General features: G+C 42.4%; 6 protein-coding genes and 2 long non-coding RNA genes across 18 annotated transcripts; 4 read left to right on the top strand and 4 right to left on the bottom strand.

The window, feature by feature from the left end:
- Positions 1–35476: 35476 nt before the first annotated feature.
- Positions 35477–60492, top strand: LOC310745463 (mediator of RNA polymerase II transcription subunit 1-like; the record flags this gene model as incomplete). 2 transcript variants are annotated; one of them, XM_083578104.1, is made up of 17 exons in its annotated part: positions 35477–35583; positions 43339–43442; positions 44269–44350; positions 44613–44667; positions 45894–46026; positions 46890–46918; positions 47264–47335; positions 47423–47497; positions 47638–47708; positions 49356–49421; positions 51878–51986; positions 52733–52860; positions 53324–53436; positions 55231–55426; positions 56894–56989; positions 58572–58680; positions 60354–60492. In XM_083578104.1, the coding sequence occupies exons 1-17, from the start codon at positions 35580–35582 to the stop codon at positions 60490–60492; spliced, it is 1581 nt and encodes a 526-aa protein (XP_083434230.1). In that variant the 5' UTR covers positions 35477–35579. The 2 variants fall into 2 exon arrangements, with proteins under 2 accessions (XP_083434230.1, XP_083434229.1); XM_083578103.1 differs by having other exon boundaries at positions 52730–52860.
- Positions 60493–60528: 36 nt separating this feature from the next.
- YAE1 (YAE1 maturation factor of ABCE1) lies at positions 60529–70854 on the bottom strand (the record flags this gene model as incomplete). Its single annotated transcript, XM_083578240.1, has 5 exons — positions 60529–61687; positions 61730–62821; positions 64105–64226; positions 64953–65158; positions 70662–70854. 4 exons carry the CDS (start codon positions 70852–70854, stop codon positions 62383–62385), a joined length of 960 nt encoding a protein of 319 aa, XP_083434366.1. The 3' UTR covers positions 60529–61687; positions 61730–62382.
- RALA (RAS like proto-oncogene A) lies at positions 70396–92707 on the top strand. 3 transcript variants are annotated; one of them, XM_083578309.1, is made up of 5 exons: positions 70396–70535; positions 80618–80766; positions 82008–82216; positions 86852–87026; positions 90819–92707. In XM_083578309.1, the coding sequence occupies exons 2-5, from the start codon at positions 80653–80655 to the stop codon at positions 90939–90941; spliced, it is 621 nt and encodes a 206-aa protein (XP_083434435.1). In that variant the 5' UTR covers positions 70396–70535; positions 80618–80652; the 3' UTR covers positions 90942–92707. The 3 variants fall into 3 exon arrangements, with proteins under 3 accessions (XP_083434435.1, XP_083434434.1, XP_083434433.1); XM_083578308.1 differs by having other exon boundaries at positions 70433–70531; XM_083578307.1 differs by lacking the exon at positions 70396–70535 and adding an exon at positions 71225–71341.
- A 9073-nt stretch (positions 92708–101780) lies between these two features.
- Positions 101781–102933, bottom strand: LOC310745615. The gene is made up of 2 exons (XR_014540231.1): positions 102503–102933; positions 101781–102472 (listed from the first exon to the last, which is right to left on the bottom strand). It is a non-coding gene; the product is annotated as an uncharacterized lncRNA (long non-coding RNA).
- A 206-nt stretch (positions 102934–103139) lies between these two features.
- CDK13 (cyclin dependent kinase 13) lies at positions 103140–140012 on the top strand. The gene is made up of 14 exons (XM_083577566.1): positions 103140–104667; positions 112420–113034; positions 116080–116250; positions 117830–117969; positions 119069–119239; positions 122504–122693; positions 126549–126605; positions 128170–128271; positions 128366–128443; positions 129807–129923; positions 131113–131244; positions 132704–132903; positions 135739–136326; positions 137452–140012. The coding sequence occupies exons 1-14, from the start codon at positions 103358–103360 to the stop codon at positions 138297–138299; spliced, it is 4719 nt and encodes a 1572-aa protein (XP_083433692.1). The 5' UTR covers positions 103140–103357; the 3' UTR covers positions 138300–140012.
- A 2703-nt stretch (positions 140013–142715) lies between these two features.
- MPLKIP (M-phase specific PLK1 interacting protein) lies at positions 142716–146957 on the bottom strand. The gene is made up of 2 exons (XM_083578349.1): positions 146564–146957; positions 142716–144361 (listed from the first exon to the last, which is right to left on the bottom strand). Exons 1-2 carry the CDS (start codon positions 146900–146902, stop codon positions 144155–144157), a joined length of 546 nt encoding a protein of 181 aa, XP_083434475.1. The 5' UTR covers positions 146903–146957; the 3' UTR covers positions 142716–144154.
- Positions 144372–440383, top strand: SUGCT (succinyl-CoA:glutarate-CoA transferase). 8 transcript variants are annotated; one of them, XM_083578146.1, is made up of 14 exons: positions 144372–146047; positions 153097–153151; positions 153239–153312; positions 158205–158290; positions 158535–158585; positions 163300–163420; positions 176031–176122; positions 182515–182658; positions 193980–194075; positions 256784–256855; positions 257602–257699; positions 263883–263985; positions 398686–398749; positions 437765–440383. In XM_083578146.1, the coding sequence occupies exons 3-14, from the start codon at positions 153264–153266 to the stop codon at positions 437926–437928; spliced, it is 1140 nt and encodes a 379-aa protein (XP_083434272.1). In that variant the 5' UTR covers positions 144372–146047; positions 153097–153151; positions 153239–153263; the 3' UTR covers positions 437929–440383. The 8 variants fall into 8 exon arrangements, 7 of the variants coding, with proteins under 7 accessions (XP_083434272.1, XP_083434267.1, XP_083434268.1 ...); XM_083578141.1 differs by lacking the exon at positions 144372–146047 and adding an exon at positions 149584–149864; XM_083578142.1 differs by lacking the exon at positions 144372–146047 and adding an exon at positions 149587–149864 and having other exon boundaries at positions 153100–153151.
- On the bottom strand, positions 386475–449058 carry LOC310745675. The gene is made up of 2 exons (XR_014540304.1): positions 448849–449058; positions 386475–386637 (listed from the first exon to the last, which is right to left on the bottom strand). It is a non-coding gene; the product is annotated as an uncharacterized lncRNA (long non-coding RNA).
- Between the last annotated feature and the right edge of the window lie 97252 nt (positions 449059–546310).

The raw sequence follows: 546310 nt of genomic DNA, 5'->3' as shown, positions 1-546310 counted from the left end.
GAGGGTTTCTATCGCATACGAAAAGTCTCTCAGAATCGCTCATCAGGAAAATTTCCCACACCCTTTTCTGGGTGCAACTCAGTATACCTCACAATAACTAAGACAGAAGAATGAATCCTACACGATCTGAAAGAGCAAATTCAGCATGCACTGTGGAAAAATTAAGTTCAATTTGTATTTTAAAAGAGGGGGGAAAAACAATGTATGAGCACCGATATATTTCCATAGAATGGTTTTAGATACTATGTCTTGAAATGTACAGAGCACAATTTAATGCACATTTTGATTCACCTTTTGATGTATAAAACATAAAGGATGTTGTTTCCTCATACACGTCTTTCTGTTGGTATATGATTATATGAATTCATAATCAATCACATGGATTCTGATACCTGTTTTACTTAGATAGATATGGACCTAATTAGAATAATCATTTTACACAATGAATACAAAATGCAAATTCATAAACATTTTAATAACTGATATCATAAATTTGGCCGTCAGATAAGCATTAGTCATTTGCTAAAGCTTATCCAAAGGCCAAGTTAGATGATCTGCGCATTCATCTTGTTTTTGCATTAACAGGCACTGCAATGGGATCAGGATTGGGACTGTGCAGTTGGGGGAGGGGAATTTAACTCTTTCCCCTTCACAGCAGCGCCATTGAAAATCCCCATCCTCCCTGACTGTTGAACATGCTGGCTGGAGCTGATAAGATCTGGGGATAGTTCAGATTAATCCTCTTAATCTCAGGATCATGGGTCTCAGCCCCACATTGGGCAAAAGATCGCTGCACTGCAGGGTTGGACTAGATGATCCAACTGTATAATTTTACGATTCCAACAACCTCTAGAGCAGGCATAGGCAAACTCGGCCCTCCAGATGTTTTGGGACTACATCATCCCTAGCTAACAGGACCAGTGGTCAGGGATGAAGGGAGTTGTAGTCCCAAAACATCTGGAGGGCCGAGTTTGGCTATGCCCGATCTAGAGGGCCACAGGTTGTCCGTCTCTGGTCTAGAAGCTTCCTGGGCTCATGGAAGGAGGTTCATGGTACTTTGGAGTCTAGCCAGCTCCGAGGGGCCAGGGTCCCTTTGGCCCCCGCATAAAATATTTGAAGGGGACCCCCCACAAGCTGATGGGCATTGTCATTCAAATGGTGTGTGTGTGCCTCGCCTTGTGATCAATTATGTGGGGTGGAGCTTACCTGCCTCCCCATATGTTCTTCAAATTGCCACCCTTGCTAGCTAGAGTATTCAAAAGCCACTCTAATCAAACTAAGCCACTTCCTGTAAAGTTCTGTGAATAGATATTTCACTACCTGTTTCACCGACTTCCTGTTCTCAAAATCTTTATGGCTGTAAGTAACTTGCAGTGAGAAGATTCAACATTTCCTTATAAATTGCGCTCGGGCATGCGCACACACACGTGCACATGAATGCCAACAGTGTACAAGAAAACACTCAGCAGAAGAAAGAGAGAAATGACCTTTTCATATCTGGTCAGTTGAGTTTAGTCTGAAATCCATTCCTGAATTGATGGCTGACCCACTTATTCATTTAAAAGAAATAGTTTCTCTATGTTATTTTGGGCTTCAGCTCCATTTGTAAAGTCCTCTACCCTTAATTTAGGACTCACTTGGCTTGAAGAATTAAGAGCAACCTCCAAGTCGTTTGATAGAAGAAGATCAGCCAGGACCCCTGTGAATGGAGCGGTATGTCTGTGTTTATGCATTTTAGGTAGAACAATAAAACAAACAATTATTTTGCCAGAGTTTTTTCCCTTCTTTTTTTTTTTGTTCCATGCAAATTATGGATTTAGTTTTCTTCATTCACAGCCTACAGCAAAAAGAAAAAAGAACTCGTAAAATAAGCCGCATAAAAACCCCAAACTCTTCAACTCACCTGCCCCCCAATAGACATCAAATGTTCATATGCATTTAATATAAGATGTAGTTTGGCCCCACAACAATGGCATTTCAGACCCATTTTCAAGTGAGATTCTTGAACCAGAATTCCCCAAGCTTGTTAAAATATGAAAGGCTAACTTTCTCTGAAATTCTTTCAAATCCTTTTCTTTGGCACCACATAGGAAACACAAATCTGGATTCATGTCTACTGCAGCCTCCCCTGTCCCATGGGGCAATAAATACCACCTATGGTCACAGTAAATGGGTTAACTTGACTCTTCCCTGCCCCATTTCCCAGGGGTACAAGTCATTCATGGCTCAAGCCAAACCTCACCTCCTGGCACCAGGAACAAAAGGTTCCCATGAATGCAAAGCCAGCCAGTGCAAGTCTTCAGGGGCTGAATGTCTGACAAACTAAAACATTCATCTGCTGATTGCCTTTGTCAGCACTTAGGAGACAATGTTTTAAACATTTACAGGTAACAGAATGCTGCCATTTCCAGTACATTTGCAGTAAAATCTACTCTCATCATTAATGTGGATGAGTTCTAGAGATGTTAAAATGTTGTTGACATTTCAGACATACCAATTCCAGTATTTCCAAGTGACATACATTTCTGGAATCTTTGAAAATAAAGTTCTGGTGTACCATGTTTTTGGCCTTCAGAGTTTTATGTGATTTCATATTTTGTTGCTTTGTTTAGGAAGAAATCTGGTTTTGACAAAAAATAATAATTAATTATCAGAGTTGGAAGGCAGTCGAGCAAGCCTAAGGAGGAAGGAAGGTTAACTAATACTAGTCTCACCAAATCCTTAGCGACTCCACTTATTCCTTCCCTCTGTTGCAAGGATTATCCATTTATTCCTACCCTCTGTTTCTTGTTCTAGTTACTGATCCATAAGACAATCCATACTATTATCCTATGGTTCAGGAGCCTTTGCTGCGGGATTTTGTTTTTTGAAACTCTTGAGTATATGCCTCTACCAGAGAAATCAACCTTACCCACGTTTTTCAGGTTTTGTTGGCATCCACCTCAAAAGACAATGGAGTGCACCTCCAGGGGCAAAGTCAAACTACTAGAGCAGTGGTTTTCAACCAATGTACTGTGGCATCCTGGGGTGCCTTGAATGATGGCCAGGGGTGCCGTGGGCAATCCTGGTCTCTGTCCCTCTGTCCTTCCCTCCCTCCTCTGATGTCCTCTCACATCTCTGCCTCCCGAAGGCTTGCACAGCTGTTTGTTGCAGCAGCCCTGGCTGCAAGCTCCCCAGGCAAATGGTGCCTCTGGGGCTGGCCAGGGGGTGCTGGTTGCCAGGAGCTGAGGTGGCCTTGGAGCAAGCAGGCAAGTGGGTGAGGGAGCCCAGCCAGACAGTCCACCAGCCCTTGATGTTGGGAATGGACAGACAAGTCCCAGGCCCCTGTGGGGCAGTGTGAAGAGGCACCTCTCTTTGGAGCAGCTCAGAGACCAGGGGTGGCAGCAGTGGCTGCCCGGAGGACTCCCAAGGAGACAGGAGAGGAGAAGAGGCTGAGGGAACACTCTACAAAGGAGGGTGTTCAAGAAAGAGTGAGAGGCTGCCAGCTCTGCAGGCAAGGGGTGACATAACTGAGCTCTTGAGCCCCACAGGGTGCTGCAGAAAGAAGGTCAAGGGAGCAGTGGACTCAAAAAGCTTGAAAACCTCTGTACTGGAAAATTACAGTGCCAACTGCGGTTGCAGAGATGGGTAACTCATAACTGCTGCTTCCTGTGTTGTTTTTGCTGTGGTAGCAGCACTAAAATGGCCTCTCTGGGTCGCATGCCTGGGCAGTGAATATGGAGGACCTGGCCTGGCCAGAAGAAAAGACACACCCCCTCGGCCTCACTGATGTGGTCCAAAGGAAAGCAGAGCAACACATGTGGCACCAGCTTGGCTGCTGCAGTTACCAGAAGTAGGTGTGCAAGACACCATCCAAATGTCTTAGGGACTCTATCCAGATTTGTGTAAGGTTTTCTCCTTCACCTCTTCGTCTCCTGAAGATGTCCTGCAAGGCAGCGGGTGTGGGTTTTTCTTTGGGGTTTATTCCCCAAGGCTTTCAGAAGCAGGGCAAATCATTCTATAGTATTTGGTGAAAATGGTTAATTAGGGTGTCCACCTCTCCCCCCCCCAAAAAAATTACCTGTCCCTGATCTTCTAGGAAAGGGAGTAAGAAAGCGTGGAAACTCTTGCGTGTCTTCAAGCCTCAGGCCTGCAGAAGTTTGCAATGACTTGCAAATGACCAAGAGTGAAAACTCCGTAAGTTGTTTCACTGGATTAGATTGTTCTGACCCAGTAAAGCATTCTTAGACGTACAGGTTTATTAACACTGTGTGTGTTTAACCATTTGAAGGCCTTAGAAGGCATCCCTAATTTGAAAGGGCCTTTAAGATCAAACAAGACTTGGTTTTGAAATTTCTTCAAAGAACCAAAACAGCCTGTCTGATTTCACTTCCCTGACAACAAATGCCTGGTATTGTCTTTGATATGCTGGCAGCTGCAGAAGTTTGAAGTTTTCTATTAAGACAAGCACTATTTACTTCCGTGGCACTTACACATAATAGAGCACTTTTGACTTCTATAAAGTGTGTGTTATTAAAGCACTTTGCTAATGTACCGAGGCTCTTTCGCAAAACAAGGTAAGATAGAAGCAACCCCTTTTCAAAATGTCTTTGGGAAATGAGATGAAAGTAGGGGGGAAAGGGGGGATTTAAGGGTGCAAAGCAGTTCTTTAACAATAAGAAGAGCTGTCTTAAAATGCCGCAATGCATGATTAAAGCCGTCACCTTTATACTTAGAAGTACTTTCATAAACATTTGTAACAATTTAAACATAGTCTGCCATTCTACCCTTTTCACACAAGGGCCCTTCACTTTAATGGCAACCTTTTAGATGAAGCCAAAGTAGAAAGAGGGAGAATAACATTTATGCTGCAGCCTTCATGGTATTCCTGACAAAAGTAAAACAGTGTCATCAAAAAGATAGAATGACACCATTCTCGTTCCCAGGTAACTGCTGTTGATCGTATTTATTGAAGGTTGCCATTTGCATCTCATGTCATCCCATTCCTGGAAATGACATGGTGCACACATGGAAAGGGGAACTGGAATCACAAGGGGGACAAACTGTGACAAACTGTGTGGAGTGTCCTGCTGCGTGCTTCGCCAGCCAGCCAGGCCCCACTCCAAGACATGCCACGCCATTTGCCCTGCCCACCCAGTTTTCTGCATCACTCACAGACACCTGCTGCCCGCAGCAAGCATTCCAGGCCTTTTCTCATTTGGCTGTTTGCAATAGTCGATACAGATTATTAAATAAGTGTTTTCAAAAAGTAACTCCGTTTAACAATTAAATGTTTTGCTTTCGTGCTGACTGGGCCAACCCTGCAGAATTAGTTCTATGGCTTGCAGGAGAGTAATACTACCTTCGATGCCTCTTCAAATCAGAACAGCCAGAGGCAGTCTGGAGCCCATACTGTTAAGAAAGAAGGACGCAGCCCTTTGTCAGCAGCTTATAATTCAGAAGCAAATGTTGCCTTCCAGTGTGGTCCACTGCTGAAAGATGGTAAGGAGGTGATTGCATATAGGATACCAACAGTGCTATTTTTCTAGAAAAAGAGGTGCCGGAACTCCCCATGAACACCTCCCTCGCTCTCTTATAATGGCAATGACGTCCACCTGAGAAGTGCTGAAACTGAGGTCTGGAGAGTTCCAGCTGAACAAAGCCCTGGATAGCTCAGTTGGTTAGAGCGTGGTACTGATAACACCAGGGTTGCAGGTTCGATCCCCGTATGGGGCAGCTGCATATTCCTGCATTGCAGGGGGTTGGACTAGATGATCCTCAGGGTCCCTTCCAACATGACAATTCTGCAATTCTATACTAGTCCTAGTGCTGCATTGTCACCTCTCTGTCTGGTAGCTGCTCTCCAAGGCCACCAGCAACAATCTTTGTCAGACCAGGGATTGAATCTGGAACCATGAGCTGCACCACTGAGCTATTGCCCCTTCCAAGTTGATCCAGAAAGAACACTACCTTTTTCATACAAGGGAACCCTTCAGACTGCCCTCTCAAAAGATGGCAGGCACAAACATTTATTTTCTCTCAGCCATTCTGTCTATCAGCTGCTCTTTTTCTCTGATTCAGTTTTGATGTGTTTGGCTGCATTGTTGAATTTTGTATTACTTGGCAATTTTATGATTGTATGCAAACTGCATTGAGCACTGAAAAAGTTATGCTTGCAATAAAAACAAAAATAGCCATGTTAGTCTCTGCAGTAGCAATATCACAAAGGAGTACTGTGCCATTTGAAAGACTGAAACATTTTTTATGGTTTTTGTAGACAAGAACAGACTTCATCAGAAGCATAGGATGGGAGTCAGTCTTATAGGAAACCCTGCAAAGGCATAGTGGGGAGGAATACTATTGTTTAATTCATTTAAATTTGCTTTTGGATTTAATAATAGAATTGTAGAGCAGGAAGGGACCACAAGGGTCATCCACAAACTTGACATGAGCCAACAGTGTGACGCGGCAGCTAAAAAAGCCAATGCAATTCTGGGCTGCATCAATAGGAGTATAGCATCTAGATCAAGGGAAGTAATAGTGCCACTGTATTCTGCTCTGGTCAGACCTCACCTGGAGTACTGTGTCCAGTTCTGGGCACCACAGTTCAAGAAGGACACTGACAAACTGGAACATGTCCAGAGGAGGGCAACCAAAATGGTCAAAGGCCTGGAAACGATGCCTTATGAGGAACGGCTAAGGGAGCTGGGCATGTTTAGCCTGGAGAAGAGGAGGTTAAGGGGTGATATGATAGCCATGTTCAAATATATAAAAGGATGTCACATAGAGGAGGGAGAAAGGTTCTTTTCTGCTGCTCCAGAGAAGCGGACACGGAGCAATGGATCCAAACTACAAGAAAGAAGATTCCACCTAAACATTAGGAAGAACTTCCTGACAGTAAGAGCTGTTCGACAGTGGAATTTGCTGCCAAGGAGTGTGGTGGAGTCTCCTTCTTTGGAGGTCTTTAAGCAGAGGCTTGACAACCATATGTCAGGAGTGCTCTGATGGTGTTTCCTGCTTGGCAGGGGGTTGGACTCAATGGCCCTTGTGGTCTCTTCCAACTCTATGATTCTATGATTCTATGATTTTATGATCTAGTCCAACCCCCTGCAATGCAGGAATCTCAACTGAAGCATTCATTACAGGTGGCAATCCAGATTCTACTTTAAAACCCCCAAGGAAGGAGAGACCACAACCTTCCAAGGGAGTCCACTCCACTGCCAAACAGCTTTACCATCAGAAAGTTCTTCCTGATGTTCAGTTGGAATCTCCTTTCTTGTAACTTGATTTCATTGGTTTGGGTTCTACTCTCCAGAGCAGGGGGAAACAAGCTTGTTCCATGTTCCATATGACTGCCCTTGAGATACATGAAGATGGCTATTATATCTCCTCTCAGTCTCCTCTTTTCCAAGCTAAACATACCCAGCTCCTTCAACTGCTCCTCCTAAGCAAGGCTTGAGTTTCCAGACCCATGAGCTTGGTTGCCCTCCTCTGCACACGTTCCAGCTTGTCAATATCCTTCTTAAATTGTGGTGCCCAGAACTGAACACAGTATTCCAGCTGTGGTCTGACCACAGCAGAATAGGGCATCCCCTGATCTGGACACTATACTTCTGTTGATGCAGCCTAGGAGAGCACTAGCCCATTTTTGCTGCTGCATCATACTGTTGACTCATGTTAACCATGTGGTCTACTAAGACCCCAAGATCATTTTCACAAGCTTGGGACGCAGGTGGCGCTGTGGGTTAAGCCACAGAGCCTAGGACTTGCCGATCAGAAGGTCGGCGGTTCGAATCCCCGCGACAGGGTGAGCTCCTGTTTCTCGGTCCCTGCTCCTGCCAACCTAGCAGTTTGAAAGCACGTCAAAGTGCAAGTAGATAAATAGGTACTGCTCCGGCGGGAAGGTAAACGACGTTTCCGTGTGCTGCTCTGGTTCGCCAGAAGCGGCTTAGTCATGCTGGCCACATGACCCAGAAGCTGTACGCCGGCTCCCTCGGCCACTAAAGCGAGATGAGCGCCACAACCCCAGAGTCGGCCACGACTGGACCTAATGGCCAGGGGTCCCTTTACTTTACTAGTAAGCCAGTTGTCCCCCATATTATATTTGTGCCTCTGGTCCCCCATGCCTAAGTACAGAACCTTACATTTTGTCCCTACAGAATTCATTTTGTTAGCTTGCACCCAGTTCTCCAATCTGTTAAGGTAATTTTGAATTTGGATTATGTTTTCTGTGGCATTAGCTACCCCTCCCAGTTTTGTGTCATCTGCAGAATTGATGAGCATCCCCTCACTTCCTTCATCCAAGTCATATATAAAGACATTGAGCAACTACAGGCCAAGAACACAACCCTGTGGTACACCACTTGTCACATTTTTTCCAGGGTCTTTTACCTAATGAGTACTCTTTGGGTTTGGTCAATCAACCAGCTACAAATCCACCTAATAGTTACCTTGTCCAGCCCACATCTCCCTGTGGTAAATAATATTTAAGGTGGCTTACAAAATAAAAAATATACAACAAATGGAACAATGGAACAATAATGGTTTTAAAAAAATCAGACACCAAACTAAATGAAAAATGAAAAATCTCAAGCTCTGAGTAAAAAACGCCCTCCTGAATAAAATAGTCTTAAAAGCCCATTTAAAAGCAAGCAAAGAAGAGGCTGATGAACCTCTCTTGGGACATTATTCCATAGTTTAGGTGTCACAGCTGAAACAACCCTCTATCTGCTGCCTGCCATTGGGAAATGCATGGAAATTTCAAGGAAGTAGATTTTGGCTAAACTGCAGAGGAAACTTTCACACTGTAAGAGCTGTTCAGCAATAAGGTTTCTTAAAGAAGAAGAAAAACAGAGAAAATTGTTGATTTGAATCATTCTCAAGATGCTTCAAATTGCTAATTCAGCAATTAGATTCCTCTGAATACATGCGTTATTTCATCCGGCTCAGTATTGTCTACACTGATTGGTAGCAGCTCTCCAGGGTTTCCTTCCCTAAGGTACACATAGGTCATCACAGCCTGGTGAGAACCCATGCACAGGAGGCTGGCAGAATATTTTCCTCTTGGCACCTGAAGAAACCAGGGAGCCATCCCCTTCCTGGCTCATCTTCTATTTCAAGACCCTCTATGATTAAATCTTTAACACAAAGAGCAGAAGCAGTGATAGTCCCAAAAGCATGACAATGTCTGAAGGCTAAGCACTTGCCTGGCAACATGAAGTCTCCCTCCCCATGGCATCTGAGGAAAAAGCCCTGGCCTAAGGGTTAGGGTTTCCCCCCAGAATCATTGCATCACTGGTGTTCTCAGAAGGTGCTCTCTAGGATGTGGCTGGTGCAGCCTTTCTTAACCTTGAGTCCCCAGATGTTGCCCGACCACAACTCCCATCATCCCTAGCTAGCAGTCCCAGTGGTCAGGGATGATGGGAGTTGTAGTCCAACAACATCTGGAGACCCAAGGTTAAGAAAGACTGGGCTAGTTGTTGTTTAGTCATGTCGGACTCTTCGTGACCCCATGGACCAGAGCACGCCAGGCACTCCTGTCTTCCACTGCCTCCCGTAGTTTAGTCAAACTCATGTTTGTAGCTTTGAGAACACTGTCCAACCATCTCGTCCTCTGTCGTCCCCTTCTCCTTGTGCCCTCCATCTTTCCCAACATCAGGGTCTTTTCCAGGGAGTCTTCTCTTCTCATGAGGTGGCCAAAGTCTTGGAGCCTCAGCTTCATGATCTGTCCTTCCAGTGAGCACTCAGGGCTGACTTCCTTCAGAATGGATAGGTTTGATCTTCTTGCAGTCCATGGGACTCTCAAGAGTCTCCTCCAGCACCATAATTCAAAAGCATCAATTCTTCGGCGATCAGCCTTCTTTATGGTCCAGCTCTCACTTCCATACATCACTACTGGGAAAACCATAGCTTTAACTATATGGACCTTTGTTGGCAAGGTGATGTCTCTGCTTTTTTAAGATGCTGTCTACTGGGCTAGTAGAACCCCTATATTGACCAACTCCTGGCTAGGTTCTACTATAATCCCAGGGACAACCCTGCTATGTGTCAGCCCTCCACCTGGAGGCTGAGAAGGGATGACAGATGACAGGGTTGTGCCTGGGATTATGGGTCCTCCACAAGCTGCGCATCTACCAGGGTGGCCCCTCCAAGCCGCTGTAGGGAGCTCTATGACCCATCTGCCGCATGCCTTGCCTTTTGTACAGAGACTTCCAACTACGGTAGATCCGTCTAATGGCATACCGTGATATTGTACCTGTTTTGAGGTGGGGGTGATGCACCACTGCACATCTGCCTGATATTAGACTAAAGGGATTCTACCCAATGCTTTATCTGCCACACGAGATGGCAAAGTTGCCAAACCAACCTACAGCTACAACCAGTCCTCAATGCCCCTCAACAAATCCCTCAGCCAACACTCATTTCCTGCAGGTGAGAAGTGCACACCATCAGGTCTTAATAAGTCCAACCTGCCAAATTTAATGTTCAGGTGCTGAATAACACAGCCTCCAAGCCACTCCATGGCTTGTTGTAAGGCCTTGTTAGTTTTCACAAGGGCATAATTGATCCGGGCTGGTTTGTTTGTGCCTCATCACTGCTGAGCTTGGACCATATGATGACAATGCCTGGATGTGCAGCATGCAGTCTCTCCAGGTCAGAGGTTGCTGTCAAGACAAGATTGACACTTTATCGGGTGACCAGGTCATTCTCATCCAGCTGCAGATCCAGAGGGCCACTTTCTCAATCTCTCCCTCCAACATCAACATAGGGATAAGGGCATCCTACTGCATACCCCGCTGTCCCATCCAGGTGAAATTCACTCTAGGCTGGAGACCCAAGGTGTTGCACCTGCATGCATTCGTGCTCAGTACACAATGCTATGGCCACAAATCCAGATGTGCAGGGGGTACCTGAAAGAGAAGAATTACAGAGACTGGTGGAGTGGATGAGGCCTGGGGCAAACATATCCCTTGTAGGCTTCCAGATGCCACCAGTCCAATGCTTTGGTGCGTTCTGGCATTCAAAGGCTGAAGTTGTGGCACCAACACGAAAGGAATGACCTGAAAAGTCACTAGGGTTACCACAGCACTCAAAAATGAATGGCCAGAGCAGCCTGGCCTCATATTCTGACCAGTGGATGTCAGCCATTTTTTTTCCAGATAACCTGCAGAGCCTCACAGGTGACAGGCTTTTTTCTGGTAATGCCAGATTGATGTAAGATCGTGGTCTTTCTTGCCAGGCTCTTTTCCTTTGGGCATTGGAGCACATCTGACTTGTTAGTTGGGTGGTCATGGAGTCACCCATTTTTTGCCCGGAATGACTTGAAGGCCCACCAGCAATGGGCCGCAACCGCCACCCACCCCAGGACTGAGTAGGGGTAATGGTCATTTTCCTTCCAAGACTCCCATTGCCTTTCAAACAGAAATGTAACAGAGAGAACCACCACAGATGTGCGGTTCCTCCTGTTACTCCTCTCTGTCATGCCATTTTCAAGGGAATTGGTTTCCTGCAGAAGCAAAAAGACTGGCAGCCCTGTTTCCATGGGATGCTGTCCGGACTCACTCCACACCTGATACTGTTCACTAAACGCTTCAACTGTGGCTGAAGCAACTCTTGGAAGGCAGCTCTAAGGTTGCTTATTTGTGACTAAGGGCTGCTACCCGCCTTACATTTTGAACTCAGTTTCGAGACACAATCAACTTTAATTGGCACGTTACATGCACAGCAACTGCCAGCGGAGCAAAATTGCTGGCTTCCCTTGCAGTCAAAATAGAGGCAGGGGTTTCGGTCCTTTCCTAAAAGAACTTTGAGAAATCTGGCCACATGCAGAATTAAATCTAAGTTAATGAGACTTACTCTATAGTTAGTGTATTTAGAAGAGCATCCTTATCTCATGTGTGCTGTTGGCACCACAAACTCATTTTTCCATTTAAATCTGGTACTTTTTATACCAAAGTTCAACATGAAATTTGCCTCAAAGCCCATTGATTTAGTAGAATTTACTCCCATTTGTTGCGACAGTCCTTTCATGAAAAACAGAGGTGACAATGAAAATAGAACGACACTGTAAACAGAATTCATACAATAATGCATTCTTCTGGAAATAAGGCCAGCTCATGAATGCAAATTTATCGCTTGGCTGCTCAGGGTTTGTTGACCCAACTGCATGCATGAACTGTCTCATTCACACAAGCAAGCCACCACCTGAAGACTTGGCCATCAAGTGATGAACAGACATGTGTGAACCAGGCCTTGCTCCCTTTCCCGCACCCACACTTTTGCCTTAATCAGAAGCAAAAAAGGAACTTGCAAAATGCTCCCCCTCACTAATGACAGACTATCTACTGTTTGGGTGGTTTCTTTCTTTTGTTTTTCCACCTCTCCCTCCTTTCCTTTCAACTTGAAGACAGAAAAGACAGTAAAAGTTCCTTCTGTGAGTTGCCAAGGTGCTCCCAGACCATTGTGCAGAATCATTGTCAGGTTAAATTAGGGAGTACAGACTCCATGAGTGTAAAAAAATCAATACTTGATGGAAGATTGCTCCCCGGAAAATCTGTTTTGATTCCAGGATTAATTCGCGACCAAAGGCTTCTGCAAAATGACATGCCATTAGTCAGAAAATGAACACATTCTACCCTTGAAATTGGATGGAAATATGTCAGGTGATTGACCCATTCATTCTGTTCGCTCTCTGGGCAGAAAAAGTAGGTGTGGTAACTGAGAATTAGGCCTGTGAACCAGGTCCATTTTCCAAGCAGTAAAAAAAAAAGGAAAAAGAAAAAAGCCCAATGTGAATTGCAAGTATTCTCTAGGCCATTGTCGTAAAGCTATTGCAAATGCATTCAGTCAAGGCAAATGCATTTGTCTGGAAGGCCCGACTCTCTTGTGTTTTCCGAATCTCAGAATAAACTGTACTAAAAAAAAATCTTAAAATAAAGCAGGGATTTTTTTTTCCCAGTGTAAAAAAAAAGAAGGGAAAAGGCTTGCAATATTAATGACAATGTAATTCATTGGCCATATATAAAGCAACACTCCCTCCTCCATCCCTGAGCACAGGGTGTTGTTGTTTTCTTTTACAAAAACTTTTAAGAGATAATCACAAGTTTTTGAGCTGTGTCAAATTCCCAGATGCCCTGCAGTATTTTCAGCAACAATCAGCCCCAGCTTCACAGGTGGCTTTTGTGCCGACTTTCTTTCCCATACGACCTGCAGCCTTAGAAGGTGCTGACCTCTAGGACGAAAAAGGGCATTTTAATCTCTGTTTATATATTCTGGGCATGAACTGTGGCCACTCACAGCGCAAGGACATGCTGAATATGTGGAACAGGAGGGTCGTGACATTGGATATTTGTTATATTTGCCTGATGCACATTCACCAAGGTGAATCTAACCTCTTGGCGCATAGACTCTTATCAAGTAGACGAAGACATCCATTTCTGTGGTGAACTCTTGGGCAAGCATATTTAAGACCTCGTATTAGAGGAGCTGGGAGGCCTGTCACTCGATCAGAATGCTCTTATGGCGGAGCAAATTGAGTTATTGAAGAATAGGCCTGAAGCCTGGAGCAAGAAGAGTTGCTGTGTAGGCATTGGTGTTCCGCAAGCATGGCAACTTTCTTGCTTGCCCATTTGCTTGAGGGAAAGCGATCAGCCTACAGCTGTGTAAGAGTGAGCAATGCCCAAAGTTCATAGGCCGTATATTGAGTAACAATCATAGGAACCTGGCCTAAAACCGAATCAACCGTTGGTCTCACAAGCAACATGGACTGGAGGCATCTCTTTGGGATTTCTGACAGGAAACCAGAACCTTCTGCAGGCAAAGGACATGTTTCACCACTGAGCCACAGCCCTTCTCCTTGGTAGGGAATTGAAAGAATGGAAATGGTATGTTTCAGTGGTTCAGGCATGTGGGGAACCCAAACTCCAATCCTGCATAGCCAACAAACTACACTAACTGAATATTGTGGGGGGAAAAGAGGAAAGGAAAGAAAAAACCTAACTGTTAATTTAGAGTTCTAAGAAGTAGGAGACAAGTTTCCTCTATAACTCTTATTTTCTATTGCTCTTCCCTGTTCACAGGGGTGGGGAACCACACAACCAGGGGCCAAATGTGACCCGCCATAGCATGCCTCTCTATCTGGCCTTTGCAAGTCTCCTTCTCCTCAGGTCACACCCCACAATAGTCTTGCTTTGCACTCCCAGTTCTACTGTCTGGCTGAAGCATGTCGTTGATTAGGTTGCCATTTAAAATAGCCATCGAGTTGTTGTTTTTTGGCAAAATTGCAAAAAACAGGAAGTTTTTGAGCCAAAAAAGACACCGCCTACATGGGTTGCCATACGTCCGGATTTTCCCAAACATTTTATGGCAACCCTAGAACTCATTGAACTCTGACCGTGATGCTTGCTAGGCCCAATGGAGGGTAGAAAAGGGTGTGTGGCAGTGTGAAGAGACTAGCCTGCCATAGAAAGGCAAAATTAATGATCGTTGCACCACTCACATTTGCCCTTGGCACCACCCACCTCTGCCATATTGCCCTTAGCAGGGCACCCATGTGACCTTCAAGCTGAAAAAAGGTGCAAAAATTGTTCTTGAATCCCACAATTATACTTCATATTAGTGCCCTAAGTTTATGTTTTTATCACCTATTTATAAACACTATACTAAAAAGGTAATTGCATCTTTCAGCACCGGAAAACCCATGAAATTATAATTGTGATTGAAATCATCCTCTCAAGCAATCATTTCCAAACAGTTTGACAAGGCACATTCATGTGCTTAGAGAGAGAACAGCTAATGCAAACCAAATTAATTAAATAATTAAGGTCTCACATGTGGCCAAATTATTGCTCTGAATTTGCCTCCTTCTGGTTCTGCATCAAGATTGGCTTGTTCCCCACAGCAGCGCAGCCCTGGAGTCCAAGGCATCTTTCCCAGCCAGCCTTCAGCCAGCCTGCCCAAGATGGATCTGCCTTTGCCCTCCCTTCTTGTTCCCAGCACACCCAGCTAACGACACTCTTCTCCTGTTACCTCACCCACCCACCCATAGGAGCCAACTGCTAGAGGCCGAGGTCCCTTCGGCCCTCAATAAAATCTTTGAAGGGCTGCCCCCCTCCCCATGTTGATGGACATTGTGCCATTCAAATGGTGCGCATGTACTGTGTCTTGTGATCGATTATGCGAGGTGGGGCTTACCTGGGGCCCCCAATATTTTATTCAAGTTGGTAACCCTGCAACACCCCTCAACACCTTGGCAACCTCTGTCTGCCCAAGCCCAAGGATTCATTTTGTCATATTAACACCTCTATCCCGGGTGAGGCCCTGGCTTGGAAAGGAAACTCAGTCAGTATTTCTCCACCTGCCTGGAATCTTCTCTTCAATACTCCAAATATTAACTAGATTCTGACATTCATTAATTTCTTGGGTTTCAGGGGTCTCCCCCCCCCCAATACACACACACACACACACACACACACATTCTGGCAGCCAGCACCAAACCTGAACCATCTCGCACTATATAGTACAGCAGATAAAATCCTTGGGGGGGGGGGAGAAATGTATTATTTCCTGCTTTCCCCCTCAGAAATCAAAGATGCGCGTGCTCACACACAGCCTGAGCAAGACCACAAGCCTCCTATCCAGGCTGACTGGAGCTCTGAAAAGGAGTTCTTAGGGGATGGGGATGTACAGCCACATTTTGTTGCAGGACCCATTTGTATTATCTAAAAGGAAATATTATTGGATGCAAAACTGGCCTCAGTGCCACTTTGCTTTAGGAACTTAAGACCAACACCTCAGTCCACATGGAATTCAGCATCTCTAGCTCCTCCATTCATTTAAAAAGAATGGCAATTGCGCATTCAGGAAGCATTGCGCATGAAAAGCTGTGTTTGCTATCGAATTAATGGAGAGGTCTGCTCACGCAAGAAGCTCTTTTGCAAACATGGCAGTTGCAACAATGAGCATCCTAGAAGCAAGTATGTAATCTAAATCACATTGAGCACAAATTATCTGGAAAAAACAAAGTGCATTTAATTCCTCCTTGTGTTTTGTTTCAGTTGGGCTTAAGCATTCTCCCCTTTTTTCAAATGTCTGCTGTATGTCCACAGGCCTCTTTGTATTGAAATAATCTTGGGGAAAATATAGGTTTTGAAACTAAAGTGGACCTGTTTCCCCAGCTATCCATTTATTACCATTCTGTTAAGACTGCAAAACTGCTATAGCAGGTTAAAACAGACATTGACGCTGAAAATTAGTAAAATAATGCAAATTTAGTTATCCAAATTGTTTTATTTCTTTGGCTGGGCAGAATCAGCAAAAAGCTTTCTGACAGTTAAGAGCTGTTTGACGGTGGAACAGTCTCCCGCAGGAAGTTGTAGACCAGGCTTCCTCAAACTCGACCCTCCATATGTTTTGGGACTACAACTCCCATGATCCCTAGCTAGCAGGACCAGTGGTCAGGGATGATGGGAATTGTAGTCTCAAAACATCTGGAGGGCCGAGGTTGAGGAAGCCTGTTGTAGACTCTCCTTCCTTGGAAGTTTATAACAGAGGTTGGATGGCCATCTGTCATGGATGCTTTAGCTGAGATTTCTGCATTGCAGGGGGTTGGACTAGATGACCCTTGGGGTCCCTTCCAGCTCTACAATTCTATGATTCTGTGATTCTGTAAATAATAGCAGTAAATAAATGTTTTAGTATTTGGAGTGGGGATGGGGAATACTTATATTTATGGCCTGAGATGACCCTGGAAAGGACCAACCTTTGTGGCTTTTGAACTGCTGCTAATATTACCCAAGTATGGGCTGTGGAATAAATTAAATGTCTTACAGATGCTCCATCTCTGTCTAAGGACTCAGCTATACAGCTGCAAATAAAACGTTTTAAATGTGTTGTAAAGTGCATATATGGCGCTGTGGTCTAAACCACTGAGCCTCTTGGGCTTGCTGATCAGAAGGATGGCTGTTCGCATCCCAGCGACGGGGTGCGCTCCCGTTGCTTGGTCCCTGCTCCTGCCAACCTAGCAGTTCGAAAGCACGTCAAAGTGCAAGTAGATAAATAGGTACTGCTCCAGCGGGAAGGTAAACAGCGTTTCCGTGCGCTGCTCTGGTTTGCCAGAAGCTGCTTAGTCATGCTGGCCACATGACCCGGAAGTTGTACGCCGGCTCCCTCAGCCAATAAAGCGAGATGAGCACCGCAACCCCAGAGTCAGTCACAACTGGACCTAATGTTCAGGGATCCCTTTACCTTTACCTAAAGTGCATTATACAAATGTGACATTAGATGGTAGCGGTGAGCTATGGCAAATTCAATATATTTTTCAAAATGTTTTTTTAAAAAAGTGTTTTCACAATGTTTTTTTTCTGTGCCTAGATTCCTCCAAAATGTGTGGTTTTGCAATCAAGCAAAGAGCTCTGGTTGCCCCATTTTGGAGAATGAAGAAAACTGCAGTAAAGGAATCATGTTCAAACAAACTAAGAGGGCTGGGGCAACTTCAGATCCACCACTCAGCTATGAAGCTCATTGGATATGGCCTCTTAGCCTGCAGGGCTGTGAGAATAGAATGGGGAGGTGGCGGCAGGGTGGGGGGAGAGAACCATAAATGCCACCTTGAGCTCCCTGTAGAAAAGACGGGATATCATTGTGATAACACACACATGCAATAACCCTAAATGCACGAGACACAACTGAGCAGGAAGTTCTCCTGCACAAGCCACTGCTCTGCAGCCCCAGCCTGCCTTCCCCAAAACTAGTGTGCCCATGGGTTGGGGGTGGAGGACAAAACAAGATTCAGAACACAAGCAGAAATAGTTTGTTATTGTGGGGAAGAAAAGTGAGAAACACACAGCACAGCACACACATGCAGACGTGGTCCTTTCCTGCAACATTTCCCCTGCCCCTACAAAGCTGTGTGCAGCGGCGAAGCTTCATGCTCCACTACCAGTGGCGAAGAGCAGGCGGGGGCGTGGCTGGCTCCCCCAGGGGGTGCGATGTGCACCCCGGAGGCATGGCACACCGCCCACGGGGGTGTGGCGTGTGTTCTGGGGGCGTGACACACTGCCTGTCGGTGTCCTCCATCAGTGGCTGGGTGACTGTTAAGGAGGGGGGGTTGCCTTGCGGGGTGAGAGGTAGAAAAGATTAGGGATGTTGGGGTAGAAGGAAAGAGAAACACAGAAGATGCTCCCCACTTTCAGGGTTTCCCCCCCATCCCTCATAGAACTGGGGGACTCAAACAAGGAGGGAGGTTATTGGTGCTGGTGGCGGATTTTGGGGAGGGGGTGTTACAAAAAAGCCACAGGAGGAGACGTGCATACTGTTATGTACTGAAGTTCTCACCCTGGGCCAGCAGGGGGATACTGTAGATAGTTTTTACTCAGGTCCACATATGCAAATAAGGGATCGAAAGTGACGTTCCGTGATTGGATAGTTTTAGAAAATTGTTACAGTTACGTTGTACTGGAGCTCTATATAAGCAGGTTGGCTGAACCCTTCAGTTCAGTTCTGTTCTGGCCTGTGAATAAACAAGAGCTGTTTGAAGAATCGCTGTGTCGTCTGATATGTTCACCCACAACTTAACACATACACTTCCAGGCACACAGATCATCCAGCTATTTCTCAATCCCTCTGTGTAAAACTAAGGAGCTGTTAGAAGCGGGTGATGTTCAAACCCCAACATCCCTAGCCAGCAGGACCAGTGGTCATGAATGATAGGAATTGTAGTCCACAAACATTTGGAGACCCAGGTTCGGGAAACCCTGATCTACATCGTGCTGCACAAACCTTGCACGGGCAGCACTAAGTCCACAATAAACTGCTGTGTGGAAGTGCCCCATGACACAACTGAGTGTTGCATTTGTGGACAAGTAAAACAGCGTGTTGCATTGTTCAAGACACTTTTCTTAGAGCACTTAATCTTACATAGAATCTTCTAAAGAAAAGTGAACTTTCATTAAACTTCCCCGTTGTAGTATGTGTATGTAGTTCATAAGTTAATGATATTTTTCTTCTCTCCAATTTCACATAAAAAGAAACACTAAAAGACTTTGTCTATCGCATGATGATTCCAGTCAATACCTCACCGCTTGTTCTGTCAATGCCATCAAAATATTGTTTAATAATTTAGAAGCAACCATGTCATTTTCTTCCCAAGCAGTAGCAAATTAGGCACTTACTAAATAATTGACAAAAATACTTAATTCTAGGGATGTCTCGAAGAATGTGCTATTATTAGCTGACAGTTTTTAAAACTTTTCTTTAGATATGTATTTTATTCTTTTATTTTTCATATCAAAGAGAAGCCAAGGGCATTTCAACAGCTGCAGAAGTCTTACTTTTTAACCATTTTCTCTCATTTTTAATACAAAATCTAGTAGAAGGTTCAAAAAGAAATGACAACTACAAAGAAAAAATATGCCAAGGAAGTACATCACTCCTTCAGCAGCTTAATCTATCCCAATAGCATTTCTGTCTGGCCACTTGAAACAGCCGGCATTTACCATTCATATAAATTTCTTTAAAAGGTAGAATTAGAGCTACAAAATCTCAAGAACCACAGAATTAAAGGCTGTAGCACAAATATTAACTTCTGCTAGTTGCTTATTGGACTGGAGAGTGTGCACTGGGATCCCAAATACATCAAGAAATTAAGAAAGCACGCATCCAGCCGCTGTACCTAATGCCTGCACTTACATGGTCATATCTGCAACGCTCATACTAGTGGAAATGGCTCTCAGGAGCATCTTGTTATTCTAATTGTCTGCTGAATGGTTTAGTACTACCAGAAGGCAGGATCTAATTCTAGATGGGTGGGTGAGTTGGTGGGTACCAAACTAATGGCACTCTAGTCCTATGCAGAGTTTGGGGATGGGGCAAAATGGTCGTGAGAAGCCATCTACCTTCCACACTTTTTCCACACTTGTTCACAACCGTTGTTCCACTCCAGCTTTAACCTCTCTCTCTTACAGTGCTATGCTCATGGGTCATTGCCTGCCAGGGGTCCACTGCAAGACTCACTCCTGTCCAGCTACAGTTGTGTGAAGTTTGGCTTGACTAGTTGGAGCAGAATGTGCATCCCACTGAAGTGATCTAAAGTGGGTGATGCCTCCCTGGAAGTCCAAACAAAGCCTTTCCATGGTGGCCCCTCATTTCTGTGTAAAGTCAAAACAATACTTTTACATGGACATTAAAGACCTGATTTTTTTTTAACAGCTGCAGCTTTTAGTGGCTAGTTTGTGACTGTGGCTGTGGTCACATGGTGCTGGGTGCTACCAATTTATGCTGTTGCTATGCACAGAGATCGCCAGTGCCCCTTGGGGCTGGCAAACTGTAAAGCAGGAGGCCAGCAGTAGGTGGAGCCAGAGCCAATGGCAGGCGCAGCCAAATAATTCTAGTTTCGTCTCCATCCTCTTCCCTTCTAAATTCTAAAAGGGCCACACTGACAAATTTGGAGGAGGAAGCTAACAACCAGTGCCACCCTCCAACCTGCATATATATATATATATACACACACATACTATATTTTGTAGAAAATTTTCAGCAGAGAAAGAAAGTGAAAAGGGTGGAGAAAAGTCAAGGGAAAGCAAAAGAAAAGAAAAACAATAAAGAAATAAGTGCTTGGAACTGTGGTACTTGATACTAGACTAGTTGTTGAGTCACAATGCAGGGCAGGAAGGTGGGGTGCGGTTGAGGTCAGTGCCCACCCCATTTGCCCTAATGAATCTCCCTCCCTGATTTTGTACTGCTTTAAATGTAATTAAATGTCTGGTTTGTTTGTTTTTTTTACTGTATTTTGAGTTGTTGTTGTTGTCGGCATAGATTTTTGTAAACCACTTTGGGGATCATTTTGTTTGAAAAGCGGTCTACTCTTTTTAAATGAATAAATAGATGAATCAAAGTTGAATCCCCAGAAAGGCTCAGGGATGAAGGGGGCAGATGAAGGGGAGAGGGGCTATTCAGAGGAAAGCTTTTTCAGCAATGCGAGGAGCAGCAGGGCAGAGAGAGGCAGCCCAGCGGACCTGAGTGATCAGCTGAGGAAACCATCAGGATGTTGAGATCAGAGACGCAGCTTTTGGTATTTTCCCAGAAGGAGCTCTTTGATGACTTGTGAAAAGTGTAATTTCAGGTATACAAAAGATCAAACATAGATAAGGAGAGGTGGCTTAGAGAAGGGGGAGCGAGAGAAATGCTGGGGAAATGATGCTATTGCTTGGTTAGAAATTATTCATTAAATCCAACTCCTGAAACATAGTCCAAATATGTTGCAACCACAACAGCAACCACCACCACAACAAAAGTTCTATACTCAGGGGGACGGACAAGATTTATCTTTAACAGGTTGCTTCCATCTTTCATTTCTTTGAAAAATGCAGCAGCAAAGTGTAAACTGAATAAGGGTTTGAGGCCAATCCTGCAAGGCTGAGGAATGATCAAGTCCCAGAGGCGAACATCTGAATTCCAAAGAGAACCTTCCAATTCATGCTTTATCCTTGCCATTACATTGAAGAGCTTATGAATATCTGAACTGGACTGTATTGTTTCAGCATGGGGAAAAAGAAAATCTGAGGCAGCTGATTTGAGAGCAGCTCGTGTAGTTCATAACAGCATGAGCATCTGCACAGGGTTCTCTCTTTACCCCCTGCAACATACACACTCCTTGTTCCAGCAATCATTTTGTAGTGAAATTCCAGGCAGAGGAACTAATAGAGTCACAGCAGTCTACCTGTATTATAGCAGGAGGGGAGCGGTGGATACCAAAGGTGAAGTTAAACAACTCAAGATTAGCTGATGCCCTGACTACTCCTGTGTGTGTGTGTGTGCATGAAAAGATCTCCGCGGACCTCAGCAACCTGGGATTCAAAACAACTTGGGTTTCTCCCTTTTTTGCCGTTGTCAGCAAAAGAGTAACACAACGCTCACTCATAAAAATATGCACCACACAATTCCAATTAATGCGGCTGAGTCTATTGGTGTATCAACTCACTGCTATGCAGTACAACCGTTGTATCAACATGGCTTTGGCGCACCTGGCAGAATAAGCAATAATAAGAAACACAGCGGATAGTAGCACCCAGTGGTGTCTTTCTGCCGGCTCTGCAAGGTGTCGTTTTTGCTTCAATCAATATTCCTTCCCTTGCCTAACAGAACAAAAAGCTGAGGAGGTTATTTTATGTCTAATATATAACCCCCCCTACCTGCACTTAACTCCGTTGTGGTTCCAATTAGTGTAAACACCATTCAAGCACTGGCACAGAACGATATTATCCAAAGCTTTGGGGTGCAATCCCAGGAAAGTTGGATGCACTAAGCCCCTCTTAAGTGCTTATTTATCTATGCTGGGCCTGTACAATGGGACCAAACAAGCCTTATGCAGCCTATTGCGGCCTGCCAGGGGCCTGACACGCCCCATGTTTTTGCAGCCCTGAACAGACAGCAAAAACAAGATGCTTGCCAAGTCCCCGAGTGGGCTGTCATTAGGGAAGAAATTAGATTCCTTTCACCTATTCAATGGCAAACCTACCTAATTTGCACTTTCCATGAACCGAAACACATTCGTCTTTCGAAATTCGCACTTCTCCAAATTTTGTAATGCAGCTCTCCAGGCAAGCAATGCATATGAAAGTGCAAGTACTGAGGTAAAGCGTGGATACAAATGAGTTACAGTGGGGGAAATCGCTTTGCAAAAAAAGGCGTCTTTTAGGAGAAATTCACAAGAAAATGCTGGTGAATTTTCATGATGCGTTTAAAAATGAAAGAACAAATCTGCAAACTGATAATGGAAATATGGAGAACTCAAGATTAGAAAAACGAGTCACCGCGAGAAAACAAGATTGGCAGATTTGCCTATCCCTAGCTACCATAATTGCTGGTTCAAGTCCTATAGCCTGATCTTTAAATTTTGGTTTGACTTAGTTGCTGGTTCAAGTCCTATAGCCTGATCTTTAAATTTGGTCCGCAATCCTAGTACATAGCAAAGGTAGGGGATCTTTTTTCAGTCTGAGGGTCTCACGTCAGGGGCCAAAAACAAAAGTGGGGGTGGTCAAAGAGTACCTTGGTGAAGCTAGCAGGGGACAGGCAGATCTTTGCATCCACACGTACACCACACAGATGTACATGCAGACATGTAGCAGGCAACAAGCATGTATGTCTACACTGCGGAACTCCCTGCCTATTGATAGCAATCAGGCACCTTCACTGTATGCTTTTTAAAGGTAAAGGTAAAGGGACCCCTGACCATTAGCTCCAGTCGCGCATGACTCTGGGGTTGCGGCGCTCATCTCGCTTTATTGGCCAAGGAAGCCGGCGTACAGCTTCCGGGTCATGTGGCCAGCATGACTAAGCCACTTCTGGCGAACCAGAGCAGCACACGGAAACGCCGTTTACCTTCCCGCCTGAGTGGTACCTATTTATCTACTTGCACTTTGACGTGCTTTCAAACTGCTAGGTGGGCAGGAGCAGGGACCGAGCAACGGGAGCTCACCCCGTCATGGGGTCCCTGCTAAAAACAAGCCTACCCAGATGCTTTAAAAGTCGAGGTGAATTTCAATTTAGTATTTTAACTTTTTGTAAACTGCATTGAGGGTTGTTGTTGTTCACAATCAAATGGCATATAAAATGTTATAAAATAAATAAACAACATGTGTGTGCATATCGGTTTGCTTTGTTCTTTGTTTTTATCATGTACCGTATTTTTCGCCCTATAGGACACACTTGTGTGCATCCTATGGGGCGAATGTGTGTGCATCCTATGGGGCGAATGCAGGCTTTCACTGAAGCCTGGAGAGCGAGAGGGGTCGGTGCGCACCGACCCCTCTCGCTCTCCAGGCTTCACAGACCTCTCCACAAGCAGCGGGAGCCAGCGCTGGGTTCCCACGGCTTGCAGAGAGTGCCTGTTTGGGGGCTGGGGTCAGGGGAAGCTCGGGCCTCCCCCGCCCCAGCCCCGCGCCTGGGGGGGAAATAATTTTTTTCCCTTTATTTCCCCCCCCAAAAAACTAGGTGTGCCTTATGGGACGGTGCGTCCTATAGGGCGAAAAATACGGTATTTTGTTTTGTTTTTTATGCTGTATTTTGTGTGTGTGTGAACCATCCCAATATCTATGGATGAAGTGCGGCATAAAAATTTAATAAATAACAACCACACCACATACACACATAGCCAAGTAGGAACTCAAAGGACCCTGGTCATCACTGCTCAGCTGGCAGCAGGGAGGCAGAGACGGATGAGCTCCACTCACCTCCCCCTTCAGCAGCAGCTGGAAGCAGATTCCCATGGAGGGCTCTTTGCAGTCCCACTTGTTCTGCCCACAAGGAGGAATGGAGCAGAGGAGACTGGCAGGGCCTCAGAGGAGCCTTTGTGGGCCCCATCAGGCCCTGAGACTGCCATTTCACTTCCCCCACTATACTATACAGTGGTACCTCAGGTTACAGACTCTTCGGGTTACAGACGCTTCAGGTTACAGACTCCACTAACTCAGAAATAGTACCTCGGGTTAAGAACATTGCTTCAGGATGAGAACAGAAATCACGTGGCGGCAGCAGCAGGAGGCCCCATTAGCTAAAGTGGTGCTTCAGGTTAAGAACAGTTTCAGGTTAAGAACGGACCTCCGGAAGGAATTAAGTTCTTAACACGAGGTACCACTGACCTGCGAGTAAGTCTCACTGAACTCATTGCTTGGGGAGCTGCTCTTTCAAATTTCCTGTCACATCTTTGATGAAGAAGAACCGTGATGGGATTACTCCAGTTTTGTGTTAGGTAGAGTGAGGTGGGCACCTCAGGCACCTGATTTTCCATGTCATTAAAGAGCAGGAAATCAGTGGTTACTGTCATCTGGGCAGCCCAGCACCTCCATACCCGCCACCCAGGCTTGCACCCCAGAGAGGTCACTTTGGCGCTGCTAATGCAGCGAAAACAACATGGGAGAGAGCAGTTATGAGTTACCAGTCTCTGTGGCCACAGCAGGTGTTGGGATCCTCCAGTGGTTTGACTTCACTTCCAAAGGCGCACATCATTGCTCCTCAAGACAGAAAGATGCCAACAGCAACAATAAAATAATGTTGTGTTTCTGTGGTCAAGAGGTGGGGAGAGGCACAGAAACTGAGGTTCGTAAAACCACATATTGCCATTTGCACCACACCCCTTGCACCGTGGGTAGTCAAACTAAGGGCCGGGGGCCGGATCCGGCCCAATCACCTTCTAAATCCGGCCCGCAGACGGTCCAGGAATCAGTGTGTTTTGACATGAGTAGAATGTGTTCTTTTATTTTAAGTGGGTTATTTGTAGGGCATAGGAATTTGTTCATTTTTATTTTTCCCCAAAATATAGTCCGGCCCCCCACAAGGTCTGAGGCACAGGGGACCGGCCCCCTGCTGAAAAAGTTTGCTGACCCCTGCCTTGCACTATAGCTATCCCTTCACCGTCATTTTATGCCCAGCTCTGCCCAGCCATCCATTTGGCATGGGAAGTGAAAGCACCCCCTGGGTACCATCTTTCTGCTTTTGTGTGGGTGCTGCCAACAGGCTTCCCTCAACATGCTTTGGCCCGCAGCTCACATCAGCTCCAGCCAAGATAGCCAATGGTCCAGGATGATGTGAGTTGTAGTCCACAATATATGGTGGGCACCATGTTTTCTCCTCCTGGGTTAGAAGCTATGTTGCTTGGGCTTCATTTGCATCCTCTGCAAAACAAAATCAAGTAGGAGGCAAGGAGAGCCATTGACAAAAATCACTTGAAAAGGTGGAATTAGAGCTGACTCCACCAGAATGCTCACATTAGGAGGAACATTCTCATGTATGCCCTTGGAACAATGGGAAAGTTGAAGATTTATTGCATTGCCAATTTGACAGCAGTTTTTAACCAGTCAATAAGAACACACCAGATTCTGCCTATGCTAGAACAGATGGGAGGTTTATCATCAGTCCAACAATGTGACTTAATATTGTCTACCAATTCTGTAGTCATCATTAGGTCAGCGGCCAGCTTTCTGCTCTCCTAGCAGCTTAGCAAAAGACCAAGTGACAGACAATTTCAGCCTGAGCTCTGCTGTTTTTATCGTGATGGTCTATATGTTTTTAATAGATTCATATATAGTTTCAGTTCTATTAATGTTTAATTGTTTTCCCTCCTACGTTTTGAGATGTTCTTATTTTATCCGTAATCCACCTTGAGTCCCTGTCAGGGGGAAAAGGCAGGGTATAAATAGATGTATGATGATGAGAATAATAATCATAATGCAAATTTTGATGCAACTTCCTTTGGCCTTTGCTTAGAGTGTATCGTGATGAACACATTTCTTGCTCTGATGTAGAAAAACAGTTTTGCATTTTAAATATTCTGGATTATTATTTTTTAAAAAAATGGTCAGATGTGGAAAACATGCATTTTTGATCCACAATTAGTTTTCCTGGAAGGCGAAAGAGGGGGTGGGGCTAGCTGCCCCCCTGTTCCCCTGAGGATAGGAAGGGTCCTTGGCACTGTGCCATCCAGGGGGGTTTCCCCACTTGCCAAGCTGCTTCCTGAGACAGAAGCAGCTCTTCCTTTAGGAGACAGGCAGGAGATGCTCTTGCTTCTCACTGCCAATCACCCTTCCCAGCTGAGCATGCAGCCCACGCACAAGCGCAATGCAGTGGTACCTCGGGTTAAGAACTTAATTCGTTCCGGAGGTCCATTCTTAACCTGAAACTGTTCTTAACCTGAAGCACCACTTTAGCTAATGAGGCCTCCTGCTGCTGCCGCCGGAGCACGATTTCTGTTCTCATCCTGAAGCAAAGTTCTTAACCTGAAGCACTATTTCTGGGTCAGGGGAGTCTGTAACCTGAAGCGTATGTAACCCGAAGTACCACTGTACTTGGAAACATTTTAGAAACTCTTCCATTACCCCATCCTGCCAGGGCCTATGAATAAATAAGAACTTCATTCATGTAACAAAGATATATTAAGCCTTCATACTTAAAGACTGGCTTCCCATTCACCTTTATTTATCTTCAGAGATTTCCAAGGCCTGCAAGGGGAAAACAGTGATTTGGCCACAAGATGCATTACTAATTTTTTAAAAAAACTTTATTAATATGTTGATAGCATTTCTAACTGGCCATGGCCCCTTCCAAGGCCTGGAGGGAAAACAGTGATTTGGTCACAAGATGCATTACTAAATGTTTTCTAAAACTTTCTTAATATGTTGATATCATTTCTAACTGACTGGGGACAGAAGTGCATTATGAAGGCTGTATGTGTCAAATTTTTAAAACCTTTTAGTACATCAAACAGAGATTTTCTGTCACAGAGAGAAAGTGTGGTACTGCTGGAACTCAAGTGTTTGGAAATGTATTTAAAATCCTTTAGCGCCATCTGGTGCTTACAGTCAAGATTTCTTCTTTTCAATCTGAATCCATGGAGGGTGATGGTCATGAGAAATAAAATAGGAGAAAAGTACATTAATTAGGAAGTTGCTGTGCAGCCTGAGCACAGCCATGTTTATTCAGAAGTGTGCAATAAGTGGATAGCTCAGCTGGTTAGAACATGGTGTTTACAACAGCAGTGCTGCAGGTTCAATCCCAGTAAGGGACAGCTGCAGGGAGTTGGACTAGATGATCCTCAGCATAGCTGTCAACTTTTCCCTTTTCTTGCAAGGAATCCTATTCAGAATAAGAGAATTTCCCTTTTTAAAAAAAGAAGCTTTGACAGCTATGATCTTCAGGGTCCCTTCCTCCTCTATGATCCTATGAGATAAAACTGCAACCTTAAAATTCCACGTGGTGAGAGATCCCTAGCTTACAGCACATTGCACATTTTCTGTTTGTTTGCAATGTTAATGTCAAATTACACAAACAGCAGCAGCAAAATTAAAATGGGATGGACACAGAAAGGGCAAGTGCATCTCATTTGATGCACTTGTCACACATACTAGATTTCTGAAACAAGAAATAATGGTATGCTGCAGTAATTATATTACTGCAACCATCTTAAGTCCACCTCCTCTGAAATAAGTCCTGTTTATTTTCATGGAGTAAACTTCTAAACGAGCAAGTTGAGGACTGTAGCCTTATTTTAAAGTATCCAGAGACAAAGTTGCAAAAAAAAAACCCTCAGGAAGAACCTATATAAATCCTGGTCTGGAGAGCAAGGCAGTGTCGCCCTTCTGCCTGCAATAATATCACCCTTGTCAATATAGAGGGCATTCGGCAAGACCCAGCTGCCTGCTAGATTTGCAAACAGGGTTGCCAACTTTTTTTCTAGGAGAGCTCCTGTGCCTTTAATCGCCATATGAAAGTCAGAAATTCAACAAGTGAAGCTCTTCCCATGGAAGCAGGCTGGGGAAACTGCCGCCCGCTTGCTGTGCAGCATTAAGGTACAAGGGAGGTGGGTGAGAAAGGCAAGCCTATTTGCAGAGCGAGAAATGCTCAAGGTACTGCTTTATTCCTTATACAACAAGATTTTCAAGACAATCATCATCACAAGCCTGGCAAATCTGGAATTATATTTGACTGACACACAACTCCACCGTATTTTGTTTGCAATTTTCTCTCTTACTCACTTCATGGGGAACCATGTTTGTTTTACATGCCTGGACTTTGGGTATGTTTTGTTTCCTGTTCTTTGTTTCTGATACCCTGCTACAGCTGTTTTTCTAGTCATGCAGCCATTTAACATGAAACATTTAAAAATACATACTAATGTTCATATTTCTTCAGCATTTAAGCATGTTCAAAGTCAGCCACTTCTGTTATCTCAGGAGTAAGTCCACTGAGGGACGCGGGTGGCGCTGTGGGTAAAACCTCAGTGCCTAGGACTTGCCGATCATATGGTCGGCAGTTCGAATCCCTGCGGCAGGGTGAGCTCCCGTCGTTCGGTCCCAGCTCCTGCCCACCTAGCAGTTCGAAAGCACCTCAAAGTGCAAGTAGATAAATAGGTACCGCTTTATAGTGGGAAGGTAACGGTGTTTCCGTGCGCTGCGCTGGTGCTGGCTCGCCAGCTGCAGCTTCGTCACGCTGGCCACGTGACCCGGAAGTGTCTTCAGACGGCGCCGGCTCACGGCCTCTAGAGTGAGATGAGCACGCAACCCTAGAGTCGGACATGACTGGCCCGTACGGGCAGGGGTACCTTTACCTTTACCTTTAAGTCCATTGATCTTCCAAGCAGACATTGAGAGGATCGAACTCTTAATCGCTTCCAGGCAGAGTCAAATTTTGAAGTGGGGCCTACCAGTTCGTAGCTCAGTCTTTTTGTCACTATACTACACAATTTTACCCAAAAAAATCCTCAGATCACACCTGGGCAACAAATTCATAGGGGGCACAGAAGGGATTCAGAGTGTGGTCTGTCTTGATAGTCATTCCCTAAATTTTCTGGGCTTGGGGAGAAGCCATAGCTCAGTGAGAGAGACCATGGAGGAAGTCCCATGTGCAGTTTATGGCATCTCTAGTTAAAAAGGATCAAGTGATGAGGGAAAAACCCTGCCTGGTATCCTGGCAAACGTCTGCCAGTCTGGGCGATCAATACTGACCATTGACCAGGCTCGCTGGGACTGGTCAGAGACCACCAACCCCTGAAGGACCACAGGTTCTCCATCCCTGGCAATTAGAAAGCGTCTTTGTAGTAAAGCCTGTGCTGGAAAATTCTTCCACTAACAATTCCTTCCTCTTCCCTCCCTCTCTTTTGTTTGTACTGAGAGACAGGAACCACAGTCATTCTGCTTGCCTAGGAAAAGATGAGAAGCACCGATCTGAACCAGCGCCGGGTAGATACAGCATGCCGCTGTCGCTCCTTCCAGCACTGGCTTTGTCTCATTGACAGTTGCTATCACTTGCATCAATAATTTAAAGTCACAGACACCACGGCCATGTAAATAATTTAAAAAAACACTATAACCCCCATCCATCCTTAGCGCAGAAAATCAGCTGGGCTCCAAACTTTTCCTAACTAACATATGTCACAAGGTATCTGCGCCGCAGCCGAGCAGCAACTGCAGCTGGAAATAATATATAGGAAGAAGAATATAGTTTCGTAGTATGTTTTGCAGAACAGAGGCTTTGTTGAACTGGGGGTATTGCTGTTTTCCCGTCTAACTGATGAAACGTGAGAGTCTCAGACTGCTACCAAAATACAATGCATCGCAACAGGGGGAGCTGAAATCCTGTCAGCAGAAATATTCTACAGAAGAATGAGGGCATTATTAAGTTGAAGGAAAACCTTAAATAAATAATCATGGAGTGGGGTCAGGGAGCTCCCAGTGTCTAGGACTCATCTTTGTTGCTCACTCACTCCCCACCCAATCCCCCTCGCCAAGTTTAAAAAGTAACAAGTGGCTGAAAGCACTGGATTCCCGCCCCCCCTTGTCGTATTCACTTTTATACATCTGTATAAAAGAATACAAAATCACTTCCTTGCAGAAGAGTTTTCGGATGAGGATGCTTGGATTGTATTATTATTTATTACCGTATTTTTCGCTATATAACACGCACCCGACCATAACACGCACGTAGTTTTTAGAGGAGGAAAATCCGTAGGCATGCCACCCGTAGGCATTCCCTCCATAACACGCACAGACATTTCCCCTTACTTTCTAGGAGGAAAAAAGTGAGTGTTATGGTGCAAAAAATACGGTAATTTTCTATACTGCCCTTCATCCAATGATCACAGGGTGGTTCACAATATTAAAACACAAGAATACACAACATAGTAAGAAACAAAAACAATTTAAGTGCCTTACGCTAAGTTAGATCCATAGCCCAGCGCTGTCTATTTTGGATGGAACTGACTTGTCAGTTCTTGAAGTTAGCTGGGCTGGCAAATAGCTGCACAACGGAAGGATTCTCTGTGATTATGGCTGCTGCTGCTTCTGTCTTCCCCATCTCCTCAGATGGTGCATTGCTCACACGAGTAGACCACTTGGGGGAGACTGAACTACTCTTTGCTCATATTGGCTTGGCTGAAAAAGACTCTCTCAAGCCCCACTTGCCCATCTTACATTGAACCTGAAGCCCAGAGCATTTCCTGTAAAATCATATTTATTCATTTATTTCTTCAGATAGACAGACATACCCTGCCTTCTTCCCAAACAGGGACTGAACAACTAAAGAACAGCTAAGAACATGGAAGGGGGAATCATTCATTAAAAGACAATGAAACATTTAAACGTAATACCAGTTAGACAGGTGGATGTGCTTATGATCAGATCAAAACACGCCACGGAGTTGTTGTTATATAGTTCCTAACTGAATGGGTATTTTTGAACCCCTGCCAGAAGAACAATGTGTGTTAGAGAATAATTACAAGACCCAGTAGTGAAATCTGTTCATAGGAGCGTGGCAAGCAGGAATTTGGCTAGTGAAACTTTTCACTTCACTGTATCAGAGTGCTGGCAAGTTGTTCCTTTTCCCCATGTAACTGTTAAAATGCACCGGCTCTTTGCCCAAGAGGGAGAGAACTGGCCACCCTGAGTGGCTTGAAGGCAACTGGTGCAACTCTGCAGCTCAAGCAGAACTATAAGCTGCCAGAGGAGGCTTTTTGGAGGAACAGCAAAGTGTGTGTGTCCTCACCAGGGCTGCCCCCTGATTAAAGAAAGCATTGATCAGTTCACCATTTGAACTTTAAGGCACTTCATTGAAGCTATCCATTTGCATACAAGAACAAGAATTCTAGAGGAAAAGGCATTCTTTCTTTGTTTGGAGATTAAGTCCTGCTATAGCACATTCCATTTTAGAAGTGGGGTGTGCAGGTGAGAGAGGGAGGCAGGAAGGGGGTGAATCACTCTTCTAAGATGGCACCAGCCACCTTTTTTGTAAGAGTGCACACTAAAAATAATTCAAAACTATATAAAAAAAATAAATAAAAGTCTGCTGCTCAGCTAACAAGGAGCACATTCATTCAAGAAGGTTCAGGCAAAACCTTCAGTTAATCTAATTGATTAACTGAAGGCACCTCCAGATGGGTCTTTTAATATGCATTCAGGATTATTTTTGCTCTTGACACTATTGGGGGTGTCATACACACTCACACATTCATTTGCACCCTCATAACATTTTGGGGGAGTCACATGGCATCATTAATGATCTGTACATAGCCCATAGGTTCCTGCTGAAATCCCATCACTTTTCATACCACAAATGTTCTGATTTGTGTTGGTTTGGTTTCGTTGCACTATAGGGCTAGGGCGCCCGGGCAATATGGCAAATTAAAGACATAGCTTCTCCCATGTACTTCTTGCTGATGCTGATACCAGTATTCCTGGGGTGGGTTTCTCTCTGTGTGTCTCTCTCAATCTCTCTCTCTCCCTCTCTCCCTCTCTCTCTCTCTCTCTCTCTCTCTGTGTGTGTGTGTGTGTGTAAACAAGGGAAGGTTTAGCTACTTCAGGATGCATTTGCAATCATTTAATTTCTCCTTTTGCAAAAGTTTCACAGCCAAGCATAAACTAATGTTTTGTTAATTGATAAATGAGCTAAAAAGTTTTTAAAAAATAATCAACCTTTGGGCCAAATTAGATACGATGTTTGTCACATGCATAGTCCTAGTATGAAAGATTTAATAATAATAATTAGCTGGAGCAAACGAGATCAGGACCGGGGGGAGGGGGGGAGAGATCCATGGCCGCAATCCCCTGTTAGGTGAAGCCTAGTTTAACAATCCACACTTACCTGAGAGTAAGTTCTATTGAACACAAGGGGATTTACTTACATGTAGACATGCACAGGACCGTGCTGTAACTCTTGTTTGTTCACACTCATCTCTTTTTACCCTTCGTTTGTCAAAGTTCAGGTTGCAAGTTCTTTGAGCCAAGGACTTTGCGTGGACAGGCGGAGTCCCCAGATCCCGCGCGGTCCCCCCGTCATGTGGAATAACGACTCAAGACAACGTGCTATGGGATTAAATTGGCCACAACTTTATTAAATTTCAAATGTGGGTAGACCTTGGCTCAGGCATTGGGCGTTCTCCCTCCCCAGTCCCCAGCCGGGGACCTAGGGAGCATCAGGGTTACCCAGTGTGTGGGGGGGGGATGGGCCGGCTCTGGAGAACATATGTTCAAGCAGAGATAGCCGCCCCCGTAACGCCGCCGCCGCAGGGGAGAGCAATGACGACCTTTCGGCGTACGGTCAAAGCCTCCCTTCAGAAAACCCCTTTAACAGGGAACCCTGGTATCGCCGCCGCAAAGAGGAAGATGGACAAAAGGATTCCGCCCAAGGCCTGATACCGCCAAAGTTGTGACGTTTTGCTACAGGAAAGGCGAAACCTGCCAATGCAGGGAAATTCCTTTCCGGCCCTTTAACAGCGACCTTAACGTAGCAGCGCCCGCATACCTGTGGAGAAAAGTTAACCTGCAAAACCTGTGAAGAAAAATTAACCTGTAAAATAAGACATTAACTGAGGGTGGGTAGGGTGGGAGAAGCTCTGGAGCCAAGTGAGGATTCCCAGGTAAGATCCTCCCTCTATTGTGTGGGCAGGTAATCCCTCCCCTACCTGGCCTGGTCTCCTTGGCAACGCTTCCCCCAGGTGGGATTGGACGACTGACTGAGGTAGGCGGAGACCTCCAGGCATCCCACCTGAGGGAAGGCAAAGCCAAGCCTATGTTGTTGGAGCCGCTCCAGATCTAGGGGCTGCACGCGTCCACGCAAAGGGCGCCCCCAGTTTTAAGCGGGGAGCGGTCATTATTGCTTAAGACAGCACATATGGAGACATGCTAAAACAACAACAACAACAAATCCAGAAACCTCTTTCCCTTTGACGAACATGCTAAGAAATAGTTTAGATTTGTTAAATTTCTAAGTATTCGATCACCAGCCAGAGCGAGTCAATGTTATATTTGCTTCAGAGAGTTCGGGCTTCCTCATGTTTCCCCATGAACACATGTTTGCTTTGTGATTCTGACTTTATTTATTAAGCATATGTATTTATTCTGCTGCTTCCATTCCTCTTATATGTGCTCAGGGGAGCTCAAAGGATATTTCAAAGGCACCAGGCTTAGTTATAAGGATTTCATAAAATTCCATCCCTTAAAATCTTGTAAGTAATCTCATGGATATCTTATAGGCTTTCTTTCTTAAAGCTTTCAATGCAGAGTTGGCTGAGCTCAGTGGGTGTGTGAAGCTGTGCTGATTGAAATGCCAATATTTTATCTCTCTGTGCCTTTGAAATTTACGATTGCAATGAAATGAAAACATTCCCTCTGCATACTGAGCTGGTTGTGAAGAACGTCTGCTGAACATCCTCATTTTTTGTGGAGGATTCAATTTAATTGACATTGGTATTCAATCTTTCCTATTATCACTTCATTCTCTTGTCCTCTTTCCGTGCAGTTCAGCCTGATTCCCTTGTACAGTCAACACTGAACTGCAATACATACCATGCACATGGAACAACAACACCAAATAGTAACTGATCTGTCCTCTCTTGTGCTGATACTACCCTACTTACAGTCCTTTCCAAACATCTTGAAAACGTCACAGTGTAGGCTGGTGATCTTACTCCATGAAGCCATGATGACTAAAGACTGATTAGGCTGTCAAGCTAAATGAAAAGTTGATACTGTATTAATATTGCCATTGACATAACATTGGAATACACAAAAAATTTTAGACAGTGTAATATAATGCCATCTGGGTATTGTGTAAGACTGTATGTGTGTGTGCATATTTGTGTGCATATTCCCACACAATTTCTTAACCAGAAGCCACCTCAGAGCTTTACTTGAAGAGACAGCTATTTAAGTTGGGTTAGGAAAGATGCATGCTGTAAAATCTTCTGTTTGGAGAGATTTAGTTCAAATGTCGGAAGCCACTGGCCACAGGGCTCCTTGCTGTTCCAGGAAGCCAGAAGAGAGAAAAACTGAGAAGACAGAGGGTGTAGACTAGAGGCTGCAAAATCACACCCACTTGCAGCTTGTGTTCAGGGCTCAAGTTTATACTTTCATGCACACGTATTACAACAATGTTGTGCTCCTGTCTCTTTTTCTGCTCTTTGTGGGTTATGTCACACCCCCATCACAATCACCGTGTTGTTATGGTGGAGCGACAAAGCACAAAGGAGGACAAGGCTCCTTTACCTTAAATAGTTGTGCAGAAGTTCATTAAGTGTGCTAGGAATTGTGGCTCCGTAAGGGGTAAACTAGAGCTCTCAGTGTTTATGGGGTGGGTGCTGTGACTGTATGGTGTGTGCACACACCCCGTTATTCAGTGCACCTATTAAGATTCGCTCTTCTAGGCAGCTTTTAAGGGTACAGTAGCCCAAACCATTTGCAGAATTACGCAGAAATCTCATATCCACAAAGCTGTTGCACCAGTTTGCACCTGGTCACATTAGAGAGAAAGGAAATATATAGATGAACTCTTACTTCCACACGAGCCTGCTAAATCTCTGTGGGCTAGGATGATATTAAAGGCATAGAAGCACATGCAGTGTAAAAATAGAGGAAGTTGGCAACCCTGTCAATTAAGATTCTCTCCCACTGCACATGTGGCCTTTGAGGCTTCAGTTTACTTAAATCCAGGGTATCTCAACCAGGTGCTGCTACTACCATTCTTAGGTAGACAGAGGGAGGAAGTGAGAAAACAGGAGAGGCTGTTAGGAGGTTACTTCCTGTCTACTGGCTTCAGCAATTTAAACAGCTGCAGAAACAGAAATGGGTAAGTAAGTTGCTAATTAGGCTGTTGTATTTGCAGCCGCTTAGGATCTGGGTTTCCAGGCAGGTGCTAATGTGGAAGGTGTGGCTGGATTACACCACTATGCTGTATTGTCACCACAGAGAGGATGTTATAGGTTGAGCAAGGCTACTGTCTCAGGCCGTAGAAGCTGCTGGTTGTTTGCCCCTGAGGTCCCTGGCTCTGGTAAGATAGAGTTATGTCTGCCCCAAGACCTGTCCTTTACCCCCACAATGACCCTGCTGCCCTTGGGTGAGGCTGAGGACTCCATCCCATTACTCCTATTGCAGTAAGTCAAATACCAGCCCAGTCTGTTTCTGTATGTGCAAGGCAGGCAAGCAATCTTCTCCTGCACCTTAGCCAATTAAATGTCTAGAGTTACCTGCCTGAGGACAGAGACTTTGCCATTTCTGGACTCCATAGACTGTGCTGTTACCTGCAGTATAGGGAAACTAAGTGAAGCAAATGATGTTGATGTGTAGCATAACACAAAGGAGAAATCAGGTGTCCAATATAGGCTTTATGGCCATTTGATGTATTTAACAAACATACAAAAACCACATACCACGTACTCAACAGAAGACCTCTCAAATATTAATTATAAAATACCAATGGGACTAAACATTAAAAACAAGCTACCTGAATATGAAACTAGCATTTTAAAAACAATTGTGCATAATGGAATCACATGTTAAAGTTACATGCCTCAGTTGGCTTGCAAAAATAAAAATTATTGCAAACACCAAAAGCAATACAGTGGAAAGTACCTAATTTTACCAGGCAGAGAGTTCCAAAAAGTGGGTGTTGAATGGATTGTCTTACAGAAACTTTAAACCTTTAGGCTAGAAAAAATGCTTTGTGCTACTTAAATTGTATTTGTTTTAAAATGGTGCCTGAGACAATTCTCAATGAGCTCAATAGGATTTTCTCTCAGGTAAGAGTAGGATTGCTTCCTTAGAATGATATATGGGAACTTCCGGAGGCGGTGCCAACGGCAATGGCGGTCTCCTTCTGAGTAGGAGGAGAAGCCCTGTAGAAAGTGGGTCTGTTCCGCTACGGCGAAGCGGGGACCCGATCTGAAATCGCAGGCAGAAAGAGCCTGCGAGCGTGGGACCCAGCAGGCACCTTTTGCGCCCCCCGTTTTTGCGAGGGAGCCCCGAAAGGGGTTCCGGTGTGCAGCGGGAGCGGCGCGGTGCTACGGGTCGATTGCTGCGTCTACAGAGCGAAGCCGCGTAGCTGTTGCCGGAGAGCGCTGACCTTTTTCCTGTGAAATTCGGCTCTAAAAGAGAACACCCGTGAGTAGGGGGACTTAAGAAATTTGGATTTGAGAACAAAAAGGATTGAATTTGGGCTCCGAAGCGGAAAGGTGTAAACAGGAAGTCCGCCTTTCCGCTTTGTAAAAGATCAAAGCAAAGACCTTTTTGCGCTATTACTTTAATGTGGATCGTTCAACTTTAACTCTAAGCACCAAAAGAGAGAACTCCCCTGTAGGGGAAGTTGAGAAAGTGACTGTATTTCTTCTGGGGATCTTCTGGGAATTTAAAAAGACTTTTTATTTGAACTCTCATGGGAACGGTCTGTCAGATTAACGAGGTTTGCTACATTTGAGCTCGCATTGACTGTGGATACAGTAAATATTTGATCTAACTCTGCAAGAAGATACATTTCTGAGTTTTACTGATCTGAATACTTAGTTTCAATTAAAGAGGGGACACGGAAAGCTACAAAAAGACTTATTTGTCTGGCTATTGAGAATTTTATGGTAGCCACTGTGTCCCCCTAGAGGACTATTGAAGTTAATACTTGACTGGAGGAATTTTCCACTGTTAACTTTGGGGACTTTCCACTACAAGGCTTGCCTGTGGGAATTGACCTTGACTGAAGATAAAGGGGAATGACTGACCAAAGAGCAACAAGATCCAAGGTCAAAGTCCAACAATCTACTTCAATCTCCCAGCAACGTAGGGCATCTGTGCCTGGCCTCCCTGAACCTCAGGAGGAAGACCCAGGGCAAATTGAGCCAAAAGGAATGGCCTCAGAAGGGGAATTTACATCTGTGTTGAATAAAATCTACGAAAAATTGGAAGGCCTAAGTAAACAGGTCTCAGATCAGTCAGCTGAAATTAAAGGGAACACAGCCAGTATTAACTCAAATACCAAAGCTATAGAAAAACTGTTGGAGGAATCTGCGACTACTAGGAAAATAGCCGAGGAGGCAAAAGAAAAAGCTGTGGCTGTGGAGGAAGAAATCAAACCAATACGTAAACAGATTGGGGACCACCAGGCCTTATTGTCTATGGTTGAATTGAGAGAGAGACAGACAAACCTGAGGATCAGGGCGGTGCCAGAACTTGAGAGAGACAATTTGAATGACTATCTTTCACAGGAATTTCAGAAATTCTGGAACTTGGAGCTGGATAAAGATTTCAAGATAGTGAGCGCCTTCAGACTTGGAAGAGGAGGGAGGAAAAACAGGGTGAGAGACTGTTTGGTGACCCTCCGATCGAAAGAGGAACGAGACAAAATATTGAGTGCTCACTTCCAGAAGACCCTAGAGATTAATGAGACCAGAGCGGAGATTTTTAAAGATATTCCGAAACACCTTTTGGATTTGAGAACTAACTACGGAGACTTGGTGGCCTTGTTGAGAAAGAATACTATTGTTTTCAGATGGGAGTTCCCCCAGGGACTGTCCTTTACATTTAAGGGGAAAAAGTTCAGAATCAGATCAGTGGAAGATAAGGAAAAATTTCTGAGAGATTTTGAAGAAGATCTACAAAAGGAAGCGACAGATCTGCCAAAAGCCTTGAGACCAGGAGCTGGCACAGCACCACCACCTTTGGAATTTGACAAATCAAAAAAGAAGATACCACCGCAAGAACTTGACGAGCTCTTGGGAGCGGCTGGAGGAAATTAAAATAATCACACCATGTCTCTGCAATTATTAAGTTGGAACATTCACGGTTTTAACTCGCTGGAGAAGAGGAGGAAAGTATTTCATATATTGAAAAAGGACCAATTGGATCTAATTTGCTTGCAGGAAACTCATGTGGTAAGGCTCCACAGGAAAGTTCTTATTAATAAAAGATTGGGTCAAGAATTTATTTCATCGGACAAAGTCAAAAAGAGAGGAGTTGTTATATACGCTAAAGAGAGCCTATCACCGAAATTTGTTTTTAAAGATGAACAAGGAAGGTTTATTGCAATTGAGATTCAACTACAAGGTGAAAAATATTTGATTTTAGGAGTATATGCACCAAATGAGGGGAAATCTGAATTTTTTAAGAAATTGCACGAGACATTGTTGGACTATATGGACTATAACATCATTTTGATGGGAGATATGAATGGAGTGGTATCTACTAACATGGATAAGTCACAAAGACAGGTGGTAACTAAAGATGGAAGACTACCCAAAACTTTCTTTGAATTGACTGACAATATGGACTTGATTGACACTTGGAGAACTAAGAACCCCCTTGGAAGAGAGGGAACATTCTTCTCTGAAGCCAATATGACATGGACAAGAATTGATCAAATATGGATAACTAGAGGACTGGCACCTAAGATTCGAAAAGTGGAAATCTGCCCCAAAACTTGCTCCGACCACAATGCAATAAAGATGGAGATGAAACTAATGCCAATCGGCTCCTTCAGATGGAGGATGAATGACGCCCTGTTTAGAAATCAGGAGGTGATTAAGAAGGCCCAAAAAACATTGAGAGACTATTTTGAGATAAATTTAAACACTACGGTGGAAAAAAGAACAGTCTGGGATGCAGGCAAAGCGGTCATGCGAGGGTTTTTGATTCAACAGAATGCAATAAAGAAGAGAACTCAAAATGAGAAAAAAGATAAAATTTTGGAAAAAATAAAAGGAGAGAAAAGATTAAGAGCGAAACCAAAATCCCAAGAGATTCTGAGAGAAATTAAGTTATATCAAGTACAATATATGAGAATGATAAATCAGGAAGTGGAATGGAAAATTAAACAGATGAGACAAAAGTCTTTTGAATCGGCTAACAAATGTGGGAAACTGCTTGCATGGCAGATGAAGAAAAGACAGAAACTAAATACCATAACAAATTTGGAAGTAAATGGAAAGATTATACAGAACCCATTGGAAATTAGAAACTGCTTCCAGAGATTTTTCAAACAACTTTATACACAAGGGCCACAGAAAGAGGTCGAATTAGACCAATTTCTGAGGAAAAACGGATTACAAAAAATCTCTCAAGAAAAGAGGATAATGTTGAGTGACAAAATTACAGAACAGGAAGTGGAGGGTGCCATTCGGAACATGCAGTTGGGCAAATCTCCAGGACCAGACGGCTTAACCTCCAAATACTATAGAGTTTTGAAAGATTGGTTAATTCGACCACTAATGGAGGTATGCAATGAGATACTAGAGGGGAAAAAGGCGCCGGAGTCGTGGCAGGAAGCTTATATTACACTTATACCAAAAACTGAGTCTGAAAAGACGCAACTTAAGAACTACCGCCCCATATCCCTTCTTAATGTGGATTACAAAATATTTGCGGACATTTTGGCAAATAGACTAAAGAAAGTACTACTGGAAGAGATTCATAAGGACCAAGCGGGCTTTCTCCCGGGTAGACACTTGTCGGACAATACAAGGAACATAATCAATATCTTGGAGAAGTTGCAAGTGAATATAAACACCAAAGCAGTTTTAATCTTTATAGATGCGGAGAAAGCCTTTGACAACATTTCTTGGAGTTTTATGAAGAAAAATCTTCAGGGGATGGGGGTGGGTCAAGGGTTTGAAAATGGTATAAGTGCAATTTACTCAGAACAAAAGGCTAAATTAATTGTGAATAATATGGTGACAGAGGGATTTAAGATAGAGAAAGGTACACGACAAGGCTGCCCAATTTCCCCATTGTTATTTATCACAGTCCTGGAGGTATTATTGAATATGATTAGAAGGGACCGTTTGATAAAAGGCATTCAGGTCGGAGCTAAGCAATATAAATTGAAAGCTTTTGCAGATGACTTAGTTTTAACATTACAGGAGCCAGAATCTAGTTCGAAAAGAGTTTTGGAAGTGATCCAAGAATTTGGGCAGATGGCTGGTTTTAAGCTGAATAAATCTAAAACAAAAGTTCTTGAGAAAAATTTAACACCGATTGAGAAAGACAGGTTTCAGAAGGAGACAGGCCTAACAATAGTAAAGAAGGTTAAATATTTGGGGGTTAATATGACTGCTAAGAATCTAAACTTGTTTAAAGATAACTATGAGAAATGTTGGCTAGAAGTGAAGAAAGATCTAGAGATATGGTCAAACTTGAAGCTTTCCTTGTTGGGAAGAATTGTGGCTATAAAGATGAATGTATTGCCAAGGATGTTATTTCTGTTTCAATCTTTGCAAATTGTGGACAAGATGGATTGTTTCAAGAAGTGGCAGAAGGATATTTCTAGATTCGTCTGGCAGGGCAAGAAGCCTAGAATAAAATTTAAAATATTAACCGATGTAAGAGAAAGAGGTGGTTTCGCCCTGCCAGACCTGAAACTCTATTATGAATCGGCCGCATTTTGCTGGCTGAAAGAATGGCTGCTTCTTGAAAACACAGACATTTTGGATTTAGAAGGTTTTAATAATGTCTTTGGGTGGCATGCATATCTGTGGTATGACAAGGTCAAAGCTCATAAAGCATTTAAAAATCATATTGTCAGGAAAGCATTGTTTAACGTCTGGTTAAGATATAAAGACTTACTGGAGAACAAAACCCCAAGGTGGTTGTCACCAATGGAGGCAAAGGCACTTAAAAAGTCCAATATGGAGGCCAAATGGCCGAAATATTGGGAAATACTGGAACAAGAAGGAGATAAATTGAAATTGCAGAGTTTTGAGAAATTAAAAGATAAGGTGCGAGATTGGCTGCACTATTTTCAAATAAGAGAAGCCTATAACATGGATAAAAAAATAGGTTTCCAGGTGGAAAAATCAAAATTGGAAACTGAGTTGTTAGAACCCAAAACTAAAATACTTTCAAGAATGTATAACTTGCTGCTAAAATGGAATACGCAGGATGAAACAGTTAAATCTGCTATGATTAAATGGGCACAAGATGTTGGTCATAACATCATGTTTGCTGACTGGGAACGGTTGTGGACCACAGGTATGAAATTTACGGCATGTAATGCCCTAAGAGAGAATATTATGAAAATGATATACAGGTGGTACATGACACCAGTCAAGCTTGCAAAAATCTACCATTTGCCTGACAATAAATGTTGGAAGTGTAAAGAAAGTGAAGGAACATTCTTTCACCTTTGGTGGACATGCCCAAAGATTAAGGCTTTCTGGGAGATGATATATAACGAAATGAAAAAAATCTTTAGATATACATTCCTTAAGAAGCCAGAGGCCTTTCTCTTGGGCATGGTGGGCCAACTGGTGCCAAAGAAAGATAGAAATTTCTTTATGTACGCAACAACAGCAGCAAGAATTCTCATCGCAAAGTATTGGAAGACACAAGAGCTACCCACCCTGGAAGAATGGCAGATGAAGCTGATAGACTATATGGAATTGGCGGAAATGACTGACAGAATCCGAGACCTGGGAGAAGAGTTGGTGGAAGAAGACTGGAAGAAATTCAAAGACTATCTTCAGAAATATTATAAAATTAATGAGTGTTAAAAATGTGCTTGGATGGGCAATAAGTGGTAATTAGTGATAAAAGTTATTAAGATTATGCAAAAAAGGTATTGATAATTGGTTGAAAAATAGGGATATAGTATATGTTATGGCACAAAGTTTAAACATTTGATAAAGGGTAAGAATTTGCTGAATTAAATATTTGAATGGGAATACAAAAAGGGGAAGGTGCGAGGAGGTCAAGAACATAAGCATATGAAATTGAGGTTATTGGAAAAATGGAATGGTTTTATTTTTTCTTTGTTCAAATGTAATTTTTCTTAATTAGTTGTGTTTTTCTTTCTGTATTTTTTTCTTTTTTTTCTCTTTTGTGTGTTTCTTTTTTCTGTAATTTATGGTTTTTTATTCTGTGAATTTCTATTTTTCTTTTTTGTAAAACTTTAATAAAAATCTTTTAAAAAAAAATAGAATGATATATGGGGGGGTGTGGGTGTGTATCTTGATTTAATGTCAAAGACACTTAAGATATAAAACTGAACTTTTAAAATAGTTGTGGGTTTCAGATTATGACATTCAACAGGTGGAAGAGTGGGATTTAAGCCAAACACAGGTCCATTAATATTAGTACCTATATTGTAGCCAAGTTCATGAGCCAGTTAATCTGAAATATCTCACCCATCTGGGACTAAATAGTCCTAATTTAAAGTGACTATTGTTGCAGTGTGGGCTGTTCATTGAAGTCATGTAATAGTTGGCTGTTTTGCTATATCAGGGGTGGGGAACCTTGAGCCCAGGGACCAAATGGGACCTTGAGCCTCTCATCTGGCCCTCAAATCTCCCTAAGCCAGACAGCCTCCCAAACTACACCCTTTGCCCAGCCCGTTGGAGGGTTTTGCTGAGTGGAATGCTTCCTTCAACTGTGAGAAAGCTTCTGGCTTCCATGGAAGATGAAGAGGGATCTAGGGAAGGTGAAGACACCAGCCTACTCCCATTTCTTCCTCCACCCTCTTTTGCTTCTGGCCCATGGCCCCCAGGAGGCTTCAAGCAAGGAACTGTGGCCCTTGAACTGAAAAAGGTTTTCCACACCCTCAGCTAATTAAACTCTTAACTTCTTCCAGATCCTGCGAAATCTGGGTCTGCAAATGACATAATGGAAAAGCTACGTCTAAAATTCTCACAGAAGCCGTGGAGTGAAACTATGGAACTGGTTCGTCTCTCCATGGTAAGAATTGTAATGAAATCAGTTCTGTTGGGGAGGAGTAATGTGGGAGAAACTTTTTTTTTATGCTTTCTTGAGGAGAATAATTGGAAGTAGAAGGGAAAGTGAGTCATTGTGTGTATAGGTCTTCCATCTTATTTTCTGCCTGACGGGCCAAAGTTTAACATGTGAGGTTGCTATTTTACTGCCCTGTCATCTCCACTTTGAACTTGGATGGATAACTCTGAAGGGGGAACTTTGGCAAGATGGCTCTAGGTGGGAATAATGGAGGGGATTCTTAACTTCCCAAAAATACTGATTGATTGTGATTATCGAGGATGAAACTAAATGCAATTAAATGGACAGTTTGTGTGTGGTATTGGGAGAGTGATGCAAATTCCATGGTCAGAATGGAAAATAAAAATGGCAGTGTTGTAATGCTTTGTAATTGCAAAGCTAATCAATCCCTTACGGATTGAAAAATTGAATAGGCAAATTTTCCCCATTTGATTTTATCTTTTTTCCAATCCACCCCCAGCTGATACTGGGATGTGGGGTTACTTGGTCTGTTATAAAGCCTGGTGGGGGGGATGTCTTCTGCCAGTTGTAGCTTCCACTGCTGCTGCAGCATTGTGATCTGGCACCCCAAAGGGGGCAATGAAGGTCAAGATATAGGAGGCCTGACTGAGAGTGCTGAATTCCCTATTTTGCTTTGAACATACCAGCCAATTTTCTGACTTGCATGTGATTATATGATGCATGTGCATGTGATTATATGATACAAATATTCTCTCTCTCTCTCTCTCTCTCTCTCTCTCTCTCTCTCTCTCTCTCTCTCTTTCTCGGTGAGGACAAACATTCTTGGACTTCGAGTAAGACATCAGAGTCTCCCATATCTATTTGCCTTGAGAAAATACAAAGAACCTTGCACGGTAATCAACTCTAGGATTGCCTAATTTTCTGTTATGTTTGATGGAAATGATGTCTAGCTTCTGTCTTGTCATCTTGTGCAACGAATGTGTTTTTGGGTTCTAGATGCCTTCCTTTTACAAAAGGTACGATGAGCAATATAGCACAATTAAGCAAGAATCTTTGGTCTTTTGCTCTTAAATGTATGGGATCTGTTGACTGCTTTTATTGAACACATTGATTCTGTGTGATGGAACCTTATTCCCTATTTTTTCATGTGTGCAGCAGGACCTTTGGCTGCAACAATGAACAAGCTGTCACTTTTGTCAAATCGAAAGGGGTAAGTATACTCTGCATCTACTAAATACGCTCTCTTCACTTCCCGCAGCAGTGGGACTGCTAGGTATGTTTCTATGGCTGTATAATTTTCACATGACATGCGTACATGCCATTCGGTGTATTCAGTGGCTAATGCATCCTCTAAGCTGCAGCTTACTGCCATTTTCCTGTGATATCCTTGAAAGAGATGAGCATGAGCAGTTCAGGAGTTCCCCTCGGGCAGAATGTTTTGGGACATTTCCCATACTTGGGCCTGTGAAATGATTACTACTTCACCTCAGCCTCTTGACAAAGCGTAGATAAATTCCACTACAAAGTGGCATTTCAGAAAATGCAGGAGTAGGAAGTTGCTTTATGCCAAATCCAGCTATTAGTATTTTGATCTCTGAGTTGCCTTGCAGCATCTGCCTTTCCCAGCCCTGGAGATGTTGGAAGCTGAACCTGGGGTGGGGTGGGGGGTTCAGTCCAAAGCATGTGGTCTTCCACTGATGTACAGACCTGCTGCTGCTGCTGACGTTTATTCAGGAACTGAAACACAGCCATTTGGAAAGCTGGGTGCAAACACTCCTTTCTGTAGAACCCGTATACATCAACCACAATGAAGAAAAAAGTTTGCATTCGGGGTCAGCCCATCCGTGCAGCAAGTGAGGCATCCTGCCTCAGGTGGCAGGATCCACAGGGGCAGCAGCAACAGATGGTAGTAGTAGTAGTAGAAGTAGTAGTAATTTATACCTGACCTGTTAAGTTGTGGGTGTACATATCAGACGACACAGCGATTCTTCAAACAGCTCTTCTTTATTCACAGACCCAGAACAGAACTGAACTGAAGGGTTCAGCCAGCCTGCTTATATAAAGCTCCACTAGAACGCAGCAGTAACCATTTTCTGTAACTAGCCAATCACTGAATGTCACTTTCAATCCCTTATTTGCATATGTGGACCTGAACTATCTACAGTATCCCCCTGCTGGCCCAGGGTGAGAACTTCAGTACATAACATGGCTCATCTGGCTGGGTTTCTCTAGCCACTCTGTCGATATTTAGTCCTCATCACTTTGTTCCTGATGTAGATCTTCACTCACCCTTCCTTCCTGGTGGGGAGAGGGACACCATTTTGTCATTCACTTCAGGTGCCAAAATGTCTTGGGCCAGCCCTGCTAGGCTTCCGTTGCACACTGTAACTTTTAAATAAGCAATGCATTTTTTCTTCTTCCTTCTTTCCTCTGTAGACTTAATTATTATGTGAGCCCCAGTGGGGCAGTTTGCTATATAACATCCAAATCCTTCTACATTGAGATTCACCTGGAGAAGGATGGAAAAGTGGTGGATGTCAGGTTGGCTCACCCTGGGAAAAAACCCCTGGTAATTTTAAGTTGTTTTCCTTTGGGTGTTCTGATCTGATGAAATATAATCCTGCTTTTCTAGTTCTTCTGAAATATCTATAGCTTCATAATAAACCCTGTGGAGCAAGTGAGATACTTGCATCTAAGTCAAAGGGACAACTTTACATTAGTTATAACACTTACGCTGTTGCTGCTACAACCAAACTAAACATCTGCAGTTGTAATTGCAAAATTTGTGGGAATAGCAGTTTCATTCACAAAAGCTGAACTGCAAAATAATTGCACAAGGACTGTTAAATTTCCTTATAGCTGGGTGACCATTTCTCCTTAATTTGTCCCCATCTGATGAGACTGCTTGACATGAGGTAGCAACTATGGGCTCGTCCACATGGGGAACTTAATGTGGGTTTGAAGCTGGTTGTTCCTCATTCACATAATGTCCTCATCCAACTGCTAGCCCACAATTTCCCCCGTTAAATTTGAATTTTCCTAGTCTGGAGGGGTAGTCCAATAAAGGAAGTAAATGCAATATGTGGATGCAGTGAAGCACATGGTGCATCGGGGGGGGGGCGTTTTAACATAGAATCATAGAATTGTGGAGTTGGAAGGGACCCCAAGGGCTTTCAAGATGATGCAGTCACACTCCAACTACGGGTGGGAGAAGAGTAGGAAATATATGCCTTTATAGATTCTGGTTTACAGCCAAAAGTGACTGTTCCTGAATAGATCTTGGGAAAAACATCCTTGGATATTCCTCGTAGTGTCTGCTAAGGTTTCGTGTTGACTAAGGTTCGGCTTATGTCATTTCTCCTTTCTGCTTTGTTTTTAAGAAAATAGTGCCCCTCTTTAGAAAACCATAACCTCTGTTCTTTCATCTTCTAGACCTGTGAAGATCTTTTGCAGCTTCTAAGGTACATATGCGCTAGGTGGATTTTTAACACACACAATTTTTAAATTTTTAATTTCATAAAATAAAAATCCTTTGCCACTGCTCCCATATCGTTTTCTGTGGTTGAGGTAAAAATGAATAGATAGTTCTGATAACTGTTGCTTCCATCCCTGCCTGCCCTCCATCCAGGACCAATTTGAGCCACTTTCCAAAGTTATTTAGCTGCTTTTTAGATGTCTTGTTTGATGGTAGCGCAATGCTGCCAATATCAGATTCACTTCGGTGGTGGTGTTTTCCCAAATATTGGCTAGATGGCTCTCTTTGCCTTATCAGCACTGACAATTGTTGCATGTATTTTGCTCTTTAGAATGGAAAATTTTGATGCCTTTGGAAACATGCTAGCAGACATGTTAAATATTTATCAGATTCCAGGAAGCAGGTATGTTTGTTGCAACTTAATTACATTACTTAAATTATTATATTGTATATAAAACTCCCTTCCTCCAATAAGGTCTTTCTTTTCTAGTGAAACAAAATCCAAGGTGTTTGCTGCCTTCCTGGCTTTGGAAAAAGACCTCTGCTCACTGTCTGCTTTGAGCAGGTAGGTGTCAGTGGTGGGAAAGGTGCAAGTTCAAATGTTTGCACTCCAGCCTAAGGTTGCCGTAATAATAATAATAAATATTTTAAGGCATTTAAGTGCATGCTTGATCTCACTGATTACTGTATATACTTTAAAAACAGAACACCAGGTATGGACAGAGTCACTGAAATACTATGTGGAAAAGTTGGCTATCTGAACCCAAGAAGTGGAGGTAACTGATTTTTCTTTCTTTCTTCAGACTGAAGTAGATATCTGTGTGATCATGGTAGCCAAGCATAATTTAAGAATGCTAAAGAACAGTAAAACCTTGGGTATTACTATGATTTGGGTATTTCCGGTGACTTTGTAGGTAGCATGTATGACAGAGGCATTGTTGTTTGTAGTACAGTGGTACCTCCGGTTACGAACTTAATTCGTTCCAGAGGTCTGTTCTTAACCTGAAACTGTTCATAGGCGCACTTTCGCTAATGGCGCCTCCCGCTGCTGCTGCGCTGCCGGCGTGCGACTTCCGCTCACATCCCGGGGCAAAGTTCACAACCAGGAACATCTACTTCCGGGTTAGCGGCGCTTGTTACCCAAAGCGTTCGTAAGGAGGATGGTACGTAACCCGAGGTTCCCACTTACAGGACTTTGTGCTCCAAAACCGCTTTTTGACTAGAGATGACGGTGAGACCAACGTGAGTGTGTACAACCCCTTTCCTGTCCCCGAGTCTTTTTCTAGGTAGCTGTGAAAATAGAGGAGAGGTCCTGACTAGTTCCTCCTTGCGTTTTGGTCCCTTTGCACATACACTTCTCCTTGTTTATGAGTAATGCTGCTCCCCCCCCCCATCTCACTTATTTTTCCTGATAAGGTGCTAGTCCTGTTGCGGCTGTGTGTGTGTGATCCATGTATTAGATGATGATAAAGGATCAAACTGTGCACTTTCTGCACAACTGCCTTAAAAGTTAAAACCAAGACCAGCTAGTGATTTCCTGGGTGTCCGATCATTGGGCCACTGCTTCCCCCAATGCCTTTTTCTTCTGCCTATAACTCTTCTTATCTTTGGTAGTTACTTGACCGTGTGCAGCTGCTTCTAGCAGAGTTGTCCCAAAATGGCACTTTGGAGCATCTCTTGGGGCGGCTCCCCCCATTTGTTCAACCTTCTTAAATGCAGTGGTACCTCAGGTTACAGATGCATCAGGTTACAGACACTTTAGGTTACAGACTCTGCTAACCCAGAAATAGTACCTCAGGTTAAGAACTTTGCTTCAGGATGAGAACAGAAATCGTGTGGCGGCAACGGGAGGCCCCATTAGCTAAAGTGGTACCTCAGGTTAAGAACAGTTTCAGGTTAAGAACGGACCTCCAGAACAACTTCAGTTCTTAACACGAGGTACCACTGTACTTTATTTTAGGGTGTCCTGCAGCTTGCTCCTCAATATTTGTGCATGAATTGTATGCATGATTTATCAGGAAGAAATTTCATCCTAGGAGTGATAGCTTAGTTGGTAGAGCATTAGATTAGATTCTTAATCTAAGGAATCTAGATTAGATTCCTGCATTAAAGGGAGTTGGACTAGATGACCCAAGTGGTCCATTCCAATGCTACAATTCTGTGATTTATACAAAGGAACTTACTTGTTTTATATGTTTAAACTGTTGAGGTGATAGCTAGCTCTCCACAACAATCTCCTTGCAACCCCAAACAGTTGTCTGGGTCCCCTGTCGCACAATATGGCCCTGGGGTATTGAGTCCTTTGCATTGGAAGCAAACAAAAACGATGAAGGGGATCAAACATCCTAGGCTTACATAGCTTACCTTACTATCCGTTATGTGCTTTTTCTGTTTAATCCATCTCATTTTCTAAAATTCTATAGGAAGCCCTATGAACCTTGAATTTTATCTATCGCCGTATCAAATTCTAGAGGAACAACTCACCCCAGGTGAGTTAATTACTATTTTGTCAGTTTACTCGCAAAAGTGACTCAAAGTGGCTTAAAGGTAAAGGTACCGCTGCCCGTACGGGCCAGTCTTGACAGATTCTAGGGTTGTGCGCCCATCTCACTTAAGAGGCCGGGGCCAGCGCTGTCCGGAGACACTTCAGGGTCATGTGGCCAGCGTGACAAAGCTGCATCTGGCGAGCCAGCGCAACACACGGAAACGCCGTTTACCTTCCCGCCAGTAAGCGGTCCCTATTTATCTACTTGCACCCGGGGGTGCTTTCGAACTGCTAGGTTGACAGGCGCTGGGACCGAACGATGGGAGCGCACCCCGCCGCGGGGATTCGAACCGCCGACCTTTCGATCGGCAAGCCCTAGGCGCTGAGGCTTTTACCCACAGCGCCACCCACCATCCCTCAAAGTGGCTTACAACACAGTATAAACACTAAAACCCATTACAGTAAACAAACCAATAAAATACATCTATAAAAAATAAAAGGTCCCACAAAAATATTATTATTAGTGATGAGTGAGGGATTGTGAATCGACTAGAAAACCTCCATAGTGGTGGTCTCATTCTGCATTCCCTTTTAAAATAGATTCTACACTCACTAAATGACACATGCTTCATTTTGAGTGAGTAAACGAAGACCAATTCTATCCCTACTTGTGTATGATGACGCCCCACTGAAATGGGACATGGACAGGATTGCATGGTTATGCTAGCGGCTCTCTGAAGGGTGTAAAGTCGAGATTTTCCCATCTCTGCCACCTAAAATCCTTTACCTGGAGGTTTGGGGGACTGAACCTGAAACCTCCTGCATGCAAAGCACTGAGGTATGGACGCATGCACACCCACAGCCACAAGCTTTTGTGTGATTGGAGCAGAAATCTCTGTCTAATCCCACTGCTGTCACTTCTGGACCCTTAACCTTAACCTTAGCCTTCATTCTGTATTGCTACAGGCATTCAAGTGTATTGATACATGTATTCAAGTTGACAGCTTGATAATATTGCTAGCTTCTTTTAGTGGAAGCTACCCATAGCTCCATCTGGTACGCAGGCTGAGACCTTCCCTGTCCGCAGACTGTCTCGCCAGAGTGGTGCATGCTCTAGTTATCTCCTGCTTGGACTACTGCAATGTACTCTACGTGGGACTACCTTTGAAGGTGACCCAGAAACTACAACTAATACAGAATGCGGCAGCTAGGCTGGTGACTGGAAGCGGCTGCCGAGAGCACATAACACCGGTCTTGAAAGACCTACATTGGCTCCCAGTACGTTTCCAAGCACAATTCAAAGTGTTGGTGCTGATCTTTAAAGCCCTAAACGGCCTCGACCCAGTATACCTGAAGGAGGGTCTCTACCCCCATCATTCTGCCTGGACACTGAGGTCCAGCTCTGAGGGCCTTCTGGCGGTTCCCTCCCTGCGAGAAGTGAAGTTACAGGGAACCAGGCAGAGGGCCTTCTTGGTAGTGGCACCCGCCTTGTGGAACGCCCTCCCACCAGCTGTCAAAGAGAAAAACAACTTTTAGAAGACATTTGAAGGCAGCCCTATTTAGGGAAGCTTTTAATGTTTGACAGACTATTGTATTTTAATATTTTGTTGGAAGCCGCCAAGAGTGGCTGGAGAAACCCAGCCAGATGGGCGGGGTATAAATTTCTCTAATATCCATTCCGGGATGTGTGGTGTTTTAAAAAAGAAACTGTCTTATGTAATGTTTTTTACATGGCACACAACTGTGTTAATATTGCAATGCACGTATGTGAAGAAAAATACTGGAACAATGAAGGAGAAAAATGAAGTGCACTGGTCTGGATGTGGTCATTTTGTGAGAAGATGGACAAGTTTAAGAGTTGGTGGTGGCCTGTTGCTTTATTTGTCCTGCTATCTGCTTGGGTCAAAAAACCCCAATAACAATCAGTCATGATGGTAGAGGACTAAAGACAGTGCTTAGCATTTCAGCAGAGTCCATCAGAGCTGACCACCACAGCTTGGCCCACCTGCTCCCCCACTTTAGTTTTTAAACAACAAATGGAAGAGGACCACCATATTAAATTTCCCATCAGTGCCCTGGGCTGGTTCACATAGTATCCATCCAAGGCATTGTGGGGACTTAAAATCTCGGCCATTTTATTATTAAAATGGCTGCCGGCTTCCCAGACCCACACCATAGAAACTCACAGGGGGCCTAAATAGATACTGCCACAGGGCCTTCCCTCAGACTAGTCCAGAACTAGCTTTGAAATAACAAAAGACAAAATGGGTTCAAATGGCAAGCAAGGCATCCATCATGCAAACTTCTGTTCTCTGACAGAATAACATCACCGGCTATAGTACTTAGAATCACAATTCACTTAAGTATTGGGGGAAATCAATGTTCCTGGACAAAGACCTCAAGGCCATTTGTGTATCATCTTCACTAGTCTGACATATTTGTGTCTTCTCTTTCCATCAGGCTTGAAAATAGATGGCAGGAAGGTGCTTGTCATAATAGGAGGGGCTGATGCAGTCCACCGACTCCCTCTTGCACCCTCACTTGTGAATTCGCCGACTGGTGGAGATGGGTAAGACTTGAGGGCATCATTCATGCTCCTATCAGTATAACTGAACATGGAAATCCCTTGCTCTCTGTGGGTTATAATGGGTGTGTGATAGCACATCAAATTCACTTCTTAATAGTCTGTCATTTTAAGACACTGTGAGGAACATGGTAGGAAAATGTGTACAAAACCTGGAAGTGCGTCTTCAAATTACACATTGTGTTCTTCACACTTCTTAAGAGTACATGCTTAAACTGGCCATTTTCAGTCTGAAGAAAAGGCAGCTGCCAATCCATGACCCAGTATGTGCTTTTGATCTGGATTCAGGCCAGGCTGAACTCTTATTCTGCCCCCTCTCCTCACCAACTGATGTTTCCCTTTGAAGGTGCTGTCTACTGTGAGCAGTGCTGGTGGTCTCCAGCTCTGACCAGCCCCTGTGAGCCTGGTCAATGGTCAGGGATGGTGGGAGTTGAAGTCCAACAACATCTGGAGGGCCACAGATCCTCCGGATCTGATAAAGGAAAATCCTGCCTGAGATCCTGGAATAACCTTTCTCAGACTTTGGTACCCTGGTGTTGTTGGACTACAATGCCCATCATCCCTAGCTAGCAGGACTAGTGGTCAGGGTTGATGGGAGTTGTAGTCCAACAACACCTGGGGGCGCAAGCTTGAGAAACATTGGCTTAACTTATAAGATTGTGCTACCAGAGTAATGGTCAAACTACCTTCCTTTTACCTGATGCTTAACTTTCAACCCTTTTCTTCAGCAGCCCCAGATTCCTGCCTCTGAAGGAAGTAATTTCTGCACCATTATCAGCTTGCTTTTTCCTGATGTTTTACCAGAACTGTCCTTTTCCTCTGTCTTCAACCAGTATTCATAAACTACAGGAGCTTACAGGCATGTTTTAATTTAATTAAGTACATAATTTTGTACCTCCACCCTCCCTCCTAACATGCTAGCATTTCAAGAGACCCTAATTAACATTTGGCTAATTCTTCCCCTGTGATTTCTACAGGGGTATGAAGGCTGATGGGGCCCCAGGGTTAAGTTAGAAAGGGAGAAGCGGCAGGAGCATAAAATGAGAACCAAGTATTGCTGCTTCTGTACTAGGAGTATAGCATTCGTGCTGGTATTTGTCCCAGCCTTCCCACGAGCAACTTGCCCATTCAGGAGCACAAGTGCTTGCTGATCTGAATAGCCCTGTCCCTCTGTTGGCAACCATCCCATTGATTTATTGATAACCATTGTGTGATCATGTCTCTCTTTGCCTCTTCTCATGTGATGCTGTTTCTCTCAAATGCATTCCATCTTTAATGATGCTCTTGTACAGTACTAATGAAAAAAATTAATTTGGTTTTAGGGCTTCCAGTTGCTAGAGTAAAGCCAGGTCCTCTACATGAGCTGATTGTTCAGTTTGCCCTTTCAGAAAATCATCCGCATGGTTTGATAGCAAGTACTTCTTCCTTCATTGTGGTAATTATACTCCAATTGTTGGTATTCACTCCAGTTGTTATGAGGTCAGGAATGAAGCTGCTAAATGAGTCATAATTCTACAGCTTACTGAAAGCTGTGTGTTGAATTCTGGGAAGTCATGAATTTTCTGGAATAGATTGTTTTAACACTGCTAAATTTGACTATGACCTAGTCACAGTTGCAATTCTTTGCCCAGGTTGGCCTTTACACAACATATACAAATTGTGTGTGCACGCGCTCTCTCCTTACTCTCCCCCTCTCTCACACACAAAATTACACTCAATTCAGTGACTCTAATGTGCAAAATTGTGGGGCTGTCATCCATGAGATGTCATTAAAAAGCTAAATGCGGCCTTAGATTAACCCATAACACTACTTTTTTAAAAGTCTCGTTTCAAGTTAAAACCATTTGCACACATGGTCTCATAATAGCTGGGAAAGTTTCATAAAGATGTAGCGTAGAATGAATTCATTGTGGGGAATAAATTGATAGAAAGATCCAACTGGAGTGAATCCTGTTGGTGGATTATATTTATTTCTTATGTCTTCTTGGCTATGCTTTTAGTTTATATTCAGTTCTTTTTGGTACAAGTTGCCCTTGATACAGCTGTGTGTGATAAATCCTACTATGCAGAAACTGGCACTACTGGTATACAGACCAGAGGGTTAATGTGCACATGGCTCACACAGACACCATTTGTCCACATGCACTTCTGTCCATGTGCATTCATCAATACATGGGCACTTTCAGCTGAACTCCATCTCGATGATTCTGGGCCGCACTTCATGGGATATGTTCATGGGCTGTGCTGTCCCCTCCTCTCAGTTAGTATTTTCCCACCCCTCCCCTTGAGTTCTGGAAAACTGAAGTCCACTGTGGGCATGTCAATGATTTGTTCACCTATGTGGGTGGCCAATATTTATTATTATTGAGATACAAGTTTTCCAATATACCACACTTGTGGGTTCACCCCCTCCCCCAAAGTGCGTCTCTGTCTCAGTCCCACTAAAAGCCCACCAAGGAAACCTCACCAGTAAAAGTAGGGGGTGCAGGAATAGTTGGCAGTTCACCCAGCAAAATGTTGTCACACACATAAAAAGAAGTGGCCCTCACAATGTGCTTCAGTGTGTCTGGGTAACATCTGAGTTTACATTGGATTTCCCCCCATTATCACATGGATTGGGAAGTTCTGAATTAAATGGCAGAGGGAAGTGTGGACTTCTACTTAGATGAGGGCAATGTCGTGTGGACAAGGTGAAAAACAAACACACATAAAATGCATAAAATCCACTTTAAACTACCATGTATACACAGACAGGTTGGTTTTTCCCCACGGTGCCATTGGGCTTGAGAGCTGAGCAACTCTTCAGATCCAGTGCAGAGACTACTCCATTTAATAACTTGTTTAAAAATGGGTGGTCAAGGCATCTATAATATAAGCAGCTTATTTCAAGGTTTGCTTAAAAGTCCAGTGTCACATTCTTTGTACTGTTCTAGACAACTATCGTATTTACTCAAATCTAATGCTCACCCTTATTGTTGTGAAAATTAAGGTACGCATTAGATTCGATGGCACATTTACATTCGCCAGCAAATACTTTTTTTGGTTTCAGGGTTCTGAAAATTGAGGTGCGCATTAGATTTGATGGTACATTAGACTCAAATAAATATGGTATGTTTTTGAAGGGAAGTTCCTTTTATTCATGTTTCCTATTCACTACTTTTTAAAAAAATCAATGCAGGAAACAATTGCTACTACATCCATGAACAAATCTTGTACGGTTTATGATCAGTCTCTTCCAGGCTGCCCAAAACACAGCTATTTCCTAGATAAAGGCATAGAAAAATCTGATATGGCTGGAGCAATGGTCAAGAAAATCCCTTTCACCCATCCCAAATGTGTGCCTGATATGATTGAAGTTCTCAGACGTCAAGCAGCATATAACACCCTCATTAGCAGCTGCGTGTCTGAGACAACTGAGTGTGAAGGTAAGATGTTTGCACATCTTTTGCTCACACCTCTTTCTGATTCTGCTGTGTTTCCAGTAGTGAATTCTGGGAAGAGTTTATCTTCAGTATTTGCTGTGAAGCTCAAATATATCAATTGGGACCTGTATTTGTATGTTGGATGCATGTAAAGTTAGGTCCACCTTGGATGGTGGTGACAAGATATTCAGGTATTAGAAATAAGGAGGTGTGATGGGCAGCATAATGGTTCTACTCCCCTCTCAGCATTTTTGTGATCCAATTCATTGAAAGTGGCTGGAAAAATTGTGAGCCCATCATATCTGTGGAGGTTAAGCTGGGTGCCAGACCCCTCTAATCCTTGGATCTAGCAAGTGTTAGAATTTAACCAAGGAATAGCGAGGCTAGCCTCCTCGTGAGGTGATAAACCTGAGCGATGAGCCGTTAAGGGGGATTAAGGGGCAAGATGGCAAATGGGTGGGGCCCCCTCTCACAGATAAAGTCAGAGTTGAGAGAAGCAGTGAAGTGACCAGGAAGAAAAGCAGCAAGCTGGAGACAGGGTCAAAGAGAAATATTTGATTTCTGTTTGAATCCAAGGCTGCTGCTGTGGGAGAAACTAATGTTGTGAGCCCCTCCATTGTAGGCTGTTTGTATATACGTGTAAATAAACCATACATCATAAAGACATCACATTCTCCGCTGTGCCTCATTCCCAAAAGAAATCACAAACCCTCTTTAAGCACCTGGAATCCCTGAAACCTTGGAGATTGAAGGTGGGGTGCAACAATATGAATAGCGTAGAACAGATCACGCAAATCGAATGTGCATTGGCTTCAATGTTCTCCCCCTTCTTCTTTGTTTCGTTTGCAACTCCCATCTTGAAACTATATAGTCTGTTTTCAGCCCCCCCCCCTTTTTCTTACATAGCTCAGTACTACACTACCCTGGTATCAGTTCTCCAGGGTGTCAGGTGAGGTTCTCTCACAGTCAGATCTGGAGATGGCGGGGGTGGAACGTGGGACCTTCTCAGGCAAGGCACTCATGTTCTGCCACTGAGCTACGGCCCTCCCTTCTCAGCAAAAGTTGCTGCAGGCAGAGATTTAAAAATGAGTGAAGTATTCACGTGGACCTGCTTTCAGGTGTGCTTGGAACTGTTTGGATTCCAGCCAAACAGTGTTGACACCTTACAACTTATTTCTTTTGGAGATAGTGAAACTGAAAAGGAAATTTTCAGCAACTGTATTTCATTTGGTGTTTGTACCATGAAACTTCATGAGCGTGTACAAAGCAGGACTCCTTGAGTCTAGCAAAAGCCAACCCACTCCTACTTCAATGGTCATGTTTTAAGTTAAGGGATATAGAATACTTGGAAATCAATACAAATGTTTTCTGACTACACCCACTAATTTATATCTCTAGTTCAAATTAAACGTTTAGCTCTGTTGCTACAGGGTTAGCCCAAACAGTCACTAAACAGTTATTTCCTTCCAGATTCATCAGACTTGCTTCATTTTGACGTCTTTCAGCAAAAAGCCACTAGCTTTTCAGTAACATTCCAGCATCCATTGGAGGAGAACCTAGCCTGTGGTATGTCTCCAAAGGAAAGGTGTATTGGGTGCACACAGGCAAACAAAAAGTCAGCAGGGAACGTGGTGCAGAAATGCACTCGCTGCATTTTGCACTACACATGTAGCCTCATTTGGCTCAGGCCGGGGTAGAACGTGTGAATGTGTATATGTGTGTTTCAGTGTTAAGAACAGACTGGATGTCCATACCACACATGGACACAATAACCAGTTCATCGCAAATACTACCTCCCTTTTCCCAGAGCAGCACTGTGCAAAGCCCTAAATAGCTGGCCCTTGTGACTGCTTTCAGATGTTAATGGGAAAAGTGCTGGCCCAAGACACTTTGTGCCTCATGTAGAGCAAAAATAGTCCCTTGCTAGAACCAACACCCCAAATTTTGCTTCATCAATTCCTGCCTTCCTCTAACCTGCCCATCTCCCCATGCAGTCTGAACACACAGAGGTAAGGAACTAGAGAGGAGGAGCTGGATCACTTCTGTGACTATTGCCACGTATTCATAAATAAGGTCTGAAAAGAGGTGGTAATAATAATAATAATTAATAATAATAATTAATAAATTTATTATTTTTTATACCACATCCATCTGGCTGGGTTTCCCCAGCCTCTCTGGGTGGCTTCCAACAAAATATTAAAATACAGTAGTCCGTCAAACATTAAAAGCTTCCCTAAGCAGGGCTGCCATTATTTATTATTATTATTATTATTATTATTATTATTATTATTTAGTCTTCTACACAAGTGTCTCATGGTGATGTACAATATGGTTATAGTTATACACAAAGGGGCTCTTACTTTAGCACACATTGAAGAAACTGGCAAATTCTTCCCATTTACTACTTGGCCATCTATATAAACTCTTTTCTACTATTGCACAATAAGTATGTGTGTGTGTGTGTGTGTGTGTGTCTAGTGTTTGTGTTTTTCTCTGTTAAATTGGTTTGGGGGCTATTGGTACAAAAAGTAGCACATTATGTCATTTACAGTCCATCTTTCACCCTATGGTCCCAGGGTGAAAATGCGTATTTTGCGATGTGACTACCTAGGTATAAATTAGGTCTGATTCCCAGTTTTATACTATGGTTGGGAATATTAAAAAGTAAGCAGATGTTGCACTTTATCACATAATCTGTGGATTAAACTTGAACCACACCGGCTTTGAAGATGGCTTGGGATAAACTTGCAACAGGTGAACAGCCTGTTTACTGTTTTGTTAATCCTTCCAATGTGCACGTCTTTGGATTGGGCTGGTGATGGGATAACAGGAGCCAGTTCAAATGCCTGTTACTCATAGGTAGATGTGTGAATGAACTTCTTTTGAAATTACTGGTGACATATATATTTTTATCTTGTAGTGATTTGTAATTGCTCATTTTTACAGTCAGCATGGAATGAGCATGAATATGTGACCTCTTCCCACGAAGCATGCATGCTTTCAGGAAAATAAATAAAACCAATGCAGTGACCAGAAAGAATTTCTATTTAAGGATTGACTAGATTTGGTGGTTATTAATAATTCTTACTGTTGTCTCTACTATAATGTCACACTTGTTTTTAGAGCATTTTTTCCCTCTTCTGTTTAGTGATGGTCGATGTTCTGAGTTCAAGGGACGTTATGTGCACTCTTCATACACATTCTGAAGATGGAGCATTAATCTGCAGCAATGATTATCTCACAAGAGTCCTGAAGCGGTACGTAACACTTCTATAATATATAGGGGCCAAGTTTTCTTGTCCCTCCAATCCCTTTTCCTTTTGTGTCATGTATAATGGAATGGTTTGTAAACCAATGGGTGGCTATCTATAAATTTAATAACTTTGTACAGCAGCTAGAAACTTTTAAGTGATTTAAAGGATTTGAAAAATATTTCATGTAACGGGAAATTTTTCTCAGTATTTGAATAAACATTGGGGCAGGAGAAACAATACCATCTTAAACATTGTAATGAAGAATTTATTAAAAATGGTGGGTTTCACAGGCCAATTCAGCTTTCTTAAAAAGGATATTCTCAAATGATGCATGCATTTAGACAGTTTGCTGGAGGAACTGGACCTTAATAATACTGAGTAAGCTTTCTGAGTAAGCTTTCATAGGAAAGCACAACACAGTGGAATAGCTCCATCAGGCTTAAGACGTGAGAAACAGGCAACCAAAATAAACTACCTACAAGCTCCATAAATGTCTAGCTCCAGATGGTCAGAAGAGTTAGTTGAGCACTGTATGTCAGTGTGAAATTCTCTGGAACTCAAGGGAACTAAAAATCTCCTCCATCTTTTAATAGTTAGCGCAGCTAGAGGTTCCTTTGCTTCTGTAATGGGCAGCTTAGACCACTGTCTAAGCATCAGTGGGCTGAGTCTCAGCAGTGGTCTTTGGACCACTTTCAGGTAGGCCTCAGTATCACTGCCTGCCATAGCCTTTTGGCTGGACCAGCGGCAACACTAGCAACTCTGCATGCAGAGTAAAGGTGGCCAGAAGACAGAGAGGTTCAGGAGTGGGCAAGGTCTCCCTTGCTCTGACGGGAAAGAGCTTGAAGTGTTGAAGGAAATTAAAAGGCTGATAGTTGTTGTTGTTGACAACAACAATTGTAGTAAAACAATGTTGTTATAGGAGGAAGCTGCCCAGAGTGGCTGTGGCAACCCTGTCATATGGGCAGGGTACAACTAATAAAATTATTATTATAAGTTAGAAGGATCAGGAAATTGATGAAAGAAATGGGTGGTGGAGGGATAGGAAATACTTGTGAAACATCGAGCATGAGTAGGATTTTCAGCAGTGTGGTGAGATGCAACTTTAAAGATTCAAACTGCTCCTGTTGAGTGAGCAATGCAAAATAAGATTGGAACGTTGGCGGTTTGAGGCCCCACAACAGGGTGAGCTCCCGTTGTCAGTCTCAGCTCCTGCCAACCTAGCAGTTCGAAAGCACATCAAAGTGCAAGTAGATAAATAGGTACCACTCTGGCAGGAAGGTAAACAGTGTTTCTGTGCGCTGCTCTGGTTTGGCCAGAAGCAGCTTAGTCATAATTTCCACAACCCAGAAAAACTGTCTGTGGAAGCGGACAAACGTTGGCCCCCTCGGCCAGTAAAGTGAGATGAGCGCTGCAACCCCAGAGACGTTCGCAACTGGACTTAACTGTCAGGGGTGCCTTTACCTTTATGTCACCTTACAGAAGAACTGGCATGGAACTTTAGAAATTTATTTTATGTAATCTATAAAGCTTTCTGCACTGCGCTGACTTGTTTGGAGACAGTGGCAAATGCAGCTTGTTCTATCCACCAGTCAGTTAGTTCTGCATATGAAGCAGCCAGATTATATTTAGTGAATTAGCAATTCCTTAAATATTGGATGACTTTGCCCTTCTCTTAGGTGTATGTCAATTCCAGTTCTCATGAGAGCAATTTTCAAGAAAGCCACCCAACAAAAAGCTGAGGAAACTTCTCTGAGCAAAGACGGAGCTTGTGAGGAAAACTGCAAAGACCAACAAGTTGAACATAACCAGCAGTAGTGTGGCTACTTGTGAAACTGAGCAACAGTATTATTATTTTTAGTGTAATACTTGGTTTATTTCTCTCACAAGTTACAACTGGGCAAAACTAATTCTGCTTAGTGAAAAACATTGGAAAAAGTTACGTTTTAAGTCACAAAAGCAATCTGAATGCAGAGATTACCACCTTATTAAACATTAAGTTTCAACTTTGTAAGGGTTATTTTATAGTGAGTGTTTAGAAAAAGTAGGTTTTCTGAAGTAGTATGTTAAACAAAGCTTTAGGAACTTTTTTTTAGTAGAATAAACATTTTTTGGCAAGGGTGGGTGGGTTATTTTAATTCAACTTTGATCTTTATACTGGTCACACCCTGTGGCAGAACTCTAGTCCACTTGAAAGTTTGTCTAAATTGGGCTTTTTTCTTTACACTAAAGCTTCCTTTTTCCCAATCAGACGAGATCTTTTAAAAATAGGGTGTTGATTCCATCAAATGTTAGTCACATAGGGACATTTTTCCAGATAGCATTGATTTAGTTAAAATTAAGAGATAAATGAACCATCTTTACACTACAATGAAACTTTTGTACCCCAGCCCTTTCCCATAATTATACTCTTTTGTGTGCAGTCTCTACTGGATACAGGTATGAATCTCTCTCCTGAAATCTGTCCTTGCACAGACAATTTGTTCACCTTGCTCTACATGTAAGATGAAGTAAGTATTTTTACATGAGTGTATGTCTGTCTGTCTCACACACAGGACTTCTCTTGGTCTGAATCAGGTAGAGTTAAGTAGTGTAGCTATAGTACAGCAAAGTAAGGGCAGCAAAAGACCCATAGAACTCATATTATTTGGGAGAGAGGAGGCTAATCTTTTGGGGGGCCACATTGACCCATAATCAACCTTCCCGTGAGTAGCAAGAACTGCACTTCTCGAGGCTGCTTTCCAATAAATTATTTTACACTATCAGTTTTTTATTATTATTAAATTTAGTGATGTCAAATTTTGTGAGGGTATTGGAGGTCACAGAAGTGGGACACAAGTTTGTCACCCCTGTTCGAAAGAAACGTTAATTCCTTTTGAAGAGGAATTTCTATTTCTTTGTTCTCTTGAATAGGTCTGCCTCTTCTCGCATTGTCCACCTGCCCCTGATTAGTGCAGCACTGACTTCTGGGCAAGAAGGTTTTTCCCAGAAAGCTTATGAAGAGAAAACCGTACTATGTATATGTGCTGCCGAAGCGAGCACGAGAGAACCGTACTATGTACAGACTAGTTTACCAGCTAAGAAATGCTTCAGTAAATATCTGAAGGCCAAACTCAAGGTGACATTAAATGCACCTTTATATTTCAGATATTAAAAAATGCAAATAGCATCAGCCAGCACCAGCGAAGAATTTCTTCCTCAAAGCAAATCCTAGCTTCAGAAAATTTCCTGAAACAAAGCAGGGGAGTAATGAGTTAATTCCCCAGCTTTATGCCTGTTCATCTCAATAACTGGGATCCTTCCACCATACATATTTTAAAAATGCAAATAAAATGTTAAAGATATCTTCACAAATTGTATTTAACACCCATTCTTCCTATGTATCAGGGAAGGGGAGAGAGAATAATCCCCTCTTGCAAGGCTGTATTTTTCACATCTCTGGAACAGCGATGTAACATAAGATTATAGTGCCTGGAATGATTTACTAACATAAGATGTGTTTGCAAAGTTTGTTAAAGGAGATTAGACAGTGTACAAATTAATCATAAGCCATATCCATGTAATACCACAGGATTTTATCCACTATATAAAGGGCACATTAAGCAATATTTGAAAGCAAAATCTCTGCATTTCAGCCAGTTCTGAGGTAGTTGTATTTCTGCGGGAAAACGATACTTTAAAAAACTTTTTAAAATTCCACACAATTAATTAACTTTGCAATAGTCGAATGTGTTCAATTGTGTCTGGTGGCAAACCTAGCTGATCCACTAAATTGATAGTTTTTTCCTTTAGCCAAGTAAACACTGGCTTTTTGGAATCAGGGCCACCTTTTCTCTTCCTGCAACATTCTTCTTGGGAGGATCCAGTCCTGCTATCATTTCTGCAGCACTGTCCACTAAACTCAATGCCGTTTTCAGAGATTCTTCCCCCTGTAGTTCCATCATGCTGTTTCTCAGGTAAGAGGGCATGACCGAGGTCCATATCCTCAATAGTATCCATCAAGTCTTCAACATGGGGCTGCAGGTGGGTAGAGTTAAGACTTCTAAACACAGATTCTTCGTATTTTCCCAATTCGTTCAGCAGGTCAGTTACCTCACTCAGCACTCCAGAACTGCATCCATTGTGCTGACACCAGAACGAAAGAGCACTATAAAAACAAAGTTAAAAATGGATCTTGCATGAGACCACATGTAAATAAGAAGACAGCTTTAAAAAAAAATTATCCCCCTCCCATATTTATTCTCATTCATAAAGGGCAACTGAGCAGAACATTAATCTAGAATAGTTTTGTATTCCAATTTGGAGCGCCGTATAAGAATTCTACAAATCACCATGGTACCAATCAAATAACCTTTTTCTAGTACGGTGTATCATTTCCTGCTTTCTATCTAGCAAATGCCTGAGATACTCATTATAATGGAATCAAGTTCCTACAGCCCATGATAGTTGGGGGAAATCAAGAGACAGGAGACAGTCTTTGCTCAGAAATGGCAGGCATGGAGTACAGTGGTATCTCTAGTTCGTTCCGGAGGTCCATTCTTAACCTGAAACTGATCTTAACTAGAAGCATGCTTTCGCTAATGGGGCCTCTTGCTGCCGCTGCACCATTGGCACACGATTTCCATTCTCATCCTGGGGCAAAGTTCTCAACTCGGGGCAACTCTTCCAGGTTAGCGGAGTTTGTAACCTGAAGCATTTGTAACCTGGGGCATTTGTAACTTGAGGTACCATTGTAGTCTAAAAATTTCCTCCTTCCACAGTGCATCCTATAAGGCACCTTCAGTGGAGGTCTACATGGAAGAGGCTGCCTCCAGGTTTCATAGCAGCACGGAAGGACAAGTTGGCTGTAGCTTTCAAATGCTACAAACCAAACGGACTACTGTTGCCATCTTTTTCTGTTCTCCAGTAGCTCAAGTTCAACAGAGAGTGACATTGTATCAGGACAAGTGGCTATATTAAGGGGTGAGGAGCCTTTTTGGCTTCACAGGAGAGATCCTTATCTGTCCTCCTGTCAATCACCGAACATCACAATGGCATCAGGTGATCTGGTGACAAGTCCCATTGTCAGAACTTCAAAGTAACCTGCAGGAAGCAAGGTGCTGGTAAGATGGAAGGGGATTTTGTTAGAATGAATTTCAATGCAAAACCTTCTTGATCGTGAAGAGGTTTACATTAAATCCTACCGAATTGAGTAGGATTTAACGCACCCCCATCAGCTGATGAGCAAGGTGTTAAATCCTGCTGTGTTGGCTGTGCACCCCAGTTCCCTGCAGGATGTGACGATAAAGAATGGATAAAAAGTTAAGTGTTCATAATTTAAATGGGCACTATATTAATAGATATATTTCTCTGGTGGAGGTCTGCTATCAGTTTAACAACTTGTACAATTAATTTCCATTCCTTTTTTTAAAATGCTGCTTTACTACATACCTTATGGTTCCTTTGAGTTGGCCACATGAGATCATCTTCCTTGCTGCTTCTTTATACCCCTGATTAAAACCCTGTTGAACTGTCAGCAGTTTTCCAGCTTCTGCTCCCTCCCTATAGCCTTCCTTTGAGCAAAGAGATCAAAATCACATTAACAACTAGGATGTAAAAAGAAACAGTACAGTACTCATCAGTATCTGCCTGGCTTATTCAAATAAGCCATCATGAAATGAGGTCCATCTGCAGTTATAAAAATGTTTGCTCTAGAGGTGTGGCTTACACATAATATGTGTGCCAATCATGTAGCTTTAAAAAGTCAACCTCATCATGAAAAAAGTGCTTCTGGAGCAGACAGAGGATATTCGGCACAATAACAAAAGTGTGAGATCTTTTTCAGCCCTTCCAGTTGCATGGACTGAACAAATAAAAAAAAAAAGAAAGAGGAAAATTGAATCTTTGATTATATAGCATGACACAAGACAGTGCATTATTAACAGTTAAGCTATCCTTGTGGATTGCCGTTAGTTTCATCTGAAAATGACTTTCTCTGCTTAATTCCAGAACTATGTTTCTCCCAAACAGAACACTATAGCTGACCCTTAATCCTCTGATCAGCAACTCTGCAGTGAAGGCCAGTGAGCCAAGGCTCTCCCTTTTCCCCAATATGGATTATCTTCTCCCTGCAACCAACACATCCTCCCTACACCTTATTTGCCTCTGCGCTGACTGAGGTGTGTCGGAGTATGTGTGGACCTGCTAAACCTTCTAAAGGCTAATCCAGCTTGGAATCTCAATAGCTATTTTTTTATGTCAATGATGTGGTCAATCCCCAACCCAAACCATATAATTACTTTGACTCGTTTCTCCATGGTGCTCTTCCATTCTTTCTGAGCTATGTCCATTTCATCTGCATCTTCATCAAATACATCTTCTCTGTGCTGGCTGACTGCAGCTTGCACCCAGGACATCTTGTCTGTGCTAATAACCGTGAGGAGGGCTATGGGCAGAAGCAGCTGAAGTCTAGCAGGGTGGTAAGCTTGAGCAATCAGACTGAAACCTGCAGGGAAATGACACCTATTGAAACAAATGTTTGCATATAAAATACATCTGATAATGTGTGTATGTTGAGAAGTTCAGCACTTGCACTAAGTAATGAAGGGAAAGAGACCAGACCAGCTTTTGCTGGTGAATAAGGTCCATGATCAGGAACTTCCTGCAGCCAACCAGAAGCCGCACTTTGGAAGTCGAACGATTCGGAAGTTGAACAGACTTCTGGAACAAATTCTGTTTGACTTCCGAAGTATGACTGTATACTTTTATTAACTCCTCTCTTCAAGGAACAGAGAAAAAGGCAATGGAACTTAAAACCTTCACACTCCTTGCAGGGTCACAACAGACTTTGTGTTGATCAAAACCATGACTTATGAGGCAGCTTGTTTGTGAGCTGCACTATTGGCATGATGAGGGAGGGGAGAAGAAAGTGTCTTCTCAAGAAATGGCCACCAGCAGCCCAACTTTGTCACTTTTGAGGTAGCAGATACTTCCAACTGCTGTGTCTTCATACCCCAAGAGAAGCTTTGTAATACATTAAAGACTAACGGAATTTATTATGGCCGATGCTTTTGCAGAATACAGTCAACCTTATCAGATTCATGGAAGTCTTAGCTGACATATGGGAAGAGAGGAAATGAATAGGAAACAAGAGGTCCAAAAGTTCATGGATTTCATGCTCCCCCCCCCCCATATATCCAGGTGTAACAGCTAAGAAGAACACTTCATTGCGCTGTTGCAGTGGGCTCCATCTGGGAAATTTATAGCAGAGTAAATCTGTCAGCATTTAATGTACGAAAAGGTGTTCTTGTTTTATAAAGGGTTTTCCAAGGGTTTCCAGAGGTTTAGACGGCGTTTGCTGGCTTTTCCAAATCTATGCAATTTCACATAACCCCTGAGTAAATGGGTAGTTTCCTGTAGTACATATGACAAAACTTTTTTTTTAAGGATTGAGAGACTAATGCAGAACAAATAAAGGTTCTTCAATATTCTCTCACTCTCTCTATAATTATAATTTTATTATTTATACCCCTCCCATCTGGCTGGGTTTCCCCAGCCACTCTGGGCAGCTTATATAAAATAAGTGTACAGTGGAGATATAGAGAAAGTCAGTATGGAAGTTAATTTGCAGGTGTTGCAAAAGTCAGTGTGAATGTTAATTATCCACTGCATGATTCATTCTGTTGTTCTCAACAGGTTTTTTTTTTGCCAGTAGTTAACCTGACTTCCTCTTGGAGCAACTGTCCAATTTACTGTTACAGGTGAAAGGGACTCTTTTCTGTTTAGCTAAGTGTAGCAGAGTGGAAAAATAGTATTTTCTTCAGTATGCTCCAGTTGCTCCAGTTTATTAAGACATTTCCCCACCACCAGCAGGAATTTCAGGAGCAATTTCCTGGCAATTTAAGAAGAGCCTACCCAAAAGATTAGTGTTTCCTAGCAACAAGTTAGGAGCATCTGGATTGATATCGATTTTTTGTTACTATTACATCATTTTGATGTTTTTATTCTCAAAACCCTGTGCTGGGATATTTAAAGGACAGAACACAATGATTATCAGCAGCTAAAAAAATCTATAGCTTTATAGCACTTACTGTCCTTGAACTGCAGTCCAGTCTTATGCATGTTTACTGAAAGCTTGCTTACTTGGAAGGCTTACTAAACATGTTGGGTCAGTCTTTAGTCGGTCTTCCAGGTAAGCAAGCAAGCTAATGTGACAATCACAGAGGACAAGCCTGGGTCAAGGTTAGTTACTGTCTGAGACAAGGCAAGGATATTCCTGTGCAAATTAAGAATATGCTCAAGAATACCTTTCAATTCACCAGAGTATTTCAGGCATACATTTGGTTTGGGGGGAGCTGATCATCTAAAAGCAGTAGAAGAACCTGGATTTGTACATACTGTGGTGTTTGCCACTCTTTAAGTGTGCCACCCATTAGGAGAACCACAGGTAACTTCTGTTCAACAATTAAAGACATGTTCAACTTCTTGTTTCTAGGAATAATAAAATATTAAGTTCTCTTTCCAAGTTATTTGGGGAAACTTTTGTAGCTTAAACTTTGTACATGGCATTATTCATGGTGACTATACAATTATAGAACTCCTTTCTTAGGGAAACCTATTGAACTCAGTCTTTCTAGTCTTTCAAAAGGACTATTGAAATGTTAGGAAACTACCCTTTTTCCAAGTCAAACCCATTGGTCCATCTAGCTCAATACTGTCAATTATTTCAGCAGCTCTCCGGGGCAACAGACAAGCCCCCCCCCCCCAACAATCAGTCCTGGATATGCTGGGGCTTCAACTGAGGAGCTTCTGCATGCCAAACTTATTTTACCACTGAGCTATGTTCTTACCCTACCACACTTTTGAAAGAAAGCGGCACCACTGCTATGGTTGTGGATAGATTTGCATTTCCCTCCCCACCAGAAGCTAGAGTTGCCATACAGCATGTGCTGTAGTAAAAAAAACTGGACAGTTATCTGACACAATCCTAATTCATGTTTTGCTTCTGCTATCTGCCTTGGTGGAATTAATGTCAGAATGGGGTGCTCCTAAGCAGCACCATTCTTCTTCCAGCAAAGGAGCACAAGAACCTTCTACTTCCTGCTACCAAGAAGCTATAACAATGGTAAGGAGTGTCCGTACAACAGGCTTGTAAAAAAACAAGACTTACAACACTCCCACAACTTTGCAGGATTTGAAGCCGTTCCTTATTTGCAAGCCACACAGCCTAAAATCTGAAGCTCCAGAAACCTTGCCTCTAAAAAAAGCTCTCCTTTATACAACCCACAATGCCTATGCAAGGTGTACATAATTTAAAACTAATTTCAACTCTGGTTATTCTGGTGGTTCAAGTGAATGGAGAAATAGTTCACAGAGAAACCTTTGTTTTCCAGGAGTTGCCCTCACTTTTTCCATTTCCCTCATCAATATAGAGTGACAGCTTTTGAGGGCAGCATAGCAACTCTCGTCGGAACACAAAATGTATAAATTATGCACCTGTCATTTTCTGTGGGTGGAGAGGCATTTCCACTGAATGGTGTTGCTAAACTGCAGTCAATTCCTAGCATTATGATTCACTCTTTTATAAGACTAGTGTTCAAATGTGTGTGCATATAAAATGCAACACTGTTCCAGTAATACTAAGACTCCAAATCTGTTTTTGGGGAAGAGAAGCCTGTAGCAGACAGAACTGTACCTTCATCTTTACCAGTGCAATGCGTCTGGTTCCATAGTGCAACAGTTTGCTGTGCGAGAAATGACTTTATACCTGTGGAAGGAGCTAGTCTCCTTGACTAGTAAGAGTCATGATCCTAAAAGCTAGACATTTTCATCATCCTGTACTTTAGTTGTTGTGCTCTTGATTGTTGTTTCCTGTTCCTACTTGGAGAGTTTTGATTTGCTTGGTCTGTCGAGTGAAGAGTGGCTGTTTGCTTCATGGTTGTAGTGTTGTTGACACCTGTACATATGACTCAAACTAGCATGAGCTTTTTGAAGAACCAAAGGAAAGCACACACTCTTACTCATCACAGCCTTAGGCAGCCACCCCTTCTGCCTCCCAGGAAGATCACAGCAAGGTGCCAGAGCAGATGCAGGGAACTTGCTTCCGTACCCTCTATACATAAAAGAACCCACTGCTCCAACTGCCATTACCTGGGATTGTAGAGATGAAATGAGGCAATCTATGGGCTCTGCCAGCAGCTAGGTGGCCAAGAATCACTGGATGCCTGCACTTGTTTCCTCTCAAGAAGAAAATCTTAGCAATGTTGTCTCCATCAGTCAGCAAAGGAGCAGCTTCTGAAATGCTAGTTTTCCTCTTACTTCCCCAATCCTTTTTCTTTTTGTATAGTATTTGTTAGACCATGGGTAGGCAAACTAAGGCCCGGGGGCCAGATCCAGCCCAATCGCCTTCTAAATCCAGCCCACGGACAGTCCGGGAATCAGCACGTTTTCACATGAGTAGAATGTGTCCTTTTATTTAAAATGCATCTCTGGGTTATTTGTGGGGCATAGGAATTTGTTCATTTCCCCCCTCCAAAAAAATATAGTCCGGTCCCCCACAAGGTCTGAGGGACAGTGGACTGGCCCCCTGCTGAAAAAGTTTGCTGACCCCTGTGTTAGACTCTGAACCTTCATGTAGGTACTGTCTTCTATAAGTGTTAAATAATAAAAATAAATACATGCATCATGTGCACGATGGGAAAATGGTGATCTGTGGGTGGTAAGTGGAGATTGACCCTTTTGAGCGTTGTTTAGAATTATACCTAACTTGGCCTCTCCTTTATCCACCTCTGAGATGTGCTATCTTCCATGGTGCAACTGCACTACTGCAGGCATGTCAACAACATCCCTTTCACCAGTATATGTGGCAGACCTTCACTGGTAGGTATATCATTTAAAATGCAGTATACTGCTAACACAGGATGGAAAGTGTAAGACATCAGACTGTTGCTCCTACAAATAGTATCAGCATCAGAGTCAAGAAAAGGAAGAATAAAAACACTGCCTATAGAAGACCACTTGACAATAGTGTAGATAATTGACACATGTACTTTTATGTCTATATACACTACCTTAGCCACAAGATTAGTCTCTTTCCATTCCAGAGACGCCTGCTTCAAGGGGCCCAGTTAATGCTTTCTCTTTTAAGCCTGGATACCGCAGCAGTCTTTGACTCAGTGGTGGCTGGGGATGCTCTTTCTCTGGGCCATCTTCTCATGATCTGTGGCCTTCCCCACCATGGCTCTCCTGTATTGCTGGCACTGGAAGAAGGGAGCCAGCTGCAGCCCCAACATGGAGCCCTCTTGCTTGCTTTCCCTCAGAGTCAGTCCCCCAACAGGGACCCCTGAGACACGTCTGGCCTCTCACCCATCAACAGACCCTACCCCACATTTATTGGCACCAGGCATTGAACAGAATTGTTTGCGGCTAGCATTTCTCATGCCTGAGGCTTGAAGACCACAGAGTGGCAGAGACAGAGAGAGAGGGAGATGCTACTCTGCACAGGAACCAAAGCCAGTGCTGGATGCACTAGCAGGTCAATATGGGAACTTATACTGGAGCCTACTGCTCAGTACACTATTGCCCAGCCTTTCTTAACCTTGAGTCCCCAGGTGTTGCTGGACTACAACTCCCATAATCCCTAGCCAGCACTGCCAGTGCCCCAGGGATGATGGGAGATGTAGTTCAAGAACACCTGGGAGCCCCCGTGGCGGGAGAGACGCTCCCCGCTTGAAGCCTTGGAGAGCTGCTGCCGCCGCTGCCCGAGGTTGAGAAAGGCTGCTCTACACTGACCGGCAGCAGCAGCTGCTCTCCATGGCCTCAGGCGGGGAGTGTCTCTCCTGCCACGGGGGGAGCGAAGCGGGGGCCTTCTGCACGCAAGGCAGGTGCTCTGCCGCTGGACGGCGGCCTTTAGCCTAGTCGGGGGGGGGGACACACCCGGTTTCCCCACCCCACGCCTTCCCGAGGCGGGGGAGTCGTTTAATGGCGGACTGGCGGTCGGAAAGGGATACCTGCCTTTCCAGTCACTGGCTCAACCGGCTGCCGTCCTGGGGAAGACGGGGGTGCTGCTGCTGGTGCCGGCGTCGGAGAGAGCGAGCGGGTCAGCCGTCTTTCCTCCGGCCCCGTCGGAAGGCCTCCCAGGGGCGGGGGCTGCGGGGCTCGAGGCCGCCTCCTCCTCTCGCTCCACCCCGACGCCTCGTTCATTGAAACCCGGACGATCCTCCCCCTCCGGCGGCGCAGAGCGGCGGCTGCGGGCGGAGCCTTCGCCTGAGGCGGGAAGGCGGCTTGGCGCGCGGGGCCCCCCTTACCTCTCTCTCTCCCTCCCTCAGGAAGGGCCTACGGAGCCCAGCGGCGCCTGAGGAGAAGCCGACACCCGCCCCGCCACAGAGAACCGCGGCCGCGTCTCCCGCCCCCGAAAGCGGCCCGGAAGGCGCTCGAGGCGGCGGCGGCGGCGGCGTTGGGTTGTTTTAGGCCCCGCCTCGCCCCCTTCCTCCGCCTCGGCTGCGTCGGGAGGAGGAGCGGGAGGAGCTGGCTTCGACCAGGGCGCGCCCGCCAGCCAGCCAGAGACTGAGGTGCCGCCGGCCCGGGAGCTGCAGGCAGGCAGGCAGGCGCAGGCCGCGTCGAGCTGCGTCCCCGTCCCCGTCCTCCTCCTCCTCTTCCCCGCGCGCCGCTCCTGGCCCTTCCTCAGCAGGTGAGACGGGCCCGGCCTGCCCTCCCTTCCCGGTCGCGCCTCGACTTGGCCCGACCCCGGCGGCGGCGGGGGACCCGGGCGAGGCTGCAGGCGGGGTGGCCGCCCTGCGCCCGGGGGAAATAATAAGGGTGGTGGGGCGGCCTAGTGGTCGAGGGCGTGCAGGCGGCTGTCCTTCTCGCCGCCTCGGAAGGCCGAAGGGGTTTTCTCTGCCCGCCTCGGCGTCTCTGCGGGGTTGTTGTGCATTGGGGCGGGGGGTTTCTGGGGGCTGCTGGGCTCGCCTTCAGCAAAGGGGCTGCTGTCTTTTGGGGGGTCCCGGGAAGCGTCTCGCCTTTCGGCCATTATCTCTCCGCAGGGCTGGACTGGCTGGGGCGGAGGGTCTTCCTGGGCTTCGGAGGCCGGTCTCCCGTTTGGGGCCGGGGGCTCTCCCAAGAACAAAGAGAGCGGACTCGGCTGGATCGGGCTTGGGGCGCCGCCGAGGTCAGGCTCCTGTTTCCCGCACTTGCCAGCCAGGTGCTTCCAGGAATCTCGCGGCCGACCTGCGTGTGAAAGTGTACACGCAACACACACACACACACGCACCCCTTGCTGTCTGTCATGTGTACCAGGTAGTGCTTGGTGCACTAGCTCTGAATACACAACTTCCGTTAACCTGCGGTGGTTAAAGAACTGTTGCTGGATCCCTCCATCCCCCACGAATTAGCGTAATCTCTTTCACAAAGCCATCTAAGCCACTTGACTGCTTAATGTTCTGAGGCTAAATTCCTTCAATATAAAGTCAGGTTCCGGGTCCCTTCTTGACACCTAAGGCATAATTTGTCCAGAGCATGGGGGGGGGGGAGAGTTGCTCCCCTTCCACCCATTACCCCCCTTCTATGCTGCATTGTTGTTGACAAGATCCAGGCTACTGCTGTACTGCTTGCTGAAATACTTGGGTATTGAGGACAGGATTAGAAGCAGGAGCTTAGATGGCCTCCCTCCTCTGTGAATAAATGTTCCACTCCTGAGTCTGTAGGGAAGCGGAGCTTCTTGAAGAGTGCTGGGTGTGTCATTAGGCTTAGTTAGGCTGCTGCACTCAAGCCAAAGTCATCATGAGAAAGGCATTTTCAAATGTAAGCGTTTTCAAAGTTTACAGGGATACTTAAGGATTTCATATACTTACTGTACTTGCTGACCTTAGACATGTAATTTGGAAATCTGTTCATTTATACAAAGTGAGCCATCCTAAGCGCAGGAAACCTACTCTGTAGATTCTGGAATTTGTACTGCTAAGTATGCGAATTTATCATAAGAAGTTATATGGGTGAATATCCTGCATACCTTAATACAGTTGAATTGCCTTGAATGCAGCTTTACTGCTCTTTCCCATTGCTGAAAGGACCTTGGGATACAAGACTTGCTGAGCATAAATTAGCTGTATGTAAGACATTCTGAGTACAGAGCTTAGGAGAGTGCTTAATTACTGATGTAATTTCAGTGTGACTCCATTGTTTGCATTCATCCTTTACTAATTTTTTTTTGTTATACTTGAGACGCTGAGATATCATTTAGTTTGAATACTAAGTTTTCTAAGTGCCTACATTCCCCCTTCCTTAACTGGGTCAAAGGAAAAAAATATTGATTCCTTCTATATCTAAATTTTCAAATGCTGTGAAAACATTTGCATAACTCCATTTCAAGCTAGTGAATTTTGTCTGTAGCTAAGTGTGTTTGCAAATTCTAAATTACATATGCCTTGTAGAGTCTGTTGGATTAGTAAAACAGTTCTAGCAGCAGATGCTTGGGTAGTGAAAACAGCAACCACAACCAGCACCAGACCACTGGTACTTGCTTTCAAAACGTTCAAGAACTTTTAACAGTAGAGTATGCCCAGTTGTAGAAACTCAGATATATAAGCTAATCGCCAAATGGCACCTTAAACCTAGGTTACGGTTGCCACAACAGAATGTCTAGGTACCTTTTTTATGAGTTTACAACTCATTAAAACATAAAAGAAAACAAAGTCAGGCTTCAAGGGAAATATTTCAGATCCTTCTCCAACTGACATTTTGCTTTCCCCATATTTATTTACCCATTTATTTTATATAGCTCTCCCATAGCAGAAGTACGGTACTCTAGGAAGCCAGTGTGTTGTAATGGTTTAGAGTGCTAGACTAGGACCTGAGAGATCAATGTTCAAATCCCCCCTCGGTCATGAAGCTCACTGGGTGATCTTGGGCCAGTCACAGCCTCTTAACCTACCTCACAGGATTGTTGTAGGGATTAACTGGGGGAGGAGGTGAACCATGGAATCCTTTGAGGAAGGGGGGGATATAAATAGAATAAATAAGTTCTTCTGCTTACCTGCTTAAGAAAGCTTGGGGGGGCAGCCAGGTGGAGATGTCAGTCATCAACTTGGCATCCAGAGATCTCCACATGGTCACAATTGGACCCATGCCAGTAGCAAAATGCGTCTTGCTAATTTCTAACACTGAATGCCCCTACTTAAATGTGTAGCTATGGGCATATTCGGACTATTTTTGGATTGAAGTCAGTCATGTACCAGAAAATTCAGGTCACACAGTTAGTTGATTTGATGCTCTTCTGAAACAAACTTGCCCCCTCTGCCCCCCCCCCCAAAAACCCCACAAATTGTGGGATAACAACATTTGATTCAATGTTGAATAAACGCCTTGCAAACTAATTGGAATTAATGCTCAGTAAATAGCCAGCTTTGCCCAACCTCCCTGCAAACTTTTTGCAAACAAATCAGGTTGAATGCTTAATAAACAGGGTGTCTGAAAGCAACCTAGTTCTCCATTACCCAGTTTCTAAAATTTAACAGTATTGTGTTATATTGAAGTCTTACAGGTTTGCACTGCACAAGTTTGTAGAATGGTATACCAAGTCTCACTTTCAGCACTGCCTGGTATTGACAGCCATGAGAATAACATGCTTTTAAATTAGAACTTTAGCAACCCAGCAGAAATTCTTGTTCAGCCCATGATGAAATCCTTAATATCTTTTCTGCTCTCCATTACTACTTTAGAATAAATCTTACAACTTGAACTTAAAAAAGCTTGTGCTCCCCAAGACCTCATTGAATCAGAATTGTTGAGTTGGGAGCCACTTGTCTCCAGTATATGTGACATCATCTTATTCCAGTGTCCTCATCCTTTTGCCATTTTTGTCCCCTGGGATCAGAGTTCTCAATAAGAGAGTTCAAATTAACTAGGCTTCGCTACCTTGTCAGCCACACACTGTGAAAGGGGTTAAAAAAAAGTGAGTGTACATCCCTGCATATGCTCAAAGCTGGAGATGGACAATGAAGGTGCCTGGATGTCCCTCCGTCCTTGATAGGTGCTCAGAGCACCCTTTGGACACAGACACAGAAGAAGCCTTTTCCCTCTCTCCAAAGAGTGTGTGTGTTTTTCTGTTCTCTGCTCCAAACTTAGACCTAGAAAGAGGAGCAGTTTCTTTGACCGTGTGGTTGATATGAGATGTAGTATGTGATTGTGGGCAACACCCTGGGCCTTGTGGGAAGGGTGCATGTATGTCTCGGTGCTGACAAATTTGCAAGTAGGGCAAGCCAAAACTTGTTGAGCCCTGCATTTGGTAACAGTGAGAAAGAAAGGGCCCTACCAATGAGTTTCAAGAGAGCTGAATGCCAGGGAGAGGGGACTCTTAAGACCAACCAGGAGTTCCCTTTGTGTGGAGGAGCTCTACGTTAGTGATGGGTGGAAAGTAAATTTGGATCTACTAGTAGATCTCTGGGTGGTAAGGATTTAAGCAGATTGGACAGGCCCACTCCTGCACTACACAGCTATGTCAGCATGTGCATAGGCCGGGCCTCTCCTCATGGTTGCTGCATTCTTTGGGAGCGGTGCAGTTGACTTGTTGCCCCCTCACACATGATGCAAAGGGGGTTTGCCTGCATCTCCCTAATGTGAAAGGCATCCCTGACAACTCTGGGAGGGATAGGCAATCATGGCATATGCAAACTTCTGTCTTATAAGTGTCTTCAGTGGGAAAAGAGGTGTAAACTTTACGTCTTGTTGGAGAAATACTAGGAAAGATTTCTAAAATGTATTTTTGCTTCCCTGGGATCTTGTTTTGGGGGACCTGGAACATGTGCTGGACTTTTGTTTTACTGATTGCTGTAGTTCAGCTATGTGAAGTGTTCCAGAGCTGATGAGAACAGGCGGCATTGAACAAGTCTTGCTAAAGGCAGGGCAGATATACAGAGGCAGCCCACCTGCTGTCTTAAGTCTTTAGATTATGAATTGTTAAATGCCCCACTTGCCCTCAAAACTACTTGTATAGAAGGCAATTGTAGGGAGAGAGAAAACTGAGAATGCTTTGGCCCAAGGCCACACTCTGACTTCATAGTTAAGCTGTGATTTGAAGTAGTCAAGGCTCTATCAACAAGACTATGTTCATGAGTCTTGCTCTTGTACCACATCTCCAACTTCCATTATAAATGCATACATTCCTAAAATGGAAACCACAAAGCGATTCTCTTTCTCTCTTTGGCCTGCATTTAATTAATCGGGAAAATGCAAGGTGGAATAAGACATTGAGAGTTTCTGCCTAACACTTACTGTGTTGATAATTGATCAAATTATTTTGCCATAAAATACCTTTGCTACCGGGGGGAAAAGACAAGCTTCAGTTACATTGTCAACTTACTGCACTGGCTATAATGAATCTTAGACAAACTTGCCAGGAGTATTACATTTCTTTGTTTGAAATGGAAGTAACATAGTCAAACAAAGAAAATAGTCATTTTACAGTCCTTTTAAATGCACAAAAAACAGTATTTTAATGCCTTTTATCGACTTTTAAAATGTTTTTCTCAATTTCATTTTCAGTATATAGTATACCTGTACTGGGCCTTGGATTTGTATGTAACAAATCTTTTCATTAAATTTATCTCTAAGCTAAAAATATTTCTCTTAAGAGTTGTTAGGCTGTACCTGCTAGCAACAACATGGGGAAGTTGTTCTAATCTTCTTAACACTTACATTTGTGTATTCTAAACTTGGATTTCTTGTGAGGATGTGCATAATCCTGTGCTTTACATATTAAGTTTTATCCAAAACACTTTGTGCTTTTGTACAGATTGGTGTCACTACCTCCTTTCTTCCTATGAAGCTATTAGGGAGAACTCTCTGGTTCGTAATCAAACTGGTAAATAACCTCCTCTCAATCTGAAGTAATGTGGGTGACTATGAGACAGAATGTCTTCTTGTTTGCTCCTTGGCTATAGGATGCTCTCCATTAAGAGGCTCACCTGGTGCCTATTCTAATGGGGGGGGGGGTGTCAGCCAAAAACTTTGTATTCTCTCAGGTCATTTAGCACCATTTTCTGTTACCAACATTTGTCAGATTTCCTTCCACTGCAATAATATTTCCATCTGGGTATGCTAATGGCTGTTGCAGTGAACACAGTGTGAAGGGAAGATGTCCAGTAGACAGGCACCAGGGAGTTGCAGTGGCTTGGGATGAGTCACGAAGCAGTTGTGAATAAATACGTCCCATTCATGCATCACTTGTTGATTTCAGTAAATACCAATGTATCTAGGCTGCGGAATAAAATGTGAAACTTCCATTGTAATACATTGAAGGGTAGGATATAAATACCCATGGTAACTCTTAAACCAGAAGCAGTGGGCCTTTGGCCCTCCAGATGTTGCTGGACTCTTCCCCCCATTAAGTGTTTTGATAACTTAGTTTATTAAATCACTAACATGCTCAGACTGCTCAAGTGATGGAAGAACAGTCATACTGTATTCCTGAATGGTGAGAACATTTTCAGAGTAGATTGCTTCATCCCTGCCAAAAATGATGGGATTTGCTATTTTGATGGCTTGCTTTGGGGATGTTAGCAGGTGTGGGGGGGGATGATGCCATTAGTAGGTATATGATAAATTGTCCCACTGCCTTGTGGTAATGATGCTTAGTGGTAAAGAGACTGAGGTAATGCATCTAGAAGGCCCCAATAGAAACCTCACTCTCCTTGGAGGTGGTGTTTGTCAAATTTGTTGGCTCTACTCCCCGTCTGACATGGTAATGTATGCAAAATTCTTCAAATATTCAAAATATTCATGCTAAAAATTATTATTAGCTTTGTGTCCCCAGAACATATTTTAGAAGCAGTAGGTATTGTCTACTGTTTAAAAGTGCCCTAGATAAACCACATGTTAAGGGAAGTAATGTCAGTATTTTAATTAGTTAGACAAGAGTAATTTGCCATTCTGCTATGCAGAACTTTATTCCAGTTTTTACAAAATTTGTATACAGCCCTGTTCCAAATATCTCAGAGCAACATATGTGGTACTTTCTCATTTTATCATCAAAATCCTTTTAAGCATAAGATAGTGAAGGTCTCCTTCACATTTAAGTTGTAAAATGTACACACTATACATCCAACTATGTGCATTTGACATGCACATTATACACTATAGCTATGCCAGAAAGTTGGGATGGACCAAATCTCCCTGCTGGGTACCTTGGAAGTCGAATGGAATCTGTTCCGGAAGTCCTTTCAACTTCCAAAACATTCGAAAACCAAAGTGTGGCTTCTGATTGGCTGCAGGAAGCTCCTGCAGCCAATCTGACGCCCTGGAAGCCCTGTCGGACATTCAGCTTCCAAAAATAGTTCGTAAACCGGAACAGTCACTTCCGGGTTTGCGGCGTTCCGAAGCCAAAACATTCAAGAACTAGACTGTTCGACTTCTAAGGTACGACTATACATGCTTCCATGTTGTGTGAAATGTCCCGGATTTAGGTTTCCATGTTCAGCCACTGCATCACACCAATACGTGGTCTGTAACAGCACTAAGCTGTTGAGATTCACATACATTTAAGCAGACTGTTACTGAAAACAGCACTTTCACAGACTTTGGCTGTAGATATCTTGCATTTTATTTTACACTCCATTGTGGCTTCTGTTTATGATCTTTCTCATGGGTAGGCAAACTAAGGCCTGGGGGCTGGATCCGGCCCAATCGCCTTCTAAATCCGGCCCACGGACGGTCCGGGAATCAGCATGTTTTTACATGAGTAGAATGTGGTTTTTTTATTTAAAATGCATCTCTGGGTTATTTGTGGGGCATAGGAATTTGTTCATTCCCCCCCCCCAAAAAAATATAGTCTGGCTGCCCACAAAGTCTGAGGGACAGTGGACCGGCCCCCTGCTGAAAAAGTTTGCTGACCCCTGTTCTTTCTGATTACTTCTTATGGCCTTTAGATTTACCTTTACTGTATATAGATGCTACTGTTAAGAAGTTAGTAGATGCAGTAGACCAGCCGGGGCATGCAAAAGTGCAGTCAAGCACTATGGTGATGGCATTCTCTTTCTGCCTCCAAACTGGTCGTGTTACATGACTCATAACAGTCATCTCTTTGCAGAGGGTGTTTTATTTTGTCTAGTTCTTCACAATATGGAGGAAGGTTTAGAACTGTGGACCCTGTTTCCACTTCAGCAATGATTAACAAGGATGAATACTTACAAATATGCATTTAAAAAAGCAGAACCATAAATTATATGTCTGGGTAGGCTTGCTTTAAAAAAAACAACTTTTAGCAAGCATCTCAAATAATATATCAGTGGTACCGGCCTAGTATTAAATATATGGCACCTGTAAAATACAAGTTCTGCAGATCCCAACAGTACTTTTGTATTGTAGTCCTCCTTCCTTGTAGTGGTAGGCAGCTTTTAGTTGCATAAGATCTTTAAGAGTCCAGTACTTGGCTGCCTCAGTTCTGAAAATATAACTGGTACAGTATGCGCTTTTACTGTTTCCAAGCAAACTGTCACAAAACTCTGTCGTCACTAATTTGACAACCTTATATGTAAATGCATATCCTATGAGCTTTGCATTCTATATAATGAGCTGGAAAGCAAATGTAAGCAGCCAAGTATATTAAAAAAAAGTATCATCTATGATACCCAACTTTTCTCTTGTAATAAGCTGTGGGCTAACAGAGATGCTGAATGTTGAATTCTACGCTTAGAGTGGTTTAGTACATACAGCATTTTAAAGGAAAAATTAAGTTTGTCCTACAAATGCCATTTATCCGTGCATACATTAAGCTGTGATCCTGTGCATGTTTCCCTGGGAATAAGCTCTCTTGAACACAGTAGCACTTCCTATGCAAGTTTGCTGAGAAGCATCAGTCCGCATAACAGTTAAGTGTATGTAAGTCGAACTTTCTGAATAGTCCTTGTATCTAAATGTATATACAGTGGTACCTCGGGTTCCAAACACTTCAGGTTACAAACTCTGCTAACCCGGAAGTAGTGCCTCGGATTGAAAACTTTGCCCCAGGATGAGAACTGAAACCGTGCGCCGGTGGCAGCGGGAGGCCCCATTAGCGAAAGCGCGCCTCAGGTTAAGAACGGACCTCCGGAACGAATTAAGTCCGTAACCCGAGGTACCACTGTATTCATGAATTGGCTAGCTACTCCCTTATTGGAATTAACACCACTCAACTTGGAATCTGTATTAGAAGTGGAAATCTGTCATCAGATCTCTCAACACTTCCGTTTTTAAAAAAGGAAAGGAAAAGCATCTGCTAGACCCCCAGAATAAACTAGCATGGCAGAGGGGAATGTTTGTAACTGCCTTTCCCATTCCCAGCTACTATTTGCTCTAGAGGGAAAAACATTAAGGTACCATACATATGTGGTGTGTGTATGTGTGTACACAGAAAGAACAAACAAGTGTGGTGTAGCAATTGAAGTGTTGGACTAAGACCTGGAAGATCAGGGTTTAAATCCCCACTTAGCCCTGGAGCTCACGGAATGACTTTGGGCCAGTCATTCATGTCTAAGGCTTGCACTTACATTTGCCTTGCTTATATTTTTTCCCAGATACTTCAAACCATGAAGGCTAAATTCAGACTTCACCCCCCTTTAAAAAAATTGGCGTGTTAGAGGACTTTGAACTAGTTTTATATGTGAATATATCCACAAAGCAGAAACAACTGGAAGAGTTGCAACTCAGTGGTAGATCACATGTTTTTCATACAAAAGGTTGCAGGTTCAATCCCAAGCATGTTAATTTTTTTATATCTAAAAGCTGAAAGCCATCCTTATTCAGAGAATAATTCTCTTTGCTTTATTCTGTTATGCTGAGCAGGTTGTGTTTGTATTACTGTAATTGTTTTTGAAGTTGGGCTAAGCCTTGGGAACATGCTTCTACTTATTTTGTAGCTATTGTACATTTTAGTTACTGAACCTCCTTATGAATGTTTAAAAATCCTTATTAATTCAAAAAACATTTCTTCACCCAGGTTCCTTCTTTGTGTGAAATATCTGAAATCCAAAAATGGCAGCAAATAAGCCCAAAAGTCAAAATTCTTTGGCTCTGCACAAAGTCATCATGGTAGGCAGTGGAGGTGTAGGAAAATCTGCATTAACGCTGCAGTTCATGTATGATGAGGTAAGAGTGTGACAATCATTTTTTTAAAGAAGTGTGTTCTCAGGCTGTATATGAACAGGGAGTCTAATCACTACATTTTAGTTCGTTTGGTAACTGCTTCAGCAAACCTGAGCAGACTACCGGTAGTTCTTTCAGCTGGAAAGATTTTTGTATGGTTTATGGCAGGGGTGTGGAACCTTTCTAACTCTAATTGTTATCTCCCCCACCCCTTGCAGGCCAGGTTTGACACAATGTCAGGCGGCTCTTTTTTGCCCACTGTTTTCTGCAGTGCTTTGAATTGGACTGCTGAAAAATCAGCTGATTGTCGGATTGAGCACTTCTTGCAAGTCAGAGAGGCAGAGTTAGATTAATAAAAGGTTGTAAAATTTTGCCCTCGCTGCTGCTACTATATTTGTTTAAAGAGTCCAAGAGACTTGATCAGCAATAGTTTTTCAGTATTCTTTTATTTACAGCAGTTTAATTTTCAACTTTTAATTAAAATGCTATATTTATACAGTATTTGTACCTATAACTTACAAATAACTAAAAATATAAGTCATATTGTATTACAAATTAATACAGCCAAAGTAACAGTATTGTTTAGCTTGAGTATGAACACAAAGAAAGCAATATTGATTGTAGATACTGATTTTTCTACATTAATTCTTATTCAAACAAACCATCCACTGTTATGAATTCATAGTATTTTGGATTATTTAATTTCAACAAAGCTTCCAAAATAACTCTTTTGCCATTCTATAGGTTCATGCTGCTGGCTGCATATAATTCTCCACAGTTTAATTGATGACTATTTAGGATTGCTCAATTAACAAATATTTGTCAGAATTAAACTGGTCTTTCGTTTGAAGTTCCATTCATTTTTCTCATTCCAACACTCCTCATGTTAACTTTATAGCAAATTGAACCTCTGATAGAACTTCATGTTATCTGCCTAAATATTACTGGATATTGCTGGTGTAGCATAATGGCTGCGTTTGCCTTAAGAGTTAGAAAGTTCCCTGATTACATCTTGCCTCTGCCATGAATTCACCAGGTGGCCTTGGACAAGACACTCTCACAACCTCTGGTCTCTCCCCCACCCCCAGGGCGGTTATGAGAATTACCACTAGATGATGCATGTGAAACACTGAACATTTTAAAGTGCTATATAAATGTTACCAGTATTTGGTCAAGGAATGTTTCTTTGGAATCCCTGGTGGAAGTTACCAAAATAAGACTGACTCTGTTTCATTTCTTGCCAGTTTGTGGAAGACTATGAGCCTACCAAAGCAGACAGCTACAGAAAAAAAGTAGTTTTAGATGGGGAAGAAGTCCAGATAGATATACTGGATACAGCAGGGCAGGAGGATTATGCTGCAATTCGAGACAACTACTTCCGAAGTGGAGAGGGTTTCCTCTGTGTATTCTCTATTACAGAGCTTGAATCTTTTGCTGCTACAGCCGACTTCAGGTAATTGGATGTGTATGAGAGAAACTGGTTTGTTTTAGTGAATTCAGCATCTTATTTTTACTGTGCTAAATTGTAGCTTTGTTCCATGCTTTTCTGGCCTATAATATCGCTGCAGAATATATGTGCATGGTTAACATTAGTCTATACTCCAGGCCTCTCCATCAATAATATTGGAGAGTTTTAAGGAATAAACACCTAAGAAGCAAGGCCCTTGATGGGGATAAGAAACCACTATTATGGCCACAGGGATGGGATGCAGCTAAATAGGAATAGAGGGAAAGTGGCCCTGAATTAAGGATACAGATAAGGCAGACAGCAGAGGCAACAGTCCAAAGAAAAAGAACAACTTGCTGCAAGGAAGGTAAAAGTTGCTTCTTTATGGCTACATTCCATACATTTTTCCACAATCAACATTGTGCTAGTTCACATAAAGCCCCCAGAATCAGCAGACAGAGTCCTTACATAGCCTTAGCAGCTTAATATTGCATTTTTGTTCATCGTAACTGTTGGGTGGCTGCTGTCTGCTGAGTAATGCAGTTCTTATAACACAGATGCATTTTCAAGGTCAAACAGGAGAAACAAAGGAGTTGGAGGTTACAGTTGGCTCAGTCATTCTAGCCAATTACTCAATAACTCTTACACAAATTTACTTTGTTTGTTCAAAAACAATTAAATCACCAACATAAAGTATCTGCCTTGCAATGGGAATCAGGAGCTGCACTCCCAAGATTGATGTTTATAATACAAATATTGCATCATGGTGTAAGAGCTTCATTATTTATTTTGAAAAATGAAGCTTTCCTGAAAAAGGAAGGCATGGCACACCTGGTATCTGAATAAATGTCATATATAACCTATTTTTAATGACACAAAACACTATTGGGTTAGTTACTATGTTGGAAATTCTTGGTTCCTGTTGTGTCCAGCATTAGCTGTTGACATGGCTGGGGATCTTTTTAAAGTTCTGAAGCCATGAAAGATACAAATATGTAGTGACTGCTATATTACTTCTGCTGTGTCATAGAACAGGATTGAATCAGGGGTAGAACACACTTGAATCACCTTGTGGTTGTTTAACGTATTTAAAAGATTTATAGTTTGTCCTTTATTGATGCTGGTACAAAGAGTGGGGTACCACAAAATAAATTACATGAAGTAAAACAAGCTGAGCCACAATAAATGAAAAATTAAGGCATGTGAAAACAGTAGAGGCTGCAACAACCACATGCTTAAACACTTAAAATGCCTGAACAAACAAATATGTGTTAACTTAGAAAGCCTAGTTTACCTTTGTATGCTGTATAATTTTTAAAAGGTAGAAGGAAGCTTAAAATGACTACCGGTCTTTCCAGTTGTTGATTAACTCATTGTGTGCCTACTTGGCATTAAAAGGTTTTGTGTGCTAAACACTCAGTGAATATTCAGTGCCAAATATGGTGACTGTTCTCTTTACTGAATTGGCCACATGGGAGGAAGCAGGCTAGAGTCTGGCTTCAGGCGTTGCACAAACTAGTGCTCACGGTTTGCTCATGGTTTGTTTCATTCCAAACGTGCCACAACTGATAACTGACAACTGATAAGTCAAGGGTTATTTGGAGAAAAATCACAAGCCCAGGTTTCTGCATCGCAACAAGCCAGATGCTTGACTTGTTTCTTCCCTTCTGCATCACAATCAGGACTTGGGAAGGAGCAAGGTACTCCATACATTAAATCGTAGCTTATTTTAAACTATTTTGTGGTGTGCATACTGGGCCACTGTAAACTGAATCACAGTGAATAAGTTTCTTTGCCACTGAACATTGAGGAAGTGTTTGCTAGACAGCATATGATGGACACAATTGGTATAGATTGCCTCTTCATTGTCTCCTAATCAAACTTCAGCATTTAACTTCTGTTAATTCAAGATCACAGATTCCACTGTAGGTTTGCCAAAAGTCCTCTTGAGTGGCAAGGATTCTTTCTTTAAAAATTAATTTTCAAGAAAACAAACATAGAAAATATACGCTCCCCTAACAAATGTCCCTGTCCCTTCCTCTCCAAGATGCATAATTTTTATGGGAAAACATTGCTCCAGAGTTGTACAGTGAGGGGGAAAGTATTTGAACCCCTGCTAAATTTGCCCGTTTGCCCCCTGACGAAGAAATGACCAGTCCATAATTTTAATGGTAGGTTTATTTGTAGCTATGAGAGACAGAATAACAACAGGAATCCCAGAAGACAAAAGTCGGAGATTGATGTGCATTATAATGAGTGAAATAAGTATTTGATCCCCTTGCAAAAGATGACTTAGTACTTGGTGGCAAAACCCTTGTTGGCAATTACAGAGGTCAGACCTTTCTTGTAGGCGGTCACCAGGTTTGCACACATCTCAGGAGGTATTTTGTCCCACTCCTCTTTGCAGATCCTCTCCAACTCAGTAAGATTTCAAGGCTGATGTGTAACTACTCGAACCTTCAGCTCCCTCCACAGATTTTTGATGGGATTAAGGTCTGGAGACTGGCTAGGCTGCTCCAGGACCTTAATGTGCTTCTTCCTGAGCCACTCCTTTGTTGCCTTGGCCGTGTGTTTTGGGTCATTGTCATGCTGGAATACCCATCCTCGACCCATTTTCAATGCCCTGGCTGAGGGAAGGAGAAGCTCACCCAAGATTTGACAATACATGGTCCCGTCGATCGTCCTGTCGATGCGGTGAAGGTGTCCTGTCCCCTTAGCAGAAAAACACCCCCAAAGCATAATATGTCCCCCTCCATGTTTGACGGTGGGGATGATGTTATTGGGGTCGTAGGCAGCATTCCTCCTCCTCCAAACACGGTGAGTTGAGTTGATGGCAAAGAGCTCTATTTTGGTCTCATCTGACCATAACACTTTCACCCAGTTCTCCTCTGGGTCATTCAGATGTGCATTGGCAAACTGCAGACAGGCCTGTACATGTGCTGTCTTGAGCAAGGGGACCTTGTGGGCTCTGCAAGATCTCAGTTCTTCACGGTGTAGTGTGTTATCCACTGTTTTCATAGTGACTATGTTCCCAGCTGCCCTGAGATCATTGACAAGTTCCTCCCGTGTAGTTCTGGGCTGCTTCATCACCGTTCTCCTGATCATTTTAACTCCACGAGATGAGATCTTGCATGGAGCCCCAGACCAAGGGAGATTGGCAGTTCTTTTGTGTTTGTGAATTATTGCACCAGCTCTTGTCACCTTCTCACCAAGCTGCTTGGCAATAGTCTTGTAGCCCAGCCCAGCCTTGTGCAGGTGTACAATCTTGTCCCTGACATTCTTGGACAGCTCTTTGGTCTTGGTCATGGTGACCACTTTGGAATCTGCTGGATTGATTGCTTCTGTCGACAGGTGTCTTTTGTGCAGGTACTGTAACGAGCTGGGATTACAGGTAAGACCTCTCCCTTACAGCAGGTGCTTCTAATCTCAGCTCGTTACATACAGTGAAGATACCAGGTAGCCTGACATCTGGCTGGTTGATAGGGGATCAAATACTTATTTTACTCATTATAATGCACATCAGTCTCTGACTTCTGGGTTTCTGGGGGTTTTCCTGTTGTTATTCTGTCTCTCACTACCATTAAAATTATGGACTGGTCATTTCTTCGTCAGAGGGCAAATGGGCAAATTTAGCAGGGGATCAAATACTTTCCCCCCTCACTGTAAGTAGTGGATGCCACTGTAAATGATGTTCTGTTGAATGTCCAATAAAAGGATATCATGTCGCTATGAAATTGTCCCTGTCCCTTTTTCCAGCTAATGCTTTGACTTCCTTAGTCAATTTTTCTGAAAGTGCTATAAACCAGGTTTTTTGCAAATATTCTAAAGACTTACAGTTGTGGGCAATAATTTGTTGAGCTGCTTTTCAGAAGGAAAATGATCAGTTCTTTGTATGGTAGACTGGCATTTTCATTCTTAAAAAGGTTGGAGTGCAAAGTGGCAAGGATTTTGGATAGCCTTTATCTAGCATGAAATTCATGTTGCAGGAGCTGCCACAGGTGTGTTGGGACAGTAGCTAGTCTGTTAAGCGGGCAGTTGTGACATGACTGTCAGTTAGGTATTTGGGGAGTAATCATGTTGATAGTTTTATAGTTTGATATCAAGGTTAAATTAATCCAAAGGTTAATGACAGTGGTAAAATATAAAGTCTGCTTCACTATCACTTTAAAATATTTCCCTTTTTCTATAAAATACCTAATTTATGTATTGTTTCTGCTTAATAATTCTGAAAGTAAATATCTTCATTAATCTTGATAATCCTCAATAGCGCTACTTGGTCAGTTTTTTACTGATGTTAAACTGCTAATTCTTGTGCTTGGCTTCCCTTGCATTACCATCTCATCTTCAAAGTTATCCTCTTATAAAATTTATAACAGGCTCATCTGTTAGTCCTCTTTATGTGTGCTATCAGTTAACAGTTTATAGCTTCTTACTTGCTACTCCTTTTCTGACTGCTCTCCTGTGTAGGGTCTTTGCAAGTTGCATATTGTGAATACCTAGCACCAAGTTGGTGATAGCACATGATGGGTAACAGCAAAAACATGTTTATTGCACCAAGGTTGTATTAAAGTATCATATCTGAGAAATCAAAGAAGATTAAACTGCATGGGTCTTAAAATGTGTTTTTTCTCTTCTCTTCAGAGAGCAGATTTTAAGGGTAAAAGAAGATGAGAATGTTCCATTTTTGCTAGTTGGTAACAAATCGGATTTGGAAGACAAAAGACAGGTTTCTGTAGAAGAAGCAAAAAACAGAGCTGATCAGTGGAATGTTAACTATGTTGAAACGTCTGCTAAAACACGAGCTAATGTCGACAAGGTAAAAGTTTACCGTTTCCCAAATACATCTTCATAAACCTCTGATTCCACTCGTTGTTTGTCAAGACTAATTATTAATGTTACCCTGACTCTCTTGTGTATTGCTCATTCTTCTTCAAGATGAATGCTCTAACAGGTAGCTGAACAGAAGACATTCAAATGGCTCACTAATGAGTTTTGCTGGGGTTTGTTGGAGTGAAGGAATGGGTTTCCCAAAACCCAAAACTGACTGTGCAGGCAGTTTTAAACTGCACCAAAATCCCTATTTTTCCTTAGCTAAAATGCATAAACTTTGAGCCATTGAGCAAATGCATAACAAGAACACAGCTCTCTCCTTTATCAGTTTGTGACATCAGGGATGACCCTGGCTGGTCTAGGGGAACAGAGCAGACACATCAGTTCCTTTTAGATTTGTCAGCAGCCTTTGACATGGTCGATCATGATCTTCTGGACCACCGCCTCGCAGACTTGGGGATACAGGGCATAGCCCGTAACTGGCTGTGCTCTTTTATCTCTGGTCGGGGACAGAGGGTGGCACTAGGGAGGGAAATGTCGTCGCGCCACTCCTTGGTGTGTGGAGTGCCACAGGGCGCAATTCTCTCCCCGATGCTTTTTAACATCTTTATGCGCCCCCTTGCCCAGATTATCCGGAGCTTTGGGCTGGGCTGTCACCAATATGCTGATGACAATCAGCTCTATCTGCTGATGGATGGCCACACCGACTCGGCCCCGAACACACTGACCAGATGCTTGGAAGCTGTGGCTGGATGGTTTCGTGGGAGCCGATTGAAACTAAATCCTTCGAAGACAGAGGTCCTATGGCTAGGTCGGGATGGCATGGGGATGAGGGACCAACTCCCTTCTCTTGCGGGGGCCCAATTAGTGCCATTGCCTTCCGCTAAAAGTTTGGGTGTAATCCTTGACGCCTCCCTTTCCATGGAGGCGCAAGTTACAGCAACAGCCAAGGCGACATTTTTCCACCTTCGCCGCATCAAGCAGTTGTCCCTTACCTTTCCCGCCCCAACCTGGCCACAGTGATCCATGCGGCGGTCATCTCCAGGCTTGACTACTGTAATTCGCTCTACGCGGGGCTGCCCTTGAAGCTGTCCCAGAAACTCCAGCGGGTGCAGAATGCTGCAGCGAGGCTCCTCACCTCTGCCATGGGAGCATATTCACCCAGTGCTTTTCAAGCTGCACTGGCTCCCGGTGGAGTACAGGGTCAGATTTAAGGTGCTGCTTTTGACCTTTAAAGCCCTTCACGGCCTAGGACCCTCGTACCTACGGGACCGCCTCTCCTGGTATGCCCCACGGAGAGCCTCAAGGTCCATAAATAACAACACTCTAGTGGTCCCAGGCCCTAAGAAAGTTAGATTGGCCTCAACCAGAGCCAGGGCCTTTTCAACTCTGGCTCCGGCCTGGTGGAACGCCCTGCCTCATGAGACCAGGGCCCTGCAGGATCTGATTTCTTTCCGCAGGGCCTGTAAGACAGAGTTGTTCCGCCTGGCCTTTGGCTTGGAGCCAATTTGATTCCCTCCCTCCCTCTCTTTCTTTTTTCTTTTCCTTCTCCTCCTGCGATCAGGCTACATTTTAATATTTTAATGTTCCATTATTTTAATGTTGTATTTTATTTTTGTTTTTAAGTTGTAATCATTCATCTTGTTTTTATTATTGCTTGTAAGCCGCTCTGAGCCCGGCCTTGGCTGGGGAGGGCGGGGTATAAATAAAAAATTACTATTATTGTTGTTGTTATTATTATTATTATTATTATTATTATTATTATTATTATTATGTGCTGACCACAAAAGACACACAGACCGAAATTCAGGAACAACGCCAGAAGCGTGTTCCCGGAGATGATGACCTCTTCCTCCAAGATAAGAGTAGGAAGAGGAAGATCCTTTTATGGTCAGGAGTGCAGGAAGGAAATCCCTTTTATGGTTAAGAGCGCCGGAGCAGGAACATCTGTGATGTCAACCTGCGTGTACAAGCTGACGTGGCTGGGGAAGGGGGAGAGGGTGTCTGGAGGATATATATACTGCATAAAACTTCTCGTTTCTTTGGACTTGCTGTGGATTGATCACGCAAGTGCCTTCTGCTATCCTGAGAGCAGAATAAACTCTTTCTTTGAACCAACCTCGGTGTCATTTGACTTCCTTCCTCCTGTCCCGGAGCAACGCAGACCCAATCGGTGAACTCAAATAAGGCTACAGGAGTTCAAGCAATGGGCTTGAACATTCCCTCTTGTATGCTCAGCTGTAGAGAACATTTCCTGGTTTTTCAAATTACCATTTCCTATGATGCCTCGGTTGCTGCCTGTAAATCAGGGTTGCAATCCATAGTTTTAAGTCCAGTTTGCAGGTAAGTATTTCCAGTTCAGACATCGTGGGAAACTGCAACTTAACAAACCAGAAGCCTTATCGCAATCTGGTGTGAGCAGTGATGGAGCTTCGGGAGGGGGCGTGGCTGGCGCACGTCCCGGGGGTGTGACGTGCCACCTGTGGGGGCATGGCAGCCAACGTGGGCAGGGGGACAGCCGCAATGGCACCCCACTGGGATCGCGCTGCAGGGGGCGGTGCGCTCCCCCCACCCCCCTCTTCCTCCACCAGTGGGGTGGGGGTGAGATGGAGTGTTGATGCTCATTCTCTAACAGACTATGGCCTGAACCTGCTTCCATTTATTCTGAGTGGGATTAATTCCAGTCTAAGGAAAGTAGTTGCTGGCGACTGTGTTGCCCCTATAAAGGGTGTAGGGTGGGTTCTGACTCACATTGTTGAAGGAGATGTGAGCTATAATGCTTATAGGTAAACTGGGGTTTAACATTGTATGAGCTACCGTGTGTGTGTGTGTGTGTGTGTGTGTGTGTGTGTGTGTGTTTAAGTTCTTTCATACTCTTCTTTTAAAGAATTTGATTATATACCCTAGGCAGAAAATGCTAGCGTCGGTGTCTTAATCTCTTTCAAATGAGATGGAAGGCAGTGGTGTTATTTAATCAACTCATGTTTTAATGATCTGGTACAAAGGTGAAAACTTCTTAAATCTTTTGTTTTTTAAAAATGACAACAATAAGAACCCTATAGTTCTTAAAACTTATTCTTCACTAGTTCTAAGTACTAGCTCCTGCCTTGCAGAAAATCTGCTTGGCAAAAGGTTAAGGGGCTTAGTGGTTTAATATGCAAACCTCTCCTTTCTGACCTATATACAAACATGACTGCATAACAGGAAAGTCCTTTTTAAAAACTCAGATGTTAGAAATTGGGTCACTAAATGTAAGTTGGCTTGTTTACTCTGAGCAATGTGGTACTGAATCGTTATTGACTCACTAGAATATGATGGACAGCTGTTTCCTAGAAGTTTTCTTGGCTTCTAATTTGAGCAACTGGTTCTGTAGCACTCAGGAATATTTTCATGCATTAAGGGTCGGTGGCAGGCTAGTTTGCATTTAAGCAAGATCATCCTTACTTCTATAGTTGGGTCACATGCAACATTGATTTACCAGTTTCTGGCATGTGACTTCATATCCGCTTTATGATTTTAGCAAGCTATGCTTAGCATGGCTACTTACATTATTAACAGCAGGTCTGAATAGATATATTTTTGTTTTCTTTCTACGTTCTATAGAATTCTGTTAAAGAAAAATATGAAAACAGTTTTAACCCTACAATACATTACCACTCACAGCTGAAAAGGAATGAAGCAGAACCTCTTAGTTTACTTAATAGCTTAAAAATGCAGGCTTTGATTAATGTAGCACATGTTTGCACACATGTACTAACACTTGTATTTTTCTTTCTAGGTATTTTTTGATTTAATGCGAGAAATCAGAGCAAGAAAGATGGAAGACAGCAAAGAAAAGAATGGAAAAAAGAAAAGGAAAAGCCTAGCCAAGAGAATCAGAGAAAGATGTTGCATTTTATAATCAAAGTTCCAAACTCTCATCATCCCTTGATCATACTAATAAAATCCATAACTTATAGCATGCCATTTGGAGGCTCCTATGACTGAAATTACTCTTAACAGTTTGGAAATTGTAATGTACCACTTAAAGCATGAATTGGGACAGCACTGAAAGTCTTTCACTGAAAAAGTTTAATGTGGCTTCAAGAGAGCAGAATTCAACCCATTTCATAACTTGCTGCCTCTCACCATGGTTCTTCTGAATGTAGAGGGTTTTTTTTCATGGGCAGTCCGTCTTGAACTGTAAACAAAGCATTACTTTCTATCATTTCTCCTAAAGCATACAGTTTTCTATCACCCAAACTTCACTTTGTCTTCTACTGCCTTGGAAACTACAGCAGTGGTCAAAACTAAGCAAAGGTAGTGTATATATGCTTTTTTTTTTTTGCAGTTATAAGAATATGCAAATTAGAGAAGAGAAACGAGCTCTGTTCTCTGCTTCTATTGGAAGTCATTTATACATGGAATTAGCTTAGACAAATGGTATAAACTCATGAGTATATTTGAATATGCCTTAATTTTAAAAAAAAAACTTAAAAAAAGTTAACGTAGTTAAGGGTGTATCTTCCTTGTGATGCACTGAGGTGTGTGCATCACTGTGAAAGTATATCCTTCAGTGTGGAGTGCAGTTTTTGTGAGCAATTTTGCTAACTAGCTGTGTGCTAGCAGTATCTCTGATCAGAAAAGTGTGCCATACTCTGGGTCTTTAATAATCCAGAGCATACTATTAACCTGTGATTCAATGAAGATTGCTTTTGCTTACAGTGGAAGGGCCGTCAAAGACATCTGAGATTGAATATAAAAAGAGGGTGGAGCACATTTCAGTCAGAAGTGGTCACGTATTTCTTAATGCACAGATATTGACGCTGCCCTTTGGCAACTACTTAATTTGGGTAAGGTATCTTCCTAGGGTTGGGGCACAGTGTGGGACAAATAGTCGCTGGTAGTTGTGTACTTAGAGCACAAATTGATCTTGCTCTTAGGGCTGTCTGGAAAATATAAATTTTCCATTTTTCTGTGTTGCTCCCTGTCTAAGGCTTTGGAAATGTTAGCTATGCATTACCTAATGGGAAAGCGTTATAGCTACTTTTTCTGATATCAGTCAAACACCCCACTCTACTTTGCAGTATGGAAATATTGGCCATGTGCTTCCATAATCCCTCATTGATACACTAAAATGTATTGCCCTTTACTGTTCTGCTTTTTGAAATATAATTAGTACATTTAGTATGTGGAATTGAAAGATAAAGCACTATCTGAGGCTTTTAAGTTTCTTGGGTGTAGGTGTAAAGGTTAGATCAGTTACAAAAAACACTTTTTTATATACATGTGTGACTTTATGAAATGACAGTTCAAGATGTGTCTGAGCAAACTAGACAACACATATTTAACATGCTAACAAGTAGACATTAGGAATGTGGCTGTTTAGAGAACACTTGTTTATCAAAAATTTTTGTATGTACATTCTCCTGTAGACGCTACCATGTGCAGAATTAGTTCTTGATGTGCCTGGCCAAGCAGATTGGTCCTCATCTTATTGTGTATTTGTTTTCAGTCTGTCTAACCAGGGAGTTTAACCACTAACATTGATGTTTGTGTAATGGGAACCAAGGTGTTATGAAGCCAATGGACACAGAGAAACTATTGTCATAGGCTGATGCCTTACCAGATTCTTTTTATTTGCTATTTGAGCCATTGACTATGAATAAACTTTCATTTTTAAAAAAATATTTTGTGGAATGCTAATTACAAAACTTTCATTCCAGATGAATGACATTACCATTGCTTCTGTTAAGTTTTTCCTGTACAGTGGTACCTTAGTTGTCGAACAAATTGGCTCCTGAACGTCGGAAACCCAAAAGGGAGTGTTCTGGTTTGCAAACATTCTTTGGAAGCTGAGCGTCCGACACAGCTTACTTGGCTTCTGATTGCCTGCAGGAAGTTCCTGCAGCCAATCGGAAGCCGCGCCTTGGTTTGCGAACCATTCTGGGAGTCGGAACTGACTCCCGGAACAGATTAAATTTGAGAACCAAGGTACCACTGTATATAAATTGGATTTCCTAACTTGTTAAAGTCCAGGAATCTGCACAACTGAGATTATATTGTTGATGCTTCACAAATGGAAGTCTGCATTGAAAGTGTGATTGTTGGGCAAATTAGTAATCACAGAGCTGTGTGAAAGTAACCTATTACTAATCCGATGCACTGTAGAACTTTGTGCCCTGTGGCCATTTCCCACTTTTCCTACTCCCATCTCAGTTCTTGCCAAAACAGCGCACTAATCCAAATGTTGCAGTTGGAACAAATGGCATATTAATACAAATATGTCCTGACTCTTTTTCTCTGAAACATGCTCCAGCTTTGGTTGAAAAGGGCCAGAGCTGCCTCTGCAGAATGAGGCGCCTGCCTCAGGTAGCAGATAGTGAGAGATAGGGACCAAACAGAACTACAGTGGTACCTCAGGATGAGAACGGGATCCGTTCCGGAGCCCCGTTCGCATCTCGAAGCGAACGTAACCCGTATCTGCACATGCACGTCATTTTGAGGGTCTGCGCATCCTGAGGTATGACTGTACAGTGGTACCTTTGGTTACAGACGCTTCAGGTTACAGACTCCGCTAACCCAGAAATAGTACCTTGGGTTAAGAACTTTGCTTCAGGATGAGAACAGAAATCGCGCAGTGGCGGTGCGGCGGCAGCGGGAGGCCCCATTAGCTAAAGTGGTACCTCAGGTTAAGAACAGTTTCAGGTTAAGAACGGGCCTCCAGAACGAATTAAGTTCTTAATCCGAGGTACCACTGTATGTGCACCATGCAGCCTGCCCTGCACCCCTCTTCCTGCCACCTTGCTGCCCTTGGGTGCAGTGAATAATGTTGTTCTGTTGCCGGTGTAAGAATCCATTCTGTTGACTTTACTGTAGTCATTTAAATTTGGTTTCTTCACTAAACGGAAAAACATTCTCACTGCTGAGTTAGTGTGTGAATTGTGTTTGATTGGATAACACAGGGAGCACCTCTTGTTTCTTCAACTGCAAACACACACGATAACATTTTATCAAAACATGGCTGAAGCACGCTTGGACCTGCATCCAAAGTCTCACATGGCCAGGGAGGTTTGGAGTTGTTTCTCAAACAGCATCAAACATGACAAACTAATTTTGAAATAGATGTGAATTAAACATGGTATTGGACTCTGCTGTTCAAAGGAGAAACAACAAGCACAGTGGAATTTGACCAAAGTTGCTTTTGGAAATTATAAAAGCCAACAAAGAACTTACACTTACAAATAAATTGAGGCAATTATAATATGGATATTATTATTATTATTATTATTATTATTATTATTATTATTATTATTATGCCACCCTTCATTTGTAGATCTCAGATAAAAACACAAAATACATATTAAAATACATAATAAAACAAAAAACAATAACCCACCCCTTCTGTTCATCCAGCATGTAATGAATCTTCATCACTATAACCATCTCTATTCCCATTTCATTGTAACATAAATGTGTCTCAAGTGGCTTTGAAATCTATTCCATCCTTGTTTTCATTGTCCTTGAAAGATGAATACTAATTACAGCATGGTCGCCTGGCTTGTAGATGTGCTTGCCCTTTCTTCTGCCATATGTAAAGTGTCACCTGTTCACTCCTTTAGGCGTCTTATGTAAAGGCATATCTTTTTGGCCAGGTTTTTCTTGACCCATCACATTAGACCTTGTTATTAGTATTTGTTTAACCTTTTCCTATACTTTTTATGATACTGTTTCATTATTTTTGTAAACTGTTTATACATTTTAAAAAAAATATTAAGGGTTATAGAAGGGCTTTTAAATAAACATTTTAAGATAAAGGGGAGTGTGTTCTGAACCCCTTGAACTTTTGTACAGACCATTGGAAATCTAAAACTGATTTGCTGAGATTGAAGGAGAAGATCAACTATGAAAAGAGATCAAGAAAGACATGTGTGCTTCATTGTTCTAGAAAACTGATGAATTCTCAGTTTAACCACTTCAGGTTAAAGAATCATCCACATTGTTCCAGAGGTTTATGTGTCTTTTAAAAGAGCAGAAATAGACATAGGACCATAAATGGTGCAGGCAAGTCCCTATATGAACACCCTTATCAATGGTGGGGGTGGGGAGAAGCCTACATCCAGCACCCATTGGCTTAAGATAAGAGCACAACAATTTTTCATAGAACTGGAAAGCAGTGTTTTAATCTAAATAATCCAAAGAATGAATTATTTGAGGCACAACACACACACACCTTGATAACTGGAATATATTGATTCATTTATCAAAGCATGTAAAACACAAGGTTCAAATTGGGGCAGTATAAAGCAGCAATTCTGTCTTAAAGGTGGCAAACCACCTAGGCTTAACTAAATGGTTAATTTATAGCCTTATTGGATGTTATTGTTGTTGTTTTAAAAAAGATACAAAATAGCTTTTCAAAAGGAAACAGTTTTTAACTGAATGAATGAAACTTGAGTTGTATTGAAACAACATGCTTTCCTGAAAAAAATAACCAGCCTGAGATCTGATTTTGGTCACTGTAGAAGCTAAAACAAAACAACCATATACAGAACCATGCTATCCTAAACATCAGCTGCTTCCTAATGCATTTTTAATCTTCCATTTTATGCGGAGTTCTCTGTCTTAACTTCCTTAATCACAATGGCCAACACCCATCATATACATGTTTTAATGAGTCAATGCCTGGTTAACCGATTAAGGTGTAATTAACGTAGCTTATTCTTCAGCCTTCTAAGTGCTGACAACAAGACTGGGCAAGATGAGCACTCTTTCTACTCTTGCCCATTGTAAAGGTTTTTGGAATGCGGTGGGGGAAATATGCTAATAAATCTTGCCCACAGCATATGTAAAAAAATCAGTAATTGTAAGATCCTAACAATAAAGGGACGCGGGTGGCGCTGTGGGTTAAAATCAGTAAAATTACCTCCTTCTATAAAACACCATGGGGACACGGGTGACGCTGTGGGTAAAACAGCGCCTAGGACTTGCCGATCGAAAGTTCGGCGGTTCGAATCCCCGCGGCGGGGTGAGCTCCCGTCGTTCGGTCCCAGCTCCTGCCCACCTAGCAGTTCGAAAGCACCCCTAAGTGCAAGTAGATAAATAGGGACCGCTTTCTAGCGGGAAGGTAAACGGTGTTTCCGTGTGCGGCGCTGGTGCTGACTCGCCGGAGCAGCTTCGTCACACTGGCCATGTGACCTGGAAGTGTTTTCGGACAGCGCCGGCTCCCAGCCTCTTGAGCGAGATGAGCGCGCAACCCTAGAGTCGGTCACGACTGACCCTGACGGGCAGGGGTACCTTTACGTTTTAACAATAAAGGAAGTAAAATAAAACTTTATTCCCCACCTCCCCTATCTGCCACTTTCTACATGATGGAGTGCATAGATTGTGATGAACTGCATGCAAGATTTAAGCATAGGGTGGACTCCCTGCAACCTGCTTCTGACCACAGAAGATTTAAGACTGCATAGAAGCAACACAGTGTGGTTTTGGAGCTCTGCTTAAAAAGTATTCATTTACCACACTCTGAATTGTAGGAGGAAATGCAGAATATATGAATGAACTGGCAGTCTCCACAAGGTGGAACAATAATAACTTTCAACTCAACATTTTTTTTTAATGCTATATTGAACTCGTTATGCCAGTTTAGGCAGTGTATTCCAAGCTAGGTAACCACTCTAGATGATTGCTTTCTAAAATGTAGATTATGAAGACCTTGAGTTAAAAGATAACAACACAAATTAGTCTTGTTTCAATTAATAATTTTCTTTGATGCACTCTAGTAACAGAGATGTCATTTAACTTATAGAACCAGAGTGAGGAACCTCAGGCCATTCCTTTCTACCCAGTCCTCAGGACTCTCTCCCCAGGCCACACTCCTTGAGTACTTTTCCCTGGCTAGGATGTACTGTATTTCTGAATTGTAATAATGCCACTGGCTTGCATGGTTGGAGAGAGATGTGGGTGTGTTGAGAAACCTCTGGCTTTTGCATGGCTGGAATGTAGCCTACTGCACAAAGTAAAGAAACCACATCCATTGCTCAGCCTGCTTTCACCTCTGGTTCCCACCTTTGCAGCTCCTGGAAAGTTGCAGCAGAGTGCTGTGACACGGTTCTGCTTGTGGCCTTCCCATAGGCCTCTGGTTGGCCACGGTGCCAACAGAGACCCAAACTAGACGGGCCTTTGGCCTGATCCAGCAGGGGTTTTCTTGCGTTCTTGTGACTCTTTAAACAATTTCCTGGTTTTAGAATACATTAATAGAAAGTTTCAACCTTTCTTCACACTACTGCGGTTTAGAAAATTTTGTTTTGATAAACCAAGGACCCACAGAAAGATTCAAAATGTTTGAGTCATATCTGGTGTTAGTAAAAAAACCAAACAAAAACCTCCTGCCTTGCACCCTCTTTTATTCAGGTACCAAATGTTTCATTCCAATGGGCAAATCATTATTTTTGCTTAAAAGGAAACCTTGGCATAATCCTTAACTATCATAACTCAGACTTATCTCAGTAAAAGAATTGAACATCCAAGTTAGTAAAAATGTAATGAGTAAAAAATATTTATTTGTTTCCTATGTTCAAATTGACCCAGTCCAAAATAGTTTGAATTGACCTGTATCTGCCCTTCATTTCTCTGAGCAAGGCTTAAGATATAATCTAACTTGCATAATTTTCTAGTTTTCTTATTAATAAACTTTAACCTAATTAACATTAGCATCCTGTTTCTTTGTTCTGCAATGCACTGGCCTGAATCAGTTACCCATTCAGCTACACACAGAAGAACACCGGCAGTATTTACGGTATGTTGCTGGGAACTCACCTATGACTGATGTGTAAACTTGTTTTACAAGTTTAAAATTGTTGTCAGTGTGGAGGTTAGCCTTACCACATCCTAGTTTACAGTAATTTAAACAATTCACTGGCTGAATAAGAAAGATTGTTCCCCTTAATTCATCAGGACAATCTTAGAAAATTGGCATGCTTATATGTGTGAGAAATTAGTTGACAGTTGTGATCTACCAGACTTACTATCATAACAACATATGAGGAATATTTCCTCTCAATGCCTGCAGTCAGATCTTGGAGTCTAAATATTGCTGCAAGTGCAGTCCTACACATTCCTCCTCAGAAGTAAGCCTATTAGGTTCAATTGAACTTCTAGGTTAGCATGTATACTTGACACTGTGTAGTGTTACAGCCTAAGGCAGGGGTCAGCAAACTTTTTCAGCAGGGGGCCGGTCCACTATCCCTCAGACCTTATGGAGGGCCGGACTATGTATTTCTTTGATGGGGGGGAATGAACGAATTCCTATGCCCCACAAATAACCCAGAGATGCATTTTAAATAAAAGTACACATTCTACTCATGTAAAAACACGCCGATTCCTGGACCATCTGCGGGACGGATTTAGAAGGCCTTAGTGGGCCTTAGTTTGCCTTTTCAGGCAAACTTTTTTTCCAAACTTTTTTTCCAAAGGGGGCCAAATTTGATGAAGTGAACATGTGTGATTAAAGTTGTTGAGCTTTTTTTAGGATTGAACTTGAGCTTATTTTAGGATTTGACCCCAATAAATACACTGCCACAGGGGCTGGGGGGGGGGGGCAAATTAGGCCCCCAAAACTGATAAAACAGGTGAAGGGACTTTGTTTGTTATATCCTCCTTGTATGTGTTTTGTACATTTTTTCATCTTACCATTAGGGGAATTCAGCCAGTACCCTAAGAATCTGGGCATGGAGGGGGTAAGGGATTTCCTAGGAGCATGAATGAATGTGAGGACATGTTCTGCACCACAGCCTATTATCAAAGCAGGAAGAAAAGCAACGGCAATATGGAATATGGTTGCATGGCTTTCTTCATATCTAACAAGGTTGCCTTCTCTCTCCCCCACCACCCAAAACATGTATGAGAAAGTTTTTGAAGCAATTTGCAGTGTAATAAAAGTAAAATATTCACTCTTCTTTGAAAGCACAAGCTTGTTTTTCTAGATCTCATACTGTCCTGTCAGGGGCAGCCCATCAAGTTTTGCCGCCTGAGGCGAAACAGGAAGATGTTGCCCCACTTTTGCTGCTTCTCCCCCCACCCACCGAAGTTCGCTTACTGGGGCCAGGCAATTGCGGCTTCTGGGGTCTTGGAAGATCTTGTGAGAGCCTCATGAGATCTCACCAAAAGCAGCCACTTCTTCCTTCTCCAATGGTGGTGGTGGAGCACCCACAGAAATGCCCCTTAGATTCTCCCATCTGAGGCGGCTGCCTCAGTTTGCCTCATGGACGGATCTGTCCTGAGTCTTGTAAATAATGGGCACCAGGGATATAGCCTCCTTTTGGGAGGGTGCTTTTGAAGTTTTAAGATCAAGACTGATTAATTAATTAATGGGTTCTACTGTGTTAGACATGGTGTGTCTATTCTACAAAACTGTTTGAAGTTGGGAACCTAGTGACATTGGGAAGAGACATAATTTAGACTTTGATCTTTTATACTGTATTTCAAGGATACTTGATTCAAGAGATTGCAGAGTAGCCAGGAATCATCTTACAGTCACTGACCAGCTTTCTGAGTGGATGATTTCTCCTCAAACTAACCACACCTAATTCTGCTATTTTTGTCCACTCTCATTCCTGCCCACGATACATCTGTTCATCATAATCCTGCAATAGCTATGCACTAGGGAAATGCACCAGAAAATACTTAATTTTGAAAGTTACACATCAGGCCTGATTGTGTCTATCTTATGCTCTGTTAAGCAAATTCCAACATGTGCAGGTCATGAGCTGACTCCAGAGTGAAAGTGTATTCCTTCCTAGGGCTGGGCGAAAAAAGGGTCATCTGAAAGTGGGGAATATTAACGACACCAGTCCCTTGTCATGGTCAGATCACTTCTGGTAGAGATTTAGGATTTCAGCACCTTTTCACCTCTGCAGAGGATGGTTCATCCTCAGAGGCGGATGGATCTAATGGGTTTTCAGATGGCTTGGGGGGATTTCCCAGCTGATATGACAGGAGGCACTCCTGTCAAAGCCCTGGCTGACCTCTGGAACATCTGAATGGCTCAGGCCACTGACACAATCAGCCCTCAGTGCCCTCTCCTTCTTCGTGGAACCCGTTTGGCTCCCTGGTATACTCCAGAGCTTAGGGCAAGAAAACAAACTAGGAGACAGCTTGAACACGGGTGGAGGAAAACTCCAGTCAAATGCAATTGAACATGGTGAGGACTCATAATCAAGCTGACCTATTGGCAGTGAAGGCAGCAAAGGAGACAGCAATCTATGGTCTTTCAAACTGTCAGTGGGTTATTGCTTGTTATTAGGGTATGTATTCTTGTGTTTTTATATTGTAAACCACTCTGTGATCTTCAATAATTTAATTAATGAAAATCACACCTGTGTGTTGCATTTGAAAGTGCTATTATTGTGAGAAATCAGAATTAGAGCAAACATTGGAGAACTATTATTCTGCTCCATGGGCACTGGGGGAGCTAAGAAGAAAGCTCTGTGCTGATTTTCTTTCATCTCATTATTTTTTAAATTTTTATACCACCCTGTACCCAGAGGTCTTTGACAAAAGTATTAATTTGCATGGGTCTGTGGATGTGCTAAGATTCTTCTAATGTTAGCTGGGACACATCTGCCTTGGGGGTGATAAATCCCTAATCAATGTCCTCTGTATTCTTATTTGGTTCCACTTCTTGGGTAACAATTGTGTGCTACGAAACAATACCTCCTGCAAAAAAATATAGATGGTTTAATTAGCCAGAGCCCTGGGAGAAGAGGATTGTTTTTGCATGGTGCCTAAAGATATGCAATGAAGGCACCAGGCGAACCTTCTTGGGGACAGCATTCCGCAAACAGGGAGCCACTGCAGAAAAGGCCTGTTTTTGTGTTGCCACCTTCCAGGATTCTCACGGAGGGGGCACACAAAGAATCATATTTTGGTTGCAGGGTCCAGGTTGGTGTATATGAAGAGAGGTGGTCCGGGAAGTATTGCAGTCCTGAGCCATTTAAAGCCCGGAAACTGATTGGCATCCAGTGCAGTTGGGCCAGGAATTATGCTATATGATCAGATCATCTTGTCACAGTGAGCAACCTGCCCACTGAATTCTGCATCAGCTGAAGTTTCCAAACCGTCTTCAGAGGCAGCCCTACGTATAATGTGTTGCAATAATCTAACCTAGAGGTTACCAGAGCATAAAAAACAAAAAATTAGGCTATCCCTGCCCAGATAGTGGCACAGCTGGGGGCCACCAGTGTTTCAGTCTTATCTGGATTGAGCTTCAGTTTATTGGCTCTCATCCAGTCCATTATCAAGGCCAGACACTGGTCCAGTACACCACTTTCACACTTGTTGATGTAAATGAGAACCAGAGCTGCGTGTCATCAGTATACTGATGAATTTAGTTGGAAGCCTGTATGTTTGCTAGCAGTGAAGTGAAGGTTTCATGAATGCCTACAAGGACCACCAAGCATTTATTAGAATAGATATAGGAGGTTCAGTCTTCCCCACTGCTATATTTCCCCACTGCTATATTTTCCCACTGCTATATCACATCTAGTCCATTTAGCTTTACATTGACAGTAGTTCTCCAGGATTTTAAGACAGGGTTCTCTCCCAGCCCTACCTTGCAATGCTAGGATTTGAACAAGGGATCTTCTGCATACAAAGCAAATGACCCTTCTCCAGCTATTTTTAGGTGGTTGTTGTTATGTCTGATAGCAGGTCTGATGCTATCCAAGTACTTTAACAAAAATTATCCTTTTAGAGGTCCAAATGCTTATCATATAATTTATGAATATCTGATTATCAAGTTATTTGGGCAGTCAGTATTAACAAATAAAGAACATCCTTGGTTAAGACCTTTCCATGGATCCTATTGTTACAATATTAGGATGTCGCAAAAGCATCACTTTGGGGGAAGATCAAGAAATGGTAACCTATTTATTAACAGCAGCAAGAGCAGAAATCTGGAAAACCCCTCCTCTACTAGCAGAAAAATCCTGACTCTGGAGTTGGGGAGATGACCTTCATGAGTCATGACAAAACTAAATAAGAGTAACACAAAATCAGCAAATTGAAGATAAGATAATGGAGCTTGTTTATGTGATTTGTAACAACAAGATGCAAGAACAAAGCCATATGATTTGTTTGGAGACATAAAAGTTATCAAAAACTTTATACATTTCTGTTATAGATTAAGCACTTTATCAAGTTTTAAATAAGCTAGAAACATGCAGTGTAAATTTTGTTGCATTTACAGACGATATATTTATTAAAACAACATTTATCCATCAATTGTATCAAGGTATTTGGAAACAAGTATCGCATTTAGGTTTCTGGGAATAAATAGAGAGAGCCATTCTTAAATTACGTCCCCTGTGCCTTTAAATAAAATGAAAAATCAACAGCTGAGGAACCTTCCATCCCTACATCTTCTCCTCATGTCGAATCACTGCTTCCCTACATCTTCTCCTCATGTCGAATCACTGCTTCGACCAAAAAATAAAGAGAGATGTAATATATATATATATATATATATATTATTTATACCCCGCCCATCTGACTGTCAGAAAAACCTAATTACATCGCTTCATTTGAGCTGCCACGGAAGCGAGCCTCTAAAAAGCCAGAGAACTTCGAGCGCTTTCGGACACCCTGCGTCGCCCCTCTCCCTCCTGCCCCGCACATGGAAGAGCTGCCAGTTTCAACCGGGGACCGGAAGTGTCGCATGGGGGGCAGTTCCCTATGACCTCTGAAATCCGGGATGCGGTCGAGGAAGCCGCCGGCCGGAAGTTCCGTACAGTAGGGGAAGGGAGGAGGGGGGAGCGGAGCAAAGCCTCGCGAGATCCCTTCGTGCTGAGGGCAGCGAGCCGAGCTCTCCAGATAGGCCTGCCCCCGTCTTTACCTCAGCGACGGCGCAGGCGCAGTCGGGCCGGTCTCCCCTTCTGTCTCTTTCTGTGGGAGTGTGAGGGAGAGAGAGAAGCGCAAAGCGGGCGACGGGGACCGTTCGGCGGCCGCTTCTGCCCCGCCACCTCCGGCTTGCTTAGGCCGTGAAGCGACGAGCCGTGGGCGGCGGCGGCGGCGGGATCCTGCGCGCCGGTGCGGGGCGGGCTGAGGCGCCTGTCGGCGGCGGAGGCGCGCCAGGCCTCACTCGGGGCCCAGCCGGGAATGCGGAGAGTTCGCGTCAGGCGCCGCGCATCGCCAGGAGGCCGCCGGGGACGCTTCTGAGGAGGAGGCCGGGGCGCCTCATGCGAAGAGACCGGCGCGCTCGGGGTCCGGATCCCATGGCGGCTCCTGCTCTGGGCTCGTCCTCGGCGCCTTGACGGAGTCCTGTTCGCCGGAGCGGTCCCGATGCCGAGCACTTCGGAGGCGGCGGCGGCGGCGGCGTCTTCGTCCGGAGGCGGGAGCGGCGTCCGGGGCTGGGGCGGCTCCGAGTCTCCGGCGGCGGAGAAGAAGCGGTTGCATCACCGGCGGCGGAAGCGCGGCTCGTCGGCCCAGCCGCCGGCTCCTCCTCAGCCTCCTTCGCCTCAGCCGCTGCCCGCGTCTCCCGCGGCGGCCCCTCCGCTGCTGTTCCCGCTGCTGCCGCCGCTGCCGCAGCAGCCCTCGCTCCTGCAGCCGCCGCTGCCGCCGCAGTCCCTGCTGTTCCTGGCGGCCACCGGCTCCTCCTGCTGCGGGGAAGGGGGGGAGCGGAAGCGGCCCCGGGGCAAGCGGCGCCCGGGCTCCCGGCACAAGCGGCGGCGCGTCCGGTTGCGCGGGGGGGCGGGCCTGTCGGAGCGGCGCGGGAGCGGGGCGGGCCTGGGGCCTCTGGTGGAAGCGGCGGCCGAGGAGTACGACGACGTCAGCTCCCAGTCGGAGGGGCCGCTGGGCGGCGGGACGGCCGGGGCGGGGAGCGGCGCGGGGAGCCCGGGCTCCTCCTCGGGCGGAGGCGCGGGCAGCCAGCCGCGCTCCAGCCGCGCCGAGGCGGAGCGGGGCCCCCGGCGGCCGCCGCGGAGGGAGCACCGCAGCAGCAGCGGCCGGCGCTCCCGGGAGCGCCACCGGGAGCACCGCCGGCGGGGGGAGGACAAGGACAAAGCGCCGCCGCCGGCGCCGCAGCATCCGGAGGGAGCGGCCGCGGCCGCCCGGGTAGGGGGAGCCGAGGCCTCCTCCTCCTCTTCCTCCTCCAAGTCCCGTAGCCGCCACAACCACAGCGGCGGCCAGGACCGAGAGGGGCCCCGGAGCAGCAGCGGCGGCGGCAGCGACGGCCGCAGGAAGGGCTCGGCTGTCTCGCCCAGCAGTGGCGGCGGCGGCGGCGGCAGCAGCAGCAGTAGCAGGAAGGACCGGCAGAGCAAAGCCCCGCGAAGCCAGGCGAAGGCGGCCAAGGAGCCTCCTTCTGCTTACAAGGAGACACCCAAGGCGTACCGGGAGGACAAGGCCGAGCCGAAGGCCTACCGGCGGCAGCGGTCCTCGCCGAGCCCCGGCCGCGATGACAGCCCGCCCAGCCACAGGGCCTCGCAGAGCCAGCGCAGCCGCAAGTCGCTCAGCCCCCGCTCGCCTCTCAGCCCTTATCGCCGCCGCTCGCCCAGCTATAGCCGGCACAGCTCCTACGAGCGCGGCGGGGATGTTTCACCCAGCCCGTACAGCAGCTGGCGCCGCTCTCGCAGCCCCTACAGCCCCGCCATCAGGTAAGGTGCAGGGCCAGAGGATGGTTGGGAGGGATCCTACCTTCGGAAAGGTTCAGAATTGTGACCTGAAAGGGATAGGCTGGGAATTCTCTTTAAGTTGTGGTCTTAAATATGGAAACACCTCCCTTTTCCTTTCTCTTGTGGGACCATAGTAGGAAATACAACTCAGCTGGTGAGCTTTGGCTTGAACCCATTACCAAGTTTGAGAATGCAGAATTTTCACACGAAATTGGCATTTCTTTAATTTGATGGAACTTTTAGGGTCATAGCAAAGTGCCATAGGTATTTTCTAAACAGGTCTCTTTCTAAATTGTGCTAAAAGTTGGGGGTAGTTACAATCAGTTACTGCTGGAGTGGTGCAGGTGACATACACTGAAAGTATTGTGAAATTCCTTTCAGAACCAAATCACTTCAAACTGAAAATTTTGAAAAACTTAAGATGTTTTGAGCTAAAAACTATTCACTTCTAAATGTTTTACAGCTTAAGCAAAGTAGGCTGCAATCCTATGCATGATTCTTTGGAAGTAAGTGACACTGAACTTAGTGGGGCGTACTTGCAAGTTGACATGTGTAGGATTTCACTGGTAGCATTTCTCAGTACACTACAGAAGTGTTTCCTCAAATATTATACTGTGTAAAAACAGGCTGTTATCTGCAACGCAGTGTGGCTGCAAGTTACTAGCCTATGTTTCTGCCTTTGCTGCCAAGGAAGTAGCTTCTTAATAGGCTAGTATAAAAATTGTCTTCTACCAAGGGGACTGGTGGAGGAATGACTGCATGATCTACATCTCCTCTGCTATTCTGTTTCTGTGATATAGGAAAGGGTTTTCCTTCTGCAGTGATCGTGGGAACCAAATGGGCTGACAGGAGAGACAGAATTTTCTATGCTTTCAACCAGTCAGCTCACTTACCTGCATGGAATTCTTGGTTGCTTTTGGCTGCTCACGTTGTTAAATTTGAGACTGTCTCTTCATAGAAAATGAGAAGATTGTTTTAAGACTTGGGATGTATTCTTTAGATAAGGTTTTGATTACTGTTCAGTTTTGATTTGTATATCAATACATAAAGCAGGAGTGCTTTCTACATCACCTTTTTGGGTTGAGATAAGGGCTTGGTAACATGACAAGAGGTTTTCTAGGAACATATGTTTGCCACTAGCTACTCTGGTTTTGAAAAACCTCCCTTGACCTAATCCTGTCTGTTATGACTGTTGTCTTATCCCTTGAAAAGCACTTTATGAGCTCTCTCTGTTTCACTTAGATGAACAGTATATCAGTCTTGTAGTAGGGAGGACTACTGTTTGGTTTTGGGCTTGGCTTGCATCTACTGTGTTTGCAGACCTGCAATGCAATTCTGTATATGCAAAGCAAGCCCCACTGAGTTCAATGGAGCTTATTCCCAGGTAAGTGTTTATAGAATTGTAGTCTTTGTTACAGTTTTTGTAGCTCATTACTACAAATTTCAATTCCTCTCTTCCTTCACAATACAGACAACTCCCCATTTACCCACATGGCTTCACTAGCACAGCTGATGGGTGGGGAAGAGCCTTTCCTGCCCCTCTGCTGTGGCAGTTGATCTGTCACTTCATGTTTGCAAGCCAGAGGGACAGGCTCTCACACAGCTGACAGGTGGGAACAGGGGAAGGTTCTTCCAGCCCATCAACTGAGCTGATACAGGCGACCTTTTGGGTATGCAGACAGGGGTTCAGAATGTAACCCCTGTGTAAATGGAGAGTCGCCTATATATACATATGGAACAACTGCTTTAATTGAAGTCAACATTTTCAGTAGTCCATACTCCTGTTTGATACAGAGAATCATTTAACTCGTTTTAGCACCAGTTAAGACTCTGGTTCACATAACTTCTGTTCATAGCTTTCAGATCAGTTTTCAAAAGTGTTCTGTGGTGGCATTGTGCTAGTGGAAGCACTTCTTGCACAAGGGAAGACCCCCCCCCCATTCTTCTCCTACCAATTGTCCTTTATGCCATGCTTATTATTGGAAAATACATATGTTGGTAGGAAAGAGGTCTTCGGCTCTACCTAATGTAACAAGTTGGAGAGCCAAGAAAGCCATTCCGGTTCCTTTGTTATCAGGAGCTAGATCCAAGATGATGTCTCATCTCCAGGTCCAAGGGAGAAGTGAGAGGAGGAGGCGGAAGTGAGAGAGATGCAACCTGAAGATTCTACTTCAAAGGAAGGATGTCAGCACAGTTTAAAGGACAGAGACAGTTTAGGAAGTTGGAGGTCTCCTGCTTTATCTGTTTAACCATATGCAGAACCCTTATCTCAACAAGCTGAGTGCACCCCACTTTCAGCTGGAAAAGGATTCGGGTCCTCCAGAGTGACATCAGCTGATGGGTGGGTGTGGTTTGAGGAAAATGGCCTCATGGCAAAATTGCAGTGTGATTGGTCTGTGGATCAGAGGTTCCCCACCCTTGTGCTACAGTTGGCTTTTTACATTGTGGATGGGTGGAATGCAGCAAGAGCTACAACAGTAGCTGTCTGTAATGTTTGAACCTCAGGTGCATAGTTATTTATGGCATGACGCCCCTTCCACACTGATTAGGTAGGGCTTGCCAGTAGGGCAAGTGCATGGATGACAACTTTCAAGGTTTTTTGTTGCAAATCCCTCTTTGCCCCTTAAACTCTACTTCCTCCACCAAGAGAGGGTTGTATCATTTAGGAGCTGTATGTGCATGTGATCACACACTCACACACATGCTTTCTCTCTCCCCGCTGCCTCAATATTCTGCCATGGTAAATACTAATGGAAGAGAGTTTCATTCACTCCTGTTTGTAGTATTTGACTTGTAATGTTTTGGTAATTATTATTGTCAAACCAGAGGTGATAAACCAATTTTTTTTATTATGTTTCTGAGGGAGGGTGGCAACAGATGAGGTTTATTTTTCCAGAGTAGATATAGAATAGAATTGCAAGCCATTATCTAAGTACAAAACTTTGGGGTCTGGAATGGAGCTTGTGTATGTGTGAAGGAACAAGAAGATTCACTGGAGAAAAAGGCAGGTCACAGCTTAATGGTTACAGTTCACAAGTAGCAAAGCATAGTACTCAAGCAAGAATCCACTTTCTGACAACTGTTACAGTGTCAGAAACAGCCTGTCTGCTGGGCAGAAGCAGGGACTGAACCATTCTGTGGGGATTGCAGTTATTGGCATTATAGACGGAGAATGTGCATAGCTTTTAAATTTTCTTGTAAATGTTTTTAATTCTGCTGAGTTGTTTGGCTACCTTGGACTCCTTCGAGAGGAAGGCTTGGATAAAATCGATAAATAGTAAATTATACAATAGACTTGGCATGGTTGGTATACACTGATAGAAAGTTTGGTTAGTGTCCTAATATGGCTCTAATAGTACAGTGGTACCTCGGGTTACAGACACTTCAGGTTACAGACTCCGCTAACCCAGAAGTAGTACCTCGGGTTAAGAACTTTGCGTCAGGATGAGAACAGAAATCGCACGGCGGTGCAGCGGCAGCGGGAGGCCCCATTAGCTAAAGTGGTGCTTCAGGTTAAGAACAGTTTCAGGTTAAGAATGGACCTCCGGAACGAATTAAGTTCTTAACCCGAGGTGCCACTGTACTATCCTAGCCAGCATACTTTGCAACTCCTGCTGTAACTCCTGCTGTTCCTCAGCATCCTCAACCCCTGGAATTATAGCTAAAAATGGATCATGGTCAGCTCTATACCTTTAGTGGTTTTCTTTCTCTCTTGTGTGTCATTGCCCCTTCCTTTCACATGTGAAATTTACAGGTTTCTAGTGCTGGAGGAAAAATATAGTACGCACTTCTAAATCTCCCGATAAATCACAGGTGGTGAGCCTCCAGACCAGTGGTAGGCAACCTAAGGCCCAATTGCCTTCTTAATCCGGCACACAGACGGTCCGGGAATCAGTATATTTTTACATGAGTAGAATGTGTCCTTTTATTTAAAATGCATCTCTGGGTTATTTGTGGGGCATAGGAATTGGTTCATCCCCCCCCCCAAAAAAAATATAGTCTGGCCCACCACATGGTCTGAGGGACGGTGGACCGTCCCATGGTTGAAAAAGGTTGCTGACCCCTGCTCCAGACCATGGGTCCTCTGCTCCACACCTGACATTATGAAATGTTAGATGTGAGGTAGTTAGCCATGACTGCAAAGGAACAATCAGTGCACTCCTGATTGTTGTTCTGCAAGTGTGGCTTGCACTCAGCACCTTTTAGATTGGGCGCCAAATACAAGTCCCACTAGGATGATTCCACTTCAGAGATCATGGGTGCAGACATAACTTACCAGAAGCTTTCAATGCTGAATTTAAACACCTGATCAGTTCCTTTGTGCAGTGTCCCTGTCATGTTTGGAGTTTGCTTTCAGATGCACAGTGCTTGAGTCTGCAAGGAAATAATCTTCCTTTGCAGTCATGGTTTTATGTAAAGCCAAAGTCAGAAAGAGGAAGAATCTAGAGGGTGCTTGGAGGCACTTCTGATTATTGATTTGAAATAATGGCATATGTCAGGTGATTGCCAGATGTGTGGCTCCACTCACCTGTCAAAATTGCCCAGAAAGAGTGGGCCAGTTTTAAATCCAGTCCATTGGCCAAATACAATTTCCTACTTGGATCCAGTTGTATTCCTGACATAAATAGTCCAAAATGCTTGGCTGCCTCTGGGATTGCAAACTTGCATGATATTGGAATTACTCAAATTTTAGAACATAAAAAACTGAAAGTAAGCAAAGAAAATTCATATAGTTACTTAATTTTCAGTGGGTAGCTTCAGATCAGTTGAGTTTATGTTTAATAATTGTATTGACGCTTTGAAAAAGTAGTAATTGCAGTAAGGGGGGTTTGGTGATTATATTTATGGGGCTGCGGGGGAAATGAAAATTGAGCAGAGTCAGCTTGGGTGAGCCTGGTCTCGTTCTCTCTCCACACACACACACCCCCTTCAGGAGATGCTTTTACAGACACTTCTACAGTGCAGTAGGGAGGAGTGTCAGGAAAGCCTTTTGCATGAGTGGCTTTTCATTGCCATTCTGGATACAAGCTTATATTTGCATGTAGAGGTAACACTGGAGTTTAGTATCCTGAAAGTTTTACTGAAAGCAGTTTTTAGAACAATAGTTGTTTAATTTTGTTTCCTGCTCATTCTGATTTTGCATGTGTAGTTTGGGTGGCTTAGTAGCATTTCAGGTCTGGACATCTGAATTGTCTTCGAGAAAAGGAAAAATTGGAATTTCCCTTGAGCTATTCAAGGTATGCAGGATAGGAATTGAAAATGGTGTCAAAATGTGTTCACTTTGAGTTTTATGTGCCTGAATCCCCCCCACCCCCATGCTAAAGAATTATTTCAGTGGTTGCATTGCGCCATATTACAGGTAATGCAGCACTAAATTATACAATAGTGTATCTGATAACAATACTGCCAGCAGTACCATGGAGAAGGAAATTAGATTTAAGTTAAATCAGAAGTTCAGTAAATCAGTGTGAATTTGCATCTTTCTTAAACTTGTCAAAACTGAGTGGGTGGGTATTTGAGGTATTTTTATGTTGCTCTTCAGTACATGTGTTTTAAAGGCAGCTGAGAAATAAATTTTAAAAAAACAACAACTATAAAATCAAACTACAGTAAAGAGTAAAACTTTTACAGTAAAGCAGCCCAAAAGCACAACAGCCGATAAAGCCACACTCAGCCAGAGATTCAGAATGCATGTAGGAAAAAGAGTTCCTTCTGGCATCATAAGGAATATTCCAAACACAGGGTGCCACAGCTGAGAAGGTCTGCACTTTCCTAACATACTAAAGATGGGGCACCCAGAGAAGGACCTCAGAACATATTAGTGTATGAGAGGTTCATGTGGGAGAACCATCTTCAGATCCCCAGGTCTCAAGCTGTATAGGATTTTAAGGATAAGCCACTGGCATTTTGAATTGTTTCAGAAGTAAACCAGCAGCTAGCGAAGCTGTTGGAGAACCAGCAGGTGTGTTCTCAGTGGCCTGATCAGCTTAGGCGAACAGCAATGTTTGGGGGTAACTGAAGGTTCCAAGTAGATTTCCAAGTGAGCAGAAATCCAATAAATGGCTGTAGTTTAATCTGGAGGTTATCAGAACATGGATAACAATAGCCAGGAGAGGTTCCAGTTAGTGAAAGGAGGTTTTTGATACTGATTCCAGTTGGACCTCCAGTTATAAAGCTGGATATATTTATTCATTTATTTTTAATTTATGTTAATAAATATCAATAATCTAACAACATAAAACAATATGCAAATAATTAGGGGTGATAGTCTATCACTTATATATATGAGCATAAGGCTCCTGCCTACAGCTGATCTTCCAAAAAGCAGTTGCTTTTCTCCCCTCCCCGTCAGGATTGGGAGAGGAGGAGATAAACACCTGTCTTTGGAAAGATCTGCTGGCCACAGCAAAGTCCTACATGCAGGCAATTCTTTCCAAACAGCAAGCAGTTGCTGTTCTCCTGATCTTTGGAAAGATCCTGTATGCTGGATACAGTGCTTTTGGAAGCAGCAAAGAGACTTGCAAAGCTGTGAGTTTGGTAGCTGGGTGGTTCTGCCCACCTGTCAGCCATGTGTTATTGATCCTTTAGAGCAGGCATCCCCAAACTCGGCCCTCCAGAGGTTTTGTGACTACAACTCCCACCCCTAGCTAACAGGACCAGTGGTCAGGGATGATGGGAATTGTAGTCCCAAAACATCTGGAGGGCTGAGTTTGGGGATGCCTGCTTTAGAGCAGGTATGTGAAAAGCTATAGAGGAGCTGAATATCAATAATATAAATTTACACCAAGTTTCTACTGTACAGGAGTGTTGGCCTGATATACTAGTAATAGCTACAGCAACAGCAACAATTTATTATTTTTATGCCACCCATCTGACTGGGTTGCTGCAGCCACTCTGGGCGGCTTCCAACAAATTAAAACACAGTAAGACATCAAACATTAAAAACTTCCTTATACAGGGCTGGTAATACTGCTCAGTGGCATCTTGCATAAAAGGGCTCCTGAAAATAAAGAAAATAAATGGTTGGAATTATTTTTTCCAAGCCAGACTAGTGTTGACAGGTGCAATTTTCATGCACATTTGTAGCTGAATGTACTGTTACATTAAGGCACTCACAGTGTATATATAGCTTAATTATTACTGTGTGATATTAAATGTTCATTCTCTAAGTACATTTAAGTTTTAAGTCAGCCTTCTTCAACCTTGGCCTTGGTGTTTGGGGCTGATGGAAATTGTAGTTCAACAGTAAGGATGACATAAGTCACAGTAGATTGGTTTAACATAAAAATTTAAATAGCTAGCCTGATTTGATTTGAACCACTCTTCCTATTTGTACTCCCAAGTATTTCCTATTCAAAAGTTTTTAAGTGCTTTTACCTTTTGTGCCTGAGAGAAAATGTTATAGAAGTTCTCTTACTGGTGTAGTGAAAGTCAAAACTGTTAGTACTAAAAATAATTTTAAAGCTTTCTTGGATTAAATCCTGACCTCACTGATCTCAAAACGAAGAGTGGAGCTGATTTATGTTCAGTCAAGTTTACAATGCCTAGAACAGAGATGGAAAACTCTGTTGTAAAATATATCACATTATTTCCTGCTGTTGCTAAAGGGTTCTAACCAAGAAGTCAGTTACCCTGCAAACATACTAATGAAATGGTTGTAAAAGCTGTTCAATAAAGAGAAAGATGGTGGAATATAAAAATAGGCACTGACTAAATCTTTACTCTTCTAAACAGAAGATCAGCAAAATCCAGAAGCAGAAGCCCTTATTCATCAAGGCACTCAAGATCCCGCAGTAGGCACAGATTATCAAGATCCAGAAGTCGGCAGTCGAGTATTTCTCCTAGTACTCTGACTCTAAAAAGTAGCCTGGCTGCAGAGTTGAATAAGAACAAAAAAGCTAGAGCAGCAGAGGCAGCCAAGGCCAATGCGAAAGCTTCAAACACATCTACACCTACAAAGGGAAGTGCTGAAAACACTGGGTCGGCCATTCCTCAAGCGAACAATGTGAAGGAACTGAAGAAGATAAAAACTGAACACGTACCTTCCCCTTCAGGTGGTACAGTCTTGAAAAATGATAAGGCAAAGGCTAAAGTCCCTGTTCAGGAGACAAAGGGGGAAAACAATTTGACTGTAGAGAAAGCTGCTAAGCAAAAAGTTTTGGTGGCGAAAGAGAGTAAAGCCACTCCTGTCAAGCCACCATTGCAACCTGCTTCCGTGAAAGAGAAAAGCAAGCCCCACCCACCAAGTGTAGCACCTAAGGAAAAGGATCGCAGTGTTTCACTAATAACCTCGACGCTTCCACCCCTGCCTCTTCCACCTTTGCTGCCTGAAGATAAAGATACAGATAGGTGAGTTGTAAAATACTTAACTTTCTCTCTTAAGACATAATTTCCACCTGGAAATTGCTTGGGTTGTTTTTTTTAAGATGATGCTACGTACCATTGTTTAAGGTATGAATAATGCTTGATAAGCCGTATGTAAGGGGGAAAATAACCTGACAACCTGATTATTGCAACTCCAGGTATGTTGTAGGTGTTGTAGACAAAATATTCCTGAACCGTGTTAAGGACTTTTTCTTGATATCCACAGACCAGATAGCAGTCTTAGTATATTAAAGGACCTACAGTCTTAAAAGATTTTTACCTCTTTCTCATTTACTTTGTGTTGGCCTGTATCATAATATTACTAGAAGCCTGTAGCCAATGTTTCGGCAAGTAAACTCCAGTTCATGCAACTCTTCTTCTTTTACACACCTCCCACCTCCCACCTGTTACCTAATTAGTGAACTGAAATCAGTGAAGTTTATCTCATATGGCTTTCCGCCTCTCTTTCAACCCAGTCTCTGGCTGCTCATTTTTTTTGTAGCCCCCACCTTGCCTCTCGCCTCTCTCACGCTTCCAAGAGAGGTTTACATGTCCTACACATAAGCACATTCCTGTTTAATTCTGTGGGCTTAGTACATATAAGTGTGCATAGGATCACAGCTTGAAGGAATTCACCATCATATGTCTTGTTTCTTCCCACCTCCTATGATTCCTCAGTAGTTTTTCTTTGCAAACAATGCCATTTGTGGCTAGCTATGGCAGTGGCCATATTGAGAGCGGTTGCTACTGGAGTGAACAACAATGGTTTCTTTACAAAGATAGCTGCAACTGCTGAACTGATATAGCAAACGTCTTTTTTCTCTTGGAGTAAGAATGAGGAAACTGAAGATGATCATGATACGTGCAATGATGTTTTTAGGAATGAAACCTTGTTGGACTTCTTGAGTAAATACTGTTGAGTTCAGACTAACCAAACCTGTGTCTGAGCCTGTCTTCGGCTCCTTGCCAGGTTGACACGTACCTTTACTGTAACAAACACAATAGAGTGTGATAGCTGAATTGAGTTGTATTTTTGGCAACAGTGTTCTTCATTTTTTTGGCCATATAGATTGTCCCAGGTGAGGGAGGGCATAAGCAGATTGATCCCACCTTCCTTTACCTTTACTTTCCTCTTTAACTTTGGTAATTCTCCACAGTTCTGTACCAGTTCTGTCCTTGTCTTGGCACCGTAAGGTGAAGGGTGAGAAATAAATAAAGGATGAACGAGGAAGAAAGTGTGTAGAAACATTTAATTTGAATAAATTGATTAATAAAATGAACCCAAAACATCTACCAATAGCTGTACATGAGATAAGACTGATAAACCTAATGGAATAACATGGTACATATGTATATGTTTCAGCCTCAAAAGACCCTCAGCAGAAAATTAGTCAACAATTTAAAAACAAAGTTGAACTAGCTAAGAAGTTAAAATTCTTGCAACATTAGTGGTACCTGGAAAATGCATGAGTATATCTGTTATTCAAACCACCCAAAATAAATCATAATAGCAAGTCATATTTAATCTTCCTGAACATGGGCGTAGCCAGGATTTTGTTGGGTGGCAGACTTTCATGGCGGCGGGGGGGGGGGGCAGAACCTCAGATTTGTATTGATTTTGATTGATTGTGGGGGCAGTCACCTCCCCTGCCACCACCCCTGGCTATGCCCATGTTCCTGAATTGTGTTATTGCTTATTGAGGAATTACACTTAAATATCCATAGATGCAGATCCATTCAACCTGTGTATTGGGGGGAAAAAAGTGGAAGCACTCTACAGTCAAACCTCGGTTCTTGAACGCCTCCGTTATCATACGTTTCGGCTCCCGAACACCCGGAAGTAAATGCCCCAGTTTCTGAACATTTTTCGGAACCCGAACATCCACCGCAGCTTCCACTTGAGTGCAAGAAGCTCTTGCAACCAATCGAAATCTGCGCCTTGGTTGTCAAACATTTCGGAAGTCGAACAGTCTTCTGGAACGGATTACAGTCAACAACCAAGGTTTGACTGTATATGGAATAAAAAGGAATAGAACATTGGAAATACCATTATCTCCCGGTTATTCCAGAAGATACTAACTTTGGCATTACAACTGAATTTTACCATTATTTATTCCATGTAAACTTAAGACAATTTAAAATTCAAAGTTTTGAGCCTTTGTAAATATAGCATTTAAAAAAAATTAAACTAATAAGGGGGACATTGAAAAAAACAAGCACCTTCAAACTGGAATTTTGTTTGAGAACCCTCCATAACAGCCAGTCTTAATCTGTCCTATATACATCATGTAGGTAGACACTGCAGAAATGGGTTCTCATATGCTATGGGGCAGGGCTGAGGAACCTTTCTAGCCTGATGGATTCCCCTACCCGCCTGTCAGCCACCTGGCATCACAGTTATGTTGGGTGACCTTTCCAGCCTGCAGGGGTCTTCAGAAATCCTCTCAGAGTGCTATCTTGCCCTGATGTTTTAAAAGGTCTTTGCAGACACTGTAGACCAGGTGATCGACATCATTTTGGCCAAGTCCTGTCCTTACCTGCTCATACCTGATGTCCTATATGGCATTGGCTGGAGGGTGGGTGGGCATGGCTTGGTAGAAATGGCCTCACAGCTCAAATGGAGAGACCGGGTGGGTCTAATTACACCCCTGCTATGGGGAGTGTAATAGTCAAATAAGTTTCAGAAAAATAAATCTTAATATAGTGCCAGGTGAACATGTAACAGATAATACCCAAATTAGCTGGAGCTCCCTATATGTCAGAGTTGTGTTGAAAAATGCCTGTTATTTAAATTTCTGAATGATTAGGCAAATGCTCTAGCCTCAAATTCTAGTATAATATTAATAGATTATTAATATTATTAACATATTTGCAAATTTGATTTCCAGTTTCTTATATCTTCACATATTCAAAATTAATGCTCTTCAAAATGTAAATCTAGAGAAGGCTGTACTATGGAAAACTGACTTAGATTTCTGGCATCGGATTTTGAAATAGGAAGCTACCAAAGGTTTGTCTATATTTCTCTAGTTTTCAAGGGAGCATATCTGTGAAAGCTGTTAAGAAAGAAGTGGAGAAGAAATTGCGTCACTTGCTGGAAGATCTGCCACTGCCACCTGAGTTGCCTGGAGGAGATGATTTATCCAGAAGTCCAGAAGAGAAAAAAACACCAGTGCAGCCACATCTTAAAAAGAGACCGAAGTATGCACAAAGTTTTTCTTTTTCTATAATACATGTATTTCACTTCCATAGCGTATCACTTTAAAATCTCTGTTTGAGCTATTGAATATAGGAAATGCTGGTAGCTTACTCATAGTAGTATTCGTAGGATTCTGTTAAGGCTTCTTTTTAATATTTTACTCGTTTTAGGAAGTAAAAGGAGCTAAAACTGGAGTAGGTTAGCATAATTGTGATTGCATGTACTTTTAAAACTGCCAGTCTAGATGCACTGGCAGATTGTAAATACAGCTAATGGAACAGCCTTCTTTCATTTCTACCAGTTGTGTGCTGCCATTTCATTATACCAATATAACAAAGCTTTGTCACCATTTTGCACCTGGATCTATAGGCAGAAATATATGCCTTAAACATATATTTAATCTTCAGTATGCCTCATCCCACCCATATCATAAATGTTTCGAGTGGCTTGCTGAAATATCAGATTATAGCATGCTGTTTTCTTCATCCAGTAAATTTATTAAAGCGTCTGATTTCTGAGTAACAAGAAGTTTGAAATACATGCAGGTCCTGCTTACCTGAACACAGTGCATTCCCTGGAAATCGTTTGTTAGGCAAGCATTTGCATAACAAGTCCACGATTTCCATTGATTCTTATGAGAACATTTCTAATGTCTCTTCCCCTCTCCTGCCATGGCTTCTTCCTAAAATGGCTGCAACCAGCTAGCAAAAGAGAGGCAAAGGAAAAGCTGATTTGTCCCATTTCCCCTGCTCCCTGATTTGTCCAAACTCTAACCCCCCCCCCACCTCTCCATGGTTTCTGCCTGAAAATGGCAGCTGCTGACCAGCAAAGCACGAACAAGTAAGGAAGTAGGCAAACTCTGGCTGTTTCGATATCTGAATGAGCCGTGTGTGTAGTGAGGTTTGGGCACAATTCTTTGTATTTGGACAAGTAAATTTGAGGATAACAAGCAGATGGATAGCAGGACCTGGATGTAGGAATAGAGATTGAAATATCTGAAATGGGTAATGAAACAATTTAACAAGTCATATTGGGATTTAAAACACCCACCCACACCTGCATTTGACTGGTACAGGTTAAGATCATGTATCCTTTCATTTCTCTATTTTTCTACGGAAAGAAAGATATTGCATCCTGAGTTTCTTTTTAGGTTTCCCAGAAAACAGATTATCCCTGTTTTGTATTAGAATGTTTTTGAAAATTTGCTCAGTATCAGCAGTAAATGCAAAACAACACCCTCGGGGATACATGGAACAGTCATAGGGGTTTAAAAGAAATTGCAAATGACAGTTGTGGTTAATGGCAGCATTTGTTTAGACTGAAAATAAATGCTGAAGTCATAGTATGCACAAAATAGCAGATACTCTAAGGAGAATTTTTATTAATATTTTCTTTTTTATAATTATTATACATATTACTCATGGAAATGGCTCAAAGTGACTTATAAACATAACAGAAATACTAAAACTGATTACAATAAACACAATCAGTAAAATCTTTTAAAAAAACCAAAAACACATCTACACAATATTATTATATAGATATGGAAAGGCACTCAAATTGCATTTTACTGTCTGCTAGGATATGTGGACCACGCCATGGTGAAACAAAGCAAAAAGAAATTGACTGGGGGAAACGCTGTGTTGATAAATTTGATATCATTGGCATTATTGGAGAAGGAACTTACGGGCAAGTTTACAAAGCAAGAGATAAAGATACAGGTAAGCTTTCAAAATCAATTCACATAGAAATAGCTGACTTTGAGTGTGATCACCACAACATGTTTTCTGTCTTTGTCAAGTTCCTGAGCATATATTATGCAATTATTCTCCACAGCTGCAAGACAGTACTTGAGATGATTGTGTGTTTAGGCTACAAGCCCTTAAGAAACGTTCAAGAAGCTGTGACTCTTCACACTTCTTCCAGTGTGTGGCTTAGTCCATGGATATAGTAAAATGTGTGGAATTGAGCATGTGGCACCCAAGTGCAAATATTCAATGCAGAAGTATTGAATGGGAAAAGGGTCAGTTATGGACTTCAAGTGCTTATTGAGACAGGAGGAGGAATAGAAAGTTGGGTAAATAATACTAGTGCTAAAAGAAACGTGTGACATCCAGCTGTATCCAAATGTTCTCTGAAGGGTTGGGGAACAGTCCAGCGCAGCTGGGGTTGGGGGGACAAAGGGATGAATAGAGTAAGGGGAAGTCTTATTATGTAAGGTGACGTTCCCACACAAACATTGAGTGTCTCCCAATCTCTGATATTTGTGGAATAAATGTATTGCTACCTTGCTGTGGAGTTGCAGAATGCTGGAGTTGATGGACCACATGTGATCTGGAGGTGAAATTTGAATTTACACCATAATGTTTGTACAGACCTTTCATTCTAAGCTTTTGTAATGGGCCTTGTGCTCCATAGCCACAAGCAGGTTCTTCCGACTGCTGGATCAACTTAAGTGGGCAAAATGAAATGGTCTTTGAAATGGGATTTGGGGGATCACATCCATACAGAAAAGCATATGCGGAACATCTTCTCTGAGTGATGCCTTGCATAGTGGTTTGTAGCAGAGATTGCTGTCATGCATGTTAAAAGGAAATGAGAAAGTGACATTGTGGTAGTAGAAGCAGTTTTAACTTGTTTTATTTGCATAGAGATTTGCATACTGAATCTGCTTAAATATACTCATTTTCATTTTCTATGCAGTAAATTTCTGTTTCAGTTTTATAAGATACCTGATAGTCTCACATTATACAAACAGCCACAGGAAATTCTGAATTGAATGCAATTACATCATTATAGAATAAAAACATTATTTTATAGGGGAAATGGTGGCACTGAAGAAGGTACGGTTGGATAATGAGAAGGAAGGCTTTCCAATTACAGCTATTCGAGAAATTAAGATTCTTCGACAACTTACTCACCAAAGCATAATCAACATGAAGGAAATAGTAACAGATAAGGAAGATGCTTTGGATTTTAAGAAAGACAAAGGTATGTAGACTACTGTTGTGTTAAAAGTCCTGATTTGAATGCACCTTATTTGAGAGTAGCATGAGCATTTATTGAGCTGTAATGTAACTTGCACACTTCTTCATATGTATACATGGTTTCTTTTGAAGAGACATGCTATAAGCCTTTGCCCACATTAATATGAGCAAGATAATAGCATCCTATATACTATTCAATTTTTCTCATTGAATTGGCATTACAAAAATACATACCTTGCTAAAATATATTTATCCCCCTTTTCTGAGCTGTAAAGATTTCTAGGAAAGTGAATACCCACAAATACAACAAAATCACAGGTAATGCAATTATTATAGTATAGGATTGCCATATTTCAAAAAGGAGAAACCCTGAAAGTTGTTGTGATTTTTCGGTTGACTTCTCTAAGATCCAGGACAAAGCACTGCCTTTGGAAACACCCCCCAGAGGTCACTTCTGCCCTTGAAATCCCAGACATATGGCAGCCCTATATAATAACTTCTGGGACATGCGGCAAAACAAAATCCCAGCACTAAACAAAAATCACCAAGGGCATTTTTTTCAAGGGGTGTAGAAACTTTTCTCACTTAAGAATCCCCCATGTTAACCCACTAGAGCTTTCCCTTCCCACGCCACACAACTCCTCCGAAGCTCCCTTTTCACCTTCCCAGTGCCATTTTTAAGCCACTTCTTTCTTCTGTTCTGCAGGCCCACTTTGCACCAGCTTTGCACCTTCACTCCCATATTCATGTCTCCTCCTCCTTGTACACCATCCACCCCATGGTAGCTTCTTGCACATTCACACACATTGGAACTACTAAGCCCTCTTTGCACCTTCCGCCCAATTAGGAAGCCGCTTCCTCCTATTCTGCAGCCACATTAGTAGCCCTGTTTTCACCTTCACCCTCATTCCCATGCCACCTCCCTCCTTTTTTATAACCCCCATTTCTATACCTCCCCTTCCCTCCCAGTCTGTGCTCCACTGCCAATTTGCTTTCCTCTTGGGAAAATACCATTAGAACAGCTTTCTCCATCCTGGTGCCCTTCAGATGTTTTGGTCTACACTTCCTGTCATCTCTGACCATTGATCCTGCTGGCTGGGGTTGATAGGAAGTGTAGTCCAGACCACACGGAGGACACATGGTTAGAGAAGGCTGTATTAGAGGATTAGCAAGTAGGGTCAACGTTTTAGCCAAGTTGTGATCTGAACTCACTCAGATCATTACTTTGGTTCCTCTTTTGTTTTAAAAAGCTATTTTTGTGTCTAGTAAATCTTTGAAATGGTTCCTTGTTTGATTGTCATTTTGGGAGTTAGAGGGATGTTGAGAAATTTTCTGCGAATTTTCCTTAAGCATGTGGCTAGAACTTGGCTGTGTCAGTTCTTTGGCATTCAATCCTCTGTCTGCAGTGCACTTGCTCTTTGCTCAGGGCACACTAGTCTATCTCAGTTAGGGTGGCATGTGGCAGACAGATGGTTGCAATGGAGAGTTGCACTAGGTAAATTTGATCTTCTCAGTCTTTGACTTTGTGATTTGGGCTGAAAAGTTTCAGTGGCTTTTAATGGTCTGGGCTGTGGTAAGAGGGTTTCTGTATCCACCCCCTCTTGTGCAGATAATGGTTAGGTAAAGTAGGCTGAGTGGAAACACTTTATTTTGTTTATGTAACAATTAGTTTGTTCAGGTTGGGAAAATATGTAGTACTTGAACTTTTTTTTTTTTAATGAAAGATTTGTCAAAATGGTAAAAAGCTGCTTCAGAAACACGATCCAGAAAGCATTGAAGAGATAACGACTTAAAAAAGTATGGATTCACGTTAGTCTAATCAGTTTGCAGTCATGTGAAACCATAAGGCTAAAGGCAAAGGTTACCGTATCCTGCAGATTTGTTCTTGAAAGGATTTACAGTCTTTGTCCTGTGAATCAAATGTAGTCTTCATGAACTTTTTTGTTTGTTTGAGTGCTAGCAACCCGAGTGCTAGTCATGCAGCTATCAGAGGATGCTTCACTGCAGAGTTCCTTCTCTGTTCTCATTGTACATGAGTTGCTTTACTTGGCTGTCTCAGAACTAATGGGAAGTCTGTTAGCGATTGGAGAATTCAGTGTAACTGACTGGTCATTAAGAGGCGTTTCTTCAGCTTTTATTCTGTAGAACTGTGAATATAAGTGACTGGAGTTAGACGAAGTACAGTAATCATGAAATGGCTTCATCTTTTATTTTAGCAGGTGGATAACCTTAAGCAGTGAGTTCATGAGGTTATATACACGCTGTTAAATAGTTGTGGAAGCATATCAAACGTAAATTGAGATTCTTGAGGAAAAAACATATTTCAGTAAAGGTTTTTGGGATTTATATTCAGTTTAACTCCATATGTTTTTATTGGTTGGATCTTGATTCGTTTTACAATGGAAAAAAAGAATACATTTGAATGTTAGCTGACTTGCAATAATACTAGACCTTGGAGTGTTTTTGCAGTTTCCCATTGCATTTCCAGCAAGATGGAAAGCGTCATATAAAGATACAACACAATATCTTGGAGCATAGGAAACTGCCTTATAGAGAGACCATTGACCCAACTACCTCAGTATTGTCTACACTGGCTGGCAGCACTTTTCCAGTATCTCAGGGAGATTTTATCTTGCCACAACGCTGATGGAGCCCTCAGTATGGCTTATAATATGGCCTTGTTGAAATAGAAGATAGCTTAGCATTGTGGAAAAAGACCTGTATGAGCTTTTGCATATGCGATGAGGAGATAAAAACCTTCTTTAGAACTAACCAGTTTTCTATGATGGGTGAACCTGGAGAACTGTGATTTATTCTAACAATTTTTGTGTGTGAAAACAAATCAGGATATCAAACCACAGGTCCCTTGGAAATGGGTACAGGAGTTTAGATGGGACCAGACTCAAAATGTAGAATTTTGTTGTGAGCGTCATTCTAACATCCATGCCTGTAATCTCCATTATCAAAGCAGATAAGAGTTTTGTATACAATATATCTTTGCAATTGCTCTCCTCCAACTCCCATGAAAATAGGTGCAGAGGTAAAGATTGGTATTCCGACTTGAGATGTAGAATAGTGTCCTGAATAGGTTTGTAAAATCCCTCCCTCTCCAGAAATATGTTTAAGAAAGATATGCTTACTTACGTTACAGCATCTTGGCAACATATGTCAAAGTAGTGAACTGAACAAATCTCATTTTAGTGCATGGAATCAATAGTTGTCTTCAAAAATTAAACTAAACATGAAAAAAAATTAAATTTCCCTGCAGGTGCTTTTTACCTTGTGTTTGAATATATGGATCATGACCTGATGGGACTCCTAGAATCTGGCTTGGTTCATTTTGATGAGAGTCATATTAAATCATTCATGAGGCAGTTGATGGAAGGCTTGGATTATTGTCACAAGAAGAATTTCTTGCACAGAGATATTAAATGCTCCAACATCTTACTAAACAACAGGTATTCATTCAGTTTTGTATACACAGATATTAGAAATGCAAAAATGTCTTGATAAATCATAACTTGCATTAACACAGGTTGATAAAGAGCTTGCTAATAGTCTGATGATGAATAGGCTGATGACAGTCATCCACCAAAGTTTATGTCATAATAAATGTGTTTGTCTTCAAGGTAGAATCATAGAATAATAGAGTTGTAAGGGACCCCAAGGGACATCAGGTTCAGCCCCCTGTAGTGAAGAATTGCAACTAAAACATCCCTGGCAGATGGTGCTTCAAGACTTTTATTTTTACTAATACATGGCTTATGCTGCAATTGGATTTTATTTGCACTGGTGACACACTTCTTTTAAAGCTGCTGAGAGCTTCTTTAGACACTACAATACACACTTTCTCCAAAGACACCTAACAACAAACAATTCAGTCTAGACTCAGGTTATTATAAGAAACGTTGTTGCATTTTAATAGCACTTTTAATTGTATGAACTTCATAGTTTAATCCATATAGTTTAATCCACATTTAGTGTGCCCTTTTTGGCCGCTACTAAAAACATATTAGTTTAGACAAGCCTACCTAAATGTTTAGAAAGTTAATCTGAGTTTTAGTCTGTTGTTACTTTATTTTTTTGAAAATGTTAAATTGTTGTTGTTGTTATTGATAATTTGATTGTTTTTATCTTTTTGGTAAAGCACTTTGAGGTTTGTTTGTTTTTTTACAGTCAAACAGTGTATAAATTTTATGAAATAAATAAATGCAACTGCTTATCTTGTTAGAATACTCACAGGTATCAGGCTTATATAAAGACTGAATCATTGGTTCACCTGGAAAGGCCTGCCACTCAAGTCTGTAAGAAAATAGGCTTCTAATTTGGAGAGCTAAAGTTCCTTAAAAGCAAATATAAAATTACAAAATACCTAAAAGCAGAATCTTGCAAAGGTTTATTATTCCTTTGACTTCACTTTATACATGCCCTAATAATGGCAAAACAATTTCATTGGATGCCAATACTTAATGCATCAGGAAAATTTACAAACAAATGTACAATGGCAAGGAAATCAATATACCAAAAATAAACTGAAAATATAAATGGAGTCCTTTACTCACTGTATAGTTGCCATCAAGTCACCTATTCCCCAATTAATCTCCCCTGACTAATACATTTTACTGTTGCAGTATTACGTATTGGCAGATGAAGTTATTGTCTTGCCATGTTCGGGCATTTTAAATTGTATTGGGTATATAAAAATGAAATTATTATAAGACTAGGAAGTCTTGGCAGGATTATGTTTTTAGGTATTTTGTAATTATCATTAGCTGTAAGGCGTTTCAAATGAGCTGGTTCATCTTTAAGCTTGAGTTTCTGCAGAAAGGATCTGGAAAGACAGGACAGGCAGTGGTGGATAAACTTTTTTTGGCATATGAATATTTTAGTAGTAAGTTGGATGGATACCTTTGGGTATTCAAACAAGATACGTGGATTAAACCTGGGGCAAGGAATCTGATATGGAATATTTACTTTCCCTTTTCCGCTGGCCAAATTTAACTGGTTGACCAATTGCCTGGCATCACAGTGCTATCAGGCGAGGATCTTCCGGATTTCAAAGCATCAAACAGGTCTTGGAAATAGTCTTTAATGGTGCTGGTGGGAGGTAACTTCAAACCTTCTTTCTGCAGGGATTGGCTGTGGGATCAAATTTCCCATGGGGAAACTGGAACCATCTGATGTGGGGTGTTGGGCAAGTGGGTATGGTTTGGGGAAAACAGCCTTGTGGACTAAATGGGACTTGTGCTGGGCCAAATTGGACCTGCAGGCTGTAGGTTCCCAACTCCTGGATGAAAGCAGTGAGCTATACATGCAATGGTTGCTTAGATATTTCTCTTCCTTACTCCCTCAAAGAGTTTTACAGTTGTTTCCTCAACTATATAGTGAGTTCCATGTACAATATGGTTGCTGGGAACAAATAGTGATATTGCCTTGGTGCCATGAATGAATTAATGAATGAAACTTTATTTGCATCAGCCGTCGGCCATAGCAACAAAAAGCACTGCGATATACACAGAACAAAATAAAAGTCGGTTATATAAAACACAGTTTAGGGTTCTGAATCAGCAGTCAAATAGTGGACCTTACAGTGGTACCTCGCAAGACGAAAAACGCGCAAGACGAAAGAGTTTTCCGTTTTTTGAGTCGTTCCGCAAGACGATTTTCCCTATGGGCTTGCTTCGCAAGACGAAACGTCTTGTGAGTTCTTGCGAGTTTGTTTCCTTTTTCTTAAAGCCGCTAAGCCGTTAATAGCCGCTAAGCCGCTAATAGCCGTGCTTCGCAAGATGAAAAAACCGCAAGACGAAGAGAGTCGCGGAACAGATTAATTTCGTCTTGCGAGGCACCACTGTATTCTGATTGCCCCAGCTAGAAACCTTGCAACCTTTGCAGTCATCTGCGCCTCTTGATCTGCCAGGAGAAACGACACTATGGCAGTGGTTGTGCGACCCAGAATGGTCAATAAAAGAGGCCATGTGTGCAGGCTTCCCAGCTGCAGGCATCTGCAAGACCATGTGAAACAGGAAATGTGGACCTGACCGCACTGGCTGCCAATTAGCTTCCAGGCCCAATTCAGAGTGCGGGTTTTGACCTATAAAGCCTTTAATGGCTTAGGACCGCAATACCCGAAGGACCGTCTCTCCCCATATAAACCATCCTGGACTCTTTGTTCATTATCTAAGGCCCTTCTTCACGAGCTGCCTCCATGTGAGGTCCAGAGAGTGGCAACACGAGAATGGGCCTTTTCTGTAGTGGCTCCCCATTTGTGGAATGCTCTATGTGCATAATACCTGACATGCTATCAGTCCACTACAGTAACAGAAGCATGTTTCTGCATGTGCACAATCTTAAGCATTTGAATGCAGAATAGTGGAACTACAGTGGTACCTTGGGTTACATACGCTTCAGGTTACAGACTCCTCTCACCCAGAAATAGTACCTCGGGTTAAGAACTTTGCTTCAGGATGAGAACAGAAATTGCGTGGTGGCAGCAGCAGGAGGCCCCATTAGCTAAAGTGGTAGCTAAAGGTTAAGAACGGACCTCCAGAACGAATTAAGTTCTTAACCCGAGGTACCACTGTATTTTCTCTGTTCACACAAAGCACCATTTCTGCACATAATGGGATATGCCCATAGAGCTAGGTCAGTGGGTCTTCTGTGTATGCAAAGTTTATTTTTATTTAGGAAAGTTTTATAGCTTAATTTTTAAAACATCTCTTAAGTGGTAGGTATATACATAAAATAATATCAATCTCACTGCATGTGAAGTAGAGGGGGCAGGAACAGGACCCACTGCTTGTAAGACCCCAGAGAGTTGCTGTTGCAGTTGGGAAGGAAATAAATAGGTGGCTTACTTGGGGTTTATCTCTATTACTGCTGCACTGTTGTTCTGTAATTTTTTGTTTCTATTACATCATTTACCTGCATTATATATTGTTTTAACTATACAGTATACCACTTTGGGTATGCAAGCTGGAAAGTGGTATGTAAACAACCCACCATGTTATAAAACTTAAAATGACCCATCTGAGGGTTTTTACCAAGGGTCTTGCTGTCATAACATGAAAGTTGTTTCATAATATTAATAATATTGTATGGAAAACTAACCAACTTAGCCATTTGGAACTTTAAGTAGGTTCTTTAAGTATTTCTATCTATTGTGATACATACACTAAGTTTTAGTTCATAAGCATTAACATTTGCTACAAATTCTTTTTTTCATGCAGGGATTTATATTTTTTTCTGATTTCATTTCCTCACACCCTTTGTTTAGATATTTAAAAATTGCGTAAAATCTTTATTCTTTCCACTAGAGGGCAGATCAAGCTTGCAGATTTTGGGCTTGCTCGGCTGTATAGCTCTGAGGAGAGGTAAGTCTAATACTAAGTCCAAAGGTACATGTCAGTGTTTTGAGAAATTCCTCATAAGCAAATTTTAAAAGCCAGGTGAAGCGTTTCAGAAAGTTTGGTAATAAAAGTAGCAGAAAATAGTTATAGGGTTGAAATGTGTCCTCTTTTTCCAGGACACGTCCTCTCTTTCACGAGTAGTGTCCTAATAGCGAACCATAGTTAAAAGTAGAAGTTGGCAAATATGTTCTGTTTTTTGCTTTTCAAAATATGGCAGCCCTAGTTATTTTCCATGGCTTTAACCCATTTTGCTTATTTATATGGTTTTATATCATTTGAATTAAAGACTCTTGAATTAAATTCTTAAGCTTTTTTATAGTTTATAGTCTATAAAAATCTCAGTTTGTTAGGTTAGGTCTGATTTGCTGTGTATACCTTATTTAAATGGATATACTTATGTTTGGAATATAATATTATTCCACTCGTATTTAAATTACATCACACAATTATGTTACTTATTGTTAATTTTGGCTTGTTTAAAATATTATTGTATAGCTTTTCAGAATACCACTTCAAGAGAAAAATAAAATGCAAATTATATATTCCTATTTAATCTAAATGGAGAGAGTTGTTCCATAATGCTGTTTACTGATTCTCAAGCCTGTACCTGTATTAGTTCAGTGGCCTTAACTTCATGACCATAGTAAAGCCTCACCTGTGCTGTAACCATTTAGACCAGGCTTCCTCAACCTCGGCCCTCCAGATGTTTTGAGACTACAATTCCTGTCATCCCTGACCACTGGTCCTACTAGCTAGGGATCATGGGAGTTGTAGGCCAAAAACATCTGGAGGGCCGAGGTTGAGGAAGCCTGATTTAGACTGCAGGTGGGGTGGGGTGCTCATGCAATTGTATGATCCTCCACACAAAACAAACAGCCCTGCAGCAGTGTGCACGACGCAGTGTTTGAGTGAAGGGTGCCAGCTAAATCTTTTTAACAGGCTTAGTTCTTATGAATGTTTTGTGAAGACCTATTCTGTGAGCCCCCTATTCTACCCTGAAGTGGAATATTTAAATACAGATACATAACTATTGCCTCTGTGAGAATTGGGCCTATGCTTTTAAAATTGCTTTCTTCAAATAAGTAGCACGGGCATAAGGGATCTTATTAAGAAATCTCCATTTTCTGTAGACATATAGTATTTATAGATATAAAATGGAGGTCTTAACCTGGTGGTGGATGCTTATAAAGTCCATTCAGAGCCAATGAACTTCAAAATGTTTTGTTTTCAAGCCAGTTCAAGATAGGTTTCCTTCTATGTTTTGAATTGCTTGGGAATTAAGACTTGTATAGTTCGTAACTGAACTGAGAAGATAATAAAATAATTGTGGTTATTTTGAGGCAGACAAATAGTGAAAGGAAACCTGTGATTCTAGTGATGAGCACATTGTTTTTTAAGGGTTTTTTTCTGCTTCTGAGTGGGATCAGGAGAACTGTGAGATGTTTTATCCCCCCTCCCCACCCCAGTATTTTGAGTTACTCATAGTAATTCATTTTTTGAGAAAATTCAAATTTGTTTTCTTTTCCAGTCGACCATATACCAACAAAGTTATCACTTTATGGTACCGTCCTCCTGAACTTTTATTGGGAGAAGAACGATACACACCTGCCATTGATGTCTGGAGCTGCGGGTAAGGCTGTTAATAGAAGCAGAATATTTTGCAACAACAAATTTGTTAAAATGGTATTGAAGAAAATGTTCTGTCTGTTTCTCCTCTCCTCCAGATGTATCCTGGGTGAACTTTTTACTAAAAAACCAATATTTCAAGCAAATCAGGAACTTGCTCAGCTGGAGCTGATAAGGTCAGTTGTCATTTATAATGTTGGGTCTGTAACAGTCCCTCAGAAGCCCACAGTGAAATGTGCAGCTTGGTGTTGTTTAAAAGAGTGAAACTGAAGTCCTTTCACAGGAAGGGAGGGTTTTTTTTTCTTGCATAGGCTGATGCATAGTTAGGAAGAAGTAACATTTATTTTTCCTTCTGATGTCCTTTTTTTTGCTGCATCTTCTGAGTTAATTAGCTATTTGTGGTGGCAGCAGTAGTCATATTAGCCTTTGCTGCATTTTGAATAGCGAAATGAATTATTGTCCACAGAACATCTTACGTTAGGCCTTCCTAGAGTCCCCAAGTCAGAGGAGTTCTCAATCTTGACTTCTAATACTACGAAATATGGAAGAACATTGATCTCTCTCTGTAAGAGGGCAATTTTCTTTTTCCTCTTGATACAGTACTCATAAAATAAAAGCTGTGCTCAAAAGAGTGAGCCACTAGATGTCACTAGAGCATGTTCCAAAAGTGAGAGATGAAATAATGTTTTGTTGTTGTTGTTTTATCTAGCTTAAAATAGCTGCTTGTCTCTTTTGTTGAACATTGAGAATGGATTTGATTCATTTCATTAACATGATGATGAATACCTGAACCACCTTCAGTGTGATAACTTAGTCATAACACTTGGGCTTCCCAGACGCATCAGGCTGGCCAACTGCGAGAACAGTTGGACTAGGTGGGCCACTGGCTCCTCTTATGCTAGCAGATCTTGTAGTACTAAAACTGGGCAAGAATACTTGAGATGATTTAGGTTATTAGAAAATTTCCCTTTTTCTTCTGTGTTGTAGAAGAATGAGCCTATCACTAATTCTGTTTACCTTCTGTTACATCAAAATATATTGGGCATGGCACAGATCAGTCTGTGTCCAAGTATTTCTTCTTGTACCTTGATCCTAAGCACGCATACCCTTGAACGAAACCTCACTGACTTGCCTAGTGGGAAAATATGTAGAAGAGAACAGCTCCTCTGTTTATCTTTTAAAAAGCAGTAGCTTGATGTAAAGTCAGTGAGTAACCAGAGTTGCCATTTCACCAGTTTCCAACTTGGATAACTTAACTGTACAGTTAACATTAGCTAATAATAACCAGTGTTTTGAGTTTCATCAAGTCTCTTCTTCACATCACCTTAATAGGCCTAAAACCAAATGGTCTCTTCGTCATGGGATATTCTTATCTGCCAAGTTCATTATCTTTGTATTTCTCTTCAGTTGCTTTATTTAAGTTTATAAGGTTCCAGGCTAAGTGAAATAGTCATCACATTCTCATTTTGATTCAGTATTTTTTACTCGTACTTTTTAACATTAATATCTACATGCATTCATTCAATGTTTTTCATACAGCCGCATCTGTGGGAGTCCTTGTCCTGCAGTATGGCCTGATGTGATAAAACTGGCATATTTCAACACCATGAAACCAAAGAAGCAGTATCGTAGAAGACTAAGAGAAGAATTTGCTTTGTAAGGAATGAGCTACTAATTCTGTTTTTTTCCTTCATTGATTTCGTTGAGTCAGAATTTGCCTTCTGTTTTGTCAAGCTATTAAAACTGTGCTCTTAATATTCCCTTGATGCGTCTGCAATTGGTACAGTTCATAATATCGTTAATGCTGGTCTGTTCTTTTTCATGGTTTCTACCCTCCAGTCTATGGAGTTTGTGCCTGTGCAGATCCATCAATCTATATATCCATTAACTCTAGCCAGGTAGCTGGTACTTGTGCCCCTTTCCTCAAGGGGAGATTTTTAAAAATTATGTGCATGTTTTTAAAACTTATGAAATGATTCTTAAAATTTCATTTTATTCAGTTACTTTGGAACTCCCCGTAACTTCCAAAGCAAGGATGTTATAGATAGAAAGGGTTTTCCATTCAGCTGGCTTCAATTTTGAACTGTTCTTTTAGTTACTGTGTGTCAGCTGAATGGATAAGCCAGCAGGGCTATCCAGCTTTTCCATGCTGACACAGCAGACGAAGGTGAGATATGGCAAGCACATAGAATGCTACAGGTGGGCTCCATTGGCACGCTGCTTAAAATGGTCCTAACATATTAAGAAAATTAGGCAAAAACATTTATCCCCAACATCTAGTTTATATTGTGGAAAACAATCATGAGAACCCTCACATGCTATCTAAGGCTTATTCATTTTTTCTAGTGGTCCCAATTCTTTGCAATCTCCATGTTTGGAAATGTGACACCTGTTTTAATACCTGCCTCTCCTGATGCTGTTGAAGACACAGGAATTCTTTTTGTAAACCGCTTTGATGTTTATGAAATATGGTCATGTGCTTATACCTTATGTGCTGTAAATTGCAGTTGTGCCTAAGTTTGTTAAATTTCTAAGATGCTTTGAATTTGCTCTTCTGAACCCAGTTAACTTTGAAATGTCCTGTTTTTGTAGTTGCATTCTTTGTTTTTCTGCAAATCTGGGAACTGCCACTGAAAAGCAGCATATAAATGGAAATAAATTATAAGCCTATGCTGTCAAAGGAAATTGCCTTGAATTTGCCCTGAAGTCTATAGCATGGAGTCCTAATTGTATAGTAAATTATAAAACTAAGTTCACCAAGCCAGTAAGTTAGAAGAGGTGGTTGAAAACACACAAAATTGAACTCTGATGAGAAATTACATCACTTTATTCATCTTCTTGACAGTATTCCCGCAGCTGCACTAGATCTCTTTGATTACATGCTTGCTTTGGATCCCAGCAAACGCTGCACAGCTGAACAGGCACTTCAGTGTGAATTTCTGAGAGATGTGGACCCTTCAAAGATGCCTCCACCAGAGTAAGTACCCCTCTCTAGAGTTCATTTGCTACGGAAACAAGATTTTAATACTTCAGTTCTACTAGAAGGTGTCCTGTGATGCACGTTTTCAGTTTTTCTGCAACTGGGTGTGTGTATAAAATACATTATGAGCATACTGTTCCAGCATTTAATGGTTCTACAAGTAAGGAGGGTAGCTTTGGTATACAGTTGACTCACAACTTACCTGCATCTAACTTGTGCAAGTTCACTTGTTAACACTCTTGGCTGATCAAAATAAAACAAAGGTGTGTGTATCGGTGTGTGTGTGTGTGTGGGGGGGAAATAGTGGCAATCTCACCTGCCATTGTACACACTTTGGGCAAGCATTTGGAGGTGCAGGGAGAGTATGTTTTGACTATATGTGATTTTGGCCTTAGACACTGTCCCCAGAACATAACCCCCGTATAAGTTGAGACTGCAATACCTGAAGGACCACCTCTGCCGATACAAACCGTCCCAGACTCTGTGTTCATCACCTGAGGCCCTTCTTCTTGTGCTGCCTCCACGTGAGGTCTGGAGGGTGGCAACACGAGAATGGGCCTTTTCTGTAGTGGCTCCCTGTTTGTGGAATGCTCTTTCCAGGGAGGTTTGCCTGACGCTTTCATTATATATTTTTAGATGCCAGGTGAATAATTTCCTCTTCAATCAGGCCTTCTGCTAATTAATATTCTAGAGGCTTATAAATGTCTCTGTGGGAAAGGAGAGTTATTGGTTTGCTGTTTTACTTGTTTAAATCCTGCGTTTTATTCTGTGGGGGAGAGGGATGGACCCTATGACTTCCTTTGAACAAGCAGGTTCATTCTTGAAGCCAAGGTTTGTTCTTGGCTTAGTCCTTGTAGAAATAAACTGTAAGTGTTTGTTTGTATGTAATACAAAGCCTGTTGCTCTGTGGTTTGTTTCTCAGTTTCCGTTGAGGTAGAGTGAAGAGAGCTTGATTTGAGCAGTTGACATGAGTATGCTTCATATGTACAAGGAAAGCCATAGTAGATTCAGACTATGGCTTACTGTTGCATGTGAATGGGGCCGTGTGCTTCTTCTGCACACATGATGGAGAAAAGAAAAAAACTTGAAAAGATAATGTACAGGCAGCCCCCCCCCTTTTGTTAACTTAAAATAATTTTGGCTACATCTAATGTATGAGGAACATGACCATAAACAATTGCCTAAATGAGAAAGGTCAGCTGAGCTTGGCACCAAGATACTTTACATAGCTATTGAGTGGTGGAATTCATACCTCGTATCTTATTGCTGCAAAGCTCCTCAACAGCAAGTATTATCCTGTGTTGAACAGTTTTATTCCTGGTTTTTGTTAAGAAATGAAGGACACTGCAAAGCAGTGCCACAAGTTCAAGAGCCCTTGGATGTTTTTGTTTCAGGTATGAGGTCTTATCAGACGTTCTGATCCTTTCTGAAGTGATGATTTATTTATTTTTTACAGCCTTCCTTTATGGCAGGATTGCCATGAGCTATGGAGTAAGAAGCGCAGAAGGCAAAAGCAGATGGGCATGACCGATGATGCAACTAAAATTCCAAGGAAGGATTTGTCCTTGGGAATGGATGACAGCAGAGCCAACACACCCCAAGGCCTGCAGACCTCTTCTCAACTGAAAATGCAAGGCAGTTCTAACATAGCACTTGGTCAGTAATTTCTTATTGTTTAAATTCATGTACAGTTTCCCAAACAAATCTGCAGGGCAATGAAATTTAACTTAGGGTTTTGTAACAGTTTTTTCTACAGGCAACCTGTAGAAACCAGTCACATTCAGCTTAGTATATTTCTGTTGTAAGACAAATGTGGGTATGTCCCATTGACTTCATGTGAACATGTTGCAGGAACTGACACCTTTGTATAGAAGTTGCTTGTCACCAGATACCTTTAATGTGTCTGCATCTAATGCAGGGGTTGGCAAGGTTTACCTCGCCTGGGCCAGTTCACTCCTGCAGAGATCGGTCTGTGGGCTGGATCGCGTCTGCACAGATGCGATTTCCGGCACCGCAGAAGCCAGTCCCTGCTCCACGCTGTGCGGGGTTTAGCGCGGGGGCTTGCCAAGCGGGCGGCTCGGTTCAGGGGTGGCTCATGGGCTGTTTAAACAACCCTCTTGGGCCACTTGTGGCCCATGGGCTGCAGGTTGCCAACCTCTGATCTAATGTCTTAGCTTCATTATCAGATTTGCCCAGTCAGCCTTGAAAATAATCAAGAGGAAAGGAAGATTGTTCACCTTACCTTTTATTGTTGAAGCCCATAAAGGAGAATAATAATTGACATATTTTTGTGCCAGACACAGAGAGCTGATCCCTTAGGAATTTATCGTCCCTCTTCTTTGCCACTGGAGTATTTATCTATTGCATTTATATACAGTGGTACCTCAGGTTACATACGCTTCAGGTTACAGACACTTCAGGTTACAGACTCCGCTAACCCAGAAAAAGTGCTTCAGGTTAAGAACTTTACTTCAGGATGAGAACAGAAATCGTGCTCTGGCGGCGCGGCGGCAGCAAGAGGCCCCATTAGCTAAAGTGGTGCTTCAGGTTAAGAGCAGTTTCAGGTTAAGAATGGACCTCTAGAATGAATTAAGTACTTAACCTGAGGTACCACTGTACTACCTTTTTCTTCCAAGGAGCTCAAGATGGTGTACATGGTCCTCATTTCATCCTCACAACAACCCTGTGAGGTAGCTTAGCCTAAGAGATGCTGACTGGCCCAAGGGAGCTTCATGGCTGAGTAGGGTTTCGGGCCCTGGTCTCACAGGTCATGGTCCGACACTAACCATTACTCCACACTGGCTCAGAGTGTAGATCATGCTGAATATGCATATTATCTTCTAGCAGAGAAGAGGGCTTACACAAAATGGTGGTTGGCTCTGCGTAGTCACCTGGTGGCAACAAGTAATTTTTTTAGCTTCTGCCTTGAGAATGTATTTGTGTGTGTACATTCAACCACCCACCATAGCCTTTTTGGGCTATTCCATGATTTCCTGCCCTCGTGTCCTTTATGTTCAGTGACAGGTAGACGCAGCAAGATGAACAAGAGGTAAGGTCATAAAGGTTAGGAAAGTGTGGTTTTGCAACCAGACAACTAGGAATGTTTAGGAAATGGTGAGAGAAAACCATTCAAACATGTTTTTCTTTGTATGCCAAAATTTATTTTGAGGTCATTTTGCTGAGATAATACCTTTTCCCAAAGTGTAATGTACAAATTCATTTAATTTTTCTTGTTGAAAAATCCATCTGTGCTGGTGAAAGCAAATATGCATCTGATTTATGAGCTTCAGGTATAATAGGAAGAAAGTGAAAATTTAGAACAACTACTGTTCTGTGAGTTTGGATATAAAAGGAAAACAGAAACGTTCATTCTCATTTTTTTAAAAGATATTTATTGAAGTTTTACAAAAAGCAGAGAATTACAGAATAAAAAAGGACAGAAGAAAAAGAAGAAAAATACAAAAAATACAAAAATACATAGAAAAAAAATACAAAATACCTAAAAAAAAGAAAAAATTAAAAACAAATCAATTTTTTCATATCTTAAATTTCGTTTGCTTATTTCCCTGACCTCCTCACACCTCCCTTTTTTGTATTCCCGTTCACATGGTTGTTCAGCAAATCCTTACCCTCTTTCATTTATCTTAACTCTGTATCTCAACACATTATAACTGTATGTTTTCATCCGTTATAATCCATTTTTACATATTCTTATTATCCTTGTTGCTAAGGCCACTTAATTTCAATCCAGCATCATTTTAACATTCATTAATTTTACAATGTTTCTGCAAATAGTCTTTGAATTTCTTCCAATCTTCTTCTCCCTGGTCTCGGATTCTGCCAGTCATTTCCGCCAGTTCCATATAGTCCATCACCTTCACCTGCCACTCTTCCAGGGTGGGTAAATCTTGTGTCTTCCAATACTTTGCAATAAGTATTCTTGCTGCTGTTGTAGCATACATAAAAAAAGTTCTATCCTTCTTTGACACCAATTCGCCGACTATGCCCAGGAGGAAGGCCTCTGGTTTCTTCAGGAAGGTATATTTAAATACCTTTTTCATTTCATTATAGATCATCTCCCAGAAAGCCTTAATCTTTGGGCACGTCCACCAAAGGTGAAAGAATGTACCTTCATTTTCTTTACATTTCCAACATTTATTATCGGGCAAATGATAGATTTTTGCAAGCTTGACTGGTGTCATGTACCAACTGTATATCATTTTCATAATATTCTCTCTTAAGGCATTACATGCCGTAAATTTCATACCTGTGGTCCACAACTGTTCCCAGTCAGCAAACATAATGTTATGTCCAACATCTTGTGCCCATTTACAGAAACGTTCATTCTCTTCCTCCCTAGAGCGTATAGGATGCTCATTGCGATATTCTAAGCCAAGGTTTAGGTAAACATCTGAACAGTCATTGTCAATTAATTTTGCTTTGGTCCTTACCTATGGTCATATTAAACACCTGTTTTTGTTTTGTTTTCAGTGAAAGGAGGCAGTGGTCAGCCACTAAATCAAAATGAAGTGGCCATTCTTCTAAACCTGCTTCAGTCTAAATCCAGTATTAACATGGCACAATTTGCTCAAGTGCTGAATATTAAGGTGAATCCTGAGACTGAGCAACAGCTGAATAAAATAAACCTTCCAGCTGGCATTTTGGAAGCAGGAGAAAAACAGACTGAGCAGGAGCAGCAGCAACAGCAGCAGCAGCAGCAGCTCCAGCAGCTCCCACTGCCTCTCTCACCGGACCAGGAGCCTTTAAAACAAACCGCAGCCTCTTTGCCTCCTGCGCAGCCAGCTCAACTGACCCAAGCAAAGGTTGACACTGAGGTCACTCAAGCAGCTGTGCAGAGTGCGTTCACAGTTTTGCTATCTCAGCTACTAAAGACTCAGCAAGTGAAGCAAAAAGAAAACCTGTTAGAAGAAAAGGAGAATGGATCAGGAAATGAGATGCTATTACATCCCAGGCAACCTCCAGAACCAAGTACGCCTGTGTCTGGTGGCCCCTGGGAAGATGCAGAATCGCCAGTATCCATTTATCCCCATCTTATCAAATCATTATATGCACATGCAGGTAGGAGAGAATGTATTTACTTGTTATGTGTTTTTTCTGCTGCTACTCCTGTCAAAAATGGGTAAATAGTACAGTATTCTATAATGAAAATGGTCTGACATAGGCCCTTGTAGTAGAAGCTCATTATTGCAGTATAACAGCATAAAATTGGGGCCTGGCAATGTAACCTTTACAAACGGAGGCTGGAATCCAGGGAGTTGTACTTTTACAGTGGGTTTTTTTTTACTTTGCAATATGGCATAGGGGCTTATTCCATAAGCTTTTGACACCCTCCTCACTTTCAAAAATGGTTTGGCATGCAGCATGGGGGGGCTGTGGCTCATTCGAGCAAAACATGTCCTGACAATTCTTTGGCCTGCAAAGATCTTTTGATACTAGCCTGGGTGTAGTTGGTTCTGTTCCAGTCAGTGTAGTCAAAATTCACTGCCACATGAATAGCAAGGTATACAAATATTGAGGGTATATTAAAATAGAGTAAAGTCTTATAGTAATGTTTCATATTCACTCATTAGATGTGCTTATGGGACATGGGTGGCACAATCCGCATCATGGGGTGAGCTCCCGTTGCCCTGTCCCAGCTTCTGCCAGCCTAGCAGTTCGAAAGTACACCAGTGCAAGTAGATAAATAGGTAGTGCTGCGGCAGGAAGGTAAACAGCGTTTCTGTGTGCTCTGGCTTCCGTCACAGTGTTCCATTGCACCGGAAGCGGTTTAGTCATGCTGGCCACATGACCCAGAAAGCTGTCTGTGGACAAAGACCAGCTCCCTCAGCCTGAAGTGAGATGAGTGCTGCAACCCATAGTCACCTTTGACTAGACCTAACCAACCCTTTAACTTACGTGGTATTCATTTTCTTGCTCCAGTGTTTGAGAAGGTCACGTACTTTGCTCCAGACAAAGTAATACTTTATTTCCAATGGAATCAATGAGGCTTTAACTTAAGTCCCATTGATTTTAATGTGACTACAGCATGACAGAATTCTCCAGCCTCTGATTGACATGCTGTAGGAAATCTATGTCTTTCTGTGATCAAACTTAAGACATTCAACAACGTACTCTTAATTTCTTGTTTGATGAACCAATCTGTGGTTACAGATCTCATTCTGAATTCTTTAAAAATCCATTTAGGACAAGAGGACTTGGTCAGGCAACCTGAGATGAGACCCCAGACGCCAGAGGAACGACCTCGCATCTTGCCCCCAGACCAGCGCCCCCCTGAGCCACCAGAACCACCACCTGTCACTGAAGAAGATCTTGATTATCGGACAGCGAACCAAAACCTGTCTTCACTTAGTAGCTCTTCAGGGATGGATCCTCATGCTGGAGTGAAAGCAGCTCTTCTACAGCTGCTTGCTCACCATCAGGCTCAAACAACGGAGAAACCAGCAACATCTAGTATGGATTTCCAATCGAGAGACTCTTTTGTAGCAGGTCCAGATTATAAGGATAGTTTTGGGTCATCTACATTCTCCTCTGCTCATTACAGCAGTAGTGATGGAATAGGAAGTGGATCGTCTGGGACACTAGAAAGGGGGAACTTCATTGGAAATTCAGATGTTCAACCCTTGGAGACCTACAGTACTGCTTCATCTCACTCTAGTGCTGCCCCTCCGCCTCCTGCCTTTTCAGAACCATTTCATAGCTCAGTAACTGGTTATGGAGACATTTACCTCAACACTGGTCCCATGCTATTTAGTGGTGATAAGGACCATAGATTTGAATATAGCCATGGCCCCATCACAGTTCTGGGTAACAGTGGTGACACATGCACAGGGTCTGAAAGTACTCATTCCTTGTCCTCAAAGACACAGAACTATAGCTATGGAAGTAATTTACAAGAACCCCCCGGCAGTGTTAGCCACATGCATGGACAAACGTGGACTTCTCCTGCCCAAGGACCTGGATATTCACAAGGATACAGGGGACACATTAGCACATCAAGTGTCAGAGGACGAGGCAGAGGATTGCCATATTGAGCATCTGTTTCTTTCTTTTTCCCTCAGGCACATCGTTTTTACCTGGAAAGACTTCGTAGCTGTGATTTCAAAGCAGCAATCCAATAGACTTGAATAATGTTAATTCAACAGCTTTATTTTTATGTGGAAAAGGGTCTTGCATACAATAAGAAATTGCTTACAATTCATGCTGTTCTGAGAACCAGATAATTGATTGTACATCTTTGCAAATTCTAGCTATAAATTTTATATTTTGGCAGTTAAGTCGATGCTAAATTTAGGGACATCAGCTTTTTATGGCACATTGTCAGATCTGAACTATGCACACACTTGTGCTTTTTTTTGTAAGTTTGGACCAACTTTTATGTAAAAATTTTACAACAATCAAAGCAGGGCACTGATTTATTTGGTATTTCTTTTTACAAAACTACCTTTTAGTCAAAAAGTCACTGTCAGTCTTTGCACTGCTTTCAGTGTTATCTGTGGAAGGAGTTCTTTGTGCTCATTTCAGACAATAAAACACAGTCTTTCTTGATATAACAGTTTTATACATATTTGGGCATCGATTTGATTTACTTTCAAAGTCATTCGTCCAGTAAAATATCCTGTCCATCTTCCCAGCGTTTGTATAAAAACTGTTTTACTTGAATGGTAAGTGCCTTAACAATGTAAGCTTAAGGTCTGAAGAACATTTCATTAAATTCAAAAGGCTGTTAGAAGGTACTTTGTAGTTTGATACAAATATTTAATATTTACACTACATTCAGAGTAAATTATGGACAAGGGGAATAGATGGCATTCTTTATGGGATTCTTACAAGCAGTTAGAAAAGTCAAATTAGAAAAACTTGCTCTTTCCCAAATTACAACTATCCCCTTAATGAATTAAGTGAAGAAAATTGAGAATGTATGGACAGTAATGAAGAAAGGTAGGTTTCCTTCCATTTTCTGTAAGAGCTCTTATTCTAATTCCTTTACCAAATAAAAGTTAGTGTCCTGTTTTATTCAAAATAGTCTTTTTATTAAAAAAACAACAGAATAGCATATTGTTATATCAAATTAACAATAACTAGTTTTGTGTTGGAAAACTGACACCTGCTTTTTTCCACATAATTTGCTGCAGAATGTAACCAGAGTTACATAACCAGCATTTAATGCAATGAAATTAATAGGCAGTTAAGACTTTTGAAAACTGGGACTGTGCCAACCAATTCTGTATTAAACTATTCCACTAACTTGCTACTTGATTTGAATCTGTTTTGAAATTTCATCACACGTTCAGTCTAAAAGCAAAAGATGGTTCAAGGAAGTACCATTCTGGCTCCAAAGATGATGATTTCCAGCAATATAAAATTGTTCTGTGAGAATGAGACTCAGCCAGGAGACTGGCTAGGCTTTCTGTGTACTGAAATGTTTTTAAATGACCATATTGGAAAAACAGTTCCCAACTGATTATCCAGTTGATAAGTTAGTGCACATGTAGCTATTTTCTAAATATGTAATGTTTCTATGAACAAAATTACAAATGTAGTCTTGTCAGCTGTGACTTGAATCTTTTAGAAGCAAACCTAACATTGTCTGCTTCAAATTCTTGACTTAAGTGAATATTGCATTGTAGGGTGTCAAATTTGTTGGAACTCCCCTGTAAATATGACATTGGTCATCTGCAGTATCGTTTAGAGAATCCTGACTGAAAATAAAAGCAGCTAAACTGGAAGAAAATACTTAAGCTTAACAGCTTGTGTTGACGCATTTCATATAGAAGATGCTGGGTTTGGAACACATCTTCCTCAATAAATCAGTTTAGTAAAGGCCTGCTCAAAAGTGAGTAAAAACAGCAATAGCGCTATGCTAAAACTTTTAATTAATTAGTATTCTACCTCTTCCCACAGTTTCCATTTATGCACAATCTAGGAAAATAAAGATTGGTTCAGGTCCAGTTCTCTGGATTTCATTTTCTGATTGTAATTTCTGGCGCTGCATTGGAGCCCATTCCAAGTGGCGTCCTGCCTTGGACAATACTTTCCTTTGGGCATGTGGAAGAAAGAAGGGGCTCCAGTCTAGGCAGAACCCATGGCTTTTTAAGCTCCCTAGAACATGTTGTCCACCCCACTTAATGCTACAGAGCCAAAGGGGAATCTATATTGGAAGTTTCAAAACTTGGGTAATATTTGGACTTGTGGATATTGCTGGACTACAACTTCCATCATCTGTAACCACAAGCCATAATGGCTTGAGCTAACGGGAACTGGAGTTCAACATTTGGAAGGCTATAGGTTCCCCCGCCCTGTTATAAATACATGTTTGAATCAAACTGTTCTGCTGCTCCCAAAATCCTGCAAACATGGACAAAGGCCAGCCTCTCCAAGTCAAGGATTCAACGGCTTCTTGATGTTGGCATGTTCTTTTGAATATTCCATAAATCTGATGGAATCTGCTTCATTAAGGAAACAAAATCTAGAGCAGGGTTTCCCAAACTTGGGTCTCCCAACTGTTGTCACACTACAACTCCCATCATCCCTAGCTAGCAGGATCAGTGGGAATGTATTCCAAAAACAGTTGGAGACCCAAGTTTGGGAAACTCCGCTCTAGAGAGAGGTGCTTTGGGGATTTCAGTTCTGACATGCATCAATATGTCTTCAGGAATAAGTCAAATATAATTTCATACAAGGGAAGCTTTATAGATTGACCTAAGAGGGTGGTAAACTACCTGGTCAACTGCCTTTTTCAGAGTTCTTCAATTTTCTAAACCTTAAGAGAAGATAAGTGAAATGGCACTCTGTAGCACACTTGCTAACAAAAGCAAGTGGCAAAGCTTTCAGTACAAGGAAGCCATCTTTCTCTGTGCAGAAGGTAAGTATTCAAGACATCCATTGGCACCTGGAAGGAAGCATTCCTCTGTGTAAGAAATTACTAGGGAGCATTTTTGATGTAATTTTGAGGACTGGTAGAATTCAGATTCTTCACTATTAAAAACTATAGCCTAAATATAAGAAGTACAGACTTGGGAAACACATGAATGACATACAAATGAGCTGTGCTTAAGATTATATGTTCCACACTAGATTTTTATAAATTAGTAATAAGGCTTGACAGAAGTAATGTCACCCTGAAATTTATTACCTTTTACCTGCGTCTCAACCCAAGTTGAAAAGGATGCAGTGCTTTTTTTCTCTTTCCAAAGTTTCTTTGTTCTTTAATGACAGTATGGGACCCTCCATCCTGCCTCCTTACTGATAGGCTGAGAGGGATTACGCCTAGGAAAAACGTCTTTATTATTGCTGAATTACACTTGAGGATAAATATTCCGTACAGAAACCTCTGCTTATGCCACCTCACCCCTTCTAGAGCTGGCAAAAGCTTGCTTTTAAGTAGAGACAGCACTGTGATTGGTGGAGATTGTTTAAAGTTGCAGGGACTGCCCAGCAATTCCTTTGTCATCAGATTGGTGATAATCTTCCCTTCTCATCTGATCTGCATGGATTAGTTCAAGAAGGGGACCTGTGTGTCTCTCTGTGTGTAGTCACAGCAGTTGGCATGCAGTCCCTCGAGGGCTGGCCAAAATCAAATGCAAGCCTCTGGGTAAAAAACATAGGTTGTTTACAACCCTTGACGTAAACAGTAAACATGTTGAACATCTTCATAATGCACTTGCTTATAATTTAGCCTCCACACACCCTCAGTTTACCTTAGCCTTTGCACCCTGATTCTCTTCTTGTGGAATTGTAGCTGGTGGATTCTCCTTCCTTGGAGGATTTTAAGCACAGGTTGGATGGCCATCTGCCATGTGTGATCTAATTGAGATTTCTGCATTGCAGGAGGTTGGACTTCCAGATCTACATTTCTATGAGACGTTGAAAATGGGTTAGTTTAATAACCCAACAGTGTTTAAGGCATACCTTATTCAATAGTGTGGTAGCTGCTAACCACACGGCCATATAGCACCTACTATTTGCCTTAGTTATTTCCTGTAAATCAAGTTACCTTGCATTAACCTCAATTGTAAACCATTTTTTATTGGCTCTCAAATGATACAGTTGTATTAAATTCAGTTTATTTAAGAATAATTTGGCTTAAAAGGAGAGATTACTCACATAAATTGGCTAAACAAGTAGAAGGGGGCTGCAGGTTCATTGGAACACTTAAAATCCACCAGTAACATAGATGGCAGCTGTTCAAATGTTACAGCTCCCATGTGATGAGCTGCTTGTCAACAATTTCCACAGCCTTATATTGCATATAAACACAAGCTTTAGTAGTTTAAGATTGTATGCTGTTAATGCAGGTTCTTGGCACTGCTTAATTGCCTACTCAGATTTCAGAAGGCTAATCTGGTTTCAATGACTAGCAAATGCAAGTGACTCATGAGTAATCATACGGGGAAATGAGATGTGTTTATTGTGAAAAGACTTGTCCCCAAACAATGTAGAACTGATGCTTCGATTTCAACAGCATCTTTATTTAAAAAATCAAAATCAAATCAAATCCATACCCTTTGGGAACATTTTGTATTATAAAAATCCAAAACAGTTGGTTATTTGATTTCTAAAAAGTACTAAACATTAAACTGTGCTGATACACTTTTACATACAAACCCTCTGTAGCTTTTGAAGTTCACAATTTAGCCTGCTACACAGAGAAAGCTGCATCATAGGCATTGGACATTATCCAACAGCTCTGTATGCAAACCTCTAAATCCTTTTTTAGAAATAAATCTATTTGGGGGTGAGCTAAAAAAAAAAAGTGTTGTCTGAATGCACCTCTAAATTATATGCATAACCAACTCATTGCTAGATTTCCTTATTAAAATATTTAATACCTCCATTACATTTAAATTAGGAAAAATGTGAATGTTTATACTTTCCATTCCTGCTGGTGTAGCAGCAGTAATATAAAATAAGTAGTCCAGAAGTTATAAGCACAGCTGGTGAATAAATCCACCATGAAGGCTACAGAAATAAAGTCATGAAAAGCTGCATTTTTTTTAACTGAAGCAAGTCCAGTTATTCAAGTGTCTACAAAGCCAAGTAGCACAAAATGTATTCTTGTGAGGTTTCAAAAAATAATCAGACTCAAGTTAGTTAAAGATTTTGGACTAACTTATTTCATTCTCTATTAATCTGCTTTTGAAATGTAGAGCAAAAACCAAACTAGCAAAGCCCAGTCATCTTGTACTCCTAAATAAAAGTCCTAACAAAAGGTGACATTTGAAAAACAGACAGAAGCAGTGTATTTATCAGGTGCACAAAACCTACTTGCCCCTAGGTTTGCCCAGTTCTACTTAGTGGCTTATTTAAATAAGGTAATTTTTGTATGCAGGTTCAACATGGATTTTTATAAGGTGGTCTTTTGCTACAAATTAGTAAAGTTTTGTTCCCAAATAGAATTTTTCAAATACGAAAATATATAGGTATAGATGACTTTCTGAACAGAGGAGGTTGCAAGATTGGCAATTTTAATGTTAAACAATTTTAGCAGATATTGTGTAATAGCTTCTGTAACCTGCACGTATTTACAGGCTGCAAGAAATTTCAGTAGCATTACCTCTAGTATGACTTAACAAAAGGCAGTAAGCATTTGTGAGTTTTACAAAACATTTACTTTATTTTAAAACCTTGTTCTAAAAATGTTCAAACCTAAAATAAACCACTTTCTCAGGTTAATAGTGTATAATATGGCATGGAAGAGATGAATATAAGAAACTGACACAGACTGATTTGCTGGTGACTAAAGAATACTTTGCTTTCCATAGGCGGATGTCCCACTTCCATATGGTCAGTTCAAATAAAAGCATTTTCTAAGTTGTTTATTACTTGCCATCTTACGTATGAAGGTTGGCCCAGTTTTCTCACAGTTGTTTTTTCACTTGCATAAATGTTAACTGAAATACCTCCCCTTTTTGCCAGTGTATGTGGTTTGCTCACTGCTGTACTGCTGGTTAACATCCGTAACGGATACGGGCTCTAGGCCAGCCCAGGGGTCTTCAAGCATTGAAGGTTTGTAATAGTTTTCCACATCATCATTAGACACTCTTTTCTCTCTACCGTGTGGTGTTCCCAATGGGGTAGATGTCCTGGGTGATCCCTTTGAGAGAAAAGCCATGACGAAAAGGAGTAAACAGTCTAATTAGACGCCGAGCTTTCAGAAGGTGTTCAAGACCAGCTAAATGCTATAAGTTATTGTTTTTCTTTTAAAACAAGTTTATTTTGTATAGATTAATCAGTAGCAGTCCGTGTAAACAGATGTTTTAAAGTGCTGTGGCAATTTGTATTTTGTCTTAGAACATAATATAGTGTAAATTCTGTGACTACAGAAGGTGCAAATAGTAGGTCTGTGTTTAAGCAAGTATAGAAGGTTATAAACAGCTGCATCTTTTAATGTTCAAAACAAATTGGCTGGTACTCAAGGGCTTTCAGTGTCGTGGCATTTCTCAGATTTCCATTTCCAGGTGCAGCTTGTGACAATCTCATATTGCTTCAAGGGTACCCTGATTCCGATGGAGGCACAAGAGGCTGCAGTGGGAGGGAAGGCTGATAAATCCCTATGTGTGGTGTAAGCCTTGTAAACCGCCTTTTGGATACAATTTATGGGAATGATAGCAAGCAACCAACTGGGCTTTGAATGCAACATTTGTGTAATTCAGGCTTGTAAAGACCCACGCATATGCTCTCTCGGGTGCAGGAGCTTCCTGCAGCCAATCAGAAGCCATGCTTTGGTTTCCGAATGTTTTGGAAGTCGAACAGCCTTCCGGAACTGATTCCATTTGACTTCCAAGGTATGACTGTATTATACAAGTTAGATACATTCTAGGTAGAAAGCTCACAACATAAGTATCCATTTTAGATTCTATGAACCACACCTACGGGGGTGGATTACGTTCTATGTAAATCAGTGGAATATAGCTGTTTAGTCTCAGAAGCTACATTTCCCAATTTAAATTAGGAGCACTTAATTTTCAAACAACAAACTTTCACCAGTTCATCAATTTTCTTCCTAGTCTTGCTAAATTAACAGTGTCTTAATTTGGCTGGTTTGGAAAACAAGCACATGCTTTAATCCAATGATCGCAGCTCCTGCTTATGAGTTCATTTTTGTTTTGTTAATATATTACTAAGCACCACTGGTTAGGTTTGATTTCAAACCCATTTAGTACTTCTTAAAATTTAGAACTTGCATTTATAAGTTGGTCTAATAAAATGATTTTTCTTACTTGGCTCTTTGCTAATTGGTGTAAAGAGCCAACACTTGCCTCCAAGACTTTTGCGGCAACCTGGGCCTGCAATGGCCAGTAACAAGTATTTTTCAGAAAATCTTTAAGTGGAAAATTTTCTGTTTGTATCAGAAAACTTTCTGATGTCTCAGCACAGGAGTGTGGTTGGAACTCAAACTCCCAGGAATGATAGGAGCTGTACTCCACATCTGGAGGGCCACGCGATAGCCACCAAGAGAGGGATCAAATTCAACACATTTATTTTACTTGCATTTAGAAAACAATGCAAAACTTTGGAATCGACCAGCTTGCCAGATATTGTACTGCATTCAGTTTCTCCTCTCTAGTGACTAGGCTGCAGATGATTTGTCACCAATTTGCAAAACCGTCTCCCTCTGGAGGTGGCCGACTCTCCTTCCTTGGAGGTATTTAGGAAGAGGTTGGGTGAGTGCCACTGGTCATGGATGCTTCAGCTGAGATTTTCCTGCATGGCAGGGGGTTGGACTAGATGACCTTGGCAGGGCCAGATTCAGGTTTGATGAGGCCCTAAGCTACTGAAGGTAATGGGGCCCTTTATATATCCAGCTGTCCTTTGTCAACAACAAATTGTTGCTGTTTTTTGTTTCGAATATACAGCGGACCCTCCGGATACGAACTGAATTTGTTTCGGGGGTCTGTGCACCCCCCAACAAAATGTAACTAGAGGTGCCGCTTCTGCGAACGTTTTCTGGGTTCGTAACCTGAAAGTAACAAAACCAGGGTGGTACAAAACTGGAGGGTCCACTGTTTTAGGTCCAAATGTATGGACCTAATAGGTATCTAAAGCCATTTGCGCATAACAAAGTATTTTATCAAAGCAATTGTTGAACTGAAATACAATTAGGAATAAGTATATTAATAGTGAATTTTTTGGGGGGGGGGAGATCAAGAGAGTGGGGCCCTATATAGCTTATACGTAAATCGGGACCCCTTTCCACAGTTCTATTATTCCGATGGCAGAGTTGGAAAGGGTCCCCGAGGGTCATCCAGTCCAACCCCCCCCGCAGCCAAGGGATGGGACCCGGCTGCTTCCCTACCTGGCTGAATCTCCGGAAGCCCCCGGAGTGCGGCTGCTTGAAAGGCGGCTGCTGCTGCTGCTGGTGCTGGAAGGCTCCTCCTCCGGGCGACCTGCCGCCCCCGCCGTAGGGAGCGTAGGGGCCGCCGGCGGGGCTGGCGCTGCGGGGCCTGCGCGGCGAGGGCCCCCCGAAGTCGTAGGGCCGCGCGCGGGGCCCGTAGGGGGGCGTGTGCCGGGGGCTCCCGTAGCCCTGAGGGGAGCCCGCGAAGGGGGGGCCGCCGCCGCCGCCTCCTCTGTCCGGGTGGGGGCCGCGGAAGCCGGAGCAAGGGGGCGTGGGGGGCCGGAAGCCCGGCCGGTACATGGCGGCAGCCGGCGGCGGACGACCCGCGGGAGAGTTTCCGGGGGGCGGGGCTCCTGAGAAGCGGCCGCAGGAAGGTCCGCCGCCGCCAGCCCCGCCCGCAACCGCGCCCCGCGCCCAACGTTCCGCCAGAAACATGGTTCCGGCTCCCGCCTCTGGCCCCATTTGCAAACATGCGGCTTAGCTATGTACAGAGGCAGCGCCTGGTTTACGTATAAGCTTAGGGCCCCACTCTTTTGGGCCCCCCCAAAAAAATTAAAGGGGGAAAAATGGATGTACATTTCCAAAACATAAGATAAAAAACAAAATAAAACCTACACAACAGTTTTGTGTTGTGTAGGCTCCTATGATGTACTCCTTATTAAGTAATGGGCCTGGCCTGCTAGCCTGCTCCCTAAAATATCACCGGTTTGCTCATTTTTATATATAGGGTGCCTACATTCTGCATGTGCAAATGGCTTTAGATACCTATTGGGTCCATAAATTACAATATAGCATATATTCAACACAAAAAAGCAACAATTTGTTGTGGACAAAGGACAGCTGGACATATAAAGGGCCCCATTACCTTTAATAGCTTAGGGCCTCATCAAACCTAAATCCGGCCCTGCACAGAGGTTATTTGCTCGGCTGGTTTTGCAGGGCATTTGACCGTGCACACAGTCATCCACATGGCGCCAAAAACAAGCATGGAAATCTTTTACGTGGCCAATTCAGCTCAAACTCACAGGGTATAACTTCAGCCTAAAGGGTTGTTTTTGTTCTTGTTAACTCCATTTAGCTCCCAACTAAGCATGCAAAGGATGGCGGCCTCAGACTTGTTTGTACTTGTTTGGATATTTTAAGAAGTAAATGCCATTGAACCCAGGAGAGTTGCCCTTGCCTGCTAGACTGAGGTGAAAAAGAGGATGGCATAGGGCTGAGGTGAAGCTCCCCAAACCTTGATTAAGTTCTAACACTTACATTATCTTGAAATTATGGGTGCCTTGCACCCAGAAGCTCTCGCATCCCAAAAACAACACACAGAGTTGTCACAATCTGGAGGGGAAACAGGTGGATATTTCCCCAGCATGTAGAGAGAATAGGATACATAGAGGGCCATCAGGCATATGTTGAAAGGCACAAAGCCTCTGTCCTAGGTTAAAAAATAAAAAAGCAAAATAGTTGATGCCAACTTTATAAATATATGTTGGCTGGCTACTGGGCAGAAAGCTCCAAAGTGCAAAGGAGCACCAGGGAGAGGTGGGTTTAGGATGCAGGATGTTGTGCTTCTGTGTCATTTAACAGCACAATCCTACCCCTCCCCTATTCCTAAGTTTGCCCATCCAAGCAGGTGAGACCGTTGGAGGGGGCCCTTAGCAAGGATGAAATGTCTTTTCTTTCTTGCCCGCTACTAATGTTCTTGTTTCTAGGCCCATGTTTCAATAGAGTTGTGTGGGTGTGTATGTATCTGTATACAGATAGATGTGTATAAATAGATCTATAGATATATGTAGATATCTATATAGATATTATATCCTTCAACATTTATCCAAGGAAAATAAGGGATTAAATCAGTAAATCCTGTCTTCTGTAAATCCAGAACTGTCCCTGGAAAATAGGGACACTTGGAGGGTCTGTATATACATATTTATATATATATATGTTTTAGGTGTGTGTGTATCCAGTGCTTTTTTTCTGGGGGGACGCAGGGGTACACATACCCCTAAACATTTTGTGAATATTTGTACTTATGTCCATTGTATTTATTTTTCCCAATTTGAACTATAAAACGGTGATTTTATTGAGTCAAAATGAGAGTACCCCTAAACATTTTTTTAGAAAAAAAGCAGTGTATATCTATAAATAGATACCGATCTAGTATTAGATTTGTGTGTGCATGCTATATTGTATCTGAAATATACTCAGAGTTGCAAAGTGATTTCATGCTCTTTATTCAGCTCATAGTGGTGAGGAGGAATGAATGAATGTCCCCTCAAAGTATCTCCTTTATATACATTATTTACACAATGGGCTGCACATGATTGGCTAATTCCGGAATTCTACTGTAAGCCAATCAGGTTGTGGATTCACTTCTATCTGGAGCATGATTGGCTGGTTCCTGCATCATAATGCAGCATTGTTCTAGGACCAATCAGACTGCTGCATTCTGAATCCTATTGTTCTAGGACCAATCAGACTGCTGCATTCTGGATCCTATTGTTCTAGGACCAATCAGACTGCTGCATTCTGAATCCTATTGTTCTAGGACCAATCAGACTGCTGCCTTTTGGATCCTATTGTTCTAGGACCAATCAGACTGCTGCAGTTTGGATCCTATTCAACTCAGTACATAACAACCCCTAAACATTTTTTTAGAAAAAAAGCAGTGTATATCTATAAATAGATACCGATCTAGTATTAGATTTGTGTGTGCATGCTATATTGTAGCTCTATTGTATCTAGAAACAGATATATAGTTTTCATTCCATCAATGTTTAACTGCTGTCTTAATGTTTGATTCCCCGCTCTCCCTCCCCGCGTTGTTAAGCTGTTCTTATTTGTTATCTGTAAGCCGTCTTGGGGGGGGGGAGGCGGGGTATAAACGCCTAACAACGGCGATGGGGGCAAGGAGCGCAGATATAAAATGGCGGGGGGGGGTTCCCTTTGCGCCTGCGTCCTCCGCCTCTCCCTCCCCGGCCGAGCGGAGCCTGGAGCGCGCAGGGCGGCTGCGCGGGAGGCGCACGCGGCGGGGAACTGGGGGCCAGAGTCCAGAAGTGCTGCCCAAGCGGGCGCTGGTGCAGCTGGTGGCCTCGCAGCCTTGCCCCGGCCCGGGCTGCTTCCGCAGGGATGCTGGGCGCTGCTCTGGGCAGGGGGAGCCGGCGCCTGCCGCCCCTCGTGGCGCCGCTGCCTCCCGGGCGCCCCCCGCAGCCGGCCAGGCTCCCCTCCCGGGGGCAGCGGCGCGGAAGCTGCCTCCTCCCTCCAGGTAGCCGCTTGGACGCGTCTCAAGTGCAGCGGGGTGGGCTGCGGGGGTCGGGGGCGCGCCCAGCGCGCGCCCGCGAGAGAAAAGTGGGGGGCCGGGAGATTCAAAGTTTGAGGGAAGCAGCTGCCCCCCTCGCGGTCCAAGCCGAGGAAGCGTGTGCTGTCAACGTTTCCCTTTTTAAAAGGGAAATTCCCTTACAGTGATACCTTGGGTTACAGACGCTTCAGGTTACAGACTCCGCTAACCCAGAAATAGTGCTTCAGGTTAAGAACTTTGCTTCAGGATAAGAACAGAAATTGGGCTCCGGCGACGCGGCAGCAGCAGGAGGCCCCATTAGCTAAAGTGGTGCTTCAGGTTAAGAACAGTTTCAGCTTAAGAACGGACCTCCGGAACGAATTAAGTACTTAACCCGAGGTACCACTGTATTCCGAATAGGATTCCTCGCAAGAAAAGGGAAAAGTTAGGGTGCTCACGCAGTTCACTGAGGAGAGTGGCGCACACAAACACAGGCGAGGCCAGGTCTACTCAGAAGTATCGCAGAATCACAGCCTGGTAAAGTTCGAAGGGAGTCCGAGGGTCATCTAGTCCAACCCCCTGAATTGCGGGAATCTCGGCACGCAGCTCCCCCATCCAGTTCGAAGCCCTGTTGAACTTGTTGAGGATTACACACGGGTAAGTGGGCACAGGATTGCAGCCACAGTCACGGCTTTCTTGGAAAGCAGCCCATTCTGTGCTCTTACATGTTAGATATATTGAGTCTGGGATAGCTCAGTTGGTAGAGCACGAGACTCATAATCTCAAGGTCATGGGTTCGAGGTCCACATTGGAAAAAGATTCCTGCAATGCAGGGGGTTGGACTAGATGACCCTCGTGGCCCCTTACAATTCTAGAGTTATTTGATTAAGGGACTCAAGACGGCTTGCATATAAAAAATATAAATGGTTTAGAACAGAAAAAAGCAATATTTAAGAAGCAACTAAGCACGGATAGAAGTAAATCCCTATACACTTAGGAAATATATTAAAACCATATAAAAAATTACAGTAAAAGCAGCAATGTACCAGCCCTTTCGTTAAAAGCTGTCAATTTCCAAAAGCCTGTAGGAAGAACAAAAAAAGACTTCACCCATAATTGTTTTCTCATAGGTAAATTACTGCTGAGCTTCGTAAGATCCCAGTCTTACTAAGAAGTCCCACTGAATTCACATGGGTTTACTTCCAGCCAGACATTGCTGGGCTATCTCTACAAATTGCATTGAATAATGTTTGTTAAGCCACAAACTTAACAGAGAATTATGATGCAGATCTCTTATAATGCAGACCATCAGAACACTTTGCCCACCCCTCAGACAGAGAATTCATTAAAGGTTTAAGGCAGGGATGGTTAATCTGCCCCCCTCCCAATGTTGCCTCATGTTGTTTGACTTTAGCTCTCAGCAGCCCCATCCAAGATGGCCCAGCGTCAAGGATGATGGCACTTGTAGTCCTGTAACATCTAAATGGCCACAGGGTCACTGTCCCTAGTTTAAGGGTAGATTCCAAGTATGTTATTCATTGGCTTGATCTTTGTGGACTCTTGACCCACAGATATACAGTGGTACCTTGGTTTAAGAACAACTTAGTTTATGAACAACTTGGATTAAGAACGCCTCAAACCTGGAAGCAGGTGTTTTGGCTTGTGAACTTTGCCTTGGAATTAGAACATGTTTCGCTTCCTGTTGAGTGTGTTCCATTTGTAAATGGAGTCCCCCACTGCTATAGGAAAGCACACCTTGGTTTAAGAACGCTTTGGTTTAAGAACGGACTTCCAGAACGGATTAAGTTCGTAAACCAAGGTACAATTGTAGTTAGTCCTTCCTACTGCAGGGGCCAGAGACTGAACTTTATGCAAGTAAAACACATCCTTTGTCATTGGCTTTATAGACTCGCCACATTTCTGTCTTCATCTGCCACAGAAGCAGTGCCGGAGAGTCTCAACAGGAAAGTAGTGACTGCAGACCCAAAGTCAGTAGGATCTGCTGCTTCTCTACTTCTTTAATGCGCGCCTGATTCTTTTACAGTGGTAAAGGTAAAGGTAAAGGGACCCCTGACCATTAGGTCCAGTTGTGACCGACTCTGGGGTTGCGGCGCTCATCTCGCTTTATTGGCCAAGGAAGCCGGTGCACAGCTTCCGGGTCATGTGGCCAGCATGACTAAGCTGCTTCTGGCGAACCAGAGCAGCACACGGAAACGCCGTTTACCTTCCCGCCTATTTATCTACTTGCACTTTGACGTGCTTTCAAACTGCTAGGTTGGCAGGAGCAGGGACCGAGCAATGGGAGCTCACCCTGTCGCGGGGATTCGAACCGCCGACCATCTGATTGGCAAGTCCTAGGCTCTATGGTTTAACCCACAGCGCCACCCGTGTCCCTTTACAGTGGTACCTCGGGTTAAGAACTTAATTCGTTCCGGAGGTCCGTTCTTAACCTGAAACTGTTCTTAACCTGAAGCGCCACTTTAGCTAATGGGGCCTTCCGCTGCTGCTGCGCCGCCGCCGCCTGATTTCTGTTCTCATCCTGAAGCAAAGTTCTTAACCCGAGGTACTATTTCTGGGTTAGCGGAGTCTGTAACCTGAAGCGTCTGTAACCCGAGGTACCACTGTATTCCCATTTTCTTTCACTCCCATTTCCTTTGGTCTGTTGGTCTTATTTACTAATCCATGATCTTGAATTACTGGTAAGTTAAATCTGTCCCCACCCCACCCCATGTTCCTCCTTTGTCCATTAGTTCCCCTTGTATTATTGATTATTTCAGCTTCAGAGGGTTTCAGCTTCAGTTAAAAAGAAGCCAAAAGCCAAAAGGATGATTTGCAGTTTCTAAAACATCTAATGTAAAAGGTAAACGACCCCTGAACGGTTAAATCCACTCAAAGGCTCATCTTGCTTCATCTAGTCCACTTCATCCGATGCGTGTTATCCTCAGTTGGCAGGTTGGGGTTGGGTTTAAAAGGGAAAATAAATTCAAAGAGCAGCCAGTGATAATTCTTAAATCTTAAACATATCTGTCCTTATACCAGGGATGGGAAATTTTGTACAGTCAGCTGCATTCCAGCCATTCAAAAGTCAGAGGTGTCGGCACACATGTTCTGTGCATAGGAATGGCAAACCATGTTGAGGAAGGTGCAAAGTTTTCCATAATGGAACAGCAGCTTTATAAATAACTGATGGTTCTAATGATTCTTTTCTCTGTTTATAAAGCAGGTGCAGATAGTGTGAAGCCACTGGATGGCGTGAGAATTCTTGATCTAACAAGGTTTGTGTTTCTTCTGTCTGTAGCTCAGAACAATTCTTAAAGATTCGCAGCGTAGTGACTAACAATTATCACAATTGAACATTGCAGAGTACTTGCGGGACCTTTTGCCACCATGAATCTGGGAGACCTTGGAGCTGAAGTTATTAAAGTGGAAAAGCCAGGTATAGTTACTTAATCTCCTGCTTTCCTGTGCCAAATCTTTTTTGGCATTGCTGTAGGCGTCTCAGAGAAACAGCGATATTACACACGTAATGGCCACAGTCCCAACACGGAGAGCTAAGTGTGTTTAAGACCTTTAATTTCAATGGATTTAGGTATTGCTTAACTATTTAGATGGTAGCCAATATCTTTTACTTCAAGATGGTGCATTAGCCAACATTCTAAAATCAGCTAAATTAAGGGGAAAGTCAGGGAAGGGCTGTAACTCACTGGAAGGGCATCTGCTTTGCACGTAGAAGATCCCAGGATCAAGTCCCCTGCATCTCCAAGTAGGACTGGAACAGATTCCTGCCAGAAACTCTGAAGAGCCGCTGCCAGTCAGTGTATACAATACTGAGCTAGATGGACCATTGACTTGACATAAGGCAGTTTCTATGTTCCCAGTTAGGAAGCAAATATGTTTAGTTTCATAACTTGAAACTACACAGTAGAGTAGATAGATGGTAGACTTGTCACAAATAATGTACTATTATTATTATTATTTTATTTTGAAACCCTGCTTGTCCTAAGACTGGCAGGTTACAGTAGCAGGTTACCATAGCATCTCATTACTTTACTACGAAGAGGTTTAAAGTGGTAATCTTATCTGAAGTGAAGCAGGAGTCAGGCCCAGACCGGGGGGGGGGGGCATATGGGCCACTTGGCCCAGGCCTCCTATTCCAAAGGGTCAGCATATTCACAATTGCAGGGGATGCACTGGGGCGAACGCAAATAAAATTATTTGTCAGCATAAATTTTGTGAAAAATATTTATATACTTACTTATTTATAAGACTTCAGTTATTCCCAGGGTAAAAAAAGGGGGGGCACATTATCTACCTGGCCGGGGCCACTACCTGGCTCTTCAAGGCCCTGGCAAGAGTACCAGGGTGGTATTGTGCTTGAAGTGTTGGACTAGCACTGGGGAGACCCAGCTTCAGTTTCCTGCCGAACTGTTGGGGACAACTACCAACTCTCAGCCTAATCCACCTCGCAGGATTCTGCGATTAGGAGAAAGGTGGCGGGTTGTTATGAAGGTGAAAATCCCAAACCTACGAGGATGGTGGGATTTTAAAACATGTAATAAAATATGCGTTTACAAATGCATTCCAAAGAATGCAAGACGGCTCAACCGTGGTTGTGAGTGTGGGCTGGCCCCGCCCCTTCCTCTCTTTGTACACAAAGGTCTGAAGGGGGATGCTGACTGCATTCAGTTGAAAGCAGCTAGAATCCTCCCCTCCCTCAGGGACCTGTGGGCACAAAAAGTTCCTGCCTGAAGCGAGGTTTCTATCTAGGTTCAACTAACGGAATCCTCCCTCCAGGTTTGAATCTTGCTCCAAATCTCGTGCCCTAGACGCAAAGGTCAAGGGAAGAGGGGATGACAGCCCCCAGCCCTTGAATGCCTAAAGAGGGCTCCCCCTCTGTTCTGCCTGCTGAAGAACTGAAGTGTAACTCAGCAAGTTGCATGCGTGTTTCTAGTACAAAAAAAATATTAAATTGATTTTGAGCATACAGTCATACCTCGGGTTAAAGACACTTCAGATTGAGCATTTTCAGGTTGCGTCCTGCCGCGACCCGGAAGTAACGGATTGGGTTACTTACGGGTTTTCACGCTTGCACATGCGCAGATGCTCAAAATGAGGTCATGCGCATGCACGGAAGTGGCGAATCGCGACCCGCGCAGACGTGGGTTGTGTTCTGCTCAGGTTGTGAACGGGGCTCTGGAATGGATCTCGTTCGCAACCAGAGGTACCATTGTAATTTTATATTTTTGTCTTTGAGACACAACCTACACTGCATGCCAAAGACAAAGTGTTGTGAGGCACAATTTAGAATCTAATCGCTATTAGCATTGCTGCATTAATCTGACTGAAGTAACTGCAGGGCCCAGACTGGTTACAAATGTTCGGTTCAGAGATAAGTTAGCTAAACTGATGATGTCGCTGATAAAGGATGTTGCTTTTGTTATTAGGCCTTACAAGCTAATCGTTCTTAATTTGTGCTTTATTGCACCAGAAACACATCTTTTGTATGTGCTTTATTTCCTAGTCCTGCTTCCCAGGCAAGAGAGCCTTGTAGGAACACTCTTGTGACCTCTGAAAAGAAAACACACCACCTGGTTTTACATCTGTCTTTAGTGAAAGCTCTTGCATTGGCATGTTAATTGCACATGTGTTGCTTATCGAAGCTCCAGATGTCTAACTGGTCACTGTAGGAACTTACCTCATATCATGTGTATCCATTTGTAGCTCCACTTATTGCAGGAGAATTCTTGTGCAAAATATCTATTTATTATCATATAGTTAGCAGTCCCAGTCTCCTAGTCACAGGGCTAAGGATCTGCATGCTTGCATAGGGTATTCGATGTGAGGTGGGAAAAACATGGTATGGGCCTCTGAGGCTCTGCCATTTCAGAAGAAAAATACAGATGCATAAATAGTTCCCCACACCAGAGCCCAACTGGCGTTGGAAAGCTACAACATCAGAGAACCTCCTGTTGAGTTTCATCCTTGATATGTAACCACCAACCTGCCTTCTGAAGTAGTACAGACAAAGGAGACCTGTATCATATAGATCAGTTCTGATTTTCTATCTTCTGCATCAGACTGAGTCTATTCTTGGTCCCAGAGATAAATGTGTTGTGTTTACCACCATAATGAACTGCAGAGCTTTCATCACAGCATTAAATATTGGCCATGAACCAGGAGAAAACTTATTCTGCAGTTCCTGCACCCCCCAAAGGCTTTTCTTGTAGGGTTGAGAACTGACCCAAAAAACAGAAACAAAACCCAACCAGGCCTGTTGTTGTTGTTTAGCCGTTTAGTTGTGCCCGACTCTTCGTGACCCCATGGACCAGACCACACTAGGAACTCCTGTCTTCCACTGCCTCCCGCAGTTTGGTCAGACTCATGTTAGTAGCTTCAAGAACACTGTCCAACCATCTCGTCCTCTGTCGTCCCCTTCTCCTTGTGCCCTCCATCTTTCCCAACATCAGGGTCTTTTCCAGGGAGTCTTCTCTTCTCATGAAGTGGCCCAAGTATTGGAGCCTCAGCTTCAGGATCTGTTCTTCCAGTGAGCACTCAGGGCTGATTTCCTTCAGAATGGATCGGTTTGATCTTCTTGCAGTCCATGGGACTCTCCAGAGTCTCCTCCAGCACCAGAATTCAAAAGCATCAATTCTTTGGCAATCAGCCTTCTTTATGGTCCAGCTCTCACTTCCATACATCACTACTGGGAAAACCATAGCTTTAACTATACAGACTTTTGTCGACAAGGCCTACTTCAGTTGCAGAAATTAGCAGACGAAGCCTTCTGGCATAGCAAAGGGTTGAGGAAGCTTTTCATATTTAAGGGCCAACAGTTCTTGGATACTATGGAATCCAGAGCAACCTTGGCCACAGTTTGACACAATGCTAAGCAGTAGACTATGGTTAAGCAAATCAGGCTGTGGATCAGTGCCCCTGCTTTGCTGTTCCCTTCCTCCAGTGAGAAGGCAGATCACGGAATAGCTGGCTTAGTATTACGTTTGAACCAGCACTTGTGTTTCATTTCAAGCAAACCACAGTCTGAAGCCAAGGTTTGTGCCTAATGTCTCATGGTTTGTTTAGGAAAAAACAAATGCCGTGCACACACCTCTCGTCGTCCTCCTTCCAGACAAGAGCTCAAGGATATTTTTGCCAGTTGAGGCAAAAGCATTCAAGGAGGGTGGGAAGCAGGACTGGCGAGAGATGGGGCTTAAGTCAGATAGAGAGCTCTGGAGGACTGTTGATGGTCCCAGGGCCTGAGAGCCAGATTTGACCCACTAAGCCAAGGATTGCGGTTTGTTTTGCTGCTGCTCAGTAGTGGGGAGAAGGAAAGGGGCAATGATTTGCACGTTCATTGCAAACCGTTAACAGTGGTTTACCATGGTGTGTGAATATAGTCACTATTGGAATTCCTTGTTCTCAGTTCTTTCTACATTCTGCTGTTTGATGAATGGCAAAACTTGTTGAATTTACTTTGCTAAGGGGGTAAGGAAAAAGGAGAAATTAATTAATTCTAAGATAACACATACTGAGTTTTTTGTCCCCAAGGTCTTCCTAAGTTTTCAAATTTCCCAGGTAAAGGTTTCCAAATCAGGTCATAACATATACGTGCATTGCAATCCTTCACAGGACTGCTCAAACCCCATTGAGGTCTATGGGACTTACTCCTGAGAAAGCAACAGTCAGGCCACTGTCCCCCCTCCCACTTAGCATGAGATGCAAGCGATACTGTTTGTCTTCATGCACCAGCACTATGGTTGGCAGCATATTCTTCAGCATATTTATTCAGAAATAAAGCACTCTTCAGTGGGACTTACTCACTAGTAAGTGGCCAGAGGGAAGTAGTCCTGCTGGAAGTTATAATGCCTATACCTTTAAAAATTCTGAGGTGGTGGAAGAGGAAGTGTATCCTTTCTGCCTCTTGCTCTGTTGCCACTTTGCCCACAGGAAAGGAAGGTGAGCGAAGGGATCCAGTGGGCAAGAGGTGCAGCAGACAGAACCTTTTGAGCTTTTTAAAACCACAGATGTAATCTAGCAACCTAAGCTGCCAGGGTCAGAGTTTCTTCTCTTTTTCCTTCTGCTCGTCTTCATTCCCCAAAGTTACCCGTATTCAAGTGCAGAAGGAATACTTCTGTTTTGCTGAAATAAAATTAGGTCCTCATTGAGTTTTACCATTTTTCAGTAGTAGATTAAAGGGCAACCATGGTTGTCAGATGATGAAGACATTTGAAGGCGAACTTGAAATAGGAACACGGGGTATGTTAGTTGGCATTTGTATTGTGGTGCAGGAAACCTCTGGAGGCACACTCACGTGACCATTATCATTTGCAGGAGCAGGAGATGATACAAGATCCTGGGGACCCCCCTTCCTTGGGAGGGAAAGTGTTTACTTTCTCAGTGTAAACAGAAATAAAAAGGTAAGAAGGTTATCCAGCTGCTGCTGTTGAATATTTTAAAAATGGAGAAACATTTTTCTTCCATCTGTGTAATCCCTGTCATATATCCATATATCACTGTCAGTTTTAGGAATTAATTGTTGGATACAACTGTTTAGTACTTTAAACAAGCACCAGAGTTGACTTTATTTGTTTTAGCAGAAATATTTCAGTGGGAAGTTGTTATAATCTTATTAAGAATATTGCATTCTTTCTCCATTACTAGAGCATAGCTGTTAATATGAAGAATCCTAAGGGAGCGAAGATAATTAAAGAGGTATGTTTTAAATACAAAAAAACCCTGATTCATTTATGCAGCCTGTAGATTAAGAGCACTTCCCAGGGAAATCGCTTTTATAACATGTGAATACAAAACCTGGGTGAGATCCAGTGTAACATTAGGGCAAGATGTGGGAAAGTTAATGTTGCGCACACAGTTTCCATTATGCAGGTGGTAGTGCAAGCAGAAGTATAAAATGGTAGCACTGTGCAATATTCTGCCTCCCATTGGATTTGGTTCCTGCCCTGCATTAAGAATGAGGCGGCCACTAGCAGAATGTCTTTTGCTTTAGGAGACTGTCCCAACTGGATTTCACCCATTGTTCTCTTCTGTTTTTGTATTTCACCCTTTGTTATTGAATATATCACATCTGTGAAGGAAACAGACTGTTGGGTATCTTTGTGTGCACCCTAATCTCAGAGCGGCAAGGGACTCCAGGGGTTCCCACGCTTTACCAGGGCTCAGTTTCCTTAGAATGAACTTGAAATTAGACTGTGGTGTCCTTAGGATATAGGGTTTTATTTACACAGTCTGAGCACAGGATGGAAGGGCTCACAGCATTAACAACCCCAACGGCTCTTGCTGCCCTGTTAGGTTTCCAGGGGGCTCCCTGGAAAGAGGGAAAACACTTGGAACAAGTATAGGTATTTTGCTCTCCCGATTAAAAAAGGATATTATAGAGTTGGAAGAGGGCAACCAGCATTTTTGGAGGGCTGGAACACCTTCTTATTAGAGAATGCCTTGTTGTTTGGGGCTATTTAGTTTAGGAAAAAAAGGTGGTTAACAGCATGATCCTTTGCAAGTATACTTGGGAGTAAGTCTTGTTTAGTCAAGTGGAATTTGCTCCTAGGCAAATGGGTACAAGATTGCAGCTTGACTAAACTTGACTAAATGAGACTTACTCCCAAGTATACTTGCAAAGGATCATGCTGTACATGATAGGTGTTAGAAAATTATTAATAGCATTGAGAAAGTGAATAGAATCTGTTTTTCTCTTGCTATAGTAGAATTGGGAATCATCCAGTGAAGTTAATTAGCAGTTGAATCAAGACAGACAAAAGAAAATTAATTTGTGGAATACACTGATGTATTTTGTCTAAGATGGCTACAAAGAGAGATTAGAGACATTCATGGTGGGGAATTGGCTTATCAGTTGCTGTTAGTCATGTTGTTTGTATGAAGTGTCCAAGCTCCAAGGCACTATAATCACCAGATACCTGTCCAGCCTCCACCTGCTGCCCTCTCACCACCTGAAACAGGTTGTGGAGCATGGACTGGCAGGCAGATGGGAAGTCTGTGTCCCGGGAGATAGCTATGAACAAGGGCAAACATTCCTGGGCTTTGCGGTGCAGGAGAAAAGAGACTGCGCTAGTTCTATCCTGTACCTTGACTCCTGTCAAGGAAAAACAGTGGAGAATGAATGAATGAATGAATGAATGAATGAATAAAACTGATAATTAAGATCAGGAGGACTTCCTCAGTCGTTGTTGAAAGAGGCCTATGTGTCCGTTTCTGATTCAGTTTCTCAAAGGCATCACGGTCTTTTCTGCTTTTCATAGCTACATGTGAAAGTCAGTCTACACATGTAGCAGAATGACATAATTTTTTGCATCAGTTTAGTTGCTTGATGTCAGAGCACTGCAGAATTGTTGTGTTTGCTGAAAAGGAATGATTGATTGCTTCAGAGAGCTTGTTCACTGGTGAAAAGGCTGAATACTAGGAAGAAAGGAAGCAGAACTGATAGTTTCATTTTCTTTTGCTCTGGCAGAGATTACAAAATGCCTTTGGCATGCAAGAAAATAGATCAGAAGCCACAGAAATAATCTGGTTTCTTTTTTCACTTTTTGTCAATTTCCTATTTATCTGTAGACTCTTCAGTCTTTGAATTATGGGAAACTTTCCCCATTTTGATTGAAATGATTAAGGAGGCTCCAGAACCTTGTCACAAAATAGTATTTCTCTGTTGTTGATTCATCTTGGCTGCTGGTCTGACACAGACATATGGGAAGAGCCCAAGAAGCCCCCAATGGACAAATCACTTTTCTACCGGTATCAAAATATATCCAAGTTGTCCTTCACAACAGATTCAGATGAAATAATCCAAATGGGAGCAGTCAAATATATTCACCATCAACTCATTAAATTGTAGATGTTCTGGGAAGCGATAATAATATAGATATTTAAAAATAATAATTCCTCAGCTTCTAAGATAGCAGCCAAATACACATTTGACCCTGACCATTCTTGCTTTGACCTATGATTCTATTTTTCTTTCTGACTGTCTTAGCTTTGCAGTAATTTGATTAGTTTAGTCTAGCTTGCAAAATGTAAGAATCACAGAAAAAAAATCAGAATGTGGAGTAATTGTAAACGATAGGAATTCTACGCTTGCATGCGATGCTGTTCATTCAAGCATGATTCACATCCATAAGATATTCTCTGGCTACACAAAGCTCATAAGGATGTGTTCTTTTTCTTTCAGCAACAAAGCTTTGCCTAAGTGGTGTACAGTGTTGTTGTTTCAAGTTCCCATCTGTTCTTCTGATGGAAGAACATATTTGTTGGCCTGGTTTCTTTTTTAGCCTTAAGTGTAGCTAAACAATCACAAAAGCTACAGCAATAATGGTTGTGATTGCTGATATGATGACACCAGTTTACAAAAACCAGTTCCAGTGTATTCATACTAATCAGCCAGATATATGATATTTTTCAGAAAATGATTTCTTGGCCAATTTAAAATAATCTAAAACAGGTCGCTTCTAAACAAAATCTGACCTTAATATTTGTACGTTTACTTATGTGGAGGGGAGAGTGCATTTGGGCTATGGGAAATAGGAGGGTGTTCCTGCAATAGTAGGGTGCTAGAGTGCTTTTGTGGGATTGATTGTGTTAGCCCTGAGAGATGGAGTCCCATTCTTACAGCGGACAACACACATGGCTGTTGCATCTATCTCAGATGCCAAAGGAGGCACAGTCAGGGCAAAACCAGGCTTCAAAACTTATTTGGTGCTGATCCTAAATAATATTGTCAAGTGCACCCCAGTTTCTGAGCGGTAAGAGATCTCAATGTCTCAGTGTCCCAGGGCCTTGAGTTTCATTTCCTTGCAATGAAGGTCACCGGAGACTGCTGGCTTTTTCAGCACTATAATATTTATTTATACAATCATATGTGCAGTCTGAGCATAAGAAGGAAAGGTCACAGCATCAGCACTTCTGTGGATCTGTTTCCCCCTTAGCCTTGGGGGCCATGGGTTTGCTTTCCAAAACCTGAGCACTGGATCCGGAACAGAGAGTGAGTCCAGCCTCTCATTCTGTTTTGTCCTTTTCCGTCTTTCAGACACAAATGCCTTGCTGACACCTCTTCCAGCCAGTGAGGCTTGCCCTTTTCTGCTTACATGCAGGAGGATATCCTGCTATTCCTTTCTCTGGCAACTCACTGTCCTAGTTTACATTACAAGTTAGATAATTAACAGACCTGGTTAGGCTGTTTATGTAACAGGATGAAATTAGCTTCTTTGCTATCAGTCTCTTCTTCCGCAGAATCCAATCTTGCAGCTGTATAATCCACAGGAGGAGATCCCCAAAACCCATTTGGTCTAACCCAAATTCATTACAACCTAGATGTATAGCTTCATTGCATATATTTAGTGGGGGGAGGAAGAAAAGTAGAGACACAGGTGTTAATACGTGTTAATAACTGAACTTTGCACAGCCCAAATAGTACAAAATCAGAGGAAGGCATGTACTGCATAGCTAATGTTTATGTTTCATACTTAAAGTACTCAAGTATAGAAACATCCTTTCCAATAAATGAATACTCACAAACTCTTTGTTGACATGTGTGCTCTGGGTAGAGTAGATATAAATACTATTTTATAAGGACATATTTGAATGGGGCTGATGATTTTTGGGCTGGGGCATTGCTTTGAGTATGCCTTGAGTATGGTTTCAGTATGCCTTGAGTATGGTTTCAGTACGCCTTGAGTATGGTTTGAACTATGGAAAGGCAGTTTACAAATAAAATGACCAAGAACCTTTGCACCTGTTGTATAACCCCAGAGCTGCATATGGAAACAGAAGGTGTTTGTAACCTCCTGCTCAAGGCTGTTATCTGTCCCTTCCACCCTGTCCCTCTCATCTGCACCCCAGCTGGGGAAGAATGGTCTCCCATGCGACAGTCTTGTTTAAGGGTTCAGCTGATTATTTCAGGTCTTTGAATTTCAGATCTCCAAGAGCCAATGCACCATTGAAAAAGATACCCTATATATGAAGTGTTTTGACAATATCACCAGCTTTATCAGCAAAACAAAATAAATTGATGTTTCTGTTTCTTCTGCACCTGTTCCTGAAACAGTAACTGACAATTACAATGTAGGTTTTGCCCCTTGTTACGCCTAGACAGCTCCTATGGCAACTCACTGCCACAGTCATATGTGGCAACATACATCTGACATATTGAATATTTTACTGGAGAATCTGCCCCTCTAAGGCAGACATCATGTCTGCTGTGTAATTGCCTAGGGTGTAAAAAGCATTCGTGCAGGATTGTAAATTTTAATTAAGCGAGGCGCTTTTGGTTTTTGACTTGGGTACCACAGCAGTGCTAGAACTGTCTTGTTTACTGAAATTTTAAATTAAATTACATTGTGAAGTTGCTGACCTTTTGGAAGTTCATTAAGAGTCTGACTCATCCTCACCTTTTTATTTCCAGCTTGCAGCTGTTTGTGATGTTTTTGTGGAGAATTATGTCCCTGGGAAACTGGCTGAAATGGGCCTGGGGTATGAAGACATTAACAAGATTGCACCTCACATTGTTTACTGTTCAATAACAGGTATTTAACTTGCGTTACACCTCAGTGATAAAGTATTCAGCAATTTTATTTTCTCTCTCTGGTATTTTGAAGCGAAAGAAAGACATTTTTTTAAAAAAATCTGCTTTTTATTTTTCATTTACATTCTGGTTAGTGGAGTGTTAGTTGTGGAAATAGTCATAGCATTCTCTGGCCCCACCTCCCTGAAAACCAGTTGGAAGAATGGCTGGGGAATTTATTTTATTCCCCACTCCCCCGCGCTGCTTTCAGGCCAAGGCTGGAATCTGGCTTTTTTCTCATAATGCTGGTTCTGCCTACCAGCGCCATGTTTGATTCTTACGAAACAACTGGCTTACCCTTCCTCATGATGCAGCTTGTAAAACTCTTGATGCCATGTAGGAAACCCGGTTTGTACAATCCAGGCCTCTGTAAGGGTCGCATGAAGCTGCAAGCCTGACAGCTTTTGCATTGAGGCATCGTTTTTGAGAACTTCTTTCTTCATGCTGGGGCTGTTTGAAACACTGACAGGCTGCTTTTGGGCTGCTCTAATCATGCAAAACCACCACACTGACCATGTCTTCATGTTATGCTAACACATAGTTTAAGCACTATGTACATGAGGAAAAAGTCTTCCTGAAGCCTGCAGCTTCTACAATCCCACCTTCCCTCCTGCGCAGTATCGGGAAAGGACTTCAGAAAAGTTACCTTAATTTTACATGTAAACTGTGGATCACGGTTTAAAACAAACACTGGTCAGTTTCAAAAGAAGCCAGCTTCAAACCACTAAACACGAAACCAACCTTCCCCCAAACTGATGCCCCCTAATTATTCTTAGACTGAAACTGCCACCAACCTAGCAGGGATGCTCATATAGGCTGGGGCTAAAAGGGAGATGTTGTCTAACAGCCTATGGTGGGCAGCAGGTTAGCAAAGACTGTGCTGAACTCTGGTTTACTTGCAAATGCCTGTGTGTGAACGGCCCTCACTTGGAGGTACCAATCAGGCTGCAATTGCAAGAATGGTTATGGTGCTGCAGAGGTGCTTGTGTGAGGGCCTTGGTTGGATCCTGTAACATTGTCATGTGAGTAAATGATCCCTCTCTTTCCTGAGAAAGACCATCGGGGCTGGTGAACTATTTCACAAAACTCAAGGAAGTAGCCTGGCTGTTCCAAAGGAGCTGCTGGTTATTAAATGATGAATCATTTCATTTGTTAACCACTAAAAATTGTAGTTCGTGTACATGGCACAATAGTGGTAACTAAATTGTCATCTTTGGTCCAGATGCTTAAGTACCTGTTTCAGTTTCCACGTCTACCTATGGGCCTCCTGCAGATCTATGGGAAGCTCCAGGCAGCTAATGCTAAGCACATGTGTAAGTGTTTATTGCTTCCTTCTCCTATGGTGCTTTTGGGTTTAGTAGCCCTTTAACAAGTCTTGGTCTTGTTTCATCTCCACAAAGCATTGTGATATCGGAGCACCGTTGTAGGTGAGCAAAGCCAGGGCAGCACTTGTTTTTGTCCATGGTTCCTTTGTGTTATGGAGCATTCTCATTAACCTCGTGCCGTTTCTGACCTTTCAGTTTCAGTTTGTGGTCTGGTTGCTGCTTCACAAAGGTTTGTAGTAGCCAGAGGGGCTCCTCTGTATGAAAACAGATTTCCCCCTCGCTCCCTGTGTCTTTGCAATATATAGCCTCTCTGACACATATCTTCTGGGCTGGATATTTTCCTATTCATATAGATAGTTGTTGTCACATATCTGTTGTTCATTGCATCAGCTTTGAAGGTTTCTCATATTGGGCCGTCATTGTGACTCTGCGATGCCACTGTAGGGAGAATAGTTGGTGCCAAAAAGTCTAGTCCAACTTCTGCTTTGATGCCTCCCAAGTTTGTGGTTATCCCAAGAGACTATGCCAGCCCAAAAGGATTCTTTCTGTTAGAAGGACAGGATTCCTCATTTAATGCGAGAAAAAATTAATATATTTTTGGCATGTAAAGATTTAAAACACACATACTCACTTATATACACAAAATAAGCCAAAATTTCAGTCATTTGCAGCCTAATTGCTTGTTTGGAGACTTTTCTTTGAGAATGAGGCAGGTAGTGACATTATCAGGAGACATAATTATTATCTTTAGCTTTGGAACGTGTATGTGTTTCACTTTGAACTAACACATTTTAAAGGGACACTTATAAAAATATTAAGGTGTTTGTGCATGTGGTTTGATTCCCATCCTCCTGCCTGCATGGACCCGACCACATTTGCCTTTTCTTCATTATCAGCAACATTTGTTCATTTGGTTCTTAGAAAGAATCCAGACGGAAGCTGGGGGATAAAAATGGAGAAGAGAGTACTATATTAAATGCTGTGTGGAAATATAGCATTAGATCCAATGTATTAGCCGTGATAAGGAGCCTTCTTCAGATGTAACAGCTGCTTTGGAGATCCATGTAAATTTAACATGTAATTCAGACATTGATACTTTTGCATAAGGTACCCCATTGCTCTTAGATCTTATTATTATTACTACAGTGGTACCTTGGGTTACATACGCTTCAGGTTACAGACTTCGCTAACCCAGAAATAGTACCTTGGGTTAAGAACTTTGCTTCAGGATGAGAACAGAAATCGTGCTCTGGCGGTGCGGCGGCAGCAGGAGGCCCCATTAGCTAAAGTGGTGCTTCAGGTTAAGAACAGTTTCAGGTTAAGAACGGACCTCCGGAACGAATTAAGTACTTAACCCGAGGTACCACTGTATTATTTTTAAACAGACCATGGGTGTCTTTTAACATGATACTGGGTAGAATGTTCTGTTCCTGTAATATGAGGCATAGTGGACTTGCGTTAGCTTGACTTAGGTGAGGTTATTAGCACAGTACCATTGCCTTTTAGTGGACAAAATGGGCTAGCTAATGCATTGGATAATGTTTGAATACACAGATGTTTAGAAAACTGCACCCAAAGATCAATAATATGATTGATCAATCATCAATTTGATATGCCAACAGTTTTTGATACCATTGGCAGGCATTGCCAGCTCTTCTGGGCTTGCGGGCACATGGAGAACTCAGTGGGCACCATTGACACTTCACCTCCTATTAGAGCCAATCAAAGCCTTATTTTAAGCCTCCCTCAGTTGCATCTCTCCTCACTACGCCCCCATGCTGCAATTAGGTAAAGGTAAAGGGACCCCTGACCATTAGGTCCAGTCGCGGATGACTCTGGGGTTGCGGCGCTCATTTCCGGGTCATGTGACCAGCATGACTAAGCCGCTTCTGGCAAACCAGAGCAGTGCACGGAAACGCCGTTTACCTTCCCGCCGGAGTGGTACCTATTTATCTACTTGCACTTTGACGTGCTTTCGAACTGCTAGGTTGGCAGGAGCTGGGACTGAGCAATGGGAGCTTACCCTGTCGCGGGGATTCGAACCACCGACCTTCTGATCGGCAAGCCCTAGGCTGTGTGGTTTAACCCACAGCGCCACCCGCGTCCTGTATGCTGCAATTAGGCTTGCGTAAAATGTTCTGTTGGCTACAGTAGGCGGCCTTTGCCTAGCCTAATTTCAGAAGTTGGGAAAGGGATGCTGCTGCAGCTTAAGGGGGAAGCTCTGGGGTCCTATTGGAAGCCTCATGGAAGACATTAGTAGGTAGATGTGCACCTGCTGCTGTTCCATTGATGAGCCCTGGAGCGTGGTGTCCTCTTGGGCTGCCTCTGCAGGTTGGGAGTGGGAATTAAGCCAATACATTGTGCACCTTGGTTAGGGTTAGCCATGGTCATGGGTAGCGTTGATGTAACCCTTAACCGTGGTTAAGTCTAGCAGGAGTGACTTTCATGTAAGGTGAGGCCTGGGATGAAGGACCAAGTAATCTTACATCCCATTTCTTCTCCCTTAGCCCAGGTTAAAGGGTTGAGAACATGACACTGCCACTGGCCCTAGGGGAAGTACTAAAGAATAGTAACTGATTTAGCAATATAAGGTTGTCTGCATTGTGTTTTTATTTTAGGATTGAAACAATTGTAAAATAGAACAACATTTGCATCAACATCAACAAATTAAATTGTTTTCAGTGCAATCCCCCACCCCAAAAGTGAGTGTTTGGAATCGAAGAGTTAAGGTGGTGATCGTTGACAATCCAAGTAGCATTTCAGAGAGCAAAGGTCCTGTGTGAGAAAATAATTTATGTGTAGGTAACCCAAATATGAACTCCTTTTGGAAATTTTGATTACTAAACTTGGATTTCTTATCTAAACAACCCTGATTGAATCTACATAGCCCCCTGCGCTGGTGATTGCTCTGTTGCTGCTATTGCCATGATGCATCCCAACAGCCTTACTGCTTGGTGATGCTCTCAGGGCTCTGTCCATCTGTTCTTGCTCATAGGTTGGCTTAGTTAGTGATGGGGGTAATCTTAGAAGTAGCGTTACTTTGATCTGTTCTGACAGCTGGGTGTTTGAGGTTGGTTTAAGTTTATTGTGTTTGTCCAGTTAACGTAAAGCACAGAAAAAATGTGCTTTTGTGGATGGCTGGTACGGGCTGCTTTAAATAGAGACTGAACTACGAAGGAAAGTAGATCCATTTATGAAGAGGTGGCAACCATTAGAGGGTCATCTCCAAGCGATGACACACCTAATGAAAGCAACGTTGAAAAGAAAATTGTGTGTCGGGATGGGGGGAAAAGGAAATACATCATACTCAGAAGATCCTTTGCCTTTAAGACAGTAGCATTATCAGTGTTACGTACCTGCTTGAAAATTTGAATCTGCTTTTAACTTCAGGTATTCTGGATAACTCAGGCAACCTTAGTTAAATCAGCAAACCTCTTTCAGTCTATGCATTTCCTTATTTCATTAGCTAGAACACTCTAAACCCCAGTGGAAAAAGCTTACATCAACTTCCTTCAATTATCCGTGTCCTCTTCATACCCCCTTGAAGCACAGAGCCGAACTTTTCAAAGGTGGAACATGAAGTTGAACAGCCCACCGGTGTGGTCTTGTGGAAAGTAAACCCTGAAGAATTGCAAGGATGTACTGGCAAAATGTACAAAGTGGAGTCTTAAACATGTTTGCTCACAAGCAAATCCCAGAACGTTGCTGTAATTCAGGGATGGGTACTCTGTGGTTCTCCAGATGTTGTTGGAGTGCAGCTCCCAGAACCCATTGGGCCACATTGGCTGGGGCTGAGGGCAGTTGGGATTTAGCAACATATGGATGACCACAGGTTCCTTAACCTTTGGCTGAACACTGTTGCTGGCTTCACTTGTAATGAGATTGGAAAGGATGGTAGACATGGGGTAGGGAGTCTCTTGCAGAGATATTGCTAAACTCTGCTCTAGGTGGAGAGGAAGTTGCAGCTACTCCTGCAAGCAGTGATACGTGCAGGTGTAGTGCTGCATTCTTTTGATCCCCAGAAAACAGTCAATTACAGTCTCTTATCTGTCAGCTCGTAAATCAGGAGTGCCTGCTTCTGCTGGCTTTAATTGCCTGGCACGGACTTCAAAAGTCTCTTGCTGGTGCGGCCGAAATAAAATCCACATACTTCATTCCTTCCTGGAATGCTGCAGCAGCCAACAGCAGTCCTACACCAGTGTAAAGCCTCGGATCTGGGCCCATAACCTCGATGTCGACACCTGGGGTCAGAAGGCCAGCTGGCTAGCCCCCAGCTGGATCCTCTCCCTTTCAGCCTTCACGCTGCGGAGATTCATCAACCTCTGGCTCTGACGTAAATCAGCGACTCAAGCTTGCTGCCTTGAGCACACTATACGTAGCAGAGTAAAAACTGCACAACAGAAGAGGCTGAGGCTGTGGATACATACTAACACTACGAATTTATTTTACATAAATCAGAACAAAGAAACATGTCGTCTCTCCTTGCCATCTTCTCAGAGAGAGACTCAACAACAAAAGCAATACACACTGAGCGGAAGTTCCGCTAACAGGACCCAGCAGTCTGTGCTGGAATGTAAACAGACATGTGACACGCAACAATCCCATGTTTGCAACAAAAGGTGGAATGGAATCTCCCAACACATTCTTGGTAGGCAGGGAGGATAATTTCCAAAGGTGTTTATTTTTATGCACAAATAATCAAGCAGAAGCACATCATAACCTAACAGGCAGTTCTATTTGCAGTTAAAGATCCACCAAGGTCCCAACTAGATTCAGTGCAGTGAAAAAGTACTGCCAGCTTTTAAAACTGTTTTAAAATAACAGCCATGGGGGGTCCTTGGTCTGAATCACTCCACTTCCAAGGCTTGCCATTACATTCCAAAAGCTCCAGTTAGATTTCTAGCCCTTTTGAGGAGCACCTCTCATCATTAGCTATGAAAGCTCAACCCATCTTCTTGGACTGTTAGAAGCTCCATGTCTGTGATTGTTTCCGGAAAGTGAAGATAATAGGCACCTGTCACATCTCCACAGGGGTGCTATTCCACAGAGCAGGAGTAGCCACATGGAGAGTCCTGCTCTGAGATGCTGTGGAGCTGGGTTTTGTTGTTTTGGGGACTTTAAGGAGAAACTTCTGCAGAACCCAGTGAACTACCACATACATAAGTAATAAGGCAGTCTCTCATGTAACTTGGCCTTATATGTTAGTATCATCAGTGTACTACGGTGGTACCTCGGTTTACAAACTTTATCCGTTCCGGAAGTCCGTTCTTAAACTGAAACCGTTCTTAAACTGAGGTGCGCTTTCCCTAATGAGGCCTCCTGCTGCCGGTGCCCTTTCACCGTTCAAGTTCGCAAACCGGGACACTACTTCCGGTTTTGTGGAGTTCGTAAACTGAATCATTCTTAAACAGGACAGTCCTTAAACCGAGGTACCACTGTAATGACATCTCGCTCTGTGTCCCCTGATGGCCACTCCCAACTGCTTCACATAGATGATAAATAGCATTCAAGACAAGAGAGTGCCCTGTGGCATGCCATAATACAGGTGACGTGGGGCAAAGAAGTACTCATCCAATGCTATCTCCAAGAGCCTAAAATGATTCCTTGCCATGTAATTCTGGATTGTCTGAGGACTTGCATGTTGTCAGGCTTTTTTGTCTTCCTTCAGGTATCTTTTCGTTAGGGGATGAAACAGCTTTTTAAAATTTAATTTCTTTCTCACGACATATAGCTGCCTGGGAAGCCAGGAATTCTTGATGGTGATAGACATAGACAGGGTGCCTTCTAGGAAGGGGGGAAGGTCAGGGTGTATGGGCTCGGTTTGGCAGCACCTAACAGTTTTTGGGCGACTTGGTGTGGGGCTGGCCTTTAGCTGAACCATGTGATCCTGTCCTGGGTTGTCCTCCTGTCAGGATGCTCAAACATGAGCAAGAACACTCAATGGGGAGCTGTAGGGAAGAAAGCCTGCACAGGCAATAACATAGCCAGTCTTCTGCACCAATTTTACTGCCCCCTTTTAATTGACATCATTCTAATCAATTATCTGGAAATCAAATAAAACCATGGCCGGTATCCCAACAAAGAATGATTTCCCAGTACCTGCAAGTGGGAAGCAACTTGATTTTCAAGAAACAACATTATTTTCTGCATTTAACACGATGTCTTATGGCTATTTAAAGTCTACATTTTGAGGGTTTAAACGGCTATCATGCAGATGACCCAATACACAATAGAAAGCAGATTCTATATGTGTTATTTTCCAACTTACAGTAAAGTTATGCGGTGTGCAGAATTATGTACCTGAGAAATGGAAGACACAGAAAATTTAGTTTATTTTGAAAAACGAATAGGGCATTGCTTTTCTAAACTTTAAATAAATAGTGTGTGTTTTCATTGCAAACAAACAAGGATGGCATGGGAATTAAAGATGAATGAATTCTGAATCATACCCTGCTGCTTTTGTTCCTCAAATTGATTTGCTCCTTTTCAGTGTTAAATGAAACTGTACATCTGGTAATGCATATTGGCAGGGAGAGATAAACAACATTCCTGTTCTGCTAAGGAGCTAACTTGCTTGGCATGCTGCAGTGGACTTTAATATAGATGCTATTTCTTAGGGTTACTAGAAACCAAATGTGCTTTGATATTTCTGATGATAAGCAGAATCAGTTTCTGATGCATGCATTTTGGAGGGGACTTGAAAAGCAGCCGAGAAGCCTTGCTGCAGTCTATGCTGTGTTTCAGGAGTTCCACCAATAAAAGTTTTATCAACTGGAAGAGTTTTGAGTGGAAAAAACACACAGCTAAGACTTTGGGATCTAAGTGACCCCCCACCCCACCCTCAAGAAACAGAAAACAAGGTGTGAAAGGGAAAGACTTAAACGGAGGCCGTTTTGTGAAACAGATAATTGTTTGTCTTGTGGAAAGGCAATTTAATTGAAGAATCAGGCCTGCCATTTGGGCTTCCTTCTGCATCCAGCCTTGTTCCTGCCCACATAGTGGGAATTCTGCATTTTCCCAGTTTAGCTGGGCACCAGCTTCATCTATCCCTGAGGACGTCTATTCTGTCTATAGCAACCGGTGCCCCAGTTACATCCACGTTAGATTACTCCAGTTCACTCTTTGGAGTCTTTGGATCATGTTAACAAGTGCTCTGGTACACTTGTGTGGATTATTAGTTTCAGGGCACAGTTCAGAGAGTTGCGTCTTTCTCCTGCTCCTGCTCCTCCTCCTCCCTTGAATTTTTAAAAAAGAATAGTAACAACATAGTAGTGCGGAACCTTTGTAGTGTACGCATCAAAAAGCTGTTGAGGTCAACAGAAAAAGAAGAAGTTACAGACAAATGATTAGACTCCTTCAAGTGACTTGCAATTTATAGCCTGCTGCCACAAGCAGTTTTGCTATCAATACATTATGTACTAGGGATTTATTAATACCTTCTCTAAATATAGAAATGGGATGTGGGTGGCGCTGTGGGTTAAACCACAGAGCCTAGGGCTTGCTGATCGAAAGGTCAGCGGTTCAAATTCCCGCGTTGGGGTGAGCTCCCGTTGCTCGGTCCCTGTTCTGCCAACCTAGCAATTTGAAAGCACGTCAAAGTAGATAAATAGGTACCGCTCTGGTGGGAAGGTAAATGGCATTTTGTGCGCTGCTCTGGTTTGCCAGAAGCGGCTTAGTCATGCTGGCCACATGACCCGGAAGCTGTATGCCGGCTCCCTCGGCCAGTAAAGCGAGATGAGCGCCGCAACCCCAGAGTCGGCCACGACTGGACCTAATGGTCAGGGGTCCCTTTACCTTTAAATATAGAAAGGAAGACAAGAACAGGATTTTGAGCCCCTAAATAGTTTGTGCATAGGATACCCGAGAAACTGCCACTTCACATACCAGCTGCCTGTTCATTAAGATCTAGTGAGGAGGCCACCCTGTGTCCCACCTATGGTGGCTTGGAACATGAAATAGGGCCTTCTCAGTGGCTGTACCAGTGTTATGGAACACCTTGCTCCATGAGGTTTGGATGGCTCTATCTTTGATTGCAGCTTGGTTGCTTGTTAAGCCTTTTTCAATTTGGCAGGCTTTGGATTTGTCCTTCTGAGTTGTTATTAGTGGGAAGCTGAGACCCCAGAATAGGTTTGACCCCCTAACTTCAGTGAGTCTACTTAGAACTTACAGTCATGGGAAAAAGAAAGTGCACCTTTTTTGGCTTCTGTGGTTTTACATATGAAGACTTAATAACAATCATCTGTTCCTTAAAAAGGTAAAGGGCCCCTGACAGTTAAGTCCAGTCGTGAACGACTCTGGGGTTGCACCGTTCGTCTCGCTTTACAGGACGAGGGAGCCGACATTTGTCCACAGACAGTTATTCCAGGTCATGTGGCCAGCATGACTAAGCCGCTTCTGGCAAACCAGAGCAGCGCACGGAAACGCCGTTTACCTTCCCGCCGGAGCGGTACCTATTGATCTAGTTGCACTTTGACGTGCTTTTGAAGTGCTAGGTTGGCAGGAGCAGGGACCGAGCAAAGGGAGCTCACCCCGTCGCGGGGATTTGAACCGCCAACCTTCCGATTCGCAAGCCCTAGGCTCAGTGGTTTAGACAGGTCTTAAAATTAGGTAAATACAACCTCAGATAAAGAACATCAAATGACATATTACACAGTGTCATGATTTATTTGACAGAAATAAAGCCAAAATGGAGAAATCATGTGTGAAAAACTAAGCACACACCTACTGCTTCCATAGAAGTCCTATAGAAAATGATTACTTCAAGTTATTGCTGCTTAAGGTTGTTCAACAAGCTATTGAATAATAAGGTGTACTTAGTTTTTCACACATGGCTTTTCCATTTTGGCTTTATTTCTGTTAAATAAATAATGAAACGATGCAATATGTCATGTGTGGTTGTTCATCTGAGGGTGTATCTACCCAATTTTAAGACCTGCTAAGGAACAGATGATTGTTGTTATGTCTTCATATGTAAAATCACAGAATTCAAAGAGGGCGCACTTTCTTTTTCCCATGACTGTACAGTGGTACCTTGGTTTAAGAACAGCTTAGTTTATGAACAATTTGGATTAATGGAGTCCCCCGCTGCTATGGGAAAGCACGCCTTGGTTTAAGGACGCTTTGGTTTAAGAATGGACTTCCGGAACAGATTAAGTTCGTAAACCAAGGTACCACTGTAACTGAAATCAACCCATAATTTTAAAATGACAACTGCAGAGTTTCTTGCATGGTCCACAAGGAGGAAGAACAGATGGAATACTTTTTAAAAAGATGATTCCAGCAGGTATTTTAATTGAAAATTTCTTTCAGTTTTAACTGTTTTTTGTGTGTATGCTAACTTTGTACATTGCTTATAGACTACTGTAGTTAAGCGGCATATAATTTTTTAAAATAAATAATATTTTGTATTCAGTTTATTGTTTAGAACATGAGAAGGCAATGAAGGCTACAAATAATGTTTTGTATGTAAGAAGGGGGCATTGCACCAACTTTCTGAAGAACAATATTACAAAGTAGGGATGTGACAATTTAAAACAGGCTGAATATGGAGTGCATATCCAAAATACACCCAAATTAAAGTCTCACGTTGAATATAACTGATCTGTAGAAAGGACTTTGTGATCTGAAAATGTGATGTACTTTTTTAACCCCAGAAAATCTTTAATAATGATAATAATAATAATAACAACATTGTCACAAGCCATCTCTGAAACTTAGATTGTTTGTCTTGCACTTGTTCAATAGCACATAGGTCTGCGTGTTTGGTACATTCTGCTCAACATGTGACAGGCATTTTCTAGACTCAATATTTTATTCTAGCGTATTTGGCAGCCGTATAATTATAAAGATGCATGCAATGCCTCACTTTAAGTTTGGTTTTTCTCATGCTAGAGCATTGCTCATGTTTCTTTGCTTAGTTCATTAATCTTTATTAAATAAAGATGTTGGTTGTTCATAATGGATAAAACTGATATTCGGCAGAACAAGAAGTCTAAAGGTGTTTCTTATTAATTTGTCATTAAGTGGAGAGATCTAGTTTTCTGGATTAAATCTGTGGTGATACCCTGCGCCTGTGTTCTCTCTGTTTAGGGAGTTGGGGCAGCTCCATACAACAATACGTGCTTTGTACCAGGGCATAAAATTTATGTGCATTACATATATTAGTTGTGAGGGGTGTGTACATTTATTTTGCTGCTTGTTCCTTTAAAATGCATAGAAGCTGCAACTGGAAGAGCAGCTATTTAAATTACAGCAACTATTTTAAAATGTACATCTATAAATAGAAATTAGTGTATGCAGATTTTATGCAAATATATATATTCTTTATTCCTTTTTGCAGCATTTGAATCAGAATGTTCTGCTAGTCTAGAATGATCTCATACTTTGGACTTCTGATTATGAGTATCTGTGATCTCATCAAACAGCATGGACTTTACTTTCTATCTCTTGGGGGAAATGCTGCTTTGTCCCAGTGATTATTATTATTTGCTTCTGGAAAGCTTTGAAAGCTTGCTGCAGCCTAACCCTATGCATGAGTGGGACTTCCTTCCATATACTGTATGCATAATATTCTTGCATGTGTACATAGGAAGCCGGATAAAATGTTGTCTCTTAAGTAGATATAATTTAGCAGCACAAGAGGCTTGTGGACTGGATGGTCTAAGGTTTTATGTTGTGCTTTAAGTTGCATAATGGCTCTATTAGTAGCAAAGCAATGTGCTTTCATTGATAACAGTAGCCAAATGGAATGCCTGCTTGCCTAGGAAATCTACTAATTTCAAAATGGGAAACTTGATAGAAAAGCCTTTCCCTCTTAACTTATTTAGCACACACCATCTTGATTTGCCAAAAAGGTTAGTCACTACCTGAAATATACTCAGAGTCGCAAAATGATTTCATGCTCTTTATTCAGCTCATAGTGGTGAGGAGGAATGAATGAAAGTCCCCTCAAGGTATCTGCTTTATATACATTATTTACACAATGGGCTGCACATGATTGGCTAATTCCGGAATTCTACTGTAAGCCAATCAGGTTGTGGATTCACTTCTATCTGGAGCATGATTGGGTGGTTCCTGCCAACCAATCATACTGCTGCATTGTTCTAGGACCAATCAGACTGCTGCATTCTGAATCCTATTGTTCTAGGACCAATCAGACTGCTGCAGTTTGGATCCTATTCAACTCAGTACATAACACTACCACTGCCCTGTACGTTCTTCTTAAGTTTGTTTTCTCTCTCTTTTTAGGCTATGGTCAAACTGGTCCGAAGTTTCAACGAGCAGGCTATGACTCTGTCGCAGCTGCAGTTTCAGGCCTCTTGCATATCACAGGTCCCCAGGTATGCTACCACAAGTGAAGCACAGTGCTTTTGCTGTAATTCAAAACTTCAGCCTTGCATGGTTTGCAGTAATGGACAGAATTAATGAGATTTAGGAAGTGGGAAACAGTGGAAATAAGATACTGTGTAGTTAGGGATCATCTTGGCATGCTGTCAGGGCCTCCTCCTCAAGAGTCTAAAACATTGCCTTGATTTCAGATTGATTTCAAGAAAGAACAAGTGGGTCCCTGCAACAAAATGTTGCAGTATCCCTGGCACTCAGGTGTGTTACAGGTGTGGGCCTGTGATTTAGGGTGCTTAAAAAGTTAGCATTAACGACAAGAGTCCTAGTTCAAAGGTTGGTCTTCATGTGCCATATTTATTGATTGTTTTTTAGGTTTTGAATATTTGGGAAGTGCTACTGGTACACATGGACGTGGGTGGCGCTGTGGGTTAAACCACAGAGCCTAGGGCTTGCTGATCAGAAGGTCGGCAGTTCGAATCCCCGCGACAGGGTGAGCTCCCGTTGCTCGGTCCCTGCTCCTGCCAACCCAGCAGTTCGAAAGCACGTCAAAGTGCAAGTAGATAAATAGGTACCGCTCTGGCGGGAAGGTAAACGGCGTTTCCGTGCACTGCTCTGGTTTGCCAGAAGCGGCTTAGTCATGCCGGCCACATGACCCAGAAGCTGTACGTCGGCTCTGTGGAATGAGCGCCGCAACCCCAGAGTCGGTCACGACTGGACCTAATGGTCAGGGGTCCCTTTACCTTTATGTTACTGGTACACATGGAAGACAATTGAGTATGAGACTTCTCCATGATATTAAATAATAATAATAATAATAATAATAATAATAATAATAATAATAATTTATTATTTATACCCCGCCCATCTGGCTGGGTTTCCCCAGCCACTCTGGGCCGCTTCCAACAGAACACTAAAATACAATAACCTATTAAACATTAAAAGCTTCCCTAAAGAGGGCTGCCTTCAGATGTCTTCTAAAAGTCTGGTAGTTGTTTTTCTCTTTGACATCTGGTGGGAAGGCGTTCCACAGGGCGGGTGCCACCACCGAGAAGGCCCTCTGCCCTGGTTCCCTGTAACTTGGCTTCTCATAGCGAGGGAGCCACCAGATGGCCCTCGGCACTGGACCTCAGTGTCCGGGCAGAACGATGCTTGGTTTGGCCTTCTGTGAGGTCAGAGAGGACAATTCATGTCTTACCTCTGGCCTACAATTTTGCAGGGCCGCTGAAGCTACTCTCTCTCAGCCTGGCTTTTGTACTTGCAGTTGGGTATTATACAGTAAACTACGTTGCAGGATTGCCATATAGTGCTCTTTCAGTTCCAGGCTAACCCCACAACCTGCAGTAGGGGTTTAAGACAGGCAGCAACCATCTTGCACGTGTTAATTGACATGTGACTGCCAATACGTAGGTCCTTTTGGACCCAGGAGGGGATGGAATGGGGCAAGGCGGGCTTATGCACAGTCTACCAATGTGCACAGGGGCCAGAAACACAACTCTTGTGCAAAATGGGGGTTGCCTGTAGCACTGGACAAAGGTCTGGTGTGTAGACAACATAGAGTCTGAGCTGTGGTATTCTGTGTGAACTGCACCACAGAGCTATGGTAAATAAAACTGTCCCAGCATCAACCCTTCCAACCAGCAGTTTTGGGGTAATGAATGGTGTTTGCTTTGAAATTTGCATTAGCAGGGCTACTTTTTTTAAACGTTTTGCAGTAAATACGAACTGAGAAAGATCAGGAACTATTCTCTTTGCTGCTATTTTGGGGGGTTTCCGGAGTGGTGCCCATCCCAGCTATAAAGTGAAATCCAGTTTCCTGTGGATTTCTCTTGCTGGTTCTCGCTTCTTCTTGGGGACACTTGAAAATAAGACCTCATTGTGAAACTGAAAGTGGTTCTTTCTACCCTGTATAGCTGCATGTCCCTTTGTTCCATTCTCTTCCCTCTCCTCCTGCTTGACATTTCTCCCCTTCCCAGTCTCTCCCCCTTTTTGTGCCATTCAGTTTTTATGGGGCTGTTTGGAAAGTTTCTGTTATGTACTGAGCTGCATCCTAGAACAATAGGATCCAGAATGCAGCAGTCTGATTGGTCCGCAGGAGCCGCCCAATCCAGCTCCAGCTGGAAGTGTGTCAGCGACCTGATTGGCCTGCAGGAGCAGCCAATCAGGCTTCTGGAGGAGGTGACTCCGCAACCTGATTGCCCTACAGGAGCCGCCCGGAATTAGCCAATCATGCCCATTGTGTAAATAATGTATATATAGCTAGATGTTTTGGGGAAAAATTCGTTCATTGCTATAATGAGCTGAATAAAGAGCATGAAATTCACACTCGACTGAAATAGTTTCTCACTTTCCTTAGTCCCCCCCCCCCTTCAGATGTTCTGCAGCCCTCAGGGTTACCCTGATTCTGCCAATGCTGCTCTGTTGTGCATGGCCAATGTCTTTCTGGCTACGTCAAGTACAACCATGGGAAGAATCAATTTAATATATAAAAGTATTTCTCCCTCCCACACAGTTGTCAGTTTTTGTCCTCTCAACAGTCCGTGCCCCTGAGTTGATATGGGGCTGTTTGGGGGGATTCATTCTCCTTCACCAAGACAGGTGGGAGCCAGGTTCGAATGTAGGCTTGCCCACGAACTCCTTCATTCATGCAAGGTGCCATCCCTCAGCTTAAGCCCTCAATACAAGACTGATGGAAGGATTGTTAGAGTAACATATGCTCAGCTCTTGGAACACAGTGAAGGCATATAAAAATGTGAAATACTATTACATCTCACTTGTTCTGAAGATTTCAGCAGCTCCTTTTTCTTTCTGCAAGGAGAGATGTGAGTAAGAAATTTTAGTTATGTGTTGTGACTAGTAATTCTGGTTTGACAGATACAAAGTTGTTTAAAAAATGGAAGTTTGGATTATTTGTTTATTGGAAGAAGTTCTTCTCTCTGATTTGTTTGCAAAAATACAAAAATGGAATAAATCAAAAGTTTTAAAATGTAGCTTATGTAAGTATAGAACTGATTGCTGATTATGTTTTAAACTTAACAAAATAATGTGAAGTTCTAAACAATGGAAAAGCTGAGCCCATTCTGTGTCCTGCAAAGCATCCTGGGAAGCACCATAAAACCCTATTAATTTTATAGGGTTTTGATGGTTTTAACCAAAAATGAAAAGTTATAAAGCATTAACAACAGTAATAAAGAATAATAACAACAATATTTTAGATTGTAGGCAGGCAGTCTCTTATCACTGACATTTATAAGGCACTTTTTTGGCCTCTTTTGGCTGAAGAATGGGATAAAAATGCTACTAATAATTTAAGCAGCTCCCTTTATACAATTTTTCCCTGGGCTGTGCAACAAAATAAAATATGCAATGCAGTGGTACCTCGGATTAAGAACTTAATTCATTCCGGAGGTCCATTCTTAACCTGAAACTGTTCTTAACCTGAAGCACCACTTTAGCTAATGGGGCCTCCTGCTGCCGCCGTGCCGCCGGAGCCCGATTTCTGTTCTCATCCTGAAGCAAACTTCTTAACCCGAGGTACTATTTCTGGGTTAGCGGAGTCTGTAACCTGAAGCGTATGTAACCCGAGGTACCACTGTATATAGTCATCATTAAGAACCAATAACTCAACTGTCCTTGCATAGAGGCAGCATAAAATCATTTATGGCCCAGGTTTAAAACACAGTTTAAAACCCTGTGATAAGAAGGGACCAGACAAGGCTCTCTGCTGAGTTTCTTCCATAGCTGAAGTGCCACTACTAAGAAGGCCCTCTTCCTGACTTCATTTGGTGGGGGGAGGGGAAGCACCTGGTAGGAGGAGGTGACTATTAAAGGAACCTGTCTTAAGGTGTTTAGGGTTTTGTAGGTTAAAACCAGATCTTTAATTGGGTCTGGGAGTAGACTGGGTGCCAGTGCAGCTGATAAATCACTGACATAATTTGATTAAAACGTGTGGTTCTGTTTTGAACCAACTGTGGTTTTCAAGCCATTTTTAAAAGCACTTGACATACAAAGCATTTCAGTAGTTAAAACAGGGTGGGAGCTATATGATATGATAATCTTTCTTGTCATTGCCCCGTACAGAACAACGAAATTGAAAAATCTACATAAGACATTCAGAAACCAACAAGCCTGCTATCCCAGCTATCCAAATCTGGTTAGCCCCCTAAAAACTCTGATACCCCATTTTTAAATACAATATACTCCCATAGAGACTCCTTACACTGCGTTTAAAACTATAAAAGCATGGATAACCATGGCTATTAGACGATTTACCATCAAGATAGAAGAACTGCTAGAAGATTTTCTAATCATAAACCATAAAGGAAAACAATTATCAGTAAGACAATTCTACATATCCCTCCCTTCTAATTGCTGTGCATTTAAATTGTAATATTGCCACGGCAGGGGACTCTTCTATATGGTTACAAATTGTGGGCCACTCTGAATGTGTTTCAACTTGAATTGATCCCTATTGAGTTGGATCAGACTTTTAGGTAAAATACAGATGATGATGATGCATCTGGTATTATCATTTGGTTATCAAACTTCTCCTGCAAAGCTTTGATCTCCAGCCAACACATTTGGAAAAAGATTAAAGCCAAAGCAGTAGGGTCTAAAATGCCTGAATAAGAAAAAATGGTGGCACATTCAGAGAACATAATAAATCTAAAAGAGAAAATTACTAACAGTTTCCAAGTCTGCAGTTTCTTATGGTACCTTTTCAGCTTCTTTTTAATTGTATTTGTTGTATGTACTAGGAGACTCTGACTGCATGGGCACATTAACCTATAATACTTTACTTCATGGGGTGCCTAACTGGTTTGAAATGTTAGCACAGCATGAGCTCTTTTTAAGGATTATTGATCTTGCTTAATTATGAAGAAGATGACCTAACTGATGCAGATGCCTTTGTCTGCCATGTGGCCATTTTAAAATAACTCACAGAAACATAACCTGAATGATTCTGTGTGCTGGAAGCAATTTTGAGTGGTCTAATCCAAACCCTCATGGCTTCACATGTTGCGCTGGACTTTGCCTCCATATGTGCCATTGTTTAGCAAAGAGAGAGGCTGAAACTAATAAGAAACTGGCTTCTGAATCTGACTTCCATCATGATGAGTTGGGTGTCAGATGATGAAGCTAAATACAGATCAACTTCCCCACAAAATATTTAGCCTAATCCTATGGTTCTCATCCCTAAAGAAACATTAAATGTGTGTAACTACATTTATACTGCAATTCCTATGTACTGCTACCGAGAGGTAAACTGCACTGAGTTCAGTGGGGCTTTGAGTCACACTCCCATTCATTATTTGTGGCCTTTACCTCTCCTTTGCCTCTGTTACCTCCTCCGTTTGTGAACATTTAGATTGTAAACTCTTGGAGACAGAGATCCATCGTTGTCGTCTGGTTTAATTACATGCTATGTCCATTGGTGCTATGTAAGCAAATTATTATTAACTGTATGATTATTTTCATTCTTACAAACAGCCATACTGAGATGGAGCTCTGTGTAACTTAAAAGTCTGGCTACCAGCATTTAAAACACTACTTGATGTAAATAAGCCTTATTTGTGGTGTGTTCGTCCTCCCCTTTTGCTTTCCAGTCCAGATCAACAAATCCTAAGGAATGTAGATGGTTAAAGTTAGAGAGTTTCCACTTGGAAACTGAAACTTTATAGCCATCATGCTGGAGGGTAGAAGATCGTGGAAGAATGAGTTGGAAGGGACCCAAAATAATCTGAATTTAACCCAGTTCTACTCTAGGTTCTCATCATCTGAGGCCCTCTTCCTGTGTTCCCTCCACGAGAGGTCTGCAGGGTGGCAACATGAGAGGGGGCCTTTTCTGCAGTGGCTCCCTGGTTGTGGAATGCTCTTTCCAGGGAGACTCACCTGGTGCCATCATTATATATCTTTAGGCACGAGGAAAAACTTTCCTCTGTAACCAGGCCTTTGGCCTTTAACTATCTGTGGCATTTTAGTAGTAAGTGGGATTTTTTACTGTATTTCTTTTTCCTCTTGGTTTTCATGTAGCTTGGGCGGGGGGGGGGGGGAGGCGGTTGTCTGCCTCCCTGTCTGTAAGTTGCTCTGGGTTGCCCTGGCAAAATAAAGTGACTAACACATTCAGCAAATGATAATAATGAATAATAATAAAAAAATGGGATTATCCATGATCACAGTTAACAAGCAGATCACTTGAGATTCTTGTGGTCACCTTCATTCTTAGAATCCTTAAACTGAAATAACTTGCTGGCATATTTCTATGGAAGAGTCAAAGCTAAGTCTCTAGCTAGTGGCAGTCATTTTACAAAATTTAGAGAAAAATGTTTGTGGTATAGAGTAGAGTATTGAAATGTCAGCTTTTCTTTTGTCTTATTTTTCCCCCTTCTAGGAAGGTGAGCCGGTTAGGCCAGGAGTAGCCATGACTGATCTTGCCACAGGATTGTATGCATACGGTGCAATTATGGCTGGACTTCTTCAGCGATATAAAACAGGGAAGGGAATGCACATAGACTGCAATTTGCTATCATCTCAGGTGAGGACTTATTCTGATATTTGGATAATGAGGACGGGATTCACTTTCTGAATAATCTCTGCAGTATGGCACATGTGGCAGATTTCACTCAGGAGGCTTGTGTGTGTGTTAATAAAGAAAAAAATTCACTGCACTATCCTGCTCCTATAAATGACATGATAGGATATGAGGTTGAATTGATTGCACTAATTTAGCAAACTTTTAAGAGCATTTTAGCAAAATGATAAAATATTCACGTGGACTTGAATAGCTACAAGTTTGGTTCCAAAAATAGCACACCAACAGTCTAATCTTAGGCATAAGATCTTACTGCCAGGTATGTGGGCATAGGCAACCTAAACTGACTGAAATGGTTAATTATCAATATTATGGAAGACACATACATGCACCTATCTTTCTATGTACAGTACTTACCTATGATCAGCAATTGTTCTATGCTCATAAAAATATGGTAAGCAATTTACCAGGCAGAACAGTTTTATAAGCCAAATTTTAGCTCATGTTGAACAAGCCTTAACTATGTACATTGGTACCTTGGTTTACAAACAGTCTGGCTTGCATACGTTTTGGATTACAAACACGTCAAACCCGGAAGTGCGTGTCCCAGTTTGCAAACTCTTTTTGGATTACAACCCATTTTTTTTGGATTACGAACAAATTTTTTTTGGAGGCTCCATTGGCGAAAGCGAACCTTGGGTTACAACCTGTTTTGGTTTACAAATGGACCTCCGAAATGGATTATGGTTGTAAACCAAGGTAGCATTGTATTTTGTATTTTCATTTTGTATTTTTCTGTTGTGAACTGCCCTGGGATTTTCAGATTAAGGGTGGTAGACAATTTTTTAAAATAATAATAATAATAATAATAATAATAATAATAATAATAATAATAATAATAATAAAATAAATTATATCCCGCCCTCCCCAGCCAAAGCCGGGCTCAGAGCAGCTAACAACAGTAAAATAATACAGCATTCTAAAATCAATTCATTATAAAATCAGTTCAAATCAAATTAATGGCAACCATTGAGCTAGAGTTCTGTGAGGATTGCTAAAGGAGGGGGTCAGGCTGTGCCCTGGCCAAAGGCCTGGTGGAACAGCTCCATCTTGCAGGCCCTGCGGAAAGATGTCAAGTCCCGCAGGGCCCTAGTCTCTTGTAACAGAGTGTACCACCAGATTGGGGCCACAGCCGAAAAAGCCCTGGCTTTTTAAGAACGATATCTATTTTTTGTAGTTTATTCCGCCCCCCCCCCCAATATCTTTAAGTGCATGTGTAATTTGCGGTTCATTAAAATTACCATGAATACTCCCTCTGACTTTGAGTGCTCAGAAGAAATACAGATATTTGTATTTGCATAGAATCCAAGCAATTGATCCTTTTGCTTAGTAGTAAATGCAGAATTTTTTGAAAAAATCTATTTATGTTACAATTTGGGTAGTAAATTATTACCATAAGCCTAGTCTCAGACCCATTGCAAAATGCATGTTGAAAATGACATTAAAATGTAACTGAAGGGAATAGCTGGGAAGATTTATTAATTTATTATCCATTAATTTGATTTTTAGTCTGTCCTTCATCCATACCAGGGTAGAAAGGGACGCGGGTGGCACTGTGGTTTAAACCACTGAACCTCTTGGGCTTTCCAATTCGAATCTGCACCATGGGGTGAGCTCCCGTTGCTCTATCCCAGCTTCTGCCAACCTAGCAGTTTGAAAGCATACCAATGCAAGTAGATAAATAGGTACCGCTGCGGCGGGAAGGTAAACGGCGTTTCCGGATGCTCTGGCTTCCATCGCAGTGTCCTGTTGCATCAGAGGCAGTTAATCATGCTGGTCACGTGACTTGGAAAGCTGTCTGTGGACAAATGCCAGTTCCCTTGGCCTGAAGCGAGATGAGCGCCGCAACCCCATAGTTGCCTTTGACTGGACCTAACCATCCTTTACCTTTTTTTACCTACCAGGGTGGATTACATCTAAATGCACTGTTAAGACAACAAAGCAACTTTCACTAGGTAAAACATCAGAGAATATACACAGAACAATAATACAATAACACAGCACCGCTAGATGCTTCGTATGCAGCTGCTTATCCATATTTTTCTTAATTATACACATGGGGGACTCATATACAGAAAGAAAACTTGTGGGAAGAGAAGGCTTCTGTCTTCTTCCCCAGCGCTAATAAAATGAGGTCCCAGCATGACTGGAAGCCTTAAGGAAGCATCTCCTATGGTGCCTCCCCTGCTCACCATCTGCCTTTCCAGTCACTCCTGTGCCTATAATTAAAAAGAAGAAAGAACAGATGCATAGCTGTGTGCTATGTTATCTAGTAGACATCTTCCAAAGTTAAAGCTGTTACCCTACTGGGTCACCAACCTTTCCTTGCCCAAGGAGGCACATTTGGAATTTTCAAATGCTGCCCCCAAAATCCTTCTCAGGTGGACAACATTTGGCCTGTCACAAAATGGCTGCCATTGGAGGCATGGCCAGTCACACATTATTGCCTTTTTCTTGCTCATTCTGCATGTTTGTACCTTGCCTACTGGGAAAAACCCCAGAGACAAAAGGAAGTGATGGGGGAACCGGACCAAAAACCAATGGCCCAGAGCCAGAATGGAGGAAAAATAATTAAACTCTGTTTCTTCCCATTCCTTCTCTTCCTGGTCTGTCCTCCACTCCCTGCTTGCTGTTGCCTTTCATAATGTGTTGCATCTTTTCTTCCCAGTCACTCCACTTTCTTCTTGGATTCCAATCTTAGCATGAACAACTGGAGTTCCTCTCTCTCTACTGAAGGTTTATTAGCCAGAGGTGGTTCTCCTCTTCCTTCTTAACAAGGGGAAAAGGGGGCAGTGAGGGGAGGGAGGAATGTAGAGGCTTCAAGGGCGCAACGGGCTGGGGCTGAAGGCTTGCATGGTTGCCATGTTGGGAACACCAGCTCCATAAGGTTTTAATCCTGTGGATTTGCTAAATCAGGCCACAGCTGGATAGTAGCTGATTTCTCACTGGGAGCAGCTCTTTATGAGTTGATCCGAAATTAATGGCTGGGCACCAGCATTCCAAAGTGCCTTGACTATAAACTTTTAACCCCTAACATAAAGTCCCTTTGAAACTCCCCCCTCCACTTACGTTATTTATGATAGTCAACTCGTCTTCTTAGCATCGCATCTAAACAGTATTCTTTAGACGATAGTAAATAAGAAGGAAGTGGTTTTCGTACTTGTTTCCAATTATGAAACTGATCTGTGTCTTCTGTTGTGGCCTGAAAATATCTCTTGGAAGTTTTTATAATATCATTCCTGAATTTAATTGTAACCAGTTGAGGAGCAAGCAAACAACAAGAGTCCTGAGCCATTTCAGTTTCTACCATCTGCCTCAGTCTGACATTAAGCAAGGAATCGTACACTTCCATAAAATTCAGCTGTCTTTATTGTGCATTCCCCCCCCCCCCCAACTTCTGCCAAGGAAAGAATATCACTTTGATCCAGAGAGCTACTCGACTAACCACTGTGTGCCTATTTCCCTCTTAGCCTGCACCCCCTTGCTGTGGGGTGAGCTGCTTTCGAAACAGAGGCCTTTCAAGAGGTTTGCAGTGCAATATGGGAGGCTGCTGGGTTTTGTTTTTTTAAAGGAGGGGGAACCAACACACCTAACTTTCACCCACGTCAAGAAATTCTTCTGCGTTACGGCCTGTAGTCAGAATTGTTAGCATTGCACATTTACTGGTAAGCCTCTTTTCTGCTTCTAATTACTTAATTTCATGCTTAAGTCACAAAAAAATACAGCATTTTCTTTTAATTATAGATCAACTCTGGTTACGGTACTTTTCTTTCCCTTTATTGACAGATTTTCTGCTTAATGATATTTTATCCCATTAGCCATTAATTCTTTCAATGCAATGCAGTGACCACAGTTGTTCAGATATTGGTGTCTTCAAGATGGGATTCCTTTATGCCAGGGGTGCCCAAACGTTTTTCAAAGAGGGCCAGATTTGATGAAGTGAACATGTGTGAGGGCCGACCAAAGTTTTGTAGAGTTGAAGTTGTTGTTGAGCTTTTTTTAAGGATTTGACCCCAGTAAATTAGGCCCCCAAGACGGACTTTGGACATGCCTGCTGTATGTTGTTGCATTTGGTTCAGAAGGTAGTGTTGACTGCTGTAACATGATTTGCTACAGCACGAGTGAATCCCTGCCAGCACGGAAAACTCTTGCTCAGAAAAACTGCTCTGGCTTCTCCTTTGCTACCTGGCTCAGTTCAAGGTGTTACTATGACACTACAAAGCCCACAACAGCTTATGACCAGTTTACTTCAAGGACTGTATCACCCCATATGTGCCCACTTAGATGGGCAGAACTGGCACTTTTTATTCCAGTTCCTTTTCTTCCAGTTGTATCTTTCTCTATTTTTCACACTTGGATATTCTGTGTTCTCTGAAAGAAACCTAAGATACATGTGTTCATCATTCATGCAAACATATGCACACATTCCAATCTCTGTACTTCCATTTGTCTTCTGCGTGCAGCCTCTCGTTTGCAGGCCCCCTGGTTTCTCCTCTCCTGAACTTGATAGTTTGTCTTTCCTTGTTTGGGGTGCAGTGTTACTATCACACCTGCTGTTTTGGCAAAACACATTTGGGGTGATCAGATGCAAGGGATGCAGAGAGCTCAAATACCTTTTAAAAGTTCCACAGAAGATGGAATTTCAGCAAGCACAGCTTGTCGTGCAAGGGTGAGAAAAAAGAGATGTTGAAATATCCTCTGCTCAGCAGCTGTTAAACAAGCTGCACTTTTCACCAGCAATTAATTTTTTGTAGATAATCATCTGAACAAAGACAGACCATAGACTGCCAATTCCATGTCCTCCAGCAAGTCTCAGTGTTGCTGCATTGATTTATTAATCATATAATATGACTTTTAGCTTTAATTGGGTTGTTCAGCTTATTTTGTAGCTGTTGCTTTAACAGTGTTTTATAGATTGTAATTGATTCACTTATGATTTGTTAATAATTCTATATTATTTATGTTGTATTTATGATGTTCTATTATGTTAATAATATTTATTGTTTCTAAGCTGCTTTGGGATTCATTTGAATGAAAAGCGGTATAGAAATATAATCAGCATCAAATAGATTGGAATGTAGGCTTCCTAGGTCCAGCATTTTTTCCACCAAAGTTCACTAGCTGCTAGCAACCATAACATAAATCAGGGGTCATCAAGCTTTTTGGGTCTGTGGGCACATTTGCAAACCGAATACACACTCATGGACACCCCACACGCACCATAACCAAGAACACACCACAACCTTCTCTACTAGCAAGTGCAGAGTTCTTCTTTTGAGTCCTCTTTCACGTTTCAGTTGTAGGACGGGGGACCCTGTGGACATTAAGGAAGGGCTCCACAAGCACAGGTGCACCTGTAGGTCTCAAGCTGGCAACCCTTGACATACCTGGATTATTTTCATTTAGGTTTGAGAGAGCTTTGCATTTGCTTCTCAGAATGTTATCTGCTCAGTCAGCCGCATTATTTTTCATCAATCAAATAAGATACAGATATAAGGTTATTTATTCAGATTTTGTTAAGTGCAGAGGGGCATGCAACTGAAAGAGGTCTATAGAAATGCCAGAGAGGTTTTTTTTACTCAACGTGATCTTTTCAGCATTTGCACATTTTGGGCAAGTACATACCTGAAAATGCAGAATCAAACTAAGTTTGAAAATAAATTTTGTCTTCTATTTCTGATAATTGTGGGGTGGGTTTGGGGATATGTACAGTATGGGGGGGGGAGAGAAACCTCTGTATGTATTTAAACTCCGTATGCCCAGAAAGTTAATATAGGCAACTCCCGACTCACGTGGGGGTTGCGTTCCTGGCCACTGCCTGCATCAGTCTGTTCTGCCCCCGCCCCATCCTCTTGCAGTGCCAGAAATGACACGTGTGTCATCCACAACTCAAATGCGCACGAGTGGGGAGTTGCCTGTATTAATTCAGCCATATCCTAAATCAAATAGAGTTCTAAATGACACTTTTCTTTTGAGCAGTGCTGTCTTTTGACATCTGAATGGCTGAACATTCATTTGTACTCAAGACAACACAAAGGGTTCAAAGTAATGCAAAATAGCTGGGTGATCAGTGGGCGCATCGGAGCTGCAAAGATGGAAAGCTGAATCTCTCATGTTAAAAACTTGTCCCATTTCAAACGCAACTCGCCTCCAGAGATTTGTTCTGTATGTTAGCTCACAGCTCAGTTGGACAAAAGCACGTAGTAATAGGCAACTTTCAAGTGTCTTTTTAGCCTTAAGGCCACTTTTTTTGTTCATTCAGTTACCGCAGTGTAGGAATGTAGAGAGCCATTTGCCGCCTTGATCTCTCTGTCTCTGTAGTATGAAGCAAGAGTTCGTAGCACTGTAGACTGTGGTGTAGACGGTTGAAAGAAAGCATGCTTTTGAAATATTTCCTTTAAAAGGCATTCTGTGAAAGCAAAGGGTCATTGCTATTTGAGGATGCTTCATTTTCTCAGCTACTAGAAAGACCTTCCCAGCTTAATGGAAATAAGCAAAATTCCTGCCCTGATGAAACCACATGCTGTAGAAATGTTGATCACACGTTGGTTGGTTTTTATGCTCAACACTGAGCTGGAATAGGGTAACATACCCCGTATTTTTCGCTCTATAACACGCACCTGACCATAACACGCACGTAGTTTTTAGAGGAGGAAAACAAGAAAAAAAATATTCTAAACGAAACAGTGGATGTATGATTTTTGTGGTTCATGCTGTGGCCACAGACATGTGATCTGATGGTGAATTTGGGGTGACCCAGTGCAAAAATCCTGAGGATCCATGTGGATCCGTGCTTTGTAACCATGTTTTAAGTGGGGAGGGAAGGAAAAGCACTCAAGGGACAAGGAGCACGCGTGGGGTGTGTGGAGAAGGATGCTGCTAATAATGCAGAAGAGGGGTATAAGGGGAGAAGGCTTCTCTCCTCTCCCGCTTTGCTCCTTTAAAACAAGCAGGCTCTGCTTCTCTCCCTCCTCTCCGGCTTAGAGAGCTGAAAAGCTTTGCTGCTATTTAGCGAGCTGAGTGGGGAGGAGAGAGGGACAGAGAGCACGGTTTAAAGCAGCCAACCAGACAGGAGCCGCTTACACCTGTGTAAGCGGCTCCTCTCCCGCTTTGCTGTTTCAAAGCAAGCCACGGAGGAAGGAAGGAAGGGGAACCATGGATCCTCTGCTCACGACTGCAGCAGATACCCCCCCCCGCCACCCATAGGCATTCGCTCCATAACACGCACAGACATTTCCCCTTACTTTCTAGGAGGAAAAAAGTGAGTGTTAGGGTGCAAAAAATACGGCATATTGGTAACATGCATTGTTTCTTATTTATAAATCTCTTGAGAGTTCTTCATGGTGTCCACTAACTTTTATAGAATTTCACAGGCCTCTTCCTGGGAACTGGCAGTGCTGATGTGGGTACCTACCACATGATTTAACCAACTCACTTAGCCAAATCCCAGGACGTTACTGCAGTTGCATAGATTCTCAGCCATGCAGAAAGCTACTGTTTATTGGTAATAAATACATTGCATGAACAAGCAGCTAAGAGAGAGAATTTAACCACAGCAGCATATGAAAGTAAATTTGCTAACCTCTGGTTACCCCTACTGGATATCATCCAAGAAGATAGTTCCTTCTCCAGCAATTGATGCTGTACCCTAGAATTCTGTGAGGCCTAGCCTTCCCTCTGCTCACATCTTTCAAAAAGGTATTGCCAACACTCGCTGCCATACATCTCTCACCCTTGCATGGCATTTTGTTTGCCCGAGGAGGGCCAATTTTGACACTTCACCATTCTGATTCTATCCTTTAATGTCATCCATAAATGTGCCAAGTATAAATATTTATTGGGCAGGGATAGGAAGCTGTTTTGTGTTGGGTTTTGTTGCTTTTTACCACTTCTAATTGGGGTGGATAAACTAGGAGGAAATACATCTTTGGGGTGTATCTAAATTTAAGAAAGCCATATAAAGATGCAGAATGCCCAATTATTTTCAATGAATTAAAATAAAGAAAATGGTTTGTTAAAAAATTATTTCCCATCTTTTCACTTAACTCTTAATACACATGCTTGCTTGGGACATTACATACATATTATTTTGACAGAGCCACAGTAATGACACTTTGTGGGATTTTTAAAAGCCTCTTGAAACACGATTCCTTCTTTTCTGCCTGTTCTTCCCCTCTGGCACTTAGTGTCTTGTTTCCCTGGCTGTCTGATCTTTGGTTTTAAGAACATTAAGTTTTAGCATTACATGGGGGAATTTCAGTTTTGCTCTGATATTACTAGGTTTGTAGAATGAAACATGTGACATGATCATCCTTTGTGATTGCAGACAGAAGAATTGAAGTGTGTGTGTGTGTGTGTGTGTGTGTGTGTTCAATACATTGAAGAAAGAGTGTTTGGTAAATATAGACAGACATGGTATATATTTACAGCAGGTAGGTCTGTCTGTGCAAGTGAATGAATGCTGAGACTGTATCTTTTGGGACATCTGCTTTAATGTCTGAAGGCCACCCCTTTGGGTTTGCTTCTTAAGATGGAAACAAAAAATGCCTTGTAGGCTTTAAAGAAAACTCTGTAACCTGCAGACTAAATAATTTGGTAATGGGATGTATTATTTTGTCTTACCTCCTAACGATTGCAAAGCATTTGGAAGCTCTGATGAATGTTAGCTCTCTTGCAGCTGCTGTGGCCCTAGAAGAAGAAGGAATTCAAAATAACTTCAATTGTCTTTTCCACAAAACACATGCAAACAATAGACCCAGACGTATTAAGAAGTAGGGAAATGATCATATAAAGCAGTTTCCTACTCCTTAGGGAATTCTTTGGTGAGGAAGAAGCTACTTGCTCACAAGTAGCTGAACCAGTAATCTGCTAGGATGGACTGCAGGTGGGTCAGGGTGAGGTCGACTGGAGCCTGCAGGCTTCAAGACTCCTGGTGGGTTATGAGCATCCTAAGGAATCATGGAAGAAGGGGAAGCCTCAAGAAGGTTGGGGATACCTTTTGAGGGAGGACAAAAAAACAGATGTGGAGGTGCATATTGGGATATTTACTCCTCCCATCCTCCGATGAGCAGGATTTCTTTGGCCTGATGGAAAAGGGAGTTCAGCCTGTATTTTCAGAAGGAAGAAGCAGCTGCCTTAAGCTCTGAGAAGACTTTGAGACCCAGAAACTACAATTCTACATCTTTGCTGCTTTCAGGGCTGGCAAATACGTTTTGCTGCCTAAGACAGAACAGTGAATGATATCCCTCATCCCACAAGTGAGGATACCTGGTGTCCAGGGATTGTCAAGTCATTTTAGAATCTGAGGCGGAAAAAGACACAAGCACTATTCCTTGGCAGTAGAAATAAAGCAATAATAACTAACAATGTATTCATTTACCTTTTTTATATACCACCCAGTAGTAATATGTTCTCAATGTTGTTTTTTTGTGGCACCTCAAAATCAGCTGCTTGAGGCTGCTGCCCTACTCCAGGGCTGGTAGGGGTTGCATGACTGCTGAAGAAATACTGGGTGTTGAAGAAGATTCTGCTGTGATTTAGGATGCATTCTTAGTTTGCCCATCACAGCCTACTGAGTCCAGCTGTTGGCTTGTGTGAGATGAGAGTGCACACTTGAATGCTTCCAGCACATTTTAGGTAATTGCAAGAGGCAATTGGAATATCGGCAGGCAATTGTCTTAGGAGTGGGGAACAATTAGCCCTCCATATGTTTCTGAACTACAGCTCCCACCAGTCTTTGCAAGCATGGCCAGTGCCCAGGGGTGATGGGAGTTGTAGTTCAGCAACATATGGAGAGGTAGAGGTTCCCCACATCTGTGCTAAGCCATACCAGAGAGGCGATCAATTACCTTTTTAGGTAGGCAGCAAATAATAGATTTATGGAACAGACGATCTGTTTTTTTTTTTAAAAAAAACATAGACTCTGTTTCTGACACCTTTTAGTGTCACAGAAATAGCTGGGAATGGTTCTTGGTAGCCTTGCCCATAAGAGTCAGCCTACAGGAGAGAAGTCTTGTAAAATGACTATTTCTGCTGATAAGCCAGATTAGAACAAAAATACTGGGAAAGGCTGCTTTCCTTGAGTCTGAACATTTCTCTAAACTCATATTTCAAACATCTGTGGGGAAACTGCAACCTCAAGATTTGTACTTCAAAATTTGACATTTGAGTTTTAATTTGGTTTTTGGCTCTTTGTTTCCCGGATAATTTCCCAAATAATAATTATTCTTAATTAACACTTGAACTTCAAACGTAGCGTCTGAAATTGAAATAAAAAGCTGAAATATTAGGTGTTTCTCTTGATTATGTGTAATAAGTTTTGTCTTTCATTTTTTTCTTTAGCAAAATAAATTGTTTCTTGCATAAAAGATATTTGTTTTAAATATTTATTTGCCGCCTTTCCAAACAATGCTTTCTCAATGCAGCTCATATGATAGAAAGTTCCAAAATAAATCCGTAATACAAAACATAAATACAGAATCATTTCTGAAGTCCACCTTGGTCTCTAGTGGTCCCAGTCCCAGCTAAGTCCACCTTGGTCTCTAGTGGTCCCAGTCCTTCAGTCTTACAGAGAGAGAGACAGAGAAGTCATCAATTGCTAGAGGAGATTGATCCCTTGTAACATGGTAAGGACTGGATTTCAGATTGAGGTAGAGCTGATTTGCAGGCCATGCCTTGGGTTAAAAGAGCGAGCTGAGAGAGCAGAGGATTCAGATAAGTAGCAGCATAGAAGCTGGGATAAGGGAGAGCAGGGAAGCTAGAGCAAGAACAGACAGTGACATCCTTTTAGGGGACCAGACAGATTCCAGATCTGGCCTGATTTAGGAGAATTTATAACCAGGCCAGACCAAGAGCAAACAATAGAGCCCCAGGGAATGGAGCCGTGCTGGGCCATGGAAGAACAAAATGGCTCTTTAGCCTCAAGTGGCTTGGCACCAAATTCTGTGTCCTAGTTAATCCTGGCAAATACAAAAAAACCCCGACATTTGATAATGAAAAGCACCTGACCATCTTTTTATGAAAGACTTTTATAACGATCCCACTTTTCTTTGATTATGTGATGATCTAGCCAGCATTTATAGCCTTTTAGCTCACCTTGTAGAAGTAATTCTCTTCCTGTTTTCCTGCAGAGTAATTCATGCCCTGAAACGATGCTTTTTGACTCAAATTTGGAGGGCATATGTATCTTCATTCTAAAATGCTATGTAGTGTTGCAGACATCTCCATATATTGACACTGCCTTTTTCATATTTTCATGTTTGCAGGTCGCCTGTCTTACCTATGTAGCAAGCACTTACCTAAATTGCAAGACAGAATCCAAACGCTGGGGTACTGCCCATGCAAGTATTGTCCCTTACCAGGTAAGCAAATGGAGCAGGGGCCTTTTTATCATTCTGTGGTTTTTGATAGCTTTGAAGTGGACAAACACTTTACTTCTTGTGATCTGCAGCTTGTCTAGTTAGAAGAAAGGTTCTGTTCACTTCCTGCGTGTTGTACTTTGCATATGTACTCATCACCAAGCAAGTTAGTAACAAGAAATTGGATTCGAATGGATCAAAGATGTTAGTTATGGTGGGATGGCTTTAACGTGTTTTTATGGGCTTGATAGTTTTATGCCTGAGTGGGAAAGCATACATCTCATTTACTGAACATGGTTTGCACTCCATAGCACTTACAAAAAGAGAAAGCTAGCTTTGCGCACCAAATGCATAAAGACCACGGGGGTCTTATAAAAGATTTATGTTGTTTTTGAGCCTTTGTGTATTTTAAAGTGTTTCTCTGTAACTATGAGAGATGGAAACTTAATGAAAACCAACCTTTCAAAGGAGCCAAGATTAATACAAAACTCCAAATTGCAAGGCCTGAATATTTATACAAAGTGTTTGCAACGGTATTCCCATAGCAGTATTATTCTATTAGTATGCTTTTATTCCTGTTAATGGTATACCAATAACCATTCCCACCTTCATCATGTTCAGTTTAATTAGGTGGGTATTGTTCGTTTTCTCTCAACTTTTTCCTTCCCTTTACTGTGAGGAAAGTGAGAGAGAGAAAAATAAATACAAATAGTGCCACCTGAACATACAAAGATGGCACCATTGCTAGAAAAGCCATTTAACTACTTATGTCACTGGTTTGGTTGCCAGCTTTTAATTGTTAAAATACTGTCCCCAGATAAAAACTATAAAATAAAACATTATAGCCATAGTGACTGAGGGTGCAAAGGTTGCTGATTGAGATACATATTCACCAGGAAGCAGATAAATATTCACCAGGGGTGGGGCGTTGTTGAGTCTCCTTCTTTGTAGATATTGCTATCTGAGTAAGTTCATGATTTGAAAGGACTGGTGAGCTTGTAAAGTTGTAAAGTCCAAAATGCAGGACAGGGACAGTAAAATGATGTCCCTGTTGCAGAAGAAGATGCGCCATATAGGACAGGAAAAGGTTCAGTAAATATGGCTTAGACACATGGAGTATCAGGGGCATGGAGATTATGTTGGTCCCAAGGATGGCAGTGGAAGGCAGTCTCTTGGGGGGGAAATACATATTGGAGATGGTCAGATGTTTGTTTCTCTAGCTGAGAGTGGTTCAAGGACCAGGGGGAAGCCAGAAGACCTTGTAACAGCGGGTCAAAAAAATATAATTCTGCTACTTAGGTGTGGTAGTATGACCGGCCTGTACACAGTGCAGTTATTTGTAGTAGAAATATTTGTGGGTTTTACATCTGCTGTTTTGTTAGATGTTTGCTCTGTCTTACGTAAAACTGCTCTGCATTCCTTTAACAGATGGTTAAACCGAGTTTGAGTGAGTCTGTGGCCAGACAAAGCATCAGCTAGTCTGGTGTCTTTTGGAGTAGAACCCAAGAATGTTTAAGTTATAATCCCCAAAGATATGATGCACTACCTTTCTGCTTCCTGAAATACAATATATAATGACTAAAGATTATATTCTTCTAGGAAGTCATATGTTTCCAAACATTTTGAGGTGGTTAAATGTAGATTAAAGCACACTGATAAAATTATGTAAATAGTATGTTGGCTAAGGGTTGTTGTTTTTTAATCAATGAAATTCAGAAGAAAATTGAGCTGTTTTTTTGCTGGAGACTGTTTAAAAATTGGCGCAAATGTGTGTTCAGACAAGCTTTAAATTACAATTATGAAAAGATGTGGACTTTGCTATGGTACTTTAAGAATGTCAGAATGTCATTAAATCATGGAGGATTAAATAACCTTTGGGAATCTCTTTTTAACAGATGTTTCATTTTTTAAAAGTCAATATTTTCAACATCTGGGTCTCTGTGCATGACACATCCCTGAACAGTGTCATGCAAGAAAAAGGACCAAAATACAATACTTTGTTTGTTTAGTGTTTAAAATGTGTTAGTAATCAGCAAGTGTGTTAGTTCTAATTGTACTTAATCTTGTTGGATGCATTCAGTTTTATATATGAAATATTCGCTTGCTTTGAGTTTTATTAAACTTGAGAAAGTTTAGTAGAAACTGGAGCAGAAACTGCCTGCTGGAAAATATGAGTTTTGATATCAGTGAGATGGTTTGTACTTAACACTAAACCATGGGTTACTGCTATGTGGATGATCCCAGGTGAACTGTTTGTGTTCCTTCTGCTTCAAGATTTCATTGAATCTTGGTTTAGGATTATGCGTGAACTATCCAATTTAAAAAGCCAACTTCATAACCAATGGTTGGCTTTTTTGAAATTGGCTTCTTTTAAAATTGATCAGAATGTTTTAAACCAAATTTCCTACTTGGTTTTTAGCATATTCTGGGCCATTGCTCCAATAAAGATAGGGAAAAATTCTTGCAAACTTTAAAACAATAGCTAATATATTTGAGACAATATTAGCATAAGAAACAACATACTAATAGTTGCAATGTCCAGCTTCTATGACCCAATATCATATGCTCACACCTCCAGGGGAGTGTTCACTGTGAGATAGAATTGAATTGCATCTGGCCCAATGCTTGATTTGGATGCACAACACGGTCAAACATGGCATCCCTATGCTAGTAATAGTCAGTGAGCTATTTTTGGTCACTCTAAATCATTGTCAAACAATGGGGTTGGCCCCAAACACATTGTAGGGAGCACATCCCAGTTCCTTATTAATTACTAACCCCCATTGGTTATTATTGACATGGGGCCATCATGCTTGACTGTGTCTTGTACATGACTAATTTACATGTGGTTATGAGAGCCGTGATTATGGGTGTAATGATTTAACACCAGCAAGTGTTAATGCTGCTATAGAAAGTAAAACCTACAAGATCAGTATTATAAATATTGGAGGGAATTCCGTTCCCCATTATGGTTCTGCTGCTATTCAGTGTTTGCAAAGTTAATTTTTCAAAAAGGGGGGCACATTTGACCCCATAGCAGTGGAGATACTACAAAAACTAGTGACTACCTAGTAACTGGGAATGGGGAAAAAACCATTCTGCATTGAGCTGGACATTGCAACTTTCAGTATGTTATGTTAGCCTGATGGTTCTCTCAAAAAACCTATTTCTTTTGCAATTATTTTAAAGTTCAACTTTATTTTTATTGGACTATATTTCCATCTCAAACCTGCAATAATAACACATGCACCTTTATTACTGAAACTTGGAAGAAGGGCTTAGGGTGGCCAGAATGAAAGTGAATCAGCCAGAGACCAGCATGGCTGGATTCAGGGAGGCAGGCAGCTGTTTGCAATCTATCTGACAATCACGGTCCTCCTGAGCCATTGTTCCACAGTCACCCCACTTCACTGTACATTCAAACCAGAGAAACATTAGCCCTGTTATATTAGACCCCGATTCACAAGCAAAGATTTCCTTTTATTGCCATAAGATTTGTCTCTCCGCTGGGGGAAAAAATGATAGTTGCAATCCCGTATTCCCTTGTCATGCTAGCGGTGAAATTATTCTCCTTGCACAGCAATTTACAAGGTGTTTTCAATAGCTTCAGAGCATCGTGAGTGGACCAAGTCTTCTTGGAATGGAAATGTGAAACTTCTACAAAATAATGCTAGAGATGGCTTGACTTGTTATCTTAGTTTATGATGATTTCTAGACTTAAAAAAACCCTCTATTTGTATGGATTTAACCTTTTTTGCCATAGACAAAAAATTACGTGAGATGCAATAAAATTGACCAGTTTCACAGTACTTAATAGCAACTTTCTATCAGTGGTATGGCAGTAATTAAGAACTGCTAATCACAATGGCTGAATCCTACCTCCAGTATCAGACAGAGGCAATGTTCTTTTGCATAACAGTCATTGAGGAGCAACATCTGTTGCCATTGCATCCCAAATTCTAGATCCATTTTAGACCGTGCTGAAGATTTTGTTTGTATTGAGATACCTTTTTTGCACTAAGGGGAGCTTTCCTGGTTATGGACTGGGTGGCTAAATAAGACTAAGAATAATAATTTTATTATTTATACCCCGTCCATCTGGCCGGGTTTCCCCAGCCACTCTGGGCGGCTCCCAACAGAACACTAAAAACAGAATAAAACTTCAAACATTAAAAACTTCCCTAAACAGTGATGTCTGCCATTTATCTAATGGTCATTAGTTGGTTTCTTTTATTCAAACCAGATTAATCAAAGATTAGAATAAAAGCAGAGCAATAACTCTATGTGAAAGTTGCTTTTCTTCCCAATGATAATTCTTGTTCAGGATATCCTATGGCTTTCAGACATTGGAGATATTCCAAAGAATTGCTTTACGCATCCCAAGTTACTGGAGCAGACCTAGTAGGATGTCTTAAACTCTTTGAGAAGCCGATTCTCCTGCTATATCACAAGCTGCCTTTTAAAGTACTCTCCATTTCAGATCTATCTCCAGTCATTTCCTGGTTTTCAGCACTTGTCTCTTTGCAAAGTAGCTGGTTGTCTGAAGCTTAGCAATGGAAGGATCTGCCAATTTTTGTTCTTTCCGTTTCTCCTTTTTCTTGTCTTAAATTCACCACATTACTGCACCCATTTGTAATTTAAAAAAAAAAATCCCATGAAGTTTATCAGCATTTTAGTTTGAATTTCTCCTAAGAAATTGTTTGCAGTTTTGACTCATGTACACATTTTTGCAAGCATTTTCCCCAGTATAATGCATTTTAGATTTTCTCAAATATATTCATTTTTATGCACAGTTTCCCCTAATACATGCATTTTGGCTGGAGAACTGCATCACAAAATCCAGATTTCGAAGGACGACTGTGGTTCTCACATTGTTTAGGAAACAGCAAATTCGAAAGACTAGGCTTTAAATGCGGAATCAAACTTCTCCCCCACCCCTACTGGAGAGCCCACTCTGCTTTTTTGTGAGCACAAGTAAGTGCAAGAAGGTTTTAACTGACTGGCTGCCCTTCAGCATCACTCCGATGCCCTGGACATCTCAGGTGTGCTTATGGGGCTATCTGAGATGGTCAGTATGGTTTAATATATCTCTAGGCCACACAGTCCATGGGGGGGGGGAGAAATCTGAATTGTGCTACTATAGATATAATTCATATTGAAAATCAAATTTATATCTTCACGCTGCTTCGGAACTAAATAATAGAAATGTTATGTGCCCTGCAAAGAACATTATTAATTGAGGATGGAGGAAACACCTTTTCAGTTCCGGAAAAGTTATTCAGAAAAATATCTGCATAACTTGACACTAACATTTAATTGGGTTTTAATTTTGACTTGGAAACAAGTTGTTTCCTACTTAATGTGCAATGCATTGTTAAAGTGTTTGTCATGAGGCTGTGTGGCCACTAGATGTCATTCATGTAATCTCGTATGTTACAGCAAGCCTTTCTGGTTTGAGTTCCAAAAAGTTAATAAAGGCAATGTCAGAATTACCAGATTTTTTTTGTTATTAAAAAAAGTATATATACATGCTGATAGAGTTTGACATGATATATTGTCATCAAATAAAGCTTATTCTTCTGCTGATTCTTTTCTTCCAATGTCAGCGTTAGAATTTTGCACAGCTTCTCTTCTTATGCAGTCGAACTGAACCAGTTTCTACAGTGCCCAACAGTCCCACACAAAGAGATGATGGCATTTGATCTTTAAATGCAGCGCAAGAGCTCACCTCACTTTCAATGCTTACAGTAAGGTCTGAGTATCTAAGCTGTGGAAGGTGCATGCAGAATCAATCAGCCTGAAAAGATAATTTACATGATTTAACTGACTGGTGCTAGAGATGGCTTGGTACAGCTATCACATAATAAACAGAAACTTTAGTATAAGCAGAAAGAGGGCTTACTTTACTCTAATTAAACCCTGCTGAAGTCAAACTGAAGACCAGTTTCAGTGAAATTCTGCTTTGACATGAGACTTTATATTTTTTTTCAATCCCAACAACATGGGTGACAGCTGAACTGTTGTTACTGTGGAAAGTTTTAGGCTAAAAATCCAATTTCTGGCACCTTTGAAAAGTCTGTTGTGTCATTAGTCTTGACTGGAGCTGCCTTTTAAAACTGTTACCGCCAGATGCTAATAAGGCCGGGGTCATGTTAACATTATCATTGTAATTCTCAAGTGCTTGAAAATCCGGTGAAAAGACACTCTATGCAGACTTTTAGGTCCATGTTTAGGAGTGTTGACAAATTCTGCTCTGCCTTTCATAGTATACTGTAGAAGACATTCATTTCTTTATCATGAAAAAGCGTGTTCTCCTTCATGGAGAGCACGTGTTGCGGTGGGGACCGCCAGGACGCTCCAAAGTTGGGGGCGGGCTAATTGTTCGTTGGCCACTGATGCGATTGGGGCTTCCCTTGTTGTTGGGAAGAAGTTAATGTTGCCATTTGTTGATTGACAGCCAGAAATGCTAAAACTCCTTGCACAAGGCTAGGGCTTCCTCTTTTCGCCCGTGCATCGGATTGCCCGTCCCCCCCTCCCTAGAATTAGGGTTGTTCGCTTTGACCTTGCTATGCCTGTCATGGGGTCGTCTGCTCTTGGGGCAGGGGCCCAGTAGGAATTTTGTCCATCTGGCTGATTGGCTGGGGCCATTTGGTTTTTGCCTACTGTGTAGCAAATCGTCACAACTTGTAAGGTTGTGGTTAGGCATTGGTGTATTGCATTTGGTTGGTTGAGGGGCATGGATTGGCTGTGCCTGCCCCTCTAATGCTGCTGCTGCAAGTGATTCCATTAAAGGAATTGGGGGCTAACTATTGCTTGTCCACTCTGTCAAGGGGGCTCAGGCCATAGCAATGAGCTCCTGGTTGCATTTGGGGTGAGGGCAGGTTCCCTGCTCCGTTGTTACCCCCAAGTGTATTCCCCTTTTCTGACTTTCGCAGGCGTGCGGAATGTCAGTCTGTCCCCCATGGAGGGGGCAGATAGTCACAACCAATGCCTAAGCAACCACTCACAAATTTGTATTTCAATAAAGTTGTGGCCAAAATTATGCCAAAAATCTTAAACAAAAAATTCTGTGTGATGTGTGAGTTATTGGGGTGGCCCTGGGGACCTCGACACGCAATATTTTACTATATTAAAAATTGTTTTAAAAGCGCAAGCAAAGAAGCCGTAGTAATAGATGTGACTCCATATTCCGCCCAGCAACCTGTTGATATCTATATTACGATGGATAGCTTAGTCAGTAGAGCATGAAACTCTTAATTTCAGGGCTGTGGGTTCGAGCTCCACATTGGGCAAAATATTCCTGCATTGCAGGGGCTGGACCTCATGGTCCCAATTCTGTGATTCACATCATGTCAGTGTAAGCAGCGTAGAGATGGAAACCAGCTTAGCAAGCCGTCTCCACTGTAGGGGGTTACTGTGTACATGCAATCTAGGATTCTATGACTCATTCTATGGTTTTATGACTCAGCTTTGGTTTATTTGCATGTCCCTTTCCATAGTAAACTGTGTTGAAAGTGGCTCGCCACATCAGACAGTTCCACACAATTCTTTTCTGTCATTTCCTACCTATGACGACACCTCTGAATCTTCTGCTGCTATGTTCTTGCAAACACATAAAGTTTTATGTCCCTTTCGTTCCCTTCCCAAGTGTGAAGGTCTTGTGTTTTGAGATCAGCGCTTATATCTGTACAATCCAAAGCATCAACCTCATAATCTGTAAAACTGAGAATATCAGTTTACTACGATGGAATGCTTTTTTCTGAAGGCTACTGGCCTAATACCCAAGACTCTGCAGTCATGAGCCACAGGGAGAACTAAAAATGAGAAAGCTTGTTGAGCTAGAATGTGGTTCTAAATCAAGGCTACCTTGACCTGCCAAAGGGTCTGGAACAGTGTGTGGATGTAACCTGTGACTTGATGTTTAGTGTATGTTCCTGGGCACCTAATTGTAAGTATTAAAGAGGCTAAGGGGGGCAAACTAGGAAATTCTGCTTTCAGGCTCTAACACTTTGCTTCATGTTGTCTCCACCGGCCCCCTTTTCTCTCTGTCTCCCCCTCTCCCTTCCATTTCACAGCTGGTCATATAAAGTAATTGGTTAGCTCAGGTAAAGCCAACTAGGGAAAGATACACTGGAAACACAGCAAATCTATGCAACGTTTCTGGAAAGCAGAAACAACATCAAGTTAAAACAGAGCGAGTATTTTCTTTATGTTTAAAGTTCCATAAAGCAAACAATAATAGTTGAGAGCAAATTAGTTTTATAGATAAGATTTCTTTTACCAATACTTAAATGAGCATGGTTGGGATGTTGCCAGGATATTACATATCGCTCAACAAGATTACAGAGAAATCCCAGACATGCACCAGAGAACCATTAAATTTAACATTTCTAAAATATATTTTCAACAGCTCAGGACTTGTTTGAATATTGCTGCCACCTGTAGGCAGCTTCCTAATTGTTAGAAACCAATCAAATATAAGAACTCCCAAATTTTATTAGTTTATAAAATGTTTAACAACCATGCCCACTGTATTTCTTGTGTTAGAGGAAACAGAATCTTCAGATTAATTAGTTCCTTCTTTGAAAATCAAATCTTCAGAGAACATGGACCAGCAATTTCAATTTTGAGTTCTTTGAGAATTCTCGGGTGGGTGCCATTCAGACCTGGCAATTTGTCAGTTTTTATTTTGTCTATTAGGCCTAAATCTTCGTTTCTCATCACCACTGTCTTTCTTATTTCTTCAGACTCACCTCCTGCAAAGGTTAGTTCATACAGTAGGATCTGCCTCCACTGTGAAGACAGATGCAAAGGAATCATTTAGCTTCTCGGAAAGCTCTTTATTCTCCTTCACAACTCCTTTGACTCCCTTGTCATTCAAGGTCCAACTGCCTCCGTAGATGGTTTCCTGCTACTAATACAGTTAAAGAACTGCTTGTTGGTCTTAATGTTTGTGTTTCTTTTTGTTCTCTTCATTTGGACAAGACTTCCATTTTTGAAGGAAGCCTTCTTGCCTCTAATAGCCTCTTTGAGTTCGTTCATTAACGAAGCCGGTGTTCTCTTGGTCCTCATTGTACCTTTCCTGAACTTTGATATAAATTCATGTTGAGTATCTAATATTGCAGTCTTTAAAAAGCATTTTGAGGTTTTTTGTCCCTATTGATTTTGCTTTTCAACTTCCTTTTTACCAGCCTCTTTTGAAATCAAATGTGACCATTTTGGGTTTCCTTGGCAATTGGCCATTTACATGTATATTTAACTTAACAGCACTAGGGACACTGCTGCGAGTTTGTTCAACAACTCTTACACCATGCACCAGGTCCTGGGCATCACTCAAGGTCTGCCTGGCCCTGTGTTTCATTTCAGAGAAAGCTCCCAGCTTCCTAATTGGAGGTCCTGACTTTCCGCATTCCACCCAGCCCCTTAACTTGGCTTCCAGGATGTAAAGTTACATTAATCAGATTGGATAGTAAACTTTTGGGGAAGAGAGTTTGGGAACCATCTTTAGAGAGGATAACATCCTGGGGCAAAGAGGAATGTAAACATTATGACAATATTTAGCTTATAAAATGCTGCAATACTGATTTACCTTGCAGGATTTGCTATGATGATTCTTCCTATGATTTCTTGCTTGCTTGCTAGCACAAATGTGTATTTGAATTGTTCGTACCTTTGGTATTTGATGACAGTGCAGTCCAAATGTAGAATGTTACTAAAGAAAAGTGTCTCAGACCATCAAACCAATACTAGCTTAGTATTGTCGACACTTGATTGACAGTGGCTCTTCAGGATTATTTCCCAACCCTACCCAAGGATGGAAAGAGATGAACCGAGGAGATTTTGCTTACAAAGCAGATGCTAAAGCTCTAAGGGTCATTCTATATCAACTTTTTTACCTCATGTCATCTAATTTTCTTAATATATTGTACACTTGTTGAATGATCAAAACTAAGTTTAAATCTAAAATTTTTATTTTTTATCTCATCCCATTTTTGAGTTATGAGGGTTTGCAATTTTTAAAAAAAATAATGACAATTTTGGCCTTGCCGGACTACACAAAAACCTTAAAAACTCAGGCCAGAACTGAGATGGTGTGATGGCCTGGGATTTGGACTCAGAGGCTGAACCTGAGGAATCCCAGCCTGCACAGGAGTCCCCACCTCCAGAACCAGCTGAGCCAGGGCTGGGGCCTGATCCTGAAGGGTCCTCACCTGTGCTGTTATCCTCAGGTGCAGGCACCAGCTGAATCTTCTCTGGCCCCTGAGGTGATGGAGGACCCATTGCCTGCAGGTGCCCCACTCTCAGCCCTGTCAGGGGAAGCTGAGGTTGCCTCTGGGTCCGATAACCCTCCAACCTCTCCTGAGCTGCAGAGGCTCAGGGCAGAGAGGCGGAGGGAACTAAGTTCCCGCAGGAGGAGGGCTCGCCTCCAGCCAGGAGAGGCAAGTCACCTGTGGACCGGGGCCGCCCTATGCCTCGTGGCAGATAAAAGCCAGCCAGCCCCAGTCCCAAGTTGCGGGAGCAATGTTGTTGCTAGCCTGTTCCAGCCTGCACCCTGTCCTGCTCTTCTGTAATATCAGTTACCTCAGGCATTTCTTTAGAAAGTTATGCAATTAAAAGGTTCCTGAAAAGCTAGTCAGGCTTTTCTTTTAAAAATGTGTTCCAAAGCAGAGTTATGCAGTTCTATTTATAGAATTAACGCTGTGAAATAATTCTTGTTAGTACATTACAAAAAAATGCATATCAAACAAAATTATGACACTTTCCATAGCAGTTTTGTTTGATATGCATTTTGTTGTAATGTACTAACAAGAATTCTTTACTTTCTTCCTCTATCCACTTTCCTTCTGCTTATGTTTGGTTTTTCAGGTCCTCTACTCTGGGTTGGGACGTGAGTGGTGCTATGGTCTAAACCACAGCGCCTAGGGCTTGCCAATCAAGAAGGTCGGTGGTTCGAATCCCCGTGACGGGGTGAGCTCCTGTTGCTCGGTCCCTGCTCCTGCCAACCTAGCAGTTCGAAAGCACATCAAAGTGCAAGTAGATAAATAGGTACCGCTCCCATGAGAAGGTAAACGGTGTTTCTGTGTGCTGCTCTGGTTTGCCAGAAGCGGCTTCGTCATGCTGGCCACATGACCCGGAAGCTGTACGCCGGCTCCCTCGGCCAATAAAGCGAGATGAGCGCCGCAACCCCAGAGTCGGACACAACTGGACCTAATGGTCAGGGGTCCCTTTACCTTTACCTTTACTCTGGGTTAATGAGGGTACACATAGGAAGGTGATGGATGGAAGGTAAAAAAGGGAGAGGCCGGAAAGGGAAGATCTTCCAGGGAGGCTGGGAGAAGAAAGGGAAGCTCCAAGGTCAGAGCTGGGAGGGCTTTCCTGCTTCTATGTGAGACAAGGGTTAAGATCTACCACTGATAGAGGGCTTTCTGTTTTTATTCTTTCTCTTTTCTGTTGATTTATTTTCATTTTTATTTAGGTTAATCTGTACTCTATGCTGAAAGTTTCAATAATAATAAAAAGTTGGGTGCTTTGGGAGGTTTCTGGGCTTGTCACTATCAGGCACCCCAAGCCAAAAGGCACTTTGTAGTCTTCACGATTTAGACATTTAAAAGAACCCTGCTGAAAATGTAACTAATTCTGATTATTCTAAGGTGGTTGTTTTTGTTACTCTTACTCATTATTGTGTTGGATCGTGAGGTGTGTGTGATGCTCACACACAAGGGATGGAGGTGACATCGAAATTCTTCCCCGCCAACCTCAAATGCACCTTCCCCATGGCGGGCAGACGTCGTGATGAGACGCAGCAGCTGCAAGCTCTCCCCTGCTCTGAGGCTGCGGCACCAGGAGTGGGAGCAAGTGGCAGAACATAGTCTGGGATCATTGTGTTGGCAGCAGATCCCAGCTATGCCATCTGCCTGGATTGTAGGAAACAGCTGAGCAGGGGGAAGTTTTCAGAGCTCTGCACCACCTCACTTCATGACGCACCTGCTCAGACAGCACCGATCCCTTTTTCTTGGGGAAGAGTCAGAGAAGTTGGACAAGAGTGGCAAAGAGGCATGTGGGGCAGAGTGAGAACTCCCCCTTTCGCTTTCACATTTCCTTCGTGTCCAAGAATTAGTTTAGACGGGTGGCTAGGGAAGGTTTTGAGTCCTCTGCACCAGCTTTCTCCTCAAATCAAAACATTGATTTAGTGTCCATAGACAAAATCACAAGAAGGAAAATGAATCCATTTGACTTCTCTCCTCACCAGATTCACATTTAAAGGCGTCCAGCAAAACGCCCTATGGAACAATTTGTCTGAAATGTCTTCTGTTTCAAACCGAGTGCCTTCCCAACCCCAGGGGACATAGCAGGACTCCTTTGTAACCACCCCCAAACTGTAAAGGCTTCCTGGGTGGGAAAACCAGAACGGCTAGCCTTCTGAAATTCGACAGGGTTCTTCCAGTGCTTGCAGATCTCATCCCATCCTGCCACAAAATATAAAAAAGTTGTTAGCTGTTTCCTTTTAGTTGCCCCAGACAAAAGCCTCTGGACCTATTTGCCTGAAATTTGGCAGGTTGTATCCATTCTGCAGGGACTATTATGCCTGAAAATTTATCCATTTCTGTCAGAAGGTGAACAGTTATAGTGGTTTTCCCAATAGCAAATGGAGGATGGGGAAACAAAGCTTCATTTATTTCTGAAGTGGACTTGGACCCCAAGCTGAATCGGGTGGACTGCAAAGTGCTTCAGATTGAAGCAGGCTGCCAAATCAAGGTCCAAGCTGAATCTTGTGGTCCTTGTGCACCCCTAGTATAAACCTAACAGAACCTCATGTTTTCCCTGAAAATCTCCAGTGAATATCCTCAGGTTACGTTCAAATACTTCCTAAGAGTACACCTTTAATACCTTCCACCAATATGACCTTCCCATGCTCCATTGTCCACACACTTATCTACACAAGTGCAAAGAGTGGATTGCTTGCACCTTCCAGATAATGCAGTGTCCTAGAAGTTACTGTCTAAGGAACAAAAGGCTAATAAAATTGCAACTTCAAGAAGCAAAAAGGCCCTCATTCCAACAGCTGTTTGATGCAGCAGCAAAGCTCATGATAGGGGCCCTTGCTAACACCTGGTGCTAAGCCAGAACACGCAGCAAGAGTAAGAATAAGAATAAGAAATAGCCAAAGTGCTTGTCCACCAGGCTTGATTAATATGGATATCTGTGACACTTCAAATTAATGAGGTTGTATCTCATTTATTGTTGTTCTTCTCCTTAAGGCATTTTGTGCCCTGATAGACCTTTGCTAACCTTTATATAACATTTCATATTCGAGAAGTGGCTGTCAGGCAGAGCAAAATCCGTTGTTTCCTTTTTTAGCACCAGAGTCTTAATTTATCCATTCCAATGACTCACCAAATGTTTATCTTTCCAAGCTGCTATCCTTTAAAAAATTGCTGTTTTTTTAAAAAAAAAAAATTTGGCCATATGTCAGGGGCTATTTGCTGCTAATTTTGTTTGTGTGTGGCAGAGCAGTAGAAACACCACCACTGGGTATATTCAGTGGGCAATTTCCACAATAAATGTTTTAATTTTAGTTGAGGCTTTCCACAACTTCCCTCTCTCCCTTGTGTGTACATGCACACTCAAAACCAAAGGACTTCTATCATTATAGCTAGATGCCTGTTCCCTTTCAGCCTCAAATAACCATATTACACTTCTTTTAAATAAAGGCCTTCCCTCTATCTCAACAAAGAAATACCGCTTGTGCCACTCGTATATTGCACAGAAAGGTTGACAAAAATCCTCGTTGTTGGATCCTCCGTTTGGGGGTGGCCTTGTTTTCTGGTCTTTGGTAAAGGGCAACTTGTATGACTTCAGTCTGTGTCTAGAGCAGTGTTCCCCAACCTTGGGCCTCCAGCTGTTTTTGGACTACAACTCCCATCATCCCTCGCTAGCAAGACCAGTGGTCAAGGATGATGGGAATTGTAGTCCAAAACAGCTGGAGGCCCAAGGTTGGGGAACACTGGTCTAGAGCAGGGGTCAGCAACCTTTTTCAGCAGGGGGCTGGTCCACCGTCCCTCAGACCATGTGGTGGGCTATATATTTTGGGGGGAAATGAACGAATTCCTATGCCCCACAAATAACCCAGAGATGCATTTTAAATAAAAGCACACATTCTACTCATGTAAAAACACGCTGATTCCTGGACTGTCCGTGGGCCGGATTGAGAAGACGATTGGGCCGCATCTGGTACCCGGGCCTTAGGTTGCCTACCCCTGGTCTAGAGCCCTGGTTTGTATTGTGATTTGCAGCTTATACTCCTTGGAAGAGAGGATTGTATTCCCAACACATCCATGGTCTACCGCTGTTTGTCCTTCACTACTAGTTTTCTTGTCCACAGTCAAGCACCCCATTAATGAGAGGTTTAGCCTCATGCTCCCTCTTCAACTGGCTCAAGGAGCTGAAGCCAGATTGTTGACCAGGGCTAGATATTGGGAGTATACAACATGGATACAACAGCTCCACTTGCTACTGGTCTGTTTCCAGGCAAAATTCAAGGTACTGGTTCTGTCCTATAAAGCCCTATATGGCTTGGTTGCAGGCTATCTGAAAGACCAAATTCCTTCATAAAAACCTGCCCGGGCTCTGAGATCTTCGGGAGCTGGGGCAGGCCCTTCTCTGCGTCCCACCACCTCACAGGCACCTTTAGTGGGGACGCAAGAGAGGGTCTTCTTGGTGGCTGCTTCCAGACTTCAGAACTCCTTCCCTAGAGAAATTAGACTGGCTCCCTCCTTGTTGTCCTTCTGTCCATAGCTGAAGACTCTCTTTTTCCAACAGGTTTTTAAGGAAAGAACTGGTGCTGTGATGTTTTTATTGTAATGAACTGCATATTTTAATAGATATTTATATATGTTCTCTCTATATATATCTTATAGGTATCAATATAGGTATCAATATAGATATCCTTTCTTCTTTTATTATTATTATTTTATTATTTATTGAATTTATATTCCACCCTACACCTGGAGGTCTCAGGGCAGTTCACAGAAAAAAAATCAACATAACAACTACAGTTTTTAACTGTTTTTGTGTTAGCTCTAAGCTGCCTTAAGTCCCTGTCAGGGAAAAAGGCAGGATATAAATGAAAATAATAATAATAATAATAATAATAATAATAATAATAATAATAATAATAAATAGAAGCCAGTGGCTGTCAGGGCTGAACAGTAAAGGTAAAGGACCCCTGACAGTTAAGTCCAGTCATGAACGATTCTGGGGTTGCGGTGCTCATCTTGCTTTACTGGCCGAGGGAGCCGACGTTTGTCCACAGACGGTTTGTCCGGGTCATATGGCCAGCATGACTAAGCCGCTTCTGGCGAAACCAGAGCAGTGCATGGAAAGGCTGTTTACCTTCCCGCCAGAGTGGTACCTATTTATCTACTTGCACTTTTGGGCGTGCTTTTGAACTGCTAGGTGGGCAGGAGCAGGGACCGAGCAACGAGATCTCACCCTGTCGTGGGGATTCGAACCGCCGACTTTCTGATCGGCAAGCCCTAGGGTCAGCGGTTTAGAGTCAAGAGCAGAAACCAGAAGCTAGGAGTCGTGCTACAGCATCATATTCCTTTCTCTGTGTTGATATGTAATGAAAGTGCATTTATGCTCACAAATTAATTACAAAAAAATTGTCTTAATAGAAGAAAAGTACAAATGTATGATATCATGATTGCGTAGGCATAAGCAGCTGTGCATCTATATCTCCATGTGTGAACATCTGCTTATCTTCCCCTGTTGATGCTCAGTATCAATTAAACAGTGAAACGTGGAAAGTTATTTTCAAACAATTTTTTTAAAAATAACATTTGGCTGCATCACAGCCCTCTTTCTAATGCCAAATTATTCTTGCATATGGCAGTCCCCTTAGCTTCCAGCAATGGTATATGTGTCCAAAAAGAAAATAAAACATTTTAAAGGAAAGATCACGAGGTTGCATAATTTGGAACTCAAACGAATAAATCTAGCCAGACCAGTTCTAATATGTGGCAGTTTTAAAATTATTAGATTAGGTTGACCTTGCAAGCAGGTGCTTATGCAAGTTTTATTGGCTAGAGAAGCAGAATTAAAAGATGCTGAAATCTATTCAGTATTTCATCACATATTCAAATAAAGCTACCCCACGAAAGTCATGATGTCCTCTGAAGAAAGGGAAAAGACATTTGTAGAAATTGCAGGGGATTTGCAATTACATATGACATAATGGTCCTAGATTCATTCATGTATACCTAAGTCCCATTTGATTTTGGTAGTCTTAATTACTTCACAAGGTGTATAAAGATCCACTTAACTTTCTTACCCAAAGGTTGCCATTAATCTGATTTGAATTGATTTTTTAATGAAACGATTTTAGAATGTTGTATCATTTTAATGTTGTTAGCCGCTCTGAGCCCAGCTTCGGCTGGGGAGGGCAGGATATAAATAATTTTTAAAAAAATCATTATTATTATTATTATTATTATTATTATTATTATTACCTTGGTTGGTGAGCACCTGGAATCGGGTATGGATGCCATTTATTCTTTTCATTGGGATTCCAGGTCTTACTTGTTTGTAGGCAGCTTTGGGTTGCCTTGGGCAATATAAGGAAACTAACAAATTTAATAAATACAGTAATAACAACAGTACAGTGGTGCCCCGCAAGACGAACGCCTCGCAAGACGAAAAACCCGCTAGACGAAAAGGGTTTTTCCGTTTTGGAGGCGCTTCGCAAAACGAATTTCCCTATGGGCTTCCTTCGCAAGACGAAAGCCCATAGGGAAATCTCCAGGACAGCGGGGAAGCGCAGCGCGTCTTCCCCACTGTCCTTGGACCTCCTCCGAAGGCTGCCGGTGGGGCGGAGAGACCTTCTCCCCGCGCAAGCCTTCGGATGGCTGTCCTGAAGACTTGCGGTGGGAGGAGGGTTTTCCTTCCCACCGCCAACATTCAGAATGCTGTTCTGAATGTTGGCGGTGGGGAGGAAAAACCCTCCTCCCACCGCAAGCCCTGGGAACAGAGGAGAAGCGCTGCGCGCCTTCCCCTCTGTTCCCGTACCTGTCCTGAAGGCTTGCGGTGGGGAGAAAAGCCCTTCTCCGCACCGCCAGCCTAGCAAGCGGTCTCCATAGGAACGCATTAATTGATTTTCAATGCATTCCTATGGGAAACCCTGCTTCGCAAGACGAAAAACTCGCAAGAAGAAAAAACTTGCGGAACGAATTAATTTCGTCTTGCGAGGCACCACTGTACTAACATCCCACTTCCTTAAGCAGTGAGAAGTCTGGGGGTTATGCAACTGGGCTTATTTTAATTTGGAAGAGAGAGCACTGGAGATGTAGAGTGTCTTTGTAATATTTGATTTATTCACAAACACACAAGCATAGCACATGGTTGTTGTTGTTTAGTCGTTTAGTCGTGTCCGACTCTTCATGACCCCATGGACCAGACCACGCCAGGCACTTCTGTCTTCCACTGCCTCCTGCAGTTTGCTCAAACTCATGCTGGTAGCTTCGAGAACACTGTCCAACCATCTCATCCTCTGTCATCCCCTTCTCCTTGTGCCCTCCATCTTTCCCAACATCAGGGTCTTTTCCAGGGAGTCTTCTCATGAGGTGGCCAAAGTATTGGAGACTCAGCTTCAGGATCTGTCCTTCCAGTGAGCACTCAGGGCTGATTTCCTTCAGAATGGAGAGGTTTGATCTTCTTGCAGTCCATGGGACTCTCAAGAGTCTCCTCCAGCACCATAATTCAAAAGCATCAATTCTTCGGCGATCAGTCTTCTTTATGGTCCAGCTTTCACTTCCATACATCAAGCCGTAAGCAAATCTTATGCTAATCCAGCATAAGATTTTCAGAGTGCAAGTTATGCAGAGCATTCTCCAAGGCTGCACCCCAGTTTCACCTAAAAGCGCTCAACTGTCTTTACCAGAATCAAACTGCAAATGTGTTTCCAAACACTTTGGCTTCCCATAGCTGGAGAAGTTCACTTACCCCAAGCAGTTGCGGAAATTATGTCCCAGGGATAGTCAGAGTTTCTTGATTAACAAGGAATGTTAACACACTCTTGTCAAATCTCTGGCTACCCATTGAAAGACACTGGAGGAATTACCATAGTGATAAGTGTATTCACAGAAATCAGCATGGCCAAACTCAAGTATGTAGCCTTCATGGTTATTGTTTTATTTATCTATCTCATTTATATATGGCACTTTAAGCAAATAATAATAATAGTCCTAGGGTATCATAAACACATTTGTTGTAGCTGTGAATTTTTTTCAAATGTTGCTTATGGGACCAGCGGGGGCTACACCTGTCATTATCAGATATTTTAAGAGGTGTTCAAATTAACCCCTCCACACGCACATCCAACGTATGCGGGGAGGAGATGTACCATGCCAGGCAGTCTGTCTCCAATAATGCAATCTTCCAATTAATTGATTATAAGCCAGTATTTATTTAAAAGAACTTTAGAATTTGAATGCACCTTGAGGGTGACCTAGTCCAGCCCTCGGCAGTGCAGGAATTTTTTGCCCAGTGTGGGGCTCCAACTGATGACCCTGAGATGAAAGGGTCTTATGCTCTACCGACTGAGCTATCCTGTCTTGCTCCCATATCCGTATGTTCAGTGCAGTGTTAGAAACTGAGATATGAAAGCTAGGAGCTAAATGGCACCTTAAAGCTAGGTTATGGGTGCAACAATGGAATGTCTAGGTGTGGTTTTTTTTTTTATAATGAATACAAAGCTGAAAATGAATGAACTGCAGCTAAAATATTATGTTCATTTTTCACACGGCCTAGGCCTTCCCCTTCCCACCCCCCTAATATTCTTAAGAGGGTCTCTTCTCCAGTCTTCAGAGAGTAGCTGGAAGTGGGGAGGCAGAAAAAGGTCCTCCTTTCCTTCCACTCTGCAGTTTTAATCTGAAAACTGCACCCAGAGCTCAGAAACTGCTTGTGCTAATGAAATTCCCTGTCGCAAAATGCGCCTAGAACAATGGGAGTTTCAAACACTGGTTCAGTGTGTTGGAAAGGGAACCCTATGTTCATACATTAGTATGCAGATAGCTACTTGAAGGAATCTGTTCAGGGGCCTTGAATGGGAAAATAACAGATTAGCAAGTGTGACTGAGTGTGTGTGTGTGTGTGTGTGTGTGTGTGTGTAAGAAAGAAAGAAAGAAAGAAAGAGTATGTACAACTTGTAATTGTATGAGCTGTGTGTGTGTTTGTAGATTTTTGAGTAAGTATTATATGATATCACAATTAGTCTAGAAGAAAGTTTGGAAACAAATGCATTTCATCTCAAAATATGGCATTTAAACATCTACACCAAACATTGAATTACTTTTATGTTCATTGTTCTTGAAGTTTTGGCTATGAAAAGCTATTCCTAAATTGCAAAAGCAACCGAAAAATAAACCACGAGGCTTGTTATGTTTTCCACGTTATAACTTAAAAAGAGTCTAATTTAAACCAAATTAAACAAAACATGTTTTGGGGCTGAATCTTTTGAAAGGAGCCTGAAGGGATTTTTAATGGCTGACTTGTAGACTTCTGAAAAATGTGGTTTCTGATGAAAAATTGCTGCCCTTTAAAGCAGTTGTAGTGGACTCTTGTAAAACATGCCATCCACTTGTGTGTCTTGTTAACAACTGTGTAATAGGCTGTAATAAGACAATTAGCCTTGGATGGGACACAATACTTTGGCCATTGTTATAAATTAAATTATTTGAAGATGTCCAGCAGAGTAGTAGTAATATGTTAAGTTTCAGTACACCATTGATTGATAGCTCAGACTGAAACATGAAACTATTGTTGCTGAAAGGTAAAGAAAAATTGTCTTGCAACAGTCCAGTTACTATGGTTGCCTACTTTGGAATGATGTGTTTGATTTGCAAAGCTTGTCTTGTTCCCATTTCTTCTGCATCACAACTGCAAGATGCCATATATATTTAGAAAACAAGAATTTGCCCGACAGAAGCTGTGTTCATTGGGACTTCCTTCCAGGAAAGTATACGTATAGGATTGCAACCTTAGAGAATTAGCTCCAAGCAAACTTGAGCTTGAAAAATCTAGCCTTACTGAGGATGCATGTTCCTGTGGAACCAAACTCCTTAGTGTGTCCCAGTATGATATTGTTCAGATCAATATTAAAGCCAATGATTTGAATAGCTTTGGGGAAAATTACTATATGTTTTAGTTGCCATCACCATTCATTTCTACTCTTGTATGTTTAAAGGTTTTAGTGAATCACTGCTCCCTTGAGCAGGAAATTATATGTTTGGCAAGCTCTGTTTCTTTTTAGCGCTTCCCAATTCAGGAAACTAATAATTGGAAAGTGAATGTTCACTTCATTAATATTTACAAATTTAGAAGTTTAGGCCTGAGTGTTTTAACATACCAGTTGGTTTAATTGTTAGGTTTCCATACTGTTCAGAGCATCTCACCTCTGCCAAAGCTAACATAAGAAATGTGTTTTGGGGTAAGAACCTATGAACCTTGGGTTGTGTCCAGTTGGTTTCCATCCATTGACTGAAGGATCCTCTATCAGGGTCCTCCATCAGCAGAACAGAGACTGAGGCAGTCTTCAGCTATTCCTCCTCCCTGTAGCCTGTCACATAAACCCCACGTTGTTCTGCACTACCTGCCATGAGAGAGGCACCAACGAAGGCTGCCTTGGTCCCTTCTGCCCTGGCGAGAGACTCTGCTAGATCAAATTGGCAGGGCACTAATTGGACATAACCCATCGGCCTTAATCGAGTCCAGAATGTGATATAGACCAGCGATTTTCAACCAGTGAGCCATGCCTCCCTGGAGAACCTTGAACGATTGTCAGGGGAGCCGTGGACAGTACCAGACTCCCTCCCTCCTCCTCTCTTGCCTGGCAAGCAGCTTGGAAGAGAGAGTGGAGGAGTGAGTGAGCCGGCAGGCGGTGAGTGGCACCATTCCCCCTGGCCAAATTGCCTGTTAATGGCGAGTGGTTTGGCTTCCAGCCCCTCTCCTCTCCTTTCCCTTCCCTTCCTCCTCCCTCGAACCTCTCCCTCTCCCTCTCTAGCAGGCAGTAAGAGCTGCTGCAGTCTGCATCCCCTGAGCCATGGTGCCGTGAGAAGCAGCGCATGGCAGCCGCAGCAGCTGTGAGCCCCCCACTACCCTGCCTGACTCCCTCCTGAAGAGCCCACCAAACCAAACAACCCTTACCGTCCTAAATGGGTAACATGGCCCGTCACTTCCCAACCTGCAACTCTTTGCTCCTGCCTTGCCCGAGCCACTCGCTCTGCAACATTGAGTTTTCCGTCTTCTTCAATGGTACCCTGGAAGCACCAGTGCTCCCCTTTCTCTGCCACCTTTCAGATCCCAGTGGCCCCCCCTCCCCCTGCCATTTCTTTTCTGCACTTGTTTCCTCACTTAGCTCTCCCTTTGCCATCTCCCACCCCCAGTTGTCCATACAAACAGGGGCTGTTCCCTGTCTTCCCTGGAACCGGGAAGAACTAGTGGCCAACTCTGGGTCTGCTTTTCCTTGGCCACTGAAGCACCTGAGCGCCTCTCCTTGGTTCCTTGCAGCTTTGCAAAGACTAAATTTGGGCATGCAACCATAATTTTGTTTTTCTAGCATTCCTGAGGCTGAATTTCCACTGTTGGTTTTGTTGTAAGCACTTTTGCCTTTATACATCACCTCCCCATTGTTGGGAAACTGTGTACGTGCAGCTACTCACACAGAGGCAATTAAGGTTTGGCAGACAGCCAGAAGGTCATGTGAAGGAGTAAGTCTGCCTGGTGATAACAGAGGCATGGAGACAGTTCCCTGATTGGTCAAGCTCTCTCAAGGGAGTGATAATTAATGGCTTAATAACTGGAATGTGTTATTTCAGTGTTCAGAGGTTCAGAGTTCTGTGTGTCAGTATAGGAGTTGTGAGTCGTGTCAGAGAGAGCTAGCAAAAGATCCGTGTTCTGTTCCTGTAACTAGTCCACTGTATATCATAAACACCTAACTACAAGTTCCTGGTTCCTGCTTCGTCTATCCTGTCTCCAGCCAAATCGCCATTTGCTTCCGTGGATTCTGCATGTACTCTGCTAGGTCTGGCTAAGGTCCTGCAACTAGTCGGAAAGTTGTGAAACACCAATACATTTTGCCAATACCCATCAACCTCCTCTTTCCATTTCCACATCTCAGGATCCATCTCTTTCCCCATCCTCATAGCACAGTGGTTTTCAACCAATGCCCTGTGGCGCCTTGAATGATGATGGGGGCAGCACCAGCCTCCCTCCCTCCTTCTTTCCCTTCCTCCTCTTGATAGATTAGATTGTGTATATTAGATTAATAGAATTGGGCATGCATGGTGGGAATGGGGTTGCGTCACCTGCGAAGCATGCCTGATGGGACATGTTGTTCCCAGGCCCTGCCTCTGCGCTGCTTGCAGACAGACTGAAGGAGAACCGCAGAAAGAATGTTGTTGCTCAAGGGAGCTGTGGACTCAGAAAGTTGAAAAACTCTGATCTAGACAACTGGTGCATTTTAACTTTCTGGATCTCTCTCTTACTCTCCGCACACATTCCTAGACCAAACATAGCAGAGCAAAACATTTAAAATTGGGGAACAAACTCTGTGTTTTTAATAAATTACATTTGTTTGCAACATTAATAAAGGGCTTGGTTAACCTATCATCGTTATTTGTGATTTGTTTTTGTTATCCATTAATAACAAAAAATTTCTCTTTATGGTTTTCATTACTTAACTGAAGGACATTCAGTACACTTGGCTTCCCAACAGAGATAATCCTCCTTTGATGCTAAGATTTTTGGCGAATATTTGGGGTAATAAAACACTTCATTTTAAGAATAAATTCTACGACTTTTTAATTACAGTGGGTTTTTGTTGTTGTTGTTTCAAGAAATCAATCAGCCGTAATATGTGGAGAGACTTCGTGCACAAACTGGTGATAATTTGATTCACATTATGGGAAATCTTAGTAAAGCCTTCCTCTAGAGTAGATAATTTCTGTTGAATTCTAATTAAAATTGCAGCTGTATGGTCTAATTGCAGAGCAACACAAAGGAAATGTGAGAGGCTCTAATCTGTTGGAAGAGTTTAATTTATTTATTTATTTATTTATTGCTGAATATTAGTTTTGCAATTTTTGTTTTGTATGACAGTGTCGGTCATTTGTATTTATTTAAGAATGTGTTTTTAAAAATCTTTTTGTTAGAACTTATGTGAACTAATTGTATCACTGTTGAGGAATTTCGTACTTGGATATCAACAACTGTTGGACGGATAAGAAAAATTCAGAATTTATAGTATTTTACCTTTTTATTTTTGTGCTGCCTTGCTTTTCAACAAATTTTCCATGGCAGCTTTCAAACAACCTGTTGAACATATTAAAAACAACAACCATTTAATTAGCCATACATGACCAGAGCAAGTGTTAACACTCTGGCAGGTAATCCTTAAAGAAACAATGGGTTGTAGCCATCATTAGTCCTACTCAGTAAACTCATTTGGGGTTCATTTATCTCAGTGGATCTACTTGGAGTATCATTAGTTGGATGCAGCCCATTGGCTCTGGCACCAGCACCAACTCTCCTCAGCCCTTGCTCAACTTGGCAACGTCCCTTTTTGACAAAAATGCTTTTCAGCCCAGAAAAAGGTCTTTATGGAGCCATCAACCTAGTACTCCCCCATTGAACCTCTGTCACCAAGTGACTTGAAGCAAGGTCTCTCAGGATACTCTCAAGATACGTGGAACAATAGTCTTAATGATCTGAATAGGCACGCTTAGTTTATTTTCCACTTCTAATTATTCTTAGTGGTGATCTCATAACTATGAAACTCCCTCCCAAGGGATATGCCTTTATCAGTTCCGGATTTTTAAATGACCTTAAAAACCTATTTGTTTTTATTTGATTTTAGCTGAGATAGTGGGCTGGATTTCTGAGGGTTTATCCATTCTATTACTTCTTGTGTTAATTTCTTGTTTCAGTTACTATTGTTGTATTATGTATTTTGGGTATATGGACTGCAATAAAGCTGTATGTGTGTTTATAATATAAAATGGTTTATAATATAAAACAATATAACTTGATATAAACTTGATATAGTATTCAACTGGACATTATGATGTTTTTAGCTGCTTTTTAAAATTACTTCATTTTATTGGAAAAGGTATTTGTAGTTGCATGTTTTATTTTTAATTTCCATGTAAGCCACCTTAGGAGGGCTTTTGCCCTGAAAGGCAGCTTAGAAATATTTAAAACCAGGACCTTTGGGCTAGAGATTTAAATAGCGAACGAAGGCTGAAGTTTTGCCATTATCCAGAGGGTGTGGTTTAGGTATGTCAAACAGGATTTTAGTTTTATTTTAACAGTGGAGCGCCATGATGTACAAATTATTTCTGAAATGCCTCTTTTTTAAAAGGCAGGTGATTTGGGGTGGTTCTGTGTTTAAAAATAAAAAAATCCCAAACCTCGCTGGGTGCCACAGAGTCACCCGCCGGATTCTCTAGATTATTATTGTTGTTGTTGTTGTTGTTTAGTTGTTTAGTCGTGTCCGACTCTTTGTGACCCCCTGGACTAGAGCATGCCAGGCACTTCTGTCTTCCACTGCCTCCCGCAGTTTGGTCAAACTCATGCTGGTCACTTTGAGAACACTGTCCAACCATCTCGTTCTCTGCCGTCCCCTTCTCCCTGTGCCCTCCATCTTTCCCAACATCAGGGTCTTTTCCAGGGAGTCTTCTCTTCTCATGAGGTGGCCAAAGTCTTGGAGCCTCAGCTTCAGGATCTGTCCTTCCAGTGAGCACTCAGGGCTGATTTCCTTCAGAATGGAGAGGTTTGATCTTCTTGCAGTCCATGGGACTCTCAAGAGTCTCCTCCAGCACCATAATTCAAAAGCATCAATTCTTCGGCGATCAGTCTTCTTTATGGTCCAGCTCTCACTTCCATTCTAGATTATTACTTTTTAACAAATATTCTTGACCTATGTACAACAGCCCATAGCCAGCAGGACACTGTTCTAAGGTTGCTTGCATTTGGAATGGCTAGGAAGGGAGCAAACAGTTAATGCCAGCCTTTGAAACATCTGAAGTGAATTTGTGTTGGCAAAATGGAAACAACTGAAATAGGAAAAGAACAGTTGTACTAATGCTTGAATTTAATGGCTGACTCACAACTGCCTAGGAGTTGCATGAAAATTATCCATGCGGTGCAGGGAATCTGTATGGCTAGCCATTTTTTTACATTATAGCCGCTGTGCAGAAGAGCCACCATGCAGAAGCTGTTTTAATATGCCTCTGAACAGCAGTTGTAATATACAGACAGAATCTGAACAGCTGAAATAGATGCAGAATGTTTGAAGCATAATTTGATCTGTGCTTTTTATTAACCCAGACTGAACGTCCCCCAGATGCAAATTTACCATAGTACCGTGCAAGAGCATCACTTGAAAGCAGTTTGGAAAATCTTGATTGTGCTGGGGATGGTGCCGATAAATCAGGAGTGGTCAATGGAAAACAATATACCGTATTTTTCTGTCTATAAGACGTCCCCATGTGTAAGACTCCCCCTATTTTGGGGGACTCAGATTTAAGAAAATCCACCCTTGGCACTATCCATGTATAAGATGCCCCATAATTTTGGACATTATTTTTTAGGAAAAAAACCTAGTCTTATACACGGAAAAATATGGTATGTGTGTTAACAGGCACTGAAATTTTTTTTTAAAAAAATACACGATAATTTGGATCTTCCTTTTCCTGTATATACTGATAACTGAAAATACTGCAGAGAAAGAAGAAGGGAGGCATTTGGAATGTGAATGAGTAATGCGAATGTTCTTTTATATTCTCTTGGAAGCCGCCCAGAGTGGCTGGGTAATCCAGTCAGATGGGCGGGGTATTTTTATTATTATTGTTATTATTATTATTATTATTCATTCATACTATAAAGCAGTTGGGCAAGAGAACATTGGGGACTTTGTAATATTTGCTTTGTTCACCAATACACAAAGTGGGGGCAGAGATCTACCCCTATGGCAGATCCGCTACCCCACAACTAATACCCAGGAAGATAACGTGATTGTTGCCCCTTGGTGTTTCTCCCCAGCATCTTAAGGCTTACTGCCCTTGAACAGGGATGTTCCATCAGAAATGCTACCTAGGCTGGAGGCCATCATCCCATTTTGTAATAAATCCTGACAGTTTTTACAGATTCCAATTCTGTTTATTACAATTCCATTTCTGGGCACCACAATTTAAGAAGGATGTTGACGTGCTAGCAAGGTGTGCAGAGGAGGGCAACCAAGATGATCAAGGGCCTGAAGTCTTATGAGGAACAGTTGAAGGACCTGGGTATGTTTAGCCTGGAGAAGAGGAGATTGAGAGGAGATATGATAGCCATTTTCACATAATATCACATGGAGAGCTATCACATGGAGGAGGGAGCATGCTTGTTTTCTCCTGCTCTGGAAAGTAGGACTCGAACCAATGGCTTCAAGTTGCAAGAAAGGAAATTCCGACTAAACATTCAGAAAAAAATTCTGACAGTAAGAGCTGTTCAGCAGTGGGACAGACATGAGAGGTGGCGGATTCTCCTTCCTTGGAGGTTTTTAAGCAGAGGTTGGATGGCCATCTGTCATGGATGCTTTAGCTGACATTCCTGCATTGTAGGAGGTTGGACTAGATGACCCTTGGGGCCTTCCAACTCTTAAGAGTCTATGAGTCTATAAATTAATAATGTGTTGTGTGAAGTTTATAGGTTGGTCTACAAATAAACAGAATTGTATGCTTAGTGCACTTTTGCCTGTGTTACACAAATTCGTTGTGGATTTCCTGAATGGTATGTCTTCCTATATACAGAATAAAGCAAGGCTGTCATCACGCTACAGTTCAGCCGGCCACCAATAAGCAGCCATTGCCACGCCAACTCCAGTATGAGGGGTGGCTAGCAGGCTGTTAGGGGAGCAAGCAGTGGGGGGGGGGGACAGGTGGCCCAGGTAAGCTGGTCAGTGGTGAGAGGCTCTGTTAAATGCCCCTGCAACAAGGTTTAATGGAGGGAAGGAGGCGCTTCACACAGTGGCTTAGGGGCAAGCTGGGGAAGGATAGATGAGGTGGTTGAGCCAGGGGGGTTGGTCAAGTGTGGGGGTTGGCAATGGGGTAGGTGGGGTTGGCAAGCAGGGGTGAAAGTCCCTAGTATCAGTAAGACTGCCATAGTTTTCCACTGTAGTTTTCACATTTGTGTTTATACAGTGGTACCTCGGGTTACAGACACTTCAGGTTACAGACGCTTCAGGTTACAGACTCTTCTAACCCAGAAATAGTACCTTGGGTTAAGAACTTTGCTTCAGGATGAGAACAGAAATCGCACAGTGGTGGCGTGGCAGCAGCAGGAGGCCTCATTAGCTAAAGTGGTACCTCAGGTTAAGAACAGTTTCAGGTTAAGAACGGACCTCCAGAACGAATTAAGTTCTTAACCTGAAGTACCACTGTACTGTTAATTAATGAAATAATTTAGCATTTTATCTAAGGGAGATGATCCCTTGATTAATATGGACAATAACAAGAGGAATAGGAGGAATTAATAAGAAAATTAAAAAAGAATGCCTAAATTAAACCCATATCTTTATAGACATTGCTTTGCACATGTCTTTAAAAGAAAAGAGACTGTCCCTGATGTGTCCCTCAAATGTCCCCTAATGTCACCAGCGAAACACATCTGTGCAGGTAGAGCTTTTCTCTGCCTTCCCTGGGGGCTCCTCTGAGACGTTGTGCAGATTCCTAAAGCCCCTCAGCCGGACTCCTGGCAGAGGAATTCTCAGTGTCATTGGGAACATTTTGCATTTGTCTAGGGTTGGGTGGGAATTAAACAGCATGAGCCTGCAATTTGAGGATGGGGAAACCCCCGTGTATGTATGTATGTATGTATGTATGTATGTATGTATGTGAAGTGCACTAAGATGACAAATGAAATGAAACACAATGACTGCTGGTTTGGGCTCACGTTTGCAGGCTTTATAGCCTGTCACACTGTGTACGGTATGTAATTTCAGTTTCACCATTTCGTTCCCTAATGTTTTGGATGCTGTACTTGGCGTTTTCTCACTACATCTCTCCATGCCAGCCCAGAAGGAAATGTTTCATATACAAGAGTGTAAAGTAGTTAACATTCTTTTTAGCTCATCAGCAACTTGGCCCCCCAGCAGAGTGTGTGCTTGTCTGTTCAACATGTAGAAGGGCTTGATGACAGTGCTGAGTGACACAATGTCATTTATGGAGCCGATTTGGAAACAGCTCTTAGCCTTTCGTTAATATTGTGGGATTCTGATTAAACCGACATGCAAGTCTAGATTTCATTAGGCTAAGCCTAGGCTAAGGAGACATCAAAAGAAGGACCTGGCGAAATTTCAGGACCTCTTGCTGGGGTTGTGGTGGGGATTGCACATTTTATACTGGATGCTTCTGAAACTCCATCTTGCTCATAAAGTGGTTGTCTTCTCAGTTGTAAAGTGTTTTGCAAATACTAGTACCGGGCACACAGGTGGAACTCTATCAATAATAGTATCAGATTATATCAGGGGCTCCGTTGTTTGAATCAGGATGGTTTTGAAACTTTGAAAGTTTAATATCTTCTTGTGTACTTACATGTCTGGTATTGATTGATCGATTTTCGTATTCTTTTCTGCTGAATGTTTTGATGCTACTTTTATGGCTTTGACTTATATTTTAATACTTTTAGTATAAGGAGATTATGGAGTGGACTGTAAATGTTATAAAATAGGGCTGGGGGACCTGCAACCCTGAGGTCCATTGGACTGATCTTCAATTCTTTGTTCAAGCCTCTGGCAAGAGAAACCTGTTCTTCCTCCAGCAGTTCACTGGGAGAGAGATTGTGGGAGGCGAATGAGAGAAGGGCTGATGGCTCTAGCCCATTTGGTCTCATTCACCCCTGGCCTGTGCCACCTGACATTTAACCTCTGAGGAGAATGCAGCTCTCAACTGAAAAAGCTCCCCCATCACTGTTGTAAGTAAAGCCGTTAAAATAAAAGCAAACCTTCTTCCTAGTCACTCCCAGCATCTGTCCCCTGAAGGAGCTGCCTCCTTCTGCCTAATGGCAGGGCTGGCCATGAAGAGCACCCTTGTTTAAGGAGAACTGTGCTGGTGAAATTGCAAACATCCCTGAGCCGGTGCAAGGCTGAGCCACAGAACCTGGTTCTGTTTATGCTGCAGCACAGCCAAAGTAAATGAATCATGGGAACAGAATGGGGGTATCTACTATAAACCTAGTTATGGTTTCCCTTCCGTTAGGAATTGTGTTTTCATGTTGCAGATTCTTGGCCTATATTGAGCAGGCAGGGATCACACACATATATATCTTAGTAGGAAAACCATATGTGGTTTATTAATTACAATTGTAAATGGTTGTGGAAATGAGAGTAGCAGAGCTGGAAATAAAAGTCCATTAAAAAAAAATAGTCTGTAAAATTCTTCACATTTGACTCAGCCTCATTCAACAGGATGCGCCCTCTTCAGGGTGAGAGGAAGTTCAGTTTCCATATAGCTTAAATCCTGGTCTCTTTTGAGCAAGAACTGCCAACTTTGTAAATTATGTGTGGTTTTAGTGATGATGTCTACTGTCTTTTAATGACTGAGGTGCGAACATCAGTGTTTGCACCGGAGACCTCAGATTAACTTCAACCATTTCCCATAATTCAGCGGAAACTGTGTTGCAAACCTGTCGCCCAACCAATGGCTGAGTTCACAGACTTTTATTTGTTCTATCCATCTATGTAATTCAGAATTATTATTTTTTCCAGTGTACTTCTTTTCTATGTTTTTCCCTTTCAAGGTCTGTATTTTTCATACTCACATTTCCATTTCCCTTTGGACTATGCTACATTTATAGAATATGTTCTGAATACATTAATTTTCTCTTTGCTGTCATTTTCCATTCTTTTATTATGTTTTGTATGAAAGTGCAAGTTGCTTTAGCCGCTGACCTGGCAGAAAAAAATAAGGATGTGGATAAGCCAACAACATTAAACCTCTCTCGTCCAAAATTAAAGAGTCCCATGCAGGTTTTGCTCACTAATAAATAAAGTACTGTCAGTTTGACCTGAATCTGTGTGTAAAGCTTCATCTGGTAATGTATATCCTTGTGATAAAATATGTTATGGTGCTGTTAATTAAATATATTGCTGGTGAAGGAAAACCTGCAAAGGATGGGGGACATCAGATCAGATTAACATTTGGAATTTATTATTGCTTCTACTGTAATCAAAATATAAACATGATTGAAAAAGCTGTTTCTCCATCTGGAGAGACTGTCTTGATTGTGGCCCTAGACCTTAGATTTAAGAGCAAGTTTCCTAGGAAAGCATCTGGTGGACAGCATTGTTGACTTAATATTTTGATACTTACATTTCACTTTCAGCAAGCATATCAGCTATCAGATCTGTGTATGGTAACTTTGCAGGGCAGTCCTTAATTGTTATCCTGGTGTTTTGGGTTATTTTAGGGAAATGAATTCAAGGGGTGGGAGGGCCGTAAAGTTGATTGCAGCAGCAGTGCTAGCTGAAGAAGGGAATGATTGATTGCTTTCCTGCCCATGGAAGAAAAATGGGAATCTTGTGGTTAAGGGGCAATTTTGAGTGCAAAAACAGTCCTAAGGGAAAGTGTAAATTATTCCTCCCACAGTGCCGTTATTGCAATCAATTGTGTGACCTCCCTGTGTTTTAAACCCCAAACCCAAACAACCATGTGGTTTGAGCCTTAGCAACTGTTTGCTGTTAAACAGGACTTGAAAAATGCTGAAGTGGTCATTATTACCACTACCTTCCCCATCTGTCAAAGGCTGATTTGGATTTCTAGCCAAAAATACCCCACAACACCTCAGGTCAACCTTGTTCAAGCACCTTCTCAGACCTGCCCAAAGCCAGCACTCAACTGCATGAAGAAACCTAGTGCTTGTGTGCAGATGGGTTGTGTGTTTAAATGCTTAAAAAAATAAAGTACGTTCTCCATGCACAGAATAAGATTTGTATAATATGCAAATTCGGCTGCCTAAGATTTGTGGAACCAGGGCATGGCAACCCTATCTCCCACCCCATTTTGTATCATTGACTGGCAGAAAAGTATATGTTGAACTAAGATCAGGGCATGAGTGAAGTTGACCTTCGATGTTATGGAAGGGGAGGGGATGACTCAGCCTCCTTCCCTCCTGCATTCAAAGAACATGTGAGAGGGTCACACTGAGTAACCCCAAACCTGCTGTTGAGGTGACTACCAGCCATGGCTCCTGCTAGCCACTTAGCCAGACCAGAGGACCCTGCATGATCCATATGAATTCATGCAAGTAGACCCCTCTGATATGTGCCGGGGGCAGATGTCAGGGACACAGGAGTGGTGGTTAGATACTGAGGAGTCTGCACCAGAAGAACAGGACTTGGAGACTGACTTGGAAGAAGTCAGCTGGAAGACAAGAGAGGCAGGAGAAGCTGCAGGATTTGAGAGTAGAAAAAGGTGCAGGAGGAAGGACAGGTGGGGCAGGCTGGTGCAGAGTCAAGGCCTTCCACACCTCCTCCTGCTGCCCCCAACAATAAAGAGTCAATTCCTCCCTCTGGACATTATTTGCCTTGACAGCGCTTGTGACACATGGAGGAGGTTCTGCGTGTATACCTTTGTATGTGCCTATGAACCTTTCATGTGGCTGCTGAACGTGTGGCAGCAGAGACAGGGCCGGTTCCTTCAACAAGAGGTTCCACTGAATGCAATTTTTCAACAGAAACCCTGTGTTCTTTGTAGTGGGTGCAGTACTCCTGCCATTAAAAAGAGGGCTGAACTGATCAGGGCAAGTGCCTTTTGGTGTGTCTGTGTCTTGATTAATGCTACTCCAAATAATACAACTGAGTTTGGCATCAGTAGTAAAGCAAACTGCTGCAAGTTCTTACATCCCTGCTCATATTTAAAAAATCATATTACAGTTCAAATGGGGCTGGTGGAGAGTTAATCCCTCTCTCTGCTTTACTTCAAAATTTTGGGAAATTGTATGTGTCTCCAAGCAGTTAAAGAGCAGTCAGAAAAGGGCACACCTTCAATTTCTCAATTTAGAGACATTGTGAAGGTGGAGTTCCTAATCTTTCCAGAAGCTCCCATGTGTTATGATTATACTTTGGAAATGTAAATGTAACAATGATTAGGGCCAGGAAAACGTATTTTCCTTCACAATCTGCATGCCAATTCTTAGCTTTCTGTCTAAAGTTATATATTGCCAGTTGGCCCAGTTACTGATATAATATTAGAAAGCATTGTGAATGTCTGACCAATAGTAAGTAAAGTAACCATGTTGTTTTTGAGTGGTGTTGTATATTATTGCTTTGCTTAACTGTGACAAAGTATTTGAAGAAATAATTTCTTTTAGACTTATTTCCCCATAATTTCCAACTCTTCTTTTGCAGACTTTTTTTGGGGGAGGGTGGGGGCGGGCAGTGCTGGCCATTTCCTGAATTTATTTATAAAAGTAAATCTATATCTTCTTATCATAAAATATCAGGGTTAAAAATACAAAAATAAAAAATAAAGCACTATTTAAAAATACAAATAGTAAAGTGGCTGGCTAATCAATTGAAACATCTCCAAAGGCCTGTTGACATAAAAAGGTCATCAAAATCAAAAGGGAGGGGTGTCTGACGATTCTCTGCTGGAAGAGTGTTCCACCACATGGGATGAGTGACACTAAAGGCCCAACTTCTAAAGGAGTCCAGATAGTCATGGGCACAACTGACAATGCTCTGCTGGAGGACTGAACTGGACCCAAGTTGTTCAAGGTCTAGTATAGCAACACAAGAACCTTGAAGCTGGCCCGATAGTGTATGGGGAGCTGCTCTAGCAGAGATGTCCTGCGGTCACATGCTGTTGGCCATCTGCTCCCATTGGCAGTCTAGTCTCTGCATTCTGTGCCAGCTGGGGCTTCCAGACCAGGCCCAAGAGGAGCCCCATATAGAGTGCACTGCAGTAATCCAGTCTCAAGATTGCCAGCTAATCAGCTCATAGACCACAGTGGCAAAGTGATCCTGATTCAGGTATGGCCTTAGCAGGTGCACCAGACAAGGCAGGTAAAAGGCACCCTTAGCCACAGAGGTATGTATCCAAGAGTCCCTGCAGTTCTCTTCCAGCCATGAGGACCGGGACAATTAGATGTTGTCATTAGATTAGGCTTTGACCTTTCCTTTGATGGTAGTTTAGTACCCTGCCCCCAGCCATTTCATTATTCTATTGAAGTTTGAAGCACTTTCCCAGAAATACAGAAATGACTATGGAAAAATAAACTTTCCCCCAGCAATATCAACATATTTTAGCCACCATATTACTGGAAGTAAATCTTTGGAAGCTGTGCATAGGAAGCCAATGGAAATAATTGCTTGAAAGATCTTAACAGAGAGATCAAGTTTGTATGTATTACAAACTGGTCCTGAGCAGCTGTGGACAGTTTATTTTACTTTTACGTTGAGCAATTTTTGTTCCTTTTAATATCCAAATTTCCAGTACACGTTCAAAGTGGGGGCAGGGAGAGAGTGAGAGCATGATCCTGAACATTTTCCTTCAAAGGGGAGTACAAATGTGTAAATCAGGGTGGTCCCAAAGCATTTTGCCCCCCCCTTCCCCAGTAAACAAAGAGTACCAAACTTTTCAGCAAGGTATGGCACACCCTAGCCAAGCATTTTTAATTTTTTTCTTCAAAGGAGAAAGTCTTCTGGATACTGGACACTTATAACATAGGAACAGCTGACATATAACTGGATGAAACAGATTCCATTTTGAGCTTAGATTAGAACTTCCCTCATGTGAAGCCCACATCGTTTTTGAATCATGACATTAAAAGGGACCGCCAAGAACAACTGACTCAGTGTTTCTTATAATTAATGCAATTAAAAAGACAAAAATATACTTCCTGTGTACTACTTAGTGCCATGCTTGTCTCTCAGGTAGTACAAACATTTCCCATGACTTGTGTTTTCCTATGTGGTCATGTAGACTTGAGAAGGACATTACAAGGCATGAAGTCAGACTCCCCTGACCCCTTAGGCAGGGCATGTAAAAGAATCATAATTAATTCCTGTCCACATTTCCAATGCATAGTGTGCTCTATCACTGAGCACTTCGTATTGTGAATTTTCCAACAGGCAGAGGGCCTATCTAGTCTTCTCACAGTGGCCAACCAGATGCCTGGAAAGCCCTCAGGCACATTCTGCACTTCCTCCAACAGTGGAGATAGAACATAGCAATTTTGGCCAGTAGCCTTGTCCCTTGTGAATTCTTCTAAGCCTCTTTTAAAGCCATATTAATTGGGTGGTCATCACCACATCTTGCAGGAAGAAATTCCATAGTTGAATTATGCATAGTTTAATTAGGCAAAAACATTTTTTTCCAGCCAGGCATTTGGCTGATTAATATTCTACAGCCTTTTAAATGTGTCTGTGGGAAGGGGTGATTATTGTTTTGTTTTAATTATGTACTTGCATTTTATTTCGTATTTTGTTCTGTGAACTGCCCTGAGATCTTTTGGTGAAGGGCAGCATATAAATCAAATAAGTAAATAAAGATTTTTATTTTTGCATTGGATACTTTAGAGATAAAAAATGGTTTAGGATCCTTGCAGCATTCATTGTGACTTGCAATCCTTTCATCTAGTTAAGGACATGGGTCCTATAATGCTTGGAAATATACTTATTTATGAAATATGTATGCCACCCCATAATTTAAAGTTCAGGAGATCTAAAGCAGAATCTACTAGAGGAAATGATTTTGGTATTTTCATCCTCTTTGAGGGACTCAGAGATTTAAACCCACGTTAACTAGAATAGCACAACTGAAGCCTCTGGAAGAATGCCAGTTTTAAATAGCTGAGACTCTGACCTGTTGTCAAACACGGGAGAGACTGGTTTCCAAAGGGGCTTGTTTGGGCTTCATGATGAGAATGCACTCACTAAGGCAAAATGGATTTTTCTAAAAGGATGGTTTGAGTGATTGTTCGGGTAAGAAGGACGAAGGGGAAAAATGCAATATCTCTTCCATAAAGCATAAATGTTTTTAACCAAAACATAAATAAAATAAACTGGAAATGACTTCTTTCCTTAGCTATTTCCCCTCCGTTCTAACCACCAAGCATTCATGGAGCCATTTATCTCAGTAAAAGAGAATGAGTTTCAGGCCTCCCTGCCAGTTCTTTTTAATTACCACATGTAACATTGGTCATGCCTGTTAGGAATAATGACTGAACAAAGCTTTTCCTGAAGTGGCTTTTAGGAAAAGAGGCTGTGTTAGATTAGAAATGATTGGCAAGATGTTGATCACCCTTTTATTGAAATCTTTTCTTTGTTTAATTTGGTTTGAAAGGGTGTGTGGGAAAACAGCCATATCAAATAACAGCATTTTTGGGCAGGGCATGACTTGCTGCATATGTTTATATAAAAATTTGATTGTGCTAAAGAGAAAACCAGAAGGGTGTGCAAGGATGTTGAAGGGCTTCAACGTTGAACCTAGGTCACATTATGTATGGTCTGCAATGTGTTTGACACCTGATGTATCAAGGATGGAGAATGCGTTCAGATTGCCTGGGCAGTATATTCCAGGAAGCTGCATTGAGGTAGCTTGGTTAGGAAGTGTGAAAAGAGTGAACACTGTTGTTTCTGCTTAATTTGTGAAAGTACCATTCAGTGAAGGACAAACTACACATGGCTCACCCGTAAGTGCAGGAGTTTTCTTTTTTAAACAGCCAGCATGTTGCTCCAGCCCCAGTCTGGATTGAGACCCTGCTGTGAGAGGTGGGGGCTTTAACTCTACCCACTCTACTGCAGTCTTGATCCAGATCAAGCCACCCTCACCTGCTGTTTGCATATGGAACAAGTGAACAGCTTCCTATGCAAGCAGCTGGTGCAGGTTCCCGATCCAGATCAGTTTGTAGTTCTGCCTGGGCTCTGAAGACAAAATGGTTAAATTTCAGAAGAATTGTTTACTTTGCACTTGCATTCAGAAGTAACACCCGCTATGTTCAGTGACGCTTCCCAAATAAATGTGATTTAAGAAATCACCACAAATGAGGTCTGAAAAAAGATGGGAGAATAAATATGCAAACAGTGGATTGAAATGGTTTGACAGCACCACGGCCTGCAATATTCCAGAGCAAACAGTATGGAAACCACAACCCTGTTGTTCTCTTGAGCAGCCAACGAGCTTTGTGTATAAATCACATGCATGCCTTCTTGGAAAGCATAGGTCCATTTTTGCATTCTGCTGTATTCATATTTTCAAGGTTCTGTAATGTGCAGCCCTTTTCAGGGAGGCCAAAGTAAGATTAGATGAATCTTAGTGTGTCCTTAAGGTTTTTGTGGTATTCGTGTTATAGAACAGGAATAGCTTTATCTCTGGAAAAACAAAATATAAATTAATCATATGGGTTCAACATTCTCTGGATTCCAAATAAATACACTCACACATGCCACCCTTCCAGTATTCAAGGCAACTAACAAAGAGAGAAAATGCAACAAAATAACTAAAATAGGTTTTAAAATGAGCATCTGAAATAGTGCAACTAAGGAAAACTCCAAACACTAAGAAGAAGAAGAAGAGTTTGGATTTGATATCCCGCTTTATCACTACTCTAAGGAGTCTCAAAGCGGCTCACATTCTCCTTTCCCTTCCTCCCCCACAACAAACACTCTGTGAGGTGAGTGGGGCTGAGAGACTTCAAGAAGTGTGACTGGCCCAAGGTCACCCAGCAGCTGCAGGTGGAGGAGCGGAGACCCGAACCCGGTTCTCCAGATTACGAGACTACCGCTCTTAACCACTACACCACACTGGCTCACTAGACTGAATTATGGACTTTGTCATGCCCCTGGAAAAGCCCATGCCAATGGGCAGATCTGCATGTTACTATTTAGTTATTTAAGACATTTATTCACCTCCCTTCAGCCAAAAGGGTTCCCAGAGCAGCTTGCAGCAACCAATGGTAAGACAATCCAGTTCCTGCCATCAGGACTATGGTCTAAAATCTTTATAATCAGGGTGTCCCAAAGTTGTATCTGAGCTGTGATTGCAGTCTATAATGAAAATTAAAGTTTAGAATCTGCTGTTCCAATTCATCCTTATTCAGAGCAGTTGCCACCACAGTGAAGGGAGTATATAGCCAAATCCATGATCAGCTATAGAACTCCACAAGCACAAAGTGAAAACAGCTCCATGGCCAACACTAGGAAAGTCCAAGTTAGAATGGTTGCCACCACCTTCGTTGAGATGCTGCTGCTGTAAGTGAGCACTGATTCATTTCCTAAATAACTTTGGACGTATTTGCGCTGTAGGAGTCATGCCTGCATTATAAATAGATGTACTTCTCAGTTCTTTGGAAAGAGAAGGACCACCATCAATCTGATTCCAAAGTTGTAGGAAGAAGGGGCATTGCCAAGAATAAGGAAACTGATATATCATCCATCATACCTGCACTTGGAATTGTACAGAGATCACATTTAATATTATTTAATGTATGTAATAAAGAAAAGGAGAAACATTATAGTGATATTTGCTAAATTTACCACATAGTTAATGGTTTGTTAGCATTTCCCTCATAACATTTTATTTTCAGAGGTCTACTTCTTGGCTATGGATGTGAAACTATGTATGCCTCAAGGAGGAAGTAATTCTAGGCCTACATCCCACCTGCCAAGGTTATAGAAAGAAAATTTGTCATGCTTTAGCAGTTTTCTTCTCTGTGTTAATGTATAATTTAGGCCAACATGGTTTGAAAAGTAAGTCCCCGCTTGGCTTATTATTATGTGCTTCCTCAGCTTACCCCCAGGTGAAAGTCCTCATCATCTCCTTCCTCAGTGTTGATGGCAATCCATTACCACACTTGTTCCCTGTTATTACACCCCCTGAGCACAACTATTTCTTAGGAGAAACAAAGAGAACAGTGGGGCAGCCATAGAAAATGGCAGCCCTGTGTCCCTTGTTCTACTCATTTCATGTATTTTTAGGGATACTCAACATACAATGTGATATTGTCTTTTTTTTTTAACAGATATTTATTAAGATTTTACAAAAATGTAAGTTTACAAAATAGAAAAAAGTCGCATAGAAAGAAAAACATACAAAAAAGAAGACATAGAAAAATACATAAAAAAGAAAAAAGAAGAATAAAAATACAAAATACAAAAAACAAATAGATAAAAAAGAATTAAAAGCAAATCCGTTTTTAGCAACTTTAAACTCATTAGCTTGTTTCCTTGACATCCTCACACCTCCCCTTTTTGTATTCCCATTTAAATAATCAAATCAGCAAATCCTTACCCTCTTTCGTTTATCTTAACTCTATATCTTAACATATTATAACTCTATATTTTCATCCATTTATCAATTCATTTTTGCATATTCTTATTAACTTTGTTGCTAATGCCACTTATTTTCAATCCAACATCATTTTAACATTCATTAATTTTACAGTGTTTCTGAAGATAGTCTTTAAATTTCTTCCAATCTTCTTCCACCAACTCTTCTCCCAGGTCTCGGATTCTGCCAGTCATTTCCGCCAATTCCATATAATCCATCACCTTCATCTGCCACTCTTCCAGGGTGGGTAACTCTTGTGTCTTCCAATACTTTGCAATAAGTATTCTTGCTGCTGTTGTTGCATACATAAAAAAAGTTCTATCCTTCTTTGGCACCAATTGGCCGACTATGCTCAGGAGAAAGGCCTCTGGTTTCTTCAGGAAGGTATATTTAAATACCTTTTTCATTTCATTATAGATCATCTCCCAGAAAGCCTTAATCTTTGGGCACGTCCACCAAAGGTGAAAGAATGTACCTTCATTTTCTTTGCATTTCCAACATTTATTATCGGGCAAATGATAGATTTCTGCAAGCTTGACTGGTGTCATGTACCACCTGTATATCATTTTCATAATATTCTCTCTTAAGGCATTACATGCCGTAAATTTCATACCGGTGGTCCACAACTGTTCCCAGTCAGCAAACATAATGTTGTGACCAATATCTTGTGCCCATTTGATCATAGCAGATTTAACCGTTTCATCCTGCGTATTCCATTTTAACAGCAAGTTATACATTCTTGAAAGTATCTTAGTTTTGGGATCTAACAGTTCTGTTTCCAGTTTTGATTTTTCCACCTGGAAGCCATTTTTTTTATCCAAATTATAGGCCTCTCTTATTTGATAATAATGAAGCCAGTCTCGCACTTTATCTTTTAATTTCTCAAAACTCTGCAATTTCAATTTGTCTCCTTCTTGTTCCAGTATTTCCCAATATTTCGGCCATTTGGCCTCCATATTGAGCTTTTTCTGAGCCTTCGCTTCCATTGGTGACAACCACCTTGGGGTTCGCTTCCATTGGTGACAACCACCTTGGGGTTTTATTTTCCAGTAAATCTTTGTATCTTATCCAGACATTGAACAATGCTTTCCTGACAATATGGTTTTTAAATGCTTTATGTGCTTTAACCTTGTTTTGCCATCCAAAAACGTTGTTAAAACCTTCTAGGTCCAAAATGTCTGTGTTGTGGATCGAGGGCCCGACCCCCGCTAAGTGAAATAAATACACAAGGACACGTGATATAAGGTTAATGGGCAAGGAAAGGCCACAACTTTATTGATTACAGCAGTGAAAAGGTATTGGCTTAGGCATTGGATGACTATAGGAGGTGGGTTTATTCAACAGTAGGTGGAGCCTGTTGATGCTCATCCAACTATAGGCTCACCCCCTGATGTCACCGAGGGTCGTGCCATGGCCTCCCGCCAAGCAGGCATCGGACGGAATACACGACCGCCAGAGGGACGACGACGAATGAGGAGGAGGCGGAGCTGGTGCCACAGCATTAAGCTGCTACACACGCCCCCCGGAGGCACCTGGTTGGCTGCCTCCGGTGGGCGTGGGCACCAGCCAGGTAAGGAGGGGAGGGGGCTAAGGCCCCCTACCAGGGGCGGAGCTCGGTCTCCCGCCCACAACCACTCCCCTCTCTTCCAGGGAGGAGAGTCTTTCTCAAGAAGCAGCCAGTCTTTCAACCAGCAGAATGCTGCTGATTCATAGTAAAGTTTAAGGTCTGGCAGGGCAAATCCACCTCTTTCCTTTGCATCAGTTAATACTTTAAATTTTATTCTAGGCTTCTTGCCCTGCCAGACAAATCTGGAAATGTCTCTCTGCCACTTCTTGAAACAGTCCATCTTGTCCAAAATTTGCAATGATTGAAACAAAAATAACATTTTTGGCAATACATTCATCTTTATAGCTGTAATTCGACCCAACAGGGAAAGCTTCAAATTTGACCATATTTCCAAATCTTTTTTCACTTCTATCCAACATTTCTCATAGTTATCTTTAAATAAATTTAGATTCTTAGCAGTCATATTAACCCCCAAATATTTTACTTTCTTAACTAATGTTAAACCTGTCTCCTTCTGAAACCTCTCTTTCTCAATTGGTGTAAAATTTTTCTCAAGCACTTTAGTTTTTGACTTGTTCAACTTAAATCCTGCTACATGACCAAATTCTTGAATCAGTTCTAATACTCTTTTCGTACTAGATTCTGGCTCCTGTAACGTCAAAACTAGGTCATCTGCAAAAGCTTTCAATTTATATTGTTTGACTCCGACCTGAATACCTTTAATTAGACGCTCCCTTCTAATCATATTCAGCAAAACCTCCAGAACCGAAATAAAAAGCAATGGGGAAATTGGGCAGCCTTGTCGTGTCCCTTTCTCTATCTTAAATTCCTCTGTCATCACATTATTAACTATTAACTTAGCCTTTTGTTCTGAGTAAATTGCACTTATACCATTTTCAAACCCTTGGCCCACCCCCATTCCCTGAAGATTTTTCTTCATAAAATTCCAAGAAATATTATCAAAAGCTTTTTCCGCATCTATAAAAATTAAAACTGCTTTGGTATTGATGTTCACTTGCAGCTTCTCCAAAATGTTAATTATATTCCTCGTATTGTCAGACAGATGTCTACCTGGGAGAAAGCCGGCTTGATCTTTATGTATCTCTTCAACTAGTACCTTTTTTAATCTATTAGCCAAGATATCAGCAAAAATTTTGTAATCCACATTAAGCAGGGATATGGGGCGGTAGTTCTTAAGTTGTGTCTTTTCAGACTCAGTTTTCGGTATAAGTGTAATGTAAGCTTCCTTCCACGACTCTGGCGCCTTTTCCCCCTCCAAAATTTCATTACAGACCTCCTTTAGTGGCTGAATTAACCAGTCTTTCAAAGATCTATAGTATTTGGAGGTTAGACCATCTGGCCCTGGAGATTTACCCAACTGTATGTTCTGAATGGCACCTTCAACCTCCTGTTCTGTAATTTTGTGATTCAACATTATCTTATTTTCTTGAGAGATTTTTTGTAATCCATTTGTTCTTAAAAATTGGTCTAAATCAGTCTCTTTCTGTGGCCCTTGTGTATATAGTTGTTTAAAATATCTCTGGAAGCACTTTCTAATCTCTAATGGATTCTGTATGTTCTTTCCTTCCACATCCAAATTTGTGATGGTGTTTAATTTTTGTCTTTTTTTCATCTGCCAGGCTAGCAGTTTCCTGCATTTATTAGCCGATTCAAATGTCTTTTGTCTCATCTGCTTAATTTTCCATTCTACTTCCTGATTTATCATTTTCATGTATTGTACTTGATATAGCTTTATTTCTCTCAGAATCTCTTGCGACTTTGGTTTCACTCTTAATTTCTTCTCTCCTTCTTTTATTTTTTCCAAGATTTTATCTTTTTTCTCATTTTGAGTTCTCTTCTTTATTGCGTTCTGTTGAATCAGAAACCCTCTCATGACCGCTTTGCTTGCGTCCCAGATTACTCTTTTTTCAACCGTGGTATTCAAATTTATCTCAAAATAATCTCTCAAGATTTTTTGGGCCTTCTTGGTAACCTCTTGATCTCTAAATAAGGTGTCATTCATCCTCCATCTGAAGGAACCGATTGGTGTTAGTTTCATCTCCATCTTTACCGCATTATGGTCAGAGCAAGTTTTTGGGCAAATTTCCACTTTTCGAGTCTTAAGTGCCAGTCCTCTAGTTATCCATATTTGGTCAATTCTTGTCCATGTCATTTTGGCTTCAGAGAATAATGTTCCCTCTCTTCCAAGGGGGTTCCTAGTTCTCCAGATGTCAATCAAGTCCATATTGTCAGTCAGTTCAAAAAAGGTTTTTGGTAGTCTGCCATCTTTAGTTACAACCTGTCTCTGCGACTTATCCATATTTGTAGATACCACTCCATTCATATCTCCCATCATAATAATGTTGTAGTCCATGTAGTCAAGCAATGTCTCATGCAATTTCTTGAAGAATTCAGATTTCCCCTCATTTGGTGCATAAACTCCTACAATCAGGAATTTTTCTCCTTGTGATTGAATCTCAATTGCCACAAATCTTCCTTGTTCATCTTTAAAAACAAATTTCGGTGATAGGCTCTCTTTGGCATAAATAACAACTCCTCTCTTTTTAACCTTGTCCGATGAAATAAACTCTTGACCCAATCTTTTATTAATCAGTACTTTCCTGTGAAGCCTTATCACATGTGTTTCCTGTAAACAAATTAAGTCCAATTGTTCCTTTTTCAATAAATGAAATACTTTCTTCCTCTTCTCCGGGGAATTAAATCCATGAATGTTCCAACTTAATAATTGCAGAGACATGGTGTGGTTATTCTATTCTCCTCCAACTGCTCCCAAAAGTTCTTGTTCTGACGGTGGTATCGCTTTTTTTAGTTTGTCCAGTCCCAAAGGTGGTGGTACTATGTCTAGTACTCCTGATCTTAAAGCTCTTAGCTCTTTTTTCCTTATCTTCCACTGATCTTATTTTGAACTTTTCCCCTTTAAAGGTAAAAGATAGTCCCTGGGGGAATTCCCACCTAAAAACAATTCTGTTTCTTCTCAGTAGGGCCACCAGATCTCCGTAGTTGGTTCTAAGATCCAATAGATGTTTCGGTATATCCTTAAAAATCTCCACTCTCGAGTCGTTGATCTCCAAAGTCTTCTGGAAGTGCGCACTCAGTATTTTATCTCTCTCTTCTTTCGTTCGGAGGGTAACCAAACAGTCTCTCACCCTGTTTTTTCTCCCTCCTCTTCCAAGTCTGAACGTACTTACTATCTTAAAGTCTTTCTCCAGCTCCAAATTCCAAAATTTTCCAAATTCCTGCGTAAGGTAGTCACTTAGGTTATCTTTTTCAAGTTCCGGTACTGCCCTGATCCTCAGATTGGTCTGTTTCTCCCTCAGTTCAATCATAGACAGAAGTGACTGATGATCCCCAATCTGTTTGCGCATAGGTTTTATTTCTTCCTCTAGAGCCACTGCTTTTTCTTTTGCTTCCTCAGCTATTTTTCGATTAGACGCAGATTCTTCCAGCAATTTTTCAATAGATTCTGTATTGGAATTCACCTTCTGTCCCAGATTATTAATGCTGGCAGTATTCCTGTCTATTTTAGTTGATTGTTCCGTAACTTGTTTGCTTAGGCCTTCCAATTTTTCATAAATTTTATTTAACACAGAAGTAAAATCCCCTTCTGAAGCCATTCCTTTTGACCCAGCTTGTGCAAAATCTTCCCCCTGTGTCACAGGAGGGCCGGGAACAGATGATCTACGTTGCTGGGAAACTGTGCTGGGCTGCTGCACTCTAGCCTTGCCCTATCTTGTTGTCCTATCAGTCATCACACTTTTGTCTATGAATCAAGGTCGGTCCCACGGTCAAGTCTTGCCGTGGAAAATCCCTAAAGTCCAGAATGGAAAAATCCCCCAGCTGGATGTACAGCTTCAATGTTCCTCTAGGGGGACACTGTAGCAGTCATTAAAGTTACAATGAAGAATCTTTTCCAACTTTCCTAAGTCCCCCTCAAGAAAACAAGCAACAGTTTCAAGTCCAGCGAAGACTTTCAACAAGTATCTCCTTTGCAGATTTGACCATTAAAAAGTTACATTGTCTATAAATAGTGTGACTCTCAGTGCAACAGTTCTAGTGAACCTGGCAGTCCGTTCCCAGGAGTTAGATAATTGTCTCTATTTTTTCCAGAAGTAAAAAAGTCACTTTTCCCTCTTCCCCCCCCTCCACTAACCTGGGGGGGGGGGAGTTCTTTCACTTTGATGTTCGGATTTGGAGCTTTTAAAACACCGCTCTCCAGGTCTTAGCTTAAAAAAGTCTTTGCTTTGATCCGTGTACAGAAACGGAAGGCGGACTTCCTGTTTACACCTTCCCGCTTCAGTGCCAAATTAATCCCTTTTTTCTCCTTTTAGTCCCAATTTCTTAAGCTTCACCTACTCACGGGTAGTTGTTTAGCAGCCGAATTGTCACAGGAAAAAGGTCAGCGCTCTCCGGCAACAGCTGTGCGGCTTCACCCCACGGAAAGAGCAATTGACTCTCAGCACCGCGCCAGGCTCCCATTACGCTCCGGAGCCCCTTGCGGGGTTCCTTCGCAAGTCCGGGGGGCGCTAAGGGTGTCCGCCGAGTCCCACGTTCACAGGCTTCTCCTGCCTGTGATTTTCGAAAGGGTCTCCGCTTCGCCGTAGCGGACAGACCCAATTTCCGCGGAGCTTCTCCCTCCAGACTAGAAGGAGACCGCCATCGCTGTTGGCGCCGCCTCCGGAAGTCACACATTGTCACACATTCAGTTTACTCCATTTCCACAAGTGGTTTTTCAGGCAAAGCAGATCTAAATAATATACTCACAAAGAGTGGAAAATAGCTGTAAAACATGATTAATTATCTTTCTCTAATCAGGGGCAATGAGATGTTAGCCTAGAATGGCTTCCTCCTTGAGGCATACCCAATTTCACATTAACGGCCAAGAAGTAGACCTCTGAAAATAAAATTTTATGAGGGGAAACGTAACAAACCATAACTATGTGGCAGATTTAACAGAAAGCAGTATAACCTCTCTCTTTTTCTATATTGCATACATTAAATAGCACTACGCTTGTCTTGCCACATGTTGAGCATGCCTAGAATGATATACAGGGAACTGAGGAGAATGAGCTACTGCTTTCATTGTTGGCCCCAAGTCTGGTGCATCGTCTCTTGTTCTACCCCCATGTCTCTGCCCTCTACTTTCATGTTATTGCTTCATTGCCCTAAGATGAAGTGTATACTGATTTGGGACTTGTTTATATAACTACAGAATTGGGTAGTATCAAAAAGCAGGAACTCTGAAAGCAGCATGAAGCAAATAAAAAATGTGTCAGTTGTAGGATGCATAGCAGCTCAAGCTCTCTTTCACAGTGTGTGTTTCAAGGTAACACTGATAGATTATTAAGGAAAGAGCGGTTATTTTGCCTTCAGTGAAACGCTATACAAGAACCTAGTTATGGGCCACAATATTTTCTCTAGACACAACAGCATATTGTGCCCCAAACACAAAGCTTTCACACCGTGCCTCATGATACAGCCTGCTTGAGAGGGGTATAGGGCATATTAAAAAGAAAAGGAAGAAACCCACTTCCTTGCTCTGGATTTTTGTGTTGTCATTCCATATGAAACTTTGATTATTTAGCTTAAAGTGATATCATCGCATGTGTGGTAAACAGATGGAATTAGTCGATGATGTGTTACTTAGTTCCGTCACTCGCTGCTGTGTGGTTTTTATGTAAACAGCTAAAGAAAAATCCAAGTAAATTCACTGAAGGCAAGATTAAAATCAAACAATTGTTCTTTGGCTCGAGATCATAAAGGAGAGGAAATTCAAAGCAAAGAATCCAAACCTCAAATATCCAAGCGCAATGTCATGCCAACCTTAATTTTACACAACTGCACCCTGTTGTGAGTTGATATTGGAGGTTTGATTCTGAAACTTGGAATTTATTGCTTTTCTGAATCTCAGCCAGAGCAATAACTCTCCTTTAATGTTGTATTTGTTTGGTGAATAACTGCTTTTGGAATTATTTTAATTGTGGACTTTGAGTTTTTTTGCCAATCAAAATGAGGCACATCCCTAATAAATGATGCAACTTTACAATATACAAGATTTTGTAGTAAAGGTGGTGGGAGATCTGTGAAGCGCTGTCATGGTAAGGACTAGAATTAAAGAGTCCATAGAAATTTGGAAGCATTGTCAACAAGTTCTGTACTGCAAAAAAGATGAAGAGTAGGCAAAAACATTTGTAAACTGAGACACTTGAACTCCTGCTGATTTAAGTTAATGGAAGCTCCACAAGTGTCTCAAAGAAATCTTTACTCCAGTGATATCCTACCCGGCCATTGCTTAAAAGTTTGTGATTGAAAAATAACCCGGTTCTTAGCAAATGTAATGAGCATAGCAGAAACAATATTTCTATTACTGTGCCAGCTTGGATAATCAAAATCCAGTGGCAAGCTGGCGGGAGAATTTATATTGTATTGGGGAATGGTCCTTGAGGACTTTGCAGCGGGACTTCCCAAACAAAGGATTGATCCTGCTGCCAATCCCTAGGTCATATCAGGGCAAAGTCTTTAGTACTCAAAATCCTGAAGCCAGCGTGCCAAGGAATAGCTTCTCCTGTTTATGAAAGTGAAATTCTGAGATTTGGGATGGCTACAGCTGTGTTTCTCGGAGTCTCTAAATTAGGGATTTGAAGGCTCTGAGGTTAAGTTAACCTGTCCAGATATTATTTGCGTTTGAGCATGACATAAGAATACAGTACATAAGGCTGCTTTTTCAATGCTAAATTGTGTCAACGTTTTATGCTTCACATGTCTCAGATCAGTCAGTTTTAAATTTAAACCCAAAATGAACAATAAATATTAAGTGTTCTTAACACACACACACACACACACACACACACACACACACACGTTCATGCTGCAACACTGTTCTTTGGACAAGCACAAATTATTCTCTTGCAGAGGGTAGGAGAGCATTTTGCTGCAGGCTTCTCTTCTATCCAGCCACCATGGCTAATAGCCAGGGATGATGACAGTTGGAGTCCAACAATATTTGGAGAGTGCAATGTTGCCTACCCATGACATAGTTGATAAGGCGTAGAGGAGTTCTGCTTTGGCCCTGGCAGCTGCCTAAGGATGCTGTGTGTTGGTGCTGGCCCTGCTCTGAAAGAGGATAGGGTTGTCCCCCCTTGGCGATGTTTGTGTGAGGAACTTAGAATCTTCTGCCCACTTTATTCTCTTAGGTGGGGCAGTGAATTATCTGTGTCTCTTTCCTTGCTTTGGTGAAGCGAGAAAAGGGGCAATTGGACTTCAAACTCTTGCTTGTTTTATTTGCTTTGAGGTTTGGAAAGGGCGGTGCCAATTAAAGTTGACTCTGAAGGGTATGGCTGCACTTGGAACTAATCTTAATTGAATAAGAGGAGGCGGACCTGCCAGCCTGCAACAGAGGGGAGTAACTATTCAAATACGAAAACAAACAAGTCATATTCCCATTGAGACTGTATTATTGATACAGTGGTACCTCGCAAGACGAATGCCTCGCAAGACGAAAAACTCGCAAGACGAAAGAGTTTTTCGTTTTTTGAGCTGCTTCGCAAGACGAATTTCCCTATGGGCTTGCTTCGCAAGACGAAAACGTCTTGCGAGTTTGTTTCCTTTTTCTTAAAACCACTTGAAGAGGTGCAGTTGCGACTTGACCGTGCTTCGCAAGATGAAAAACTCGCAAGACAAAAAGACTCGCGGAACGAATTAATTTCGTCTTGCGAGGCACCACTGTACCATATATCAGGAAACAAGACAATGGGTGAGGAAGGAAATAATGAGACGTTTTCATCTTTCCTCTCATCCCTGTGAACCAAGAACAACACATCTGATAGGGATAACTAGTAGGCAGGGCTGAAGGACCGTAAGCTGCAATAATTTTATTTTTGGAATCTGGACAGTATGTGTCCTGGATAGAGATTTCTTGGCTATTAGAGAAGATAGCAAAATGCCATGCTTCTACTGTGATAACTCTACACCCCCAGCCCTCTCTGAAATCTGGGACCTTTCTTCAGCCATGCATTCAGTGACAAGTTCTCAACCACAATGCATCCTGGCATTCTTCCATTTCTTGGCTCACCAGCCTCTGTTCTGCAGGGCATTTATTTTCTCTATTTTTTTATCCCACTTTTCATATAATTGTTGTTTCTCAAAGTTCCTCTTATTCAGTAAAAAAAACACACACAGAGAGGCAGGCCCTACTGTCAGTCTTATAGCCTAAAAAAACAACGACTCCAAGCCAGCCCTTCAAAGCCCGAAATTGCTGCTGAGCTATAAGCTATAAGCATCATACTTGGGACGGGATGATCTTCCCTTGCTCTTGGTGACTCTTAATCCTTTTCAGACCTGGTGCCTGCAGTCAACCAAGTTGGGCCCTGACTGGACCTTCACTGGCCTGCCTCAGCTATAGAGGCACTCCCCTCTGGGACTCCGTGTGGTGTTTTAGTGGTGTGTGGGCGGTAGTGGTGCTTTTGATGAGAGCCAAGGTTGACTCCCATCCATGGCTATCCACCTGGGATCAAGTGATACCTTATTGATCAAGTGATCTGTTGAATACTCAAACGTCATATGGAAGGAGAAGAAAGCACTTTGTCCTAGGAAAAATATTATAAGGCAGATCGTTTATATTATATTATATTTACATGTCACAGAAGGAGGTGAGATCTCTTGAGTCTTAAATGGTAGCCTGAAATCTCCCAAGAACAGGGGTGATATTATCTGTGTAGAGTTTCTTAAATGCATGGGAAACACAAATTCAAAATATACTAGCCTCTTGAGTGTTGCATTGCTATAGAAAAGTCCCTGACCCTGTGCTCTGAAATTATAGCCAGAGAAAGAGAGAAAACATGTGTTCAACGATAAATCTTTTACAATTCAGTCTGACTGAAGGTGTCACTAAAAGATTTACTCATAAAATGTTAAAGTCTGGATTTGTTTAAACAAATAAGAGAATAGCTGTACTTTGTGATATGATTGTGGGTGCATGAAGAGTTAGGAAAGGGAAGGTTGTAGTAGGACAAAAGTACATTTCCCAAGGGGTTTGCTTTCTCTGGGCTGGGCTGTGGCCATATTAGGTAATTACTATTGTCTCCCTGTTTCCACTAAGAGAATCTTTTTAGGCAGTCTGCTCAGTGAAGCATAAATCCACTTGGCCTCTGTTGTGCCTAAACTATGGCAGTTGAGCCCACAAAGCCAGCCCTATGATGAAGCTGGATGAATCAGACTGCGCCAAACAGCAGATTTTGCTGGCCATAAGGAGCTGCAGATTGCCAAAAAGCAAATCTGATTTAGTTTTAACAAGTGCTATGGCAGCATTGGTGGATCAAAGAGAGATATCCTCTTCTGACCACCAATACCCAGAAACAGAGCAAAAGTCACAATAACGCTTGTACATATTAAGTTAAAACAGTTGAATACAATATAAAATATCATTTGCATAAATGACCACAAAGTAGTTAAATGCATCTGGCTATTTTCATTAGTGTGCTTATGGCTAAGCTTTGACCAACGTTATTTAGTATTTATCCTGCCCTCCAAATTTTGGGAATACGTTGAGATGTACTGACTGATTCATGTCTGTGGAAGTTTTCTTTAGTTAAAAGAATGTGGTATTTTATTCTATTAGTTTAACTTATTATTAGATTTTTGGATCTACATATGTTGTAAGTAAAATTTTCACTTGTTATCACAGCATTGGTGGGGACATAGACAGGAATATGGAAGATTTTTCTAATCATTTAGCACAATCAGTGTGTGCTTACCTCCGTATTTTACTACATTGCCTATTGCCCATGAATTGTTTTTATGGCACCGATATACACCCATTGCACACATAACATCTCTCCCCCCCTCCGCAACCCACATAATCTTGAGAGTGGCAGTAAACAAGGACTCCAGCATTACAGGTGCAGCTATGATATATTAGTCCAGGCATAGGCAAACTAGACCCTCAAGATGTTTTGGGACTACAGTTCCCATCATCCCTGACCACTGGTTCTGTTAGCTAGGGATCATGGGAGTTGTAGTCCCAAAAACATCTGGAGGGCCGAGTTTGCCTATGCCTGTACCAGTCATTCCTTTCTTCCACTGTAAGGAGACCACCCTAATATGCACCAAACCACATAAATGTATAGCTGAAACCATTGGGGTAGCGTTATTTAAATTTCTAGTTTCTCGGGGCAGAATCAATGTTTGCCCTTGAGAGTGAGCATATGTACATCCAAGTTTTTTCAAGTGTTTTCACTAGCCAAACCACAAATAAACCACTTTTTAAACTTCCTCAAGCACAGAAAAAAAAGTTTGGCAAGGGGAACAGCTGAAGAAAAAAATATATGAGATGAGGAGAAACCCCAGGTGCTTCCATCCACACGCCCCCTTGGGGATTGTGGCCATCGTGTGTGTGTCAGCACACAAAATGAACTGCCGTGACCAAATAACCCAAACTTAATAATGCATGATATAAGTCAAAATATATAGGATGAGAGACCTTTGTATGGTTACAGAAGGAATTTGTTGAAGAGGTGAAGGCCCTATTTGTTTTTATAGAATTATGACCCCTGCTTTCATTCGGAACATCCTGGAGGTGGCCCAGGATCCATATGAAGGAGGCTATTTGGCATCTAGTCTGCCGTCCTCCCCTCTCACACTCACTGTATGTTTATGACAGGAAGTCAAAAGGTTGTCCTCTTTCTCTCAGCAAGATGGCCTCTGAGTGACACCAGGGATGCCATCAAGCAAGCAACATCAAAAGGCTCAAGACAGGATTCCTGTAGACCATAACTTTAGTTGGCAGGGATTTAAGTAGGCTGTCAAGTAGTAGCTGGGGATGTCCATCTGGCAGTCTAAAGAGCACTATGTCTGCTATTCCCTTAAAGTTGACTCACAGATAAATTTTTCCAAAAGGTTTGAAACAAGAAAGCTTGTTGACCGTATACGTAGAAATTGGTCTTAACTGCAGACCAAATGGATGGCCCATTCTGCACCTCACTCCGATATTAATGAGGACTTTAATGCTGAAGAAACAGAAACAGTATTAAAATTTCAAAAGGGATAAGGAAAACAATGCTTCTCTCCAATGGAGAAAGTTCCACATCCAAGCAAAACCTGGTTAGCTTCCATAGCAAAGTTACAGTTTCCAGATATTATATGTACCAAAGGCAACAATGCAAATGAAAACATAATTTTGTGTTTAAAGAGGGAGGGTTGCTGTCCTCTTAAGCACATGCAACACTTTACATAGGAAAGCCTATTTTGGTTTTTTTAAACCCCTGAAGGTTAAAGAGAATGTAGCTGACCTAGACAGCTTAATCATGGGGTGGATGAGGTTAAAAAAAAAGTGCAGGTTACATCTTTATATTTATTAAATTTGTTCCATATATACCCTACCTTTACAGAAATTCCCAAAGCAGCTTAACAATAAATATCACAATATTAAAAATCAAATAGCATAATGTGCCTCAAGTGCCAAGTGAAAAGTGAGTGTGTTTATGTGACGCTGGGTATGGTTTCTGGAGTCCAGCTCTTCCCTATCTGGGTGTTTCTCCTCAAAGTAGGCAGACCAAATAATTCTGTATTCTAATTTTGAGCAGGACTTTGAGGTTGGATAAATTGGTTGGCTGTGATGTACATTTTGGAGCATGTACACTGCATAGAACGTTTTCTCATCTTGAAATGACATTTTGATTGACTGCACGTCAAAGATGTTTGAAAGTTGGAGGTAAACTTAAGAACAAAAAAACCAAACCACCCTCTGAGAGCCAATAGAAGAAGAAGAATTAAGCAGTGGTCAAAATTATGCTATTGCTTTTGCTATTGTAACCCGTCTCAACTGACATCAACCAAAATATACTGAGCTCACACTTGTGTGGCTCAAAACAGAATTTGGCTATCCAGGCCAAATGTGACCAGCCAAATTCAAGTATAAATGTCTGCAAAGTTCAATAATTATTATGATTTCTATAGCAGATGGCCTCCGGGCTTCTAGTATGTATTTGATTTTCCAAAGGGAATGTTCCATTGCTCTTTTTTCTTTGAAAGCAATACAAACACAATGCCAGTAGTCTCAAATCACAAGCTGTTACAATTACCCTTTTATCTCTACACAGTGGTTAAGAAACAAAGTTTGGTTTCAAACCTTCAGTACATTGTTATGAATACTGGAGGGGAAAATGTTTTTAAAATAGTTCAGTGGTGCCCTTTAAAACCCATAAACTCTTATTGTGCCTCTTCTATAAGTAGCAAATGGCTGTGAGGTGTGTGCATGGTTTTCTTCTGAAATATTGCGGACTGTATAAGACTTTGTTTGCTTAATTTTTCAGTGGAACTGAATTTTTATGATCTGCTCATAAACCTCCTGAACATAGTGGTCTAAATGGAAACACTGACACAATCTTAATTACACTGGCTCCAGCATGATACAGTGATTAAAGTTTGTTTATTTTGCACAGGAGTTTGTGTGTGTGTGCGCGCACAATTTCATTGTTGGGGAAAGTAATGGAAAAGTAATGTGGCAATGGAGACTATGACACTTTATTCCTTTGCTTCAGAACAACAGGTCCATGTTTTCAGTTTCAAACAATTTATTTATTTTAGATGAAGAGAAATCTTGATACATTGAGGTTTCTAATTTCTACAAAATTGTGATAGCTACCCCCCCCCCCAGTTGCATCCTGTTCACCCAATTGAGCTTATGTCATACGGGAAGCTCTGGGGTCTCCTTTTCATGTAACCTGGTCCAGAGTTGTTTAGGCTTTTATATGTAAGTAACAAGACCTAAAAACTGGTGCAGTGACTCATAGACCAATGCAGATATTTGACCATAGTGGCATAGTGTGGGGGCCATGGGGTTGGTTGCCCCAGCCACAAAAATTCTTAGGGGCGCAACCCTCGCTATGCCGCTGTGCCCCAAAGGTGCCCCAAGACTGGGAGGGAGGTGTCTTGCTTTCCTAGTCCGGCAATGCGCAGAACACATGGCGCAAATATCTCCATGACAGCCAGGTGGGCTGCGAGCAGGGAGCAGGCAGCCGGTCAGGTCCTCCCCTGCTGGGCTGGTGCCCCTTCTCACTGTCCACACCTTTTGGCTCATCAGGTCTTCATCCTTCACTTGCAAGCGCCACATGCCACACACTTTTTGAGCCATGACTGGTGCCGCTGCCGTGTGTGCCAGGTCATTGCTGCGCTGGGTGGCCCCTTTAGCTCCCTCCCTCCCCCCCCCGCGCCGGGATGGAGGTGGCGGGGCCCCTGCAGTGCCGCAGAGTTCCCAAGCCAGGCCCCCATATGAGATCAAGCAGCCAAAGACATGGTGGGCTTCCGCTGGAGTGTTTGGCGTGGATGAAGAGGAGGCCATGTTAGCCTTGGCTGCCAGCTGGATTGACGGAGCTTCCTGTGGGCACACTATAGAGAGCTGAAGCGGCTGGTGCAGGGTGAGGCACGGCACTAGAGGGGCACTGGTTGGGAGGGTGGAGTCTCCATCTGGCACCACCTGGGAGGAAGTTGTGCTAAAAACTGGGGTGGGGGAGGACCCATGGCGACGTGCTAGCCCCCTTCCCCATGGTGATGCCACACCCCCTTTTGCACCTGGCCCGGGGCATTAGCAACCCATGTTATACCACTGCAAGAAGGGGCACCAGGACACAGCATTTTTCACCAACTGAAAAAAACAACAACTCTGGACCAGCCATGCGGGAAACCACAAATATTTGTCTCAGTTACTCAGAACTCAGTTTCTTACCTCCATGAGAACATCACTTTGGGCTCAGGGGCACCCTGCATCCTCCACAGTAAAGCTAAATGCAAATACATCATTCAGCTTTTTATATAATCTTACGTTCTTTTAGCACACTTTTAACTTCCCTGTCATCTAATGGTATAGCTATCACCATCATAGCAAGCTAGTTTATTGCTTTGGTTTTATTTGATTTTTTTTGTTGGTCTTCATGTTTTTTGCACTACACTCCTCAAGTACTTTTTATTTATTATCCCTTAATGTGTACTGTACTTGCATTTCTGTTGCCAAACTGTATGTTCCTAAAAATCAAAAGAAAAGGGTCTTTATGAATAACTTATTAGCCAGCAGGCTTTTCAACTGATAAATTTCTGATGAAGCACAAGAGATGTTATGTCACTTGCCATAAGTGACTGTAAGTCATTGAGAAATAATTAAGTAAATAATTTCCTTATGGGTCCTCGTTCTACCTCCAAGAACCCATTAAACAACTCAAAGTGACAATTACCGGGACAGCACAAGGACTCGACATTATCAATACTTAGCTGGAACATTGCTGGTTGGAGAACCAAAAAATCAGACCCCGAATTCAGGAAGTACATAAATTCATTTAAAATTATTCTGTTCCAAGAAACATGGGATGAGGAAGAGATTACCATAGACGGCTTTGATCTTCTAACACTTCCGGCCTCCCCTTCTTTGAAAGGTGGTCGCCCCAAAGGGGGCCTTTTGATTGGGATTTCACTCCAACTTCGCGCCAAATTCACTCTGGTACGGGCTTCCCCGCCTTTTGCTCTATCTGGACTGATCACAGAAGGGAAGTCCTCATTACTAATTACTAATGTTTATCTCCCCCCCGAAGGCTCAGCACCTGATCTTGATTGGAGATGGGAATCATTTGAAAATCACCTACTGTCATGTCATACTAAATGCCCTAACTCGTACTCCTTAATTGGGGGAGACTTTAATGCTCGTATTGCCACAAATTGGGACTTACTAACCAAGTCCAAATGGTGGACTTCCCCATGTTTGGACAATTTTGACTTGGAACATGCCAGAATTAGAACTTCAAAGGACAACAGAGTAAACAAAGCAGGAGTGACCCTTTACCAAATGGCCATTCGCCTGAATCTAGTATTTTTGAACGGCACCTTCCCCCCCGATATACCGGGGGAGTTCACACACCTGGGACTAACATCTAACAGTGTTATCGATTACCTCCTGATCTCCGCAAATCTGGCCGTTAATGTACTTTCCTTCCAAGTTGAAAACCAACATTTCAGTGATCACCTCCCAATAGTGACCACTCTGTCATTGTTCCGGTGCCAGAATGACAATAAACACTCAGTCCTTCTGGAAACCTCATCATCGATCAAAATAAGAGGGATCAAATGGTCGGAGGCTGTGGCCCAAAAATACCAGGTTTTCTTCCATAGGGAAATCAACGCCTACTTACCTCAAATAACTACTGATTTACAAGATTCCAATTCGGTTTTGAAACTTTTTAACCTTCTTATAACAAACCTTACCACTTTTTTTACATCACCTCCTCAAAAGGCGAAAGTGGCGCATTGCAGTGCTGGGGCCCCTTGGTTTAACACCTCTTGCAAACAAGCAAGATCCCTTCTTCGTTCCATCTATAATGAATACAAAAACTCTAATGCTCAGGCTCTACCATCTTCCTATTTACAAGCCAAAAGAGCATACAAACAGACTTTAAAGCTGGCCAAACGCGAGTGGTATCAAAAACGTTGGCGAGCCTTGATTGCGGCCTCGAGATCCCGCAGACCACAGGAATTTTGGGCTCTGATAAACAAAAGAGGAAGGAAGTACCCACTGACGATTATCCCTGCGCCCACATGGGAACAATTCTTGAGTAAATATTTCTCCTTGGCAGAGGAATCCAACTCATCCACGGAACTCCGAGCCGACCATCTACCTTTGTGGCCCTCCACTGACCCAGACCTGATAATGGACTTGATATTAGATCTGAAAACGGGCAAAGCCCCCGGGCCGGATCTAGTCCCTGCTGAGGCTATTGTTGCGCAACCGAGGTGGTGGGCTGAAATTCTGGCCAAAGTCTTTGATGCAATTAATTCTACGGGGCTTATCCCTAGGTCATGGAAGGAGGCCGTGATCGTGCCAGTCCATAAAAAGGGTCCCCCTGCTGACCCGGAGAACTATCGGAACATCAGCCTTTTGTCTATCATCGGGAAAATCTATGCAAAATTTTTGCTGTCCAAGCTGTCCCATTGGGCAAACGACTCAAATTTGATTGGCCATGAGCAAGCGGGCTTTAGGAACAATTATTCGACCTCTGACCATATGGTAATCATGTATCATCTTGCCAGAAAATATTCTGCCCCGAGTCGGGGGCGCCTATGTGTCGCTTTTATAGACCTAAAGGCTGCCTTCGACAGTATCCCAAGAAATTGCCTATGGAAGAAATTAGAGAGATGGGGCATAGATAGAAGGCTGTTATGGCTTATAACCCAATTACACCATGGGTCGTCGGCTAGAGTGAGACTCACACCGGCGGGAAACTTATCCAACGAGGTCCCAATAAATAGAGGTGTGCGCCAAGGCTGCATTTTGGCCCCACTCCTCTTCAACCTGTTTATCAGCGATATGAAGCTCTTTCTGAACGAGTCTCAAGCCAACATTCATGCCCCCCGCCTAGCTGATTTTCGCTGCCCTTTGCTCCTATATGCCGACGATGCAGCGATCCTTTCCTACTCTAGAGTTGGTTTATGCAGAGCTCTAAAGATTTTTGCGGCTTATTGCAAACTTAACCATCTGACAATTAATCATGGGAAATCTAAAGTCCTGGTCTTTACCAGGTCTCGGAAAACTTACAGCTGGAAGTTAGATGGAGTCCAATTAGAACAGGTTTTCAAATTTAAATACCTGGGAGTCTTTTTTCATTACAATCTAAGCTGGAAGCCACAGATACAGTATTTACTAAACAAAGGGAAAACAATACTTTATACTCTACTCCAATTTCTTGCGGCCGACGGAGCCTCTCACATCCCTTCTGCATTGAAGGTATACCACGCAAAAGTGGTTTCCACCCTTTGTTATGCTGCCCCGCTCTGGGCCCCAGGGTCCAATTTAACATCACTGGGGACATTGCAGAATCAGTTTCTCCGTCGCCTTCTGAAACTCCCCATGTGTGTGAGCAACGCAGCCATACGTCTGGAGTTAAGGATTGCATCATTGGAGACTGTCATCTGGAAGCGAGTCTTTGGCTACTGGCTGTCCAGCTGGCATAGGCTTCCCGACCATTACCTTTTTCAGTGCCTCTGGCGGGACGTCTTTGTCAATCCGTGGGTAGGGAAAATCCATGCCAAACTTCTGAGCATCGGAATTTCCCCAGCGGACTCCTTAAAGATGAACTTACGCTCAGCCAAAAGCCTTATTGAGCAAAGATTAGCGGACATTGAAAATCAACACAACCTCGCCAGGGGTGGGGGTGTCTGCTCCCCCAGGTATCACGGAATAACCCCACCACTTGGCCTTCCATCATATATGTCATCTCTTTCATCAGTACCACACCGACGTGCATTTATTCGTGCAAGGTTCAATGTCTTTCCATCGAACCTGCTGAACCACAGATTTTCTAAGGGTTTGGTGTCTCCGCTATGTGTGTGTGACGGGGAAACTGTTGAATCTCTTTCACATATAATGTTCAACTGTCCCCTACATAGCGTAGCCAGGGCTAAATTCCTGGGTCCTGCTTTACTGCGCTTGGTTGGCAGGCCTGTTGAGTCACACGCCGCACTGCTTTTGCAGGATACAGATCCTTCTGTAACTCTGCAGGTGGCGAGATTTCTGAATGCGGTTATCTCACACTCAAAAACCACCAAAAACCAACAACAACATCAAAACTAATCGAACTGTTACGATGAGAGTGCATGTCGGAGTTCGTCTTCAGTTTTCCTTTTCTGTGATCTGTCCCTTGGAGCTCTCCTGGCCCCAAGCTGTCACTTGGCTCTGCTCAATGACCCACCCTTGCATCGTGGTGTTCACCTCCTGTTGTCAGATATATCTGTTTTTATGTCCCTGTGTTTTTATGTTTGTACATATTTTATGGGCTAATAGCCGTAAATAAATAAATTGTAATTGTAATTAAGTAAATAGCATGTGTCTCATAAACCTTTCAAATGGAAGAGCCCCAACCCCAAAGCATGGTGGAGATCCTAGCTGCTGGGTAGGGCTCGTATGGAGAAGAGTGTCCCTGCTGAGGTCCAAACATTTTAAAAATAATTTGTTTATTGAAAATATACACCCACCCACCTCGAAAGCATGCTGGAGACCATTGAGATGATAATTTACTTATGAATGAGGCTGTGTAAAATGTAAGTTCAGGTTGCATGGAGAAGTAGAGATTGGCAAGATCATGGTCAAATGAAGTAATTCTTTAATGTGAATGGTTAGGCTATAGCCTATTCAGAAAGGTGGCTGGCTAGGTAATAATTTGGGTCAACAAGTATTGGACAGTGGCAAATTGCTTAGTAAAACAATAACTCCAGCCTTATCCATATAGTAAGTATTGTGGCAAGGAGCTTTCTTGCTTGAGTGGCCCTCACCAGTTTCCTAGTTGCAGCTTAAGCCTGTCCCCATTTCTGGACTTAGAAGCTGACTTAGCAGCTAGAAAACGCAGATATATGGCATCTTCATTTTATTCATTGCTTGGATTGGATTAGGACCAAAGGACCTGGGTCATTGCTCTTAATCCTTCATTGCTCTTAATCCTTATCCCAGAAATGAGAGACCCTTTTCTGTTTCATTATAGAATGAAGTGAATTATGCAAAGAAGGTTGGTGGATCAAACATAGAATGGTGACCAAGCCCTTGGAAATCTAAAATTCAAGCTACTGAAAGACTAAAAAAGAATATTTCACCCCAGCATAGCATTAATCTCCATAAAGCTTATCTTATTTAGGAATCAGCAAGTAAGGAAGCATTAAAAATAATTTAGCAAATATTATATTAGTAACCTGGATGTGTGTGCTGTAATCCAAACTTTAAAACACCAGTTGTCACTGAAGCATATGTTGCTGAACTCAATGGGATTGTCTCATTTCCCATCTCTACTTTTTCTTGGCAACATTTTGTCTCGATGGCACCACATTTCATCTCTCTCATTGCTGAAGATGAATTTCGACTCAAGATCCTGGGCCAAAATACCTCCAGCCTTTGGGATGGTCCAGATGTGATTCAGGTCCATCTGTATTTATCATGTGTTTTTTTAAGAGGCTGAAGCATAAACTGACATTAAAAACAAGCATTGGTGGTATAAGTAGCTTTGGAAAGAAGGCCGGCATAAATCCTGACCAATTCTCTTTTTGCTGTGTTTGCAAAACTCACTTCTGGTCGAAGTGTCCTAGAGGAAGTGCTTTTTAAAGGTTTTGCTAAAGACTCACAATTCCAAACTTCTCCGGATGGAATTTCTGTTTTCCCCCATTTTAAGCAGTCTAATCTCAAATGTATTAAACTGGCTATCCAAACATGAGGGTGTACAAAAGTGAGGGCCATTCAGTCCTAAATTATTGTTTTTAAGAAAGCAGTAGTTTGCAGTGAAGCCTGGAGCTACAGGTGCTCTTGTCCCAGGGACTTCAGCAAAGCTTTAGCATAGGTAACCATTGGCCTGGATTACCATCTTAAATTTCTAAATTCTTGACTAATAATGAGATCCTGTGAGAGTTGCTGGAGCAGGGGGAATCCGTTCTTATAGCAATTGTAGGCTGCTTGATATGGAAATGCTAGGACAGAACCTGTGTCAGCTGCTCGTGAGTAGTTCAGACTTTGTTTATCCTTGGCAAAATTGCAGTGTAGTTCATGTGGAACCTATGGAGGGGTGAAAAGATAGGATCTTGACAGTGCAGTCCTATAATGTCCACTCAAAAGTAAGTTTCTTTTAATCCAATGAGGCTTGTTTCCACTAAACTGTAATCAGATATAAATGGCAAAATAAAAGGCAAAACTTTGTCTCTTACTTGATAGATTTCATACTGTAAACTTGCAGGCAGCGATTGTTCATTTTGCCTCAATCGTTGTGCAGCCCCTAGCTTTTGAGATGCTCTAGAAATAATGGCAATAATAGCTATTAATGTTCGCTGTAAGTGACATGAGAGGCAGGTGGTTGTGGCTCAAATAGAGGAGATCTATAACAAGGATTAGGGTTCCATTCCCATGTCTGCCTCTTTGGGAGAGAAGAGAAAGCTGGAATTCAATAAATGTAGCCATTTTGACTAATTTGCGCAAAGCAATCTTGTGCAAAGCAACTTCTCCTAATACAATGGGGTTTTTTTTGTGTGTGAGTGTTATTTTCACTAATATTTTCATTATGCACACTTTCCTCTAACATATGCATCTTTGTAAACATTGGTTGGTTGGAGAACTGCTTCACAAAATTAAGATGTGCGGATTTTTAAGGCTAGCTGTGTTTCGGTTCATATATTGCTTCAGAAAGTGTGAATTTGATTGATTTAACTTCAAATGCATATTGAACCAAACTTATCCTCTATCCCTAATCATGACTTAAGTTCAACTAGCTCAGTCTGGATCTAACTCAATATGTGTGAGGTACTTTAAATGCATAGCATTTCCCCCCCCCCACAAAATGTAAAATTAGTGGTGAGCAGGGCTTGTGCTCTCTGTTGCCAGAATCAGCATAGGTCCAGAGGAGACCAAAATTCCAGCTCCTCTATTATCTGGTCCTTTAGTGGGTCATTGTTTGCCATCCTCCCAGGGAGACCCTTTCTCCCTAATAGATCCTTGGTGACTCTGAGTATCTCGTTGTGTTTACAGCCTTCTCCACTCCTGAAGCCTTGGGGTGATGGGAAAGAATCAGCGATCAAAGGCAGATTCTAAGTGGTTCCTTGGACCCTGGCAAGGATCTTTGAGATAGATCTCTCCAGGTCTTCAGTTGGAATGCAGTTTTCAGGGCCCCAATCCTCTTCCTCCAAATATTTCTCTCCAGGGTCTGGATTGGATGGATTGGATTCCTTAAGGGAAAACACTGAATTCTGAGTCAGGATGTTCCTTGGTGTAGGTCTTTGACTAGCCATGACTGTTCTATTATAATCCAGTAGCTGTGTCTTTCAGGTGGCAATACTCTCCTGTTAAAGACCTCCAAGGAATGTCCACCAGCTGAACTCCCATCAGAAACTGGTTCTACAGCACAACTCTTAACATCATTGTTTATGACTGTATTTATGTTGGTGATAATGATAGTACTGCGACTATAATTAATTACTATGAAAAATGTGTATATTTATTTGATTTCTGTCCGACATTTTAATCAAAATAGTGTATGTAAAATAGTATAATACAGTTATATTAGGGCTCCTTCCAGGCCATCCCTGCCCCCACCAACACTTGGCACTCCTCTGAGTTTTCCTCACCACTCTCACTGAGTTTTGCCAAGCATTCCCCCCTTACAGACCACATGAACATTGCTGAGAGTCTTGCTGAACCACCTCATCATTTTTCTGCTCGTTGTAGCAATTGTAGTGTGCTGTGCTACTTGCTGCATGATTCTTCATTGTGTCTTTACTATGAACCACAGGTCACAATTTGGGAACCTCTGCTTTAGGCCATTTGGGCTGTTCCTATCCCTTGATAATTAGAGAATCTTTGTATATTTAACCCGAACCTGTAGTTTCTTTTACCAAACGTTGCTTTGGAATGTCATATTATTCATCTCCACTGATTTCCTCTAACAAGCTCTGAAATAATTTCCATGTCTGTAGCTTATTGTCTTCAGTTACTCTTACACCGCGAAGTTCAGGACACCAACGTTGTGTATTATGTTGCATGCAATTTTTGTCATGTTCCGGGATGCCCTGTCACAAGCCTCTGTTCTTTACAAACAAAAGACACACACAGAAAAGACTTTTGCCTTGTATGAAGTAAATTTTATTGCACTAATTTAGCAAGATTCACGGCTATGGGCAGCAGTTTATCAAAACAAAATCTCATTAAAATCTGTCTGCACTTTGCTTTCTGTCTCCTTTGTATAATAAGATAGTGGAGCTTTCTGTGACCAGACAGTAACCTGTGGTAACCTGCGGGTTGTGTGTGTATACATCCATAGACCATGAATGAAACTGTTGTTAGCACTCTTAAATGTTGGCCTTGCTGTGCTAATAATGTTGGGAAGTTTCTGCATTATCAGCAACAATGACTGACAAATAATCAGCCTTTTTTGTGATGGGAAGCCCAGAATATCTGCTCTGTTGAAGAAGAAAATAAATTTCATGCAGAGAGACGCTGCTGTATTTATTCCAATACTACTTCTGTCTGAAGATGACATGGGGATTGCATTTTCCTAATTGCATTTTAGGATTTACTCATTTTTCCCACACATGCCCCAAAGTCAGTGAAGCAAAAACATTAATGGCTGGGCCTTTACATGTATAGTAATTTCAGTATTCGCAGCTCAAGAGTATGAACACAAGTTAGATGCTGCTGTGTGGTCTGACCGGCATTTGCAAAGTGATAATTGCTGATAAGCACATGGTTATACATGCATTTACTTTAAAGGGACCTTTGAGAGCCTCATAAATAAAGTACAGAAGCCCATCTTTATGTGCCTTAAATGGCTGAATGTGTGTGCTTGCTGTGATGCGTAAATTCAGCTAAAGTTAAAAAGCTTTAGTTGTTGGGTAGAAAATATTAATTTCTATTGAGAACGTGGACTATTTAACATAGTTTTAAAGCATTAGCTTATATTTCATTCATTGAATTTATATGCCACCTTTCTGCCAAGGCACCTAAAGCAGTTTACAATATCAACTTACTAAAACAAATGGAGTGAACATAAAGTTGGCCTGGAAGCGGAGGGCAGAGTCCAGCAGGAGCAGGCACAGATGTTTTCTCTGCCTGCCTCCCCACCTCTCTTCTGCAGATGCTGTGTGTGGACTCAGACTAGTTTTGAAAGTGACCTTTAAATTCGACTGATGGTGGAGGGAGAAATATTATTCACATAGTACCATAATGCATGTTTCAATTACATTCTGATCTCCCATACTGTTTCTAGGCTTTCAAAACAAAGGATGGCTACATTGTGGTGGGAGCAGGAAATGATCAACAGTTTGCCACTGTCTGCAAGGTAATAGTAATTAAAGAGCAATTCACAAGGTGGGAAGCTCAAGGTGATAATGTTGATGATTTTGTGAATCACCTTTAACATAAGTCACAAGACCATTTACAATAATACGATAATAACAGTACAAAAGGAAAAAGTCGGTTTTAGAACAAGACAAATAAATATGTTGCAGGTGTATGCATGATTCTAGTAAAATGTTTCACCGATGACTGGTTTCTAAATGAGCTAATGTGGAATATTGATTCTTACATAAGAAGCAGCAGTGACATATTCTGTTATATAACTTAGGGTTGCCATATTTCCAGAGATAAAAGTCCAGAAAAAGTTGTTGGGCTTTTTTTTTGGTGATCACTAGAATAAGAGTCTTTAAATAAATAGCTAGGAGACACATTTGAGATATTATTATTGTTTTAATACGTTTTGACTGTGTACTTGCACATAAGTAGGTTTCTGATGTGAGCTGCTTGTGTTGAATTAGTGGGAAATGGAGATAGAATAATTTCAGTTAATTAATTAAATGCACGATGGACATATTTTACTCCAATTAATTAAAATTAAATTATTTTTAATTAATTGACTAAATGTGCTTTTGGATTTTACACATACAGTAAATGTTAAGAAATGCTTTATGTAGAGAGCCCAGTTTTATTGATTCTATGCTTTGATATTTAGTGTATGACTGCATCTCTTTCACTGAAGACCAATTTGCACAACATTCTGTGATGATTATGTTACTAAATGCATTTCAGATCCTGAATCTGCCTGAAATCAGCCATGATTCCAGATACAAAAATAACCAGCAGCGAGTGCTAAATAGGAAGGAACTTACTGAAATTTTAACAGCCAGGTATGATTTATAAATTTAAGCTTCAAGTGTTTATTTTTGCAAACTTGTTTGCAGTCATGGCCATTTTATTATGTATAGATCATGTAGGCTAATATTAACTATAGGGTGTTATGTAAGTTTATAAAAACTTAAGATTTCAAGGAGCGTTTCCACCCCCATCGTTCTACCAGCGCCGAGGGCCTTCTGGCAGTTCCCTCACTGCGAGAAGCCAAGTTACAGGGAACCAGGCAGAGGGCCTTCTCAGTAGTGGCACCCGGCCTATGGAACGCCCTCCCACCAGATGTCAAAGAGAAAAACAACTACCAGACTTTTAGAAGACATCTGAAGGCAGCCCTGTTTAGGGAAGCTTTTAATGTTTGATGTATTACGGTATTTTAATATTTTTTTGAAAGCCGCCCAGAGTGGCTGGGGAAGCCCAGCCAGATGGGCGGGTTGTAAATAATAAATTATTATTATTATTATTATTATTATTATTATTATTATTCCACCAAATGAATGTCACTTAAGAAATTTTGTCTTAGGCAAGATTGTCTTGATTTGTCTTTAACTAGGTAAGGACAAATTTGTCTGTTTCTGGTCCCTCATAATAACATTCAGTTTTCACATTAATATGTGCCTTTAAAAAACAACGACCCTCAAAACACATATTTCAAATGGTACTTTTTCTTAAAATAAGTACTTAAATGCAACACTTACAACTAGCTGTAAATTGTCCGCTAGGCATCTTCTGTGCAACACCATATTGTGTACGTGGTCATCAGTGGGAGAAGTCGTTTTCCTTTGGAAACGTTCTTTATTTTCCTAGAACCTCTTAAAATGTTCTCAAAGGCCCCTGAGTCATCTCCTGCATGGAAGACAGTCTCATCTTCCCCATATACGTGCCCTCTGCAGTTTTATTTCAAACACCGCTCAATGGGAGGGGGGTGCGGGTTCATCCAATTCTTTTGCAAAGTCCCGACGTGGGGTTTTCTGAAAGACAATATTCCATTTTTCATTTTTATACCCATAGTTGGCTGTTACTTGGTTGTCCCTGCTGCTGTCTCAAGTTCAGTTCTTCAGCTTATTTGCCAAATATATTATGCTATGTTAGCAGAGGTTCCACAAAATCCCTGGAGGACGTCAGATGCTGCCTGTACAGACCTATTCTGTACTTCATATGCTAATGGAAGAACATAATTTATTAAGTGTCATGTTAGTTTGAATGAATCTGGCACCCAATAAAGAAAGGCCAATTGTAATATAAATCTTGGTCCAGGATCTTGGAGTCATATGTTTCCATTCCTGTTCCTTGTAATTTGGCTTGTATTAGCTAATAGACATCATTTGTGGAGTGATCACATTTTATATGGTAAATTTTGAAAGACAGGTTATGTGGGACTTGTTACTGTTTCTTGGTACTAGCAAAAACAAAAACAAACAAAAAACACCCCTTATTCCTTGGAGTGTTTGCAACAGTATCTAAAACAGAATAATTGTGGAGAACAAGTCATCCATCACAAGAAGAAAGCAGCAGAGTAGATTAATGCTAAATATCCTTTATGGCTATGCATCTGGCAGAGTTTCTTGTGGAAAAATACGTTAAATTGCCAAGAATGGCATGGCAAGATAAAGTTTATCTGCAGTAGTGTCAGCAATCACACTGACCACAGTCAAATTTAATGCATTGAAGAAGTGATTATCTGCCTTATCAGAAATTAGAAGTTGGATTAGATGTGAGGTTCAACACAACCTGACTGCACATGATGCACCTACGTTGCTAAAGTTAAGCAGGTCTGGGCAGGGCATATGTGGAAGGTTGCCTAGGAGTCCCACATAGGCTGCCTTGAGTTTCATGAGCTGCTAAATACATAATCAAACACACTGTGAAGCCCCCCTCTCCTGCTGAATCCCAGGTGCTCTCAAGACGCCCACCCTGCTTGCACATTAGGGGATTCTTAATATGGGAAACCCATGGGATCTTGAACCTCCTTGTAGCTATACCCATTCGTGAGAAAGGCTTCAGGAGTAAACCCTGAGGAAAAATCAGCCTTGCAAAACAACAACAACAACAACAACAATCTTTATTACGGTCCAGAGACCCACCAAATCGCTACAAAGCAATACACAATTCATACAGCCTACCTACAGGTTAAACAAGCATTTTGTTCAGAATATAGGGATCCTTGGTTCTTGCAACCACCGATAAAAACTTTGCCACTGCTAATGTTCTAGCATTTGTCCGGTTTTCCAATAGGAACCTGACATAGTGAGCCTCTGATTTTCCCGGGAAGGGTACCAGCAAGGGTAATATCAGTTCAGCCCTGGCTTGCTCATATTTTGCACAGTGCAACAAAATATGTTTTATGGAATCAATGTCTTGAGCACACGAGCAAAGTCTGTCCTGGTAGGGAACTCCTCTCAACCTGCCATCCAACCTTGCAAAACATTTTCTGGAGAAGAAAAGGCTAAGGAGTAACCCTACACAAATTTGGAATGGAGCCCCTAAGGCGTCTTGTATGCTTCCTTCCGCCAACTCCTGCAGCCAAGCTGGTGCCAAACGTCTTGCTCTGCTTTCCTTTGGACCACATCAGCGATGCTGAGAGGCAGTCTTGTCTTCTGGGCAGCACAGGACTGCCCAGTCTTGCACCCTGGAGAATTCACTATAGGCGCTGTGATTCTCCAGCAGTTTGACTTCCCCCCTGGAGGTGTACTCCATTGTTTCCTGAGACAGACAGACACCCAAAAAAATGTGCAAAGTTTCTGTGCAGTCCTATTATTTGACCCACCATGTGGTAGCTAGCTACAGGAAGTCTTCAATTCCTCCTGCCCTTGCTATTCTTCCCTGTTAAGGTGGTACTGGACAGCTGACCTTTCGCTGGACCAGTTTTTGCCTTCGGGTTTCCCTTCTGCTTTCACTTTCCCCTCGGTATTCCTGCTGCTTCCTGAAATTCCTCCTTGTCTCTTTGAAGTTCTCACTGTTTCAGTTCAGCTGTTCTTGCCTCTCTGCCTGCTCCACAGTTTTGAGTCTCCGCCTCACTGTCACGCCCATATTCCTTCTGAGACTCCTACCCAGCCACATTTCCTCTCTGTCACTTCCCCTCGCTTGCTCTCAAGTCTTAATTTCACATACCCACGTGCCATTTTTCTGACTCTTTCTCTCATCCCATCAGTGTTTCTCAAACTTGAGTCCCCAGCTGTGTTGGACTACAATTACCATCATCTTGGTCCTGCCAGCTGGGAACCCTAGTTTGAGAAACACTGGAAGTCATGCCAGGTCATTAGTTCTGCTTTTGTTCGCTCCTTTCCCCTCCACTTTGCTACTGCCTCCACACATTGGGGTGCTCAGGGTACCCCCCACCCCCACAGCCTCGCCCACGGTTCTTTCATTTCATTTTTTAAAATTTATTGTATTAAATTTGCATACCACCCTTCACCCAAAGATCTCAGGGCAGTTTGAAGCATAAAAATACAAACTAGAGCAGGCATGGGCAAACTCGGCCCTCCAGATGTTTTGGGACTACAACTCCCATCATCCCTAGCTAACAGGACCAGTGGTCAGGGATGATGGGAGTTGTAGTCCCAAAAACATCTGGAGGGCTGAGTTTGCCTATGCCTGGACTAGAAATTCAAGATACATATCCTTCTTCAGTTCAGGCACATCCACATCTCTGGTGCTCTTCCTCCATTGCCTCATTTCCGGTCCACCTTTCTCCCCCCCCCCCATATTAATGCAATATGGCCTAGGCAAGAAAGCCCGGACAAGGCAGCTCCCCAGCATCCATCCATCCTGTTCTGCTGTCACTGCCCATCACACAACGATGCCGCTATTTCAGCCTCCGCAGTGTCAGAGGCTGGCGAGGGAAGTGGAGGGAGGTGGATGCCCCAGGTGAGCTGCTGGGGAATGGGGCAGGGCAGGGCAGCTTTCCAGCAACCATCCTGCTTTGCCAATGCTGCCTGCCACTCCTTGTCGCCTGTGGCTGAGGCCAAAATGACAACAGCAGGGTGAGGCAAGCGGTATGAGCTGAGGGCAGGGTGAGGTCTAAGGGCAGGGGCACAGTTTGGGCAATGAAATATGGAGAGGGGGCATGGTTTGGGTGAATTGTAAGGGGGTTGGGAAGGTTTAACGGGAGGGGGGTGGCCAAGTGTAAAGAGAGGGGGCTTGGCACGTTGTGAAGTGAGCAGGGGAAGCAGTTTACATACACGTAAAGGGACCCCTGACAATTAAGTCCAGTTGTGAATGACTCTGGGGTCGCAGCGCTCATCTCGCTTTATTGGTCGAGGGAGCCGGCATTTGTCCGCTTCCGCACACAGTTTTTCCGGGTCATGTAGCCAGCATGACTAAGCCGCTTCTGGTGAATCAGAGCAGCGCACAGAAACGCCGTTTACCTTCCCGCTGGAGCGGTACCTATTTATTTACTTGCGCTTTGACATGCTTTCGAACTGCTAGGTTGGCAGGAGCTGGGACTGAACAACTGGAGCTCACCCCGCCGTTGGGATTTGAACCGCCAACCTTTTGATCGGCAACCCCAGTGGCACAGTGGTTTAACCCACAGCACCACTCATGTCCCTTTACATACATATACACATAGTAATTGTGTATTTTTTAAAAAAGCTGCCTTGAGCATGGTTTTACATACATATACGCATAGTTAAAACCATGATCAAGGCAGCTTTTTTAAAAAATACACAATTACTATGTGTATATGTATGTAAAGGGACATGAGTGGTGCTGTGGGTTAAACCACTGTGCCACTTGGGGTTGCCGATCAGAAGGTCGGCGGTTCAAATCCCAACGTATTTTAAAAAATACACAATTCCAGACATAACAAAAGTAGTCATAAACAATAAATAAAGCATGCAAAAGTACACAAGCAAACTGAACAACGTTCTCACATAAGTCATAGCAAAATGTAAAATAAATATACTGTTACTGATATTATTTTTTGTTAAAATTCCCCTCCCCCACCCAAATAAAACCCTAAACAACAACCAGCCTAGGAGTCTGTTCAGCTGCCTTGGCTTTTGTAGCTGGAGTCAGTCAGGGCTGTCCATTCCCAGGCCAGGTGGGAAAGACCTGCAAGGCAGGGAGCAGGTCTTCCAGGTCTCTGGCCTCTTCAGCAGCCCCAGTTTTTGTAGTTTATACATAAGAGCATAAGGGGAGCCAGCTGTCTTTTCTGATGAAGCATTTTAAAGTGCTTCAGCTTTTTGCATGTCACGTTCATTATTTTTGACAGCGCATGCCTGGATGTTCCCTATTCTTCAAAGACAGATTCTTTCAAATCCAAAGTGCAGCCTAGAGAATGCTGATTGTGGAAAAGTTATTTGGCAATATTTTTCACAGCATTTACAGACCTTGTGTGTGTGGTTGCCTGTTTCGTTGCACAATGATAAAATAACAGACACATATTTGGCAAAGTTACATTTCCAAGCGCTTTGATTCAGACTACCTCAAAAAGGGCAATGTAAAAGGTTGTTTAAATGTTTGCTTTTGTTTGGAACTGTCTGTGAACTTCATCTAAACAACTCCCCATAGGGAGGAGGAAGCAGGAAATGTCTCTAATGATAGGAACATGATAACGAAGTAAGATTCTGTAAATGACCCCAAGGAGGCAAGCAAGTAAACCAAGGAAATTTGGGTTGTTCAGGATAAGTATAGTATATCATATGCAAAACCGGATGACCTTGGGACAAATATTACAATCATACAACACATAAATATGTGATCAATGTTGTTATCTGACTAACAATTGTGGTTTTTAATTGGGACATGTGTTTCAGATGTAAAGGAGGAGAAAACTTTGCAAGGCTTTGAATTGGATCTTTGTGTTTAAAAATAGACCTTTTCTCATACATATGTCTCTTAACCACATCACATCTATCTTTTTGTTGTGAAAAATAGACGTGAAATAAAAAAAATGTGAAGCTCATTACAGTAATTAAGAATGGGAGGAAATGTACTGGGTTTTATTGAAACTGCTGATAATTTTGGTTTGCATCACTGCTGGATTGCATCAGAAAATCAGATAGAATTGTAAGACAGTCTAACCATGATTTTTGCCCCAGGGCTCAGTCTCTGTATTTCTGGGGAACATGTGCAGAACATTTTTACTGCATTATTTACTACTTTGAGAGAAACTAGCTTATATATGTAAAAAAATGCTGGCTGAAATGGATAGTTCAAACCGCATGTTTCCTTATTCCTAGGTTTTTGGAAAAAGAGACCACCAAATGGCTAGAACTCTTTGAAGGTAGTGGTGTTCCATATGGTCCAATCAATAGCATGCAGCAAGTGTTCTCGGATCCTCAGGTCAGTTCTCTTTGATAAACCTTTGAATGCTTGTTTAAATTTATTCACGTTTGCTCCTCTTCCATTTATCCAACCTCAGTTGATGTTACCGTACAAATAATTATGATGATAACAAAAGTAGTGGCACAGTATAGCAAAGAGATAACTTACTAAAGACATTTTAAAAGCCGAATCCTAGGAAATCTTGACTCTGTTTTGTATTGTGTCACACAGTTGGTCTATTAGATCCTGAGCCATATCCTGACTACAGTTCGATGAACTTTCAGGGCATAGGGAGTTTGCTCTGGAATGGCTTGTTCTGTGTGAGTGTGTAATTTGTCCTTCTATATCTAATAATACAATTTGTTGTGCTTGCAGTGGGCTGGGTACTGGACCCTTCTGGTCAGCAGTGCTCAACATGATACATGCTATCCATTATATTTGTGGTCAACCTTATTCCAAAGGCTCAGCCTGGGTTATCTAAATGTTTTCAGGTTTTTGTAGCAGAAAAAGTGGAATCACTGTATGTTAAGTTATCACCATCTGAAGTAATGGAAGCAAAGGCACCATCAAATCTTTGTAGTATTATATAAAATTGCAACAGGTATGTTTAGGTACATAAAAACTGATATCTCTTTTCTTGAGGTGCATGTTATTCAGATGCTAAAATCATCCAATTTTGACCTTAAGCTATTGTTTTTATTGGTCTTTTCTCTGTTATTCTTCTGGTTTCAAAAAGTTACAATGCCATTGATAAGAAGGCATTGACTGATATATTTCCTTTTCTGTGTGTTCAGAAGTTACTGAATACTGTCAAGACAGTGATTGGTGAACACTATCCCACTGAAGCCAATAAGATTAACTATTCTATAACCAGTAATATTTGTTAACTGTAGAAGTGAGGCTGTTGTCTGCAAATTCTCCACATATCTGCAAATTCTCCACATATTGCGGCAAAGTAATCTGTTCTTTAAAAAGTCCGTGCCACACGATGGGACAGTTCTATACAGCAAAGGCTGTGAGTAGACTTGGTTTCAAATGTGAAAATCTTATGGACAACTTGCATAGTAAAGCAGTGACTTTAAAAAAGAGGAAGCTGTGCCCATTGCTGAGAAGGTCAGGTGAGGCCATGGGACGTCATGCTTTTGTTACATGCTGGATGTCTATGCCACATTCTGTGTGGGTTTCCCCCTGAAAAGCACATGGAAACTTAAATCCATGAAAGTTCTGCTGGGTCAAGTGCTGGGATCATGTGCTCCCTTTATTGAATCAGTTGCACAGGTTGCTGGTTTGCTTTCAAGTGCTGATGGTTGTTACCTTTAAACCCTAAATGGCTTAGGACTGAGTCACTTGATGAACCTTCTCATCCCATGCAAGTTTGCCTGCTCTTTAGGATCTATCACTGTTGCCTTGTTACTTGTGCCAAATGGAAAATATTTTATTTTTTTAAAAAAAATTGTGGGATCCATTTGGTGTCCTTACAATCACAGAAGTTTTTTTTTTAATCCATTCCTTAATGGAAGAAGAGAAGTGCCTTTTCTTTTTTTTTTTTTACCACCTCCCCTTCCCACTGCAGCCTTCAGTGACAGCCCACCTCACTTTGCTCCAGAGAATTGAGGGACTCTTCAGAACATGTTGGGAGGTGGTGTGGGGGAGGCAGAAGGATGTTAGATTGCGCAGAGACAGAGGTGTCTCTCTTGCTGGTATCCTATGAGGAGGGTGAGAAGGACAGGTGTGACGAAAGTTTGCAAATAGGTCAGTGCGACATCAGAATGGAAATGTTGGGAGACAGTGGGCTGCAATTCGTGGGACAATGGAGTGCAGTGCTGAAGTTGACTGTGGTCTGCAGGAAAGCCAACTTTCTCGCTTTGTAACTTTCACAGGGATTTAAGCTGCGGCTTTTGAGCACTTACAGCAGGTTGGTTTTACAAGTGTTTTGTTAGAGGTTTATTCACATGGTGGTGCTAAATTAGTGATTATGCATATGTTCAAAGGACTGCAAAATGTAAACCTTTTAACACTGAGAAAGGTGATATTTAAGGATCACGCAGGGAGGAAGGCTGGCTCCTTAAACTCAACTTTCAGACGTTCCTATTTAAAATTTCACATGCAAACCTTTTAACTTTCTGTAGTGGCTTCCTTTTGTTGTGGTTCACATCAGTTTCTAGTCTTTATGTTAAAGGCTCTTTCCCCCGATAATAATTACAACCTCATTTTCTTCCTGTCTTCTGCCAGTTAATGTTCCCCATCATTGCTCCCTTTTCAGATCAGAAGAGCCTGGATGCAAAGGCTCTCTGGTGAAAAATCTGTCCTCCGCAAGCAGCAGCCCATGTCTGCAAGGCCCCAGCTGTTCAGTGAAACACTGAGACACGGGTCTGCCAGGTCATCTAAACAGAATCACCACATTTATAGGGATTGTTATTTGAAATGAAATGATCTCTTTGTTACTTAAAGTTGATATTTAATCAACTGGATTTCTCGTCACAGTATTCTTTACACCTAAGCATTTTCAGAATAGTTGCTGCTCATACCTGTCTCGTTCCCCCCCCCCCGCCCCCGTTGCAAAGATGAATTGTATTGCACACTGTTTTTAATGCTGTTGGGTTATTATTGTGTGCCTTGAATTTTTGTGGATACTACTTTGAGTTCTTTTCTTAAAAATCCTAAGCTGTCTATAAGTATCTTAAATAAATTAATCAAAGAAATTTTGTAAAAATAACTCACATGGGAAATGCGATTTATTTCTATTTCTATTAAAAAGTATTTCTCACTTTTCAACCCAAAGAACTCAAAAAGTGATGTCTAACAGCACAAAAATGTAACAAAGGGCAACATTTTAAACACCAATACTAAAGATAATTTAACATTTTAAGCAGCACTAATCAGCTACAGAGCCAAACAGGGCCACTGAAATTGTTTGTTTTCAACAAACGCTTGTAGTGAGTAGGGAAAGGAATAGGCAAGCCCCCTGAGAGAGTTTTAGATTCTGGGCACCACAGCAGAGGTGGAAGTGGGGATCCGAAGCAAAAATGAGCTCTTCACATCAGTTGTAATATGCTGTATCTTTAAATGAGAAGCCAAACTGTGTTGTGTTATGCTTTTGTTGAGGTCACATAAAGCAAAGGGCTGTTCTGACCCCCAGCAAGTGGAACGGTGGTGTAGCTTCCTTTTTAATAATAATCTCATGATTATGAATACAGCTGCCACTTGTTTAAAGATGTTGGCTAAGTCATGAGTCAATTTTATTAAACACATTGCAATTGATTATATTGCAGATGTTTAATAAATTGCTTTACTGCTTGATTTAAGATTTCTAGATTGGAATCTGTTTCCTGGCATTTCCTTGGTCTGCAAGTCCATTGGATTTCTCTAAGTAGCACCAAGTTTAATATGAGTAGAAATTTCTTAAGACTTGAAGGAACAGCACCTGCTGCTGTTTTTTGCCCCATTATATCAAAGTCTGGCTTGTCACTATAAAGTGGGACAGGCATGCTTTTTAAAAAACAATTAACTGGGATTTAAATGGCTTATCAGACTTTCCCTTCATTTTTAAAAACAACCTAGTGCTTTCTGGTTTTCTCATCCCAGAGAAATGGAGAAGTATCTTACGGGGGGGGGGCTGTACAATCCACCGTCCCCAGAATCATGTAAACATTCATTCCTGAAGTTATTTCTAACTGTGCAGGACCTTTCTGCTGAACAGCTGCTAGCCTTTGACCTTGAGATGGGCAGGCAACGCCATTTGCAAAGTCTTGTGAACCAGCCCTGAGAAGGAACATTCAGACATACAATTGGCAGTCACTGGAAGGACAGATCGTGAAGCTGAGGCTCCAATACTTGGGCCACCTCATGAGAAGAGAAGACTCCCTGGAAAAGACCCTGATGTTGGGAAAGATGGAGGGCACAAGGAGAAGGGGACGACAGAGGACGAGATGGTGGGCCAGTGTTCTCGAAGCTACCAGCATGAGTTTGACCAAACTGCGGGAGGCAGTGGAAGACAGAAGTGCCTGATGTGCTCTGGTCCAGGGGGTCACGAAGAGTCGGACACGACTAAACAACTAAACAACAACAACAACACGCTGAAGTCGTACCGTTTTGGGAGAACTGCAGTAATGTACCATTTATTAACATTTCAACCGGAGCTAAGCAGCTCTTCTGGGTTGCAGCTTTTTACTGTTTTAGGTTTAGAGATTCACTAGTGGGGGGGGGGAGAAATAGCAGTGCAGCAGTCAAAATATTTGAGGAGAACAATTTATTTTTGGTTAACATGTAAACGAGTCACTATGTTTGTAGAACTTCTTTGCAATCAGGAAAATTACAGTCATGCTAGCCATTTCCATGCAGCTTTTTATAGCCAGGCAGTTTCCAAGCTTTCATTCATTTTTTTTTTAAATCCTCTTTTTAATCAGGCCAAGATTGTGCAGTAAAGGAATTCCCAATAAGTTTTAAACACTTGCTAGATGATCTCAATATGGTCAGAAATACTCTAGGGAACTTGTGCATGACATATAATCAGGAATTCTGTTTTTTAAAAATAACATAAACAAACCATTGTTGTTGCTTTTTAAAGACATTCAGAGTAAAATAGACACTATTTTGTTGTTTCCAAAAGATGTAACAGAACAAAACCCAAACAAACAAAGCAGGTATTGTGCAGGGCTGCAGCATCAAGATGTTTAGTTTTCAAGTATGTGGAATGCAGGCAGATGTCTTGATCTCCAAAAAAGCGGATTCTTTTACATACCAGTCTATAGTATCATGCATTTTGGAAGAGCCTGTGGAAAATAAATTAAGAAAATAACACAGGATGTATCAACAGTGTCTCGTTTTGATCCAGATAGAGTTTGGGCTGTGTGTTGTTAGATAGTCATTGCCAGTCTACTGCTGTGATCTGCACATTAAAAAAAAGCTGTAAAATGGATAGACTTTTTGTAACAGTGCAGTTAGACATGCCACACAAGTAGAGGATATCAGGTGTGAGACATCACCACACTGCATCACTTCTGAGAAATATTGGGAGGGAAATAGCAGATCTGAACTATCACAGCTGTCCTTGATTCCAGTTCATGCCAAACACCTGCAAGCTCTAAAAGGATACCAAAACAAAACCCCACCCTGTGGCAAGCGGCCAGCCCTCAATAACACTTCCCTGACTTCACATTGCCATAAAAAATAATTTTAACATTTTTTTTTAAATAAAATACAGGAACCTTGTTCTTCCTCTCCCAGAAGTCCAGTTTAGTTCCTTTTAGCCACCCTTCCAAAGAGGATAAGTACAGTCCAGAAATAAACACACAGCTGAAGTAGCGATATGTTTGAATGCTGAAAAGTATCTCCTTGTTTTCATCTTGTGTTATTACTAGGAAGTTACGAAGTTACTTGGCTCTGCTAACCTCTCTGAATCACCTGTTCCTTTGTCAGGGCACATCTGTATGGCAGCTGCCCATCCAGATGAGGAAACAGGGGACCTACCCTTGGAAAAGGAAGGCAGTTTTTCTCCCTCCCCACTCCCCCCCCTTTGGATGCCTCCATCCCATTGGCATAGCTATCAACTTACAGATTTGAAAATAAGGGACCAGCAGCCTTGAAAATAAGGGACCAGCAGCCAAAATAAGGGACCTGCAGCCTCACCTGTTCCAGGCACTCCAGTCTTCCTGTCCTCCTGCAGTCTGGTCAAACTCATGCTGGTAGCTTCGAGAACACTGTCCAACCAACTTTGTAACCAGAGGTTCAACTGAATAGAATCTGAATCACATGCACCACAAGGCCTATGCAGCCTCAACTTAAGATGGCTCCCCGGCCTGGCTTTGCACTGCAAAGTTTGCAGCAGCACATGCAACAAAATGGCGTCCAGCATTCAAAAAACCCCTCAACTTGCATTAACTAGCCACACATAAGGCATGCAAGCTCCACCCCCCAGTCATTCTTAGACTTCTTATTGGGTGAGCAACACAGCCAAGCAACACAGTTGGAGCCTCCCTCCTCCCTGGCCGGCAAGGAGGGAGGGAGGGAGAGGAGCTGCTTCCTTTGAAATTTAAGGGACATCATTTAAGGGACATTTAAGGGACATCCATCAATAAGGGACAGCAGTGGGACATGGCGCTGGAATAAGGGACTGTCCCTTCAAATAAGGGACACTTGACAGCTATGCATTGGCAGGAAGCAAGAGATCACAACTGCACTACCTTTGCTGGTAGCCCAACCACTGTCTGTGTATGTGGAATCTATGGACAGCAGATACATGGTCTTGTAACAGCCATAGACGCTTTCCACATGGCAGTGCTCTCACCCTGCATTCTGTCTTCCTTTCTGGAGTTTGTCACCCCAGTTATCTAGTTCATGGCACTTCATGGACAAGAAGCCCGGATTTTGTGTGCTGAAGGTCCCAGACTTCTTGGATCTCCGCTTTTTAAAAAAGGACCCTCTGCTACTATACCAGTTTGGGGCTGGGTGGACCAATAGTCTGGCTCAGTATAAGTGCATCCAGTTCCTATATCCTATAGCAAGGGTCATGCACATCTGTCCTACATAATTTTCTTTTAACACTTCCAAGTGAAAATATTATTGGCACCGTATTTTAAATGTTTGCAGTATCACAAAGCATCAGGTCCATTACTCTGTTCTGTGGAATTGCAGGCTATGGTTTGCATAATCTATTATTATTATTATTATTATTATTAGTAGTAGTAGTAGTAGTAGTAGTAGTAGTACCCCACACATCTGACTGGGTTGTCTCAGCCACTCATACGGCTTCCAGCATATACGAAAACATAATAAAACGTTAAACATTAAAACGTCCATATACAGGGCTGCCTTCAGATGTCTTTTAAAGGTTATATAGTGATTAGCAAATGTCTGCTGACTCTTATCCAAGTCAAGAGAAATTATTTTTCTCTCTCAAACCTTGCCAGGAATCTTTGGCATGCAGCGCTTCTAAATAAGAAAAAGCACAGGTAATAATTCCTGGGTGAGTATCTTGCTTCAAAAGAGGGACCTGCTCTTTCCCAGACTAATTGCACAATCCGAACCACATGCACTTGTCCCTTTGAATTTAGTGGGGCTTACTCCCATGTAAATGGAAGTAGGATTGCAGTTTGAGATGGCTGGTGCCTTCATTATATACCTTTAGGCTCCGGGCAAAAACGTTCCGTTTTTAAGCAGGCCTTTGGCTGATAGACATCCTATGACCTTTTAAATGTGTCGTGGAATGGGGGTTTATTGGATTCTTATTATGTTTTTTATATTCTCCCTTATCCAGTAAACATATCTCCTCCGTTGTCAGTGAGGCCCATTTCCGGTGTATGCATACTTCATTGCAGAGATCCATAGCAGTCTGCACATGTTGTTTGGGGTGTTCAAAACACATTTTTGGCAAGGCTTTCTGCTCAAGTCCACCCTGGCCAACCACCCAGATAGCCTCCATGCTTAGCTGGACACTCAGTTTTATTTGCTTATTTCCTCCATGATATGTACTTGGTACTACTGATAATTTCATTCCGCTTCTGTTGCTCCAGTTCAAGGCATCATCCAATATGTATTGCACAATTTTCTGATTTGACCTTGTCTTAACAATGCTTCCTGGCTTGGGGTCATTGAATGATGTTAGAGTCATCGTCTTCGTCTTCCAAATCACTTAAGAAAATTCAGACTAAAATAAACTCTAAGGTTAATCCTCGAGGGACTGCTCTGGCTGCTTGTCTCTATCGAGGACATTTTATTCTTGTCTTAATACTTTATCTTGACAAATGATTGAATATTTGGTCTTCCCTTCTACCTCTTGGCTTTTGTTGCTGATACGATAACCAAAAAGTCAAATCAGACACAACTGATTTTTTTATGAATGGCAAAAACAAGATAGCAACTTATCAAATGACTAGGTCTGCCTGAGCAGCCGCAAAAATTAGATGGAACGTTGCCTAACTGAATGTTGCATGCTGACCCGAGAGATCACTTGTAATAAATGTATCTGCTTGCTTTCCCACTGGTTTTGTGAATTATGGGATTTTTCCACTTGGTTTTGTGAATTATGGGATTTGGCCCTGTAACTACCCTTTCGCATTCAGCCAACTTTTTGTACAATTTTGTTATGGTTCTTCTCTAGAGTAGAACATAAGACTGTGCTCCTTTCTCCTCTGATCAGTATATATATATATGTGTATATATACATATATACATATACATATACATATACATATATATATATATATATATATATATATATATATATATATATATATATGAGATTCGGTGTGTTTATTTGGAGGCCAGGAATCTTTAAACTTTCCCTAAATGTACTCGTAAAAAACCTGTGACACCACTTTCATACTTGTAGCTGTGTTTATCCGCATATACGTTAAAGGACAACCAAAATCATCTCCAACTAAATGTGTGTTGAGAATGATAGCAGATTAAAAGGTGGAATCCTCAGTTCTCATGCCAATGAAGAAACTGTCTCCTTGTAGATGGAAGGAGGGACACAGGCTGCAGTCCTTCACACACTTATTTAGGAGTAAGTCTTACGTAACATTCTTGGTATACTTCTGAGCAGACATACATTAGGACATACATCAGTTCAAAAGCACGCCAAAAGTGCAAGTACATAAATAGGTACCGCTCCGGCGGGAAGGTAAACGGCATTTCCGTGCGTTGCTCTGGTTTTGCCAGAAGCGGCTTAGTCATGCTGGCTGCATGACCCGGAAAAACTGTCTGTGGACAAATGTCGGCTCCCTTGGCCAGTAAAGCGAGATAAGCGCTGCAACCCCAGAGTCATCTGTGACTGGACTTAACTGTCAGGGGTCCTTTACCTTTACCTTATGTAACATTCTCGGTATACTTCTGAACAGACATACATTAGGACTGCACTGCTCATTTGTATCATTCCCTTGTTTTATTTTGGGGGAGATATGTTTCGGTGCCTACTTCCACTAGTTTTCAGCATTTCTGCAGGTTGGTGATATGTATGGATACAGACATTTATGTATTATACTTTTATCCTGCCTTGTTTCTACACCTTGTTTCTACTTTTTAATCTCACATAACCTTGCGATGAAGGTTGTAGCTGAGCAGGGATTTGAACTCAGGTATCACAGTTCTAGTCTGAGACTCTAAGCACTAAACCAGTGGAAGCACCTCTTATATTTCTGCTCATATGTGCATATGCCTTGCAAACTGATCCATTATTATTAGGCCTTCAAAATGTTCAGTTTGTTGCTTTTTTCTAATATTACTTGAAGCTCTGCAGTTCATTGTCATTGGGATTGCAGGGTAAGGCCATAATTCAGTGCATTGTTTTATGTACTTCAACTCCACTGAAATTTTAGATTAGCATCCTTCAATTTCATTTTTAGAAGTGAATGTCGAGGTTAATACAGGGCATTTCTGTGTGAATATGTGTGTGCCTGTGTGTGTTCATTCATTTCCTTTCTAGAAAAAAAAAATCACACCATTTGAAACACATTTTTCTGAGGGGACACCCAATATGTTTTGAATTACTAGGATTCCAAATAAAAAAGAGAATCTGCCAAGAAGCTTTCAAAAGTTTACATGACAGGTCTGCTTCTCCACCTTTTGAAAAATATTCTTGGCATTTCATCCTTTGGCCCCTCAGGACTAGAAATAACGTCACGGCCTTTTGAAGACATTGAGGTTGACCCTTCCTTTGCAGACATGCCTCCTTGTTGAAAACCTTTGAAATAATAGGTAGTGTGGTGGATAGAGAGGTGGACTTCAGCTCCACTATGAAGCCTTTGGACCCATTACTATATGGAGGACCATGCAGGCTGTCCCGAGTTCCTTAGAACAATGCCAGCACATGTGGGAAACCGGGGGAAGGTTTTTGTGTGTGCGCCTCTCCATTTGAAGCCTGCATGCATTCATTAAACCACATGGATAGGTCTTAGATGTGTCATCAAAGTTGCATGACAGCAAAAATGCACAAAAGGAACTGTATGTCTTTACATTTCTTCCAGAAAGCATCTGGGGTTGGTGGGGGCAGTTATCGCTAAAGCTGCTATGTCCCAGTAGAAAAAAAATACTTGTGTATGCATATTTTTTCACCTTTGCATTCCCATGTTGGTTGGCATCTGTCTGTCTCAAGAGAATGGAGTGTGTCTCTGGGAGTGAAGTCAAACTACTGTGATAGCAGCACGAGAATGAACTCCCTGAGGCGCAAGTTTTTAATTACATAAATGTTTAATTGTTTTTTAATTATCATATTCCCCACTATGTTTTTTTCTTTTCCTGTTTTATCTGTAAGCTGCCTTGAGTCCCTGTCGGGGTGGCGAGGTCGGGTATAAAGTAATAATAATAATAATAATAATAATAATAATAATAATAATGTATTGTTTTTAACACTTGATTGGAAGCCGCCCAGAGTGGCTGGGGAAACTCAGCCAGATGGGCGGGGTATAAATAATAAATTATTATTATTATTATTATTATTATTATTATTATAAGCAACACTGGTTGGCATCTATCTGTCTTGGAAGACAATGGAAGCGTGTGCCTTCAGGGATGAAGTCAAACAGTTGGAGAGTTACAGCGCCTGCTGTGGCTGTAGAAACTAATACAGGAGAGGCATGCTTTGTTGCAGATGAAGGCGTCTGGCTGTGCTGCTGCAGATGCACTAGGGTGTTTCTTCTCTCTGTGCTCCTCCCAGTGGTCATTTCTCCCCTGGTCACTGCTGTGGATGCACAACCTGCCTGTCTCCAGGCACTGCAGTTGTCTGCAAGGGATTCCTACATAGCAAGGTTAATGTTGCCAACCTTCATGTTATGTAATAACATTAATAATGGGGACACACCAGCCTTGCAAATGTGCCTCCATTAAGTGCTTGTCTAAAGTTATGTTCTGTTGTAATGCCAGCTGATAAACTGTAAGGAAACCGGAAGCAGTTGCTCACTGGAAGCCAGGCAGAGGAGCCAGAAAGATTCCTTTGTAATGCAGCACAACATGAAGAGACCTTCATCCTTCTCCAGCCTTCCATATTTCAGCACCTTTTATCGCATGTTGAGATCTCCTCCCTCTGATTTCAACAGGCTCTTTGGCATGCCTGCATTGAATTGGAAGCAGTTTAAATATTCATAATTGAGGGGGGACTATGACAACTGTACTATCTGTGTTTACATATGCCTTTATTAATATGATATATTGGTGGTTCCAACTCTGCTTTGAAGGAAAACTTTTTAATCCTTAAACATAAAAAGATACTTGATTATCAGAGAGAGAGAGAGAGAGAGAGCACTGAGATGGACCAAATTGGTTTCACATGTTTTGCAATGACACAAGAGGTACATTGAAATAAGAAAATGGAAGGGAGGGGAGATTTTCCAGGTGTTGTTCTTTCATATATGTGTTTGTGTTAACTTGCAATGTTCATTCAAGGAGATGAGCACGAACCACAATTAACCCCTCTGAAAGGAAAAATGATACAGCCAGTAGAGTAATTAGGAAGCGGTTAGAGAAAAAGGCTGCAGCTGTCATAATTGCAGGATGGCTCTTCTTAACACCCATCAAGTCCAGCATCCTGTTCTTACAGTTGCCAACCAGATGCTCACGAGAAGCCTGCAGCCAAGACCTGAGTTCAGCAGCACTCTGTGTCCTTGTGAGGCTTACCACTTCTGAGACTGGAGGGTAGTACACAGTCATCATGAGTAGTAGCCATCAACAGCGAATTTAAATCCTTTTAAAAGCCATCAAATTTGATGGCCGTTACTACATTGGATTCTATAACAGATTAACTCTGCATGTTGTGAAGAAGGACTTTCTTTTGTCCTGCCTGGACCTTCCAGCATTCAGCTTCACTGGACCATCCTAGGTTCTGGTATTTTGAGCTCAGAGGAATTTCTCTCTCTCTGTCCTTTCCCCACGCCGTTCTAAATCATGTACACTTCTACTGTGTCCCTTTACACTCACCTTTTCTCTAAATCCCAAAGCCACATATGCCGTAACGTTTTCCAACTCTGCAATGTTTTCCAACTCTGAAATATCCTTTTTGAGGTGTGGCAACTGGAATTGGACACAGTATTCCAAGGGCAGTCACATTTTAGATTTGTATAACAACGTTGTGATATTGGGAACTTTACTTTCATTCTATTTCCTAATAATCTCATGCATGGGTTTTGCCCTTTTCACACACTAGGGTGACATTTTCTTCAAGCTACCCAACACCATTCCAGTATCTCTTTCCTGATCAGTCACTAGCAGTTCAGACACCAGGAAGTTGAGGTTTTCTGCCCCGGCAGGCATGACTTTACACTTGCTACCAGTCCTTTTTTTCTAGAAAAACAGGCACTGGTATTCACCATGAAGTTGTTACATTAAGTGCCACACTCTTTAACCACAACAAAAAGAGGTGCCAGTACCCCCTGAGAAAAAGCACTCCTTGCTACACCTTCCATTTTAATGCCAACTCTGCCAGTTTGTAGAGATTATTTTGAACAATTTGGCATCATCAACGAGCTTGGCCACTTCATCGCTCACCTCTAATTCCAGATCATTACATCTTTCCAATGTGACAACTGCTCATTTATTCCTACTCTCTGCTTCTTGTTCTTTAACCAGTTACTGATGCATTAAAGAACCTGTTTCCTGCTAAATGTGCTCAGGGGTCTTCGGTGAGGGACTTCATTAAAAGGTTTTTGAAAGTCGTAAAGACACAATGTCTACTGGATCATCCCTATCCATATTCTTGACATAATTGAAGCACTCTAAAATGATAGTTAGGTCTTACCTTTGTGAAAGCCATATGTTTTTCTATATGTTTGGTAAATCTGTATTTAATAATGTTTTCCACCAGTTTACCCAGAACAGATGTTAAGTTAACGGGCCTGTATGGGTCCATTTTAAACCATTGGCATGATGCTGGGCACTTGGCAGCCATTGGGTACAGAAGCAGCTTGCCTGTCAGGGTGGAGCCCAACTTCCTGGCCACAGTGTTGGAGCCCCTTTCAGGGAGGGAGAGGGCTGAGGTGGTAGAGAGGCTGGCACAGTGTGGGCACACTTGGCAGAAGTGTTGGATTGGCTTTGCTAATGCTTTTGGACTGCACTGGTCTCCCTGATACTTCTCCCCTCACCTTCCTGACGCAGCAGCCAGGATACTAGCATTGTGACTCTGCCCTACCAGGTGAGCCAGTTCTGGTCAGGTGTGAAGGCTGATAATAGGTACAAGCTAGATATTTTTGTTAGAAGACCAACAATTTCACATTTGAAATCTCTACAAACTCTTCAGGAGATGCCACCTGAACTCAGTAATTTGCTTGTTTTTCATTTGTTGCTTTCGGGGGAGATTTCCTTTCATGCCTTTTCATGCTCTCTTACAGCAAATTTATATTGCTATTTCAATATAAAAATGAAAAGGGGAAAATGATGCAATGTGTAGTCAAAGCTGCCTCACCTACTTTTATGCATTATGGGAACAAACTGAGATTGGGGCAATTAATAGAGGCTGTTTGTCACTAAGGGACGCAGGTTGCGGGTCGCGCTGTGGGTTAAACCACAGAGCCTAGGACTTGCCAATCAGAAGGTTGGCGGTTCGAATCCCTGTGACGGGGTAAGCTCCCATTGCTCAGTTCCTGCTCCTGCCAACCTAGCAGTTCAAAAGCACGTCAGAGTGCAAGTAGATAAATAGGTACCACTCCGGCGGGAAGGTAAACGGCATTTCCGTGTGCTGGTCTGGTTCGCCAGAAGTGGCTTAGTTATGCTGGCCACATGACCCAGAAGCTGTCTGTGGACAAACGCCGGCTTCCTTGGCCAATAAAGCGAGATGAGCGCCGCAACCCCAAAGTTGGCCATGACTGGACCTAATGGTCAGGGGTCCCTTTACCTTTTTATTTGTCACTAATCCTCCATCTGTACTCAACAGGAAGCATTCCTCAAACAGGAAACTTTAAATCAGTAATGGGAAGCTGTGACCTCTGCTTGTTGTTAGACCCCAGTTCCCATCAGCCCACCAAGCATGGCCAGTGGTCAAGGATGATGGGGGATGTAGTCAAACCACCTGGAGGACCACAGGCTTCTCACCCCTGCATTAAATTAAAATGGACAAGAGCTCTGAAAAGTCTGTCTGTCTAGAGCTGCAATTATGTTCTATTGCAGCAGCAACAACAACAATGAATCAGATCTGAGGGGGGAGGGAAACATCTAGGAAAACAACCCCAAAAAGCATTGGATTGCAACAATTTGATTATGCTGCTGTTTTGATTCTCAGTTAAAAGTGAGTGAATGAAGGAGGGCAATTCCAAAGAAATGGGCTCATGTGGAAACAATTCTGGTCACACTAGAAATGGAATGATGATGTACAAGGGACCAGAGAGTTGAGTAGAAGTACAAGGGATCAGATTTGCTTTCAGATAAAAGTTGGAATCCAACTAAACAGCAAAGACATGCTTTATTGTTATGCGTTTCTTCCTTTTTGTAAAACAGATGATATACCTAAGCCCATTGGCTCCTTCAACTACCTGCTCTTTTCACAGTCTTTCTAATACCTAGTAATTAGTATAAGCTACAAATGGTGTCAGTTATAAAAGCACCTGCAATGAATTAAAGAGGCATAGCACTCAGCTGCAATGATGTGAAAGTTTTAAATAGTCGGTTCTCAGTAGAACAATTGCTCGTGGTGCTTAAATAAGCCCTCTTCAAGATGTAAAAATAAACAAATGGCGGGGGGACCTTAAGAGTGTGATCAAGTAAATTTAGACCCACCGAATGAAATCAAAGGCACAGTAATAACAAGCAACATGTAATGAAGAAAGTATGTGGCTCTTTCCCATGCCTCAGTTTTGGGGTTATAAAAAATAGTGGCAGATTGTTGGTTCTTTCAGAAGGGGCTTGCCACCGCAATGCTCTTAGCTTTTGCAACGCCTTCAGTTGTCTTGTGGCACTGGAGCTGAACACAGATAACTCTTACTTTTGTTGTGCAAACTTTCCCTACCTCTCATTATAGGCACCCGATGGAAAAACAAACACCAAATAAAGCATATGGTGTTGGTTTATTTCTTTACAAGTTGACTAGGAGACAATGCTGGGTGGATTTCACCAAATCAGACGCTGCTGTCATTTCACAATACAGGAAATTTGGAAAAGGTGTTGCAGCTGTTTTAAATAATGTTCATTTCTCAGCATGGCTGTCATGGCTAGAAACCCTTCACTTCTTCCTCGGGATAAGATGCCAGGCCGGGGGGCGGGGAAGGGAAACAACTCATCATGGTGGAAATTAATTGGACTTCACTGAACACTCTGGAATGTGTTTAAACTGTCCTGTTGTAGTTTACACACAGTATAGATGCTCTAATTTGCCATAATTTCAAGTCAACTCTTCAGAAGATGAGCTCTTTCATCTGTTTCCTCCATTTGCAAAGCCAACTTAGGGGTGGGGTTGGGGAACTCACTTATCATAAGATCCACCTACATGTTTCTTGTTTGTCATGGACAGGTTATGAACAGTGAAAGCCACTCCCAGGAAGCAAAACTGCTTTGATTTTCTTGTTTTTAAATCAAGCGGTGTACACATCTTACAAAATACAAATAAATAAATAGAATGTGGTTTGGGACGGAATCATATTTGAGGGAGATTTCAAAAGAGTTGTTGTGGACCCAGTTGCAGTGACCCCACCACAGGAAGCCATTGTGGTGTAGTGGTTAAGAGTGGTGGACTCGTAATCTGGGGAACCGGGTTCGCATCTCCGCTCCTCCACCTGCAGCTGCTGGGTGACCTTGGGCCAGTCACACTTCTCTGAAGTCTCTCAGCCCCACTCACCTCACAGAGTGTTTGTTGTGGGGGAGGAAGGGAAAGGAGAATGTTAGCTGCTTTGAGACTCCTAGGGGAGTGAAAGGCGGGATATCAAGTCCAAACTCCTCTCTTCTTGTTCCTAACCAGAGTAAGGTGAACAAACTGCTCCTCTTGTCCTTTGTCCGGCTGTGGTCCTGAGGTCAGGCACAGCCGGCTTTTATCAACTGGGGGCGGAACAGAGTGAAGCCTGCTCCACCTGGTCAGCTCCCAAACCCCGCCCCCTGGCCTGGCTGGATTGGTCCATATTTTAAAAATCTGGCTGGCCTGAAAGCCTGCCTGTGCTGGTCCCGGGGGGAGGTTACCGTGAGGTGTGGTCAGAGTCCGGTCCTGGGTCGAGGGTCTGGAGACTGTCCACCTAGAGCGAAGCGGGATCCAAAGCGAGGAGCCGGGCAAGGTCGGGAACTCTGGAAGAACAGGTCTGGGTGCTGGCAGAAACAGGTTTCCAACGTCATTGCTCCTGCAACCTGGGACCGGGCTGACTGGCCTTTATCTTCTCTGAGGCCAGGGGCGGTCCCGGCTCACAGGTGACCCGCCTCTCCTGGCCTTAAGGCGAGCACTCCTCCTGGGAGAACCCAGTTCCCTCCGCCTCTCTGCCCTGAGCCTCTGCAGCTCAGGAGAGGCTGGAGGGTTACTGGACCCAGGGGGAGACTCACCTTCCCCTGACAGGGCTGAGAGTGGAGCACCTGTAGGCAATGGGTCCTCAATCACCTCCAGAGCCAGAGTGGATTCATCTGGTGTCTGCTCCTGAGGATCCGGCACAGGTGCAGGCGCTTCAGATTCAAGGCCCTGCCCCGGCTCAGCCGGTCCTGGAGGCGGGGACTCCTGTGCAGGCTGGGATTCCACCGAGGTCTGCTGGGCTGGGCCGCAACTGCCACCAACCCTGGGACTGGGTAGGCAACTATTTCATGGCAGACTCTTCACAGCAGTGCTTGAGAATCCCTGAAGGATGCTACCTAAACCAGGCTTCCTCAAACTCGGCCCTCCATATGTTTTTGGCTACAACTCCCATGATCCCTAGCTAGCAGGACCAGTGGTCAGGGATGATGGGATTTGTAGTCTCAAAACATCTGGAGGGCCGAGCTTGAGGAAGCCTGACCTAAACAGAAGAAAGTATTCTGCTTTTGCTGTTGTTAAAGGTGTTAATGCTGCTGTTCACACTGACCTCCTTTTATACAGAAAAAATAATAAATAAGTTTGTGCAAATAAATTGAGGGCCATAGAGTGTCTTTCCGAATGGAACATATTTAGGTTGAGTTCAATAAAGAGACATTTTGGTGCTGATGCACACTAAGATTATGTAGAAGGTTGAACAAAAGAAAGAAAGAATGAAATTGCAGATACACAATAGAAAATTCAGACAAATGCAACTGTAAATTAAATGTAAATCCAATAAAGGATTGCGGGGAAAGTTCAGTTATAAGGTGCAGATGTTTGCAAATTATATTTGCATGAAAGAGGGAGATTACTTGCCGCTCATCTTCTAGTTCGGATCAAATGTTAAAGATCCCTGAAAGTGGTGTAATAAATTTCAGGTCTTGTTGTGAGGAAGGAGCACATTTTTACCACATGCAGATAAAGTGCTTCCTTGTGGAGATTTCAGCCATTCAGAAGTACACGTGAGACTTGGGTCTGACTGAGGTGGTCACCGGTGAGGCTTTCATTTGTTTGATATAGCTGGAATCTGCCTTCATCCCCACACTTTTCACCAAAGAATCCAGATTTACACACTTGGAATAAATTGGGCCAATTAAGCAGATTCATCAACAAGTCATAATTCCAGCCTTTTGATTCAACAGAATTCTGAATATTTTGGTGAAGACATGGTTGGCAGTTTCTTGGATTAGGCTACCTGTGTCTGCAGTTTGCTGCTGAGTTCTGGAAAGGCCCATTGTTTGCAGTTCGACTTGCGCTGGAGTCACGCAACATGGACTAGAGTTCGTTGGAATCTGGTGGGCTCCACTGTGGATTTAGGAGGCTCCATAGAATAAATAGGCTTTGCTAATCATGGGCCAAGCATGCCTGCACTGACACAGCTTGATGGTGTAATTGAACCACATCTTTGCATGTGCAAATCCTTGAAGCCTACAAAACTGATGGCAGTCTGGTCAGAAGGTGGCAAATTGAGTTCTGCTGAACTTTTTCTGAAGTATAATCTGTTGTTACCACCCATCTCTAGTGATATGGTGAGTGAGATGTTCCCCTGGTGTATTTTCAAGGAATTCCTTGAATAAATATTACTTCTAAAAGGCATAGCATTAAACATAATTAGTAGAGGAAAGTGATTTCTCTTTTCTTTCTTTTTAATTCAAAAAAACAGTATCAAACTTCTTAAAAAAAAGTTATGGATGTAATATATGTACTGAAAATACATGTCTCCTTATTTTAATTCTGGAGGCTGGGATGCATCTGTTCAACATCCTGTGGTGAAGAATTCTGCCTTGAAAACTTTCCATTATAGCAATACATAGGATGAAAAGGTATGTTATGACTTGCAGATGCAAACTTTTAGAAGGCTCACCTCCTAGAATGCCAGCATGTATTAACTACTTAGATGGCAATCCTATACCCACTATACCTGGGAATATAACCAAGTAAACTTAATGGAATTTACTTTTCAATTGACATGTATAGGATTACACTGGCCATTGCCCCTGTTTCAGTGCTTTCATAATCTATGGAGGGAGAATAAATTCTAATGAAAATAAAATTTGGCCTGCCATCTGAGGTTTCTGGAAGCTGCCCTGGCCATAGTAAAAATAAATAAAAATATATAAATTGAAGCAATTAGGAGGAGGTAATTTGCCAAGTTGAAGTGAAAGTTCTATAAAATGCTGTTATTACTTAATTTTCATTAATGATTTCTCCCTCTTCTGTCTGTTTCATCATCTGTGTACCAGTGAAATGTTTTGTTTTTGGTTTTTTTGTTTAAAGAGAAAGCATTTTGAAGAGCCATATTTTAATTTCTATCTGTAAGCAATTAGAATAATGTAGAAAGGGCTTTGAAAAGCTGCTTGATGCCAAATGGCTGAATGTACTTTTGTTGGAAGTTAAACGCCCGGCACATGACACACTCAAGCAAGCAAATGCTAAACAGGAATATACTAAGACTTCTCTTCCCCTCTCTGCCCACATTTGCAAGCCCCTTTTCTCTGGAGACCATGTTTCACAGATTTGGCTTTGGAAAAAGAAACAGATTTCTGGTTCCATTCTGTTAGAGGCCCTGGTGAACATTTCTTGCAACCTTAATTGCATCTTTTTTTATCATCCACATATTCCACTGCATATTCCAGGATGGATGATATCACACTCCAAGGAAGCTTTACAGGGACTCATCAGCTGTTTTGCCCAAACCTGCAGGGAGTTTGACCTTACCACCAGCCTGACAAAGACCAACATTCTGGGTCGGGATGTTGCCCGCACTCCACACATCAGCATTGGTGACCACACACTTGAGGTGGCAGACAATTCTGTCTGCTGGGGTTCCACCATGACCAGCAACCTCCTCATCAATGTTGAGTTGGACAAGCTATTGAAATGGTTCGCCTCACCAAAAGGGTATGGGAGAATGTGAGCGACACTTCAACGCCTTCCACTGGCACTGCGTCAGGAAGATTTGGGGCATCACATAGCAGGACAGAGTCTCAAGCAAAGATGTGCTCTGACAAGCCCACTGTGCTGGGCACAGGGGTAAACCGACCAATGCGGTCCAGGTTCGGTCCCAAATCCAAGGGTTCTGTGAGGAGTCAGTCCAACAGGGCCAAGGCAGGACACGAGGCAGGAAACCAGGCAAGGTCAGGCACAGGATCACTGGCAAGTTCTGGCAAACAGCAACATTACTCCCGCAACCTAGGGTGGGGTCCAGCAGCCTTTTATCTCTGTCGGGGTAACGGCCGGTCCTGATCCCCTGGTGACTCACCTCCCTGTCCCGCCTGACGGCGAGCACTCCTCCTGCGAGTACTCAGGTCTCTCCTTCTCTCAGACCTGAGTCTCTGCAGCTCGGGAGATGTTGGTGGGTTACTAGACCCAGGGGCTGCCTCAGCCTCCCCTGACCCAACCGGTAGTGGAGCAGCTGTATGTGATTGCCCAGCAGAAGGCAACGAGGTAATCCCCGCATCTGGAGCCAGGGCAGGCTCAGGCCTCTGACTTGGCCCAGCTGGTGTTTGTTGCAGGGGAACCTGGGCAGGCTGGGACTCTTCAGGATCAGGCCCCAGACTAGGTTCAGATGCTGCCTGAGGCAAATGATCCAGCGCGGACTGAGACTCCTCTAGCTCTGAGTCCGAGCCTGAGTCCCAGGCCATCACACCCACATTCCCAGCATGTTTGCACTCACGTCTATGCTGGCTTGGTCATGTCCACAGGATGGAAGATGGCAGGTTCCCCAAGGATGTGCTTTATGGGGTGCTGGATTCAGTCACCAGGCTCCTCGGCAGACCAACTCTGTGTTACAAAGATGTCTGCAAACATAACATGAAGGCTGGCAAGATCAACCCTGCCATGTGAGAATCCCTTGCAGGTGACCACAGTGCCTGGAGACAGTCAGGTTGTGCATCCGTAGCAGTGACCAGAGAAGGAATGACCACTGGGAGGAGCGCAGAGAGAAGAAACGCCATGGTGCAACTGCAGCAGCACAACCGGACGCCTTCATCTGCCCCAGCTGCATCAAAACATGTCTCACCTGGATCATTCTCTACAGCCACAGCAGGTGCTGTTTGACTTCACCCTCAAAGACACACTCCTCCATTGTTTCCCATGACAGATGGATGCCAACCATTCCAGTGTGAATGGCAGTAACTAATTTTTGAGCAACTGCCGGCTAAAAATATTTCTTCCAAACATCATGAATTGTTCTATGCTTAACCATAGGAAAACATAATTAATGTCAACATTTTCAAGATGCTGAGTTGTTACTTCCCACTGAATACAGCCTGGAATCTTCTCAAATATTTTGGAAGATCAAATCATAACTGAATAGAACAATGCATAAGAATATAAGAATAATCTGGTGTGAGGTTGGAGATCAGATCTCTAAGGAGCCAAAATAGGAAGAATATAAGATGCAGCCAAATACATGATATCTTAAACAATTTTTTTTAAAAAAAGTTGGAGCAACACCATACTATAAAATACACAATTTATTAACAAATCTTTCACAGTATTATTACAGTAAAACCAGTTTATCCATAAAAATCAGTTCTGTTTTCTCAGAGCCACCTAAGTTCTCAAGTTCATTCAGTAATATTTCAAAAACGAACAAAGGTGTTTTTCCCTGTTTTTTTAAATAGCTATGACCAGTTTAGCATCTGTTAGTAGACTAGAAACCATTCCACAATGTATATTAGACATATTTAAATAATTACATTTCAGCAGCATTATTTGGGATACAAATGTTTGCCCAACCATTCTCTGGATAGCTTTTAAAAATGTGAACCCCAAATTTCTCAATAGCAGTTGACGATTGCCACATGGATAAATGATCTGCCACCAGACCACTTCTCCAGCGATGGTATGAATTGCTTTAAATAACTTATTCATTTCTATTTGTCAAATATTAGGAATATATAAATTTATTTTTTTAAAAAAGATTAGTAACTGACATGTACATACGTGATTGCTTCTCCAGGAAAAAGCTGCTTTCCATTCAGTTTCACTAATTTTTGTATCTACGTTTTGTATCTACCTGATCTACGTTCGGGTTGCGAACGTGATCCGTGTGGGAGGCACGTTCACAACCCGCAGCATTCGCAGCCTGAAGCGCCACGTCTGCACATGCGTGTGACGTGATTCGGTGCTTCTGTGCATGCGCATGACGTCATTTTGTGCTTTTGTGCATGCGCGAGCACCGAAACCCGGAAGTAACCCATTCTGGTACTTCCGGGTTCGGTGCGGTCCGCAACCCAAAAACACGCAACCCACAGCGTTCGTAACCCGAGGTATGACTGTACCATTTTCTTCAAGTGTTCTTTAAAATATTCTTCTTTATGACAATCTTTGCTGGCTGGAGAAAGTTAAGATGTGTGGAAGGTGCCTTTCAGCTGCCTGAGGAAAGGGACACATGTTTCCTACAGAAAGCTCTGCAAGATCTGCTGCTGACAATGTTGTCCCTGGCAGTAGTTGATGTTAGACCCCAAACTGGGGCATATAGGGTGGGGGTTGGGGACAGAAATGGCTTCAGATCTATTGGATCTGAAACTCACCATTTCTCCCAAGTGGAACAGCAAGAAGACCTGCAAGTGCATGTCACCCACCCCCACCATAAGTTGGGAGGGGCTTTGGAAATGGTGGTTTGTCGGCCACTTCATTGCTCCCCTCCCACTTAAGATTGCTCAATAGTTTTTAGTAATCCTCTGGGGTTTGAAGTCATTGTCAATCATTTTTCAAATTCTAAGCACTGGGTTCCAAGAAAGGTTAAAGATAAAGGACTCTTGGATGCTTAAGTCCAGTCAACGGTGACTCTGGGGTTGTGGCGCTCATCTCGCTTTCAGACCAAGGCAGCCAGCGCTTGTCCACAGACAGTTTTCTGGGTCATGTGGTCAGCATGACTAAACTGCTTCTGGTGCAATGAGACACCGTGATGGAAGCCAGAGCACACAGAAATGCTGTTTACCTTCCTGCTGCAGCAGTGCCTATTGATCTACTTGCACTGGCGTGTTCCTGAGCTGTTGAGTTGGTAGGAGCTGGGACCGAGCAACGGGAGCTCACCCGTCGTGGGGATTTGAACCGCTGACCTTCTGATCAGAAAGCCCAAGAGGCTCAGTGTTTTAGACCACAGCGCCACCCGTGTCTCTTTCTAATCCCATTACTAGTATAGAGAGGAACAACTGTGTGCAACATTAAACAGATCAATCCTACACAATTAAAATAAAGCAGAGCACATGATAGCAACATGCTATGACCCCTTATTAAAATGTTTTGTATCACTGGTACATTTTGGGTGCATTAATTCAGCAGACACAATACCCCGTAAGCCAAAAGGCACTGTGAGCAGCTTGCTCTGCTTCCAAAATTCTCTGGGCAGTCCACATTGAAAGGGAACAATATTATTTTCCCCAAGTACTCCTTTCCACCTTTGTGAGTCTTCCTTGTTCTCTTTCCCTCCTTCTCACTGTCTCTGTCTCTTTCTGTAACATTCATCAGCGAGTGCAAGAAACTTCCATTCTCATATTTTGGTAGTGGAAGGGCTTATTTGGCCTTCTTCCCATTGCGTGAGTTCTGTCTTAAAAGAATCAGGTTGCATTATGCAAAAATGTTTCCAGGGTATGGTCTGAAGACATATGTGGCCACTTTGCCTGATCTGGGTCTAGTCAGTGCCTGGTTGGGATAATGCATGGGAATCCTGTATATATGCTGCCTTGAGTTCCATGGTGAGTCATAGTCAGGGCAGAAAAAATGTCCTAAATAAAATAAATAATGGACCACAATATTGAGATTCATGCTCTAGCTTGCAAGAACTGCAACACTAAAACTATTATGAGATTCCTAGTGAGAGGTTGGTATAGATGTCCTGTCACTGATTTATTAATTTTCAACTGCAGCCTCAATTCTGGTTGAAAAAGTGTGTCCCTGTTGGCCTGAATGTAGCTGAGAACAAGTGCGCAGCAGACCAATCACTGAGATCTTTCTTGGCCACACGGCCTGCAGGAAGTAGGTGTGTGAAAGGCAAAGAGATAACTGTTTCCTTTTGGAGATGTGCGTGCCCTGTGACCCAGACGAGAGAGAGAGAGAGAGAGAGAGAGAGAGAGAGAGAGAGAGAGAGAGAGAGAGAGAGAGATCTGCTTTGCAGAAGGCAAGGGATTTCCCACATGTCTTTCATTATGGCAGAGATGCAAGTGGTGACAAGTTGCACATTAAGTAACTACCTCTTCAAAGCTGTTGTGTTTTATCCTCTCTGTAAAAAAAGTGACATAATTCTGAGTTACTTGGATAAACAAACTCATTTAGCTGCAGGATGCATTCTGATTGCCGAGGAAACTTGTTCCGTCCTTCTCGGCCTCATTACAGACATATGGCCCTGTAATGAGTACCTTCCCATTTAGGGACAAGTGTGTTAGTGTTTTCTAAGTTAGTAGCCAACATTTTTCACTGGGGAAATAAATCCGGCTCGCTTGTAGTGTGAGGATTTTCTGAGGTGGGGGGCGGGGGAGAGAGAAACATAAGCAAAGTCCTCTGATGCATAAGATAGCACAGAACAGATGGTCTTCATCATTCCTTTAAGCAGGAGACATGGTCTACATTCTTTTAAGAATGGTGCTTACAACAAACAAATAAAAACACTAAAAAAAAATCTTGTGCTGTAACCATACCATACTTATTCTCTGGCTCTCTGTGCATCTGAAAAACATATAATCTGCATGTGACTATGTTCCATTGAGATGCTGATTGTGCCCAACATCAGCTGCAAAGGAAGTGGCAGGCTACGCTGGCTAGTGGAAGGGTCGCACAGGAAGAAGAACTACATGTCTCAAGAAACCCTTTAAACTTTTAAATAGTGTTCCTCTTTCTCTCGTTTGTCAGTTGCCAGCACTCATAAATTCCAAATGGCGACACGTCATTAGAAAGAGGAAACACAACTGCATCTTTCTGTAATTATATTGGTTATTCTCAAACAGAAGCTTTGTTCTGAGCAGCGTTTCCTTGTTGCAAAACCCCTGCAGCTTGCAAGAAGCTGAGCAAAAGCAAAGAAAATTGGCTCTCCTTTGGCTTTTGTTACAAAAGATAAAATATATTATACAGCTTTTTCTTGGAGTCTTTGGCAAAAAAGACCAGCACTCTTAGGCTTAGTAGCCAAGATGAGATAGATGTTGCGACTTAGAGGCTGATGATTGGAGAGCATTTAATATGACGACATCCTAAGCCCCTTTCCTGTGGCGGCAACTGTGGTCCTGAATCAGTTCAGTGGCAGTGTTGTTTTGATGGGTTTGTGACCCCTTAGCCTTCTAACTTCAGAAAAATCCAGCAAAAGCTCAGAGACTTTTTTGCAGTAGTGACCACAAGATGCAATCTAAATGGGCTTCAGCAGATGAACTTGTTGTCATGAACTGGCAGGATTTTGGGGAGGAGGAAGAGGATCCTGTTCAGGGTTGCAGCTGGGAGTGGGTCACATGGGAGCAAGCTAGGAATGTGGAAGGAGAGGTTGTTGTAGACAATACTCATGGGGTGACAGAGGATGATGGCAGGAGCCAGGGCCTAGTACACAGGAAGTCAGGCAGTGGGACCCAGAGCCAGAGAGGCCCCCATCCTCACGAACACATCAAGTCCTAAGACATACCAGAAGGAGCGTCTCCACCCCCATCATTCTGCCTGGACACTGAGGTCCAGTGCTGAGGGCCTTCTGGCGGTTCCTTCGCTGTGAGAAGCCAAGTTACAGGGAACCAGGCAGAGGGCCTTCTCGGTGGTGGCGCCCGCCCTGTGGAACACCCTCCCACCAGATGTCAAAGAGAAAAACAACTACCAGACTTTTAGAAGACATCTGAAGGCAGCCCTGTTCAGGGAAGCTTTTAATGTTTAATAGGTTATTGTATTTTAATATTCTGTTGGAAGCCACCCAGAGTGGCTGGGGAAACCCAGCCAGATGGGCGACGTATAAATAACAAATTATTATTATTATTATTATTATTATTATTATTATTATTATTATTATTATTGGGAACCGTGAGTGGGGCACTCCAGGAAGCAGAGGCAGGCCAGGGCCTGCAGCCTAGTTCACTAGCAGTAAAACAATGAACAGGGTGGTGATACAACCAATGACTTACTGCAACCAACACAAGATAATATCAGCAAGGCAGCTATCTACAAACAAACAATAAACAGCCATAAAAATGGCACAAGTAGTTTCTTTCCCAAATAGCTTTTATCTTAAACAATAGTGAAACCCAGTAAATAAGGGGTTCACTTGTGATATATTAGTGGTTCAGTGCTCGGATGTTGTTCCGGTAATCTGACGTTTTGTCACTAAAGAGCTTAGTCATCAAACTTTGTAGTAAATAATACACAAGAGAAGACAGTATGTAAATGGTTTAAAGCAGGGGTATATCTGTCCCTATTTGCATGTTTCCAGTGGGGAAACATAGAAAGAGGACGATATCCTTCAGTTTGTTAAACCTCTGGAATTACCTGTTTGGGAAAGAAACTACTTTGCCATTTTTATGGATGTTTATTGTTCGTTTACAGATAGTTGGCTTGGTGATATTATCTCGTGTTAGTTGCTGTAGTTCACTAGCTGGCCAGGTGGGGAAGGAGGCCTGTGATTCCTCAGCTGGGGCAAGCGGAGAGCAGGTGAGGGTCACAGGCCTCATCAAGCCCAGGTGCTGCAATCAGCAGACACGGGATCAGAAGGCAGCAGAGCTGAGGTGCTGTGTCTGCTCAACTGGCCATGCTGAGGGATCTCGCCTGGGATTCTCCTTGGGCCTTCACAGGTTTCTACTTTGAAATTGACTGCTGAACTACTATCTTGGCTTACTTGGACTGATCTCGGAGTGCGTTTCCTGATCTTTGGACTTGGCTTGCATAGATTGGCTTTTGGGACCTGGAACTTCATTGTGTGGATTGGCTTCTGGACTTGGAACTTCATAGAATCATAGAATCATAGAGTTGGAAGAGACCACAAGGGCCATCGAGTCCAACCCCCTGCCAAGCAGGAAACACCATCAGAGCACTCCTGACATATGGTTGTCAAGCCTCTGCTTAAAGACCTCCAAAGAAGGAGACTCCACCACACTCCTTGGCAGCAAATTCCACTGTCGAACAGCTCTTACTGTCAGGAAGTTCTTCCTAATGTTTAGGTGGAATCTTCTTTCTTGTAGTTTGGAACCATTGCTCCGTGTCCGCTTCTCTGGAGCAGCAGAAAACAACCTTTCTCCCTCCTCTATGTGACATCCTTTTATATATTTGAACATGGCTATCATATCACCCCTTAACCTCCTCTTCTCCAGGCTAAACATGCCCAGCTCCCTTAGCCGTTCCTCATAAGGCATCGTTTCCATCGTTTCCAGTGTTCGTCTTGGCACACTGTCTGCCAGGTAGGCCAGAGGATCAGGACACTTGTGAAAAGAGGCTCTATTTCTGTCTTGAGATGATGTTGCATAATACAGGTTTGCCAGTGATAGTCAAACTACATGTGATGGTGGCAGGCCTATTTATTGAAACCCAGATGTGCTCCATGTATGAATCACGGAGTCTTTTTTCTGGATAAAAAGTGTTGCATGAGTAAACGTTCCCTGTGTTTGCCTCTGAAGTCCCCCAGCTTTATTGCCAGCTGTTTTCCCCCAGCCAAGCTCATTTCGACGGTGCAAAAGAAAATCTGTAGATTGAGGCAAGTTACGGGAAGCGGAAGGATTTATTTACCGTATTTTTTGCTCTATATGACGCACCAGACCATAAGACGCACCTAGTTTTTGGAGGAGGAAAACAAGAAAAAAAATATTCTGAATCTCAGAAGCCAGAACAGCAAGAGGGATCACTGCGCAGTGAAAGCATCAATCCCTCTTGCTGTTCTGGCTTCTGGGATAGCTGTGCAGCCTGCATTCACTCCATAAGATGCACACACATTTCCCCTTACTTTTTAGGAGGGAAAAAGTGAGTCTTATAGAGCAAAAAATACGGTATTTATTATGAAATTTATATCCTGCCTGTCCTCCCAAGGGAGCACACTATACATCCCTTTGCTTAAAAAAATGGACAACTCCCACCCCACAATTTTAAACAAATAGGTCTGCCACTATCACTTCTACTTTGTTCTGAGAAGCTTCTCCTACATTCTAAAAGGGCATCTGGAGCAGGTATTTTTTATAGCAAGTTCTCTGTAAGGTTTAGTAGGTTAAATTTTTTTACCTTGAACTGTGAAGGCACCCTCTGCAATTGCTAATGCAAGACAGTGCCTTGGACAGGGACAGAATATGCTAACATTTTGTCTGATCCTCGCACTGATGAGTGCTAACATTTTATATGAGTGGGTGAGTAGATATCTTTTCAGATGAGGACTGTGAAGGGTAGGAATCCTGTTGGAACTCAGACCAGTGTTTTTCTTTTTTTACTAGCACATCACACTGTGGAGAGATGACACTTCTGTCCAGATGGAAGTGTTCAGTTTATTGCTAATCCATCATACTTAGAATTTTCATGGGGGCTTTTATGCTTTCTTAATTTATCCCTGTTGTCAACATGACCGAATGATTCAAAGTGTGGCAAGATGCACAAAGCATCACCTAGAACTTAACCCTTAGCTGGAGGCCTAGAGTGAATTCTTGGCTCGGCAGAAGTTTCTCAGTGCCAAATGACATCCCTGGGGCAGGGTCTCAGCTGTATTGCTTTTGCACTAGCCCCTTCCCTTCTCGCATCGCCCCCAAACCCCTCCCAAAGAGTCTTTTAAAAAGAGATAAAAATGCAAGAGTGTGTCTGCCTCACTTTCACTCTCAGACATTGCCTCACTGGTATAATTTATACTGCCTGTTGTGTCCTCTAACCTTAGTGCATCAAAAAGATGGTAAGCTGTTTTAGTGGCCTCACAGGTCATTGCTCCCATCTATCATTATATGTAGTTCCTCCAAGTTTTATCTGCCAGTAGAAGAGGAGTGCCAGGCTTTCTGTGATTTCTGGCTGACATACTGAACTCCTCTCTTGTGTATAGGAAGAGCCTTTCTGTAGCCCTTAAAAGTGGTCCAGAAGTTGCACCATAGGTCATCAAGTGATCTTGTGTCTGCCATACACCTTGGAGTTTAATGAGTACCTAGGTAAGAGCTTTTAGTATGTTGACACCCACATTCTGGAAAGTAGAATGGTTCCAGGAAGTAACTCTTTTAGGCACAGCCTCAAAACTTGGTTATTCAATCACAGATTTTCAGAGTTGCATGTTTATATATTACTCATGCTGGTTTTATAGATGCATTTAATGTATGCTTACTGTTTTAGCTTGGTGTTTTGCATGCATCCATTTATTTTTATTGTACACTACTATAATAATATCAAATTGTGGATGGTTTATAATTTTTTTAAATCAATATATATATTATTCTAAAAATTTTTTGATGCATTTTTGGTACACTTTCAAGCTAACTGTATCATACAATATTCAGACAAATGTGAAATCCAGAATATTTCAGCTCCAATCAATTAGTTTTCTCTTTTCGTGTGCCTGGTTCACCATTATGCTTTTCACCATTTTCAATTCACCAGAGTTCCAACGGGCCTTGCAGAGGCATTATGGGGAAGCTAAGATGGTGGACAGCTACATCTGTTGCTGCCACTTCATTTATCAGCAAGGCCATCATGTAAACCAGGTATGGCAAACTCCAGCCCTCCAGATGTTTGGGACTACAATTCCCATCATCCCTGACCACTGGTCCTGTTAGCTAGGGATGATGGGAATTGTAGTCCCAAAACATCTGGAGGGCCAGAGTTTGCCTATGCCTCTGACTACTGCCTGGCAAACTGGGTGGCCAACCAGGGTGGTGTTGGGAGCTCTTTACCTAGGGCTCCCTGAAACTTGATCCTGGTCCCGTGTCTCTATGTCTTTGGGTTTCTTCATACGTGATGATTCTGGCACAATGCAGCTTTGAAACAAATAAGGTTCAGAACGGTGAGAGAACTTAATTTCAGAGTCAGCCTTGAATGTCTGTTTTTCTCTCCCCTGCCCTGCAAAGAGGCTGAAAAATGTGTTAAGTACTAATCAGAAATCCACATTTTGAACACACAGAGGAGTGCTGGCTGACCTTCATCATTAGGCCTTGAGGACTGGCTAGTAATAGTTCCTGCGTGGGCAGGATTTTTTTTGGAGAGGAGTTGTAGCAGAGAACAGAACCAGAGTTGATAAGTGTTCCTGTTGCCTCAGTCTTGACTATGTCATTTCCCCATCCAGATCAATATTACCTTCAGTGTTTGACAGCATCTCTCGAGGGTTACAGACTGGTCTTTCCCAGCCTCACTTGAAGTTGTAGAAACTGAAGCTGGGGCTTTCTTGTATGTGCTTGATCACTGAGCAGAGAGATGCCATGGCAAACAGAGTGCTCTGCAATGGGAGTAGTTGAAACTTCTTCTATTCAAGCAGGGTTGCATGGCATCTGGACTGGGTGGGCTCCTGACTCCAGGTGTGTGTGGTTTGCTCGAACTAAGCAAGGAGACATGTGGAGAGTCTGCATATTGCCACACGAGGCTGCATTGCACAACAGAGTTTTAAATCAAGTCTGTGCCAGGAATGGGGAACCTTTAGCCCTCCAGATGTTGAGTCTATTCTCCATTGTTTGCAGATCAAATAAATGACAGTACAGATCAGCTATTTGGACCTAGTCCTCTCCTAAGGTTTGCACCTGTAAGTTTGTGGGAGTAACTGGCTCAGCTGTCCTGACTGGAGAAAAGCAGGTGTCTGCTCCATGCAGAGCCGGTAGTTTGCAGTAGGGGACATCCTTTGCCTGCAGCAGTTCTCGGGCTCAGCTGGTTGCACCTCTAGTTAAAGGGCCTCAGGTAGCAGGGTTAGCCTGGCACCTTAGAGAGTTAAGGCCAGAGTAAGATGATACTGCGCTGCACAGACCTGCAATTTGACTAGGTGCAAGTCTGGTTTGCATGTTCTATTAAGAACAGAGAAAATGTATCCGCTACTGACTGCTAAAGCTTTAACTACCCTGAATATGTCTTCAGGCTCTAAGCCATGGTAGAATTTACCGCATTTCCTTGGGTTTTAGGATGTGTTGAGTTATGCATCGCTTCTGGGCAATTAATGAGCAGCCGAATGGCCTTTGGAATGCACTCTAATATCAAACTGCAATCCAGCTGAAAGGAGAGGATAAACATGAGTAAATAAGGAAGTGATTAGAGTTTGCGAAAATTGTTTAGATTTTGGTGGAATTTGCTATAATCTGCTAATGGCAACAAGTGCTGTTGAATTTCTGGTGCCAGAACGAATGCTAGAGATGGAAGAGAAGGGATTTTCTGCAGCTCTCTTGTACCATTTATGATTTCCTAAAAGCCCTTCTTATGGGTCCTCTTGGTCTGGATTTGCAGGCAAGTTGGTTTGCTGCCAGATGCTCCATCTTCTTAAGCTTGCACCTCTCTATAGAGCCCTAATGTTTTCTCCAAAGAGTACTTTTTTCTTTCCCCTTTTTAAAGCTCTCTAATTTAGGTTTGGCAGTTGAAGTATGATGCCAGTTGAATGTTTTGAGAACTAGCAATAAATAAAGCTTTAAAACATCCATTGTTTTGTCTCTCAGTGGCTGTGTTTTGCAGTTGCATAAGCATCCTTAGGCTAGTGAAGTGGAAATCAGATTGGATTACATCTGCTAAGGTCACATTTTGGTTAGGATTTTCCCCTTCCAAAGATCCAATTTATCCTCCTTTGTATCATAAATAGAAAAGTGAGGAAGAGCTGTGCTATTTTATGAGACTATTTCCAATAAGAAATTGGTTCTGCTAAGAACATAATATTGACTAATTTGAAAAACATTATATATATATAATGAAGCATTGTGTCTGGGTTATATATTTCCCCCTTGGTGTGAACATAGCAAGTAATCCCCTGTTCTCATCTACCCTGAACAACCCCTGATCATGTATCTGCCTTGTAAGAATCTAGCCCAATAAGAGACATAAATTGGGAGACCAAATGAATTGTTTGCTCTGACCAGCCAACTAGATTGCCACAGAGTCTGTTTAGAAGGTTGGTTTGGATGAGACTTTCAAGTCTGTAGAACCTGTGTGTGGTAGAAAAGCACAACCCTACCCATCCACCAGTCTGGCCTCTCCTTCCTTCCAGGGTCCATGAGGTAGTTGTAATTTTTGAAGAGGGCTTCCTTTCAAAAAGGCCAGTATGCATAGGCCTGAACTACAATAATGCCAGGAACTGTGGAAAGAACCAGGAACCTTCAGCTCACTGTACAGCAACCCCGTGTGGTTATTTGTCAGAGCAACAGCATAAAATCTCTTCCTGTCAAAGATGTTTTCTCAAGCTCTAGATTGGCCTTGCCCACCCATTGGGCCTTCCTGGACAAGAAGAGCCATAAAAGGCTTCTTGTTCGGACTGATACTTTTCTTGAGCAACAAGGTCTTCTCATTGTTTGTGTTCCTTGGCTCTGGTTCAGTCCTTTGGCTCTGATTTTCTCGCTCCTGACTCCTGGCTTCCAACTTCTGGCTCACCTCTGACACCTGCTTACAGCTCGCCCATGATGAGTCGACACTTTGATGGATATGAGTGGCTGAGATTTCTCTCCCCCACTGCACATAGACTATACACATTTATCATCACATCCCAACTGGCCCATGTGTGTGTCTAAAAGACAAGAGCTGGGACTTTGTTGTATATAGTTCAGAAGGACTGATAGGAAGGGAAAAGATTTCTCAAATGAGCCTCTTTCCCATGGTGTTTTTGTCTCCAAGCTCCATCACTTATCTCCACAACTGATCCCATCTCCTACATACCCATATCTTGTCACTGGAGATGCACAGTCATTGCAGGTAGTGAACAAGGAGTGATGAGGCCTGATGGAGGAGCTGTGAGAATGCAAAGACAGTAAGGAATGACTGCAAAACCTATTGATGAAATAGGGGAAAGCAGCCGAGCAGCTTTGGCTCCTACTCTACTTGGCAGGTCGTTGCTTGCTGTGGCTTTTTTGCGTAGAATCATAGAGTTGGGTCATCCAGTCCAACCCCCTACAATGCAGGAATTTCAGCTAAAGCATCCATGAGAGATGGCCATCCAACTTCTTGCTTGAAAACCTCCAAGGAAGGGGAGTCCACAACATCCCAAGGGAGACTGTTCCACTGTCCAACAGCTCTTCCTGTCATAAAATTCTTCCTGATGTTTAGTCAGAATCTCCTTTATAAGTGTTTAATTCCCATAGATTTTTATTTTCAAAGCTGCTATCAGCCTGCAAGAACATTTTACTGTCTTCTAGCCATGGGGCATTTTCAGGATAAATTGCTAGCAAACAAACGTTGGGATGAAACAAGATAAGGTGCTAAATGTGTCAGTTGAAGCTCTGTGTGTGCTTTTTCTTTCTTTTTCTTGTACATAGCTGCTGTGGCTGCCCTGATTTTCACTTGGACTGCAGCAGGTGGGCATGGAGGAGGGGGGGGGGACAGAGGGCTTTTAACTCATTGCTGTTGTACTCTTAAGGAGAACCATCCCTTTGAAGCTGCTGTTTGGCTGGAGGTGGGTTCTCATTGGGTCGGTGGAAGCTTTCCTTGGTGGTGGGGGTGGGGTCTTCAGTGGGGCTTTTTTCAGCTGGAACTCAGTTCTGGCTCCTCTCAGGTGGGCACCATTGCCATTATAAGAGAGAACAAGGGAGGTGTTCACAGTGAGTTCCTGCACCTCTTTCTCTATAAAAATAGCACTGGTCTACAGTAAGATTGTGTTGGGCGAGAAAGGGGTTAAAAATTCTTCCTATGTGCTGCAGTTCTAACGAAAATTAGCTACACCCCCGTTTGCAACTTTTAACAGTAAAAACAAACAAGAAAGAAAGAGAAAGAAAGAAAGAAAGAAAGAAAGAAAGAAAGAAAGAAAGAAAGAAAGAGAGAGAAAGAAAGAAATGTAACTTAAAGTGATGAGTTTAGTGTGATGTGTAGCTTGGCCCTCACCTATTTATTAAATATCACAGTACCTTAAAGATGTGATTGTAGGTAATGCCTGCTATTTAGCTCAGCATACTTATGCAAGCAAGGGTTGAAAATGGTGGGTGGTTTCCTTCAGGGTAGATTAAAAATGAAATGTGCCTCCGAAATAGGAAGCAAGTCAGAGCAGGGGCTGTGCTGAAGGATCCTTAGAGAAATGACTCTTATGTGCAGTTTAGTGTCCGGGAGTCTGAAAGAAAGTACTAAAACTATTGGAAAGCACTGTTATTTTCTCAAATTTATACCCACCATCAAAGCTCTGTGACATTCCTTGGAGTGTTCTAAACACTTTTGCTCATCCTTCCCCATCCCTCCAATACAAATGCTAAATATTATTTTTAAGAATTTGGCTGCTCATCCAAAATTATTAGATCTGAGACTAGGGATTTCATAGTGCATTTCTTCCAACAAATGCTGCTTCTGGTTGGGCCAAGGCAGCCTATTCGCCTGAGGTATCTTGGGAATCCTGTTCCTAATCCTAGTTTGAAGCAAGAATTCCAGAACTAACCAAAGACCTCATTACATTGAAAGATCTCCATAGGAAAAAGGAGCTTTCACCTTTGGCTTACAGTGTTTACACTTATTTTATCCTAACTTTATGTCATGAGAAGCCCATCAGATGCAGAGTTGGTAGGTAGAATGTTCTCATGGGGTGAGTTAGAGAAATACAACCAATTTGTCCATATGAGAAAATATTGTTTAGTAGTTCCAGGGGACAGAGACTGATGATTAACTTGCTCCACTGATTTCAGTGGGACTAAAGCATGACTAACAGCACAAGCCTACGCAGAATGAAATGCAGAGTGGAGTGGAGTGACAAAGGCCTATTGATTTTAATCAGACTGAAGTGCTTCTGACTTAGGGTGCAGATTAATACCTTCAGTTTTCCTGGTTATGATACTAGCACTTTTGTCCCAGTTTCTAACATTACGTTTACGCTACATTTCCTGTTGCAGTACGGAACGGTGGCTTTTTGACCACAGTTCTGCCATGTTGCACCAAATTTCATATACTCCAGGCAGTTTCACTAGTCCCCCCCCCCTTAGTGCACATGTGTGCTTCTGTCCATCCAAGATTTAACCATGAAAACAGCAGGAAAGAACTGTATATTGGAATACCACCCTAAATTTTGTCACACGGCATGGCGTGACATGATGCATGAAATCAATGCAATGTTGCAAATAGATTTTTTTTTCCTGGAAGCAATTAACGCAGAAGTGAGCGCTAAACTTCTGCTGGATTCTGCTAGATTTCTAGAAGTGGCTTTTATGTTGTGTGAACAATTACATAAAATGTGGAAATTATAAGGAAAAGAAAGGAAGATGGAATAAAGTGTCATCTGGGAGCTTCCTAAGTCTGGATGTGGTCCAAGGACTTCTGTTAACAACAAACAATAAGAAAGCAAATCTTTCCTAAGCCCGTGTTGAAAGCCACATGGGAAAAAGGTCCAGGGCACACTTTGCGTCCCACTATTTGCACAAGTGTGTGGAGTAAAGTGAAGACCAAGGGACGTTCTTTTTAAAATGTTGATATTTCATCTGCTATTAAAAATGGCTATATTGCTGGGGTCTGGGTGTTGCTTAATGTTAAGAATTCACATGGTTACTGTAGTCCTGTGAGTCCACCCCATGGACACGAATAAGCGCGTGGGTCAGAAAGTGTTGAAAATAGCACTTCAGCATCAGAGGCTGGATAGGGAAGATTCTGCCCCACCTGTGTGGTTTCTGCAGCCTTTCATTATAGGAATTGAGCTAATGGGGGAGTCGCAACTCCATCTGTCCCTGTAACCTAAGAATTAGCAGCAAGCAGGGGGGCCAACTTGAAGAAAATATTGGGGGTGGGGGTGGGGAGAGCAGGTAATCCCTGCCCTGCACAATCAATCGCAAGATGTGGTGCACAAACACCATTTGACTGGCAGTGCCCATCAGCTTGGGGTGGGGCAGCTCCCTCAAATATTTTATTGAGGGGGTGTTGAAGGGACCTCAGTTGACTCCTATGACAGCAAGGGAGCAGTGGCTTATAGAACCAGGGCAAATGCTCGGAGCCAGTCCCAGGAAGAAAAGAGAGTAGCCGTTTGGAAGTGTGGAAATACCCAAGAAAAGGCCAACATTATCCATGTTGTCATCATCAAGGTCCTGCTGATGCCATGGACACTTTGGAAAAAAGGAATTAAGAGTCCGTTTACAATTTTGCATCTAAAGCTTGTTATCCTGTGTACACACTGGCAGGTGTGCCCAGTGAACCAGAATGGCGTGTGCTTGGCTGCTAGAACACCCAATTTTCACCCTCTTTTTAGGAGGTTTTGTTTTTGTTTTAGAAAAACATGATGTGACTTTGCAATTACTTGGATAGTTTCTCGAGCTGGTGTGTTTATGTAGCACTTTGCAATCTAATCAAGTAACATTTGTTAAATAAAATGCGTGCACACAAAAAAGACAGCCAGAGGGAAGAATGTTGTGTATTATTAAACACATTATGAGAGCTCCTTTGAAACTTTGTTGATCTTTGTGGAAATATTTGATAACGTACTAAAAGCAAACAAGTAATAATGCTAAATAGTCCATGTTGTGATAATTTCACAAGGTTGTTTGCTTGAATTCTCATTGAAATCTGTGTTTGTTCTCTTGCCACAAACCCCCCTCTCTCTCTGTTTCCCCTTTTGAAATCTCAACCTCGAGTTAAAAACATTTGCTGTAGCTGTTTTAGTTGGCTGCATGAAATAAATATTGCACTATTCTCTTATTTCTTTAAAAACATATATTTTTAATGTGTTAAGCTGCGAGGTGACCCCCTTCTCTATTAGAACTTCTTGTACTACCCGCTTTGAGGTCCATGCTCTAATTAGCAAAAATGAAATAGCAATAAAAATGTTAACAAGCCTTCAGACCAAAACATGCACACACACAGAGAGAAGGAAGCTTCTCCCATTCTTTCCTGGAATAAGGCTTTGTCATCTCTGATTTCTTGGTGCCTTATGGGTATCTATCCTCTATGGCCTGACTCCTTCACTTCATAACCATCAGATCTCCAGACCATGCCGGCCTCCCATTCATCTGTACAGGATGATTCTGAGCCTTTGTAATTGTTGCTGCCTCTGTGTATCTGGTGCTACAGCCCTGAACCAGTAGGATGGGCATGCAAATGAACTAACTCTGTGGAGTAGAAAGTTCAACATTATTACATACAGGCACACCTCAAAAAGGGGCCAACTCAGGCTCCAGTTTTAAAAACATTGTGGTCCTCATGGGCAGAATTACCGTAGGAACTGAAAGGATGCTGTACTCTTTGCCAGCTGTGTTATCCTGTATGCTCATCTTTCTGTTGATTGACACCAATCAGAGGGACCAGGAAATTCAGGAAGCGGCCCTGCATCATCCTTGATTCAGCGGTGTTCTCCTATATATGATCAACATTGGGGGTTAATTCAACATTTGTGACATCCCTCCTTAACTACACTGAATGACTTCTCCATTCTCCCACTGGTTTATGCTTAATCTGCCATACCCCTTCCTTGTCTACAGATATTAATTTCCCAGGCTTGGCACCTGCGTTCTCCACTAAACATGATCAAGCAATGACATTGGATTTGTTCACATCAAACTGTGACTTCTCTAGAGAAGTGCCCTAAGATCTTGTGGTGAAGGGTGGTATATAAATCATAAATAAATCGTAAATATATAAATATGCTTTCAGACTGTGGTATAGCCTGTGGTCTGTATGAAAATGCTAGAGGAGGCATAAAGCCTCTAGCTAAATATAGACTAAAATTTATTCAGTCGTGATAAAATTGACCATCTGGACCATTGGACTTTTACTCTTTTAGGATAGACTTTTTGAGGCCTCTCAGGTATCGCCCCAGCATTCTGGGAACATAAAACAGACTTCGCAGAGTCACATCGTGGGTCATTCCCCACCCCCTTATCAAATGTCAGATAACTTCAGAGCCTGCTTACCTCCTTCTTTAAATAACAAAGAGAGTTTAAGGGTGGAGTGCTGAGATATTTCTCCTGCCAACTAACTTACTCCCTTAACCAAAGCCATATGAAACCCAGTAAGCCCACTGGTAGTTCCCTTGCTCTGTTTACTAGCCTCTGGGAGAAGACCTCTTTGGCTTATCTTTGAAAGGGGAACCATAGGCCACTTGCTTCCCTTCCTTCAGCAGGGATGTTCCTCCTGGAGGAGGCTACCGAGAGGAAATGAGCCTTGGAGCTCCTGTTCCGATAGGGAGATTTGCAATCCTCTATCTATTTTTAGTCTGCTGATCTTTCCACATCTGGAAAAGCTTTGTGTGCATAAATAATCTCATCTGCAGCAATGAAACGTGTCCAGGCAAAGGCCATTGTAATTGTCTTTACGATAGAAATAATTGATATATGAATATTGGCTGTGGCACACTTAAAGTTGGGCCTGGGGTCTGCACCCTGTGACCTGATAATAATGTTTCAGAGTGCAAACAGAGTTATTGCCAGTTTTGGTGCTGCCCCTTGTAACATGGATACTTTTCAGGAGGAGCCAGATGGAGATCACCAGACATCAGTCACAGACCACCAAGATCCTTCGGTAGATGTGAAATGGGATTTCAAAATCGGAAGGGGCTTTCCCTCCCCTTGCCTTAGTTCCTGGTTGCCCAAGCCTGTCTATCTGAAGAGACTAGTGCTACTACAAATGCAAATTTGCTCTCTGATTTGTTACTCAATTTACAACACTGGTGTCTGAAGATTTTTGAGACCCCTGATTCCTTACCAGTTCCCAAAGACATTGAGGTAAATGACTTCGGCAGGAAAGGACCATGTCTTCTTAACCCTGATCCCTTGGGGTATCAGTCAACTCCTGCCAGGACCATTGGTGGGGGGTGGGGCAGGCTATTGGGTTCTGTTTGTTTTTGTTTTTATTTGTTATGTATGTTGTAATTTTATGTTGCAACTGCTCTGAGACCCTGAGACCTGCAGGTATAGGACGGTATACATTTTATTATAATAATTAAGAATTAAGAAGAATTAATAGGTCCTTTCTCCTGAGCCACCTACCTGAAGGAAGCCCTGTTTAGAGAAGCTTTTCATGTGTGACATTTTAGTGTATTTTTGGTCTCTGTGGAAGCTGCCCAGAGTGGTTGGGGAAACCCAGCCAGATGGGTGGGGTATACATAATAAATTTATTATTATTATTATTATTATTATTATTATTATTATTATTATTATTATTATTATACCTTCCTTGCCAGAGGCAGTACACCTTTGAATACCAGTCACTGGTGATTGCAGCGTTGCACTCTGCTTCTGCTTGCAGACTTCCTGTGGGCATCTAATTGGCATTTCTTTTGTTCATAGTCTGCATGTTGTAATTGATAATTCAGTGTTCTTGCCTGACCAGCAGGGCTGTTCTTATCTCCATAGGCAGACCACATCTAGTATCAGGACCCTTCCTTTCACTAAACAGTCAGGAGATGGGCCGGAACACCTAGAGTTTTGGATACACTTATCCACACTCCAGTTCCCTCCTATCTGGATTTCTGCAATGTTCCTTTGAAAACAACCCAGAAGCCTCAGATGCTCTAGAGCAAGGCAGCAAGACGGCTAAGATACAATCAAATCATGCCGGTATTTTGCCGCCTGCACAGGGTGCCAGGATGTTTCTTGGCCCAGTGTTGCACTGTGAACTTCACAAGGCACTTTGAGAACAAAATAGTGAGTTGCTTACAGGGGTAAGCAACAGGGGTTATGATGAACTTCATGCCCTTTTAATCCTTGCCACCCACGGCTTATTCAGTTTAGCCAAGGGGTGCTGATTGGAGAGGTCCAGAGGGCGATCTGTGCCTCCCTGTGAGAGAGGGTAGTAGCTGCTGTCTTGTAAAAGACACCCCCCCAACCATCTCTCTCTGGACTAACCATGAATGTCTGATTCTTGGGCAAGGTGCTTGAGCATGTTGTGACTCCATAACTGCAGGAATGCTTGGATGAAGCTGATCACCTTGATCCATTTCAATCAGGCTTCAGGCCTGGTTTGGCACTGAGACATATTTAGCTGTTCTGGTTTGTGACCTGTTGTCACGGTCTGGTTCACGGGCGATCAGAGTCCCGGCAGGGGACCTCAGGACTGGGGGCAAGATGGCGGGGTGGGAGCAGGAACAGGGGTCCAGAAGTCAGGAAGCCAAGGGTCCAAGAGTCAGAAAGCAAGAAGTCACAAAGTCAAAGGTCCAAGGATCAAGAAGCAAGGAGTCACAAAGTCAGGGGTCCGAGGATCAAGAAGTCACGGGTCCGAGGAACAAGAAGCAGGGATTCAAGAAGCCCAAGGTTCAAGGATCAGGAAGCAAGAAGCCCAAGGCAGGAAGCGTGTTGCTGTGGCAAAGAGCCAAAGGAAAAGACTGACCTTATATCCCTTTCCGGCTCTTGCCACCAGGTGCTGTGAGTTACCAATCGGCCTCACCTGTGTGGCTGCGCCTTGCCTCTTCAGAACAAACTTAGGAAGGCCCCAGTCCTGCAAAGTCCTATTGGTCACAGGCTCCTGCACGCACACCTGACACCTGTATTGTTGCATTCTCAAAGTAAAGGAAGGATATTTACTTGAGGCGTTCCCAAAGTAAAGGAAGGATTGAACTCTGATTAATAAGAATACACACAGAGACTTGAACCAGCAAGACTCTGGGAAGGGTGCGTATAATCGTGTCTCTCTGTGCCTGTCCTGTCTGCAGCCCCTGGCCCAGGTAGTTTTTATTCACAAAAGAACTTTTTACAGAGTGTTCATAAGAACCAATCAGATTTCTTCTGAGCATTTCCACAAACCCACGTGGAGAGAAAGTTAAACCGCCATAACTAATTAAGCACAGGGTAAACAAAGAACAGAACTACAAAGAAGAGCATTTGGCAACCCCGGAGGTCATAAACAATCAATACATATGATAAGGAGGATGGCCAGGAGGGCAGCGGATCATTATCACCTTTATGTGAGATCTGTTTCCTGGCCCTAAGATTAACATCCTAAGATTAAAGCTACATCCACGAAATTGCCCAATCTTTGAGGACACAGGACACCTGCCTGTCTAAGTGTGTACGTGATTTGTGAAGAGCAAGGAGAAATGGGCAGCAGAGGCAAAAGGGCATGAAGAGGGCATGAATGTAGAATCTTATGGGATTTAACCAGAAATTATCGTCAGTATATCAAACCCAGTCAACACAATGCTTTCATCGTGGACACGATGGCTTGATGTATATTTTATAATTCCTCATGGTAATCCCACCTGATCACTACATCTCTGGATATTTGCACTCCTACATGTATTGGGAGAGAGATAAGATTGTGTGTGGCCCTGTTGATTCTCCTTGCTCTTTCAGCAAGCTTTGATACCATCAACCATGGAGTCATTCTGGAGTGGCTCTGTAGGTCGGAAGCTGGGGGCTGTGTTGAGGCAGTGGTTCCACTTCTACCTCTAGGCTGTTTCTGGAGAGCAACACTGGGTGATTTCTGCTTGGGCCCATGGCAATTTTGCTGTGGGACCCCACCTTGTGCCCAGTGCTATTTAGCATTTTATATGACACTGTGAGGAACAGTCATCAGGGGGTTTGGAACCTGGGTCTCATCGGCTACAGCTGGTTCTCCACACATAGAAATTCCTGGATCAAGATAGTCTTGCTGTGGTTACATATGCTCTGGTTACGTATGGACTACTGTAGTTCACTCGATATTGTCCGGAAACTGTAGCTAGTGCAGAATGCAGCAGCAAAATTATTAACTGACATTTTGGAGCAATGTCATATGGCATCTATTTTGCGGCATCTGTATTGGCAGTCTGTATGTTACAGGGTCCAGTCCAGAGTGCTGACACTGAAGCACAAAACCCTTCGTGACTTGGGACCTAGGTATGTGACAGCACAACATCCCCATATAGATTACCCTGAAGCCTGAGATCTGCAGAGGGGATTCTGCTTGTGGTTCTGTCAACAAACATTGTAGGAACCCGTAAGAGGGATTTTCTCTGTGGTGGAACACCCTTGACATGGCAGCAGGAATGTTCTGAATTTTAATGGGCCTTTGCTGCAGGGTGAAGGCCCATCTATTTTCTGAAGCATTTGAGGGATGAAATTTCATTTCTTCTTGTCTGGTTCTCTTTTGTATATCATTCTTGTATCTAAGATTAGCATGGATGCAGATGTTTCAATTTATGGTTTGATCTGGCATCATGCATACATTCAACAAAATCTTGTCTTCAGTTGCTCACCATAAACAGTGAAGTCTCATAAAATCATATTGGCTTTTGTGCCATCGCCTTAAACTCATAGGATGGTTTTTTACTTTAAAAAGATCCTAAATTAACTATTTGGAACACAGGTTATGTGCATGTGTGCAGATCCATATGACCTTTCCATTTGTTAAGCTGCTGAAGAAATGTTTGCATGTGTGTGTATAATTACTCAACATTGTTCTTTCTTTAAACTTCATATCATTTGGTGCTGTTTATTACTGTTCATTTCCTGGCTATGCGTGTAAGTATTATTCTTCCAAGGTACTATCTGTGAAATCATAGAAGCTGCTAATGCAATGTATTTGCTTCTTTTTCTTTTAAACTCTACATCTAAGCACAGGTTTTGTCCTTCAGCAACTTGGCTGTCAATGGAAATGGCTTAATAACTGTATAAAGCACTTTGTGTTGATTTCATAGGGCCTTTTAAACAAACAAAACAAATGAATAACTGGCCTGCACATGTAGTGGAATGTTGCAGTTGGGCTTGCCATATATACACAGCATCCTGATATGGTGAAATGGACATACAGTGGTACCTTGGATTACAAACTTAATTTGTTCCGGAGGTCCGTTCTTAACCTGAAACCGTTCTTAACCTGAGGCACGCTTTTGCTAATGGGGCTACCGCGCCGCCACCGCACGATTTCTGTTCTCATCCTGAGGCAAAGTTCTCAACCTGAGGTACTACTTCTGGGTTAGCGGCATTTGTAACCCAAAGTGTTTGTAACCCGAAGCATTTGTAACCCGAGGTATCACTGTAAATTGAATCATCTTCTTTATTGCTAAGAATTCTCTCCTTGAGGGGAGCAATTGTAATGTTTTCTCGGTGTTTGAACCATTTATCACATATTATCATAAGCGCCACTTGAGCTTTTGTACTGCCCAGTTTATGAATCTGTCATAAATAGCTATTGTCACCAGCTGCTGATGGATCTGCTTTGTGCCTTGATAAACTCATTTCTGCCAGGGCAGCTATTATTGTAGCTGCCTCACTGAAACTGGACGAAACAACAAATGTTGTGGTTTGCAGATGATTGACATCAGTGGGGTCATAGTAGATAGCTCAGTGAAGATGTTGACCCAGTGTGCAGCTGCTGTAAAAAAAAGGCAATTTCCATTCTAGGGATCATTAGGAAAGGAATTGAAAATAAAACTACTGATATCCTAATGAAGTTATTGTATTTTAGTGTTCTGTTGGAAGCCGCCCAGAGTGGCTGGGGAAACCCAGCCAGATGGGCGGGGTATAAATAATATATATATTTTTTAAAAATAAAGAAGTTAAACTAATCTATGGTGTAACCACTTTTGGAATACTATGTAGCATTTCTGATCGCCTCACCTCAAACTATTGTAGAGTTGGAAAAGGTTCAAAAAATGAGTAACCGAAATGATCAAAGGCTGGAGGACTCCCCTGCAAGGAAAGGTTGCAGCATTTGGGATGTTTGAGTGTAGAGAACATGTGAGTAAGAGGCACCATGATTAGAAAAGTTTATAAAATTATGCTTGGCGTGGAGAAGACGGAGAGGGAAAGGTTCCTTCTTTCTTGTAACACTGAGACTCCTAGACAGCCAGTGAAGCTGAATGTTGAAAGAGTCAGGATATCTTACCTGTTTTGTGTCCTCTGGTTGCTTCGGTTTGGGTTTGTGCATGTGCATTGGGAGTAAGTTCACAATCAATGTTTGTTATGTACAGTATGTTTTGTTTGTTATCTATATTTATTTTTGAAAACCCCCCCAGTAAAAATCATTTTTTTAAAAAATAGATTCAGGACAGATAAGAAAGTACTTCTTCACACAGCACCTAATTCAACTATGTCACTCCCATCATTAGCAGAGGCAAATTTGCTCCTCCCCACCCGTTAGCTAAGGAACTCCATAGACATTTCCTAAGGGCAGGAGTCATAGGGGGAGCAGACCTGCTCAACTGAGGCTGCTTTGACCTCTACTCATCCACTACGTGCAGCTGCTGACATGCCCTGGGGATAAGAGGAGTGCTCCCCTTCATATGTTGAATAAACTCCCCCACCCTAACTTATTAATTGACTCTTGATTTCTTGTTTGAATAGCTGTAACAGTAATATCATTAAAGTTGCCCATATGCGCAGAAGAATAAAAGCTGTCCCTCACTGAAGTAAACATTCAGAATAAGCAGTGCCTGAGACAAAACAGAAGGAGGGGGAAACGCAATGACAGCGACGAATGTACAATGCAAGGTGTATCTATTTGCAATGTTTTAATAGCACCGGCTGACACCTTGCCTTAAATGCAGCCACTCATGGCCAGCTCAAAATTGAAAGGTTTGAGTTAGATGCTATACGTGTTTATTTCTCCATCTGTTTCCTTCGTTTCTGAGTTCCAAAGTCTCTTTCTTTTTTGTTCTTAAATTCTCTAGTGTCTAAGAATCCCTTTAGCTTTCTTGCTATTCTTGTAATTGATAGAACAGTCACATTTGCTAGAATACACCTAAGGGGCTTTTTGAATTGTCGTCATGTTGCAGCACTCAGGCAGCATTTTGAATGGGAGCCAGTCGTAGCTTTGAATAATTTGGTATTGGGTAATGAGCTCTGCAGACATTTCAAATACTGTATTGTTTTCAGTCTATAGGCAGGTAGGTCTTTAATCTAGTATATTTTCCTCCTTAACTAACACGATGTCCAGTATACAACTTCATTCATTTTTTTGAACGGTGTCTTGCCAAAAGGATTGTAATCTGGATTTTGCAACAAAAAGGAGGCTTTGTTGCCTTCCTGTTTGTGATGGTGATTATTGCCTACAGTCTTCCTTTAAAAGCAAATTATAAAAAGTCAGGCATTACTTTCCTTCCCACATTCTAATTTTCATGTGCTTTGGGGGCTGTTTAGTTCTTGCTAAGAGAGAAGCAAAGGGCTTGTTAAATGGATTACCCTCAGAGGTCACCCTCCCCCACCCCATTTTCCCCTGGTAACTACAGTGCAAACAGATTGTACTCAGATTTTGGACCAAAAAAGTCTTGTGTGATGCTCCACACACAAGGTTTCATGTCAAGCTGTAGTTTTACAGTTCTATTCTAAACATGTGTGCTCAAAATCGTTCAATGGGGCTTTACTCCCAGCGCAAGTGGATAAAGGCTTGCAGCCTTAGACAGCGTCTCTAGCCTCTATAAATTATGGGGAACTTTGTAAAATGGCCGTGGTCCCGTGAAGAGTATCATAAATCCCTGTAAGTGTTTTAGGGTCAGTGTGTGCAAACCCAGATGTTTTGCAGGAACTTGTATGTTTTTTATTGCCCTCTGGATGAAAGGTGGAGCATCAGACCTCATGGTCCTTGAAGTCCTCCACAGCAGGTTTGATGTGCAGAAGATGTGATCCATTTTGGAGGACCAAACATTTATGTTCAATGTCACTCATGCATATTCATTATTGATCTTGCCCTCCCCCGTCTCTCCCCAGTTGCTCCCCAAGGGTTTTCCTTTGAGCCTCTCTCCTCTGTGCACTGCAAAGGATGCCCATTCTACAAGACATGGCAGTTAAAGCTACTCAGAGTGACTTGATGCTGGAGTGTGGTCCAGCATAGTATGGGACGCCCCCAGTCATCGGGACTGGAATACTTCTAAGATCATCATGAATAGTCTGAGCAACAGAAGCTCAGGAACATACAACCACAAGACACAGCACAATAATTAAAAGGGGAAGTTCAGAATGTTTTAATAGGGGTAACTTGGTAATAAAAACTGCAAAATTCAATGCTTTAGTTTTAGAACAATAATTTAGATGCCAGCAGCAGCAATAAATGCCTTAACATTTTGATTGGGATTTAAACCCCAACCACCCAATCTTAATAAGTGATTGCTCAGTGAAAACAGGCATATTAAATTTATTCGCTGGCTTTTAAAAACTGTTTAAAATTGTTTCCAACCTGCTCCAAAACATATTGGAACTCCACGACGTTGTTCACACATTGCCTACCTTGAGGTATATAGATTTACATTTCTTGCTGATGTTTCCAGGAAGTGATGAATCTTATTAAAATGGCAACGATGCTTTAAGTACAAGCCTTGATGAAATTAGGCATTCATTATTTTAGAAAAAACAAATTCTCTCTGACGTATATGATCTAAGTCTTGGTCCTATGCTCTTTTCTACATTTGACGCAGCTGCTTATGCTGTCAAAACTTTTCTGGAACTTGTGTTCACCACAAATGAAGGAATGCTCTGAATAGCAAGTCTCCAGTTTTAAACAACCAACTTGGGCCAGAAATTTCCTGAGCGTGGTTGAGCTCAGCTTCAGATGTAGGCCAGTGACTGACGTATCTCCTTACTTGATCTGATGCTTAAGAGGAAACTCTCCCTTCCACTACCACTCCCTTCCTTGTGCACCTGGCCAGTTGTGCAATGCTGACCAATGGACAGCTGCTAACAATGAGGAAATTGTGCTTTGTAAAAAGTAGTTCAGGATCTGTTGGCTACTCTCTTGGGAGACTTGAAGCAGGACGGGCTTCTTTTGTGCCAGGATGGGTTTTTCCCCATTTGAAATGATTGTCTCTGTGTTCAATTAAACACTTTTATCACACACACACAGACATATGGGACTCATTTCTTTAAAGGGACTATCCCCACACTGGCATACATCTGGGAGTATTGGATGTTTTATAACATACAAATATTTGTAGATCTATTTATAGTCTGATAATTTTTCCATGTATAGATGTATTGCAAAATGTGTGCATATGTACATGCAAAATTAGTTCACGTGCATGCTTTTCTATAAGGTGTGGTTTTAAAAAGTGTCTATTTTAGAGGCATTTGCAGTGACTGAATGCCCTTGAACAAACATCTTGTAATACTTTACAAAAAAAATGTGAAAAATTAAACCAAACAGGATATGAAAATTCAGTGCCAAAGGAATGAGTCCTTAGGCGTGTGATCAAAATTTAGCTAATAACATAGTCTAATCCGTGAAAGGAACTAAGTTCCCTGGGTTAAAGGAAAATAAGCGAGAACTGCTAAGCCGCAGTCCACAAACTGCTTAAAAATCAAGCTGTCCTGAAGTACTCTCATAGACTTCATTGGAATTGCTAAGAGCATTTTCTGGCATAAAATGATTTCTGGATTGCAGCCTTCACGGTTTCAAGTTTAAAAGCCATATGTTGATTTATTATTTGATTATTTATTTAACTTCTGTACCAATTAATAGATTAAAAAGATCTCTAAGCAGTCTAAACCACTGAGCCTCTTGGGGTTGCCAATCAGAAGGTCGGTGGTTCGAATCCCCGCGACGGGGTGAGCTCCCGTTGCTCGGTCCCTGCTCCTGCCAACCTAGCAGTTCAAAAGCTTGTCAAAGTGCAAATAGATAAATAGGTACCACTCTGGCGGGAAGGTAAACGATGTTTCCGTGCGCTGCTCTGGTTTCGGTGTTCTGCTGCGCCAGAAGCGGCTTAGTCATGCTGGCCACACGACCCGGAAAAACTGTCTGTGGACAAATGCCAGCTCCCTTGGCCTGTAAAGTGAGATGAGCGCTGTAATCTCAGAGTTGTTTGTGACTGGACTTAACTGTTGGGTCCTTTACCTTTACCTTTTTTAAGCAGTGTACAAAAAAACTGAAGCAACAACAAACTTAAACAAAATATTACAAAAACACAGTTAGAAATTAAAATGTTACATTTATACACAGTTACTAATATATAAAAATCAATATCAGTTCATTTTTTTTCTGTCACACCTTCCCTCTTAGCCTCTGGGTTCTCACCCTGGGTCCAAACAAACTCTCAGCTCACCCACAAAAGTTTCACAGTGAGAAGACTTCCTGGAAACAACAGACATCACCCTACTCTCTCATTCTATCCCCCCCCCAATTTTTTATTCATTTTATAACACAAATAAAAAACACAAACAGAAAAGACAAACAATACAAACAAATTCTTGTCATATCCTTATTTTTCTAAACATTGCTAAGTGGGCTTCCCCCAAGTCCCACCTATCTGATTTTCATTTTACTTCAGTTTACATATATCATAATTTCTAACCATCTTTTTTATCACACTTAAAATAACTTCACATTTTATCACTTACAAATAATACTGTTTTAAAATACCATATCTTCTACTTCTAACCCTACAGCCTATATCCACTTCCAAAGCTATTCTAAGATTTAAATATTAACATATTTTTTCAAATATTCTTTCAACTTCTTACAATCTTTTTCCACTGTCTCTTTTCTCTGGTCTTGGAGTCTCCCCATCAGTTCAGCAAGTTCCATATAGTCCATCATCTTCATCTGCCATTCTTCGATAGTTGGTAAATCTTGTTTCTTCCAATTCTTTGCTAACAATATTCTCGCAGCTGTTGTGGCATACAGAAAAAAAGTAACATCCTTTTTGGGGATTTCACCCCCCACTATACCAAGTAAAAAGGCTTCTGGTTTTTAATAAATGTGTTTTTCAACACTTTTTTCAATTCATTATAAATCCTTTCCCAGAAGTCTTTTACCTTGGGGCACGTCCACCACATGTGGTAGAAGGTTCCTTCTTTTTCTCTACATTTCCAGCACTACTCTCTCATTCGAGACTTGCTTTTTATGGGCAGGCTCAGGTGGATGGTACTTCTTCAAGCTGCCCACAGCCATGTCCCATTCAGCTGTGCTCTCCACATCCAGCTCCAGGGGCCTCAGCTTTGTTGAGTATCCAAGGGATCCAGCGGATGGCAAAAGGGCCTACTCACAGCTCTTTCTTCACCCTCTGTCCTCCACCTCCTCCAGCTGCTCAGTCTTCACAATCTGATTTCAGGTGTTACAAGAGATAACAAGCAACTCTGCCTCCTAAAAAAAATCCTTTAGTCTGAACATGAGATGTGACTTGCTATTTCCAAGGTGAACAGTCTTACTGTAGAACCTGAGCTTATCTCAATTTTGTTTTGATCTCCCCCCCCAAAAAAATCTAAACTGCATAATGATTACTTGCATACTCTTAAGTTAATGTAAGCTATCATATTGATTCTTAATACCAATATCTAATGGAAAGCAGGATTTTTCAGATATATTTACTTCAGGGAAGTATTTAATGTGTGACATTTTGATGTATTTTTAATCTTTGTTGGAAGCACCCATAGTGGCTGGGGAAACCCAGCCAGATGGGCGGGGTACAAATAAATTATTATTATTATTATTACTTCATCTTGCCCTTACGTAATTGGCTAGTTTGACCATAATAGGCTTTTTGCCCTTAAGGCTGAACTTAAAACACCAAAAATCAGAGAAAAATATTAAGCCGAAATGAATATTCATTTCTCTAGCTCTGAATAAAGTTTAGAAGGAAGTTGAAAGCTTTGATCAAAATTGTGCTTTTCCTCCTGTCAGAAACATAGTGAGCACCTGACACCCATCTTTCTAGTCTTCTGCATAGATCATCTCTTGCCATGAAGAGCTAGAGAAATAGTAGATGAGTCAAAACGGTATTGACCATTTCAATCAGATCTGCTGGGTCATCTGGAAACTGCAATATTTGCACTTAATGGGTTTCTCTCAGTTCTATTAAAATTGCTGAACTGACCAAGGAAATAATCTAGAAATGCTGTTCTTCTAGTCCAGAATTCTCATGAGCAGCAGTAGGCCTAGAGGGGTCCTTCTTGTCTCATTATCCAGATAGCTATCTGTCCACAAACAGATAGGGCTAGAGGTTTCCATCAGAAAGACACATAATCAGGCCTGAATCTCAAGATGCTAGACCCCATTTAATTCCAATGAGAATTTGCAAAAGCTATACAGTTTCACAAGTCTGCTTCAAGTTGATATTTTAAACTCATGTGGTCAAATGCACCACAATCTCTACTCTGTAATGGTTTTTCTGCATCTTTTTAGATACTTCATATAGTAATGGTATGTAACCGCCAGTAATTAGGACTAAGCTTTAGGAAGAAGTTTTCAGTTTTGGAGAAATTCAATGCTGAAAGAAGCTGCCAAGAGATTCCCCTTTCTCAGAGGTTTTAAAGAAATGGCTGGACTTGGAGCTGTTGGGGACACGCTAGGTATAGAATGTCCCGTCTCAGGGCAGAAGACTTGGAGTACACGATCTGCTGTGTTCATTCCAACCCTGTGATCTTTTGTATTTTCAATAATTGGTCCACAGCATTTTCGCCTTCTCCTCTCACAGCAGAGTTTAATATTTTCCTTCTCCCCTCTTTGAACAATCTAACTGTGGCAGTTCTCATGGGAGGAAGCTGAGTACATTAGTGTTACAAATAGGTTTCTTTCCTTTTTTTTTTTTTACACTGGAAAGCCCAGAATCCCAGTGGAGGGGTTTCAGCTGCGCTCCCCTCCTAAGAGTTTGATATGTATCTGGTCATCGTCACTTCTGCTATTTTATAATGAAAAGAAAGGAACGACCAGAAGTTCCTGTGTGACCTCTTCGACAGCTTCCAGGGCCAGAAATAAGTTAACAGGTTTGGCAGAGTAAAAAGCATCCCCGATTCCAAAGTCATAGCTTTAAAATATATATTATATAGAGCTAGGGTTGCTTACATTTCTGTTCACTTTGGGTTATCTCTGTCAGCAATGACAAGTTCACCCAGGGAGTTCTTAAAGTTCTCAGCTGCCCCCTGTGTTGCTAGATGCTCAAAAGACCTCCCTGATGTGCTGTTTAGAATGAAGCACAGCGTAAGTCAAGTTGAGTGGGAGCTTTTTGATTTGTATAGAATTCTGTGGCCTACTTAGTTCCTCCTTTAGAAAAGAAAAGAAATAAAAAAACAACAGTGGGACCAATGGCATAGAAGAAAGAGGTTTTTAACATGCAAGATGTGATATATATATATAATCTGTAATGAAAATTACACTGTCCTATTATTGGCATAAGCACATTCCTTTTTTGCATTTTGTTAATGTTTTAACATACGCTGCATGAGATAAGCAACTACCCTCAAAGCAGATTCAATTTTACTCCTGTTAAGTATTTATCTGAAGTGATGTGCAACCTGTCCAGAAGTAAATGGACAGGACAGATGTTAAAAGGAGAAAGGATAATGGTGTGTGTGGGGGGGGGAGATTGGAGAAAGTAAGCCGAGTTTGCCTTTGCTTTTAATGAATGAAGTTTATGTGTACCTTGTGACTTCCAGTCGACACTGACCATGCCATTTAATACTGCAGTCTATGAGGCTAATGAGAATTTTGTTGTATTCTTCTTTTTCATATTGTTGGTTTTATTTTTTTATTATCCTAATCTTCTCCCCAGGAGCTCAGAATAACATGCTTTTATTATTCCAACAATCCTGTGAGGTAGGCTAGGCAGACAGGTGGGGCTTGGCCTAAGATCACCCAGTGTACTTCACTGTTGAGTGAAAATTTGGATACAGGTCTTCTTGATTCTAATCTGTTTCATTTTTTTCTAATTATTCTATTATTCTATTCTATTCTATTATTCTAATAATTGACTTTAGAAAACAACAATTGGGTTTCCAACTGTTTGAGATATTACTTTTATTTTTTATGTTTATTGGAAAATATAAGAAAGAATATCAAAAGATAACATTACAACACGCACAATAATATAGTATTTTCTCATAGGTCTTGGAATTTATAGGATCCCTTGCTGACAGTCCTGTGTGGTACCTTTAAGACTAACCAATTTTGTTCAGAAAACCAGCTAAATTCTTTCTTTACTATGAATGTAATGTTTGGTTTGGTTTGATTTGATTTAGTTTTTATGAGTTTGTCTCATGAAGTTTTATTTTGTTGTTTAGGTTATATGATAAAAAAACAACTTGGGACTAATGAAGGTTATGCACTTCAGATTCAACGTATTTACAGACCTTGTGGAATACAAATTGCAGGGCCAAACTCTCTCAAGTTCTATCAGTGCCCAGTATGTAAGCCTAGACCAGAATTTTGCAAATGGGCTGAAAATGTAATATCTCTAGAGAGGGAACATCTCCAGGTGTCACAAAATTCAAATTCATGGCTGAATCTGATGGCTTGAGCCTATCTTTAGCTTTCAAAAATGCAAATCTTCCTGCTGATTTATTATTTTTGCCCTATTTTGCTGTTTTTCCCCCTCCTCTTCTGTGAAACTCCTTGAGGCCGCTATCTCCCATTCATGTCAGTGAGCCAAAACAGATGTGGAAAATTAAACTGTGAGCCAACTTATAGGTAAGCCGGAACAGCCTGCTTGTTTTCCCCAATCCTGTTACCATTGCTCATAAACTTTATGAGGATGTTACAGAGAGTGAGGATAAGATTGAGATGACTGTGGCAAGGTGCTGCAAAGCAGACAGAGCTACAAAAAATAAATGTTTAAATATCTAGGAAAACACTGCCAAATTTCTCATAAACCTGGCCTTTGGGGATCTGATAAGAGGTTGGAGGTAATTCCATTCCATTCTTTATTTCCCTCCCTTGCTTCTAATAATTGCATGTCATTAAGGATTATTTTTGTGCAGAGGTGCTTGGCTCACTGAACTTTATTGACTACACTGTCCAACGCTAATAAAGCTGTATTCTTTGTGCCTCTTGGTTTTACAGCAACATCAGTACAACAAGGGCACCCTCTGGTATCTAGTGCTGCTGCTGCTGCTGTCTTTTTAACAGATTCTTCTGAGTATGCAAGGAACTGATGAATCCATCTCTTAAAAAGTGGGTTAAGTTCCTTCCCTAGGAGCAGCCTAACGGAGGGGGAAATAATAAATCTCCCTAGCCCTCCCACCTTCCTTTCTAAAGTTGGCACGACTGAGATCTGGAAGCCAACCAAAACATCACTGTAAGCTTGGAATTGTACAACAAAGGGAATGCAGAGCATTGGAGGACAGAAGGTCAGTGCAGTGACCCAGATTAGTTTGTTGAGCGAGTGCAACAGCTCCTGCCAGGTTTGCTTGCTGTGGAGCAGCATGCGCAGTGGATATCAGTGGCAGAACTCCCTCTACTGGAAAGAGCAATGCATAAGGCTTTCTTCCCGGGGGGGGGGGGGGAGAATGGTGATCTGATACATTCCCATTTGTCATCTCTACAATGGCGCTTAGGGATGTGCAGTGATGGGACGTTCAGGTGGGGCCTGGCTGCTTTTCTCCCTTACCTGTGTGCTCCAGCTCAATACGACTGGCTGTAAAATGGGCTAGTGAGAAGGATGGAATCATGCAAAACCTCTTTTTGGAGTTCGTTGTTTTAAAGGTCATATTTGCAAGAAACGTGAAAAGGTTGGAACTTGGCAGTAGAGATTCCCCTCCCTCTCAAGGCCAGGTTCATAATTCCTAAAACCGGATGCATTAGAAACATCCTAGAATTTGGCAATTGTGTTTGTACTGTGTATGTCTTTGTACAGAATTGTATATTCTAACTTAGGAATGTCTTTGAGCATTGCTTTCTAGGCAGTAATGGGTGTAATATTCACACACACATTGAAGACAGATAAAGGCCTTTGATGTTGCTCGGAGTGAGCAGTTGCTTTTATCTCTGTTGTGCTCAGCTTGCACATAGAAGACTGAGGGAGGCGTGTTATTATAGTCCCACCATGTTAAAAAATATGAGCTGAACACAGAGGACCAGGGAGTGAGGGGGTTAAATTCATGAGAGACACTTGCAGGATAGAATGGAGAAGTGAGTTGGAGTGTTAAAGGGGAAAGTGACATTTTAACTGCTGCCTCCCACTGTGCTGAGCTTAAATTTCAGTGGTGGATTAGAAGCTTTCTGAGCATTGCTGAGTTAGTATCTAGGTAGCATTGTTGGCTACTGGGCTGCTAAGTGAGTGCTGCTACTACTGAGAGAACAGCTAAGCTTCTGCACCTTGGCAGTGAGAAAATACTTTGTGTGAGAAGAGAGAGGAAGGTCTGCTCTTAGTAAAATTTGTTTGCAATTAGGAAGCTTTTTAACAAGTCATAGCTAGTTCTAGGATGTAATCACATCAATTAATTAAGAAACAAATTACAACGATCAGGAAGCACCAGAGCCCATTTGTCAATAAGGCAAGTCTTTAAGCATCATAGCATGTTGTGAATCTTCCAGAAAGTTTGAGTAAATAGCTCAATATCTGTTTAGTTTCGACCCTGGTTCTCAAACTGTGGATCAGGAGCCCTTGGGTGCTTGTGAGACACCTTGCAAGAGGTTTTCTTGAGTGCTGGGATTGTGGAGCTGTCTATTGCTTCTGGACAGCCATTACCTTATGAACATAAGCTGTTACCTTAGAGCAAGGCACACCTTTCATTCACCTAACTCAGTATGACTGGCAGTGGCTGTCCAGGGTTCTTTCCTAGCCCTGCCTGGAAATGACAAGGACTGAACCTGGGACCTTTTGCAGGAAACCCATCCCTCCTCCATTAGAACTCTTATTCTATTGTTTTTTGGGGGAGAATGAGATCTGTGGCCCATGTGTGGGTAATTAACAAAAGATGCCTGGGTTCAAAAATGTGGGGCCTTACACACTCTCCAGCAGGAGTTTAAAACAGCAGAGTTTAAAACAGTCACGGAGTTAAGCAGCAATATAGCATAGGAATATAAGTTGTTATATTCTGCTATATTCTGTTATATTCTGCTTAATCTGCTCACAATGCTGGCCCCTTTCTCTACCCCTCTGGCAATGAACAAACCACACACAGTTAAGTAGGTTTAAAATGCTTTACTTACAAAATCCAGATGTTTGATTCATGCGTTATTCAATGCAGCAGCAAGGACTACACAGGTAGAATACTCTTGGGTATAACATACAGAAATAGAGTTTCAGACGTGCGATCTGATCTTGGAGCAAGCTCAGCCACATCTTTCCTGGTTGATTACATGACATGAAGAGAGTGAGGGAAAGGAAGAAAAAAAGCTTCACTTCTTCCCTCACTGGAGGTGAGAGGGCATGACCTAACTGAGTCTAGCATTACAGCTCTGGTCACATCGATGGTGGTATAATTGGTGTCCTAAACTCAAACCATGATGTTTCATGAAGATAAAGCATTAGCCAACTGCTTCCACTTCAGGAACTTTCATGATTCAACATGAGGAGAAGGGCTACAGCTCAGTAATAGTAGTTCTGCTTTGTGTTCAGAAGATCCTACGTGTGATCTCCAGGAGAGGCTTGGAGACTTGGAGAGGCTGCTGTCAGTCATTGTTGGCAGTATTGAGCCAGACGGACCAATGGTCTGACTCAGCACAAAGCAGCTTCCTGTGTCCCGCTGTTCATAGTTCCATCACTCATTATATAAAACAGGGCTTCCTGTTCAAACTTAGCTACCCCAGCAGGGCTGGGGGAGAAATTCAGTTTAGTTCAACCTGCTAAATCCACACTTCCTGAAGTAATGTGTAAACAGAAACACAGGTGCAGCGTGAGTGGCGGCGGGGGGTCCTTTTGGGGGTGCTTTCGGGACAGGGGGTATCCGGCCCCTCACAAGGTCTGAGGGACAGTGGACCGGTCCCCTCCTGAAAAAGTTTGCTGACCCCTGCACCAGACTTTGCTTATCTTCAATGCAGCTTCGATGCAGACTTTGCTTATCTTCAATTCTTGCTTCCCCCACCCCCCGAATACAGATGAAATATCTACAGACAAAACAAGTTATTGGGATTCCAAAAGGTCTGGTGATTCCACATGTTCCCTGAGCAAGAGTTACAAAAATTGGTCCCATGTAGCATCTTGTTAAAATGGGGCTGATTGGTATTTTCTCATGCATTAGATTATGCAAAAAAGTCCCAAAGCCAAAATGAATTACTAATTATATTAGTTTAATTAATGACAGTTTCTTCAGATTTTAAAAAGCAAATTAGTTTCTGAAACTATGAGAAGTAATCTAAGCAGCTCTTATTTTGGCTACTACAGACTTTTCTAAAAAACCTTACCTTATTATCAATTCATTGGATCACAACGAGAGATTTATGGGCAGTGGGTATTATGAATGCCCATTGTTTGAGGCCAAATACCTTTTCCTTAGAGAATATATGAAACAAGAAGACTGTTTTATACTCTAAATCATACAACAGGTTTCTAGGCTTTTGTTCAAGGTAATCTTGGGTTAATGCTAATTTTTAGCAAATTCAGTTTTCCTTCAAGGACTCTTTAAATAGCCACATTATATTATATAAGTGAATGTTTTTCAAGGAATGTTGCTATCTTCTGTCTTTGACCCTGATATGAAAGCTTCAAAGTGTAATGTATTCAATGACTGTACAAATAAAGCAACTTTGTTAATGAGAAGTGAAAAAATAAGCACTGCTGCCATCTAGAAAAATTCCACTACTGTATTCAGGCATTTCTCTCATAATCCTCCAGATTGCTTTGCTGCAAAATTCAAGTTGATAATAACTTGAATTTTTGAAAAAAGTAATGCAGGCACAATCTGGGAAAGCCACTGATTGGACGCACTTTCTTTTTAATATTGGAGTTTCTATTTTAAATTGTTTATTGATGGTTTGACTGTGTTTTTCTGTTGTAATTACAAAATTTGGTGGGACTAGCTATTGGGTAAAGTGGAGCAGGGAATAATCAATGTAACCATCTCCTTTCTGGGATTGGTAATTGTAAAGTGTTCTTGTGCATGTGTATTTAGTCTTGGCATGAAAGGTAACATTAAAGGATTTGGTAAGATTCTGGGAGGAACTGTAGAGGACATGATTTACAAGTTGAATCCCTGGTAACTTCCATTATAAGGATCTGGTGGCAAGTGATAGAAAAGGTTTCTGTCCAAACCTCTGGTGACCTAATGCCAGTCGGAGTAATTCAGCCTTCCTGAAACTGGTTTGCTTCTGAACTTCTGGGCTGGAATTCCCATGAGTCCCAGACAATGTGCAAATGGGCAGGGATAATGGGAGTTGTAGTCAAAAACTTATGGAGGGCACCAAATTGGGGAAGGCTGGAATAGGCAGTACTTAGCCAAGTAATATGACCTGGTACAAGGTAGATTCCTATCTTCCTATGGGATGGTTCCATGGGAGAAGATAAAAATATAATGAGGGTACAGAATACATAACGCTCATTGAGGTGGATATGGCAATAATGAAGATGTTACAATCCTTGCACTTGATTTGCCCAAAGCATAGCAGGAGGTTTTGGAGCAAAATTCAGATGGATTAGAGCTGCAATCATCAGCCTAAATGCTAGTGCCAAATCTAAGCACTGTGGCGCAATTGGTAGACAAGTTCGCATTGTGGGTGGGTGATTTTAATTAATTCTTCTAAATATTGGTAGGTCGTACCTCTGCACCCCTCCTTAAATCAGATGAATGCCAAATGCATATATAGATCGATTGTACATGCTAGATTATGTGCATGGTCATTCTTTTGGTGAGAGCAAGGATGGCCAGCTGTTGGCCTGCAGGGTGCAGTCCAGTGCTGCTTTGCCGTTTCTTTGCTGGCAGTTGTCCCAGGCACTTTCCAGGAGGAAGACTTGCTCCCTTTACGTTTTCTGTAGGCATGTTAAAGTTGGAGGGCAACTACTTGAAGTCAGGGGGACTGACAGGAATGCTGATGGTTTGTGGAGAGCTTTTTGCTGATGGTTTGTGGAGGGTGTGTGGCAATACACCCTCCCATATTTAGTTGACATGCTTACAGAATGCCTGAAGAGGTCTTCTGTCTTAAAGCCTCATAGGATTGGGGGTCTCTCTTCATGAGAGACTCACCTTGGAAGTCTCCACATGATCACAGAAGATTCTATGGCAGCCTCTAGGTCAGGCTTCCTCAAGCTTGGCCCTCCAGATGTTTTGAGACTACAATTCCCATCATCCCTGACCACTGGTCCTGCTAGCTAGGGATCATGGGAGTTGTAGGCCATAAACATCTGGAGGGCCGAGGTTGAGGAAGCCTGCTCTAGGTTCTCTCTCCTGCTCTAGTTCCTCACTTTGAGCCACCTCTGCTAGACAACCTCTGGAGTCTGGAGCAAAGGCTCTGACTTCTGCGGGGGGAGGGGTGCTGATTAGAGTCATAGTTGATGGTCAAGGAGCTCCTCCAGGCCCAAGAACTTGGCCGTCCCTGTTGTAGCCCATGCAGCCCCCTCCACACAAAAACAAAACAAAAACCCTGCTAAATGTGTCTGGACATAGTCATCTGCTTTGCAAGTCTTATAAAATAGTCTATTGCCCATGTCATGTCTTTTTCCTGGTTAATCAGTTCTTTGTATCCTTCCTTGTTTCTCAGTGTTCTAAAAATGCCATTGCTTTGCTTAGTTGGAATAATTAGGCAGCTGTTAAGACTGTGGCAATGGGCAGGCATGGAACCAAAGGATAGTTGAGCCTTGAGGACAGCGAAACAGAGAATAGGGGTTTGGCAGAGAACCCATAGCTGCACCAGATAGCACTTTACATAACAGAATACAGACACCACTGCAAATGCTTGGCACAGAAAGAGAGCCATTTATGTCTCACATGAGGTAGTCAGCAACAAATACAAAGGGAAAGGGGGGGACAGTGGCATCTCTCATACGTTTTTTGATGAATGTTTGCATGTGTATGTTATAGAAGCATCCGTTTCTCCTTTAGCAGGAATACAATTAGTTCTATTTACTGACACATCCAAATTCTACTTCACTGAGCTTTGTTTTAAATTAGACTTAATTAAAAAAAAATAGCTAGTGCCTTTTGAGTTAGTTGGGAAGAAACTAGATAATCTGAATGACTTTTTAAAAAATGTTTAAGAAACAGATGCTTTTTTTGGACATGATGTCTATCAAGAGGCAATATAGCTTGGTATTCCCAAGTCTCTGCAGCACTCACAGTGCTATCCTGTACATGTCTACTCTCATGTCTGTCCCACTCAGGTGGGTGGCCTTTAATCCCAGGTAAATGTGTGTAGGATTGCAGCCTAAAACATGTAAAACGTCTATGTCCTACACATGGCACTACATATTCAATGCAGTGCACAATAAGATATGCAGAGTGTTGAACCCATGACTCCTTTATCTGGCTAACCTGTGGGCCTCCAGATGTTTCTGGGCTACAGCTTGAATCATTCCTGGCCATTGGTCATGCTGGCTGGGGGCTGAGTGGAGTCTGGAGTTCCACTCATGTCTTGTGTACTAATAGCAAACTTATTCTCCAAGAGGGAGCCCTTATGCAGCCCCAAACAACACCAAGGAGGTTGGAGGAATGCCAAGGTTTGTGGAAATACAAAACATTCCTAAATAAAATTAAAGGAAACCCCCAACGCCAAAGCTAGGGCAGGTGGCAAAACAGCTCAATGAGGACTAAGCATGTTGATTATTTGGTGAGGGGAGGGGGAGGGAAAAGGGAGTGGGGAATCCTGGAAGACAATATTGGCAGACTGGAACCGAGGCACGCCACACTGCAATATTTTGCTGCAGGTTCCACCTGTCTTCTAAATGTGTCATCTGTAGGAGTTGCAGGGCTTTTTTTCCCCAGCCAGAACTCGGTACCGGCACCTCTCAGGTGGGGGCCACTGCCATTATAAGAGAACAAGGGAGACGTTCATGGTGAGTTCCAGCACCTCTTTTTCTAGAAAAATCTTCCTGGGGAGTTGAATATATAATTAGCACATTTATTTTCCCCTGTGCATGCTGAGCACAGGCATGCGATGTATCGTGGACACAACAATATTTTCCGGTATTTGCCTTTGCCTTCTTGCTTTGAAGAATCCTCATGTGTTCAAGAAGTGAACTTTTCAAAGACAAACAAATGCAATGCTAAAATATTCACGTAAAAAACAAAGTATTTAGATACAGGCTTACTTTTCTTGCGGGAGACACAAATTGCGTATTTGGATACAATTATTATTGTATTATTAGATGCCTTTTATGTATTTATAAAGAAGCAGGGTCATTTTAAGACAGGGATGAGGAACCTGTGGCCCCTCAGATGTTGCTGATTCCAGCTCCCATCAACCCCAGCCAGGATGGTCAAAGGACAGGGATGGTGGTAGATTCCGTAGTCCAAAAATATCTGGAGGGCCACATGTTAATCATTCCTGTTATAAGAGAAGCAATCAAAAATGCATTTCAGAATATGGCCTGCAACCAACTTGCATGCAACAATGGGCACATGTTTGCATTGCACGTTATTGGCTTCTTGTGCCAAAGCCCATTGAGTAGGGAGATAGGTGGCAAGAGGGCAGCGAGGTGCCAGCAAGGCAGAGGTGTGGCAGGGGCTGCTCCGCTTCCCTCAACGACAAGTTATCCAGGCTGAGGAAAGCCAGCAGATCTAGGAAGAAATCTGATGTAACCCTCCTCCCTGGGCCAGGAGATTCTGGGATATCTTGTGAGTTTCCCAAGTGCAATTGCCTGCAGTTATCTGTCCAGTGCAGGGACGCGGGTGGCGCTGTGGGTAAAAGCCTCAGCGCCTAGGGCTTGCCGATCGAAAGGTCGGCGGTTCGAATCCCCACGGCGGGGTGCGCTCCTGTTGCTCGGTCCCAGCGCCTGCCAACCTAGCAGTTCGAAAGCACCCCCGGGTGCAAGTAGATAAATAGGGACCGCTTACTGGCGGGAAGGTAAATGGTGTTTCCGAGTGCTGCGCTGGCTCGCCAGATGCAGCTTTGTCATGCTGGCCACGTGACCCGGAAGTGTCTTCGGACAGCGCTGGCTCCCGGCCTATAGAGTGAGATGAGCGCGCAACCCTAGAGTCTGTCAAGACTGGCTCGTAGGGCAGGGGTACCTTTACCTTTACCTTTATCTTTCCAGTGCAGGCAGCCAGTGCCTTAATCCACATGGATCCTGAGTTGATCCCTGCAGCATCTGACACAAATAATGCATATAATTTCTGGTGAAACAGGAGTGACCAAGACAATGCATGATTTGAAATACCTTTATTTGTCCTTACAGCTTCTAGGAAGAAGTAATACTGATTTTGAAAAGAGGGAAATGCATGTTGAGGGAAATGTAATAAATTTTTAAAGAACAGTGACTATCATAAATTTTCTTAATGATATGTGTAAAATGGGTTTTGTCTAAACTATTACTGGTTGGAAAGTGTCTGTGAACATTGTCCATATTCCAAACAGCTGTGCAGTTCAACTCTCTTTCAGTTACTTGCTGCTATTCACCATAGACTCAATCCTGGGAGGGTCTGAGCATTGTAAATCTGAAATTACAGAGTACTTACATGATGTATAAATTAAGCACATGCTCCTGTGCCGTGCCAAATCAGGACCATGGACTTTAGGATTTTTTTATTTTTTATTTTTTGAGATTATAATTAATGTGAAGGGATGGGGTGTGTTTGTCTAAGAGGTCAGTTTAAAACTAAATAAAAAAAATAAAAAATGGAATGTTGTTCTGCTCTGAAAATCAAAAACTGGATTGTGGTCTGTTCCGTGTACTTCAGTTTTGGGTGACTGAGCATGTATACTACCCCTATATGTATTTATGTTCGTATGTATTTATTTCCTCATTGAAGCCAGTGTAGGCTAAACCTACATAGAAACTCCATGTGCCCTGTAGTTGCTGCTAAGCAGAAATTCACATACTTGGAGAACTTTGCTAATGACCCAGGTTCAGTGTTAGCAGAATTAAGACATGAGTCAAGTTTTTATGAGTCGTGCCTTAAAAATAATAATTATGCATGTCAGCAGAGTCGCTGCCATCTTGGCTGGGCTCAAAAGGGCATTAGCGGGAACAAAGGCGGGCAAGCATTTAACAGTGGCCTCAATTCCTTCCTGCCTTCCTGAAGAGTTTCCTCAATCCAGACTAGTCCTAAAGAAGGCAGCGTGAGATGGTTTCAGTTACTGCTAAGACTCTTGACTGTTGTTCGCTTTACAGAAAAAAATCAGGCTCCTGGTTCATGCCTTAAATACTAATCTATGAAAAGCAAGTTTTCAAAAATGATAGTAAAAGAACAAAACCGTCCTCTTATTTTAGGAAGCTGCATTTTCTTTTTCTTTTTTGCGTTATCTCACTGCCACCACCTTGCTCCATGAAAACTATGCGGTAATTATTATTATTATTTTAAATTAACCACTTCTTTGAAGATCTTTGCCTTTATCACTCCATTGTTTTGTACGTATGTCCCCCTCATATCCGATAACTGGGAGGATCACAATCTTAATGCTATATACGCTGGTTGTATTGGTATAGCTATTCTCACTCATATGCTTTGTAATTGTTTTTTTCCCCTGAGTAGATCAGTTAGTTTTGGGGGCGTGAGAGGTAGTACGTAGGTTTTTGTCTCGAAATGTATGTTGCACGTTTGGTTTGTGACCATGCCATTATTATTATTATTATTATTATTATTATTATTATTAATAATATTATTAATATTATTAATATTAATATTACTACTATTGGAACACCATCATTTCTGAAACAATAGCTCTGCTTCTAGTTGTGTTGCTGGATTGTTAACCTTTAAGAATGTAACCTTACTTTTGTTACCAGGTTAAAGCTCCTGTAAGTTTATTGCACCAGTTTAGCAAAGCCCTAGAAGTGGTTCAAAATCAGCTCCTCAGGAAAGCACTTTCCTTTCCCAACGAGATATCAGCCATCCTCCTCCATGTAGAAATGGGTGTGACGACAATGCAGGTCAGAACTGACTACCTGTGTCTAAATTACATATTAAAGACTAAGATCTTTATCGGATGAGAGGCTTCCCGCTTTGTGCCACTGAGAACTGGAACAAACTCCCTGAACATGGATGGGAGACTTTTGGGGCTCTGGCTCTTTGGGTCTGAGGCAGAGAGAGACCTAACTGTGATTGCTTTCTCTAAGTGTTCACCATGGTTTCCACTTACTAAGACAGCACACTTTTGAGCTGGTTATCTGACACATCTTTCATCTGCCGCATTAAGACTTGCCTTTATAGAGCTACGTTTCCAGCTGATGCCCTCAGCGGTTCTGGACAGACGGTACAGTAGAATACCCTACAAAGAAAGACTCTTGTGTAGATGGCATATGCCGTTACTTATTGCAATGCCCTCTCTACACCCCCCCCAAGAGACCGATTTATAAAACCTCTGTTCGCGATAGAATTAATTTAACCAGGGCAGAGAGGGTGAAATGGCTGCTGAGTGAGGCTGATGACTCTGTAACTTACAAAGTAGCTCTCCGTGTCTTGGCAGCAAGGAAGAGTAGGCGAAGAAAGAGATAAACTAACAATTAAGTGCAAAGGGGACTCAGAGATTTAATTTGTATATTTGATATGAGAATTACATCTTATCCTATGTAACAAAGTTTAGTCTGTATTTATGCATATTTCAAATCTCATATTTTTTTATCTTTATAAAATGTCTTTTAAGCTTATGGCAACTTTCTACATTGGTTATACAATTTTTATTGATAATAGTGTACTGAAGATTTATCTGAGCTCTCCTATTTCCTCTTCAGAGTGTTTTACCTTTTTACAACAATTTTATTTTATGTACTGTATTTCATTTGATCCACTCTGCTCTTTTGAATTAAATGCTGTTGCCAGCACCGAGACTCTGGATATATTAACATTGCAGGCTTACAGTGCTCTTATATGCCAGTTTAGCTGTTGTTTTTGCTCTCAGAAAATCTTGGGATCTGTAGTTTAGTGAGAGTGCTGAACATTTTATTAGAGACCTGAATTTCTCACATAGAATTACAGCTCCAAGGATTACTTTGGGAAAAGAAGTGGCTGTTAAACTTTATCCATATTAACAAAGCATAGGTTGCCCTGTTAATAATTACAAAAAAGCACAGAATATGCTAGTTTTATGGGGACACAGTAAGCACTGTGCTTCAGTATGAACCTGCTGGAATAGAGTCGTCTGATGGTGATGATGCAGTGCCTTTATTTCACATGACTTTGGGCACAGTTGCAGTCTTATCCCACGAACCAATTTGGAGAAGGTACTTGTGGGCCCTAAGTTGATGATCTTGGCTGGTAAAAGAGAGCCCAAAATATCTTGGTTGAGATTAACCCTTTTTCTAAAATTAAAATGCCATAAAACAGAAGGCCCTGGCCAGAAAGCATATATTTTTCATCCACCCATTACGATCAAAATCAATGGAAGCTGATGGTTGCTTGGCAACATCAGGCATACTGGGAAATATTGGTTTACTAGGCCCATCTTGGGACGCGGGTGGCACTGTGGTCTAAACCACTGAGCTTGCCGATCGGAAGGTTGGCGGTTCGAATCCTCGCAACGGAGTGAGCTCCCGTTGTTTGGTCCCAGCTCCTGCCATCCTAGCAGTTCGAAAGCACGCCAAAAAGTGCAAGTAGATAAATAGGTACCGCTCTGGCGGGAAGGTAAACGGCGTTTCCGTGTGCTGCTCTGGTTTCGCCAGAAGCGGCTTAGTCATGCTGGTCACATGACCCGGAAAAACTGTCTGCAGACAAATGCTGGCTCCCTCTGCCAGTAAAGCGAGATGAGCGCCACAACCCCAGAGTTGTTTGCGACTGGACTTAACTGTCAGGGGTCCTTTACCTTTACCTTTAGGCCCATCTCAGGTTGGTTTCTCTTTTTGTGTTATTGGCATTGAGGCTTCAATTGTAACCTTGATTGGCAACATACACTTGGAGGTGAAATAGGAAAATTATCCCTTACTGTGACAGAGGTGAAGGGATTCTAAGAATGTGCAGGTTCCACTTACCAAACACTATGCATTCACATAACGAGTCAACAATTTCCATTATCTCCTATGGAAATGTTTCTAGTGTGGGATTTGTGTGCCCCCTCTTCTCTTCATGGTTTCTTCCTGAAATGGCTGCAGCTCAGTCACCAAAAGAGAGGCAAAGCGGGGGGGGGGGGACTATGTTTCCAACTGCTTCTGCTCCCCACTTTGTCTACAGGTGAAACTCAAAAAATTAGAATATCGTGGAAAAGTTCATTTATTTCAGTAATTCAACTCAAAAGGTGAAACTAATATATGAGATACACTCATGACATGCAAAGCGAGATATGTCAAGCCTTTATCTCATATATTAGTTTCACCTTTTAAGTTGAATTACTGAAATAAATGAACTTTTCACGATATTCTAATTTTTCGAGTTTCACCTGTATTTTTTCCTGCTGTACAGTCTTACTCCCTCTCCCTCTTTCCATGCTTTCTGCCTGAAAATGGCTGCCGCCAACCAGCAAAGCAGAAAAAACAGCAAATCTGTGGAAAGTATAATAAGGTTGGATATAATTCTCATTCTTCATAATTTTCAGATAGTGAGCGTGCGAATAGCGGGACCCGCATATATTGCTGTTTCCCATCCTTCATCATGGGATTAGTGTTTAGACGGGGTATAGGAATAAGGCGGGGGGGGAGCCATTTTGTATACCATGGCATTGTCCATGTTGTAAAATAGTAGATACCACAACATGACAACAATATAGACAATATTTGAAGATGTTGAACCTGAATGCAGTGCATCGTCTAAGAGTATTTAGTGGACCATGAGCGCATGAAATAATAAATTATTGCTGCAAGCACCATGTAAGACAACTTTCTTTTGTACTGAGAGAGCCACCCATTATCCTTACTGAGACTACAAGAAACAGATCAAATTGAGTCTGATAATGAACGAAAATTAATGCCTTGAATTATTTGTTTAAGTGTAAACTGAGATAAAAAGTCCTGAAAGTTTGAGTTTATGCCTCCTCTTTTATTTGAATTTGAACCTATTTTATTTGAATTTTGTTGGTGACCATTCACTTGCTTATGTAAGAACCGTGTTGGCTGTCTCATGTTGGTTGCTGGCAGGTCATTGTATGTATGACGTAAGAAATCATACAGATGAATGAGCCTTTGTAAGGCTCATATTATTAGCCACATTCATTTTCTCACATTCTGTTGCTTTTCGTTCTTTGTCATCCATCAGTTTCCACTCCTTAATATTATTGACCATTTGCTTGCTGCTTTGGGGGGGGGGGACGTTAAAAAGGCACGCTTTGCAGAATTGCAGTCTGGACCTTCCCCTTTCGCTGGAGCCAAATTCAGCGGTGTGGGGTTTTTTTTGTTTTCTTTCCCCCTATTCTGGCTCTCAAGCACATAATTGTGCTATTTTGGTTCTATTAAGCCTTTATGCAAAGACAAATGAATGGCCCTGGGTGACATTATGCTGTGAAAATGCAGCAACACACAAGGAGCTGGAGGTAGACCTGCCTCTCCAAGTACAGCCTTTTAGATGAGGTTTAACCAGTAAAAAGGGGAATAGCTTTAAAGCAAAATGTGAGCTTATATTTCCCAAATACTCCCCTTCCCCCTTCTCCAATCACGTCCAGCGAGAACTGAAGCTCTTTGTGTGCAAAGCTGTAGCAATGACTTCAGAGCTGGATTTTGGAACAAAAAAAGAAGCAGCATGTTTTCTCTTTTCATACTGGAATATTAATAAATATCAGATGGTAAAATATAATTGAACAAAACTAACTATTGAATATGTTACCTTATTTTTATCTCTGTTTTTGCTTGTGGTTTTGCCAACCCTAGCACTTAATTAGCTGGCTTCCTTAAAGCTTTAGACAGTCGCTTAGCATTGTTCAGTGTGTATGTGAACACAATTTCCCCTTATTGCTGTTTCTTCCATGGATCTCATTTATTAGGTAGGTTTCTAAAGCTATGGTGTTTTCTCCTTTTCTATGTGTTGTGTGTAGAGTACTGACAACTGTGGAAAATGAGGTCCAAAATCTGTGACCTTGTTATTTATTTGCATTCATCCATCAACATCCTTGCTTATTTTGCCATATGGAAAGGCCTATGATTGGCCTTGCCTTATGCTTCCCTTTCATTGTGTGCTGTGTATGTGAAAAAGTTCAGGACAGGACCTGACTCCATTCAAAATTACAAGGAAGGCATGTATCAAATTAGTGTACACTCCAGACCCCGCAAGAGAAACTCCAGCGGGATTTTCCTCATGCTCCAATCGACTGTTTCAGTTTTCATTAGAAAGTGGTGCAGTTCCTTCCCCAGAGGAAAGAACAGCTCTGCTATTCCCACCACCGCCACATGCAAGTGAACACACAGCTGGGTTAAACTTCGCTGTTTTGGGTAAGCTGGTCATTACGTGTTGGATGCAAGACCTCCATGGGAAACTTACAAGGTTGCAAAAGTACTACTTTCTATACCTCAGAACCACGTCCTTTGGAGCCTGAGTAATTCGCACACCATCAGAGCATCACAATTTGTTACTACTCAGAACTTGGAACCACACAATCAAAGAGTCCTAATAAGTTCCTGGGAACTGTTTGTGCTCAGGCTGCATGCCATGTTGTTGTTTAGTCATTTAGTCGTGTCCGACTCTTCGTGACCCCATGGACCAGAGCACGCCAGGCACTCCTGTCTTCCACTGCCTCCCGCAGTTTAGTCAAACTCATGTTTGTAGCTTCGAGAACACCGTCCAACCATCTCGTCCTCTGTCGTCCCCTTCTCCTTGTGCCCTCCATCTTTCCCAGCATCAGGGTCTTTTCCAGGGAGTCTTCTCTTCTCATGAGGTGGCCAAAGTCTTGGAGCCTCAGCTTCACAATCTGTCCTTCCAGTGAGCACTGCATGCCATAGAAGAGGACAAATGTTTTCCAACAAGCTTCCTTCAAATGGGGTTTCTTGCAAGGCTTGATATAAATACAGTGGTACCTCAGTTTACAAACAGTCCTGTTTAAGAACGATTCCGTTTACGAACTCCGCAAAACCGGAAGTAGAGTCTCAGTTTGTGAACTTTACCTCAGTCTAAGAACGGAATCCGAACAGTGGAAGGGCACTGGCAGCGGGAGGCCTCATTAGGGAAAGCGTGCTGCTTAAAAACGGACTTCCAGAACGGATTAAGTTCATAAACCGAAGTACCACTGTATACCTTCTGACCTTGCTCGGTTAATAAATTGGTATCTTTTGCCTTCTACACTACTGAGGTGGTCAAACCCCAACCACCAGAGTCCCAGGCTGCCTGGGGAAGGAAACTGGGTTCAACAGAGTGTACTGCTCTGCTTGCACCAACCCTTCGCCCACTTTGCTGTATCCGCCACCACCAGATAAGAGGCAGCCTGGTAAATAATTCATCCCTTGTCAAAAAGCCTCCAAAAGCTTCCTTGGATCCCTCTGAAACCTCCTGAAGTCGCATGAGGTTAAAGCCACAGGTGTGAGGGTGTTGAAATAAGCCAAGACCACACAGGATTTCTGAAGCAAGAGTTGGATTTCCCAGTATAAAAAGATACATAAACTGACAGCTCATGCTGGACTAAGAATCCCTTCACCTCAATTTCCCCAAGTGTACGTTGCCAATCAAAGTTACAACTGAAGCCTCATAGGATCATAGAATTGTACAGTTGAAAGGGACCCCTAGGGTCATCTAGTCCAACCCCCTGCAAGGTAGGAATCCTTGTGGGGATCGAACCCTCGATCCTGAGATTAAGATTCTCATGCTCTCCCCACTGAGCTATCCCTCAGTGCCAATACACAGCAAGAGAAACCAATCTTGGATGGACCAATGCTACTTCCATTAACTTTGTTCATAATGAGAGGATGAAAAATAGGTTGTAGCTGGCCAGGGGCTACTCTGTTGTGGCATTTAGCTTTTACTTGCAATCAGCAGCTAGCCATATTGTCAGCCACCATTATGATTATGTCAGGTGACTGACAGGTGGGTGGTGGTCTGACAAACCCTTTTGAGGTTAAGACTACAGTCCTGAGCTACTTAACCAGTGTGGCTCCTCTGAATTCCAGTGGGTAATCTTGGGGTAAGCAGGATCCGCCCCCCCCCCTGTTAATGCCTTCATGTTTTCAAATGTATCTCTGCAACCAGAAAGGCCACACATTTGCGGGGCAGGGTTGAGGGGTGGAAAGGGAAATTAAGACTGAGATTCCCAGGAATCTGGATTTGGCAGCAGATAACTGGATTCCACCCAGTAATCCACATACGTGTATGACAAATAGCCTTGCTAATAGATTCGGAAGGCTCTTAATGGCTGAAGTCTCGGCTGAGCAATTAAGTAGAGTGACCGCATGTGAGCTGCATGTCCTGGAGAGAGACAGATGAATTTTTCCTGAATTATTGAAAATAATCACAATCTGATTTAGCAGTGGGAGTGTGTGTCATGTTTCAGCTTGATACAAAATCCTGGTATTTGGGGATTCTTTCAGGAATCTTCCATCCAATGTGGGAAATCATATTGTCAGACTAGCCTTCGCCCCAAGAGTTGCCATTGTCTTATGACAATGCGGTTTTTGAGTCTCTCTCTTCTCTCTCTCTCTCTCTCTCTCTCTCTCTCTCTCTCTCTCTCTCACACACACACACACACACACACTGCTTAGAATGTGTGTCCTCAGCCAGCAAAATGTATTATTTTCTTAGACAAAAGATTAAGGTTTTGATTGGCTGCTTTATCAGTAGACTGAGGTTCTTACTTGCAGATGTCCTGAGAGGCCTTCTATAAAATTGCAGGTGTTCAGTTTTAGCAAATAGTTGTTATTATATGGCTCCACTCTTGGCAGCTAGTAACAATGTTTCCTGAAATTGAAAAATGATTTTCTACCTTAAGCAGGAGTTTTACATTACTGGAATGCTGAAGGGGGGCAGGGGGAGACAGAAAGCAAGGAAAACCAAACCTCTCATCAATACACTGGATTTGGTTTCGTTGCTTGTGTGTATTTCCCACTTTTGCACATATTTTTCTACACTATAGTCCTGCCCTTTTTTTACTGAAGTGTTTACACCTGAAGCTTTTGCCAAAGCAACTCAAACGATGGTGAACTAATTACCAAGAGTTAGATGGTGTCCCCACCTCTCCCACTTCTAAAAGAGGAGCAGCCGTTGCTTCTAGCCTTCCAGAAAAGCCCCTTTTGCGCTTAGAGCGGCAAAATATATTATTCTCCCAAAGGTTTACGTGTCGCATGGCCACATGATGAATGTCGAAAATGCTGCCAACATGTAAGCCTTCGGAAGAAGAGTCCCTGCTCTGCGGTGTGCAGGTGTGGGAGGATGTTTTTTAGGCCATGAGAAAAGCTCACTCAGCCACCTTACTGGTTTATTACTGTAAATGGAAACCACGCTAGCACCCCCCCTGGAAAGTTCAAGAAAGTTCTTCCCCCCTCCCCTGCCTCTTTGCTTTGATTCACACCCACCTACCTTGAAGTGCCAGGGGTGGGGAGAGACACTGCGAAAGGTTTGTCACAGTACTCGTTACAGCCAGTTGGTGAGCGGCCATAGCTGCAGGGGACAGAGGTACGAGATGTTTACAAGCATAGCCACCTCCAGTTTTTCCTCCAACTGTCGCTGTTGCTTTACTTCAGCTGCATTCGCACCCACAAGCACATCCAGAGATAGCTATTAGAGTTTGATGAGCTCCTGATGTACTCTAATTTGGCATCTGATAAAGGAACTGCCACCATGTTCTGAACTGAGAGTTCAGAAGAACTGACCCTGAGGGTCAAACCAAGCCTGACACAAGGAAGCTGATATGTAAGCATTGGAGAGAAGAACCCCGCACTACATTGTTTGGGAATATGTCGTGAGCAATATGCTGATGACACATAGCTCTGTTTCTCCTTTAGACCTTCAGGTGAGGCAGTGCATGTGCTGGACCGTTGTCTTGCTTTGGTAAAGGACTGGATGAGAGCCAACAAACTGAAGCTTAACCCAGATAAGACTGAGACACTGTTAGTGGGCGGTTCCCTAGACCGGACGGATGGGAGGTCACCTGCTCTTGATGGGGTTACACTCCCTCTGAAGGAGCAGGTACATACCTTGGGTCCTTTGCTGTCACTTGAGGCTTAGGGGGTCTTGGTGGTAAGAGTGCCTTCCATCAGCTTCAGCTGGTGGCCCTGTGTAGGGATCTACACAGGGATAGCCCAACTTCTGTTGTCTATTTCCTGGTAACCACTAGGCTGGATTACTGCAACGTGTTATACGTAGGGCTGCCTCTGAAGATAGTTCAGAAACTTCAGTTAGTGTAGAATTCAGTGGCTAGGTTGCTCACCGGGGCAAGATGGTTTGAGCATATTACTTTGATCCTGACTCAACTGCACTGGCTGCCAATTAGTTTCCCAATTCAAAGTGCTGGTTTTGACCTATAAAGCCTTAAATGACTCAGGACCACAATATCTCAAGGGCTGCTTCTCTCCATATAAACCTACCCCAGACCCTGAGATCACCCTCTGAGATCCTTCTTTGTGTGCCTTTTCCACATGAGGTCTGGAGGGTGGCAACATGAGAACAGGCCTTTTCTGCAGTGGTTCCCCGTTTGTGGAATGCTGCCCCCAGGGAGGTTCAGCTGGCGCCTTCCTTAGATACCTTTAGGCGCCAGGCAAAAATGTTTCTCTTCAACCAGGCATCTGACTAATATTCTACAGCCTTTTAAATATGTCTATGGGAAGGGAGGTGTTATTGTTTTGTTTTTTTTCTGTTTTAACTATTTATTTGTGCTTTTATCATGTATTTTTATCTTGTGAACTGCCCTGAGATCTTTTGATGAAGGGTGATATATAAATCTAATAAATAAATTAAATATAAATAAAGACCTCCAGGCTACCACACAACCATATTTATTCCAATTAGAGTAAAATGTACAAAACCTATATGGTTGGATCCAGATTTTAGTAACAAACAAACACCAACCAACCAACCAACCAACCAACCAACAAACAAACCAACCAGAGCTCTTTATAAGTTAGAGGTCATGGAGAAAAGTGAATTCCTTTTACTTTTTCCCAGGAAAAAAAATGGACTAGAGTGGCTTAATCTACTCTGAAAACCTGTGCCTGCAAATTTCTTTCACTTTGGCCAAAAGGGGAAAACACTGTAACTGTTTTAGATTCCCCATTAAACTGAATGGAGAATCCAGGGGTTTTATACAGAGGGAGCACAGAGTGATTCAGAAACAGATTGGAATTTTTAGAAATACAGAGATATAGATAAAAGGCAAATACTGAATGAATGAATGTTTATTATTACGGCTAAACAGCCAGCATAGAAGAACCAGAATTTCAGTATAATCAATATACTAATTAAAATATGCATCCAAGGAAATATAAACTCCATTAAAAGTTTTTTTTTTAAAGAATTTGACTGTGAGCTGTGTCAATTTATGACTGTTTGTAGAGCTGAATAATATTTTGCTTTATCTGACTTATGGCTATTGCACAAAATCTAGCCACATTTCTGGTGACGTAGGGATTCCAGTCGGACAAGAGGTAACTTAAATAGTATTCCTCTGTCCTCCCTGGTACTTTTCATACAAGCGGCGTTATGAGGGAGGCTCTGATATCTGAAAAAATCTGTAGTAGAAAAGAACATGACCCACAGTTTCAATTTGACCACTTTTACATGGGCAGATCCTCTTGCCATGGGGAGTCCTTTTGTATCGTGCAGATGGCAAGACATTAAATTTGGCTTGCGTCAATGCCTTTCTAAATTTGGGGGTGGTCAAGTTTGTCAAATAATTGGGAAGTGCCAGTGCCATTCTGTTTGTGCAAAGCATGGGATATAGAGCAGCTTGGGCTAGTGGTTTAGTAGTTCAGTATCTCTAATTCTCTGTGAAATGTTCATTTTTGCTTTATTGCATCCTTGGGTTAGGATGTTCTGGTGGAAAAACCCAAGTATAATAATTTGGCGTTTACCGGTAATCCCCCCCCCCAATTGGAGGTAAATATTGAAGCTCATGCACAGTCTTAATAAATCCTGTTGATACATACGTTAATACAGATAGAGGCATATACATGCAAGCCACCTGAATAAATGGAGTAGAAAAACCTAACATCAGGGTTTAAAAAAGAGAAATTAAAGTAACATTGTAGATAATTAACAATGCAATCACTTGATATCTTCACATTTTGCTGGGGGGGGGGGGAGTGTTGCAGGAATAAGAAGGTACGGAGTGCTCTGCAAACATTAGCACCAACCTATCTGATTCTTATTATCTCTTAATAATAACTCTCTCTCTCTCTCTTACAGACACAGGTTACAGCTGATGACATAGAAATGTTCATTGTAGAGATTTCCTTTTATCTCCTTATCTGCCCATTTCTCACTCCCATTTGTAAAGAGCTCTCCAAGTTTACTCCATCACACAAATGTATCACTTTCAAAGACTTTGCTTTTCAGGCCCATGTCAGTCTCACAGATTAGAATGTGATATGAATCCGAGGCTGCATAGTTTCTTTAAACCTGAGCCAGTAGCACAGCTACACCCTTTCATCTGGCAGAATCCAGGAATTTAAAGTGAAAAGCTTGTTGTTGATTTAATCCTGTTTCCAGTCTATGCAGGTCACCTGAACTGCATTGCTCTGAATTTAAATGTTCACACATGATTTTGTGTTGCAAAGTTTGTTTGTTTGTAAAAAACACGGGAAGACCACACTTACAAATATAAAATATTACACCAGCGGATTGACTTTTTCCAGATTCCAGACATGTTGACAGAACATTTTCTGTCATGTGAAGATCAGGCATATATAAGGATTTTTCATAAAGATATAAATGTTTATATATATATATACACACACACACACACACACACACACACACATATACATATACATACATATATATATATATATGTGTATGAAACCCACAAGGATAGTTTGGGGTTCATACTCTTAAAATGGGCATTTACTTACTACTTGAAAATGCTTGGAAGAATTGTTTACATTTTTTCACAATGTTTTGAAAAGTAGTAACACATGAAGGTGCTTCTAAATTGACAGAAGATAGTGGGACTTACCTGTTCATAAATTATTTGCCCCAAGGACAGCAGTTAAGTCCCAGGATATATCCAGGAGCAGTTGCAGCCTTGTCACTGCCATTCAGTGGGCAGCAGTGAGATAGGGAGGAAGTCAGCTGTGTGCGGGTGCATTGACAGGAGTGCCATATTGGCTCTGCGGATGAGCTAGCTAACCTCCGCACCACCCCCTTACCCCCTTCTGGCAAGCAGTAGCGACTCCACTGCTAGGAGGCCAGGTGTGTGTTTCATAGTGTCTGTGCTCATTTACAACACCTCAGTCTCTCATAAATCAATAAATGTCTTTAATTTAAGAGGAGAGCTGTAGCTCAGAGGTGGAGAGATGCTTTGCACATAGAAGGTTCCTCGGATTCTCTAAGTAGGGCTGGGTAGGCTCCTGCCTGAAATTCCGAACCGCAGCTGCTGGTCACAGCATCAGTGATACTGAGTTAGATGGACCACTGGTCTGAGTCAGTAAAAGGCAGATTCCTATGGGCAGATCTACACTTGTGGTTTATAACGTTAAAGATGCTTTATTAAAATATGACACCGGAGGGCGATTCAGAGCAGCGAGCCACCGCCAAAGGGAAACTGCCATTTAACATTATTGAACGGTATATTTAATAACGTTTAGAAGTTCAGAGTAGATCCAGCCTATGTTTCTAATCACAACACCTTAACTTTGGGCTCCATTAAACACACAGAGTCCCCTAGAGCAAGTAAGCTTCCCTCTTGCCTACCAACCTCAGCAGGAACACTAGGCCCAGCTTCCAAATGACCAGTGCAAGTACTGATTGCTGGCTCCTCACCAGAGCTATGTGAAAATGGACTGTGCATCACGTAAAAAGGTTGCAAGCATGTGAGGAGACCTAAAACACTTCACCAACTACAGTATCATGTCTCTGCTAAATTCTCAGCAGAAATGGATCCTAACATAATAAATGCTACTGGTTTTCTGGACTCCCCAGATACAGTCATGACCAGCGTTGAACAAATATAATTATGCATGTCATTCAGATATCATTCATTTGGTGCTCATAGCTGCTTCATAGCTAATTCTGGTTCAGTAGAAACACTCTTTCTGTTCTCACTTTCTCATCCTGTCAGATAGCACACAGTGTGATCTCTGGGTTATTGCAATTACAGATGACAAGCTGTAAGATATATTTCAAAGGTTCTCTGCTACAACAGGTTATCACTGTCATGGCCTGGAGGAAGTGGGAATGGCCAGTCCAGGAGCAGCTCAGTTGAGCACCTGGTTGATAAGTTGCTACTCCACTCTTCCTTTTCACCTTCTGGAAAGGTGGCAGAAAAGATGGACAATAGTGGTGGACAAGATCCCTTGAAAAACAGTTGGACCAATGAGCACATTTTCCAGAGATTTCTGCCCACCTCTGGTTCATCCATTCCATTCTATCCGTGATGTTCCTTTACATAGGAGCATCTCCAAATGCCATTTGTATTCCGAGCTACACCTGCTTTTCGGGGGCGGGATGTGTGTGAGGTGCCCTTGTCCTTAAGTAAATACATAATCTATAGAAATCTGGCTCCAAATGAAAGACGCGTCCTTTATGTTTGTGTTGTCTATTGCGTGTGTGTTTTTCTTTTCTCTTTGTCATTAAGGTAGGGCATCTGCTTTGAAAATATCTCTTAAGATTCATCTGCTCCTTCTTTTGTTCCCTTGTCTGAAGTTTTAATCCCCCATCACTCATAATTAGTTGCTGTGGAAATATTCCCACAAACATAAACAGGTCAGCATATAAGTACCACATGATTACCAAAAAACAAAGATGGTTTTCATGTAAGTGGACTAAAACATACAGCGGTTAGATGTCTTTTCAATGCAATGTCTTTTCATCTTTCAAAGTGTTGCATCACAAATATTAATATAGAACCTAGCACTGCTTTGAAAAGTAACTCTGTAATAATAGCTTGCTTGTTTTCCAGCAGACTCCTGATCAAATATGCTCAATTTACCATTTGAGGTTTTGGTTTTTTTAAACAACTCGGCAATTGAATTTGAAGTGACAGGCTATCCCTTACAGTCATACTTGAAGGTTCTGCAAATCAAGATATGCCTTGCTTCAACATATGCAAGGCAAATGTTTCTTGAATGTGCACATCACTGTTAAATGAATATGTTTCTACTTATGTTTCTTTGATTATTGAACACCTTTTACCTTCCGTCATTTTTCACATCATTCCATTGATCCAACATCTGAGCTAACCTGTTGCTGTTGATAGAGTATCAAATCCAGAAGACTGTGTTATCCTGAATGAAATGACAGACGATAATTCTTTGTGAATCAGTTCTTAAATCTATGAAGTTTATGGGTACATTGAGAGCAAGAATGCATTCTTTGGGAAGTCTTTTCCTCTTCTTTTCACATAGACCTGAGAAAGCATAGATTCTTACATTGTAAATATTAGTAATTTTGTTTAGAATATTTGGAATAGACTTTTTTTTGGCAGTGATTGTATTAGCAGAAGGAAACAGAACATCAGACACTGTGGGCAGATGAAGAAATATGGGCCAGGTGTGCACATAACTCCCTTCTATGTTGGAATTCGGTAATGTGAGAAATATCCCATTATTACAGTCATATGCAATGCAGGGATCTCTGCTAAAGCATCCAATCAGAGCATAGCTTTGAAATAGAGTCTATATTTCCTAGTGACCCTCTAATTCATAGTTCTCTCAATGTTTGGGTGGTTCACTGAAATTGCTTGCAGTGTCTGGTGAGCAAGCAGTCCTGAATTATCTCCTAGAACAGACTTTCTCAGCTTGCTGGCAGCGGCTGATGAGAGTTGTTGGCCAAAACACATGGAGGGCACCAAGTTGGGGAAGGCTGCCATGGAACCGTATGGCAGAATTATCCCCGCTTGTTTCAAAATGATGGCATTATCTTTCGGTTTTATAAATTTTTATTAAGCTTTTCCTTTACAAATAAATCCGTACAACCATGTTTACAAATTTCCTGTTTTTGAACTTCCACCAGCACATCCCTCAATCATCCATTTTTCTTATCTTCACGCATTTTCTATATGATATTGCCAATTTAATATTATCTTTCCATCTCTATTTCTTTTTTACAATATACCTTATACTATCACAAAGCCTCCTTAAAACCCACTAGCGTTGTCTGTTCATCACAGATAGTTTTCAGATAATCCGTGAACTTTCCCCAGTCCTCGATGAATTTGTGATCTTTCTGATATCTGATTTTTCCAGTCATTTTATCCAATTCTGCATAGTCCATAGGTTTCATACTCCACTCATTCAAGGTCGGTAGTTCCTCTTGTTTCCATTTTTGGGCCATTAATATTCTTGCCGCTGTTACTGCATACTGAAAAAGTTTGTGATCACTTCTATTTATCTCTCTTCCTGTTATTCCTAACAAAAAGGCTTCTGGTTTTTTTTACAAACGTGTATTTAAACATCTTTTTCAACTCATTATATATCATTTCCCAGAAACCCTTTACCCTCTTACATTCCCACCACATATGAAAAAATGATCCTTCTTTTTCTTTATATTTCCAACACTTGTTACATGTTTTGAACATTTTTGCTAACTTTACGGGTGTAATATACCATCTGTATACCATTTTCATAATATTCTCCTTTAATGCCATACATGCAGTAAATTTCATATTTTCATTCCATACTTTTTCCCAATCAGCCAACTGTATATTATAACCAAAATCTCTGGCCCAATGTATCATAACCGACTTTATCTCCTCATCTTTCGTTTGCCATTCCAAAAGTATTTTGTACATTTTTGACATTGTCTTAACATCATTGTCAATTATCTCTGTTTGAAATTTCGATTCTTTCTCTATATATCCCCTCTCTTTAAGGTCCTTTTTAAACATTTCATTTACCTGAAGATAATGCAACCAATCATAGACATGATCTTTAACTTGTTCATATGGCTTCATTTTCCATTCCCCCCCCCCTCTTTAATTACTAACTCTCCATAGGTAATCCAATTCCCTCTCATATTGATTTTCTTTACACTCATTACCTCTAGTGGTGACAACCAGTGTGGAACTTTGGGTTCCAGTATATTTTTATACCTATCCCATATTTCTATTATGGAGCTCCTGAAAATATGATTATCAAAACCCTTGTGACTTTTCTTCTTCTCCAACCATAAATAGGCGTGCCAACCAAATCTATTATCAAAACCTTCTAAATCTAATAGTTTGTTGTCTTTTAGTTTTATCCACTCCCTTAACCAACAGAGACAAGACGCTTCATAATATAATTTCAGGTCTGGCAGGGCAAAACCGCCTCTTTCCTTAGCATCTGTTAATAACTTAAATTGTATTCTTGGCTTTTTGCCCTGCCAGATATATCTTGAAATCATTCTTTGCCACTATTTGAAGATCTTTGTTCCCTTGATTATAGGGATCATTTGAAACAAAAATAACACCTTTGGAAGCACACACATTTTGATCGTCGAAATTCTGCCCCAGAAAGAAAGTTTCATTCTGCTCCAAGTTTCTAAGTCTTTCTTAATTCCGTTCCACACCGGTATATAGTTGTTCTGATATAAATCAATATTTTTTGGGGTTAACCAAATTCCCAAATATTTTATCTTTTTAGCCACTTCAATCCCTGATTCTCTTTGCATTTCTTCTATCAGACTCTGATCCATATTCTTGACCATTATTTTAGTTTTCCTCTTATTTAACATAAATCCGGCCACTCTACCAAATTGGTCTCATTTAACACCTCATTTAAACTGTTTTTAGGGTCTTCTATCGTTATTACCAGGTCGTCGGCAAAGGCTTTAACTTTGTATTCATTTTGACCGACTGTCACTCCTTTTATTGTTTCATTATTCCTAACTGAACACAAGAGGACCTCCAGAACCGTTATAAATAACAATGGTGATAGAGGACATCCCTGTCTGGTACCTTTTCATATCTTAACTTCTTCTGTAAGTATATTATTTACAATCAATTTCACTCTTTGTTCTGAGTAAATTGCCCTTATTCCATTATAAAAATCACTTCCAACTTCCATCATTTCTAGGTTTTTTAGCATAAATTCCCACGATATATTATCAAAGGCCTTCTCCGCATCTACAAACATTAGTATAGCTTGTTTCTCATTCCTGGCAGTCAGATATTCCATAATATTTATTATATTTCTCACATTGTCTTTCATCTGTCTGCCTGGAAGAAAACCTGCCTGATCTGCATGGATAAGTTCCTGCAGAATCTTTTTTAATCTTTTAGCTAATATTCCAGAAAAAAATCTTATAGTCTGTATTCAGCAGTGAAATCGGCCTATAGTTCTTCACTTGTGTCAAATCGGAATCTTGCTTGGGAATGAGTGTAATAAAGGCTTCTTTCCACGTTTCCGGGATGTCTTGTTGTTTCAAAATATTATTCATAACTTCCTTCAATGGTACCGTCAAGGTATGCCTCAGTTCTTTATAATAACTAGATGTAAAACCATCCGGTCCTGGTGCCTTTCCTTTTTTTCAATTCTTTTATAATCTCAGTTATTTCCTCGTTCTCAATTGGAGCATTCAGTCTGTCTTTCTTTTCTGTCGGGATCTTTTGCACCTTTTTTTCTCTTAAAAATCTTTCTATTTTCTTCATGTTATTCTTTTCTCTATTGTTATATAAGTGATTGTAAAAGTCCAAGAATCCTTTCCTAATACCTTTTGGGTTTTCTACCTCTTCTCCATCCACTATAATTTTGTTAATTGTACTTTGTTCCTTTCTTTTCTTAATTTGCCATGCAAGCCATTTGCCTGATTTATTGGCGAACTCAAAATTTCTTTGTCTTAGCTTTTTAATGTTCCATTCCACCTCTTTATTTATGATCATTGCGAATTGCGTCTGCAGGGCTTTGATGTTCTGTTTTATTTTCAAGTTATTCGGTTTCTTAATTAATTTTTGTTCATTGTCCATTATTTGTCTTAAGATTTCCTTCCTTCCTCTCTATTCTTGTTTTTAATCGCATTCTGTTGGATGAAGAACCCTCTCATTACCGCTTTGCTTGCATCCCAGACAATACTCATGTTTGTGCCTTTATTCATATTGTCCAAAAAATATTCCATCAACTTTTTCCTTGCCTCTTGAATGATTTTTTGGTCATCCAAGAGATAATCGTTAAGTCTCCATCTGAATGATCTTTCTTCATGTCCTTTAATCTCCATTTTTATTGGATTGTGGTCTGAGATTGTTCTTGGCTGAATTTCTATTTGTCGGATTCTTGGCGTTAATTCATTAGAGACCCAAATTTGATCAATTCTTGACATTGACTGATTTGGTTCCGAATAAAACGTGAACTGTTTCTCCAATGGGTGTCTAAGTCTCCAAATATCAATTAAGTTGCAATTTTTTGTCATAGTAAAGAAAGTCTTGGGTAGTTTTCCTTCCCTACTAACCTCTTTTTCTCTTAATCTGTCCATTTCCAAAGAAACCACTCCGTTCATATCACCCATAAGTATCATTTTTTGATCCATGTACTCAAACAACTTTTCTTCCAAATTTTTGTAAAAATCAGTCTTATTTCCATTAGGTGCATAGATCCCGACAATTATTAATTTTTCGCCCTGCCATTTGACCTGTATTGCGATTATTCTTCCTTCTTCGTCTTTAAAAATTTGTTGAGCTTCAATGTTTTTCTTTACATATAGTACAACCCCTCTCTTTTTTCCTTTGTCAGAGGATATGAATTCATTTCCCAATCTATTATTAATCAAAATTTTCCTGTGTTTCTTTGCCACATGTGTTTCTTGAAGACAGATGATATCCAAATTTTTCTTTTTTAAATATTGTTCAATTTTATTTCGTTTTTTCCTATCGTTCATTCCATTAATATTCCAGTTCCAAAGTTTAAGTGCCATCTTTTCTTCCTAATTAAAATTAATTTATTTTATTATAATCTATCCTCTTCTTGTTCCTCTCCATCTGATTCCTCATCCGTCCCTCCATTCTTTTTCTCCTTTTCTTCCGGAAACTTGATCCCCAGCGGACCAACTCCTCCTGCCGCTCCTTTTTCTTCCTCTTCCTCTTCCATTAATTCCTTGTAGCGCCTCTGAAATGTACTTGTTTCCTCCGGACTTATAAGTCTATGTTTCTTGCTTTTGTAGACGAAGGCGCCCTGTGACCCCCTAAATCCTCCGAAAAACCCGGGATTCTCCGCTTGGGAAAAATCCCCACTTGCGATGGAGTCGCTCTCAACCGGAAGTTCATGATGGCATTATCTTTCATATGTCAGCATCAGCTATTAAAAATCCCTCTCCAGGGATACTTACAAGGAAGTGATATGATTAAATTGAGTGGAGCTTACTTCCAAGTAAACATAGATTCATAAAACTGTAGAGTTGAAAGGGACCCTGAGGGTCATCTAGTCCAACCCTCTGCAATGCAGGAATATATAGGTGGCCCATATGGTGATCGAACCTGCGACCTTTGTGATATCAGCACCACACATGAGGATCAGGCTTACAAGCATACTTTGCTTATGGGGTGTTTTGTTAGATATGTTTCATTATTAACTGTGCAAGTCTATGCATGTGGGTGGTTTGGGGAATCAGGATGCCACTTGCCCTCGTAACAACATGTGAATGAATTTTTCCCCATTGATGAAAATCTGACAAACATTCCTACTCACCTAGGTTTTAGCTGAAGCACTGGGCCTCAGTCAGGCTTTTCTTTCAGCATCAGAAGTTACAGGAACCTCTGAGCAGCCTTACAACATGAAATCATCAGCTGCTCACATCTGCCTTTGGAACTGTGCTGTACAGTAGTATATTTTTCATTTTTATATCAAGATGCGCCCATGACAAGTTTATAGAAGTTAGAAATTCAGCCGGAGGATGCATTAGGAATAGCAAAAGCTCATGCATAGTTTTTATATTATTCACACAGCTGGAATGTTTATAGTTAGAAGAGAGTGTAGCGAGAGAAAATGCTGAACCCACATCAAGAGGTTCCCATGTCGTGCATGTCGTTTAACTATCAATTCTATAAGGGCGTTTGCTATGTTCTTCGCGCACAGAAAGACCACAACTAAGTGCCTAAAAATATCCCATGAGTTTTTAAAAATGTGGACAAACAACCCTTTCCTTTTGATAATTCAAATGCATTGTTTCGGTCAGATGGCTCTGCAACATCTGGTGTTCCAGAAAGCATTTTAAAATGTCATCTCACTTTTCCTTTTCTGTTCCCTTTTTCGAGTGCACCTTTGGAGGATTTGGGGGAAGATGTCATATTCTGAAGAAGCATATCCAAAGTGCAGAGGAAGGGATCTATGAATAGCATTTTATGTATGGATCTAATAAAATACGGAGTTGATGGCAGAGAAAGAACTGCAAGTGTGACACCAAAGCTGTTTTGAAAAAAGCCACAACTTACTGTCCTAAGCGTGAACTTAATTTTCCAAGAGTACAAGCTGCAGGGTGTATTTAGAGCCTCAATTGGAAAGCTAAAATATTTGTTCCATCATAATGGACTTCACAAACACATTTTTAGTTTGAAAATGAACCAACCATTTCAGCCACTGGCTGGAAAAAGAGCAAAAATATATTCAAATAAAAATCTACCTCTAACCTTGTATGGCCCCCCATTCTTTAATGTCATGAAATAGCTCTTGCCTTTGTTTTTTGTATCCTGTGGTATGAAACAACACAACTGTTGTTGATTTTTATACTGCTTTTCAGCCCCAGGAACACCAAACAACACTTAAGATACAACATTTATGTGAAGCTTTGCAGACTCTACCATCAAGTACAGAAGCCGGGTGAAAACCCTAGTTAAAGTTGCTGATATTTACCTTTTGACTTCAAGCAATGCCCTGTAGGTCTAGGAAGAAAACTCCTGCGTCTGAGGAAGCAGGCTGTTGCCCATGAAATCTCAGGCCACAATAATTCTCTTCTGTTGATAAATGTTTTTTCTTTTCTTCTGTTACCTGGTGATATGCTGGGTTGAATGGAGACCTCCATCTTTTCCTCAAACCACAACTGGAGCAGCAAGGAAGGTGGGGTGGAGGAGCTCTTCTACAGCTCAGATTAAAATCAATCTGAAGAATCATTTTTCAGGGCTTTAATGCTTGACTTATATTTGAGGTAAGAATTATATACTACCAAGATACAGTGGTACCTCGGGTTACAGACGCTTCAGGTTACATATGCTTCAGGTTACAGACTCCGCTAACCCAGAATAGTACCTCGGGTTAAGAACTTTGCTTCAGGATGGGAACAGAAATCGTGCAGCGGTGGCAGCTGGAGGCCCCATTAGGTAAAGTGGTACCTCAGGTTATGAACAGTTTCAGGTTAAGAACGGACCTCCAGAATGAATTAAGTTCTTAACCAGAAATCTTACTGTGATGTTTATGACAGACCCGTTCTTTGTTCCAAGCCACAATTTCAAACGTCCCCAGGTTAATCACTGGCAAGTCCATTCCAGGACTTACTCTAAACTGGAGGGCCATGGGGATTTTAGGAAGGAGGAGTCTGGTGATCCCCTGTGTGCAGAAAGGAACCTGGTTGTTCCTTATTTTATTCCTGAGAGTCCCAGACTGTGACCGCAGCATTCACTAATTGTAGGGAGGGAATAGCAGGGGAGTGGGGCTCCGCTTTGAATATCAGTTCTTCTGTTTGGAGGTACCAACAAAATGGAGCAAAACAATGGCACCTTCCTAAAAGCACCTATGAGCAACTTTTGTTTTTGCAAAGACAACTTGAATACAGAATATGGTTGAGCCTGTTAGCGGCTGCTCTATGAAGCGGTGAGGGCTGGGGAATGCACCTTAAAAAAGAGGCAGCACAAACACACTGCAGATTTCGGATCTCCCGGCGGTTCGAAATCCATTCAGTTGTATACAGAAGTTTTCAATCTTTCTTTCGTTTAGATTCCAGAATAAAAGAGGGAAGGAGTGGAGAAGTCTCAATGGTATTAGCTTGTCCAAATGTCTAGTGAACTCTTGCTTGCAGCGATATGGACTATGTGAAATGTTGACACTTGGAAAATGTTTGGTAATTTGTGCTCTTAAGTGTGCATCCCAGCTGTCCTTCAGGCATTTCTGCCTGTGTGTGTTCTTTCTCTCTCTCGAATCCCTGAAGCCACTTCTTGCTTGGCGATTCCTCTTCTGGCTTCCCTGATGTATAGGCAACAAATGCCCAAAGCTCAGCTTTGTGCACTGGAAATCCTATTTATGTGCAGACCATACTCCTGTTAACATCCTGTTAACAATACATTTCTGGGGGTGCAGTGTGGGGAAAGATAAATGAATGGACGTTCCCATGGACAACGAAACATATTACCCCTCCCCCATCTTGCATGGTTTAGTCCCTCATCTATGCATAACTCTCATCTGGGATTTTCTTGGCTATTGTTCCTCCTTTTTCCAGTTAGCTTTTATTTCACACATCGTTATGTGAAGCTCTGTTCACAGAGATGCACTGCCCTTGTCACAGCAGAACTGTGTTGCGTGCACCTGCGGCTTGAAGCGTTGGGTTGAGGGAATATTCTGAAACTGTTAGAATCGTTCACTTTAGAGTGTGTGATGGTGCGTGGTGCCAGTTATTTATTTATTTTTGTTCGCTCCCTCACCCTCTGAAGGTGTGTTTCTCACTTGAGGAAACAGATCTGGTGTAGGGCTACAAGCTTTCAAGAAGAGATCCCAGAATAATTCATTATTCCTGTGATGGCCAATGCCATGATTCTTGGAAGGAAGAGGGGGACAGATGAGCCATTCAGTGATGACGGTGGGAGGGTGTCATCACACTTTTAAAGGGCTGCCTTTATAAAAGGGGTTTGGACACTGCCACAAAATGTATCTAAGGTGGTTTCTGGAGCCTGTTAGTCACAATCTGATTCTGTGTGGGCTGGATTTCAGTGCAGGGGTCTTTATCTACTGCCAACAGTGACTGTGGGCTGCTAAAGGAGCCATCCTGCAATTGGTGCTTCACTGGGTGTGAACACTGCACAGAAAGAAGGCACAGGACCACCGTCCTCGTCGGTGGGGTCTTCTGGAACCTCCAAAGCATGAGCAGTGGGTGACAGTGGAGGCCCTACTCCACTTCTGAACCTTAGTAGTGAGACATGCAGAGAATGGTTGCCCAGGAAATATCTGGGGCAGTTCTGCAATAGGAGGGAGGCAGAAGGAGCTGTTGACCCTGCAAGAGATCAGTGGCTTAGAAGTCCCATAAGGGTATAAAGATTCTATAGGACATTCTGGCCAGGAGAGAAGCAAGAGGGGGCAAGGGTGCCTTTTTTCAATCTCCTCATCTCCTTCCTGCTCTAGGGATTCATCGTCTGCTTGAGCATGCTTCAGTCTCCCCTGCCAATTGAAGGTAGGGACAAAAAGAAAGGAAAAGGCCTGTAGGGCCTCTGCCAATGCCACTCTGGCCATGACAGGGTCCAGGGCTGGTGATGCCCAGTCTATGAGTCACTGTCACAACCTCTCTGGCCAGGTCTGAAGAGCCCAATGACTCTGAAGACAGGGGGCTGTCGGAAGAGGATTTGGATGCTGCCTTCATGTGTCAGGATACCTTTTATACATTTAGTATTTTCCTGCTCTTCTGGACACGGCAACGCACCCTCCTCTTTTGGTTCTGGCCCTGCAGTACCTCTGAAGAGAAAGCTTCTCAGCCACCCTCTAGTGTTCTTAAAGGAATTTCTTGACTCCCTGAGTTTCTCAAGAGAGAGTGCAAAGCAGAGCTTCACAGAGCTAACTTTACACGCTCATGAAGAAAGTCTCAAACTTCCAGTGGTAGACGCCACCTTTGCAGCACTTTCTTTGGCCTTTGATGGTAACTCCTGGCTAAACAATAAAGATTTAATTGGCTAACTTTCTTTGGTTAAGTCATTCCCATGGAGGTCCAGAAGACTCTTGTGACAAATGCATTGAGGTGTTTCTGTGCAGGGGATTTGAAGCATCAAGGCCTTGGATACAGTTCCATTTATCCTTAAAGAATGACAGTGTCCGTTTGTCGAAAGCTGTATTCTGTAATAAGCACAAATGCATTTCTGGAGATACGATCACTTTCTTCCTCCCTGCAATGAGACATAATTTTAGGCAACCAAAGCAGACAGAGGAAACAACCTGTTGGCAAGCTGATGCCTCTAAAGAAGAGCTGTGCTCAAAATTAGTAGATGCCTTTGGTAGAGTGAGTCCTCTGAGGCATTGTACTTCTGCAATATTCTTTGTTGCTGCAGGGATAACACTTCTGGTTTTTATGGTTCCTCAAAAACATTTCCAGTAACCCATTCTTTTAAATGAGCACAGTATCTGCACAATGTGCCCAAACTATAACATAATCATTTTCCTGCATTTGCCCTGTACTTTGTTGTGCATCATACCCTTTAAAAGACATGAGCTGCATCATTTTCCCTCCCAAAAGGCTTTGTAGTTTGGTGGAAGCTTGAGTGTCGGTGCAGGAATCGAGTTGCGGCAACACAGCTCATGCTACAAAGTAAGCTGTGTGTTTCCATGGCATATATCCTGTGATGAAAGCTTCTCTCTGAAGTAGTCACTTTTGGTAAGCAATGCATTCTTTCAAGACACAAATGCCATTTTGTTCTTTGACAGGTAATTATAAACTCTGTCTTGGGGAGTAGGAGTTGGGGGGAGAGCAGTTCCACAACATGCCGGCTTTCAAGTTTAGTTTTTAGTTAATCTACTTTAATCTTGTGTGTGTGTGTGTGTGTACCTGTGTATATCATATCATTATAACATATATGCCTAACACAGCCGGTGGTTCAAAAATTCTTTGAAAGCACTTCCCTCTCAAAATTAATCTTAAGGCTAGGGAGACTAGCTAAGCTTTGACAGTTGAAATCAGTTGGGTATACAGTGTCTATGTATCTCTATACATGTCGGTAACTGATATTGCAGGCTGTCCTGACAAGTGTCATCCCCTTATGAGTCATATGCATTATTATTTTTTAAATCAGGTTAAAATGTGCATGTTTATTATGTGGCATGTGACTGCAAAAGACACCTGTAAGTTTTTATTCCTTCTATTTGTAAGTTGTACGTTATCCACAAATCTTTACGGACAGTTATGTAATTCATGTGTTTTTTATATACAGCATTCTTTAATGCAAAGGATCACAAAACACTTCGGCCCTAAGCTAAAGAAAATAGGAAGACTTTAAGGTGAGATTGAAAGGGAGGAAGTGACTCAGTGGTTGAGGGGGAGCCTTCCAGATGGACAGAACAGCGCAAGCATGAGAGCGACACCCGACTGTGAAAGGCCAGGGGGAGAAAGCAGAGAGGAGGCCAAGACTCGGAGAGGCAGAGCGAGTGGAGAAATAGGTGAATGTGAGGTCATAGAGGTAGGGTGGAGTGAGCCCTTGGGGGATTTGCGAAAACAAGGAAAGTATGTCTGGGCTGAAAGACACAGATAGGAAGGTGGGGGTGGCGCATCCCCCCCCCCCCGCGTGGCAGCATTGCCTGGCTGCTGCAGTCGCTTTCAAGAATGATTGATTGCCAATGCATTCTGCTTGCCAAGCTTTATGTAATGTTATTAACTGATTGCCACACGTATCAGATCATTTCCAGAAGAGCGCAAGCGTAGTCTTAATTCACCCGCATTTGCTCTTTCATTCGTCTCCATGAAAGAAAAGAAGACAACAGCAACATCCCAGCTCCGGACATTGTGGTTTTAATTCCTATACGAACTCCACGCACACCCTTCTCCAAATGTTTGCTCTTTTGTGGAAAATGCAAGCATGGCTTTTCAGAACTGAGAACTGAAATGCGCAGGAGGCGAATAAAGGTGGCAACGTGCCAAGGCTGGAGAGGGGCTGGCCCTTTTCATGAGAACATCGGGTGGATGTAGGACGAGGAGAGGAGACACACTTGCCACCTCTGTATTCGGAATGGGGCGACTTACGTACGGCAGGGGTGCTGATGAGTGCTTAAGACTCAGGGCACAGGCCCATGGCACAAACTTGCATAACCTTTGCACATAGTAATCTGTATAAAGGTAAAGGGACCCCTGACCATTAGGTCCAGTCGTGACAGACTCTGGGGTTGCGGTGCTCATCTCGCTTTATTGGCTGAGGGAGCCGGCGTACAGCTTCCGGGTCATGTGGCCAGCAGGACTAAGCCGCTTCTGGCGAACCAGAGCAGCGCACAGAAACGCCGTTTACCTTCCCACTGGAGCAGTACCTATTTATCTACTTGCACCTTGATGTGCTTTCGAACTGCTAGGTTGGCAGGAGCAGGGACCGAGCAATGGGAGCTCACCCCTTCGTGGGGATTCGAACCGCCGACCTTCTGATCGGCAAGTCCTAGGCTCTGTGGTTTAACCCACAGCGCCACCCACGTCCCAAGTAATCTGTATGTATAGATGCAAAATTAGGTTGAATTTCAGAGGGGAAAAACAAATTCAGGCTTTCTCTGAACTATGGGGTGCTCACAAAATTATCTGGGCTCAGTATACTGTATGTGTATCAGGCCTCTGCCCCTGTGGCTATTGGCAAGAGCTGCTGTTTTATGTACTGGTACATATTTAAACTGAAAAGTGCCTCTGGGCAAGTTAAGATGGCTGGTGGCTGGGGTGTCATCCGCACTGTACTTTTGTGCATGTCCAATAGTCATGTAAGGAAAGTTTCTTAAAAGGGAGAAAAGGGTAAGAGACCTGGGGCCTTGCACAAAAAAGCCAGGGTCCCCCTAGCCACACCCCTGGCTCATCGCAATGCATCCAGCCCCTTGCAGACCCCTTATTTGTCATTCAATTTAAACAGCATTCTGGATAAGCAGTCAAGCAAGAAGAAATAAGAGGGGAGGCATGACATATATATCATATATCATTATATATATCATATATAAAGTGAGTGTTCAAAACTTGGTGAATGTCAGCATTCACCTGTGAATGCTGACAATTCCAGATGAATTTTGCAAATGCCCCAAAGTAAACGCATATTTTCCTACCATTCAGGCATACACAAATGAATGCTGACAAAGACATTTAATGATGATCAACATTTAGTAGCATATCACTAAACTTTGTCATTCACCAAAACTTTCTGAGGTTGACAAATTTTGCGCATTCACCGTAACGTCTTGCAGTGTAGGAGTTTTTTTGGGGGGGGGGTGTTTCCTTGTTTTTTGGGTGGGATGTGTGGTAGATGTAAGGCTGTGCCATTCCTGTTACAGAACGCAAGACTGTGGCAGAGAAGGCTGGGTGGCTCCTCCTTTTATGCTCCTGGAGCAGAACAGACTCTTGAAGTCTTCTTTCTGGTCCACCTCAGAAGCCCTGTCTCCTGGGAGCCTACCAATGAGGCTGATTGGCTCCCAACTCCACCCACAGACTCCGCCCTATGAGTTGCGTGAAGTGCCATGCCTGGGGCGGAAGGTTCCTGCCCTTTTCCCCGACTGACGTGAAGCTGGAAACAGGGAATGTCAAGACATACGATTCTTGTTACAGAATGTAACCCTGGGGCATTATGCCATCATATCTTTGGAGCTAATCTAACAAGAAAGAAGGCATGACAATACAAGTCCGTGTATAAGAAAAGATCAGTATTAAAGGCATTATTAGTACTAGAACTTGCTCATAGTCTTCATATCAAGCCAACATTTACCCAAATGTGTTGGCCTTATTAGCAGAATCTTCTTCAGTAGGCTGAGAAATTAAGAGCTTGGTCGATAATGAACTAGCTTGCTGCCTTATTAAATTCATAGTTTCTTGAGCAGCCATTAAATAAATGCTAACTTTGGAATGTCTGCAAAGAAAGGAATTGTTGCATTTTCTCTGTAATAATTTTCCCGTTCCGATGTGTCTGTTAACTTGGATGGATTTAGTCCCTTTTAAATCACAGGTCTATCCATGTGCAGGCCAAATGTTTTGAGTTGGAGATATTTCACACACACACACTAAATAAATAAAGGCGCTTTTAAGGCGTTCGCTAACATCTTTTCCTTGAAAACGTCTAGGATGCACTCAGACACTGAAAGATAATAAAGTGGTGGGACATTTTAAAGAAGTGCTATTAGCTGTTTCTTAACACCGTTGGCTGGAAATGACATTTGCATCCAGAACTTCCTTTTCTTCCTTCCTTCCACATCCAGACATTTTGTTGCAACAGGATTTATAGTTTTAGCTCTGAAGTCAGGAATGAATGTTGGCCAATTTACTGCAAGTTGGGGTTCTTGTGAGATCTAGTAGAGATGGCTGAACTGTCTGAAGACTCCAGCGAGAGAAGGTGCACTCTCCTTCCTTGGAGGTTTTTAAGCAGAGCTTGGGTGGGCACCTGCCATGTATTATCTAGTTGAGATTCCAGTGTTGCAGGGGCTTAATAATAATAATAATAATAATAATAATAATAATAATAATAATAATATATTTATACCCCGCCCTCCCCAGTCAGAGCCGGGCTCAGGGCGGCTAACACCAGTAAAATTACAGTAAAATCATAATGTGGGAGGGGGGGAAACAATTTAAAATACAAGTTAAAATGCAATTTAAAATGCAGCCTCATTTTAAAAGTAGCCCATAGATCAAAACCATAAGGGGAGGGAAACAAAAGGGTCAGACTGAGTCCAAACCAAAGGCCAGGCAGAACAGCTCTGTCTTGCAGGCCCTGCGGAAAGATGTCAAGTCCCTCAGGGCCCTGGTCTCTTGTGACAGAGCGTTCCACCAAGTCGGGGCCACCACTGAAAAGGCCCTGGCCCTAGTTGAGATCAATCTAACCACCTTGCAGCTTGGGACCTCCAAAGTGTTGTCATTTGTGGACCTTAAGGTCCTCCGCGGGACATACCAGGAGAGGTGGTAGTGTAGATACGAGGGTCCTAGGCCGCATAGGGCTTTAAAGGTCAAAACCTTTAAACTGGATGACCTTTGGGGTCCCTCCCAACTCTACAGTTCTATGAATCTGTGAAGCTCACCATGGATTAGCTCATGGATTGATGGCATTCAGGTGCCGGCTCAGAAAATGGCTTTTCGCCCAGCCTTCTGGGTGGAAGTGGTCGCTGATGATTTAGTAACTTCTGTTATTTTGCTGCCGTTGTGTTTTTGTGATTTTACATATAGATATGGCTGTGTCCCAACTTTCAGTTCTCGCAGGGGCTAGGCAGTTCTCGGGAACAGCCAGTGGGACGGAGGGAAGAAAAGCAAATTTTGCTCCTCTTTTCTCATGGCTCCCCTATTTGCTGCTCCTACCACTGAATAAAGGTAAGAAAATGGGTGTGTGTTTGGGTGGACGGACGGACAGGGAGGAGTTTTGGCAATGGGGAAGTTGGGGCAGGCAGGATTTTATTCCAACCTATACTTTTATCTATTAAGTATTTGACAAAATTTATAGACTGCCGCATCAAAATAATAGTGTAAAACATTTTAGCAAAAATACTGATAAAACAAATAAAACATGCTAAAGTTATTTTTAAAAATGGAGATAAAAGCAACAGGATTTAAAAGCAAGTATACTAAATTGCAGAAAAGTAGTTTAATCACCGCTAATAAAGAGGACATAACAGAAGTATTTAGCACATTTTAGACGAGGAGGGAAAGAGGCAGTAGGGTTCACCATAGGCACTACTTTTAACTTCATGTATGATATTTTTTATTCAAGCTTTCTAATATGTATTCAATAAACAAAATTACAATTACACAACAAATCTGTGCATTATGTATGCATTATGTAAATCCAGGTTGAAGTTTCCAAGTACTGAGTTGTGGGAAAGAATAAAATGGGGGAAATGTCAGTTTACACAGTTGCCACTTTGGTCTTGGCAACATTCACCCACCTGGGAAGAGTTAGGAGAGGCCAGTGGCACGTATTGTGGAACCTCCTCATCTGAAAACAAACGCAAAAAAGAGATACCAATACCAATTTTCAAAAAACCCCAACCTTTTATGTTCTTTCTGCATAATGTTCCTATTTGAGGCAATGAGTTTCTCTGTTAATGTACAGACTTTATTCCACCACCCCTGAGCTGTGAATGGGGTATAATAACCCCAATAAGACTAGGAAATGTATTGGGCTATAAGGTTTTACAGACCGGAGGCTCTTCTTTAGTAGCAGTGAATTTAATCTATCTGCTTATTTTACATATTACAAATTTACATAGTCTGACAGTATTTATTTTTAAATATTGTCTCTTAGCCCACAGGGAATCCTGTATTTCCCACCCCACCCACAAAAATGTCTGTAGTGTAAATATTTCCTTCCACTGTTATAGATAATAGATATTACTGTAAATCACTTTGAGACCTAGATGGTGAGAAACAGAAAGTAAAATTATAAAATAAATAAATCTCCACTGCTGGGCAGTAAAGGCCGGCCAAGAACAAAAATGTGACTTGTGCACAAAGAAAGAAGAATCCAGATGCATTGAGTGGAATTCTTTTACCAAATGAAATACAACCCATTTTTACATGCTGTAGAACAAAGGCTTGCTTTAATAGAATTAAACATTAAATTGGATTATTTGTGGAGGATTCACTATTACAATTACATTTTTAAAAAGTCCTTCAGGCCAAACTTTTTAGAATAAATCTAGAAACCAACCAGAATGATGTGATAATTATAACAATTATTTTTGGAGAAGGAAATCTTTAAAAAGTTAGTCTGAAAGGCCGTACAACTGACATATGATTTTCTTCTTCTCTATGGAATCTATTTTATGTGTGTTTGGCAACTAGGAGAGGAGGAAAAAGTTGTTTTTATTGCATGGTGCTGAAATCCAAATTCAACTTTTCTTTAAAACTCATTGAAAGCGGGAGATTTTGTGAAGGCCATGAACTACTATAATACATATTCCATCAATCTATGCTGCTTTTCCCCCCTTGTTTGTATTCTTTCACCGTACACCAAATGATTGAGAATCCAGCTACTGCTAGCATAAGGTCCATTGTTAGAAGTGAATGGTCAGCGGTGTGCCCAAAAGCCTTTTTTGTTTTTATAAATATTTATTGAGATTTTACAAAAAACAAAGGTTTACAAAATAAGAAAAAAGCATATAAAAAGAAAGAAATAAGAAAAACATACAAAAATACATAAAAAGAAAAACGAAAAAAGACAAATAAAAATACAAAAGGCAAATAGGTAAGAAAAAATTAAAAACAAATCCATTTTTTTGATATCTGTAAACTCATTTGCTTGTTTCCTTGACCTCCTCACACCTCCCCTTTTTGTATTCCCATTTACATAATCAATTTAGCAAATCCTTACCCTCTTTCATTTATCTTAACTCTGTATCTTAACATATTATAACTATATATTTTCTTCCATTATCAATCCATTTTTGCATATTCTTATTAACTTTGTTGCTAATGCCACTTATTTTCAATCCAGCATCATTTTAACATTCATTAATTTTACAATGTTTCTGCAGATAGTCTTTAAATTTCTTCCAATCTTCTTCCACCAACTCTTCTCCCAGGTCTCGGATTCTGCCAGTCATTTCCGCCAATTCCATATAGTCCATCACCTTCATCTGCCACTCTTCCAGGGTGGGTAAATCTTGTGTCTTCCAATACTTTGCAATAAGTATTCTTGCTGCTGTTGTTGCATACATAAAGAAAGTTCTATCCTTCTTTAGCACCAATTGGCCGACTATGCCCAGGAGAAAGGCCTCTGGTTTCTTCAGAAAGGTATATTTAAATACCTTTTTCATTTCATTATAGATTATCTCCCAGAAAGCCTTAATCTTTGGGCACGTCCACCAAAGGTGAAAGAATGTACCTTCATTTTCTTTACATTTCCAACATTTATTATCGGGCAGATGATAGATTTTTGCAAGCTTGACTGGTGTCATGTACCACCTGTATATCATTTTCATAATATTCTCTCTTAAGGCATTACATGCCGTAAATTTCATACCGGTGGTCAAAAGCCTTTTGGTCGGCCTGAGGGTAGCACATGGTGGGAATAGCTGGGTGAATAAGTGTTTTTTTTTATGTCTACTGTACTTCTCCAGTTAGCAGTGGATCACAGATTTCTTAGTAAATCCAGAAATAAATGGCCTTTCCAACAACCCTACAAGAAATAAAAATTATAGCTTCAGTAGAGGAAAGTCCAGGGGTAGAATTTACATATTTATGAGAAAAATGAGACCGCTGTTAAAATGGAATCTTCATATTGAGCTTTCTCCTCATACCCATCACAAGATTGCAACAACTTAGACAGCTTTCAAGGCGTATGAGGCAAAATCCATGAAGGATAAGGCTTTCAGCAGCTACCAGAGCCATAGCTACGTGATCTTGCGCCCCTGGCAGAACCGTCCAGATCATGCCCCCTGGCCACTGACAAAATTTTTAAACCTTTTCTTATGAGGCAATAATCAATTTTTTATTTATGGACATATTTTTAGCCATTTTTGCACCCCCTCTTGCTTGCGCCCCTGGCGGGGGCCCACCTCACCGCCCCCTAGCTATAGCCCTGGCAGCTACAAGTCCTTATGGCCATGTATTACCTCCAGGATCAGAGGCAATATACCTCCAAGTACCAGATCTTGGAAGAGCAACAGTAGGAGAGGGTGACTGTATCTGGCATCTAGTTGGTCAGCTGTGGGAAACAAGATCCTGTTCTAGATAGGTCTGTGGTCTGATCCAAGACAGCTTCTCTTGTGGTCTTCTGTTAGCTGTGTGGGGAAAAACATAGTTATGTCAGGATGTAAGTAAGTTGTACTGTAAGTCAGAGGGAAGGAGTCAACATGGGTTTGCAATTTTTCAGCATCAGTTTGCTTGATTTTTATCATTATTATTTGTAATGTGTAGTTCTGCCCTCAGGGGAAAATAGAAATTGCTCAGTTGAAAACAGATGTCCATTGCCCCTCTAAACAGGAGGGCATTTTTTTCTTCCTCAGTATCTTATAAGCTGTATGGTACCTATGACTGATCCCTTGCACAGAATCCTTCACTTAAGAATAAGTGCTGGGGGGGGGGGGCAGGAGAGAGCTAGAGAAAGCCAGATTGTTGTTGTTGTTGTTTTGGATTAACTGTAAATACTACTTTTCTTAGGATAACACTTTTAAGAGGCCTGCGTTTCAAGTCTGAGCAATAAATTGGCATTGTAAATTACTTACCACTTAATGAGGACAGCTCCTCACGTCAGAAATGGAAAGTATTCCAACAGAAAAAGGAAATGGATATTTTTCTTTCTGTTTTGGGAGAGAGTTGTTGAGGGTGGGAGTAGGAACTGAGGCATATGTTCACCATACCACCTGTGTGTGTTTCTTCTTTTTTCGTTCAGCTTTTGAGGAATTTATTTATGCCTTGGCTTATTTGGGGCACCTTGGAAAATGAACAATAATATTTAAATCTTCCTGTTTAAATGCATATGAGACTGAAGTTGTGTTGTTGTTTTATAAGTCTACATCTTGGCATAGAACCCTGGCTGATTAATTCCATGGAAAAGCTCATTTTTGGCAATCTTTGTTATATTTTCTTTTAATAATACCCTGTCTTTCCACACGGCAATCCCTTGTGCACTGAACTCTCCCACCCACCCTACACATGCAAACAAGAAGCTTCTTTTTAGGGAATTAAAAAAATAAATCAGACATCTGATTGTTGTGTGTATAGACAGAGAAGCATGGAAGTAATTTCTGCATATGTGAGAGTCTGTTCCTTCATGGCTCTGTTGTGCCCTGTTAAATTATTGTCTTTCTCCCCAGATCGTACTTTTCATTGGCCTTTTGTTTATTTAACCAACTCATTTTTATTGATGCAGTTCTTTTTTATATGTCTTATAAATCATGTTAATAGAACAATCTATCAACATCCAGCCCCTGCTATAGTTTTGCAGCCCTTGAATTGCCAATAGCAGAATTACCATTATTAAAAAATCAGTATTTTTCACACACACACGCACACACACACACACACTTCAGTAGCATAAAATGATTAGCGCTTTAAATAATTCACTAAAGACCTGACAAATTTCAGTTTTGATTACAAACTATTAAAAAACTGAGACCCTTTAAATCTGGCAGGGCAAAGCCCCCTCTTTCTTTCGCATCTGTTAATATTTTAAATTTGATTCTGTGCTCAGTACAATCTTGAGAAATACCATTTTCCTAAACCGGTAGTTCTCGACATAATTTTAGAAGTTATTTGGAACCTTCAATCCCATAATTGGGGCACATTATTTTTATTTTCCATGATACAACCTGGATTTCCTTATTTGATAAGTAACAATCTCAGGGTTGCACATTTAAATGCATTGGTCCTAAACACAATCTCACAAAATGAAGCTGCGTGTATAAATAAGTCCCAACTAAATTTGCTGAGTGAACTAGAGGTGAGCAGAAATGAGGCAATAGGTTTTCTTGAAATATTTTGCATGCTGGAAAAAGTCCCCCCCCCTTGATAATAAGGGGCATGAGCAGGAGGGAAAATATTCTCTTATTCTGAGTGATGGCAATGCTTTATACCATCATTCTGAAATGTTGTTGTGAAGTATCCAGACCTGATTGGCTACAAGGTGTAACCACAAAACCAAATTCAGAATGAAAGCAAAAACCTCTGCTGAGCTGGCCTTATGACATTTTTGCATAGCCAAATTAGTGGCATACAGCCAGCAAATATAGCACTGCAGAGTAAAGCAAAGAGTAAGGCAAAGAGTAAGGTTACCATAACTTCTGTCATAGAGCTTCAGTATGCTGATGACAACGTCGTGTGCGCACACTCAGAAGATGACCTCCAAACCATCCTAAATATCTTTGCAGAAGCTTACGAAAAGCTTGGCCTATCACTCAACATCCAAAACACCAAAGTGCTGCACCAACAAGTACAAAATAACCCCTCTACAGCATCACAAATCCAACTCAGTGGTGTAACGTTGGAAAATGTCAATCACTTCTCCTACCTAGGCAGTTATCTTTCCACAAGGGCCAAAATTGATGCCAAAATCCAACATCGCCTGAGCTCTGCGAGTGCGGCTTTCTCCCGATTGAAGTGCAGAGTGTTTCAACATTCTCAGGGAAACCAAAATGCTTGTTTACAAAGCTATTGTACTACCAATCTTACTGTATGCCTGTGAAACATGGACCACTTACAAACGCCATCTCCACTCCTCAAAAGATTCCATCAACAGTGTCTCTGAAAAATTTTACGCATCACTTGGGAAGATAGGCGAACTAATATCAGTGTACTGATAGAAGCAAAGATCACCAGTGTTGAAGCAATGATTCTTCAACATCAGCTTCGTTGGACTGGTCATGTTGTGCAGATGCCTGATCATCGTCTTCTAAAGCAGCTACTCTATTCCAAACTTAAAAATGGAAAGCGTAATGCTGGTGGTCAACAAAAGAGGTTTAAAGACTGTCTCAAGGCAAATCTAAAAACACGTAGTATAAACACTGACAACTGGGAATCACTGGCCTGCGAGCGCTGCAGTTGGTGAACAGCCTTTACTAAAGGTGTTGTGGGCTTTGAAGACACTCGAACTCAGGACGCAAAACATGCTAAGAGGAAGGCACGCTTGGCAAATCCACACCGTGATCAACTCCTGCCCGGAAACCAATGTCCCCACTGTGGAAGGACGTGTGGATCCAGAACTGGCCTCCACAGTCACTTACGGACTCATTGTTAAAACTGTGTTTATGGAAGACAATCTTAATCAGCTACGAGTGATCACCAAAGAAGAGAAGGAGAAGAATAGCACTGAAGTTGTTCTGTGGATTGTGCCAAACACATGTGACACACTGGCCACAACTCTGCATGGTCTGGAAACAGGGTTGCCACCCGTCCCTAGAAAAAAGTGATTGTCCTTTTTCTTGAAGAAGTGTGTCCCCTGCTGTGTTTGGACTTTAAACCAAACAACTTTTTCACATATACAAGCTCCTCCTCCTCGTCATCCTCAAAACTTCACAGGCAGAGGGTGGCTCCAGTGCGAGGAGGGGAGTGAGAGCCTGAGTGGGAATTTGTGCGGACAGAGGGTAGACAGCCAAGAGGGACAGTTATTGTGGGATGTGAGAAGAGGGTGGGGCTTGGAGGAGGAGTTTGGGAGAAAGTTTTTGCACAGGTAGAGGGTGGAGAGTGAGAGAGAGGGTTTGCAGAGTCCTGGTTAGTGCGGGAGAGAGAGTTTTTGCGTGAGCAGAAGTGGGTGGGTCAGAGACAGATTCAAAGAGAACGAGAGAGAGTAATAGATTGCTTTGAAGTCATTTCTGCAGCAGGTAAAGTAATTTTTAGCTCCCCAATTTCCTACCTGACCTGTCCCTCATTTTGCCCGACCCGTCCTTTATTTTGCCTGACTGAAGGTGGGAACCCTATCTGGAAACTTACCAACTCCACCACTATGATATGTGCTGTGTAGGCAGGAAGAGTCTCTGCCTTTTTTATGCTTATTGAACACCTTCCTCTTTCAACAAACAGATATTTACTGAAGTCTACATCTATACTGGAACTATCTTAACTATTTTTACACAGCTCCTCCCTAGAAGTTAAATACTAGCCTTAAATTATTATTTGATGTTTATTTTCATGATAGCTGTGTTTTATTAATTATTGCGAACTGGCCTAGGAACCTTTTCGATGACTGCTTGTTTTAGAAATTTACTCAATTAGTACGCAAGTGCTTTTCTCTGAGCCAAGAAGGCTTCACGTATCAGAATTTAGCCGAGGAGAATATTGCCTGGGCAAACAGTGGGGTCCTTATCAGAAGCCAAGGGAGATTTAGAGGTGTTCTACCACTCACTCCATTCCCAGTTAAAAACAGATGCCCCACCCTCTTTCCATATGACTGGATTTGGGAGATTAATTTCTAATCAAGTTTATGTTAGAGAGTTGCTTAACCAATAAGTTGAAAGGATTGCAAATTCATTCTACTTCTGTGGGCTGAAAGTATATTCAGTGATAAAAGCTGTCCTCCAACATTTGCCTCAGAACTGGCCCTGATATACCCATATTGTTCCTATTACTACAACATCTGAGCTTCTGTAAGCAGAACAGTTTTTTATTATATAATTTACCCCAAATGATTATTAATAGATTTGGTTCAGCACCTTGTCTGATGAAGTGTTGCCTATTGTCTTGCTTGGCACTTGTCTTCTCCCTTAGGACACAAGAGGCGACAGTCTTGATCAGACAAGAGGCGCCCAAGTGACTTGGCACATCAACAGATGCTCACAATTTTATGTGATTCAACTTAGCCAGAAGCTGGTTTATTCCTTCTGGAATAATCTGTAACTTAATATTTTCTCTGTTTGTGATGTTACATTTGGCTGAACACCGTTCATGGGAATGATGGTCCTTTGTATGTGTGTGGGTATGTCACAGAAAGTGCCTTGTTCACATTGCGGCTAAGAGGGCTTCTTTCTTCTTTCCTTCTGAAGTTTGATGTTGATTAAATCCTTCACTTTAAGACAGAACACTTCTTATAGGAAAAGGGTTAGGCATGGCCAGGATGCCTAACTTACAGCTTGAGCACACTTCTCTATTTATCATATCTCACTACTGATCTTGCATCTGTTATTTATGGGGAAACATATGTTTCCACTGGGCTGACAGTATTCTCAGGCCAGAAGTGGAGCACCACTAGATTTCCAGATTCTTCTAAATAGCAGAATGCAAATATGGGTTCTCGAAGTATTTAAGACAACACTCTGGTTATTCACACAGGGCGCGTGATCCAGCAAGATTTTCGCTGTTCTCAACCCTCTTTGCGCTCCTTGTGGAAGTTATTAGAGATTTTGGTGCTGTACAATATGTCACATATGTGGTGCCTGCTGGAATAAACAGTGCACAGGAGACTTGTCAGATGTGCATCCATTGGGGGAACTATTGATCTCCATGTGATTTTTACACATACTTTGGTTTATTCAAAAATCCAAATGTGAAATCTAGCTCATGAAGCTTTGTCAGCATCTGTAGCATTCTTCTACTGCCTTAGCCTGCAAGCTCATTGTTGGATTGAATATGTGCTTATGCTAGCAGATGTATCAAAGGATCCATCTAGAAATGCCATAGTTTTACTTAAAATGGCATATTAAATATATGTTTTGTCACTTTGGTAGCCAGTCTATGGCACAGGTGTCAAAAGTGGTGCCAGCAGTGGAAAACTGGTGTGCCTGGAGAGCAGCAGGGACTCTCTAACATTGTCAGGCCTACTCTCCTTCTGCCCCCCCCCCAAAATAGTGTTGCTGGCTCCTCCCCAGGTCAGCAGATGGACCATAAGCTCCTCAAGCACACACCGTTTTATACTCTACACTATAAACACTAGCTAAAAAGGTTGATGCTGCTTTATCAGAACATAACCTATGAGGAAACGTAAGTCTACTTACCATAGATATGAGGTCTTGTTTCTTGACTGTGAAATAGAACTGGGCGTTACGAGCATTTGCATAAGGCAATTGAATTCAAGGGATGAGTCCCTTTGCTTGTGCAAACTGAAGCAATTCCACCATGATTTCCTTGTTCTGAACCGATTTTTGCCAGCTGTGAATCAGGCCTTGGGTTCCCTCAGAATCCATGTCAATGAAATGGTTCTTCCATTGTATTTTGAGCTATCATTCATTTTTCCTTAGTTTTTTAGACGTTATCTGGCCGTCCCTCTAAGAAGCTCAGTGTGGTATATATGATTCTCCCCACCCCCATTTTATTCCCACCAACAACCTTGTAATGTGGGTTAGACTGAGAGGCAGTAACTGGCCCAAGATCACTCAGTGAGCTTCATGACCAAGGGGGATTTGAACTCTAGTCTCCCAGGTCCTGGTCCATCACTACATCATACTGGCTCTTACTTATCTATTAGGAACTTTTTGATTCTTTCATTATGGGAATTAAGCGCAGTCATAGAATCATAGAACCGTAGAGATGGGACCCAAGGGCCATCTAGTCCAACCCCCTGCAATGCAGAAATCACAGCTAAAGCATCCAAGACAGGTGGCCATCCAACCTCTGCTGAAAAACCTCCAAGGAAAGAGAGTCCACAACCACCTGAGGGAGTCTGTTCCACAGTCAGCTCTTAATATCATAAAGTTCTTGCTGATGTTTAGTCAGAATCTCCTTTCTTGTAACTTGAAGCCATTGGTTTGAGTCCTACCCTCCTGAGTAGGAGAAAACAAACTTGCTCCATCTTCCATGTGACAGCCCTTAAGATATTTGAAGATGGCTATCGTATCTCCTCTTTTCCAGGCTAAACATACCTACCTCCTTCAACCATGTTTCCCAGTATGACGAGTAATCATTAACTCTTTGAGTTTGATCAGTCACTCAGTTACAAATCCACCTAACAGTTACCTCATCCTAATCCAGAATGCGGCAGCTAGACTGGTGACTGGGGGCGGTCGCCGAGACCATATAACACCGGTCTTGAAAGACCTACATTGGCTCCCAGTACGTTTCCGAGCACAATTCAAAGTGTTGGTGCTGACCTTTAAAGCCCTAAACGGCCTCGGTCCAGTATACCTGAAGGAGCGTCTCCACCCCCATCATTCTGCCCGGACGCTGAGGTCCAGCGCCGAGGGCCTTCTGGCGGTTCCCTCATTGCGAGAAGCAAAGCTACAGGGAACCAGGCAGAGGGCCTTCTCGGTAGTGGCGCCCGCCCTGTGGAACGCCCTTCCAGCAGATGTCAAAGCGATAAACAACTACCTGACATTCAGAAGACATCTTAAGGCTCAGGGAAGTTTTTAACGTGTGATATTTTATTGTATTTTTGGTTTTTATGGAAGCCGCCCAGAGTGGCTGGGGAGGCCCAGCCGGATGGGCGGGGTATAAATAATAAATTATTATTATTATTATTATCCATCCACATCTTACCAGCTTCCTCTCAAGAATGGGGAACTTTGTCAAAAGCCCTACTGAAATCAAGATACACTATGTCCATAGCATTCCCCTGATCCACCAAGCTTGTAACTCTATCAAAAAAAGAAATGAGATTCATCTGGCATGACTTCTCTTTGAAAAACTCATGCTGGGTCTACTAAGATTAGATTACTACCACAGCATCCTTTACTAAGTGCTCACAGACCGACTGTTGAATTCTCTGTTTTTGACATTTCCTGGTATCAGCGTCAAGCTTAGCAGTCAGTAGTTACCTGGGTCTCCCTCCCCCCCTTTTTTATGATGGGGACAGCATTTGCCTCCTTTGCTTTGCAGGGACTTCGCCTGTTTTCCAAGAATTCTCAAAGATTCAAACACACAACTTTTCTTCTGCCTATGTTATATAGAGTGACAGACTTCTGTCATTAATAGACCAGCTTTTAAATTGGTTTTTGGCCTGGTCCTCTTTGACCAGTGGAAGTTCCCTGCAGGTGAATAGGTGTGCCCTGGCCCTGACACTGATAAACTGAGCTCTGATGGCATATTTTATAGTCACTTAGGGCAGTGGCATATTTTTGATATTTCAATCTTTCCCAAGAGCAGAAGACGGAAATGAATAGTGTAAGTGATATTGTGCAGCTTTCTCTGCCTTCCCATCCATCTCCATCTCTGCAGCCTGAGTCAGGTAGGACCCTCAGGGGCCAGCTGTTATAAAAACCCTTTAGCTGCAGCTGTCAACTTTTCCATCATCGTATTAAAAAATTGTTTGCGGCGTTGAGTGCAAAAGCGATGTAAATTTAGCCTAAAGATGACTACAAATGTATAGGGTGTGGAAGAAAAGATGCTGATTGAAATGATCATTATGTGAAAATCAGCCTCTGGAAACCCCAAAGGGACTTGGCTGCTTGTGAGTGATATTCACAGGAAAATAAAATAAAATAAAATAAAATAAAATGGTGAGGGTGGCAGGGGAAGGAGAGGTATGTCTGGCAGATGGGCATAACAGTATCCCCTTTGACATGATGTTTCATTTACAACTGTTTCCTGTTGCCACACAAACACAAAATGTTTTTTTCTCAGTATCATACCTGAACAGTGCTCTCAGGCCTGACCTGATTTCTGACTCATTAGACTAAGAGGTGTCACTGCCTTACGGGACTTCTTGAGGAGTGCCTAAGATGGCATCTTGTATGTCTTCTTCTGGCAACTCCTGCAGCCAAGCTGGTGCCAAACATCTTGCTCTGTTTTCCTTTGGGCCACACCAGCGATGCTGAGAGGGAGGTCTTGTCGTCTGGGCAGCTCATATACACTGCCCAGGCTTATGCTCCAGAGAGATCACTTTGGTGCCGCTAACACAGCAAAAACAATGTGGGAGGCAGCAGTTACAAGTTACTAGTCTCTGCAGCCACAGCAAGCGCTGTGATTCTCCAGCCATTTGACTTCATCCCTGAAGTCGCACTCCATTCCATTCATGGTGAATTCCGGCACCTCTGTTTCTAGAAAAATAGCAGTGCTCGAGACAGATGAATGGCAACGAGACTTAAGAGGGATCAATTCAAAAAAACCCAAATGGGTAAGAAAGAAAAAATAATTTACAAAATCTTATTAGAGTGGGAGACTAAGGAAGAAATGACGAAGGCTTCTATGATTCAATGGGAAATTGATCTGGCACACAACATAGACATGATATCTTGGGAGAGACGGTGGAAAACAACAATAAACTTTTCGGCATGTTATACTCTAGAAGAGAAGGTACAAAAAATGATGTACAGATGGTATCTCACCCCAAGTAAACTTGTAGAAATGTATAAAAAAGAAGCCGTTCAACAGTTTGGCTGCTGGGTTGGTGATTTGTTTTTGGGTTTTTTTGAAGTGGGTCTTGAGCCCATTACCCTACGGATGTGAGCAGTGGGGTTTTATGTTTCTCACTTATATTATGGCAAGGGTCCCCCATGATCAAGGGCGCAGGATTTCTTCTGCCACCTCAGCCACACTGCAGAGTTGATATGGGGCAGGGTGGGAAACGTTCCCTCTTGATCTTTGGGAACAGTTTCCACCGCTCCCCATCACAGTGCTGCTGAAGTCTTTCAGAGACAGGGGGAAAGCACTGTGCGTGTGTGAGAGAGAGAGGCGTCACCTATCCTCTTGAACTCCCTGCCCAGTGACGTTTTGGCACCTGCCAGTGTGGAGCCAGTGTGGCATAAAGGCTAGAGGGCTGGACTATGGGTTCGAATCCCCAGTCAGCCATGAAGCTCACTGGGTGGCCTTGGGCCGGTCGTTCACTCTCAGAGAACCATTGAATAGTAGAGTTGGTCAGTATCCTGAGGTTCCTCTGATCCAACCAATGCAATAATCTCAACCAAAGCAGCCAAGAGAGATGGCCAACCCAACCTCTGCTTAATAACCTCCAGTGAAGGAGGAAGTCTATTCCACTGGTGATAAACTCGTACAGAAAGCTCTTCCTGATGGTTAGTCAGGTAACTTGAAGCCATTTGTTTGGGTCCTGCCCTTCAGAGCAGGAGGAACCAAGCTCACTTCATTCTCTGAAGCCCTTTAGATATCTGAAGATGACTATCATAGGGTTGCCATATTTCAAAAGGTGGACATTCGGAAACAAAATCTGTTGGACTTTTGTTGCCCAGATTTTTGAGCTTTCTTTAGTTTTATCCAAAGTTGTGGAGCTTTGCTGGCAAAATGGCAATTTTTTTTTTGACATTTTGGAGCTATTTTTAAGAAAAATTGACCCAAAAGACACTGCTGACATGGGTTGCCATACCTCCGGATTTTCCCGGACATTTCCTTGCTGATTTCCCACCAAAACACTGCTTCTGACTGCAGTATTCCGGGGTATGTCTGGGAAATTCTGGACATATGGCAACCCTGAGTATCATATCTCTTCAATCTCCTCAGCCTAACCTACCTCACAGAGTTGCTGTGGGGATAAAATGGAGAGGAGGAGAACCATGTTTGCCACCTTGAGTTCCTTGGAGAAATCATAGAATCTTAAGAGTTGGGAGGGATGCCAAAGGTCATCTAGCCCAACCCCCTTCAATGCAGGAAAATGATATATTAAATGTAATAAGTGAATAAAAACTTCAATGTTTAGAGGGGCCTATTTAGATACTCTGACAAACATTTTAATATATAATTTTTTATCATGTATATTTTAACTGCTCATTTTATTAATATTTTCACATTGTTTAGGTTAAATTGTTTTTAACTTCTGACTTTTTGTCGATCTTTTTAATGTAAGTGTTATATTTTATGTAAACCACTCAAAATCAAGGGGGGAAATACAGCCCTAATTAAAAACATACAAAAGTTAAAATACTAAATCAGATTAGAATTGCCTCAACTTTCTAACCTTGTCTAAACAAGAATGTTATTAGCAGGTGCCAAAAAGTGTATAGTGAAGGTCCCTTCTTGATCTCAAGAGGCAGGGAGTTCCAAAGGGCAGGTTCTCAAACAATGGAGTTCTTTCAAATACAGAGCAGGTACAATGTGGCTGATGATTAGTGAGTGTTTATTCAAATGCATCCTGTTATGAGTTGCATTGAAAAGGTATTTGGAGGGCAAAGGCATAAACACAAGATAATGATTATTCTTTGATTTAAAAAATAATTAAAACAAATAATGCAATAAATAATAGATAAAATGTCTTGCTCAGACAACTGAAAATTCAGGGGGGAAAGTTCCATTTGACTTTAAGGTGCTTGTAGCATTAAATCGGTTGCATTGCTCTGAAGATCTTCAGTTAACATGTTCAACGATATGTTTTTCAGTCTTTGTACTTCTTCATACACCTCCATTTCCATCTTTGCAGTGTGTGCACTTCATTCCAGCTTCCCCGCGCCCTTTGTATTTGCAAGGGAAATGTGCAGGTATTAAATTTAAACCCTAATTTTTTAACATGCCTTCAGGACTGATTCCGAAAGGTTATTCTTCAGGGACCAGAGTACCATCTCCCCTCTCAAAACATAAAGAACCAAAACTTTTATTCATAACGTTTTCCATGATCTGTTTCCCAGACTCAGCTTTGCAAATAGTTTCCTTTTCTTGAAAAAAAAAACCATAGGAAAAAAAACTTTGCTGTCTTGCAGTTCAATTTCCTGTAGCACCAGTTATGCTGAGAATCACAGCCGCCGTATTATCTGAAAAATTCTGGGTTGTAACGTGCAAACTAAGCTGGGGAAGGGTAAGGGGAAAGAGGGAGGGAGAAAGTTCCTTCCGTTCCTTAAAGTAATTGTCCTGATGTGATGGATATTGCAGTTACCTGTCTGGGGCTGGAATATCTCTAGGCAGGGCAGCCCACAGCTCCATCACTTCATTACTGCGCTCAGTAACTTCACGCTGGGCAGCCGTTAAAATGAGAGGCGATTAAGGCAGCGCCTCACAACAATGAAAGCATTTTGAGGTCACAAGATAGCGCAGACCCACATGCTCATGTTATTGCTCAAATGCCTTTAGCTAGAAGAGTTTTTTTGGGGGGGGCATGGGAATTGAGAATGATTTTCCTCTGTAAACCAGTTAATGCCAATTGAATTGCTTTCTTTTCTGTACTTTTTATTTGTGTCTCTGTGTTTATTCAAGGAAACTTGTTTCCAACTCTGCTCTGGATCAGGGCCAAAACAGATGTGATGCGGGAGACCTGTGATTGGATCTCCCTTTTTATTTCTGTAACTTTTAAGGCTACGGTCCTGTACCCTTTTGCCTGGGATTAATTCCCGTTGAATTGAGTGGGACTTGCTTCTGAGAAGACGTGTAGGATTGCACAGCTGCAGACTTATACATACAAATAGCTGTATCTTCTTTTCACCTGCAGCGGACCTTATTGCTTGGTGCAGAGGGAAAGGGGCAAATACCCCCCTCTCACGACATTTGCTCTCATGAAAATTGCATCCCCTTCTCACCTGATGGCTTTAACTTAAAAAAAGAAGAAGCTATTATTTAATATCTGCTTTGGCTGTTCTCATTTGGTTGTCACGTATAGATTTCAGTACAAGATATTAACAGTTGCTTTACCGATGGAATTTTATTTCATTTTGAAGATGCAAGCGACAGAAAACACAACAATACAGCAAAATCCCTAAGGGCATAAGGAAACTCAATTGCAATCCTTAACAGATCATGCTTATGGGACAACCAGCACATGCGTATTCGGTATACACATCATGCACAGAAAAAATACAGGCACCCTGATTTGACTGCAACCTGGAAACCACGATGCCATAGACTTTTTTTAAAAAGAGAATTCCTTGCTTGCTGCGTGAGTTTGTACATAATCATTGTATTCCAAATTGTATTAATCCATTGATATTTCGATGGTTGCTTTGGAGATTTCCAGTTATGCACTATACAGATCTTCATCGCAATATACAATTGCTTAAGAATAGGTTTAAAATGGTGACACAGCATACTTTGGGAGATATCTGTGGTTCAATGTGAATAAATTCCTGGTAGTAATCAGTGACCGAATCACTTCTAAACAGTTGTGCTGTGTTAGCGTTTACAGGTCACCTTGCCCTGGAATCATATAGTTGGAACAGAGCACAAGGTCATCCTTCCCGCTTCCAGTTGTTTTTTTCTATTTATGGCAGCATTTTATTGGATACAAAAAGGAAGAGTGGCCCTATTAAACATTTCCCATGAACAAACTATTGGACTATTGACCACAATGCTAAACAATGCTGCATGAACAAAAAGATGAGTAAGCTGTCTCTTCCTTCAACATAATTTGAGCAGATTGCCTTGTTCACTTACCAGCCATTTCTCATGGTTAATATTTCTTACGTACAGGAATTTAAGCAGCTGCCTCATTGGTCCTTCCAGCTCAGTACTTAGGCTGCAGATGTTTTGGGATATAAAGCTTTCTTGGCCATGCATGGAGGTGCCAGGAACAAAACCTGGGACCTTTTGCATGGAAAGTTCTGTCTGGGTGATAGCTGGCATTTACCATGTCACAATTGGTTTTCCCAACGACTTAAAATTACTAGTAGGGACAGCCTAATAGGGAATGCATTAATAAGAATTAACCACCACAGGAAACTGATAAAGCTATTGTGTGATTGTGGCAATTAGACATGGGGTCAGCAAACTTTTTCAGCAGGGAGCCGGTCCACTGTCCCTCAGACCTTGTGGGGGGCCGGACTATGCAAGGGGGGGTGATGTAAGAGCATCACAAGCCCCGGTGGCTGTTTACCTGTGTCTTGCAAGCGGCAGGGGCTGGTGGCGGTGGCAGAGGGATGATGAGGGCACGCAAAAGGGCTTCAGAGAGGGGCTGCTTAAAATGGCGGCCACTCGTGCGCTGCTGCTGCTGGCACCAACAAAGCCCAGCCCCCTTCCTCCTGTAGGCAGGGAAGGGAGAAGCCAGGAGGAGGGAGGGAGGAGGCGGAGGCGCTGCCACCATGTGAGGAAGAGGGAAAGCATGTGCGCACTGGTGATCCACCCGACGATTCCCGGACTGTCCGCAAGCTGGATCCAGAAGGCAATGGGGCCTGATCCGGCCTGCGGACCTTAGTTTGCTGACCCATGAATTAGACCTTACTCTCTGATCCTAAATGCCTTACCTAGAAGTAAACACAATTCATTTTATACAAATATTGATAAGCTGCTCTGGAAGGAATTTGTGGGTGGGTGTTCACTGGAAGTGATGTCTTTTTGTGTCAACAATTATTCCAAACCTGACGTATGGAACTTCCTTCTTGGTAAGAGTTCACATTACACAGAAGCTAGCGGTAAATTGGAAAGAAAACGTTACTAAGATGTGAACCCAATGGCACTTACATCTTAGGAAAATTCATAACATCTGGTAACATGCATTGGAAGGTTTGGTTGTGTCAAGATGATGGATGTGGTTTTATACACATGGGGGAGGGATCATATTCTGCCTGTCTCTTCACCTGATGTCTAGTGTTAAAGATGCTTCCATAGGTGAATATCAGGAGTTATTTTTATGTAAGTTCCTGTTTGATTTGTCTTTGGGAATAGAGAATAGTTGCTCCATGTTTGGAAAATAACAAAACTTGTGAAATTCACTACTCTTCTGAGAGTAAATTGAAACTACAATCTAGGGCAGGGTGGTCCTACATGCAACCTGGGGGTCACATGTGGCAAGCAATGCCTTTTTGGCATTTTATGCTTCACCCAGCCTTTGTGCTGCCTTCCCAAAGCTGGATAAGCAAAGTGTAAGGGCTCTGACAGGGTCCTACCGTCCTCCGTCCTCCTTCCCAAAGCCTAGTTAGCGCTTTCCCAGTTTTGGGAAGAAGGTGGAAGGGCTCTAGGACCCTGTCAGAGCCCTTAAGGTAAAGGTAAAGGGACCCCTGACCATTAGGTCCAGCCATGACCGACTCTGGGGTTGCGGCGCTCATCTCGCTTTACTGGCTGAGGGAACGGCGTACAGCTTCTGGGTCATGTGGCCAGCAGGACTAAGCCGCTTCTGGCGAACCAGAGCAGTGCACGGAAATGCCGTTTACCTTCCTGCTGGAGCGGTACCTATTTATCTACTTGCACTTTGATGTGCTTTCAAACTGCTAGGTTGGCAGGAGCTGGGACCGAGCAACGGGAGCTCACCCCATTGCGGGGATTCGAACCACCGACCTTCTGATCGGCAAGCCCTAGGCTCTGTGGTTTAACCCACAGCGCCACCCGGGTCCCTTACACCTTGCTTATCCAGCTTCGGAATGGCAGTATGTGTGTGTGTCAAATTTTGGCCTTGTGTTCCCCCACCCATGCGATAAGGCAATGGGTTCCACACGGGTTCTGTGTCAAAGTATTCCTGCAGCCCACTTTGTATGAAAGTAGGACTGCCCTGATTTAAGGAGACCACTTATGTAATATATGATAAAAGAATACAAATCCGAAGGCAAATTCTTATGTTTGACTTCATTTACTGTATTTGAAGTCATCCAAGTTTAGCCTTCATTTCTAAAACGTTGTATGACTCTTTATCTCTGTCCTGTTGAGTACTGTATTCCTAATTCTTTGCAATATGTATATTACAGTGTTTTGTTGTATTTTTATTACCAACTGTCCTCTTTCTTTGTGTGATAAAATATTTTTTTAAAGATTCCACACCATGTAGGAAGAGTAAATGAAGAAGATTCATCGTAAAGTTAGGACAATCATTGCTTGGTTTATTAAGCTGAGCTATAAACAAGAGCAATCCAACAAGGAACTCCCTAATTAATCATAGTTTTCCATTTTCTCTGAACTTTGAAACTATGCTGACCAAAGTTAGAACAAGTCAGGAATTTAAACTAACTTCAAACCATCCAAATGTGGTTATGGACTAGGTGTGGACTTACTGTTGCTACAAATATACCAGTGTAATGCCAATATATTTCACACCAAACTAAGCCTCCTGGTGTATTATCGCTCTAGGAGGCTTACAGTGGTACCTCGGGTTAAGAACGGACCTCGTTCCGGAGGTCCGTTCTTAACCTGAAACTGTTCTTAACTTGAAGCACCACTTTAGCTAATGGGGCCTCCCGCTGCTGCCATGCCGCCGGAGCACAATTTCTGTTCTCATCTTGAAGCAAAGTTCTTAACACGAGGTACTTTTTCTGGGTTAGCGGAGTCTGTAACCTGAAGCGTATGTAACCTGAAGCATATGTAACCCGAGGTACCACTGTAGTTTGGTCAGAATTGAATATACATTTCCAGAGTTAATGCTAAATACATGACTTCTGATAAATGAGCCCCCATAGATGCTAGAGGGCTGTGAAAATTTGTGTCCCAGGCTTTTTAATCTCCTCTACCCTTGTGGCGCTGTGGTCCAAACCACTGAGCCTAGGGCTTGCCGATCGGAAGGTCGGCGGTTCGAATCCCCACGACAGGGTGAGCTCCTGTTTCTCGGTCCCTGCTCCTGCCAACCTAGCAGTTCGAAAGCACATCAAAGTGCAAGTAGATAAATAGGTACTGCTCCGGCGGGAAGGTAAACAGCGTTTCCATGTGCTGCTCTGGCTCGCTAGCAGCGGCTTAGTCATGCTGGCCACATGACCCGGAAAAACTGTCTGCGGACAAACGTCAGCTCCCTCGGCCAGTAAAGCGAGATGAGAGCCACAACCTGAGTCATTCATGACTGGACTTAATGGTCAGGGGTCCTTTACCTTTACCCTTGTACTATCTGAAACCAGAGGGGTGCATTGGTTGCCAGGTGTGAATTTTTTTCAACTCTCCTACCCTACTAATGTCATTGTTAAAATTTTCAATAAAACATTTTTTTTACAAGACTTTTGACACAAAATGTTTGAAAGGAGGAATCTCACACGCACACAAACACACTGGGTTGACTCCAGACTTAGGTGAGTGAGCTGAGGTCCTATTAAAATTAATGGGACAAGTTAGTGATTGCTTACTTTTCATTGAAATGTGTAACGGGATTTAAGTGCAACTAACTTTGTCTGGATCCAACCAATTATATTCCGTACATACTTAATTATTGCATGAAATGTAGTCTTGGCCGGCAGCGGCAGCTGCTCACTTACTGTAATGGTAAGATGGAAGCACAGATCTTCTGCATTTGTTGAGAAAAAGAATACTGGGAAAAACCACGATGACTCTGAGAAATCCACTTTTCCAAAATGGAAAAAGAAGTAGAAAAAGTTTCCCACATTTAATTTATGAGCAAAGAAAAATAAAACAAATTCTAAAATTATCCAATTTGCCCCAAGCTTTGTGGAGAAGAATGAGCATGTAATTATCAATTAGCGAAAAGGAACTTGGAATGCAAGGGGGATAATTAATTGAAAGATCTTTCTGAGCTTGAAAAAGTAACTTGAAAAAGTGCCATCTGAAATGGTTTTAAGGCTAGAGGGCTGTCTATTATGGATGGGCGGGAGACTGGCATGCAGCACTAATGAGGTTAGAGGGTGGATTAAAATCCAATATGTTACTGAAAATTATACAAGAAATGATCAGAGAGAGATAGGAAGGATGATCATGTTTTTAACGTCTGAGTTGGGTTCTGCCACTGATTTCTTCTGTGATCTGTGAACTTGAATTTAAAGCTGTTCTTGCACTGGCTTATGTAGAATGCTAAATCTCTTTATAGACACACACACACACACACACACACACACACACACACACGTCTAATATATTTCCCATTTATCTATATGTTTCCTGCCCTAACAAAATCAGAGTGGCTTGTGATTCTCACAGCAAACCATGGGTTGTAAGAGCACTTGGTGGGATGTGCCTGGGAGGAGAAGAGCAGGGGGAGGCCCAATTACAGTGGTTCTGGGTAGAGGGAGGTATGGTGTGGAAGGAGGGGCAGGCCAGGTGAGGTGCATGTGGGCCAGCCCCTCCTCCAACCTGGGGAATTGTGGTTGTCATATCAGCCAGCCCTCAGGTCTGCGACTGCTGCTGTTGAATGCCAGGTCAGTCCAGAATAAAACCCGATTGAAATGGATCCAGAAAATCAGTTTCTTCCAAAAGTGCCTGGATCTGCTCTGCAACCACTCATCCATGATCTGATTGTGGATGAGGAGGCTGATCTGGCATGTATTGCTGAAACCTGGGTGGGTGAACAGGGTGGAGTTGGTCTCACCCAGCTGTGCCCACCGGGGTACTCAGTGCAGCATCAGACCAGACTCGAGGGTGGGGGAGGGACTGTTGTAGTCTATAGAGATTCTCTATCTCCAGGCTCTCTGTCCAGTTGGCGGGAAGGGGAATCTAGAGTATGTGTTCCTGGCACTGGGCAATCGGGACAGATTAGGGATCGTGCTGGTTTTTTTCAGACTATGCAATGGGGTGGGGAACCTTTTTTGGCTCCAGAACCTTATCTGCACCTGCCTCATGGGCCAAATTTTACAGGTGGGCAAGGTTTCCCAATGCCAAAGTCCATATTGCTCCAGACTTAAATGGGAAGCACGAAGAGGCTTGCCAAAATCTTGGCAAGTCCTCTGTCCCTATTAAGTCTCCAACCATGGGCCATCTTTCTCCAGTCTTTAACCTTCACTCCTCGGTTGATGAGCAGAGATCAAATCCTGCTGCATGGGAACAGGATCACACAGCCAAGGCAAGATTAGACCCTGTCCTCCTGCCCATCAGATGGCATCACTAGCGACAGGATCCACTCTCTTTAATGCACCTATAGATACATGCAAAGACATCCATTTGCACAACAGCTATTGTGGTCACTTCTTTGCGGATGGTGTTTATATGGAGCATTTTGCAAAATAACGGAAATCCCTGCAGTGTATTTCCATGGCAGGTGTTATGGTGTGTGCTGGTGGAAAACAACCACATACTAGAGGGATAAATCTGCAATATGGTTTCTGAAGCACGATTAAGGAGGCAAAATTTTAATGCGAATGCCAAGCCACAGTGAGAGAAGAGCAGGTTGGAAGTGGTGAGGTAGCATGAGTGATGGACAACAGCTGGTGTAAGCAGGAAATATATGATAACCATTGATGGGAGGTCTGCTTGAGCCTCGTGTGAGGCACCAGGGATGTACATGTGAGCTCATGCTCTATGGCTTCCATGACTGCAAGTCCTTCCTCTTTCTATATGCAGCTGCAACAGTATTCACTTCATTTACCATGTGAAGAAAGTGAGGGGTCTGCAGAACCAGAGTGTGAGATGACCTCTGTAGATGCTAGGCAAGAAAGGATACATGGAGAACCACTGCCCCAGAAATAATTTAATTTTGTTCACATCAAAAAACAGCACAATATTTTTAGTAAAATATTTTCTTGGGGAAAGCTGCCATTTATGTCTCTACAGAACACCAAGTGAAAACCTGATATGAATTATATGCTGTCAAGAATGTTATCTATGGACATATATACAGTGGTAACACCTCGGGTTACAAACACTTCGGGTTACAGACTTTGCTAACCCAGAAGTAGTACCTCGGGTTAAGAACTTTACTTCAGGATGAGAACAGAAATCATGTGGCGGTGGCGCAGTGGCAGTGGGAGGCCCCATTAGCTAAAGTGGTACCTCACGTTAAAAACGGTTTCAGGTTAAGAACGAATTAAGTTCGTAACCAGAGGTACCACTGTAAATCTCACTGAGTTAGGGTAGGAACGATAAGTGAATACAAATAATCATTTTACTACAGGTTTATTTTAGCGCATTGCTGAGAGCCCAAAGGCATTGGGAAGGAGAATCAGGCTGTGCTCATTTACGCATTTCTAGTGCTGGGTTTTTAATCTGTGTTCACACAACATTATCCAGAATGCGTATGTATCCTGCACTTTGTATTAAAATGCTACTGTTTGATGTGTTGCTTCTCAAACCAGCTTCACACCAATTGAAGTCCTCAAGCCATTCCTAATTCATCTCTAGCCAAGGTGTGAACACCTTTGCATGGGGTAAAGGCATCTGCACCCGTCAACACCACTGGTGTATGCACAAATAGAAATGAATTTGACACTAATGAAGCCATGCTGATGTGAATAGCTCTGTGAAACCCACCAGGTTTCACTGCGCTCTAGGCAGTAATGTGAACACACTCCTTTTTTTCTTTTCTTCAATCAACCAGTTCCTCAGCCACACTGAGCAAAAGTTGAATGGCACAATCTGAGGGAAAGCTTCTGGATTTATGAAGGCAAGACACGTCTTAAAACATGTGAATGGCTTTCCTTGCTGACAGAATTTAGTTAAATCTCATTATGGAAAAAGGTGTTATGAGACAATTTTATAGAGTGAATGAGTTTTATAAACTATATGCTAAGGTTCATACAGTTTTCATTTAATCCATCAGTTTTGCCTGCAGCGGTAATGTAAATTTCATAGTGGATTTGGGGAAAAACAAAAATGAAAACCATGTGCCCATTTTCTCTCTTAAACCTTCTTTTCTATTTCTCCTCCTGTATTTGAAGGACTTTACTCAAATTTATCAAATTAAGGTCTGCAGAGAACTGATAAACTCTTTTGTTGTTATATAGCACACTTTTACAGGTGCTGAAAATATTGATCAAACTTCGTCAGATCCTTTCCCTGGAAGCTGTTGAGATGTTAAACCTATCCAATAGTGAATGTGTGGCTGTTTCTTAAATTGTTACTCTAACTATATTGGCATTATATTAATGTAAGCATCCATACCCTTTGGGCATCTTTCATATCCTTACTTCCTATCAGTGGTAGTCCGTCTACCTGTGACAACCGAGTGGAGAAAGGTGAAGTGTGAGTGAATCCTGTTCAAAGTGGGACTCTCAGACTTCACCTGCAATAAGATCTGTGACATCTTAATGAGTGCTGGACCTAATGGGCCTTCACCATGAGTAAATCCCACTTTGGATATTATAGCAGAAGCAGCGCATAGGTATGGATAACCTTTGTTATGTTAAAAGGATCTCTTAGATCAGTGCTAAACTGTGACGCTCCAGATTTCACTGAACTGCAATTCCCTTGGTTGGCTGAAGATGATGGACGTTGGGAGTCCAACAGCATATGGAAGGTCAAAGGTTATCCATTGTTAGGTAACCTGGTCTTTGGTACAGTGGAATGAAGTGGCAGAGCCCTGTTCCTTACATTCAGCCCAAGGGTGGCAGTGAAATGAGTTTGGTGGGGTAGCAGTACAAACTCCTTTCTGCCATGCAGTAGCCTCCTCTGCAAACTAGACCCTTGGTCACACAAAAGCGGGTGGGTGCAATCCTCTCCTTGCTAGTGAGCTGAGATAGCTCAGTTGGAAGAGCGTGAGACTCTTAATATCGGGGTTGTGGGTTCAAAGATGGGTGAAAGATTCCTGCATTGCATGGGTTTGGACTAGATGACACTCGTCCTTTCCACTCTAAAATTTTATGATTCTCTGTTTTCTCTGGCCAACTGTATTATGCAAACCCTATGAACAGAGGTCATAATGAGATAAGTGTGCATTGAATAGGCCACAATGGCTTTGTCATATCACCTTCGACGCTAAAATTAAAGAATGTTTCTTGCTTCCGAACTATTGTTTTCCCCATATGCAAATTTAATCTAATAGTTAATATCAATTAATCAACTAAAACTCACAGATTAATCTTCAACTCAGTGGCAACCCTGCTTTTTCTTAAACAAGTAAACTAGAGCATTTGTACAGCTCTAATAAATTAAAGAGTTTAACCTTCAAAGCACTTGAGTCGAATGCAGCTCCCAGTCTTCCACTGAAAGCTGACAGGATCTCAGGGATAGTCTGGGATGTAGCACAGCAGGAATTGTCTTTTCTTGCATAAGTGGTTGTGTCAGTTGCCTCTGGACCCAGCCCCCTAACTCTCTCCATATTTCGTTTCCCCCACTTTATTGAATTAAGATCACATGGAAGAACACTGCTGCCGCGCTGCTGGCTACAAGACTGTCCTCTACTAAGAGCAGAGCTTCTATGGTGATGGCACCTGAATTGTAGAACTCACTCCCAAGTGAGAACTGTCAAGTTCTAAGCAAGTGTATGAATTTAAAAACCACCTTTTTTTTGCTTGGGCAATTTTTAATCTGAGTTTATCATTTTGTTTTGTTGTCTGCAACTCTGAGCACCTTTGTGTCAGAAAATTGGAACATTAATTTTAGTATAAAGAAACAAAGCGTACTTCCTTGAACTCTGACACCAGGCTCAGACAAACATGTTAGAACATGGAGTTGGGTATGAGACGAGTAGCACTGCTTGTGCCAGGAAACATTGATGAAGATCCTTTTTATGATACAGCTTTAAGACACGTCTTTGCTGAATTGATTACAGTGTGATGGGAACCTGTCACCAGGGTGTCAAGTCTGGCTCAACCACACTGTTGTTGGATGCTCAGGAGATGGCAGTATTTAACTGTCAAAAAGGTTTTCTACCTTGTAAGATTTTGCTTACTGAGTAGACATAGAACCTTCTTTCTTCAAGAATTTCAGCAGAGCTTTGATGCAAAGCCTGGCTTTCCCTGCAATTGTTCTGTGAATAAATGTATAATGTGTATACAGTTGGCAATGAACAGTTCAGTTTTCAATTTTACTGTCCTTTTTCTTCTTATTTCTGTTTCATTGGTGTATGTTTAGTCACTTCATCAGACTTCATGATTAACCTTAACTTCCTTGCTTGGCATTTAGTGAATTCAATTCAAACATTTTCCCATCTTTGGGAAATCTAATGTTATGATGCAGTTTTTAAAAAGCCAAGATGTACATTTGGTAACTTCTGAAAATTCTAAACTGTATTATAGTACAAATTTTCATATCTTGCATATATCACTTTTTTTGCTAGCAAATATGTGTACAGCTTGGGGGGTGAGTCCTCCACATTATTAACTGGTGGTTAGCAGTGGGTTTGCAACACAAATGTATACAGCAGAGATAGTCAACATGGTGCCCTCCAGCACAAGCCAGCATGACAATTGTTGAGGGACGATGGGAATTGCATTATAGTAACAACCAGAGGCCACCATTTTGGCTGTCCACGGCATATAGCAATTCAGAAATGTAACTGCAATCCTATTCAGAAGCAATTTATGTGTTTGTTTGTTTATATGCTGCCCATCTGACTGGGCTGCCTGGATGGCTTCCAACAAATTAAAACATCAAACACAATAAAAGATCAAACAGAAAAAACTTCCCTATACAGGGCTGCCTTCAGATGTCTCCTGAAAGTCAGATACTGTAGTTGTTTATTTCCTTAACATCTGATGGGAGGGCATTTCCATTGAGATAATTACGATACTTGAATGCATTTTGTGTTAGTTTATGAACACCATACTTTCAAGCATTTTGCTGCTCACATGCTTTATCCAAAAGCAAGGATAGGCAGTGTGGATTTTTCATAAATACAGCATCCCTATAAAGACTAAAATGAATGATTGTTTTAAAACAAAAGGGCAACTCCTGTAGCGTTGAACTACATGCTTAGCCTAAGTAAAGACTGAGAAGATAGTTATTACTTTGCATTTATATATTCTTTAAGAATGGGATTAATGGGTGAGCTGCACTGCTGATTTTTTAAATGTATGGCTTGTGTGTAAATTCTATTTTATGAAAGGCTGCTGTTTCCATGGCTTGCTAAATCCATTAATGGTTGCTTTCTAGGCTCATGTCTTCTGCTGTCTTCATTAGATAATGTTTGTTAAATCATTATGATGATTTAGGAGAACATATTTAATAGATTGTAATACAGCCAAAGTGGGGGGAGGAACAACAGGTATATGTGGTAATTTTCCCAGTAAGACCATATGGTTTTATGCCTTCGCTCCAATTCATCTGAAAGTTTTGGCATTAATTAACATAAAGGAAAAGAACATCAGTCGAAAGTCGACACAAGCAGAGAGCAGTAACACGAGACTGATGTATTGGTATGTGTTGTGTTTCTGTGTAAACATATGCATTTTCAAAATACAGTTGTAGCATTTTTCCAAATTGTAATCCATCAAAAATGATATGTTTTTTCCCCCTTCTGAAAAATGAGCTGTTAGCATTTCTGGCTTGCTTCCCATGATTGCAGAAGGAAGAGACTGCTGTTTCGGCTTTACCAACTAGTGTTTAGTTGTTTTCACTTATATAAGTGGGACTAAAACCTACTGAAACTTTGCCGGAATCAATAGGATCTCTCTCTCTCTCTCTCCTAGGCTGTAGAAAGATGTGTTGCTTGCAGAGCTCTTGAGATGTAGTCACACTAGAATCTATCTGTGGGCCCTTTGTGCACAATATGATCGCCAGCCTGCTGTCAGTCATAAGGATTGCATTTTAGATGGTGTGAAATGTCACTGTTGCACCACATCCAAAACAATGCTGCCATAGGCCACACTGTTTTCGATTAAAGAGGTCCAGTCTTACCGTCACCATTTCGCCTACACTAGGGCTTGGCAGGTGCCAAACTTTAATTTGAAGTCACAAGTCTTGAACTGGCCAGAGTGTAGCAGTACATGTTTATTTTAACCTGACTTGGACCTATGCTTTGACACTTGCAGGTATGTATTGGCTGCACTCAACTTCGGGGGCACTCCCTAGGGATGTTGAAGAATACTGTTTGTGTGAATTCTGATTAAAAACTGCACTGGTTCGCATCTCTGGATTAATGTGCAGATTGGAAAATATCATTTGGATTTTACACTTCTTAAAATTTTGCGATTCAGTTTGCACTGGAAAAACACACATCAAAATGCATTAAAAATCTGTATGTTAGGATAAAATATGTTTATAAATATGCACCTTCAGATAAAATGTATTTTGTGATAAAACATGAATTTAAAAAACATTTTGAATTGCTATTTTAAAACATTTTAGTGCCTTTTTGTAAAAAGAAAGAAAGAAAGAAAGAAAGAAAGAAAGAAAGAAAGAAATCACAGTTAAATGCAGAAACAAGATGGAGCAGACTTAGGAATACTTGTGAAATGCATGTGGAATGGAAGCAGAATTCATCCCTATACTCAGCTCACTGGGATGCGGGTGGTGGTGTGGGTTAAACCACAGAGCCTAGGACTTGCCGATCAGAAGGTTGGCGGTTCGAATCCCCGCAGTGGGGTGAGCTCCCGTTGCTCGGTCCCTGCTCCTGCCAACCTAGCAGTTCGAAAGCACGTCAAAGTGCAAGTAGATAAATAGGTAAGGGAGGGAAGGTAAACGGCGTTTCCGTGCGCTGCTCTGGTTCGCCAGAAGCGGCTTCGTCATGCTGGCCACATGACCCGGAAGCTGTATGCCGGCTCCCTCGGCCAATAAAGCGAGATGAGCGCTACAACCCCAGAGTCAGCCACGACTGGACCTAATGGTCAGGCGTCCCTTTATACTCAGCTCAGCCATAAGCTCTGAATTATTATTTTTTAAGTAACCGTGTCATAGGTTACATTAAGACTTTTGAAATACTACTACTCTAGTGCAAGCTGAAGAAGAGGGCAAAACCCTGTGCCTTGAGCTGGGCAAGGAAGCAGTCAGTACCAGAGCACTGGAAGACAAGGAAGAGAGCTGGTCTCCCTCTGTACCATAGCTGCTCCATTAGGCCATATTGCTCCTGCCCAGGCATGACATCTCTGACTCTCACGTTGCCTGTTAGCCACTTGTGGTGTAGTGATCTGTGCCACTTCTGAACATGTTAATGGCCATTAATATTGTAGAAAAAATGTGCATCGTTTTCAAAAGGCCTCCCTAAGTTCTGTGCAAGTTTTAAAGCTGATGAGCTCATGTTTTACACTGGCTTGCCTACAAAGGTGCCAGAAAAACTTAATTGCCTGAAGGACCTGACCCTGTTAGGTCATTTAGCTACATAACAGCTTAGGCTGCCATCCTAAACTCGCTTACCTGGGAGTAAGCGCCACTGAATTCAGTAGGACTTTTTTCTGAGTAGGCATGGTTAGGACTGTGCTGTTACTTTTTTGGATGTCCTTTATTTATATACTAAATGGGCTTTTGTCGTGGTGCTTCTCTAAAGGATCTCTGTATCTTAGCAGCAAACAGGTCTTTTTGCTCTGTTGGGTCTCTATCAGCTGGTTCACACAAGGTGCTCCCTCTTCCTACACAATCTTTCCCATATACAAATTATTTAGAGAATTCTGTGTCAACCGGGCTCTCCATGCAGGCAGAACACATTAATGTGCTTGCTACATGCCAAGCACTTCCTGCAGCCTTCACATTCTTAACTGTCAGCTCCGACGTGCACAAGCCAATTCACACGGAGCTTTCCTCATATTAGCCTGTGCATGAAAGGGTTGCATGGAAAGATGGGGCAAAGCAGCTGGTTTGCATGTGTGAACCAGGCCTGAATATGACACATTTCCCAGTACGGAGGGGATACTCAGATTACCAAAACAGATGTGAAGTGGGAGATCCCTGATCACATCTCCTGACTTAAAAACAGAAAACTTGAAAGCAGCTACCAGGAGCTCCAATTTTAAGCAAAGAAGTGTTGTTGGGGAAAGTGGGGTTTTTAATCCTTTCCCAGCATGCCATTTTACTGATATAAATCCCCACCCACACCCCCCACAGAATGCAGAATGCAGACACTGTAGCTCTGTTTTGACTCTAACCTACCATAATATTCATAGTAAACATCATTACTAAAGGGTATATTAGAGATTGCTGACCACTTTATTTTCTCAGAGTTTCCTGTTCCCTTGCTGATATTTTTAAGCCTTTAATAATTTTGCTTCATGTGGTGTTAAACATTGTAACAGCGATGAAAGATATAGAAGAAACTTGAAAGTGCATTGTGTTGCTATATTTCCCCACCATCCATGCATACTCTGAGATTCCTCAGCTAACATTAACTACAGGTCTAAGGCCCAGTTTTCACTTTTAAGGTCATCCCGAGGTGACATTTGCTGACATTTGAGCATTTTGAATGTGTTGTGTTGAATTACAATTAATCCTGCCTGACAATCAGGCTTTCTGTCTCCCGTTTGTGAAGCTGAGGGCGATGAGTGTGTTTCCTCAGTACACTGAGGAACAGTTACACTCTTAGATGCCTGCCTTTCTTTATTTTTACCTCATACTTTCCAGGATTGATTCCAGATAGTGAAAAACCAAGCCTGGAATTGTGGATTCAACTGTAAAGAATTAACACATGACCAATTTGCTAGGTGGTAAAATATTTATTAATTTGGTCAGTGTAAACAGGGAGTCACAGGCCCTTGTAGATCAGCTTCCTTAAGGCCCTCACCCTCACCTTACATGACACACAGAGGCAGATTTTGGGCAGAGCGGCCATTTCTGCCACTCTGGGCACCGACACAAGAAGGTGCTGCAGGGCTTTGCAACTGTAACGCAGTGAAATGAGAAGAATGGAAGGCGAGAGGTGGGCGCACATCAAATGTTGTCTGTGCACTTGTGTCCACTGTGACACATGTCGGTGGCCTGTTCAGTTGACAGAACAGGCTTTCTCCGTAGCTTAAGTGTCGGGGAGAAGAGTCTGTGGTATGATGAGCAGAGTGTTGTGTGTCGAGGTCCCCAAGCCACCCCCCAATAATTCACACATCACACATCAATTTTGGTTTGGGTTTTTGGCAAGATTTTGGCTACAACTTTATTTAAATACACACACGTGAGTGGTTGCTTAGGCATTGGTTCCGACTATCTGTCCTTGCCCAGGGGACAGAACTGACTTCCGGATTCCAGCGGAAGCCAGTCAGGGAGAACCATATTGGGGAGAAATGAAGCTGGACATCAGTCCCCCATCTCTCACCCTCATGCCCCCTGGGGCTTGCACGGCCCAAGTCCGATGCCAGGGACTAGGGCGAAAGGGATGGCAAGCCCCTGGATTCCTTTAACGGAATTCCCTTTCTGCACCACCATTGGAGGGGTAGGCACTTACCCCTCCACCAACCAATTTGAACCAATGCCTAACCGCCAGCCTTACAAGTTGTGACGATTTGCTATGCAGTAGGCAAAAACCAAATGGCAACAGCCAATCTGCCAAATGGACAAAATTCCTACCAGGCCCCTGCCCCAAAGCAGACGACCCCATGACAGGCATAGCAAGGTCAAGTGAACAACCCCCCCCCCCCAATACAGGGAGGGTGGGCGGGTGATCCGGTGCAAGCAGCCAAGAGGACGCCCAAAGTTGGGCGACCAATATTTAAAACCTCTGACCCCTCCTTCAAAATTGGCAACAAGCAGTTCTCCCCAGCAACCCGATTAACCAATTCACTGCCTGGGTCACTCGCAAATCCGCCCAGCAACACTGGGGAGGCTTGTATCCCCCACCGCAACACGTGCTCTCTGCTAGGGAGAACACGTTTTACCCAGTGCTTTGGGGGTACACATACCCCTAAACATTTTGTGAATCTAAGTTTGGCCTCATTGAGGGGTAGTATTTCAATATGAGTAGGAAAATGAGAGTACCCTTAAACATTTTTTTAAGAAAAGAAAAGCACTGGTGTTACCAGTTTAGATCATCCTGTGTTGAACTGGGGGGAAAAGGTGTGTCTCTGTGCTTGCTGTCCAAGACAAGATCAACCAAGGCAAAAAGGGTGGCTGTACTTATGGAAGGAAGAGAAGTTTTGCAGCAAGAACATAAAGGGGAGAACAAGGGGTGGTGAAAGCAGATAGGTCCCTCCTTTCCATTTGTTTTGCATTTCTCTGTCTCTTGATCACACTTGGGCATGACCAAGACCACTGGAATATATTACAGAATCAGCATGAATTCAAAAGACTGATTGTAGGAACTCATGTCCAGAACTCAATGCATCTGTATAGCTTCATAATCCCTGCAAAGTGTCCAGTTACTTCTTATAAATATGGTGAGGCCAACGATTCAACTAAACTTGGACATGGAAACAGCTTGTGAGTCCGGCCCATCTCTGTGTAAGTGTGTGAGAAGTCTGAATAGAATTCTGTTCTGTCTCCTCTAAATCTAAGCATTCCATGCAACAAGGCTTTCAGAAATCTTCTCACAGGAGACTAATCTATTAAGCTTAATGTATCATGGAAAAAGGAAGTATTTACTGATATTTCATCTTTTCCCACTCTAGTTCATCCTATTTCTTAGTTATACCCTCATGCATCAAACTAAATATTTCCTCTCTACCTGGATGCTGACAGCCATTAAATATTTCTAAACTGCAATTTCTCTGTGCCTGCAACTTAGCCAGAAATCTGTATATAAACTTGTTTTCTTCATTCTTCATAAGTCAATCACTGTAATTTTACATGAATGGTATGGGATTTTGCCTTCTCGTCCAAGGTTGTGAACAGGAATTCCACTTGAGCTAGGAAAAGGAAAATATTAACTACTACATTTTAATAAAATATTAAGTGCTGCCATTTTTGGGCAACAGATACTCACAGAGGTTTGGAAACAGAATGAGTCCATTTTGTTTTGTCTCAGTGGCTTGAGAAAAGAAAGCTTTAAAAGCTGGAGAACAAGAATTTTCCAGTGTTGTATTCTATTCCTCTAAAGAGTTTTATTTCTTAAAAAGGTGGTGGAATAAGCTGCCCAGGGGAAGGGTTGTATCTCAGTGGCAGAACATGTCCTTTGCATGTAAACAGTTCCAGATTCAATTCATAGTATCTGATGGAGCTGGGATAGATCAGCATTTCCTGTTGAAAACACAATGGAGGAGAATTTTTGTTGTAAAAGGAGTTTTATTTTGTGTTTCACAAGTAGGGTATCCTCTGCAAACTCTTGACAGAAATGTATATAGTCTGATATGATTTATATATTGTAAAAGAGTGCAACAATTAAAATGGAGGACCTTGACAATCTTTGGAAAAGTATCTGAAAAATCATGATACCATTACTGATCTTTCTGCAACCATCCATCAGCAAGTAGTCAGTGAGTGTTCTTAATGTTGTTTTCCTCTCTTCTGGAATAATTTTGCTGGAGTTCCTTGGCGTGTGAGTTTTTGTTGACATATTTTTGGCTTTGTTTCATGGTGCATTAATTTTTGTAAATATCATAAATAGGCCAAGAGCATATGCTCAATTCATCTGCCTTTTGAGAAATAAAAAACTGGGTGTAGAAATATTTAAACGGTCTCTTCTTCTACAGCCAGGGTTTTACTAAGGTGCAGTAATAGCAACAGAAGTAGGACTGAGCCCCTGGAGGCTCTCGTTCAAATCCCACTGAAATCAGTGAAACTGTCTCCAGGTTAGTAAAGATACTCTTTTTAGAAGATGTTAAGTACTTGTTATGGTGATTTTCCCTGGACAGATTACAGAAACATTCTCCAACAATGGGCTTTTTCCGTAATGGTTTGTGAGGTTCACATTTGCAAAGTTTTGAAGGAAGTGAATGTGCTAATGACTCTAAAATCCCCACCCTGCTTCCTATAATCTAAAGCTGTGGCTTTCACTCTTTCCTTTGAGAATTGCAGTCTTTGTAAACAGGTGTCGCAAACAGCGTAGATTTGTCCCATACACTGCTTTATGGATGTTGCTTAAGCCTTAAACCTGGAACCACACGCAGAGGCTTCTACACTGCGGAAACTACAGGGCGAAGACAGACATTTTAGACCAGTGGAACTGATTTCAGAGTGTCCTAACTGTACCTTTTGGGACAAGTTGTGAAACCAGCAAACCTCCCACTTGTGGAAGGTACCAGTTGGCTGGCACCTATGATGGTACAAATTCTTCTTTGCTCTTGTGGAGTCTTGTCATTGGAGCATTTCTTATTTGTTTAGTAAGTTTGTAAGCCATATTTCAAAAACCAATGTTTTGCCATTTAATTATTTAAATATATTTGATTTTCCATTGGGGGGGGGGGGCAAGGTGAACAAGCTGAAGCAGCCTTATGCAAGGTCAGTTTGTTCCACATGGGTATGGTCCTGTAGCCATTTCTTGCAGCTGTCTTCGCCCAAACTCTGTATGCCATTAAATGGGACTTAAGAGTGTGTCCTCTATGCTACAGAATTAAACCAGTGTAAGGTCTACTTAATCAGCAATGCTCGAAACTATAGTTCTGTGAAGGAGGCTTCGGCTCTTTGTCAGTCATCATAATTCTCAACCTCTGTAATTCCCAGGCTTCTATGGGAGTGCCTGCAATATTTTATTCTAGTTCAATTTTGTGCCTAAGAGAAGGCAATTGATATGAGTGAACAAGTCATATGTAGGCATTTAGGCTTTGGTACATACGTAGCTTTTTATATTGTCTACAGAGGAAAAATGGATTGGAACACCAGCGAGGAAAATTGTTCAAGACAGTTTAATAAAAATATATGGGCTTTCAAATGTAAAATTTGTCATGCTGTGAGACACTGATATAGATACAGTAGTTATGTTCCTATGCTGTGGTCCCCATATGGAGGGTGATAAAATAGATTATAGAGGTAGAAATGGAGGTGGATTATGGGCTGGATGTTCAAGATCACATGTTTACCAACTGTTGGAACTGAACAGCTTGTAAACTTAACTGCTTTCTTCTGCAATTTTATATTATCCACTGAACAGTCCTATCTGCATGTTGTAACGTACCTAACCTCCCATGAGTAACAAATATTAAATTTCTAGTTATATTTCTTATTTAAACATGCTACAACTAAAAATCAGCTCCCAGACAAGCCAGGGAGGCATCATTTCTTCTTTGTCCAAGTTGTACTTATGCTCTATCTCAATAGCTGAGGTGTTCTGAGGGGGCACATTTGATGGTTCCACATGCCCCAGAGGTTTGGCTGGCCTATGCCAGGGGCCAAGTTTTTAGAGTGGCAGATTGGTCCTATGGAACTCCTTGCCAGTAGATGTTTGGCAGGAGTCATTCCTGCTCATTTCCTGACGTTCTTCTAAAAACTGTATTATTCAGGCAGGCCTTTCAAACCTGATATTCTCATCCAACTACATTTTATTGATGTGTTTGACATTTTTCTTCAGGAGAAGGACCAAGGAGTGAACCCTACATAAATATGCAGTGGAGTCCCTAAGATGTTGGATGGCACCTTGTACGCCTCCTTCCAGCAACTCCTGCAGCCAAGCTGATGCCAAACATATTGCTCTACTTGTCTTTGGACCACATCAGCGAGGCCAAGAGGGGGCTCTTCTCATCTGGGCAGCCCAGGACCTCCATACACACTGCCCAGGCATGCGCCCTGGGGAGGTCACTTCGGTGCTGCCAGCGCAGCAAAAACAACATCAGAGGCAGCAGTTATGAGTTACTGGACTCTGCAGCCACAGTTGGCACTGTGATTCTCCTGCCAACTGTTTGACTTCACCCCTGGATGTGCACTCAAGACAGACAGATGCCAACAATAACAGTTGACTTAATAAAAGTATTGCCCTAACATGAATTATTAGGAAAGTGAATCTCCTACAGTTTCCCCACAAAAAGCCCCTGGATTTATTTGTCTATAATTTGGCAGATATAATCCACTCTGACTCTTGTCAATAAGATTTTATGTTCCATGATAGAATTCATAGATATTTCCAGCACATAATAGCCCAGGACACATGTTGCCTCTTAGCTAAAGAGGTACAAAAATTTTCAAAATACTTTTTAAAATCATGGTTCTCGAGGTCTCCTCCCACTAGAGTTAAGTTTTATACAGTTATTTTTGAAATAGGTAACCTACCACATTGGCTTTTAGAAAGGTTAATTCCCCCTGTTAGTTTTAATATTGGAGAAGTGTGGAGATATGTTAAGGTTAATATTATTTCTGATACTCCAGAGAAGTTAAGTTACATATTTAGAGAATACCTATTTCTAAGATAGCAATAACTCATTGTTTCTAAAAATTTGTTTTAAGAATATAATGCCTAAGTTCAGACATAGCAAGAATATAAGGTTCTGATCCTGGGTTGATATTCTGAGATTAAGAAATGGTGGTCTGAATGAGCCATAATTTGCCAAGGTTTGTCCTAATGTCTGAATTAGCCCATAATGTTCTAAATGCCTGTAAAAGTAAATTATTTAAGAGCAATTTGAAAAACAACAACGCGTTCAGAGCACAAAAAGGCACACACCTTCTATTTGCAGGCCTTAAATAGTCAACTGTTCTTCATTATTTTACACTTTTGTTTTGGCAGATTGCGACTTGGAATAAATATTTACAGCTATGTAATAAAGTCCAGAGAATTAGAGGTTTATGTCGCAAAATGAAGTTTTTAAAAACCATTAGAATTGCATGATACTATTGTGCTACTGCTGCCAGATGAATGATAGCAGAATACCCTAAGGTTTATGAAGGAAAGAATTGCCTGACCGCATCTCCACAAGGAGGGTCAGGTTGGTCTGTCACAGGGACTGCAACAGAAGGGAAAAGGAAGTAAGCATGAAAGAATGGCCTGGATCCAAAGAGCCAAATGAATGAGCCCAGCTGATTCCTGTCCTACTCAGGGGTTCTCCACATTTCCCCTTGTGCAGCAGGGCAGTCTTCTCCAAAGGGTCACCAGACTTTTCAGGATGGCTTTTCAGGTACACTTGGGACTTCACTGACAAGCCTTCTTCAGAAACCCCAGTCCCCCTACTGCTCACTGGATCCTAAGTTTTTTAAAGGCTTGGAACCAGTGGTTGGTTAATGCACTTCCCACTCACTCCAAACATGGCCAGGCATAAGGGACACCCTGAAACTGATAGACAAGCTTCAGCACTAGTGTAATTTATATATAAACAAGCTACAACACTTAATGTGGCAGAACGATGGATGGAGTGCTTAAAGGAAGACTCTTGGGAGCACACTATGGTGTTGGAAAATGTGTACCGAACATATACTTTTTTGCACAGGAAAACAGGTGAGACCCCTGTGGACTGGAAAAAGAAAGTGACATATGAAAATGAATGATACCAGGCTATTGTTATTGGTTCTTTCACTTGCTTAGAGGTTAGGCGGTTTGTTGGTGAGTGTTCGAGACTTCCTGGCTATTGAGATTTGTGTTTATTTTACAAAGGGGTATTTTTATAGCAAGCATATATACAAAAAAGTTTCACATGATTTCTTTAACAGAAGAGCTATCATAGCACGATTCTACTAAGTGGGACTGCTCTGTATTAGCAAGGGGCATGAGCTCAGAGACACATATGATTACAATTATTCTTGTGTATATAGGCATGGGAATGTGTACAGAACAATGACAAGGGTGCATGTTGGCAAGATGCATTGACATACCTTGTCCATGGGTGCATTATTAAACACCAGCAGGTATCTAGCAGGGAAGAGAAAGATCTCTCCCACTTTTTGTCTCCTTGCCGCAGCAAAGAGGGGTTCTTTTTGTATCATACATTCATCTGCTCACCATTCAGCATTGGTAGAAAAGTGTTAATCAATGTGCTTCTTTGTAAGGGCCATATCTCTGTGTCAGAGAACATATGCTCTACATGCAGCCAGTGCCAGACTCTAGCATCTCCAGTTAGAAGAAAGACCCCTGCCCAAGACCATGGAGGGTGGCTGCCAGTCACAGTATGGCAGCCTTCCCCAATCTGTTGTTGTTGTTTAGTCGTTTAGTCGTGTCCGACTCTTCATGACCCCATGGACCACAGCATGCCAGGCACCTCTGTCTTCCATTGTCTCCTGCAGCTTGGTCAAACTCATGTTGGTAGCTTCGAGAATACTATCCAACCATCTCGTCCTCTGTCGTCCCCTTCTCCTTGTGCCCTCCATCTTTCCCAACATCAGGGAGTCTTCTCTTCTCATGAGGTGGCCAAAGTATCTAGTGCCCTCCAAAAGTTTTAACATATGACTCCCACCATCCCTGGCCTTGGGCCATGCTGGCCAGGATGGATGGGAGTTGGGGACCCAACTTCGGGATGGCACCAAGCGGGCGAAGTCTGGAGTAGACAGCCCTCGACTAAATGCACCAATGGCCTGACCGGGCACAAGGCAGCTTCCGGCATTGCTCCTGCTCTTGAAATTCTCTCCACCCAAATTTCCCCCTCGATATTGAAGTTGCAAATTACCTAGTTTTGTTTCTGGAATGCAACATTACATTAGGAATCCTCGGTTGTTCAGGTTTTTATTTCTGAATTCTGTGGAGACAAGCATGTTAAATGATTCTTTTAAAAAGAACTTTATCATAATATTATGTTCCACAAATCACAAAGTATAAGCACAGGTTTGTGAAATACAATCTACACTCGGTCTGTGAAATGAACCATTCCAAATGAAGCAGATACATCTAAAGACACTGACTTTGCTCAAAGCAATGCTCATTTATTGCCATAAAATGCATGACAAATGTGAGTGTAAGCACCTTGATTGGGTTTTGTTCTAATATTTTGTTTATTAAAAAGTGAGAGAACAGAGGGAGCAGCAAAGGTTAAATTAAGCATGCATTGTTCCACTCTGAAAGTTTATAGGCCTATGGGACTTCCATATTGTTAAGAGAAAATGCAGCAAGCTTTTAAACATACAGGGAGGAATTCCATGTCGTGCTATGTTAAACGTTCCATCGCTGCAAGATTTTCAGTTTGCCAGATGGAATGACCCCCCTCATCCCCACTAGTGCTGTTCTGGGGGTTCTCTCAACATCCCACTGATCCAATTTCAGGGGTGCAGGAAGGAAAGCCCCATTGTGTAAGTGGAAGACCTTTCACAGAACTTCTGCTGATGGAACTGTTAGATGAATCCCACCAAAAGTCATTAACTTCGTCAAAAGAAGCAGTAAAATTAGCCTGTGACATTGTTATTCCCCAGTCATTTTTTTTGCTCAAAGTAATGTATTGTTCCAAAAGGAAATGATGAAACACCTGATAGCACATGCATGGTGAAATATATTGCATTGCCTTTTGTGCATCACTTAAAAGATAAGGCACATGAAAATAAATATTGCATGGAGTAAATATTAGTGGTATGCAGTGAAGTATTGTTTGCTTTAATTGCTGATCTCTTGATTAGTTGGAGGAGTCCAGGCACAAGAATGACACAAAATATGCTGTCATTTGGGAGTAGATAGGGACGCGGGTGGCGCTGTGGGTTAAACCACAGAGCCTAGGACTTGCCGATCAGAAGGTCGGTGGTTTGAATCCCCGCAATGGGGTGAGCTCCCGTTGCTCAGTCCCTGCTCCTGCCAACCTAGCAGTTTGAAAGCACGTCAAAGTGCAAGTAGATAAATAGGTCCCGCTCCAGCGGGAAGGCAAACGGCATTTCTGTGTGCTGCTCTGGTTCGCCAGAAGTGGCTTAGTCATGCTGGCCACATGACCCGGAAGCTGTACGCCGGCTCCCTCGGCCAATAAAGCGAGATGAGCACCGCAACCCCAGAGCTGGCCACAACTGGACCTAATGGTCAGGGGTCTCTTTACCTTTACTTACTGTATATGGAAAGTTATCCACAAGATGGAAGCCTACTTGCACCCTGTGTATTAGAAAAAGAGGGAAGCAGGGAGGCAGTTTGTTTCCCCATCAGTCAGGGTTCATTTTGGCCAGGGGTCAGCAACCTTTTTCAGCAGGGGGCCAGTCCACCATCCCTCAGACCATGTGGGGGGGCAGACTATATTTTAGTAGGGGAAATGAACAAATTCATTTGCCCCACAAATAACCCAGAGATGCATTTTAAATAAAAGCACACATTCTACTTGTGTAAAAACACTGATTCCCGGACTGTCTGTGGGCCGGATTGAGAAGGCGATTGGGCCGCATCCGGCCCCCGGGCCTTAGTTTGTCCACCCCTGATCTTGGCGATATATAGGCCTCAGAGCTGAGATGGCAACAGAATTGTCTTTGGAAACTCAGGCTGTGCAGCACCTTGTGTCTATGTCATAGTGAGAAGAATCTCTGCTAGATCAGACCAAAGCTCCATCTAGTCTAGCATCCTGTTCTCACAAATCCTTATTTCCAAATTTTGCCAAGGCATTAGGGGGCAAACTACCAGAAAATAGTGGTTTAATATTTACCACTATTGAAGAAACTGCTAGAAAAAAACTAGACTTAAATAAAAAAAACCCAACCCATTTAGACAAAGAGGGACACATTATACAGATTGGTAGATTGAACAGTAATGATGATGAATTGAAAATGTCTTGCCAATTTCATCTAGAAGCAATCAAGGGGAAATAGTGCATGACTTAGAAAATAGGGGGATGGGTGGAATCTTAGCAAAGTATAGATGGCAGAGGGAGTAACAGATGAAGCCCAATCTTACGTTATTTTTAAAAATACTTATACTTCACTTATTGTTCTGGTTTGGCAGGCTCATTATTTCTTTTAACGTATTTTTTATTAAAGATTTCTTGGTTTACAAAAGTATGTGCGATGTCTCTTTTTTCAAGTTACATTTTCTACAGATCAGTTTCATTTGCTCAGACATTAGTATTACATTAGGAAGAAAAGGGGGAAAGAGGTGGAGGGGGCCATGGTGGATGGGGGTGGGGTCGGGTGGCAATGTTTCTATTTTACTTAATGTATGTGTGGGGTTTTGTGTCAGCGTCGCTTGTGTGGGTTCTTTTTACTATTCCCTTGTGTTCCTTTGGTGGTGAGAGAGGTTGGGGTTGGTCTAGGGTGTGGTTGTTTGTGATTGGCTGTGGTGAACTTTGTTTTCAAGTGTGAGTGGGGTGGGTTAGCCATATTGATTCGTATGGTGTTGGTGGATTCTTGTCATTGTCTTGTTGGGCTATGTATGTGATAAAATGGAGCCATAAAATGGAGGCGCAAGTTACAGCAACAGCCAAGGCGACATTTTTCCACCTTCGCCGCATCAAGCAGTTGGTTCCTTACCTTTCCCGCCCCGACCTGGCCACAGTGACCCATGCGACGGTCATCTCCAGGCTTGACTACTGTAATTCGCTCTATGCGGGGCTGCCCTTGAAGCTGTCCCAGAAACTCCAGCGGGTGCAGAATGCTGCAGCGAGGCTCCTCACGGGGTCTCTGCCATGGGAGCATATTCACCCAGTGCTTTTCCAGCTGCACTGGCTCCCGGTGGAGTACAGGGTCAGATTTAAGGTGCTGCTTTTGACCTTTCAAGCCCTTCACGGCCTAGGACCCTCGTACCTACGGGACCGCCTCTCCCGGTCTGCCCCACGGAGAGCCTCAAGGTCCATAAATAGCAACACCCTCGAGGTCCCGGGCCCTAAGGAAGTTAGATTGGCTTCAACCAGAGCCAGGGCCTTTTCAACACTGGCTCCGGCCTGGTGGAACGCCCTGCCTCATGAGACCAGGGCCCTGCAGGATCTGATCTCTTTCCACAGGGCCTGCAAGACAGAGTTGTTCCGCCTGGCCTTTGGCTTGGAGCCAATTTGATTCCCTCCCTCTCTTTCTTTTTTCTTTTTCTTCTCCTCCTGCGATGAGGCTACATTTTAATATTTTAATGTTCCGTTATTTTAATGTTGTATTTTATTTTTGTTTTTAAGTTGTAATTATTCATCTTCTTTTTATTATTGCTTGTAAGCCGCTCTGAGCCCAGCCTTGGCTGGGGAGGGCGGGGTATAAATAAAATATTATTATTATTATTATTATTATTATTATTATTATTATTATATCAGGGTGAATGTGTCTTCTTCCATTTGTCCCCGTGTCAGTTTCAGTTTATTGGTTAATTTTTCTAATAAGGCTGTTTCCCATACTATTTGGTACCATTTGTCCGTGCTTACTCCTGACAGGTCTCTCCAGTGTCTGCTTATGATGTTCTGGTTGCTGAGAGTAGGTGGGTTATGAGTTCTTTGTGATGTGACTGGGCATTATTCTCTTGGAAGATGTTTAGTAGGGCCAGTTCTGGGGTGACTTCTAATGCTTGCTTGGTTATTTTGCATATTTCTTGTATGGTTGTTATGCAGAATAGTTGGATTTGGGGGGCATTCCCACCATATGTGGAGGTATGTGCCTGTGGAAGCGCATCCTCTCCAGCGTTTTGATGAGGTTCCTGGGTGTATTAGTGCTAGTTGGCAGACTCATTATCCGATAGTATTGCAAGGAAATCAGGCATCCAGTGAGGTTCAATTTATTTTTAAATTGTTTGAAATCTTAATTGGGGAATGAAATTTCAGTTAGATAATTTTATTTCATGTTCATTGTATGTAGATGATGCATTGTTAATTCCTGCAATTCCCTGTACAATAGAGTTACGAGGCATCTTTCTTTAGTTTTGCAGGCGAGCAACCTGAATTTATACAATTAAAAAATGAGAAAAGGGATAGTATCTACGAGTATATCAATAGAAATATATCTGTATGTAGATCAAACAAATTATTATTTTTTTAAGCAGAATAAACAATTAGATTGTTCTTATATGGTAGGAAATATAGTTATGGGGGGATTTTTTCTTTCTGCAAAGAAACAGTAATAAGGGTCTTAATGCCAACAATTAGAGTTTCAGGCTAGTGTTGTCTTTAAGAAATCTAGTGACCATGCAAATAAACAAAAAACGCAAACTCAGTAGTTTCCTTTGCATTCAGAAGTTGGACTGGTGGACATCTCAGTTTTGTCTTGGGGAAGATAATAAACTGTCGGTTAATGATGAAAGTTTATTTTTCTAACAAGCCACTAAAATTTATGCATGTTAAATTCATGTAGCATATCTGAGTCAAGAAGTGGGGAGATTTGCAGCATGGTTCCAAGAGCTTCTCTTGGATCTTTGCAAGACTGAATTGTAGAAAAGAAGTATAGTATACATACAATTGTAGAAAAGAAGTATAGTATAAAAGAAGTATAGTATACATGGAGAGTTTGTTGTTCCTTTTTTAAAAAAAAAAACACACACACCTCACAATAACTACAGCAATATTCCAAGACAGGTCTGACACATACAACCCTTTCTTTATTAAGAGAAAAGATTTGTCTCTTGGCATGTATAACTAGAGGGATGTGGGTGGCACTGTGGGTTAAACCATAGAGCCTAGGACTTGCCGATCAGAAGGTCGGCAGTTCGAATCCCCACGTTGGGGTGAGCTCCCGTTGCTCGGTCCCTGCTCCTGCCAACCTAGCAGTTCAAAAGCATGTCAAAGTGCAAGTAGATAAATAGGTACTGCTCCAGCGGGAAGGTAAACGGCGTTTCTGTGCGCTGCTCTGGTTTGCCAGAAGCAGCTTAGTCATGCTGGCCACATGACCCAGAAGCTGTACGCCGGCTCCCTCAGCCAATAAAGCGAGATGAGTGCCGCAACCCCAGAGTCGGCCACGACTGGACCTAATGGTCAGGGGTGCCTTTACCTTTATGTATAACTAGCACACATACTGTACATCAGTCCACTGAATTACTTACTCTGTGGCTGAGATCCAAAGTGTCCAAATGGAAAATAATTGTGCATGAGCACAGAAAGCTGCTGATTTGTCTTCCCAGATGCAGCTCCTTGCACCTTCTCCAAAGATATTTTTGAAGGCTAGCCTCTCCCCCCCGCCCCCGGATGAAACCTGAACTGCAGCAGGTTAATTTAGAGAGATTTAAGGCGTGTCTGAAGCAAAGTAGGTGTTCTCCAAAAGAGCCCAAAGTAGTCTTCCTGAAGCGCTAAGTCCAAGACAAGGACGGCATGTCTGAAGAAATTGATCACCCCACCTCCTGCAAGCTCTCTTGATTCCAACCAGGGTATATCTTTACCAGGGCTCTTTTCCCCCTTTACTTTTAGAAACATTGATTTTTGGGAAGGATTGCTGTTATTTGATCAGAAAACAAATTCATAACCTCAGACTTTGTTCAGCATCATTTGTTAACTCCTGTACTTGTTTGTTTGGAATTGTGCGGGCTACTTAACCAAGAGGCACCTCTAAGATTTCCCAACAAAAGCAAAGCAAAGCCTTTTCCTTCTCCCCAGATTTTAAATGTGTGTGCGTGCACACACACACACACACACCCTTACACAAATGCCCCTGCACCTTATTTGGCAGAATTTATCCCCTTGGAAAGGGCAACTATGACTGAAAATTTAATTCAATTCTGTTCAAAGAATAAAGGGGGGGGGGAGTTATAGCAGTTACAATTTTTTAAATAATCAAAATGTAAAGGAAGACTTGAAGGAGAAAATAAATACATAACACCCCACACTTAATTGTTTGAAATTTGTGAGGCATCATCCACTCAGAAATGGCTTCTATACCTTCGAATTCTATCCAGTTCTGTCAAAAAAGTTAAATAAAAGAAAGGAAAAGTTATAGGCATTTGCTTGCTTGCCAGTGTAACTGAATGGGAAGACATACAAAGGCTCTAATTTTCTAAGTTTATATGTCAAAAGCCTTACTGAAATCAAGATATAGTATGCTGGCAGCATAAGTCCCTCCCATTCCAAATATTGGGTTTAATTGTTCTCTGTCATAAAATAAAGGATGAAATTTCAGTGGCAGTAACAGGGATATTGATGGTGCCAGATTTTTCATTCTTCTTTTGCAATAAAGAGTAATTTAAAATATTACAGCAATACAAAACTGAAATGACAAGCCCCACAACTCCAGTATTTCTCTTTGACAAGTAAAACTACTGCATGAGATTTGTATTTGTTAAATATAATTAATCATATAGCCTACCTAGAGGGAGCCTGTTCATGTAGCACAGATTCTACATACAGAGGTTCTTGACTATTATTTATCAGATATGACATTTGTATTCAAGTATGTGGGTTATAATAATTGAAGCCATCAGCAACAACTGTGAAATACTGGACGACACAGGGACTTCCAGTACTCCATGCATAAAGCAAATATGTATTGTCCTTCCTTAACGGGGCTTAATCATGAACCTTACTTTTAGTTGCAGCTTTCTGTATCACTGGGCGATGCTTATTGTTATATATTTGCTGCTTCTTTTTTTAGGTTCTGCACAATGGACTTGTCATGGAGATGGATCATCCAACAGTAGGGAAGATAGCTGTTCCAGGTAGGCATATTTCCTTCATTTTTTTATTTTTATTATTCCATTATTTTGATGGAAGCCAGCTCCAGAGACTATTGACCTGAAGCAGGATTATATCTGAGCTAAGGCTGGGCAATATATTGAGATATCATCCCAAACCATAGCTGTCAAGCGTCCCTTATTTGGCGGGACAGTCCCTTATCCCAGCGCCATGTCCTGCTGCTGTCCCTTATTGATGATGTCCCTTAAATTTCCCGGGTTTCAAAGGAAGCAGCTCCTCTCCCTCCCTCCCTGCCGGCCAGGGTTCAACTGTGTTGCTTGGCTGCGTTGCTCACCCAATAAGGAGTCTAAGATTGACTGGGGGGTGGAGCTTGCATGCCTTGTGCCGATCAAATCGGCCGCATTGCCTGGGGACTCGCCTTTGCTCAGCGCTTCCCAGCGGAGAGGTGACGGTGGTTTTCCTTGCTGCAGCCCCTTTGCCAGGTTGCTGCGCTGTGGGAACCACCACTTGAGGCTTTGTTTGGCTGCTGGTTGACTAAAATCCCTTATTTTGGCTGCTGATCCCTTATTTTCGAGGCTGCTGGTCCTTATTTTCAAATCTGTAAGTTGATAGCTATGTCCCAAACCGGTTAGAAGTCCATATGATGATACTGGTTTCATAATTTTTGACCTGGCAATATATTGTGAATCACGATGTATGTGTGTGTGCTCATGCTATGCCAAAATCACGATATGTGAAAAACCTTGAAGCCAGCCAATGCCTCTACAAAGCTCCATCCTTATTTCAGACATTGTGATATATAGGTATATCACGATGTTTAGCTGGCGATATATCGCAGTGTTGAAAACCAGATATTGTCCAGCCCTAATCTGGGCTGCTGTAAAGGAGCTACAGTTTTCAAAGCTTGATTGCTCTTTTTAACTCTCAGTGCTTCATGCACATGATACCAAAAACTGAATTAAATTATGACACTAAAAGGAACCCTATTTCACATCCCAAATGTGAGTTGCTCCTGTACCATGGGAGGGATGAGGTGGTTGTGAGATCAGCCGAGTGTGAATGCACCAGTAAAGCCAATCTGGTCTCCTGCTGGTGTGTTTGAACCGTGCCAACCTCCCTGCTGTCTCATTGCTCACTCTCCTGCTAAACAGCAAAGGCTCACCTGTTGGGAGGTCAGGTAAATGCCTCCACTCCATCCGCTTCTAAACACCTTCCGATTTCTTGGTTGGGTCTTGTATGTCTGAGTATTTCTGTTAGCTGAATGGGCATTAGATTGTCATAAGACCACCAGTGAATTGCATATGTTCTGCAATATCAATTAAGACCGGTTACTTTCCCTGTTAGATTCTCAAGAAGGCAAGCATGCATAAGCTGTTGCCTAGGGTGGTGTGTGTTCCAGCCTAGATCATTTCCTAAGGACCAGGGTCCAGATGTTTCTGAATGATGCTAGAGTTATGAAAGGTTGTTCCATTTTTGTGGTTACAGTCTCCAGCTCTGTTTCTTCTTTGCGCAATAGTTGTCCTGACTTGATGCATACATGGACCATGTTGCCTGACATAAACTGGGCCTTTATTGGGCAAAATAATTGGCATTGTGCCTCAAAGACAGTGCATTTTCTAGAACTCTTCCAGTAATCTATCTTCCCCAGGAAATAGGTCACTGTACCTGAAACCTCCAGAAAACCATTAAGGGCAGCCCAACAGATGTGGCACTTTGTGTCTAGGCTGTCTTTCCTGTCATCCTGTGACCAAGTCTCTCTGATTCCCAGGGAAAGGCAAGGCAAGGAGGTTTGACTTTTGCTTTATGAAAAGGCTCCCTTGAACAAAGTATGGGGACCCCTATCTTGAAAAAAATCTTAGCGTAAGTTTGATGAAATGTTTGTGCTTTGTTTTTATGAATGTTTCTGTTAAACCATCTATGAATGGCAATCCTCAAACCACTTATTCCACAGTAGTCCCTTTGAAGTTAATTGCTTACCCTGGAGTCAGTTGGGCTAATCTGGAAAAAAAGCAGTGTATATGTGCACATCTGTGTTTGCTTTAGGTTTACCTTGAGCCGTACATAAATTGTGAACTTATGTGTTTGAAAGAAATGGAAAAATATGGCTGAACAACAGAAGGATGGTATTTTTCCTAGTGATATGAAGAAAGGGGGGAGGTCTCAAAAATAAGGTGGGACTTTTTCTTGTTATTTTGGTACTGTCACTTCTCAAGTTAAAAGTAAGCATGCTGTGTGGAGCTGGAATGAGAAAAGATCTCTGAGATAAATAATGTTTCCTTTCTTCAAATAGTTTTAGTCTCATAATCAAGATGTGCTCAACCGGGTGAAGCATATTGAGGGCATACAGGAAGGAAAGAGAGAGGGAGAAGGCCAGCATCAAAATGGGGTTCTGCCAAAAGAGATTAAAAATCAAATGTTTGCCTTTTAATCCACCGAGGGAGGCAGCACACTGTGCTTGTGCTCCAGTGGAAATGTAATTAATCAAAAATATAATTTGAATTGGCTAACATCCAGGTTAGATTACTGCAGTGTAGGATACATGGGGCTGCCTTTGAAGATTAACTAAAAACTTAAATAATTTCAGAATGCAGCAATCAGGCTAGTGACCATAATTGCTTTTTGTTGCTATAATATTTTGGCTTCCTGTGTGTTTCCAGACATTACTCAAGCTGCTGAGTTTAACTAATAAAGTCTTCTCCTGTTGGGGACCAGGGTTTCAGAGGGAGCACCTACTTCATGATGACCATACCTGTTTATTAAGAGCAAGTTCCCTCCAAAAACCGGGTCAGCAGGGAGTGGCTAGGAACATGTCCAGAGGAGGGCAACCAAAATGGTCAAAGGCCTGGAAACGATGCCTTATGAGGAACGGCTAAGGGAGCTGGGCATGTTTAGCCTGGAGAAGAGGAGGTTAAGGGGTGATATGATAGCCATGTTCAAATACATAAAAGGATGTCACATAGAGGAGGGAGAAAGGTTGTTTTCTGCTGCTCCAGAGAAGCGGACACGGAGCAATGGATCCAAACTACAAGAAAGACGATTCCACCTAAACATTAGGAAGAACTTCCTGACAGTAAGAGCTGTTTGACAGTGGAATTTGCTGCCAAGGAGTGTGGTGGAGTCTCCTTCTTTGGAGGTCTTTAAGCAGAGGCTTGACAACCATATGTCAGGAGTGCTCTGATGGTGTTTCCTGCTTGGCAGGGGGTTGGACTCAATGGCCCTTGTGGTCTCTTCCAACTCTATGATTCTATGATTCTAAGGGGGTTTGTGCTGTTCTGGTGCTGTCCCTGGATTTGGTTGCCTGCTGCCCCCTTTGCAGGGTCAAAGCCATTGTATCTGTCTGGTTCAATGAACAACATTTTCCATGAGAACCAGTGTGGTGTAGTGGTTAGGAGCAGTGGACTCGTAATCTGGTGAACTGGGTTCGCTTCCCCGCTCCTCCACATGCAGCTGCTGGGTGACCTTGGGCCAGTCACACTTCCCTGAAGTCTCTCAGCCCCACTCACCTCACAGAGTGTTTGTTGTGGGGGAGGAAGGGAAAGGAGAATGTTTGCTGCTTTGAGACTCCTTAAAGGGAGTGAAAGGCAGGATATCAAATCCAAACTCTTCTTCTTCATGTAGCTATTGACTGTAAGCTTGATGCTGCGATCCTTTGTGCGCTTACTTGGGAGTAAGCCCTTTTGAGCTCTGTGGGAGTTGCTACCAGGTAGAAATGTGCCAGATTGTGCTGTAAGCCACTTATGGCAACAAATAAGGGGATTTGAACATTTCTATCAACAATTTTTAAAGTTGCCATTTTGACATATGAAGAAGCAAACTAGAACATGAAATTCAATTATTTTAGAAGAAAATATTGGGAAGGAATACCTTGGAGATGGCAACAGGAAAAGTACATAAACTTTTCATGTTGTGTACAGCCCACAATCTATCTTTTGGAAAGAAAATACTCCTCAAGGGACAAGGTTAAACTGCAAGGAGAGGGAAGGGATGAAAAGGAATGTTCTAATGGCTGTCAACAGAGGTAGGAAGAACAGGCAGAAATGTGAGTTTTCACATAGGTAAACGACAGTACTACCCAAAGCTTAGCTAACTTAAACTTGATTAAAACTCAAAACCCATGACAGTGCATTGAAATTAAAATAAATCATCTTATCCTCTGATAATTTCCCATTTAGAGGAGCCTCTGTAAATGGCTCCTTGCATTGAAGCCGATCGCTAAATGGTTCTTTTAGACAGCTGTACTGGAGAAGCACCAGTCTTTTGTAACTCGGGGTGAATATGCCTGAATATAATGCACTAGTATAGCCATGTCCTGATGGCATAAAGTACAGAAATAGTTCACTTAGTGTTATCAGCAACCCTTTAAGAGAATTTTCCATTTACACATTCCTGTGCCATATGATGAAGCCCATGTCTACAAACTTATTGGCAGCCGCCAAATCCAGAGTGACTGATACTTTGCATGTGCTTCCTTTGCCAACCTACAATGCTAAATCTGGATATAAACTCCATAATCCTATGCATAGGAAGCTGATTTGCTCTCCAAACTTGCTTCATTTCAGATGGTGCTTTTGGGGGAGCCAGAAAATGGGTTGTAACAAATTTTCCAGACAGCTGGAAAAGGAACTACCTTTTCTCTATGGAATTATGTTGTTCTGTTGCCATTAGCATAGCATAAAGGCAGTGTTCCCTCTAGATCAGGAATAGGGAGTATTTTTACTCAGCACGTGTTTCGTAATCCCAGTGATGGGACTGAACAGGAAGAGTAGTTTTTCGCAGAGATATTCCAGAGTGTCAGGGCAGGAGGTGTTTATGTCCTGGGCAGCAAAAGAGCCTCACTGGCTCATCATCTCATGTCCAGCTGCCATTTTGAGATAAGGATGGTGCTGAAGGAAGGCTCACATTTAGCAGGATTTTTCCTGTCTAGGCTCGTTATTTGCCTGTTTCTGTCAGAATGCGGGGACACAAGGAGGTTGATAACAACCACAACTGGCTGAACTGCGCCAGAGAGATCTAGGAGATGAAGGATGAGAGCAGCCAAGCAGCCACAGCAGTGGACCTCGTAAAACTCAGATATTCAAATTGTAGCATCCCTTTTCTCTTGGTATTTCTTACATAACTTCTATGATTATCTCTTCGTCCAACTGAACCTCTTCAGGGGGAGCAAGAGAAATAATTTCTACCTTCCTTCTGTTTTGTTGGTGTTAGTCAGAATACAAGACACACTAACATCCAGGCAAGACTGTTCAGCAGCCCCCAACACACATTAATTGCATTAATTTGCATTTATACCTGTCAGTCATTTTGCCCCACCTGTCTACATCTTTGTATCTACAGCATCTGACCATCACCGCCAGGAGTAGCCCACACACTGCTCTCCAGATGCTGTTGGACTACAACTCCTGCCATCCCTCCCACTGGCCAGGCTGTTGCTCCTGCTCGGAGTTTGAAATCCAACGTCTGCAGGGCGCCATGTTGGCCACTCTTGGTCTACACGCACACACACACAGAGGAGAGAGAGAGAGAGAGAGAGAGAGAGAGAGAGAGAGAGGGATGGTGATAATATTGATACACTTTGTAGGATTTCATGAGACATCTAGCCATGAAGATCCATTAACATTGCATTTCAGTGATGGCCAGCAGTGGCTCATGTTGTTCTTAGCAGTCACATTAAACTCCAGAAAGAGAAAATAGACTGGGAAATGGTGGTCAGGCATTTATTGGATAGAATGTAATGGATATACACAATAAAACATAATGTTAGCTATAGGCCTCTTTTATCAGGCTGTTAGCAAATGCGGTGGGGGGCAGAGTGAAGGGGGGGAGAACTAGATATATGGAGGACGACTAGATATATGGACAGAGACAAATGTTGCTTGAAAAATGTTGCCTTCCATTGAGGGATTTTGCAGGAAATTAAGGAAGTCTGCACTACATGACATTGTTTCCTGCAGCTAGGAGATCTCACACAATAGGAACAACAACAACAGAATTTGCGGGTTCGGAGGGGGGGATATATTCCTTTCCATTTGCAGGGAGCACCTCTGCCTGAACTTCTGATCCTGTCTGCTTCTCATCACACATTCCTTTTTTTGTGCATAGCTGATGTTGCTTGAGAAATTTTAATTTCGCTTCACTATTTATGGCACATTGGAGACAAACAGCCTCACCAGTATTGCCATTACTTCATTCGTCTTTTTTAGTCATCAGTGCTGACTGCTTATGTCTTTTACATTCACAGGGCTGATTTCAATTTTAAGGAATTCAGTGCCTTTTCAGGAACTCCACAGAAATGATGCATGTCAACTCATTTGGCAGAAGTCTCAAAGCTGGGAGTGAGGGGGGGTGGGGAGAGAAACTTTAATAAATATGTAATAAGGTGACTGACAGTGATTAGTGATCATAGATCCCAAAAAGAGAGGAGAGGGGAGAAAGGAAGACAAAGGCTAAATTGCTGAAAGGTTTTGTTTTTAACTTGCTGTTTTCTAATTTTTGTGGGTGGCAATTTTAAGCGTGGCTTCTGTCTTTTTGCAAATAAATTTTTAATAGCTGCTTATAGCTGCTTCGGGGACTCTTTGAGCTGAGAATTAGAACAAAAGAGTAAAAGATGAGCAAACCTTTTTGAACTTGTAATCTTTTAACTTGGACCACAGCAAGATCTTTTTCTTTTACAGAAACGTGCAATCAGTACCAGAATTCCCTGGAAATGGTACCAGTTCAGATGCAATGCTAAACCATGGCAGGTGTGAAAAGGAGATAGGAAGCATCCACTTCCTGTTTTTAACTACCCATGGTTTATCATTATATCCAGAAACATCAGCTTCAACAGCATAGACCATATCTTTAACTGGGCGTGGGAGAGAGGGCTGGTCTCAACCTCCCAAGAGGGTGATCAGGACTGCAGCAACCAGCCATTTGTGTGAGATTTCCCATTGAGGGCTGGGATCTATTCACTCTCTCTAGCGCTGCATGTTTCTACCATGCACAGCAGCTATTTTGGTACAGGATTTCTGACCCAATAAGGAAATGCACACGTAGGAGCCAGCTTCCATGAGGCTGCTGCTTTCTGTGGTTTGGGAGCGAGGGAAGGAAATTCTCAGAATGCTCCTCACACAAATTCAATTTAATTCAAATGGGACTAGCAGGCGACAAGACTTCAGTGGAATGTGGACTCTGATTCTTTAGATTTATGAAATTATTATTATTTTACTTCTTGTCTTACTTGCAAATTGCTTTGAGTCACAACAAGGCTTACCAGACGCTTTAAAACTTTGTTGTGTTGATCATGCTAATAGAAAGTTGCTGCTGTTTAGTCACATGGCAGTGTAGGGATTCAGTCCCTCAAACAACACAGGATGTCAAGTCTCTCCTAGGGGGGTTAGAAGAGAAATGCAACTGGGGTGTGTTTTCTCTTCCAGTGTGTGTCTCTAGTGTGTGTTCCTTCATTTCTCCCAAGGGAAAAATTAGTGTGCTTTAGGTTGCAATCCTATACCAATTCACCCAGGAGTAAGTCAGTGGGATGGACTTCTGAGTAGACATTATAGCCTTTCATTGACAGATGCAGAGACAGTTCACACATCTCTGTGCTGGAAGGTGTGTGGGCTCAGGTTAGAGTTTTCTAAACAGGTGTGGGAAACGCTTGGTAAATTTCTCAGGTGCTTCCAGAAAAGAGCTTATTGTGGAGTCAGTGCTGGTCACGCACACAAGTTTTCTGCAAACAAGTGTCTACATGATGTTGTTGTCAGCAAAATACCCTCCACATTTCCTCTTGCCAAAGTAAATCTGATGAATAAAAATCCCCCATTAGATACCTGCTGTCAATGTTAAATGTGAAAGCTCATTAGCACCCTATTTTGGGGTAGTTTGTTGTAAGTGTGTGACATTTTGGTGTGGTGGCCTCTAAAGCCACACCATACTTCTGTTTGCTCCTCACCTGAGCACAACTAGCCATGTTATTATCTGCAGCCCAAGTGACATGGATGTGCCTTTTCCCACCAATTGCCACATTCAACCCAGTGAGCCGTGTTGGTCTTATGCAGTCGAAATAAAAAAAAAATTAAAAAATTGTCCAGTAGCACCTTAGAGACCAACTAAGTTTGTTCTGGGCATAAGCTTTTGTGTGCATGCACACAAAAGCTTATACCCAGAACAAACTTAAGGTAAAGGTAAAGGGACCCCTGACCGTTAGGTCCAGTCGCGGACAACTCTGGGGTTGTGGCGCTCATCTTGCTTTGCTGGCCAAGGGAGTCGGCGTTTGTCTGCAGACAGCTTCCAGGTCATGTAGCCAGCATGACTAAGTTCTGGTGAACCAGAGCAGCACACGGAAACACCATTTACCTTCCCGTTGGAGTGGTACCTATTTATCTACTTGCACTTGACGTGCTTTCGAACTGCTAGGTTGGGAGGAGCAGGGACACTTAGTCTCTAAGGTGCTACTGGACAATTTTTTAATTTATTTCAACTGCATACATCATGTTCATTTTAAAGAGAGAGAGGAGAGAGAGAGAGAGAGAGAGAGAGAGAGAGAGAGAGAGAGAGAGAGAGAGAGAGGCCTTCTACAAGTCCTCTTTATCATCATTGGGCATGCCTTAGATGGATAAATATGACTTTCCTACAAGACCACAGTATTAGTGGTATTATGGCTATGCATACATTTGTTTCTAGAGCTAAAGCTCAACTGAAGGGATGTTTTCTTATTAATTTCTGCAAACAGTATAAATTGTATGTGTTCCTCTGTGTGTGTCTGTGTATACATATGCACATGCATGCACGCACACATGCACACACACACAGAGTAATTCACATTCAGACATTACTTTATCTCAAAAAGCAAATTCCTTCAACTCTTGAATGGTAACATTTATTTTTCTCCATCAACCATGTGTTTCTGCCTGTTTTTGTTTTAACTGTATGGTTTAGATTGTACTATCAACATTTCCTGGGGTGCCAATTAGCAAAGAAGAGCTGTTTTTACTTCATTGTGTTTTAAATCTTAATAAAACCAAGGAAGCTGAGTTTGTTTGACAGATCTTCCTGCTGAGAAATATGCCCACCAAAGATGACATGTTCAATGGGAATGTTTATTCATAGGAATCCAATTATTTCAGGAGTAAACATTTTTAATAGGCCTGCACCTTTATCCCAAACATTTGTACTGGTATTGCTGTCTGCACTGTTAATCACTGACATTGTGTAATCCTGTTGAGTTTTATTGTTATCGTGTGTTTTTTCAACCATGTATATATGGTGCAGTCCAGTCCAGCTATCCTGTGCATAAACAAACAAAAGAAGAGCAATCCTTGTTTTATCACGATTGCCTGCCACCGTGACATATCATTCCACATGATGCTCTGACATCAGCCACTGCATCTCATCCTAGATCTTAACTTGGGCTTTTTCTGTGTTCCTGAAGTTTCACCAAGCACTTTCCTCTTCTTCCCTGTGACAAACTCAGCCAGGTGCTTAGCTGATCCTTAGTGGGCTATTGTAAAACATGCATGCGGGCCTCATGTGCATTGTAAAATAACCAAATTACTTCAACACACATACATTTCAAGTATCGTTATGATCTTTCATAATTAGTGAGTAGGAAAAATGTTTTCCACTGCCTGCAGTGAAGCTCCATACCATTAAAAATAAGGACATGTTTTCAATATTTAGATAATTTCACTTAAGTGTTAAAGGCACTGGAGGTTGACTAGATGCATTCTTTCATGCACTCCCCACATATTTCTTCCAAATGGAGACCAGCACAGACCCGTCCCCTAAGAACAGAAACGAGGCATGGAAATTTACAGTTCACGGATCTTCGTGCATTTGCAAAATGTTGCACAGGCTTTTATTTTGATTCCCACCCTTTCCCCCCTTTATTCACATTAAAAGCTGGACTTTTAAAATAAGTGTAAGAACTCAAATATAGCCAGAGCCTGTTCCATTCATTGCTTTTAAATTAATATGGAACACAAATAGTGCAATCCGACCAGACCAGACCCACCCACCTCCAAAACCCAACGTCTGTAACAACGTGTTGTCAGAATCCCATCCATCTCAGACTTGAGGGATACCTCTGAAGAAAAGGCATGGAATTATGTGTAGTACAGCTGGGGGACCTGGAAAACCCCACAAAACTCCCAGAAGTGCCTTGGCTCAGGAAACACCTCCCAATGACTCATCCAACCACAGCCCAAGCCCTGCCTTGATCCCCAGTTCTCCTTCTTCAAAACCGAAGGTTGCAACAGACTTGGTGGAGAGACCAGATTCAACTCATGTGCACTGGAGGAGGGAGAAGACTCAGTTGTGAAGAGTGACCCATCAGATGGCCAGAAAGTGGAGGAGCTGATAGGATATGCACCTCTCAGATGCTTCTGGACCCTTTTTGCTACTTTAACAGCTCCTTACTGTGCTCCTTAGTGTCCAGATTACTTTCTCACCTCCAGAAATCCCCGTCTCAGCTCCCGTTCTCACTCCAGTACAAGTACCAACACCTTTACTAGGTCCTGGCTTTCAGGACAGACAATCAAACAAAATGAGTCTCATCCAAAACTGCATTTCTTGCTGACTCACTTGCTATGTGATGAAAATATTTGTCATTTATATAGCAATCTTTGATTGCTTTAACCTTCTTCGTACACTTTAACCCTTACAAAATAGGTCAGTGTTGTTTTCCCTTTAGTGGTGGGGGATGGGCTGAAGTGGGAAGAATAGTGACTTGCCTCAAGTCCAGGCATAGGCAAATTTGGCCCTCCAGATGTTTTGGGACTACAACTCCCATCATCCCTAGCTAACAGGACCAGTGGTCAGGGATGAGAATAATATAATAATAATTTTTATTTATACCCCGCCCTCCCCAGCCAAGGCTGGGCTCAGAGCGGCTTACAATCAATAATAAAAACAAGTTGAATGATTACAACTTAAAAACAAAATTAAAATACATTAAAATATTGAAACATTAAAATATTAAAATGTAGCCTCATCTCAGGAGGAGAAGGAAAAGAAAAAAGAAAGAGGGGGAGGGAGGGAATCAAATTGGCTCCAAGCCAAAGGCCAGGCGGAACAACTTTGTCTTACAGGCCCTGCGGAAAGAAATCAGATCCTGCAGGGCCCAGGTCTCATGAGGCAGAGCGTTCCACCAGGCTGGAGCCAGTGTTGAAAAGGCCCTGGCTCTGGTTGAAGCCAATCTAACTTCCTTAGGGCCCGGGACCACTAGGGTGTTGCTATTTATGGACCTTGAGGCTCTCCTTGGGGCATACCGGGAGAGGCTGTCCCGTAGGTACGAGGGTCCTAGGCCGTGAAGGGCTTTAAAGGTCAAAAGCAGCCAGTGCAGCTGGAAAAGAGAGAGAGATGGGAGTTGTAGTCCCAAAACATATGGAGGGCCAAGTTTGCCTACACCTGCTCAAGGCCCATTGTGAGTCCATGACTGCAGTGAGTTTTGAAGGGGGAATTCTCTGGCTCACACACTTAACAGCAAGGGTGCATCAGCTGATGTCAAGCTGCATGCAAGTGAAACACTGGCCCAGTTTGGACATATACTTGGAGATGGTTTAGTGCTATATGAATAAGCCTGCCTGGACCTTAAGCTCAAGTACTCCTCCCTCCATTCTCGTCCTCTGATCTGTTTCATCTCTTTGCAGAAGTTGATTGTCATTTGAAAAAGAGAAAAAGTGAGCAAACCTATAATTGGAGGGATGGAGAACTATCTGAGGCAGTAGGTCTTTAAATACCAGTTGCTGGGAAGGACAAGTAAGGAGAGTGCTGTTGCACTCAGGTCCTCTGATGGACTTCCCCTGGGCATCTGGTTGGTCACCATGAAAATAGGATGCTGGACTAGATGACCTTGTCTAGCTTGGCTCTTACTACATGAGGACCACACCTGTAGATCCAAAGCAGGCCTGTCTTTCACAACATCTGATTCTGACCATGAGGCTGGAGGAACATGACCCTCTTGGGAGAGGCCATGTGGGGCCTGTCTCAGAGCTCTGACTTGGTAGTGGTGCTACTGGCTCTGACTTAACTATCCTTGAGGAATTTTATCTTCATGAATTCTGAAATGAGCCGGCCTGATACAAACCTCCCAGGCTAATGTGTGGATTGGAAGTTTCATACTTCCTGAATGTTCTGGTGCAGTTTTGGCTACATATTATGACACGTATAAAAATGTGTATTTTGAGAGAAAGTCATTAAAAATACATATTTAAATGGAAATTCTTGTGCAGAGTTCGCTTTCTTGAAAATCAATAATAGCAGATTAGTACAGCAGTGGGGTGAAACAAGCTAACAATTGAATACATGCAACAGTAATAGACTGATGCATCAGTTCGAACTCTGACTTATATTCATGGGATAAATAAATGTATCTGTTTTTATTGACAGGGGCCCTAGTGGAATTTTGTAGCCATTCTGTGTTAAGAAGTTGCACATATTAGATAACCTGCCCGCCCCCCCCGGTCACATTTGGACTCAGTAAGTTTGCAAAAGGAGGGATTCTGGCCAGCATTCAAGATTCTGTGTTTGTGGCCACTGTGGGGAACATAGAAGGTAAGGATGAGGCATAGGATTTAATAGTGGTAATATATTTACTTTTGCTACTTTCCTAGCTTGCTAGTCAAAGTTTAGTGGTGTAATTCCTGAAAGAGAATTTTTACTTCCTGGCTTTCATTTGCTCCACAAATCAAAGTCCCCATAAACTCTGCTGTAGGATCTATTCATTCCCTGTTTTTATACCTGCAAATGTTTTTAGTTTAGCAGGCAGCTCTTGGGTGCCCCTTTTCCTTAGGATTCTCTGACAGCGATCATTCAGGTTATTGGCTTTGTCTTTGCCCCTCCATTTCTACTGGGTCTACTAAGGTTTTAGAGATCAAGGACCTGCTAGATAAAGAAGGGTTCTGGTCTGCAGCATAAGCAGTGAGCTTGCAATTAAGAACGGAGTAATGTCTATTTTGTATTGAAATGCTGTTTTAAATTAACCAATCACACAATCGCAGGCAGGCAGTTATATTTAATACCACAGTTATTTCTGGGTAGACAGATATAATTTGTGTACTATTCAAACAGCCTTTGAAAGACTTATGAGTTTTGATTATGTGCTGGCTTATCCTCCGAGCTCAGATTTCCAATCTTTTCTAAATACAGCAACTGTGAAATGTAATGACTGAGGCATGTTGGCATAAAACACAGATTTGTCCTAAACTTCCTGATATAATGGATATAGCCTGCTTGCCAGCTGTGTCCTCCCACTTTGTAACGTTTAGCTTGAATAAAAAAATAAATTATAAAAAATACTAATTTGGAGCAGGTACTAGCTATATATTGATATAGTCAGTGCAATGTTGTTGTTTAGTCGTTTAGTCGTGTCTGATCTTCATGACCCCATGGACCAGAGCACGCCAGGCACTTCTGTCTTCCACTGCCTCCCGCAGTTTGGTCAAACTCATGCTGGTAGCTTCAAGAACACTGTCCAACCATCTCGTCCTCTGTCGTCCTCTTTTCCTTGTGCTCTCCATCTTTCCCAACATCAGGGTCATTTCCAGGGAGTCTTCTCTTCTCATGAGGTGGCCAAAGTATTGAAGCCTCAGCTTCACGTTCTGTCCTTCCAGTGAGCACTCAGGGCTGATTTCCTTAAGAATGGATAGGTTTGATCTTCTTGCAGTCCATGGGACTCTCAAGAGTCTCCTCCAGCACCAAGTCAGTGCAATAACAAGGTGCATTAACTAAGGTTCTTTCCAGGCCCCTTCCACTTCACTGTTGCACCGTAACAGTGCAATTGAACCAAGTTCTTTTGAGATAGTTAAGAACATGTTAAATTTCTCATTGACATCAGTGGGGTTTATATGTGCTTAACCTTGGTTGGACTGTGCTATGAATGTGCAGCTATGACTCTTCTGCAAGGATTCAAAGATCTTCCCTTAAGGTTAGCCTTGCAATTTCCTAGCATTCACACTACAGATGTTTTGTTGTGTTGAAATGTTGAACCTTCCCTGTTTAGTGCAGTTGGTACAGATGTGATGTGTAGAGGAATGCAGTCGCTCAGTTATCAGGGTGCAAGGGGGAGACCCTAATGTTTGTAAATATTTAGGGAAAATCCCTATTGGGATGGAGGGAACACCACAAATAACCCAATGAAATCAGAGTGTGCTTAATGCCCCCAGAATGCTGTCTGTCTGTAGTGGGCTGAGTGTGGAGGAACAGAAAACCAGGGAGTAGATGAATGGAATGGAGTCTCTGCAATCTTAAACAGGGAGCTGAGCTGGCTGATAAGATTTTGCCTCTGTCTCCAAGATGCACTGTTAGATGCTGCATACAGACCCAGCCTTCTCTCCCCCACTTGCTTGCCCAGTCCCGTCGCTCTGTACCCAAAACATGTGGATGGCTGCACCTGCCCTGCTCTTCAAAAGGTGGGTTAACTCGTATCTAGCTGTGCACCTTGGAGCTGTTCTATGAACTCCTGAACTGTGGAATCTGTTACCTGATCTAAGCTACGTAGTGATTTTTGGACTAAAGCCTCCAGAAATAATTGAGCTGAGAATTTGAGTCCAGGTGATTTGAGTGAAATCAAATGATACAGACAGCACTCTGAGAAGCAAAGATTCCCCTCTGATTTTGTTAAAAAGTAGACATGTTGGGTGACTGCTGCTGACAGGGTACAGTCATTTGGGTTTCCCAGGCTGTGGATCCACGGACCTGCGACTCCTCACCTGACCCCAGCAGCTCACTCTTGGTTGTGACCCTTTAAAAATGTGGAAAAACATTTTGGAGACTGAGCCTACCCAAAGCAATATAAAGTGAAACTGATAAGTGGCGTCTGTGGACTTTGCTTGAAACTTTAACTGGTTCTCACATGCATCAAACCTGGCTTGATTTCTTTGTTTGATTATGATACACTTGATGATAAGCAGTTGAGTGTGTGATGTTACCATTGAAGAACATGGCAAAATCTGAGGTGAAATTCACATTTTATCTCTGGTAGTATACTGTGACGGTCAGTTTATTTGCGTTAGGGATGAATGGATTTTCCTTGTTCTCTGTCTTTATTATTCAGTGGGCGTGCTCTGCCTTCTAACTAAACTCTGGTTTAAGTAGGGTGATGTCTAAAATTAATTCTGGAACTGAAGCGTGTATAATTTGCCAAAATGTTCCACCCTCCAGTGTTAACAATGAACATTTAAAAAAATGAGTTCTGTTTTGTTGATAATGCATTGTAGAATACCGTACAAAAAGTATCTTAATCCTTGGGAGAACAGAGGGGAGCTGCAGCCCCGGGACTTTTTTCAGAGCAGGACTGATGATGCCATTTGCCAGAACATTAGTGGAATTAATGGAACCGCCTTCCTCTGGTAAGTAAACCAGGTGATGAGGAGGCATTTATATTTGTTTGTGACTGATTAGCCTAGAGAAAACTGGTGAATGAGGAAAATAGCAAGGTGGAGGCTTGCTACTTTGCTTCCTTTTCTGTAGCAAAATGAGCTGTTTAAATGCTGACACTTCTTCATAGGACTGTTTGCATTTCAGCTGGCCAAAGATCTTTTGTTAAAGTTCAGTGTGTTTTACGAGTTGAACCTATGCAGTCAGAAGGACACACAACAAAGTTTAATGGAATTTACTCAAGAAGCTCTGTGCAGGATTATGGTCATGCTGATCCCAATAAATTGGCTAAGTATTGCAGCACTTTGGGGGGGGGTAGTTTATAATAATGGATCAACACAGCTGCCTATGTTTTTGGACTCTCCTTAGGGACATGGAGAAGGGGGTCGTGATGAGCTTCTGCATTTCAACATTTGCCACAACTGTAAATGTCACTTCACATCAACATGGCTTTTTTCCTGATTCTTTTTTTTAAAAAAATCAGTAGAGATATACTACACACCAGTAATGAGTGGGGAATTTTCTTCAGAATAAACTGAAGAATACAAAAGTCAAAAGTTGCTGCAGTAACCTGCAATCAACAGCACCCTATAGAAAATTCAGAAAGAAAGAAAAAATGAAACAGAGGATTCCTACTACATTGGTTCCACTTAAAAAACAAGACCAGTTAACTTGGAACGCCAAAATCTTTTTTGGAAGTACAAGTGGAGCCAACAACAAAATTTTGCAGTGTGGAACGCACCCTGTTCAGGATTCCAGTCGCTTCCCCTGAGTTTCCCTTTCCAAACTTCTGCAAAACTTGGGTCTTCCTCAAGGCTTCTGATGTCTGCATGGGTGGTGCAGTTTTGACTACAAAAGCAATGGCGCTCTTAGCTCGAACTTCAGAAATAGAAAAAATGATGTAAATTAACAGATTTATGTGCTCTAATGCACTCGTTTAGAATATATAGCAGCTAGAATGCATTTTCCTTTCTTTGTGCTCACAAGGTTTAAAAAAACTGTAGATGATTCCCACAAATGCAGATGGCAACATTTATATTCCTGAGCAGCCCATCTCCATGTCATTTTGGTTCCAGAATTCAGCCTGCAACACCCTTCCACTGGACAATCAGTTTGGCTCTCCAGGTGTCCCCACATGCTGTTGAAATGAAGGTAGTGTAGATTCTCCAGTTGACAATACCACAACTGTGTGTTGACAAGCAAGGTGGGATTCATGATGGATCCCTTGAGGAAGATTAGAGCATATCCTTTCACAGTAATATCTCACATGGTGGATGGGGATTTTTCTGTTTATCTGTGTTCAGCTCACATACCTACAGGATCGCTTTGGAATGCACTCCCTGGTATTAAAGGCAGAGTATATATTTTTACCTTATGCATTTGGTACATTAAATACAATGTAGGAGTAATATGAATTTCACAGGACATTTATAGGGACCTAAAGTGGGAATGTGAAATAGAGACGCATTTAGACTGTGCAAAGGATGTCTGAAAGGGCAATGACTGTAGACAGGAAAAGGGAACTGCGCAGACAAATTAAAAATGGTATTAAAAGTGACAACGGTCAACTGACCTTTTTAATGTCTGCATTTAATTTGTGTAGCAGTTTGGCATATTCTTAGCTAAAACTAGCTATCGCAGAACAGAAAGTCTTACCCATATTGGTTGATTTAAAAAAAGATGCCAGAACACATAGGCAGAGCTGCACTGTTTTTTTGGAAGGATGGAAAGTTTCTTGGAGCTGCCCTGTGGATACCTCCTATAGCGCTTTTAGAACTCTTGTATGCCACTTGATCTTTATTAATTTGGGAAGTGTGCTGGTTCTTACGGATGCTGAAGGTAAGAAGGTGAAATTAAATGCAACCTGGGATAGGGCCACTCCTGGCTCTTTCCAACAAGAAAAGGGAATTGGCTTTGGACAAAACCAACTTCATTTTCTTTAAGGGGTTATATTTGAGAATTTACACGTAGTGCACACCTTCAAGAAATGAATTTTGGCTATTCCCAGTTGCCCATAACTAATAATTGCCATACTATAACAGGAAGATAAGCATATTTAGGTCCCAAGTGATTGTTTGCTCTGGTTCACCAGAAGCGGCTTAGTCATGCTGGCCACATGACCCGGAAGCTGTACGTCGGCTCCCTCAGCCAATAAAGTGAGATGAGCGCCGCAACCCCAGAGTCGTTCACTGGTCAGGGCTCCCTTTACCTTTAAGTGTAGGAGAAGGGATGAAGAGAGAGAACTGAGGCTGTCACAGAGCCTAGAACAGGGGTGCAGAAGTTGTGGCCTTCCAGCTGCTTTTTGACTCCAGCTCCAATCAGTCTCAGGCTGCATGGCCTGTGGTCAGGGGTGCTTAGAGTTGTGGTCCAACAATATCTAGATGACCACAGGTTCCTCGTTCTTGGCCTAAAACTATCCTTAGGTAGAGAGGGAATACCATTGTGAGGGCTGATATTCCAACCTGAGCATTCAGCCCCAAATGCAAACAGAAAGACTAGCCTTGGCTGGGGCAAGGTTAGGGGGCAGAGAGCTGAGGTTCTTGGCCTTGACCATCCTCAGATCTTGTAGCCACAACATCTGAGTTGAAGCTCCCCCTCCTCAAGCAGTTCCACAAATAGCCTTTACTGTATAGGTAACAACTGAGTTTCAACTTTACTGGATCGTCCCTTCCCCTTGAACTTTCTACCATCTGTTGTAGAGTGAATATGGGATGCTACCTTGGTAGCCAATTGCCTGCTACCCCACACAAGGACTATTTCCCATGTGGGATTATTTTCAGGAAAGAATATTGAACATATAGTTATATTTAAAATACACCTCCCCCAGAAATGCAAATGGGACAAAGCTACCTTTTCATTAAAGACATTTAAAAGTTTTACTCTAAAGAGATCAGGCAGATTCATGGAATAGAGCAAAACCAAGTCCACATAATATGGCTGTGAGCTAAGAGTAAACCACACGTTGGTGCCAAGTAAGTGTTGGAAATTATTCTCCTCTGCTGACAGTACCCTCATTACTGATTGTGCAAAGTAATTTATCAGACATTTCTTAAAATAAACCATTCGTTTATGCTAATAGGACTTGGCAGGGGGGAAAAATTGGCAGGACTTGAAGTTCATGGTGTTTTGGCTTTTGCAAACAAAAACTACAATAGTTCTGAGCATTTTGAGGAAACCGTTACCAGAGGCACGCATGCAGTTGAGTAAAGCGACGACTAATTGTGTAATTTTGAAATGGGAGGATGGGATATAATTTGTCTGATAAGTTGACATGACAAATCACTTGCCAGAAAGTTGGATGGATTTCGCCTTTCTGCACTCTGCACTTATTCAGCTTTAGGTATGAATAATTCAACTCTTAACATCTGCCCCATGATTCTTACCTATTTTTTTGTATCTAATTTTGAATATCTCATTGAACTTGGTTTCCTTTCCTCTCTCTCTCTGTCTCTCTCTCGCTCACACACACACGCACGCACGCACGCACACAGACTGCATGCTTTGGACTTGATTATGTCAACATTTACACATGAGAATGAACTCTCAGGGTGTTCAGTGGAATCTTACATGTTACTCTTATAGAATAGTTCTATGCAGAATGACACTTACCAAAATCACTGTTTGTTTTGTCTGTTTTTATCACTTCTAACCAAATGTTTCCCACTAAAAATGTAATGGTTTTCCACAAAGAAATCATCTGAAAATAAACCGGCAAAAAGCCTGGACTTTGAATATACTGTCCTGTTTCTCCCCACCCTTGGGAGAAACTAAGTATCTAAAATAGACAGATTTGTCCATCCCTAGAAGGAGCCAAAGTTAAAACAAATAGCTGCCTCTGGGTGGCCAGGTAGGTGATGGAGCCTCCTAAGGGCTTGGGATATTGGTCACTCTCAGTGGAGACGGACCCTGATGCCAGACCCCAGTGTCTACGAAAGATTAATTTTAAAATCCTTTATGTGAAAATCCCAGTGCGGTGCCATTTCAGAAAATCATATGCGGAGAGTCATTCTTTGGATCTGCTCTTGGATGTATTTAAGATTTAAATTGCTAAAAAGCAGCTTATTTTAAGATCACTTGTTGTGGTTACTTTTTATATAAATAGCCAGAAATAGAGGTATGCTTGAAGAAGAACAACATGTGGTTCCCTTCTCTCCCCCCTCCCACTTTTATGGCACCTCTGATGCAGTTTTCGAAAACATTTCCCCCCCTCAGTGTATTAAAAAAGAATCCTAATCTGTTTATGATTCTGTGTGGCAGTGGTTTGTTGTTGTTTTTTAGTAGTTCTCTCCTTCCTGCAAAGAATGTTTTTGAATGGCCTTGACATCTAGAAAATTACTGTTCTTCATTTTCCTCCAGCTGTAAACAATATGAGTTTTTTTTAAAAAAACACCCTCTGTTATTTACTGGTCAAATAACATTAGAAATGATGAGAGCTTTTATATATATAAAAAGAGAGAGTAGAGAAAATTTATTCTCATTTGTTCCAGCTGTAACTTGACTGTTCACAAATTATGGAGTGAATACTTATATAAAAGGCAGAAACCAAATTGTGTGTGTGTGATTGTGTGTGTGTGTGTGTGTGTGTGTGTGTGATTGTGTGTATTAAAAAACAGGTCTAAGAGCTGGATCATGTGTTCTGTTCTCAAAAGCTAGCAGGGGGGAAGTTCCAGGAGTACGGGTGCATTCAGACACGGGGAATATTGCGTTAGTTTTCCTGATTGCAATGCTAGCGCCTCTGCTCCCTTCACACGGCAATACCTATTTCATTATGGAAATGTGACTTTTTGACTGATATACTAGCAGGTATACTAGCATTTGCACTAGCTGGCATGGTGTGACACAGCAACAAATGCCATTGGACCACATTGCTACTCCCCCCTCTCTTTCTGCACATGTGCATTTCTGTTCGCCCATGAAAACAGCAGGAAAGAACTGTATGCTGGTATGACCACCCGAATGACACTGCTTTACTCCTGTGATTTTCCAGGTTAATGAGGCAGCAAACAGATTATTTTCTGAAATCAAATAACATGGATATGAGCGTTAAACATGCACTATATTCTACTGATTTTCCAGGTGTGGCTTTTTGTCATGTGGAAGCTCAAGGATAAGGTAGACATTAGCAGTCAGGGAGCTGTCGTGGAAATCGAACAAACTGCCATGTGAATGTGGTCTAACTTCCGCTTGCTCCCTGAATTCTAGCCATGGGTCCGAGAGGGGTTTTCTTTGGCCCATGCGTTCCTCAGGAAAACCTGCTCTTTACTGTTGCATCAGAACAAACATCAATCTGTATAAAACCCAGTTGATGTTTGTTCCGATTCAGCAGTAAACAGTGGGTTCCCCCGGGGGAAAGTAGACAAGCAAGTGGAAGTATGACAAAACTCTGTGAAGGGGGTTGTTCATTCTCATGTGGAGGCTCAGGAGGGAGTGTCTAGGGCTCTTGATTTTGGCTCAGCACCTTCAAGGTCCACGTGGGGACCAGCCTGGTGTGTAGAGATGGACACACCCCCTCCAGTCATAAATAGGCAGGTTCACATTGAATTCCAAATTGAACTGAATTTCTCAATCCTACTGTTATGGCCTGTGCATGCTCAAGCATCGCACCCCACTTCAGGCAGAGAAGGGAACAGGCCTATTGATGACACGAGCCCCTGAGATTGGCAGGTGGAGTAACGTCTGTGGATCGGTCAAGTCTGCTCTAAATACTGGGAGTCTGGCTTTCTGTTTTGCCTGGTCAATGGAGCAGTATTTTCTGAATGCTCCAGATCTTCAGGCCCCAGATCTTTCATTTACTGCACTTATATGCCACCCTTCATAATATTTTTTATGATCTATGATGTATCATGATGTATTTCTTTAAATATTTATGGACTGCACTGTCATAAATATTCAGCAAGGTCAATAGCCCTAGGTCTCCCAGGTTTCTCTTCTTGTATGGGGAGGCCTTGGAATTGCCATCATTAACTATGTTGCCGGGGGGGGGGTGTTCCATGGACCTCAGGGGCAGCAGGGCATGTTCAGCCCAACTAAAAATCAGACCAGGCTTGATTTGCTTAAGGTGACAAAAGAAATCTGCAGGAGAAATAGAAATAGGAACCAGATCTCCACCATCCAGCCGTTCCCTGACTCTAATTTCAAGTTGATGTAATTAGAAGAGTTTCCAATGAATCTCTTATAAACATTTCATTTTCCCCCCCTTCTTTGGCTACATTAAAATGCATTTCCTCAAGAATGTCCAATACACAAGAAAGGCAATTCTCTTCTGATATATGAAACTCCTCTCTAGTAATAAGATATTTGGGGTATTTGAGAAGAGAGGAAATTGCTAAGGATTAGCTTTATAGCACTTGAACATGTCTCTGAAATGCTACTCTGTAAGTCAATAAATAAATAAACAGAAAGAGAAAAACCCCAATGGGATTACGGAGTTCTGTATCCTGTAGTTTATTAAATTTGTCAGCTAAAGCAGTGAGGGATTAAGGCAGTGTATTTAATAATCTAAGGAAATCCTTGCACGAAGCACCTATCACTGGTCTTCATCTCAAAACATGCATTGGTGGAAGTATATGGTAGGAAATGAAAACAATAGACCTGCACTAGGAAGTCATCAGCTTAGTATGCTTGCTCAAAGTACTAAACCCTTGGATATTGCTTACTTTGATGTCAACAGTTTTGGCTGACACTTCTTTGGATGAGAAGAGTCTCCTGCTGCCTGCATATGGCTATTGCTTGTGGGGCAGTGGAAGCAATTTCTCTCCAACTTTCCCCGTGGCAAAAGTGCTCATCCAGCACCAGCAGCTTGATCCCTGTATAAGCGTAGTGAAAGAGGCAAAGGGCCTGATGAGGAGGAGGAAAGCACCTCTTTGCTACCCTTCCTTAATTGCAACCACTCTCACAAGTCAATGGAGGCCTGACATTGACTAAACCAAATTGCAGCTTTTGATCTAGACCATTTCGTTGGTATTACCAGTTGAATACCTCTCATTTCTTACACAACGATCCCATGTTTGATCAGTTTCATGTAACTGCTTCATTGGAAAAAGCTAAGCAAGTGATTTACTCTGCTTTTAATGCTCTCTCAGTACTTGGCTTGGCAAGTCCATGCCCAGTGTGTTATTTAAAAGCAAGCTTCTTTCTACGGACCTCTTACCCAACGAATTATTGCAAGCCATAGTTTTGCCTGACAGCAACTGGGACTGTGCCCACACAAGGGCATTCCAGCACACATGAGTTGCTCTTTCCATGTGTCCATTTCCATGTGCATCTCCATCCACACACGAACGCTTTCCATTTTATGCCTCTGAAATCTTCCTTGATGTTTCCCATTCACACTAGTGGACAGGGCTTGGTGGAATAGATCTCTGCATTTGTTGCTCCTTCCCTCAGTTAATATTTCCCCATCCTCCATAAGTCCCAGAAAATATTGTGGGAATGCCTCCAGGTATGAGTTTAGTTGTGTGTGCTTCTCTCTCCGCCCCCTCTCACTCCGTATATGAAATACAATTTTCTGATGTAACAGATTTACACAAAGGTATATCACTCCAAGCCAGGAAACCTGAGGAATGCTGTGGGTACACACACAGGTATTTTTGTGCCTTGAGCAGGCACACTTTCAAATGAATATATGTATGTTTTTCTGTATACCCAATTTGCACAAAATAGCACTAAAAATGTGTGTGTGTGTGTGTTGCTCCACCTGTGCAGGTAGACCCCACATTTTTGAAATACAGATTTTCAATTATATCAGATTTTCACAATAAAAAATGGATCACTCCAAACCAGAAAAGGATTTGCAGTCGCTCACATGAAAAGCTGTTGTTTCTTTCTTCCCCTTCTCCTTTCTTACCTCCTGTTCCTCCAAGGGCAAAAAATATTTTTATTTTTAATACAGCTGGGGTTTTTTTGCAAGCACAGTTCTGCACAAAAGAGCTGTTGTAAAAATAAATAAAAAAATTCTACAAACTTACCTTCATCAGCAATTAGTGGAAAAGAGTGGGCTACATCATTTCCTTTGGGAAAGGAAACAGGGAGTGTGGTGATAGATGGTACCCAGTGAAACATCACCACACATGTATAAATGTCTGTCCATATAGGCGCATCAGTGCTGACACAGTCAGATTACATGTAATTTTATACTGAATTTTCTTCCCTTATTAGATTATCTGTTGGTGGGGAAGATCCAAATTTAGTGTGTTGGGGTGGGGGAACATGGGCTGCCACTTGGATGAGAAGGATGTCATGTGAGGCATAAAAAAATACGAGACACAAGCAGCTTCAAATTAAACTCCAGGGTGGATGAGCCCTAGGTCAGTGTGTTTGGCAGAACTCCATTGGGATTGCCTTTTCTGCATGAAACAGTTTTTTAATTTAGTGAAGTATCATATGCTATTATTTTCTGAGCCAAAAGTGCAACCTTCATTTTCAGAGAAAATGGGCCAGAATTTTGATGTAACACTAAACCTCAGTTGTAGCATAGTTAGGTTTATGAGAATAAGCCTCATCCTCCCTGGAGATCATGCGTTGCATCTCCCTCTTCTCCGTCAGTGCATTTGGAAGTTTTTGCTTCTATTTCTGAATAACTCCATTTTTCTAGGTTGTCCAAACTTGGAAAGATATACTATGGTTAATTTAACTATGGTTAGTCGAAGCAAGCCAAGTTCACACCATGGTCTATGAAGCTGGCTTTGTTTTGGTAACCATAGTTAAGCTTAACTAACTAAAGTTTAGTTAAGCTCAACAGCAGTTAATCTCACATGAAAGTGAAAACTGTTGATTTCATCATGGCCCTGCTCGGGCAAAAGAGTGCAAACCAGTGTGAAGTTTGGCTCATTCTTGTAATGCTGAACCATGATTCAGTGCAAGATCCAAGCCAGGTCAATGTTCGTTTGGTTACTAGATTTTGGGGCTCTTATGTCCTGCTTGTGAACTTCCTTTAGCAGTTGGTTGGCTGTTTGCAGTAGACAAAAGGTTCTGTGAAATGGGTCATTGTTCTGCCCAACATGGCCATTCTTTTGCACATGTTGTAATTCCTTTATTAAGCCAAATGAATGTTCCTTGCATAATTGCACACACTGATCAAGCTAGAAAATATAGCAATTAATAACATTACTTTAAGGACAGGTGATTCTCACTATTCTTACATCTTTGTACTCAAGTGAAATAACACAGTTCCCTTCACTATTATAGGAATGTACTAAATAGCATGAAAACAATTTCCATAGGTGTGAAAATATCAGAGTCTCATTATAGCCATTCAAAGCATTTTTTAAAAAATGTTTTCCATTTCTTGATCCAGATCTGCTTTTATTTGTGTGTGTGGTCAACCTTCAAAGTATCTACACAAAAGCATGTTTTAGAAATTAAACTGGCATTGCATCTTCCAGATTGAATTCAGAGTGTTCTGACACTTTTAAGGGTCACCAGTTTTTAACTGAGCCTGCTCATGCTTGCTTCAAAGCATGTGAACTGTAAAGTACAGTATGTGTACTAAAGTTATAGATAGGTCCACCCTGCAGAGATCTCTTTAGGCCACAGAGAAGAGTGAACAAAGGAGGAGAGAATTTCTCTGTCTAAAATATTGATGTTCTCCTTGGCTTTTCAGATTAAATGTGCCATGTATAATTGACAGGTCACACAAAGTGCTGTGTTGTAGTGATGGTGTGGTGGTGGGGCAGACTTGGTATCAAGTTTGGCCACCTGATAGTTGTAGAAATACTGCTTATCATCATCATCATCATCACCACAAAAGCAAAAACATGATATGTAATACAAGTAGAAACGGCAGCATCAGTACAGATAACCTTAGGCACACCCAGTGTAATGTGTATTTTGGCTTTCAAACTGTCCCTCTGTGTCCCATGGAGACTGCTTTACATCTTTTAAATCATCTCCATTTCCTGCCATTTCATCACTCAGAACTGTTGCCTTTCACATCTTTAGCCTGAAGTGACTTTTGGGTTAGCCCTTTAATTCCACCCATGAACTGAGTACTGATTATGTCATTCAATTGCCGCTTCTCAGAAACCACAGGAAGCAGGAACAGCATTATATGCCTTATCTCTTTTATTTAAAAAATATTATAGGCCAAAGCTGCAGGAATAGAACTACAATGCTACAGAATAGAACTGAACACTCCAGGTAGATCTAAACGCTTTTTATATATCATAGCAACCAATCCTAATAGCAGCATTTTTCTGAAAGAAACGACAGTGTGCATTTCGCTAGGGGAAAATAACAGCTGGTTTAAAAATTAATTTTCAAATGAATATAATCTGCAACAGGTACATATATATGAGGTGAAGTAATTCTTGGCATTCTTTGATTGATACTGTATCTGAAAACTGGGGAAGTGGGTTGTATTTGAATCCAGGAATGTCACCCCAAGTATTTTATTTTATGATATTTTCCTCTGCAAGTGGATGAACAAGCATTACAAACATGCCCTCCACCTGTAAGATCCCATTATATGGCAGGTAACCAGGGAATAGCCAGTGCGTTAAAATGAAACCTGCACATTGAATCTGGCGGAAGACAGCTGGTGTAGAAATCAGCACAAGAATCAGAGCAATCTGCAAAAGGCATCTGAGTTCACATTAAACATTGCTCTGTGCTTGCTGAGTTAGAAGGGTGGCTCTGAACTTTGCACGTTTTTGTAGAGGTGAGAGCTGCTTTTCATTTCCCTCCTCCTCCTCCCATCTGCTTAACGTCTTGGCTTTCTGCAAGCAGGCAGCCATCTTCCAATTCAACGAAAAGGGTTAATAGAGAAGAGAGTGTTTGTGTCCTTTGAGTTTTATTGTTTCACGGTACAATTTACACATTTTATTAGGCTGAAAAGTGTCACAAGCCTAGCCCTGGAGAAGCTGAACCTGTGGAACAGTTTCAGGGAAGCAGGTCTGGAGGAAACCCAGGGGGCAGGGAGCGTGTATCCATTCGAAAGCGGAGAATGTGGAAACAGGAAACTAAGGTGGTCAGAGACAAGGCCCTTCAGAACCCTGGACAGGTCCTAGGGACCATGCAGCTTGTTCCAGTGAGTGCTTGGTGTTCGCTGAACCCTTTATATACTCCCAGGGCCTGACTACACCTCTTAGATTTTGCCTCCTTGATTCCTTTGGCTTGGAGCCTGACACTTCTCTTCTGTTTCTTGCTGGGGTGCATTGCCTGTGGTGGCAAACGGGCTCAAATGCTCATGGGTACTTTGGGGGAAAGGTGTTGGCTTCCCTCTGGTATCTTTTGCAGGGGCTACATTCTCTAGGGATTCAAAATTGAGGATGTGTGATTCAGTAAGTTCCAGGTCACTGGCAGAGGCTCATTGTCAAGACCCTGAAGTAGTGTGTCTGGGGTCTCTTCTGCCAGCCCTCCTGAGGCTTGTGCTAGCAAGCTCCCTCCTGAATAGGGCACTGCTGGCACTCCAAGTCATGGCACCATCACAGCTCAATTGTTAAAAGTGTCTTCAATATGGGATGCCCCAATGACTTTCAAGGTGTGAGACTGTTGGTGGGACCCTTTTATCAGTGAAGAGTGGATAGCATGGGATGTGCAAGCTGTGGCTGCATCCTGGAGTCTGTGCATCCTGCTGTGATGATTCATCCAAGCAGACCAAGCCACATGGCACATACAACAATTCAGCATCTGTTTCTTTCAAATGAGGTCAGTAACAAGCACAGATGAATGTGTGGAACAGGGAACAAGAGCACTCCATGCTGCAACAATTTCTTACATATCTGACTTGGATTATCTCATACTGAATCGAGAAAGAATATATATGTAGACAATGTTCTCTTTTACATGTTTTAAACCTTGGGCACCTTATATCCAGAGTTTATATTAAGAGATATCTTAAGAGATATGCCTCATCTGTCACAGAATCATGGAAGAGTTGCAAGGGACCATGAGGATCATCAAGCTCAACCTCTACAATGCAGGAATCTTTTGCCCAACATGGTGTTTGAACCCACTATCCTGGTATTAAGAGTCTCATGTTCTACCAACTGAGCTATCCTTTGAAAGGAAGTTACTGATTTTCAGTCTAATGCTTTCTCAGTTGAGCTACTTTGGCCATGTGTTAACTGTGAACTATACAGAAATTTATTATAGACAGAGAGACACATTTCAAGAGACACAGCATTGCCAGAAAGAATGCCCCCCCCCCCGGTCAAGTTCTTCCACTCTGTGTAGTGCTCTGGCCTTGTTTTCCATGTTCCTGGGACAAGGTCAGCTGGGGAGAGCTGAGTGGAGGACATTTGCAGTGATCTTGGGTAAGGAGAGGGATGATGAGAGAGGAAGGGTAAGCCAGGTGAGGGGGCCATGACTCAAACAATTGATGGTTGTGCCATGTGCCAGCCTCTAACCAGAGGAAATGTGATAGCTCTGTCAGCCAGCCCTCAGGTGTGTTGATGCAACCACTGAATTTTAGGTTAGCTTTAAATATGGTCTCCCTCTGAGAGTGGGGGATTTGTCACCTCTACAGAAGTGGAGAACCTATTAGCATGGTCTGTCCTCAGGGGCTGATGAATTCAGGTGGCTCTGGGGGATTTTCCAGCTAATTTGACCCCTGGTCCTATTAAAAGCCCAGTTAATCTGTGCAATACATGGATGGCCCAGGTTGGTGACATGCTCGCCCCGGACATCCTCTCCCGTTTGATAGAGCTTAACTGGCTTCTTGGCACACAGCAGAGCTGAAGACAGTGAAACCACCTGGGAGACGCAAGCGAAGAAAAACTCCAGACAAATGCAACCAGCACAAGTAAGTGTTCATTAGTGAGCCTACTCAGTGGCAGTGAAGACAACAAAGAAGTACTATTGATATATCCTCACTATGCCACCCAGCAGAACGTTTCTACATTTAAAGAGCAATCCAAACCACTAGTCCACCTTGCTGCAGGGGGGCATGGAGGTGTTTGTCTGCCCAGTCCTTCCTTAAAATCCTGTCCTCTAGTGGCAAGAGAGCTGTACTACCAAAATGCTTGTTTACAAAGCTATTGTACTACCAACCTTACTATATGCTTGTGAAACATGGGCCACTTATAAATGCCATCTCTAACCCCTCGAAAGATTCCATCAGTGGTGTCTCAAAAGTTTTTTACACATCACTTGGGAAGACAGGCAAAGATCACCAGTGTTGAAGCAATGATTCTTCAACATCAACTTAGTTGGACTGGTCATGTTGTGTGGATGCCTGATGATCGTCTTCCAAAGCAACTACTCTATTCCAAACTTAAAAATGGAAAGCGTAATGTTGGTGGTCAACAAAAGAGGTTTAAAGACTTTCTCAAGGCAAATCTAAAAACATGTAGTATAAACACTGACTACTAGGAAACACTGGCCTGCAAGTTCTCCAGTTGGAGAACAGCCTTTACCAAAGGTGTCATGGGCTTTGAAGACACTCGAACTCAGGACACAAGGGAGAAACGTGCTAAGAGGAAGACACGCTTGGCAAATCCACACCGTGATCAACTCCTGCCCAGAAACCAATGTCCCCACTGTGGAAGGACGTGTGGATCCAGAATTGGCCTCCACAGTCACTTACGAACTCATTGTTAAAACCGTGTTTATGGAAGATAATCTTACTCAGCTACAAGTGATAGCCAAAGAAAGAAAAAGACTACCAGCCGGGAAACCCTACTAGTGAAGAGCACCCCAGTGCAGCCTCCCAAATGGCAGGCAGATGGAAGATAACATGGGAGGATCCTTGTCATTGGTAACGAATGGAAACCCCAGAAACAGGATGGGGAGGCAGCATTGAATCACCTGGATGCAGAGCTGTCATCTGATGACAACAGGCCTGATCTGTGCCTCTGCTGCCTGGGAGCTGGTACTGCAAAATGGTCTTCCCACCCTAAGCAGCGGGACTGTGGATGAGGCAGCGGCTGTGCTGCTCTATTGAGTCCTGCTGTTGCTGGAGAGGGGTTTCCTCACCCGCACTGCACATCTTTGGCTGACACTGGCTGGACCTGAAGCAGCACACATAGCAAAAAAGATGTTGTGTAGAGAGTGGTGAACTTAACACTGGGGTACACCGGGGAGGGTGGGGTACAAATAATTTATTATTATTATTATTATTATTGAGTATTTTACTCCAGTGTGTTCACACATCATAGTGGCCTTTTATAGTTGAAGTAAAGGAGGTCTGTAGCATCCTTGAAGACAATAAATGCCAACCATTTTTTGCTGTGATTTGTATAGAAGCGAAAGGCTCAAATCCGACAATCTTACAAAAGGAAGATGCATTAGCAAGGCGGTGGGGGGGGGATGACACATCTTGGAAAGAAACATCAAGTCAAATGTGAAACCCACAAGTGCAAGTGGCAAAGGATCAAAGGTGCTGGGGTGTGTGGGAGAGAGGGAGGTGCTGCTGATGCTCCCAGACAGTCAGTGATGGAAAAATTCTCTTTAAACCAAGCACCTGCTGCTTACGATTAGAACTTCAAAATTACTAGCTCAAGTAAGTTAAAGCACTTTACTTCACAGTGAAAGTGGGATGGTGGAGAAAGGGAAAAGGAAGTAGTCCAAAGCATCAGGAGGTGGAAAAAGTCAAGGAGAATGGGGAATTCCATTAATGAAACTGATCTGTGCACATTTGAGATGGAATATTGCTTATGCATGGCTGGTTCCAATCTGATTCTAATTTATACTCTCAAGCTTTTTAGTTGTCTTCTTTCTTGGATGCAGAGTCCCCCCCCCCCCGCCGTCTCTCTCCCTCTCTGGATAGCTTCCTAGCCTTATACTTCATTCCTCTCCATGGGTGTGTCTGCTTCTTACATTTCACTTTCTCAATATTCCTGTAGCTTTTATGGGTGCCTTTCACAGGATAGAATGAAAATCTCTGGTAATATTTACAGCCACAAGAACTTCAGAAAGAGGGCCACTCTGTTGTGCTCACACATGCACACTTGTGCAATTGAAACCAAAGGCTGCTTGATTGAAGAGACTTGAGTGCCCCATACTGCTTTGATATTCCCAACCTCAGATGAGCTGAATATCACATGACAGGGATTGGCAACAGACAATGGAAAGCCAACACAATTGCATGCCCTCCGTACTGTGTTGGTATTGATCACATTGTCAGTTTGTAAATTCATCTGAATAGGGTCCAAATGTGGAATTTGCCCTTTTCTCCTGCCCAAATCCTAATGTTGACTGTTCTTTTAGGAATTTAAAATTAAAATAAAACAGATGATTGCTTGGAACAGAAGGCAGCAGAATTGCAGCAGCCTCACAGATAGCGCTCTAGCTACCACAAGCTGTAAAGAGGCAATTGCACCAAGGTATCAAAACTGGCACTGGGTGCTGTGCAAATGAGGGAGTCATGTGCCACCATCCCTAACATTTTCTGGGCAAGGTGATTACGATGGTGGCTGTCTGCCAGTTGTGCGCATGCATGGATAAGGCAGATTATCCAGACCCACTTCAGTCTGGCTTTAGACCTGGATTTCGCAATGCAGTAGCCTTGGTCTCCTTGACTGATGATCTTTATCAGGACATGGAGACATGGAGAGTGCAACCCTGTTGGCTTTTCCTCTTGGTGGTTCAACCAGTGTATGACTGAGTGACCAGGTGGCATCAGTGGTGACATGCCTATGCCCAGCTTTTGGCTGGTTCACCTGCTATAGCCATTCTTGAACCAGGATAGCCTGACTTCAGTAAGCCATAACCCAATAGCCTTAAGATTGGCCTGTTGTGATGCGTTTTATCCCACCCAGGGCCCACTGCCTCAGGCGGCAGGATCCCCAAGGACAGCAGATCCTGTCTCCAAGGAACGCATCTTCTTCTTCTTCTTCTTCTTCTTCTTCTTCTTCTTCTTCTTCTTCTTCTTCTTCTTTGCAGTCCATGGAGGCCAAATCTGCTAGCCTAGTGTTCCTCCTTGGCCAATAGGAGATGCTGCTGGTCTCCTCCCATCCTTGTTCTCAGTGTAGATCTTCACCCACCCCTTCCCTGATTGGGGGGGGGCACCATTTTGTGGTTTGCTTCAAGTGTCAACATGTTTTAGGCTAGTCCTGTGTGGCACTAGCTGTCATGGGCCAGGAATCAGCTTCACCTGCTGAGCAGCAACCTGAAGGAGCAGAAGGCAGTAACTGCACCTGCTGCTGATCAGCCTTCTTCTTCCTGATGTGAACCAGCTGGCTCTAGCTTAGGGTTTCCAGCCTCAGACAGTTGCTGGAAACATTTGTTGTTCCTGACCAGACCTTGCTGCTTCTTGCTTCTCTTGACCTTGGACCCTCTGCTTTCTTGACCCCTGGACCATCTGACTATGTGAGCTGAGATACTCCTGTCCTTAGGACTGGACTGAACCTTCCATACGGACTCTGCCTCCAGGCAAGGACCCCCGAGACTTGGCTGATTGGCTGGCCTCTCCTGCCACTGAGCTCTGCTGTGGCTGAGCGGTACAGAACGACGATGCTACTGTTCAAAGACGGTCTAGAAGCTGCAGCTAGTGCAGAGTATGACCGCCAGGGCAGCAAGATCAGACCATGTGTCCCAAGTCCTTTCTCAAAATACGCCTTTATTAAGGATTTTCCCTGGATTGCCATTTGTTCTGATTGCTAAATAGCAGGTTTTCCCTTGGGGAGGAGTGGGGCAAGGGGGAAGCTGCTTGGAGCCATGCCTAGAAAGTGAGGGTCAAGCAGAAAACCTCTGAGACAGACTCTTAAGAAAATGCAGGGGGAATACTAAACTGAGCAGTTGCCAACCTAGTAGCCTTCTCTCGGAACTGTTGCATGGGAAGGGGAAAGCTGCGCTTTGATTGCTCGTTTCTAAGTTCTAGGCTGGGGGCAGAAGTAATTAAATAAATCACATGCAGAACTGAAATAATATATTGTAAAATTCTGAATAATCATTTTTCAAAACGGTTTGCAACAAGTCTGTTATTTATAATTTAATGCTTTAACTCTTTGTCTTGGGAAGGTCAGTACTTTTATTCCTGCGTGTGCACACACGTGTGGCAACTTGAATTAATTAATCTAGGGAATCGGGACACTTGTGGCAGCTCTTGGTGCCGGGGCTGTGGTTGGTCGAGGTCCCTGCCTTTGCCCTTGTTCTCGTTCATCTCAGAAATCTACCATAAAAACTCCTGGACTGTTTAACCTTTTAAAAAGAAAGACGTCTTTAATCCCCTTGGGACCTCACGTAGCAAAAAGGTGCTTGCACTGTCTTATCTGTCTTTTATATCTCATGTTTTAATGTGTTCTGTGTCTTAACTTTATGGTTTGTTTGGCGCCTGGGATGTTATGGCAGAGAGGCGCCAAATAAACAAAATTTATGATGATGATGTGGATTTCAAGTACTAGGGAAGGCGGAGACAATTTGGTACTATATGTATAACTGATATAATGTTCATCTGACGCCTTGTGAAACCCTGGCGATAAAGCAGTATCTGGAGCAAGTATCTTAGTAACTTGCTAAAGAAGTCAAAATATAAATATTGATTTACAGGACTTCACATATAGCAGAATGTGTGTTTAGGTCTTTCTTGCGGAATGCTCACTGCTTTCTCCAGAAAAAATATTCTAAATATGTAGTACAAGGTTAGTTTTTCAAGTTAGTTTTCCAAACTTCCTCCCTCTGTTTCATGCCTTCAGTTTGTATGGCACCTTTAGAGAGTTGCATTGGCAACATACATAGGCTAATAATAGTAGTAGTAATAATAATATAAATAAATAATTTTATTTATACCCCACCCTCCCCAGCCAAGACTAGGCTCAGGGTGGCTAACACCAGGTATAAAAACAATTGATTAAAATACAACTTAAAAACAAGATTAAGTACATTAAAATGCAGCCTCATTTCAGTAGAAACTCAAATAAAAAACTTTTTGGGGATGAAAACGTCAAATCTTCACCAAGGCCAACTATCCAGACTGGTACTACGTGGGCCAGAAAAAGCCAGGGAAATCCCCAAATAGGAGTTCCATCACAGAAGGAGAAAGGAAAAAGGAAAGAGGGGATCAAGTTGATTCCAAGCCAAAGGCCAGGCAGAACAACTCTGTCTTACAGGCCCTGCGGAAAGAAATCAGATCCTGCAGGGCCCTGGTCTCATGAGGCAGAGCGTTCCACCAGGCCAGAGCCAGTGTTGAAAAGGCCCTGGCCCTGGTTGAGGCTAATAATAATAATAATAATTTCTTATTTATACCCTGCCCTCCCCAGCCAAGGCCGGGCTCAGAGCGGCTTACAAGCAATAATAAAAACAAGATGAATGATTACAACTTAAAAACAAAAATAAAATGCAACATTAAAATAATGGAACATTAAAATATTAAAATGTAAAGGAAAAGAAAAAAGAAAGAGAGGGAGGGAGGGAATCAAATTGGCTCCAAGCCAAAGGCCAGGCGGAACAACTCTGTCTTACAGGCCCTGCAGAAAGAAATCAGATCCTGCAGGGCCCTGGTCTCATGAGGCAGAGCGTTCCACCAGGCCGGAGCCAGTGTCGAAAAGGCCCTGGCTCTGGTTGAAGCCAATCTAACCTCCATAGGGCCTGGGACCACTAGGGTGTTGCTATTTATGGACCTTGAGGCTCTCCGTGGGGCATACCAGGAGAGGCGGTCCCGTAGGTACGAGGGTCCTAGGCCGTGAAGGGCTTTAAAGGTCAAAAGCAGCACCTTAAATCTGACCCTGTACTCCACCGGGAGCCAGTGCAGCTTGAAAAGCACTGGGTGAATATGCTCCCATGGCAGAGGTGAGGAGCCTCGCTGCAGCATTCTGCACCCGCTGGAGTTTCTGGGACAGCTTCAAGGGCAGCCCCGCGTAGAGCGAATTACAGTAGTCAAGCCTGGAGATGACCGTCGCATGGATCACTGTGGCCAGGTCGGGGCGGGAAAGGTAAGGGACCAACTGCTTGATGCGGCGAAGGTGGAAAAATGTCGCCTTGGCTGTTGCTGTAACTTGCGCCTCCATGGAAAGGGAGGCGTCAAGGATTACACCCAAACTCTTAACGGAAGGCAGTGGCACTAATTGGGCCCCCGCAAGAGAAGGGAGTTAGACCCTCATCCCCATGCCATCCCGACCTAGCCATAGGACCTCTGTCTTCGAAGGATTTAGTTTCAATCGGCTCCCACAAAACCATCCAGCCACAGCTTCCAAGCATCTGGTCAGTGTGTTTGGGGCCGAGTCGGTGTGGCCATCCATCAGCAGATAGAGCTGAGTGTCATCAGCATATTGGTGACAGCCCAGCCCAAAGCTCCGGATAATCTGGGCAAAGGGGCGCATAAAGATGTTAAAAAGCATCGGGGAGAGAATTGCGCCCTGCGGCACTCCACACACCAAGGAGTGGCGCGACGACATTTCCCTCCCTAGTGCCACCCTCTGTCCCTGACCAGAGATAAAAGAGCACAACCAGTTACGGGCTATGCCCTGTATCCCCACATCTGCGAGGCGGTGGTCCAGAAGATCATGATTGACCATGTCAAAGGCTGCTGACAAATCTAAAAGGATCAGCAGTCCTGACCCGCCTCGATCCAGTTGTCTACGGAGATCATCTGTTAGGGCAACCAGAGCCTTCTCCGTCCCAAAACCAGGACGGAAACCGGACTGAAATGGATCTAATGCCGATGTTTCCTCCAGAAACCTACCAAGCTGTTCAGCAACTGCTCTCTCAATTACCTTACCCAGGTATGGAAGATTTGAAACTGGGCGGTAATTGGATAGGTCTAAGGGATCTAATGAAGTTTTCTTTAAGAGTGGACACATCACTGCTTCCTTCAGTTCCCCTGGGAATGTCCCCGTGTCAAGGGACAAATTGATAATTTCAACCAGGGGGGTCCGCGCAACATCTGGACACTCCCTAATCAGCCAAGACGGGCACGGATCAAGGAGGCAGGGCTTGATCTGACTTCCTTAGGGCCCGGGACCTCTAGAGTGTTGCTATTTATTGACCTTAAGGTCCTCCGTGGGGCATACTGGGAGAGGCGGTCCTAGGAGTACGAGGGTCCTAGGCCATCCTATGCATCCAGTCCCAAGAAGGTTATAATTTAAGATGGACAATGGGGAGTAACAGAAGGTAGGGGAGAATGGAAATAAATGCTACCACTCATACACGGGGAGAAAGGTGGCGCCATGTACACTGAGACTCTTCCTCTTGATGGTGACAGTGGGCAAGAAAGGAGGAAGTTGTTTAAGGGAGCAGAAAAGCTTTGGTAATGCAAAGTTGGAAGAGCAGAAGTCACGGGGCAGAACAACAAACAAGGGGAGGAAGGGGGTTGGACTAGATGACCCTTGGGGTTCTGTCCAACTCTACAATTCTATGATTGTAAGTAATTGCATTTTATTGCATTGTATTATATTTTATATGTAAATCCCTTTGATAATTCATCACCGAAGTGAAAAGCAGTATATGACTTCTCTACATTAAAATAAAATGAATTAGGGCTGGGGAAACAGTGAGGATGTCACTAATTCAACCCATCTTAGGTCTGTGCAGAACCTCCTTGTGTGTTCTGGTCCATAAATTGAGGACCAAAGAAAAGGGTTTGGCTTTGATATCCCGCTTTATCACTACCCAAAGGAGTCTCAAAGCGGCTAACATTCTCCTTTCCCTTCCTCCCCCACAACAAACATTCTGTGAGGTGAGTGGGGCTGAGAGACTTCAGAGAAGTGTGACTGGCCCAAGGTCACCCAGCAGCTGCAGGTGGAGGAGCGGAGACGCGAACCCGGTTCACCAGATTACAAGTCTACCGCTCTTAACCACTACACCACACTGGCTCTAGGTGACACCACGAGTACAAAAACTTAATGCTTTTTTGTGGAAGTTCACTTTCACATGCTAGTCATAATAGCGAGTGGAGCCCACACCATCCCCACTCCCCCTCTTTTCTTCCCAATTCTGTATTGCATGCAACACTAAAGTCTTACCAAAAAAATGAAACTGATTTGTAGAAAACACAACCTGAAAAAAGACAATGCACATGCTTTTGTAAATTAAGAAATCTTTAATAACCCCCCCCAGGACAATCTTGCCCCTGCTTGTACCAAATGAAAAAGAAAAAATAATAATAGCTGGTGGAGCCCATTCTCAAAACTGCCTGGTCTAACCTTTTGCATATAAAGCAAGGCTGCTCTTGTGGAACATTTGATTAAGGCTGATCTACTTCCTTGCTGATTATTATCTTTATTTACTACTGCCAAGGTTGGGTATAACTGTGATACTTCTAAATGCACATATATAGGATTCCATTGTTAGTTTGCTTTTCATTTGATCAGTTTAATCTCCAGAGGTCATTTATTTGCAAGATGGTTTCCTTAAAACTTCAAAACTGATAGTGGCATTTGAGCAATATAAGAATGCAAGCCCCAGCCACTTTAGACAATGAATGCTGGCATTTACCAATGCTCAAGGTGAGAATTTATCTTGCATTGATGGTCACTAATAGAAGTCTTGGGGGTGGGGGGAGGCCAGTCAGCTAAAGATTAGGAATTTACAAACAGCTCTGAATGAAAGGGACTTGAAATGACAGTCCATCTCAATAGTGTTGCCTTTGACTATTTAGGAAAGCAGTTTGAAGGATTGCAAATTGACTAGTTCACGTAGTTCAACATGTAGTCTACTGGTGGGTTTGTGTGTGCTTTTAGTAAGAGCTAGTAAGTAGACTTCTTTCTGTAAACTGCCATAATGTGAGAGGAGTGCGAGATGCAACTTCCAGAGAAGTAGTCATGACAACCTGTTGCAGCAAAAAACAACAGAGTCCTAACACATTTATGATGACAGAGATTTGGGCCAAGAAAAGTAAAGAGTAAAGGGACCCCTGACCATTAGGTCCAGTCATGGACGACTCTGGGGTTGCGATGCTCATCTCGCTTTATTGGCCGAGGGAGCAGGCGTACAGCTTCCGGGTCATGTGGCCAGCATGACTAAGCCGCTTCTGGCGAATCAGAGCAGCGCACAGAAACACCGTTTACCTTCCCGCCGGAGTGGTACCTATTTATCTACTTGCACTTTGACGTGCTTTCAAACTGCTAGGTTGGCAGGAGCAGGCACCAAGCAACGGGAGCTCACCCCGTCGCGGGGATTCGAACCACCGACCTTCTGATCGGCAAGCCCTAGGCTCTGTGGTTTAACCCACAGCGCCACCCTGGATGCAAATCACTGCTCAGTTATGAGTAGATCATTCGGCTGGATCCAGACTAAGTTAGTAGCACTTAGGAGGTCTCACTGAGATCAAGGAGGCTTAGCAATGGGAGGTGGGGGCATTCCAGAGGGGGGGCATAGAAAATGAGAGAGGAAACAACAAATGGTCTTACTCACTATCAGCATGCATCTGCCTCCCCGGGAATGTATTTGTTAATTAAATTTGTATTTCAATCTTCCTCCCAAAGGAGCCAAGGGCAGCACACACTATTAATTTTTTTTAAAAAAAACTTCAAAACAACAACACACAAACAAATCCAAAACAAATTTAAGAACAGACACCAGTGAATTGTATATTTACAATAAATGTATACAAACTTGTCTGTGCTCTTGTGCAGTTCCCATTCATTTTAGTGTGTCCCTTGACAGAAAAAGGATGTCCCTATTAATTGATTTCAGGTTTTTTTGCAGTGGCAAGCTTATTTCTGACTCACGGAAGTTTTCATTTTTTGCCCTGTGGAATTTTTCATCACTACACATTTTTAATAATAATTGATAAATGCACAAATAATATTCCAATCCAAGTTGCAATCTCAAGGTTGGATTGTAGGAGAATGGTCTGTTCAATGAAGATTCTGAACATGTTATGCTCTGAATCTGTGAACAGGCATAGCCCCTTTTCATTTACCAAATCTGATTTATAATATGTGTACAAAATGTCCTTCTGGAACTCGTGATGGAATAATGGCAGTGGAATTGTAAACATAAAAACCTGAAAAAATTATTTCCACAGCCACATAGCCAGGACCGAACAACTTTGTTAGCAGTCCTCGTTTGCTAAATCCCTAGACTGATTTAAATATTCTGTGGGGGCTGATAAAAAGAAATGTAATTTGTATAATATGTATCAGTAGAGCAAATACAGAAGAGGGATATGGGCATTTCAGTAAGTGGTCACTAAGGCCTGCTTTTCATTTAACAGTGAAAACACACGCAGCACTCATGTGATTTAATTCCTTTTCTGAACTTCGATGGAAATATCTGGTTGGAATGAAGACATATCAACTAGCTCTGAAGCAGTGGCTCCACAAGTTCATGAGTCTGGCGTAGAGCGAGATCTTTGTGTACCGATCCATATGATCAAGAAGCATTGTTTACCAGACTCCTGCTTAAGAAATTGCTGTCTTCAAAAACTTATTTATATGTTCTGCCACAAAAAAAGTGGAAGGTTTGCTATTTTTCAAGTTGTTTATAATAGCTGATTTGGTTGAAACTGTCAGCCAAGCAGCCTACTTTGTGATTGGTGGTTTCACCTTCCCATTGCTTCCATCCTCTTTGGATTGATGCAAACCTTCATCTACATCACTCAGTGTCTCATCTCACAACAGCACCTGAAAGTAGCGCCTTTTGAAATAAGGAAGGGCAATGTGAAATTTCTGGCTTTTGACTTGTGTTGTTAGTTTCACCCATGCAAATCACATGAAAATCTTGTCGAGAGAAAGAGAAAAGCATTCTCAAGGCACAAGAATCTGTGATATTTGCGGGTGTCTTCTCTGTGTACAGGATGGCATTCTTTACAAAACTAACCATGACCATTATTAACTTCCAGTTTTCTTTTTTCTTGTTTCTGACAGGACCAGCCGTAAGGTACAGCCAGTTTGAAGTGTCTGAGCCCAAACCTCCCCCTCTCATTGGTCAGCACACATTGGATGTTCTGAAGGATATTCTGGGGTACAAGGATGATGCCCTAGAAGAACTGCTCAGCTCTGGAGCAATAGTTCAGCATGAACGCATGTGAATGGCTTTGGCTTCGGTTGCTGATGGAGAAGAAACTTCCTGGAATTCTACCAGGATCTCTTTAGTTTTCACAACCAATGATGGAGATGTGATTAAGTTCTTGGTATTTTTTTTAATATAATCTGAAACACATCCTGCATTCAAGTATCAACCTGCAAAGTTTTAAAATAATCAATTTTCCCTGCCTTTCATGCAGACCGGGGACAGGTAGAGGTGCTGATAACTATGAAATTCAGCATTTGGTATATTGCTGATAGACCAAAATAAAACCCACCATGCAATCCCACTGCCACATGTTCAGCAGTGCCTCTCTGGAAACACATGGATGAATTTCAGAAGATCTGAGTTCCATGCCAAAAGCTACTAATTGCATGGGTAAAGCCAGTAGAATCTAGGCCATAATTAGCAGCACGTGATACTCGAAAGCAAAACCACTTTCTGTATACAAAGCAATATGGCATTTCTTTAAGCATGGGGGTTGGGGGGGATGATTGGTCAATCTTGCAGGCATATAATTTAGATCAAAAGTAGAATTCTGAACAAGAAGATTCCAAAACTTTTACTTCTGCTAAAGTAAGGCACTGCCTTCCTTCCCTGAAACTAAATAAAGCTAACCGAAACTGACACTCAACAAATAATGACCATATTTCACTCAAAGGATCGGAAACAGGCCTCCTGTTATAAGTGGCCTGTCACTTGGTTTCCAGTTTAACAAACAACATCCTCTGTGTTAAATCTGAACTTCACAACTATATCTTGCTTTCCGGGGGGGATGGGGGAGAGAAAGAAAGAAAATTATTACATAATTAAGTTTTAAAATGGATTTGCAATCGCCTTTGAAGTTGTGTGGCATGGTCTTCCTTTGTTGGCTTATTTTGTAAATCTTTGTGTTCTCTCATTTTCAGATTTCCTTCTAATCTTTTTTCCTCCTTGTACGTGTGCGTGTGAAATTACAGTCTCAGTACCAGAGTCAATACTTCTGTCCATATGCTAAATGCATCATTATATTTTGGATCAAGTGATGGCTCTAAGCATCAGAAGATGCGTGCATGGGCAAGAGTCAGGAATCGGGATGCAGGGATGGGATTGGCAGGGGAAATTGCATAATTCCCCTTTAATTCAAGAATAGCAGCCAAGATTAAAGAGGAGAAACAATGCTGGGAACTCAGTTTTAGATATGACGATTTGGTCATAAACTAGGCACTGCTTTTGTTGAAAACAGTCCCTTTTAAACTCATATTTACAAATAGGCATGCTGTTTCTGCTTAGTCTCTTTCTCATTTCAAGAACAGAATACATAAATAAGATTTAAGATTAATTCAAAACCTCCTAAAGGAGCTTTGTTTTGTCCAGTAGTTTCCCAAGGAAAGGGCTAAGTGTCACCAAATCAATTCATGCAAACCCCATTGGCTTACTTAGTTTTTAATTCCATATTTAATTTTTGTTCCGCAAGGCTGCACACAAATAGGAAGTTCATTTTCTTATCCTTTGGACTTGTTTGAACCTCAGGACCTAATAGCCAGTTTCCTCGGAAAAAAGTCAGTGAGTTAAATGAGACTTCGTTAAATGCTTCATATCACAGTCTCTGAATGCTTTCAGGCAACTTTATCTGCAGGAAGCTATGTTGAGCTAGCACAAATTGTAGCCAGGCGCAGCAGAATGGTGACTGTACAGAATTCTGCTCAGCACAAACCAGCCTGACCTAGGATGACTGAGCTCTTTCCATGTCAGCAAGAGGCACTGTGCCCCAGGGTGTTCTGACTAGTTAACCAAGAGCAACCCAGGTCTACTACCACTGAGAGAAAGTGTTGAAATTGCTTAGAATCTGGGGCTGGATTTACATGGGCAGCAAAATGAGATGGGAATGAACTGGTCGAAGAAAAAGCAGAGGTTAGTCAAAGTTAGGGAGAGAGCACTTTACTGAAAATTTCCTTCTTCATGCATCCATCTTCCAACTGGACTATGCAAAAGAGAAGCAGTACCACACAACCTGCAGATCAACATGGAAGTAACTACAAAGGTAACTTTTACTGGCTAGGTTGATGGGAGTTGTCACCCAAGATCAAATATAGTTTGTATAGAATAACACTGAACGGAGGACCTGTAAGAAGCTGTTATATTTTTTTTTAAAAAAAATTGGTATTGGCATACAGAAGTGACGCATGATCAGATTTCAGATTGTTGCCCAACATGTGCCCAGTCTAATTGCCCCAGATGCCACTCATGGGGAACCACAATTTCCAAAGCTTCCATTTACTGAAACTGAAATCTTCTGAGCTGCTACATTGTGAAAGACTTCCAGAAATCATTTGGCCACAAATATTAGTTGAATCATATCACACACACACAATTTTTTAAAAATGTTGAAATAGTTTTCTATTATTTCAATTATTACCACACTACACTCAAAAATCCAAATTTTGAGAGATGTGGAAACACACCAGACAAAATGGATTTTTTTTAAAAAAAACAACTACAGTGGTACCTCGGGTTAAGTACTTAATTCGTTCCGGAGGTCCGTTCTTAACCTGAAACTGTTCTTAACCTGAAGCACCACTTTAGCTAATGGGGCCTCCTGCTGCCACTGCATCGCTGCTGCACGATTTCTGTTCTCATGCTGAAGCAAAGTTCTTAACCCGAGGTACTATTTCTGGGTTAGCGGAGTCTGTAACCTGAAGCGTCTGTAACCCGAGGTACCACTGTATTAGTCCATTCCATAGTATTTGAAGTACCATTTGGATCACGAAAATATGAAGCTGGCTTCTGAGACCACCATAAACCTACTATGAAGTAGAGGTTATACTGAAAGGCATCCATCTCTTCATAAAAGGCTACAGGCCAAATTAAATCCAATCCAGGATTGGATTTCCTGACCTGTTGGGTTTTTTTCTTTGTTTGCAAAAAATCCCCAATTATTGGTGTTTGTGATTTCAATTAAAACTGTGGTGGAGGTGGGGTGTTGAAACAATGACATTCTCCCCACGCAATTCCCTTGATAAAAAACTGCACATGCATCCAAACGCTCATTTGCTCTGCTAGGGAAAATTGTTGCACTAAAGGGGCAAATCAAAGCTTGGCAGGTGGCAATCTGTTAGGTCACATAAAAAGGGATGAAAACACCCACCTGGTGCAAAGTGACAACTGTCATTTTGCAAGAGAGCTACCCAGCAGATCCTGCATCCCTTCTTTTTGGAGGCCAATAATTTCCTGGGTATTGGGGGTGGGGGTGTGTGTTTGCAGATCCCACTGCTGACAAACTTTAAACTTACATATGTGAAACCTTTGGCAAGAGAAAGGGACAGTTTGCACTGTGTAATCACTGCTTTGACAAAAGTAATGCTCCCCTCCACCCTGGCCATGAGAGGTATCTTCTTGTCATTGAATAAGAGCTTTGCATCCCCTCTCAAAGCAAATTTTGCCCTGGACAAAATCCAGTCTGGGAATAATCTCAGTCTAATTGGAATGATATTTATTTACTTATTTCTTCAAATTTATAATTCCCCTAAAAAGGTCCAGGGTAGCTTACAATAATAAAATTACCGGCACATTAAAACAATTTCAAACAACACTATAACACATTGCGGGCAGCAGTTGAACTCAGCAGTATGAGTTACAGTTAGGTAGCCGTGTTGGTCTGCCATAGTCAAATCAAAATATTTTTTTCCTTCCAGTAGCACCTTAAAGACCAACTAAGTTAGTTCTTGGTATGAGCTTTCGTGTGCATGCGTATGTATCTGCGTATGTATCTTTCGTATGTATCTGAAGAAGTGTGCATGCACACGAAAGCTCATACCAAGAACTAACTTAGTTGGTCTTTAAGGTGCTACTGGAAGGGAAAAAAATTTTTGTTTCAGCAGTATGAGAAAGGCTTCTTTGTGTTGATAAAGAGATAAATTTGTCTCAAATTAAACCCAATATAATGAGATTATGCAGCAAAAGCAAGATCACACCTCTCATTGAGTTGGTATACATACTTAAGGTACATACGTAAGAGGATCGTTTATTATTATATTTTGGGAGTGATTCCTGTTCTTATGTAACTGCCATGTTTTATACTTTCTGGATGTCCCATGATCATATTATAAAAGTAGTTGCTTTCTATGTGATAAATCAAGCACTGCTAGGAGTTGTATTTCTTATCAATATATTGTATTTCCAATGTATTTCTTATCAATAAAAATCAATGAAAGAAAATTATTCTGAAAGTGTGGCCCAGAGGAAAAAAGTCTGAGAACCACTGGTCTAGAGAGAAGGTCTCCTGTATTCTTAGGTTCCTTAGTGCCCTGGGACACCTCATCCATTTGGGGGGCCCCTGAAGCTTGAACTGTTATGGGGGTCCCTTCATAACCAGCAATGAGGTCTAGGTAACTTCTAGCATCTTCCATGGGGTTGTTCCACAACAGATCACCACACCTTTACAATGTCTGTGCTACTGACTCTTAAACTTAGGGATTGTTGAAATATACACAACAAAAAATTAACCAATTTGAATCACGTGACTCAAATCTGGTATACTAGACCCAAAAAGTTTAAGCAGTGTGGACTAAAATTGCTTCTGGGGCCCATCTGGGATTAGAGACCCTCAAACTTAAGCTTTGTTAGTTTCATAGTGGATCCGCCTGTGACCTCTTCTAATGTAGAACTGTCACAAGAAAATATGCAAATCTGTAAGAAAATTGCACTCTAGCCATATTTATGAGTCTCTTATGTTTGTTACTAACGCCAGTAAAACACATGCAGGAACAATCAGGCAGTACTCACAGAAGTGGCCATTTGTGTAGGGTGGGTTGGCTGCTTGTGCATGTCTGCCAGGCTAGAACCAGAAACAGGACTTGCCTAAATCCCATGGTAGGCAACGCCATGTGAATTATGAACTTTCCCAATTCACGAGTGATCCGCAAACCAAAAATTATTTGCTGATTCTGCAAATAACTTAAAATAACGAATACATTGGAGAAGTCTGCGATCTGGTCTCAATCAGTTCTCAAGCACCAAAAAGGTGAAACTTGCCAGATAAATATTATGTTACTAATTATTCACCTAGCTGTGTTTTACACTTACGGGGCTCTTTTACAGATAATGTTTCAAAACCATTCACATATCTCACGGGTCACTGAGTTCCCTGAAAGCTGGGTCAGATATTCAAAGGAATACTGTGGAAACACTGAATCATGTACTTAATATTCCTACTACACTGCAGAGTTGCATAAAGAGGAAAAAATCAGCATAACCTTCAGGACATGCTATTTTTAGTTGTAAGAATGACCTTGGCCTCTGCAATGAGGTGTGTGATGCTATGAAGGAGAGGGCTATTGATGGCTACTAACCACCATGGCTATGATCTGCCTCCACGGTGGAAACCGCAGGATTTGTACTCAAATCCTGCTTGCAGGTTCCCCGCAGGCTAATGGTCAGCTACTGTGAGGATGTGGGACTGGATGGGCCATTGGGGAATCCAGGAGGCTCTTCTCATGCTCATGTCATGACTGATCACACTGATTTCAATGAAAACTAAGCCCACCCAATGTATTTGTAAACATTTCTGCCACTCACATTTTAAACATTTTTTCTTTTGTATACCTCTTGATCTACTCAAAATGCCCAGGGTTTTAGCATCACGTTGGCCAACAGCCTTCTTTGTAAACTGAATCCCCCCTCCCTCCCTGTTCTGTCTTTTCCAGGCTGCTGTAGCAGAGACTTCTAACTCCTTTCATTTCCTTCAGTAGCCTTTTCCCATGGCTGACTGACACCCACCCTGGAAATAATCTAGGCGAGACAAAGTGTAGAATGCGGACCAAGTAATAGGATCCACAAGGAAACTGCAAAGGAGTATATGAAAAGGACAAGGACAAAATTGGCTGCCCGGCCCGGCATTTTAACTCCACCCTGGCCTAGATGATATTCAAAGGGCTGAGATCTGTCATTTTCCATAGCTATCTAAATACCTAATCTTATATTCACTTTGTACTACCCGCTTTTGATTTAAAACAATTCCGCCCTCCAAAGTTTTATTGTTGAAGTAAGAAATTTGATGATTTGGAAGCGTTTACAGTGGAGCATATTTTGTGGTTATTGTTCTTGTGATGCGTCCAATACAAACCACTTTAGAAAAGCTCTGTTTTCTGCCGTTTAAATCCACTTTTGCAGAATAGAGGTTTTCCAACTGGCTGAGGAGGTGGGCTTTCTACTTTTCATTTAATGGATTCTCTGTGAGGAATGTGGCTTTCATTATTTTATTACATTTTTATTCCACCCTTCCTCCAAGGCACTTGGCGTGCCCCCCTCCCCTGCATTTTATTCTCATAGCAACCATGTGAGCTGTGTCAGACTGAGGGATAGTGGTCACCAAAGGTCCAAGGTCGCCGAATGAGCTTTATGGACCCCAGGCCCCTGTGCCATCCAGGCTTCACGGAGTGTTTCTTGTCATTCTTTTCTTTATATCAAATTATGGGGGGGGGGGGTGAATAAATATGCAACTACTTGAGCCTTCTGGTTGGGGTAAGAACAGCAGCAGGTTGAGAAACCTTGCCTTAGTAGAAATTTGGACATCTCTAAGACCCCTTGAAGGGATGCGGGTGGCGCTGTGGGTTAAAGCACAGAGCCTAGGACTTGCTGATCAGAAGGTTGGCGGTTCGAATCCCTGTGATGGAGTGAGCTCCCGTTGCTTGGTCCCTGCTCCTGCCAACCTAGCAGTTCGAAAAAACATCAAAGTGCAAGTAGATAAATAGGTATTGCTCCGGCGGGAAGGTAAACGGCGTTTCCGTGCGCTGCTCTGGTTCGCCAGAAGCGGCTTAGTCATGCTGGCCACATGACCCGGAAGCTGTACGCCGGCTCCCTTGGCTAATAAAGCGAGATGAGCGCCGCAACCTCAGAGTCGGCCACGACTGGACCTAATGGTCAGGGGTCCCTTTACCTTTTAAGACCCCTTGAAACTGAGGGATGTGCTGGTGGAAGTTCAAAAACAGGAAATTTGTAAACATGGTTGTACGGATTTATTTGTAAAGGAAAAGCTTAATAAAAATTTATAAAACTAAGACCCCTTGAAACTGCTCTGAAGAACCTGAGGGAGCTTAAAAAGCAAAGAAGAAGAAGAAAAGGATTCCATTGAAGGAAACTGCTGAAGAGGAGGCAGAGGAGAACCCCTCTGCTGTGTGTCCTGGACTGTCACGGACTTCACCTTTACTTGCTGCACACTCACACAGGGTCATTGATCTTAATGTAAAGTGAATCCAGTTCTGGCTAGCTGAAGCTTCCAAGCAGGTTTTATTCTCTCCTTGCACTGTCCGTCCTTGCGAGATGGTTTACAGCTGCCTCACACTGACGACATGGCAGCCCCTGTTTGCTTTCCTATGGTGATAACTGGAGAATGCTGAGCAACCACTGGGGTGTGTGCCAGCTTGACAGGGCAAGGTTAACCTTCACCTCTCTCTCTTTGTTTGCAGGCGTCCCTCTGGCAGCAGTCATCCTAGGAATTAACTTTTCGGCCAAAAAGAGGGCATTTGTTTTCTGTAGCGATGCCACGACCAAATCCAAATGCAAGCAACTGGGAATTTAACCAGAAATCCAGCTCCTCTGCATGAGAAATAAGGGCTGAAACACAACCCTGATTGTGCATTGACACTTGTTAAATGACTGCAACGCAGGAAGGAGGCCAAGATGTGGGGGATCCATGACTCAGGATGTTGCTGCAATGCTGGGGACAAATGTCTCACGTCACAGAGTCACCATACATGAGGCTTACGGAGAAAAAAGCAGTTATTGCTAGTTATTTCTTGGCCTTTTGGCTAAGATCAAGTGTAGTTTCTTGTGACCCAGAATCAGGGCAGGGCCAGCACAGTAAGCCAGATCAGAATCTACACAAATTATGTGAATGGTTCAGCAATTGCTCACAATGGCTCTTTGGATTGCTTTAGTAATATACCGGTATATTGAACTGTTTCAGGATTATTACTACTTATATTTGAAAAAAGCTAAAATAAATATGTACTCCTGGACAATAATGTTGCATAGTATTCAGCAAGGATCTAAGCAACACGTTTGCAGAGACAAGTTAGTTCTGGTCCCCACCACCACACAAGTCTTACGTGCACACACATACACTGTTATGAACATTGGCTATGCTACTGTTAATTATATATATATATCTGTCACATGCAAGGTGAAAAGACCTTTGCAACCTTTTCTGGTGCTCCACCTCTTCATGACCCTGTGAGGCAGGTCCCTAAGGTGGTGGGGAACTGAAGGCAGTGGGGGGGGCATTTGATCAAAACTACAAAATGAATTGGTATATTGGTGTATACAAAATGAATTGGTGAATTGATCTCAGCTCGGAAAGGGTTACAGCCCCATCTATCTAGTCCCTTCAGTACAATCCACTGTGACTTAAGATTTTCATTTGTTTCTGATACAGAACTATGAATAATAATAATAATAATTTTAATATTTGTACCCCGCCTGTTGTGACGCGGGGTTTGTGATTTCAGCTCTCTTGACATAATATGCTGGAGACAGTTCTGTAGTAACACTTCTTTATTACAGCAAACAAGACTGAGAACTGAGGAGGGGAGAGCTACATTTATAGGGACAGGGAACTAGCTCGAAAGGATACATTTTGGAGGGAACAATATCAGGCAATCACAGTCCTGCCTTTTGGAGGAAACCAATAAGACAGAGGATCCAAATACAGCAGCTTAAATGAACCAATAGTAGCTGTACCCTCTGGAACCAAAAGGCAGTTACTTTACCCTAATGCAAATACAGACAATAATAATACAGATATAAAATCCTTTGACTCAATACACAACACCGCCCATTTGACTCAACTACTCTGAAAGGGCATCCTTTTTTTGTTGGGATGTGAATAGATGCCAGGAGAGGATATATTTATTAGATAATTACCTCAGAGTTCGGCAGAGTGCATCCCTTTGCAGGTTAAAAGGAAGCTAAGATTGGCTAGTTTAAACCTTTTAGTTTAAATAATCCTGAATGCTTTAAAACAGTCTGGATTTTTCTGGTAGTTCCCCCTTTCCTACCCCCCGTTAAAATAACAATCACACAACGTCATGTAAAATGCAAAACAGCATTTACTCACTCAGAATACTTGTGGAAGAGTAACAGATAAAGCAAATTTGTTCCGGCATGCTTAAAATGTTAATTCAGTTAGAAAGACATACTTAATTCTTGCTTAAAATGCAGTCTTTTTTTAAAAAAATAGATTTTTATTAAACGTTTTCAACATAAAATGAATTAAAAATCACACTAATCTGGAAAGGAAAAAAGCAAAAAGCAAGAAAAAGGAAAGGAAGGAAATAAGAAGAGAAGAACAATGGGCAATAACCAAGGCCTCTATCAAAATTAAATCTTAACCCTTATTCCACACATGAAGCTCACACTTAGCAGAGATGTTGTCACGTTGCTGACAGAGCAGAGAGAGATGGAAAGAGGAAAGAGAGGTGTCTGGGCAGGTAGTACAATCTATAGCTCAGGGCACAGTGTCTCTCACATAGTTGCCCCCAGCAGAGTTTTCCTAATGTGCCTGATTGTAGTCCATTGGACTTTGGTGGCTCTACAGTACCCCTTCGCCGCCGCTTTTTTGTTGTTTCAGAGTTGATTTGAACTCCTACCCCACCCCAGAATTGTTTTACAATCTACCAGTATAATCAGATTTCTTAGAATAAAGGTTGTGCTTTGTTAAGGCCCTACATCAGGAGTAATACAGAAAATTTAGGCGCACGTAATCAAGTGGATATGTGGACGCAGTGCATGGAATTAAAGGATTTGGCTGTTTCCAGACTTTACAACTGATGTGATTTGAAACTTCCTTAAAACTTATTCCTTAAAACTTCCTTTAAATAAACGAAGGCTCCTTTTTATAATCCTGAGTCATTGGTGGTTGCATTTCCCCCCTCTGCACAATATTTGTTATTACAGTTATTTAGTGCCTGTAACAAATGCATAAATAACATCTGTTTCAAGAGGTCAGGCCATTTTGCCTATAGCAGCAAGATAATATACAGCTCTGGCTTTTTCTTCTTTCTTTCCAATGAAATGTGCAGCTTGCGCTGCATACAGCACATCTATCTATTCAGCCACTTAAAGTATTAAGCCATCTAAGCTACAGCAAACTCCAGCCTTTTCAGCAAATGGGAAGTTCTGCAGTTAGTGGGATCCCAGAGTCTTTAAAAAGAAAAAGTTTTGTTGGTTTTATATCCCTCAAGATATCTCATATTTTAAATCCTTGAGAGCTACTTAGCTATGCCAAGAAGCTTAAGGGGACATGCATGATTCATACATGGTATTTGATTCTTATCTTCCCCATTTGGCCATCACAACAACCCTGTGAGGTAAGTTAAGCTGAGAGAGGGAGAGGGAGAAAGAGAAAGAGAAAGAAAGAAAAAGAGAAAGGGGGGGAGGTTGCCCCAAGGTGACCCAGGGAACCAAGACTGCAGAGCACTCTGAAAGTCTGTTATTGTTGTGGACACTCTTGCAGTTGGTGTGCTGTTGACCTTGCTGCTAGGAATTCCATCAGAAATGAAGCACTGTGGTGCTATTGCTAGCCTTAGGATACCAGACCACAGGACTGGTCTGCCTGCATGTCTATACTGCATGTTGGCCTTATGTAAGTGCAGAAGTGTATGCAATGAACAAGTATTTTATTAAAAAAAACTGATTGATTTTATCACTGCAATACAATCTGATAACATCAATCTACCTCTTTATTTTATTTTAGCATTTCTTAGCATCTTTACAGCAAAACAAGTCCTATAGTTTTAAAGAAGCTGTTTTGGCATGCACGTTTGAGTATATCTACACCTAAAGAGACCTCCAGTTCAGATAGATTATTGTACTTCCCAAACTAAAATGACAAACAGACTCTTGACATTTATTCCAAGAGAGGAAAGGAGTGCAAAAGAGAACTGACCTTCAGACGTTTATGCATTCCTTCTATGTCTCACTTTGCATGATGATTCCCATTGTTGCTCCATCGGAAAAATTCTGTCTGCGGGGGAGTGAATAGGTATTTTCCAAGCTTGGAAGACTTGTATGCTGCTTTGCTGACTGGTGTGATGGTGTAGCTCTCCTCGTACTCTGATTGCAGAGATGATACACATAGGGTATGTTACTGATTAGAATGACAAACTTTTAGGAAATGCGAATATTCTTGGAAAATTCACTTTTTCATCCTCAGTTTGCAACAGCTTGCTTAATCTTTACTGTCTGTTTCTAGTTATAAAGCCAAGCATCCCAAACACAATACTGGCAATACTATGAATTACTATGACTATATTGAACTGTATCAATTGTTTTGATGAATTGGTTGTTGTTTTTAGCTTTATATGCTATTGCATTTGATATTCTAGCAATCCGTGTTTGAAACTCCCATTGTTCTGGGCGCATTTTACGACAGGGAATTTCATTAGAGCGAGCAGTTTCTGAGCTCTGGGTGCAGTACTGGGCCTAAGATTTCAGATTAAAACTGCAGAGTGGAAGGAAAGGAGGACCTTTTTCTGCCTCCCCACTTCCAGTTACTCTCTGAAGACTGGAGAAGAGACCCTCTTAAGAATATTAGGGGGGTGGGAAGGGGAAAGACTAGACCATGTGAAAAATGAACATAGTATTTTAGCTGCAGTTCATTCATTTTCAGCTTTGTATTCTTGTTATAAAAAAAGCACACCTAGGCATTCTATTTTGCGCCCATAACCTAGGTTTAAGGTGCCCTTTAGTTCCTATATCTCAGTTTCTAACACTGCTAGCAATTGCAATGCTTGTTGCTGTATTAATGCTTCTGTGATTATTGTGAGCCACTTTGAGCTCAACATTGGTTGTTGGGAAAGCGGAATACAAATATTAAATTAACACTACTCAACACAGCGCACCAGCTATGTATGGCAGTCCAGCAGCAGTTGCCAAACACACCTGGTAAGTCACAGTACATTGCTGGTAGGCTGTTCTGCCTTGTGGGAAAGAAGGGAACACAGTCCAGTGGTTGTGCTTTGCACACTGAAGTTTTATCCCCGGCATTTCCAGCAGTCATTGATGAGGAAGATCTCTATCTGAGAGCTGCTGGCAGGCATTACTGGGTTAAATAGACTGGGTTAAATCGACAATAGTCTGATATAGTGGAAGACAGCACCATACATCCCTAAACTGGGCAGTTTTAATTTACGTACACCCTGGAGGAGAACCAAGACTTGAATTATCAGCCTTTGAGGGCTACTAGTTAAATCACTTCTTCAAATTATCACAACATTATCTATTTAAACTTTGCACAAGGAATTGGGCAAATAGCCAAGTTTCTCTTTCCTCTTGCCAGCTTTATAGCTCTTGGGAAAGGCATGCCAATCCTCTTGCATTATATAGGTAACAGGGGCTGTGACCTTGCTCACTCTGCTCACCAAGCTCCCCCCTCTCCCCCCATATTAGCCCACCAGAACGTGCCCTCTCTCCACCATGGGGAAACTACCAAACTCACTTTTCACCTTTCAAATCCCATTTCTGAAGTCCCTTCTCCTATTATGCAACCCAACATGGGACCTCTGTTTTCACGTCCAGCCCCATTTCCATGCCTCCTCTGCCTCCTTCTTTTGTACAACCCCCTCTTGCACACAAACCACCCCATGGTAGCATCCTGCATCTTCCTCCTACACATTGCAGCTGTAAACACTTTTCCCACCCTCTGCCCAGTTAAAAAGCCACCATCCCCTCCTGTTCTTCAGGACCTTTCATGCCCCTGTGAACATCTTCAACCCCATTCCCATGCCTCCCAGTCCCTTCTTTACTCAAACCCCTGTTGCTTAAAACCACAATTTTCCTCTGTATACCTCCACTCCTTCTTTACTCAAACCTCTGCTGTTGTTTGCTTAGATTGATATTTTAAAATATGATAAAATACAATTTTTACGTAAAAGGTTTTGTATTAAGTTAATGTAATACTGAAAGGTCAATATAACAGAATGTTGTGCTTCTTACTAATACACTATCATTTAGAGTTTGTATGACACATGAAATGTCTACATTCGTTAAATATAATGTGGTTTATTTATTTTTTTAAAAAGCATTTTGATAAGAATACCGAAATTTGGGGGCATGCAATTGTTGCTGACGATTTCATTTTTGCAGAATTCTAACATGATATTATGGGCTTGCAGTTTGAAAGGAGGCATTCTGGATCTTAGCAGGATGGTGGACCTCTTGGGAACGGTTCAGAAGGCGGCAGAAATCAACACCTGGAGCTACATCAACCAAGGAATGTGAAGAAAGTCTACTGCAGTTCCTGCAGGGAAGAGCTTGAGGAGAACTTGTGGTACCCAGATAGCGCTGAGTGACTCTCCCTGCGTGAGCTGTGCAATTGCTGCCTGCTCTGATCTTCATGCAGGCTGTCACAGTTGGTTAGAGTGAGGCAAACAGTACTCTCCTCACCACTGTGTTGTTTTATTTCATTCAAAATGATATTATTTTGGCACCCCACCCCGATAGGAATAAGTTAGAGAATTTGGATAACAGGCAGAGCAAAAAGCATGCCGAAACCCAGCCTTTGAAGTTGCAATGTGGCACCACGAGGATTCCTCCAAACCACAGTCAGCCGTAGTACAACTCCCCAGGAAGACTGGATGAGGAAGCCAATAGACTCTTGATAGTTACTCACTATAAATTTAAAATATTTAAATTGAGTTCTGAATGTTTTCTGAGAGAGCGAAGAACACAAACGAAAGAAACAACTTGCTTATCAGGCTGTGCTATGGTGGACTAGTAGAGAACCACTTTTTAGCACAATTCAAAGTGTTGGTAATGATCCATGAAGCCCTACATGGCCTAGGTCCAAGCTATCTGAAAGATCATATTCCCTCATAGGAACCAGCCTGGGCTTTGAGATCTTTGAAGGAGGCCCTTCTCCCGCTCCTGCCACCCTCACAGGTGCACTGGGGGGGGGGATATGGGAGAGGGTCTTCTTGGTGGCTTCTCCTTAGAGAAGCTAGAGCTAAACTGGCTCTCTCCTTGCTGTCCTCCTGCCAGCAGGTGAAGACTTTTCTTATTCCAATAGGATTTGGGGAACTGACTGCTTTCAATGAAAGGGTTGGTGCCGTGCTGTTTTGTTGCAATTATTTCTATGGGTTTAGTTGATTTTATATATGTATATAGTTTTACTTCTAGCATGTTTAATGACTGCTTTTTACCTATGTTTTTGGTGGTTCTCCTTTTTATCTGTAAGCTGCCTTAAGTCCCATCAGAGCACATCTCCCTCCTTGGGTTTCTACCCCTTCCTCTGTTTAAAAAAAGAGATTCCAATAATTCTCAGAACATTTTTTTAGATAAACTCCAGCCATATTCTTATTCTGTCCTTGTTCTCCCTTCTCCCACCTCTTTCCTCAACTACTGGGTGATGCTAAGGACAAACTTCTGAAAACTCAAACTCATAGTTATCAGAATACAGTGGTACCTCGGGTTAAGAAATTAATTTGTTCCGGAGGTCCGTTCTTAACCTGAAACTGTTCTTAACCTGAGGTACCACTTTAGCTAATGCAGCCTCGCACAACCTCTGGTGCGTGATTTCTGTTCTCATCCTGAGGTAAAGTTCTTAACCCGAGGTACTATTTCTGGATTAGCAGAGTCTGTAACCTGAAGCATCTGTAACTCGAGGTACCGCTGTACAACAATAATGTTTGCCTTTAAAAACTGGATAACTGATATCTGAGAGTGAATCAGATATAGTGGCTACTGCCTCTTTCAGCTTGGGCATGTTTTAATTTAATGTACCTAAATGGAAGTAAAAGTTATCAAACCTTAATGTCATCATTATTGTAGTGCAATAGAGGTTTCTAAACATGCTGGTGTTTATAATTTCGAATGCTAAAAAAAGAAATCTTACCACATCAGTGTAATACTAAGAATGGTTTTAAAATCATATCTTCTCAAATCAATCATTCTTTGAATTCATGTTTAAGCTTGATTTTATGATCCTGCAAGAACACTCATTATCACCTACTCTACAATCTAGATAAGCATTCATAAATCAAACATCACAGAAAAAGCATCACATCTCCAGGGAGGGTTTGGTAAAGATTCCTTCCTGAAACCCTGGGGAGCTGCTGCCAGTCTGTCTCTCAGTAGAGTGCCGGATTTGGGGGAGTGTGGGCAGTTCCCCCACGCAGGGGGCGCAAAAGATCCCTAATTGAGGAGGTCCAGTTGTGGACACCAAATTTTGCCTTTGCTCAGAGTGCCAGATTACCAAAGATTACAAAAGTCTGCCCTTCCTTGGTATAAGACAGCTTCTTATGTTCCTAAAAACAGTAGTTTTGCAACTTTGGCTGCAGAGAGAGAGAGAGAGGGAGGGAGGGAGAGAACAAACCTGAGGTGAGGTGCCCTTCTCTGGATTCTGTTTCTCTGTTGTAAGAGTGCCCACAATTTGCCTCCACTCATTGTAAGGTTGCACATTGGTAAATGAAGCAAGAGCAACACAACCGCCAATGTCTCCAAGGCACTCTTCTCCAAAGGAAAGCAAGTCACAAAAGCTTCCCTGCTCCAAGAACTTGTCACCACTCAGGCCAGTGGGTACCCTGCAAACATATGGGCTCTGTGGCTGGTCCCATCAGGACCAGATGTCTCTGAGCAAAGCAGAACCTCTTCACTCCCCTTGTCCACTTACATAGAACTGCATGCCTTTGGAACACTTTGCTGTCTGAAATGCATGCTTCTTCTGTGCCTCCCTCCCTGATGTTTTTTAAGCATCTTAAATTGAATCTTTTCAGATATGCTTTCCCCAGTTAATTAGTATTTTCCTTTTCTTCTAATCCCTTATGGCTCTTTCTTCCACACCATTAAAAAAAAGAAGTTTAATTTCTCAGCTCTCTGATCTTTCTCAATTTTATTTTAGATATTAGGCCTGAAGGCAGGGCCATTGTCTAGGTTTACAAAATGTATGGCGCCTAGTTTATGTGAGTGCTTAATAAATAACAATAATGAAAAGTATAATAATAATTATAATAATAATAATAATTACTAGCATTGTTATTATTATGACATAATCTAGAGTGTGTTACTGTGTGTTATGAATGTGGTTCAGCTCCCAGCCAAAATTATACATCAAGTAACAAGTGCAAGTAACAAGTAACAAATGGCCTCTGCCCTATCTGTGAACAGCGATATTGGTGGGGTGGGGTGGGGAGTTCACCAGATTTCCACCAGTGGCCCTTTTCTAGGAGAGGTGAGAAAAAGAAAAAGAAACTCTGAAAAGTTCCCAGAGAAAGATCTTCTGAGAAGTTTTGGCTCAGCTCAGTAAATGTCCCAGTAGTAGTTCTGGTGAGGGGAAAATCTTAACATATTATAGAAAAAGATATGCCCACCACTTAATGGCATGGCAAGGTCATTGCTGCATTTCAATCTGGATGTGACAGGACCTTTTTAATATCATGTGGGTCAGTGTGAAAAGATTAAATGATCTTCCAGTGACTGCCCCTATTCAAATCAGGGATGGAGCAAATGAAGAGACTATGGGGGTGTTTTACAATTCTTATCCGGGCTTCTTTACCTGTTCTGTTTGGGGAAAACAGAAAAAATTATGTAGCCAGGTCTGTCACTCTAGCACCTTAAAAAAAAATCACCCACTGAAGTTAAGGTCTGTGCCTATGTGGTCATGACACAATTTTCTATAAATGGGTCTTAAGTACATAATTATATGACAGACCCAAACAGTTCCAAAAGAGTTGCTCCAGGCTATTGTGTAAGCAATACTCCTTTGAGAAACGTATAAATACATGTAATTCAGTACATAATACACATGTTTAAAAAACTGCCTAATTACGTCGTTTCCCAAGAGACTGCAAAGGCTCCAGAAGTGCTGCTCCAGTCTCTCGCGTACACAAAGTGTGTTTTATAACCTACTATGAATCTCTCCCATTCTCTTTCCCCGGAGGTGGGAGCCAGGGGGGAAGGGCAGGGGCAAGGAAATTGAATACAAAACACCTACTGTAGCTTTAATTCAAAGGACAATGCACAATGTTGATATAACGTGTGTCATGCAAACCTTGGGAAGCCAAAAGAAGTTGAGAGCGGAGACTGTCTGAGCCTCGTTCTCTGGTACCATTTTTGTAGAGTCTCCCCTCCCCACTGCAACACACTTTGTTTTCCTATAATCTGCCAGATAGCTTAAAATAAGGCCATTTCTGAACTCGTTACATTTCTGGACCTCCATCATTCAGTTACATAAGAAGTTCTAAGACATTCACAGAGATAAAATGATGTATGGGGCGTTAGAGGAGGGGCAGTACCTCTGCTGAGGGACACGATGCACTCCTTCTGGGGTGGTTGTCCACAAGTGGTCCCCACCCTGCCCTCAGCTGTCACCTGTGGCTCCTAGAAGCTAAACCAGGTGAGGGTAGCTGATGGGTCTCAAACCCTTGGTGAGTTAGGGACTTCCCCTGGAGGCTCTGGCAGACAGAGCAGTTGAGACAAACAGTGGGTTCGACAGTCAAGAAGGCGGTTTCTGCATGTGCTGCAGAGGGAAGTGGGGGGCAGATGGAGCTTGTCAAATCTGGGAAGGTAGCCCATCTATGAGAATGAAAACTCTGGTCCTAAACCTCCAGTGCCTTGAGATATATCCTCAAGGCTAAGGAGGAAACCCTACACAAATCCAGAGTGGAGTCCCTAAGATGGTTGGAAGACTCCTTGCACGGCTCCTTCTGACAACTCCTGCAGCCAAGCTGGTGGCAAACGTCTTGCCCTGCTTCCCTTTGGACCACATCAGTGAGGCCGAGAGATGGGCCTTGTTGTCTGGGCAGTCCAGGGTGTCCATGCACACTGCCCAGGCTTGTACCCTAGGGAGGTCATTTTGGTGCTGCCAACGCACTGGTTTGGCTTCACCCCCAGAGGTGCACTCCATTGTATCTTGAGACAGATGGATGCCAGCAACAGAGATAAAGCAGCCATTTCTTTTTCTCCTTTTCCTGCTTGCAAATTCATGGTTCTTATTGAATATAGTATTTTTTATGCATTCCCCTTCAAAACCTTTTCCTGACTACTAGCCATTCCTTTACATAAACGCCTTGCCTTGAAATGTTTTCCCCCACTCTACATTTTTGTTCTTCCTCTGTGAACTTTGAAGATCCTCCAAGCCTTCTGGTGCTTCCCTTTTGTGCATGGATGGGTCTGTTTTGGCTACATAAAGATTGGCTTTCAGATAATGAGTTTCCTATTCATATTTAGGAATATTCTTACTGCCTATCCTACCATTTATCCAAGGACAACCCCTGTTATCCTCACAGCAATCCTGTAAGGTAGGTTAGTGTGTGAAAGTGTGACTGCCCAGTATCCTAAGAAAGGATTTGAGCCTTCATTTCCCAGTCCTCATCCAACACTCTAGCTACTGGCACTCCTGGCTCTCAGTCCGTCCAATGGCAGTACTGAAACTGACAAAAACCACTCTTTTAAGACAGACTTTATGGAGTCTGGGATGCCTCTTTGATGACTAAATTTGTCCATTTGGCATGCACCAGAGAAGGCTGAGAGCTAGACAAGCATTTTATAGAAGAATGGCCACTGCTTAGGATGTTTTGGGATCTTAGTATATGTTTATAGTTCATTTTCCTTAAGACAACAATATTTGTGCACTTTAAAAGATTGTCTGTACTCCCGTACATTGCTATGCTGTTCTCTTATTATTTTTATTATTTTTGTGGGGGATTTATTAAATTAAACTATCAGAATCAGCTGCAGCTGGGTGTCCAAAAGAATACTGTATCTCTCTCCCCCCCCCCCCCGCCCCTCTGTTTCTTATTGGGTGCCTTTATTTGGGCTCAGCCATTTCCAGTTTTTCAGGTCTGGGGAATGTTGGCACGTGGTTAGTTTAGGGAATGCTTCTTGCACAAGGTCACCCAAATATGTTTAATTCTGAGGCAGGAAGTTAATGCATTGTTTGAATATTTGCCTAATGCACTGAACGAGCACCCAAGCTGTCCATTAAACATGGAACGCTTTGTACAGGAATGAAATTGAGAAGAGGAGGCATGCATAAATAAAACAATTTCATTCCCGGAGATAGTTGTTGGGGTTTTTTTTTAAAGGGGGAAAAACCAACGGTCCTCTTCTTGTCTGTATAATTTCAAATGTGGCAGTAATCTCAACAGCATGACTTTTCCTCTTTCTGATGCTTCAGTGATGTTCCATGCACTTCAGCCATGCCATTTAATCAACAATTGCCTCCATATAATGGAATGTCTCTGGGCTTGCTCAGATGGGAAACAAGAACTTAGTGTATCGTTTTAGTTTGGTATCTCAAGCTGTCACAACGAAACTGAAATGTGGAATCCATTGCTGTGTCCTGCCTTTGAAAAGTGCACGTCATTGACTTTGGAGCCACGTTGAAGCAGGATCCCATCATGTTAATTTCAGTGGGGTTTCTGGCTGCTTTGCTGCTGAATGTGGTACAGATGGCTTCTTTCATCCCCCCCCCCCAAAAAAAGCTTTAGCTGAATATGCTATTAGGATGGGCTTTTTAGCATAAATCTTGAATCTGAACTACATCAAAATTTATTGATTTTTCCTCTTCCAGATTTCAGCTTCGGAGACTGCATATGTCTTTACCTCAAACAATAAAAACAGGGTTTTCAGGCAGTTAAAGTGGTGGTAGACTGAGTATACAATCTAACCATATGATTCATTTAACCATCTAACTGTTGTTTTAAACCAAATCCACCCATTGCACAATGTGCAATATCACCTGGTCCCACCTAGCGAAGGAGGCAATATTTTTAAGATAAAAAGCAGGCAACCATATCACAACAGAATCTATTATTGCATAAAGGGTGACAGCCAAAGGTTTTGCTGTAGCGTTATGAAAAGCTGTTTAACTTAATTTCCAGGGTGAGCTCTATAGTATTGTTTAGAATCTTCCTCAGAGGAGCTTGCGATGGGTAAGGAAGAAAATGGAAACATCCTGTATATACCAAGAGGGAACTGATTCCCTGAATATCTGCCCTTATGGAACCAAAATGGCACCATTCATATACAAATATTTAAATTTTGTAAACAAAATACATATGGTATTGGCCCATACTTCTTCCAGCCCTCCTCTCATAGACCATTCTTTCCTTCAGCCATCAGTATAAACTAATAATATCCTCCTTCTTCTTAACATCCACCCTGTACCCCAGTAATGGGTTACAACGATACATGGTTGTAGCCAGTGCTAGCTGTACTCAAGAATAGACCCACTGAAATGAATTAACCTGTTAGTCATTTCCACTTATTTCAGTGGGTCTACTCTACATAGGACTAGCATTGACTACAACCCACGGTATTAAAATAAATTAAAACAACAGTTCTATTCAACATTAAGTGAGCTTCTTGACCTATTGGATAATAAGAGCCAGCGTGGTATAGTGGTTAAGAGTGGTAGACTCATTGAACGTACATTCTTTCACCTTTGGTGGACGTGCCCAAGGATTAAGACATTCTGGGAGATGATTTATAATGAAATGAAAAAGGTATTTAAATATACCTTCCTGAAGAAACCAGAGGCCTTTCTCCTGGGCATGGTCGGCCAATTGGTGCCAAAGAAGGATAGAACTTTCTTTATGTATGCTACAACAGCAGCAAGAATACTCATCGCAAAGTATTGGAAGACGCAAGATTTACCCACCCGGGAAGAATGGCAGATGAAGTTGATGGACTACATGGAACTGGCGGAAATGACTGGCAGAATCCGAGACCAGGGAGAAGAGTTGGTGGAAGAAGATTGGAAAAAAATTAAAGACTATTTACAGAAACACTGTAAAATTAATGAATGTTAGAAGGATGCTGGAATGAAGTTATATGGCTTTAGCAGAAATATTATAAAGAATTAAGTAAAAATAGATTGTTAATGGACTAAAGGGAAAAAATAAGGTTAGATTGTGTTAAGATAAATTATAGGACAAAAACTGAGAAAGATGGAAAGGATTTGCTGAAATAGCTAACTGAACTGGAATACAAAAAAGGGAGGTGTGAGGAGGTCGCTGAAACAAGTAAATGAAAGATAAGATATGGAAATATTGGATGTGTTTTTAATTGTTTCTGTTTCTGTTTTTGTTTTGTTAAGATAAGTAGTGTTTTTGTTTTTCTTGTATTGTATTGTTCTGTTCTGTTCTGTTTAACTCTTTTTTCCCCTTTTTGTAATCTTTAAACTCTTAATAAATATATATATATATATATATATATATATATATATATATATATATATATTAAAAAAAGAGTGGTAGACTTGTAATCTGGTGAACCAGGTTCGCGTCTCTGCTCCTCCACATGCAGCTGCTGGGTGACTTGGGCCAGTCACACTTCTTTGAAGTCTCTCAGCCCCACTCACCTCACAGAGTGCTTGTTGGGGGGGAGGAAGGGAAAGGAGAACGTTAGCCGCTTGGAGACTCCTTCGGGTAGTGATAAAGCGGGATATCAAGTCCAAACTCTTCTTCTTATCTTCTTTCTGTCCTCCCATTTCAGACAATATACCATAAGACTTGCCACCCACAAGTAACATGGAGAATTATGGGAGGCATTTTTGCTATGCTCTACGAGAAAGTTTGAAGCTATTGCTCTGCCTCTCTGTGCTTAGCAAAGGGAAAATCCAAAACCTCTGAAAAATTCCCACCACTCCACCTGCCAGCAATATGGTGCTGTATAAGAAATACCACCAAGAATTATTTTTATCATTATGTAGTTCCCTGTTTATTGGAGAGATGAAAGGGCCCTTCTGTATGGAATATTCCACATGGTTGTCCATTTGATGGCATTGTTGTTCAAGATCTTGTTCCAAAGGAGCTGTGTGATGTCTCGCTTTAACGATGAACAAATGTGCAACTTTCTCGGTCATCCACTGATCTGCATCTCCATTATTATTGGAATGTAACCCACAAACAGATTTCTTCTTTTAACTTTTTATTAAACTTGTTCTCAAAGAGGCTTAAATGTCATGCTGCCCAGTGTGCTCTGATAGGCTTATGATTCCCCAGGGTATCTGTTTATGAGGTGAGAAACGCCACAGGCATAGGCCAAACTTTTTCATTTCTGACTTCAGAAGTTGCTTCTTGTGCGAATGTTGGCATACCAGCTCATGCATAGCTTATTGAGAATCTAGGAACTGAGATGTACTTGGCTTGAGATCTTGCCAGCTTTTGTTTTCTGCCTTGATTTCCCTTGCAGTCTTACAGGATGGTCACTCAAGACAGATAATAATATCCTGTGAGAGCATATCCAAAATAATTATCCTCTTTCTCTTCAGCTGAAATCCACAGAATGCTTGAAACCAGAGAGGATCTTATAAACACACAAGTATCTCAGCAATTGTAAACATTTTGCAATTGTTCCATGTGCCTGCTTTCCACACTGTCTGAACTCCACTGTTCTGCATGCCTAAATCCTAATGAAATCAATGAGATTTAGCACGCTTAATTGCAGGCTTACAGAAGCCTTTGGATCAAGGCCTTTACCTACTTCTCTCTCTCTTTTAAAAAAGCTTATTGTTGAATCATCATTGTTCAGCAATTGTATTCAGTGTTGTACAAATCAAAAACCTATTGAACAATATGAATGGTTTTCAAAAACCTAATGTAATCCAGAAATCGTGGCTGATTTAGCCAAATGAAAGGGAACTATATCCACAATAATACACAAAGCAGGCTTAAAACCCCCAACGAAACAGAGATTAGGTTTGCCCAACTCATCATTGTTGTGCAAGTAAAACTGAAATTCAATCCAGATAAGACTGAGGCTCTGTTAGTGGGTGGTTCCCTAGACCAGATGGCTGGGAGGTCGCCTGCTCTTGATGGGGTTACACTTCCTCTGAAGGAGCAGGTTCATAGCTTGGGGGTCCTCCTGGATCCTGTGCTGTCACTTGAGCCTCAGGTGGCCTCAGTGGCCCAGAGTGCCTTCCATCAGCTTCGGCTGGTGGCTCAGCTATGCCCAGCCTATCTGGATAGGGATAGTCTAAGTACTGTCGTCTATGCTCTGGTAACTTCAAGGTTAAATTACTGCAATGCATTATACATAGGGCTGCCTCTGAAGACGGTTCCAAAACTTCAGCTAGTGCAGAATTCAGCAGCCAGGTTGCTCACCGGAGCAAGACGGTTTAGGCATATTACACCACCGATCCTGGTCCAATTGCACTGGCTACCTATTAGTTTCCATGCCCAATTCAAAGTGCTGGTTTTGACCTATAAAGCCTTAAACGGCTCAGGACCACAATACCTACAAGACCACCTTTCCCCCTATGAACCTACCCAGACCCTGAGATCATCTTCTGAGGCCCTCCTCTGTGTGCCCCCTCCTCAAGAGGTTCGGACGGTGGCAACACGAGAGCAGGCCTTCTCTGCAGTGGCTCCCCATTTGTGGAATGCTCTCTCTAGATAGGTTCGCCTGGCGCCTTCATGATACACCTTAGGCTTCAGGCAAAAACGTTCCTTTTTAACTAGGCCTTGGGTTGATTTGACTGCCCTTTTAAAATGTGGGGTGTTTTTTCCTTGGGGGCTGGTTACTGGGTTGTTGTTTTTATTCTGATTATATATTTTGTGGTTTTTTATTTTGATATTGTTCTGTGAACCACCCTGAGACCTCCTGGTATAGTGCAGTATATAAATTTAACTAATAATAATAATAATAATATGGATTAAGGCTAATGTTGTGTGTTCAATCCAGCGGGGGAGGGGAGCGCTGGATGCACAGTGTGTACACAGCCATTTGGGGTGGAAGAAATTATAAAGGTGTAGGCTTCTCTGAGCACTTATGAAAATACAGCCTCAGGCAGAGTCTCATGACTACCTGCCCTGAGCCACTGTGGGAATTTAGACTACAATTCTGTTCCAATGGGTGGCTGTTTGGTGAGAAAATGAAACAATAAGAAAGGAAGTGTCAATCAGTTTGTAATTAAATGGTAGCAGATGACTTCATTTGCAAAACAGCCTTTTCCCTTTTCTTTTTAGGTTAAGCCAGAGTTCTGGAGAGATGTCATGCCAGGGAGATGCAAATTTCACTGGCTGGTCAGCAACTGGGCAACTAATCCTAGCCAGGAGAAGCTGGCGTACACAAAAGCCCACAAAGAAGCTGACTCCCATTTGCGTGGCGAGTTCCCGCCCCCCACCAAGATAAATAAACACACGAGACACCATAATTAAGGTTAATTGGGCGAATTAGGCCACAACTTTATTGAATTCAGGAATGAGAGGCATTGGCTTAGGCATTGGTCCTATCGACTATCCGGCTCCAGCCCATTTGCTGGAGACACGGGGAAGGGTTAACACTAATCGGGGGAGTCTCCCGCCGAGGCACGTCGACTAGGAGCTCCCCCGGGTCACCGCTCTGGGGCGTGCCTTTGGCCCACACCTCCATAGGCTTCGGACAGGGCCACGCCCCCCGGAGTCCTTTAATGGACCACCCTTCGTTCACTGGGGGGAGGTGATGGCGTTCCTCCCCCCCCACATCCTCTTAACCCCTTCTTACCAATGCCTACCGCCAATGCCGAAGAGTTGTGACGAGTTGCTACGAGGTAGGCGAAAAACCAAAAGGCTGTAAGTTGCCAATTGGGAAAAATTCCTACCATGCCCCTTGCGGCGACAGACCGAAGTCCATAGCAAAGTCAGACCTACCTAAAGCCCAACTAAAGGGAGGGAGGGTGGGAAAACGTGGGGGCTAGCCGGAGAAGAGAGGGTGAGCCCCCTCCGCTCCGGCCCTAAATAGGGCAAGCCACGCCCCCCCCAGCCAGCCGATTGGCTGGCTGGGAGGCGTGGACGTTGGGATTCCCCTGTTCTCGCGGGGGCTGAAACCAGCCCCCGCTCACGTGGGGAGGGCGTGATGCCCGCAACCCCACCTCCTGGGGCAGGCCTGGAAGTGGCTTTGCGTGGCGAGTTCCCGCCCCCCACCAAGATAAATAAACACACGAGACACCATAATTAAGGTTAATTGGGCGAATTAGGCCACAACTTTATTGAATTCAGGAATGAGAGGCATTGGCTTAGGCATTGGTCCTATCGACTATCCGGCTCCAGCCCATTTGCTGGAGACACGGGGAAGGGTTAACACTAATCGGGGGAGTCTCCCGCCGAGGCACGTCGACTAGGAGCTCCCCCGGGTCACCGCTCTGGGGCGTGCCTTTGGCCCACACCTCCATAGGCTTCGGACAGGGCCACGCCCCCCGGAGTCCTTTAATGGACCACCCTTCGTTCACTGGGGGGAGGTGATGGCGTTCCTCCCCCCCCACACATCCTCTTAACCCCTTCTTACCAATGCCTACCGCCACCGAGCAGTCGCTCGCCGCCAATACTCTCATGCCTGAATCCAATCCCTTATTCCCTTTGCAATATCCATCAGCCAAACATCGTTACCAGCATCCGAAAGATGCACGCCATCATACCGGTAGAGGGCCTCATGATTGAAGCGAATGCCCGGGTGGCCAATGAGCCTCCCACCCAGGGCTGCCACTCTACGCACCACCGCCCGATCCAAGGCTTTCCTAGCCCTATTCATAGCTATCGGGCACCTGCAGTCTCTCCAAACCCGCCTCTCCATCAGCGAGGCCCAAATAATTGTGACCTTCGGGTAAGCGGCCTTCAGCTCCTCGAAGTCGCTAAAAATATGCCACTGCAAATCCACTGCCTTCCTGTAGGCTAGGTCATTTTCCCCCAATTGTATCAGTAAAGCGTCTGGGGGGCCCTCTACTGCTGCTCTGGTCTTAATTGCGGGCAGCATCTCGGCCCAGCGCATTCCCCTCCGGGAGACCCAGGAAATGGTGACGTCAGGTGGTAAGCCCAAGCGCGGCCCGAGACCGGAATTGATGGCGCGTACCCTGGCCCAATGCACAATACTGTGCCCGACAATCCAGACGCGCACCCCCTTATCACCTGTAGGAAATCGAAAGAACAGGGCATGGTCAGTCACCGTCACAAATTCTTTCTCAAATAGCGCTTGTACGCGTCAGATTTCCAGCGACCTAAGTCCCTAATCCTTTCAGTCGTCAGACCCAGGTGCATTGCCGTGGTGGCTGCTCCTATCCTGAAAGAGTGTGATGCAAAATCTGCTGCGGGGATGCCCCGTTTGTAATTAAATGGTAGCAGATGACTTCATTTGCAAAACAGCCTTTTCCCTTTTCTTTTTAGGTTAAGCCAGAGTTCTGGAGAGATGTCATGCCAGGGAGATGCAAATTTCACTGGCTGGTCAGCAACTGGGCAACTAATCCTAGCCAGGAGAAGCTGGCGTACACAAAAGCCCACAAAGAAGCTGACTCCCATTTCCCTCCAGGTGAATTGCAAAGGGAATGAGCAGTTGCCTCAAAACCACGGCAAGGGGGGAAAGATTCTAAGAAGAAAGGGGTGCAGAGTCCCAAAGTGTTTTTCTGCGCTCCACTTTCAGGGTGAGCTGACCACAGCACATTTGGTCCCAAACACCCCAATAGTAGGCAGCCCCTTTGATCCAAGCCTTGCTATGAAAACAAGGCAAGAGGCTGAACCAGCTGGCCCTTCAGCTAGAATGATTAAGGTGGGAAAAACTGTGAATGTAACTAACACTAATGAGAACTTTATATAATGCTTTTTATATAATGTGAAATCACAAACACTGCCTTGGAAATATTCATCCTGACTGCTGCTGGCTCCACTCCTGGGTTTTCTGCTCAGCTTCAAGGGCTCAGCCCAAATTGCACGGAAGTTTGAGATTTTGGGGGAATCCAAAGAAGTCAGGAAGAGCAGCCACCTACTTTGCACGGAACAGGGATTTAGGTACCGGCAACTTGAGCTAAGTGCAGAATCAGGCCGTAGCATTATTCAGAGTTGGGAAAATGAAGCTTTTTAGGACTCAACATTTGAAAAGCTTTGCATATTTATGATTTGTTTTTGCCTACCCACACAGAGAAGGAATTCTTTTTTTCAGAAGCCAAGCAAGCATGATTTTCCATGAGGTATTTGTAGATGTCCTTTGACATTCCTGAAAGGGTCTTGCATTTAAGATGCAAAATGGTTGTATCCAGATCAACTGGAGCACAAAGCATATCCGTATGTGGTTGTGGAATGAGCAGGAGGGATGGCTCTGGTTCTTGCATTTAACACACTCCTCAGAAATATGTACTAGACACAGTGTCTAGACGGCATAGCATGCCAGTCTTAACAGATATGGGTACAGCTGATGGTCTGAGACAGATGTGGGAAGGTGACTGGCAGATTCCTATCAATGAAGATGTCTGGACTTCAGTGGAGGGGGGGATTTCCTTTTAAATCTGCCTCAACCTCAGCAAAGGAGGTAGCACTTTAAATATTGGGGGGGGGGAGGTATCTGACGCCTGCATTGTTAGCCCATAGTAAGACTCCGAACCATTGTGCTCTGATCAACATATGTGGTGGACATGTGGGAAAGTGGCTTAGTTCTGGAAGCAAGTGCAGGGTGGGGACTAATTGTGGACAAACTACCCCAGAAGGAGCACAAGGTGTCGTCGTCCCCCAGAGGTACTACCCCTCCCCAACATCCCATATCATATTGCTATACTTTTTTGTGCTATGGCTTGTGAACAACTGCTAGATTACTGCCATGTGTCTATGTGGGGCTGCCTTTGGGTCTGGTTCAAAGGTTCCAGCTGGTGTAGAATGCTGCAGCCAGATTGCTGATGGGATCTTCTGGTCAAGAACAAGGCGCAGCATTGTTGAAGCAGTCTTACTAGCTACTGGTTCAAAGCTGCCCATTTGCTACTGATTCAATGGTCCTGTATTGATTTACAAAGTCCAGGATACCTCAGGGACTGCCTGAACCTTTATATTCCAGGTGGATCACTGATACAATCTGCAGTCATTCCCCAAGTTGGTGAGGTTCGTTTGACAACAAGAAGAAACCAGGTCTTTAGGGTCATGGGCCCAGTCCTGTGAAGCAGCCTGCCAATAGAGATTCAGAGGGCTCCTTCTGTGCTAAACTTTTGCTGAAAACTTAGGTTCCACCAGATCTATAGAGTGCACCCCCACAATACTCTGTTTTTAATTTCTTATTTTGCTTTTAATTTATTTTTAATTTTTTTATTATTTTATTGTTTGGTTTTATGTTTCTGTATTGTTGTAAATATTTTTTAAATAAATAAACAGACGACAAAAACATCCCATTTCAAGCAGGCAAAAAAAAAAAAAAAAAAAGCCACCAAGCATGAGATGACGCTCATCTGCTGTGAATCACTGCTCAAAGACTGATCCGCCAAAGACTGGATGACATCGATCTACAGCGAAATTATATGCTGGGGAGAGGTGTTTGTTCGCCTCAGAACATTGGTATCACTTTAACTTACTGCGTTCCATCATACCTCTCCTCCCTTTCGACTGTTGCCCATAGACTGGCCTTCACCAAAGCGAGGTTTAACGTTTTTCCCTCCAATGTCCTGAGACATAGGTTCTCAAAGGGCCAAGCCCCCGCCGTGTGCGAATGTGATAAGGTGACTCCGGAGTCGCTCCAGCACATTATGTTCACTTGCCCCTTGTTTAATGTGCCACGGGCAAATTTGTTGGGATCAATCATACAGAAACTAGAGGGTACCCCACCAAAATTCCACCTTGCCCAAATCTTGCAGGACAAGGATACCCACACGACCCTGAAGGTGGCTAGGTTCCTAGTTGCTGTCCTTTCCCAAAAGTGACGCCAAGGAGCACTACAAGCTAATTAAGGCGTAGTATGCCTTTCCATTTTATAGTATTTTATTGTTTATAGTATTTTATTATTTTATTGTTATAGTGGTGTTTTAGCGATTGCTTTTTTCCCCTACGGCACAAGCTGTTATTTATGTGTTGTTTTTACCTGTATGGGCCTATGGCCGTAATAAATGAAATTTCAATTTCATCTGCTGTGCTGCAGCCTTGATGAAGCACCATATGATTTGCTTCAAAGGGATGGCACTTGGCAAAGTTCAAGGGAATGCACATTCCAGCAGCACTAGAGACCTGACATCAAAACAGGTTGTGCAATTATAATGGCATTTAATTGAGGCGATGACAGTATCCGTTAACATTAATTGTTATGTTTCTAACGCTGTCTCCTACCATGACTCTCTCTGTGTGATGTAATAATGTTTAATGGTACCAGAGGAATGGAGGGTGTGAGAGAAGGGATGGGACTTGAGGAAAGTCTATCAATTTAGAGGATCACTTGTCTGGAAAGTCAGTGTTGCCCAAGCCTGTGGCCTGAGGAAAAAACTATCAAGACCAGACAGGGTTGGGGGTTGGGAAGTAGATTGAAGAAAAAATAGAACACTACAATGATTAAAGTAAACCACATACATGAAAAAAGATGCAAACCAGGGGTATTATGTGACAGTCCTCAGTGTAACCCCTCCCCTGGGACCCTCCCCCCCTTAGGACCAACTGAACAACTGAGGATTGATGAATGAGTAAGCCAGGCAGTAAACAAAAACAAAACAAAACCATGTTATCCCACCCCTGCTTTGGGCTTCTTATTCTTCAAAGGACACATGAGTAAGTCGTCATCAAATTCTTTTGTGGAGACCAAATTAGGAAGCAAAAATATCTGCAGGTGTGATTCAAAAGGGACCAGACGATTGCTCTGTTGGTGTTGCACAAAAACAAGAACAAAGACATTTCAAGGCAAACAAATCATAATACCCCCTCCCCCCGGGGTATGCAAATGGAAAGGTGAAAGCAGGAAATGATTCCGCAGTAGCAGAATTGCAAATAGCGAAATCCATTGCACAAGGAGCACTTACAGTCTGGAGAACGTATGTCAGTTGCATCATTTTTGCATTTTTGTGGGCTGAACGAACATGCTTTTCACAAGCTGTGGACTGAAATGAACCAAGTTCACACCAGGAGACCACAAGAACAGACAACCTAACAGGTACATGACTGTGAACTCTATCCCTACTTGGTAGTCAGCTCTGTAATCTCCAAAGGAAGGCTTATTTCATACTTTCTGTAATGGCCTCCCACTGCCTGGCTTCTTTCTCTAAGGGCCTTTGAAAGAGACATTGCTCAGCTCTGTCTGCTGTTAATGGTAACATTAATAGATTTAGTTACGGGTAGGTAGCCGTGTTGGTTTGCCATAGTCGAAACAAAATAAAAAATTTCTTCCAGTAGCACCTTAGAGACCAACTAAGTTTGTTATTGGTATGAGCTTTCGTGTGTATGCACACTTCTTCAGATTAATAGATTTGTTGTTCCGCAGCTGTTTGACTGAGAATATTGTGAGCTTCCTGCATTCTGTGGCATTTCATTTTTGTGTTTTAGGCATGAGGTTTTCCCTATTTCTCTTGTTTTATTTCTGTTATTTAGGTTACTGTGCTAACTAAGAGTCCAGAGAGAAAAGTCCTGACAACACTTTACTCAGGGAAAACTGAACAAGAACAGTGCATGATTTAAAGAGAAAGGAGCAGGGAGGTTTTGCCTTGCTCACTTCAGACCTTGTATATAGCAGGGAGACCTTCAACCAAAGTATACAAAACAAATGTTTCCTGAGAACTACACAGCCAATCAGTGCATGTACTATCGCAGCAAACATCCTGCATCTCTGCCTGGTTGCTAAGCAACAGCTCCACCACCACCCTTGCTTAGCTGACTTACTGATAAGAGTTAATTTTGTTAAGTTAAAAACTGAAGGAGCCCTGCTGTTGCATTTCCAGTGGTTTCCTCCTTAGCTTTCATAAATGGTTTGATATGATGATTGTAGCCATTTTGTTTAACTACCTGGAGCTCACAAGCAAAGGAGAGGTGATGTTTTGTATAAGACTCAAAGAGAAGCCCCAAGTATATTATTACTGGATATCAGAAACAATTACAGTTTGCACAAACTCCCGCCCATACGACTGGTGACAGCATGGATAGGAGGCCTCAGGTGTAGGAGCCAAATCTGAGAAAGTGCTCTATGTACATGCCAGGGTATGCGTATGGCTCTCCCTCGTGCAAAGAGGGACAGGGAGTGGGTCAGTCTCTCCTTGTGTGGGGGAACTCATTGCGCATACTCTACATCAACAGAGGTGTGGCGCACCCCTCCCCATGCCAGCTGAAGAGGCAGATGACAGAGAAACATTTCCCTCCCAGGTAGCTATGACAAGAGGTATGGCCATAGTACGTATTGGCAGGGATGCTCATTAGGGAAGCTTCAGAATAACTGGCGTGGGAGGAAAGGGAAAATAGTAGATTTCTCCCTTCCATAATGTACCATATATTTAGATACAGGAGTTGCTCACAATCACCTACTTTCAATTTTCTTCAAACTACGATACTTTCCTCCAGTGTCAAATAAGAGGCTGCACAGTGCAACACATATTCTCATTTTAGTTTCACCTTAAGCAAAAGCTGGTAAATATTGCAGGTTGCGGCCATAATTTTAAATGAATTCACCGTGAAGCCAAGGTGGTCAGGCATAGCATAAACTCTGATTTCCCCAGAATTCCCCTTGTTTCTGAAATGGGCGGGTGTTTGCATTTTTTTGTTTGCTGGAGACATGAATAGAACCACTAACTAAAATTCTTATTCATTATGACAGAATATACAATAGTCAATATGCCTGCATTCTGGAATGCTGGAAAGCTGCCAGAGAGAGGTTGTTAGCTGGTGCCTATGATATGGATGATTCAAGGGTTAGAGAAATTTGCCGCAGTGGGAGGTACAGCTGGAAGAGGCAACGTGTTATAAATAGAATATTTTTTAATTAAAAAACGTTGCCTACTGCAACAAACTCTTAAGAGTTTCCTGGAAAGGTGGTTGAACTGTTAAAACCTCTGGGAACTGTAACTCTGGGAGGCGAATAGGGGCCTCCTAAGAGCTCTCAGCACCAAGCTACAACTCCCAGAATTCTTTGGGAGAAGCCATGACTGTTTAAAGTGGTTGCTGGTTCAAGGAAAAGTAATTTATTCTAGATGTCCCCACCAGATGAAATAAATAGAATTAGCCGGTTGCCACTTCTTAAACACAGAGAAGGAAATAGTAATGGGCAAAACCTGGAAAAAAAATTATGAAAACTTTGGAAGAATAGACATTTTAACCACAGCTATCCTCCTAATCCAACTGAGATTTAAATGTTTCCATTTCGCCAATTCTTCAGAAATACCTTTGAGCAGGTGCTTATAGTTTCTGCGACTAAGCTGCTTATGATCTGAGGTTAACTTGATGCCAAGATATTTAAAGCCACCATGAGCAGTGCTAAATTCTAATTGCTAATATGTATTTATTTCATAGAATCAAGAGTTGGAAGGGACCACGGGTATCTTCTAGTCCAGCCCCCTGCAGTACAGGAGTCATGTGCCCAATGTGGGGATCGAACCCACAGCCCTGAGATTAAGAGTCTCAAGCTCTGCCAGCTGAGCTATTTGCAAAGTGCCCTGTGATATTAGTTGCTCATGAGTCATTGTGGCCAGAATTTGGTACAAATAAGCAGGCCAGAGTGAGATTCATAGCACAACTGAGCCTCTGACAAAAATCTGCCATTTGGTTCTGCTATAGAATCTCTTATCTGAAATGGACATTGCTTACAGAAAAGGATGGCCACTTTTGGAAGAGGCAAGTTCAGACAGTTGCTCACTGAGCCATCGTCCCTTTAGTAATGGTGACTTTGAGGATTTCCACTGATGAGTTTCCTGTAACATAATTACTGTGTGACTGGGTGCTCTCCCCATAGGGCAGCCTCAGTTTGAGCTCTTTCTACTGCTGAGCCCAGGCCTTTAACAATGAATGAGAGGATTTCTAAGGAGCTGGGAGATCAGCAAATTGTTTTGCAACTGTGACAAAGCCTGGAACAGCTTGTAAACTTGGGCCTTCCTGGAGGCTTTTGCTAGATACTGGACTAACATACCATACTTTTCTGTGTATAAAACTATGTTATTATCTTTAAAAATCATGCTAAAAAGTGGGGGGGGGGCTCGTCTTATACATGGGTAGTGCATAGGGATGGACGTTTGATTGGTTGCTGCCGCGGCTGTCACCGGCTACTGTACATGTTATTTGTTGCTGTGTCAATGGGTGGTATTGATTGGCTGACGCTCTGGCAGTTGGGCAGGCGATTTGCAGCTTCTGCAGGTGATGGGACAGACGGGAGGCAGATTTTGCGACATGTGCGATTTTCGGCAATCCCCCCTAAAAAAAAGCCCAACAACCCTGGGCAATCACCTTCAAAAAAAAAAAAAAAAGCTCAACAACTCTATGCCATCTCCCCTCATTTTCTTAAATTTGAGTTCCCAAAAATAAGGGGCATCTTATACATGGGGTCATATTATAGACGTAAAAGTACGGTAATTGGTTACTATAAAAACATAAAATAGAACTAATCTTGCCAAACGGAGAACCTTTAACTGCCTTGGGAACAGAGAACCGCACTTCTGCAGAATCATGAGAACAGTGAAGATCTGCTGCCCAAGGCCCAGGCAGACTTGGGGACAAGGGGGGGCTATTAGCTTTTCTCCAAGGCCTCCCTTCCCATGATGGGGGCCATAGGCACAAACACAAATTAGCTTAAATATTTTGAGAGTGGACAACTGCTTTCTTGATAGGTGAATAATACAGAGTGCATTGTGATCAATTGCGTGAAGTCTTGCTTTTCTTATTTCTCTTGGTGTTCCAAGGGGGATTCCCTTTTCCAGAGTTGGTGGGAGGAGCATTGTCAGCCAGGTTCACTGATGCTGAAAGTTGAAGGTCTTTTAGTATATTTTCAGCTTGTTGGTTGTCACTTGTCACCCACTGTCTCCCTTTGTGCTGGACAATACGTTTGAAAGGAAAGCCCCAGTGCTAGACAATGCCAGCCTCCTTCAAGGCAGCTGTATAAGGGCAAAACTCATGTCACTGGGCAAGAGCGTCGGAACTGAAATACAGTGGTACCTCGGGTTACATACGCTTCAGGTTACATACGCTTCAGGTTACAGACTCCGCTAACCCAGAAATAGTACCTTGGGTTAAGAACTTTGCTTCAGGATGAGAACAGAAATCGCGTGATGGCGGCGCCGCAGCAGCGGTAGGCCCCATTAGCTAAAGTGGTGCTTCAGGTTAAGAACCGTTTCAGGTTAAGAACGGACCTCCGGAACAAATTAAGTACTTAACCCGAAGTACCACTGTATCCTTTATATTTTAAGTCCCTGGTGTTATGGAGTGCTTTACATATGGCATCTTTGAGTCTATAATGCTTGAAGCAGATGACGATATCATGTGGGACTTCACCAATTCTGCTTTGGCCTCCAGGGACTCTCCCTCTCCACATCTGCTATTGACAGGAGGGTATTTATAGTTAAGGTATCTAAGAATTGGGCCATATCTTCCCCTTCTTGATTCTCTGATAGGCCTCTGATTCGGGGGAAAATAATACATCAATTTCTGTCCAATTGTTCCTCAAGTTTCAGGAAAAGTGGAAGTGATTCCTCAAGTAGACGTGAAATCATGGTGACATGCTGCCCACCCAACTCAGATAGACAGTCTAGGAGGATACGGTGATCAATGGTGTTGAAAGCTGCTGAGACATCCTGGAGAATCAACAGTATTGCACATCATGGTGACCAAATCCAATTCTGTCCCAAACTAGGCCTAAAGCCAAACTGGAATGCGTCAAGATTTTTCTGACTTTGTGACATGCCAGGAAAATACCAGCACACAAGAAACCACTTCTAAATCTGACAGTGGAATGACATGGTGTCCCAGAGGCACCTGGACTGATGTGGAGGCCTTTGAGGGCAGCTTCACATTTGAGGCTGGGAGGGAGGGTCACATGCCTAACTGGAAAGCTGACCTTTCCAGCCCTACCTTCTAGAAGATGAAGGAATCGGTGTCTCATTTTAGCATGACTTTTGAGACGCACCCATTGTGCTGCCTTGTTTGGGGGCGCTTCTAGATCCACTGCTTTTACTAGAGGCCCAGGTGACCTCATTGGCTCGAGAGTGCCCATTACCAACTTGGGTTGGTACACCAACTACCCCTATTCCTGGACAGGGTATAGCCTCAGTATTAGACTACTGTAATGTACGGTAGGCAAGGCTACCTTTGCGCCTGTGTGCTTAGTAAGACATCCAGCATCACACATATTGCACCACTCTGGAAAGATCTGCATTGACTGCCTGTTAACTCAAGTTCAAAGTTTTGTTGACATCTAAAGCCTTAAACAACTTAGGATACTTGGGTGACCCAGCAGCCAGCCTCCTCCACCCAGAACAGATGAAGCCAATCTGTAAAGATCTTCCCAGGAGCTCCTGTTGGCCATTCCATGACCAGGGCATTGTTATTTACTGACAACGCAGAAGCAGGCCTTCTTGATGACATCACCCTCCCTCCACAATTCCCGCCAGCCTCATGAGGCAGAAAAACTAATGACTCTTAAATGCCTCTTTAAAAGTGATATGTTTACCCAAGCTTTCCTGGACTCTGATGTTTCATTTTGTTTTGGTTTGTACACTGTCCAGTTTTATTTTGCAGATAAAAACACAATGCAATTGTATCTTATTTTTAAGGAATTTTTACTGAATGTTGCTGCATTTTTAGAGTTTTTGTGTAAACCACTTAGAGATTTGTATTCTATTAAATGGCACATACATAAATAAGTTTCATGAGGACCAAATGTGGCCTGGTGTATGGGGCTTCTCTGAACTTACATCATCTTCCTCTAAAAAAAACCCTCTGGACAGCTCTGTCAGCACTCCCACACGCAGTTGCCTTGCTGCCTGGATATTTTGCTTTCTGAGATCTACCATGTCCCATTCTTAGCGCTCAGTTATCACAGGAGGTCTGATGAAGGAGTATCTAAGGAAATATTATTTAGAGAGGCAGTGGATGGCACTGTTGGATTATAATTATAATTCAATAAAGGATGTGAATCTTAGAAGGCGGAAATGTTTCACTGTTTATTGAACCCTGCATAAAAGGCAAGTGTGGCACTTAAAAAATGGTAATAGGGTGATCAAATGTGGATTTTCTTGATGGGTGCTATATAAGGCACTGATTGTTACTGACCTGAGTTTGAGGGCAAATCGGTGTGCATGGTGAAAGTGATCACTCCAGATCCTGCAGAGTGCAATAGATGAAGCAGCTTTGGCTCAGGACTGAAGCAAGCCAGAATGCCTGACCTGAAGGCAGAAATATTTTTCTCTCTCAAGTGTGAGAAGCAGAAATGCTGACAAGGCCTCAGCTGAGCTAAGATAATACACCAGAGTGGAGAAGATACAGGATTTGTTACTGAATGTGGCTAGCAGCGCTGGTTGACCTTCGTTGAGACTCCCTGTAGTCCGATAAGGCTTGGATCACATCAACCCCTAAAACAATGGAAATCTGTTTCTTGCAGGTGTTTCTCCCAGGACCTGAATTTCACAATACAAGACTGAATATTACTGAGGAAAAGTGGGTACAGAGAATAAGACAAATGAGAAACAGAAAACTGAAGTATCAATGGGGGTCAGAAAGAGACTGAACTCAGTGCTAGAGCACACTTTCTTTCTGCTTAGTTTCATGTTTTTCTAATGGATTTCTGTTTATTCTGAAGCTTTCTGAGCTCATCTTCCTTTTTGTCTTCTCCTTTGCTGGGAGCATCTCACTCCTTCAATGTTTGAAGCTGCTGTTGGTCAGGTCCTCTGAGCTAGTCTTTCTGTTTTGAATAGATGCAGGTTTTATAGGTTTTTATTTCCCCCTAACACTATTTAATTTTCATTTTACTTTCTGTTAATTCCCTTGTGAGGCTCAGATGCCATTATTCCAAATGTAAACATTCCCCCTATATTTTTAGATTAACTTGTTTCCTAATTGTAGCCATTCTGGATCCTATACACTGGGGGTCCTGGAATCATTTTCCTAAACTTCACACCTGATTCTCCAGAAGCCAGCTCCTTGGATCTCTGCTTGGATTGGTAGCTATAATCTCTCCCGCTGCTCCTTAATCTTTGGGTTAAACTTCTTGAAGGCTGAGAACTTTTAACTAGCTTGAACTGGTGGAAATTTCAGGACGATGCAGTTTAGGACTTCACATTATGTATGCTTTACTGGTAACGGTTAATTTGCCAAGCTAATATTATTTGCATTTATAAATTGCTGTATTACATTCACACTTCCTTTTTCCTACGTATTTCAGTTTTTTCAGAGTCTGCATATTTTCAAAATCTCTATGTTCAGATTAAATATTTCCAACTTATTTCATCTTTGGTCTGATTCTAGTCCCTTTCTGATTAGAGTCCATCACCTTCCGAGGGAGTCTGTTCCAAGCTTGCTCCATCTTCACATGGCAGCCTTTTAGAAATTTGAAGATGGCTATCATATCTCCTCTCAGTCTCCTCTTTACCAAACTAAACATTCTCAGTTCCCTCAACTATTCCTCATAAGATCCTTTATCATCCTGGTCACCCTCCTCTGCACACGTTCCAGTTTGTCAATATCCACCCAGAACTGAACACAGCCCTTCAGGTATGACCAAGGCAGAAGAGAGAAGTGCTATTACTTCCTTTGATCAGGACAATATACTCCTGCTGATGCAGCCTAGAATAGCATTTGATATTTTTTTTTGCTGTTGCGTCACACTGTTGACTCAGGTTAAACTTGTAACCTGCTCAGACCCCTAGATCCTTCAACTCAACTTCCAACATATCTTCATACCAATGAGAGATAGAAACTTGTTTTTAATAAAATGATGGCTGAGATTATCAAGAAGTCAGCTGAATTCTGCAACCTATCCACATTCTGAACTTCCCCTGCAATCCTGCAGAAACTATTTCCAGCAGCAGGATTTTTATGATCTTTTGTTGTGATATTATATGGACAACATACTAATTTAAAACAAGCCAGTATATGACAGGCATCTGACATAAGACACCCAAAATAAGACATGAAATAAATTTGTGTCACAGCCAGAACTACCCTCAGTTGCATGGGAGGAAGTGAGGACAAAATCCACTGAATCCAAGAATACTTCTCCATCTGTTCTTGGCAGCAAAGGAAGTGGAAGGTTGGGAGACTTCCTGGATCAGATCAGCCCCAGGAGCTTCTGCCCCTGGTCACAGCAGCTAACTGAACATATTGTATGTCACTGAACTTACAAACATGTGTAATGGATTGGGGAATTTCACACGTGTGTGTATTTACTTACACGTGTTTGGAAGTTGTCCTGTGTTGCTGAAATCTGGGGATGAGTCACTACCCTCACATGACACATACAAAGGGAGAAACTGAAATATGGAAAATTGTGACCCCCTTTGGAATCTGCTAAGTAGAGGTGGAAGGCTATGTCAATTTTGGTTCTGACAATTTTAATTTTTCCAGACTAAATTTCAGTTCACAATTCTGCAGCAATTTGCATTGGAGGAAAAAATCCCCCATGAAAACTATTTTGTATTATAGTGCAAATTTCTCCCAATAAACACATTTCTGTATGCACTTCAGCGTGTACACATCTTTGCAGGCAACTCATTTTTGTATGTTATTGTCTCCTGCTGAGTAAGGCAATTGCTTCAAGGTGCTTTGCAAGAGGCCAGCAGAAGAAAGACTAAAAGCTCGAATCCAATAATTTGTAGGGCCGGCCCTCCCATTAGATAGAGTGAGTCAGTTGCCTCAGGCAGCAGATTCTGGAAATGGTGGGGAAGTATTGGAAAGCTGAGCTGTGTGTGCTGAGTTCGCCTGCCCTCTTCAAGCGTAGTGGAGATTGCTGTTCAATCATCAGTCTTGAAGTAGGATTCAGCTGCCACTCCAGTCAGCTTCTGTGGCAGGGGCACCATTTTGTCCTTCACTTCAAGCAGCAAAGTATCCTGATCTGGTCCTGATAATTTACTTCACTGACATTGAACAACATGCCCGTCTTGCCCTGGCTGCCAAATTCTGCAGCTGAAGTTTCCGAACCATCTTCAGAGACAGCCCCATGCGTAACATGTCATGTGTGGTGACTTTCTTAGCTTGGTTTCTGTTGCATAGACATTGCCTATTTTATTGTCTTTTGAGCCACCTCACACAGTCTTACACAGACACTTGACTGGTGCAAAGAAGGAAGGCTCATTTGTCCTTTCTCCCAGCCTCTCTGCATGGGTGAGAGCAATTGTGTTTTACTACAGCAAAAACCTCTCTTGTGCAACATGGTGGAAAATAATATTGCTATTCCTCCCTTTCTCATCCTACTAAACTTTTGCTGCTTCCTTTGCTGCTGCATCCCCAGCTCACTCGATAGCTTTTCATAGAACTTTTCATCATGTTAAGCCTACACACTATAAATATAAAAGGCTGGAAAATCCATGCCACGCAAAGTTGTTAGTGATGCCTATATTAGTCACTTGACTTTCTAAAAGTTACATCGTGCCAGTTGTTTGCAGAAACACTGGGGTGTGCTACTGCTTACTATACTTTCCCCTATATTAATCTTAGTCATGTCTTAGTCAGACCACCCCCAACTGAAAAAGCCCTCTGCCTCCAGAATTCTCATTTGTGTTTTATGCAACCTCCACAGTAAGCAAGTTTAGCTTATGTACTGTGCAGCTTGGCATTAGTAAGAATTTTCAGAGAAATACTGACATATTTACATATTTCTGCAGAATAGCAATATGACTTATAACTTGAGCCTATGCATTTTATCTGGAAGCGATGCCCTCTGACCTCAATGAGGCTGACCCCCAAGGACTGCAGCCTGAGAGTCACAGTGTCTTCACTGTGTAGCTTTGAACTGCTGTTCCCAAGAGGAGAAAAATGCATTCTGGGGTCCGTCATCTTCTGGGTTACTTGTGTTCCCTGTTCTTTATGCAGCCCAACTTTCTGAGGCCATATGTCTGTGATCGGTGGAACCAGAGGCAAAAGTGGACAGGGCAACAGATGTAGTTTTTACCCGTGTACCCTAGACTCGTTTCTCCACACTCACTCCACCCTCTCTATCCTCCATACAAGCAAGCAAAGATCATTATCAACGTCAAAGGACATCTTCCAGCTAGTCAAAAAACATTCAGTGACCATTACTTTTTGTGTGATTTTTGAATGTTTTAAGGGAACGGGATATGGTTCCAGGTCTCAGAACAAGGGGGTCTCGGAAACCTCTCAGAACAATTTCTCTCCCATGTTGTCTTTGCTTTAAAAACATCTGAGGAATGGAGTGTTGACTTGTGGTGTTGAACTTGAAGTCTGCTGTATGGCTTATGGTGAAAGAGTTAAAGCAGCGCCATAGCTTCAGCTTGAAACAACCTCCTTGGGCCCTGAAGATTCAGCTGTTATGGGGGCTTCTTTGCAACCAGCAATGAGGTCTGGGTAACCACTGCTATCTTCCTCAATGGGGTTGTTCCACAACAGATCACACCTTTACAACATCTGTGCTACTGACTGACAAACGTTGGGATTGTTTAAATATATAAAACAAAAAAAGTAATCATTTTGACTAAAATCAAAGTGACTCAAACTAGGTCTACTGGACCCTCCAAAAATAAGCAATGTGGACAAAAGTTTAGTTAGTTTCATAGTAGATCCACCCCTGTGTTAATACATCAGGGTGGCCAACATGGTGCCTCCAGCTGTTGATGGATTCTAATTCCCATCAGCTCCAGCCAACATGGCCATGGGCAAGGGACAATGGGAGCTATAATTCAACAACATCTAGAGGGCACCATGTTGGATACCCTTGCCATTGATTCAGGCAGGGACTAACATTTGAAGCACGTCTTTAAGTGCTGTACAACTTCCTCTATTGTTGCTGCTGCAGCTGTAAGTAATAGTAACTTACCATGGTGATGGACAGACTCCCACAAGAGTACGGTTAATAAAGCAGAAGACAGAAGGCAATCTCGAGAGTTCAGAAAGCGAAGTGTACACTCTAGCATATGTAGGTTTTCAATTTGAAATGTCATCGTGAAGAATGCATAACGTTGTTCAAGCCTGTGATCCTTTCACAATGACTGAGGGGGAAATCCCATTGAACAAAATAGGAATTACTTCCAGGTAAATGTGCATAGGATTGGGCTGTAAGTGCTTATTGCAAATGCCTTGCATTCATGGTGTGTGTGTGTGTGTGTGTGTGTGTGTGTGTGTGTGTTCCACTGGGGACAACTGGTTTATATTCCCTTGTGAGCAAAGTGGAAGCTCATTAATGAAAATGTCATCACAGCAAACATTTGCAATTCTTCCAAAACCGCAGAGAGTAGCATGTTAAAAATGTACTGACAAGCTTCTTGAGCATTTGAGCCTTCCAGTGTTGCCAGTATGATGCCTCATTTCCCATCACCTTGCACATTTCATTTTTCAGATTTTGCTTGGGATGTGTCAATCCATAATCCCCCTGGTACTTCAAGGCACAGAGGACCCCTGAACTACATCACAAGAACCAAAAGCCATGGCATACTCATTACTATTCATTGTTATTAATTTATACCCCACTTTTCTGCAAAAGTGCTACATACTTTCAAGGGCCTTCTCCTTCCTGTACAATTTCGGCAGGTTAAAAAAGCCAATGCAATTCTGGGCTGCATCAGTAGGAGTATAGCATCTAGATCAAGGGAAGTAATAGTGCCACTGTATTCTGCTCTGGTCAGACCTCACCTGGAGTACTGTGTCCAGTTCTGGGCACCACAGTTCAAGAAGGACACTGACAAACTGGAACGTGTCCAGAGGAGGGCAACCAAAATGGTCAAAGGCCTGGAAACGATGCCTTATGAGGAACGGCTAAGGGAGCTGGGCATGTTTAGCCTGGAGAAGAGGAGGTTAAGGGGTGATATGATAGCCATGTTCAAATATATAAAAGGATGTCACATAGAGGAGGGAGAAAGGTTGTTTTCTGCTGCTCCAGAGAAGCGGACACGGAGCAATGGATCCAAACTACAAGAAAGAAGATTCCACCTAAACATTAGGAAGAACTTCCTGACAGTAAGAGCTGTTTGACAGTGGAATTTGCTGCCAAGGAGTGTGGTGGAGTCTCCTTCTTTGGAGGTCTTTAAGCAGAGGCTTGACAACCATATGTCAGGAGTGCTCTGATGGTGTTTCCTGCTTGGCAGGGGGTTGGACTCGATGGCCCTTGTGGTCTCTTCCAACTCTATGATTCTATGATTCTGTGCAGGAAACTTCAAATTCTGCACTGGGTTTAGGGACAAGCTAAGAATTCATTCAAATGTGCAGAAATTATTTGTTTATTGAATGTATTTGTTTAAAGGATTTATAATTCCTTTTGAAAACATATGCCACAAAGCAGCTAACATATGTACAAATACAAATCAATATACAATATAAAAGCATTTTAAAATATCTCTTTCATAATAAAACCAGTGTAACAGCCATAGTTTGTACTCCCAGTTTATATTAACCATTGAAGGCCATAGTGAAAGAATGGCCTTTAATGATCTACTTAATTGACATAAGGCAAGCAGCTTGTCTAATCTCAGAAGGAATTGAGTGCCATAATTATGGAGCCACAGTCGAGGAGGCCCTGTTTCAAGCACCTGCAGGGCCGGCTCACTGACATGGATCTCAAAGGTTCATGATCCTGCAGTCCAGATATACTCATGTTAATTATCATGAAAGGTGCACACACACAAGCACTTGAGCATGAACTAAAGAGTAGGGATGGGAGAATCTGACAATTTCCGTTCTCATTTTTCTAATCATTTCCCCACATTTCCACAACAATTTATGATTTGTTGGGCTCTTAAAAAAAATCCTCATGAAATTGCATCAGCATTTGATGCAAATTTCTCTTAATAAACGTATTTTTTACATGAAATTTTGACAAATATACCCATTTCCCCAACATAATGCATTTTTGTATGTTCTTTTCACTAATATATACGTTTTAACCCTTGGCCCAATATATACGTTTTAGCCCTTGGCCCAAGAACAGGGTTGTAAGTGTGAATTTTGATGGATGTGTTTCGGTTTGCATTTTGTTTCAAAAAGTGTGAATTTTGGTAAGTTCACCTTTAATTGTGAACTGCATTTAATTTGTTCCCCATCCCTACTAGAGGCACAGGCTTGATACTGGGAGAAGGGAACAAAGTGAGAGTGACAGAAGATGTATTTGAAGGGAGCAGAGAGAGCACAAAAAGGGAATTGCGCGAGTATGGCCTGGAGCATAACACCTTAAACATAGGGACTAGCATCTTGGCACTGACACACATGCAGTGACAGAGTCCAATCATAGAAATGGGAGTCAGAGACCATTTATACATTTGATGGGAGTGTTTGTTCACTCACAGCCTGATGATTGTTAAGACTTAGCATGTAAAGACATCCTTCAACACCTGTTGAGTGGCGTTCTTAATTAACAGCAAAAATAAATGCCCATACAGCTTAAGGTTTTTCGCAGTATTAGTTTCTCAAATCTGCCCTGAAGTGGCTTTGCTTACTGCCAAAGTCAGCTCAAGGAGGAAACATTTCTCTGGTGCCTGATGTGTGTTGCTTTAATAGTAGCTGCTTGAAACCACCCAAGGGGCAGGAATGTTAGAAAGAATGCCTGGGGAAGCAGTGGAGTGGGCAGAGGTCAAATGAGGAACTGAAAGGAGCAAGCTAAATACAGTTTATCACACAGTCCTGCAGTTCGTCACATATATGGCTCCCACATGTGCGCCGTGCCTATATAACTGGCTGATTGCTCTGGGAAAAAGCAGCCTCCGATGTTGCCCCTTGGAAAACGAGTTTCTGTCTGCAGAAAACAATCTGAGACTTGACTGTGCATTGAAGTTGCATATGTGGTTTTTCTTTTTTTACCTTAAGTAAAACTCATTACTTGGGTGCTTCCACACTCTGTTTACTCTGTGATTGCCACTTTGTTTACTTGCTTTTTTTGCAGATGACCCACATTCATTGTTCTCCAGCGCTCTTCCAGTTGTTTCAAGAATTTATTTATTCCAACTTTTGCCAGGCTCTTAGAAGTAGAGTCATCTGTTCCACAAACCTGTGTACTTGTGCAAAATTATGGCTGCAAATGGTATATTTAAGTACCCCCTACCTGTCTCCTCCAGACTGCGTTAAGATTGTCACTTTCACACTGGGAATTTGTTTCACCATATTCTAGAGACATACCTGTCTCTAACAATGCAATCTCATACATGTTTGCTCAGAAGTAAGTTCCGTTTTGTTTCATGTGATTTGCTTGCAAGTATGTATTTATGTATTTTATTACTAGGGTCTGCACCCTTGCTAACTTCACTCACCAGCCCCTCTGCCATTCCCGCCACATTAGCCCCCACAGCTTCCCCTCCCGACCCAATGCCACTGCTGAGCTCACTTTTCACCTTCCCAACCCTATTTCTGAAGCCATTGCCAATTTTTGTTCCACAGCCCTGATTTGCAGCCGGGTTTTCACCCTCATACCCTTGCCCATGCCTCCTCCATTAAAGAGGAAATTTATATTGTTTTAAGCAAGATTTATATATCACTAAACAATAATAAATAAAATTTTCTAAACTATTATTAACCTGTATGTCACATACCAGCTTAAGCTAAATGAGGTGGAGGGTACTGTAGGGTTGCCATATTTTGAAGAGCAAAAAAGACGATGCTATGATGACTCACATTTTAAATATTCCTACTATATGTAGGCCATAGAAGCTGTGATAAATTACTGAGGGAGGCAGGAGAAGAGAAGAGGAAGCAAGTCTTCAACCACCAGTTATGTCTAAGTCTCCTCCAGAATGTATAGCCAGAGTTTTCAAAAGCAGTTTTCAATCAATGTGCCATTCAAAGCAAATAAATGCAATTTGTCCCAGATACAAACACACTAAAAGAACAACCCCAAAACCATTACACTAAGCAACACAACCAACATTGATCTCTCCTGAAAACATCCCATTTTACCATCAAGGTACAACAATGATTCCAAGGACATGAACCGATATTGGATGTTGACACATGTATAGTGCATTTTTGCAGCCAAGCTAGACCTGCATTTGATACTACATACCCTCCCTTGAGCTATACTAACAGCTGATAACCAGAGCAAATCAACCTGGCAGGCGGGAGAGACCAGATCCAATGGCGACGGAGGGCGGGACATAGGTAGGTATGAGCCAATGAGCGCCACGGCACTGCTGAATGACAGAAGGCATGCCCATTAGAGGCATACCTAAGGTGGGAGCAAACAACATTTGGGCATGTCTGGGGAAAAGAGGACGGCAATGTATGGAAATCAGCAAAGGCACTTCTTGGGCTAAAGTAGACATTCTGTTAATTACATAACAAAACTGAGTTCTTCCTTTATTTAATTACAGGGGCAACACACACACACCCTGCCCTTATTTGCTTCAGCTCAGCTGGGGGTGAGGAACCCTTTTTCAGGGCTGCATCCTATCTCCACAAGTGGAGGCAGTCTGCCTCTGAGCGAACATTTGCTGTGATCTGCAGGTGGGCAGGTGGCAGCTGCTGCTGAGTTTGGGTGCTGCTTGGGGGCTTCCCATAGGCCAGCCACTGGGAGGACCAGGGGCTGCACTGGATGGGACTTTGGCCTGATCCTGCAGGACTCAGCTTGTATCACTGGGGCTGCAGTGGAAGGTTTAACTTTTCCCTCCTGGTGTGCAGTGAGAGTTAAGAATATTTATATGCAGATGCACAGCACACACTTAGCATAATGCACAGTTTAACAAAGACTGGGTCATACTATCTGACTCTACCACTGGAGGTCATTGGGTAAACAATGAAGATTTTGATTTGAATGCTCCCTGATGTCCAAGCCTCCCTCCTGCTGCCACTGACGCTTACCTCATTTCACTTCTTTTTTCGTCCCAGTTTGACTGGAGCTGGGCCTGCCAAAATCCCATGTACACTAACCCTGAGCTCTCTGGACAATGAGTGAGGTGCAAATGTGATAAGTAGACTCGGCTATCTTTCCCTTAATCAAACCAGAATCTCTGGCCCACCAGGGCATTCTTTGTGGTCAGTCTGGGCAGCTGGCTTTGTGGATCCAGAGCTGAAGAATGATTTCAAGTTGTGGGTGGGCCATGGGGCTAAGAGATGACCTGTTTGACAGGGGACACTGACGTTTTGCATGCTCCTTACATATTCCCTAGGTTCTCCTTTTAATCCAACTCTGCCGTTTCGCATGTACGCAGTTTTGGAAGGGATTCTCTTCATGACAAAGCACTTAAGCAACGTGACTTACTGGTTCAAACCAAATTGTTCTCCATTTTCAATGATCCCAGATGTGTTGTCTTCAGGCACACTGAATTAATTGTGCCCTCTCCTTTGAAGTGCAACCCAGCCTCTAAGCTTCCCCTTCCCTCTCTTCCCAACCACGGAGCAGTGCAAAACCCAGTTAATAAAACAGTTTGTATTCAGCAGCCCAAACATGGAGCCTTAATTTTTGTTATTGTTAAAATAGTTTGAAAACCAACTAGCGTGTTCAGCGGGCAACACACTAGACACAGCAGATCTCTGGGTAAGAAGTTCACATGCTCATATTCCTTCTTCAGTGCCAGCAACATATGAGCAGAAAGTCTTGCTTCTCCCATAGCCATAGCCTTGGATTCCAGCAGAAATCAAGCATGTCTCTCCTTCCTAGGCTTCTGCCTGCCTTGTGCTCATAGCTGTCAACCTTCCCTTTTTTTGCGGGAAATTCCCTTATTCCAGCGCCATTTCCCGCTGCTATCCTGGATTGTTAGATATCCTGTGGACTGTCCCCAGGACAGGTGAGGCTGCTGATCCCTTATTTTCAAATCTGAAAGTTGACAGCTATGCTTGTGCCTCTAGCCCAGCCCTCACACAACTCAGCTCTCCCTTTTGTCCTTCTAACTACCAGCCAGTTGAGGGAGGGGGCAACTCTTTGCTCTCTGACAAAGAGCCACATCCTGTGCTACCCTAACAACCTATACTTAGGGGGCCATTACCAAGAGCCTGGCCTGGCTAGTCCAACAATTGAATCCTTGCTGGATCCAGGAATTAGAAGGGACTCAGGCATACAGCCTAACCCCTCTCCCCACCCCCCAAACTCACAACGCTGGAATAAATGACAACTGCAAACCAAGGGCAAAGCCATTTTTGAAACAGCCGAATGTAATTCTCCTTAAAATTAAAAGGGGGCTTTAAAATCCCTAGTGTGAATCAATGCAGCAATAAAAGAAATCAAATCTTCTTGAGGATAAGCATAAAGACTGTAAGAAAGGAAGTGGTGGGGGGGAGAATTTGCCTCATAGGTTTGTACTATGGACTTTAAAAATGTTTCAGTTGCTACTTATAATAATATTTCACATTTATGTAGCATTTTTGAATGTTTGAAGCGCTTTGCATATCTTATCTTTGTGTAATCTTTTCAAGAACCTTGTAAGGTAGATCAGTATTATAATTCCTATGTTGGATAAGGCTCAGATTGAGAGACTGGTTTATCTGAGGTGACCTAAATGAGGTCAAACCCAGGCAAGATGTAAAGCAGGGACTTAAGCATTGCATTATGCCATTAATGAACCACTTGTGTGTCTCAGGCTCTTTCTTTATGCGAGTACAACCGAGAGCGTGGTTTATATCAAGATATAATTTTAATGTTGTACTTTAATCTAGTTTTTAAGTTGTATTTTAATCAATTGTGTTTATATCTGGTGTTAACCACCCTGAGCCCGGTCTTGGCTGGGGAGGGTGGGGTATAAATAAAATTTATTATTATTATTTATTATTTAAGAGATATTCCTTCCCCTGGATGTGTGTAATGATATGGTACTACAGTTTTTCTTAGACCAGGGATGGGAAAGCTGTGACTCTCCAGATGTTGCTGGACAGCAACTGCCTCCATCCCTGAGGGCCACAACCTCTCCATCCCTGCCTTAGGCTCTCTTCAGCTGAAGGAATAACAACGGCCGAGGGAATAGGGAGGACTTTTGTAACAGTCTGAGTTTCTCTTAGTATTTGATTTTCAGGGGAAAGTGCTAGATCCATCTAGTGCCTCACACCTTTCTGTTGTCAGAATAGCCCCTTCTAGTTGCTATATGATTATTTGTTTATTTTATTATTTTATTTCACAAAATACCGCTCAAGTGTAAAATAAAACTCTCAAAGCAGGTGCTGCATAATTTGCCTAATTCTAATTTTTAGTTTTAAATCATGTTACTGCTCGCTTGTTGTGTAAGCTGCTTCAAACCAGGGAGATGTGGGATAACACGTGAAGTAAAATAGTCTTGCTCTCCTAATTAACCAACAAATATATAATACGGTTTAGCAAATTTCTGTAATTTTCTTTGGAGATGCCTTTTGAGACTTATAATGTATACTCCACGTTCTCTTCCCTGGTCTGTGAAGTCAGATTTCGTTTCAGGAATGAATTTTAGTAGAGGAGCTGCTAGCAAATATTTAACTTATTGGGGAGTGAGACAAATTCCAAAAGCATAGCTCAGCATCTTAACCCCCAACTTGCAACAGCTATTCACTGACAGCAGTGGACCACCCAGCAGAAACTGAGATCAAAGGACCGTTGCCTTATGACAAATACTGTACCAGCACAATCCCTTGAACTGCTCTGGCCTCACAGTATTATCAAGAGCTTGTTCATCTGTATACCTTCCAATATCTCGTGCACCATCACCTGACAGCAATGCCTGTTAACAAATATAGGGGGAGGGGACTTGGACAGAAAGCCTGGAGGTCCCGTAAGGCAGGGAGAGTGTGCAAGCTGGGTCCCTGGAGAGGCCTGACATTAAAGCAATCCCTCGCCAGATCCCTGGTGCCTGGCCTGCACCGTGTCAGGATCTAACACTGGCCATCTCGGAAAGGGGGCTTTGGGTGCTTCCCAACCAATTGGCATTCACATTCCAGCAGCAAGGGCTGATTAGAATGGAGTCAAATGCTTTCCCTAATGCCAGTGCCAGCCATGCTTACCTGCACTATCACCCCACAAAATGTGTGCGGCTTGTGATTATTCCTGCCGCTGTTGCACAAGCCGTAACATGTGATGTGATCTTGGAAATTTCCAGCCATGATAGGACCTGAGAGGTACCAGGAAAGGGGTGAGGTACTTACATGAGCAGGAGATGGGGAAGGTCTGGGGAGGACCCCCGACAAGACATTAAGTAGGCTGTTTATCAGAAGAATAAGGAGACTGCTGCTCTCCGTTTCTTTGAGACTTCTTTGAGACAAAAGCTGTTGATGGTCAAATCTCATACATTCTTAGGTATTTTGCTTGCCCATGCTTTTATACCCAATTAATGGAGGTTTAAGATCCCTCAAATTTTATTTGAGGTTCTGCATCTGGTTGGAGGCACTATTATCTTGTTCTTAAAATCAGCAGAGCCACAAAGAAGCCACCATTCAATTATCAAGTGGAATACTGAAATATAGAGAACGGCTCTTGCCTGCCACCTAAAACTATGAAGGGGCATAGTCTGACTGCCCAGACACAGGCGTCCTTGCGTCTTTGCAAGGGAACACACTTTGCTTTGGCTTTTCTGGAAAGATAATGTGCAAAACGGGACACGGGTGGCTCTGTGGTCTAAACCACTGCGCCTAGGGCTTGCCAATCGGAAGGTCGGCAGTTTGAATCCCCGCGACGAGGTGAGCGCCCGTTGCTCGGTCCCAGCTCCTGCCAACCTACCAGTTTGAAAGCACATCAAAGTGCAAGTAGATAAATAGGCACTGCTCCAGTGGGAAGGTAAACAGCATTTCTGTGCGCTGCTCTGGTTTCACCAGAAGTGGCTTAGGCATGCTGGCCACATGACCCGGAAGCTGTACCTGTCTCCCTCGGCCAATAAAGCGAGATGAGCGCTGCAACCCCAGAGTCTTTCGCAACTGGACTTAACTGTCAGGGGTCCTTTACCTTTTAATGTGCAATACAGTGGTTCACTTCCCACTGTATGCATACAAGGTACACTTTGACATGAAGGGGGAGTGCTTACAGCTCATATTGGCTTTGCCTGCAGTGAGTCCTAGGAATATTCAGTGCAAAGGCTTTCAAGTAGCAGGACTGAAAGGGGGCCTCCTGCCTTGAGACTTTGGAAAATGGCTGCCAATTGGAGGAGACAAAATGCTGGGCTAAATTGAGCAGCAGTTTAACTAAGACAGCTGCATATGCTCAGTTATGTTTTTGGACACATGACTGTAGGGCATTATGTCAGTGTTCACTGTAATTCTTAACAAACTCTTGTCAAAGCATTTGTTTTGGAAAAACACTCAAGTATCTGCTTGTGAAGGCTCTTTGCTGTTATACTTCAAAGTAGTCTGCTTACACTGTCCTGGATCCAACCCACTTGATTTTTTATCACGGCCCATATCAACACAATTGGGGGACCTCTCTGTCTGGACTTAGCCAGTGATATCATTTCCTCAGTTTCATAACTATCAAATATGTTGCTTGACAACAACAAGAAGTTGGGAAAAACGATACTGAAGACCACATACCTGTTTGAAGAGCACTTTGAAAATGACCTTGCATGAGGAATACATTTCTAATCCATTACTTGTTCCCAAACTGGAAGGGCTGGGAGCAGGCAGACCTATGATATAGCAGCAAAGGATTTGATCAATAAATGTATGTTATTTGAATATCTAGCCTCTTTTGTACTTGTTCATAACAGGTCCCTACCTTCTTGGCTTCCCATAGACACCAGGTTTGCCACTGGGAGAAAAGCACGATGGACAAGATGGGCCTCTAGTCTGATCAAGCAAGGCTCTTCTTATGTTCTTATGTTTATATATTAATTTTACAATTGATGTTTACATTATTTTTATGACTCTGTAAGCCACCTTGTGGGCCCCTTATGGCCAAAGGGCAGAGTAGAAATCAACTGAACCCTGGCCAGAGTATATATTTGATTGTATATGTGAGTGGCATGCACCTGGGAACAATTTTATAGTCTCATCAAAGCATTTTATGTGAAACAGAGTTTCGGAATGTTTAGAAATATGTAGCTACATGCAGTAAATTCCTATATCAGTACATGGTAAAGATTGGTGTTTTTACAGCTATAATCTATTTCCCTGTTACAGATTATTAGCAATCACCAAAGAACATGACTGGGTCTTTCCAGATGTTGTTAGACTCCAACTCCCATCAGTGCCAGCCAGCATGGCCTCTGGTCAGGGATGATGGAAGTCGGAGTCCAACAACATCTGGAAGGACCCAGATTCCCCATCTCTGTTGTACATTATCATAATATGACCTGTTTGCCATGAGGCATGAATCATCAAGGTGGGCCGCCTGCCCTCGAATAAAAAGAAAATGGTCAAAGCACATTTGCATGTATGGAGGACAAAAGCAGCAGCCCTTAACCAAGTGCAAAACCAGACCGATAGTGGAACCTATGCAGATTTGCTCAGAATAAGTCCCATTGTGTCCCCTGCTAAAAGTGTATAGGGGTTGCAGCCTAAAAGGCACGATGCCTTTCAAATGGCATGCAGCTCTCTATCATGGAGAATTCAGTTGAAAACTGATTTAGGATGGCTTTTCAGAACAAAGGTTTAACCTCTTAATTCTAAAGGAATAAGCTTGAAAATAATTTTGTTACATGTAGACGAGTTCCCTTCACACTAAAGCAAAAATACCTTTCAATGCATCAGCCTGCAATTACATTTCCCTAATGAGGATCTGACACACTGGAGATTCTTTTCGTCAAGTGTGAAGAGAACTTGGAAGTACGTGTAACTCAACAGGAGGACATATAACTCAACCATTTTCAGACTTGCTTCCTTTTGAATGAGGAGGTTCAATGTTTCATACTGAACACTGCTGTTGTGTTTGGGGAAAAATAACTTTTCACTTCTCATAAATCAGCTTGCAATTGAATTTTCCTTGATGAGGTGCTGAATGCAGCTCAAAACATGTTGGGCCTTAGTTTTTAGTATCATTCTTCTATAATAAATCTGTTTTCTCACTCAGTTGTTACTGGCTGATTTTCTGTTCTATGCTGTTTGAATGCTATACTCTTGTTGGGCTATCTCATTTAAACACATGCACATTTACAACCTGATCCTATGCATGCATACAAAAAAACGAGTCCCATTGAATTCAGTTACTTTCAGGTTAGTTTCCATAGGATTACATATTTAAAATGACCCATTCTCTGCTTTTAGCTAGTGTGGCTCATTGAAGGCACCATTGGACCCAAAGGAGCTTCAGAGTCCAGTTACCATGTTAGCATCTGATTTGTTATTGTTATTGTTATAATGTGTTCATCCTATGCTAAAAGGTAAAGGGACCCCTGACCATTAGGTCCAGTCGTGGCCGACTCTGGGGTTGCGGCGCTCATCTCGCTTTATTGGCCGAGGGAGCCGGCGTACAGCTTCCGGGTCATGTGGCCAGCATGACTAAGCCACTTCTGGCGAAACCAGAGCAGAGCACGGAAACGCCGTTTACCTTCCCACCGGAGCGGTACCTATTTATCTACTTGCACTTTGACGTGCTTTCGAACTGCTAGGTTGGCAGGAGCTGGGACCGAGCAATGGGAGCTTACCCCGTCGCGGGGATTTGAACCGCCAACCTTCTGATCGGCAAGTCCGAGGCTCTGTAGTTTAACCCACAGCGCCACCCGTGTCCCTTATGTCCCTTATGACACCCGTGTCATCCTATGTTACACTCGCATAAAATCCAAACTGGATATGGGCTGGAACTGCATGTTTTAATCAATCAATCAATCAATCAATTGCAACAAAATAAATACATAAAAATCTCACTTTGTGTTTGGCTGAAAGCTTAGGGCCAGCAGCTGGGCTTGGAGCTTTTTCCTGGCACAATACTGCCATGTACTGCTAGTTTTTATATCACTTACCCCATCTTTCTACCCTGACCCACACCAATGACCTCTTTCACAATATTTCTGTAGGCCATCTGACTGGGCTACTTGAACCTTCTTTATGATAGAGTTCGAATGATACCTTTGAGTCAATCTGGCTATCAAATAGATCATAGTAACGGCACTTGAGTACTCCCTGCTCACCAGGATTGCCAGTGCTAGCCTTCCCACCCCTGTGGTGATGACATACCTGAAATCCAGTTGTGTGTTTAATACTCAATGAACACTGGCCTCATCACTTGCATAATTCTCCAGTGTTTCCAGGAAAGTGACTACATCATTGAGGCTTAAGTGTGTATTGGATTTGACTTGTGTAGGATGACTTCAGACATGCCATCCATGGCAAGGACAGGGAGGGCAAGTGTGCTCTGCTCCATACAATGTTGGATCAGCCTGAAGATATTATCCAAGCCCGTCTTACAGCTGTCCACTTGCCTGAAGCACTTGGTTCTCAGAATAGCTCAGTAATTAGGATGGAGTCAATGGGTTGCTGATAATGTGTGTTTTCTTGGAATTCATAGTTCTCTGGTTCTAGAGAACCAGGATATAGTACTTTGCAGATGAATCAGATCCAATGTATCCTTATATTTTCATATGGTAGCTATAGTGAATTCAAAAGGGGGGGGAGGGAATGAGCTGAGAATGAGGGAGGGCCTGAATTAGTTGTGCAGAGACTTGATTCTGAGGATGGAAAAATGAATTTGATCTGTGTGGAAAAAAAGAAGCCAGTAGAGGGATATGAAGGGAGAAGCAACAAAATCAAACTGAAGAACGACAAAAATCATTTTAGCAGTGGGAGTAGGAAAGAGATGAGAACATTGCAGGCATCAGTATTATTATTTTAAGGTTGAGGGTGGAGCAAGTGACCCCCTCTTTACTCTTCCCTTTATGTGAGAGATTTCAAATGCTGGAATTGAGCTGCTGTGTAAGTGTTTAGTAGCAGTTTCCCTGTACATTGGTGATGTCCACAACTTAGACGGCTTAGAGGTACCCTTCCTAACAGGAGCTTAAAATTGATGAGAAGATGTGGACTTCCCCCTACTTTATTCTCACAACAACCCTGAGACTGGCTTTATGGTTCAGTGAGGATTTAGCCTGAATCCAGCCCTTTGTGCACTAGAACCTTACAACAGTTTTGTAAGGTAGACCATTGTTGTTAGCCAGCTATGGTGGAGAAGGGAAGAGCCAACAGGTGAGGTTGAGAGAGAGACTTGTCTGGGGCCAACTACCCATTATAATGATAATGTGATTAGCCACCACATTGTGGTTTTTAAACAAACTTAAATACCAGAGTGCGGAGTCTTAATGGTACCAATGGGAGGTTTATTCTAAAAGTCTACTGCAACATTGGTTGGGGGATGGGTTACTGAAATTACAACTGTGGAGGAAAGGCTGGAGTCTTGCTTCCCTGCGCATTGTGGCGCCAGTGACTATTATTAAATACATACTATTTAAAAATTTTTTGAAACCCATGACACAATTGCAAATTGCATCATTAGCCTTAAATGTAGTTAGGCCCAGAGGCTACCTCACGAAGTCATGGCTGAGGTAAGAGGTGAACTGGGGATTCTCCTGCACACTCTTTAGTCATCAGCTGTCAGGGAGGGTGACGGTGATCATTGAAAGCATAGTCACCTGCCTTCAACTTTTGGATGCTGCTGTAACTGAATGTGACACGCACTGGGGTGGAGGTTCAGACCAACTGCAGCAGACAAAGCAGCCCCCCAGCTGCGGTATGCTTCAGCTTGTAAAGGGGGTCTCTTAGCAGTCATCACCTGCCCAGGTTCCACAGTTTGAGATTAACAGGCTTGTCAGGGATGGGTGTGTGGAAGACTAGAAGAGAACAATAGCCTTGAAGAGAACAATGGCCTTGAAACACATTTTTGTTGTTAAAAAAAGACAACACCTCAGCAGCATGCCTATAAATTGTAATTCATTTGCTTTATCTGTTTGGTAGACAAAGATGATTGTGTGTCTTTTCCTTTCTTTCCTTTCTTTTCAAAAGCAAGGCACATTCTGTATGCTCATGCTCATACCGTGCTAAGAAAAAAATACATCCTCAGTCCATAGGAGCAAACTCCTAGGGGCTAAGGTCCCAATAAAATATCTGAGCTCCCTCCAAGTTGATAGGCATTCAAATGGTGTGTGTGTACCATGTCTTGTGAATAGAATAGAATAGAATTTATTATTTATACCCCGGCCTCTTCCTGGTTCCCTGTAACTTGGCTTCACGCAGTGAGGGAACAGCCAGAAGGCCCTCGGAGCTGGACCTCAGCGTCCGGGCAGAATGATGGGGGTGGAGACGCTCCTTCAGGTATACTGGACCGTGGTCGTTTAGGGCTTTAAAGGTCAGCACCAACACTTTGAATTGTGCTCGGAAACGTACTGGGAGCCAATGTAGGTCTTTCAAGACGTGTTATGTGGTCTTGGTGGCCCCTCCCAGTCACCAGTTTAGCTGCCATATTCTGGATTAATTGCGGTTTCTGGGTCACCTTCAAAGGTAGCCCCATGTAGAGCGCATTGCAGTAGTCCAAGCAAGAGATAACTAGAGCATGCACCAATCTGGCGAGACAGGCTGCGGGCAGGTAGGGTCTCAGCCTGCGTACCAGATGGAGCGGATAGACAGCCGCCCTGGACACAGAATTAACCTGCACCTCCATGGACATCTGTGAGTCCAAAATGACTCCCAGGCTGCGCACCAGGTCCTTCAGGGGCACAGTTACCCCATTCAGGACCAGGGAGTCCCCCATACCCGCCTGCCCCCTTTCCCCCCAAAACAGTACTTCTGTCTTGTCAGGATTCAACCTCAATCTGTTAGCCGCCATCCATCCTCCAACCGCCTCCAGACACTTACACAGGACCTTCACCGCCTTCACTGTGATTGTGAAGGGATGGGGCTTACCTGCCCCTCCCCAATATTTTATTCAAATTGGCACCCCTGCTGCAGTCCTCATCCCCAGCAAAAGGGTTGTCTGAAGTGCAGTTGAGAAAGGTCACTGTTCCCCACAACCCCTTGAACGTGGTTTGCTCCAGCTGTCGTCGCCTCTAGTGCTGCACGCACAGACTTCTTGACTCACTGTCTTTGCCCAAACAGGTGTGCAGGTTTCTGCCATGCTTCATCAACCTGGATCAGAGGTGATATCAAGACCAAGGAAACGAGTTACAATGCCCCTTCCACAGACACATAATAATTGGAAGTGGTTTTAAACAGGCTTTGCTTCTGATGGGGTACACAATTTTTATCCTTTTCATGTAATTGGTTCAAGGAGGGTGAACCAACACGCATGGTGTGAGCAGGATCCTGGTGGCAGACAGTGTGAGAACAGATGGCATGCACAAGCCAATACTGTTTGTCTGTGCGTAGGGCTCAGGTTTACTTACCTGGAGGCCTGGGCCAGCGTTTGCCCCCATGATCCCTCTCCACTGATCCTGGATTATCTGTTGGGGAAGGGCTCTGGTTGGATGTGCTCAAGCACGTTTTGCAAGCTTTTGAAGCAATCCACTCCCCCCTCCTGCCCACATGCTTACCAGAATTGAAGAGGGCTTGAATGCACACACCAGAAGTAGTCGTCCCTTTTCCAAACAGCCTTGAACTCCCAAAGGAAACTATTGTCAGTCTGTAGCCTGGATTTCCTCATCCTGTTCCCCTTTCCCCCTCTTCCTGTCACCCTATTGTCTTTTCCCACTGACAATACAGCTCTTTGGCTCAGGGGCTTGCGCTTTTTGCTTTGCAAGATGCCATGTGCGCTGTTACTGCTTTATAGATTATTATTATTGAGTTCGGGATTGCAGTCTGAATGAGAAACGTGCAGCACACAGGACAGTATTATTATGGCTCTGAACAGGTTGGCATCTATTTGGGATAAGCAGAAGAGAGCAGGGAAATGAATCGCTTCAGCCAAAATATTCCATCTGATGAGGGAACAGCTGCTTTTTTTCAAGACCTGCGCCATTCTTGAGAACCGGAAAAGTCATTTTGAGCTCTGGGCTGCTCTACTGTACCATCTTTTGTGCAGCTGTATTTCTGACATGGAAAGCTAGCTTGAACTTCTGCAATCCTCTGCCCCAGACACCTCCAACGCCCGCCTGTGTGTTTTTTCCAAAGGTTTTTCAGCTGTGCTGTTGAGAAACTCTATTCAAAGGGAGAGGAAGGGGGAGGGGAAAAAAAAGGAAAAACATCTGTCTGACTTGGTCCACAAGATTGTTTCTATAGCTGTAACACTTATAAGAGCACAGAATAATGTTATTTTTCCAGGACGGACTCCGTGTCCTTTTTTGAATTCTTTTCTCTGATGGACAATGCTTCCTGTCCCACCCTTTTTATTAACCACAAGATGATTTTTATGGACGTAACAAAGTAAGAAAGACACAAATTGATGAGGAAATCAATGGAAAGAATACTGAAAATTGCACAATGATCTTAAGCCTTCCCAAGGAATTAGATGTGAGGAGGGAGCTGTTTTTATGAATGGGTATAACTGACACATGAAACGCGTGGGATCTGTCTGAGTGCCTTGTCTGGGTCAGTTGGGACATCTGGCTGTTGTGAATTTGGCACAATGTGACTCATTAATACACAAATAGCAAGCCTTGATAGCATCCACTTATGATTCCTTACTGGCGTTGTCACAAACAATGTCAAATGCCAGTGAACTGCCGATGTGCTGACCTTCCAGACTCTGGGTTCACCCTCACACAACGCAGTCAAGACTGGTGTGCGTTCAGCACACAGTCATGCAAGGTATGGTGCAGGGAATGACCAATTTGCCCATATATGGTGCCAGCTAGGAAGATGTTCCTTGCTCTGGAATGACTGGACTTGATGCGCGAAAGTCCACAGCCCATTTATCATCTGCTCCTCTAAAAATGCCCATTTCCCAGAAACTGGTTAGCAGAGGTCTGGAGAGTCTTTCCAACGAAATGGAAGGTTTGAACCAGAATCTTTGGTAATGGTTTGCTCTCCTTGGAAATGAGAATGAAAAACAAAACAAAACCCAACTCTCATTTGAATCACTTTATATTATGAATTAGCTGCCAGAAACTGGACCCTGGGAAAGTACCAATATCAGCTGCCTGCCCTTGTTTCCTGGGGCAAGTGGAGTGTTTGAAGGGAAAAGTGCCTGTGCCTGACAGTGCCTTTGGATGGAAGAGCCTGGAGTCTGGCGTGCCATCTTCCACACCCTTTTCAGCAAAAAGCCTATTCTGGGGCTATCATTAAGTGTGTTAAGGGTATGTGTGTACAGTGGTACCTTGAGTTAAGTACTTAATTCGTTCTGGAGATCCGTCCTTAACCTGAAACTGTTCTTAACCTGAAGCACCACTTTAGCTAATGGGGCCTCCTGCTGCCGCCACCACATGATTTCTGTTCTCATCCTGAAGCAAAGTTCTTAACCCAAGGTACTATTTCTGGGTTAGCGGAGTCTGTAACCTGAGGTACCACTATACTAGCTCCATCCCCATTGTGGGATGTTTCATGGAACGATTGATGCTCCAAGTAAGGCTTCTCTGTCTTCTGGAATATGTAAGAAGCCTCCATGATTACAGGAGTCTCCCCCCCCCTTCTGGCTTCCCTCCCCCACAAGTTTAAAGAGGTTGTAAACAGCAATGGGGAAGGGCTAGTGCTGGCGCACTCATTCCCACTGTCCCTCCCCCTATATGTTTTCTGTACTCTTAATGATAACACCCAAATAGGGATCCTGCTGGCTTGTTTCCAGCCTGCACCACTAAAGGTAATGGGACCCCTGACCATTAGGTCCAGTCGTGGCCGACTCTGGGGTTTGCGGCGCTCATCTCACTTTAGTGGCCGAGGGAGCTGGCGTACAGCTTCCAGGTCATGTGGCCAGCATGACTAAGCTGCTTCTGGCGAACCAGAGCAGCGCACAGAAATGGCGATTACCTTCCCACCGGAGCAGTACCTATTTATCTACTTGCACTGGCATGCTTTCGAACTGCTAGGTTGGCAGGAGCTGGGACCGAGCAAAGGGAGCTCACCCCGTCGCGGGGATTCGAATCACCGACCTTCTGATCAGCAAGTCCTAGGCTCTGTGGTTTAACCCACAGCGCCACCCGCGTCCCCTACTGCTTCATAAATTCATCTGTCCCATTCCCGCAAAATCCACATGAGATGGAAATGTTTAAATATTATAGGTTGGAGCCAGATTTACCCTTCCCAGAGCAAAACGACTCCTTCTGTTCTTGGAAGGGACTGAGATTCAGTTAAAGCTTCAACAGGGCAAAAAGAAAGCCGCCATTTTTGCTGATTCCTTCTCCCTCTCCTGACCCCATGGTGCTCAAGAGGTCCCTCTGCCGCTACGGTACAGCTTTTTATGAGGCAAAGGGGACAGCAGTGGGAACAAGGCATCAGCAAAAATTGCCTCTCCTCACAGATGGAATTCTGCCCATGGGTAGTCTGGATCCAAATTATTTTTTAAAAAATTACCCATTTCTGAACATATTTTCTTTTCCTAAAATAAGCATTCTCAAACATATTCTGGCCTACCTCTTAACTTAGAACTTTGTTGGAACATGTGGAAAGCATGGAAGATGGTAGATAATGAAGGTCCCATCTGCACATTGGTCTGGTAGATGTGGATTGGGGCAGTTCATGCTGGAATCTACAAAAATTGAATTCCTCCAGCTTCCCTCCAAAGCTCTTGTGGAGACACATATGGACAGGTGGGGTGAGTTGTTTATATACAGGTGACTTGAAATTGTTGTGGCAGCGTCCCTCTGTGAGGTAGCATTTGTCTGGGAACTCTGAGGATGAATACATTTGACATCAGGATCTGAGCAGATGAGCGATCAATGATTAACAAAATGTCCTTTGATGCAGATGGGTCTGCTCTTAACAGTCACAATGTTGGGGCCCTGATTCATCCCTGAGAAAGTACTCTGATGTAACCACCAATGGTGTTGTGGAATTCCAAAATAGAAAAGTTTCACTTTAAAAAAATGTATGAAGCTTAAGCCCTTGTTCAATTGTCTTTGGTCTTTTCGCAATATATACTCTTTGAAAATATGCTGCCTTTTTCAAGCCCCTGACCTGAGAGTCTTAGGGCCAGTGGTTTTTCCCCCCTGGGGGTACTCTAGGGTCTGCAGTACCAGCACTTTTTTCTAGATTAAAAACACTGGTTAAAAGTGTCACGCTTACTGTAGCGGCTTCATGGTGAGTACCAACACATTTTTTTTCTGTAAGAAAAGGACTGCTTAGGGCCAAAGTACACATGGCCTAAAGTGCTGAGCTCCTCTTGCCTGAAGGTGTTTTTTTTAAAAGGTGACTCAGCCCTCAGTGTTTGAGGTTAATTGAGGACCCCTAGAGGGAGGGGAAGCTGCACATTATGAGCATTTTGGCTTTTGTGCACCCCATTCTACTTCTGGGAAAGAGAGAGAAAAAAGTGCACCAGTGTTCTGGGGTTTGACCCAGGAAGTCAAGGAAATTATTGTTCGGCCATGAACTGCAAAGGGATTGAGTGATGACTACTGGCAAAAACTGAAATCTGGGACATTACAACCAAAAATTAATTGGCGTCTGCAGTTCCACGGTGACTCCCCACAACCCCTGTCCTCCCATCTCCTATTGGCCCTGGAGCTCAGTGTGAGGAGTTTATAGGGGCAGCTGCACACTGTGAGAGACATGTGACTCCACTTCTCTTTTGAATTATTATTATTATTATTATTATTATTATTATTATTATTATTATTAGAATTTATAGATCAACCTATACCTGGAGGTCTCAGGGCAGTTCACAGAAAAGATCACAATAAAAAACAATAACACAATGGAAAAAGTATTTGATGCAAACATTCTCTCTAAAGGCAGAGCAATTGTCAAAAGGCAGGGCAATTCACAATGCCATTATTACCGGTAAATTGCAATCTTTTTTAATAAATAAATAAATAAATCTGGAGACTAGATGCCGTTTCAGAATTTAATCATGTCATATGGAGGTTGCCAAAAACACTTGTGCATGATGGTGCTCCATGCAGTGAGTGGGGCATAGCATTTATATTGGATTTACTGCATGTGTAAATATTACATGTGGTGCTTCTTTGGAGACATGCCGTACTACTGGGCTGACCTGTGCAGTAAGGTCAATTTGAACGATGACCTTCTGTGCAGAAGACGGCTACTTTTCTATTCTTGGTGTCTTCCCTGTGGGGCGTAGAATATGAATTAAGCCTAGCAGTAAACAGAAGAACCAGGCCGGGGCTAGCCAACATGATGCTGTACAAATGTTTTGGACTACAACTCCACTTATCCCCTACCACTGGCTATTTTGGCAGTGAATGATGGGAGTTGTAGTCCAAAACAACTTGGAGACACCATGTGGGTTCCCCCTACACAAGGCATCATTCTGAAGGGGCTTTCTGTCCTCCCCATTGGTCTCATTTGTGCTTATTCTCACCTGAGATTAGAAGAAGGAGAAGGATTTACAACACTCACTTAGTACCACGGGAGAGAGAGAGAGAGAGAGAGAGAGAGAGAGAGAGAGAGAGAGAGGGCTTGTTCACACTTCCACTCATCCCGTGCCCAGAAGGCAGGAGTCTGAGAGGTTTTCTGCTTGCTTCGTATTTTCTAGGCACAGGTCAGAGCGGCTTTGCCTTTTGTTAAGTTGTGGGTGAACACATCAGACAACACAGCGATTCTTCAAACAGCTCTTGTTTATTCACAGACCCAGAACAGAACTGAACTGAAGGGCTCAGTCAGCCTGCTTATATAGAGCTCCACCAGAACGCAACAGTAACCATTTTCTGTAACTAGCCAATCACTGAACGTCACTTTCGATCCCTTATTTGCATATGTGGACCTGAACTATCTACAGTATCCCCAGGGTGAGAACTTCAGTGCATAACACCTTTGCCCCGCTGCTTTCCCCTGGAAAACCCATTCTTTAGCGCTAAATCAGAACAAACAGGAAACCTGTGGGAAACCTGGTTGCCATTTATTCCAGCTGAGCACTAAATCTCGGGTTTTCCAGGACAAAAGCGGTGGAGCAAACAGGAGTGTGGATGAGCCCTTAATGACAAAAGTTAGCACAATTCAGGATTGTCTTGTGGCCAATTTATTCCCACCACTTATCTGTAAATATTTCATGCTTTCTCTCTCTTTTTCCTTCTCCCCGTCTCCCCACGCCACATTTTCCCCATCCTTTAATGTTCCAAGAAAGCAGAATGCTGAGAGGTCAAGCCCCCCAATCTCTTTTGGCTTGTGCTGCAGTCGGAGAGAGAAATCCCTCAACCTCTGGCTTTTCCCTCGCAGTTATACGGAGTCTCAGATAGGACTCACTCCAGCAACATATGGCTTTCCTCCACAGAAACCCCCCCCCCGCTCTTTCCCCCTTATATCCCCAATGGGGCTGCCTGACAACAAGTGCAGTGAAGCAGCCACTGCATGAGAAAGTTGCCACACAGCACAGCATGTAAGCCTTCTGCTTCCTCCCCCTGGCTTACAGCATAATAAACCAATTATCTGAAGATCAGAACTGTTATGTGGAAATTGATATTTTGCTGAATTAAAGGGCATTGCTTTGTTGCAGAGGGGTCCCGGTGCTTATAGTAGCACAAGCAAGAAGGAGCACTTGCTTGCTAAAGAAGGGGTTAGTTGGGCCTTGAGCGTCCGAGTGATTCCTCATCCGTCTGGTGAGGCAGGCTCTGCCTTGGTAAATTTATTAGTCTTTAAGGTGCCATTGAACTCTTTGTTGTTTCGCTCACTGTTTTTACTCAATGCCCCAAAGCCAAAGCTGACAGATAACAATCTCTTTAGCTGACAACTGACGTGTGGCATAATATTAAAGAGAAGTGAATGATAAATTCTAAAACAGAAGGTAAGCTTTCTTTCAGAAGCAATTTAATCTCCATATTCACGAAAACACAAGGAGAGGGGGGGAAATAGCTTGAATGGGTCAGGAAACCCATATTTGCAAAAATGTTTTACACATCTGTGATGGAAAACTGCTCTGGCAAGTCGCAGAGCAGCTTCTGGAGAGCTCAATGTGGCCGTGCGCAGTCACAGGTGCCTGAGCTCTCAGCCTTGTTACATCACTGCCACATATGCTTGGACCACTTTCCTTGCACAAATCAGCCATATGGAGAGATCAGATTTTGCAGAACAGAAACTTCCAGAATGACCTTATGCCAAAGAAGATTCCCTATGTCTCGCCCTTTTATCCTCACACGGGAGCATTAAAGAGCTAAACATCTCTCATTTCAACTTCCTCCCAACCCAATTCCTTTGGCTCATAGAATGGTGTTCTTTTCTTTCTTTCTTTTTTTTACTAGCAGCTGTTTTTTCAGCTGACATTTAAACTTTGCTCACATCCTTGCAGTTGATTTTCTAATGTTCCCTTGGAAAAAAAGAAAAGAAAGGAAAAAGAACCCACCCTCTTTACTGTATTGAATCCCAATAACTTAAAGCATATTGACATTTGCTGGTTTAGAAACTGAGCTGGAATTACCAGCTCATATTTACATTGATTAGCACTTTGTCTCTGGAGGTTCTGGTAATGGAATATATAGCTTTCCACGTCTTAAGATGTTGGTTCAAATGCAATTCAAACCTGAAGTGGCCCGGCTTAGTCCAAAGAACAGGTGTCCAGACCAAACATGGGAAAGGAGGGAGTTGTGGTTATGAGAAGCATTGAACTAGACCTCAGGATTGATTGGTTCTGTTCCCAGTTCTGTTTCAGAATTGTGTCATTTTTGGCAATGCACTTGCAAATGGGGTAATAATACTTTACTGCCTCCTTGGGGTGTTTGTTGGATGAACTTGCTACTGTTGTGAGAATCTCAGATTCTCTGGTAGGTGGCCCACACAAGTACCAACGTTCCAAGTCCTCCAGCTCTTCCTTTTATATACTACCACCACCATAATCCGTGGGCTTTAGCAGTCAATCCCTCTTCCTAGGGAACTCTGGGAATTGTAGTTCTGTGGGGGAAACAGGGGAGTCTCCTAACAATGCACAGCACACATAGCAAACAACACTTCCCTGCTTCATTTGAGGGGAGCATAAAGAATAAAGCAAGCATAACGGTGCTTTAAATGTTTGGTGCAGATGTGGCCTACCTTAGACTTGACTGCATGATGACACACTGAGAGTAACTGAGCATAAGCCAACATCATCTCAAGGAGCAATGAATGACAATTGAAAAAGGGAGACATTTTTATCATCGCTGGAAGTGCCTGTGAGAAAGAGCGAGTCGCTTGGGCTCAGTCCTAGAACAGTTCAATCTGGTTGGGAAGATGATGAGTGTCTCTTCCAAATGGGCTTTTCCTCATGAAGTCTTACGTTTTTGGGGGGCGGGGGGGGGGAACCACACCACTAAATCTTTAAAATTAAATAAAAAAGAGGAAGGGCTGGGGTGTGCGTTGTGATATCTCTTTAGGAGGATTGTTATATTTTGGAAGGAAACTCCCTCGGCGGCTTTTTTGGGTTTTATTTTAGTAGGAAGATGGAGCCTCAGCCTGACAGAGGAAGCAAGTGAGAACAGTGTGTCAGGCTTCTAATATAATAAAGGTGGAAGGTAAAACCAATAATAAAACCCTACTATCTTGTATTGTATTACTTTATAATAAAAGAAATAATCAGTACCTTGGCAGCTGCTCTACTGGAGCATAAGTGGGAACACCACAGAACGAATACCTTAAAAAGGCAAAATAATGTTTTTCATCTCATGGCCATATCTTCAGTTTGACAGGTCGGTCTCCCCCGCCCTCTCTCCGAGACAGTTTAAAATGGCTGTTTGACTTTACTTGTCTCAATTTAGGAATATGGGAAATCCTTGTACTTTGATGGGTAATGTTAACATCTAGTTGGGAAGAACATGCTGTGGAATTTGGGAGGAGGGATCCACAAAATGGCGCTTATAACTTGCTCAGCATCTGGAATGGTTCTGCCATCATGCAGGCTGTGTTAGGCCTCTTCAGAGGCTTACAGACCCTGGCACATTCTGCTGTAGAGTAGTGGCTAAGACACCACATGAACAACCACTACCATGAACAACTCCTCTCAGGGTTTAACACCAGCCTTTGGACCACCCAACAATGTGTTCAACGTCCAGTGATGTTGCCTCTCTGCTAAGGCCCACAGGGTTGGAATATCACTGAGTATAGCATGAACATCTGATATGTCAGGAATTCTCCCAGGCCCTAGTTCATACAGACAATTACTTGGGTGCGAAACGGAGCCACTGTAAGGAATGGCCAGATCATATTTTTTCCCCAGTGGCACCCCAGTGCACCACAGCACCAGAAGGTGTATGTGGGTGCAAGGCATTTCTGACAAAGGCGATGACAAGTCCAACCTGCCTGAAAGAGCAGGTTTTCACAGGGAAAACTGGAGCAAAAGCACACTCAGGCACGGAGCTTTAAAGCACGAACTGTGCTTGGAAAGAGCCGAGGAAAGATAACTGTGGATCAAGGGTATGGAGTAGTCCAGTTCCCTCTTTCAGTCTTCCTTTACGCCATTCACATCAAATTTCCCATTGCGCAATAGGATCTTATAAAGGAAGATTGCGGGTTTTGAATAGTGTGCCAAAGCTATCTGGGTGTACAACAAATCTGGGGTTTCAGAGGTGCTTAATGCTGGGCCACAAACAACTACAAGGTACAGTTTGTTTGTTTATTATTCATTCATTCATTTGCCATTCTCCTGCAGGGGCCAGGCTGAACTGGTTCGTCAAGAGCAAAGATGAAGCATCCAAGCTCACCAACTGGTTTCACACAGTCAGCTCCCTTGTCATCCATGTTTTAATACAGGGGTTATTACGCTGCAAGTAGGTTTCTCATGGGAGTAGGGGACAAATAAGTTTCTCATGGGAGCAGCCTTTTCCAAACTTTCCTGATAACTCTCTGGAGTCTGAACAAAGGCCTTTGTCCTGTAGCTACTGTATAAGAGAAGGATTAGAGGAGAGAGAGGGGGGAAAGCTGATCAGTAACACCTTTCTCTTGGCTTTTGTCATAAGTCTAACCCTGTGGTACTTCTTTCACAGTATAACCTTCCACTGCATCTGCATTTTTTCTTGAGTGAATATGCTGTTTATTACTCAGTGGCTTGCTATTACATAACAAAGCCAATGAAATCCCCAGTCTGTAGGATCGAGTCCATGTGGCTCTGTCTTCATGTGCACATTCTCTCACATGCTGCCTCTCCCTTTTCCTTCTCATGCTCTGAGCAGGTTGAGAGGCCTTGCCCATTGACCCACCGCTGACCTCCATCCAAGGCCAAGCTGGGGTGGGGGTGGAGGGGCTGGGAGATCACACCACGCACTGGCTCTTACGTTATTTATTTTGCTCTATAACTTAATGACTTTCCGGGTTCCGCTCACATCCAAAATATCAAGCATGATCTATGCCAAAGATATAGAAAATAAATGAGAGCCAAAAAGTCATCCAAGAAGCATTACTAGACATAACAAAAATTTACTGGCTCTTAAATAGGCCGTGGTAATGCAGGAAATATCCGTGCGCAGAAAGGGGGAAAACACAAAGGTATTCAGTCTTCAGCTGGTGTGCTTAGCATATTCACAGTATATACAGACATTTTAGCTTCCCATGTTTCTGGATGTAATTGTCCTATGGTCACATTTTTGTGCGAGCAAAACAATGCTAAATATTTCTTGCAAAATGATTAGATTTGAGTGGCCACTGCTATGTGCGTACTGTGACGGGTTAGCAGCTACTACTGTATTTTCAACTTGTCTAGAAGTCAAATGTCTTAGTTATCTTTCACAGCTATTTGGTTGCTGTACAATAACTTTGTTTATGGAGACTAATGAAGCCAGAAAATTGGGTGGTGGTTGTTTTAATGCTTGGGTCTTGCAGTGCAGCTTTGCTTTACTTTCAAAGTAAAAGGAAAATACTTATTTAACCATTTGCGAATTGCCTTGTTGGTTTATTATTAATATTATTATTATTAAAGGCAACTTTGTAAATATAATGATAAAACCACTAGGAAAAATAAAATATCCAACAGTGTCAAAACAGATCTAAAAAATACGTCTTATCAACAAAAACATCTCTGATAAAATTTTAAGTAACACCAGTGATCTATGTTTCTTTATTTCTTTCTCCCTCCCTGCTCTACTATTATTCTCTATTAATTTTCAGACATTTATAATCAGCAGAAATGAAGAAAGGAAAAACCCAGGCACAGTATTAACTGTACATCTCCAGAAAAACGGGAAATACAAGCTACTGGCATCCAAGGCACCATGCATAGCAGTAGTTTCATATGTATGCCATGTTTAACAATAGCAATGTGAGAGCTTGTTTTTTATTACTACAGAATCTTTGATGAGGTGGCCAGGCCTTCGACCAGTAGTCATATGGTGTAGAACCCAGAAGATCAGTGGGAAGCAATTTCCACCAGAAAAGAGAGTCTAAGAATTTCAGATTGTGATGTAATGCACTCTATGTGGGGCCGCCCTTGGGTCTCGTTCAGAAGCTCCAGCTGGTTCAGAACGTGGTGACCAGACTGTTGATGGGAGCTTCTGCTTGAGAACATGCGACACCATTGTTAAAACAGCTGCACTGGCTGCCCACTAACTACCAAGGCAAGTTCAAGGTTCTTGCATTAATTGCACATGGCCAGTAATGCTAGAGAGAAATTAGTCTTTTTGCACCAATGAATCAAATTTAACATTTGCCTAATCGGATCTGCAATTTGTCTGCCTGGTAGAAAACCAGATTGGTCAATGTGCATTAGCTTTGTTATTACTAACTCAATAAAAGCCTAATAACAAATTTGTGTGTTGTTGTTATACCACCCTTCATCCACATAGAATGGAACCACCACAAAATGATGCCACCCACGCACAACTCAAACAGCTGCAACTCAAACAGAATTAACAGGGACACACTCCCACAGTCTCTCTCCTGACAAAGATCACCATACAAGGCAAACCAAGGCAGTTTCCATGCCCAAATTGGGCCTAAACCCTTATTAAAATGTATCTAGAAAATTGGTTTCATGCAAGTTCAAAGCCTGGAGTTTCCTGGCAGCCATGAATGACAACAAAGCCACCCTTTCCTTCCATTTTGTTGGAGCAAACCAGATACCCCTGTTCTCACAGAACAAATGAGAACAGAGTGTGAATGATATCAGTGGGATGAGAGAAGCCATGATTAAATCCTTCTTTCTGCCTTTAAAACAGTAGAGAAACAATGTGATTTCTCAGAGTTGCTTCTTAGTGATTCTGTTCCAGCCTCTATTTGGTGATCTTGATTGCCCCAAGTCAAAGAAGAGCCAGCTATGGCCTGTGTCCTGATAATTTTGCTTCTCATTCTTCTTTTCCTTTGATACTGCTTGTTTGAGAAGATTTTTAGAAAAATAGAAATCTTAATACAATGATTAATTTTCTGTCAGCAAATTCTTATAAATTTGGAACATCAAACTCTTGACTTCCATGGCCTTGCAGGTCCTTGGCCTGTGTGCTTTCCGTATGTAGTATGTTGATTTCAAACTTTGCATTTTGTAGCATGAAAGCTGCATTAAAAGTAATGCAGGAACATCTGTATGGATGTGAAAATCTGTTTGCATTTTGTATTTTGTGGGGCGAACTGTTGAAGAACCCACCACAGACAGGAAACCATGAAAGCAGCCGTGGGGACATGTGGGCCTCTAGATGTCATTGGATTACAACTCCCATCATCCTTAATCATCTGTGGGGCCACAAGTTACCCATCCTTCCAATCAAATGATGCACTCTTCTTTCCATTCTTGACTTATTCCTCAGTCCTGATGTTTCATAACCAACTGAAAATCTGCTATTCCAAGGGCTAGACAATAGACAGAACTCTCAGACACAGGTAGAGTGTGCATGTCTGGACTCCTTTGTGACTCGCAATGGGGTGATACGGCTGATCATTTGAGGTCTTCCCCTAAGGTCCTTAAATGGATTTTAGTCAACTGATATTTGACTCAACAGCAGCTGAGTTAAACATGACTCAGCACTTGGGCATTGGTCTTATTGACCATTTGGCTACATATGGTCAAAGTAGATCTATACACAGAGAGGCTGACAAATGCGAAATGTGGCCAGACTGACTCCACTAATGGATAATTCACCACCTTTGCAGCTGCAGGACAAGATCATTCTGGTAGGTGGCATTTCCCTCTCATCCCTAATGTAATTTCCTTCAACATTCAAGTTTCGCCTTTCTGAATGTGAAGAGTGAATGGAAAGAGAAACCTTTGCTCTAAAGTGGGTGGATTTAAGGAACACCTCTATGCCCCCATCCTCCCGCCACCGCTGCTGAAGAAGTGAGAAGTTGTGGCAGCGGCTTCTGGGTTTCAGTGAGGTCTCGCAAGAACCCCACAAAATCTAATGCAGACCACCAGAGGCCTGTTTTGCCTTGGGCACAGGCCTACTCTATCATGAAGATGGATACGTCCTGCATGTAACATATTTGTTATTCCTTATTCATTTGTTTATTAAATTTGTATACTACCCTTCATCTGAAGATCCCAGGGTGGTTAACAACATAAAAATACAAAATGAGGACACAAAATACATAATAAAAACAAGAACAAAAACAAACCAATAATCCCTCTCCCACAAACACCTTTATAATGACGTAGAATGTTAATAAACCAAAAGTATGTTTAAAGAGAAATGTTTTTGCCTGGTGCCTAAAGATATGTAACGAAGGCACCAGGCGAGCCTCCCTGGGGAGAGCATGCCACAAATGGGGAGCCACCACAGAAAAGTCTCATTCTCGTGTTGCCACTCTCCAGGCCTCTCATGGAGGAGGCACATAAAGAAGGGCCTCAGGTAATGAATGCAGAGTCTGGGTCGGTTTGTACGGGGAGAGGCAGTCCTTGACGTATTGCAGTCCTGAGCCATTGAGGGCTTTGTAGGTCAAAACCAGCACTTTGAATTGGGACCAGGAACTAATTGATAGAGCAGTTGGGTCAGGATCGGTGTACTACACTCAAACCATCTTGCCTCGGTGAGCCATTTGGCCTCTGAATTCTGCACCAGCTGAAGTTTCAAAATTGTCTTCAGAGGCAGCCCTACGTATAACGTGTTGCAGTAATCTAACCTAGAGGTTACCAGAGCGTAAACAACAGAAATTTGGCTATCCCTATCCAGATAGGGGCGCAGCTGGGCCACCAGCCAAAGCTGTAGAAAGGCACTCAGCACCAACTGAGCCTCAAGGGACAGCAGAAGATCCAGAAGTACCCACAAGCAACATACCTGCTCCTTCAGAGAGAACGTAACCCAATTAAGAGAAGGCAGCCTCTCAGCCATCCGGTCTAGGGAGCCACCCGCTAACAGTGAATTGAGCTTCAGTTTGTTGGATTTCATCCAGTCCATTACCAAGGCACGACATTGGTCCAGCACATCCACTGCCTCACCTGAAGGTGTAAAGGAGAAGTAGAGCTGTGTGTCATCAACATAATGCTGACAATGCATTCCAAAAACTTTGGATAACCCCACACAGCAATTTCATGTGTGTATTTGCTCTGGAAAAGGCCATAGATATTTTCTTCTTTTTTATCATAGTCTTGGGGATCACCTGAAAATGTACCACTGTTGTCCACAAGCTTTAATGATCATTCCCTTGGCATACCTGTGGCTACCTTTGTAAAAAACAATGTAGTAAAAAAAAGAGAACAACTTTATGATGAACCAATGGGGAAGATATATTCAGAATTTTACAACACTGTTGGTTTGTGGTGTCATTTAAAAGGAAATAAAAGAATCTATAAAGCACCTTATACTTTTAAACACTATCTTTGTGGTGCGTTTGAGGTTGCAGTCTTAGGAGGAAGTTGGGCCAGTGCACTTTGGAAAGCAGATAGTTAAGATGAAGCTGTAGTTTATCAACAGTGGAGATTTCTAGGAAGACTTCTGTATTGTTTGCTTTTCTCTACGGAGATTGGAGAAGACAGGGGAAAAACCCACCAGTTAACTTTATCAGCCTGCATCCTGTACACATCAGCAAAGTATGATGCAGAAAGAGTAAATAATGTTTCCCCTCAAAACAGCAGGTTCCTCTCTTGTGAAAACTAAATAGAAAATCATGAGGAATATGGGGGAGGGGGAGAGAATCCATTTTAAAAACACCCAAAACACCCTGTGGTTTGGCTCACTGCCACTTTGTGATGCAGGGCTCACTCTACCCATCAAAACCTAACGGCGTGCTGAGCTGTCAGATAAGTCACCATGGCTAAAAGTTAACTTACATTTGTTATGCTTAGAAACAAATAAGCCCACATACCAGACAGGGCAGGGTTAGACTGTGGGGGCGAATGACAGAGGGGAAACCCAGAGGAAGGAAGGCATTCTTTGAAAATAAATAGAAGGTTCAGTGATTATTACAGCTTGGGTGTGCTGCTCTGCTTGTAACCATTTTATGCACAAGCAGGAAGCAAAAGCAGTGACCATCTAACCATCCTCACCTTTGCCAATGGGAATCTTTAGTGTTATAGGAATTAAGTTTTAAGCCACTGCCTGCTAAGATTCAAAGGCGCACTTGGCCTGAACGAAAGTGCTGTGAAACCACACTGAAATGTGCTGTTGCGACCTGTTCCCTGCGGATGATCAGTGACCACACAAGGTTACACCAATAGCCCTCCAAAGCCACTGCCTCATCTTTCACAGGGGCAAGACTCAGCAGCTCCTGGAAGTTTAAATATCAGAGGCAGAGAATGGGCTAATCTGTCTCTTTCCACTAAGTGTTGTTGTTTTAATTGAGCGGGAGCATTTTCACATATGGAACTACTGATGTTCAGTATACATTACCAAAACACAGCTGTGCAATATGCCAGACAGATGCCTAGCTTTGAACTTTCTCCTAACTGAGAAACCTAGGGGCCGTCTAAAAGGAATGGCCCCTTTCACATGTTATCTCCTCTGGGTGTGGTTACTCCCATGCTGCCCCAAGTCATACCTGCAGATGTGCTCTGAGCATGGGACATAAGCATTCGGTCTTCCTGAGCCACATATAGCAGATGCACAGCAAGGGAGAAACCACAGAGGTGTTGGCAATCATGCTGTTGTAGTTAGCATATCGAGCGAGACTAAGGCTCTCATCCTATGTGTGCTTTTTGTGGGGAGACTCTCACCGAACTCAATGGGACGTCCTCAGTAAACATGCATAGGATCAGTCTGTAAGTTGGAATTTGGTGCTAGAGCTTGATATTTTCTCCCATTGCTTTCTATCACCCAACCTGCTGTCTTTTTGCATCCATTTTGTCACATGCAGGAACAATGTAGGAAGCCCATGTGCTCCCTGACCAGTAGTTGCTCCCCCGGGTTTCAGGCAGGAGACATTCCCGGCCCTACCAGGAGTTGCCTGGGGTTGAACATGGGACCTACTGAATGCAAAGATGATGCGCTGCCATTGAGCTTTGGCCCTCCTCTATCAGCTCTATTGTCTCTTGCTGCCACTGTTGATGTTTCCCTCCCCAACCACCACAGAATAAATATGGCGCGGACAGGTTTAAGTCATTAGTTTAGGCTTTGGTACTCCCAAGGCTTAGAAGATATGTAATCTCTGTACAAGTCCCCTTTTTCTGGGATTGGGCTGAGCTTTACTTTGAGAGTCTATCTGTTAATTAAGCAACTTATTTTTAACTAGTTACAGTAATTATTTTTCATTGTCTGCATAAACACAATGTTACAGCACTTCAACACAGGTAATGTTCTGGATATGTAATCAGCAACTTTTTTGACTAATTAATACTGACAATTTACTTATTTTTAGGAAAGACATCATATATATGATTGCACTTAAAGTTGTTCTAATATTGCTTTCAACAGGAATATTGAAAGCAACAGGAGATGGTTTCAATATGTTCCTTTGTTCATTCACTGTAGAGCTACATTCTAGATAAATTCTCATGATCAAATATTTTGTCCTTTGGAAATGTTGTGTTTCTTTCAGCAAAAGTAAGATAATATTGTAATTGCTGCCTTAAATTGTTTACAGATGGCAGTCAGAAGGTCATGTTCAGCTTAAAAGGCAAACAAACCTCATCTTTCTTCCAGACAGATGTTATGGTATCAGGATGGGACACACCCAGGTGTGGTTTTGGGGGGAAAGGGATCTGGGAAAGTTCAAAATGGTATGCACTTATTTATTTGTTACATGTGTAGCTCACATTTCCTCAAAAGAACTCATAGTAGTATACTTATCATCCTGGTTACTTAACCAATAGGAAACCACAGTTCCCAGTTTTGAAATTCTGTACCCAAAGTGGAAAGCAAGGAGAAGGGCGAGGGAGAAGCACCCAGCCCTGGTGCTTGTTCATGGCTTCATAAACCATTTTGAAACCATATTTGCTGTAAAACACAGCAAATATGTTTGATTTGGACCAAACTGTCTCTCATCCAGGCCTGGTTTGCTTATTCCCAATACATGGGCTTCAGGCCACAACCTTAAGAGCAAATTTCTCCTTTAAGTTTCTCTTACATCCTAGCATGATGTTAGGAGTCAATTGCATCCTACCATTAAGTCACCAAAAATTGCCCTTTCTATTGTTCTTCTGCATCTGTGTTTTTTAATAGCCATAGTGAGGCATTATGCCTGAGGACCAACTTTTGTCCTCAGCCTTTCTCACTGAAAGCCAGGCACCACCTGTGTCTCAGCTTGTGACAGATTTTGCCCCCAGGTGGTGTTATTACTTCTGTGTCTAGCAAAAGTGGATCCTAGCTGTTCAGTGACATCACGCCAGTCTGTTTTGCTTCCCGCCAGAGACCAGGTGATTTAGCATGCAAAATTCTGCTAGACCAAAAATGTTGAACACTGCAGAAAAGCTTGGCTCCTTTCTGGATCTTGCTGTGGCCTGTCGGATTAATTAATCAAGACACCAAGAAGTGTTTTACCATGAATTCTTCCTTACATGGAAAGAGTGTAAAAGGAAAATGTGCACACGCTGACACTTCTGATACGTAACAAGATTTTGGTCAGCCCCGGCCCCCAGACTTTTTGCTGCCTGAGGCAAAGCAGCAAATGGCTCCTCCCCAAGTCAAAATGCCTCTGGACATGTACAGAGTTGGCATCAAAGGAATACTTTATTTCAGATCAAGAAGTAGAGCAAAGATAGACTGCTATGGATTGCCACCTGCTTCCACTTCCCATAGGTCTACATGTATGGGCCTCAAAAATGCAAAAAACTGGGATGGCCAAAGCATTTGCCATAAGGTCATGAGTTTATGCATGCTTCCCCTTCCCCTCTACTGGTTTTTGCTCCCTTTTCCCTCTTAGGCTCAGGGTGCACATATCATTCCTAAGTGTTTACTCAGGCAGAAATGTGATCGTAACATGCTCCAACTGTGTCTCAAGTACAAAGAGAGAACAAGTGCATAACACAAACAGATGAACTTAGCTGTGAAATGCATTGACAACCCTCCAAATTTATGCAAAGCAGATCACTCTGGGTCACAAAACAAGGCATGCCTCAGATCAAGGGAATCCATGGTAGTAATTCAATTCCTACCCTCCCATATTTTTTATTTCTTATTTATCAACCTGAATCCTGGCCCTAGTCTGCAATACTCCAGATGAACTCTTGTGCAAGTTGCTCCTTTGAGGCCATATGGAAAAAATTGACTGTATTTACATTAGCAGTCTTGTTTTTTAATGTTCAAAAACTCAAAATTGCTCAAAAATTCAACTAATGCCACTTGGAATGGTGACCATGACTATGTTACAATATTGGAATTCATTTTTAGAAGCTTTTATTTTGTCAAATAATGTTTTTACATATATGAGTGTCTTTAAGGCAGCAATCTTATACACACTTACCTAGGAGCGAGCCCCATTGAACCCATTGCACTGTAGCCATGTGGATATATTATAAGGCTGAAGGAGCAGCTGTTGTCTTTTTGTTTTTCTTTTTTAACTTTGTGCTTTAAAAAATACCCAGCTTCTGCTAATCCTGGTTGCAGACCCTCCAAGTGTCCCTATTTTCCAGGGACGTCCCTGATTTAGAGAAGCTGTCCCACTTTTCCTTAGGGTGTGCCTATTTTCGTCAGAGAAATGTTGGAGGGTATCCAACTGTTTTTCTCTCCCTTCTTTATGAAAGTGTATATATATATTTTAAAATTGATGGAGATTGGGTAAAGAGTCCAAGCTACCTGAAAGATCTTCCTATATACATCTACCCAAACCTTAAAATCTATGGAGAGGACCTTCTTAGTGGTGGCACCCAAGTTATGGAATATCTTATTCAAAGAGTCTTGATGAGCATCTTCTTTATGCTCTCTTCAGGTGAAGACCTCCCCCCCCCCCCAATCCAGGCATTTTAAACTTGGGTTTTAAAACAAAAAGTAGGCTTCTGTTATTTTAATATAGTTTTAAATAAACCTCTGTTTTCATTCTTTTAGTGTGGTTTAAATCCAAATTCTTTATTCTGTCTCTACTAGGGTATGGTGTATATTGCGAATTGATTTTTGATTTAATTCTTGGATTTTGATTTTTTAAATAATTCAAGTTTTTTGGTAAACTAGCTAGAGAATTTTGCAGATAAACATATAAATAAGTATACATTTAAAACAACCAGTGCAGTATCTCCTCACATGGGATGGCAGCAAGCTGAATTTCTAAAAAACCTGACAGGCTCATACAGGAAGAGATGATTATTGAAGTGAGTCCTGGGCCATTTTGGGCATTAAATTCCAACACCATCAAATTGAGAAATGTTTTGTTATAAATCAAATAGAACTATCCAAGGAGCTATTTCAGAGGAAACCTCTCATGTTCTTGTTCACTATATATAGCTTGATCTCAATCACTGTATGCCCTAAAAGCACTGAACTCCCAGCTGCTCTCCAACAACTTGCTTGGGTGCTACAACATTGAGTAACAACATTATGGCTCCATCTGCCTGCCTGCCTCTGTCTTCTGAGATCCCAGGGCTCTGCTGGCATAATCTCTGGTTCCCTCTGGGGCAGCTCACAGAAATGTGCCATCTCATTCCATGACAATGCATCATCAAAGCTATGGCTGAGTTCAGGGCTGTCTTTACCCGGGGATGCAAGGGGTGCGGTGCACCCGGGTGCCGAATTCGGGGGGGCAGGCAAATGTATACCTACTGTATACCGGTCCCTCTTGATTGGCAGCGGTGAAAAGCAATGGAGCAAAAGTCCCTGCCCTGCTCCTCTGTCGCTCTGTTACTAAATTTGGGGGCGCTGGGCAGATCTTTGCACCCCAGCAGCACATATGCTAAAGACGGCCCTGGCTGAGTTGAGTACCGAACTTGAACATGGCAAGCCAGAAAGATCCAATCTAAAAAGAGACAACAGAGACCTTTCATTCTGTCACAAAATCTATACAAGAAAGCTCTACCAGGATCAATAACAAGGTTATTAGACAGAGAAACCAGTAGGAGAACACTTCAATCTCCCAGGACATTCTATACAAGATCTCAAAGTAGCTGTATTACTACAAAGGAATTTCAGAAATAGACTGGAAAGAGAAGCTGCTGAATTGCAACTCATTACCAAACTTAAAACCATGGAGAGACCTGGTCTGAACAAAGACATTGGCTTCTTATCTCATTATACATGACAAAGCCATTTTTCACCTTCTCACCCCTTGCTTTTTCCTGTAAGACCTATTGCAGTCGTTAAGAGTCGTCAACAGGCTCATCTCAGCTATCTGCCAACCACCCATTCCCACCACCCTTCTGAGTAATACCCCTCCCCACCTTCTCACTATATAGAAGGATCTGGCAACTTCTGTTTCAGTGTATCTGAAGAAGTGTGCATGCACACGAAAGCTCATACCAAGAACTAACTTAGTTGGTCTTTAAGGTGCTACTGGAAGGAAAAAAATTTTTTTTGTTAAGGTTATTAGCAACAGCTAACCATTTCTATGTGTATCAGTTTATGCAACTGACTTCCAGGGGTGGGGAGAGATGAGCAAAAATAACAAAGTCACCCCACAGACTTCAAGAGTGTGGGGAGGCAAACGAAGGCAAGTGGGGAATGAATGCTCAGGTTTCGCACATCCCTAATAAATGGTGATCTGTACGCAACCTTCATTTAGTACTTCTGATACAAGGGCACTCTGCTCCCACAGTAAACACTGTACGCTGCCAATTCAGAAAGGCAGCCAAGACAAAGCAGGACTCAGTAAACGTGAGCAATTGACATTAAGATAAACAGTTGCAGGAAGAGATTGACTGTCATAGTGCAAAGACTTCTGTTGCTTCTTCACTCCTCCTTGAGGCTTCCATTGCCCCATATCTGTTCCTTGAAAGGTTGTACAACGGTTGCATAATTTGGAATAAATTTGCCTTGCTGTGAGTCATATCCTAGGAAATGATGGGAAACCAGTATGCTTGCACTAATACTTTTTCAAAATAAACACTGAAAGTTTCTGACCCAAAAGGTTCAGTCTTAAAATCTGCTTTATTATATTGGCTTCTAAGTGATTTACAATTCTATTTATTAGAAAAAATGTAATTTGGTCTGGATTTTCAAGCAAATGGATCTATTTTGCATCTCCTGGACTAATAAATGAATTGAAATGTAATTATCACTCAGATTTTGCACCTCTCCAGATATCTTTTGCTATACAGTTAAAAACATGTTTTAAAAAATCTGTGACATAGCATATTTTAGAAATGTGTACATTGAAATAAAATGCATATTGAAAATAAATATCTTTTAAATAGTTTTTATTAAGTTTACAAAATATACAAAACATTGAACATTATCATTCAAGAACCAGGACAAACCATTTCCCATTTACTGATATTTCACTGTATAACAAAACAAAGGCAAGCCATTTTCAATCCACACAGGTCTTTGTTACCTGCTAAACTTCCTGCTTTTGTTCTTTTCACTATTTTTGTTTTATCCAAAAGGTGCTCTGAGTTCCTGGGGATTTGGGATCAGCCACTCATGGGCGTAGCCAGGATTTATGTTGGGGCGGGAGGGGGGGGGAACCTGACTTTACTTAACTATTTTGCATTGATTTACTTGATTTGGGGCTGGGCAGCCCCCCCCCCCCCCGCCCCTGGCTATGCCCGTGCAACCAGTCTTTTATCAAGAGACTGAAATAATGCAAATAGTGCCTCAATCATACTTAACAGTAGCCGGCTGTGACGCAACGATTTTTCAGGCAAAACAGTGGTCCACATTAAACAAACCACTCCTTAATTGTAAAACCCAACTGGAAACAGCCTTTGACTGGCAGTAACCTCCCTCTTCGTCACCTTCCCACACATCACACTGCTACCTATCGGTTTCGCTCATCTGAGCAGCCTGTCCACATCCATGGAGACAACAGGTTGAAATTGATCTCCTACAACTTGATTAGACAGAGTGCTGGCACTCTCCCGCCACGCTCTGCTACCACGGTGGAGTCTACTTCTTTCCAAATTCGAGCAAATTTATCTGCAAAAAACTTTGCAAAACCATTGCAGGATATTTTTGAGTCCTTACCAGACCGGAATGGTGAAGGTGGCTCTGTTAGACTACGAACCACCTGAAAGAGTGTCCTGGAACTGTTTTCCACATATGCAACAGAGGTGGCAAAGAAAGTCTTCCTTGCCATTGCTTTTACCACTTGGTAGGCTTGATATTGAGCTCTCATCCATGGTACATTATTGGTCAGATTACTGGTCCATCTAGCTCAAGTCTCCAGCTCTCGAGATTTGGTATTCTCAGAGACCTTTTGCATGGAAAATATGTGTTCTATCACTCAGCTACATCTGAGACACTTCATTTTTCATTACAGTTGTGCAGCAATAGTAAAAACAAAGCTGTTTTAATTGCATTAATCTGCTACTAGTGTAAGAGAGAAATGAGTCCACATGGTTTTATCTGCCCTGTCAGTGATTTCTTCAGTGCCTCCTGGCAACCAACGGCTTTGTTAATTGGCAAATGTATAGGAAAACTGCACAATGCAATCCTGAACTTTGGAAGTACTGGAGTGTGGTGAGGTGGCACAGAGCTTTTGAGATATATCGCATGTCTTCCATTTACTAGTGTCTTGTGTGTCACAAGCTTAGAGATGTGCATGCTAATGAATAAACAATCTTGGACATGGTCTATAGCACCCTGAGCAATTACTTTAGCCTCTGCCCCAATAGACACAATTTGGCGAGCAATTGATTTAGCTTTCAGGGTTCAAGTTCATGCTGTAATTGCCCACACAAGCGGACTCTCCTTCAATAGTCTCTGAGCAACTTGTCAAGCTCATCTCTGACCTGGCTCGAAATTGTTTCATTCCGTGTTCACCCATCACCAGTGGGTTTATCTGTCATCTTTGTACTCTGGGATAATGGAGAATCCCCATGTCACAATCATGTTGATAAAATGTCTTATAGTTGAATGAAGTAGCATTAAAGCTGATATACTTAAAGAGTTTCTGCATGTGAAATACATGTTATCTTTCAGCATCTCTAAGCATATATTGTTATGGATCTCTGATCAGATTTCTGTAAGTAAAGCTAACTGAGATGCCTGAGGCAATACCTGCCCAGACTTTTAAGAATTGACAAAAGACTGTTGATGGCCCCGATGGCCCCGTGGGAACTGAGAAGGCAATGGTTGGAGGCAATGGTTCGTAGAGGAGATGGGTTGTCTGGGTCCCCACTCCCAAGGTGAGAGGGAAAGGGGTGTGTGAAAAGGACAATAGCCTTCAAATTGAGGCAGGCTGACTGGAATCATTTTAGGAGGACGCCTGTCTCCCTGGAGATCTGATATGGGAAAAGTGAACTTTATGCTGTCTGTTGGAGAGCTTAAGCTATGTGCCACCGCCTATGGTCAACCTACGTAACTGTAAATAAACACAAACATTTCAGAATGCAATAAGCCTCCAGCGACTTTCTTCCAAAGGTAAACAAACTGGGGAATCATCTCATTCCTGGAATGTCTCATCACACAGAGAAGCATAATGATATCTCAGAAGTATATGGGAATTCTTTCTAAGCCGGGGAAAATATTTTTTAAAGTAAAAACCTTTCCAAAATTATATTTAGTCCGAGTCTGGATGTATTCTAACAGACAGCCCTTCCATACCTCCTAGCTGTTTGGATAAGAAATAAGAAGAGACAAAAACAGTTGATCAGGGCAATCAGAAGAAGCCAGAGAAATCAACAAACATCAGCGATGCCTTCCATATTTACCGCAACTGAGAGGGAAGCAAGGAGGATGGGGAGGAGTAGCCAAAGCTGGGGCAAAAGCCTGAACAATGCTGGTACATTTTCAAATGTGCAGAGGAACCTAATTCATATCTTCTCTGGTGAAGGGTAAACTAGGGCTCCTTGGAAGTCATTCTGGAAATAGATGAAGGAAGAATGAGGACCTTCCTTTTAATTACTTTATTCAATATCAGTCAGTGGCTCAATGGCAGAGTATGAGGACCAACAAGAAAGACTAATAACAGCCCCTTTCATATTCTGCTGGCCATCTCTGACTGGTGAGAAAAACTCACTAAAAACACTTGGAAACCCAACACCCATTTCTGTTGTTTAAGGAAAGAGGCAGGGCTAACTGGTGCCATGCTACTTTTATTGCAATTCGTGGTATGTTTTAAACAAATTTTATAGTTGCATGTAGTTTTAATTCTATCAATGTTCAATTGTATTTTCATGATTGATGTTTCTCTGGTTTTAGTGGTTCTTCTTTTTATCTCTAAGCCGCCTTGAGTCCCCGTCAGGGGAAAAAATGGCGTATAAATAAATGTAAAATTCTGTCTCTCTATCTATTTCTTTTTTTGGAAACCTATTCTTCTGTGAGGTGAGAATTGGCTCCTTTTTGGAGAAGTGTATTTGGGTTGCTGCTAGTGACAGTTTTATATGATGTGTTTGAGAAACATGGTGTGCTTTTATATGATGTTTGCTTTTGTGCCACTTTTCAGTATGTCTTGTTAGCTACCTCAGATACATTTGCTCAAAAGGTAATTTCCAAATGTTTTGTTTTATACCACCTCCAGACTTATCCTTTGACTGGTCTGTGGAATAGCTGAGAACCAGGTAATAAAAATTGTGGAATATTGTAGCACAGATTAGTTATTTAGGCCTGGATTTAAAAGCGGAACTATAGCACTTGGCCTTGTGTGGGGGAGGCAAAGGGGATTTTTCAGATTTTCCCATGGTCAAAAATCCCTCAGGCCAATTCTACCTGCAGCTTTGGAAAGTCCCACCTTCCAGTCTATGGTGCTGTAGCCTCCCACACTTTTGGGGTTAGGATTCCAGCGGCATTAGTCATTAAGGAAGCATGGAAAGGTGTTGTTTAATTCTGATGGAATCAGGAGAGCCCTTCCAGACATGGGCTGGGGGTGGGAACGGGCTCTGTATTTAGCTCAAACTTAACACTAGCTGAGATTCGGGGCTCATAGTGTGCCAGTAGTACAATGGTTGGTGCAACGAGGGTAGCTATGGTGCTGGAGGATTGTTTTTGCTCAAAAGAAAACAAAAACAAAAAGATGCACACTCAGGCCTACTCTAAATAAAAAGGGGAATGGTTTATAAAATGGTGGGGGGTTGCCCCTCTTCCTGGTTTGCTTTCCTTATTGCAACAACACATTAGAATAAAAAAGGTGTACAAAAATAGACAAGTGTGCTTTTAATTCAGTCTCACCAATTCAAATTTGCTCACCTTGGTTAAACTTAGCCATTTACTGATTAATTAAAACTTGTCGTGCAGTCCCAATGCGTGTGTGTACGAAGTAATACTTACCTTTTTTGCAAGTCCCCCTCCATTCATTTTAATTAACTCCCCCCATGCTATTTGGAAGAGAGAGGTATGGATCCACCAGTATACAGATGCTCCATCAAGTATTTAATCAGGTCTTTCACCACGTTAGGTATTTTTACACAGCCTGACACTGGGCGGTTTACGGGTCAGCTGGGGGGGCATTGCATCCTGTGGATTCTTTTAACCGCGGCACAAAAACTAGTCAAGAGGTCTTGATTAATATGTGTCCGAATATCTGAATGATTCTCTGAGTAGAACACACACACATTTCAAGGCTTCCTCGCATCATTTATGAGCTGTCAAGATTAACAGCCACGTCGTAAAATAAATAAGTAAGCAGGTTTTGTGAAGTCACAAATACATGGTGAAGATTTAGCCAGCACTTCAGACTAAAGAGAATCTCTCCACAGAGAACAAACAAATCATTATGAAGGTCTTTAGGAAAACAGAAGCCTCCTCCATTTTCTGGTTGTGGCTTATTTTGTTAAAGAAAACAGTGGTTGTTCTTGTTTTAGGAGCACGGCTGGTTGGGTATGTTTTTTTAGAGCACTTTCTGTGCTCTGGCGGGTGAGCGGGTCAAAACCAGACCTTTAAAAATTTGATTTGGAAAATAGAGGGTGGGCGAAGTAGTTTTGCTGCACTTTCAGTCTTGTTTCTTGCAACTGCTCAAACTATGTCTGTGTATATCTGTATCTATCAGTTTAATACATACTGTATAGGTTTCCATATTAATCTAGAACAGATAATGAAAATAAATTATGGGTATGCTTGTCTAAAAACACAAGGTTTTTTTCTTTCTATCTAGGTTTGTATTTTTAAGATAGTTTCCTTTGGTGGGCAACTGAGTATTTTGCCAGATGCCATCCTATCTTCAAAATGCCCTGCTGGTTTCTTCTAGGAATTTAAAGCAGGCATTGTTTGACATCCTATCTACAGCAACTGTTTGTGAGGAAGGTGTGTGGTGCGGCACTCATATTGCACTGCCTTCGCTGGAATGGGGTGAGGCAAGAAAGAGATGGGCGGTGCTCTGAGTTGGCAGTGGTGGCACCACAAAGCTGTGTGTACAGCTGCAGTTGCCACTGCCAACTCAGAGGTCCCTTGAAGTTGCCGCCATCTTTGTAAATGCAGTGTCCCTGGAAGGCCATCACTGCCACTCTGCCCTCTCACATTCCAGTGCTAAAAAATTGTTTATTTCATAAAACTTATGTGCCACTTGATTGCAGAAAAAAACACACCTGTAAACAGTTTAGAAAAAAAGATAAAACAATAAAACAATCACTAAAAAAATTACATTCACAACTTAAAACATACAAAAAGTTAAAACCACCACAGAATAGACTAAAACAGATTAAAACTCCTGCAACTTTTTAAAACATCTGGGTAGGCTTGTCTAAATAAAAATGCATTCAGCAGGCACCAAAAATAATACAGTAGAGGCTCCTGACTGATATCAATGGACAGGGAGTTCCGAAATGTCAGTGCTGCCACACTATTTGACGTGAGTTCTTACAGATGTAGTGCAGGTATTATGTGGCAGCTGTAAAAGGTCCAATTCTGCCTATAGAAGCAGTCAAGTGGGCGCATATGGGTTGGGGACCCCTGAGTGCTTCAAAGAAATATGACTGCTTAATGCTAGGCTCAGTTCACTCTTCTTCTTAGCAAGTAGGAATTATTGGCGCTCTTGTGTTCTTTAAGTAAGAATAAGAGAGAACCAGGTAATCATCAATCACCACACTGAGGAAATGGCCTCCACAGAATTGAATAAACATTTGCATGTCGAGGTCCCCAAGCCACCCCCCAATAACTCACACATCAAACATAAATTTTGGTTTGGGTTTTTGGCACGATTTTGGCCACAACTTTATTTAAATACATCCAAGTGAGTGGTTGCTTAGGCATTGTTTCCAACTATCTGTCCTTGCCCAGGGGACAGAACTGACTTCCGGATTCCAGCGAAAGCCAGTGCGGGAAACAAATTTTGGGGAGAAAATGAAGCTGGGCCTCAGTCCCTCACTTCTCACCCTCATGCTCCTGATGGCTTGCCTGGCCCAAGTCCGATGCCAGGGACAAGGACAAAAAGAATGGCAAGCCCCTGGATTCTTTTAACGGAATTCCCTTGCAGCACCACCATTGGGGGGGGGTAGGCACTTACCCCGCCACCAACCAATTTGAACCAATGCCTAACCGCCAACCTTACAAGTTGTGACGATTTGCTACGCAGTAGGCAAAACCAAATGGCAACAGCCAATCAGCCAAATGGAAAAATTCCTACCGGGCCCCTGCCCCAAGGCAGACGACCCCATGACAGGCATAGCAAGGTCAAGCGAACAACCCCCCCCCAATACAGGGAGGGTGGGCGGGTGATCCGGTGCAAGCAGCCAAGAGAACGCTCAAAGTTGGGCACCCAGTATTTAAAACCTCTGACCCCTCCTTCAAAATTGGCAAGAAGCAGTTCTCCCCAGAGACCCGATTAACCAATACACTGCCTGGGTCCCTCCACAAATCCGCCCAGCAACAATGGGGTGGCTTGTATCCCCCACCGCAACACACGCTAGGGAGAACACGTTTTATCTAGAATTGCACAACATACATTTAAAATTACACAGTATAAAATTTTGAAATTACAATGCATTCACGTAACTGGAGCAAAGCTTCCTATCTGCCAGAGAAAACTTTGCTAATGGAATTTTATTCTGTAGGTATTTTTCAGCTAAGAGTTCAACTATCATTTCCTGGGGGGATCGATCTGAGAACCTGTAGAGAATAGAAGATTAATTAAAAAAAAAAATTCTCAGGGCACCATATATAAAGGTCAAATCAACAAACAGTGCATGATATCCTCAACCTGTTTACATCCATAGATGCATTTCCATCAGAACTGAGTAGATAAATTGATTCCTCTCCCAGACAACATAGCATATGATATGCAAGACACATCCTGCTGACCAGACTGGATGGTCCAGCCTTGGTCCAGCCTCCTGCTCTCACGGTGGTCAACCAGAGGCAGGCCTAGGAGAAGGCTACGTGCACAACATGAGCGCAACAGCACTCTCCTGCTTGTGGTCTGCAGCATCCCTCTGGCATGCCCTGGCATCAGGACTGCTGGATACAGCAATTATATGAGAATAGCCTATGGAAAATCTAAACAATCCTGTTGTCACGCGACTCAAAAATTGCCAAGTATACTTTTCTAGGTCTCAGGAAACAAACAAACGTAATTTTGTGGTTTGGGCTGAGAATGCCAAGTTTTGGTACAATATGAATTTAGAGCACAAAGACTTGTTTGTAATGGAAACAAGAAGACACATTTCTGTACTGCAGCATAACTGAACGCTAGTAGAATGAAGCTCGTAAAACTGAATTAAAGAAAACCAGGATTGAATTTTCCACACTGTGTAACTACAATGGTTTTGTTGTACAGGTCTGAAGTCTTCCCTACTTCTGTGATTGTGAGAAGTTATACTCTAAAGGCTTGTTTTTACTAAGGCCAAGTGCAGAGTTTAGGAATCATATTTTTTTCTCTTATTTGTGCATTCATATTTTTAAAAGATTTTTACATTTTTATGTATTTTTACATTTTATATTTTTATATGGAGATATATATTGCAGTGCTATTAGGACAGTTATGAAATGGGCTAATCAACCTGGTATCAGTAAACCATGAATAAAGCCTTAAATGGCTCAGGAGTGCAATACCTCAAGGATGCCTCGCCCCATATGAACTGAGCCGGGTCTTGTGCTCATCATCTGAGGCTCTTCTTCATGTGCCTCCTCCACAAGAGATCCAGAGGGCGGCAACACAAGATCGGGCCTTTTCTGTGGTGGCTCTCTGCTTATGGAACACTCGCCCTGGGGAGGCTCACCTGACGCCTTCATTACACACAGTATTTTTGGCACCAAGCAAAAATGTTTCTCTATAATTGGGTCTTTGGCTGATAAACATTCTAGGACTTTAAAATGTGTTTGTGGAGGGTGTGATCATTGGTTTGTTTTGCTTTTGCTTTTTTATGTATTTGAGAGCAGCCCAAGAATTCAACATGAGGGGAGAGAGACTTTCTGTTCTTCACCAGGCAATGGCTTTTCCCACCTGCCTTGCCTCACCTTCCAGGCCCAACAGTTTTTCCCAGACCATGACTTTGACAACAGCAGAAGCAGCTGAGAAGAGAGAAGAGGAGTTCAGGGATACTTTTTGAAAATAATTTTGTAAGTTGTGTGCCCTTGTTTCTCAATTTGATCCTTTTACATGTTTTGTGGTATTTTATGCATCATGACTCGCCAATTATTTTTACTGATTATAGTTTAAGTGTAAACTGTTTAACAATTATTTGCTGATATTAAATTTTACTGTTTACTTTTATATTCTAATAGATTATTGAATATTGCTTTCTTTGATTTAAGTTGTTTATTTCAAAGTTATTGTGACTTTTTTGTATCAGATCAGATTGTTATTATTAATGTTTGATGATTGATTATGTTTCTATATGTGTTGGAAGCCACCCAGAGTGGCAACCCAGACAGTTGGACAGGGTATAAATAATAATTAAACAGTTATTATTATTAACATTTTGTATGTTTATGTTGTGAACTGCTCTGTGATCTTCAGATGAAGGGCAGTATACAAATATGATACATAAAATAAAATAAATATCTCCTTACCATATGTTTTCCATCTGACATGGCATGCAAACATTTTTCAAACTGAAATGCTTTAAAGCTATGGAAGAGAACATCTATACTAGATCCTCCAAGTGCCCCTGTTTTCCAGGGAAGGCCCTGATTTAGAGAGGCTATCCTGGTTTCTGATCAGGTCCCGGAATATATCACTTTTCCTTAGGACGTCCCTATTTTCATTGGATAAATGTTGGAGGGTATGGAGTAATCCGACCCCTGAGCTGTCTGAAGGCAATTTTGTATCAGGAAGTTTTAAAAAAATGTTTAATATTTTATTATGTTCTTATATAGGTTGGAAACCACCCAGAGTGGCTGGGGCAACCCAGTAAGATGTGTGGGGTATAAATAGTAAAATTATCATTATGGAATGGGACGTTTCTATTTTCATCGGAGAAATGTTGGAGGGTATGCTAGATTTCTCCAAATGACCATAGAGACAACCTCAAGCAACTCTACTGCACCATCGGTTGTCTCTTGCGATAGCCCCCCTTCTACACCTGGCCATGGAGCATAACGGAACAGACAGAATGGGATGCATCCAGACTAAGCTAGTTGAACTTGGTTCCTACTAAAATGAATAGAAGTGATGACTAGTTTGCCCCACAGAATTCAGGGAGGGGGCTTAATTTAGCTAATATATTCTGGATCCAACCTTATCAGTCAGTAGTGCATGAGACTCCTAACCTCAGGGTTTGAGCCCCACATTGGGTGAAAGATTGCAGGGGGCTGGACTAGATGGCCCTCATGGTCCCTTCCAACTAACTCTACAATCGGATGATTCTATGGAAATACTGGCCAATGTTTACTAGTATTACTATCAAAATTATTGGTTAATTATTGGTTACCAGTCCTGTATTCTTGTAGATTCTTGTATATTGTGCTGTTCAATGCACCCAATGAATTTAAGGAGCAATCTCCTGCCTCCCTTGAACACAGAAACTCCCTTTATATCAGGACAGACTGTTCGTTTAATGAGCTGCACCAGCATTGCCTTCTGTGATCGACAGTGGCTCTCCAAGATATCAGACAGAGGTCTTTCCAATCGTCACTTGCTATCCAATTATTCTAACTGGAGACATCAGAGTTTGAACCTGAGACCTTCTGTCTGCACTGCAGGTGGCCTGCTCCTGAACCAGGACCCCTCTCCCATGGAATAAAAGGGACACTTCTGCAGGCGTGAAAAGGCCCATGGGTGCGTCTTCAAAGGTTAGTCCTTCCCACAGGACAAGTGGACAAAATATGAAACTATGTCTGAGTGCATAGGCGTGAACATCCTTCTGAAAGATTACATTCACTCATAGGTGGAAAAAGGTGTGTGTGGGGGGGAATGTGCTTATTTTTCAGAGGAAATGTAATGTCTGTTTAATGTTCAGAAGACTGATCGTGGTATTAGGTCCATGTACTCATGTGTGGCAGGGAAGGGAAGTCTAGACAACCTGTCTAGAAAAAGAGAAACCAAGGCATTTTTAAGCCACACCCACACAGTTCAAAAGTACTAAAGTAAACATCCACCACTTTTCCTTTTTGATCCCTACCTAAATAGACACCCCCCCAGCCTTAACGTATGTTTCACTCCGGTGAAATTTGGACCAGAGTCTTCATTTTTACAAGCTTATCCCCTAGTAATGTTGCAGTGAAACTGTGGGTGGAGGGGATGAATAAATAAAGTATTTTCTCAAAGTCTAGGAAAATGTAAAGGAATTCTGTCAATTATGTTTGACTAGGTAGGGATAAGGAAAATGTATTTCCAATTAAAAAATACCTTTCTTGCATTAGGCACAACTACTGAAAATATGGTGGTGTTGATTGCTGAAGTACTTAACTGACTGCCTAAATACAGCATTCATTCAAGCGCCGGTCTTGTGTCTCCTCTAATTGAAATCTAGTCTCTGATGATTTCATAAATTAAACCTGATTATTAAAATATAATTGTTATAATTATAATCTAATTACAATGATGTTATAATTATCATAACTCTATCACATATTATTCAATTACAGCTTGAATTTTATTACTCTATAAAACTTTCACTTAGTGAAAGTTTATCATGCATGGGCATAATAAATATTTCAAAGTATTGCAATACCAAATAGTTACATTTTCCAGAAGGGCAGTTCGCCATACCTTTCTGAAGCACTTGCCTAGAGTAATTCCTTTGTTTTCCAGGGTGAAGTTATAAAGACCAAGAAGATCACAACCTAGAATCTTTGCACCTTTAGACAACTGCACCACATATGATGGTAAGAGCCCAAGTGAAACTAACCTCTGAGCAGACATGGTAGGGATTGCAATCTTAGTGCATATAGGCCGCATAAGAAAAGCAAAGAGGCACCAGTGTGCATAAATACTTTCTCATAGCTTGGCAGCCCTTAAAAGCAAATTAACTTCAGTTATTCAATTCCCTCTGCATTCCCCTTCAAAGTAAAAGAAGCAGCAAACAGCTCATCTATTAGGCATCTCCCTGCAAGGTTCTAAACCTCTTTTGAGCTTCATGATAGCAATATTAGGAAATGTAAAAGAAAGTGTCATGTCAAAAAATGCACTATTAATATGTATAATCTGTGGGCATAAAACAATAACCCACTGTGAATGAATGCAGATTGCATTTGCTTAAAGGCATGGTGTTACTGAATGCTGAATGAATATACGAATGGAGGAAATGTCTGTATCTGCATCCACTTAGAGCAGAATTCTCTGACATCCTGAATCCAGATAAAAATATATATAAAGCATGGCCTAATCTGTCTAATGTTAATTCTTTGACAGGGTTAATATTTTTTCCAAGTATTCTTAATTTTTTGTAAGTGAAAGTATTCCCCCACCCAAGTGGAATTGTCGAAGCTTCGTACTCATAGATATGTGCCAATAAAACTTTGTAATGCATGTTTCAACATTTCAAAGTTCCTGATCGAGTATCTGTGATTAATGATCCTTCCTGTATTTATGTATTAGAGAATGACATCAGATAGCAGGAATGGCAAATTAATGAAAGGTAGTCTAGACATCTTTGAGATTGAACTGAGTCTTGGCACAGATAACACAGAAGATTAGCCTATGTTCTAAAATACCAATCAATTTATTTGGGGGCAGGTAGGGAGTATTATTGTAAAAACTGGCTAGGGAATGCAAGGTAATGGTCAGGAGTGGATTTGAGCAAGCACTCACTTTCATGTCTGAGGGCAAATACTGTACTTCCCTGGGGCCTGTTGCTAAGGGGAATGAGGGAACACACCTAGAACGTCTTGCCACACGCAAATGGATCACTCCCCCCTCTTCTTCGTTAATCAACTGGCAAACCACTCTCTACAGAGAAGAGTTTCTGTGCAGTTGGGCATATGGTGCTCAAGAATAACATAGGGGGGAAAATAGATGGAAAAAAAGGAGAATTTAAAAAGAGAAGATAAAGTCAAATACAACTTCCTTTCCACCTTCATTAACCTCTACTGGAGCTTTCCAATCCTCTTCCATTCCTTGCAAGGGACCTCCCCTTCTTTTCTTGTCTCCCCCCAGTCACATTTTCCTTCCTTCCTTCCTCTTTCTTTCTTTCTTTCTTTCTTTCTTTCTGTTGATGCTTGTTAGTTGGGCTGCGTGGCTGAGGGTGGAAGTTTATTGTGGGCTTACAAATGTAAGTTTTGTGCAGTGTCCATACATCATGCCAACCCCGTTCTCCGCCCCCGCCCAGTTCAGTCCAGACTTGTACTTGGGGATTTCCATGGAAATGGTACAGTGGTACCTCGGGTTAAGAACTTAACTCGTTCCAGAGGTCCGTTCTTAACCTGAGGCGTGCTTTCGCTAATGGGGCCTCCTGCTGCCCCTGCGCTGCTGGCATGCGATTTCCGTACTTATCCTGGGGCAAAGTTCTTAACCTGGAGCAACCACTTCCTGGTTAGTGGAGTTTGTAACCCGACGCGTCTGTAACCCGAAGCGTCTGTAACCTGAGGTGCCACTGTAAAATAGGGTCTCATTTTGAGGTGGAGGATGTCATGCAGATGCTGTAGAAACCTTGCGTGCGTCAGCGGCACCAAGTCCAAAATAAACTCCCATGTGGAAGTCTCCTCAGACAGCTGCTTAAATAATCCCCTGCCACAAAGATCTCCCCCCGACCCCACACTTTGGCTTCCGTGGAGCTTTGTGTGGAAGATCTTGAATGGCAGCTGCAGGAAATCACAAGTAGGCACCGGCGGAGGAACGGGGGCGGGGGGAGCGCACCGCCCCCGACACCTTCGGGGAGGGGGGTACAATCGCGCCTGCCCCCCAGACATGTGCCACGCATTCCCCCACTGCGCTGGGCACCACACCCCCGTGTTCTCACTTTCCATTGTTTTCATTGTTGTGACCCACCCTGCAGCACAGTCTTGGCTCCGCACCCAATGTGGGCGCACAAGTCACGCTCCCCTAAATCCACCTCTGATGCTTGTCATACTCAAAGTAGACCCATTGAAATGGATAAAGGTGATAAACGTCTTAGGTCCATTAATTTAAGTCAGTCTACTTTCAGTAGAATTTAGCTGCACACACGTTTTAGCTGCAAGCAAGTTTTTATGTATGGGAGAGTTTCTGGGGGTAAAGAAAGCACTTCCTGTTTCTATGGATACCGAGGGGCATCTGTGACACTGATCTGAAGATTGATATTTACTTTATTACAATAAACTCAAAGGCCGTATCCATTACAATGGCCATTGCTGCTATGTGTGCCCATTGCTTCGGCTCCGAGTAAACAGGAAGCTGTTTCTGATAACATTTCTGATGATTTAACTGGGGTGATTCTAACTTCCTGTGTGTGACATAATAATGAATCACTTTATGAAGCCAGGATTGAGTATGTTCACATTTTCTGGGCTTTTGTTGTGGAGATATGTCTGACTTTAGTCATTAAACTTCAACGTCATTCTTTCTTGCCATATATTTACTTTCCTGACCCTCTGGGCAGGTTTTTTCCTTCCCCCAAGTGAAACTGACTCTGCAGCAAGACCAAACAAAGAAGTGGCCTGATCCAGGATGACACATGAACTTTTGTTTTTCTAAAGAGGATTGGCAAAGGGATGAAAACACACCTTTTTATTCTGCAGTGGCAGAAAACAAATAAAAAAATCCCTAGATTACAAAAACTATCTGAACAACTGATCTGTGTTTGCTGAGTCTGATTATCTTGGAGTGGAGCAGCTCCCAGGAGCATGCCTTGTTGAACAAGGAGGAAATATATGTATATATGTGAGCCAACATGCACTTGTAATTAATCCTGAGCTCACTTAAAATCATGCCTGAGGTCTGGATGTGAGTTAGCCATCTCATTGTCCCAGTGATTGTAAGGCCCATTGATTTATCTTGGTGCGTCTGATTGTATCGGTGTCTGAATCAAAGACCATTAGAAGCTGTGGGTAAGCCACTCTGAACTTTCATAAGAGGAACCAGATGCTTGTAAATAAATATTAATAATTGAGGATATCTTAAATGCACCTTTTGAAACAGCAAACAATTATAAAAAGTCTCATGACACCTTATAAACCAACAAATTTAGTATGGAAATAAGTGTTGGTGCTCTAGATTCTGGTCTTGAGGGTGCCATATGACTCTTTGCTGTTCTTGCAGCAAAAGGTAGATAACATAGCTACTCCTCTTCAAATAAGTTTACTTTAAACTTTTAAAAAAGGTAAAGGACCCCTGACAGTTAAGTCCAGTTGCAGACGACTCTGGGGTTGCGGTGCTCATCTCACTTTATAGGCCAAGGGAGCCGGCGTTTGTCCACAGTTTTTCCAGGTCATGTGGCTAGCAATGACTAAGCCGCTTCTAGGTTGGAAGGAGCTAGGACCGAGCAATGGGAGCTCACCCCGTCACGGGGATTTGAACCGCCGACCTTCTGATTGGCAAGCCCAAGAGGCTCAGTGGTTTAGACCACAGCGCCATTGAATTTATGACACACGTCTCACAACAAAAAGTCTCAAAGCAAATAAAGTACAGCAATAAAAATTGTAAACATATTAAAGCATATTTAAAACATAGAATTTAAAGAAAGCATACGATCATTGGTGTTACCCAAAGGCCCCGGAAAATGCAAGCATATTTGCCTGTTGTTGAAAAAAAGGACAAAGTTTGTGTCAGGTAGGCCTCTTTGGAGAAAGCATTCAATAGAATGGGAGCTATGACAAAAAACCATGCATTATTTCTTCTTGCTAGAACAAACTTCAAGGCAAATAGCTTACGTTGTGCATCTAGAGAATGCTTCAGAAAGGGTTATTTGGGGGCTTCCATAGGGAAGAACAGAAATGTAAAGGAGATGAGAAGAGCTGTCAGATCATCTGATGCATTAAGCTTCATTAGTTACCAGAGTAGGTGTCTTTCTTGGGACCTAACAATAAGGAGAAATAAGGTGTGGGCTGTAATTCATAGCATCAAAAATGATGAAATGAATCATTGGCAAGTTCCTGTGACTACAATGTTTTGAACTTCCTTTTGCCTTGACTTGGCAAAATTTGAAGGCAAAATGTAACAAGTAAGTTAAGTTCAATCAATTTAAAGACATGTCTCAATGTCAGGCAAGCTCTGGTTGTAGAAATGGCCTCAGGGTAATGTCACTTAGAGCGAGGCTTGCCACAGACTTTGCCCTCAGCACCTTTCCCTCCTCATTGGCTATTACTCATATTTTGTTTAAAATTGAAGCATTTTGAATAATAAAGAAATGTCGCACTTTGCTCAAACAAGGCATCTGTTCCAGCAAAATGTTATGTTTTGATCATTTAAAAACGAGATTTTTTTTTAATGAAGCCATGTGGACGTGAGGATGAGTCAACAGTTGGAGCGATTACTGTGTGCGAAGTTATTTTGAATCGTGCCATAATTAAAAATACATTGAAAGATAATCATGTACCTGAAATATTACTTCATTGCTGTTACTATTTGCCTCGGTTTTATTTTTACTCTACAGCTGACATTTAGCTGGAAAGAAAAATAGAACAATTTTACTGCCCAAGAACCTCAGGTGATTAAATATAATGGAATCATCTATATGAAGAATTTCTGAATGAGGATTAGACTATTATATCAACATCCCAATCTGGGCTGGCCTTAGCATTAGGTAGGTGGTTGCCTCAGGCAACAGATTTTGAGTTTCATGAAAGGGCAGCAATTATTAGGCATTAATTTATTCTTATTTTATTTGTACTGCCAGGGAGGTGGAAAGGCACTTGGGGGTTTTCTTCTCCAGTTGCCAAAATGCACATCTGGCCACTTGTCCTCTTGACTCCTGTCCCACTTCACTTATTAGACCTAGCAGAGGCAAGTTGACTGGTTATGTCCAGAGCATGGGTAATACTTCAGTGTGTGAGGGGTGTCCCTGGCACCTCAAAAGAGGTGGCGGTGTGGTCAATGCTAAAGAAGCCGGCCCTGGCCCTGTTGTTTGGACTAACTACAGACCAGTCACAAGTACTCCTTAAGGAAGGTGGTGGAGAGGGTTGCAGTAGGGCAGCTGTAAATATTATTGGATGGTCTAGACCCATTCTAATCTGCATTCAGGCCTGGCTGTGGAACCGCCTTTACTAAGAGTGGAACAAGGGGAGCGTGACCAAGCTCCTCTTTCTCAATCTGTCTGTAACTTTTAATACTTCTGACCACGGTATCCTCCTGAACCAGCTCTGTGGGATTGGAATTGGGGGCACTGTGGTGTTGTTGTTGGTCAGTGTGTCTGGCTGTTAACCAGAAGGTTGGTGTTTCAAGCCCACACAGGGATTACTGTGGGCAGAATTCCTGCATTGCAGGCATTGGTCTAGTTTACCATTGGGATCCCTTCCAACTCTTATATTATATTATATTATATTATATTATATTATATTATATTATATTATATTATATTTCTATCTATCCCATTTTTTCCCCTGACAGGGACTCAAGGCAGCTTACAGAAAATAAGAACTGCTATCAACTTAGGGAGGAAAATCATTAAAAACAGTTAGACATTGATAGAATTGTGTGTGTGTGTACTTGGGACCAGTTTACTTGAAGGACTGCCTTACCCTTATGTGCCCCGATCTCACTGCCACCCTGCCCTGCATCAGATCTGTCGAGGTAAGCAGCAGCCTTGGCAGTGTCAGGAGGGTGGCTACTGTCTCCTGCAATTTTTACACAGCAAAAGCTGGGGATCGAAAGCACAAAACGATTGTTTTCTCAAATTGTTGTCTTAAGGGTGTAATTCTCACCATCATCAGTATGCATTCTGAGTATGCTTAGAATTCTTTCCTCGTTGACAGTTTATGAAACATTGCAAAAAATGGTGATATTTCTGAAATTATGATTTCTCCCTGACATACTATTTCTTTTTACTTGCAGAGAAGATTTTTACACTGTAGAGCCTTCTAAAGTGGGCCCTCACAGGAAGGTAACAGCTGGAAGATGGGGGCTCCCGCGTGAGAACCCGGGTAGAAAGTGTCTCCCAGGGTGGGATGCCGGGGGAAGAAACAGGTGGGAGCTGGGAGGGTCTACCTTTCTGGGGATGGATAAAGGATATGATATAAATATGATGAAGAGCCTTTGTATGTATTCTTTTTCTTTATTTTTTTCTGTCTCTGTTTATTGTAATTTGATTTGTGGTGAGGTTCCTTGATTCTCTGGCATCCAGGAAGGCCTCCTTTGAGAAGGAGACTTCCTTTTGGGAACATGTTCAGCAGAGCAATGGAAAAATACCAAGGATTGTGAAAATGCAACTGCATGTAAGCACTGCTCATAAACATATATTGACAAAAGTACTCCTTGTTAGCCCAAATGCCTTGGCTTCTCTTGCAGGAGAATTTTTGCATACAGGAAAAAAGGAGGGAAAAAGGATCTCATCTTTATTTGTGGAAATTCTGTGTGTCGTCATATGACAATGATTCCTTTTAAATCTCTCCCCTTCTGAAGAAGAGAAAGAGGAAGAGGAAGAAGAAGAAGAAAAGATGCCTTCTATTTCACCTAGGCAGAATCTAAAGCAACATTCTGGTGGCATTCGCAGTAGACAACTTTGTGGCTTGAGTGAGAAGCTGTATCTTAAAAATAGCTTTAGATAAGGGAGATCTATGACTGTCTGTTACAATTTCTATGGAAATGTACACCACATAATTTTGGGTGGGGAGGAAAGAGGCTGTAGGTCCATGTAGAGCACATGCTTTCTATCTTTACATGGAGAGCATCCATGGCATCGCCGGTGGAAAAAGGGATCTCAGGGATCTACCCTTGCCTTCAGACTAAGAAGAGTTGCTGCCTGTCACAGAAGACCCCTGGACTTAAATGTTCCAGTGGCCTGATCCAATTCCAGTTGCTTTGCCCTTTCTTGAAGAGCACTTACTGCAAGCATTGGGCAGAAGATGATTGCTCATTTTCCTCATTGATTATGTTACTCAGCTTCTTTTATCACCGATGATGTTAATGGGGATTAAGGAGAACCTTATGTGGCAAAATGACTAACATTTCCATAAGCTGGTAGTCCACCATTCTGTGTATAAGAATTAGGAGTACATATCTAAAAAAACAAACACACACAAAAACTCCCTGACATTAATACACACTGGATCACAATCATTCCATAGAAAAGCATGCTGTTTCATTACAGAGGAAATACAAATATTTGGTGCATCACCCACTAGTCTGTGTAGCTGTCCAGACACATTAGATATGCAGCATTTGGGATAGAAATGTCATGAGAACAGATTTTCTCCTTAGAAATTCCTGTTACTGGCCAACCCATAAATACCATAAATACCAAACCATAAATACACCTATTTTGTCACTCTGAATTTAGCATCCATGCTTCCAAGCTGTGTTTGAAGCAGTAAATCCCAGGTACACTTAAATTCAGAAGTCAATCCATAAGGAAAAGTCTCATGGATAGGATTCTCTTGTAACTTTTGTGTTCAGTGTGGGAAAACCACGGGTGTTACGTATACTTGTCAGTAGATCTAAATTAATGCTTTCATAGTACTGAGTTATTGAAAAATGGCAGTGATTCATTATAAATAAATTCTGCTTTTTTATTACTGAACTGACAACATCCCCTTCCTCAAATATCATAAGGGAACTGGGTTTTTACTTGTATGTGGAAGGAGAGATGTCAGGCTACGTTCCTGTGGGTGCTCACACACTACACAACAGACACACACAGATAGGTTGTGTGTGTGTGTACACATATATGTGGACCAGGATATTCTTCTCAGTCCTGCAAAAGTATGCATGCTGTTTTTATTCATTAGCACCTCCAAAGGACTAATTGCCATCAGGCATGTAGGTGGCAGTTCTGGCAGGGAGCAAGGAATGAAATAGGTTTGATGACAACCAATGATCTGCCAAAGGCTTGTCAGAAGGAGAACTCGATCTTGCTGTCACTCCCCCATCCATTTAAATTCAGACGCAGATGCTTCCAGGGGGTGTGCATCATCCATCCAAGTTGGCATTTGAAATGCAACACACACGCACGCACACACACACACACACACACACGCTATGCTGTAAATGCAGGGTATTGCTGCTGCTGCAGTTGCTGCTAAATATCTGGAGCAAAATGAATGCCTGCAGTTGCAGACGAAGCTGAGCAGCACACACCATCTACCACAGGCCTTGATAAAACAGTGACAACCTGGGAGACCTCCTTGATCTATTGAACATATGACTCAGTGGTCCTTGAGCCGCTTGATGCTTTGAGTTGGCTGGAGTTGTCACCAAGATAGTCCAAATATTTGTGTTCTATGTGGCAAAATTAGAACAAGAGTGGGCTGATGTGTGGCGCTTGTGGACATGGAAATATGTACGAGCCATCTCTATTGTTGTTTGCTAAGGGATTTTGGGCCTTTCCCTATCAGTGGTTCTATACATCTACTTGAGGAGTGAACTTCTGTTAAGAGTAGCACTACAAGTATCTGGTTCTTAGGAAGTTTTAATATACAGTTGTACACTTGAGTCAACAAGGAGGCTCAGGAGACAATGAGGATCTGCAGTGAATTGGCCAACTCAATATATATTATGTAAGACATGTTTGGTGCCTTGCTCTGGCATCCTGAGTTGCATTACACTATTAAAATAGGTGCATGGTTTTTATTATTAGTTGCCATTCTAGTCAGTGGTTGTAGTTGCAGTGGGGACACGATGCCATTGCAAACGAAAGGTGAGGGGAGAGGAATGGGGGAGGAGGTGGCTCTCGATAATTTATCTGTATTAAGCTGTGGCATGTGCTATATAAGAAACAGAGGCCCTTTGATTTATTGGATAGGTATAAGATAACTGCATCTGCATTTACACTAGCAAGGATTAAGTTACAAGTTCTATTAATCTTCATGCTTTGGGGCATAAACTGATTACCAGCTGGGGTCAGGAAGAGCTTTCTCCCAATGGCATCATATATCTCAATTAGGTATATTATGCAAGTTTTATATTTTCCTCTGAAGAATGCAGTCCTTTCTTCCTTAGAATGAGTGAGTGAAATCTCTGGTGAAGAGAAGCTGCACAGCAGTTCTTCTGCCTCTGCTTCAACCCATATTTCTTGGTTATTTCTTGGGGTTGAAAAATTCCAAGTACCTAGTTGGCCATTCACCTGAAACCAGTGAGACCTGTGAACCTCCAGATGTTGTTGAGTACTACAAGTCCTATCATCCCTGGTTTTTGGTCATGCTGACTGGGGCTGATGGGGTTTGGAGTCCAAGAGCATCAGGAGAGACAACTGCTTCAACATTTGATGCGGTTAACTAGTAATTCTAAATGTTTTCAAAGCCCAGGTTATTGCTACTGATTACTACTGGATATTTCAAGTGAATTAGGTGCTTCCTCAAGCATAGCTTCTGAGCAATTTTGAGGGAAGAAAAACCAGTTTCAGTAAGACTTGTAAAATTTCTTAATAGGTCTGGAGATCGCCATACATGGAATATGTGCAAAATTCCTTTCTTAGCCTTCTCTCTCCCATGCATGATAGAATTTTACCCATGTTGCCCTGTCACTGTAAAGGCCAGTCATCTGAAGAATACACAAAACAGTGGAGGGGAGTGTTGGTATCTTGTTAATAGGCTTGACTAATAGTGTGAAAACAAATAAAAATGTATAAATACATTCAGTACGCTGTTGGCAAGCATGAAGGAATTAATTATAAATGAATTGTGATGTACTTTGAGCATTTTGCTAATTCAAATCCATGTGTGGATTGGGAAAATCCTTATTAAACTTTATGAGGTGCCCATGCCACAAACACCAGAAGTTACTTAAGTGAGGTGTTGAGTGTTGTCTGGAAAGTGTCAAATTGCCCTTCCTTCCCACTCAAGTCAACACAATACAGAGGAAAGGAAACCCTCAACCACTTGACAACTCAGTGGCCCAAACTGCTGAAAAGCCATTTATCTTCTACCAGAAACATCTGAACGTGGTACATGCTGTCCCATTGCCACATAGGGAACCAGTGTGGTCAGTATTTGCCAGAAAGAAATGGACATCTCCATAGTAGAACAGATCAGGCCAAAAATGTCTACTGTCCCAAAGCTTTGAGATTAGAACCAGGTCCCATCAAGTTGATTTCATTATGCATGCCAGAGCATGTATTTTAATTATAAAGGTTTACATTTTAATGTTTGTGTAAGTGGTTTTATGCTTACTGCTTACAGAGTACAAAGTGTAATAATAATAATATTAGTAATAATAATATGCATAGGAAGTCATCTCACAGGGCTTCTTTTAGGGCTGGCTCATATGACTCTTTTGTACTCAGGCACAAATTCATGTGTTTTATGAAGGCACATAGGCATACATGGTTCACCTTTGACATATCGCATGTGTATTTTGTGCTTGGGCACTGATACCCAAGTTCCAGAAGTTTGTAAGAATGAGGCCTGAGTGGACTTTGAGTGGAATTCAGCTAGCACCTTTGTGCCCACAGAAGAGCTTTTGACCCAGTGGATGCCTCTACTAACGGAACCAAAGGGGAGCAGATTTTTGCCAACTCCCTGCTGGATCAAATATCAGCATCAGAAAGTTGAGGGATGTTCCAGAACAGGGCGAGAGGGCACTGTGATGGGGGGTGGGGGGAGGGCAAACAACCAAATACAACCTCCTGTTGCATTAGCAGAAACGTTTGCTAAATTAAAAGCTCTTTCATGAGTGACAGGTCAGCTTGGAGCCCAGTCCCTTCATGCCAAGGCCCCGTGACCCATAGGTCCCTAGTGGATAAATAAACACACGGACATGTGGATTTGGGTTCATATTTTCATAGACCCTCTCATCAGTGCCAGTCAGCAGTCTACTATAAGAAAAATACCTCAGACAATGAGGATTTGTTTGTTTCTACAATCTAATACTGATTCATAGTGGGCACAGACAGACCAAAATACATCAGGGAAGGTGAGCAATCTCAAACAGGTGAGAGTGACCATTAGAAATTCCCTTACATTATATTAACATGATACATTTCCATTGGAAAACACCTTATAATTAACTATATTTCCCTTGTGGCTCTGCTACTGTTTCTCTTAATCTTTCAGCAGCATACCACTGGCTGTTGAGAGGAAGAGAAAGCCTATTACTCAGCTCCGGTCCTGACAAAGGTAGTTGTGGGTGTGGACAGGTGGAGGCAGGTACAGTATAGACTTAGGTGTAGCCTCCACAGAGCCTTCTAGGTGAATGTGGTTTCCCTTCCTCGGCCCAGGAATGGATTGATTGTGCGCAGACTGGGTGGGAAAGGAATAATTATCCAGACGCTTACCACATGACTCAATAGACAATCAACCTCCATAGACAACTAGCTTCATATCAGGCACTGCACATTCTTGCGAGATGAGTCACGCTGACATGATCTTAGGCACGTCAGCCCCAACCTGTTTTTAAATCTGCAAGAAAAATCCAAACACTGTTTATGCAGGAACATTGAAAAGGTAGTTCTCCAACACTGGGCAAACAGCAGCATAATCTTCCCTTATCAGATGTTCACTTTTTTAAAAGAGGAGAGAGAGAGAGAGAGAGAGAATTGTGCTAGCAGAGGGTGTCTTCCTTCATGATCAGTTTGAATTCAGACAGTGCCTAATTTTTATTCATGCAATGGTTGTAAATTTACAAGATCATATTAGGCACATCCCAGCCCCCCAGCCCCAGATGCCTTTTTAAAAAAATTATAAGACAGTAGTTAGTGGCTGCAATCTAATACACAAATGAGCACAATGAACACAGAGAGAACTCAAAATTCTGAGGTTGATGATTGATTAGGGTATTTTACTGTTACTGGTAAAATAAAGAAATAGATGCCTCTAAACTTTGATGATTGCCCTTAAAAGGCAATGAGAGGTTTGTTCGTAAATGTCCATCATTGTTCTGTGCCTACGGGTGTCCATGGGCATTTAATGCAACATGGTTGCACCTGGGGGTGGCAGCAGCAGCAACCATCCTTTAGAAGACGGTAAGAGATAACAAGTGGTCTGCTGCAACATCAGGACCTCTGTAGGGGACAAGTTTAGACACTGGCCTCCAAGATCAGAGTTGACTTATTTGGAGTTTGTCACATAGGCTATCACCTTACACTATTGATTTTTTAACCAGCCATTTGAAAAGCATGTAGTCAAGCTGTTCCCTTCCCCATCATTTCACCCACCTGTATATTACTTAAGTTTCAAACATCAATAGAATGTTGAGTCTCATTTTGATTTGAGATGAGTATTCCCATACTGTTAATTCTGATTGTAGCTGCTTTCTTTCATGGATTAAGGGGTTGGATTCAAAATGGTGTCATGCATTTGTGCGTATGAGAGAGAGAGCCTTCAACAACCACCCACACTTTCATGAGGTACCTCAAAATCCCCCCCCAAATATCTAATTGAACTTGATCATCTAATCATAGAACCAGATCCCTTTTACCACCGTCTAATCTCCAACGGAAATGGAAGTTTCTGTTGATGAAGTAGTGTCGCTTTAAAGACTAAATTGAAAGTGAGTGAGATGAAACGGAGGAGGAGACAAGGTTTTCTAGGGACAGGCATTGAGAAAAATCCAGGGGAAGCATAGGGGAAGGAAGAAAAAGGAGAGAAGGAATATGTGGGGCAGGTCAACTGAAGGAACATTGGCCAATCCCTCAACTTTTGGGTGTGTTCATACCAAGGTGTTGATTTATCCATTTATAAAGATGAAAAGTTTTTGACAATATGTACATCTGTCTGTGATTAGATAGTGAACAGTTTGAAGTTTGGAGGCACATTTCAAAGACGAGGCTGAGATATAGGTTCATTTGATTTGTGGAAGTGTTTTTGGAGATTGGTTTTGGAGTGAAAAGTTTGGCAAAATTCTTCTAATAGTTGCCAAAGAAAAAATTGCTCACATTTTTCTTTTCATTGTTCGGTCAGATCAACTAGCTTGTAAAGAGCCCCAGAGGAAATGTGTTATATAAAAGTAAACTATAATTTATTAGTTGGTCTAGTCATCAAAACGGCGTTTGAAAGGCCATTTGGAGGCCATATGGTATAGTGGAAGTACAGAGTACTTATGGGTGGGTGAGTCATGTCAGTATTCCAAAATTTCTCAGTTCCTCCAGCAGAGACCTCACCAATTGGTAGCCTTAAGCCTCTATTGATCCGGGGCTACATTATGTTAATACATTATATTTTCCAACTTTAAACACACTGTCTCAGACCTCACACAGTTTTATACAATAAATATGCTTCAGCAATAAAATGAGTACATTGCAGATCTACTGCATGAGGGATGATATTTTCCTGCTTCAGAATGCAAGGATTTCCCTTTGCTCTGTTAGAGTGAAGATAAGCTTAAATCACCACTCAATGCTTTCTGCTTTCCCTCTTTTCCCATGACCTTCTCTGCTTCCTACAAGGAACGTTAGATCATTTGGTTACAGTTGCAGTACTAAACAATTCAAAAGAATCTTTGAGTGTCACTAGATTGAAAACCTTCAAAGGTGGGGCAGGATTTACAGACTAGCAGAGCAAGGCAAATGTGCATCCATCTGCATTGGGATGGGGCCCCTTCAGACTTCTGCTAAAAGGTATGTCTGGCAGGCACATCAAGGGTGGGAGGCATAGTTTGAAGACACAATCCTGCATTCAATAGGTACATGAGGATTGCCTGGACATCCTCTGTGTCCTTCAGTGTCGGGGAGATATACTCATTTAAAATTGCTGTGCAATATTCAAAAGCAGCAGTGCAACAGCACACAGCATTAGAAATTTGCTCTTATGTCTAATGCTTAAATTTTTTTAAAGAAAAGTATTAGGATGTATAAATACTAATTTGGGGGGAAATTAAAATTGTCAAATGATAGTATTATTCTAAGCCACATACTAATTATATGGGGCTTGAGAGCTGGACAACTTTGAAGGACTCTTCACCCCCTTACTTCTGCCAAAAGACTGATATTGATTCATTGGAAAGATATGGCCCCCTTTGACCAATATATCAATCATGACAGCCAGTGTTTTTCTCCCAGAAACAAAGGTGCCAGTATTCACCGTGGTATTACAGTAAGTGACACACTTTTAAACAGTGCTTTTCTTCTAGGAAAAAAGGGTTCCCAGTACTGCATACCCCTGAGTACCCCCAGAAAAGAAGCACTGATGACAACTTTTGCAACATACGAACGGATTGCTTTTAGACACAGATTGTGTATGGATAAATGTAATGATACTTGGAATGCATTTACAAGCATTATAATGGTCAGTTAATAATTGTATACTCGTTGGAATTATAGCATAACTTATGCACCAGTATATCATATCGCGTTAGTTTCAAGCACCTCTTGTTTTTGTTCTTTGTTTTCATTTCTTTCACTTTATTTGTTCACTGAAAATTTCCAATAAAATATACATAAAGACAACTGTTCTTTAGGTGCTGCCATGGTTAACTGGAATTAACCATTTGGATTGTTTTTCGCAATGGTTTGATTTCGTAAATGCTTTTTGTGCAAAGCGCAGCCTGACGTGCACTTCTTTTGCGTCCCAGTCACCTATGGATTTCATTGGGTTGAACCATACATAGGTGTTGCACAGCGGTAAATTAATCAAGCAGAGTCTTCTTCATAAACAGAATAAAAATTTACTGAAGAAAATAAACGTGTTCAGAAACAGCATAGTTAAAGAGCATACACAGAGTGCTCATAACAGCTTTCTTAGTCTTCACAGAGGCACAGATCTTCGTTACTGATTAGCTGAAGTCCTGGAGCTGCTCTGTCTGCAACAACACAACATATTGGCTGAGACACATACACTACACTGACTGAGGCCCATAGAGAGGCATGCTACCTTTATAGGGAACCCAAGATGAGTCACGAGTCACAGGGACACAGCATTTTACTGCTATCAATTTGGCTTAAAGGATTTGTGTAGGCCTCATAGGCCACACTGCCTGGGCCTTGCCTGCTTCTGCTCTCAAGAACCTTTGTCTCATGACAGTAGGCGCACACCTCTCTGCACAGAACCAAGGGGCAGAAGCATTTTACGAAGCGCTGCCTTAAGAAGGGTTGTTGCTGTGATTGACAGCTGTGCCACCTGTCCATCTTGTTTTGCAGAATCCCAGGTCCCTGTCCTGAAGGGAGGGAAGAGGAGGCAGGAGTAAAGAGGGAAGCATGGCATTGTTGTTTCAGTTGCACATGCTTAGGCTTAGGTTTGGGCTGAGTAGAGCGTGAGAACCAGAGGGTGGTGTGGTGTGCCAGAAAGCTTCATGGAAAGGAAGAGTTTAATAAAACCTTCATAGTATTAAACGAATATTTTCACAGCTCCCTGCTGGTTTACTCATAGGATTTTTTGTTATTGGCTGTTAGGGGTTGAGGTTCGTTATGACTTATGAATTATTAAAGCAATGTCCTCATTTTCAAAGTTCATCACATGGTGGATGGAGAGAACAACGTTCTCTCCTCACGCTCTTCTAAGCTCAAGAGCTGCCAATTATAGCCCACCTCTTCCTGAACACTCATAAAATGAGCTGTCGTAGCATGAAAGTTCAGCCCTTTTCTCTCTCCCTCTCCTCTTAAACAAAATCTTCCTATGAGCTGTCCTGTCGCAGTCACCCTCGCTGGCATGTCTCACTCTGTCTGCCTGCCTCCAAAAAAAGCTAGATAGCTAAGCTTCCAGCTAAGGTTTAACAGCATCATGATCAGCAGTGACTTGCTGCATCACAGGCTTCACAAGAAAAGCCTGAGTCCTTCAAACGGTTCAGATTATTGTTGTCTGTATATTAACAAAGAGTCCATCAATATGGCAGAGAGCAAGCGATGGGGTGGATTTATAGATTTCAAGGATCTCATGAGGGATGCATCTCACTGAGGAAGGAGTGTGGCTCTGTAACAGTTTCAGCACACCACTGCCACCGCCACAATCTCTATCTCAGTGTGTCCTGGGGCACACACAAAGACGTAGACGGGAGCCATGCTTTGCTCTTACGGCCTCACAAAGTGCAGGTTAATTTTCTCTACATGAATGAATGAGATTTGCTCAGTAAGAACCAAGCCTGCTCTTATCCTTATTGTGCCATTGTAGACTTTCTTCGTGGACACTCAAGAATGAGTGTGGGGATCATGGTTAGAGGGCAATGGAATGTTAGGAACTGGCATAGATAAATAGTTGTATATCTACTTCCTGCAATAAACTGAGATGCTGAAATAGCGACTTTCTTCAATTTCACTCTAGACACAGAACCCAGGATGACCCAGGCTGTGCAGATGAAGGGATTGTAGAACTATGACCATGGTCATAGGATGGATTCACAGTGATTAGATCACCAGGGGCAGGAAAGAGGTTTCTCTTCTCTCCCACCCTGGACCTTGGCGACCCTTCATTTTTATGCTTGGTGGTACCTGCTGCAGGAAGAGCAAGAACTGCCCTCTTCTCTTGACACTAGGTGACCCAGCCCAGCAGAAAGGGATTCGTGGTGTGGGGTTGGAACAGTATGTCTCGCAGTCTGTAGGAGTCCCTACAGTAAACATGATCTCTTCCACGCACACTCTACCTGTGACAAAGATAGACATTTTGTTATTTTGCTGGCCAGTCTCGAAGTCGATATCTGTGTGGGTTCTGCATGGTTAAGGTTCCCCATGCATAATGCGTAGCACAATGCTTTTCTAAAAATCACTACTATATGTCCTTTTGTGGTGAAGACCTCCTCATTGCCTAGTTGGGAGTGTTATCTCTCTATCTATCCACATATATCTTCAGCTATAAAAATGGAAGAGGCTGGCATTACCCTCAGGGCAGAGATAATGGCTCAAGAACCATTTGACTCAGGTTTCGGACAGAGAGTACATAGTCTGTTATCACTGGTGAGATATAAGGAGAAGATGCCAGGCAAGTCAATCCTTTTTAGGCAACAGGCCAAGGTTGCTTGCTTTATGGAGAGCTTCAGAATTACAGTGGCCTGTGTGTGTGTAGAACTTTTCAGATGAGGGTTTTCAGCTAGGCAACTTGGAGCATCAATGCCACCCCATTTCACCTGTATATTTTTGAAAGCAAGACATGCAAACCCTTTCCCGCTTGTGACTTATCTGCTACCCACATTTTGAAAACTCGGAATCGCAGACAGCAGCAGACATTGATACTGCACCTGTTGATTTAGCTGACAGACTGCAGGCTTATCTTATCTCTCTAAATGAGTGCCCTCTCTGGAAGTTTGAACACTGAACTGTATGGTCACACTATACACAGGATCAAACTCGATGTGGCATTAAACACCTCCGCATCTGTGGATTGGGACTGCAACTCAGCAAGATGGAGGTTTTACCCTTCCCCCATGCTGTTTTCCCTTCAAAAATCTCCCTCAGAGGCTTTCTGAGGCACAAGGCCCATCTAGTCCAGCATTGTTTTCTCACACCAGCCAACCAGATGCCAATGGGAAGTCTGCAAGCAGCACCTGAGTGCAACACTTGCAGTTCCCACCAGCTGGTATTCAGAGACATCCTGTCTCTGACAGTGGTGGGGGAACATTGTAATTGCAGCTAGTAGCCATTTACAGCTCTATCCTCCGTGAATCTGCCTTTTAAAGTCATCCAAGTTGGTGCCCATCACTACCTCTTGGAGGAGAAAATTCCATTGCTGTTTTGAAGAAGTGCTTTTTATTTTGTCCGTCTTGAATCTTCCAATATTCTGCTTCACTGCAAACTGTTTAGCTTCAGGGAGACATGCCACATTTAGCAGGAAATATCCTTCCCACCCTTCATTACAGTTCAGATTTGAATGCTTTTCCCTTCCCCTTCAGGTTGGTTGTTATTTCAAACTCAATCCAGGATTTCTTAGTCAACCTGCCATAATATACCAGAGTTCTGGTATAACACCAAAGCTTCTGATCTCTACCTCACAGCCATACAGGTAAGAGGAGCCATAATACTGAGACTTGTCGTGACTCGTTCTTGTAACCATGGTTTAGTGTTAGGTGAAAACTGGGCCCCTGACTCATTAATTTGCCCTAATTTGTTGGTAAAACACTTGGAGAGACATTTGAGGGGTGTTATGCTGTGGCAGGAGCCCCCACCCATCAATACAAAAGCCAAAAAGAAGTCCTGTGTGGAAATGAATAAGAATATCTTTCTCATTTAGTTTGTTTTCACAAACAGATAACACAAATAGTGCCTTAATTACTTGGGTATGAAAAAGAAACATGAATGACTGGAGATTTCATAAAAAGGCAGAAGAGATGTTTCCCCATTCTTTAATTCTCTTTGATGTTTCCTGAATTCCCTGGGGGTTTGCCATGTTTTGGGTCAAGAAAAACACACAAAAACAGCCAGTCTATTATTATTTTCTTTCTTAACGAAGTTTTCCCACTATATATCGCCTTTGCAGGCCACTGATTCTGGGCTGGTGAATTATGTCCTAGTTAAGGAAATGTGGATGAGAAGACAAAGCTCCTGAAATATGTTGGATATGGACTATGTTTTTGCTTTGGGTACTGCGGGAAATGCTCAGTTAACCTTGCCTCAGGACATTAATTAAACCGGTCATTAATTGCAGTAGCAGCAAATTTGTCAGGGGTCATTAAGCTGCCTGGATTTTTAGGGGGTCATACTTAGAAGAGAATACTGCTCTGTCAGATCCTTTTCTCTCTTCCTAGAGAAGAAACAACCTTAGCATAAATGAATGTAAAGGAGCTCAGTCCTCTTCATTGTCTTGGGCTTTGGGAGGTTCTGAAACATCAAAGAGTTCCTTGCATCAAGGAAGTGGCTACTGATGCGTTGCTAGTGCTGGTTTGGTAGGAGAGCTCTCTCTTTTTGGTATGTGTGTGTATGCCTGTGATGGGAAAAGCACCTCACTAAAAATAGCTTTGAGAAACAATGATTTCATTCTTGAAGTTTCAAGTATGTTGTGACTTTGTATGGATGGGTATCTTAGTCTTAACCAGTGGAATGAAGAGAAGAATGCGTAGTCCATTTAAACCCAATATGGCCAGAAACACATGGGAAATATAGCAATTGCAAACAGAATTTGCATTCTAGATCCTAGAGGTAATGTATTTATTTGTTTAGCTTGATATTTAAGCACTGGGTGAGGCAATAATGTTTTACTGAAGCTGGCTAAGCAGAAAGATAAAAAAAGGAAATAAATATTCTGCTCTCTTGTAGTTAAGGCTGCCAGAGGACTTTGGCACCCTTCCTTCCTCGCAGTGAACCAGTCCCTGGAGAGGACCATAGACCTGTAGTTTGGTTCATAGATCTATGAATATTTCTGAGGGTTGGTTCATCCATTGTGATTATGAGGTCTTTCTTTCTTTCTTTCTTTCTTTCTTTCTTTCTTTCTTTCTTTCTTTCTTTCTTGTTATTCCCCCCATGTTTTCACAGTGTAAAGTTATTGGAAGCAGCTTCAAAGCACGGGACCTCTGCCGCTTTAAAAAATGGTGCAGGAAGCAATTGTATTTATAACAAAATGGCTGCCCCCATCAGCACAACATGGGATAAGGTGTGAGGGTGGGGCAGACAGAAGGGTCCGGAATGCCTGAATCTGTTACCAGTGTCTTTTGTGCATCTTCTAAAGATACCCTCCTTGCATTTTTTTTTAAATAACAAGTACCACTTCTCCCCACACAAACCAACCCAGACTCAAAACCAATCCAGAGCACTGGAAATACAAAGATGCAAAACACACGCCAGTAAATTGAAAAATGACAACAATTAGGAAAACGTAGAATAAATTCACAATTAGAAAAAAACCAGAACCAAAAATATCTAGGGCAGTGGTTCCCAAAGGGTGCAGCATGCCAAGAAGGGCATGGAAAGTGTGACAGGAAGATTCAAGGACAATCAATATTATATTTTGGGAATGATTCATGTTCTTACATATGTAGCTGTTTTCAGAGAATCATAGAATCACAGAATCTTAGAGTTGGAAGGGACCCAACTGTCATCTAGTCCAACCCCCTGTTTTATACTGCGGGTGTCCCATGATCATATTATAAAGTAGTTGTGTTCTATGTTACAAATCAAGCACTGCCAGGAGTTGCTTAGGAGTTGTTTTCCAATGTATTTCTTATCAATTTGGTGTGGTGCAAGGAAATTTTTAT

This window comes from Podarcis filfolensis (assembly GCF_964270895.1).
Source record: "Podarcis filfolensis genome assembly, chromosome: 12".
Taxonomy (NCBI): Eukaryota; Metazoa; Chordata; class Lepidosauria; order Squamata; family Lacertidae; genus Podarcis; species Podarcis filfolensis.
The sequence above is the reverse complement of the archived record's forward strand: the minus strand, read 5'-3'. Positions and strand labels throughout refer to the sequence as shown.

Bases quoted from the DNA above. Each gene is read 5' to 3' on its own strand.
- RALA (XM_083578309.1), top strand. From the start codon at position 80,653: ATGGCAGCAAATAAGCCCAAAAGTCAAAATTCTTTGGCTCTGCACAAA. The intron at 80,767-82,007 runs GTAAGAGTGTGA...ATTTCTTGCCAG, and splicing joins TGCAGTTCATGTATGATGAG to TTTGTGGAAGACTATGAGCC. The intron at 87,027-90,818 runs GTAAAAGTTTAC...TTTTCTTTCTAG, and splicing joins CACGAGCTAATGTCGACAAG to GTATTTTTTGATTTAATGCG.
- CDK13 (XM_083577566.1), top strand. From the start codon at position 103,358: ATGCCGAGCACTTCGGAGGCGGCGGCGGCGGCGGCGTCTTCGTCCGGA. The intron at 126,606-128,169 runs GTAAGTCTAATA...TTTCTTTTCCAG, and splicing joins CTGTATAGCTCTGAGGAGAG to TCGACCATATACCAACAAAG. The intron at 136,327-137,451 runs GTAGGAGAGAAT...AAATCCATTTAG, and splicing joins ATCATTATATGCACATGCAG to GACAAGAGGACTTGGTCAGG.
- MPLKIP (XM_083578349.1), bottom strand. From the start codon at position 146,902: ATGTACCGGCCGGGCTTCCGGCCCCCCACGCCCCCTTGCTCCGGCTTC. The intron at 144,362-146,563 runs GTAGGGAAGCAG...TTTCTCTCAAAG, and splicing joins GCTTCCGGAGATTCAGCCAG to GGATCACCCAGGACATCTAC.
- SUGCT (XM_083578141.1), top strand. From the start codon at position 149,729: ATGCTGGGCGCTGCTCTGGGCAGGGGGAGCCGGCGCCTGCCGCCCCTC. The intron at 149,865-153,096 runs GTAGCCGCTTGG...CTGTTTATAAAG, and splicing joins AAGCTGCCTCCTCCCTCCAG to CAGGTGCAGATAGTGTGAAG. The intron at 194,076-256,783 runs GTAAGCAAATGG...TACTGTTTCTAG, and splicing joins CAAGTATTGTCCCTTACCAG to GCTTTCAAAACAAAGGATGG.